The sequence below is a fragment of the Thermobia domestica genome, chromosome 11 (assembly GCF_964235325.1).
Source record: "Thermobia domestica chromosome 11, izTheDome1.hap1.1, whole genome shotgun sequence".
NCBI classification, from domain to species: domain Eukaryota; kingdom Metazoa; phylum Arthropoda; class Insecta; order Zygentoma; family Lepismatidae; genus Thermobia; species Thermobia domestica.
Window position 1 is genome coordinate 197,064,320 of NC_137464.1, and position 569,888 is coordinate 197,634,207.

Below are 569,888 nucleotides of genomic sequence, written 5' to 3' on the forward strand. Positions count from 1 at the left end.
GTATGCTTAACTCTCAAACAATAGATACATATTTTGAATGGAAAACTCTGTGGCAACGTAGAGGCCTTCTTTGTGCCAGCTTAATTTTTGCATTCTTGCTAAAACCAAAGCTTGATACTTCAATGTCACATCTTTCAGTTGCTATTTCTTGGAGATCTGATAATGGATGTCCTCTACTTCTCACGACCATTCTATCCTATTTTCGGCTAAATCTCCCCCAATATTGCAGGTCATGTCCAATGTTTAGCACCCGAACAGAGTTAAGTGTGTGACTCAAGGAAGGATACTAGTGGCGCTACAAAGTATAAACATTGTTTCCAGTGCTCCAGAATTGCTTGAGTTTAAACATATGGCGTCCGTGGTAGATAGGTAAAGGCTCGAAAAAGTCGTTAAAAAAAGAAGAAGAAGAAGGTTTTCCTACGGCTATTTCAGCTTTAGTGGAGATATACCAGTATTGCATCTTTTTGCTTTCTCATTATAACTAGAAAACATATTTAATTACTACATTCTAAAACATAAAATCCTTATTAAAAGCCTTAAGAATAACAATGAAAAATCGATAGAAAGAAAAAGTGCATGGCTTTTCCAGTTCCAATAGTTGTTTATAGGGCTGTTGGATTAACGTTTAAAAACAAAAATGTTTTACAAGGTACATTCGCGAAGTGTCCCCTAGGGATTCGTCTAAAATTGATTTAAATGCGAAGTTCCCCGCGGCCCAAAGTGTATTATACTAATTTTAGCGGCTCATACGGGTAATTTGCATATTTATGGGCCTTCACATATCTCGAATTCATTCACTACTATAACGCTTGGTCACAAAACTGCTTTCAGTTCTTTAGATGTAACTGAACATGAATGTTGGCATATCCAAAACAAATTGGATCAAGTACTGCTTCTCTGACATGTTCTATCCACACCGGCCGCCACCTTGGATCCGCCATATTGGATTCAACTTTCGGTTTTTCAAATAGGAATAGGTGCATGTGATACATCAAATTCATACAAAATTTTCTCCGAAATTCATTGGTGTAGTGAGTTTTAGGGTAGCTTGTAGTATTTCCAAGATATTGCATGTTAAATGTGAGGCACTTCACAAATTCAACCATTAAAAAGTTGTGCCGGGCCCCGTATGTATATGTGATCTTTTACGTGATTTATTGTTGACGAAATGTTTCCTGAACGTACATACATACAGACACACAGATGTAAATAAGATATGGTAGATCTTCACCAAAATCTGGTCGTATCTAGATTTACATTACGTAATACAATACTTCCTTGTTATAGTATAACACGGAAAAAATAACAATCACTCACAGAAATGTAAGATTATGGCACCAATGTTGTAGAGAGTTTGTTTATACCTACAGTACTTTTCCAGTTAGAAATTGTTTTGATTTGTCAACATCAAAAACGTAAGCGTAACTGATGTTACTCTGCAATGTCTATTCGCGAAGTGCCTAGAGAGATTTAACATGTAATATCTCGCAAATGGTACAAGCTACAGTAAAACTCACTACACCAATGAATTTCCGAGAAAATTTTATATGAGTTTGATGTATCACATGCACCTATTCCCATTTGAAAAACCGAAAGTTTAATCCAATATGGAGGATCCAAGATGGCGGCCGGTGTGAATAACACATGTCAGAGAAGCAGTACTTGATCCAATTTGTTTTGCATATGCCCACATTCATGTTCAGTTACATCTAAAGAAACTAAAAGCAATTTTGTGATCGAGCGTTATAGTAGTGTATGATTGAATTCCGGGTATATGAAGGCTCATAAATATGCAAATTACCCATATCGGCCGCTAAAATTAGTACAATACACATTGAGCCATGGATAACTTCGCATTTAAATCAATTTTACATGAATCCCTAGGGGACACTTCGCGAATGTACCTTGTTAGTAAAATGTTTAATAGTAATAGCAATAACTGATCTGAAAGTGTAGTAGATTTCAAGAAACAAAATTATCGTTTAAAACTTATGATGCGACTAAAACTTCATTGTAACTATGCATAATATTTATTGAGTGAGACTGCTAAAATACGAGGAGAGAACGTTTGTTTCATTAGTAACTATAAAATGTTGTCTGAATTATAAAGGTAACCAAAAAGTTCTGTCGGTTTTTGTGGAGGTCTGTGTTCAATTGATCCTCACACCGTGAGTTGAATGCAAATGAAGATAAGGCAAAGGGCAGTTGTTGGTGTGGATATATCCAACACACTACCTGGTTGTGGCAGTTCAGTTACACCGTGAACTTGCGTATGGACAGAGTGAACATGGGACTTCCACAGACCGTCATTGGGGCGTGTATGCTGTACGAGTTCAAACTGGGACTACAATTCAGTGTGAGTGCAAAAATCATTCGGTAGCATCTCCATCAATTTGGGAAGCACTACAAGTTGGCTCGATGGGTCCCACATGATTTGACTCGGGTCAGAAGGCAACACGAGCAGTCACCTGTGTTTCTTTGCTGTCTCGTCTGAGGAAGGAACCATTTCTGTACAAGGTGTTGACACGTGATGAGAAGCAGGTCCTGTACGAAGCTACGCAGCGCCGTCCTCATTTGTTAGCATCCTATGAACCGGTTCCAAAACAGCCGAAACCAGCACTACACCAAAAGAAGGTCCTCCTGTGTGTTTGGTGGACTGCTCGCGGCATCATACATCGGAAACTGCTACCAGCTGGTCAGAGCATCAATGGAACTGTGTACTGTCAGCAGTTGAGCCGTGTTCAAGAAAGACTTAAAACCCTGGAGTCAGCACTTCTGACTCCCATAGGGATCCTCATCTTACAGGACAACGCTAACATCCAAGTGGCTAGGATGACCCGGGACACCATTCTACCTCTTGGATGGGAAACACTATTGCATCCGTCATATTCCCCGGACATTGAACCGTTAGATTATCACCTGTTCCGTTCCTTGGACAATTACCTTTCGGGGACGCCAGTTCAAATCCCTAGTAGAGGTGCAAAATACACTTGATACTGTCTTCGCTTCAAGGCTTACCAAGTTCTACCGCAATGGAATCCATGGCCTTCCAGAACGTTCGCAGAAGGTCATCAATGGTGATGGGGACTATTTTTGATCTTCCAGTTACGTCTTAGGTGACATATCGATGTTCGAAGGTAGTGGGTGAAAAAGCGACAGAACTTTTCACATTCACAAGACGTAGTTCAACGTTGTTCTTGAAGTGAGTTTCTTTTGAGACTACTTTCTCAAAAACAACTCAAGTGATTCTGTTCATATTTCAGAAATAAGTATTTCGTTAATATTCCTATAATAGTCATAACTTCCATGGAAATATCCCCAAGGGGTAAGATTTCTTTGGACAAAATTTTCCGAGAGCACCGAAACCACTGTATAATTTTATTTATATTTCTTAAGAAAATCTTTCATTGATAACTGCAGCACAACACGATTTAGTTTATGAAATTGAATCGAGAAAGTTCAATGCGGTAGCCCACGTCTTTTACTTATTCTATTGAAGGCTCCCTAAACAATTAGGGGCGACAAAAGATTAAGAAATATGTTTACGTCGTTCCTTGATTGTCATATTAGGTCTTTCTTTCTTTTTTCATTTCGCCCAAGACGCCTCTTGACAACCAAGGGTGACAAAAGGAACAAGAAAGATTGACATTGGTTATAATAACACAAAGCACTTTATATTTCGTCGAAGGCTAAACAAATTCTTTACCCCTAAGTCGGGTGTAAAATTAGACAGATTAAATATCACGCGTCTTTGACGCCCATAATATCTTCTACCAGAATTTGGGCCGCGGTGGCTCAGTGGTAGAGCGTTCACCTCTGGTACTTGGGGTCCCGGGTTCGATCCCAGCCCCCGCCAAGTAAACTTTGTGGTGGACAAACACCGTGTGCGTGGGTTTCCTTGGGGTTATCCCGTTTCACCCACTTTCTTCATTCCACCATTTCATTCATTACTCATCATCACCGTCTCCTTTAGCCTAACCGGCATAGTCGTGGGACCGTTTCATTTCATTTCATTTCTATCAGAATTTACAGGAGACAATTGACCCTCTCTTGTTACACAAAGTGTAAATAATATACAGTCAAAGCTGGATAAGTGGGGCCTGGATAAATCAGAAACCTCCATTACAGAATCTAGTAGTAATCGCATGACTTGGCCTCACTTTTTGGCCCCTGGGTCCCTGCCTCAGGACCCATGGTCCCTGGCCGGGGTCAATGACCTAGGGGTACCTAGGACCACCCCCTCTAAATTTTGGCAGGGGTACCTTGGCCCACCCCCTAAATTTTGGCAGGGGTACATAGGACCACCCCCTTAAATTTTGGAAATTGCCAAATCTAAAAATTTGGTATAGTAGCCTAGGACCACAGTATGTACCTCTATCAGTATTGGGTGTCTATGTCGTTCCCTTTCATGAGTAAAAAATTGCCAAAAATTCAAATTTCGGAGGTTTTTGACCTAATTTATCCCCTTTGATGAGGTATTATTACTCTATATAGTTATATGGGCGTATACAGGGGTTCATTACCTTTCATAAGACATGGGTATATTAATGCACCCCTTGAAAAATTTGGGAGGGGTACCTTGGCCCACCCCTTAAATTTTGGAAATTGCCCAATTTAAACATTGGGTATTATAGTACAGGACCCTAATATGTATTATGATAAATTTGGGTGGTCCACCTCGTTCCCTTCTAGGGGTACAAAATTGCCAAAATATAAACGTAAGCAATACGTAGTACCACGTGTTTGGTTTTTGGTCGATTTTATCCCCTTTGATGAGGTGTTATTATCCTATATAGTCATATGGTCATGTATAGGGGTCCATTACCTTTCATAAGATATGGGTATATTGGTGCACTCCTTTAAAAATTTGGGAGGGGTACTTTGGCCCACCCCTTAAATTTTGGAAATTGCTCATTTTATATATTTGGTATTATAGTACTGGACCCTAACATGTATTATGATAAATTTGGGTGGTCCACCTCGTTCCCTTTTAGGGGTACAAAATTGCCAAATTTTAGTACAACCACGTGTTTGTTTTGGCTCAATTTATCCCCTTGGATGAGGTCCTATTACCTTATATGATTATATGGTTATGTATATTGGTCCATTCCCTATTATAAGACATGGGTATATTGATGCACCCAGGGAGGGGTACCTTGGCCCATCTCTTTATTTTGGAAATTGCCCAATTTAAACATTTGGTATAATAGTATAAGACCCTAATATATATTATGATAAATTTGGGTGGTCCATCTCGTTCCCTTTCATGGGTACGAAATTGCCAAATTTTAGTACAACCACGTGTTTCGTTTTTCACCTAATTTATTCACTTGGATGAGGTCCTATTACCTAATATGATTATATGGTCATGTATATATTGGTCCATTTCCTATTATAAGACATAGGTACATTGATGCACCCCGGGAGGGGTACCATAGCCAATCCCTTAAATTTTGGAAATTTTTCAATTTAAGCATTCGGTATCATAGTACATGACCTCAATATGTATCATGATAAATTTGGGTGGTCCACCTTGTTCCCTTTCATGACTAAAAAAAATGCCAAAATATAAACATAAGCAATATGTTGTATCACGTGTTTGGTTTTTGGCCCAATTTATCCCGTTTGATGCGGTCTTATACCGTATATGGTCATATGGTCATGTATATAGGTTCATTTCCTATCATAAGACATGAGTACATTGATGCACCCTTTAAAAATTTGGGAGGGGTATCTTGACTCATCCACCCAGTTTTAGAAATTGTTTAGTATAAGCATTTGGTATCTTCGTACAGGTCTTCAATATGTACCACTATAAATTTGGATGGTCCACATCGTTCCCTTTCATGGGTAAAGAACTACCAAAAATCAAATTTCGGAGGGTTATTGACCCCTATTTAGCACGTTATATGGTTTATTACCTTTATATGTTTATGTTCTCTTTTAAATTTGGGAATTATCAAATAACAACATTCGGTAAACGTTTTCTAGGACCCATTGGTGTTCCTCTTATGGCCAAATATTCAAAATTTAAAGGTTATTGACCGGCTTTGTTATTAAATGCGTACAGGATTTATTACTTTTTCATAAGACACAGGTGTATTTGTGTACCAATCTTAAATTTTGGAAGGGGTACATTTCTTATTGTCATATCAATAATTGGTAATTGTTCTTAAAATTGGATAGTATCTCATTCATTGGGTAAATCATTATGATCACGTGATCAGTTATTGACCTATGATGAGATTAGGAGTCCAGGACATTGGTACATTTAAACTTTGTAGGATAATTTGAGAATGCGTCATTGGTATTGATTATTACAGCCAAATATAAACGTAAGCAATACGATGTACCACGTGATTGACCTTGATGAGGTAGTGTACAGGGATACATAGCTAACCTTATTGAATCTTATGACTCATAGTCTTAAGGGAATACATGCTACAACACTGGCAAAGTTATTGTTGATGCAATTTGATTGGTTGATCACTATCTTTCGTGCAATCTGATTGGCTGATCACTATCTTTCGTGCAATCTGATTGGTTGCTGATTTTCAAATCTTTGCTGCATTCAGTTTTAAGTTTTGTTTAACATTTAAAAATCTTGGTTTCGTTCAACATTTTGCACTCACTGATAAATATGATCAAAACCGTTTATTTGTTAATCGAATAGTTAAAAACCGGATAAAGTTTGACGGTTAACCGTGAAACGTGAAATTTTTTTTAGTTTGAAAATTTTTTTGTTTGAAAGTTTTTGTTTGAAAACTCTTGTTTCAAATTTGTGTTTGATTTTTTTTTTGTTTCAGAATTTTGTTTGAAATTTGTTTCAAAATTTTTTGTTTTGAAATTTTTTGTTGCAAAATTTTGTTTGAAAATTTTTTGTTTAAAAGTTTTCGTTTGAAAATTTCGTTTCCAATTTTTTTTTGTTTAAAATTCTTTTGTTTCGAATTTTGTTTTTTCAAAATTTGGTTTGAAATTTTTTTGTTTGAAAATTTTTGTTTCGAAAGTTTTGTTTGAAATTTTGTTTCAAAGTTTGGTTTGACATTTTTAAAAGTTTGTGCACTTATTAGTAAAGAACCGGAACTGTTTAGAACTAAAACCTCTGGCAACATTGTGGTGCACGTCAGAACATGATAATGCAACTTCATCAGTTTTGCATCATATATAAGTATCGTTCGAGTTAGTATTCATGATAACTTCATCATGGCTACTTGTCTGCAGTTTCTAAACACACGTGATGTGATGAAATCATTTACCAAGATTACTGATTTACAACAGAATGTACCTTATAGAATCTTAGCTAGCCAAATGATCCCTACAAAGTTTGGATTAAGAATCGTAGTGAAGCTTGAAAATGATAAGAATATAATTTTACCAGCAAGATATTTACCCATGGAAGCATCAAAACAAGAAGAACTGCTGCGTTTCTTAAATACTGGATCTGTATCTTTATGTTACAGAGGATTCTTGGGTCGAAGTCATCAATTTGAATTTAGTACACAGCCAGATTCGTCAGCCATTGTGATGAAATCATGAATCAGCACATCAGACATAGTTGTATGAATTTGGTTGGTCGCCATGACGTCAGCAACTGTGATGAAATCATGAATTCAAACGTCAGCACATTCCTTACCAATGACGTCAGCAATAACTATAAACCAGCAAATACAGTGTCATCCCACGAAATCATTTGAGCAAGTGCTTTTCAGGAGGAAAGATGTGTACTTCTAACGATAAAGAGTTCATCTTCGCAAGCTATTATCCAATAAATATATTTCAAACAAAACATGTGATGATTGGTATCAGTGCTAGAACATTTGAACCTGTGATTCGATTGGGCAAAGCAGAACAATTTGGTGTACAACTGACCTGTGAAGAATGGCAAATATTATGTTCACGAATCGACCAAATGAACGATTATTTTCATGATGAGCTAAATGTGACCATAGTCAAATCATTAGGCTCAAATCATGAAGTGGTGATGCGTACAGTCCTCGAAGAGAAATGGTGCTGTTACGTAAAAAGAGTACATTCCATGTCCCTCGCAACATGGTGTATCTAACACAAACGGAATGGAACAAATTCATCAGTGTATTTCAGTGTGTTAAACATGCAGTGGAAGTGTGCAACAAAACAAGTATATTCCTGAAAAAGTACTATTTTGAAAAATGTGTTATGCATATTGTACAACATGTATCTAGATATTGTGATGGTTGTCAACATCGTTCGTGGGTGCATACCTGTATTGATAAACAGTTTATTTGTGATCAAATGGACATTGAGTTTCCACCAATTGATATTGCATTAGACCTTAAAAGACTTCAACTGGAATTAAAATTATATGCTAAAGACAAACTAGTGCAAGAAGTTCAAAATACATTGTATCGACAATATCCAGAACCACTATCTGGTATGGATGTATGTGGAGTGTAATAAAATGATCCATTTCAATGAATTGTGTTTTTTCATTTCAAGTACAACCCCAGGTTCTGACGTGTACTATTGCACCACAATGTTGTCAAAGGTTTTTGTTCTAAACAGTTCCGGTTCTTTACTAATAGGTGCACAAACTTTTAAAAATGTCAACTCAAACTTTGAAACAAAAATTTCAAACAAAAATCTTTGAAACAAAATTTTGAAACGAAAAAAAAAATTCAAACAAAAAATTTCAAACCAAAAAAAAATTCAAACAAAAATTTGAAGCGAAAAAATTTTTCAAACAAAATTTTGAAACAAAAAATTTCAAACAAAAAATTTGGAAACGAAAAATTTTAAACAAAAAATTTTAAACAAAATTTTCGAACAAAAATTTTCAAACAAAAAATTTCAAACGAAAAAATTTTCAAACAAAAATTTCAAACGAAAAAATCTCAAACAAAATTTTGAAACAAAAAAATTTGGAAACGAAAAAATTTTCAAACAAAAAAATTTCAAGCAAAAAAATTTCAAACTAAAAAAATTTTACGTTTCACGGTTAACCGTCAAACTTTATCCGGTTTTTAACAATTCGATTAACAAATAAACGGTTTTGATCATATTTATCAGTGAGTGCAAAATGTTGAACGAAACCAAGATTTTTAAATGTTAAACAAAACTTAAAACTGAATACAGCAAAGATTTGAAAATCATCAACCAATCAGATTGCACGAAAGATAGTGATCAACCAATCAGATTGCAGGAAAGATAGCGATCAACCAATCAAATTGCATTAACAATAACTTTGCCAGTGTTGAAACATGTATTGCCTTTCGTCTATGAGTCATAAGATTCAATAAGGATAGCTATCAGATTTCAAATCAATCACCACCAATGATCTTAGACTATGAGCTGTGACTAAAGTTCAATGTATTGTTTCTAATTTCGCGCCTTATGTTAAAATTCTGTTTATCACCATTCCCAAATTTAAAGAATACTTCTCCTGATATACCTAAGTCTTAGAGTTAATCATATTATTATATGTTCAATAAGGTCAATAATGTCCGTCAATTGTTTACCTGAGTAGAACCAACTGTTTTCTAGAAGTGTGTGTACTCAAACTTAAGAAGTACCACAACAAAGGAAATGAATCCCTGTACACTACCTCATCAAGGTCAATCACGTGGTACATCGTATTGCTTACGTTTATATTTGGCTGTAATAATCAATATCAATGACGCATTCTCAAATTATCCTACAAAGTTTAAATGTACCAATGTCCTGGACTCCTAATCCCATCATAGGTTAATAACTGATCACGTGATCATACTCATATTTGACAATGATTTACCCAAAGAACAATTACCAATTATTGATATGACAATAAGAAATGTACCCCTCCCAAAATTTAAGATTGGTACACAAATACACCTGTGTCTTATGAAAAAGTAATAAATCCTGTACTTATTCAATAATAAAGCCGGTCAATAACCTTTAAATTTTGAATATTTGGCCATAAGAGGTATACCAATGGGTCCTAGAAAACGTTTACCGAATTTTGTTATTTGATAATTCCCAAATTTAAAAGAGAACATAAACATATAGAGGTAATAAACCATATAACGTATTAAATAGGGGTCAATAACATCCGAAATTTGATTTTTGGTAGTTCTTTACCCATGAAAGGGAACGATGTGGACCATCCAAATTTATAGTGGTACATATTGAAGACCTGTACGAAGATACCAAATGCTTATATTAATCAATTTCTAAAACTGAGTGGATGAGTCAAGATACCCCTCCCAAATTTTTTAAAGGGTGCATCAATATACCCATGTCTTATAATAGGGAATGGACCAATATACATAACCATATAATCATATAAGGTAATAGGACCTCATCCAAGGGGTGAACCAAAATACCAAACACGTGGTTGTAGTAAAATTTGGCAATTTTTTTTTTACGCATGAAAGGGAACAAGGTGAACTACCCAAATTTATCATAATACATGTTAGGGTCCAGTACTATAATACCAAATATATAAAATGAGCAATTTCCAAAATTTAAGGGGTGGGCCAAAGTACCCCTCCCAAAAAAATTTAAAGAGTGCACAAATGTACCTATGTCTTATAATAGGTAATGGACCCCTATACATGACCATATAACCATATAAGGTAATAGGACCTCATCCAAGAGGACAAATTGGGCCAAAAGACCAAACACGTGGTTGTACTAAAATTTGGCAATTTCGTACCCCTAAAAGGGAACGAGGTGGAACACCCAAATTTATCATAATAATACATGTTAAGGTCCGGTACTATAATACCAAATATATAAAATGAGCAATTTCCAAAATTTAAGGGGTGGGCCAAAGTACCCCTCCCAAATTTTTAAAGGAGTGCACAAATGTACCTATGTCTTATGATAGGGAATAGACCCCTATACATAACCATATAACCATATAAGGTAATAGAACCTCATCCAAGAGGATAAATTGGGCCAAAAGACCAAACACGTGGTACAACGTATTGCTTACGTTTATATTTTTGACAATTTTGTATCCCTAAAAGGGAACGAGGTGGAACACCCAAATTTATCATAATACATGTTAAGGTCCGGTACTATAATACCAAATGTTTAAATTGAGCAATTTCCAAAATTTAAGGGGTGGGCCAAAGTACCCCTCCCAAATTTTTAAAGGAGTGTACAAATATACCGATATCTTATGAAAGGTAATGGACCCCTATACATGACCATATAACCATATAAGGTAATAACATCTCATCAAAGGGGATAAAATCGACCAAAAATCAAACACGTGGTATAACGTATTGCTTACGTTTATATTTTGGCAATTTTGTGCCCCTGGAAGGAAACGAGGTGGACCGCCCAAATTTATCATGATACATATTAGGGTCCTGTACTATAATACCCAATGTTTAAATTGGGCAATTTCCAAAATTTAAGGGGTGGGCCAAGGTACCCCTCCCAAATTTTTCAAGGGGTGCATTAATATACCCATATGTTATGAAAAGTAATGGACCCCTGTATACGTCCATATAACTATATAGGGTAATAATACCTCATCAAAGGGGATAAATTAGGTCAAAAAACCCCGAAATTTAAATTTTTGGCAATTTTTTACCCATGAAAGGGAACGACATAGACACCCAATACTGATAGAGGTACATACTATGGTCCTAGGCTACCACACCAAATTTTTAGATTTGGCAATTTCCAAAATTTAAGGGGGGGTGGTCCTATGTACCCCTAAAAGGAAATGAGGTGGACCACCCAAATTTATCACGATACATATTAGGGTCCTGTACTATAATACCCAATGTTGAAATTGGGCAATTTCCAAAATTGAAGGGGTGGGCCAAGGTACCCCTCCCAAAAATTTCAAGGGGTGCATTAATATACCCTTGTCTTATGAAAGGTAATGGACCCCTGTATACGCCCATATAACCATATAGGGTAATAATACCTCATCAAAGGGGATAAATTAGGTCAAAAACCCCCGAAATTTGAATTTTTGGCAATTTTTTACCCATGAAAGGGAACGACATAGACACCCAATACTGATAGAGGTACATACTATGGTCCTAGGCTACCATACCAAATTTTTAGATTTGGCAATTTCCAAAATTTAAGGGGGGTGGTCCTATGTACCCCTGCCAAAATTTAGGGGGTGGGCCATTGTACCCCTGCCAAAATTTAGAGGGGGTGGTCCTATGTACCCCTAGGTCATTGACCCCGGCCAGGGACCATGGGTCCTGAGGCAGGGACCCAGGGGCCAAAAAGTTCGGCCAAGTCATGCGATTACTACTAATCTTGTCTTTCAACGTTAGTACATTACCTCTATACGTGAGGTATCGACTTTTAAAACCTTCTAAGTAAGAAACTCGATCAATCAGATACTCCTATAAGTGGGATTATGTTTGGTGTCTCTTGTGATCCCACTTATCTAGCTTTGACTGTATTATCGTCGAAAAGTCCGAAATAGGGGAAAACTCTTTCCTCACTTTCCGAAACTTGGTCATTTGTATTTCTTAACATAAATAGCTTTCCCAGAACTTTTAGTCTGAGTGGTTATCGTCCTTGGTGTTGTGATCTAAGTTAGACTCCTCATGGGAATAGGATAGATGTGTTTCCGATCCCTCATCAAAATTATGTGTTCACGTTTCATATATCTTTATGGATTTGACAAACGTTGATCTTCCATATAGCAACCAATCTACGACAGCTACCGGTATCCTCTATTTGAAACTCACTTCGAGTACTGGAAATCAATAAGCTGTCCTCCATTTGGTAGGGCTTTGTGATGATGACTCTTCCAGATAATGAACAGGATTTTTATAACGTAGTTTGAAAAGTATCTCTAATTGAATGTAAATAATTTATTAACCTGAATTTTGACGTAAGAATGTAATTATTTTATTAGCCTTTCCCCTTATTTCTCTTAGCTAAAGTGAGAAACTAGTAGAGAAAATAGCAACACTTTCCGAAACTTTCTGTCACCATTATGTTTCCGTTTGGGGCTTAAAGAAAGCAGAGCTTTGCAAAAGCAATAGTTTGAGTCGATTTTCTAAAGGTTAAAGGAGAAGGATTCACCAAGCAAAATAATATAACATTTGTCAAGTAGAGAAGAAAACAGAAGCCAGGAGGAGAGAAAAACATTTTTCCTGCAATCACTTGCGACCTTCTTTAAAATATCTTCCTTCTTTTTTATTTTATTTAACAATTACCAGATACAGCTCTGAGGCCATTTTATACTGGATATCTAACAATAATAATAACAACAACAATGGTAAGGATTTGGGAAGGTATCGGCCAGGGCCTGTTTTAGTAGGTACCATCCCGGCATTTGCCTGGTAGGATTGAGGGAAACCCTGGAAAACCCCAATCAGGATGGTCGGCAGCGGAACCCGCGACCTCCCGAATGCAAAGCCAACGCTCTACTACTTGAGCTACTTCGCTCGGTAAAGTAGCTTCTATGTTTCAGCGGTGTCAGGGTTAAAGAATATTGGCATATGTCACTTTGACGAGTTTCAGTGTGATTGGTTATTTTGGTAGTTATTGGTGCACCCCCCTCAGACAATCCTGACAATCCGGCCCTGTATATATAGATCCAAGGGGGGCTATAGGAGCTATAGTCTCTCTTGACGCTCAGGTATATACTGGATAAAATGGGCTTCAATCCTGCATTATACTGGATAAATCTGCAAACTATCCCCCCTCTTGATCATATCCTGGATCCGCCACTGTATATATAAGTGAATGTTCTTAAAATAAGATCCGAACCTTAAACTCGGATTTGTATCCAAGGCACACAACTCACCAGGAATCGATTTCGTCCCACTGGCTTCCAGTGGCCAGCGCGTCTCCGCTTTGATACACGTGGTCCCAGGTTCGATGCCCAACGGGAACATTGAATGTATACGTTTTTTGGGTTTCACCTTAAATTGTAGGTTCATTTTCATATAGCATCGTTGCAGAAAATAGATTCTACGTTTTAACAAACAAACGAACATAGCCAGAGGTAGTCAGGCGTGGTTAAGCCTCCTTGCAAACCTCCTTTAGACACCTGAAACTTTCAGTTGTTTGTTAGTACGGATGGATGGATATAAAGTGAAAAGTCAGCCCCCTTGTCTTAATGTTCTGGCTATGGGCATGCCAGGAATTGAACCCGGGACGTAGCACCTACAACACAATTCATCGTTTGAACAAACAGGAATACAGAGCATTATTGTTCTAACATATATAAGTGATTTAGATACAGTATTCGAATTGTGAGGATGTGGTAAATGGATTTATCCTGTACTGGATATTTTCAAACCAGGAGATTTTTACTGGTGATTTTAAATTTCATTCTCATGGTCTCGTCTTTGTATCATAGGCGTCTCTGGCGGGGGGACGAGGGGGTCGCGTCCCCCCAATATTTTGAAGTACAAAATATTAAATATTTCATTCTAATTTAATTTATTTACTAACGACAGAATAACAAATAAATCAATAATAATAATAATAATAATAATAATAATAATAATAATAATAATAATAATAATAATAATAATATTTATTTGGAATATATTATTCAGACTGTGGAACGATTATATCAGGGTTCTTGATATACCTGAGGGGATCCGTGAAGGTAAGCAGAAAGGTAACATGGAATCGAAGATAATAAATAGATTGGGCTAGGTAGCACCATTTTAATAACTTTCTTCGGTGTCCCCTCCAAATTTTACATGCCAGAGACGCCAGTGCTTTGTATAATTTATGAATCTGACATCGGATAAAAAAAAAAATCTGAACCTAAGTTCACTTCAACTGTCCATTTATAATCATTACCGTACTTTATTTTGTAAACAGTAAATTCACCGGTGAATATCAACGTAGAAAATCTTTGTATGTATCCATCCTGTCTCCCACATTTAGTTCCACATTTAGTTCACTCCAGCAGCAGACGATCCATCGCGGCTCTTACACCTCTTGAATGGACAAAACTTCGCGTGACGTCGGGTGAACGACAAACACGGATTGGTGGTTGGAAACGTCATCGTCCTGGCAATGTTTTCGTTGTGTGAGCAAAGCGGCAGCGCCGGCATATGCTTATATTGTAGTTTGAGGTGTGGTTTAGTGGCGGAAGGAGCGTTGCACTCCGTTTTGGCGTTCTTTCACACAATAATTGAACATTTTCCGGTATTGTTGAAAGAAAACGGTAATCTGAGAGGCAAAGCGTCACATAATCATTCGGTGGAGGAACTATTTTATCATTCTTTCTACAGAATATCAACAAAAGTATTCCTAAACGAGGTAAGTGCAAGTGTATTTTCTACTTTGTTCTTTTGACATTGAAATTTGTCATAGTATGTGAACTAGAGAGGGTAAGTTAGTGTGAGTTGTGAGGGGTTGAAATCTGTGGAACAAAGAAATGCGTGCTTAGGAATTTTGTTTTGTGAAAATCCCTTTCAGTTTCTTTTAATGGAAGTTCTCTTTATTATTGTTCTTAATATGATTGGGCGAGTGTAAACAAAAATCTATTGAAGTATTATAACAATATTTATTTTCTTTCTTTCTTTCTTTTTAACCACACTGGAGTAAAAAAAAAAAGTATGAAAGCTATCATGGTTGCCTGCGTGTGTTTTAATACTGAAAAATATTTAGGCACATTCTCTGTCATTTTTACCATAAATATTTTGGTTTCTGTTTGAATCCTTGAGGCAGAATAATGAGAAATTGCAGTATTTTGCTCGGTATAAAATTAAATGGCATCTTCTACTTTCTTAGCTTAATCATGCTGTTCTGTCCAATTATTATTATTATTGCATCTTTAACCGTTGTCCCTCTTACCTCCTCTTCCTCTATTTTTTTTTAATCGGAAATTAAAATCATACGGTAAGATACATGGACAGAGTTCTTCTTGACTTTGGTTCGATTCTGGTTCGAGTACAATTGATTTGAATTTCACATTGAATTATAGGTGCACGTCTTAGATTTGGTACTTAAAAACACTAGGAACAGGAAAACTAGTTTGGTAAATTTATGCTTACTTATGCTGCACTAAAGACAAAAATGTAAAGCACAAATAAAGAAGCAAAAAGCCGCCATCCGGTTTGGACAAGTATAATGATAAAAGGTTTCTGTTCGGTAACGTATTGAAGGTAGAATTGAATTTAGTTTAATGTTCAACGAATGCTTAACAAAAGCTCGTACTTAACATTTTTGTTTAAACTATGGCATCAACTTGAAGAGACTGTAAGCAAATAATAGCACAGAGAAAATAATAAGATATTTCTCTGTGATAGTTTGTGGTGGGAGAGAATTAGAGCGCTATCAAAAATATAGTATATTAATTTGTATCCTGGTCTGAAATAAATACGTAGATACGTTCCAGAGATGAACGCATCAGCTATATGCATATTGAATGCTTTTAATAGTCTTTCTCCAAATATTGTATATATAAAAGTAAAATATCAAGCAAAACAGTATGTCTTCCAACATTGCATAAATTTTAACGTATTTGTACGTAGAAATAAATAAATGGTCTAACGAATATAAAATGATCATTAACATTATAACATGAGTAAAGCGGCTGTGCAATTATGATAGATGTTGGGAAAGAACACACAAAACACCTTATAACTTGATCCGTAATGCATTCAGAACCTTACAGTGCCAAAATGAGCATTTGTGTTCACAACAATTCATAGAAAATTTTCTTCTTTTTCGTTCTTCGCAAAAAGGAGCAGAATAGTTAACCGAAATAATTTACTTTATGTACGTAAATGACAAGAACTAAAAAAAAGAAAAAAAAAATAGCTATATATAGAGGCTCAGAAAATGCTGGTTTTGCTTTCTTAATTAAATCGGCTGGCAAACGTCTGCATGTATAGAAATAACGAAAATATTATATACCAGATAGTCTTGTTTTGGGTCTAATTTCTAGTAGAGTAATTAATTGAAATCTGACCAAAGCAATATATATAACATTACCTTCACAAGACAGGACATTAATTATCTGGTGGAGCAGTTATATTACCGATATTCTAACTCTAGGTAACACAAAAACTTTTACGTTGATCACAGTTTAAACGATGAGTATAAAAATGCCGGGAAACAAGGAATTTTAATTTTGGTGAATTTCTTACTGGGTTACTGTTTGTGTATTTAAGGATTCAAGGTATAAAAATATGTTCACTTAAGTATTAAAAAAAAAAAAAAACCCTAGGAGAATAAAGTGTTTTATTGATGAGGTGGTTTTATGCTTTTTCGACAAGTCTGTTATGATTTGATAAACTTTGTTCTCCCAGCACATGGCAGCCTGTAAATATCGATTTTTGTGTGTCGTAGTCACATATCAGTATTTGGTATCTCACGCAAATTTTATGCGAGAAGTCGTGATAAGTTTTCCTCAAAGTAGTTCTGTTATTATAGAAATGATCTTTGTGGATTCGAAGTTTCTTCTTACAATTTTCATAAATAAGCAGGTCAATGGTTAAAAGTAAATTAAGTATAACGTACCGAAAATAGTTCAGATCTGCAAATTTGATAAATGTTGATTTCGGTGAAAATTTTGTTTTATTGAAACCGAAAAAATACTGCTGAATCATGGAGCATACACGGTTAAGATCATTAGTTCGAACTTTTTTTTAAAGAAGTGATCAGGGGGACAAGGTGGGGCGCTCGCCCTCCCCCCCAAGAGGAAATTATACTTGGGAATATCGAAAACCCAATAAATTTTTACATTAATTACAGCAAAATTTGAAACTATATTTGAAATGTCGCTTATACTTGACCCCTCTCCCTTGGAAACCACAACATGGGCGCCCTTGGAAGTGATCGTATATTTCTTTCATTAAATGTCATAGGAATAGCACGTAGTGTTCAACATTTGCTTTCTATGTATCTATCCGTATTTAGCCTCCGTTGAATACCACGGTAAGCTGTAGGTCTATGCCTCGTAGAAATATCTCCACTTGAGACAATCGTGGATACAAGTCATAATATTATGATCATTTGAATAGTTTTCTTGTTAGGTTCTGAAATACCTCGATTCACTTTATTATAAAATTGCATGCCCTAGAACCTTGCATTAACCCTTATTTGTTGGTTGTTTTGCACTTGGATTCCTCAAATATCGGCATAATTTTCTTCAACTTGGAACATAGTCAGCTTAACGATCAGCATTTTTTTTTTTTTTTTTTTTTAAATTTAAAAATAAGTAACGCTTTTTGAATTTTTTCACAACGATAATACAAGCCTACGTTTTATTCAAATGGCCGGCATTTTATATGTATACGACTGTGTGTGATTGGACTTTAGTTCCCGGATGCCGGTTGTAAGGTACAGTTATTTCATCGAGACCTCTCTTGTAACAGTCAGCTGGTCCACTCAACATCTACTGCATCATCAACACAAGACCGTAACCAAATAAATGCATCTATCGTGGGTTGTGAAGATATCATCATCATAATATTACGCGTTGTATCTTTATATTTTAGCTCATAAAAGTTTACATTTTTTTTTGTTCACAGTGAAAAACAATAAAAAATGAACATTGTAATCACAACAAATGAAAGCTTATTGTTAAATACGGTTCGAGCGTCATCAAGGACATGACAGAATATCCGGTCTTTTGAAAGAAAGAAAAAAAAAAAAAGTTTGTTGAATATTCAGTAGGACACACCATTCCGTTTTATTATGCGTAAGTTATAAATAATAAATATATTCCATAAGATACGTCTATAATCATATGGCTTCTCTTCTGTGTGTTTCATTATTGTGACAGGTATATTGAGTAACGAAAAATACTGCATTCTTTTTACAAGAACACGTGGTAAATACTTTTTTTCTGGCATTGTTTTTAAACTTAATTCACTGGTTGTTTCAGAGTTACCAGCAAGGGCGCCGATCCTGGGGGGGCGAAGGGACCCGGCCTCCCCAAAGCTCATGTGGGCCCCCTATTGTAGTTATGAGTATACAATATTTGGCATAATTTGAGTGCAATTTCTCTTAAAATCTTCGTATATATACTTTCTGCATCTGAATTCCCTCCCCCCCAATTTACAGAGAAATCTGCGCCCTTGGTTGCCAGACAGGCCTTTCTTATTATTTGCACCGGAACTGATAGAAAAGATGTGAAGCAAGTCACACTGAGTGCGAAGATATGTGTTTTACGTACAAATCGTGAACGGTTTGGAATCAGCCAATACGTGTATCTGACTTCACTAAAGTAGGAAGTAGCTGGATTTTGTTTGATACAATTACATAATCTAAATCTGGTGCCACATTTCTACATTCAGTTCCTTTCATTTATATTAAGCTTGTATCTTGCGAACTATTTCTTACCCGAACAGGATTAAAATTTTATGAACAGGGTCATCCATCTTGCATGTAAGAAGGCTAAAGTGATTCAAGATTGAGGTATTTTTGGGTTTGTAATGTACATAAATCATAATGTCCAAGCGAAAAATTCGAAGAGGAAGGGTAGGGGCATCGAGAGGAGTGACTTTGAATAGGCGCCCATAACAAAATTTCCCCTTTTACAACTTAATGATTTCTACTTGAATAATTCAGTTTGTAACTATCTGTTAGTTAAGTGATTGCTCTAATATGGACTTTTGGAATATCTTCTTTGTCGGAGAATCAACTCTAGGTTACCTGTTTTGATTTTCTCAGTAGAGCACCTGCCACAATAGTCTGAATCTAGAGTTAATTTAGTTAGGGCTTTGTAAAGTAATTACCAAGTTTGTAAGTAAATATCTGAGTTGTCAAAATTAAAAGTTCTGACATGTAGGCCTATAACCGAAACGGAACAAAGTATTGATGTCTAATGAGAATCCGTTTCCTTAGAATGTTGTAATAATAGCGAAAGTTACTAAAACCAATATTAATCCTATTTAGTGCTTTGTTTTTCAGATTTTTTTTTTTTTTTTTTTTAGTAATTCATGGCTTCGACGTCTATAGTCCTTTAATCCCGTTACATAATTTGGTTTTGTAGTTTAGCGTCCCTTTCAGCAACGAGGCTATATGATATGTGGACCTAGAGCTTAACGTGGAATCCGAAACATTCGCAAATCAACCCAGGTCTTCTACACCAGAGGCGCGTACGCTAACCACTGAGGAAACTCCTCACGTGTGAGGGATGACGTCACACTATTCTGGGAAGTGGAAAAGGTAGAAAGAAATTAGCAAGAAAGGAAGCGGCCTGAGACCTTCGTTAGGTATCATCACAGCATTTGCCTGGTGTCAGTGAGGAAAACTCAGGAAATTTCACTCAGGATGGCTGGTCTGAAAATACACATTTCCGACCGAGTGTCCCCGCTAGGAATCGAACTTGGGACCACCTTAGCTAAAGACGAACCGTTAGAGACTACACTACGCGGGACTGCAACTCTTAATGTTGGTAATGTGTGAAGTAGTTTGACTTTCATCTGTTCAATAGCCAGTCATTAGCTATTTTTTTTTTTTTTAAGTCTGCAAAAACTTAAATGAAGCGAATACCTTCAAATCATGAGGGATTACATTTACATGATTCTATTTTGCGTCTTAGTAACTAACCGTCACTAAATTGTCCATTTATATCCGTTATTCTAGTCGTAAGGTTTGGCTGAACTAAGATTTCTTGGAGCCGTAGTCCACAAACAGCTGTGGCCTGCCCAGTGGTCCGCGTTCAGTTGGGTAACGCGATCCAGAGTTCGGACTTATTTCAAGTTGCCGGTCGAAACTTGAAATCGCCTGCATTCTACTAATATATATATATATATATATATATATATATATATATATATATATATATATATATAAGGGCGGATCCAAGGGAGGGGCTATAGCCCCCTTGACGCTCAGATATACACTGGATAAAATGAGCTTCAATCCTGCTTTACACTGGATAAAACGGCAAATTGTGTTTAGCCCCTCCCTTGATTATATCCTGGATCCGCCACTGTATATATATATATATATATATATATATATATATATATATATATATATATATATATATATATATATATATATATATATATATATATATATATATATATATTGCCCGAACAGGTTGTTAATATTTATTGGGTTCCTCCAGCCAATTGTTAAAATTCTCCTCTCCACTTCTAAATCCAGTACTTACAATAACTAACTTCGTAGTATTGGATCAAGTTGGCTAAAGACAGAAGTAAATGGGGAGCTTTGTGACGGGATCCATAGACTTAAAGAGTGTTAGTACTATTTTGATTATCTAGTGTATATTACTTCCTTTGCAGCGTTTAAAGAAACAATTACGACAAGCTGCAGTTCGCCCTGACACTTTATATAATTTACATGACATCGCTATTAGTATCATTAGAATAGCCAAATGATGGACAAATATATAAATATGAATCAACTTAGGATACTAATCTTAGAACCAGTTGTTGGATGATTTGAATTACACCATTCTTCTAAACGGAACAAATTGTGATTCCTGACTGATTGATGAACGTCCTTTCCAAGAGCGAGGCTATATTAAGCAGGACTTAACTGAAAAAAAAAAAAAAATGGGTAATATATTGGTCTTCATATTATATAAGTTGGTCACCTGCTGTACAGTATCATAGTTTATAGCGATTAAGAAAACAACATATAGAAAATTTGTTGTTCATTACAATAATTGACTCATCAAACAATATCCTTCGTTTGTTACTATAGTGTGAGTGACATTTTGCAATTAGCTATTTAAGTAAAATCTCACTATAATTGGAACATAATTTTCTGTATCGAGCGGGAAATATACGAACCTATCGAACTGATTCTTTATATGTGTTGGACAATACATAATAGTTTGAATCGTTTTTGGATTATTCACTCACAATTAGATGCGTTAATGTGAATGCAGATACATGTACGGCATAGTACGTAGGATTTGGAGTGCGCTATAAAAGTTGAATGTATACGATACAGAAAGCGAGTAAGCTGATGTGGGAGTTGAAAACCTAACTGTATAGTCTGTAAGGCAGCCAGTGGTAATATTCTTGTGAGAAGTTGGAAATAAACAGCTTTCTGTGCTAATAAAGAACCACACCCTCTCCGCAGAAACATATGCAGTAGCAGTTCAAGTTCAAGGGAAGGGACTGTCGCGATTTTCTGGGTCACACACCATCTTCCCGCGACGGAGGGAGGAAAATAAAAGACGCGGAAGAAGGATAGAAAATACGATGTGAGTGCGATAATTTTGTATTTTACATCATGGGTGATCTAATAAAATGCAAATAAATAAAGCACTTTATGTTGATTTAATTAGTATTAGTATTGGATATCTCATTTCAAATGCATTTTTTTTTCTATTGTGGGAGATAAGTTGTCTAAGCGGTAATGCGCTCATCTCTTTGTGAAGAATCCGTAGTTCTATTTTAAGCCGCGTAAGCTTATGTCGAACTATGTTGTGGTCGTATGTGTGAATGTTGTTGAGAGTGTCTTGTTTCTTCTCATGTTTTGTTTTCCACAAATTCTTCCATGATCATTCACTTTCATTTAGATTTGGGTCCGATGAGCCCCTAAGCTGTTGAAGAGAATGGGGTCCTTTGGGCCCCAGCTGTCCTTTGTCAGTGACAAATTGTTGCTTTTTGTTATTATTGTTGAATATATGCTATATGTTGCCACGCAACTGGTACATGCACACGTGAGCACCCTATATACAGAAATTAGCAAATGTGATATTTTAGAGAGCACGCTAACTAATCCCCAATCATAAGAGCTTACACAACACAAAACATTTGGAAATGTATATTCAGGTTTTTCTTTTAAATTTTTTGGGCCCCACCAAGAGAGTGGGGCCCCCTGAGCTATAACTTGCTTAGTTTATATGTAAATCCAGCGCTGCTTTCATTAATCTGTTTTCCTTCAGCCTATACAGAAAATATTATTATTCTACACTTTTATTAATTTTTGTTTTCCAAAGGTAGCTTTATAAGAAATTCAGCACACTAATTCTTCTTTATAGCAAATGCATTTACTTTAATTGGCTATCCATCGTGTCATTAGTCATTTCTTATCGCCTTCTGTAGCCTAAAGAGCACAGAAACATGGAGTGTAAAACTGAATTAAAGAAGCATACTATATTGATACATTGAAGGTAGCTGGATATTGGAGTCCCTCATTGAAGCCCATACTTTTCGTTACTAGAGTAGTAGTAGCATCATGAAGAGTGGGATAACTGAGTTGGTATAACAAATTCCGTTGTCATAACCCGAAATAACTACGGTAAGAACTGTAATGTGCTCACAAGCTAACGATTTTTACTTACTTTTTTATTAGGTATCTGTATATTTCTTGTCATGGAAGTGTATTGGCCATATTATTTTCCATATCTAATACGTTGTTCTTGCCATCTGTGCAAACTTTGGTTCAGTTCCAGGATGTAGTTCATATGGTTCGGGTCTTGAGCTATAGGTCCGTGTTTTTCAAATCCTGTGTGTTCAAAGGAATGTTGATACGAAAGAAAATGGGGACGTTAATACGTTTTTTTTTTTTTTTTTAATTCTTGATGTCACGTGTAGTATCGTGATGTTTTGCTTAGTTATAAATAGTACCCTCTCTGATTGTTACGTCACCGGGGACCGAACCCAGAAAGTTGTTGACTAATGTAACAACGAGCATTGCTTGGAAACGCGGTAGGAGGCGAGTTGTACAATTAATGTCCCGCATGGATTAATACAAATTGCTCTGGAATAACTCGCATTTCAGGAAATACGTTATGTCCCAAAATATATATTTTTAAATTTAAAACCATTTTCTCCTACTCGAAATCAGTGGATTACTTACTCTCCACTTGATGAGATCACTGGACCCACTTTTAGTATACAAGAAGCTAGCAAACTAGCTAAGTACTTTAGAGAGGTTCTAGTGTCTCTCAAATTAGTTTTTATTTATTTGTATAAATCAGAGGTGGCCAATGCGCCGACTAGCAAGACTGGGAGGTATACCTCAGAGTTCTAGGTATCAATTGTTCATTATCAGTAGGATTCCCTCAGCAGATTAATGAACAAAGATGTAGATAGTGATTTCTAAAATGGAAAGTAGCCTTCAACCTAAAATTTAAGGTTGACCATCCGTGGTATAAATCATGTGCATATTCCTTAAGCTCTGTCGGACTGGGAGTCCTTAAATTTTTAATATAACGAATTATAATAAAAATAATAGGTAATGATTTACTACTGCACTGCAGAATTAACATGGCTGCCTTTACGCATAAATATTTGTGTCAGATTGATTTCATATTTTATTATCTACTGTATCTGTGAAATTCCTGTTATAAAAAGGAAATGTCGTATTGTGTGAATAATATTAATCGTAACTGTTAACGGTCGCCGCTCTGCTACGTATGCTGCCTGCCTGCCTTTATTTGAAAATGCATAATGATAGTGCTGGACATGAACGTGTCTTTCTGTTTATTATTAAGACAAGGGCCGTATTAAATGTAAATAAGGTTGTATTTACTTATATAAAAGCCACAAGTTTTTATTTCATGTCAAGCACTTAATATAATTTAGTAACTAAGCAATATGAGCACAGTATAAATACAACAGACAGTGCATCGTTTAACAAGGTTTAACGCTAACCCACATGAAGCATACCATTAACAAGTGTTCATAGTTTGTTGGAAATTTTTCCAAGCCACGGAAATTTCGTAGGTAAATTTACTAAAAAAGGGATTTTTTCTCGATAAAACGTGAAAATCCAGGGAAATTCTTGCGCTTACTAATTGACCAATATAGATGCTTAAAACTCTTTGTTCTTCAGGAATAAACCAATACAATAGCAATAATTTGTGTGTGTTTCAAAGTAGAACAATTTTCACCTATTGCTGGCTGGGTATATTTGTGGTTTTATTTTTTGGTTAAAAATAGTGAAGGAAAAAAGTAAAAACAACAGAAACAAAAAACAAATGTGGTTGGCCCTTCCTTTAACATAGCTAAATTAATCACATAATGTCTGTCATAGGAATAGGGTCACTCAAGAAACTAGGGAAAATTTGATAAGAAAAGGGAAAATTTGGCGTCAGTCGAAGGAAAGTTTAAGGATACCTACAAACACTGCTATTAACTATATTCAGGTTTGAGCATTAATAGTTGTGTAACCGCAAATTAGTTGGTAGACAAACTAAAAAGGCAGACGAAAACAGTGACATTTAATTAATCCCGATTTTTTTTTAACCTATTACGTACACAACAAATAGGAACTTCGGGGGGGGGCGGAAGGACTAGAAGCCTTCACGTTATGATGTGTTCTCCAATATCGCCAATTCATCAATTACTGCATTTATTAACTAAAGGTATGTGATCGTAAGAATGAACGATAGATGAAAACTTCTTGTGTATGTGATCCCCCTCCCCCGTTTTACGTGTCGCAGCATATTGTTTCTCCAAGACAAGCACAATCCATTTTAATTTTGCCGACAAGCACTAACAGTGTAAAAAGTTGGTAGAAGAGATCGTGTTAACCAACGTGGTGTCTTTTAAATTTCATCGTCACATTTATACTCTTACCCAATCTGAAAATTAGTACTGTAGTATGCAAAATTTTATGCTGAATATCGTTTATATTGTGTGATGCATGTTGGTTATGTGATAAAAGCATGTTTCATATTATTTACTTGTCTCAGCGGAACGCCCTGTGTTGGTGACCTACAAACACAAGGAAAACAACAATAAACTTTTTTTTTAATATTCGCGAGAACAATGAGTTTATATTGTTAAAAACCAATGTGAGAAAGTTGCCGTTTATATTTGTTTTTCGCTTGTGTTGTCGAAGCGGAAGTAATGTATACAACTGCTACTTTTATTTACAAGAACTTCATGAGAATTCTTGAAATTACTCGTTTCTATGGAACATAGTAAGCATTAACAGTCTCATCGTCTTGTTTCCATCCTTTAAAAAAAAAAAAAAAAAAAAAAAAAAAAAGCAACAATTAAGAATTCTGTACAGTTTTCAATGTTAATAAAAAAATTATAGAGGGGCTTATAAGAGAAATTGTTTTTCTTTTTTTTAATGATAAAACCTACTTCAGGTGATTCTTTCATTACATACCTAATTTCCGTTACAAGGTATTTAAAAATATACGTACATTCGTAATTCCGACGAACTCGATTTAACTATGCATAATATTTCATGAAAGCTTACACGATTTTTTTTTTTATATATATATATAAAGTATAATGTATTGCTTATGATGCGCATAGGTGACCCAACTCGTATAAGAGAGTGAAACATCAGACTTTCTGGGATATATTTTTACAAATATTTGGAAGATCTAGAAGTAGCATTTATAATTTATTCCCTGTGTATCATATTCTCATGTTATATATATATATATATATATATATATATATATATATATATATATATATATATATATATATATATATATATATATATATATATATATATATAATACAGTATATTGTTCTGAGGTTGATATTGAAATGAATTCTTAAAGTTTAACGTCCCACGATTATGCCTGTTAGGCTAAGGGAGACAGATGATTGAGGCAAGTGAGTGATTATGTAAGAATTGGTGAGGATATGGGAGTACCTCAAGAAAACACACGCACACGTTGTCCACCACGAACTTACCTGGCGAGGGATCGAACTAGAAACCCCACGCACTAGAGGTAAGTGCTCTACCATGAGCCGCGTTGAGGTTTCATGGGGACGCCAACGTCGAGGGTGTTTGTCTCCGAGACTTGGAGGATCTGATGCTCTTCATTTCGCCACTAACAACAGTGTTTGTTCATTTTGTCAAAATACAGTACTTCCATATTTGCATCAATCCTAGAAATGCCAAACTTGTATGGAGTCAAATTTGCCCGAGCTTTTTTTAAATGGTTGTAACACTATATCTGTTGAATTTAAGTTATTTGAAACTAAAATAGAAACCTTTGAATAGATAGATCTATTTCACATTTATCGTAAATGGCTATATTAAATGAAATTTGAATCTTTCAGTTCTGCGTCCCTCGGTTATGCTGTGTAAGCTAAAGGAAATTGTAATTGTGAGAATGAATGAAAAGATGAATGAAAAAAGTGGGAGGAAATAGAAGATTCCTTAGGAAACCCCCCACACGGTAAAGGGTTACACATACATGTCATGGTTCATATTATTAAGGTGCGGGCATTTATTACGTTATAATCTAAAGTTCTGTTTTGTATTCACGGTGTATGTGTTTGGATCCACTTTCAGATAAAACTTATCACGCTGTTATGAGTTTCAGTGTTCAAATAACTGACCGCGCAACATGTATACAACAAAGTACGTAGGTTTTGTAATAAAAATAAATTTTGGCGAAAACAAAGGTGGGGTTATATCTAGGAAATCTTCCCGCAGCAAATGAATTTTATTTTTATAAAAAAAAAAAAAAAAAAAATAGGCGATGCTACAATATAAAACAGAAAAGGTAACATTACGTTCAAACGAACAATGTAAAAATAAATAGATAAATAAATAAAAATAAAGTGGGGGACAAAAATCTCTTTTTGTTGCAAAAGATTGAAAACGAATGTGCAAGCCAAATTGACCCCTTCATTTTATTTCTAGGGTAATACCAATTATTGTTATTGCGTTCATTAGTTTCCATACAAAAAGAATGGGATAAGTATGATGGAGAAAGTGGTATATAAAATAAAGAGTTCAGTTTGTGTAATATCAATTTCGGTGCACATCAACAGAAGGATAGGGAAGGGACGTGATTTGTTTGCAGAAGTTGTGAAATTTTGTGCAGTGGAGTACTTTGACCCTGGCCATGAGAATTGGTGCAGACTGCATTACTCTCGCTCTCTACGTTTCGGGTCTTTGACATTCGAGTTCTGGAGTGTTCCCCCTCCCCTTCATTGTCTGGCCCGGTCCTCGCCTCGCGTCAACCACCCACCTACAGTACAAGCGCGCGGGTTGGCGGGGAGCTCCCCAAATATCGACCCGGTCGGTCGGATTTTCAGTTTCTCTCCCCAAGCCCAAAATCCACGTGACGTACACAACGATCAATGCGTGCGGGGTTGCCATGTTGTTTCCCCTCCTTTTGATGTTTCTCCCTCACACAAAATCTACGCAGGGTTGCGTACCGTTCTGATATGGGTGTGGCTGCAGCTTCACCGTTTGGGTGAATCTAGGCCTATTCGTTTTACTTACGACTTTGTATGTGAACCTTGCTTTCAATATTTCATACCATTTGCTTGATGTTACGTAAGTTATCCTTTATGTTGTTGAGGTCCCTCTTCGGGTACTTCACTCTAACAAAAAACAGTATTGTGGCTTGGAGTTGGTGTGACCCCGAGTTAATATTGGAATTTATTTTAAATTTGATGATTTTTGTAATTTGGGTGGGTACCATATGATTCTAGTATCTGAAATTATATTCTAGTATCTGAAGGTACTTATAGGGCATATGGGTTGTTCCTTTAGGACTGTATTGTGTGGAAGGGATTTTAGTGTCAATCACCAGCAATTGGGATAATAATGTTACAAGAAATATAGATGGTCGAATTTACTAGGAGCATTTAAATGTGCTGTAGGGCCTATGTCATATTTTTGCTACTGTTAGTAGAACCTCCTAGGAAATAATTGAACTCTTACATCTAGGAAGTGGTGGGAAGATTCGATCTGCAATTTTATTTGTTGCATTTTTTCGACATTTCAGCAACAGGCTAACTTAACATTAACAAATTGATAATTATTAAGTGGATCTCTTCAGTATCGAGGCTATATTAGAACAGGTTCAGTTGTTTAAATTGGGATACTAGCCACTACACCCGGGTTCGATTCCCAATGGGAGCTCATGCAGTTCAAATACCACTTTAAACTACGCAGCGACACCAATTTCTGTATAACTTATGAGAGCCTTGTTCAGATATGTGGGTGTGTATGTTAGATATCCAGATCAAGGGGGTAAGCATACTTTGGAGGGCTAGGACCTACCTGGATCGGGTTCGTGGTATAGGTCCACGTCTCATATTGTTTGGTTGCTGAACGGGACGCTGAACTCCATCATCAACCAAGCGAACCACTATACTTGGACTTACAGTACATTCGACGTTGGTAAGAGAGTAATGACGCAAAGTGGAGAGAGGGTTCGAGGTCTTATCTCGACTCTCACCTTGTTTCGAGACGAGACTACGAAGCCAATAAATCAGACACGTTGGCCAGTTCATTTCTTCTGTGATTAAAAACTATAACAAACTGGAAAGTAGGAGCTGGAGTAAAAACACGTATGGAACAACTGTGTAATTAATGGCTTCATTACTTTGTACATGTCATATAGGCCTATAATGCCTCTAATATAAAGAAACACTCTGGACTTCTTCCTGTATTGTGTAGGAGTCAGTGACCTTCACAGAGGGTTTTACGTATTTGATTGTAAAATAATGAGGGGGGGGGATGGTGGTCACTGGATAAGGTACTTATAGGGCATATGGGTTAAGTTGTTCCTTTAGGACTGTATTGTGTGGAAGGGATTTTAGTGTCAATCACCAGCAATTGTGATAATAATGTTACAAGAAATATAGATGTCCCCGTAATAAGCAAGTAGTTCGAATCTACTTTATAACTTCGTGGCACAGCGTTTTTAGGATAGCTCGTTGTAAGCAAGGATTATGGAAGTATTGTTCACTGTTTAAGTACTACGGTAACCATATACTATTTACAGTAAGTAGTGTGAAACTTCCATTGCAGTTGTATCTTGGATTTGAAGCGTTATCGTATCAAACACGTTTACAGGAATGCAAAAATGTATGCTGTTTTTCTTAATCGGTTACTTTACCAGAATCGTGTTAGGTGGTCGTCACATTTCCGTTCGATTTCTATTTATATTCAAAGAAGAAAAGGACATATCAATCAGGACGCTCTCTTACCACAAGCTGGCAATATACTTTTCCAGTAAGTGTGCCCACAGGCAATATCAGGGCGTAGGTTACACCCATGAAAATTTTGGTACAGAAATTTTCGTTAGAAATCGTACAGACTAGAGGATGGTAAATTTGAGTGGGAGGGAGAAAGATACATTTTAGGAACAGAATGTTAAATTTAGTGGGAACAGTGGTAAATTTTAGGGAATTATGCCCAAGCTCTTGGGGAAGATTGAGCATCCCCTGTTTCTCAGAAAGAAAGAGAACTATCGATTCGAACAAAATTTCTCTAGTTATTGTCATTAACGTAATGAGCCAATGAAAAATAGTCCTTCTAACCTGTCAGACTGGCATCAGAGATCGAATCCTGGTAAGCTAACTCGCAGAAGTAAACTCGTTTTCCAGTAAGTTAATAACTTAGTCATTAGTTTGCCGTGCATGATGATTTATCCTTTTTTCTTCTTTTAAAGGAATATACTTGTAGCCAATGTCCGAGTATTTACCAAACAAAATCGTGCCTATCTGTCGTCAGAGTTGCGGTTTATTTCGATATTTGTGACGTTGTCTTTTTTTAAGTTTCTGGTAAACGGTATGCAAAGACTGTTCAGACGTGAAACAAGAATTTAAAGAATAAGATGTATTTTTGTATAATATGTACGGTTTCCCAGTATAGTAATTTTTCTGGGAAGGTGGCAGTTGTAGATTCAATATGACTTGTGTGCTGCATTGCTAAACAACAAGTCTATAGCGATGTTCCGTTTTTCTTTCTTTTTGTTTACTTTTTTTTATTCTTTTGCCACATTTTTTTCATTCATTGCTTTTTTTTACGAGAAGTGCAACCTTGAAAATAGCAAATGAATACTTTCCATGTTGCGTTCTCATCAGACAGTTCTGCTCTTCTTTTTCTTTTCAAATATTTCTTACGGCATTTTTTGAACCGAGTACGTAAGTTGAGTGTTTTTTTTGTTTTTTTTTTTTTAATCTTCATTTTGTTTGTTTGGAAAGAAAGAGTGTATACTATTTGTAACGGGATTGTTTGGTTGTGAACATTCTTTTAACTCCTGAGAGGGATATTGTGAGTTCATGGGGTAGACGTGGTGAACTGTTACAGTTTTTGCTTCTTGTATTCTAGATTCAAATCCCGCTACAACCCATCATGTATTTTTTTTTTTCAGTCACGTCAGACAATTACTGGAGTGGTAGGACCAGGACCACTTCGAAGTTCTTTCTTGTATTTTATTGTTTATTATTACCACTGTAAAATGGCTTCGTAGCTGTATCTGATTAACATAGACGAATATTCAGCCATAAAATATATGTCTATTCTTAGTTATTTCAACTTTAAACTAGTTTCGGAGCGCGGTGGCTCAATGGTAGAGCGTTCCCCTCTGATGCATGGGGTCCTTGGTGCGATCCCAGTTCGCGCCAAGTGAGCTTTGTGGTGGATAAACACCGTTGCGTGGATTTTCTCGCGATTCTCCCGCTTTCTCCACTTTCTTCATTCCCTCATTTTCATTCTTTTCTCATAAACACTGTCTCCTTTAGCCTAGCCAGCATAACCGTGGGATGTAAAATATTTCTAAAATAGTTTTCAGTTGTAACCACATTTCATAAATAAAGGCTGTCATGTCCTTCAATCTTAAGTTTCCTCTGTGATATGGTTTTACAGGTGTATTTGCAATTTCAATAGAAGGTTTTCGCGCCCTTCATTGTTAGCTTTTTCCACTATAAATTGCTGTTGTATATGTATGTGTAACTTAGTTAAAGGAAGACAATCACATCCTTTATTGTTAGCTGTTTTTACTCGGGCCCGGGTTTGATTCCCAATGGGACACTCGGTCCAAAAGTTGTGACAACTTTTACATGTCAACAATCCTGAGTTAGTTTTTCCTAGATTTTCCTCATTCACACCATGTAAATGCCGGGATGGTACCTAACCTGCAAGTCTCAGGTCACTTCCTTCTTTTACCCCCAAATAGTGTGCTCACTGAGGGAGTCACCCCTCATACGTGACGGGTTTAAGGCCATAGGTGCCGGTTATGCCCAGAAATGGATCTAGGTATAAATCAATACTATAATGTAGCTTCGCATATCTGTAGCTTTCACAAAGGATGACCCTCATGTCATTAATTGTTAGCTGTTTCCAGTGTAAAATGTCTTTGCAGATGTATCTGTAACTTGCATACGAGTAAAGGAAAGTTCTCATTTCTTTCGTTGTTAGCTGTTTCTATTGTTACCTGGCTTCTCAACTATATATTTTATTTTAACATTTTAAAATACACTGAACATATTACGTTTGTTTAAAACATGGTTCAGCCCAATATTCTGCCCTGTACAAAATTTGCGAGATGAAACGAGAAAACCTTATTTTTCATCTCATGGAGAACAGTAATCAAAATGACTCGTTGATATTGCCTTCCGTCTTACAGTAGGAAGATCAGGTGACATTCATAAAGTTGATAGCAGTTAAGCAGAACAGAAAGTTATAGCTCAGTCATGAAAAACATGAAATTATTTAGTTGTCCGTCCCACCATTATGCCCGTTGGCTAAAGGAATCGGGTGATTTAATGAAAGTGACTATTGGTGAATTTTTAAAAATGATTTCCAACAGAAGCGAGCCCGGCCTAGGTGCACCAAAAACACAGACTAACCACTAGACAAACGGGGAGGGCTAGCTTAATTCATAGCAGTTGGGTAATGGAGTGAACAACAGTTTTAAACCACGAAAAAAAAAAATCGAATTGAAGTGCAGCTGAATTTGGCAGTAATGATTAGAATAGGTGCGGCTCTGTAATGTAATCACAAAGTCCCATGCCTTCCCAATTAATGCGAAGAAAAATTAAGAAAATAATGTACATTTATTTCTGTATATGAATGAGGAACAACCGAAGAAAATAAGTTATTTTAATATGGAGTTTGCAATCTTAATTGTCTATGAGGGATTTAGCAACATAGTGTAAGTCACAATGCTTGATATTACTCTGTTCACTTGTTCTTGTTTGGCTCTTTCTGGCGATCGCCTGCCTCACAGAACAGCTTTTTAAACGCTTACCCTTACGTACTATGTAATTACAAATTTTTTGTGGCAAAAAATCCATATCAGTCGATAGATAGGACAGGAAGATAAGAGGAAAAAGGGTGGAGCCTAAGCTCTATAGCTGAACTGACGCAGAGACGAGAGGATTCTACAGGGTGGTCCGGAAGTGGGGGGTGCCCCGCTTTAGTTTCAACGATATAGTGTTAGTTATAGTAGAATGTCTGTACACAGTTTACCTTGAAGTCTTAAACATCGGTATGATCACCATCCATGTCGTAACACAGCTGAATTCTGCGCCAAGTTGTCACATATGTTTTGCGGAGATACTCCGGAGTCACGAGGGTGAAGACGTGTTCCACAGCTGCTCGTAATTCCTGCGTTGTTTGATATCGAGTGTTTCTTACTTATTGCTTTAAGAAACCCCAGAGAACATTTTCTGATGACGTCAGATTAGGAGTTCTTGGAGGCCAGGCAAAGGGAGCTGGTGAAGATGCACAACCTCTTCCAATCCAGCGGTGAGTAAACGTCTGATTCAGGTAATTGTGCACATGAATCACGAAGTGCGCTGGTGCTCCATCCTGATGTTTCACAACAGTGTCTTTGATACCATGTCCTTCAACTTGAGGCACCAACCACTCATTTAGTATATCCAGGTAAGAATGTCCATTAACATTGTCTTCGAAGAAGTAAGGCCCAAAAATGTGTGTTGCACTCATTCCAGTCCACACCATCACGTGTGGCACGTGTGGTGGGTTTCTCTCCATCTCTTTGTAAAACTGTGAGGGTTTTCCTTACACCACATTACATCGTTCCAAGAATGCATACTCCAGTAGATAGCACACTCGTCTGTGAAGAGTACTGCAGCACGAGATCGTTTGGAAGGGAACGCCTTAGAGAGAGTTCCGCATGCCGTTTATTCACATGCATTGGACGGTAAACCTTCAATTTTAGATTTTCCGTCAATTGCCTCATCATGGTGGTCCGAGGTATATGAAGCTCCGAAGACCTTTTACGTGTTGATTTTGAAGGCGACTGTTGCACTGATGCTTCCACTTCACAGCACGTTTCCCTCCGTTTTATGGGTCTCACCGCCTCGGGGAAGGTCTTTCACACTGCCCTTAGCGAATGCACTTTTTTCCCCATCCCAACACTTTTCTTGGTGGATTAATACCAAAGCGGTCTATAAATTTCGCTTTTACACTTTCCATGGTTTCACATGTGTAACGCCTTTCGTGAAGCCAAACGGTAACAACTAATCTTGGATCAATACTATATGGACTTTAATCACACATTATTGATTACTCCAACTTCACTGCAAATAACTGTTACCAAGGAGGAAACAAATGAATATGGATAGCAATGTTGCCAGACAGTGCCAGGGAGTGTTACCAAACAAATGTGGATAAAACCTAAAACCGTCAGAAAACATCAATTAGTAGTACGCCCACTTCCGGACCACGCTGTATAGTAGAATTTCAGAAAAATAAACACACTGCTGAACAAGACTGCACTTATTTAATATAAAAACACATTTACACTTGACGTTTCGATCTAATAGCCAAGATCCTCATCAGACGTACACTCCTTCCACTTCTCAACAGCCCTTTTCAGCTTCGCGAGTGTACGTCTGATGAGGATCTTGGCTAGAAGATCGAAACGTCACGTGTAAATGTGTTTTTATATTAAATAAGTGCAGTCTTGTTCAGCAGTGTGTTTATTTTTCTGATTTTATTCGCAAGACGTTGACTATGATTGTGTGTCAGTAGAATTTCGAATCATTGTTTGCAACGTTCATATTCAAATTATTACAAAGAAAAAATAGAAAGACTTTCTTGAGCTACGCTTTAAATTGATTTACCACTGAAATGCTACTGCGAAAGCAAACATATGAAGCCACAGCCAAATGTGTAAGTGTTACACTTATAATTCAAAATAATTAAATAGCAATAAGTTGAGAATAGTCAATTATAAGATTATATAAGGTAGGTTTGAAGCGGACAAAACTCGCAGAGGTTAGTAAATTCGTTCGCCAGTAGACTTGCAAAACTGCATTCGTATTTTAAAGCTTCTTCGTGTGTACGGGGTTTGCAATCGCGTCTTCGGCATGGGATGCCAGAATTTGATTCTCGACAGAAATATATGTGATTTAGTTTACGCTAAACAGTTGGTCTACGTCTTGGTGCCAAGACTGAACTACTCGTTTGCCTTAGCAGCGATCAAAATTGAATGGATTCTTGTTTCAATGCGTCAGAAAACTATTATTGTGTGTCTGTTTTAGAAGAAAGTAATCGGTGGCTCAGTGGTAGAGTTCATTTCTAGTGCGAAAAGGTCCCTGATTTGAACCCCACCCATGCAAGTTTGTTGGACAGTATCGTGTCCGAGAGTTTCCTTTCAGTTCCAACAGTTTTTTCCCACATTATCATTCCACCAATTATTTCATAATTTAATTTGATTAATTCTTCCGTCTCCTCTCCTTTAGAATAACGGGCAGTGCAATGGGACGGAAAGCTAGAAATTTAATTTAATTTACACAATCGATTGAGAAAAGAAAATTCAGTTGAAAAACACAGGTTGAGTACAGTTTGTAACATTTCTTTTACTTCTTGTCTGCATAAAGTATGTGGGGTTTCGTTTCACGATGTGACACTACTGTCGACTTCCAAACTATGCGAATTCAGTACCCAAACTTGTAGTAGATAAATCTATAACTACTGAATGCAATAGATTAATAAAATCAAGGATATAGCCTGTTCCTTGGACACTGAATCCATATCTCTCCATATCCATTACTCGCTATCCCTTGCTGCTTTTTGTTGAATGGCGATAAAGGTTGAAATTGGAAATAGTTAATTTGAACCACTTCTGGTTTGAAAAGAAGTTTAACGGAAAGGACAGAGTCTATTTTCGGGAAGTTGAAACGATTAAAAAGTCATATCTTGATAGCTCTTAGTTTTAGCTCTATGGAAATAAGTATTGAAACTGGAGGTAGTAGTAAATTTCAACAACTTTCGGTTTTGGTAGTGCTGATATATTCTCTTAAGATCCTGATTTTCAGTAAATACAATTTTTGTTATATAATGATAAGAGTTGAAACCTGAAGTGGTTAATTTGAACCACTTTCGGTTTGAATAAATTGTTAACGGAGGAGAAGAATCCTATTCTTGAAACACTGAATCTGTTGCAAAGAAACCGTATCTCAGTGTCTCTTACAGGATTCCTACTGTTCAGGGAAGTCAGGGAAACTCAGGAAAAAAGACTGGAAATCAGGGAAATTGTATAAAATATACATTTTTCTAACATTAATTGTACACCTATTTCAGCTTAGTCAACCATTATACTAATACCTATTTGGTTTTTATTATATGTATGAGCAATTGATTACTACTTGTCTGTATAGAATAAACGTTATTTATTCCTTATTTATGTCGATGTCATCCGACACCTGTTATGAATGTCAGGGAATTTTCTGCCAAAAGTCATTGAAAGTCAGGGAAAAGTCAGGAAAATAGATTTCTCCAGATCAGTAGGAACCCTGTCTTACTATTTTTTCAAGAAAGTTGGCCTGAGTATTAAAACCGGTAGTAATAATGTTGAACCACTTCCGGTTTTGGTAGTGTTACGGGTTGTGATGGTCTCTTAAAACGCTGAATCGGTTGCAGAATACAGCTTTTCACTATTTATTACTGTTTTTGGTTTTATGACGATAAATGTTGAAACCCAAAATGGTAAATTTGAACTAGTTCTTGAGCTCCTTCGTGGGTAAGCGGTTAGCGTACGCGTCTTTGGTGTGGGAGACCGGGGTTCGATTCCCGGCGGGAGCTCATGTGGTTCTGATTCCATGTTAATCAGTAGGTCCACGTCTCATATAGCTTCGCAGCAGAACAGGACATTAAAACTCAGACTTAACTGAGTTGAACTACTTCTGGTTTAAAGAGGGGTTTTAACAGTATTTGACTCTGTACCAATTGCTTATTCTACAAGTACAGTTGCTGGAACAAGAGAGATTTACACAATATTTGCAAAATATGTAATTTAAGTTTTAAATTAGGTAGAAGTTTCCTTAGCGCTAAACTGGGTGGAAGTTTCTTTTTCTTCTTTTCACACATTCATGATTTTTTTTTATTGTCTTACAAACACTCTCACATTGTTTATTTTGACAAGATGAAGAGTAGAAGAAATATTTCTTCTTTTACCTTTATTTTAGCAATTGGTGACCTCTTTCCTTAAAAAAATTAAACCTTTGTTTACATGTAAAGAACTATTATTGTTGCATTTCCGCTTGTTCTTCAACGTTTTCTCTTATGAAGCTACTATTTTACGTTCTCGTAATGTAGATCAGGGATCTTAATTTTTGTCCTTTAGTAGTATGTATTGTGCGAAGTAAAGAGGAGGGGGAATGAAGTGGCGGGTTGAAAAAGCCATATCATATGTGAAATGTTTGCATGTTAAGGAGTGGTCATGTGTGTAACACGAAGCCTACTCTCAGGTTAAATATACCTTATTTCTTTTCTTTTTTTTTTCTTTTTGTGTGTGTGTGTGTGTATGTATGTGTGAATACTACTAGGCTATTTTCACTGTGGGAAAGTTGCTAAATGTACAGAGAAAGATAAGAATGTATTATGTTGTGTTGACAAGGGAATATTGCCTACTATTATCCTGAGTTCGTTGCCAGTAGTGGCTGCGTATCTTGCTTTACGAAAGATTCATGTTAGTGAGTTCGTCATTTAAAAAAAAAAAAAAAAAAAAAAAAAAAAAAATTAATGGTCATTTGGAAACAAATGTTATGCAGTTCCTCACGATATTAATACTCGATCTGTTGCATATATACGAGGATACATTGTTGCTGTTTCATCTATAAGCAGAAAATCAAATATAGATTTGTGGTATTCCGCAGATGTTATTATTTTGCACTCATCTATGTGTCTTAGAATTCCAGTTGTTTGGTTTTAATGAGAATCCTTAATTATTGGTTTCATTAATTTTTGCGTATATGTTCTTAATTTTACATTCTGTATACCTAATACACAACGATTTAGATATTTATTTCTATATGGCATGTTATTTTTTTACTCGATGGAAAAGTGGTTATGGTGTTTTGATTTCATTGTGGCACAATTTGGGGTCATGGAGTTCTATGGTTATAAGCCCAGTAGGCTAAAGGAGATGAGAGTAAGTAGGCATGAAGTAATGCGTAGAAGAATGAGAGTGCATGACGGTGACCTACTGAGATGATTAGTTGCAAAACAGAAAAAAATAGGAGGAATAATTCTAAAGCAAGTTATTTTACTGATACGAATAATAATATGTATTAGGATTAGAGTAATCAAATAACAGTATCAATTGTTTTAAATAAGTATTCCAACAAGAAGCTTCTAAAAGAACTTATTATTGAAATTGTGTGTAAACGTAAGTCGTCATTGAAGATATAAGATTTAAACTAATGCGTTTATTGGGTAACGTGTGTAGTGGGAAATGTAGAACATGTTTTAGAGGGTGTTTTACGAGAGTAGTTCCAAAACTTTCCGACCTGACACTGAAATGTAGTACAATTTTGGTAGTAAGCAGCCCATGGCATACAGTGCCATCTATGGAACAAGCAATGTATCAGTTTTCAACTGTCCAGCTGCGGAATTTCGTTGGAGGCAGTTTAAATCAGTTGTCGTGCATTCAGCTGGTTACTACATGACAGTGCTCCGCACTGCGGCTGTTGCTACCAACGGTGCAGTAAAAAACTGTGGTTTCTAAATATTTATCTTTTACTCTCTTATCTGGTTCACTTAGTGTTCAAAACAATTCGCAGTGTTACAGAGTACACTATGTGCAAAAGTTGGTTTACCAAAACACCTCAACAAGCTAAATATTACGAAGCCTCTAGACCAGCGTTTCCCGACCTTTTTCAACTTGCGGCACACTACAGGTGTAGCTTGAATTCTCGCGGCACACCCATATTATATATATATATATATATATATATATATATATATATATATATATATATTACTATTATTATTTGTAAATATAAAATACCGTGGTATTTTTGTGATTACTGATCTCCTTCTTACAGAGTAGAAAGCTTGATCACGGGTTTTTCCCTCGTGGTAAATCATTATGCTTATTTTTCATTCTAATTTTAAAATAGAAAACAATTGCAATGAAATATAGGACTCGGGTTTTTAAAAATCCACTGTCTCTTTCGAAAACTGTATCTAACCTTTCACTAAAAAGGAAGATCACTAAATAACGAACAAATAAACAAATTTCTTGTACCTTTAAAATACAAATGTAGGTAATTTGTATGCATGTTTGCTTTGTTGAATTTAATGAATATGTTAAAATTTCAAGTTACGAAATAGTCTGCAACAATAAAGAAGCAATAATGGTTATGACAATGATAAATACGGTTTCAACATTAGAAATGTACAGAAAAGTATGAAACTTAAAATTGTAGCTTTATAGTAGAGGCTCATAGTAATGTGAAATACAAATATACATTTTCCCTTATGTCTTGTAATTTGATGCCTATAGAATTAATAATTTGTTTCGATTTCCTCGCGGCACACCAGTGTGCCGCGGCACACCGGTTGGGAAACGCTGCTCTAGACTTAAATATAGCATTTCACCTCAGATCCAATGGAGTACGCTTAAGATGAATGAATATTTGAAAATAGGAAATATTAAAGACATTCCACGGACAAATCAGTATTTTGCATCCAGAACAGTATACTAACCCGCTAATTTCAATAGTGGGGCCGCGGTGGTTTAATGGTAGAACGTTTACCTGTGGTGCGTGGGGGTCCCTGGTTTGATTCCAGCTCGCGCCAAGTTGGCATTGTCGTGGGGAAAACTCCGTGGACATACGTTTACTCGGGGTTCTCCCTTTTCTTCCCACTCATCATTCCACCATTGCATTCATTTCTCGTTATGACCGTCTCTTTTAGCCTACACGACATAATAATATGACGTAAAACTGAAAGATTTAATTTTCAGTTTCAATAGCACTGCGTGTACTCTTAGCAACCTAGAATCTCCATAATTATCTCCATAAGAATACATGGGGATCACTTCCATCAACGAGCTCGATTTTTGTAACCTTCTACCTCCTGGCCAAAATTGGTAATGACCCATTGAATAGTTCTTAAGATTTGTCTCTCCGGGGCATAGTGACAGGCAAAGTAAATATGCCTAGAGGGATTTTTAGCAAACAAAACTCGTTAAAAAGTGGTGACGACCGTGGTGAAGATCCTTTTGTCTTAAGAATGAATAACGCCATTTATGTCCTTTTTTCCATTTTCCATGAATTAAATATGTAGTAACATGATATACATCATTTATTGTCTTGTGTCATTAAAATTTGCGTATGGAACAAACAATTAAAGTGAATGGACACTCAGAAGACGGAAAAATCAGGTATTAATAAACATGCAGGTGTTTTTGAGTGGTTCATTAGGTTCCGTTACTCCAAATATTGGAACTGTTAATGAATTCTGTAGCCTGTGAAGTGTCTGATCTAACATGCTTCGTAAGAAAAGAAAGAGCATATTCTTTGGAACCATTACTCACGTGGAGGTGGCATGGTTGATTAGTCGGAGAGAGCACTCACCTCTTATGCGAAACCTTCCTGGTTCATTTCCACTCCATCTCAGTTTTGTGGACAACACTATTATTATTGAGTTTTGTCGAAATTCCCTTTCATAATTTTTCGTCTGTCAATCGTTAAGAAGTGTGGCTTGTGGTTTACCAAAACTCCTTTATATACCTGTATTTACTCTGTCCATGTGTCCATCCATCCGAGAGACAAAATTTTGAAAACAATGTAAGTGCCACAAGGCAATTGTGTAACTTATTTTATTTTTTTAATGCGTTTATGCCTTAGTTAGATTTTCATACTTCGTTATTTGCTAGGTTGTATTTCTAAGCAATAGTATTTTCTATTTTGTGACGCTTGGGCACAATTTACTTTATCTCTACTGTTACAGTAACTTTTGTTTTTGGCACTTACATTGTTTTCTACAGCGAGTCTTCAATTATGAAAGTAATATTCAAAACTGAATTGGTAGAAATGAGCCATTTCCGATTTGTACATTAATTACTATAGTATAGAGCGAAACTCGCTTAGATGACGAAGTGATTTACTGCAATGGATTAAGCGTCCCAAGGATAGATACATTTAACTCCTTCAGTGTGGGAGGCGTATATATACGCTTTCATTTTGCTTTGTCTATTTTGTATTGCGTATGGCGAATATACTTGCCTATAATATGAGTAATGCTATCCCGACAATATTTAGCTAGTTTGCGCTCAGCTGGTTTCAATTGTTGCTTAATTAAAAGAAGAAGAGGAAAAAGAAAGAAATTAAAATAGAGTTTGGGCTCTATACAGTTTTCGTCAAATACAGTTTTCATTCTTTGAGACCAGACAGCACAGTAATGGCTTCAAAACGATATTTCAACGATGCTGACATCGAGCAAGAATTATTAATTAGTGATTCTGATGTAAGTGATTTTGAAACAGATTTAGAATCAACATTCAAAGTCCCCCCCCCCCAAAAAAAAAAACTACACTTTTTACAGCGGTTCGCATCTGAAAATTACGCACTGAAGGGGTTAATCTCAGATTTTTTTAAATTCTACTAAAAAACCGGAAGCGATCGAAATATAGCGAAAAGCGATCCCGCTTCCGGTTTCAGTATTGATAACGTCTCTGGCCATAAAAAAGCAAATTCCTTCACTTGATGTACACATGGCACTGATACTTTCCTTAATTCATTTGCATTTATCATTTCGTCGTCTTTAGGCAAGTGTATAACTGTTAATGTAGTTTCATTTGTGCCCGGTTTGATTTTACGTCCATTTCGCAGACGTTTCGGAAAATCGGAAACCGTTTTCAAAACGAAATAATTTGACATACACACACCATAAAGTTGTCAGAACTCAACAATTGAAAGAAATACATAATAACTCGAGATCTTTTACAAAAGTGTGCCATTCCAAATAATGTGTAGTTTCAGTCCTTTCTCTTTTCATGGATCCAAGTTATTAAAAACGAATAATCGAATAACAGAAGAAAACACTATTCGAATAGCTTAAGATATCGTGCCCCCACCTCTGGAAACTTCTTAAACGTTGTCATAATGAATTTGACGGAATATTGTGTGTTCGTATCTGTTCGTCTATCTGTAACGTTACCGAGTTGAGAGCGATTCAAAATAGTTCTAGGTTCCCGAATTAGGTAACTCAAGGTCCAAAAGAGTCTAGTGGGTAAATAATTTTAACAGTGGCGTCATTTAGCGACTAACTATTTTAATTTAGCGATAGACGTTTGGCCCTATACATGCGGATCTTTGATCTAGCTACTAGATTCATACCTGAAATTTCAAACCCTACTCTAGGAACATAGTAATTTCTCCAAATTCTGATTAAAAAAAAAAATCACCTGAAGACAGCCGAATGTTCACTTTATTGTCTGGTGGCACGTAAAAGAAAAGTGCAAAATAAGCATGTTCCTGTAGGACTACTAAATCTCCGATTAGTTAATCATTTTAGAGCGTAAAGAACAAATTCAGAAATTCAGTATGTTGCAGCATATTATGTTGGAATTGTAATCTGTGTAATTCATAAGCAGCATCTACAGAGGGTCCCAAAAAAAAAAGTACTCGCTGTTTTGTAATTAAATAACTTCTGAACAAAAACACTTTCACGTACTAATCTAATGCGTAGTAGTAGGGGATCTATAAGGTATTAAATTTGTCGTGGTGGGCCGAGCTGGCAATTTATATGACGCATGTATAGGTGGTGGGACGAGCCACCACAGTGACAGTGAGTACAGCAAATGCTGAGGACATTTTTTTCTACCGTTGAAATTAAGGTGAGAGTAGTTTAGTTGATTACACTTTAACGGAATGAATATGCTAACACTCGAATAGGAAATAAGATTTAACCTAAAATTTGTACTATTTGAAGTTTCTCAAAATGGCCGTAAAACTATTTTAGACCATAGATAGCTCCCTAGGACTTAAGTAACATGAAGTACTGCTAGGTAAAGAGTATTAGGTATGTTATTTACAGCTTGTCATATCGGCACTACATCTCTGTAATGGTATAAGAAGTCAGACTGGCTTATACCAAACAGTTGACTTCACAAATGAACACAATTGTAATTGAACCATATGTGATTCTAATTTTCAATCCATCCTTTTACTTTCGATTACCGGCGGGAGCTCATGTAGTTCGGATTCTACGTTAATGAGTGGGCCCCGTCTCATATAGCCTCGCTGCTAAAAGGGACGTCAAGTTCATAATCACCTCAACACAACCCATCCTCCCAACTCCGACTCGCTCAGTCCGTTTTCTACGTATGTAATACTGTTTTTCTACCATTGGAGAAGTCCATGTACTTGTAGGTTTGAGTATCACAGAAGAGTGTCAATGTGATTTTAGTTATGGTATTTTTAACAGCTTTTACGGTCCAGACAGCATTGTTTGGTATCCCTGCGTTCAAGATCACATGGGCCGTTTCAGTTGTGAAAAATTTTCGAACGATAACTCCTTAGATGCTTTGCAATATGTTAAGGAGAACATGAATTATAAATCTGTGTCAACAGCATGATGGAATATGCACTGAAAAAATACACAGTTCGTATATGTAAGTACTAAACTATGGTACACGTATGTAGTAAATAATTAAACCAAACATTGCTCTTTGTACATACTTAAAGCTAGAGGTACGGGGACTTCTCGGACAACACTGTGTATTATTAGTCTTTACGTGAAAAGAAAGAAGACGTGAGAATATCTCTATTAAATTAAAATTTAAAATTTTCATCCTTCTTATTTTAAAATGTTATTCTGTTAATAGAAATAATACGGTGTAAGTTTTACTAAACAGTAGATCTGCATGGGAACAACCTAAGGCAGAACGGAACCACATACAATTAGGTTATTACGGTGTGTTACAATCATTATTCTTAGTTAAAATTCTTCTCATGTTGTTCGTTGGAACTAATTTACCTGAAAGCATGGAATGTCATTGAATTATAAAAGTGTGTCGCCTGTTTGTTGTGAGACCTTGAAAATGAGACAATTGTACAACTTGTCATTTCCCGAGTTAAATTTTCCGAGAATGAAGATTGCAGAAAAGCATTACAATTCAACACAAGCATATACACGTATGTTAGATATGCCGTTGGTGTGGATGTTAACGAATATATACCAATCGAAACACCACAGATATAAGGCTTTTAGCTGGATACTGTGGAGAGGAGAGGATAATAACACGTCTGTTTCCTAATTGGGAAGTCATACGCTTAATTGATCGACAATTTATTATAGTTTCCTTATTTTTTTCCTCTGTCAACTTCGATTTAATATATGCCATAACATTTATCATAGACCCAGGATATACAAATAATGAATTACTATTGGCTTAATAGTTCAATGTAAGTGACATATTAATGCAACTATACCGATGGAAGCTTGGGCGTACCGGTATTAAAGTGGTAAACTGCCTGGGTATAATATTAATAATAAATTTCCTTATAGAATTTCCGATTTCTAATATGATAAACTACAAGTTTAATATACTCATGAAGCTTTGATCGCCAGTAGATCTGCATTAACGTGTCTATTTGCCATTTTTCTAAAACAAAATCATCGACCCGACTATACCGACTGTATCAAAAGTCCGGAGCCATAGCCCAACTTCGTTATGAGTCCAGGTATGAGAAAATGGAAAATTGTTTGAAATTAGGTGGGTTTTCAATCTAAAAATGGTGAAAATTTTCCAGTCGCACCAGCCGTCTGGTTTAAGGCGCCTTATGTTGAACGAAAAAGCAAGGTTTCCATTATCAGGCTGATCCAACGGAACAAAACTGAACGCCATGCGAGAATGACACCCGGGGAATTTTCACATTATTACTTGAAGGAACATAGAATACCGCGATTCCATTTCCCAACAATGCTGTATTGTTGGCATAAAGAGAACAGGGTGCTGAACTGGCAATATTTTTCATTTGACATTGGGCACTTTACCAATGTGGAGCCTAGACGAAAAAAATCACTATTCTAGATTGAAAAACCACATATTTCCAACATCTTCTCTTTCTATTTTTTCTTACCTTTACGGACAACGGAGTTGCTGTATAGCCGCGGATTTTTGATACGCCGTATATGAAGAAGATGTTTATAGCTCGTGTTAAATCGAAGCTCGTAATCCATTCTATCCGCATCCACTCCTACTTGTTCTTGAGTGTCAGTGAACTTTTTCTTGGGGAGGAAAAGAAATTTGAGGTACTGTACAATACCTGAAGCAATAATTGGCGTTGATGAATTTTGCTGTTGAAAAAAAAAAAAAATCATTTTACGAATTGAGACACGCTTATAGAAGCTTGATAATTTTGGTGATTACGTCCATTCCTTGTTTAAATTACCAACATCATAATTCAAGAACTTTGGCAGGTCAGATTGATACACAACACTCAGTTCTGTAATCCATAGCCAGCGTAAGGACTTCCAACGCAGCGTTATTATTTACAGAGTTTGGACTGGACTTGTGTGCTTTTGCATTCAAATTACCCTTCCAATTCCTCACGATACTCGTTCAACGCCGAGAATTGAACCTAATAACACATTAGTTAAGCATTAAATACGAAATGAAGACTAATATATTTATAAAACTACAAATGTCAAGGGTAGAGCCTATGCAATGACAAGTTGCCCTACATTCCAATATTGAGTATCGATTCCACATTCATTTTTCATCATATATCAAACTTCTTTTCATGAATATTTCCTCAGGACAAAACATGTAGGAAGAAAGAAAAAAAGTTTTCGAAAGTCCAAGTGTACAAGGAAGCTTTTATATAACGCTATAAATGAAGTAGCAGATCAAATCAGATAATTTTGATCTTCAGTTTGTTGGCTCTGACAGAAGATGAATTGCCAATTTAACGTCGAGCTGTCTTCTTGTCAGGTAGTTGACTCTGTAAAAGAGCTGTAGCTAATTCTGTGAAATTTTGCGTTAGAAGCTGAGGAAAGGAGTTTTCCTGCTTGCTTAATAGCTTCACTAAACAACGATAATCGATTATTTTTTTCTGTTTTTATTTTCTTAAGGTGGGCACAGTGGCTCAATGGTAGAGGTTTTACTTCTGGTGCGTGGGGTTCGTGAGTCGATTCCCGGCCAAGTAAGTTTGTTATGGACAACATCGTGTCCGTGGGTTTTCTCGGGGTACTTCAGTTTCCTTTCACATTGTCATTGCACCAATTCATCATTCGCTTGTCTTAATCACCCGTCTCCCTCATAGCCTTAAGGTCATAATCGTAGGACGTCAAACCGAAGAATTTCATTTCGTTTTATAAAATTCTTAAGAGTCTTCATCCCGGCAAAATTAAAATACCGCTGATTTTACAGTAATTATGTGATATCTTCAAATAGATAAGAGATAATCGAAATGTGGAACAAGAGCGCCCTAGACAATATTATTTTATATGAAAAACGGTTATCACGACTCATTTATCTGCTTTCGATTTCGGGCCATTTTGAAAATCGGCATTTATTTTCGCGTTTCTAAACAGCTGGAAACGGAAAGCCACTAGGTGACTTGTGCCAACAGTACCTCACGCAAAATAATATTGTCTAGGGCGCTCTTGTTCCATATTTCAATTATATTTTATCTATTTGAAGATATCACATAATTACTGTAAAATTAGCTGTATTTTAATTTCGCCGGGATGAAGACTCTTTAAGTTTCAGATTTCGTTCCGTCAGTCTATTGTCAGTAAGACTTTAGTAAACAGAAAATAGTTACTACTTTTAAAACGAATGATCGAAACTCAGCCATGTAGTACGGAGGAGTAATAGAAAAGTAATAGACAGGGAAAAAAAAAGAAGTTTAAGCCGAGCTGGAGGTGACAGAAGAACTCATTAAAGGAAAATTATTCACATTCGCCGGTACAATAAGTGACAGAAGTTTGTGTTCGCCAATTGTACGGTGCGAGAAAGGCAGTTAGCTGAAAAAGACTTTTTTTTTCATTTCTTTTAACTCAGGTACACCTATACAAGGTATGGAAATTCCAAACATACTTATAACATGCCTTATATCTTGCGGTCTTATAGAGTGGACCAAGACTAGAGACGGAGAATCCAGTCGTCCAGGTTTCTGTACGAATCATAAATTACGTATACGTTGTGATCTTGGAAAGTCTTGTGTGTGCATTGTGCAAATAACGGGAAACAAACATTAGTTAACAGCTGTATGCTAATGAGTTGAGAGTAGGTTAGTATTTGTGCTGTGAGGCAAAAGAGAAAGAGAAGAATAAACGGAATGCGTATTTGTGGACTTTTAGAGGGTTTTAGTAAATAGATAGAATATATGTTTACCTCAACAGTATAGATTTCCTATCACAAGTGGCACTGATTTCTGTATAATTTTGGAGGAGGAGGGCATTTGGGTTTATCAGATATCACCTAATAAGACGACAACGAGGATTTTAATACAAATACATCCGCCGAATCAAATTTTAGGGGGAAGAACTCTTGGCGGCCTCCATAGAATCGGCATCCATACTATCGTGTGCTATTCTTTTTTCTATTAGTTCTCAGAGTGAGGTGGTGTAGTATTTTCACTCTCTTGGGGCATACTTTTTCACTTTGGCTACAATGTCTTAAATCAGTAGAGGGAACATGAGGCAACGTAAAGCGTGCGCCGTGTCCGGCATAATTCTCACACGTATTACGATGTTTCTTTAAATTCTCTTCAATTTGTGAGGATTCGTAGCGATCATAACAGTGGTTATTCTTTTGTGTTTTAAGAGCATACACTTCAGATTTCGAAATACCTCGATGGTCTTTCCCATTGTTTTGAAGGCTAGCACGCACACCTTTGGTGCACGGGATCCTAGGCTTGAATCCCAGCGGTAGAGCCTTGAAATATAAACGCATTACAGTGATCGGATTCCACCTAAATTGTAGACACAAGTTTTATATAGCCTCGTTGCTGAAAGGAGACGCTAAACTTCAAACAGCCAATCGAAATTCCGTATTGGTGAATCAATGGGATTCGAATGAGGTGACTGTGTTCCTTATGCACAAAAATTCAAGTCTAGGAAACATGTCATCCAGCAACATTACCCAAAGTTTTTACCAGCCAATAAATTTTGCAGATGTGTTTGCTGACAACCTCTAACTGCTCAAATGATTGCGGTCTATTCTTTTGAGAGTAGAACGAGATCTCTGTGAGGTGTTAGTTGGCTGATTTGAAATATAGCATTCCTTTCAGCACCGAAGTTATAGTATGTGAGATCAAGACCCGAACTACGTGAGCTCCTACCTGGAATGGAACCCGGGTCTCCAACATCACCTTTGAGGTGTTACTAAGGTGAGGTATATAGTTTCTTTGGTATTAATGGTGGTTTTCCGAATTAACCGGTTGTTCATTTTTTGTTTTATACTCGTACATAAGCATACTCGTTGAACATATTTTGGTGTATTTACATTTATTTATTTATGTAGGTCTATTTCTCCCAGCTGAGGGTCAAGATTTTTCAACATGGCTAGCGATAGTAGTTGGCTGCTTGACATTCACACCAGACCGTTTTCCCGCCTCAGCATTAAGCTTTTCAAATCAGAATGTTGTGTGCTTGCGCTGCCTTTCTTTTTTCGAATTGATTGCAATCCGCCACGTTTCTTACAAGGACTGATTCCCAACTGTAAATCTGATTTAAATAATCTGAAAGCCGCATTAATTAGACACTTTGTAGATGTAATTATTTCTAAAGTTCTACTTGATAATAGTAGGAAATAACGAGAATATGGTTCAGTAAAAATTTGAATATCCTGAATCTAAATAAAATTTTCATATAAATCTTAAATATTTTGAAATTTGTGTGAATAGTTAATGAGAAATTTTGGTAACTTAGTACACAGTATACAGGCTTCTCAGTTATTACCAATATCATACGCAATCCAGTGTTTGATAGACATTTTTAAATGACAGTAACCAAGGGGGACTGGTGACCTTCCTTCATTCTCTTTCTCGCCTAATTCGGCTTCGACGATTACTTTCTGCCACTCATTACTCATTAGCAGTATATGAATATTGCTAATAATCAATAGTGAAAGCATTTGCACTGACCTGTTGGCATGCAACCAGTCCATTCCGAACGTATGTACCTTGTGTTTTTAACATTCATTAACAGAAATGAGCAAACTAGAAATATTTTGGGGAGCAGGCTAGCAGAAGGGACATCTTTACTTACATCATAGGAGCCTACGCAACACAAAACACTGTTGCTACATGTAGGTGTTACTTTATTTGCTTTTTACCTTATGTTTTGAAAATTGACATATTTTTTTTTTTAAAACAGTTTTTGGGTGTTACCCAAGGGAGTAGGATCCTAAGCTTTAACATACGTAAATGCGGCACTTGTATATACTTTTCTAATACATTAGAATATAGACCTATTCTTAATATACGAATCTAATGTATGTGGGTCTGGGCTTCAACAATCTTGTGTTTCTTTTTCTGTTCTTGTGTTTCAAAACATATATTTTGTTCCAGATCTAATTATGTAATAACGGAGTCCAGTTTTTTTTTTTTTTAAGTAATAATGGCAATTTGTGCGTCATAGCACATACATAGCCGAGGACTGAACCTATAACTTCCGTACGAGAGAGAGAATTGCCATATATCTTTTATTCACGGTGGTCGTACATTTTGTAAACCACAATATATGTATGTTGTTTTAGGTAAATGTTAATATATTTCCGTGAAGATTTTGATCATGCACATTTCCTTTCAGTGTGTTTTCTTTCTCTTTTCTTAATGACCAGGATTTGCATTGCTTTCTGCAATAGCTTTAGGCCACGGACGCTCTCGAAACACGTGGCTACTTACATTAGTATCAGTATCCGTCTCAGTATTTTAGCAGTTTTGTAGCCTTCGGAAATGGAAATACAGAAAAAAAGTACCAGAACAATGTTTGCTTCTTCTTCCATGAACATGTAATAGCTCTTGATAACTCTTTTTCTGTAAGTGCAAGCGAGGAAAATTAGATGTTAGATGGTATTGTTTATGATACTAGTAATGGGTTTGAAATGCGTCGTGGAAAGATAGATGTTTAGGCGGCTATAAGGAAGTTTAATGAATGTCAAAGATTCAAACGCTAAAACGTAATCGAATTACTTTTTTGGGGGCGTGTATCCTGATAATTAGATAATTAAAAGAAAGTATTGTACTTTCTAATCTTTACGTCCGTAAAATCAGTTTCTGAGGCCACATCGTTGCGCTTTACATCGAATAACATTTTTGAACTATGCAACGCTTCTTTACTTTCCTTCCCCCTGCCTTTTAGAAAAGCCATTCCGGATTCGATTTGGTTGCAAACAAGACTGTATGCATCTACATTGTATTTTACATGTAAAAATAAACAATTAAAATACAAGTGCAGAATTAAACAGAAAGAAGTCGAGGACTCCATTCTTCAAATATTTTTCGAATAATGAATTGTTCAGAGACTCCATTCTTTGAATATTCGAAAAATGAATTATTCAACGACTCCATTCTTTGAATATTCGAATAATGAATTATTCGACGATTCCATTCTTTGAATTTTCGAATAATGAATTATTCGACGACTGCATTCTTTGAATATTCGAATAATGAATTATTGGACGACTCCATTTATCAAATATTCGATTATTCGAAGACTCCATTTATCGAATATTCGAACAGTGAATTATTCGAAGACTCCATTCTTCGAATATTCGGATAATGAGTTATTAGAATTTTAGCAGCACTAATATACAAACCTTGTACATTGTTCTATCAGTAACATCCACGCATATTAAATAGTAGGAATACAGTTTTTGCTACTGCACAGAATTACGTTATTTACATTGGTTCTTTGATAGTCTATTGATAAAAGGGTAGGGAGGTTTTATATTACTTATTTTGGCTGATGGCTGTTTTCACCTCAAATGTACAATTCGCACATACAGGACGAAAAATCTTGATGTTGGCACAGCTGTCTAAGATGAATAGACACATCGAACTAATGTCACTCACAGTTCACTCTTGACTTATAGTTTGGATATTTCTACCCAAAAGGCTTTGTACTTTGTTTGGTAAGAATGACATTCTTTGATAAACACATTTTCACGAAAATTAAACTTAAAATAACAATAATAATATTAATATCAATACAAGTAAGCATATTATCATTTTGTAATATTTTAAAATTGGTTTAGCACTACAAGTCCGGCAAAGGTACTGTTACTTGTTGCAAACACTCGTTTATTACGTCCACTTACCACATAAACTGCTTCAAGATACAAAATTGAGATATTACTTAAAAAATAAATCTATCAAGTTTATTTAAAACAATTTTAATAAGTAAATAAGATTTAACATGGATGATGTGGTAAATAACCAAGTTTGGCGGTGAGAATTTTTTTAGTAATAAACATCTTCGTCCTTTCATTGAAGACGAATAGGATATGTCTAAATGACTTGAAAAACTCGGGGCTTGTGTAAGCGAAATTTTGAATTAGACAATATATTTGTGATGAAAACGAAGTTGGATTTAACTAAAGTTTATTATATTTATGGAAGGTACGGAAAAATTAAAATTGCTGTTTTTTTTAGTTATTTTACAAGCAGGCATCACTGTTACGAATGAGTCACCAGATAATCTGTTCCAGCAAAATAGAAAAATAGAAACCATCCATTACTATTGACAAAGAAGGGTATCAATCTATCTATCTATAATATCTTTCACCAGAACAAAAGTTAGTTTATCATCATTTTTGTCGAAAACTTCGCATACCAATTTACCGTCAAGCGTCTAATTTTGTTTAGTTCTATGTTATGATCCATCTGTTGATAATGTCATCTTTAGACGATATTCTAGTTTATTTTAACTTTTTTTTTTTTTTTTAAAAAGAAATTAGAATTAATAAGAATTATATCTCATCAACCATACTGTTTACTGCCATTCCCACGATTATGCCCTTTAGGCTAAGGGAACACGTTGCTTATGTCATATTGAAAAGCTTAAGAAGGGTGTATTTCAATACCAGCATCATCTTAATGAGTGGTATAGTTATTATACATCATAGATTTTTAGGTTTACAAAAGGATCTGTTTATCACTTGATTTCTCGAAAACTACGCATGAGGGTGTACTCACATCATTTTGTTCAGCTCTGTAAGATCTTTCAATAACTACTTCCCCCATCCTTTAAATACTAATAATATAGAATTTTTAGCCATTAATAATTACGTATATAGGTCAGAGATGCTGCATGTTTCTTCGAATGAAACTTTTTTAATACTACGGGGGTAAGTCAAAAATTATCCGCAATTTTGACAAAACTCTTCTTACATTTTCATACTGACCTCTGTCCTCGTTTATTTTATTTGTCATGTCGTTGTGGTCATGCTATGAAAGTTTGATCCTAATTTCTCCATTTATCTTCCTTTTGTTGCAGATAGATCATGGTCTCTCCATTAGAAATTTGCACCAAAGAGGAACAGCGAGCAGTGATCCGGTGTTTGTATTCGGAAGGTGTATCAGGGGCTGCAATCCGTCAAAGACTTTCGGCACAATAGTCAAGAGTCACTCGTCTGTCGTTAACAGCCTGTCAAGTACACGCTCAGACTTAGGCTATTTGAGAAAGCGTTACCCCCTGTAGCAAACGGGGCCAAGGTGGCTATTCAGTAATTTTACCTTCACCAGAGTTGTAAATCATACTGTGAGCCAGTCAGAGTTTCCGGGTCTTTTTGCCAGGTCCAGGTGTGTAATAGCAGAGTTCCAATACTCTGCACAAACAATCTTCCAAGCAGCTGATTCTTGCTACAATCCCTTTGCCTGGCAACACGTCTTTCCTTCCCCCCCCCCCCCTTCCTTTTGAAATCTTTTAAACAGCAGGCGGTCTATTGTTCCGAAATGCACCAAATACGCTCGAGCTGACGTTTTTTCCGCGTTTTTATTGCTTTCGCGTTTGTGATTAGCCATCTATATTTAAATACATGGTCAGCGTATTCCAGGCGTACGCATGAGCAATAAATGCTCTTTGCGATCGCCTCGAATAACCGGGTACTCAATATTACCATTTATGGTTGTAGATGGTCGTCTGGCTCCCCTCGTGCGACCATTTTTGAATTTTTCAATCCATTCGTAGTCACTCCGTTGCGGCAAGACACTGTTCCCGTATTGTGGCGAAGCGGCCCCTGATACCCCTTCCGACCACAGAAAACTGATCACTGCTCGTTGTTCCTCTTTGATGCAAACTTCTAATGGAGCGGCCATGATCTATCTGCAACAAAAAGAAGACAAATGGAGGAATTAGGATCAAACTTTCCTAGCATGACCACAACGACATAATAAATAAAATACACGAGGACCGAGATCAGTATAAACAATATAAGATGTCAAAATTGTGCATAATTTTTGACTAATAATATTATCAGTATGTGCCAAAACTGTTCAGATAGCTTGGATTTGTATCATAGGTAAATTATTGTTGGTGACAAATGTTATGAACAACATGAATTGAACGTGGTTTCTCGTTTTTGATTATCCTAACATAAGAGCAAGGAGGTGCAGTTACCATATCGTTGAGCTTCGCGTTACAGACACTTAGCCAAGCGTAATTTCTTTTTGCCTTTTAAAAATGTGATTGTGATTATAAGAGAAAGAAAATTGCAAAACGAAAGTCGGAAGCAAAAGATACTAATCTTTCTGCTTCAAGACAAGATCTGTGACACAGATGGCACGCTGATGGGAATATAATCGTACAAGAGAAGTCCTATGGAATTGCAGTGTCTGAAAGAAAATAAATATATATATGTAGAGAGATACATTGTTTAATCAGTAAGAATTTCAGCTTAAGCTTTGTCTACACGGATATTTAAAAGGTGATTTATAGTTGCGATTAATAAGTGTAGATAGGCTAAAACATGAAAGGTCAATGTATTTATTCGAATAACAGGAAATAAAACATTTTCTTTTATGGGCTATTTTGAATTATCACAGTACTCTTGCATATCTTATTTTAAGATTCTATCTGCAAGTTAATTTTAAGGTGAGTTTTCCAGTTGTCACGAAATTTCTTTTTAAGGATGTATATTCGCATCTTATAGTATACATTGAAGTTGGACTGATGTACGTACTGCTTTCAGTTTGATCCCACCATAATTTGGTTGTTCGGATATGCATCATAGTTGGAATGACATTTCGTGTTAATAGTAAAGCATTTCGGTTTCGTAGCGATTTCTACTATACTTTCAAAGTGGTATGAAACACAAAAACCGTATTGAATGCAATTTTCTGTTATTGGAAAGGGAAAGTGGTGCTCTTTAACAGGGAAAATATGTGTGTATGGTAATACATACATTAATTCAGAGTACATTGACAAGAGGAAGTGTATCGAATAGCACTTAAAAAAAAATCAGCTGTATGGCACTAATTCAGTTTTTTTTTTTTTTTTTTTTTGATAATATGCTTATACAGTATTTCATTTTAATTAAAAAGCGGTATCGTTATAATCACGGGTATCAAGTTACATCCTGTTCGATTCATTGCCAGTCTAGTTTGGTGCTTTTAATATTGCCTTCCGAACTACTTTCCAATATTTGTATTTGTAGTTTTGTTCTATCACTCGTGGGTTTTCTCGGGGTTCTCCCGTTTCCTCCCACTTTCTTCATTCCACCATTTCACTCATTTCTCATTATCACCGTCTCCTTTAGTCTAACCGGCATAACCGTGGGACGTTAAACTTAGATTTCATTTCATTTTTTTTTTTCTATCACTCGTATTTTTGCGTATATCTAGTAAGTGGTGATTATGCCAGATTAAGGTATGATTGTTATGCAGACGCAGGTTCAACATTTGATAACAGTGGTTCGAATCCGACACTAACTTACAGGTACAGATCTTACATTGGTTGGGAATCCTCCCTCTGGTGTAGTGGCTAACATAGGTGTCTCTGGTGCATATAGTCCCGGTTCAATTTCCGTTGGGAAAGTACAAAAAAATTAATTTCACAAGCATTCATTTTCATTAACCATTTGTCTCCTTTAATCTAAAGGGCATAATCGTGGGACATTAAACTTAAAAAAAATGATTTCCTTATATTGGTTGGTTTGTAGTTTTGCGTCTCTTTCAGTACCAGGATTATATTAGAAGTAGACATAAGTGTAAGATGGAATCCAGACTTCTGTAATGTGTTCAAATTTCAATACTCTTCATCAGGAAATCGAATCCGGAGGTCCTAAAAAAAAAAAAAAAAAAAAAAAAAAAAAAAAAAAAAAAAAAAAAAAAAAAAGCGCTACCCAGTGGACCAGCGGGATGACAATCCGGATGTTTCATGTAATTGATGTTCTAAGTGGACGTTAAACCTGAAAGAGATGACAGTTATCTTGTGTTTACGTCAACTATACATACGTAAAATCAAAATACTGATTAGTAGTACTCGGTGTATGATGACATAATAGGAGAAACATAGTATTGATTCCCAATAAGAAGACTAGAATAAGCTTTTTTTTTCATACTAGGAGCCAGTAAATATAAAACAGTGCCTAAGTCTTTAGATATTGTAAATATAAGATGCATCGGAAATAGTTTCATTCCAGTTAGTGCATTTGGTATAAATAACCATATTATTTCATTTGATTACTTAATTTGTTTTGCGGTACAGACTGTTACTCCAAAATTGTCAAATTGCTTCATGCTAACTTGTTGTACCAAGCTTAGTGTAACCACATAATTATCGAACCTTCATGTTGCATTTGATTATTTTGTTGCTAAACTGAAATCCGGGTCATGAACTTTCGGTTTCGTGATTTGTGACAAGACGTGACAGGAGATAAAAGCTTGTAATTTTCATTTTTTGGAAAATGCATTCTCCTCTGATGGCATCCTGCAAGTCACCGTAAAGAAGTGAAAACTTGGGCTTGTAAAAATAGGATGGCTGTTACTAAAGCGAAAGTTACTTTTGATGCAATAAACTGAAACTTCATGTTTGAGTGTTTTCTTGTTTTTGTATAGGGAGTTTTGTAAAATTGGACAATTCTTACATCTCTGTTTCTCTACTGCTTTTGTGATAATTATCTTTTGTAACGGCCTTATTGAGGTCGTGAAGGACGGAATGTACTCTTAAAGTGGGATCCAGAATTACGTTTTGGTTTTAAACTTGTAGTCCCAACACTGAGTACTTTTATAAGTGAATAGAAGTAGAAATTGTTACCCACCTCTTCTAAAAGAAAGATGCAAGACTGAGAAAAAAAGGAGTGAATTTTTCAAGAAAAGGAAGAAGTTCATAGAATTTTTGGTCATATGATTGGCGCTTTACTATCGTCTTTACTCATTTAAGATTTTCTGTAGGAGTCCCACAAGGAAAGTAATTTCTCGTGACAGAGAAATATTTGAAGTTGGTCTTGCAGTTATTCATGTGGTGGTACTCAGTCAGTAAACAAAGACATTTTCTACAGAAGGGATTTTCTATATACTGTATCCAGATCTTGTCTCTCCAAATTATAGAAAGTATTTTCTGTGTGTGAATTAAGAATAATTCCTGTCAATTATAAAGGGGTCATTACTAACATGGGGGGGGGGGAATAAAGACTGTCCGTTTCCGTTAATGAAGAGGAGGGAGGGGTGCTGTTCGGTAATAAGACACATAATTTTGTTGAGATTAAAAAAAAAAGTTTGTATTATGGAAGTATCCGTAAATGGAAGTTTTACTGAACTGTGAATTAAGAAAACTGAAAGTAGATCGCCACAGATACAAAAAAATCGCCAAGTCAAGACAATCGAATCAAGATTGTCGTCACTATCATCCTCTTCTTAATTTATATACCCAAAGGTCTCTTTCCTGCGAGTTAAAAATATTAATTATACACCAATGATCACAGTACGGAACGTTGCTCAGATTTCTATGGGAGGAAAGTGGAATGTACGTATGAGCAACTGATTACTATTTGTTTCTATAGAATAAATGTTCTCATATAGAATATTCACCGTTATTTATTCCTTATTTATATGTCAACGTCATTTGACACCTGTCTTGAAAGTCAGGGAATTTCCTGTCAAAGGTCAAGGAAATAGATTTCTCCAGATCAGTAGGAACCCTGAACTCTTATCTGCTGTATTTTAAAAGTGCATTACTGTGTAGTAAGTGAAATAAAATTAACATTTAGAAAGAACGATATTGACGCTTAAGATTCTAGAGCATATTTCAGCCCAAAACGAGGTGAAAGTTCGCATTTTATCTTGTCTTCGTGGTGCAAGATTGCATACCTGAGACACAATAGTAAGAGAAATAATTTGAGAGGATTGTGTTTCAGGCTCTGCTTGTGTGAAATTAAAAGGAGACGGAAGATACTCTTTTAAACATAGCACAAATTCTTGTTTGTGTATATAAAGAAAGACACAATCTCGAAAGTTATTTAAATTTGTTTCATTTTTTTTTTTCTAAACAGTGTGAGCATATTCTGAGAAACACATTTATTTCGTGCATAATGTGTGTGTGTTTGTATAAGTCTCTTCAACAATGTTCAGTATGGAGTTAATGTGTGTGGTAAATTCTGTGATTTCACCTTTGGGAATTGAGCCAAGTATGAGAGACTTGTAAAGAGCGTCAAGGATAGGAAAAAAAAAAGCATCCGACGCCGATGAGTGATGCGCTCCCTTTCCACACATTTTCCGAGACAACAATAACACTCCAGTGAAGAATGTTTTCCTGGAAGCCAATGTTGCCATTGTGACAAAAGCATGTTTTTGTGTCTTGTGAACCAGTTTGTAATGTGAATATACATGAAAAAAAGAGTTGAGCCGATAACTTTTATTAATGGCAGAGGAAAGGAAAGTTACTTCCGTTGTTGAGAGGTTACTACTCAACAAGACCTTGGGTTCGATTTTCGGTGTTAGGTTAATATCGTGAGATAATTGGGGAGCTGTATGAATGAAGTACAGGGTGTCCAATATACAACGCAACCCGGAGTTTGGGATAGTAGAACTTTTGAACCTGAAGTGATACACAAATAATTGTTATACAAAAATGAAGCCTTGTTCATGAATATATTTTTTAACTAGGAAGGAACGATTGAAGTACACTAGGAACCACACAGTGTTGCCAGGTGTAACCGAAGGTGTAAATCAATTTTTTTGCAAAACATGTAAATTGACTCATAACTCATACGTATGAATGTTCTGTCTTTAATTTTCAGTTTGTTTAGTTGGAGTTGCTTGGAAACTATGGAGCAGAAAAAAGAATTTTTATATTTCCATCGACAACTAATCGGATGAGGCCTCTGTAAGGGGGAACTAGGGAAATCGTAGTTTTCATAAATTAACACTGAATTGGCAACTTTGCTCATGTTTTAGTGTATCAAAAGGTGTGTTAAGGATTTGTCTACATTATGCGATTCCTGAAAACAATGAAAAACAAACTTTGAAATTATCATGATAAAACGTTTACTTACATGCACCCGGCAACACTGCTACTATCAGAAATGAGTTACCAGGTCTACCGCGGATGCTGAGAGTGTCCCCTGTTTTGATTCAAACACTGGTTCACACGTTTCACCAGGTTCGCAGTAACTTGACGAAGATTAGACGTGTTAATGTCCTCAATGGTACTGCGAATGTCTGTTTCCAGATCTTGAATAGTTCAAGAATTGTTCTTGTATACCTCTTGCTGTAAATAACCCCATAGAAATGAATAGCAGTGTTGCCGAGTGCATGTAAATAAAAATTTTATCTCTATAATTTCAAAGTTTGTTTTTCATTGTTTTCATGAATTGCATAATGTAAACAGATCCTTAACACACTTTTTGATGCACTGAAACACCAGCAGGGTTGGCAATTCAGAGTGTTAATTTATGAAAACTACGATTTCCCCTAGTTACCCCTTATAGAGGCCTCATCCGATTAATTATCGGTGGAAATAAAAAATTCTTTCTTCTGTTCCATAGTTTCCAAGCTACTCCAACTAAACAAACTGAAAATTAACGACAGAACATCCATACGTATGAGTCAATTTACATGTTTTCAAAAAAAAAAAAAAAAAAGATTTACACCTTCGGTTACATCTGGGAACACTGTGTGGTTCCTAGTGTACTTCAATCGTTGCTTCCTAGTTTAAAAATATATGCATGAACATGGCTTCATTTTGGTATAACCATTATTTGTGTACCACTTCAGGTTCAATAGTTCTACTATCCCAAACTCCGGGTTGCATTGTATATTGGACACCCTGTAGTATCAAACTGCGGTCTGGAAAGCCAGATTTAACGGTTGTGATAACGTGTCACTCAAAAAAAAAAAAAAAAAAAAAAGTTCATGGGCTATCTCCAGGAAATTAGAGTAGAATAAATAGTGGACTTGAGTGGTGTTACTTATGAATTGTATTCTCATCTCGTCTCGTTTTGTGAATGTGTATATACAAATTTTATGCTGTTTTTCTTAATTGCACCTAGAAACTATAAGAATCTTTCGCGCTACGGGAGATTTACGAAGGGTGTAATAGAGCAACGGTTAACTCATATTTAGTATATGAGTATATTGTGTGATTATTTGCATATCTTCAAACGTTGATAAATGCTCTTCGTTGTGTTCGTACTTTTAATTAGTTTATCAATTCATTTTAAAAACTATGAATCATGTAATACTAAAACAGACTGCTTGACATCTTACACTTGGGTGAATTAATATTTCCCATGGAGACTCGAGACATTTCTCGCCTCGTGAGTAACACGAAACTACACTAAGCCACTACTACTACGCTAAGACAAATTTCGTGTTCTTCAGATGCGTAAATCGTTTAATTTACTCAATTTATTGTCTCTTGATGACCTTCAAATGCACTGCAGAGTTTGGCTTCCTATAAAACTTCCAATACACAGTGTAAATGACAAGATGCAACGACGAGTGCTGGTACCAGCTAAAGTAAAATGTTTCTGGAATGGAAAGGACTAGATCAGGACAAGAAAACATAGTTATATAATGATGTACTGTTTTGAAGGAATTTTGAAAACGTATAAAGATAAGTCAATACGGATAGAAGTCAATAGGGATCCGTGTATTTCGTATTTCTTGAATGTGTCGTCGTAATTTGGCTATTTATTTTTTTAAAATAGTTTTGAAAGTAAGCTGAAAAGAACACATTATCTTTGACACAATACCGGCACAGTGTTTGCAGAATACTCTGGAACTACAATTTGCTCCTTTTAGATATTGTTTATCGGTTAATAATTTTGCAGTGAATCGATTATAACATAGATGTGCGTTATTACAACCTTAACGTAAGCTTTGATCTCGAAACTAAACAGAATTTCTGAAGCATACAGTATTGTGTGAAAGATCAGTTCGTGAGATATAGGAACGAAGAGGAATCGGGAATGCACACGGGAATAAATAAATAAAAGAAATGAAATTGTTGAAAGAAAATCCTAGTCTTAAACTGGATAACTGATAAATAAACTAATTGGTTAAACTTAGCATTCTAGCATTCTCGCCTATCAATCGGTAGGTCCAGGATCGAATCCTCGACCAATTATCCTTAGCTTCAGTATGTAAATACCAGGATGGAACCTTGAATAAATAGCGTCTAGCCACCTTACTTATGATTCTGCTAGGGTGGATGGCACTGTTCGAACTACTATACAGAAATAGTCTCTCAATGTATGGAAGTAAACAGTACTTGCTTTTTGACTTGGAGAGATTCATTTATTACTATTCGTAGATTTGGTGTCGCTCCTGTATTCCTTTTCTATTTTCAAAACAAAATTGGTCATTTGAGATGTTTTCTTCCATTTTTCCGTCCAGTGTAATTTAACATTTTTCACCGTGTATTAAAGTAGGTTGTGTGTTAGCAAACTTCGCGTGTGTGGTCTTCGCACTTTGGAACTTCAATGTATAATGGGTGTGGCAAATCTGCAGTTTGACATAATTAAACTACGATTTTATATAGTAATTGAGTAGGAAACTCCTACAGTCAAAATTCGACTTGAATATTAGCTAAAATTAATGCAGGGAAAATAGCTGGAAAATTTCACATTCCGTGTTTTTGTGAGATTATGCAGGTTAGCTGGACAGTTGTTGAGCGAATGGCTGCGAAATGAGCTTTTAAAAAGGGTAATAAAACTAAAACAAAGGCAACAAAATAAGAAAGAAGCTGGGAATAATAATCATATAAGTTGTTCTCCCACATGACGTCATTTCCGTTGAAACAAGGAGTCACCATTACCTGTTTTGGTCTTAACCACTGTGTGTGGACAACAGAAATACGTAAACTACATGTCCTGAAAATGACTGTGTATACCACCTTGTTAAATTAACTGTCTATTTATAGAAAGTAGATTTGTTTTATTTGGTTTGGAGATAACGTGTTAAGCTCCTAAAATGGAACTCGACAAGATACGTGTGTCAAAATCTAATTCAAACACGACGTTGGATTGTTTTTAAAATTGTTTTTTACCACCAAGTTTGAGAGCTGCTAATGACATTACATAATTGGTCGTCATATGAGATACTAGTTGGGCTCAGCTTTGTTGTATGTAGTTCCCATATTTTAAATTGTTGAACTATGAAATTGTTAAGCAATTTAAACCACTTCGTATAAAACTTAGTAAAGTTGGTTGGTTGAGTTGATTTGGAGTTTAGTGTCCTTTTCAGCAGTGTAACGTGGGATCCAAACCATACGAGTTCCTACCAGGAATCGAACGCGTGTCTCCCTCCCCGAAAACACCTAGCAAAGTATTCATAAAATGAAATTCAATGATGTTCAAATTTGAGTGAAATGTATCAGTCTTGGCCTTTCTGAGTGTTCTGTACTATTTAGAAAGTGCAAAGTTCCGAAGAGCCTAAGCTGACCAGCCGGCGATTTGCGAATGTGTAATCCGTAAGGAGCTATTTTCGTTAACCGTTATTTCCAGTTTTCTTAATCCGTGTGTGTCAGGCATGTAGTTCCTCAATTGTCCTCGTGATTGGTGACATGCCGCACTCGCCCACCATCTATTTTCCCCCAGTGGTCACAGTTCAAATACCGGCTGGACCCAGCATTAGTTGACTTCATGGATCTTCCGATTGGTCGATGTGCTGTTCAAATTTTATCCTTTTCAAAAATCACCGGGGTGTATAAAATGCCTATAGAGGAGTCAGTAAGAGAAAGTTTTTGACAGCTCGCAACGACGTTGCCACTAGAGACTATCATCTGTACCCTCGGAAAACATGCGAAAGATACTTCGGCCCCACCCCCGCTACCCTCTGACGGAGGAAATCCTCCCTTTGCTTATTGAAAAGAAGTGAATGACCTCCGCTTGTTGCCAATTTGTCATTCAATCGTTTGGTCTTGACGAGTGAAGATCTTAGGCTACTTAGAATGACTAACAAGACAGAAGACAGCGAAGTCCGTGAAATAATTCATTTTGGCAACGCTTCCGCATCCAATAATTGAAAGATTTCGGCCGCAATTTATCGCTACTCTTTCGAGGGAGGTACGAGAAAACACACATCGACAGCAGCGCCAGAAGGGGCACATTTGAAATAGAAAGGCTCTACTCATGTGTTAAGGGTGTTCACTACAGCGAAATTAAACTACTGCTAATTTTAAAGCTTTTCTGTAATATCTTCAAAACAAATAAAAATATTCGAAAAACAGAAACGTAGTAAACTAGACAATACGATTTTGCACGTGATACCGTTATCACAAGTCATCCATCTGCTTTCGATTTGCAACTGTAGATAGATTTAGCATTTTTTGCGGGTTCTCTAAATAGCGGCATACCAAAAACAGATAGGTGAATTGTGCTAAAGGTACCATATACAAAATCGTCTTGTCTAGTTCACTACGTTTCTGTTTTTCGAATATTTGTATTTGTTTTGAAGATATTACAGAAAAACTCTAAAATTAGCGGTAATTTAATTTCGCTGTAGTGTAGACCCTTAAGGCTTTTTTCGGTTCATCTATAGTGGCAATTTAATTAATAGTGTGAGACAGAGTTAATCGTGGTTGATAACACTGGTACCAAAGTCGGGGCTGCATTTTCTTCCGGCACGTGGTAAGAAACTTCAGAGACCATTTCTTGTTAGCCCTGCTATAGTCAAAAACTACTACTCCTCCCCCCAATAAGTCATATATTGACACTTCTATTCTTACTTTATTTTGGGGCCAGATATATTTTTTTAAAGAAAATATGCTGATTTAAGGCGATATTGAGACTACGGTAAGTTCCGACACTACATCGGTGCTGCTACGGCGTTGGCAATACTGTGCTACTTATAGGAATTCTGTATGTAGGACTGGAAGGAAGGAACCACAAAATATTGACTCTACGGTAACATGCGTATGTATTTGCTACTACTTATATTAAAACAAGGCTGATTTTAATGACTATTTATCTTGTTCTTCACGTAGGTCGTTCGTTCCCTGTGTTCGAACCCGTAAACAAAGTTCGTGATCTTCTTTGTCTCATTCTTCCTTTCCAGCAAACAGGCGGAGAAACTGACTTTTGTTATGTTTGTTTTACGTTGTTTTCTTGTAGCTTTTTTTTTTTTTTGTGTGTGTGTGTGTTTATCCGTAAATAGCGTCACGTGATGGTTTCAAGTGAAACTGCCACGTGAGATGTGACTAATTGCTAGCTTTGAGATGCATCACGTTAAAGGGGAGGCTAGGCAGGTTGTAATTCGTCTGCAGCAAATGTTCTCCATCTGGCTTTTTAAAAAGTTCTTTTATACATTATGTAGACTTAGGTGTAGGCCATCTCAATGCACTTGACAACGCTAATCTGAGGATAGCAACAATGTACCGTACTTTGTTTACTGCGTTGTTTGTCTACTTAGCAGACGTAACAAGCACTTCCTGCTATGAGGTGAGGCACTCATACTGTATCATCGTTGGAATTGCTAATATGTGTATTTCGAATTTGTTATTTTGAGTTAACACCGCTACCTTATATAATTTTGCGAGACCTACCGATCGATCGTTCCGTCTTATCAACTCGATACTTTAGGAATGAAGTCTCCGTCATCTGTGATTCTTAAATATTCTTAACTCTGTATCACCTATTTTTAGGTGAAAAGGTAGTGTCTTTATTCTGTTTAAAAAGTACCGATAAGGTTTTTTACTTTTTTTTAAGAAAAAAAAAAGTCTGGAGGCATTGTAGAACACGTTATGTATGGTTTCACGCTTCTCTGCGTCGACACATAGGGAGTGATGACGTCACAACTTAAAATATTTTTTCATTAGGCCTATTTTTATTACTTTTTGGAGGGCTTAGTTTTGCACCTAAAAGATTGAAATTTTGCACACACATTCAGTGCACCCCTTAGTATTTTTCAGATTTTTTCGGATCTCTGCGTTAACACGGGGGGAGGGGTTCAAGAGGGACGAAAACGTGAAAAAGGGATATTTTTTTAAACAAAAAATACCTTTTATTTTGTGATTTTCTCGCCTCAGTTACATGATGGAGACATATGAATGGTACTGTTTGAAAGGCTGTTCTATTATGAAGAGAATGAGGTACGAACTATGATCTAGGATAAATAGGAATGATGCTGTAGCTGCTTGACTGAAAGTCTATAATTTACCTTTAAAAAAAGCCAAAATTTAAAAGGGTCAAGAGTTCGGTAGATCTCGTAAAATTGGATAAGGTACCGGTGTGAACGTCAAAACTCAAATTTTGAAATACGCCTAATGGTTATTTAACGACAATATATCCAAGACACGTTTCTCAAAACTACGAGTTTGATGCTTTTTACAAGTTATTATGAAACAAATACAAGAACAACAATTAAAATAGGTCCGCGATGTCTCAATTATAGAGCTTTTCCCTCTGATGCGTAGGGTCCCTGTATCGATCCTAGCATTCGCTAAATAAACTTTGTAGTAGACAAAGTATGCATGGGTTTTTCGTTATTCTCCAGTTTCCACCTAGTATAATATCACATTATCACCGTCTCTCTTAGCCTCGGTACCTAACTGTGGGACGTTAAACTAAAAAAAAATGCGAATATCATATCATTCCTAATTTGTGATACACAGTCATCGATAAAAGAAATAGCATGCTTTGTATGCAACGAATATATAAAATATTACCCATTTTCTTTTGATGCAGGCTTATACAGTCGTCTTTTTGTTAATACTGAGTCCATCAAAAACTGTACACACACTCTGAACTATCAATATTTATTTTCCGACCTACAAAGTTAGATTTCCGGAAAAAACGTAAGGCCACAGTTAAATATTCAAAATAGTTGCCTTCAGCATCGATGCACTTCTGAGTGCGAGTCATGACTGCTTTTCCCTTTCAGGTCTTGGCAACACTGTCGCATCCACCCAACAGCTCTGACCTCACTCCCAGTGACTTTTGTTCCCCCGAATCAAGAAAGACCTGAAAGGGAAGCGATTCCACACGATTCTAGCTGTCCAGACGTCTTCGGCGAGGTCTCTTCACAGCCTTGCGCACGAAGACATTCAGGGAGCCTATGAACAATGGAAAACACGTTGGTAGCGGTGTGTTGATGCCCAAGGGTCATATTTCGAAGACTTTTAGTTCGCTGCACAAAAATGTGTAATACATTTGTTATTCTGAGACCAGTCTTGAAACTTTGTGAACGCACCCTGTATACGTACAACGGTATAAAAAAAAAGTCAGTTTGAATATACTGTTTCGATTATGTTACAGTAGAAAGTGTAATGAAATTAAATTTCTAGTTTGATGTCCCACGATTATGTACCAGGGCTAAGGGAGACTAAAATGATGATAATGAATGAAATGGGATGAAGAAAGTGAAAGGAAGCTGTCGACCCGGTGAAAACCTATGCCCAAGGTGTTTGTCCACCACGAAGCCCACTTGGTGCAAGTTGGGATCGAACAAAACTCCATGCATCAGAGATGAACGCTCTACCACTGAATCACCAGTCTCACAGTAGAAAGTAATTTATGCTTGTTTTCGTGCGTGAATAAATCGAAGACAGCTTAGAGATTATTATTATAGCAGTAATATCGTCACAATATTGAAAACTTTCGTCGCAATAGTATCACCTTAGTTTAGATGAAGAATAGTCGGTCCTTAGTACACAATGTGCTTTTTATTTTATGTGCATACGGGGAGAGAGACGATCGAAAAGGTGACAGGTTGTTCCGGGCAGCTATCCTGAGTCAGGTTTTTCTGGGGTTTTCCTAATTTACACCAGGTAAATTCCGGGATGGTACCTAACATACAGGTACCAAACCGCTTCCGTCCTTCCTCCTTGCTTTCCCCGTACAATGTGCTTACCAAGGAACGTCATTCCGGTTATGGCCGTAGATCCGGTAATGCCCAGAAATGTGTATAAATAAATAAATAAATTTTATGTGCAATCTTGAAATTTTGAGTGTGTTAATTTAAAACCTTGGCAGTCAGGACTGGTCCTATAATCTAGCTCTCTTGGAGGCAGGTAGTATGGTAGGGAATGGTCTGAACTGTGAGGCATATGCTTTGTACTCCTACCAAATGTAAGTCCCGGTCGTAGTTGGAGCTCGCGTTAATAGTAGATCTCGTCTTTCATAACTAAACTTCTGCTGCAAAATACATACACATACACTAAAAGAAGAAAAAAAAAGAAAGAAAAGAAAACTAGAAATTCAAAATGTACAGGGTATATGTATCGCTATTAGGAAAAGACAAACAATATGCTAGTTAACAGTTGTATTTTGTCGCACATATAGGACGTAAAAATAAATAAATAAATAAATAAATTCTTTCAACACAAGAGTAAAAGTGGATCTGAAAAGGTAGGAGGACGCTTGACGTCATGCCGGACGCCATAAATATTTTTTGGAACTTCGGGAACGACGTCTACTCACGTTCTCCCTCACTTTTACCCCTGTATCCAGCAAAATAAAAGCTATCATCAGTTATTGTTATTACTAACAACGAACGACGTACTTTTTAGCATCACAAAAAATTCGCGTTTTCTCTGTTTTCTTAAACTCTTCATTGAGCATTCATCTTCAAGCATGTTCAGCTCAATGTGATCCATGGACTGATACATGTGTTATGTAATACATGGATAATATTTTAGTTCAACAGAAAATAAAATTTAAGAGTTAGTGATGATTTTAAACTATATCTCATTAATCCTACTACGTATGTATTTTGTTAGCGTTATAGAGAACAGCTCAATGTGGGTGTATTTCAGTATGTTTCACTTCAGCGAAATCGTTGTTTTACGTCCCACGATTATGCCGACTAGGCGAAAGGAGACTGGGGCCTACAAGTTAGGTACCACTCCGGCATTTGCCTGATGTGAATGAGGGGAAACCCAGGAAAAACCTCATTCAAGGTGGCTTGCCTGAAAAAGCTGTTACACTTTTTCGATAGTGTCCCCACCGGGAATTGAACTCGGGACCAGGGAGCGGATGAAGGATTCGTCTTGTGTTAACATGTATATTTAGGAAGGGACAGAGGCTTTTTGTTATACGATATTTTTTTTATTTATTTTTAGCCATGTACCATTGCGGCTTTGTGCGTATTTTTTAGAAACTGTTTGGATTTTTTGTGTTGGCCACCCTGTATTTTAGATATACAGCTACTGATTTGAAGTTTTTTTTTTTTTTTTTAATTAATTAAATTTGGTCGTTCTAGTAGATTAGGTTCAGTAAACATTTTTGTTCGAGAATAACTGTTTTCTAAAACTTCGTCTCTTTAATTAAACGGAACTGTGATTACCAGTTTTCGTCAGTCAACAAATTAAGAATTTGTAGATGTCTGTTGACGTGACTGATTCTCATCAGAAAACACACACACACACTCTCTAATGTCAATATAAGAACAAAACAGTTGCTGCCAATTAACGATTTTTTTTTATTGAGGGTTCGGTTAATTTTATCTTTTTTTTTTAATGTGCTTCATTTAGTAATTAAAGCTAATTCAAACAATTTATTGGTAAAGCGTTTGATGGGAAAATCTGAACTATTACTTAAATGTTTGCAGAGCTGCTGCTGCTACTCCTCTTATGGATATAGGAATTCATTGTTTTGCGTTAAATGGGATTTTAAGTTTGAATTTGCATTAGTGCTATTTTCTTCTGATTTGTTAACGTGATTAGCATATACAAACCTGAAGATTATGTAAATAACTGAAAATTGTGTAGATTTGTATGCATATTCATATCCTGGAAATGGAACACATGCTATTCTCCTCATTCCTTCTCTGATTGTAAGTTCAATACATCCGAGTCGCTGCGCCGTCCTCTTCGTCGAGTTTGCGTTTAATAATACAATTATGATTAAGCGTTACCTTTTTGTTATTTTATCGCTTAGTTTCATGGCTTCAAAATTACTGAACATATCAAATTCCCCCCCCTCTCTGATTTTGAGTTTCTTCAGGTCTTGTGTTTCTCGACCTTGTATAATACCGAGGTTATGAAGGACTGGACCTACTGGTAACGTGGAGTTGAATCCGCTTCAATGCGCTGGCGCCACTGACATCATGCAAGATCAATGCTTACAATGTAGCCTTTCCCACCACATTATCTCTTCTTCAAGAGAGCTGGATTAGGGAACTGTCACCGGCCTTCGTGTGATTTCGTACTAGATTTAGTGATTTTATCATTGAATTAGTGATCTAGTACGTACTTCGCGTAAATATGTACAATCTAGTGATTTTTGTCATTTCATTTCTCATGGAGTTAAATGACAAGGAAATGATTTTTCAAATAACAAGGAAAACTGTGTTTCGGTTCGGAAAGAATGTTCAAACTTAAAGAGTTAATCTTTTTGTTCCTCTCTGAGAGCAACCCCTGCTGTGAAATGACCATGGGTAAACAGACAGTACTTTTGGCCTCCACCTCTTTATGTTCGCCGACATGGGATGAGATTGAGAGTTACTTATCGTGAGCAGGTAGGTTTCTGAAGCAAGTGGAGAAATAATAATTCTCTGCTTCAACGTTTTGTCACGTACGGAGGCGCTGGCAGTATCATTCCCTTTTCTTTTTTCCCAATGAGTCTAAAGAAGGAGGAAACCATACTAATATATGTATTAATAAAATGTACCAGCAAATAAGCACAGTACCGACGAAAGTTCCATCTGTGACTCAGTTGTTGAGCATAAATCTATTGATATTGTCACGTACAAGCACTCTAAACTTGTCTTACCCTTTCGTATTATCTGTACAATTTTTAACCTCACTAATTTCTCACGAGAAAATTTCTAGCATATGGGATTTGAAATCTGCACACTTGTACTTTCTTCTTTCGCTAATGAGTAAACTAATTTAGGTTTCTAAGAAAGACATCAATAAACAGGAAGGTCAATAATACTAACCGCCGCTGTTTGGTAGATTTTCAAATCAGCTCGTTTGAGTCTTATATTAGTTTAGTTAGTAATTTCGTGCAATATCTTGTGCAGCGCGAGTCGCTACGTAGGTTGTTCTCGTTGTTCATAATATCCGTAGTGATTTCCACCAGAACTTTCAGTTTGAGGTGTTAATTAATTTCTCGCGGATATTTTTTCTTTTGCTTAAGTTCGGGCTTGTGTTGCAAGTCACTGACCCATAGTGTGTCCCATCGGTGGTGCTGATGAGTTGAGGACATGGGTGATAATCAAAAGTCAACTCTATTAAATTACTTTAAGAAGGCGTGTGTGCGTGAGGTGTCTTCAAATTGTTCTCAAGTTGGGGGTGAAATTTCTAATAGTACTACTGCGTGTGTGATTACTAATAACCCTGAAGTGAAAAAAAGTGCGCGTAACTGTGTTGGTACTTCCAGTAATTGTAACAATACCGAGATTCAGAATGAACGCGTTTCTAATGATAACAGTAATTTCGACAACATTCGTACAAAAAGAAAAGCTAACGAAAGTGTGACACCAAGTGATATGAATGATGTCGAACACTCAACTAAAAAAATCAAGCATTACCAGCAGAAATATAAAAAAAGTTGGGAAGACAAACCGCAATTTAAAGACTGGCTTACGTGTAGCCCTAAAACCCCTGGGAAAGCATATTGTAAATATTGCGATATAGAGCTTTTAGGAAGTGTATCAGCAATGGAACGCCATTTACATACCTCAAAGCATTTGAAACGCGTCGAAGAAAGGAAAACCACTGTTACTTTGGACAGTGCGTTTCGAATACCTGTTGAAAATAGCTTAGGGGATCAAGTGACAGAAGCCGAGGTTAGATTATCTGCATATTTAGCAGAGCAAAATCTACCTATTTCGGTCATGGACACTTTACCTGAACTCTTAAAAGTGTGTTTTCCGGATTCCCAAATTGCGAAACAAATTCGATGTGGTCGTACAAAATCCGCTGCTATTATTAAAAATGTTTTAGCGGAAGAAAACATTGAAGTAATCGCCGAAGAACTGCGAAACAATTATTTTTCAATTATTATTGACGAATCTACAGATATAAGTAATTCCAAAACTCTAGCTGTTGTAGTTCGTTACTTTAGCTCCGGAAAGGGTCAAGTATTGGATAGTCTTTTAGGTTTATTGGAAATTCATAGTGGGAAAAGCAATACAATTTTTGAAGCAATAATTACGCTTTTCCAAGAGAGAAATATCCCAATTTCAAATTTAATTGGATTTGCTGCTGACAACGCCAGTACTATGATGGGAGTTAACGCAGGTGTAAGCGCAAAACTAATGGAATTGAATAGACATCTTTTTGTTGCGCGCTGTATTTGCCATAGCTTTCATATATGTGCATCTGAGGCTTGTAAAGAACTTCCTCAATCACTTGAGAACTTTTGTAGAGATATAACCTCTTTTTTCAATGCAAGTTCTAAACGAGTCTCCGAACTGAAAGAAATTCAAGATTTTTTCAAGATGAAACCCCATAAATTATTAAGTTTAAGCCAGACACGATGGCTCTCACTCCAGCAAGTTATTTCCCGAATTATTGAGCAATGGGATGTATTGCAGGCATACTTCCGATCACTATCACTAGAGGAAAAGCGTGACAGCCGCCCCCAAGATCTGCTACGAGGCCTGGAAAATGTAATAATGAAGGCCTATTTCTATTTTCTAACATTTTTCCTCCCTCATGTGACGGAATTGAACTTAGAATTCCAAAGCGAAAAGTATAGGCTGCACACTCTATTAGAAAATGTAGGAGCAACGCTTAAAACAATTTTAAAATATTACATGGATAGGAGTTACGTAGACAACACTCCTCTAAATCAAATTAACCCTGCAAATTCCAAAGAGTTCTTGAAAATAGAAGATATGTATTTGGGTGCTCGAGTGCAGGCGATTTTTATTAGGAATGAAAATCTCTCGAAAGAATTCATGGAGTTCAGACGTAGATGTCAGCGATTTTATATTGAATTCTGCAGACAATTGTTGAAACGTGTTGAATTTGGGAATCACACGTTGCAATCTCTTCTGATGCTTGACCCTTCAAATGTACAAAAGTATAATTCTGTGATCCCTTTGGCTGTGCGTTTTCCTAATATAGTGGAAGAGAACGAATTTGAAATTATTGATTCCGAGTGGCGTCGATTACAGAACTATAAAATCGATTTCAAGGATAAAGATATGGAGGAATTTTGGTGGCAAGTGTGTAAATTGAAGAACGGAGCAGGAGAAATTGCTTTCCCGACATTGTCAAAATTTGTAAAGGGGATGCTGGCATTACCGCATTCATCGGCCGCTGCAGAACGAATATTCTCAGCGGTCACCTTGAACAAAACTAAAATTAGGAACAAACTTTCGGTTCCAATGTTAAATAGTATTCTCATAACAAAACAAGCTTTGAAGGGACAAAACAGTGCAAGTATGGTTGTTTCAAAGAAACTCATAAAACGCGCTAAATCGTGTTTATCTTCACCAAGGCCCCAAAATTGAAAGACAAAGTGCATCAATGTAAATATGTAAATATGAATATCATACATAATTTCTATCTAGAACAATTACCGAAATTTGATAATTATATAGTGTGAATTGCAACGTAGGAATTAGTGCCTTATTTGAAGACGTCTATGCTGCATGGTAAGTTTATTATTATTATTATTATTATTATTATTATTATTATTATTATTATTATTATTATTATTATTGTAGACCCCTATTCAATTGTGTTTCACACACATACATTTATTTCAAGTCTTTCAGGTTCAGTTACTAATGAATTCTTAATTTTGGGAAGTTGCTAAAATCACATTTGTGCTAATCGTTCAGTGTATTTCAAATGATTTGTTTCTACGTAGTACATATTAATAGCGTTTATTTATGTACTAAAAAACTACAGATGTATAGGAGGTCATATGGTAAATATTTAAATTTTATCGCTAAGCTAAGGGAAGAAATACCTAATGTATTTATTCTTGTATACATTATAAGGAATTAGCGCATGGAATAAGCTTTCTTTCCTTAGCTTGTAGCACTAAATTGTAATTTAATTTTTTACCAATATGACTTCCCTCTAGAGCCGCCACTGAGTTATTCATCCGAAATCTTTTCGTTCCCCTACTGTCCTGTTCCGGATACGGGGCATACTAGAAAGTAGGAATAGTATCTAGCCATTATAGTTTGATAAAGTTAATTCAGATTTTCTCTCTCCATTACATTACATTATATATATATATATATATATATATATATATATATATATAGTATGGAGTGTTAACATTTGGTGATTTTTAGTGATTTTCTACTCTCTAATCTAGTACTAAATGTTAATTGTTCGTTGGCAACCCTGATCTGCCATTTAGTTTACCGTGAGTCGTTGGCCAATGCACATGCGTGTTGAAGCGGTGGAAGCATTTGTTCGCGGAAAGTATAGTGGCTGTTCAGCGGAAGCTGCGACGTGGGCAGGACCGGCATTTTAGGGTGCCAAACAGGAAAGCAATTACCAAGTGGGTGAGACAGTGGAGAAAAATTGGTTCTGTCGTCGACAAGAAGCGTGAAGATTCAGACTTAAAATTACTCTTCTCGCGAACAAAGGCTTCTATCGCGTGAACATGCATGTGCAGTGGCCAACGACTCATAGTAAACTAAATGACAGCTCTTTGTGATGTAGATGACATTGCAACTAGCACCGACATACGCTTCAGTTTGGCAGTGTTGCCGCTTTCAAGTGTCACATTTTCCGTGGCTCACCCTGTATATTCATTGCCCTTGATAGCTACAATAATGTTACATGTGATGATATATATGTATGTCGTATGTTCCGAAGATCTTGAAAGTATTGTGCTTGTTGCCATTCGTGGGGCCATTAGAAAAGCGCGTTCTATAATTCAAATTTTGCAAGATTTTTTATTTTAATATCACGTCGCTTATAATTTCATTTATTTTATTTATTTTTTACTAGTAACAGAAAGTATTCCGTGAAATACTTGTTACAAACTTTCGTGCTCATTCAGTATTATTCCAATTAGTATAGTTCTACGTTTTGCATTATTACTGGACTATATTTTTATTATTTATTTTTTTAAATATTTTCTTTTACATGTTGTTAACATGTAGCATTTGGTGAAGCTGTAATATTTACGGAAACTAAACACTGCGTGTCGACTCAATCCGATATAATTTAACATGTACACATATGTAAGATTTGAAGCTTTCCTGGCGGCGTATATTATAAAGTTCTTCTCGGGCAATCAGCCAGGTGAAAACTGGTGGATAGGCCAACGTTTCGAGAGCTGTCATCGTTCTCGTCATCAGGGCAATTATGTAGAGATCAGCGGATATAAGTAATATATACTCTGGGCTGGAGAAAATGCTGGATCCTGATTGGCTGAAAATGCTGGTTCCTGATTGGCTGGTTCAATCTGAAAAACTGGAGCTGTCATTGGCTGGCTAAGTTCCGTAGTCCGTGCTATTGATTGGCTGAGGGTTATCTGAATGTTTGTGTGTCGTTTTCTTTGCTGTGGTACTGATGACCGGGTTCCACAGGGGGCTGAGTTGAAATCCAGTGTCTCTATTAACGTTGTTCGGTTCATGAACTATGGCGAGAGATTCGGCTACTATCCTGGTCCAGTAACTGGTGCTCTTGGTAATGATGGATGTATCCTTAAATAAAACTTTATGGCCTTCTGATAAACTGTGTTCAGCTAAACCTGATTTTTCTGGATGGAATAATCTAATGTAATTTTCATGTTCTGTGTTAAGACCATACACAAGCCGCCACCAAAAATCAGGAACTTACTTCGCCCGATCAAAGATGACTTGGGCTTAAAGACACCAGGCGTGTATCGTATACCCTGTGAATGCGGAAAGGCTTATATAGGACAAACAGGACGCACCATTGAACAACGTTGCAGAGAACATGAAAATTACATTAGATTATTCCATCCAGAAAAATCAGGTTTAGCTGAACACAGTTTATCAGAAGGCCATAAAGTTTTATTTAAGGATACATCCATCATTACCAAGAGCACCAGTTACTGGACCAGGATAGTAGCCGAATCTCTTGCCATAGTTCATGAACCGAACAACGTTAATAGAGACACTGGATTTCAACTCAGCCCCCTGTGGAACCCGGTCATCAGTACCACAGCAAAGAAAACGACACACAAACATTCAGATAACCCTCAGCCAATCAATAGCACGGACTACGGAACTTAGCCAGCCAATGACAGCTCCAGTTTTTCAGATTGAACCAGCCAATCAGGAACCAGCATTTTCAGCCAATCAGGATCCAGCATTTTCTCCAGCCCAGAGTATATATTACTTATATCCGCTGATCTCTACATAATTGCCCTGATGACGAGAACGATGACAGCTCTCGAAACGTTGGCCTATCCACCAGTTTTCACCTGGCTGATTGCCCGAGAAGAACTTTATAATGTACACATATATTGATCGCATACTTACTTCGGAAGGAGAATTTCAAGCTCTTTCGGTTTAACGTACCTGCTCCAAATGCATTAATAATTTTAGATATTTAAAACTATTCAGGGGTGCCCACAAGGGGGGGGGGGCTATGACGCAAACTGCGTCATTGAAATATTTGGGGGGGTAAACATCTATATAAATATGTTTGAGGGGGTGTCAAAATTAATCGAAAATATTTTTTTTATGGAAGAACACTTACGGATAGACAATTGAGGGGGGTGCGTCATGGACATGAGGGGGGGTGGGCACCACTGCTTTACTCATTCTTGTATACTCGTTAATAAATATAAGTTACAGACTAATTAAATTTTAAAGTTTAAACAGGATTTGGATTATTAGTACTAGCAGTATTTGTACTAATTCAATCTAGATGCTACTGTACTTCTTTGTATGTGAATAGATTACTACTTTGTCGAAATTACTTCAAGTAAGTTACGATTTTCTGTTGTTATTCTTATGTACGTTCTGTGGTTGTTTTTCTTCCCTGCGAACTATAATTTTTCAGAGATGTGCTTCTTTTGTCAGTTTCCATTTAGTTAGAAGAAAACTGCCAATATTGCTTGAGACTTTTGTATAACTATGAAGTAACGTGACCAGTGCATCATTTAACTGAAAATTTTGGGGCGAAGTTCTCTGTAGTTTATAAGACAGAATTTCTCTCCGTTTGAGTTCATTGTCTTGTATTGTTTGTAATTAAATCATCAGTGTAATATAAAAGAAAACTGCTTCCTTTTCTTACTTTCTTGTCTGCAAAAGATTTATTATTTCTTTTGTGTGAATGAAATGAGATGATGATGAAAGGACATACTGTACACGTAACTTCAAATCAGTGTTGTTCCTTTTTCTCTTTTTCAACAATATGTAATTGGATGAAATTAATGTCCGGTCACGCGAAACGGAAGGCAAGCCCTTGTCTGTGAACCACAAGAACCATTTTATAGAGATGCCAGCACGAGATAACCATATTGCGCAGAAATGATACTTCCGGTTTACCATAAATGTTTTTCTTTTTTAAAAGAAATATGCAGTGTAAAATAATCGTCACCTTTCACTTACACTGTCTGACATGTTTTGTGCATATTTTACTACTTGTATCATTGGTGTAGTAATGTATAAACTAACAACGTAATATGTAAACCAAAAATATAAAGAAGTGGCGATTTCCTTACTTTGTGAACACTAATGAACAAAGATCTTCTCATTGGTTTGAAACAATACGTTGTATTGGAGAAAATGCCCTAGATGTAGACAAGAAAACGCTCACTTGCTGTCGGGTTACAGTCTTTGTTGAACAATCGTGATAAGAGTGTTAGTTTTGTTGGAGAAACTTGATAATAGGAATGCTGGCCATGTTGAAAAAATCTGTTAAAATTTGAGACTTTGCTGTTCATAAACTTGTTAGAATTGTTTGTTTTGCCGAAAATTATGCATGGGGCATTGATTTTTTGCTGGAAATTTTGTTAGGACCCCTAGTTTTACTGGAAAATCTGGATAAAGTTACTGATTTGCTGAGTATTTTGATCGGGCTGCTGCTGTGCTGGAAAACCGTAAGGTTACTTTAGCATCTTGATAGGGATGCTACTGATTTACTGGACTGTTGTTAGTTGATGTTACTGGTTTACTGAGCATTTTGATAGGGCTGTTTCGAGCCGAAAAATTCCGATACAATTGCGACAGCATCTTGATGGGATTACTGACACTTGCTGAGCATTTTGATAGGATTGCTGCTGTGCTGGAAACTATTCATAAGGTTATTTGGTTTAAGTGTCTTGATAGGACTGCTTTAGAGCTGAAAAATCTTGATAAGGTTACGTAAGCATCCTGATAGATTGCTACTGCTGTACTGAATCTAGATAAAATTACTGATTTGCTGAATACCTTGATAGGGCTGTTTTTGTAATGAAAATTCTTGATAAAGTTGCTGATTTTGTTGAAACATTCTGTTCAGATGGTTGATTTTACTCTGGTATTATGCTGAAAAATTTTGATAGAATGTTGCTGAAGCAGCAAGGAATTTCAGCAAGATTTCTAATAGTAATTTAGGAACAAAAACAGCAACAAGAAAATAAAGTTTACTTTGGTTTCTATAGCACAATAGTATTTGTGTTAATCATGAAAACCTGACAACAAATTTCAGAAATGAAGACTTTGAGTTCATCACAGGGCAACTTGATCCAGTTTCTTTATCACGATTGCTTGTTAAATGAATCCTATTCCCAGAATCGGAATTTCAATATCAGTGACAGAAGACCGTTATGAGACATATCTTAAGCTTTTTTTTTTTCCTCGTAATTTAATTTTTGTTCACATAAATTTTTCAGAGCTCATCTGAATGGTTTGAACGTGACAAAGACAAAGCAGTGTTCATGACTTGGTGTAATCTCATCAGACATTACAAGATATTCCAGTTAAGAATTAATGACCATAGTGATACCACGAGATACTCATTTCATTCTCTTGTTCTCAGTGTCATTTCACTCAGGCAGATACAGAACTGGGATAATAAAAGAGTAATGATCTAAGAATGATGTGGTTCTGAACGTTAGTGATACTGAGACGCGGTTTGTTGTACCAAACTATATTCCATGGTATATAGATTTTTTTCGAGTTATACATTGCAAAAGAAAAATCAGCCACGAATGAAGTAAAGTAAACCTCTCTAGACTGAGCCATGGTTGACAAAACTTTTTTTTTTTTTTTGTAGGATATTTTGTAGTTGGAGCATGAAGTTTCCGTATTTATTTATTTATACACTGGAATTTGCTATCTGAATTAAAGTATCTCATAATTTCTGAAAAGGTAGGTTAGTATCCTAAATCTACCCACACACCAGACTCGAACTGAAGACCGTTAGGCTACATCTAGACATACTTGAAAATTTTTGTGGATGGAATGTTCGAAATGAAGAGTGAAGAATACATACGATAAAAATACTAAATGTTTTTCTTTTTACTTAATTATAATTATAGTACTGTATAATTATCAATATATATTGGGATTGGGGAATCAGTGGACTGGGTTTTTGTTCCAGACCTACCAATACCTCCAAACATCTTAATAATATTATTAGAGCTGCCTCGTGTCTATATGGTTAGCATACACGCCTTTGGACTGGGTTCCGCGGGTTCCATTCCCGCTGGGCGTTCATGTAATTTGGATTCCACGTTAAGCCGTACATTCATATCTCATATAGCCCCGCTGCTGAAAGGAACACTTAACTCCAGTTTCCCAACTAAACAACATTCACTAATATTAGCCTAAATAAAGGGAACCTAATAGTTTCTAGATCCTCTTAATTATCGTTTAGTGTATGGTGTTCTGATTTTGATCATTCAAAACACGATCTCAATTTTTCTAGGGTAAAGTAAAACTATGTACAATAGAAAGGGTACATGGTTTGTCCTTTTAATTTCTAGCAAATCGCTTATAACAAAACATTTAGAAAGAAAAATTATACGAAACTACATTCATACTTGTCCACATAAGACAATGGACACTGTCCAGGGAATATTTCCTTCATATTTATAAATCTCATGCCCTCCTAATGCCTGGATATTTAACTTGGGTTTTTCTCTTTTTTTCTCCGGGTTCTTCTGACATGGAGGAGGCAATTGCTTGTTCTCTTTAATGTTGCATCATCCTATAGAAGTCCTGTTCGAAACAAAGATAAATTCAGTATCATTTTAAAATTTGGAATGTTTCAGTTGTAAGAATTTTGCCTCCTACTTCCTAGCCTGGATATCGGTTCATGGTACGGCAGTGTTTCAATATTTTGTTAGCGAATTTTCTGTTTCAAGTTGGAAAGTTAAAAAAAAAAACCTCCATATAAACAAAATACACGGAGCTATTTGTTTGGATTTATAATTTAGGTAATATGTGCTCCATCCAGAACAATTTAAAATTTGTCGCGCTTAACAATACCTATCGCAGTAGCGTGCGGACCCTTAATGACAAATTTGGCGGTTTCCAGTGACACACACAATAATATCGAAAAACTTGTGGGTGTTTGCTAAGAAGAATATGTAAACTTTGCCCATTTTAGTTTATTGACAAGGCAGAGATGGTAAAAGAAATAAAATAGGTCATTTTTCATTGATGTTTCATCATGAACATTTTCACTGTCAGTTTTGTGAAACACTTCAGATGTTACACAATACCAATTACAGTGCAATTTATTCATATTTTATTTAAAAAGATGTTTAAAAAAAAAGAGAGAGAGAAGGCACGTCTTCACAATAATTTGTCTCCCTTTCACTTAACACGATGTCTGTGCTCATGACTAAAGAAAAACTTGTCAACCTATCCATAATTCATAAAAAGGAATAATAATAATAATACCTAAACAAGATAGCGCTTTAATAATCTAGACACACTTTATATGTAAACATGAATTATGTAGCGTGTAATCTCGATGCTTTTTAAAGTAAACAATGCTTATAGACAAACTGTGGATTATTTTTATTGCATGTTGAGACATGGATTGTTAAAAAAGTACTATAACATGTAATTGCGTAACAAAGTTTGAAGTAAATATATGTATATTTTGCTCCTCACAGCAGCGCTTTTAATGTGTGCATAAAGTTTCCGTTTCTATGTCAGTAATTCGTTTCGTTGCAGAATGACGAATGAATAGAATGCCTTTTTATGCTATAATTGTGATTTACCTGCTTTTTTTATTTTCTTGTTATCATTCTTGCATATTGTAGTAAAATGTAAATGATATGTTACTATGTAAGGTTACTTTGTAACATAAATGTTCAAAATTTATGAGCTTAATCGGCTTTGAACTCAGTTGAGGCCCAGCTCAAGCACTTCAAATCAATAACGAGCTCGAACCCTGTTGGGGTTAGCGAGTCCAAGTTCGAGCAAGTAAGAGTCTTGAATTTGAGTGAGCAGATTAGTGAGCGTGAACTCCTTTAGAGATAACGAGGCGCGAGTCCGATTGTAAAACGACCATCTATGCAGCATCAGTCTGCCTTCACACTAGGATCTTGTGAGCCGCTCATGTGAACCTGTAGTGTAAAGGCATTGAATACTTCTGAGGCGCTCAAAATATCGTGATATAAAAATGGCAACCATGCTAGAGCCAGAAGAAGCTGCAGCTTTAATCTTGGCGATAAATTGCAAGAGAAAAGGAAAAGAAGATAATAGAACAATGTTGATTCTTCCTATAAATCGATCAAAATTGGAAAAATGTTCTTTTTACAATCTGTTTACTAAACTGAGAGAATATGAAAGAATTTTTTTTTCAGTTACTTCAGGATATCTATATCAGAGTGACACCAAAATGAGAAAATTTTCAACATCAAATATAGAATATATACACATTTCTCTATTGTAACTGAGTTCACGCTCACGTGTGAAGGGCTCTCATAAGACTGCGTGTTTTTTTTTTCCCCGCCAGCAGCCTGCTCGAGCCAGCCACAGGCGGAGTAATCATAGATGCTCAGAGCCGCGGCTCACTTGCACCGAAGAGCATGTGTGAAGGCGTACGTTTAAAGCTAACAACTGAGTTCAAAGCGAGCGGCTCAAAGGGTACTAGTGTGAAGGCTACCTAATACTAAATACTAATGATGTTAAAATCCAAATAATTCATAATTCGAATAATGGATTCCTCGAATATTCGTTATTCAGATATTCGAATAATTGAAGTAACGAATAAATTACTCGAACAATTATTCGGATAAGGAGTTATGATTCAATATTTATTCGAATAATTATTGGAACAGTCTTAATAGCACTACTAAATAAATTATACTACACATAATGCTATACAGAAATAATGTTCTGTAACATCTTTCGAATACTAATGAAACGAAGTAACGAAGTTGCCTCTTAGAACAATCCGAAGTTACGTGAAGACCGTGACTTAAAACTCGAATAATGCCATTTCAGCATAGTGGTGGATTTTCTTCGAGGATTTATATATGCTTTTCCCAATATAGGTAAGTGGATGCATGGACGCCGACAGCGGGGGCACAAGAGGGAGCAATTTGAGATGGATTTGGTTTTTCGAAATACTTACCAAATCATATTAATATATTGCTTACTAAGCCACGACAGTATTTAATATATGTAGTTTATAAAGTTATGCAATGTGTGTCAATAATAATTGCTTCACATGAAGTATTATGTGGATTCGAGACTTGGCTTGTGTGTCAATCTTTTACTGTCCTCCCTCAGTTGGAAAAATCCTGTGGGCGTTTCTGAGTGGATGGAATGGTCATCAGTTGATATTTTCAAGTTTCTCCAATTTCACGGTATTCCGTATTTTACCTCAACAGGTTGCACAGAATAATCAGATTTGAGACAATAATTAGAACAGATCTGGAAGAAAACTCATCCTCTGCTTATTAACTTATTTATATATTGGATTTCAATTTCTTTCAACCTCACGCCTCTTAGTTAATGACCACTCCAATGCCACCCTCAAAACACTGATGGATGCTACCACCATCTTATTGTCAATCTAAATGGCTTCGTGAATGTTGCGCCGAAAGATTCGCCATAATCTGTGGAATTACATTGGATGTATAGCAGCATGTAAAATTCAATATGACTGAGGCTAAACACTATATTATCATGCTCAAACACAGAAATCAAGTTTTAATAAAATCTTTCGTATGGTAAAGTATCTAATATCCAGTGTGTGAGGATTACAAGATAAATGTACTTCGGAAGTTTTATCATAGTATGTAATGCTAGATATAGAGATAAATAAATCATTTATCTAATTAATTAATATGGCGCTGCCTTAAAAAAATATTTAAAAAAATGGTAATTACTGGATATAAATCAATTTTCGGAATCTGTTTTGAAAATACACTTTAATATTGTTAGTAAAAGCTTAGAATTCATAGTCGCAAGTCAAATCAAAATTGAAAATAAAAGTAAATAAAAAATAAGATTAAATTTTTAAAAAATGGAAAAGCAGTTTTCTATTATAAATATACTCTTCTTTACCGTGTATCAAGTTTTAGTACCCAGAGGCGCATTAATCAAGTCTTTGGGCGAGAACTTTTAGAATGCAGGGTATCTTTCTTTCTGTAGCTAATAAACAATAATTGTATGCATTCAATGCTAAAATTATTAGTAGTTTTAACTTTCATTTTACAAGCCCTGTGTTTACATCAATGTATGGAATTGCAAATGCAAGGAAGATTATTGTGTCCACTATTATTATGAATCATGTAGTTCGTGGCAGTGAAAGTTAATGGATACCAAACCTCAGATTAATGTCGCGAAGGGGCAGAGAAAACTAAATAGCATCTCAGTTTCTTTATGCATCTGTAATTAGTTCGTATAAGAATTTTATAAGTTTCAAAGGGCTTTAAAAATTCTTGAAATTTCTCTCTTCATAAACAGAAGTTTTCGTTGTATCCTATCCTGTCAGTCTAATTAGAATAATCACATCGTAATATTTACGTCCCACTTCTTTATTTATCCAAAGATATTTTTCTTGGAAACCTCCAATTAAAATTTTGTACACCCTGTGTGTTATTTCTCAATGCCAATGAGTTTTTTTTTGTTTTTTTTTTTGTCTTGCACATCTTGATGTAACTACCACATTGCATTATATTCACTTAAATGTACGTATTCTAGAGTTTTGCGGAACTCCTTGGTGGCTACATAGTTAGCGTACACGTCTTCGTCGCGGGTGGCCCGGGTTTGATTTCTTGAGGGAGTGCACGTAGTTTGGATCCCACTCTAAGCTGTAGGTTCACATCTCATCTAGCCTCGTTGCGGAACGGGACACTAAACCTGAAGCTCAACTGCCGAGTTTTGTGTTTTACAACTTTCTCTAGTTGTGGTTTGTTAATCCTGTTTTGCTTCGAATATTGTCTATTATCTTTTCGAAAGTTTTTGTACTTTCAGCGTCCGTTTACTGTTAGGAGTTAACGCTCAACTTACACATCCATATACATAGTACAACGGGTAAATTCGTGCTTTTACGAGTTTAAATTATGACTATATATAATGTAAATAACAGGAAACAATGCCAACAAGCTTAAGATCGGTATCCAATCTCATGAGCCTGAAAGTCGTGAGCCACACATGGTAGCTCAGTGTTACAGCGATCACTTCTGGTGTGAGGAGTTCATGCTTCTATTCCAGACCATGTGCGGAAACATATGTATCTCTGTAGGTAGTACATTTTCACTATTATTGTATTCCATCAGTTTCACTTCCATTTATCGAGAACCTCCTTTAGCATGCAGGGCATAAACGTAGAATATAAAACTAGCAGTTTTACTTAATTTCAGCATACTACAACTCCTCTGTGATAATTCTGTTTCTTTTTTTCCTTCATTGATTTGCTCTGAATATTCAATGAGAGGGACACTATATACTACATGAATCAGCCAAATTCATTCGATCTGGATGAATCGTGACATGGTAGTAGATCTTGATTTTCTGTACAAGCTTGTGAAATATTATGGTGCGTTAACTTTAGGTATGCGTAAAGGAAAACAAATAAAGGACATGTTTTTACTATTGTATAATTTTTACTAATTTCTATATGTGATCACACCAAGTAGTGTGTGAGTAGCTTTCATTTAAAACACTTGAAACCTTTCTTGCCAGTGTATAAAAATATACTACTTACCAGGCCCGTGTCCAGGGGGGTCTAGGGAGGGCCGGCCCCCCTAAATGTTTGCTGCCTCCTAAAATTTTCACGGTAGGCTTGCAAATGAACTATAATATGGTGATGAACTACAATAAGGTTGGATCGGGCCCCCCTGACTTCACGCGGGCCTCCCTACATTTTTGGGCTGGCTACCGGCCTGCTACTTACAGAGTAAAGGTTAAGAAAACTGGACGATCAATTTTTGTTGTAGACTGTGATTAATAGTCATGAGCAAAAGTACATGGATATTTTCTTGTGCTGTAATTTTTTCCATTACCTTCCAGATAAATTGTGTGACTCCCAAAATTGTTCTCAAATTTGTCAATTCATTTCGATGTTATTGAAAATATGTAGGAAAGAAGGCATGACTTTCATTAACACTTGTACAAGATAGATAATGAATATATATGAATATTATTTTAAAGTTACAGACCTTATTTTGGAAGGAAAATCTTCCACATAATTTTAACGGTGATATTTTAAAATTATGATAGCATTCGTGTGAAATTGAATAAGTACTTCAGTATCATAAGCACGTTTTGTTTAGTGGTAATTTTCTTACCAGCGACATGAAATATATTTGTTCCTTTAGACGAATTAAGAGCAAATTACACATTTTTGTAGAAACGCTTCCGTGCACTTATAACGACCACTAAATGCAAGGATTACTATGAAAAACACCAGTTTGTAATTAACTTAAAATGTTTTGCATATTTTATATGTCGTTATAGCCCCCAGTCCGTATATTTATATAACCAAGGTTACTGATTTATCAAAATACATCTAAACACTGCATTATGATATTACCTTTTTATTGTAGTACACAATAGTTAAACATTTACACACTTCTAGAAATTGTACATACAGTTTTCACGAGGTGGATCCTTCATTTCTATATTCTTTATTTTCGTTGCTATGACAATTAAACTCATATCGTCAAAACACTATCGTAACAAAATATCATCGCATAACAACAGAAAAAGAAATTACCGGTACTTCTATTTCTCTTTTCATACTCTTCTTCCTTTCTTGAACAGCTTGTGCATATTTTAAAAGTACATTTTGCCCATAAATACAAATAAAGAGGTTAAAAAAAAATACAAGTATCGTTGTACACTGTGCCCATCATTTTGAGAAAATACTCTTGTGGAGGAATAAGAAATGGCTGCAAGTGATAATAGCTTGAAGAACAAGTATTGGACACGTGGATTTAACTTTTCTTGTGAGTGAAGTTGGCCTAAGGGTCTTTCTATACAACTCCACAACATCAATTTCTGTATTTGAATGGAAAGGCACGAAAGGAAATGAAAGCATGAACGGACTACTTCTAAGTAAAATCCTTTATAAGATGCAGAATAAAAACTAAACGGGTTTGTCATAGACTAAATGATTGGATCATCGAGGTGTGCTGATTATAATTATATGCGAAGTATCTCAAGCTATTTACTTTGATATTCAGACCAAAGAATCGTTGAACTTGGCATTCTGTGCTGGATATTGTAATTGAAATAGGAAATAACTCGAGTATACTTATATTATTTCAAATCAGAGCTTACTGTGCTATCGGAGTTGTTCTTTTGTTGGATATATGAATTGTATATCTTTGCTTTGTTCGGATTTTTTAATTTTTAACATCCAGTGATTATGCACTGAAGCTAAGGAAGGCTATGATGATGAGATGAATGGAAATGGTAGAATCACGGAAATAGAAGATACGAGAGACCCTCGAGAAAACTCACGCACACTGTGTTTGTCCACTACAGAATCCATTTTGCGGAGTTTGTTCTGAACTCATTCGTCTTTTCTCTTCGACTTAAAATTGTGAAAAATTGTTTTGAGTCTCGAATTGAAGAATATAATAGCACAAAACTCAAGTTTTATTGAACTCCTGTGTAGATAGCATACGCACCTTTGGCTAGAGAATAACAGATTCGGTTTCCTGTAGGAGTTCATGTGATGGTTCTACTCAGGCCCTCTTTGATTTTCGAAGTGGTCATTTCTTCGAAATGGTTGTCAAAACGAATTTAATTTTCTTACTTTTACTGTAGTATAAGCTGCTTGGAAATAAACATATAACGGATGAACAGATAACTGACGTCACGCTTTGTTTGATGTATCGTTTCAGCGACACAGCGCTGTGAACGAACAGTTCGTCCCTCTCGAGACAAAGGGGCGTATCTCATTTTCTTAACTTTTCTAGGAGACAAGTTTAAACCTTTTCTCATAATTTATTGTATCGTGTTCTGTTAAAATTTAACTTGATAACTTCAGGTAAGTTATATACCTGAAACGAAGGAAATTAAACTAAATTTTAAAAGAAAACTATAGAATAAATTATGAGAAAAGGCTTAAATTTGTCTCCTGGAAAAGCTTAGAAAATGAGATACGCTTTTTTGTCTTGAGAGAGACGAGTTCTTGTGTATGCACCATCCAATCGTGTCGTAGTATGGGCAGATGCGAACCTGTATGTCTTACTGTTTTAATTTGCGTGAACCTGTTGAATAGTGTGAAGAATATGTAAATACTTTAAAATGCGGAAGAGAAACTGTCAAGTAAGAGTCGAAGCACGTGTTCAAGTGGTTATTTGGAGAGAAGATATTTATTATCTGCAAAAAATCGCTCAGGAGATCGGGCGTACTAATGCGTTGGACTCTTAAAAGATAGTCACAAAGTGGTGTAAATATTCCACGGAAACGCAGTGATCGTCCAAAAATAACTTTTCTTAAGGACAGGCTCACTGGAAAAACAAGCACGGAATATATGTTAACTGCTTCGGAAGAGCCAATAGAACTGTGGAAGGGTCATTTCTAATCGGTATCAAATAGGACGGTGGCCCAGCGCCTTCTGATTTATAGTCTTGGGACTAGGATTGTGGTAAAGAAACCATTCCTTCAGGCAGGAAACATTACATTTTTTAAAGAAAATTCTGAAAAATCAGTATGCTCTGATGATTTTTGACAATGACTATATAATAAGTACTATACTAATACTAATATAGTATATTTACTATAGGTAGTGAAGTTATATAATGGTCGCATCTATTTACTGTACACGAAGTAGTGTGTGCACGCTTGCATAATGTGTGCTCTTGCGCATCTATCTTCTGTTCTTTTTGAAGTCAAAATTTATTGGCGTTCCTAGTCTTACGTTAAATTAGGTTAACGGCTCATATATCCTCGATGCTAAGAAAGATATCCAACATAGAAGGGCCAATCCAACATAGAAGGACCAATCAGCGATGTCTTATAATTCCATTAGGGGTCATAAAAATGAATGAGAAAGATTTAATTTCGTTTTTAAATCCATCAAGTTCCACTGTTATTCCCTGTAGGAAATGGAGAACCCGAAAGAATCAATAAACATCTCATTGTTCACCAGTAGTTCATATGGCCTAATGTCGAACTTGGACCCTTCAGAGCATAGGTGAGTTCGTTTTCATTTAGCTACATTGACCGGAAAATAATTTTAGACAAATGAAAAAGAAGCAAGATGAAAAAATATCATTGTGTTTAAAGCACTTTTTCTGCCATTCCGAAATTATACCCATAGTTTGTATACTTCCCAGCAATGATCGAAGTGAGACGGTATGCGGTGTGGTATGTCATACCGCTTCTGTTTTGTCAGTGCTCAAGACATACCGTCGCGGAAGAGTAGATGCTAAATACCTTTAATAAATCAATTTTTATAGACAAAAATTGACAATTAGCTTTGCACATTTTATTTCTTGTGTAGAATAATCTCTAAGTTGACAACATTGACATTTTTGTTAGCTTTTTACTACCTTTTGTTTTTAAAATGAAGTGTCTTCAAAGAAGTTCATCCAGTTTATATTTTAATGTGCCATATTGAACTGTTTCTTTCGTATGTTTGTGTCTTCGTATTTCATACAAATGTCGTGTTTTAAGCCTGGGTGGATTTAGGAGTTGTCTGCTGTGGAGGCGGATCTTACGGGGTTTGAAATACCCCTTATTCGAGTTGGGGGTCCGGGAGTTTTCCCGCAGGAAATTAATATAAAAACTCAGTTTTTGAGCAATTCTCTCTAATACAACATAGGGGGATTTTTTACTTACCCTATATATAGTGGCGGATCCAGGATATGATCAAGGGAGGGGCTAAACCATATTTTGCCGTTTTATCCACTGTAAAGCAGGATTGAAACCCATTTTATCCAGTGTAAAACTGAGCGTCAAGGGAGGGGCTATAGCCCCTATAGCCCCCCTTGGATCCGCCACTATATATATATATATATATATATATATATATATATATATATATATATATATATATATATATATTCAGAAAGTTGTTGGCGATGGATCAGTCTCTCTCCATGCCCTCCCCCCGTAACTAAAGGGGAGCTCTCTAATGGTTTTCAGTCATTATGTAAATAGAAATGCAATCTTTTAGGCAACATACCCTCACTGTATTTCAACATTTAGATAGCCGGTATGTCGAGTCAAAATCCTAATAGAACATACCATCTCTGCTTTTTTTTTTTTTTTTTTCACTTCGAACACTGCTTCCCAGTGCTTAAGTTGGATGACAGAGAGTAAATAAATATGGATTTACAAAATAATCTTGAAACTACTTTGCATTATCTTACTTTTAGAACAGAATTGCCATCTATATTTCTTCTAGATAGTATCATTCCGATGACATTGAATATCACCCAGGACAATGAATTGCTTTTCAGATGTTGCACGCTGAACAACCTCTTTTATGTTCCTCTAAAACAATACGTTTCATTTATGTCTCTCTTATCTTTATAATACTATGAATCAGTGTTGTACCATTACACTTTTTTCTTTTAAAAAAATCTTATTCCGGTAGTTACATTTTTGGTTTCCCTTATTCAGTTGTTATACTTTATTGCATGTTAAACATATGGCGGTAAATATCTAGTTTTTCATATAAAAGAGACTTTTTTTTCCTATGCTATTATGAACTAGTGTAAAAATTCCAATTACAACCTTTATTACCTTTTAAAAATGATTTAAGTGACACTTCTGTGTTTGTTGCCTTTAAATATTTGAATATACAATGTAATTTATTTTTATCATATGCATACAGATGAAAAAGGCTAGTACAGTATGATTAGTGATATTTGTTGGTTATTGCGCTGAGAGTAAGAATCAATTATTAAAGAGTTGCTTCAGCTTGAATTTGAAAGTCTACTCATGAACGAAATGTTTAACGGAAAACTATATATTTTAAAATAGTTTTTATTGAGACACAATGTTTTATAGTACACATTCATTAAATATTTTTCAGTTGTGCTGTTAATTCTAGTGAAAGATGGGCACGTAATGAGGATAATTTAAATCCAACTTTAGATTTCTATGTATGGCATACAGTTATTTATCAGTTTAATGGAAACGTATCGGATGTCTGGATTGGCAACGGTCAGGTGGCGATTGTACCGCCGTTCTGTTAGTGGCATGTTAGGGCTAACTGTACTACGTGAGGAGCAGTAGAACGCATATGCAGTGAACTGCGTCGACTGTAACTAAAATGGACGACCTGTAATATTTCCAAAGAGGACAAATTGTTGGTACTCTTATGTGGTGCGAGAATGACGAAAGTGGCAAGTGAGTTCGATATTCGCGAGGGACAGTGTCCAAAGTGGTGATGACCACCAGAATCACATCGGTGACGAGGAAAAGTGCGTAGAAGCAAACCCTCAGTGATAGATGCCTTCCGAGCATTAAGGCAGATTATAACTTGGAACCATTGTGTGATTACGGTGCAAGTGTCGGAGGAACTAAAACAGTATCTTCCACATTCTGTGTGGAGAATCACAGTCCGCCGCGAGTTAAATGAAATGGACATAGTGAGTCAAGTAGCACTGTCGAAACCATAACGCTTTAGCACGACACCAATACTGCCGCGAACATGCAACATGGACCGCTGACGTCAAGAAACGTGTAATAGCGGCGGGATAATCATCGTTCACCTTATTTCAGAAAAGTCACGGGCCGCGTTTACGTGTGACGGACGCAACAGTATCATTTTGGATTTTGTTTTTGGCGTTATTAATTATATGAATTACTCCGCAAAAGACATCCTCCCCAAATGGCGCTCCTGGACGGACATCAAAAGAAGCGTATCAACCACAGAATGTCCATCCAACCGTGATGAATGACGGCGGCCCTGTGATATTGTGGACCTCAATATCAGAGAGTCCTGTGCTAAGGCAATCATGTCACTGCCTATGATGTCGCATGTTAGGGGCCATCTAGATTATTTGCAAGCAATGACGCCATATTCTCGGATGTTATTACGCCAACTCAGACAGCATTTGCTGTTGCCGCGTGGTTTGAAAAATATCAGAATGAAGTTGAACATTTCCCCTGGCCCGCCCAATGTCTTGATCTGTGTATAATTCAACATGAGTAATCCGTTTTGAAGACATGAATTCGGCTCGAATTTCTGCCTCCATCCTCTCTCATGGAACTGAGGATAGATATACTATGAGCAATAGTATAATGTTCCACTTGATACCATTCTCGATGTCTGTCTCCATTCAACATCGCATGAGTGGTTCTGAGGATTAAATATATTTTATATATATATATATATATATATATATATATATATATATATATATATATATATATATATATATATATATATATATATATATATATATATATATATATATATATAACTCTATGGCCTATGGAACCCGGAGGTTCAGTGCCGCGTTCACAAAAGCTCTCCACTGACTGGATCCAGTTTCTACTTTGTATTCCTATCTCTGCGAGATCCATCTTAATATTATCCTCCCATCTGCGCCTAGGTCTTCCTAATGGTCGTTTTCCTATGGGTCTACCAGTCAAGACTTTGAAAGCGTTTCTACTTTCTTCCATTCTAGCTACATGACCTGCCCACCTAAGCCTCCTAGACTTGACGACCCTAACAATGTTGGGTAAACCGTATAAACTATGTATTTATAGTTCCTCGTTATGGAGCTTCCGCCATTCCCCATTCTCGTTCCTCTTGGGTCCGAATATTCTTCTCAGGATCCTGTTCTCAAATACTTTCAGTCTATGTTCTTCCCTCAGAGTAAGCGACCATGTTTCGCAACCATACAGAACAACAGGCATGATTATCGTTTTATATATTTTAAGCTTCAAATTCCTCGACAGAATTCGCGACGACAAGAGATTTTGAACCGAATAGTAACACGAATTCCCTGCTTTTAGTCGACATTTAATTTCTTCGTGAATATGATTTTCGTCTGTTAATATTGATCCTAAATATTTGAAAGTATCAACTTTATCAAAAGTATTATTTAATATTTTAACGCCTCCACAATTTGCCGTATTACGGTCCCGACGCACTTCCATGTATTTAGTTTTCTCTGCATTTACTTCTAAACCCATGTCCCTGCAAGCGTTTAATAATATCTCTGCATTTATTTCTACTGTTCTCCTATCATCCCCTATTAAATTTACATCATCAGCATATGCCATAACCTGGTGAATGCCGCTCAACTCTAGGCCCTGGTTGCTATCTTTGATTTTCCTTATGGCGTATTCCAGCATAGTGATGAGCAAATGCAAGACCAAGACCAAGACCGGGGTGGTCTTGGTCTTGGTCTTGGTCTTGCACACCGAGTCTTGGTCTTGGTCTTGCACTGGAAACTTCGGTCTTGGTCTTGGTCTTGGTCTTGCACACCCAGTCTTGGTCTTGGTCTTGGTCTTGCATACCCAGTCTTGGTCTTGCTTGCAAGAGTCTTGCAAGTTTTACTTTAAAGAAATCTTATGTTTTTCATAGGTAAATTTTACTCTGGATATAAGGGATAATAAATTCTACAATGCTGCAATAGTAACGGAAACACAATATATGTTTCTAAATGTAACATAGTTTATCTTCGTGTAAGTATGATAATAGTGTACAACATAAATGATGACCTTTATTTTTTTATTGGGTGCCGCTAAGATATTTAAAATATTACGCTTCGCTACTTATAAGATAAATCACGACGCTTCGTAATCTTTTTATATTTTTTAACAGATCCAACACTCCACAGGTTCCGAAACTGGGGACGCTACCCCTGAGACGAATGAAAGAAAATCAAAACGGTACAGATAATTGAAATACCATGAAATGCAAAATTATTTTTACACTCTAAAGGCGTCAGATCTTTCCTTTCAACCACATTAGCTAATTTTTGTATTAAACAAACTTAAAATTAATTATTGAGATGTTGTTTTACTGATTCCAAACGGGCATAATCATGGACATTACGCAAAAGCGATGGAAAAAAATACCGACTTTGGAAACCTGGGCATGGTGAAAAATGGAGAGAATTTGTGTTGAACGGAAAACGAATGAGAAGGTGTTAGAAATATTAGCAGTAGGAGAAAAAAGAAAATGAAATGAAATCTTTGAGTTTTACGTCCCACGCTTATGCCGGTTAGGCTAAAGGAGACGGTGATGATGAGTGATGAATGAAATGGTGGAATGAAGAAAGTGGGAGGAAATGGGAGAACCCCGAGAAAACCCACGAGCGCGGTGTTTGTCCACCACAAGGTTCACTTGGCGGGGGCTGGGATCGAACCCGGGACCCCAAGCACCAGAGGTGAACGCTCTACCACTGAGCCACCTCCGCACCTCATACATGTTAAAAATTTGATTAAGGTCGGTCTGGTGGTTCAATTAAGTCACAACTTAGTCACTTTTATTTTTATTTATTTTTGATTTTTGTATACCTCCCCCTCCTCCTCCTCCACCCATACGTTGCTCCTTCAAAGTGAACTGACAAATAACATTCCAGGCCCAAACCTGATCTATATTGAAAATTTGATCGATTTCGAGCGGGTGGTTCAAGAGATTAGGAGTCACAAACATAGTCAGTTTCAATTTTATAATATAGATTTACTGTTGTAGTATAATGTTACATCGCTCAATCCCCGATGTGCCGTATACCTAAGGAGGCTAAAAGTTATATGGATAAACAATTATTCAACGTATAAGCATCCGCCCATGAAATCAAACTTGCGGTCACATGCACTAGTTTTTGTCAATGTCATGAAAATGTTATTTCGATATTAATTTTATGAGTGCACACTAAAAATTTACAACGGGTGCTTGAGCCTCATAGCCAAGGCCATACTCATGTAGTCAGCACGTATGGTGTACGGAATTACCTATGTTCAATACTACATTTCTCTTCAGTTTTGGAAGAACACCACTAGTATGCTTTGAAATGAGATGAAGTATCTAGTTTAACGTCCCACAGTAATGCACCAACGCTAAGGGAGACGGTGATGATGAAAAACGACTGAAATGGTGGAATGAAGAAAGTAGGAGGAAACGGAAAAAATCTAAGAAAACCCACACACACGATGTTTGTCCACCAAAATAGCTTATATGGAGCAAGATGACACCTGTGTGGCTTCAAAACGAGCAATATCTAGAGAAAACGCGAACAACCAATTCAGGAAACGATATGCTGTAGCTATATGCTACAGGGGCAGAAACTACTGGGAACACATTCACTCCAGTGGCATTTTTACTGAAGTCAAAAAATGCAAGTAAAAGATGTAATGAATTTTCTCCTTTTTTACATTGTATAAACAAATTCAAGTACTACCAGTGCTTGTGCAAGACTCTTGCGCAAGAGTCTTGGTCTTGGTCTTGGTCTTGCAAGTATGGTCTTGGTCTTGGTCTTGGTCTTACACCCCTTGGTCTTGGTCTTGGTCTTGCACCGCTATTCCTGGTCTTGGTCTTGGTCTTGGTCTTGGTCTTGCACGCAAGACTCTTGCAAAAACTGCAAGACCAAGACTCTTGCGCTCATCACTATTCCAGCACAAAGTTAAATAATAATGGCGACAACGCATCTCCTTGTTTCAGGCCATTTTCGACGTGGAAGCTCGTGGACAAAAATTTTCCTACCCGGACTTTACTTTGGGATTCACTTAAACATATCTTAATTAATCTAATTAGCTTTCTCGGTATTCCAAGCTCTGTAAGAACGTTGTATAATGTTTCTCTCCTAACCGAGTCGTAAGCCTTTCTAAAATCAATAAATAGTTGATGTACCAGGGTATTGTATTCCCACTTCTTTTCGAGTATTTGGCGAATGGTAAATATTTGGTCGATAGTTGATCGATTTCGTCTAAATCCGCACTGATAATCTCCAATAATTTCATCTGCGTATGGGGTCAATCTTGCTAACAGAATATTTGAAAGGATTTTATAGGATGTTGACAGAAGAGAAATGCCTCGATAATTATTACAGTCAGTTTTGTCGCCTTTCTTGTGAATTGGAACAATGATTGACTCTTTCCACTCTTGTGGCAATTCTTCCTTGTTCCAGATAAGGAGAATGAGTTTGTGTATCTTGTTCCACAATTTTTCGCCTCCAGCTAAAATTAACTCAGCCGGAATTTCATCTACACCCGGAGATTTGTGTTTCTTTAATTTCTTTATAGCGGCTTCCACTTCTATTCGATTGGGTTCTGGAATATACGGTATATTTACTTTGAAAGATTTTACATACACATTATTCTTCCCGTGCAAGAAACGGGTGCTTCTTCTACTGGGGAATAAAATAATTTTTGTATACTATTTAGTATTCGGGCTTGCTCAGCACTGTAGTGTAAAACTTGTGTTATTCATCTTTGACTCTACGTTCAACAACTGACAAAGTGTGAAACTGATCTGGACGATTGTATTCTCACGATTCGATAGATAGTTAACAGAAGTGGAAGCGTTTACCTTCAGTGAAAGCAAACAAACGTTCATCAAACAGTATTTCAGAACCAGAAAATATTTATATACGTCTTCCAGATATTTTTCTTAAACTTTATTCTTCTAGTGTGAAGAACAGACATTTTGCTAATAAATAAATAAAATATCTTTAGAGAGATTAGTTATTATATTTACAGGATGTCTTTTCGAATTCGTGCTGTCAATATACGTATTTCTTAATTGAAGGCTATAGGAGGGGGGGGAGGAGGCAAGTCAGTTTTTTTTATAACTTTACACAATTGTTCTGTTTTCCACTGACTTACCTCCTTCTTCCTTATGGGCGAAATGTTCAGCATTAAATTTCTTAGTGACTAATCTTCTTCCTACTGTGGGATTTAGTCCATGCAAACTACACCTTTGCTGTTAACTCATTTTCGACCATTTCTTGGCTCACCTCCTTTTTCCTGTGTGGGCTTAAATTGTAGGGATGCGCACGAGACAAGATTTGTGGCTGTCTCGTCTCGCAAATGTGCTCTAAAATAATGTCTCGACCCGAAAAATATATTTTTTCTATTGGAAGAGCCGTGTCTCGACTCGAATTTTGTCAGGAAAATCCTGTCTCGACTCGTCTCGTGCGCATCCCTATTAAACTGTAAGTTACGTAGTACAGGTCACACAGTTGCCCTTTCTCTCTTACGTTATACGTAGATTTAATATTCCTACCCATTGCCATAGTGGCCAGCGCACGCGTCTTGTGTTTACGAGTCACATGTTCGATTCCCAGTAAAAGAGCTTTGAAATGTGAACGCATTGCGGTGGTTCGGATTACACCTCTAACTGTAGGTCCACGCCTCATGTAGCCTCAGTGCTGAAAAGGGACGCCCAATTTCAACAAACATAAATGTAACATTTGCCCGACTTGTCAGTTTCGATTATTCAGTCACAATAACATATACACTGATAAATCGTATCTCAGTATTTATCTTTCATCCGATCTCCAGATAGAATTAGCACATCGTAAGTATAGCTATCAAATGCATTATCCACTTTATTATTATTATTATTATTATTATTATTATTATTATTATTATTATTATTATTATTATTATTATTATTATTGAATATATCAGCTACAATAAAAGAAAGGCCTAAAAATTGTTACTTTATTTCTTCTACAATCAACATTTACAGACTGTGTCCCTTATAGAATAGGTTGTTAGTGACTAATCATTCTACGCATCTATAGTACTATAGGCATGCGTGTCTCGTGTCTTCGTGATATCCATCATAGTAGGTTATGGACCATGAGTGCCAGCATGCGTGTCTGCTCATAAAAAGAAGGGAAGCTCAAAGCTATATTTCTGTTCCTTCCTCTTTTCTGCCGCCATAAAGTGTGTGCGTGTGTGTGTATCTAATATATGTGTGAGTTACCCCTCTTGATTTCTTTTTCGTCTACACCCTTTAGGGTGAAAAAATATTAAGGAGACTAGAAAAAAATGTCCAGACACTCAAGAAGAATAGGGTACTGAAATAAAAGAAAGGAAAAAGAAAACTAAGGGATGAAGTTTGTTAATAATTCATGAATTTGCCGGAATGGCTCTCTGGCTGTAGAGTCTGAGTAAAGTGCTACCGTAACCAGAAGAGCTCGGGAAACTTTTACAGCACGGTATATAGATAAAAAAAGAAAGATTCGTTTGAGATTTTTATTCTGATGAGATGGTGTTACAGAATAACAGTGTAGTAAATTCTTTTCACATATATGTAGTTTTATGCACTTAAAGAAACAATTTTATATGTCTTCCATATTTTCTACTTACAGACCAAACTGTCTTCCCGGTGAACAAACATATTTTTAGTTGGTTGTTCAGCGTTGCCAGACTGCTCGCGGTTAGTTTGTACGTTTCTATTGCCGATGTAATCTCACAAATGCCGAAATGAAATATTTAACGTTTGACGTTTATACCGTGTAGGCTAAAGCAAAATAATAATTAATGATAGTAGATAATTATGAAAGGATTGGTGGAATGAGAGGGTCAGCGGTAGGGAACTGGAGAAGACTCACATACACGATGTTCACCACTATAAACTAATAGGCCTGGAATCGAAGCAGGGACCCCCCAGGCTCGTAGCCAGCTCAAAAATATAGGGGGCTGGGCTCTAGAAGTTGGGGGTCCGATCCAACCATATTATAGTTAATTTATAAGCCTATCGTTAAAATTTTAGTGGGTAAAAATTTAGGGGTCCGGCCACCCGTGGATACAAACCTGGAGACCCCTCACATGAAAGGTGAACGTTTTTCTGTTGAGCCACTGTGCCCACTTTATAATTGACATGGGCTAAGTAATGATGGGAAGAAAGCAAATTTGAGGAATTTTATTGTACAGTTCAAAGTGGAACGTATAGCTACAGAAGCTTCTCGCAATAGCAACCAAGCATTTGACTAGGGGACCATCGGTGAAGGTACAGCTCAACATTGATTTCAAAAGTTTCGTCAAGGAATAAGAGCCTTGAAGATGATGATGTCTTTTTGTGACTGCAGAACTTCAAATTGCAGAAGGACTTAGGTTGATCATTCAACGGTTATTCGACATTTACACCAAATGAGGGGGGGGGGAAGCCTCATAACCTGAAAGAAAACCAAAACTTCGCCGATACGAAGTCTACTCCGCGGTCTGTGCTTCTTCATCACAATAAAAATGATCCATTCCTTGATCGCATTAATCACCAATCACTGATTAATCATTTAGATAAAGCTGGCTACAAAAAGGAGTTCGATGTTTGGGTGCTACATGATCTGACTCAAAAACATTTATTTACTCAATCGAATTTCTGTTTGCGAATATCTGCTGAAGCGTAACCAACTCAAGCCATTTGTGGAATGGTTGGTTGATCACAAGTAGTAAAAAGTAGATAACCTAGACAACACGGTACGAAAAAGATCGTGGTCGAAGCGACGAGAAGCTCCACAATATGTGGCAAAAACCACACTGACATCCAGGAAGGTTACGCTGTGTTTATTGGGATTGGAAGGGCATGGTGCATCACGAGCTGCTGCCGCCGGACAGAACTATAGATTTGGACCTGTACTGTCGACAATTACCGCGAGTACATCTAGCATTTCAAAATGAATGTCCAGAGCTGGTCAATAGAAAGGGTGTCGTATACTATGCTGACAATACCAGATAGTACACATCTTGAAGTCAGAAGTTGCAAAAACTTGTATGGGAGATTTTAATGCATCCATCATGTGGCCCGGACATGGCATCATCAGTATCATTTGTTTCTCTGCAGAACTCTGAATGCATAAGTGAATGGTGTTAATTTCGAAAGAGGCTAACGAAGACCCGTATTACTTTTAAAAAAAATCAGAAACAACGAAGTTCAATAGCGACGGAATTATGGTGTTGTCGGAAAAATGGCTGAATGTCCTCGAACAAAATGGTGAATTGGGATTTCATAATGGTATTTTTAAATCTATTATCAATTTTGACTCAGCATGTTTTAGAAGTACTGATAGTTTCAATTCATTATTGTTGTTATTATGATTATTATTTTTACTAGCTGAACCTGAGCTCTCTACACAGCGCATCGTTCACATATAAGCAGAATCTACTGGTCATTCCTCACATCTGTACATGTTCCTTTACAGACACAAGTGAAAAATGTCTTGATTAAAATCGGCAAGGGGTACCATAAAGGGGAGATTTTCTCGATTATTTTTTTTTCAGTACCTCGCACCGTTTGCAAGATTTGAGCCTACTTGTAGCTAGAGTTTCCTATTCATGTATGATCAGTGTTTTCTTCTTGCATGCAATATGTAATAAACAAATACATTATACACACAATTAATTATGTCAGTGATATATCGTGTTCATTGGATAAAACACTCCAAACAATAGAGATTCATCTTACATGTTAGCCTGGAGAAATGGTTATCCTTAGTTTTTCATTATCATTTGGGCATGAAACAAACGCCTGACAGTAATACTACTCCCATATACAATTTTGTTGTGTTGGGATGTATAACTCATAGGATATATATTTTTTAATTCAACACTTCCAGTATACCCCTAAAATTGTAATAAAGAAATAACGGCCATGTTTTTTTTTTTTTTTAAATATTCAGTTAGAACTGGACAAAACGGCTATGTGTTTTAAATGTTCAATTAGAACTGGACAATCTACAGAAAATTTGGAATCGACCCGTGGAAACGCCACGTTTCTAGCACGTGTGGTTTTTCGAGATTTCATTGTCGAAAGTATTGGAGACAAACACATAAACCCAGCATTTTAATATATAGAGTTATTTATTTAGTGTATAACCTTCATATTATATTAAATTTCAAATATGATTTAAGATTCAAAGTAAAATAACATTAATCTGGGACTCTAGAACTTGCATTTAAAGGTCTGCTGCTTGATATTAGCCAGAACATGGGTTTGTATAAATATTTCTAACACATTAAGAGAGTACCAAAATATTTATTTTGCTATCGCTTTCTGCTATCTTTAAGAGTGCAGAGTACAAGATACTTTTATGTACATAGATAATTCATTATATAAGGAAACTTTAAATTAGAAATTCGGAACAACATAAGTTAGTTAATCATGATTTATTTTAGATACTAGTCCTTCATTTGACTTGAAAAATAACAAGGACAGTATATGTCGGACGCAGTCTACATAATTCATGTTATCTTAATCAAACTTAGCATGGGGGTAGATCTTGACTTGCATAGTACGCATGTAAAATATTATCCTGTACAGATAACTTGGTTTCTGAGTTATGAACCATCAAATTTTGAAGTTAGAGAGCAGCCCTACATATCGTTCGTCATCTACAGAACTCATAATTTCCCTTCAAAAAAATAGTGAAAGAATTCTATAAATTCTCAGGTATTTATCGCTTTCCTGAGTCATAAAAACTAAATGCCAAGATTGTATATTAACAAAATTAAGGTCAGATTCTATCTCCTTACCTGTACACTTGCATATAATAAATTGAGTCATAACTGTCAAGAGCCGAAGTCTTGGAAGTTCTTAAATACATTTGTAGAATAAATGTGACTTGAGACTTTTCATTCCAATATTCAAGTTTTTTCGTTCACCAGTTTCAAGTGCACAGAACATCGTCTGTTCTTAGAATTAACTACCGACTGTAATCTTACTAAGGGAAGAATATACAAATCTTGTTTGTAAATTGAGAGCTATTGCGATGAGAACTGTTAGGGGAAAATCGATCTAGCAATAACTGAGGCCTTGTATTATGCAACTTACTGTATAATAATAAAATATCGTATCATATATTGGGTTAATAGTAGAAAAGTGGCTTTTTATTTAACCCACAAACGCCCAAGACCAGTTTTATTCGTTAACAACTGCCTGAACAATACCGTGTTACATCGAAAACCTGAGAAGAAAACTAAACGAAATTCGTACAACAAGAGAACGGGTAGTGTGCCTGAAGTGGAACAACGGTGGTTTGGCTAAATGAATGATATAGCCCGTGTAACGTAGTGAAAAATAAAGTGGGTCACTGGTGGCACAAGGGGCGTTTGTGGGTTAAACTGGAAGGGGGAGGGATTTTATGTTGGAAAAACAAAAGTATATCTTGTTGATAGTTTTTTAAAAGATCTTGGTGTTTTACTCCTACAGAGGTTACATTTGTATCATGTTACAGTGTACAAAGCTGCACTCTGTGTAAAGTTCGTACGAAACAAAGGTGCACGTAATTATCATACTCTATGATGAAATGATTTTCCTATAATTCAACATAGAAGTTGTATGTATAAAAAGTGTCGCATGAAAGGAAACAATTTATATAATAGGCATATGTTACGTATTGTAGTAAAAAAATGAGAAACATTCTTAAATGTAGGAAACTAAGAAATGTGTCTTCTAGAATTTTGATCTTATGTTCTTGTTGAGTTCTGTAATTTTAGGTTTAGTGACATGCAACTATGTATGCGACTGATAAATCCCATTTCATGTATATCAGCTGAAGATGCAATATAATTAAATTGAATTGAGTTATTCGTTCAACAAAAGACACGACTAGGGAAAATATTCGAAACATAATACAACCCTTCAGGTTCCTGAAAACATGTTATCGAGAATTTGAATTTCGAAATTCCGATCTCTCTCTCTCAAAATCATCGCACTCTAAAATAGAGATAAGTCCTTCCACGCGAATACCAGGATGATGATACCGAGTCTTTGACCAACTTATTTCGAAAAACTATTTCTCTTCTCCTTCAGTTGTTAATTTCTTGTGGAAATTGGCCTTCTGACTATTTAAAACCTCAAAAATAAAGCAAAACGCATGTTACAATCGTCCTTTCCACTTGCAATTCTCTCCAGGAACAAATTGAAGAGACTGGAACAGATGTGCACATTAGTTTGAATATGTTCTTCCAAAGAGAAGGACTTCAATGTTGATTGACAAAGAACAGAAAGTGGGACACACGATAGTTTAAATATTCGCAGACACAGACAAATGATAAGAAACCTGCTTTTCTTTTACACAAAAGGTCAAGAAAATAACGAACATACTTGAGTAGTGGGTGCTATCATTTTAACTTACCGTTTACATAGTATTGCCAGCAAGGCCAGTTGTTGGCGACCTAGTGTGCCTGTATTGTATTTGCATGTTGAGTGTTGTTTGTGTAATTTACTGATTACAGTGCTTTATTTCGCGTGTCAGTATATAGTTTTCACGTAACAGCAGGACGTGGAGATTTATGATCAACTAATGATTAAGAAAAGTCATATGCAGGGCTAGAAAACTACAATATGAGTTAACTACTTGAAGGACCTGCCTGTTCATAGAAATTAAAATGAAAAATAAATACTTGTTCATATGCGTTAGTAAATATTTATAGATTACCAGACACAACATTTTCAGTCCATCCGTGAAAATTTTCATAACTTAATAAAATGAAGTCAGTAATAAAATTAAGTCAAAACTTATCGTTGATTAATTGAAGCTCAGAGTGTCTTTTTAGAATCGAGACTATATAAGACAGGACTTATTGCTTATAATACGATCGAAACTCGAGTTTGTGTTCAAGGTAAGTACCTCCTGTCGGAGATGAAACTGATGAGGGAACGGGCAGAAAGGGCCATATTTTCATGTGAAGCCTAATTTTTTTATTTTTGATGGCAATAAACGAATGTTTCGAATATATATATATATATATATATATATATATATATATATATATATATAATATGAATAAATAAAATAAAGTTCAAAAGTTACTCGTGCTAGATAGGAAATTCTTACGTACAATATTAGACCCGCAATTTACTTTCGCATCAGACCCCACAAACCGACTGTATCGCCTTGCTTTCAATCTTACCTGGTTTTGCAATAGTGGAGTGAGTTTTAGAGATTTTCTACTCAATTTTTCGCCCAACAACAGTGGAAATCGTCAACAGTTACAAGATGAAGAAGTGAACAGAAATTATGCTGGGAAGGCTCATAAGATACACTAATGAACAGAATTTCATTCTCATTTTTATTTTGAGAATCCCTGTGAAAAAGGCCATATTTTGTTGAATTTAGGAATCTCACGAGGTTAATAATGTTGAACATTCAGGTTAAGTTAAACTCACCACACAATTAAATCTGAACTCTTTGCGGGTAATCAAAGGCTAATTTGGCGAATTCCATTGTTCTAGATTTCCATCAATGCTCATGATAGGTGAGAAAGAGGAAAAATGCAGATTAGGACTTCAAAATATTTTAAGAAATTGTAGTTGTAAAATATTTTCAGAAGCGAAATAGATTGGGGGGGGGGGTAGCAGTGTGTATATAGATTGAATTAATCACTTAGTAGAATTATAGTATGTTTCCCATTCACATGAAGACACCTCTTTTATACCCCGAGACTAATACTTTCTTAAACACTTTAAATAAATAAACAAATAAAATGTGTTAGTCTTACTAGATGTAAGTTGATTTATCGTTATTTCTTCTTTATTGATCGTTAGCAATCTTTTCCTGTAGATGTTTATAGTTAAATGACAAATAAGTTATTATACAATAAGGTGAACAATTTCTTATAACGGGGGGAGGGGGATAGTTTTACTTTTCGTATCTGCTTTTATATTTCGACGTACTAAAATGCTAGGATTAATGATATATCTTCAGTAAATCCCAAGAAAAAGTATACTGAAATCTATGCACCCGTTCCAGACTTGATGATATATGAAGGATTCCCTGATAAAGGGCTATTGGATTGACTATAAAGGGACGCATTATTATTATTATTATTATTATTATTATTATTATTATTATTATTATTATTATTATTATTATTATGTGCGTAAAAGAATTGACTTGGATTCACATACACATTTACATCTTTTTAAAAAGTTTTTAAGGTCATTTATGCATATCCATACATGTTGCGAGTCTTTTTATTCCCGCCTCGATGGTGAAGAACGATAGATAACTTCCTTGGTATCCGTTGCGTGTTATCATCATTGATTTTTTGCCATCTGTGGGAAAATCTTCCCCTGAGTCATATTCTGTTCCCCGTTGTCCATTATAGATTTCCTACATCAGGTGGTATTTCCCTGTTTCTCTGTCTCTTTTTCTCTTCCCGTGATAACTTGGAGTAAGTCTTCTGGTATTCATCGTTACTTATTATTACTGTGTGAAAATTAGTTGCTAAGAAATAAAAAGAATAAATGATTTTTCATGCTTTGAAGGAATTTCACGTAGCGGTAAAATTAATAAATGTATTTTGTAGTGATTAGTTTGTTCAAGTGTAAATTGTTCATTAGCTTTGTTTTACATGTTAGCCATGGAAATTTACTGGTTGAACCAACTTTCTTGTTATATTGTGTGTGGAAATACGTGTCAGATCGATTGCCAAAGACTCTGAGAACGTGGTAGCTTGATTAACAATAAGATGAACTCTGAAATGTGTAAATTGCAAGGTGCAAGGAAGTAGGGATGGTACCGAGACCGAGACTAGTCTCGGTCTCGTCTCGGTCTCGTCTCGAATTATCGAGACGAGACCGAGACCGAGACGGACTTTTATATACCGAGACGAGACCAAGACCGAGACGGACTTTGAAATACCGAGACGAGACCGAGACCGAGACAGGCCTCTATAAATCGAGACGAGACCGAGACGAGACTTAGGTCAGTCTCGAAAGTCTCGGTCTCGTCTCGAATATTGATATTGATAGATACTAAAATTGCCTTCACTCAAAATTTCTTTCGTTGCTATGTTAGATAATATGAGAACGGATGACTGATGTACAGTGGCGTATTTAGGGGGTGGTTATCGAGCTCAAACCCATCCCGAAATAAATTTGTGATCATTCTTTGCATTGCACGTACAACGCAAATGTTTCTTCCTCGTTCCTCAAGTCTCTCCCGAAACAAAATCTACTGCTGATGCAAATAGAATTCTTTCTCTCTCTCTCTCTCATATATATATATATATATATGGTCGCGGCCCCCCAGGGCTGCCCTGCATAGGTTCCCGGGGCCCAACTTTAATTTTAAATGGAAGCAAGGGGTGAGTGGTACCTCATTCGATAGATCTTTAAAAACCAAAAAGCGTTGTGGCAAAAGATCTTTCATATCGGGCATTGTACTCAAAATGGCCGCCAAGATATGTTGCCTCTATCAGATACAGTAAAACGTGCAGTACCACTAATATGAAAACGGTTGAACATAAATGAACCGAACAAAAACTCAAATAGAAAATGTCATGTGGCACATCGATTGATATTATCGCGGCGGCTTCCAGGGCTATCCTTCATGGGGGCCCAGGGCGCAACTTCAAAATTGTAAATGGAAACATGGGGTGAGTGATATCTCGTTCGATATATCTTTAAAAACTAAAGAATGCTGTTGCATAAGATTGTTCAATATTTTCAAAATGACCACCAAGACATGGTACCTGCATCAGATAAAACGTCCAGTATCACTAATATGAAAACACCAGAACAAATATCCGAATAGGAAATCTCAGAGGTATTTATCATTCTATCTCTCGGGAATGTTGCAACAGTCGAAAAGATGATTAAAAGAAATCTAACTTTTAGAAATTTATCCTAACCTCACTCCGTAAGTGAGTGAAGCGGGAAGGATCGGTGAAAGTGCAGATGAGAGCCTTAGTTTTTGCAAATTGTATCTACGAAACAAAGTTATTTGAAATGTGTTTTTATAAGAGATAAATGTCTCTCTAATGGGATAAAGTAGGTAAAATTCTTGTTAAATGGTATCTTCCATTTTGATTGCAGGCAATGGTTTGATGCAAAAATGAATAAACTGAAATGCGAAACAAATTTGTCGAACAATGCAATTTAAGAACAATGTTTACAAACGTTGGTTTTGTTCAACAGTCGTCTGCATGATATTGGTTCGCTTCTTTTCCTTCTATGTCTTCTTGCATGTGATAGAATATGAGTTTCACTGAGATGTCCTCAGTTACATTCCGAGTAACTTTCAACGGTAATTTCAGTTGTGATCATTTGTAACGAAACGGTACCGGTACATACTGATGCAGATATGTCCCAAAAATCGTTGCACGCATTGTGTTAAATTATCAGGGGTGGGCAAAATGTTGTTAAACTTGAATTTTATCTTAATTTTATTCACCTTATTTCACTTTATTTTTATTCATTATAGTACCAGTCATTTGTACACATAAGTGTTTCAGACAAACCATATCTATTGCAAATAAAAGTGAGGTTCTCATTTGAGATTTTACCATTCATTCCCGCTTCACCTACTTACGGACAGAGATCGGAAAGATAATTTTCTATCATTTCCTCCTTTTCATCATGTCAATTACACTTTAATAATCTCTTTCTCCGTTGCATTATACTCCAGCCGTGAAATGATAAATACCCTCTGTGCTTTTCCTATACGAGTTTTATTCTGTTCATTTATCTCCAACTATTTTCATATTAGGAGTCTAGTGGTACTGGACGTTATATCTGATACAGGCACCATGTCTTGGCGGTCATTTTGAATACGGTGACCGATATGAAAAATCTTTTGCCACAACTCTTTTTACTTTTTTAAAAATCTATGGAACGAAGTATTACTCGTCCCATGTTTCCATTTAAAATTTTAAAGTTTGGCCCTGGGACCCCATGAAGGGCGGCCCGGGGAAGCGCCGCGACAACACCATTCGGTGTGCCCCATGGCATTTATGTTCAACCGTTTACGAGATATCTCCGTGGAAAGATTAAAATGGGCCATCCTGTATATATATATATATATATATATATATATATATATATATATATATATATATATATATATATATTGGAAATGCTGGAATTTTGTACCAAGTTGGGAAATTCTTCTAAATACTCTGCAATATTAGATAAACATACAATGTTGCTAAAGCAAAATAGTTGTATTTTCTCAAATTGCGCTACGTAAAGTATTACATATTTCTAATTTAGTTATTTAACAAAACCACAATAACCCATACATTATTTAGTGTAACAAAGGACAACACAGTATCACTAACATCAACATTTTGGAGATCTCTAATAACTCAAATGGTATGGCCGGTGCAATGCGCATCAACTGTATCTTAGCGTTAAATACTATGATCATGGAATAATACATTTCGAATGAATGAAGAAACAAAATTTCAAGAAACGGAAAATTTAAATGTTTCTAAAGACTTCACTTCCGAAAACGCGCTGACATATCACGTCTCATCATGTAGATGCTTCCAAAAGACTTAAATGCTTATAACGCCATTTACAACAATTATTTCAAATCGTTTCAGAGATACCAAACACATTGGTAGTGATTGTTATACTGCTTAAAATGACATACAGTAGAGCGTCGATTATCCGAACGTCGGTCAACCGACGACCGCTTAACCGAACTGTGTACTCGCTCGCACCTGTTATGGGGCGTTTACACTTAGTCGATTTGCGTTCGATTCAGTTGAATTGACGTCACTTTCAACTTAATCGACCGTGTAAACAGGACTTCAACTTAATCGCTTGTTGATCGAAAGCGACTAATCGACTAGCAACTGAATTGAAAGACGTTCTATTTTCTGTGGTCGATTCTATTTTCTTCTGCTATAACACCGCAAATTGTACCAATTACTTTTTGCTTGGACATCTTTAAAATTGCCAGTCGATTTCGAATCGACCAGAGGAGAGCGAGTCGACAAGCAGCATTCAATTTCGGTTGAAACAATTGAACACATCCATCGATCTCATTCGGCCTAGTTGCTTCGATTTAGTCGCAAATGCAGCGAGTCGATTTAGCCGTGCGACTAAATCGACCAAGTGTAAACGCCCCATTACTCTCCCACCCTACCGTCCATCATTCCCCTCACTCCCAAACCAAGTTTCCCACAGTAGTCGCCGCACTGAGCCAGCGCTGGCGAAACATTGCTTCTAATGGGGCCTTCATAAGGCGCTGCTGACCGGCCAAGCCGCCAGCAAAATGCGTATGTAATATGTACATATTTTTGTTTAATAAACTGTATCACATACTATATATTCCTACTAAAGTTGCCTTTGTACGTTACTTTGTAATACTTAAAGAGATGCCTGTTTTTATGGATAAATTTACTGTACAGTACTTCTTTTTGGCAAATAAACATGTACAGTTCGATTATCCGAACAAACCAGTTTTCCGAACACCCATGTCCCCCAATTACTTCGGATAATCGACGCTCTACTGTATTTGTATTAAATTTTTATAATGATTATTGCTTTCCTTAGCTTCTATAGCATTACAACAATAGTTTTTGGTGGTTTTAATTACAACAAGTTGCAGTTACATTATTTTAAGCAGTGTTGCCCACTTGAATAAATTGCTAAATATTATTCTAAATATGTGCAAATAACGTAGAAAAACTGCTAGTCCAGTCTAGCTGGCATAATTTTAGGTCAAACCCGGACATAATTGTTGAATTCCTGAAACTTCGCCCACAGAGTCCTTGATGTGAATGTAATAACATATTAAAAGTCCCCGCCCCTCCCATGCCTGCGTCATCCAATATGGCGGCTAATCCAATATGGCCGCCAAGGAGTATGTTAGGTACATAGGGTTTGAAATAAAGACACCCTGCTCCTAAACTACATAACATATTAACATCCGGTAAACACCATAGTTAACATCATACATGTAGCTATTATAAATTACATTTTCATATTGATATGATAATTATTTTCTATGTAAGAAAACTTTAAAGCTAAAATTACCTGATATATTTTGCTATTCAACACAGTTTGTGCTTTCATACAGACACAACTAAAGTGATTTATGACTTTTCTTTAATATTGTTGAGTAGAGCACTTAGTTTGCAAAGATTATAATTTTGTTTCATGCTGATAGGCCCATTAGTAGCTAAATTAGAACGTTTTTCATAACATGTTACAAATAAGCAATTCACATTCAAAAAAACGTTAGCGGTCGTCGACATGCCCAGTCTAGCTAACAGTTTACTTTGCACATAACTGTTGAAGACACGAAATCTTGCACACCGAGTCTTTACTATAAATTTAATAACGTAATAAAAAGTCCTCATCTCTGCGATGTTTACTTTATATAATATGGCAGCCAGTAAAACTGTTATCCGATCTTTTTTATCATTTTCCCAAGCTGCAATATTGTAACTGGGTTCACTTCTATCTAAACTGTGAAGAAATTGTGTAGTTTGTGTGTGTGTGTGTGTTTTTTTTTTTTTTTTTTTGCACATTTTACATTTTATATTATGTACTGCATATTTTTATTTTATATTTCATATATTATATTTTTATTATTGTACATATATATTTAGTAGCAGGCTACATTTATTTTAATTTTATCTTTTGCAGGTATTAATGGACATCAGGTTTACATGAAAACTATTTGCATGTAGGAAGTTAGATTGAAGATGTCAGGATATACAGAAAGTACATGTATTTTGTGTGGGAGAGCCCTTACAGAGTCGCTTACTGTTGTAGTAGAGGGGGGCGCGGTGGCTCAGTGGTAGAGCGTTCACCTCCGGTGCTTGGGGTCCCTGGTTCGATCCCAGCTCGCACCGTGTGGACCTTGTGGTGGACAAACACCGTGCTCGTGGATTTTCTCAGGGTTCTCCCGTTTCCTCCCAGTTTCTTTATTCCACCATTTCATTCATCTCTCATCATCACCGTCTCCTTTAGCCTAACCGGCATAACCGTGTGTCGTAAAACTTAAAGATTTCATTTCATTTCATTTTGTTGTAGTAAAGAGAGGTCTGTCAACTCTAATTGCATCAAGTGAGCAGAGGAGTGATGGCTTGCGTGAAGAATTATCCAAATATACATCTATAGTAGTGCACAGTGAGTGTCGAAAACGATATACTCGGCAAACATCAATCAAATCTGACTTGAGAAATAGTGATTGTGATAATCCAGACACTGTTTTTCCTGGACTGTCCACTCGTTCCACATCCTCTCAGTTTGACTTCAAAATTCATTGTCTCTTCTGTGGTGAAGAAGCAGATATAGAGAAAGAAAGCAAGAAAGCTAAGCAAGAGAGAAAGTGCATCAGTAAAGTAACCCTCTTGAAAGTGAAAGACAATATTAATAAGTATGGTACGGCTTGTGCAGACAAATGGGGAGTTGCTGTGCAAACACGTGTCAATAGTGCTATTAATCTCGTTGCAGCAGAAGGAAGATACCACCAGCAATGGTATAAGTCATTCTGCAATCCTAGATCAGTGCCTCCACCACCGTTTCGAGAAACAAGTGATTCCTTGCATAATCCTGGAAGACCATTACTCTCAGAGAAGCATCAAAATTTTGTAAAATTGTGCCGTTTTATGGAAAGTGAAGATGAATGTCAGTATTCTATGGAGGAGTTGGTAGAAAAATTAAATGAATTTGGACAAGAAGGTGTGACTTACAGTGACAGACAGTTGAAATGAAAATTGAAGGATTACTTTTAGGATCGTGTAATAATCACAGATATTCCAGGTAGAAGAAGTAATGTTACTCTAAAAGATGTAGCATCAAATACCTTAAATGAGGCTTGGTACTGTGAACGCAACAAAGATCCAGAAAAGGAGAAGGAGCACATTATTAGAACTGTAGCAAATCTAATTCGACAGGACATACAAGAGTGCACATACACAGTGGATACATATCCAACTATTGAAGACATAAAAAAAAGGAGTTTCTTACATTCCAGACTCTCTTCAAATATTCCTTCAGGAAATAATAATGAAGATGAAGAAAGAAAAAGATACATGGGAAAGAAAATGCGTATCTATAACGAACTGCATAGTGAAAGCACCCAGGCCTCGTTCATTTATATAACCATTACTTCTGGCTGTAGGAATTCATGTTCATCGTCGGTACCATCCCGACGGCTGGTAGATCTTCTTCATAGCATTGGTTTTAGTGAAAATTACAGTGAAATTCAACGTTATGAAACATCTGCTATTTCACTTCCTGCAGAAATCACTGTGGAACCAAAAGCACTTATGCACTTTGTGTTCGATAATGTGGATTTCAACGTGAGAACCATGGATGGTCATGGAACATTTCACAGCCTTGGTGTGCAATGTGTGACGCCAGCTGGTGCTGTCAAGTTTTCTAGTATTGTTGAGCGCCCAAGAAAGGTAACACCTGGAACCAGCATTGGTCAATTTGGTGCTATTCCCATCTTGAAATACAAAAGTGTCTCACAGAAACCAGTCATCAAAATTGAAGATATATCTACTTTGGAGATACTTGAACCGCCTACTGTATCTATTGGAATGGCTCTTGACTTCTTGTGGATTTGGAGTTTTTCAACAGGACCACAAAAGCTTCCTGGATGGAGTGGATACATGCAGTGTATAGAACAAAGCAACAAGGAATATTCCCCTTCTAGCATTTTCATCTTGCCATTTATTAACCTGTCTCCCTCCAATCCCAGTTCATTGTATAGTGCATTGAGCTTTGCATCTCATATATGTGAAAAGCAAGGACGCAAGTGTTTTGTAACATTCGACCAACCATTATATATTAAATCTCGGGAAATTGTTGAAGTTTCTAAGAAAAATGATGAATTACATATTGTAATTCGCTTAGGAGGATTTCATCTTTTCATGTCATATTTGGGAGCAGTAGGATACATATTGTATGGCAATGGAATTGAGGAATTGTGGAGCGTAGTGTATGCACAATCATCTATTATCAAAATGTTGTCAGGTCAGTCGTATGCCAGAGCTCTTCGTGCACATATGTTAACTCAAACAGCAATTGTGAAAGTAGCAGCTCACCATGTCGAGATTGATGAATGTTTGACATCTGCACTACAAACTCTTGGTGTGGAAATATTCCAAGGAAAACAACTACCATCTTCAGCCGTATCATCAGACATATTGAAGCAGGTAATGTCACAATTAGAGGACAAGTTGCCCTTACTGGCTGCCAATAGTCGTACTAGCAAGCTCTGGCTTCAGTACATACATCAGGTGGATCTCATGCGCTTGTATGTCAGGGCAGAACAAACTGGAGACTGGGATTTGCATTTGTATTGTGTACAGAAAATGTTACCAAATTTCCATGCTGCAGGCCACATACACTATGCCAAATGTGCCCAACTGTATTTGCAAGAAATGCTTCAACTCAGAGAAAATCTACCTCCAGAGGAATTCTCAGGCTACTCAAATGGTTACTTTACAGTGCGCCGATCACAGAAGCCATGGGCAGGTGTATGGACAGACATGATTATAGAGCAAGTTCTGATGAAATCCATGAAGACTTCTGGATGTCTGATGCACGGCCGTGGTTTTAAAGATAGCACACTTGCTAAAAAAATGGACTTTGTCAGCACCAACGTGTTCTCAAGTTTCTGCTGCCCTTGAAGATTTCAGTAGTGTGCCCAACATCACATCAGATCAACATGTAGAATTAAGAGATTCTCGCATAGGACATGACGAAAATGCTCTTAACATGTTTCAGAATTGGCTATTGGAACATTATCCTTTTCAGACCACAGGAAATAAACTTTTATCTATTTCTACTGGAGTTGTAGGAGGGGTTGAAATTAACTGTGATTCTGCTATTGAATGTGGTACAAAGGCTATGTTAGCTATGACAGAGAAAAATATTTTTACCGTCCAGCTGCAAAGACGAGATAAAGTGAGACCATTATCATCAGTTACAAACCAGGTTGTCAATATCCGAAGAGAAAAATCTCCAATTAATCACTTGCAGCTCTTCCACCGAATGTAAGGAGTGAAGAGGAATTACGTCAATGTCTTTCACATGAGCTTTCACAAACTCCTTCATCTCTGTTTGTTAATGGCTGCATGAGGAAAGCCAACAAGGCTAGCATCATACCAGTTCTTGAAAACAAGGTGCCTTGTGAGACTTCAGTGCCTTGCTCTGCTTATGTCTGTGATGGTGGTTATTTACTTCATATGTCTGGCTATCAGGATGTTGTTACATTGATTTGTACAATCTTTATGTTCAGTATTTGCAAAATAAATATGGAGACAATATAATAGTAATTTTTGATGGTTATTTAGACAGCCTGACAACAAAAGGGGAAGAGCGAAGAAGACGATACCTGGGTAAGAAGTCTGCTGATATCGTGTTTCACAGTAATATGATGGTAACCACAAACCAATCGCAGTTCCTTGCCAATGAACACAATAAAACAAGATTCATTTCCGGTCTCACAAATATCCTAGTATCAAGTGGCATTCATGTAAAACAAGCAGATTCAGATGCTGATCGTCTAATTATTGACACTGCTATAGGTCTGTCTACAACAAATGACTGTGTAGGAGTAGTTGGAGAAGATACAGACTTGTTAATGTTGTTACTTTCCAAGGCAACAGCAAACTCAAATATAATGTTTATAAAACCAGGCAGTACTGTGCGGTCTGAGAAAGTATACAACATAAACAAAATTCAGAATCAATTGTGTGATGTGCAGAACAGTCTCTTAATTCTGTATGCTGCTTCAGGCTGTGACACCACATCAGCACCATTCGGAAAAGGAAAAAAGTCCTTCCTTTTGTTGTTAGAGAGAAGTGAATCTCTTCGCCAACTTGTTTCAGTATTCACACAGCCAGATAAAACACAAGAGGAAGTAGCAGCTGCAGGGGAGAAATTTCTATTGCATCTATATGGTGGCTCTTCTGACGGAACATTGAACTCTCTTCGTTATTTGATGTACGTGAAATGTGTAACAAATCAACGTTTGACATCACAATTTAACCTTTCCACACTTCCTCCAACATCAGATGCAAATAGATTACACTTCATGCGTGTGTATCACCAGGTGCAGTCCTGGTTAGGATACAATCTGAATTCAAATGAATGAGGATGGAAGACTTTGAATGGCCAGCTTCTTCCTATTCCGTGTCTTCAACCTCCAGCACCAGACTTCCTCCTGAAATTAATTTCATGTGCATGCAAGACTGCTGAATGTACGCGCTGCAAATGTAGGAGTGTTGGTCTTCGATGCACAAGAATTTGTACCTACTGCCATGGCCTGCAATGTGGAAATTCATATATTACTGATTCTGATACAGACAATTAAGATGATGAGCTTAATGATGAAACAAATGTGCGTTCTCAGAACGAACCAAACTTTAAACGATTTAAGCTGACTAATCATTAGTGTTCAGAAATCACAGACAGTTTTTGTTATTGTTAATAACATAGTAATCATCGCAGAGATGAGGACTTTTTATTACGTTATTAAATTTATAGTAAAGACTCGGTGTGCAAGATTTCGTGACTTCAACAGTTATGTGCAAAGTAAACTGTTAGCTAGACTGGGCATGTCGACGACCGCTAACGTTTTTTGAATGTGAATTGCTTATTTGTAACATGTTATGAAAAACGTTCTAATTTAGCTACTAATGGGCCTATCAGCATGAAACAAAATTATAATCTTTGCAAACTAAGTGCTCTACTCAACAATATTAAAGAAAAGTCATAAATCACTTTAGTTGTGTCTGTATGAAAGCACAAACTGTGTTGAATAGCAAAATATATCAGGTAATTTTAGCTTTAAAGTTTTCTTACATAGAAAATAATTATCATATCAATATGAAAATGTAGTTTATAATAGCTACATGTATGCTGTTAACTATGGTGTTTACCGGATGTTAATATGTTATGTAGTTTAGGAGCAGGGTGTCTTTATTTCAAACCCTATGAACCTAACATACTCCTTGGCGGCCATATTGGATTAGCCGCCATATTGGATGACGCAGGCATGGGAGGGGCGGGGACTTTTAATATGTTATTACATTCACATCAAGGACTCTGTGGGCGAAGTTTCAGGAATTCAACAATTATGTCCGGGTTCAGCTCCTAGCTAGCCTGGACTATGCAAAATATTTTAGAATTACTCGTAATTTGTTTTATGATGCAAGAATACTTTCAAGAGACGACGTTTTTCATAGTCTTTGGGCTACTTATAATGTTAATGTTTAAGTCTTCGTTCCAGCAATACATGTAAATGCAAATTGTAACTGAAATTAAATGTAACTGATACATTTTCAGTAACACTAGTTGTTCCCCCTAAGCCTTAGGCCTGGTGTACATTTTATATTAAGACCGTGCTTAATTAAAGATTCTAATTCACCCTAATTATATTTCACTTGTTTTAGTTTGACCACCGACCTCAAATTCGATCCATACCATATAGCTATATGCAATTATCCAAAGACTTACAGTTAGTAATACACAGTGTTCATTCTTGTTTTGTTTTGTTTTGTTTTAGTTTAACGTCCCACAGTTATGCTAGGGCGGCTAAAGGAGACGTGGAGCGAATGATTATAGTGGAATCCGAACCACTTCGGTCGTTCAATTTACCCCTACCGCAAATCGAACTTGTGACCACGCGAACCGAAATCAAGCGTGCTAGCCGCTAGACCAAATGGGGGTCCTCACATTGTGTTGATTTAAATCATTCAGTCAGTGTTGCCAAATCCGAAGATTAAAAAGTAGTGTGTCTGTACTCCGAAAGTAGCGAATTCGAACTATTTGTAGCCCAAATATATAGAAATGAATACTGATAGTGCTAATGAAATAATTTAATATGAGCTGGAAGATGTGCTGAACGTATTGCAAGAATAAATTATGATCGTCGGACGAAAACAATTCTAGACTGGATACCACGAGACAAAAAGTCTAGGAAACCTCCGCATACAAGAAGGTGTGACGAAATTAAGCACCACTGAGGAGTAACCTGAAAATGAATTGCCCAAGTTAGATAGTTGTTGGAGAAGACTTGGAAAGACCTTCATCCAGCAATGGATTAATAATGGTTTATTATGATGATGGTGATGATTTTATTATATCTGGACCTCGGAGGTAACCTAAACCAAGTCATAATTTCGTAATTTTAGAGAAGCGAAAAACCGGTTTCTCAACTGAGACCTATGTGAAACTTACTAAGTAGTTACAAAGTAGTAAGATGCTTTCAAACTTATAATATTACACCATTAGAGAGAATATTACACCATAGTCTATTAAAAAAGTATTGTTAACTCAATTTCAACCAAAAAGTGACAGCATAGTCTACCTCGAAATATATATAACTTTTACTAGGTAAGGTAGGGTAAAAGTGGATCCAAAATTTAATGAAAGTCGTAGAGCGAAAAAAATATATTTGACTATTCAATCCATCATGTTGCAGCAAAACTACGAAAATTAATATAAAAGAAAACTAGAAAGTTAAGAATCACTTGTTCTGGCGAGTGAGAAAAAGTAGATACAGATAACTCTAATTACCTATATACTTATATCATATGTATACGTATATAATATGTTTCGCAAGTAATTTTTAATCAATATAAAATTTCAAATGAACGCAAGATTAGTTTTCTCGAATAAAGATTACATGCACCATTGAGAGCTCAGGAATAAGCTTAATCTATGTTACGGCACTGGATATGTGCTTACGTAATGCATTACGACCTTATGAACTTGTATAAGAAACAGAATGCACTTAAAATGAGATGCGAACTATGTGAAACATCGGACTTTGAATCTAACTTGTTTTGTGATCCAACTCGAGACCTCACATAGCAAAGATGAGTGTAGTAGCTCCCACCACAAAGTTCAGGACGTTCGTGTTATAAAGTGTCAATTAAACACGGAGATGTGAAACGGTAATAAAACATTTCATCAATTTGAAACAAAAAAATACGTATTTTGTAGTAATAATTTACCCTACTTGTTAAGATAATGAACGTTATATTCTGTTTTTAAAATGACAGTCAAAGCAGAATGTGTTAAATAATAAATGAGAAATTGTAATTTTTCAATTTTGGTACGATTTAATATATTCGTGCTGCTATGTGTTGTGTTATCCGTTAGGAAGTATTGAACAATTCTGATTCAAAGGAAGGAAATAAACTACTGTATAGTACTGGAGTTAATTTAATAGAGTTTAATAGTATAGGCAGTTCTGAGGCTATATAAGACAAAGTCTATTGCTGAAAGTGAAATATGGGTTACTATTAGGGTTTTAGGGTGATATACCCACTGATCATTGAACCTGGAATACACACATGGAAAGCATTAGCACTAGCAAATTAGCTATGAAGAGGTACACCATACCATAATTCTAAGTCAAAATGAAAGGAAAAATGAGCGGAAACGACAGACTATACGAAAATACTACTTTCACTATTTTAATGTCACACTATTTATTTCGAGACTTTCGAGACTTTCGAGACGAGACCGAGACTTGGTACTCGAGACCGAGACCGAGATCGAGACAAGCATCTGTCAATCGAGACGAGACCGAGACCGAGACGGTGATTTTTTACTCGAGACGAGACCGAGACCGAGACAGTTATTTATCAACCGAGACGAGACCGAGACTGTACAAAGTCTCGTCTCGTCTCGTCTCGTCTCGGTACCATCCCTACAAGGAAGTGCAATGCTTAAATAATAAAATGCTCAAAAAAGTTTGTTTTCGTTAAATATGCAGAAATTCCAGTAAGATACAGTCAGAAGCCGCTACCTGAGATCACATTTATTTATTTATTTATTTATTTATTCATAAGGGTCGCTTAAGAGCCAGACATACTAAAAATAATACAAAATTTACCATTTTCCTTTTGCTTGTTTTTCATAAGTGAAAGGAGATAATGAAATGCAACTTACCACAGTTATAGATAATGTTATTCTACAACGACTTTTGAGTGTTGCCGTCCATGTAAATTACAGTGCTGCCAGAATAACATTTCCCCCAAAATCTTAGTTAAGGCAGCGACTAGAGGAACTAATGTAACTGCATTTGATTACATATCATGTTGTTTTGACATCCTGTGAACTACTTTTTAAATATTATTAATTTTAATAACAGTATGTTAAAACTATTTTGATTTTTACAAACTAAATAAAACTATTATTTAAAAAATAGTTCACAAGATTCCAAGACGACATACGTAATGAAATGCAGTTGAGTTCGTTTCTCTAGTCGCTGCCTTAAGCTAGATTTTGGGGGAAATGCTATTCTGGCAAGACTGTAATTTATGTGGATGGCAACAATGAAAATTCTTCAGGTTCATATTTTCTGTTGTAAAATAACATTATCTATGATTGTGTTAAGTTGCATTTCATTATCTCCTTTCACTTAAGAAAAACAAGCAAAAGAAAAATTGTTGTATTATTTTCAGTATGTCAGGCTCTTAACTTTCAGTCCAGGACTTAATTGAATCCAGTATCGGAATAAATATTTCGAGGTTGAAAGGGAAAAGGAGGGGATGTAAGCAGCTACTTAATTTACTAGATTAGATTTGCAAGTGAACAATGGTTTGAGTCCCTAGGTAGTGCAATCTTAAATTTGAATAAACAGTAGTGAGCTGAGAATGAGAATGAGGAGGTGAATAAACGAGAGTTGTAATTTTAGTCTTATGAGGGTGAGTTTGAGTTCTTCGTATGCTCCGTTTTCTTAAGGTACTCTAGCAAATTAGATCGGGTGAATGCAACTTGAATGAATTTTTGATGAGATTAAAGTTTTGAACCGAAGTTCAAGTAAGCGACAGAGGAGAGTCACTAGCTAAAATGGAATTAATGTTGAGTTCGTAGAGTGTTTGGTTAGTATGAGTTAAGAACGTTGAGTTCGTACTGTATTTGGCTAACATGAGCTCAAGGAAACGACAGTTGAGATCTGCTAAACAAAGTGAATTAGAGGAAAGACAAGTTTGAGTTCAGTTTGATAAACACGAGTTAGAATTAAATTTAGTGAATCAGTTGGTGTGTTCCAAGAAGGAAAGCACGGTTTTATTTTTTTTTTCTTTTTTGATAAAAGTTAGATTGAACCAAGTTTGAACAGAGTTGAATGTGACCACGCAAACAGAGAGTTGGGATAAACAACAGTTGAAGCTTCCTGTGAGTTTTGAACTGAGCTCAGTGTATGACATATGACACAGTCAAGATCAGTAAGACAAAGAAAGTAAAATGCGAGCTCGAAGTGAGTTTGAGCTCATGAGAGCACAAGGTTAGGTTTCTAAGCAAAATAATAATAAAATGAACTCTCGCTTAGATTAAATTTGACGAGCGACCTTTCGAGTAAATAGTTATCTAATTATGGGTATAAAACAAGTTAAAAGTTCAAATTCTTCGTATCATTCAAATGCATGGGGTGATGCGTCAGAAAGTTGTAGAATAACTGTACAATAGCTGTTCTTTATTTCGGGAAGAAACAAAATTATTTATATAAGTCCTTTAACGTCAGATTTAATGTATCTTCAAACTGGGAACTGCATGTTGTTGTGTTGATGGTGAACATCTCTTTCTGAATCAACCACAGAAATTTTAAAAATCTTAACAGGTATTAACTAGTAAAGATGTTTTTCTGTCAACTCGTGGAGAGAATTCAGTGTTATTTTCTTTTAGAGTGAAAAGTCCTTCAAGTTCTTTTTATACATTAGAAAATATCTTAATAAGAGCGTTTCTGTGTTAACGCTTGTTCTACCACATAACATCCGGGCAGTTTGCTTGTAAATGACACGAATTGTGGCTCTCTTAATTTCAAGGTCTGTCAGCAAGCATTTGATACCGTGAGATACGTTCTTGTTCGAGCATCCAAGTATTTTATGTGCTTCATACCCGAGATAACAAGAGAAATATAATGAAATTCTAGACACTCTCCCATGTATTACTTGTATTATAGTCATTTAAGAAATATTTCTGACTATTCATTTATTAAAAAAAGACACATGAAATGCGCTTTAAAAACCAAAATTACTTGTAATCAGCTATAATTTCTGTCTTCTGATGACGGCCTTTTGTGTTTTGAATTTTCGGTATATACAGTGTGACTGGGCACAGAAGCATGAGTCATTTCAGCGGAAATCAAACTCCGGACTTTTTAAATATGAGAAAGAAGGTTGTTGAGTCATTCACAAGTATCAGTCATATATATATTTGCTTGTATTGTCCCTAAACCTTTGATGTGGACTGAAATTCAAAACTATTGTCTGCCTTGCTTTCAGGACGGAAGTGGGTTTAAGTCTGTACATTGTTGCCAGACCTTGATGGTCTGTTTTAAAAATATTTCACAATGAATTTAAAACTTTCAAAAGTACTTAATCATTTATTTATTTATTTATTTATTTATTGTAAGGTTGAGTTCAGGGACGGTGCAAAGTGTGAGCCATGGATCATTCAAAATTAAACTAGTCTATCCTGATAAAATTGAAGTCCGATGGTATAATTTAAAAAATGTCATTGTATTGTGGGTGCATTATTATGTTTATAATATGTTCATATTGTTTACAGTAAGTGTCAGTAAATGAAATGTTCAGAATTGGGAAATTATTTTTAGAATTTTATTCTTCCATATTGAATGCGTGTTAAAACATTTTAACGAATTTTGAACTTTCATTATAATGAATGAAAATTTTATCTTTTTGTCCATATTTAACTTCATTTTTTTTTCAGAATATAATTGAAATTTATTCTCTCTAATCATATACAAGTACATATTTTTCTTATTATATTACTTTATTATTTAGGTGATAGCCATTTTTCATACACGTACGCGATCGGTCTAATATGATAAGGATTTAAAGGTAACCAATGAACGTTACTCCATTAAATAAACTTTGTGCATCTTCCAGTGCAAGAAGTAGCACTATTGCTAAGTAGGAGCGCAGAGTTTAAAATCAACCAATGAAAGTTACGATTGCATATTTCGTTTAGTAGCGTCAATCCAGAACATTATGTGATATAAAGTTTTTTTTGTCTGTATATTTGTGCTGTAGTAATGTCAATCCTACATTTGAAATTGCGTTGTTCCGAAAAAAAAAAAAAAAAAAATCACTATAACAAATCAATATCAAGAGCTCCCAAACGTTTCAATATACTGGTATTTTACTATACAAGATATATTATTCTTAAAAACTTACTTGAAGTTTGTTTTCCTATCAGTAATATAAGATTATATTTTGACTTTGTAGTCAGTAGATTATGGATGTAAGAAAATCAGCAACATTACAGCAAATGTAGCTACATAGCGATGATTTTTTGAATGAAAGTGTTATTTTTAAGTTGTCGATAGTAAAAAATGAAAACTTAAGATCCTTTTTTTTTCTTTCTTTCTTTTGCAGACGTCACCATGAACGGAGTGAACGGTCTAAATGGACATGGTGATATGAATGGTACGTCAGAACAGAAAGGATGTTGGACAATAGGGCTAATCAATTCGAAATTTAGATACCTGACAGCAGAGGCGTTTGGTTTCAAGATTAATGCTAACGGAGCCTCATTGAAAAAGAAACAAATCTGGACACTTGAGCCATCCGGTGATGGAGAGACCATTTGCCTCAGATCTCATTTGGATAGGTACCTCGCTGTTGACTCCTTTGGCAACGTCACATGTGAAGGAGAAAAAGAACCTGGGGCTAGATTCGAGATTTCCGTTGCAGATGATGGCACTGGTCGTTGGGCATTGAGGAATGTGACAAGAGGATATTATCTTGGAGCCAGTGCCGACAAACTCACCTGTACAGCCAAAGTTCCTGGACCACCAGAGCTGTGGTATGTCCATCTAGCAGCACGTCCTCAAGTTAATATTCGATCTATTGGTCGCAAACGCTTTGCTCACTTGTCAGAGAACCAAGATGAAATCCACGTCAATGCCAATATCCCGTGGGGTGAAGATACCCTTTTCACTTTGGAGTTCCGCGATGAGAAATACGCCATCCATACTTGCAACAACAAATACCTCCAGCGGGAGGGTAAACTTGTTGATAACTGCACCAAAGACTGTCTTTTCTCGGCCGAATATCACAACGGAAACTTGGCTCTTCGAGATTGCGGGGGTCTATATTTGTCACCCATCGGGTCTAAAGCAGTGCTTAAGACACGGTCTCATACTGTTACGAAGGATGAGTTGTTCTCTCTGGAAGATTCACTCCCACAGGCCAGTTTCATCGCTGCTCTCAATAGCCGATACGTGTCAGTGAAGCAAGGTGAGTACAATCATTTATCTTATTTACTATTATAAAACAATTGATGTGACATACTCTTATGTGTTATGCGAGGAAGCAGAATATTTTTGCCAAATACGAATGAAAAAATAATCACGAATTTAACATCTTAGGGTTAACAAAAGTATATAATTCAAGTTTGTCCATTTCGCCTTGTTGGAGACGAGTGAATAAACAACGTTACTATAAAGATATATTCCGTGGAGTTCGTTGACGATATAATTAAATCAGATTGAATTTACTTTTGTTGCTTGATCGATTGAATTTTAGCGTTCATTTTCAACACTGACGCTATTAAGCACCTACTGCTTAAAGTTGGATCCGAACCAGTACCATGTTTGTATTCGATACAAGCACTTCCCGAAACCCGAAGCTATGAGTCCCGAAACTATACGCAAAGGAAGCATGCGCCTTAGCCATTTGTTTCCGCACAGGCACCTTTTTTGTTTCAAGTCAAACTTTGCAAATGATTTATGGAATTGATTTCTTTCATGGGTTAATTTTAATTAGATGTTTTAAATGACTTTCCGTTTGCTGGCATGATGGTAAATAATTAATTATTTTATATATCAGCTAAATATTTGTTTTTGTGTATTTATAAAGGAACTACAGTTTGCTTGTAGATATCACTACTTTTTAAAGTTGATAAGTTTCAAATTGTTGCTATTCTTTGTACTTTGTTCACAATGGAGTTGTATATAAGAATATTTCTAGATCTGTACTTCATCGTATACGCAAATATACGTTAGTGCTTTTACCAGTCATCTCACTCTTAATTCTTATAGAATCAACTTCTTGAACGTTAGTTAGGAAGGTTAAAATAGCAGGAAACCAATAAAAATCACTCAAACGACAAGAATGAAATTCGCGGAGAGCAGTGCAGTAACGTCTTGATCTGTGTGGTTGCTGAAGTTGCGCTTGCTAGTGTTTGCGCAGTTCACTGTGGAATGGAATGGCCAGGCGGTATGTTTTATTTGAGAAGTGCAGATAGCCATCATATTGCAGTGCTATTATGCTTGTATTTAATGTGATTTTTAGGGGAGCAGACTACTAGCTAATAATTTTTCTTTTGCTCGTTTTTCGTAAGTGAAAAGAGATAATGAAATGTAACTTACCACAACAATAGATAATGTTACCCTACACCCGAAAATACGAATCGGAAGAATTTTCAGTGTTGCTATCCATAGAAATTATAGTGTTACTAGAATTTGAATGACCCACAAATCTAGGTTAAGGCAGCGACTAGAAAAATGAACTTACCTGTAACTGATGACTTATGCTGTCTTTGTTCCTTATTAACTACTTTTTAAATCATTTTGTATTGTAATAACTTATGCAAGTTATTACAAAATAAATACATATATTATTTAAAAAGTAGCTAACAAGAAACCGAGACAAAGTGATAAATCATCAATTACCGTTCACTTCATTTTTCTAGCTGTCTTAACCTAGATTTTTGGGTAATTCGAATTCTGGTCACACTGTAATTTCTATGGATGGCAACATTAAAAATTCTTCCGATTCATATTTTTGATTGCAGAATAACACTATCTATTATTGTGGTAAGTTACATTTCATTATCTCTTTTCACTTACGAAAAACGGGCAAAGAAAAGTTGTTAGCTTTTGAAAAATATTTAGTAGCCTGCGCCCTTAATCACTATTTTCTATTTATTATTTCTATTTATTATTATAAATTAGGATCGTTTAGACGGGGGGAGGAAGGTAACAAGAAAGTTAGAATCTTGAGTATACTTAATTTACGAGATTTAACTATATTAGTCGCACAGTAGTCGCTGGCTGTTTTATATTCTCTGAAAAAACATTTTCGTTTGATTTATTTTTCCGGTGCTTCTTAGCTGGACGTAGTATAGTTGAATTCAAGATTTCAACGGAGCCCATTAGTGTTAGAATATAATTTGAATGTGTCACCTAGGAAATGCCGTGTTTCTTCCACCGGTTGTTTTATATGCAGCCCACCTCTGACTATTGCCCGGCATCAGAGTTTCCATTGCAGGAGACTGCATTGCAACTGCACCATAGATATTGCATCCCAATCCTTTTTACCAGCTTTCTACAGGTCGGAGACGGTGCGGACTCGACAATGGGACAGGCGCCGCTTGAGGGGTCCGAAAACATAGTGGTCCATTGCGCTGACATCTAGACTTTTGACAGGGGTGTCAGAAAAGTAAATTGCCAAAATTCTAGTTTCGTGTCCCGTACGGCAATAGAATACCTGCAGTTCGTTTTTCGCTTAGCCAAATGGGATGGTTTCAGGATATGCATACTGCTCTTGCGAACGACTATGAGGTGTAAATCCTAGTGAATGGTGCAGTGGATTGTTGCATGCTATGTACGGCATTTGCTGGCCACCACATGCTATGTGGGGGATTTTCGGAGATTGCCATACGCCGAACCACACGCAGTAGTGGCGGGTTCCTCGTCACGGGAGGCTGGATGCTACTGTTCGCGTCGGTGTGATAGGCCCAAGGCTCTGTGCCGCATATTTTCGTATGATAAAATTCACAGTGGCATGACCTACACGAAAATTACATACATAATACATTTCTACGATGACGACGCGGACGCCATGAACTTCGCGTCGGAAAGGGCCACAATGAAGCCCTCCCAGAATCTGTTCAATTTCAGCGGCATCAGACTACGCTCTACCAAACTGCTCAACTGCGTGACAAACGAGACATTGTTGCTTACCTCGTGGCAATCTGAAGGCGATGAGTTGCGCATGCGCAGTACAATTGCACATTGACTCCGACTCAATATAAATGAATCAACCTCTGTAATATTTTTGATACAAAAGCGTGGTTAATTCGAAATAGTACTTTTATTTGTACCTAAGTTCTTCCAATGTGCTCTATTATAACATAGTACTCAATTCAAGTGGAGCGTCATTATTTGAAAGCATAAGTATTTTAGTCTGTCTTTAGTTTTGAGCTTTAATTTTCTTTAAACTGAAACACTATATGAGCTATTGGTGTTATAGTTAAAGCAGTTTTTGAAAATAGAAGTAGCAGAAACAAATGATAAAAGACCCCCCCCCGCCAAAAAAATGTCAAGTCTCTAAATATATGCTTTCAGTGTCGTGGCCATGATTATTTTCAAACGTTTGATGAATATCTTCAGACCAAGAAATGACAGTTTAATACTGCTAGGTATCCTTTCCGTTAATCTTTATATACAACGTGTAATCGACCAAGCCATGCTGCTTATTACGCCAGTTGTTACAAAGCGGATGTAAGCGTAAAATTCCACTCACGCTTGGTACGTGATACGAAGTTCCTCGATATTAATCTTTTAAGATCCTTGCCTTCAAGATTTCTGAAAGGAATTTCATTGATCAGTGCCAGAGTTTAGTGTGAAATTAGTTAACTTTGAGTTGTTTGGATTTTGATAATCGTTTTCCATGAGGTGACTCCATTAATATTGAACTTTTTCAGCCATCTTCGTTAGGGTCATTAAGTCTGGAAGGCAAGGGTAGGCAAGTTATGTAGTCTAAATGCAAGAAATTAGGAACACTTTCAAAATTATGTCTGAAAACCGAATCGTGAAAAGATTATTAGGAATACTTAGGCACAGATGGAAAGACAATATTACGATGAATCTCGCAGAAATAGGAATACAAAGTAGACTGTGTCTAGTTGGCTAAGAAGAAGAGTCATTGAAAAACTTTTGTAAATGAGACATTGAACCATAGCTTCGGCAGGCCATAGAGTGAGTTACCAGATAGAGATTGGTCGAGTGGTCAGTTCATCTTCGTTCACTGATGTTTCTGGCTTTCTAGACTTGAGGCTGGACACGAGCATCTTTGGCATGAGAGAGATTACTAGGACATAGAATGTTTGTAGACCCGAACTGAATTTGCTTCAAAATCGTGAGGGAATTGGAAAGCAACTTGAATTAATCCCTCATAATTTTCTTCTATCACTAGCAATTTACTTGCTACAAATTTAGAAGTTTCCATATACTACAATCCTTAGACAACTTCGTCTTAACATAGGAATTATACCTTTAATGCTTTCCATTAATTTAATCTCTCTCTACCTTCCTAGTTTTCCTTCCATAATATTTTCTACCATGTTACTAAAGGCACAATTTGTTCAACAATGTTCTAATATCGTAGTAATTATTTTAATCTTTTACGCCTGTTGTTCTCACTGTTCCTTTAGTGCACAGGGTCCCTGGTTTGATCCCAGTGGGCGCCAAGTGAACTTTGTGGACAAACACCATGTGCGTGGGTTTTCTCGGGGTACTCCCGTTTCCTCCCACTTTATTCATTCCACCATTTCACTCATCTCTCATCATCACCGTCTCCTTTAGCCTAACCGGCATAACCGTGGGACGTAAAACTCAAATATTTCATTTCATTTCAATGAACTCTCTCCATCAATGGAGAACCTTGAGAGCAGTCGCATAAAAAAAAAAGAGGGGAGAAACCTTATATACGTATGTATTAAACCTTGTATATAGTTGTTGGAAACTTTATTTCCTTAGATTGTAGTGATAAAATTAATATTTTTAACCACGTAATTTCCCGAATGAGCTGCCACTAGACCATACCAATACAAGGCATGTGATATATCAGTTACAGTAATTACCAAATTTCGAAATCTTTGTTACGATACCTTAGGTCCCTGGACAAAAATTCCACCTTTATTGAAGTATATGACAACTGCATCTTCCTTTCCTGCATCTATAATCATCCAAGTCATAAAAAGAAAGACGAATGTACATCTAGGAAATAGAGACCAAACCTTTTTGAACAGAGAATAGTGAATCCCTTCCCACAGTTTATTCAAGTTAATTTGGAACCACACTATATACCGTCTTCAAATTTACTTAATAAAATCATACAACAAACTTAAAATTAGTGATGAGCAAATGCAAGACCAAGACCAAGACCCGGGTAGTCTTGGTCTTGCACATGCGGTCTTGGTCTTGGTCTTGCACTGGAACCCTCGGTCTTGGTCTTGGTCTTGCACACCTAGTCTTGGTCTTGGTCTTGGTCTTGCACACCCAGTCTTGGTCTTGCTTGCAAGAGTCTTGCAAAGTTTTGCTTTTAAGAAATCTATGATTTTCATAAGTAAATTTTACTCTGGATATAAGGGATAATAAATCCTACACTGCGTCAATAGTGAGGGAAATACAATGTATGTTTCTAAATGTAATATATTTTACCTTCGTGTAAGTGTGATGATACTGTACAACATAGGCGATGACCTTTACTTTTTTTTCAATGGGTGATCACGCTTCACTACTTATAAGATAAATCACAACATTTCGTAATATTTTTATATGTTTTAACAGATCCAATACTCCACTGGTTCCCAAACTGGGGAGGCTACCCCTGACAGTGAGACGCATGAAAGAAAACCAAGACGGCACAGATTACTGAAATACCATAAATTGCAAAATTATTTTTACACTCTAAAGGCGTCAGATTTTTTCTTTCCAACCACGATTAGCTCATCTTTGTATTGAACAAAGTCCCAATTAAATACTGAAATTTTGTTTTACTGATTCTAATATGTACTGTATGGGGCAGAAACAAGGACATTACGCAGAAACGATGAAACAATTAGACTTTCGAAATGTGGGCATGGAGAAAAAAGGAGAGAATCAGCTGGGTTGAACGGAAAACGAATGAGGTGTTAGAAATAGTAGCAGTCGGGGAGAAAAGAAGAATTTTAGATGTAATTAAGAGGAGGACATTGGCTGAGGAGGAACTGTATTATGAGGGACGTGCTAGAGGGAGGGGGCGAAGGAGATTGTAGTTGAAGAAAGATATTAAGGCAGAAAATTGCTACGTTAAGACGAAGAGACTAGCTGAGGACCACAGTCATCGAAGCTTCTCAGCTGCAGCAAGTGACCTGCCAATAATGGCAGAATAGCTATTATTATGACGATGATAATGTGTTTTGCAATATTGACCAAAAAAAGAGAGAAAAAATAAAATAATAATAATTAAACCTCTTAATATTTTAGAATATGAAATGAAATTAAATTTGTGAGTTTTACGTCCCACGATTATGCCGGTTAGGCTAAAGGAGACGGTGGTGATGAAAAATGAATGAAAATGGTGGAAAGAAGAAACTGGAAGGAAACGGGAGAACCCCGAGGAAACCCACGCACACAGTGTTTCTCCACCACAAAGTTTACTTGGCGGGGGCTGAGATCGAACGCGGGACCCCAAACACCAGAGCTGAACGCTCTACCACTGAGCCACCGCGGCCCCAATATTTTAGAATAATTTGAGTGAAAACTGAAAACGACTCAACTGTTTGTTTTTTGTGTAAACTCAATTTATATAAATACTTTTGACCTACATTAGAAATACATAATAACGACATCAAACTTCAAGTTATTTGAAATAAGTACGAAATCACTCTCAGTTGTGAATATAGATTATTTATTGTTGTATAATGTTATATCGTTGAATCCTAGATATGCCGTATACCTAAGGGGGCTATAAGTTATATTGATAAACAATTATTCAACGTATAAGCATCCACCTATGAAATCAAACTTGCGGTCACATGCGCTAAGTTTTTGTCAATGTCATGAAAATGTTATTTCAATATTAATTTTATAAGTACACATTAAAAATTTCCAACGGATGCTTGAACCACAGAGCCAAGGCCATACCCATGTAGTCGGCACCTATGGTTACGGAATTGTCGATGTTCAATACTACATTTCTTTAGTTTTGGAAGAAGAACACCACTATGTTTTGAAATGAAATGAAATATCTACTTTAACGTCCCACGATTATTACACTGAGGCTAAGGGAAACAGTGATGATGAGAAATGGTGGAATGAAGAAAGTACGAAGAAACGGGATAAACCACGCACAGGGTGTTTGTACACCAAAGAAGCTCACATAGCGCAAGCTGCGATCGAACCAGGGCCCCATGTATCAGAGGTGAACGCTTTGCCACTGAGCTACCGTGTCCATAACATGCTCTAGTTTATTTTTGCTTATCCACTTATTATGGACACAACTATTCTTCGTATGATTTCCCAAAATCCAATTATGGGCCGTCGTGAATGATCAAATGATGACCAAAGTAAATCAGACACTGAAATTATTATAGCTTGTAACAATTCATAGAATTATGCTCTCGGTCGTCTCGTGAACAACCGATTCAAAAAATGACATACTGTAGCTATATGTTACAGGAGCAGATCGACTCACATGGATTGCATAAACTACTGGGAACACATTCACTCCGGCGGTATTTTTACTGGAGCCTAGAAGTTCACGTGAAAGATGTAATGATTTTTCCCCTTCCTTTTTACATTCTATAAAAAACCAAGTAGTACCATACTTGTGCAAGACTCTTGCGCAAGAGTCTTGGTCTTGGTCTTGGTCTTGCAGGTATGGTCTTGGTCTTGGTCTTGCAGCCCTTGGTCTTGGTCTTGGTCTTGCATCGAGATTCCTGGTCTTGGTCTTGGTCTTGCATGCAAGACTCTTGCAAAAACTGCAAGACCAAGACTCTTGCGCTCATCACTACTTAAAATTATAGAAAAAAAGCACCTAATAACTTTTGACTATTCTTGTAATGATTTTAATCGTTTATATGTTTTCATAAGTTAGTTACGGAAGTTAATGACTGCTGGTACGATCGACTCTATTTTGTGTTCTGATGATTCAGTGGGAAACTGGTTTACATCGTCCGTCAAAATGTCCAGTAACTTGTCTGCCTGCCGGCGGAGTACGGTTCGTGTTCTCTGGAAGAAACAAAGGGGAAAAAATGTATATAATTATTATCGGCGCAAGTAGTGATTAAGTAAGGTTGTGAGTAGCATCCCAACTAAGCGACGCAACATGCACATAATATTATAGTTGTAGTAGTCTGTGCGTGCAAAATGAGGAAATTATACGTAAAATATAAGGAACTGTTTTCAAGAGGAAACAAGTGAAATTTCATAGGACTTGGCAACATTGAAGCAGATTCACTCGGGTGTACATCATTGTACAGGTAAGAAAAAGAATAGGATAACCGGAAGTGGCAGGAAAATACACAAAAGGATAAATGTTAGAAAGGTAAAAAAAAATAAAAACAAGGGAGGAAGAAAAACAGCTGCACCACCATAACCACATAGAGAAGAAAAGGCTTTTTTTTTTTTTTTTTTTTTTTGTAATAAGACATATAGTAAATGCCTATCTCTGCATTGATTAAAAGAAGAAAGTTCAGTCAGAGCATTGCGACGCTTGTTAACTGAGAGTTACGATTGTCCTTTCTTGTTCAAGACTTGTTGGACCATAATTTGGACTTGGTAATTGTAAAAAGCACGAATTTTTTTCACTTATTGTGCTATCCACTTAATTATAATGAAACATAATTACAATTGCTTAGTAGTTCCTTCTTTCCTTTGGAGGGCACGTGGTTCAGTGGTAGGGAGTTTACATTTGGTGCTGAAGGCCCCTGGTTGGATCCCAGGCCACGTTAGTTTGTAGTAGCCAATATAGGCTCCGTGAATTTTCTATGAGTTCGCCCGTTTCCTCCCACACTTTCATTCCACCAATTCTATCATGGTTCACTTTCATGAATCATTTGTCTCGTTTAGGCTAAGGGGTTTAGTCGTGAGATGTTATTTTTTTTAATATTCTTTTTAGAACATTTTAAAACAGAACTTTAGTATCAAGAACATTTGAATTACTAAAAGCAATAAAGAATATATTTGTGAAGAAATTTTTCAATGTTTGACTCCTTTTGCACTCTGGTATTATATGTGTAGATTACGACAAAACTTAATTACTGTGCAAGACTGAATGAGGAAGATAGGAAATTCGTGATTATTTCGGAGATTACACAGAGTTTCCAAAAATTTGCTTAGTATATCAGAATAAGTCTGAACATACGTCACATAATGAACTACACCATGCTGTATATAATAATATAAACTTGAAAACTTCAACAGTTTTGTTCTTAAATACTTTTACACTAGCCTGGGTTTTCATAATCAAGTATGATTGATCCATCGCTTTATTTTGAAATTAAATTATTGTAGAGTTCATTAGCCATTAGGAAAGAAAAAAGTTTTACGTCCCACGATTATGCCGGCTAGACTAAAGGAGCCGGTGATGATGAGAAATGAATGAAATAGTGGAATGAAGAAAGTGGAGGAAACTGGAGAAACCCAAGAGAACTCACACGCTATTTGTCCACCACAGAGCTCACTTGGCGCGAGCTGGGATCGAACCAAGGACCCCATGCACCAGAGATGAACGCTCTACCACTGAGCTCCCGCGGCTCCCGCCACTACGGAAGAGAGATTGAATTTGGTGTTAATATTTGAGTGGCTGAGGGAAGGGAGAACCAGAGAAACACAATTTAATTGTTTATCTGGCTATTTAAAACTTGTAATTTGAATTCTTATTAAATCAATGTTTATTTACTCCTTTTGCACTCTGGTATTATATGTGTAGATTACGACAAAACGTAATTACTGTGCAAGACTGAATGAGGAAGATAGGAAATTCGTGATTATTTCGGAGATTACACAGTTTCCAAAAATCACGGAGACTTGTAAACAAATGTCCAGTAATCTCCTCATTGAATACACGAGGCAGAATTATGCCAGAGTGATTATCTCAAGCAATGTCTGTTCTGTAAGTCTGATATATTATGCCTTGCAACCTTAATGAAACGTATCATTTTTTTTTTTTCTGATGGGCTGTAAGTTTGTTGTATTATAACTGACAAAACCTTTGAAAGTGGAAAAGTACAAAAAACAAATTCTCAGTGATACAACACGTGTTTCAGTCAACATTTGGCCTCATCATAAGCGAAAAGAACGACAGACTCACTTGTAATTTCTTTAAATTGTTTTTGCAGCAGTTTGTGTGCAATTCAGCGAATCACTTTCAAACCGGAAGGGAAGACAAATGAAGTTTCTTCTCTAAATTGAAAAGAGAGAAAGGAGAGAAAAAAAATATTAAAATATGAGAGGGAGTTTTTTCCCTTGATATATTTCATCTCCAACGGCTTGTCAGGTGTTGCAGAGAATGAGGTGTCTATTCAAGCGTTGACTGGATGACGTGTTCTGCAGTTGCGCTAGACTGAGCTGATACTTCATGATGGCTGTATATATATATACGTATATAAATAAAGCTTGGGGAACGAGGGAGTTTTATCGCAAAGACACAGGCTGTTCTCTCAATGGTACATAATTTCGCTTTTACCATTGCTATCTAACCAGCCATGAAAGAAATGATTACAAAAATATCTCGTAATAAAAAACACTATTTGGACAACACACTCGTTTAAACAATTAACAAGTACAGCAATGCTCAGTGTAAGAATAATACTAAATAACTGAGCACTTTGATTTCGAAATACGACTTGAATTACACGGTTAGACGAGGTTTTAACTTAATGAAATGAAATGAAATTTTTCAGTTTTACGTCCCACGGTTATGATGAGGCTAAAGGAGGTGGGGATGACGAGAAAAGAATGAAATGGTGGAATGAAGAAAGTGGGAGGAAATGGGAGAACACCGAGAAAACCCAGGAACACTGTGTTTGTCCACCACAAAGTCCATACGGTGCAAGCTGGGATCGAACCCGGGACCCCAAGCACCACGCTCTATCACTAAACCACCGCGTCCCTTTTGACGAAATTGTGTACTTTATAACGAAAATGTAAAATAATCTACTTTTCTAAAATTCATTTTCAGCGGTGATCATTTAAAGTGACGTGTTAAGTTTTTTTTTTAAAAAGAGTCAAGACCTCATTCGTATGTAATTTAAAGTTAGATTGATTGAAATTGTTTCTTTTGAGCTCCGAGATAGAAGACTGGGACCTCCAGTTGCACGTGAGATCCAAGCCACATGTACACCTACCAAAAATCAGATTCGGGCCTGACTATAGGCAAAAAGGCTGAAGGAACCACTTAACCGAAAAAAAAAGTTTCATCTTGAAGTAGTTTCGTGAAAATATTTAGTCTATTGGAAGAACTCGTCACGAAAATGTCTTGTCGCGTGGACACCCTTAGCCATGAAGAAGCATATAGATCAAATTTGACGAATTTCATTAGAAGATAGCGTTTATTGTGGTAAAGGAAGAAAGAAAGGTGCTTATTTTAGATATGGACCCAACATTCATCATCTTAGTTACCGTAAAACTTGAAGCCATGAATAAAACTAGGAAATAACACAAACCAGAATATACACTTTTTAATGCCAATTGCAAAACAGGCTATTGTAAGATATAATGTACGTTGTACAGTCCTCTCACATGTATAGGGAAAAAATATTTGATAAAAAAAAGTATGTTTTCTTATATTGCGATTCGTTCGTTATTTTTTAAAAAGTTACCCCTTAGTTACCACCGTCTAAGTTACCACTAGACATCTATACGTCAATGTCTTACCTAGGTCAGAGGTCCTCAATCATTCTGATATCGTGGACCCCTTGTAGCGACTGTTAATTCTCCGCGGTCCTCCATGAAATCAAAATTATTTAAAAAGTATATTTTACGTATCATAATAATTAAGTAATAAGATTTTATAACATTAAATGTGTCATTTATGACAATACAATACTGTTAGAGAATATAATCAGAAAAATCAAATCATAGCAGATAAACGTAATATTGTGAATTCAACACTCACATAATGTGATAGCTGATGCTGTTTTCCAGACGTTAACTTCCGTTTGTTTTGGGTCAAAATTGGATACTTTCAGACACAGATCTGAGTACAGGTTAAGTCTGTTCGCGTATTCATGTTTCATATGTACGAGATAAGAAAACATTGTCTCACGGAGATATGTAGTAGCAAGTAGCGTCTTAGAGGGCTTTTGGAAATTTTAGGATAAGCAGACTTGGACTGAAAAAACAGAACTCAAGTAATGGTAACGAAAGAAACAGGATTTTGAACATCGAATCGTGAGACAACTCGATAAGTTACTCTTCGACAAAAGGACGTTCATATTCCGAGTGTAGAAATGAAGTTTTCCTAAGATTTTTTTTTTAAAGAACAAATTGATAGATACAGACGTAGCTGAAATGGGAATCACCGTATATCTCCAATCATAATTTCAATAACATCACTAGAAAGGGGTTGTTTACTGAAATCAATGAAATCACTCAGTGTATAATAACGAATGCACCAAAAATTTAACTTCTTAATTGTTGCCCCTATCTTGTGTTACACAGAAAGCACAGTAACAGATTTATCTGGAAAGTATTGCATCTTGAGATGGAGTTAAAAATATTAAAGATGATATCTGAGGAGAGGATTTTGGATCTGTTTTGAGGAGAGAGTCCTCTGCAAGAACTTGGTAATGTCGTTGAGAGAAAATACGAAGCAAAATCAAAATATTTTATCTAAAATTGCTTATTGTCGGTATATTACAAATATCTCAGGTGTGAACAGCATATAATAAAATATAATTTCATGAAAATGTCTTCCGGACCCCCTGGGGTACACAGACCACAAATTGGGAAACATTGATCTAAAGAAATAAAGAAAAAAATTTTTTTCGATTCATTCGGTAAGGTATTCTTTTGTAATCATACAGAGGGAACGAATAACATTGTATATCAAATAATAATAATAATAATGATAATTAAACTCATTCGAATAGAAAGTATTCTGCTTATTTTCAATTTTTCTTTCTTTTCTCATTAGTCGGAAAAGTCACGGAATATTACGTCGTTCTGTGAGGAGCTTGTAGTTCTTTTTCTATAGACATGTTCGATAAATTATACTGTACGGGAAAAAGAATGAAGTCAAGCGTTTTGACATTTTGTCAAATGAAATTCTAAGTGAAGCAGGTGATCAAGTTAAATGACAAGTTTACTTTCAACCAATGTCTTGTTTAACCTTCAAGAGAAAATAAATGAACTAAATATACTGATATCAATGTTTTTTTTTTTTTTTTTTTTTTTTTTTTAAGTAAAGTAAAGTAAAGTAAAGTAAAGCTTGCTACATGAGATTGCAGCATTCTAAAGTATATACAGGGTGTTTCAAAACAACACCGACAACGTTTGGGAGGTGATTCCTGACACCAAGATAAGACAAAAAGTATAGACCAACCTGGGTGCACAAATGCTTCCTTTCGGAGTTATAGGCTGCCGAAAACATGAAAAAATGAACTTTAAAAGTGTATAGTTCCAAAACTATGGAACCTACCGTAGTCGGATCAAGACTTCACTTAGGAAGTAGTATGTGCCCTATCCAAATTTCCATGTTTCAGAATCCTGCGATACTTCCGCAACAATTTTTATAGAGGTAGTTGATGAGTCCTTCAAATTATATGACCGTAGAAAAAACACCCTCTATAAAAATTGTTGCGTGAGTACCTTAGGATTCTGAAACATATTTTTGGATAGCGCACATATTAGTTCCCAAGTAAAGTCTTGACCCGACTACGGTAGGCCCCATAGTTTTGGAGTTATAAACCTTTTAAATTTCATATTTTCGGCAGCCTATAACTCCGAAAGGAAGCATTTGTACAACCAGGTTTGTCTGTACTTTTCGTCTTATTTGGTGTCAATTACCTCCCAAACGTTGTCTGTATTGTTTTGAAACACCATACATAATATATATATATATATATATATATATATATATATATATATATATATATATATATATATATATATATATATATATATATATATATATATATATATATATATATATATATATATATATATATATATATGGGTGATTCCACGAAAAAGGGAAATTTTCTGTCACGGGCATTTCTTCAAACTACTACTAGAAAGAATCACCTCATTTTTATTTTGTTTGGTAGTAACCGTCACAAAGTAGGTATGCCATGTATAACAGTTTGCAAATGTAACACGAAACATATGTAAAAAATTAATTTTTACCCAATTTCTCAACACCGTGGGCTGTCACAGACTACAGTTGACTGATTTTAATCAATAAATTACAACTGAAGTCGCAAATCAAACATCATTTAATGGTAATTAAATGGAAGAGAACACTTCAATGTTTCAGTTTTGTGGAAAGTAAACCTTTATAACGATTATTTTCGAAAGCTTGACTATGCTTCGTTTCTGTCACCTCTATTTCGTCTCAACTCCATGGCAATAGAAAAAATGATCATTGCTCTCAACAGATAGCATGATCGTCCAGATTGGCAATACCCACAAGAAGACAAGGCAGACATGTTTGACTGAAGAACAGAAAAAGTTGTGTGCATGTGTTAAAAGCTATAGGAACAATATTTTTGTGTGTGGAAAGCAGGTGCGTATATTAATTGATACTCAACACCATGGCATTTATTACTGAATGTATTTGTATGGTATATACCTTCTTTTCCTTGAGGAACATACGCCTTAACGTAGAAAATTCGTACACAATTACTCACATGTATTGGTTAAAAAGTGGGCCGGTAAAGATAAATTATATTCGATTTTCTCAACTCCATGGTTCTCAACTCCATGTCCATCTGAAAACTAAGGAATCCACGGTGTTGAGACAAGTTCACGGAGTTGAGAATCCTATAATGTTTGTTATGCTCATGCTCTTCCAGATATTTGTTCTTTCAATATTGATAGAAATAAAGCTCGTTTATGGTCTAGTGACTAGTATGCTCGCCTTTCGTGCGTGGTTCTGGGTTTGTTTCGCGGTGGAAGCTCAAAAATTAATGGTGTTTACTTCGCACAGTGAGGCAATTGAAAAACTCATTTGAGTAGAGATGTACTGAAACCTGATCGCGCATACCATCACAACGGTCGTAGGAGCCAACACGCTGACCACGTGTCATTCACACTCAAAGGCCGGCTGGTGGGTCCTAGCCCATTTAAGGAGTGTTTCGCGGAAGTTCAGATTTGGGGCTGTCAGGTAGCCGGAGGTAAAACTTCAGTCAAGTCAAGATGGATGGTATCTGTTTTTAACCTATTGACGTCTCAATCTTATGATCAGCTAATTGTTTTCTTTTTAGGGATTGTCGAAGAGTCTGAGGGCAATGTACGGACAGTCAATTTTATGGCGCGGATCGGGAGAAATTTCTCCTGACCTACTAAACCTGACGTTTAAAAAGCGTTGGCAGTTGTCATTCTGTGTAGACTAGAACAGCCCTTCCCTGTTTCCTCAAGACATTTCCTTCATTGGAGTGGAAAATGAGGGCTACTTAACAATTAACATCGAATTATCCAAAGAAAACAGAAATGAGTGCCTTACACTGTCATTTAGTGTGCATTATACAGGGCGTTTCAAAACAATACCGACAACGTTTGGGAGGTGATTCCTAACACCAAGATACGATAAAAAGTATAGACCAATCTGGGTGCACAAATGCTTCCTTTCGCAGTTATAGGCTGCCGAAAACATGAAAAAAAAAAAAAAAAAAAAAAGAACTTTAAAGGTCCATAGCATAAAACTATGGGACCTACCGTAGTTGGGTCAGACTTCACTTAGGAATTAGTATGTGCGCTATCCAAATATCCATGTTTCAGAATCTTGCGGTACTTCCACAACAACTTTTATAGAAGTAGTTGGTGAGCACTTCAGATTATACGCCCGTAGCCAAACTCCCTCTATCAAAATTGCTTCGTGAGTACCTCAGGATTCTAAAACATATTTTTGGATAGTGCACATATTAGTTCCTAAGTGGAGTCGTGACCCGACTACGACAGGTCTCATAGTTTTGGAGCTATGGACCTTTAAAGTTCATTTTTTTATGTTTTCGGCAGCCTATAACTCCGAAAGGAAGCATTTGTGCACCCAGTTGTCTATACTTTTCGTCTTATCTTGGTGTCAGGAATCAGCTCCCAAACGAGTGTGAATTGTTTTGAAACACCTTGTATATATACCAAATATACAAATACATTTACCAAATGTTGAAAAAGTATTGCACTTTCGACGTGTTGACTTGATCGCACAGAGAAGACGGACGGTTTACATAAGCTCAGAAAACAAATGAAGTAGACAATAGACAGGTTTAGTGACTACTTCGTCAGTTTCGTAAGCTGATGTGAAAAGTTTATCCTCTCCATATGATAGTCAACATATTGAAAGCGCAATAATTTTTCAATATTCGATAAGTGTATGTGTATTTCTTTTTTCTTATTTGCGTCACATATATATATATATATATATATACTCAATTTTTGAACCTTCATTAGATATATTTTCATATGTTTGCAGTATTTTTGTATAACAAATTACGTGTCATCTACTTTGTTAGAATTTTATTCAACATAAGGAGAATAATTCTAACTTACAAAAACTATTGGAAAATTATTTCAATTTTTATGTAAATTATAAGCTTAATCACTTATAAACCAAAACTTATCACCCAGATGTATCACGTTTCTCAACTCCACAGCAGTTTTCAACTCCGTGTTAACTAATCTCAACTCCGTGACCTATGGTCTCAACTCCGTGGGTGCTGAAAAGTTTATTATTTTTTATTTACTAGACCAATAACGATTCAGCTCTGCTGAATACCTAATTAACATGTACTTAGTAGTAGTAAATGCATCTGATATTTTTTTCGAAATAGGCGACCATCAACGGAACAAAAATTTTCCAAGTGAAAATTTCCCTTTTTCGTGGAATCACCCATATATATATATATATATATATATATATATGATAAAGTATTTCTCGACAATCAATTGTATTAAAATACCTTTAGAAATATTCCAAACCTTTTGATGGAACATTTGTTTTCATCGATCCTCTTGCATATTTAGCTGTATTGCTAATATTGTATATAGACTATATTTCCTCAATCGTGAATTTGTCTTTTTAGCAGTGCCGGTGTTGATTTATGAAAACACAAAGAATCAGAGATAGATTTATATGCATTGGCTTCTTTCAATGCTCCCACTCCCACCCCTTCGTCTGCCCAAATCGGTAACGGTATACATATTCCGTGATCTAAAACGACTGAACGCTTACAAGAGTTGCTGGGATGGCGAAAAGATGAACCAAGCGGAGGTGAACTACATGTGCATTGCATTACATCACTTCCGGTTGGTTGCACGTAGAGTTCTGGGAAAGTTCAGGTACTGTGGTAAATTTACGAAACAATGGATGAAGAACCTTGGAGCCCAAGGGATGCCCGGAAGTCAGTCGGAATTACTGATCTGTATCTGTAGTGGTTTTAATGCGCTTATAAAACTTCCCTACTGACATCAGCTGTTGTGCTTTCATATCTCGTTTATTTATGGTGGGAGACAAATATGTATGGATAATCGGCTTGTGTTTAATCTTTGCTTTCTTGTTTGCTACATATGTGATCTTTCCTTCTTTAGAAGAATAATCACTCCCTTACATTGATGCAGCTAAACATTGTTCCGCAAACGTCCAAGATGTTCTCAGTTCGATGTTTCCCTGTACCGGTATTGCGACCGATTTGAGAAATAGGTTGAGTTTTCGAACCAGAGTTGTGAGGAGAATATTTATTTTAAAAAATCAGTTTCACTTCACATTGTGAAACTACAATAGACTTTTGCACTAAAAAGTTTCAATATTTTAACCATTTGCTTCATATTGTAAAATTATGGTAACATCCAGACTAGAGATTCAATATTTTAACCAGAGTGATAGATTATCAGTTCTGGTTTCAACATTCCGATACGTGGAGAGGGATTGCTGTCTATTAGTTTTTGCTCTATTGGGATCAATATTGAAAACAGAAGTGATAGATTTATATTTTCCGGTTTCAGTAAGAGGCATTAGAGCTTATATTGAGCTGATGTCCCATTCTTCGGACAGTAAATTCATATCGAAAAAGCCGTACCACACCACTTACCTATTACCGTTTTTGCTCTGTGGGGGATTGAAATTGAAGTCTGAAATTGGAGTAAATTTTTACAGTTCTAGTTGCAGTAGAGTTCGAGACCGGAGATGCCATATGTCCTTGGAATAGTAACTCCATATAAAAAACATTTTTCTGCGCTGTTTCTTAGTGATTAGTACTGAAACCTGAAATGATAATTTCTATCACTTTTGATTGAAATAGAGACGTAAGGGACGCAGATGAAACTTATTTTTAGGAACCACTCAATTAATATTTCTCATCAATCTTTTCTCCAATATTTCGTATGAGACACTCTGTCAGTTATCCTTGGGGTGTAAGTCCTTTTTACAACACGATCTTCACTTTTTTTATGCTTGAATTTTATAGATACTGATTGTCCCTACCTTTCCCGATAGCTACAGATTACTAGTATTGTACTTTGTAACAGTGAGGAAAGATTGATGAGGAACATTACCAGGTGAGTGATTTGAGATGTTGCAATGTGGTCCATATGCTCGTTAAGTATCTATTCTTATAATCCTGTATTCATACATATTACCGCTATTTGTCACCACTTTTGCAATAAGGTGTTAATATTGAACCGTAAGGTACAGTGGATTTCAACCACTCCTATTTGTTTTAGTTATTGATAGAGTAGGGAAGCGGTCTATTCTTGAGCGAGAGAAAAGTTATAAAGTTTCCTTGTTGCTCACCAACCTATGGTTGAGCTGAACAAGAAGATAGTATGTAATAACATGGTGTTCCTTATTTCTCAGCTTTCTAGTTTTTGTGAATCTCATCCCCAAAAATAGTTCCATATGAGACCAAAGTAACCCGCGGGAAAAAAAATTAGCTCAATTGAATAGAATTAAATAGTGCCCAGGCGGTCTCAAGTTTTGAACAGTATAAAATGTGAGGCGAATGTACTGCTAGAGGGCATGACACTATACGTTGGATAAGGGTAATAAAGATAGAACGACATCTATTACTGTATAGTACCATCACGGCTGCCATCTTGAAGTCCGATATAATGAATTCTGGTCCAGAAATTTTAATAGAAAGGGGCTAATGTGTCATATCTTTTGAGGTAGCTTTCTGCCAACACATTTGAGGTTACTTTCAACTTTACTAATCATTTAGGCCCTAATATATATATCTTCATAATATCTGTTTGTTAACTTAAAATTGTCTTTCAAACTTAAGATACCTAGTTACCTCATATTGTGTACTGATAAACATTCAAATTTGAAATCGCGTAATAATACCACCTAATATGCGAAAATTTGAGGTACCGGTATATTTACTTCGTTAAATAACTACTCGAAAATAGAATAATTTGGATTAAATATACACAAGTGGATGTGGAAAAGTTAATTCTATCCTTTGTTTAGAAATGTAATTCGAATATGGGAAAGGATTCTTGTGATCTTTCATGGAATCTATATTCCAGTCCATGTTAGTGAGTACTTTGGGTATTGGACCATTTATGATTTTATAAAGGGTGGCCCAAAGGTAGGTATACACCCCTGCATTGATCAAGTATAACATTCTAGTTTATGGGTGTATTTGCTTCGGCTCTTTCGAGCTTAAGATGTAAGTAATAACACATTAAGAACAAATAATAAAGAAACTAAGTCTACCTGATGGATAACAATAAGAAATGATATAAAATGTAATACTGTACTGTATACGTACTTTTGGGTCACCCTATATTTTGAATTTTTCAGTGTCAGGAGTGGTTGTCTGGTTTTGAATAAACAGGTCATTTTCAGTGGTCTGATTTGAATCTAATTCTGTTCAAGAGATCACTCAGTTGTTGCTTTAATGTTACGTTATGCACTTTGTTTCGTTAATATTAGCCCAAAACGCCTTGTTTTTCTTATATATTTATGTTTACTGTTCTAAACCAATTCTAAGTTTGTTTCGAAATACATTTATATCAGTCTTCATCTCCTGCGCTTGTGCCTTTAGTGCACTGTTTTCTGGGTCCGGATTCCATCTTAAACTGTAGGTCTAAGTTTCATATAGCCTCGGTGCTGAAGAGATTCTAAACTTTAACCAACCAACAAACAGAACAAAAAGCTTTCATATCAGAAATGTAACATTAGAAAAAGGAAACTCGTATTCTGTTATGTATATGCCTTGAACAATCGGATAATCCATAGGGAGAGAAGGAATGCGCAATAGTTGCTGGGAAAAGCCTTCCTGACAGTGGTTTCTCAAAGAATCTCTTCTTGTGTCCTGTCTTCCACGGGAAGGCAGTGAACTTATGGAGTGTTTGTTGCCTTTCCCATGTTTTAAACCTTTCCTTTTAACTGTTTCAATTGCAGAAAACAGCAGCTGCCATATTAAACAAAAGACTTACTAACCTTTATTTTATACATTTGCTTTCCCACCACTACTGATCTTTTCTTTATCGCTCTACATACAATTTTTTTATCTGTTGTATTTTGCACAGACCTACTTTCTTGTTCTCATATATGCACAGACAGGTTCAGTTTTTAAGTTCAGAATTCTGCGTATCACACATCAGTAATGGAGATCTCTGCAATTTATTCTTTTTTTTTTTTTTTTTTTTAAATTTCATGCCTTTATTCCTTTGTGGTATTGATTACATCATTTGTGCCATCAGTATAATCTTGATAATCTCTTACCTCTTGACAAAATGTTGCAGTGCTCTGTATTCAGTTGATTCTATGTATGCTTTTTGTTCAAGACCTTTTTTCCGTTTAACTTCAATGGTTCTTATACAAGTGGAATAACAATCAGTTAAGGAAGTCTAGCAAACTGGAGGGGGGAAGAGTTTAAATAAATTTGTCTGTACAGTAAGTTTGTATCAATCGAGTGTGGGGCCTAAATGTAAAAAGTAATAGGTTATTTTGTTATTTTTTGCGCAGTAAAATACATATTTATTACGTATTTTCGCAATACGTATTAAGTAAGGTTTAAATAATTTACGATTTATTAATTTACTCTTCTGAAGTACGGAATATTAAGATAACCTTACAACCACAGACATCAGCTTAGCATTACAAGTTTAGTTGAGAACCACACTCTTCCCTAGCCATATGAACTTGAGTAAACAATATTGTATCCGTCGATTTTTCCTGTTTCCTTTATACAGTTTTCTTTATCTATCTTCACTCTATAGATACTATAGTTTTTTCCCCTTCTTTTATTTGTGATATTTCAGCAGGGAAACGATGCTGGGAAACGATGAAATCAACAACACCGATAGGTATCACTTCCTATGCAATATAAGATTGTTCAAGTTAAACCTACCTTATCATCCCTTTAGACCTTCCGTTTTTTTTTTTTTTTTTAAAGTGGGAAATGTGCATAAATTTAAATCAATTATCATTACTTACTTGTATTTTAATTTGTTTCAATTAGCCTACAGACCATAAATGAAGAATGTTGGGCTAAAAATTTAATTTCTTTATGAAAGACTTTCTGATTCCTATTTTTTCCAAAAATATCAACTTCCGTAAGTAATAATCTTTGACATATAATTTAAATATCTTCGGTGAGCTGACATAATGAGACTTACACCATTAGTTACACAGCCCCTATTAGCTTTGATCACCTGACAAAACGACGAATTTATTCCTTATGAAACGTATTTGTATCATGCTTTGACTAACATACTGCAAAGAATTTCTTCTCTCCTGAAAATTGAGATACAGTGAAAGTCATAAGTATTCGTACACCGACTGCAAACTATGAATAAATGCCTGTAGCTCTGATTTCCTTGGGGATAGAGCACTGAAACAAACGGCACTGCATTCTGCATTAAGATCTTTAGTATTTACAAAAGAAACGTTCCATGAATGTGGAAACATAGATAAATAATAGCAAAAGAAACAAAAGTGGACGTGGTTTTGATGTGTCAAAAATATTCGTACACGTACGAAACGTCCAGAAAGAAAATGATTGTGCATGATTCAATACTTGGATGGGTACCCTTTGGCCCTAATTACAGCTAGAAGGAGCTTCGGCATCGAGTGGGCCAAATGTCGGGAATCTTCGACTGTTATAGAAACTCATTCCTCTTCAAGTGCAGTTTGTAAAGAACGTTTACTCGTAATGCTGCGATTGCGGTCGAGTCAGTACCATAATAATCAATCGGATTGAGGTCAGGCGATTGATGAGGAGTGGCCAGTTGCTTTGGCACATTGTATAGTAACCAGAGCCTTGTATTGTGTGCCGTATATTTGGAATCATTATCCTGTTGAAATATAAAGTGGTCGTGCAGGCCCATTTGATCAGCATTAGGACGTAGATTTTTCTTCAAGATATCAGTATACATATGCTGGTATATAATACCGTCGATAATTGTCAACTTTCACACTCCCACAGCACGCATGCGCCCGCAAACTAGCACTTCTCCACCTCAATGCTTGACGGTTTGCTGCAGATATTTCGAGTTCATCTCTGTATTTGGCTCCCGCCACATTATTTTTCTACCGTCGGAGCCAAACACACTAAATTTACTATCATCTGAGAATATAACTTTTTCCCAGAAAGCTACATTTTTGTGCACGTAAGCTTTCACAAACAGGAGCCGCTTCTTCCTATTCATCTCAGAAGCAAAAAATTTCTTTCAAGCAACGCGCCCATTATAACCTTGTTTGTTTCACGCACGACGCACAGTACTTTCCGAAACTAACATACCTGATTTGGCTGCTTCTGCCAGCATCTGTGGAGCACTGATTCTTGGTTCTTCTTAATTTCATTCAGCAGTATGCGCTCACATCGTCCAAAGATCTTCCTTGGGTGTCCACTTCGCGGCATGTTTTTGACCGTGTTTGTTTCGCAGAAGCTATCTATGATTGACTGCACGGTCGAATGTGGTCGTCCGATAACATCTTATATCTCCCGTAAGAATTTGCAGTCAATGGTAGATCGTTATGAAGCCTTATAACTATTTTACTTTCTGCATCTGTTGTCTCCGTCCCTCTTTGACCCATTACGTCTTCCGTCTTGAATAACTCTTTGAATTTGTATGATATTTCGCTTGCCTGTAGTTGTATTTAGCTTTGCAAACCTCCAGAGGGCGTTCTATGTCAACAACAGCTCGAACACAGCTGGACGTTTTTGTCTTTAATTTCAGTGTACGAATACTTTTGATAGATCAAAACCATGTTCATTTTCGTTTCTTCTGCCATTGTTTGTCTGTTTTCGCACTCACGGAACATTAGTTTTGTAAATGATAAAGAACTTAATGGAGAATGCAGTACCGTTTGTTCCAACGCTCTATCTCCAACAAAGTCGAAGCTACAGGCATTTATTCATAGCTTGCAGCCGGTGTACGAATACTTATGACTTTCACTGTATGTCATTGACCAACAATATAGTGTAATAAATATGTAGTTACTATTAGATGTTCTCATTATAAAGCAGCAAGTCTTAAAACCACTTATGTCTTATACTTTGGTAATGGGCTGCTTAATAAAGAACAACACACAAATTTTTGCTATTTTTAGTAAATATTATTTTGCAGGTATGCAGATAAACTTTAAAAATATTCTCTGAATTTTGCAATGTTTTTGAAATGTGAAAAATGAGTGGAAAGAATGCTGAGTACTAATGTATATCTTTTTGTGCGTAAACCGTTGAAAAAATGAAGTTAAGAGTCTTCAGAAAGTCTGTTAAGAGTCTTCAGAAAGTAGCTAAATGACTCACAGAATCTATCTAAAAGTGACTAAATTCTTTATGACAAAATTTATAACTAACAGAACTTAACAAATGAATCAAGCAAAATGTTCCAGAATGTACCGTACGTCTAAAGCATACTGTAATATTCTTGGATTCTCAGATCAAATACTTTTACCGTTAATTCCCATTTGAAGTTTCTACAGTACAATTAAGCTCGTATCATGACAATGTACAAAATGTTGCTTGAATTTGAGTTTCAATTAAAAATTTCAGCGCTATAAAATATCACGCTTGAAAACAGAATTCTTCATTCAACATATTGTGCTTAATTCAATAATATCTGGGTCCCGATTCGGGTAAAAGATCTGAGCCAGTTAAGCAGAGAAAAGTGCAACTTCTACATAAGTAATATACGTTAAATATACGAATGTGTGTGTGTTTTTCTTTTTAAATTCTATTTCAGAAATTAAAAAGACGACGTATCTGTGAATGAATTCGTTTTGCAGCTTCTCTTATCCTTTTTTTTTTTTTTTTTTTTAATCTTCCTTTGCCTTCTAAAGTTTCCCCCATTGTACTGTTTCAGAAGTCGTCGTAGTAGAAAGCCAACGGAAACAGTTCTTATCAACCGGCACTAATGGCGTTTTCTATTTGGAGATTGAGTCGAAACACACTCCTTGAAAGATTCTGAAACTTCCAGATGGCTGGGGAAACAGTTTCTGTCATTCTTTACATTCCGTTCTGGAGTTTTTTTTTTTTCGATAGAAGTAAAAGAAAAAAAGTAAACACCTCTATGTCAATAGTAGACTTTATTTCCTTTTAGTTCCTACAACAGTTGAGTAATAGCCTTTCGTCCATTCCGCTCATCATCTGCGGAGAAAAGAAATCCTTACTACCCAGTTTTACACTATTTCTGTTCTTCCCTCTTCATTTTTAGTACCTCTGATGTTTTTTTACTATTCTTTTCTGCTTATTTTTCTTCTTTCGTTTGTATCTCTGGTACTCGCTCCCTTCGAAGAACGACAGAAGCAAAACTCATACAAAAATAGACAGAATACGGGCATAATGAAATTATATAGCTCATAAGTGTAACTATAAAATTAGATATTGTTTTTCAGATTATGTACTAGTAAAAGGGCTTCCTTTCCTTCTCCCCTCTCGTACAAGTTTAAAGTTAGTATTAGCCAGACTTACAACAAGATAATAATTCTTGTGAAAGTGAATCCACCTGAGTTGCTTTACACTATTGATGTTGGAATACTATTTATATTCTTAATCATCCTATCACACTGTTGAATGTTAATAGTAAATTTCTTGATGGTTAAATTTGATGCTTATTACTGTCAAAAGCGAATTTAGATCTGCAGACGTATAATTTACAAACGAAACGTGCAAGGAAATCAATACCCACATGCAGACGTTATACTACCTTCAGAAAAGTACTTTTATTGCTTGATACTGCTGTTCTGGTATAAATTTGCTCACCGACAGAACAACAAAATGGATAAGTCAAGCTATTTCGTCAATTTCAGTGACAACGAAACTTTAAGGCTCTAAAAGTATCGTTTCCGGTTCTGACACTAGGGTTACTAGGTAAATAGATCGTTGACCGGTGTGATTTATATTAACGTTGATGCAATACGTTTTCTTATATTCCTTAAAGTTACATCTAATTATTCTTGAACAGGGTTCCTACTGGTCAGGGAAAACCCTGGGAAAATGGTGCAGGTCAGGGAAGCTCACCTGCTCAGGGTAAAAAGACTGGAAATCAGTGAAATTTTATAAAATATATTTTTTCTAACATTAATTGTATACCAATTTTGAGCTTAGCCAACCACTATAATACCTATTTGCTTTTTATTGCTTTTTTTCTTCTACATGCGATTTTGTTTTTCTTGCTGTTTATTTTCTATATTCAATGCTTTCTTTTTATTTCAGGTTATGTTGTTAGTGGCAAGAGTATTCATCTGTTACTATTTGTCTTTATAGAATAAATGTTCTCATATATAAATATTACCGTTATTTATTCCTTATTTATGTGTCAACGTCATCCGACACCTGTCAGGGAATTTTCTGCCAAAGGTCAGGGAAAGTCAGGGAAATAGATTTCTCCAGACTTGTAGGAACCCTGTTTAATGTTTATCATTTAATTATCTTTTTCATTATCTTATTTATAGATCAACGCAAAACATAATTATTGTAAGTTCCACATATAGGATATTTCTTTGGAACCCATCGGATACAAATGGTGTTGTAAGTGTTAACGGAAGTCCATCATGATTGACTTATCTATAGGTTGAAAATGTGTTGCTTCTCCATTACTGTACACGTTGAAGTAAATGAGCAAACGACAAATGTTACAGCTATACAGTATTTATATCCTGTATGCACCGATACGACCTTGAATTTCAGCACTTAACTGATTGAGATAATCTTGTCTCAAGTGTGTTAGGTAGTTGGGAGTGTTATTGGGAATAAGAGAGAAACAGACGGTGTGACCATCATTAGCAAGTCATTTGCTGGAAATTTAAATATTTCCATGCAATATGGCCCTTTGCTTCTATATTCATTTTGAATTACGAATTGATCGTCCATCAGTTGTAATAATATTCTTCTGCTCCTTCTTTTACCTTCTATCACGTCACTAATAAATTTTCGTTTCGAAGATTGTATTACTTAGATTTTTTTCTTGTTCTAAGTGTTTCCAGTATTAGTAATTATCGAAAAAGTTTTCCATTTAACATCTACACATTCCATATTTTCGGAATTGCTTTATGTTGGAAAGATGGCACAAAGTGTTTATAAGTGGATACTGACTGTTAGGTAACATTGGAGTTAGTCTGTGTAAAACAAGATGAGATTGATTTGAGATTCATTATGATTTAAGATTGTGTTATGAAGATACATTAGTTCGATCTTAAAAGATTACTGTAAGAGGGTAGAAATGGATTAGTAAGATTGATCAGTAAGTAATATAGAATTTGTTACAAATGTTAAGATTACATGTAGAGGCAAATATTGAGAATACAATTAAGAACAAAGAGATAAACAAATAATATAGTGTGTGTATTTTAAAATTCGCAACACTTTAGTTCCATTTTTCAGAGAAGAAAATATTAAAGCTTCTTTAAAAAATGCAGGAAGAAAATAAAAGATTACCTAGGATTTGTCTAGATCCCGAACGAAAAAACGTATTATAACTTGTAAAACCTCTCAGCATCTAATACGTACCCTATTATATCCTATTTATTCCTGAAGATGAAACAAGAACAATTCGGAAATTTAGGAAGTATAAAACTTTTTGAACGAAGAGCTTGTGAGCGATACGATTTCTGTAATGACGCTTTTTGGTATGAATTAAATTTTATCTTCCAATACTATTCCTTTCCCAACTTCCGTTAACATCCCTCGCTAGTCACTCGTTCCATCCGCTAATTTTACTCTTTGTTTTCTATACCTAGATATAAAACGCTAACTAATCATATTTGTCTACAATATTATTCCAGGGTTTAAGCTGGTAAAGTTGAAACAACTACTTCTTATATATTTATTATTATTTTTAAGTACCATTTAAACTTGGCGGTCTCCGCGAGAAAAAAGTTCCAGTTCTTATATCTACAGTACTTAATTACTTGGTGGGAAGAAGTAATTGTGGGTGATAATGTTGGCTTGGGTGATTCTTCCTTTTCAGCAATATGCCAAATGGGAATCGAATTTGTTACATCACATTAAAGACGGAAGCTAACGATTTAATTACGACGAAGAAAGTATTTCAAACTGTTAGACTCTTTCATTCAGATTTGATATCAAGCTGGATGTTGGAAGCTTACTTAATTGCGTCTGTGAATTGTGCCAAACCTATTTGAAAACCTATCATAATTCAAGTTTTTGATTAATTTAGTTTTGTTCTCCCTCCCTTAGTGTTTGCTGTTGGCAAGAGCTCTGATTTTATCTCGTTTTTTTTTTTTTTTTTTTTTCAATGACCTACACATTCCCCTGTCTTGGCTGATTTCTTAGACTTATTGATGGCAGTCGCAATATGCCTCTGGTTTTTTCTTTTTACTTTTATTTTTTTTAATTCTACGTATCGTCGTCAGCTTTTTTTTTGGCATGGTACCTTAAAAAGTTAAACCATGCTTTATTTATTTATTTATTTATTTACTTATTTATTTGATTTTTATATAATATACACACAAAAACACACATGCAGACAGACAACACATAGACGTGAAACGAAACAAACTGAAAAGAGAAATGAAATGATTGATTAGTTAAAAGTATTAGAAATACATTTAATCAAGCGTCCTGTTTCTCAGATTCTTTTATAGTTTATATTAGTTTCATCTCCTGTATGAATTTCATTTTAGAAAATCGATACTTTCGATTTCCTATTTACTTTCTTTTCTTTCATAATTTTATGTTTCAGTTAATTTTCTTATATGTCAGTTCCTCTTGTCAGCATTTAAAAACAAACTTACATTTATCCTTCATCTTAAAAAAGAAAAGGTTGGTTTCTTATTATATGAAGTGGGTTCACCAGATTCTCTAATTATGTATGGTTTGTTCTTGTATATAAAAAAATATAAAACTTGACAGCAAATAAAACATAACAGTAAACACTAATAAACATGTGGTTCTAGGGTCTCGGTAGAGCTAATGTTCCCGAGTGAGTGTTTCAGAAATATTCCCATTTACACCAATTGTTGTTTCGCCAGTTTAAGGGGAGTAATTTTATTAATGTGTCATGTAGTGCCGTGTGATGTTTCTTGGAATAGCGTGTTCAGTTTTGCATGTAAACACGTTTTATTTTAGGTGCATTGCTGACATTGCATTTATTGCATTGCAGTAAGCGAACAGATTAAGATAGGTGGCGCCAGTTAAAGAAGAAAACGTATTTTCATATTCTTCGCAATTACAAAAGGCGATGGATGACTCGGTATTATGCCAGTCTTTGTGGTGCTTATAACGGACTTCTGTCGCCGTGCTATTCTCCTACTTGCTATGATTGAAGCCTAGATTCCAGCGGCAAGCCAAGGTCTGGCGGAAAACTGGATGGATTCTTTTTGAAGCATGACCAAGAATGCGAGGACCATTATTGCCAGCACCTAGTGAAAAACGAGTTCTGAACAGCTTTTGCGTAATGCAATTCCAGGATATTATGAATTTTTATTCGTAAAGTAAATGAAGGAGAGAAAAAAGTGATCCATCTTTTTAAGTAAGCGGTTTTCTCTATTCATATTTTTGTTCTGTTTAGATTGTTCCTAAACTCATATTTTAGACAAGTATGCTTAAGGGATTCGCAATCAAAATTAAGTTACCGATCATCGCAATCATAGGTTTTGACTAACTCATACTCCAAATTTTCTTATAGTATCTAAATTTCCAAACAGTCACCATAAAGCAAATTACGATTTCTACATTTGAGAAAGTGGACGCGCACAATTATGCGTGTTCTGAAGCCGTAGTGAGGTGAAAAATGAAAAATTCTCGTTTGTGTAATACAGAAAAGCTACACACACGATTGTGCGGGTTCGGGCGGAAAGGGTTATGAATTTTAATTTTAAAATAACAATATATATAAGTAAATGAAATGTGAAAAGTACCTTGCGCCTTGTTTCTGCTGAAATAACGTAAGTGGTGCCCAAGAGCCTATTTTAAGTTTAAGGAGTTGTCTAGAAATAGAGCAAATAGACGGAGTTTGATGATTTTTTTTTTTTTTTTAATTTGAGGACATACTATTGAGCTATAGAATTCTCTCTCGGCGTAGAAAAAATACCCTTTCTAACCAGGGGCGGATCCAGGACCGACTTCTGGGGGCGGGCGGTTTGTTGTCATACTGCTACTTTTAAGGGCTCCAAACTTTGGGATGGGTTTTATTTATATATATAAATAAGAAAGTTTCCTCTTCGGGGGGGGGGGGGGAGCGATCGTCTCCCCTGTTTCTAACAATGTTGGTAATGTTCGTAATTTCTGCCAAATTAAATTTTTTTGCTTCTAATTTCTTAATTTTAAAATAATATTGAACACAGACATTAAAAATGTGTTTCATTAACCTTTCCTGCTGTGGAAATCTTCCAAAATTTCGAACATATAAAGAAAATAGATTTTTTAAAAAATAAAGCCAGATTAAAGAGACGCTTCAATTATTTTGCTACCGTGAGAGCATGCATTAACAAATTCAGTGCATTCTCTTCTTCTATCAAACTATCTTAAAATGCTATACACATTTAACTTAAATTTGACCCATTTGAGCGCTTACACTATTTCTATTTATTATTCGAGATGTATTATAGATAGGCAGGCTGTTTTCTCTTATGGCTTTAATCAGAATTCTTTTAGTTGTTGAGACGATTGTGAATAAAGTGACATAGTACAATGGTCTTGGTACACCGCTAGTTATTTGAATATGTATGCTCTGAGATGTCACTCCTAGCGAAAGTACACGAACAGTGCAGGGAGCAGATAGGTGGTTGGTAAAGGTAGTGATGATAGGCAAACAATTACTCTTAATGCACTTTACTCCGACTTTATCCCTCCTCTGCTCTGAGAGTCTCGTGCAAGATTGTGTCTGTCGTTTCTCCAGTCATAAAAGCGTGCTTCGACGTCATGCATTGGACAGTTGGAAATGACTGCTCTGAGGAAAGGTGATGGATGATACAATAAGCAGCAACAGTGAATACTTCGTGTGTTGTTAGAATCTCGTTAGTGAACCTTATAAAATTGTAACGTTAGAACGTCCGTCTGTTAACTCTTGAACGAAAACGAATTTTTAAACTCTGTTTCTTGCAGTAGATAGATAGCTAGAGCGACTGTCTCGACCGACTACGTTAATGGAGTCAGTCTATATTAATAGCGTCAAGAGTAACGGTGACTTTAACAATGGCTACATATCCCATTTTCTAATGTTGAAACAAAGGTGTAGAACTGTAGAATGCTAGAAATTACAGATCGAGCCGTGAGATGGCAGCAGCCATCCTCCAATGGTTCACATCTAACGAACGGAATTGAAACTTCGAAGCGTTATCATTTTTACTGTCTTAGCAGAGTTGATTTCTTCTGGAATACGTTAAGCTATTTTAATAAACATACCTGTAAGCTTTGGCGGCGATTGGACGTTAAAAGTGGTTGGGCAAAACATGAATATTTGTATATTAATGTTAGTTTCCCTGGTTGTTTCTAACACTTTGACGAAAGGTTGTATAACTAATAGGATACTTTTTTCAGTTAAAATATTGTATATCGTATTTCATATCTTATTAAGTAAATTGACAAGAGCAACGCAAGTAGGTACTAGCCCTTTGTACTTTTAAACAACGAAGGTGTAAGAAGAGATTTGATTCCTTGTTCATGAACATCTTAAAATTCTGTCTGGAAAATTGTGTGATCAGATTATTTAATAAATTTGCAAAACAAGAAAATAGAAATGATAATATTAATCATATTAATGAATAATGAGGCTTATTTTGCAAAAGTTATATGGGAACTGGGATTAATGAACACCTTGTATTTTTAATTCCACACGCGCTATTAAATGTATATACACTCCTAAACACACCACTTCATTCGTATATTACATTGCAAAACAATGAAAAAGATATGGGAGAACCCGGATTCGATTCCCGGCGGGAGCTCATGTGGTTCAGATTCCACGTTAATCAGTAGGTCCTGTCTCATATAGCCTCGCTGCTGAAAAGGACGTTAAGCTCAATATCAACAATGCAATAGAAAAGGTAGAAGTTGTATCTTATTATTCTCTTTTTATTTATATTCTTTACTATTAGAAAATAGTTTTGTATATCTGGGTAGTATTCTTAGTAATAACATGAAGTGCGAACGTGAAATAAAAGCAAGGATAGAATTGGCGAAAGGAGCCTTTAGGAGGAAGAAAAGTCTGTTTTGTGGGACTTTGAATAAAGAGTTGAGAAAAAGACTCATAAAATGCTTCGTGTGGAGTGTTGTACTGTATGGAGCGGAAACGTGGACATTACGTAAAGGTGATGAAAATCGACTGGAAGCCTTCGAAATGTGGGTGTGGAGAAGAATGGAAAGAATTAGTTGGGTCGAGCGCAACACGAATGAGAGAGTGTTAGAAATGGTGGGTGAGAAAAGAACACTTTTAGATATTATTAGGAAGAGGAAGAGAAACTGGTTGGGACATTGCCTAAGAAGAAATTGTATCGTGAGGGACGTCCTAGAGGGTATGGTGGCGGGAAAGAGAGGGAGGGGGCGAAGGAGACTACAATTAATGGATGATATAAAAACAGAAAGATCATACGCGAAGACGAAGAAGTTAGCGGAGGACCGTGGAGCATGGAAGCTTCTCAGCTGCGGCAAGTGACCTGCCAATAAAGGCAGAATACCTATTATGATGATGATACTATTAGAAAGAAGAAAAGACATTTTAGGAACAGTCAATTTTGTGCAATTAAAGAATAACTGGTGAAAGACTTCTTTCTTTGCGAAATATTCTCTCGATTAGTTTCAAAGCGGCTGATTAAGATATCGAACCCTTGTAAGAAGAAATAAAAGAATGCAGGGATTGTTGCGCTCCAATAGATTAATTTTTGGACCATTTGCCGTGGCAAGCTCTCTTAACTCCACGGACAGACAACCAATACGTATTTAAGCAACGGATTGGCCCTTTTTTTCTATGAACCAATAATACATACAAAAACTTTACATTTCCAAATGAAACTCTATATACATTAATGGTTCACTTCAAAAAAGTGAGGGGGAAACTGCCCCTCTTTGCCCCTCCTTATCGCCACCCATGCCTGTAAGAATATGAGTTTTATGAAGTTCAAATTATATGGTTAGTTTCGAAGTTCTGAAGGCAAGAAATGTTGAACTATACACTATCACATCCTCATGGTTTGTTATAAATAGAATCGATATCTTTTTTGTATTTTTGAGAACAAAATTGAATTTTTAAATATCTAAATCAGTTGTGCAGAAAATGCAAACATATCGCTTTTCATTATAATCTCTACGGACAGCGTGAACAGCCGTTGTACAGCACGAGTCTGTGCACATTTGTCATAACACACAAATTAAATCTTTTGTTTATAAACGCCGGGAACACACATGTTAATGCTTTCTTCAGTGGTATTTTGTCTCTCGGAGGAGGTCGTATATACACTAAGAGCTCCACCCAGCTGTCATATTTGCAGAACAATGTAATCTAACTCTTCACTACTATGACTTTTTTTTTTAAAAAAATCGCACGTGCGGGAATTTTACATGTTGCTATTTCTTGTTGTGCGTGTCCTCTATGGTTTTAAAACTCAACACAAAATAAAATAATGCAATTTATATTAGAAAGCGCGAAGTGACTTGATGACTTCGTGAAAAAAGAAATTCCCCCTGCTGTGCACATCTCTGCTTGTGTTTTAGAACCACCTGTTGTTGTCAACTACCAAGTATCTGCTTAAGATCATTTAGAATGAATTAGGTTTTAAGTCCCATTCCTCGTTTGTGTATAGGGGGGGAAAAGCAGAAAGGTGCATAATTTGTTTCTAGTGTATTGGGATTTGAGAGGATTTTAGTTCGTTCAAAGACTAAAGTAACTGGATTTAAGTGCTAAAGTGAATAAATTATGAGATATTTCCTAAACTTACTAGTGTTCCACGGTACGAACACCTATACCAGCGTTTCCCAACCCTTTTCAACTTGCGGCACACTACGGGTGTAACTTGAATTCTCGCGGCACACTCATAAATATTATTATTTGTAAATATAAAATACCGTGGTTAATCATTATGCTTACTTTTCATTCTAATTTAAAAATAAAAAACAATTCAATAAAATATTGAACTCAGGTTTTAAAAACTACGCTTTCTTTTTCGAAAACTGTATCCATCCTTTCACTAAGAAGATAGATCACTAAATAACGAACGGAAGAACAAATATCTTTTACTTTTAAAACACAAAAGTAGGTAATTTGTATGCATGTTTGCTTTGTCGAAAGTATTGAATGATATTTTAAAATTTCAAGTTTCAATAGTCTGCAACAATAAAGTAGCAACAATAGTAACAACAATGATAACCAATACTTTTTTCAACATTAAAATTGTACACAAGAGTAACACGGTATGAAACTTAAAATTGTAGATTCATAGAGGTTCATACTAATGTGAAATACAAATATACATTTTCCCTTATATCTTGCAATTCGATTTTTATAGAATTAATAATTTTGTTTCGATTTCTCCGCAGCACACCAGCGGCCCATTCACGGCACACCGGTTGGGAAACGCTGACCTATACCGTTAGTTCGGATAATGTATGTCCTGTACAATGGCTTCTATCTGTGCAATTTCTAGATACCACATCAGAACTCTCTCGCTATCTGTTAATTCAAGTGGCTTCCAATTTTCTTACGATGGTAGGTCGAAGCCAAAATACTTCCCCGCTGGAAATCGAACCCGAGAGTACGTGCTCCAAGCTATAGATCTTAAAGATACTCTGATAAGCAGATATTACCCAGAAACAGCGTTCTCACTTTTGATAGCGGATGCCTATTTGATGTGGGTTTGTTTCCTTGTCATTCATCCGTTGTGAAGCTGTAGGTGCACTGTTCACATCTGTGCTGACTAGAGATGTTAATTCCAAATCATAGCCTACGTTGAAAACAAACAAACAAAAACAAACAAAGGTCATAATTATTACGATGAAATATCGTCTTGAAATAAAATTTAATCATCAATGTCCCTTGCATATGTCCTGTTGGAGATTTTTTTTTTTTTTTTAATTGTAAGAAGTGCAAGTAAATGTTAATCAAAGCAGTGAATGCCATTGGTGGAACGATGTCAGACCAAAACCAAAATATTCGAAAAAAAAAAAAAAAATGCAAGAACTCCGAGAAAATTCGCGGAGAGTGTGGATCGAACGAGCAGCTCTTCGCACAAGAGAAGGATGCACTACTATCAAGCCACTGTGTCAGATTACGAAATAAAATTTTATGACAATAAACTTAAGAGGTACTTCACTGAAACTCGGGGAGTTTCGTCTAATTTTTGCATTAAGACAACGCTTCGGCACCACGGTGCTGGTACAAAACTACTATGAAACAACAGGTCGATTTGCATCATCCACCGTACTCATATAGTAATTCACCATTTGACGTTTACTTGTTTTCTAAGGGAAAGAAAAAAAATCCATGGGCTCGTATCTCTCTCTGATAGTGATCTTAGCAGGTCTATGATCATTATTCTCAACAATCGCTCGAAAAACGGGTTCCATGCTGTATTTTTAAAAATGGACAATCAAATTATACAAGTGCATTCAGTGAAGGGAGATTACTTTGAAGGATCTTTAACTTGTGATTATTGTGTTTCTGAGATTCTAGGAGTCGTATTAGACTTCCAATGTTCCTGGTGTGAAGATCTTGTATGCAAATACAGGCTTGTTTTCATTGTTAAAAATGAGTCACAAGCGAGCATTTCATATATAGGAGAAAGTAATTTTTTGTTGCATAATTCATTCATTCTTAACAACTCCTGAAGGTTACCTAATTCTACAAAGAATCTTGGGGAGAATCCTTGATTCATGTTTTACATAAAAAATAAAACAGTTCAAGCATACATTCATCCATACTTTGGATTGCTTTAGCACGAGCTACGTAAATTCAAGGAAACGATTGCTTTGTCTTTGCATAGCTAGGATAAAAATAACATTTTTTTTTTCACATTTACTGATTTATTTATAATCTTAATACATTGGACACGAGAACACACACTAATATGTTAGGATTTGTTTGAAGAAAATAGAAACTTGTATGAATGAGCAAGGCTCGAAATGGACCGTAGAGAGTTCGAACGACATTCTAGCTGTTAAAAATCCGTTTGTGTTTTCTTTTATAATGGTTCCGCTGCTTTCTAAATGTAATAGGTTTTGCTCTTTTTTTTTTTTTTTTGGTTGATATAATTAAGTCAATATTACAATTACTAACCGTTTATTTAATTATATTGTAGCACTGGGCCACCGCGGCCTTTTTGCGTTTAGGGTCCGGTGGCTTAGTGGTAAGGCTATCACTTCTGACGCGTGGAGTTCCTGGATCGATCCTACTCTCACCAAATGTACTTTGTGGTGGACAGACACCGTGTGTGTGAGAGTTTTCTGTGGGTTGTTCCGTTTGCTTCCACTTTTGTCATTCCACCATTATCATTCACCTCATCATCACAGTCTCTCTTAGCCTCGGTACATAATCGTGGGACGTTAAGCTGAAGAAACAGTTACAGTGTGGTGCTTGTCTAGCCTATAAGTTATTTGTAGTGGACTACTAATTACAAGAAAAATGTAAAATATTGTTCAAATGAACTGAAATTTTTAATTTAACGTCCCACGATTGTTCCTGTAAGCTAAAAGAGATGGATGATTCATGGGAAGTGAATGATTATGAAAGAATTGAAGTGAGAATCTGAAAGGAAACGAAAGGACCCCAAGGAAATCTATGGGTACTGTGTTGTGCACCACAAACTTTCAGCGAACTAGGGGCCTCGCCCATCAAAGGTGAACGCTCTGTCACTGAGCCACCGTGTTGACTCCTCCCATTAAATGTTACTGAAAACACCTCGGTCACAACTGTTTCCATATGGTCAAGGTAGAAGCCAGGACATCGAAATTAATTATTGATTACTAATGACTTACAGTTTAACTGTGTGTTTAATTTTTACAGAAAGTGTGCGTCTTACGTTGTATTTATATGGCAGAACTAGTTGTTTAACTCAGCTGTAAACAATATCATTAACTTGAGAGTACACGCTTCAAAACAAAACCGAAAACTGAGTACCAATACTCCCCCCATAGTCACTGTCTTCTGTCTATGTTTGGTAATGTAGTTTGTCTTAAAACTGTTTTTCTCCTAATCCTTCGCTTTTTATAACATCAAATTTTGGCGGATTTTTCGTAATTCTACAGATACATGCTATCTCTATGAAAGTAACTTCGAGGAGCGAAGTCTGATTGACTAAACTGCATTGTGGTAGAAGAGGAATTCTGAAAATTTACGACCAACACACATAGTGATATGCTTAAAATTACTCAATTGTACTTAGTTGGAAAAATCCTTACAAGTATGTAAACGGATCTGTGATTTGAAAAGCAACGTTCTGCTTTTATGAAGAAATTTAGTCATCAGTAATGCTTTACATTTCACACTATTTTTTTTAAAAAGAAAAGTTATTTAAAAGTTTACATTCTTGTTTGCACATGTAATTCATTTATAATAACTGTTGGCGTTAATTTTCATGATTATGATTGTGTGTTGTACTTTCGTGAATATTACTTGATTCTAATTTTTTTTGCATGTTCTAGTCACAACACATTTTTTAAAGCTACATTTTTAAATATAATAGTTTCTACGGTTTAGCTTTACTGTCTGATTCATGTCAGCTTTGCTTTAGTAATTCAACAGAAAAACAATCTCTTGAGCAAAGCACACGGATTTTAATAAAAAATATTGATGCGAACGGTTTCACTAACTAACTGAACTAAGTTTTAGATTAACAGACCTGTTTTCTTTTTCTTACTTTCATAATGCACCTTTTACGAAGCTCCGAGCCGGCTCTACCGTATGTGCTCAAACATCTACTCGTGTAGAACTTGCTTTAAGTAACCATAATCAATTCAATTTATATAAGTGAATGTGAATGCGTATGTAGTGACCACACATCACACAGTATGCTTGATGCTGCTTGGTAGATCTACGATTTTAAAGGAATGTAGAATTGCGAAACTATGCATCTTGTTAGTATATTATACAATGTATTCTGCAGATTCCCTCTTCTTCTGTCAACTTCATGGGTACCAATTGGAGCAGGTTTTCGTTGTAAATTAGTGGTTTTCAGTCGTCGGTCCTCGAAATTACTTTTCCGATGGGTCCGGAATAGCGAGTGTTCATCTTTCTGTCGAATGACTGGTGTCCCGTCCCGCCATCAAGCAATTGTGTGGCGTTCCGCGATAGTTCGCCTCTTTTAAAGAAGGGTAGTAATCTCCCCTTCTTGCAATACATCGATGTATTTCGCAGCATTTGGTGTATCTGTTGCGAAAAATAAGGTTACTACGATCACATTTCCAAATTGTACATAACACTTAGGTCGTCGTATTTCACTCTAGGGTTTGAAATTGTGGTGGATTACTTTCAGATCTACTGTCGACCGCTGCCGGAGAATTGGCATAATCGACTTTCATTGGAAAGTATAGCATTGTGTATAAAAAGTACTGTGACTTGTATATGGCGGTGGTCCAGTTTTGTTATTCTGTCATAGAACAAATACATACTAATATTAGGCATGTAAATGGAATATAGTGCTTCCCACTTTACCAGTGCTCGACATTTCTCTTGTCTTTTGCGGGTCCGCGAGTGTCGAAATGTTGAAAACTAGAGAGATGAACGTGTATTTCAATTGGTTCATTCGTTCTTCAAGTTGATAAAATGATGTGTAGGGGACGTATTTGTTTAGTGACTATACAGAGTAGCACAATGTAAATGGTGGATGTCTGCTAGTTATTGCAGTCTTGTTTATGCATCATTAGCAGCACGTCTCTAACGATGTTCGATTTGATTCTTTGTAGTTACAAGTTAGCTAGGCGAGCCATTGACTCCACACTCGCCATCATAATATGTTGGCTTCTGTGTTATGTTTATTTATTTATTTATTTGTCTTTTTTTAAGTTTTGTTAACGACCTTTCCCTTGTGTACTGTACCCTGTACTCGTAGTGACGTTTCCCGACCACCAACCTTGTCGAAGGTCGCATCATCCAATATGCTTAACATAGAAGAGCACACACACGCTGTATCGTGTTCTGTAGATTTTGTTGTATCAATCATTGGATAACAGCATATCATGTTGTTCAGGCGCTTAAATTGTCTGCAGTTTTTTTTTTCTCTCTCTCTTTCCTTTCTACAATATAACATAGAGCTCTGCCCCCGCTCATTATATGGACGACAATGACCTCAAAAAGAAGCAACAGTTCACGTTAGAGATGACTCCAACTTCCGGCGAGTGGCCTTCCAAGCAACTTTGCATTTTTTTCTTTCACTATATATATATATATATATATATATATATATATATATATATATATATATATATATATATATATATGACTTACTGATGGACAACTAAATGAATAGATTCGTTTTTCTTTACAAGTAGCCACTCATGTTTTTCGTACTTGCCTTTCGCCCCCCCCCCCCCATTTTATTTAGGAAACGAACTGCTACTCAAGGACAAAGGTCAAATGAGCTGCGATTTTTTTTAAGAACAAAGAAACTAATTGATTTTATGGTCATTGATGAATGTAGTTTTAAAGTTGTAGTACAAGCCCCCCCCCCCATTTTTCCTAAGTGGAAACATAATATGATGCATGTCTTTCAAAGTGTATTCACTGAAGACGAAAACCTGTTTGTTACAGTGTTTTTTTGACCTAGCATACATGTTACTGTGAGTCAAGTGTTACAGAGGCCTATATTATAGCGAATCATTGAGCTATGCGATATATCAAGTCTGTCAGGAAATTTGGCTTCTCAACACTTGAATGTCAGGGTAGCCTACCTTCTTCATATTGGGAGAATATGAAGAATATCTTTACAGTGACGCGCTATCATTACTGTTCTTATGAGCTTGGTAGTACCTATCTCTAATACGTAATTATCAGCCTGTCCCTTAGCTGTATCACCCTCATATCAAGATTTCCGTATTTTTATAAAAAAAAACATAAAAATTTGATTTTTTGATTTTTAGTTTAGCATCCCCTTCATCAGCGAGGCTATATGAGACTTGTGCCTACAGCTTAACATGGAATTCGAACCACATGATCTTCCACCCGCAATCGAACCCAGGTCTTCCACGCCAGAGGCGCGTATGCTAACCTCTTAGCTAAAACCGTAAAAAAATAGAATCTACCTACTCTTCTACTCTATTGACTGTTTTTTTTTAACTAAAGCTGGTAAATGGGCTAGAAACTTGACTTGGGCTGACCATTCCGATAAGACAGAGGCTATGCGAAGCGGTTGCATATGTACTCAGTGGAAAGTCTTACGTACTGCATTTTTTGTAACATGATTTTATTCAAAGTTGCACTGAAAAAGTGAGAAAAAAAGTTCATGATCTCTTTGCTTCTGTTGAGCGACTTCTGCTAGTGGTTGGCAATTTTAATTTGCAGCCGGCCGACATGTAAAATAAAAATGCCATAAAAATGTTAAAATGTCAGAAAAATGCAGAAATATTCCTAGTGAATCCCAAATAAATGCAAAGCAGAACTTTCATGTTTTATATTCAAATTCAAGGACTTCCACACATTATCGTCAAGGGATTATATATTATTATGATGTATTAAATAAAATCAGAATCTCGTTAATGGAGAAATACTAGAGAAATTGTGTTTTGTTGTGCAGTTGTCCTCAGTTGAATTTACTTACGTACACTCATGTCCAAAATGATTGTCGCATATCTATAACTTTTCTTGTAAGAATATAATTTGATAATGATTTTGTAGGGTACTTTTAATAGTGTTACTATATGTATAATAGGGAAATGTATATTTGCGGTAAATTTCATACGAAAAGAATTATAAATACGGAAATTAGAATGAGTAAAACAAAATGTTGCTAAATGGACAAGAAAGTTTTATTTTCGTTTTATTGTTTTTATTTACTGCTCTTATGACATGAAATTTGCCACATACACGCCTTTGCCGATTATACTCAACATTGTAAGAAATATCGGGCGAATTCGTTATCAAATTATATTCCTACAACAAAATATTTATATAGACATGCGACAAAAATTTTGTTACATGAGGTGTATTTTTTAAAGTGGTGGTTAATTTTCAAATTTAAAAATCAGAATTTTCAGAAGAAATCTTTGTATTCTGCATACAATAGCTTTGTCAGAACATACTGCACTGAGTACTAGTCGACAGAAAAATATGAAAGAATTACGCATACAAAAGAAGAAAGTTTACTCGCTTTAAATTCTATTAACCTCAAAGATTACAGTGAGAGACGAAAATTCTCTTCAGGTTCTCTTCCGCGAAACTTCGCCTGTTATCTACCAACGGCACCTTGTAGCATGATGTGTACGTTCCACACATGTCCCTCCACTGGAGCAAACCTGAAAAATGCTACATCTGTTGATGTCAAATCTTCCTGAGCACTTTCCAGAATTGACCTTCCGTCACCACACAAGACATCAGCGATAGTGGTTGAAGTGCTGTACCCAGGATTTGTTCAACATGTCTTTGAATTTGTCTCGAACTAACTCTGTTGTTCGTCCTCTCACTGTTGACAACCTCGTTTTCATGTCTTATATGGTTTTGAAGGGAGTCATACAACCTTACACCATTTGTCTTCAGTTGCTCAATGCACAACACGTTGATCTCAGAATTCAGAGAAATGTAAACGTAATCTTACATCAGTTCTGTCTCTCAAAGTGATTGCTGAACAGCACTAGATGCGGCACCTTCTCTTTCAAAACCTGCAGTTATTTCAGAAAACATGTTTAGATTGGAGCAGTAATATTGAATTGCTGTGAACTATGTTCTCACCGCTCCACCACTGGCTGCAATGGCGGAGGAATCTGGTGCAGTTTCTTTTAATGCTTGGCGTCGTGCTTTGCGCTTTATGAAGATATATGTATTTTCACGTTTTACCAAATCGATTTACGTTGGGGTACCTTGATTGAATTTATTCATTTGGTTTTATGAAGTCCATGTGTCATGCAAGTTATACGTAACATTTTCGGATATAGAACGCTTAAGGTTTTTCCTGCTTCCAGCATATATCTAACTGCACCTGTCACAAGTAAGAGGAGCCTACCAACCGGAACACCTGGAAATAGTATCTGCATTGAGTTTTTAATATAGCTAGTGATTGTTGAATGGTTTTACCTTCTTCAACCGTTCAACATGCACAAGAAATATTTCTTCCGCATATTCATTTCTGGAATATCTAGCACAACAATAGCTACTACGTAACGCCCACAACAGCCTGTCGTTTCATCCTCTGATAACCAGAAGTTTTTTTGTTTTTCATTTTGTCCCGGATGGAGTAAGTGAAATTAGGATATGAAATGTTGCCCAACTTCCCGTACGAAATTACTTCTTTCTCTTCCCTGAAATGAAGCATCTATTTAGAGGACGACATTTTGACAGTAGAGATGACGTCATTTCTGAGGTTGAATTGTGGTTTCAAAGCCACACTTCAGACTTTTACAAAACGGGCTTACAGAAAGTGAAGAACTGCAGGCAAAAATGTATCGCTAGGCACGGTGACTACGTAGAGGACTCATACTATCATGTTGTCAGAGTTCTCCGGAGTGGATTTCTTCTAGGTAATTACACGACCTTCTTGGTACCCACTCGTATACTAAATTACGATTTTTCTTTTGCTTATTTAACTTACAAATATTATAAATGTTATAAAAAAGAGGCGTTAAATATCGTACAAGCTCAACTCAAAATAACTATTGAGTAAGAACTGTGGTTTCATAAGGCCCAAATTTGGTAATAATAATACTGCATTACAATGGTATGAAGAAGTCTTGCTGGAGAAATCTGTATCTGAAGTCGCAGATGGGTCTGCGAAAAAAAAAAAAAAAAAACGTATGATCAAGGGAACCACTGGTATAGAATCCTTAGTTTGCAGTATTGAACAAAAAGTATGGTATTGTATGTTTTCGTCTAATACGTATATAATTTGAAAATTTATAGTAACTAGGCACAATGCTTCCCTACTGGTATTTGCATAGTACGAAATGGTTCACACTGTGTTATCATACACAGCCAATGAAACTCGTTCAATCTTGACAAAACTTTATGAAATATCATGGTGTGTGAGATTTTGGTTCCCGAGTCATCAAATTTTGGAGTAAAGCAGTCAGATTTTTTGAAAAACAAAAATCGAACAGAAATACATGCGACAAACTTATTAAATAAAAAGACGGTTCATTAGCTATGTTGTGAATGCATTGTGTGGTTATAATAAAAGATTTGCTAGAATCAATGAGGGCCAAATATTTTCCGTGGTAAGGAAGAAGTACCTTATTGTTGAGAAATGCATTTTATAGTTGTGACGCTATACGTTTTGATGACGTACTGCTTAGCAATTATGCATTTCTTGAAAACACTGGTCATTTTATAATTATAATCATTTATAAGCATTGAGAAAGTAGTGTTGTAGATTGTTTTTTGAAGTAAAAATAGTAAACACAAATTTCAACATAAACAAAGTAATTCGAAGAACGATTTAAAATATTAAAATCTTTGTGAAACAAGGCTTCGCAGTATTGTCATTTTTATTTAATTAACATTGCTAACATTTATTTTATAATCTTGATTGGAATGAACATTGCTAAGCAATATTTTGTGTGTGTTTTGAAGTGTGAAGGTCAATTGAATTTATCTTTAACTCTCTTCCATATTAATTGTGCGTAGTTCATATAATGCAGATACAAATGTACGGATCATAAATTTCTGTAATTCAGTCACTTTCATTGCATAAGAAATATGTTAATGCCTTTTAACTATACATCGGTGTTTGTATTCTAGTTAATAAAATATTATATTCCTTTCTCTATAGAATTCCTTCTTTTTTTTAAAGTCGGGAAAATAAAAAGATCTCTTGTGCCTGGAGCGCATTGCATACAAATCATCGCATTGCATGCAGTTACGCAATAGTACAGGGTGGGTGAATAATAACTACAGACACTTTGAAATAATAATAATAAAAAAAAGTAACAATGAACAAACCAAATGTATTATAAATTTGAAAGATACACTCTGAAGCTATTTTTCCTCATGTTCGCCATACAAATTATTAAGGCAGTTCTTATGCCGTGGCACACGTTTTTCAATACCGTCGCGGGAGAAATCTGCCGTCTGTAATTTCAATCACTGGCTTACACCGGTTCGACGTCAGTATCAAAGCGTTGTGTAGCGATCCATGTCTTCATCGCTGGGAAGAGATGGTAGTCGCTCGGTGCCAAATCCGGACTGTATGGTGGGTGATTGAACACCTCCAATTAAGAACCATCCAAGAGCCAACATTGGAACGGCTATTTTTAAAATCAATGTACCATTGCTTCACTCGACCTTCACCCATTATTCCATGTCCGTACACTTCACACAGTTGGTGATGGATTTCAATTGGCTTGTGATTTTTTGCCAACAAAAACCTAATGGCAGAACGGGCTTCACAAGAGACGGGATTTTCTATTGCAGCGCATATTGTAACACGTCACAGAAAGCACAGAAAGAGTGTCACAGTCCTCACGCTGCCACAGCTGAATGCATACTGAGTGTGACAATGTTCTAACACCAAGATGGCGACTCTAGCCCTGCCCACTGCCGCGATAGGCCAAAACGTTTGGTACTTCATAGACAGCCCTCGTATTTAAAAATATAAATTCTCTAGTATTGAGTCTTACCTATTAGAAAAACATGTACGTATCCTACGTTAGGTAATAAAATACATGTTAAATCTCAACATAAGCACCTATGTTGTCAACCAGCTTTCTCAAACGACTAGGGATACAATTGATACTTTCCTGAAGGAAGTCATTTGACAATAATCTCTTGAGTCTGTGCTTCCTGTTTCTCCACTGTGCAAGGTTTGAACTTGGACTTCTCCTTCTCAGTGTAGCACCACAAGAAAGAAAAAAAAAATACAGAGTGGACTTGTTACTGGCCATTCGTGATATACACCATCCAAGCCAATGTCCAGGAAACTTCTGGTCCAACATGTCTTGATAGTCCACTTTTACGAGCTGTCTGGCGTTAGTCCGAGCAAAGACGAGTCCCAGTGAGATTAATGAGCGCTAACCCGTTTGAGAATGAGCCTGAGCGAGTCCGTAGTACAAAATGCCCAACTGAAACTGGAGCTCCTTTGCAGATATATGGTTAGCGTACACACATCTTCAGTCCAGGTTCGATTCTCAGTGGGAGTTTATGTAGTTGAAATTCCAAGTTAAGCTATAAATTTACGTTTCATATTGCCCAGGTGCTGAAAGGAACGTTAAAAGTTCAAATTTACTATTCAAGATTGACAACTAACATGCGCCTTACTGAGAAAGGATGGTTAGAGTGGTTGCTAATAACTAGGGTCCGGAGTAGGCTATATACATCTTTTGATTTGAGCTAAGTACCTCATCCTGGATTTGTGCTAAACATAAGAAAACCCAATTTATCTTTACAACATGGTTTCTAGTTTCGCCTAGGACAGTACTTAAAGAAGTTTTTTGAACAAATTCGAATTACTTGTAGAGAGATATTTTAATACACCTTGAATTTCCAGGCGCTTAATTGTTTCAACACTTGTCGAAAAATGTACATGAATAAAATAGAAAAGAGCATTCTCATTACTCAGAGGGTAGGAAAGATGTTGTAAGATATGTTCAATACACAGGAAACCTCAGATTCAGAACGTTGAGTATTGGCGATCCGTAACTTATGCATTTGCTAATCTTCAAAATATGTATATTCATTTTTAAAGCACCCAGACGTTATAGATAAGGATTGCTCCTATGTTTTCGAATAGAAAGTATAATTTTTAAGTTCCTTTTATTACTCACCAGCCTTCGGTTGAGCAGAAATGATAATAATCTTTGATTAAATCAGCGAATATAGTTTCCATACTGAAATGTAAGAACCGCTCAGTGAATCATGGTTCAAACGAAACTATTGGAAGCCTTGGACATGGAATAGGAAGTAACACGTATTTTAGCTTTCAAATGTGCAAAAATGTCTATTCTTCCTGTACTTAATAGATTCTGTTTTTATTTTTCTGCCTTTATGATTGTCACTATAAACAAGCAGCTGCCGTGCTATTGTGTGTCCTTTTACTTATTTATTTGAAAGAGTGAGTGTGTCCCATATTTTTCTCATCATGACGAATTCTTTGCACGAACAAAGGAGGCGAAACAAAAAGTTACACGCAACAGAGCTTAGAATAAAAAGGTGCACGCCGTGGAAGACATAAAGCAGATGAAATAGTGTAAAGTCATGCAGACAGGCATCAGAGATGTATTAATATCGAAGAGGTTGTCGACATGGTTTTCTTTTCTGCAGAAAGAAAAAAAGTGGTCCCTCATTTCACTCAGTGGAACTGTTTTCTTTGAAGAAAATGAAGACAAAATGCATGACACAAATGCCACTCTTAACTTCAAAAAGAAGTCCGTTTCACTAGTATACAATCACGAAAGCCCATTATATTCTCTCCACGAGAGATGGTTTGCTGTTCGTTTAGTTTTGTTTTCCTCTCGCTTTATATCATGCAGGAACGGCTATGTAATGTAGTCACAAAGTCACGTGCCTTCCCAATGAATACGAATAATAATTATGGACATTTAGTCCTATATAGGAGTGAAAAACGACCGAACAAAAACTTAAGTGATTTCATTTCGGAGTCTGCAACACTGATGTTCGTAAGAGATTGGCAACATAGCATAAGTCACGATGCTTAATGTTATCCTCTGTTCAAGAGTCCCGACTTGTTTTCTTGCATTAGTTTGTCTAACAGAGCAGCCCTTTATTCTTGCTCTCGGTTGCCTTGAAGTACACAAATTTTTCAGTATTATTCGATCCCCACTAGACCTGGGTAATTTCATACGTATTTTGGAGTTTCTCGGATATTTCAAGCACTCAATCTAATCACTTTTAGGACAAGTCTGATTTTTGTATATATACATATCTTACAGTTAGTATTACAATTTTTTTCTTCAGAATATCTTGCGCAACGGAGGTTAACCCGAAACTCCCATGCGTACGCACTGCTTACATCAGAATGTAAAAAAAGTTATTGAAAATGGGAAAAATTACTGGAGGCCTTAAAGCTGAGGGTTAATTTTTTGGAGGGATGGCTGCAAAGTCGATTTCACCGCCATCCGATGTGATTTCCCTTTTGTAGAAAGAACTCTGGAGCCGCCAGTGATATTGTGTGATATTGTCATTCCAGACAAATCGAATGAAATAATTAAGTTTTACTTTTGATGTCTTGTGAGGTTGTTTCTATGTCTTGTTGAAAAAAGACGTTAAAGTACGATCATCCACACGTTTAAAATATTTGTAAATATTCTGCAGTAGCAACTTGTTGTAAATTACACGTGATAAATTTGGGAAATAACTTAACTCAATTATTTATCTAAAGTCGAGTGTCATGATTTTCTTTAACTTTCAGAGTACTTTGCAGTTCGTAAAACGCATATCAATTGCGGCACCGCAATAAATAATACAGCACATAATTTTGAAGATTGTGGAATGTATGCACTTTGTATGGTTTTCAACGGAATGACCTTAGTAGCAATTTTTCGTTTAAAATGTGAGTAAATCAAACCTGTGGAAACTTTTCTCCCTTTAGCCCTCAGATTCGACAATATAGTAAAATTACTTTGACACTGTGAAGCACACACATACACACACTTTGAAGCACTCATAGTTTCCATTGCAGAAGATTTCGTTGAACTAGAGGAATATGCCGTTTCTTTCCTCTCTTACACCTTTCCAAAGTCATTCACTAAGTTGTTACATGCCTCATGCCCAGAGCTCTTTTATGCAGTCTAAATTCACAAGTCAACTCGTCTTGGGTCTGCAGATTTCACAGGTATCTCGCTGAAAGGTATAACCTGTATTCCATTAGACTTATTCATATCCTGGCCTGGTAGAATACGAGGAACGATCTCGAGGTGTGAGATGGTTTCTCTTGGTGGATTCGGACCATGTTGATTCCGTTTCCGTATTTCCATTTTTGGTACCTCCTATTCGTAGATTGACTTCAGGATCTTTTGACATTACTGCGAGTTGATTTTGCTGTTTTTCATCCTGGGAAGTTTCAGCTCTATTTTCAGCCGGCAGCTACCCTGAACCCTATCAGGAAAGTCTTTTTGCATGCTCAGACCCACTTTGAGAAGCGCTTTGCGCCTTTGTCTCTATACAAGATGCGTGTTGATTTGCCGCAGTTGGAAAAGTACATCCGTATCTCATGTATCTCATCCAATGTAGCAGTGTATCTTTCTGTATCTCTTCTAATGTATCTTTGGCTTGCCAAATGCCGCTTGTACAGCTTCTGAGCGTTACACTTGCGTTCCCGTCGGTGGGCATTGGTAAGGTGAGGATCGTTAGCCCTGAACACCTTTTCAAGGTTCAATCTTGGCACAAGGGTACGACCGATAGTTCCCAAAGACACAGTTAGCTGATTAGAACGGTCGTGCATCTTTCTTTCAGTCTTGAGATTCTCTTCCATGGCGATTCATAGAAGTCTCACCTGCGGCTTGTGTGCACGGCCGTTTTCTCTCCAACGCTGTATTCACTAAATCCTTATACTTGTCGATCACATTCTTGATTAAAAAAGAAGGTAATGTCACAACCCTTGCTCGTGTACTGCGTTCTGATCATTGAAATGCTAGTGTTTGCATCGTTAAGGGCTTCAACATAACCCTCCCAAAACCAACAAAGTTTGGCGATTTTCAACCGAGTGAGAAAACACAAACACCTGGAAAAATTATAGAACGTACTCTTCCGAAAGCGGCTCAGTTGGGGTGGGATTTTCGGCCCAGCCAGAAAACTCTCCTACTCTTACAGCGGGGTCACTATGTCTCATTAGTGGAGCACTTACTTCTAGTGCGTCAGGTCCCTGGTTGGATTCCTGGCCAAACAAGTTGTGGTGGACATCGTGTCCGTGGATCTTCTCGGGATACCCCGTTTCCTCCCACATTCTCATTACATCAAATTTTCTGTCATCATTCACTTACCTTAATCACCCGTTCCCCTTAGCCTAAAGATCACAATCGTGGGGCTTAAATTGAAAAGTTGTATTTCATTTAAACTTATATAGTAGACTGACAAACACACTTGGCCAAGGTCGGATGTTTTCATTCTGCACGCAGGGAGAAGGAATCGCGTTTGGTTAAACATACGCGGGACACCTTTCTGTATTGCAGATGTATCGACGTTCAATCGAAGTGAAGTTAGTCTGGTTGCCTAACAGCTAGGCGGTGCCACTAGGCCAGTAAAGCAGATTTGCATGTTTCCTTTCCTTGTGTAAAAGTATACAAAACTAGGAGGCAAGGGATGAATTGTGAATTAATCACATATAAGAAGTGGGTAATAATCACTAAAATTTCTCCATGTATTCACTTCCAAGCTTCAATTAACATTCATTCTACATAGTCATTTGGCATCAGATGGCAAAGCAGGCAGATCATTAATGGAGGTTGAATACTACAACACACATGCACATAGAGAAAGAAAGAAAACAAACACTATAATGTATCATTATGCCATATTGAACGGTGTATTTGCTACCGGAACCTATGTTTTGTTTATAGACGATGTTCTGGTGAAACCATTGTGCTTCGAAGCGTAGAATTAATTGTATTTCTGGATTATTTATTATATTTCCTTATTATTTAATTATAATAATATAATTAATTATTATATTATTATGGACATACTCAAAACTTGTTACAGTGTAGCCATTCTATAGAATGACAAGAGTAATACTACTTAAATTTTTTAAAAGAAAATAACTTATTGGTCTTCCCTACTTTGCTTATTATTATATTTATTCGGGATATACAACAATTGTTAATTTTTATTATTTCGTATCCGCATGAAACAAAATATATGATGATGGTTTGCTCGCTGCCAAACAATGCGATATAAGAGAACGGTAGTCGAGTGACGGCTTTGATATCTGGATGATTTTGTTAATACTAGATTTGTTTCTGTAAATCTGGTTTCTGGCCAACAGAAGATTGATTGAACACAGCACAACTTAGTTCTCGAAGCTTAGACGGGCGAACGCAACTATTCCAGTATAGTATTCTAGTGTATCTGAATTTATACAGCGTGTTTCAAAACAACACCGACAACGTTTGGGAGGTGATTCCTGACACCAAGATAAGATAAAAAGTATAGACCAACCTGGGTGCATAAACGCTTCTTTTCGGAGTTATAGACTGCCGAAAACATGAAAAAAAAAAAAATGAACTTTAAAGGTCTATAGCTCCAAAACTATGGGACCTACTGTAGTCGGGTCAAAACCTCACTTTGGAACTAACATGTGCTCTATCCAAAAATCCATGTTTCATAATTCTAAAGTACTGACACAGCAATTTTTATAGAAGGAGTTTGGCTACGGGCATATAAGTTGAAGTACTCACCAACTACCTCTATAAAAATTGTTGCGAAAGTACCTCAGGATTCTGAAACATGGATATTTAAACAGGGGACACACCAGTTCCTTAGTGAAGTCTTGACGATCCGGCTATGGTAGGTCCCATAGTTTTGGAACTATGAACCTTTTGAAGTTCATTTTTTCATGTTTTCGGCAGCCTATAATTCCGAAACGAAGGATTTGTGCAACCAGGTTGGTCTATACTTTTTGTCTTATCTTGGTGTCAGGAATCACTTCCCAAACGTTGTCGGTGTTGTTTTGAAACACGCTGTATAAATTCAGATACACTAGAATACTATACTGGAATAGTTGCGTTCGCCCGTCTAAGCTTCGAGAACTAAGTTGTGCTGTGTTCAATCAATCTTCTGTTGGCCAGAAACCAAAATACATATATATGTTAAAATAATTTTAGTTGATTAATTTAGAAGTTAGCGGCTTTTTAAAAATTAAGTACATACGCTATATACGATACAGCTTAACGAAGATTGCTATATATGATACAGCTTAACGTAAGATGTGAGTAATCGAAACCAGGGGTCCTATTTCATAACAATATGAATCAACGCAAAATCTTCGCTTCAGTCTGCGTCGATATGTATAGCAGTTACAATTGATTTGTGCACTTTTTACCTTGCGCTACGCTCCGCAATTTCTGCAAAGACTGATGCGGAGTAAGGCCCCAGGCCTCCCCGCTAAAGGCGCGTGTATGCTAACCATGAAGTCACGAGAGAGTATTTTATTTACAGAACCAACTGCTACTTTTTATGTCTCTGTGTTAAAACAGCCACCAAAGTAATTTTCTTTTCCCTCTTAGTTTAGTATGCGTTTTGAGTATTGTAGTAGTTTCAAAAGAAACGTGAACACAATTTCAAACTGACTTGTATAATAGATATATTTGCACTACAAGAAACCAAAATACTGTACAAGATATTAATACAAAAAGACAGGCTAATTTCTAATTAGAGATAATGATCACGTACAAGTTTCCTGTATTAGGTTTTTCTTCTTCGCCAAATCGTTGTGCGAATTGATTAAGAGAATGAATGAGCATCTTCCTTCACATTTCCTTTTGTTATGAAGTCTTTCCAATGTTTCTCAACAGGAGGTAATTAAATCTTTAAAAAAAAAAAAAAAAAAAAACCGCAGTGCGAATATTTTCATTGCCAGCGGCTGGAAATGAATTGCATCTAACTCGTACTACTACAACTAATACTTTGTTATGGCTGGGTGTAAAAGTACGTATTAGGAGATCTTCATCTTTAAATGATTTATTTATTTTATCTATTGGAAAGAATTGTAGCATTAAGCTGTAAGTATCAGTATTAGGGCACAAGCGTGTTAAGAAGCTTCAGCCCGGCGAAATTAAAATACCGCTAATTTTACAGTAATTATGTGATATCTTCAAATAGATAAAAGAGAACCGAAATGTGGAACAATAGCGCCTTAGACAATATAATTTTACATGAGATACCGTTATCACTACTCACTTATCTGTTTTCGATTTCGAGCCATTTTGAAAATCGGCATTTATTTTCGGGTTTCTAAACAGCTGAAAACGGAAAGCCACTAGGTGACTTGTGATAACGGCACCTCACGCAAAATAATATTGTCTAAAACGCTCTTGTTCCACATTTCAATTGTCTTTTATCTACTTGAAGATACCACATAATTACTGTAAAATTAGCGGTATTTTAATTTCGCCCGGATGAGGCCTCTTAACTAAATATCTTTCCTTAGTCATACCATAATATTGAAACGAAATCAGTAGTCTATACTTTTGTTTGTATTCTTTCCTATACGACTTGACATGAAATTATATTTTGGGGCACGGTGGCTCCGTGGTAGAGCACTTAACCTTGGTGTGTAGGGTCCCTGGTTCGATCCCTTGCCAAGTATGTGTTGGAAAACAGTGTCCCTGGGTTTTCTCGAGGAACGCCCATTTCCTCCCACATTCTTATTCTACCAAGTCCATCATTCATGCGCCTTGTTCATCATCTCGCTTAGCCTGAAAGGCATAATCGTGGGGCATTAAACTGAAAGATTTCATTTCATATCATTTCATAAAATGAAATTTATAGTTTTACGTTCCAGTCATATGCTCTTAGGCTACAGGAGACCGATGGTTCATGGTCAGATAAATTATGATATTAATTGAGGGAATGAAAACGTGAAGAAGATGAGAGATCCCCGGGTAAATCTACGGACGCGATGTTGTGTTCCACAAACTCAAATGGCTTTACATCGAACGAGAAACTCTCGCAACAAAAATGAGAGCTCTACCACTGATCCCTATTTACGGCTTGACATATACACATTCTCTGGGAGGAACTTGAATTCTTCATACTAAGTAGTCGGGTAGCACTTAAATTTTTATTTCGTGGTGCTGTAACCAGTGATGCTATTTCAGCCGGTTCGCACCGGTTCACTTGAACAGGTTATTAAAATACTTCGAGTTCCCAGAACCATTTGTTATATCCCACCAGTTGGAAACTGGCTCACGTGACCCCAATATATAAATCAGGACTTAAAGATCATGTATCCTCCTATAGGCCAATATCTCTTCTTTCTGTAATATCAATTATCTGCGAAAAAATAATTAAAGACAGGCTACTTAAATTCACCTCACCTTACATCCATAGTTCTCAGCACGGCTTTCTACCGAAAAGCTCAAGTCTCTGTATGAATAACAATACTCAATTAGATGTTATCTACTTTGATCTCTCGAAGGCCTTTGATTCTGTCAGTCACATTCATCTTCTTCATAAACTCTCCAATAGATTTAATGCACATGGCAAATTTCTCTCTCTAATCACAAGCTACTTGAAGGACCGTAAACAGAGAGTTGTTCTTTCAGGGGCGACTTCTAACCCCCAACCCGTGATCTCAGGGGTGCCTCAGGGGAGTGTACTTGGGCCTCTACTGTTTGTCCTGTATATGGATGATTTCTACACGCACTTATCAGCTCAACCTAGTGGCCTTCTGCTTTTTGCTGACGATTGTAAGTTATACAGAGAAATATCGTGTCTCCATGACACAATTGCTCTACAGGAAGACATAAATTACCTTACAGGCTGGTGTGAAATGTGGCACTTGAAACTCAACAGTAAGAAATGTGACAGTATTACTATTACTTTGAAAAAGTCTCCTGTTCCCTCCACATACCATATCAACGATTCCCCTATCACACATTCTGCTAGTCATAACGATCTTGGTGTCATCTTTGATTCAAAACTCACCTTCTCTGACCACATCTCCTCAATACTAAAGAATTCAATGCGCATGTTGGGACTTCTTTATCGATTCACCGAACTACGCACTGTTTCTTCATTAGCAACTTTTTATAAGACTTTAATAGCGCCCAAGATCGAATACTGCTCTCCCATATGGGCCATGGCAGCATCTACACATCTCTCCAGACTTGATTCTGTTCTCAATTTCTTCATTGCTATAGTCCGATTTCGTGTTCCTGTACTTCGAATATTATCTAAGAAGGAGCTCTTGCGACATCTTAATATTCAGACTCCTGAAGTACGCAGAATTATCTCTGATCTGAAATATCTACATAAAATAGTTAATGGAACCTTAAGAACGGAAATATTACTTCAGGAACTATCCTTACGTGTCCCTTCCCGCATCACTCGGAATATCCACCTATTCCATCTTGCCCGTCCTAGGTTGGCTGTTATACAGAGGTCTCTTTTTTATAGAATACCAAACAGTTATAATCAAGTAACAACTGATGTGGACATTTTTTCGAGCTACCCAGTGTTTGAAAGAGCAATTAAACGAGCTTTGACGGAATAGTTTTACTTTTACACTCTTTTTTTTTCTATGTTGTTATTGTTGTCTTGTTTTTTTTCTTTCTTTTGTTAGAATGTCCCTGTGTAAAATGGCAAAGTTATGCTGTATCTGGGAAATTGTTCAATAAATAAATAAATAAAAATATCCAGACATAAGAGTAAATTGTACCCAGTTAAACCCAGGAACAGAAAATTTTGGTTTAACTGTCTTTATTTTTAGAAATTCTTACAGCTACAAAGTTAAACGTATGATCTCTCTGAACAAGGTATTAGCGTTTATTTCTTAATCTCAAATGCTCAGATATCAAGAATGAGAACTGGAGTCACATTAATGTAGTGGTGAGGGTTATGTATATTTGAAACGCGTATATACTATACCATTACTGGATTAAGATCTTCTCAATACTTTTGGACATGAATAATTGTTTCCAAGTTATTGGCAGTGCTACCTAATTTCATCACGCCCCTTGTATTAGGATGCTGTTTATGTCTCTACTTCTCACTTGTGATATCCAGTAAAAATTTTGCTTTTGTCTGCCTTGTGTAGTTTGTTTCCTAAGAGAGTTATATCTATTTATCTATCTATCCATCTACTCTCTCTCTCTCTACCGGTTGTTATACAGAATGCTTTATATATATAATATGGTGTTTCACAACATCACCGACAAGGTTTGGGAGTGATTCCTGGCACTAAGATAAGACAAAAAGTAATAGACCAACCTGGGTGCATAAATGCTGCCTTTCGGAGTTATAGGCTGCCGAAAACATGAAAAAATGAACTCTAAAGGTCAATTATGAGGCTTACCGTCCTCGGGTCAGGCTTCAGTTAGGAACTAATATGTACGCTCTCCGAAAATACATGTTTCAGAATCCTAAGGTTTTATAGAGGGAGTTTGGCTACGGGCATTTAATTTGGAGTACTCACCAACCACATCTACAAAAATTGTTGTGGAAGTGCCACAGGATTCTGAAACGTGGATATTTTGATAGGGCACATACTGGTTCCTAAGTGAAGTCTTGATCCAGCTACGGTAGGTCCCATAGTTTTGGAGCTATGGCTCTTTAAAGTTTACTTTTTCATGTTTTCGGCAGCCTATAACTCCGAAAGGAATCATTTGTGCACCCAGGTTGGTCTTTTTTGTTTTGTCTTGGTTAGGATTCACCTCTCAAACGTTGTCGGTGTTGTATTGAAACACCCTGTATATATAACAAGTTGTTAAAAAATTAGAATAACACCACTGACTGTAACCTAGCACACTCCATATACACAATATTCGAGTCCCGGTAGTAGTTTGTAGCTATGTTAATAGTACATTTCGTTTTTCATACTCTCAAGCGGTGTTACATAATATGGCAAACATACAAAATCATAATTCAGTTTCTAATGTTCAGTTTACATAAATTTAATTTCATACACACAGAATCATAAATTGAATTTCGATTTGCTCTTTTGCCTGGACCATAGATGACCATTTTGCAGTGGGCTTGCTCGCGATCACTTCCCTCAACTGAGCTCGCGCTTACTCGGGCTCGCGATCACATCTCTCAACTGGGCTCGCACTCGCGATCACTAGTCATAGCAGGGCTCGCGCTCACTTCTGTCGACTAGGCTCGAACTCACTCGGGCTCGCGCTCACTTCTCTCGCCTGGACTCGCACTCACTCAGACTTGCGGTCACTCGGTCTCGGTCTCATTTCTCTCAGTTGGCCTCGGGCTCAATGATTGAGAACTTTTGAGACATATATATAAAATAAAACTTAGTAACTCTTGAACGAAACGACCAATCGCGATCAAATTTTAAACATAGATGAGGTTTGGGCATGGGATGGATTTTGTCATATTACTTTGACGGTGCAACTTAGGGGAAGGAAATGGGGAGATACATTTTAAAATGATCGAAAATGGCCAATATTAGTGTCGAATATATAGTTTTCGGTGTCGATGAGATGAACAGTGACATCTGCGATCCCGTTTACATCCAAGTTCGGCACCACAACTTGGAGCGAGAGAGGAAGGAGATATAAAAATGATCGAAATGACCAATATAAGTGTTGAATTCATAATTTTCAGGGTCGCTGAGACGAACAATGACACTTCCGATGCCGTGCCCCGCAACATTGGGAAGGGGAGGGGGAGATACATAAGGATAATCGAAAATGATCAATATTAGTGCCGAATCCATAGTTTCCGGGGTCGCTGTGATTAACAGTGACACTTCCGATGCCGTTTAAATCTAAATCCTGCCACGCAACATGGGGCGTAGGAGGGGAGAGAAATATAAAAATAATGGAAAATGACCGATATCAGAGAGCCCTTTAATAATAGTAAAAAGTAACTGACTAACGGAACATACGTATTACTATTTTTTCGTAACCTAGCGAAGCGGCTAATTAATGCTAGTTTCCTATATTTAGTGTTTTCTCAAGTCTGTTATCCACTAAAATTCAGTAATGAAGTTTAATCAAGAGACATAGTGTCGAATTGAATTTTTCTGTGTATATTTGTGCATGCAGAAATAACTTATCGTGTCTTCTTTGTATGCAGTGCTAGTGCTCGAGGCACTGCCGTCTTGTTTTCGTTAACAAACTTGATTGTAGTGCACGTGTGTTCTTCGATTTCAAGTGCTATTATAAAAATATCAAAAGAATAAAAAAGAATATTGCTGGTGTTGTACGTAAGCCATTTTGCCTGAAGCTTATTTCTGCTTTTTTTAAAAAACCTTTTATAAGTTATAAATGGAATAAAATTCTATGGCGTTTAGTAATTGTTCTTGATGTCTTTAAAGAAAAGAAGTGTACCATAGGTAGGCGTTCCGTTTCCTAAATTTTTCAGGTGCAGATTCATGTTACTATTAAAAACAAGTAGGCTATGCCATTTGCCAAGACCTTCACAGTTTTTAAGATTGCTTCCAAACTAAAATGCAGACACAGCGTTTCCTTGCATCCCTACAGATGATTTTTCTTAAATAAAAAAGAAAGCTTAAAAATTTTGCAAACGTAGAGGACAAGCGACAGATGGTCGTAAATTATAGTATTTGAGTGCTGTTTATGTTTCACCGTAGATTACCACAAGGAGAGGAGGCGGGAAAAGATGCCATATCAAAGTTACGAGGTAATTATATACTTGAGGACATTCGTTCCTGGCAATCTGCAGAATATGCTTATCTGTTAAGTGAAATGATGACACAAGTACGAGTTAAGTTTCCATTGAGTCAGGCCTTTTTGCGAATATGAGCTTTCTGAGTTTATGCCCATGTGCATGTGAAGACCAGCATTTTGGATTTTACATATCTCTTGCGTTAGTTACATTCTTTAAAATAATTTTTAGACCATCATAGGAACGAAGAGTCTTGACCATATTCGGGATTGCCATTGATATACGAGCCGAGGATGTTTATCCAGGCCTTGCTTCATGAATATAAATGTGACTCGGATTCCACATTGAAATGTAGGCCATATCTCATACAGGTCGGTGCTCAGAATGAACTCGAAATATCCAAGTATTGAGATACAACGAAACCTTCGGAAAATTGAACCAATAGGGCATGATTATTTGTTCATATGTGAGAAATGACACGAATTTTCATCACCTAACAGCTCATGTAGACATTGTGTGCAGTATATAGCAAATGTATTATTTATAGTTGTGAATATAACTAACTCTATGGCTTATGGAACCCGGAGGTTCAGTGCCGCGTTCACAAAAGCTCCCCACTGATTTCTATCCTGATCCAACTGGATCCAGTTTCTACTTTGTATTCCTACCTCTGTAAGATCCATCTTAATATTGTCCTCCCATCTGCGCCTGGGTCTTCCTAATGGTCGTTTTCCGATTGGTGTTCCAAACAAGGCTTTGAAAGCGTTTCTACTTTCTTCCATCCTAGCTCTGACCTGCCCACCTAAGGCTCCTAGACTTGATGACCCTAACAATGTTCGGTAAACCGTATAAATTATGTAGTTCCTCGTTATGAAGTTTCCGCCATTCCCCATTCCCATTCCTCTTGGGTCCGAATATTCGTCTCAGGATCTTGTTCTCAAATATTTTTAGTCTGTTCTTCTCTCAGAGTAAGCGACCATGTTTCGCAACCATATAGAACAAAAGGCATGATTATCGTTTTATATATTTTAAGCTTCAAATTCCTCAACAGAATTCGCGACGACAAGAGATTTTGAACTGAATAATAACATGAATTCCCTGCTTTTAGTCGACATTTAATTTCTTCGTGAATATGATTTTCGTCTGTTAATATTGATCCTAGATATTTGAAAGTATCCACTTCATTAAAAGTATTATTTAATATTTTAACACATCCATAATTTGCTGTATTACAGTCTCGACGCCCTTCCATGTATTTAATTTTCTCTGCATTTACTTCACTCATGTCTTAAGTTGTGAATATAGGCCTTATAAAACGTTAAAGGTTTTTTAAAGTCGGTTTCCGTATGTGAGTGCCGTACAAAGGAGGGTTCTGTTCAGTGATAATGTATATTGTTACCGAAAAAAGAAAGTATTATGAGGGGTGCTTCTGAAGTTAAGCTTAAGAATTTCTACAACTTTTAAAATTCCTATAAATTTAGTCAGGACGCTTCAAGTTACGATGATGACAAATGTATTCGTTTTGTAATATTTGAGCAGTTGTAAAAAGAACTTGTGTGTTAAATGAACAAACTACCCATAAAATGTGCTTAGGTTTTGCACATTGTTCAGTAGATGAAACATGGTGTTTGATTTAGTGTTTTTAATATTTAGTTCAGGTCCGTCCCTTTCTATTGCATCAAAGGATAATTTATTGATGATAAAGAAACATTGAAAACGCCATTAACAATTTTTGCTGGTATTACGGGAATCAATATGATTTAAGAAAAATCTGCCCAAAACAAACATTTGTTATTAGCAGTCTGTTACAGTATCAGTAATATATATGATTGCCTTCATCAGACACATTATCTTTTCTCGTCTTCATTTTTTCACTGTCTTTTCAGTGTTGTGCTTTCCTCCAAACAATTTCTTAAACTGTTTGCTGTATCTTAGATATACGCCAGTCCCTTCCAGTAGTTCAGACTCCAAGGTATTTTTGTCTGATGAGTATTGATACTGTGCACTTTACTTTGGGATTACATATAACTCAAACAAATATAAAACCCGGCCGAAGCAGACATTCATTATTACTAAATCTGTGTTAGTTTCGACAGTATTGATTACGTGTTTGAGGAAGGCAATTATATATATTGCCGAAACTGTAACACAGATTAGTATACTTTGGCGAGACTTTGTTTATTTAAGTTGTACATAGTTTGCAAGCTAGAGTGAGCAGTACTCAATATAGTCACATAGGATGGCAAATTTCGAGACTTATTTGTCATCCGCTCTCTATTACAGTGAATAGCAACAAAACAATTTTTAACTAGGTATTTTAGTTTTCTGAAATCAAGTTGATTTATTTTTTTTATTATGAGGAAACTAACTCGTCATATATATGTATATGTCATTTGGAGAGAGAGAGAGAGAAATAAATAAATAAATAAATAAAAATAAATAAATATATCGAACGTTATATTACTACGAGTTCGAGTGGGCTTTGATAAACTAGTAATGGTCTCACTTCGCAGTCGAAAAGTCACAAGCTCAAATCCCGCAACTGACTAGACCATTTCCATTCCGATTTCCTTCCTAGTCCCATCAGGCAAGTGCTGTGATGTCTAGTTACTATCCCGGAAATCCACATGTTTTGCAATAAAGACTTCATAGTTATACTGTATTTGAAACTTTTGTTAGTAAATAAGTATTAATAATAAGAATGCTCAATATAGCATTTGTTTGAGAAAGTTATTCGACAAGAAAAGAAAGTGGGATCATACTACTGTACTGTTTATTTTATTCTGGTTTTACTCTATGCCCTGTCAATTATTTGAGTACTAAAGGTCCTGCTGATAATGAATAAAGATTGCGTGGCTGGAAAAATAAATAATGGCTTCACTGATTGCCAACTCATTGCCTTGTCTACAGTGTTGATAAATAGAATTCCAGTTTGTCTGAACAAATAGAAAATAGTTTTTCAGTATAAAAAAGATTTAAAGCAAATATTGTTTTTAAGGAAGCAGATAAAGATGAGTAATAAACCATGTAGCTTTAAAAAATTAACTACTGTATGTGGTTCCAAAAATAACTATTCTAAAAGCTATCACTACATTACACAACACAACGTGCAATAAATGAATCAATAAATTAATAAATTAAATGAGAAATAATACTCATAATCAGATAAAAGAACGTTAAGGTTCGTCCCTAAGCTCAGCTCCACTTTTTGAATTTTAGCAGCTTATGACGTCATTATTTTTGGGCAACTACGTATATACGAAAGGTTTTAAATATTATTATTATTTCATAAATAGTGCTCTATAGAAAAAAGTTCCAATTTTAGGGATCACAAGAAGGCTAAATATGAATCTTAAAGTAGATGTAGATCAGTACGCAGTAATAAAATAAATTATATAACCTGCATTAAAGCTTAGTTATAGTTTTGGCTATCTTTAATTCCATTTTCTTTTCTTTCTTTTCGTAGGTAAGTGATACATTGTGAACGTATGGTAGTGAAACTGGACAATGCAAATTCAATTTTAGATGCCTAAGGCTAATATAAGGCAAAGAAAGGTAAGTGCTTAAATACTATGAGTGTTTCAAGAAACATTTATTATAATGTCAATAAAAGAAATACTTAACTTTCCAAATATAGAATGCCTATCCTGTCAAATTTGAGAGTATGTAGGAATTTTAATCTCATTCATAACAGGGACACAGTAGGTAGTAGTACAGCGTTCATCCCTTGAAGCTTCTTGATCGATCCCAGAAGTTATCATAACAGAATTTTCTAATTTGGCTTTTTTTCTTAGTTATTCCGTTTCTTTACGTTATTTTCATTCCAATTCATTTTCTGGCTTTATTAATTTGCATTGTTCATTTCATTAGCCTACAGGACGTAATCATTAGATTATTAATTTCCGATATAATACAATGTAATAGTGATAGAATGTTTCCATTGTATCGTTAAAAATATGATCCTATATTATTATTATTATTATTATTATTATTATTATTATCTGAAACATTTATTTTTCGCACAGGAAGAATAAGGTTAAGGCTGTAGACTACTAAATATTTTTTAAAAAGTAATATTTTTTTCTTTTGCCCGTTTTTCGTAAGTGGAAAGAGGTAATAAAATGTAACTTACCACAGTAATATATAATGTTATTCTACACACGAAAATACAAATCGGAAGAATTTTCAGTGTTGCCATCCATAGAAATTACAGTGTGACCAGAATTTGAATTACTCAAAAACCTAGGTTAAGGCAGCGACTAGAAAAATGAACTCAACGGTAATTGATGACTTATCATGCTGTCTATGTTCCTTGTTTACTACTTTTTAAATAATATTTCTATTCATTTTATAAACCTTACATAAATTATTACAAAATAAATAAGTAATTACAAAATAAATAGAAACATTATTTAAAAAGTAGTAAACAAGAAACATAGACAACATGATAAGTCATCAATTACCGTTGAGTTCATTTTTCTAGTAGTTGCCTTTACCTAGATTTTTAAGTAATTCAAATTCTGGTCACATTGTAATTGCTATGGATTGCAACACTGAAAGTTCTTCCGATTCGCATTTTCGGGTGTAGAATAACATTATCTATTATTGTGGTAAGTTACATTTTATTAAGTCTTTCCACTTACGAAAAACGGGTAAAAGAAAAATTATTAGTTTTTCAAAAATATTTAGTAGTCTGCCCCCTTAATACAAAAGAATTAAAAAATCGGAACGATATGCAACCTGGACGACAGAAAGAACGTGTGGTTGCCTACCTCAATACACTGCCTTTACTATAACTTTTAACTGACTAAAAATAATAATAATAAAAAAAGCAGGTTCATAGTTCGACTCGAGTGTATATAAAATAAGTTGTCTATGTTCACGCATAGATTCAACATAATTCCATCAATTTTAATGATTTTTTGTTTGTTTGGTAGAGCATATTTCTCCGGTAGGCTTCTAAATTTCATTAGGACGTAATGATAGTCCTTGGAGCTATACCATGAAACATCTCAACAATTGTAGTGTGGAAACAGAAATTAACCGACTTCAATAATGTATATGGTCACGTTTAATTTCGACATACTCGTACAAACACTGATTTTGATTATTTATTTATTTATTTATTTATTTATTTATTTTATTTTATTTTATTTTTTTTTTTGAAAAAATATTCTTTCCTGGTGGTCTCAAACATCATATGGATTTTGCTTGAGCTACACCATGAAACTCCTCAATGGCTGACAGTGTTTATACCATAATTGTTTGTATAATCATTCTATCTTCGACATACGTGCACCGATTTTGATGGTTCTTTGGAAGATATGCTTTTGCGATGCTTTCGTATAAACTTTTCATCCCTACATTATGATATTTCAGCTCTAAAAAGTAGAATTTGTTAAATTTGATACGAAACCTAGGGAGTAATTTTCACCTTCAAGATTCAGTTAAGGTTTTTTATGCCAAGAAACAGAGTTAAAGAACAAAGTGCCGAAGAAAATGGTGTTTGTTGCAATGTTTTTCAATAATCCACTTCCAAGGTATAAAAGTTTACGCTAACGTCTGCAAAGTCACTAATTGGCAAGCGGTGCTCAACAAAAATGACCACCACTCACAAACGGAGTAGGATTAAAAATTTAAAAAAAAAGTTTTGTATTACCCGTGAATATGGCAATAATATGTAAAATAAATTAAAAATGGTTAAGCAACCCTTATTGGATCACTTCATATGGATTACCTCTTAGGCGAAAGGAACAAATCTCTCTCTGTAGATACATAAAAGTCAACGGAGATGCGAGTGAAAATTGGATGACCGAAGGAGGAAATGTGAAAACCTCGAAATAATCTACTGACACGACATTATCCATCGTAAGACTGCGTGGGCTGGAGTTCTCGTGGAAGAATGTTGGGGGAAAAAATCCAGAGCAGTCGTTTAAGCGGATATCAGTTCCCAGAGATGATCTATGGTGGTGACACAGTGGTAGAATCCTCAAGTGCGGTGCGAGGAGTCCCTGGTTTTATCCCATGGTAATGTGAGTTTGTGGTGCTTACATCGTGTTCATAGATTTTCCCAGTGTTCTCCCGTTTCCTCATATATTACCATTTCACTAACCCTTGCATAATTATTCGCTTTCATTAAAGAATTCATAGGACGTCAGATTAAATGTTTAAGTTTCATTTCATATGGAAACGAGTCACAGTAGCAAGGAGTTGCCTTTCGAGTTTGGAATGTATTTGAATTGTTATGTAGATCTAAAACTTGAAAGTCTTGTAGTGTAAAATCTATTCCAGAATGGCAAAACATGACATGTACACTTGTACTGTATAAGCAAGCAAAGTAAAATCTTGTGAATTACATTTAAAATACTTTTAGAGTACTGAGATATATACTACTAAAGATTAAAAAAAAAAAAAAAACTGAGCCATTAGGCCTATCAACATTTTCCAGCATATAGAACTGTGAGACCAAATACTGGAGCGATAAGTTAGAAAATGACCAGAAAGTGACATACCATGTTTTGCTATCCTCGTATAGAAATTTGGTCGTGTGTGGGTTAAAGGTTGATATGTAAGTTTCCTTTTCCTTGAGGACGTGAAATTTGATATTCAGGCAAGAAAGAAAGAAAAAAGGGAAGTCACGAAATGGTATTTTTGAAACCTGGTAGACATACTGTAATATTTTATTAATTGCGCACTGTATGGCATAAAACGTCAAAATTCTGTCAATAGCTGAACTAATACTTTAAAATACTTTAGCAATACTTTACTCAATAGCAATACTCAATAGCAAATACTTTAAAAAGTTTCTGTCAAAGGTCTCTATTATTTTGATGATGAGGAAACACTGACGCCTCCACTTACTTGACCATTTTGAGTCCAATTAAACTACGGCGCTTACATGACGTTGTATAGCCTATTTATCTCAGTCCATGGCATTACCCAGAGTGTATATAAGATTATATATTGTGGTTTGTGGTAAGAGGGAGATCTGTTGTTAGTGTTTTCTTTGTGCTGAGCCATTGCCCTTTCCACCCAACACTTAATGTAGGCACATACTATATTATATAAACATCAAAACTTTGCGGCGCCAACGATATAAACCATAGACTACATACACTTTACACAAAGTCCTTGTGTCAGTTGGGTAAATGCCACCATATGAAATAAGAGCCTCATAGCCTTGATTCTGCACATTCACGATTTGTAAAACATATGTTGGACTGTCAAGAGATGCATGTTCTCTTCTACAAAGTAAAGGGAGGGCGGAATGTCGTTAGTATTTCTTTTTCTTTTTTAAATCCTAAGCATATTTTCTCAATGAGTTGTTCATACTGCAAGGTTTCATTTTGATTATAAGATACCCGCTAATTGCTAAGAGAAATGTTTTCGTATCATTAAGTTTATTTTTAGTTCATTTGTACAGACAAGTGATCTGTGAAGAGTCCTTACTTAAATGAAGAAGTAGCAGAAAAAACTTATTAATTGCTTTGTACTAGGTAAAGAATTGTGCACATAAATTGCATACATAGACGTAAATAACATATAACAATTATTGTCAATCCACTGCTCGATGAAGGAAATACCATCACATACATAGGAAGTGTTTTGTTACTAATGTAACTCTAACAAAACACAGTTCTCTCTTTCTTTCTTTCTTTCTTTCTTTCTTTCTTTCTTTCTTGGATGTGCATGTGTATCAAAAATGTTGCACTAAAAGATAATTACATGATTTGTCAGAGTGTAAACGCATGAGAATTTAAAAAAATTAAAAGCTACATGTTTTTCTTGAGGGATTTAATCGACCGAGCCTCTAAAAAAAAAAAAAATAAATAAATAAAAAAAAAAATCTTGTGTAGAGTATTGAAATACCACTGACTTCAAACATTGTTATGTTAAATCTTTTTGTGTACTGTATGTTCAAAACCGCTAGATTAGTTTTCAGTATGAGAATACAACGATAATGTATATTTTGTATGTTCTTCTTAATATTATTTCTATTTAGGGACAAAAGTGCTATTTAAAAGGGCACAAGTTGTTAAGAAGAAGAAGAAGAAAACATAAAAGAAAACAATTTAAATATGTGTATTGTATCGACATATTTCTTGTTTTGGTTGCTATGACAACCTGTTTATCTTGTTGATAGGGTAATTAAGGAATATAGAACGAAGATCCATATTGTAAGAATTCAATGTTCATTATTTTAATGTCAAATTCGATATATACATATCCTAAAGTGCATAATCGTGGTATGATTCATTATAATCTTGTGTAGTTTATAAATACTAAAAATATATTCGGAACTAGGGAGTGTAACGAAGAAAACACGTTACAAGAAGACGAATAAACATATATATTGAAATAGTCAATACGTGATACCTTAAGAAATATCACATTGGCTGTGAAATATGTAAGTATTTGAGCTCGAAGAGTGGAAATCATTAAAATCCACTATAAAATTATGCATTAATATTTCAACTGCTTCCGGATCATCATCTGCTAGTAGATAGGGATAAGTTTTTTTTTTTTCTCAATCCATTCAACATCAAAAGAAATTTACAGTTGGTTCTGGTTTCAATATAAATCTCGAAAGAGCAACTAGAATTGATTCAGCGTCGTAATAATAGGTTCCATCTACTTCATTAACTCCATATTCAAACCGAAAGTTGTAGAATTAACCATTTCCGGTTTTAACATTGAATAGCACACTGCAAGAGCGGATATAAATAGTGAGGATCACTATTTTGCAATCGATTAAATGTCCCAAATATATATATATATATATATATATATATATATATATATATATATATATATATATATATATATATATATATATATATATATATATATATATATATATATATATACCATATCCACTCTATTTTCTCTACTAAAACTGGAAGTGATAGGAACTTGCTACTACTTTCGATTTCAACATTGATTTTCATAGATTAAAAAAAAAAATTGTAAAAGATAGTAATAAGTGTCCCCCTGACCCTCTATTCAAACGGAAAGTGTTAGCCGGTTGTAAAGTCGATCGCCATAGAACAAAAACTACTAGGTAGCGAGAACAGTTTCTTGATATGGATTCAAAACCCAAAAGAATATGTTTCATCCTTCCTTATTCGTCTAGTCTGTGCAGTTGGATGTTATGCAAATTTACGACCATTTCCGCTTGGAATATTAATCTTCATATAGCAAAATCTGTAAGAGATAACAGGAAATAAAGCTTTGATATGACTTCAGTGTCTCAAGAATAAGTTCAATCTCTGACCTTATCTCCTTATACAACTAGAACACGCTATGTCCATGTGTTTTCTCGGGGTTCTCCAGTTTCCTTATTTTCTTCATTTCACCATTATCACCCATCTTCCATTATCCATTATCCCATCATTCCATTATCACCCACCATCCCTTTTAGCCTCTGTGCTTAAAAAAAAAAAGAAAAGAAAATGGAAGGTCTGGGATCTACTACCCGTAGTTTGCAGTGTTGAGTTCACATAGTTCGGAAGCCTCCGTAGTTTCATAATGTAAGACGAAACTTACTAGCGTGTGAAACAGAATTTTTAATAAACAACTGTATTCCCTATTGTAACTTTCCTAGTTTTTCCAAGAAAGAAGTTCCTGTTATTGAAATTCTAAGTTCTAGACTGTTATGGATGATAATTTGCATAGAATAATTTGGGTATAACTAGTGTTGCTGTAAGATGATAAAATACTCATATACATACAGGACTTAATACGTTGTGACACAGCATTATGTATTCCTTAACGAGAATACCCGAGAAACATCTGTTAATGTAATTGGATTGTGCCGGAAACCAATTAGTAAGAGAGACTGATGGGTCGGTCGTTCTATTTTACCGCAGTGCATTTACATCATAAACTTTTTTTTTTCTTGTCTTTTCTTGTTGAGTGGGATTTTTTTTTTTTTTTTTTACCGTGTTGTCTGACATGTCACTCAAGAATAAGCGAGAATGTTGATTAGTGTGGATGTGTTTAATAATAGATGACGATGATGTTATTTACAGTTCTTCTGTGACACGTTTACAATTAATATGAGTTGTTTTTTTCTTTCGAAGTCTTTGCAGTGACGACATATCTTCTGGAAACCATACATACTTGTACATTAAATAGTATTATTACGGAAGAGAAAAGAATTCAACATATTTTCCTTTATTAGATCTAGTACCTATAGGCCTATCTATATTTGTTGCAGATTTTTCTTATTTAAGTAATAACTTTTATTTATTTATTTATTTTGCATGATTATCCTGAACGAGCCATGAAATATTTTTAGGTTGTACAAATACATAATTACTTTTTATCGACCTTATTACCGAAGTGAGAGAGATTGATGTAAGATTAAGGCGTGAAGTTGTCTTGTCAATACATGGTCTTCTTCCAGGAACGGCTTTAAGATGTTAATTTTTGGGTAGGCTCGCTCTCTCACTTATGGATACATATACACATTTGATTAATGTAAGTAAGAAATTACTCTTACAGTAGTGGTTGATGCTATTTGTTAAATAATTATTTACCATTAATATAAATAGTGGAAAATAAATTGTATCTTTTAACATTTATAAATTTTTCAAACTTTTTGGATAGGCCTGTGCCTACCCGGCCTACGTACTAAAGCCACCACTGTCTCTTTCCTGTTTTCTTTCGGACAATACATGCGACATTAATTTTTTTCGTGAAATGAGGATGTATATTTAGTCCGAGATCCATCTAGTTCTCTAGAGAAGCTTCTTTCACCTCGAGTTCTAGAATCCTTTTGACTTTGTAGACTCCCTCAGTTCCAAGTTTGGAGGGGACACGTCCCCCCTCGTCCCCCCGTGCCATTTGTGCCAGTGCTTCTAATACACACACTGTCAACAGATGTAGACATTAAACATAAGAACATTTTTTACACAACGACTGTGGTAACCATAATATAACTCGTGATATCAATATATGTACGAAATAGATTACACTTCGTTGCTAGTTAACACGGAACATTGAAATATTTTACAACTGATTTGAATATTTCTATTGTTTTAATTCATTATAAACATAAGTGAATTAACATTGAGAGAGTGTTAGAAATGGTGGGTGAGAAAAGAACACTTTTAGATATTATTAGGAAGAGGAAGAGAAACTGGTTGGGACATTGCCTAAGAAGAGATTGTATCATGAGGGACGTCCTAGAGGGTATGGTGGCGGGAAAGAGAGGGAGGGGGCGAAGGAGACTACAATTAATGGATGATATTAAAACAGAAAGATCATACGCGAAGACGAAAAGGTTAGCGGAGGATCGTGGAGCATGGAAGCTTCTCAGCTGCGGCAAGTGACCTGCCAATAAAGGCAGAATACCTATGATGATGATGATGATGATGATGTAGTTACAAGTGGCTACTTTATTGGTTGAAGCAAAAGAAAAGTTGACTACAGTGGGAATCGAACCCGGGACCCTTAGCACATGAGTCACAGATGCTACTGATCTTGCCACGCCGTCACTGAAAGAACTTGCGCATTGTACGATATGTGCGGCGAGTCGAAAACTTTAAGACACTTTTTCTCCGCTTAATTAGGCTACTGCGCTCCCAGTTTTTAATATGAAGACTTTAAATGTGCACTTTTCACCTTGCAACAATTGACCCCGAAGTTCATTTACCAAAGTCTGCTTGCTTTCTCTTTGTTAGTTGTCTTTCTCGGCAGCCTCTGTTTCATCATATTTTGAAGGTGCAACTTAGGGGGGGGGGGAGATACATAAAAAGATCGAAAATGACCGATATTGGTGTCGAATCCATAGTTTTAGAGGTCGCTGAGATAAACAGTGACACTTCCGATGCCATTTAAATCCAAACTGACCCCCGCAACTTGGGGAAGGGGGAGATATATAAAATGATCGAAAGTGACCAATATCAGATAACGCTTCAGTAGTACTAAAATGTGACTGACTAACGAAACATATTACTAATTTTTCTTTCTTTATCCCAGCGAAGCGGGTAATTGACGCTCGTTATTTATACAAGGTATCTTTTTCGAATTTTAGTGGACTCAATAAATGTTGTATATCGTTATTATAATGAAGTTTTAAATGGTAATTTTGTAGGACAAAAATCTACTACTTTATTTTCAGAACAGTTATTGCTAACACTTACTAATACTGTTAAAACTTTTTAGTAAAACATTTGTCGAACGTTGATCTAATACCTCAAACAATTCGTTGGAACTAGAGTGCATCCCCCCTTTGCACTTTTGCTGTCCTATTGAATAACAGATTTTCTTTGATTCTAGATTTTTTTCAGGATTTTCTCTTCAGAATGCAGCAAATAAATGTTTTTTCTTGCTATAATGGGAGACCCAAAGTGGAACGTACTATTTTAGAAATATTTTTAAGAATGCCAAAAATTTCCCAGGCAAAACAAAGCCGAAATAAAAATTCGTTAAAAAAATTCCGAGCCCTTGTATCTACACCGACAATACTACTATCGTTTGTCTATTTTTGAAGAAGGAAAAAAAAAAGTTGGGGAACAGTTCTAACGAGTACGCCGTGCTCTGTACTTATCGTTTGTTCACTCACATAACGGACTTCAAGCAAATTGCAATGCTTCTCCAAAGTCCGATACATAAATGTATAGTAGGGGGAGAGCAAAATGGTTTCGTGGCTCTTAATATTTTTTTCCTCGTGTAGGTAATAGCATTGACCTTTGGAAAATCGTTACAAGAAGAAATAGTGGACACGCGTTCTTTGTTGTCTGCATGACGTGAAATTGAGAGCCACGCGTTCTCTGAGCAACAACCGTTCGTGCAGTGCTGCGGCATGCTGTATGTCACCTTTGCACTAAATGTAGCCGACCAAATGTCTAGCTTAAATAAAAGCCGACCCCAAGGATACATCACAAGGTCGAGTTTCACGGCGCCATAATAATCTTGACTATAATCAATTATGTATTTTATTATTTTTAATAAAAATAAATTTAAGACATTTTTGAAACAATAAAAACAGGGTTTGTGTAGTATATAATAATATCCCATGATTTTAAGAGTATAGACAATGTTGCTATTGACTGCATAGGTCTATACTAGAAAAAAGTTTGCTAAATATTTTTTCAATACACAATAATCTGACTTTCCGGAAATGCAGTACCATTAGTAATTAATTATTATGTGCGCAGTCATGCGTTTATAGCTTGAAGATTAAAATGATAAAGCGAATTTTGATAAAGTGAGGAGGAATGTGGATGTCTTCCTGGATAAAAATACATCTTATAGAACTACTGTATCTATTGACAGTTACCAGAGTGGGAATATTGGGAGATAGCGAGGAACTGTTTTCTGATATGGATTCGGCTTCCTTTAGAATAGGTTCTGTCTCTACTCTTATTACTCGATTGAAACCGGAAGTATTGGAAATTAGTAATAGAGCAAAAAACACTAACAGATAGCGAGAAACGTTCGTTGATCTGAATTTAGTATTCCAACAATAGGTTCATTCCATCAATTCATTGTCATCGAAAGTGTCATTGTTCATCTCAGCAACACTGAAAACTATGGATTCGACACTGATGTTGGTAATTTCGATCATTTTTATGCCTGGTATATCTCTCCCTCTCCCAAGTTGCGGGGCTGAATTTGGACGTCAACGAGATCGGAAGTGTCATTATTCAACTCAGCGACCCCGAAAACAATGGATTCCTCACTAATATTGGACATTTTATTTTAGATCATTATTTATATATTTCCCCTCCTTCTCCCCCAAGCTGCGAGGCTGAATTTGGATTTAAGCAGCATCGGAAGTGTCACTGTTCATTTCGGCGACCCGAAAACTATAGATTCGACAGTAATATCAGTCATTTTTGATCATTTATAAAAGTTTATCCTCCTTCCCTAAGTCGAACCATCAAAAATAACAAAAGTCATCCCTGGCTCAGACCTCATCTATGTTGAAAATTTGTTCGAGATCGGTTGGGTAGTTCAGGAATTAAGTTTTGTTTATTTTTATTTATATCTTCCTCTCCCCTAATTCTATCGTCAAAGTGAAATTATGAAAAAAAAAAAAAAAAAAAAACCTTCCAGTCCCAAACTTAGATCGTTCGGAAAGTTCAGGAGTTATTAAATCACAAACCTAGTCACTTTTATTTATATTGATTTTTGTGTATCTCCCCTTCCTCCTCCTCACCTACGTTGTTCTGTCAAAGTGAAATCATAAAAAAAAAAAAAACATTCCGAGCACACACCTCATCTATGTTAAAAATTTGATCTAGATTGATCGTTGGTTCAAGAGTTATTTAGTTTTATTTACTTTTATAATTCCCCCCTCCCCTAAGTTCTACCGTCAAAGTGAAATGATCAAAACATTCCCATGCCCGAACCTCATCTATGTTGAAAATTTGATCAAGATCGGTAGGCTGGTTCAAGAGATTAGGAGTCACAAACATAGTCACTTTCAATTTTATAATACATATATACGTGTGTAGGTTGAGGAAGCGCTCTCTGCACAGCGCATCATTCACATATGAGTATAAATCTCCTTGTCATTTCTCACATCAGTACATGTTCATTTACAGACACAAGTGAAAGACGTCTTGATGAAAATCTGCAAGAGGTACCATAAAGCGTAGACGTTTTAGATTTTTTTTTTTCAATGTCTCGCACTGTTTGCAAGATTTGAGCCTACTTCCGGTTGAAGTTTCTAATTCATGTATAATCAATGTTTTCTTTCTTCTTGCATGCAGTATGTAATAAGCAAATACATTACATACACAATTAAATATAATGTCAGTAATATATGGTGTTCATTGAACAAAACACTCAAAACAATAAAGATTCATCTTACATGTTAGCCTGGAGAAATTGTTATCCTTCATTCTTCATTATCATTTGGCCATGAAATAAAGGCCTGAGAGGTATTCAACTGTGTCGTGTTGGAATGTATAACTTGTTGGGTATGTTTTACTTTTTTAAAAATTTCAACACTTCCAATGTACCCCTAAAAAATGTAATAAAGAAATAACGACCATTTTTAATATTCAGTTAGAGCTGAATAATTTACACAAAAGTTTCAATCGATCATTGCAAACGGCATCTTTCTAGAGCCTATGGCTTCCAAGAACTGACTGTCGAAAGGATTGGCCACAGACAAATAAACGTCCACAAACGTATAGTTTAAAAGAACTCCAAAGATGACAGCATAATTGATTTGCATTGATTTTCGAGAAAGTTTACTAAAATACAAAGGCTTTGAACAATAATTTAAGAAGAAAAACTTTGTGAAAAAGATTTCACTATTCACTAATGAAGATCAGTCAGTTGAAAAGGGAATGTAGTTAAGCCAATCAAGCTATCTCAAAATAAAAATAAGAGCTTAGTACTTATCTGCTGATTTAATTGTCCTGATGATTTCAATACTGGAAGAACACCACATAACACTGACACTTAAAATAAAATAACAACATGTCAATAACTTCACGTAGCTGACAGGCGTTTCTTACGTCCTAACACTCCGAAGTCTCACTCACTAATAATCGTTCACCAGCGCTCGTGTATAGAATAAAACAATTAGCGGTGGCTTACAACACAAAACTGCTACGGAACAAACACATATCTTCTCCAAATTACAAATGAGGTTAAAAGAACTGTCACAACTTGGCGTCCGAACGTGGGACCGGATATGCTCACATTTGTAAAATTGAGTCATATTCGAGAACTCTGGCATGTGTGAAAGTTAAACGAATATGCTAGTAAATCAACTCTGGTAGACATTACATTATAAACTACAAAAGAGACAATATATTATGACCGTTACACATACAACTGACATATGAAATGAGTCAATAAACTTCTTATTAAAAGTAAAGAAAAATGTAACTATTTCAGTCACTTAGCACTAATTCCTTTATACGTAACATTATTTTAAGTTAGAATATGATATAATTATTATCCACATAGTTTATGATAAAATGTTTGTATGAATATACGATAACGTAACAATACTTGAATCAAGATAACACATCCTAACGGTTATACTGAATATCTTAGGAAACTAATATTGAACTCGATGATTCTTTATTATTTTAGCCCACACTTCATCATTCACATATCTTCGTACCAACTTCAACCATTGATGTCTGGTTTGTGTAGTTGGATTCCATCGTTTCAGGTTGTCAACATTACATAACCCAACATATCTTCCTGTCTTTGGATCTACCAGTTCCACTACTTTTTCGTTGATTTTCTTGATACAGAATAATGGTCCTTTATACAAAATACAAAACTTAGCAACCTTATTCTCAATTGCACTGCTCAAATTATGTTGTTTCTGGAAGACGAGATCATGTTCTTCAATCATGTGTCGTTGAACCTGTCTCTCATTATATCTTCTGTTTCTTTTATGAGCTATCTGAACTTGTTTTAGGTGAGCCATGGTTAATTTATCATCCCAATCCGGAGTATTTGTTGCATCTTCAGAATCCATTTTTAGCTCTTTAGCAATGGGGTTAGATGGTTTCAAATTCAGAAACAGTTCTGCCGGAGTCATTCCCAGAGATTCTGAAATAGTGTGATTTAGGAAATCCTGAATCTTGTGAATATATATATTCCAGGTACGATGATCTTGGTGGCAATATAAACGGATTAATCGTACAATTTCTGAATGCATCCGTTCCACAAGATTACTTTGAGGATGGTACTTCGTTATATAACGCGCTTCGATACCTAGTTCGTTTAGCCTTCTTATGTATATCTTGCTCAGAAACTGTGGACCATTATCCGAGATGATCATTTCTGGTTTCCCGAGATGTTGGATATATAGTTCAATGCATTTCAAGACTGCTTGAGATGTTGATGTCTTTAAAGTATACACTTTCAAAAATCTAGTATATGCATCAAGCATTGTAAAAACATACTTTTCCTTGTTTTTTCCTGGACAATATGGCCCCATCAGGTCGACGAATAACATTTGTCTAGGCTTGTCAGGTTCAATATTTAAAAGTAATTTCTGATGTGGATGCCTGTCTCCTTTCGTTATAGCGCATAACTGACAGTCCCTGAGGAAGTTTTTCAAGTGTTTTTTCATTCCTTTCCAGTGAAACGACTGTAAAATTATACCAAGAGTTTTCGTATAACCAAAATGACCAAAACCATTGTGGCACCGACGCAATATCAAGTCAATATATGAGGATGGCACACAAACTTTCCACCTATTATCAATATGAAAGTCTTGAATCATCAACATATCCTTTTCGATCTTGTAATATTTCTTCCATGATCTCCCAGACTCAAAGCAATCTTCCTGAGTTCCTTCCAGATGTTTGATAATAGAGTATTCTGGATCATTACGTTGAGCCCGAATAAACTCTTCACGGTCGATACGCAATTCTTCTGGAGTTCCTGCGTCTTTCTCTCCGTTGATACTTTTAGTTAGGTTAACTCTAATCGTGTTATCCTCCATCGTGACGTAAGATCTCGATAAAGCATCTGCGGCATTGTTTTCGCGCCCTTTACAATACTGGATTTCGAAATCATACGCTTGGAGTTCTATTGCCCAACGATGTAAACGTGCGTTCCAGCTTCTGACTTTCTTCAGCCATATCAAATTTTTATGGTCCACAACTACGACGAATTTCACTCCTGTTAAATATTGTTTCCATTTTCTTATAGACATTACTACAGCAAGGCATTCTATCTCTGAGATAGAATAATTTTTCTCATGAGGTGCTAAAGTACGACTGTAGTATTCGATTATTCGGCGCTCACCATTCTCCATTTGATATAAGACACTTCCCAGACCAATTTTACTTCCGTCGCATTGCACATAAAATGTTTGATCCAGACGAGGATGGGAAAGAATAGCATCTTTAGCCAAATCGTCCTTTAACTGCTGGAAGCTAACTTGGCACTCTGGTGTCCAACACCACTTTTTTCCTTTTCGAAGTAAATCATATAGGGGTTTCGCTTTTACTGCAAAATTCTCCACATGTTTAGAATGCCAGTTCACTAATCCCAAGAATCTTTGTACCTCTTTTACGTTATTAGGTGCAGGAAATTTTGATATGGCTTCTACTGCGCTTGGGTCTTTCTTGATCCCATCTGGTGTTATTAAGTTTCCTAAGAACTTAAAATTTTCTCGACAGAATTCACACTTGTCCACATTTAGAGTCATTCCGGCATCTCTTAGTTTCTCAAATATTTGTCGTAAAGTTTGTAAATGTTCGCTAAAAGTTGCTTCTATTACGCACAGGTCATCGACGTAATTAATGATTTTTGCCTTTAGCTCAGGACCTAGTACAACCTGTAGGCAAGCGTTTAGTGCGGTTGAGCCATTTTTTATCCCATAGGGGACGACTGTAAATTGGAATAACTGTCCATTAAAAGAAAATGAAGTAAAGGGTTTTGAAGATTCTGTAATGGGAACTTGCCAGTAGGACTGAGTGAGATCGAGACCTGTCACATATTTCTTGCCACTGAATAAGGTTAGTAGATCTGTGATTCGTTCCGACTTTACTTGTTGTAGTTCAATAAACGGATTCAAGGACCTGTAGTCGATACAAATTCGTAACTTTCCGTTGCGCTTTGGCACTGCCAAGATTGGACTATGATGTTCGGAAGTTGAGTATTCAATAACTCCTTGTTTATGCATTTCTTGTATCTGCTTATTAATTTCTTCTCGTGTCTTCTCTTGTTGCTCTTTCATTTGTTCTCGTATTTTCTCTTGTTCTTCTCTTATTTCTTCTTGTTGCTTTTTTATTTGTTCTTGTATTTTCTTTTGTTCTTCTTTCATTTCTTCTCGTGTCTTCTCTTGTTGCTCTTTCATTTCAAGGGACATGTTCTCCATTTGCTGTTTCAGTCCTGTCAATAACTTCTGAATGTTTTCTGCTTCCATCTTCTTTGATCTCGTGAGAACCGGCATACAAGATTTATGGCATATATAAATTTATTCTCTTTACACTATAGATATGTATATATCTGCATAAAATATCATTAATAACACAATAATGAGTCAATATACACTGAATGAAATAGACTAGTTGGCTAAGATTATTATAAATGCGTGTTAATAGACATGACCTCGTATATGAAAAAACAAGATTTGATATGTAGCGTGAAATTAAGGTTTACCGTTTCTAATTAAAATGTTTTAGTTCTGACAATAAAATACAGTCAATTTTTAAGCTCAAAAAGTTCCACTAGTAAGGATTATATAAATATCTCAATGTTATAATCTATTTTGTTAACATAAGCTTTAAATAATGAAAATATTTTTAACTTGACTTTCCTGCTTCTTAAAATACAGTAGCAAGATCGGCTTTCTTTCTTTTCAACTGCGAGCTCAACAATAGAGGTAATTGTTACAAGCAGTTCTTTTTTTCTTTCTTTCTTTAAATGTGAAATGTCGTGCAGTCGATAGCAATACACAGTATATGACTTTAGAAATTAATATATTAATGTTTTTGAATGTTCCCTCGGTTCTTCCTCCTTAAAGGTATGTTTTTCTAATCCAGAAATAACCTTCCCGGGTTTCGGCACCATTTTTCACTATTCACTAATGAAGATCAGTCAGTTGAAAAGGGAATGTAGTTAAGCCAATCAAGCTATCTCAAAATAAAAATAAGAGCTTAGTACTTATCTGCTGATTTAATTGTCCTGATGATTTCAATACTGGAAGAACACCACATAACACTGACACTTAAAATAAAATAACAACATGTCAATAACTTCACGTAGCTGACAGGCGTTTCTTACGTCCTAACACTCCGAAGTCTCACTCACTAATAATCGTTCACCAGCGCTCGTGTATAGAATAAAACAATTAGCGGTGGCTTACAACACAAAACTGCTACGGAACAAACACATATCTTCTCCAAATTACAAATGAGGTTAAAAGAACTGTCACAAAGATCTATTTAAATATTTTTTTTAAAGTACACATACTTTAAAATATTTGTCTTTGTTAAACGTGAAATCACAAATAACCGTAAATCAATGGTTTGAAATCAACAGTTTCCGGTTGGAGCTGAGACATTTTTATTGCTATTGTAGCATTTTAATAGATGGACTAGCTGAACCTGCGCTCTCTACACAGCGCATCATTCGCATATGAGCATAAATCTTCTACTCATTCATCACAACATATGTACATGTCCCTTTACATACACAAGTGAAAGACGTCTTGATAAAAAAAAAAAAAAAAAAAAAAAAATCGGCAAGGGGTATCATAAAGGGGATATTTTTTTCGATTATTTTTTCTCAATATCTCGCACTGTTTGCAAAATTTAAACCTACTTCCGGTTGGAGTTTCTAATTCATGTGTGACCAGTGTTTTCTTCCTTCTTGCATGCAGTATGTAATAAGCAAATGCATTACATACACAATTCATTATAATGTCAGTTATATGTGGGGTTCATCGGGCAAAACACTCCAAAAATATTCATCTTAGACTGGGGAAATGGTTATCCTTCCTTTTTCATTGTTTGGCCATGAAACAAACGCCCGAGTCATATGCAACCCCTGTATACAACAATGTGGTGTTGGAATGTATAACTCATAGGGTATGATGCTTTTTTTTAAATCAACACTTCCAGTGTACCCTTAACCCTTCGTTAGTCAGGCACGGTCTCAGATTCCGGGTGGTGTTCATTTGTTGTTTACTTTTTTTTTTCGGGACATGTGTCGGAGTTGAACCTCTTAGTATTTTTAGGGCAATAATTGAAATGATCATAGTTGTATAGTGATAAAGGTGATGGTAATATAATGCAACCATTTTTAGCTTTAATAAGGAGAAAGAATTCATAGAAGAACAAAAGAAAAAAACGGTCTCTGAGACCAGCCTCACTAAAGATGTTCCAGAAATTCACCTCACTTACGAAGGGTTAAAAGTGTAAAAAAGAAATAATAGCATGTTTTTTTTTTTTAAATTTTCAATTAGAACTTTGCAATCTACGCAAAATTTGCAATCGATCAGTGAAAACGTCATCTTTCTAGAGCTTGTAGCTTCCGAGGTCTCATTGTTGAAAGGATTGGCCACAAACATAAACGACCACAAACACATACTTTAAAAGAACTCCAAGGATGGCAGCACAATTCATTTGCATTGATTTTAGAGAAGGCTTATTTAAATATAAAGACTGAACAATAATTTTAAAACACAAGCTTTATTTTAAAAAAGATGTATTTAAATAGTTTATTTAAAGTACACACACTTTAAAATATTTGTCTTTGTTAAACGTGAAATCACAAATAATCGTAAATCAGAGTTTTGAAATTCAAATTTTGAGGTTGGAGTTAAGGAGTTTTCATTGCTGTTGTAGTATTTTAATAGATAGACTAGCTGAACCTGCGCTCTCTACACAGCGCATAATTCACATATGAGCATGAATCTCTTTGTCATTCCTCTCAACATCTGTACATATCCCTTTGCAGACAAGTGTTGTTGCAAAATTTGAGCCTACTTCCGGTTGGAGTTTTTAATTCATGTACAACCAGTGTTTATTTTCTTCTTGCATACAGTATGTAATAAGCAAATACATTACACAAACAATTAATTATAACGTCAGTGATACTGTGCTCATTGAGTAAAACACCCAAACAATAAAGATTCATCTTAGACTGGATAAATGATTATCCTTCGTTTTTCATTTTCATTTGGCCATGAAACAAACGCCTGAGAGATATACAACCCCTATATACAATTGTGTTGGAATGTATAACTCGTAGGATACGATGTTTTAGGTTTTTTAAAATTTCAACACATCCAGTGTAACCGTAAAAGTGTAATAAAGAAATAACGGGCATGTTTTATAAATATTCAATTAAAACTGGACAATCTACGCAACATTTGCAATCTATCAGTTAAAACATCATCTTTCTAGAGCCTGTAGTTCCCGAGATCTCATTGTCGAAAGGATTGGCCACAAAACATATAAACGTCCACAAACATATAGTTTAAAAGAACTCCAAAGATGACAGCACAATTGATTTGCATTGATTTTGGAGAAGACTTATTAAAATACAAAGGTTTTGAAGAATAATTTTAACAAATAAACGTTATAAAAAAGATCTATTTAAATAACTTATTTAAAGTACACATTCTTTAAAATAATGTTTGTCTTTGTTGAACGTGAAATTGCAAATAACCGTAAATAAAAAGTTTGAAATCATAAGGTAGAAGTTGGAGCTAAGGCGCTAAGATTGGTATTATAGCATTTTAATAGGTAGATGCTTGCAATGTATGCAACCAACAATGTATACTTGTGCGGGCTTACATAACTGAAGATTGTTTATCTTTATTTATTTCACTCATATATTGACAGGAACAACCCTGAAGGCGGGCAATGCCATTGCTCTTCGTTACTTCAGTAATTTCTTTACTTCAGATATTTTGAATAAATCTCACTCCTCGTGCGAAGAACAAGCATTTCAGCGAGTAATTAATACGAAGAATTTTCCTTTCTTTCTAAAGTTGTACTAAATTATTTGCGATGAATAAATTCAACTTAAACCCATAGTAAACACTGGCGCAAATCCCGGGTGGAATGAGAAGGACATGTCCCCTCCAATCTTGGAACTGGGAGGACTGTTTCCCCCAATAATCAGATTTGAAATGGGTTATTTCGACAGAAATGTGATGATTTGTGTCCGATTGCCATAAAGGAAAGTGAGATGAAATTGATGCCCCCCCAGAATAAGCCTCAAATCTGCTCGCCTTCCAATGTTGAAAACAACTCTGCTCCCCTAATCCTCCATAGCATTGTTTTCAACTTCATAAATATTTTGAACATCGCTTACCAAAAAAAAAAAAAAAAAAAAAAAAAAAGTCTTACTCGTCCCCCTCCAATGTTGAATACAGATTTGTGCCATTGATAGTAAATAGATATCGAGCAACGCGTTTTCCGCAGAGCTTATGTTTCTTGGAATCGCGTCTTGCAAGGTATTCCTGTAAGTTTATATTGTGTACAAGTATTATTGAGTAGGGGTTCGTAATTAAAATTCAGAACATAATCTTAGTTACACATTAAAAATATTTTTAAACGAAGATAAAAACAGGTTAATATAAAAAGTCCAAGAATTTCCTTTTTTTTTTTTTTTTTTTTGGGGTCTTCTAATTGCAATATTTAAAACTGGTTAACCAATAAAATTATTTGTACCAACTTGTTAATTTAAGTGTGGCTTGAACGATAAAGCGTTTCCCCTATATTGTAAGCGAAGAAAATTTAAAAATATTAAAGACAGAATAAAAACTGCCTGAACCGGACATAATAAATTTCTTTGGGTTTCCGAGTAGCCTCAGTTGCATAATTCGCGTGTTCTGTAAGTAAACAAATTAGTTCTTCTTTGTGGGTCTTCCTTTCTTTTGTCGGAATGAAGATAACTATAAAAATACGGAAAGCATTATTTTGCAGCAAAAAAGAATTACTGCGGCAGCTCTAAATTTGGAGGAGGAGTATTTTAGTTCTCGATACCTTGGTGGAAACAGGATTTGAAAACAACGATAGGAATGCAAAGCCGTAGTCATGGTGTATCTTTCCACCCGTGTCGCCACGTTTGGCCTAATCCTCGTTTCGCCTAACCAATTATCTGACACTTTTATGACAGATAAATGATAAGATTTGTGTCCGCCATTTTAGGCGAAAAAAGGATCCTCGTTCGGCCTAATCCTCGTTACGCCTAAAATGGCGGACAATAAGAAAAAATCGTGGAAATTCAACTAGAGGGAAATTATATAAGAGAAAATTCCCTAGTATATTAAGAATTAAGAAATGCAAAATATATAGATTAATATTATATTAACTATTTTCGAGGAGTTAGGATTACCAAAACTCCTTTATTTATTTACTAGGACCATGGATATATACGAATATATATGAGTAGGTGAATATCAAAACCCGTTAAATTCACATTTTAAAATTTGTGACAAATCAAGAAAAACTGTTTAAACACGTCATAATTGTAAAATAACATTAGAAACTAGAGAACATTAAAAAATTAAGAGCAATGTGAGTGTCGGTCTGTCGAAAGCTGTATAATCACACTAGTCTATGAATTGCGTTATTTAAGAAAATAGTTTGGATTTAACAAGTTTTGCGTATGTAAATGGAAATAACAGCTTTTGCATCTGGACGAGCGGCAATTTTTGTTGAGGCTCAAGATACAAAACCTATCAAAAAGAAAGGGAGTCAGAGTCAGAAATCAGTATTATGCCTACTAAAATATTGGGGGGGATGTATTATCAACTATACATTGCACAAGATTGGCACACATGAATATGGATACATGAATGCTACATTAATTTTGTTCTAAATTGAAAACAATGGATCCAAATGTGCAAAAAATTGAATTATGTAACCTCCTATCCATCATCATCTACTAAATGGAAATCCATATCGTCGATGTCCTCTGGTGCATCAAAATTTTCTCGATTTTCTATTCCTCAAAAACCTCTTTGTGAAACGTGAGCTTTGAGCTGCTTTCAATCGTCAAACCCTTCGTAACTACAAGCGGAGTTATTTATACCTATCCGTATACATTTTTAAACTGAATGACTATATTTTGGAAGAGTTTGTAACCTTTTATGAACTAACATAGGGTGAATATTAATTTGCCAATCATCGCAATATATGAATTTGAAATATAGCAAAACAAAATGTGCAAATGTTGAGTTTGAGCAAAACAGTGGCAGAAAGAATCAGAAATGGTAAATAAGTGGCAAAATTTTTTAACATGTTGTACCAGAAGCATGTTATAATTTTGAATGATAATTGACACGAGACATTTTAAGAAAGGTTCTGCTGAAGCTGAAGAGACCGTTTAGAGAAAACCTAATCAAACAATGTTCTGTTCAAAGTAAAGAGTTACCCTGAAATACAAAACAAACGACTTTTAACCATAGATAGTCCACTCACCTTGTCCTTTTGGCTACATTTCGTTTCCAGTTTTTCATGTGTCTTGTACGTTTTCTACACAATTTTGGTGTTGTCTGATAACAAAATTATGATCATCGCTGCTTAGAGTATAGTTTTCTTTCGATTTTGCGTGTATTTGTCTAGTAATTATTAAAGAAAAGCAAATAAGCACAGAAAAGTTTCACAAACAGTTAGGTTAAGACGTATAGTGTCTCCATTTTCAGTCCAGAGTGCGCGGTGGCTCAGTAGTAGAGCGTTCACCTCCGGTGCTTGGGGTCCCTGGTTCGATCCCAGCTCGCGCCATGTGGACTTTCTGGTGGACAAGCACCGTGCTCGTGAGTTTTCTCGGGGTTCTCCCGTTTTCTCCCACTTTCTTCATTCCACCATTTCATTCATTTCTCATCATCACCGTCTCCTTTAGCCTAACTGGCATAACCGTGGGACGTAAAACTAAAGATTTCATTTTCTTTTTTTTCAATTTTCAGTCCAAAAATAAAAAAAATAATGAAAGCACACACTTCAAATTCTGCCAAATAAAATTTCGAATGATTTACAAAGAGTTGCAATAAATATTCAGATTACTAAACTAATCCTATACAGTACGAAACCTCAAATTGTTTGAAATATGGAATTAACCGAGTTTGATTCTGCTTTTCTCATTAGGTTATTTGCAGGTTTGGGATTTAACAGTTTATGAAACTGAATATGGAAGAGGGATTTAACTGGTTTTGCATCTGTTGCCATGATGGATTTAACAAGTTTTGGTAATTGGCACATATTTCAATCTCATTTTTCGTTTTTTGGTTTAAACCAGTTTTTTTTTCTTAACAGCTGGTTTAAACCAGCAAACCCTGGTGCGATGAGTCTCGATTTCAATCTCATCACGCCGATAGTGATCTATAATTTGATGCCAGCCCAACGAAATCATGTCAGGTTGGAATTGTACAAGATAATGGAGACCATGTTGAGTTTTTCTGTAAGCAATGTTTTGGACCTTTGGTACCTACTATTCACCCGTATTGTATGAAAGTACGAAGATCACCAGAGTCAACTATATCTTTATTTCTGTCATACGAGTGAAAATGGAGTGTACCAGCAGGACAACCACCCTCGTAACAGATCCCGGTTGGCAACCATCTGTTTGGAGGAGCATTCAACTTCTTTCTGCTGAAACAACCACCGAGAAGCCCGGATTTCAATCTCATTGTGCATCTCAGAGACTTATGCTATGGACATTCCCGGTAGTATGTGAAACGAGTGGAAATTCAACTCAAAAGTTATAATTTCAAAAGTAATACATAAGAAATGAAATATATTTTTCCTTTCTTTGTCAGTAACACATTGAGATGTTTGAATTATGGAATTATCCAAAGAGCAATTTGTCAGCGGAGCGATTTGTCACAAATCACTCATTGCGATCACAATTGTCCATTGTTAAGTTATGAGCAAATTTAGGGATCTTTTGTTAGATCTAGCTCGAAATAGTTACAAATTTCATACGAATTGTAATTACAATAGAATCACAATCGGATCTCTTATAATGCATTAACAATTTCAAAAAAGCGTTGAAACTGGAATGAAATCCTCTGAAAGATCAGCAAAACCTACAATAAAATAACTTTTGCACCTACATAAGAAGAAACACACAAACTATATTTCCTTTAACGTACCGATTAGCAGTACCATTTGACAACATTAGATATTTAGAAACAAACTGCAAACTAAAAGTTACTTTTGAACAGCATTCACCTTTAAACAAAATTAATAATAGGTGTAACTTTTTGTGTTTCTCTCATCTCAAATATAGTCACTATACACCCTGTGGGGGTATTAATATTCTCAAAATGGAACGGAAAAGTAACTGTACAATTGTCGAAACATTTTTCCGAAAGCAAATAGTCCTATTACAAATTAGTTATGGGAAAACTAATTTGTATTTCTCAGTTCTTCACATAGTAGGGAATATTTTTTTTTTCGAAAAGTTTCCCTCCAGTTTTATCTCCACGATTTTTTTATAGTCCACCATTTTAGGCAAAACGAGGATTAGGCCAAACGAGTATCCTTATTTCGCCTAAAATGGCGGACATAAAGCTTATCTTTTATCTGTCATAAAAGTGTCAGATAATTGGTTAGGCGAAACGAGGATTAGGCCAAACGATGCAAGATCCTTTCCACCATGGCCGTAGCTAGAGATTACAGCCCCGGGTCAAAGTAGAATTCGATGCTCCCTATACCCATCTCACCAAGCTGCTCCTCTTCTCTTTTTCTTTTTTTGTTAACATATAAGAGAATCAGCTTTTGTTGTTATGCTACGCTGAATTTTTATCAAGCTGCTTGGAGACCATTGCAACAGCCAAAAGCGATTGTGTATTATTCTTTTACAAATAAGAGCTGTTTTCAAGAGGCTTATTTTGGACATTTTACTGAACTTGGCAAAACTACCTTTGGTTGGTACACGGATCCACTTGGAAATAAGTTACGAAAATTTACAGCACAACTGTTTACAGCGTTTCATACTATCGATAGAAAATTAAATTTCAATACATTAGAATTTATGTGCTTTTTAAAGTGCTCGGAATGGGTGACAGCATTAATTTTAGGTGAAATGTAACCGAAATTCAGAAGAAGCCTTTTGGCAAATTTCTCAATATTGATCGATGGAGCTGAAGCATGTTTAATGTTTGTATTTAAAATCCAAAATATAGTTGCTACTACATATCTTTGAAATTACAGTAATTACTTAATTTCTTAATGAATAAAAATTCTGATTTAAGGTTACTTATTATTAATTAACATGTTAAAATACACACACACACATTTATATATAGGGTGCTCCTTCTCATTTAAAAACTTCAACTTGAATCCAAGATGACGGCTTTCAAGATGGCGGCCATGGTCGACATATACCCTAAAAGTTGTGGCGTCTTACCGAACTCACTTTTCACTTGCCATACTCACTTTTCACTTGTTCCCTTCCGGCTTAAAATTAAAAAGTGTCGAAGGACTTTTGATTCATCCTGTATACAATGTGTGTTTGTTTTGTATATTATTTGTAGATAGATAAAAATATTACACAACCAAATTCCAATACAAAAAAAAAAAAAATCCTGGCCATACAAGTAGTTGATGGAGAAATTAGATGTTTCTCTACATCCATCTCATTTTCATACCTTCATTCTCATCGACGTGATTAATCCGATGTGACCGTCTCTGATTTTGAAAACGCTCCTGTGTGTATCTAAAGTCATTACTCGGCATCTTGTATATCACATCGTCGTTAAGAAATCATATATAATAATTTTCTTGCTGTGACTCCTATTGAAAGTTTGGGTTGCGAGGGGGGCGATAAAGAAAATGTTTACAAATGTACTGTATTGCTTTGCAAACCTACAACAACTATTGATTTTATAGGGCGCCAATATTTTTACGGGGCGCTGTGCCGTTTACTGTTTTCCAACTTTTTTTCTTTCTTTCAGCTTCTTCGGCGTCCTTTTCCTATTGGCGCCTGGGGCAGCGACCGCGCTCCCCGCTCCGATAGCTACGGATCTGTAGGAATGGCAAAGAAGCCTTTAGGAAGCATTAAAGTGTTATTACTAAAAAATCTGAAATGTGAACAAGATATAAAAGCAATTATAGGAATTGCAAAAGAAGCCTTAAGGAAGAAGAAAAGTATTATTAGTGACGATGTGGAATGTGAACAGGAACGAAAAGTTAAAATAAGATTAAGCGAGTTACAGGGCTAAAAGTAGAAATTTGGACTTACGAAGTCAAATTTTCGGGAAGGGAAAAGAAAAATACGGTCCAGGCATCTTTTCCCCCTCTCCACCTCCTTCTCCTTTCCCGGAGCTAAGATAAATTGTGATTACATATTATATGTATCACTTTTGTCCAGAGGATGTTCTTTAGCAAACAGTGTCCCATCCTTCTCACACTCTCGTGGTGCATAGAGTCCTTGGTTCGATCCCAGCTCACGCCAAATGAACTTTGTAGTGGACAAACACCGTGTGCGTGGGTTTTCTCGAGGTTCCCTTTTCCTCCCACTTCCTTCACAATTGCCTTCCTGTCTCATCACCACCGTCTCCTTTAACCTTGCCGGCATAACCATGGGACATAAAAACTAATTTCATTTCACTTCCCTCCTCCCGGACAAAATTTTCTAGAAGAAAGCTTATCTATGGGACTAATGAAACGCAGGGATTTGGTTCTCAAATTATGGGCCGTCGAAGTTGGAGTTTGGACGTACGTTTTCGCCCTCCCCCCCCCCCAAAAAAAAAGAAAAAGTCAATTAGAACAAAAACATATGGAACAAACCTGTTGTTAAACGTTAATTTTAGGCTTAAGAAAGTAGTTGGTAAGACGGTTGAATTACGATGTTGTAAATGTAGTGTAACTACAATAAAACCAACGAAGAACAATTTTATTCCCAATTGGAAAACTTACTTGTTGAACTAATTTTTTTAAAAAGAAAAAAAAAATCAATCTTTGAAAGTAGCAGCTCACCCGGGGAAATGTTTTGTAAATCATGTAGATATAGTACATACTTAAATATGCTTGAAATGTGCAAGGAACAAACGTTTAAATTTAAACGACAAGTAGTTCACTATGCTCAATCTTAATTAGTATTATCTAGCGAAGATTCAAACCAGAATTAGTCCGTAATTTTCCTGATCCTTTGGTTAACGTCCTTGAGTGGTTGCTTGTTGCATCCAGTTTTCTTGTAGGTGGAATTCATTGTAACATATCAGTACAGACACTATTAAAGATATATTACAGTTTACATCAAATACATCACCTACTAATATATAAAATATTAATATTGTTAATTAGTCTTCATCGTATTACCTGTGTCAATTACTTGTTTTATTTCACGCTTTCTAAGCCACTTTAAATATTGTTTTGAATTAATCCTTTCGGCCCTGGCGGTAACATATGTGTACACTATATTTCAAAGTTAACATAATTACTTTGGAAGATTCAAAATGGCTAATTTTTTATGTCTTTGGATTCTTTGAACTTATCTAAATCATTTCCCGCTATTTCTCTAGTGCTTTAATCTATTTTAGGAACCTACGCGCAATACTTATAGGCTCTACCACGATGGACGAAATTCAGCCATGTAGGCGGTTCTATTTTTAGAAAAAAAAATTGCAGTAAGTAATTTTTCTGCTCGTAGTGATGCATTTCGAGTCTGTAAATTACGTAGAATACAATGATATTATCGATTAAAGCAATTTTGTATTTTCATACATATAATCCTAGTGTACACAAATGAGTACGTCTCATAATTATGTAAATATGACAACTACAATCAAAATAGCGGTTGTATTTCATTTGTCAAAAAGCATAATAGTGCAAAATAAAAATAAAAATCGATCAGTAAACAAAAAAAAAAAAAAAAAAAAACAGGATTGAAAAGGATAAGTTGTCAATACAATGTGTCCTTAATAATAATAATAATAATAATAATAATAATAATAATAATAATAATAATAATAATAATAATAATAATAATAATAATAATTATTATTATTATTATTATTATTATTATTATTATTATTATTATTATTATTATATATATTTACAGATTTCTTCATATCGTGAGTTCGAATCTTGTTTAGGAGTACTGTACTTAGTTTCAGTCCCGGTTGAGACAAACACTTTGTAATAAGTATCTTTTGTTAAAGTGGTCTTCAAATAAGAGATTTTTTTAGTTTGTTTGTAGTATCTTTTTCCTGATTTTGTAGTATATTTGCAATTGCTTTTTAGTGCCCTGCCAATGATACAGTGTCCACTTGGAATATCAACTTGTTGTGTTCTTGTATTAATGTCTTATTACTTCTTCTCGAGGAAGTCATTCTGCTCGGTCCATTTCGTTTGGCCTTAAATAGAAGTAGGTAAAGTACCCACTTGATAGGTGAAGAACATCTGCCTTCCGACGCGCTATGACGTTGCTAATTTTTAACCAGTTTTCATCCGCCTTTCTTTTCTTTTTACTGTATTATACTTTTTTTCTTTTGTTTTTCTTCTGCGCCTATGCAGTACCGGCAATAGAGGGGAAAACGGAAAGAAATTTGAAGATAGATGTCTAACAGACGTGCGTAGCATGATTAAAAATTAGTGGGTATTGACGACCTACCCCAATAAATGACTTCACATGTCAAGGACGATGTATATAAAAAGTATGGTGTCATAACGGGAACAGAAATAATGTTTTTAGCATAACATACTGTTCCTGAATTTTTTTGTATGTTGCGAAAATAGGTTTAAATAGAAGAGAGTTAACATCTTTGCTACAAACGAAATTAATTATTAAATATTAAATATTATTGCTACCCGAGCAAAAACTATTGAAAAGTTAAACAACGTTTTAGTATTAAAAAATTCACTGAATGAGATTTGCATCGAATATTTACCAGGTGACTACTTGGTTGAAAGTAGCTTTCTAAATGAGCACAAAATAATAATAATAATAATAATAATAATAAATACTGTTCCGTTGTTAGCATTCACTCGAGGTCCAAGTTGCTATTGTGTAATGGATGTTTCAAATTTATTTAAGGATAAAAATATTAAAAGTTTAAGTAAGACGACACTATGTGTAATTGGGAATTAGTACAGTGGCTGTAGGTGTCAATTGGATGGTTGTTTGAATTCGACTATACACACACACTTTCTGTTCCGAGGTTACATTAAACATGGAACTAGAATTTAACGTGAAATCCGAACGAGCTCTCATCGGGAATTGAACCCGGTCCCCCCGCGTAAAGGGCACGCACCTATAACCACATGGAAGGTCTGTGCATGAGTTAAAAAGAGACTCTTCGGTTTTTTAAAAGAAAAGTTAAATAGTAGTGATGTCAATGTGGATGCAATATTGCATTTAATAATATACAATATTGCTGGACAATACGGGAAATGAAAAATTGATTCAGAGAGGTCGCAGTATACTCTGTAGTGAAATCAAAAGCATTCGTAGGCAGTGCAGTTTCTATGTCAACCAGGGGTAAAATAGTGCGGGGAACGCGGGGAAATGCCATCCCCTCACCTTAAAAAAAATATGTATAGGTCACCCCAGTTCCTAAGAAATTACAATGGGCAAAGATAGGCAGGAGAACGGCGTGACGTCATGCCACTACCTACCGTTCCTCTACCTTTTCAGATCCAGTTTTATCTCTGATGTCAACTAATTCAAGGTGTCAAATATTTCAGTAGTCAAATATTTAGTGTTGATGAGTTTTAAAGCACCACAATTTTTCAGTTCATTTTGCTGTAAGTACAATCGTATGAACACGAACGTTAATGAAATTGACCAACACGACGACACTACCAACTAGTCGTCCTTCTGTGTTAACATTTTACCAGATCATTAAAGAGTGCTAATTTTGATCACCGCGACGAACTTTTTAAAAACGTTTTAATTCTTGTTTACTTTTCCCATGTGGTGTTGCAGAAAGATGGAGAAGGTAAAATGAACTGATAGAGTAATAAACGAAGATGTTTTGAAACGGGTAAGAGAGAAGAGGAGGCTTTAAACGAGCGTCCTTTGTAGGAAATCCAATTGAATAGGACATATTTTGCGAAGGAATTGACTTTTTCGTACTGTCATAGAGGAAAGATGGAAGAAAAGCGAGAAGTAGGAAGAACAATTCAACTAGTCGCTGATTTGGAAAGTAGAAGAAAATATTAGGACCGAGAACACGTTAATAACATTTCCAGACCCTAACACAAGGAGAAAAAAATATTAGTTTCAAGATCTGCTGACAGGCAGAATACGTATCATTATTATTTTGTAAAATAAATTTTCGATTTTGAGAAATGATGCTGCTCTGTGGCAGACAATTAGCTGCATCAATATCAACAGCTCTATCAATGAATACACTTCAAAAGTCTGATCTTTTGAATTTTGAAGTTTGGAATCAAAAGTTGTGATTAAATAATGCTAGATTACGCTCACGTTGTTCGTGCAAACAACAGTGTTTAAATAACATTTATGTTGCAGTAAAATGAGGCAATATGTCTTAGGTGCGGAACCCCGTGTTCGATCCCGGCGGGAGCTCTTGGTTTGGATTCCACGTTAAGTTGTAGGTCAACATCTCACATAATCTCTGTGCAGATGCGCTGAACGTGATATCAACTGATCTGTCATTTTCAAAACTCTGTGAAAATAGAGTTAATTTGATTAACATGACAAATTATCTTCAGGAACTGACGTAGGAACGAAAAACAAAGCGAGTGATCATTAGTGATACTTTCCAATCCACTCACGAAGAGAACTAGGTAAGTACTTCGTGAAATGTCGCGTCAAGAAAGCCAATTTCAATGGCAACTTGGAAAAACAGCATTTCACACAAATGCTCTATACCTGACACCGGTACAGAAATTTTGGACATTTATAGTGTAAGCTGTGGCTAAACATTATACAGTATGATTTTGACCCACATTTTAAACCATCGCTTTTGAAGGAAACTCAAGTTCTACGCTATTGATACTGTGTTCAATTTCTATCATGTAAGTCTTACTTAGGTACTACATTGTGAATGTCTTAAACATATGCAACCTGTCCTAAACCTATAGGCATATACAAGCCGTAAACAAGAAACAATCTAATGTGTGTTGTAGATACCAATAGTGCATTCACAAACTACCTGCAATGAAGTTTCACGAATAGTGAATCAGATATGATGGAATAATAAAGCCATTAAAAGAAATCGAATGCATATACTTTTTGTTGTTGTTGTTGTTGTTGTTGTAAACTAACGAAACAAGTTTTGCAACGGCGTTGAACGGTTTTGGAAGAGGCAAATTCTTGAAAGTCAAACAAAAATTGCAGTCATGATTTTGTTTTCTCTTTTGTGTTAAATATATGTATAATATCGTGACAGATATTTTTAGTTTCACACGCAAAGTGAACAACAGCATAGAGAGAAAAGAAGGAAAACACAGCACAGATGCGTGTTTGCCCTTGACCTCGATGATAGCACCTCCTTACACATGGAGTCTTTCTAGTCTTGAGTCAGTATGTGTTATGAATGGATTCATTCACGCATTTGAGAATCTTCATCTAATAAGGAGTTTTCATTGAGAGATTCAACTGGCAGAGAGATGGAAATATTTTTTTGTTTGTCTGCCCAGTTTTTCTTTAAAAATGTATGAGGATAACATTTATTGGACTATGCAAAGTACAGATGGAAAATGGTTTTGATGTCGAGCGCTTGTATATTACGTATTGTAACTCCAGTGATATATTCATGAGGCTGTGTCATAACCGCTCAGAGATTTAAATTTACAAATTTACTCTATAAAAGAAAATACCTCCTTGCTGAGGAACAAAAAGGTTAGCAGATCAGAGTGTCAGAAGAGCTGTACCCACCACATATATCCACCACAATCACACTCCCAAAATATATACAAGTTAAATTCAGTAGTTAACTTGACATCCCCAGCTTGTATTAAAATACTTGGGATTTTACTCATTAATAACATATCCTATCAATATTTTAAAACTACAGTAGTTCTAAACACTGGCGTCTCTGGCATGTAAAATTTGGGGGGGGGGGGGCATCAAAGAAATTTATTTAAATGGTACTACCTAGCCCAACCTGTTTATTATCTTTGATTCCATGTGTTACCTTTCTGCTTACCTTCACGGACCCCCTGAGGTATATCAGGAACTCTGTTACCTATTATATTGCAAATAAATAAAATAGTTATTACTTATATGTAGTTCTGTTGTTATTAAATAAATTAAATTAGAATAAAATATTGAATATTTTGTACTCCAAAATATTGGGGGGACGCGTCCCCCCCGCCAGAGACGCCCATGGTTCTAAATTTCCAAGTATTGATGACAGGATGATTACCATTTTGATTATCATTTATGTTAACTGCTTGGTTGTTGATCGCTAGCTTCCTCCCATTTTTCTTTTTTTCTTTTTTTACTGTTTGATTGGGGTTTTAGTGTCCTCCTTTCAGCAGCGAGGGTATATGAGATGTGGACTTACATCTATATGAAATGTGGGCTCAGGATCATATAAACTACCGCTGGGAATCGAACCCCACTTTAAAAAATTAGCAAATGCTGTTAAAATTCAATATTAGGTTTTTCGAATATCTATTATTCGAGTAATATTAGAGCCTTCGAATATCCATTATTCGAGTAATGTTAAATCATTCGAATATCCATTATTCGAATAATATTAGATCCTTCAAATATCCATTAGTAAAATAATATTAGATCCTTTGAAAATCCATTATTCGAGTAATATTATATATTCGGATGTTTGAATAACAGCAGAAAGAACATTGGAATAATTATTCGAAAAACTACTATTTGAATAATTTTTAATAACCCCATGGGATTCGAATCACGTGTTCCGCAGTAGGTTGAATTTTGGACAACGCATATAAGAAGCATTATGTGCTAGCCACTCGGTTACGCGGAAGAGTTAAGTATTATGTAAAAAACAGAAAAGAGTCCAGAAACATTACTCTTTTACCATTTGTCCGTGTTTAAGCTAAAACAAGCCCGACTTCTTAAGAGCTGTTGTTGAAATGAGTATATTTATGGTCATATACCGGTAATTCAGAATTACAGAAACTTTGCTCGTTTGCTTACATTACACTTGGAGTACAAGCAAAGTAAACTTAGGTGAAGAGAACTCAGTGGTAGAGAATTAGCTTGAATCAAGGGGGTTTGTTCTTCATGTAGACAGGTGGCGGGCGTTATTGGTTGAAACTGCCATCTGGACAGCAAAGGCGGAGGAAACAGCTGTGTCCACTGTTGCGTTACCTCTTGCTGCAAGCGGGAAGTGAAATGCTTCAAGAGGTTGACACAACAGATTTCATCAGTGGATAGATGCAAAGCATATAATCCATGCAGTGTTTGGTCTGCTTTGGTCTGGATTGGAACTGAACGGTTCTAATTTATTGTGAAACCATGTTCTGCAATGCTTACATGGTATTTCCTTTTATATAATCATTATCATCTTCATCATCATAGCTACATGTTTATGAAAAATTCATGTTTGTGGAATTTCGTGCAATATTTAACGTTACTGTGAGCTTGAAAAGATACAATGATCGTTAATAAAACATACCATATCTTTTATTTTGCAATTCGTGCCCAGTTGTATGTGTTTAGCATGGTAATCGAAAGATCTAAATCATCAAACCATTGAAAAAATATTAACTAGATGAGGTAAGCGCTTTTACTGCTGAGTGAACAGTAACATGGAAATATCTATACCATTCACGGAACTACTGAGTTTAATAATTAATTTGCTTTTGTGACGAGGTTTTTCGTGCATCAATTCAGACAAATACAGAAATAGTGTCACCTAAGACCAGGACTGCTTCCTTCTCAATCCACGTCAATTGGAAGAATCATTATTAATGTTAATGTACCTCTAAGACTCCAAAGTCTCATTTCATGGGAGGCGAATGCACTCTACAGGCACTTACTTATACCTCACATTACAGAAAATTTATTGAAATTAAATTTCTAGATAAAAACACAAGCTGCACATTCTAAAGACTTCTTTTTTCTAATTTTTACACACATTGGACATTCTTCTTTTCTTTATTGTATGAATAAGTAGCAGAAGGTTTGTTCTAGGGTTCGGACTTCCCGAAATTCCGCCTTTTGGGGGGGGGGGTAAATTTAGCCTCATTTTAGGGATAATTTTACAAATGTTAATATAATTTATCCTCATATTGAATTTGGACCCTCCGAAATTAATTTCTGTCCCTGGCAAGTAGTATGAATACAGAGTAAATTGAAATTGTGGTTAGTGTGCTCAGTGGTGTACGCAGAAGTTCGTCAAGGGGTAGGAGAATTCAAATCCCCAAGCTCATAATTTCAGGTGTTTCGACTTTAGGGCGACGGAACGTACAAACTCGTTGAAATTTCGAATTCTACTTTTTCACGATCACTACATTTTTATTATATCGTTCCTCGAAAGTAAACATAAATAAATAAAATGTTGAATAGCGTATGCCATGATCGTAGAAAAACATGAATGGACCAAAGCAACACCTAAATTTATGAAACCATTTATACATTCTCGCTTGTTGGTGTTGCATAACTTGTAGGAAGCGAGCAGTAGTGAACTATGGGGGAACTTACGCCACTTCTCAAACTTCCGGTTTTGAAAATCTGCATAGCATAATCCTACCAAAACCTGTCAGTTAGTTCATGATATATGCTGCAGCAACATTCGCAAGTCGTGAGCAATAGTAACCAACGCATCGACCCCGGTCTGCTAATCGATCACAAGTCGTGAGAGGTAAGTCGCAGTATTTTGTTTCATACTGTCTGTATCAATCATTGCTGCTGTTATATGATTCCTCTATTGGACTAATGATGATAAAAGTAGACCGCCAGTGATTTCTGAAGTCAAAAATAATCAAACCTTTTTTTTTTTAAAAAAAAAAAGATCGTTCACTTCTGCTGTATAGACTGAAATATAATCAAATATTTCAGTTTTACCTCCCATAGTTATCCCGTGTGGACTAGAGAAGACGGTGATGATGAGAAAGAATGAAATGTTGGAATGAAGAAAGAGGGAGAACTCCGAACAAACCCACTTGGTGTTTAAGCTCACTTGGTGCCAATTGGAATCACACCAGAAGTGAACGCTGTACCACTGAGCCACTGCGATCTCTTCCATAGACTAAAGTTAGGCAGACAAGTTATACCGATAGACTAAAGTAAACGTATTAAGGAAAGAATTAATTAAATGAATGTAATGGGTACAATACAATCTCCAGAAAATTATGTATACAATGTTGTTTATCATAATTTACATTGCCTAACATCGAACTAGGAACTATTCTCACAATAGGTGAATGGCGTACCGTTGAGCTACAATGCCCACCAAATTAACCAACTTATGTACATTCCTAAAGTCGATTAAATTGATCAAATTTTATCATGGATAAGTGGTCTCAGTTGTATGATTTGGTATTATATCTGAGCACAAGAATAATCATAGTAATATATTAATTACGTTGTATAAAGGTTAATTAATTTATATTGAGCCAAATTTGAATACCACTTACCTAGAAAATGCAGTGTTTCCACCATCGGTTGTGTTCGATCTGCAGGCCACATGAATTGACTACTGCCCGACATCGTAGTTTCCATTGCAGGAGACTGCGTTGTAACTGGACTGTGGATATTGCACCCCAATCTTCTTTACAGTCTTTCCACAATTAAAAGACTGTGTGGACTCGACTATGGAACAGGCAGCACTTGAGGAGTCCGAAAGCACAATTGTCCATTGGGCTGGCATCTGAGCTCTTGACAGGAATATGAAAGAAGAGTATTGCCGAAACTCAGTCGACTTGTGGTAACAAATCATACAAGCATTGTTTTTAGAATAGCTCTCTCTTAAATTTCTGTCCTTCGTGCTCTTTATAGTGTATGGTAGATCGTTAGTTCATAAACTTACCAGATGTTGTACACTCCGCATCAAAATAACTGCGACAGCTAACGCCGTGCAGTTAGGCCACCCACTATGCACATTCTTATCCCATAATCGTGTCAGGTAAAGAGACCTCCTCTCTCTCTCCTCCTTTCTCCTCTCCTATACTAAAATCAGCTAACAACATGAGCGCAATTCTTATTTCAAACTACACATGTATTAGTTTCGCCAAAATGAAATAACAAAACCAAGACGAAACAGGATTCATATGTTGATGTAGGGAGAAACTGAAAAACACACAATGAAAAATTGAAACCAATAAATGTCTATTACACAGAGATTCAGAAACGAGGCAGAGAGAGCGAGAGAGAGAAGAGAAAAAAAGAAAAAGAAAAGGGACAACAGATAAAACTGTGGAATTCAAACGTAGTAAGAAAAGAACCTAACACCATAAAGCCCCGTTTCCAGAAATCCAACAGCAATATGGAAATAACGTTTGTTTTTTACATATTTTTTTAGAACTATTCGAATATATAGAGGATGCTTTCAACATTCATTATGTTCCTTTCATAATGGATAGCATACTCAATTTCAAGTAGAACTGTAGATTTTCGAGACACATCTAGGATAATGTCAAGTCTAACACACATCCTTTGTTTCCGCGTGGTTAGATTGCAAATTCGATAGATTTTCATTGCACGTACTATTCCAAAATACATTCTAATAAACTCAGTAAATAGCGTTGGTCATATCCTCCATTTCAGACTACTAATGCAAACTGAAAAAATAAACGAAAAGAAAAGATAAGAGAAAGAAAGAAAGAAAGAGAAAATAGAAGAGTTCTTAATTTACTGCTAAATTTCTATAAGAAATACCTTATATTAAAAGTAGAAAGTGTATCGTAATGAAAAGTTACAAATGTTGGAAAGGAAAAGTTTGTTCCTCATACATGTAGCATGTTTCAAATTTCAACGGGAAAAACCACATTGAATTATAGAATGGGAACAAATTTTGTTTCGAACTAGTATAAATAAAATTTTGTTTTCAAATAACCAAAGAGGTTACCACTTTCTAGTCTTTTCTGAAGATTTATCTGTTCCGAACATCCAGCACTGATTTAATCTCTTCCGGATATAATGTAATTTGCACAGGTAAAATGAACACGCTAGGAACTCAAACCAATCATCGTGTCAGTCGTGTGATATTGGTTAGGTTATAGACCACCACTGGGTCGAGGATTCAAATCCGTAGTGATCCGGTAATTCGACTGAGACTCGGTAACCCAGAGGAAAAAAAGAGATTTTACTTATTTCCTTCTGTTTAAACAGTAATTCTGTCAGAGATGACCAGGACTGGAGGTTATCCCCAGAGTACGAAAAACACGACGCCGAAGTTAACAGTTAATTAGATTCTCCAGACCAGGTATATCGGGCTCTTGCTCCGTTTAAACTTGGGAACATGAAGTGCGTGTGTGAGAGAGGGGGGGGAAAGTGAAAGATGCAAAGACAGGATAGCGAAACGTAAAGAAAGAGAGAAAGGGGAACGAATATAAATATGAAACATATCATTACAGTGTATGGTATAGAACGCACACACTGTTTATTTGAATTATCGCCAGTGATGCCTTGTAAGTTCTCCATCAGAATATAAATCTCTGCAGCCATTACTTTATGCGAAAACGTCGTACTACCTGATGGGGAATCGAACCAAGATTTTCCATTTGGAAGTCTGAAACGTTACCACTACACTACCGATTGCTTAGGCAAACTTTGTTTAACAAATGGTGTAATGTTTCTTTCTGAGAACGATAACACGAAAAGTGTATACTGCAGATCAATGATGTCTTTGGAATGTCCTGGTAATTCCCTTGCCCTTTCCCAACCAGCATTCGTAAATTGTCTCTATCGTGATACAGGTGTTTGCTTCCACATTCTTATGTATTGCTTGTCCAGTATGATAAGTCGATTCTTCACAATCACTTTGTAAAAAAAATTAACTTTGGCGTGAACAGGATTTGAACATACGTTCGATAGCTGTATTATTCATAAGGCCATTACATTACCCCTACACTATAATGCCACCTCAAATTACAAGCCAAATATTACTTACTTTAGCCCTGATCTTTGGAACGAACCAAAGTACACAACGAAATTGACTTATTCGACGGCCTAGAGAGAAGTTAGTGCCCACTAATAAGGGAAAACATAAAATTTTGGAAATAAAATATATTTTGCAATAATTTCGTCGTACAAGTTCAAAAGTACATGAATAATAATAATAATAATAATAATAATAATAATAATAATAATAATAATAATAAATGTTCACATTCACAGTACAACAGTCATTATTATTATTATTATTATTATTATCAATTACCTGATCCGTTGGGTTAAATTCAGAAAAAATAGTAATATGTTACGTTACTCAGTCACTGTTTACGATTACTAAAGCGCTCTTTGATGTCGGTCATTTTTGATGTGTTTTATATATCCCCTCCCCTCCCTATGTTGTGGGGCACTGCATCTGCAGTGTCATTGTTGTTCTCAGCGAGTCGGAAAACTATAAATTCGACACTGATATTGGTTATTTCGATCATTTTTATGTTCTCCCCTCCTCCAAGTTGAAAGGCTGAATTTGGATTTAAACAGCATCAGATGTGTCACTGTTAATCTCAGCGACTCCAAAAATTATAGATTTGCCACTTATACCGGAAATTGTTTGTTCTTTTTTAAATGTCACTCCCCTCCCTATCTCTTAAGTTACACCATCAGTGATATGACAGAAACCATCTCAGGTTCGAACTTCATCTAGGTTGAAAATTTAATCGAGATAGGTCGGGGGGTTCAAGAGATTAGTCACATACATAGTTACTTTCAATATTATAATATAGGTTATTATTATTCACGTACTTTTGAACTTGCACGACGAAATTTTGCAAAATATGTTTTATTTCTGTTTTTTTCCTGGATTGTGTGTTTTTCCTTTATTAGTGGGCACTAACTTCTCTCTAGGCCGTCGAATAAGTCAATTTCGTTGTGTACTTTGGTTCGTTCCAAAGATCAGGGCTAAAGTAAGTAATATTTGACTCGTAATTTGAGGTGGCATTATAGTGTAGGGGTAATGTAATGGCCTTATGAATAATACAGCTATCGAACGTATGTTCAAATCCTGTTCACGCCAAAGTTAATTTTTTTTACAAAGTGATTGTGAAGAATCGACTTATACTGGACAAGCAATACATAAGAATGTGGAAGCAAACACCTGTATCACGATAGAGACGATTTACGAATGTTGGTTGGGAAATGGCAAGGGAATTATTAGGACATTCTAAAGGCATCATTGATCTGCAGTATACACTTTTCGTGTTATCGTTCTCAGAAAGAAACATTACACCATTTGTTAAACAAAGTTTGCCTAAGCAATCCGGTAGTGTAGTGGTAACGTTTCAGACTTCCAAATGGAAAATCTTGGTTCGATTCCCCATCAGGTAGTACGACGTTTTCGCATAAAATAATGGCTGCAGAGATTTATATTCTGATGGAGAATCTTCAAGGCATCACTGGCGATAATTCAAATAAACTGTGTGTGCGTTCCATATCATACACTGTAATGATAAGTATGTTTCATATTTATATTCGTCCTCCTTTCTCTTTTTCTTTACGTTTCCCTATCCTGTCTTTGGAAGGAGGACAGGAGATGAGGAGAGAAGAAAGGAGGACTAAGAGGGGGGTCTCTTCACCTGACACCATTATGGGATAAGATGGTGTGTATTGGGTGGCCTAATTGCACGGCGTTAGCTGTCACAATTTTTTGATACGGAGTGTACATTACAGGAGTTGTATAATCAACAAATTGTTCTTAGTATAATATTAAAGTATACGAACAAAACAAAATAATTGTTCGAATAAGGGCTGAGCTAGACCGTATGGGACATGCCACTGCTGTGCTACGGTCGTGCCCTCGGCCTCATACTTCACCAGACGGCCGTCATCAGTCTGTCCACTACACATCTTTATCTCGCACATACACAGACATATACGTAAACACACACACACACACACACACACACACACACACACACACACACACACACATAGAAAACTAATCTAGCTAAAACCAGATTGAGCAAAAAAAAAAAAAAAAAAAAGCGGGGAAAACTAGTCATTTTCCTAAATTTTCAGTAAAAGTTGGGCCCTCTCGAGAGATAGGTTGTTGAAGGCCTGGTGCATGGAATTGTCTCCAGAGCAATCTCAGTCCACCCCAGCCGATGATGGAAGGCACACTGCCTACAGGTGGAGTATAACCTTGGTGTTCTGCGGTATACGTTAACTTTTACATTTATTAAGTTAGAACAATAACCGTTTCTGCATTATGTAAAAAATATTTTGAAGTAGTAGTAAACAGAATTTCATAATCTTACTGTTATTTATTTATTTATTTATTTATTTATTTTTAGTTATAAGCAGTTACATGTTTTATTATCCAGATAGAGAGAATTGTGTTGGATGGCACGGCAGTGGCTTGGTGCTCTGGTGGAGTATAGCCGTTGGCCACCATGATCCCTTTTCGAACTAAAAAGTCAATTTATCTTCAATATATGGTCATATTAACCATCACGATATACACTAGTATAGTCGCAATCAGAATATGTACATGAAAGTTGCAATAATCATATGCGAAGATGCGACCTTGGCACAGCGGAAGAAGCTAGCGTGCACGGAATTTCTGTATCTGAAAGAAGAAATCTTTGATTGTGAAGAAAGAAAGACAAGTAGAAGATTAATAAAAAAGAAAGAAAGAACAGTTGTCTTAAGGCGAAGAAGAACCAGACATGGCTGAAGGGCATAGACTTAACAGTGAACAGCAGCAGCAATCAGTACTTACAAATAAGAGACCATGATGAGCGAACCATGAAATTAAAAGAAATCGATGAAGTAGAGATTTAACAAAGCATTTGCATCGTTTTATTAAGAGGTAGACTGTAGAGAGAAACCTGTCGGAAGATATTTCTCACACTTTCTACTTTTCATAAAGCAGTATTCAGTTAATGAGTGATTAATATCGATTTTGGATGAATAATTTCACAACCATTTAATTGCACATAATAGCAATCTTACGGACAATAGGTGACAATTTTTCTTTAAGGAAAGAGCTTTGTAATGGAACTTTTATTGTAATCCATCCACCTTAAAGTCAAAATATTTTAATTTTATGATATTGATTATATATGCATCTTTCATCTCTCGCGGAATCCTTTGTTGCGTATAGCGCGGGATTCATTTCTGGTTGAGAACGCGGGGAGAGTAACCTCAAAGTAAGATCTGCCAATAATAATAATAATTAATAATAATAATAATAATAATAATAATAATAATAATAATAATAATAATAATAATAATAAAAGTGCCCACGCTTGGATGCATTTCTAATTGGATTTTTTAATATTAATTTGAGGTCGCTGAATCAAGTGTAATTTTCTCGTGATTCCATTGACGGATATGTAAATACTGTTTCATTGGATTTTCACATCCTCAGATTGGTAGACTATAAAAAGCGCAACTGGATATTTATTCAAGCGTGGACATTTTTTACTAGTGGCATGATCTTTAGTTCTTTATAAATAACGTTTTTGTAACTATATATAACATTTATTAAGGCTGCCAAAATACGTGGGGAAGAGAATTAAAAACTGTATCCACAAGTTTCTTATTTCAAAAATCTTGACTCGATATAACAGTAAAGAAAGAAGAAATTCTGTAAATATTGATGTTAAATTAACATTTTACCCAAAGTACGTGTTCATGGCTTTGTAAACTGAACTCTCTGAAGCTCAGGGTAAAATATTTCCCGCACGGAAAACAAGGTGTAGGCAGGATTTTATGCTAAAACAAAATTGGTTTTGAGTGTTTTTTTGGTTTATGGTACGTTTTCCTTGCCTACCAGATCGAATTTAGGCAACCAGTAAAAAACACACAGGAAAATGTGTAACTAACTTTCAGATTGATAAAAGGTCTAGACAACCAAAGCGACTCTTGGGATGTGTGGGTTGCATAACTTTACACTTGTAGGTATCAAATGCAATGCCAGTTTGAAAATCAATCGAGACACCCAGCCCCGGACTGGACACATGACTTAAAAGTGATGGTTATCGTAAACTCATTTTCTTAATTGCAGAATCCACTCCTGAGAATCAAAAGTGGCACTTGAGCAGTCAAAAAAAAAAAAAAAAAAAGTTTTTCCGCAAGAAGTTGGGTTTTTATGGAAGAAAACCTCCATCTTCGAAAAAGCTTTATTTTTTTAAATCTCTACTTGTGACTTGAACTTTGTATTCTGGAACTTGTTTTAGGTACACTTTTTAATATATCAGTGAATTTTGAGTCTCGATAATGCATTTAATTTTGCTACTGTTTATATGACCATTTACATTTGGAATTTTCTCTTTTTCAGATGGCTTTTAAAAATGTTCTCAGTTTGACTTCTGTGTATGTATGTACATGATTATATCGAGAACGGTTGGTCATATTTTGATGCAATTTTCACAGATCGAATAAACTATTCCCAAGGAAGTTTCTTACGTATAAAATATTTTATTTTATTTATTTATTTATTAATTTCATGACAAAAAATATTCTTAAATATGCTGCAACCAGTAAATCAACAAAATTGAATTGGATGTAACCAAGGAAGGGGTTAAGGAACATTTTGTGGCCAACTTTTTCCAAATTGTTTTAATACTGTTTTGTGATGGATGTTTGAGTTTTTGACGATGTCATAACTGCTTAGATTGCCGTCTTGCTCAGCTTTTTCTGTGATTGGTCGCCCACTGCGAGGAGTATCTTGGACATAAAAATTTCCGGAACAAAAGCGACTGACCCATCTTTTGGCTGTTGCTTTTTATAATGTATCTTGTTCATAATCAGCGAAATCAGAGGTTTTCCTTTTCTGTCAGAAATGCTTCGATTAGTTTGATGCAACTTTCCACTCTTCTATCCTAAACCGCTTTTAATTTCCATGTGCCCTTTCTTCCGTAAATCTTGTATTATTTTGTCGCTATATACAGGGTGTTTTCAAAACCACCGACAACGTTTGGGAGGTGATTCCTGACACCAAGATAAGACAAAAAGTATAGACCAACTTGGGTGCACAAATGCTTCCTTTCGGAGTTATAAGCTGTCGAAAACATGATAAACTAAACTGTAAATGTCCATTGCTCCAAAACTATGAGATCTACCGTAGTCGGGTCAAGACTTCACGTAGGAAGTATGTGCACTATCCGAAAATACATGTTTCAGAATCATAAGGTACTCACGTGGACATTTTTGCAGAGGAAGTTTGGCTACGGGCGTATAATTTGAAGTACTCACTAACTACTTCTATAAAAATTGTTGCGGAAGTACCGCAGGATTCTGAAACTTGGATATTTGGATATTGCACATATTAGTTCCTAAGTGAGGTCTTGACCGACTACGATAGGTCCCGTAGTGTTGGAGCTATGGATCTTTAAAGTTCAATTTTTCATGTTTTCGGCAGCCTATGGAAAGGAAACATTTGTGCACCCAAGTTGGTGCATACTTTTTGTCTTATCTTGGTGTCAGGAATCACCTCCCAAACGTTGTTGGTGTTGTTTTGAAACACCCTGTATATTTCAGTGACTATCCTCCTCTAGTATTTTTACTTCTGCTGTTCCTTCCGTGTCTCGTAATGTGTACAATCATAGGATATTTTCTTTTCGAAATAGTCTTCAGCATACTCAGTAGACTGAAAGTATTTGAGAACAAGATCCTGAGACGAATATTCGGACCCAAATGGAACGGGAATAGGGAATAGCGGAAACTTCATAACGAGGAACTACATAATTTATACCATTTACCAAACATTGTTAAGGTCATTAAGTTTGGAAGGCTCAGGTGATCAGATCATGTAGGCAGAATGGAAGAAAGTAGGAACGCTTTTCAAAGTTTTAATTGGAAGTCCAATCGGAAAACTACCATTAGGAAGACCTAAGCGTAGATGGAAGGACAATATTAAGATGGATCTCGAAGAAATAGGAATAAAAAGTAGAAGTTGGATCCAGTTTGCTAAGGATAGAAGTCAATAGAGATTTTTATGAATGCTGTATTGAACCTCCGGGTTCCATAAGCCATAGAGTTAGTTATACTCTTTTTCTTTTCTCCTCTATTTCCAATTCTCTAACTTCCAACATTCTTGTATTGTGAAGGGATTAATTGGTGGCGTAAAGAGATTTCATTTATGCAAAATATCATAACGTATCTTTACATCACCATATGATCCTTGCACAGTATAGTATCACATTTTAGAGCCATTCAATGCCTTTTCTTCAGTTCTCTGCTTTCTTCGTCTATCATATTGTGGATTTTTGGAGGTTCTTAAGTTATATAATTTCATTAATGCTCATGTTCACCATCCATGTCGAATAAATACATCTCTTACATCGATAATGTATACTCATCTCCAAAATAATTGTCGCATATCTATAACTGTCTTCTTGTAAGAACATAATTTGATAATGATTTTGCAGGGTATTTTTAGTACTGATACTATGTGTATAATCGGGAAATGTATATTTAGGGTAAATTTCATAGGAAAAGAATTATAAATACGAAAATTAGAATGAGTAAAACAAAATGTTGCTAAATGGACAAGATAATTTTATTTTCGTTTTATTGTTCTAACTTACTGCTCTTTTGACATGAAATTTGGCACATACATGTCTTTGCCGATTAAACACATATTAACATTGTAAGAAATACCGGGCGAATTCGTTATCAAATTATATTCCTACAACAACATATTTATAGACATGCGACAATAATTTTGGACATGAGTGTACATTTTATAATTTTTTTTTCTTCCTATGCATCGATGAAAATGTTTCGAGCTTTGTGTTAAAAATTTATGCTGTCTCCTGCTCTTTTGTCCAAGGTTATTTCTTGCTTTTTTAAGGTGATCTTTCTTATGGGAAAATTCATTCGGCATCCGAAAGGCTACAGGATCCCGTAACCTCTTCGCAAGTGCGATTTCTTACGGACGCGGGATGGAAGAGTACCTTACGAACAAGATAGTTTCCTTTATTTTTCATTCTCGTTCATTCTTAGAATGGAATTACCAGCGTGCTGAGTTTCCAGCCAACCGGATCACTGAGCACGTGACCAGTGATTTTTTTCTTAAATTTTAACTGCCCAAAGTATAGCTGTCTGTAAAGAAACTGGAAGTGAAGCAACTATGCATGAAGTTGTAAAAGCGTCTTCACTTCGTAACAATCCTGAATATACTGTTTTTTCACTTAATTGATTTTTTAAAACAATTATATAACTTACCATCCCCATTTGGGACAAATTTTGCTGTGAATTTTCACTCATTTCTACTAACACTGCATACCAGCGTTCCTCAAATTGTGGTCCACGTACCATAAGTTATCCTCGAGGCATGCCCTTGCAGTCATCTTGGATTAAATGTTAGCAAAACAAGAAAAAAAAAGGCAAAAAGAAAATAAAATTGAAGTGGGTTGCGTATCATACATTATAGTTCAGAATCTCAAATAGGTATGGATTACGGTGTAAGTAAGTGGATCTCAACCGTTGTGTCGCACAGTCCGGGTGTGTCGCGAAATTTTAGAATGTAAGTCATGAAGCAATTAATGAGTAATTTGTTAAAATCAATGTTGAGACAACCAATCAACGTCTCCAGCGGCAAAATAATGCTCAGTATTCTATAGTTACTACTTTATGGAAACATATTATTTTATAATTTATATTATTAGTAGCATATAATAGCCCTGCGTATTATAGTGGACAGTGTTTTTTTTTTTTTTTAAATCCTTTTCTCTCCCTGTGATCCAGTTATCTTAGTCTTTGATATTGAATACGTGCAAGTGAATAACACACACAAACTTTTTGATAGCGAATAATTAAATAAATATAAACAACATTCCCCTCTTAGGAGTGAGACTTCGCTAAATCCCGTCTAATCTAGAGATTAGGATAGAAAGAAAACAAATATACAAAATTTCAAGGTACTATGCCTTGACCGTTTTGAAGATCTAGCGAATGATTAAAAAATCATTCAAACCTCCCTAACCCTTAGGTGTTGCATTTCGCAAAACAGTCATATTTGCAGCCTAGGGTAACATGAGAACATATATGAAAAGTTCAGAACTGGGGACGCAGCGAGACTGTGCGGTTGTTGGCAACACTGTTCGTTTGCTGTTTTCCCTACTTACAAATAAGCCTGCGCGCACATCGCTGTGACAGTCTTAAGTTGGCAGCTATTTGTAATGGAGCTCCCGCCCGGCGCTACCGCCAAGTGTGAAGTTCGCGCAGTTCTTCCGATTTTGAACCCAAGGCGTTAAGCTGATTAAAATTAAATCGCCAGTTAAGGGAAGTGTATCGTGAGTCGCATGTGGATGTCGGAATGGAATGTGATGTAGGGAGTTTGTCGACTAAAATTTTCGACGAAGAAGGCAGAGGTAGACCATCAATTTGCGCTGAGACAGTTGTGAAGGTTGAGCAAATCAGTGACTAGCACTTGTTTGCTAAATTGAAAGAACTTGTGGCCGGAATGCGCATAAACAACGACCACAAGGTGAAAGTTGAGGTTCAACATTTCCTCAAACCATGGCGATGAGCTTGTATGACATGTGCATACAAAAACTGCCACAGCGACTATAAAAATGTATCGACCGAAATGGTGATTGTGTAGAAAAGTAGATAAATGTACAAGCTTTAAACATTATTGAAAATAAATGTTCCTTTGTATTTAAAAAAAACAACCTTATTTTCGGGTTTTATATATATATATATATATATATATATATATATATATATATATATATATATATATATATATATATATATATATAAAATATAATTTCAGGCCGTATGATTTTCTCCAAAACCGGGTTACACGTAATTGAATTATTTTTATGAGCAATTGACGATTTTGACTTCAAAATATTTTCGAGCTTCGTGCTTCCATTCTTAGTCCAATTTTGAATAAAATACTCCTCGCTTTTAAAATGTATTTGTCTTAATGTTTAAAAGTTTTTAATGTCTTAATTATTTGTGTTTGAGTTGCTAAACAGCACCAGTAAATTTATTGGACATTTTGTGGATCACCATTGGACTTCTACCTGTCGTCCTTGCTTTTCATTTCATTTACAGTTAAAGATGGATAATTAGCCAACTGTTATTCACCAAGTAAAAAAGTCTAAAATTAGATATTCATGAAACAAAACCCATGTATTGATAAGTTAAAGAGTTTTTTCTTTCTTTTCTCTTTAAACTTAGCCGTAGCGTTTTAAAGTCAATATACAATGAACATTTTCATTTTTTTTAAAGTGTACTTGATATCATAAGGATTATTTTAAGTATATGCAGTCAATTCTATGAGAATTTAACTTTTTTTTTTTAAAAAAAAAAAAGAATATTGTTCTTTTTATATATTTATCATTAGTTGAATATAAATATCTAACTGAATAAAATCTATTTCCTTTTTATTTGCAGGTAAGTGGAAATTTTTTGGACCTATGTAAGGACACAGTACTGATTGAAGTAATGATAAAACAGGTTCATGAAAGTGCAGATTGTAAGTACAGACGATTCATTTGTTTTTGTAACATCTCGCCGTATGTGTTTCTAGTACAGAATTTGAAGTGAATGAGAGTTTTAAAATTGGTGTTGTCGGACACCGTACAGAAGACTGATGGTAGAAGAAGAAGAAGAAGAAGAAGAAAAGTAACCAAACTAGATGGCGCAAAGTGGGAATGGTGGCTCAGTGGCAGAGCGCTTACCTTTATGCAAGGGGTTTCTTGTTCTATTCCAGAGTTCGTAGTTAACACATTAATTCTGTAGGTTTCCTCGGGTTCTCCCCTTCCTCCAACATTCTCATTCTATCTATTCCGTTATAACTATTAATTTAAATTAATCATCCGTCTCCTTTAGCCTGACATGGAACGTAAACCTGGAATTTAAATTTAATTTGCATGTATTTTTTTTTTTTTTTTTTTTTGATAGTGCGGGTGTAGATGAAATTGTAAATGTCCAAGGGCATCCTCAATAACTGAATGATGAGTATGGAAATACTGGGATGAAGAAAGTATTTGTTTGAAAGAGGGGGGGGGGGAGATATTTTAAGGAAATCTTAGTGTATTGTTCTCATAAATTAATTTGACTTATGATTAAGCGTACGATTCTTCTCAACATAGTAGGTTACATACGCTTCTTCAAAGTAAAGTTAACAGGAAATAAAATGTAGCATGCAAATTATGCAGTATTTCGGATAAATCTGAAACAGAGACTGTATTATACAAATTCTAAATAGGAGTGATATTTCCCCCCATCATTTTTGTCCCCTTGTGTATATCGTAATGATGCTATTACTATAACAGAATATAATCTTGCTATAATAGAATATAATCCTTAGACTCTTAGCAAGGGAAAGCCTGCTAACGTAATTTTGTTTCTTTTTATTTCTAAACAAAATAAATAAATAAAATTATTTTCTTTGAATCGATTATAAGAATTCTACGAATAAATGAAAATCTAACGTCCAAGTTGTGTGCAAACTATTGGGATGTCAGAAACTGAGGATTGACGGCTAGAAATTAGTTGTTGTTGTAAGGGAAATTCAATAGACGCAGGAGAACGCTTGCCGGAAATCTTTGTAATCTGTCATGAGAAGATAGTAGTGTAGCTTAATCTGTGGAAGCGAAGGTCATGAATTAGTCACCGCACGTCGTTTGTCAACAACACTTGGAATGTCAAAGAGGTCGTAACCTTGTGTAAAGCTTGAAGACAAGTCTTTCTGTCTTCAACACGACGAGTCTTTAAAAAAATCACTGTCTACAATTTAATCAAGAGTTCCTATTAACCCGTCCTTTTTGTATTCATCTATTTTTAACTAAAAAAAAAAAAGGAAAGAAAGAAAAAGAACACGGAAGACTAAATACTGTTATGCTTGAGTCCATCCAATTATGATCAAAGTATATTCTTGTAACTTTTTAGTTTCATTCGGAACAACGAAATGAAATCGAAAACAATCACTACTATTAATTATTCATTCAAGTCAAGTATTAGTTAACTTCAAGGCTGTAGTACAGTCAACCGCGAAGATACATACCTATGTTATCATCATCATTGTCAATCCACTGTTGAATGAAGGTCTCTCTAATTCTTCTCCCAACCATCTATCTCGCAGAGCTCCGTGATTTTGTCACGCCGCATTGCATTAAAACATTTTCTTCGTTTCTTGTCTCTGGTATCCACTCAAGATTTATCCATCGACCGTTATTTCCTCTTCCAAAACGTCCAGTCAACTACCAGTTCAATGTCTGTATGTTCGTGATAATACCAGTCACTCCTGCCGTATTTCTGATCCTTGTAGTTCTTTTCCTATCTTTGTGGGTGAGATTCCTAATATACATATCTCCATACTTCGTTCTATGGTCTGCATACGATGAATGTTTGGTTTTGTTATAGTGTCCATGTCTCCGATCCACATGTGAACACAGGTAGAATACATTGTTTTTATGAGTCATTTTTTTTTAACTAACTTGAGTCGATTTCCGTTATCTGATTTAGAATTATCTTTATATTGTCTATACGTCAAAGGAAATTGTACTCAAATCGGTAAATTTGTTCTTGAAGGTTTTGTCGAAAATAAGAATGTGTGAATGGGGTTGTTTTGTTTTGGCAACTGTGGCGGGAAAAGAAATTGATTAATCAGTTCCTAATCTATTGCTTTATTAGGCTAATTAGGTTCATTATAGTGTGTGGGTTACCAGATTCGATTCCCGGCCAAGTAAGTTTGTGATGGACAACATTGTGTCCGTGGGTTTTCTCGTGGTACTCCCGTTTCCTTCCACAATCTTATTCCACCACGAATTCTTCAATCATTATTCAATCCTTATACCTTAATCATCCGTCTCTCTGAACCGCAAGAATCGTAGGACGTTAAACTGAAATATCTCATTTCATTTATGTAATAAATCAAAGCTAAAAGTCATGGGAGCACAGTGGTTCAGTTGTAGACCACTCACGTTTGGCGCGAAGGGTTCCTGACTCAATGCTATGCAGTGAGAGTTAGTGGTGGACATCATGTCAGTTTTCTTTTTTGAAGGAGATTCTTCTTTTCCTGGGATGGCAACAATATTTTTGGTGTTGACCCAGTATTTAATGGTAGTTACGTGGCTACTTGATTGAATTAAGGGAGACTGAATTAGTAAATTTAGTGAAATTAGTTTAGTAAATTTTGCTTAAAGAATGCTTCTTTTTGTTGTGAAGTGCTTTATTTTCCTTTCTTCGATTTTATTCTCAAATTACAATGCTCGAGTGCATACCAGTACTGACAAAATGTTACTGCAAATATAGATAGTTGAGTAATATGAGGCATCATAAAAAATTAAAAAATAAAAATTACCAAAAAAAAAAAAAAAAAAAAGGAAAGATAGCATACCTAACTTGTATCAAGCGAACTTGATGGACTATTTTCTGTGAATCATATGAACATCGTTAAAGAAGGAAGAAATCTCTGCACGCTTTGTTGCAGTAAAATAAAAAGTACTCTGTAAAGATGTGGAAATGGATCTAATGTTCATATTATGTGCGAGTAGTTCAACCAGGAATCTCTGGCACAGGTGTTCATGACCACCTTTACAACACAGGTGTTATCAATTCTAATCGTAGCGGTTTGCGGTAGAGAAAATGTCAGTACATTTGAGAAGATGCGGTTCTTTTCGGTCAAGATCATTAAATTATAATTTTCGTTGGATGATACTTAGGTTCCAGAAACTAGAACAACTCACATGAGAGTTTGAATCTTGCACATCATTTAGGCCTATATCCAGCTGCATATCAGCAAAGAAAATTATTATTATTATTATTATTATTATTATTATTATTATTATTATTATTATTATTATTATTATTATTATTATTATTATTATTATTATTATTATTATTATTATTATTATTATTATTATTGTTGTTGTTGTTGTTGTTGTTGTTGTTGTTATTTTAAATCCAACCAAAGAAATGTTATTCTAATGTCTTCCACGGACTGTAATCTGTTTATTCATTTATTTTCGTCTCCTTTAATCTAAAAAATGCAACTATGAAACACAAAAATAAAAACATTTCCTTGTCTTTCTTATACCATACAAAGAGTTGTGCAAAAATAAAATCCATCAATTTTATGTGTCGTTACGCTAAAGGAAACGGGAGAACTCTGAGAAAACCCTCGATGTCGTCCACCACAAACTCACATGGTCTGAGATCGAACCAGAGACGACCGGAACCCCTTCATGACAATGTATAACGTACGCGCCTGTGGTGTAGGAGTCCCGGGTTCGATTCACGACGGGAGCTCATAGTTTGAGTCCCACTTTAAGCTGTAGGCCCACGTCTCGTATAGACTTGCTGCTGAAAGAGACGCTAAACTCAAATGAGATTTTAAAAATCTGACCAGAGACCTGTCACACTAGTGGTACAGTACAACTAACCTAAGCCCCTGCTATAACTGCGTATGCCCCTGATATAACTGCGAATGAAGATGTTAATTGTTAGCAGATCCTTTTAGTAAAAATATTGAATATTTTGTACAACATAGTAAAGCTTAATGATATTAGGTATATATATATATCTATGTATAAAAGAAGTCTTGACTTACTGGTTAACGCCCAGGCCAAACCGCTTACGCTGGAAACGTAAAGTTTGGGGGGGGGGATGAAATGACATATGCCGGTTAGGCTAAAGAAGACGGTGATTATGAGTAATGAATGAAATGGTGGAATGAAGAAAGTGGGAGGAAACGGGAGAACCCTGAGAAAACCTACGCACACGGTGTTTGTCCACCACAAAGTTCAGTTGGTGGGGGCTGGGATCGAACCCGGGACCCCAAGCACCAGAGGTGAACGCTCTACCAGTGAGCCACCACGGTCCAACGTGAAGTTTTAATAAGACATAAGATTGTGTTTTATGATGTAAGGTCCCCTGTAAGAAAGGATTTTTGGAAATTTGAACGAGAAGGATTAGGGAGCCGGCTGGCAGTTATTGTCTTGACATATCCATATCACTGAATCTAAAGGTTAAAGACATGAAATTTTGTATATGGTCTTAATTTTGTATATGGACTTAAAATATAGACACCTTTCAGCGTTTTTTGATATACATGCACTCATAGTGCATGAAGTTTCCTAGTTCACGACAAATGAGCTGACGTATAATGATGACGATTCCTTTATTAAGTTCTTCTGAACAATTTGTTCTGTCTAAACTGTTCTTTTTCTTTTTCTTTTTAACTTCCAATATAGTTATTTCTTTCTCTGTTTTCTTCAGTACATCTTCATTATTCTACCGTTCCACCGGGTTAGTTTTTTTTCCATAACAGGAAAAAAATTCGGAAAGAAAAAAAAGTGAGGTTCAATTATTATAATTGGATAGTCATATCTGGAAATTCGTTAAGGTTAGAAACATGAAATTTGCTATTTAGACTTTTCATTTAAATTAATTAAAGACGTGTTTATTTATTTATTTTTTGACCACTTAGAAGGGAAGAAAAGAGTGGGAAGAAACAGGGTTGGGATTCCAATTGTTCTAATGACATAGCCATATCTCGAAATCCCTTATGGTTAGAGATGTTAGGAATATGAGAGGTGCGAGCAGGGGCGGATCTAGAGGGTCGATCGCCGCCCCCCTAGAATATAAAACTTTCTTATTTTATACATAAATAAAACCCATCACAGAGTTTCGAGCTCTTAAAAGTAGCTCTAAGTAGCAGTATTACAACCCACTGGCCCCCCAGAAGTTCGTCCTGGATCCGACCCTGGATGCGAGGGTCTGGGGGCGAAGTCCCCAGCTAGACGAGGTTTGACCCCAAGTCATGTATGTCATCGTATTAGTGGGTTATCTCGACGGTCCCATTTTTCGTAACATATTTTGTTGATCTTGAGTTTTTATAATTTTACAGGAGAGTTATTTAAAATTTCTCGTTAAACATTATATTCTGCTACTCATTACAAGATATGCCATTTTCAGGAAGTTCATATTTCGTTAATATAAGGAATGCAGCTATAAAGGATAGAGCAGACTAAATAAGGAAAGACAGTTGTTACAACTCAAAATCGCGTTTTCGAGTTACTCCAATTCACCCCTTTCACCGACGATTTATCTTCGTCTCATTTAGCCTACAGGGCATAATTAAGAAAAGTTGAAAAAAAAATAACCCGGTGAAACGCTAGACTAATGAAGATGTACTGAAGAAAACAGAGATAGAAGTAACTATATTGGAAGTAAAAGAAGAGAACCGTTTAGATATAGAACAAATTGTTCCCAAGAACTTGATGATAGAGGAATCGACATCATTATACGTATCTTGTCATTATTGGCAGCTCACTTGTCGTAAACTAGGAAACTTCATGCACTATGAGTCTTCAGGTAATCTAGTTTTTCTGTTCTTACACCGTAGACTCTTTTGTTCCCTCCCTCTTTCTTCCCTGTGATACAATTCCTTCTCGGCCAATGCTCTAGCCAGTTTTCTTCTAATTTTAAATTACACCTAAAATTGTACTCTTACCTCCTGTAGCATTTCTAACATATCCTAAATAGTTTCCGGTTCAGCTCAACTAATTCTAGTTATTCCTCTCCACACCCACGTTTCGGAAGTTGCATTTTTTAAAACGTTGCCTTTGCGTAGTATCCTTGTTTCTGTCCCATACAGTACAATATTTCATGCAAGGCGTTTTACGAGTTTTATTTCTGAATTATTTATTCAAAGATCCACAAAATAGACTACTTTTCTTCATAAACGTTTCATCTTCGATTTTTATCTATTATTAATAATAATAATAATAATAATAATAATGTTCGCGCTGTATGGCCGCACTAATGAATACTATCCACATATTGTAAAAGTAGTTACCATAAAAGGAATGGTAGAAGGAAAACACTGAAGGGGGAAAAATACTATAATTGATGGACGGTATTAAAGGTGAAAAGTAATCCGTTAAGACTAAGGCACGAGAGGACGAATGTAATGCGTTAAAAGCTTCTCATTTAGTACATGGCTTCATTGATATCAAAATAATTGTTTGATCTTTCTCTAAGGTGTGAAAATGAACAAAAACATGGTGTGTATTGCGGGTCTGTATTCACCGCTAGCAGGCGATAGGGGCAAGAAAGTCGCTGGAATTCAATATCCTCCGGGGAAGGAGCGCAGTATTCGGTTGTGATAGACTTGCATCTCGTAGAGGTCGAGAGGTGGAAGCAGAGGCTGCTGCGCTGGACCAGGCGAATTGCTGGAAGCTCAAGGCTAGCTGAGCTGCCCGTGAACTTTCCCCGACGAGATCGTTCACTGACCTTTTTCGTTCAATGACCTGTCACGGATGGATACTGTAGGGTGGTCCTAGTTGCTCCGCTCGAGCTATGCGCATGCTTGGAATTGATCCCAGGACGCCCACGCCGGGAGAACCGTTATTTTACTTTGTGACTTTGAAGTCAGCCATTCAGGCAGCCTTGGTGTAGATCATGTGGCGCACGAGTGAAAGGGATTTTTGTTCTCGTTATAGGCTTTCAAGCATAAAACTGATTTTTTTTTTTCTGTATTTGAACTGTTACAACCACAAGCAGAGGTTACAGTCCGTACATTACATTCTTATTTTCTTAAAATTGCTGAGATTCTATCAACAAATTATGTTTCCGTTTTCTAACTTTCTAATCTTCTATTCACAGTTCAAGGATTTGTTCTTTTGAAATGCATTCTACTTACATAACAAAAAAATTAAAAGAAGTTGACAGTTTGATTAATTACAAATATTTTTACTTTTAACTCCATTAAAATATGAGTGGTATGTTCTGTTTATCGTATTGTATGAAACTGTTTTTTTTTTTTTTTTTTAATACGATAGCTAAACGAAATGGAGTATGCCGGAAATAAATACAAAAGAAAGAAAGATGATTGATAATTAGAGAAATTTGTACATTATGAACAAAAATTCTCATGCCGAATTTCATGGATTGAAATAATCTGATCAATAGGAACTAGGAAGTATGGCTGGAAAACATCCGAAGAACTAGTATCGACTGAGTTCGTTGTACACGGCTAATCATTACGGATCAGCTGTGTTCCGTAATGATTTTTCCTTTTACCAAGGAAGAGTGGCAAAGGTGTTTTGGAACTTCCCTTTAACATGCTACAGGGATGTCCTGTAGTAGTGGTTTTGAATTTATCCACTGTATCGCTAGAATGTGGCAGTGGTATGAACTCTTGCTCTATGCAGATCCTGCATCTAACTTAGAACGGGGTTCAGAATTCTACATTTCTTTCCCTTGTGAACCCATTTCATGATTAGCAGTAGAATAATTGGGTTCCTGAGGGCCACGATGACTCACTAGTAAAGCGCTCACCTGTGGTGCATGGAGTCCCTTGTTCAATCTCAGCTCGCGCCAAGTGAACTTTGTGTTACACAGCTATCGTGTGCGCGAGTTTTCTCGGGATTTTCCTGTTTCTTCCCACTGTCTCTTTTCTACCATTAACGTCGTCCCCCTTGGCATTGGTGCATAATCGTGGGATGGTAAACTCAAATAAATTAATAACTAAATAAAATTAAATAAGGTTTCAGCTTTTCGTACTTCAGCAAATAGCTAGAAGTTCCCAGTTTTACTAATTGATACAATCTAAAGATGGGATGATTACCCCAAGTTGCTGGGTTTTATCCATCCGTTTCTTCATCTTTTTCATTTCTCCATCTGGTAGATAGCCCCTTCGGAGTGCTAGAAGCTGAGAAGGAAAGTAACAATCCGACTCCTTTGCATTAGTTCCTTGTACAGGGTATCTATCGGTCACGGAAGTCATGAAAAAGTCACATCAGAAAACAGTCATGAAAGTCAAGAAATTTAGCTTTTAGGTCACGAATTTTTTCATCTCTACAAATATAAGTATAAACTGGAAAATTTTGTTTTATTTCACCACCAAAAATTTCTATGGTCGGCTTTAGGCGCTACAAAGCACGCTTCTATCGCATGCATGAAAATTCGGCTCAATTCGCTCCCAAATTTGCTCTTAAAAATGTTACTAAATTTTATTGTTTGGGAAAGAAAAGGTCACGAAAAAGTCACGAAATTTCATTTTGGAATTTTAGTAGACACCCTGTTGTAGAATAATTGCAGGGGGACCTGGAAACTAGGTTGAGGTCTTTCTCCAGAACTGAATACAGTGAGATTTGTGGAACAATGCCAAAACACGCATTTGATTTAGAACGGCGATAGAGGCTTCTGGGACCCTGTAGGGCCGACAATATGAACTCGATAACGTGTAATTAATAGTTTATGTGCAACATAAACTAGAACCGGCCCTAGATGTTGTAAGGTGGTAAAAATTTAGGAATATTTTAATTGTCCTTATTATGAATTATCGTCCAACAGCAAAATAAGTAATGTACTGTAAGTAATTAATGCAGTGTACAGTAATAATGAAGCATGGTATATAATATTTAGTAGATTGCAAAGAAAGAAAAAAATACAAAATTATGTTCTGTAGTAAATGACGATTTAGCTTCTGCTGAAAAACTGCTCCGTTTTTTTTATTTTATTTATTTATTTTTTTTATTGTTTGAAGTAAATGATAACCGTTTGATTACTAAGAAGTATCCTGATTTTATAAATCGCGTGTCCTCCGAGTAATGTAACTTCGGTACAGATACAAGCAGCCCAAATACAAAATCAAAGAAATACATTATGAGTGCACTCTGTTTAGCATAATATTGTTACAAATTTTCTTTTGATCAATTAGAATTTGATAACGTGATAATCAGCCCTGTAGCCAAAGTCCCTTCCTAGACGAACACTTCCAGATGTTTTCCTATCCTGGTAAATATCGAAGCGTGAAGCAACATTGTCTATGAAAATTAAGCTGGAACTAATTTAACTGTGTTAAGTACGTACTTTTTTAACAGCCCATTTTATATAGGGTATTATTTTTCTGTCCATGTAGTATGGGTTCCTGTCACCACGGCATGGCACGTTCTCAAGTTGCGGATCGAGAAGAAGACCTCTAGGTATAAAGGTTAGCTGCGAATACATTGAATCAGCAGTCGCGGACGGACAAGGGGCAGTCCTCCAGCTTGGGGATTTGGCGAGACGCTAACAATCTCATCCTGTGAAAAAGGCACTTGTTCACAAATATTCATAGAAGTCTCGGGCCAAAACTGATAACTTGGCACGACTAATCCGGAATTTACGTTCTGTTACGGAGAATGAATATAAATCATTCGGTATCATGGTAAAATATCATGAAGTAGGAACAGGGTTTTTCGTTCACATTCGAATAATATGAGTAGTTGAACGAGTTGAAATTGTTAATGATACACTTCTTTCATTACTAAGGAAAGTAATGACAACGACGTTAGACTCGTGAACTTGGCAACATCCAAATAGCTTATCGTGAAAAGTACAAAATTCCCACATCGCAATATTCATAAATATACTTGGATCTCACCAGATGGAAAAACACAAAATTGATCACGTTTTAGTAAAATTGATGTTCGGTCGTTCAAAGGAGCTGACAGTGACACTGATCACTACCTGGTAGCAGCGATAATAAAAGATATATATATATATATATATATATATATATATATATATATATATATATATATATATATATATATATATATATATATAATATTATCACTGAGTGAAGGAAGTATTCAACATCAGAAAACAGAGAGGTTTAATTTAAAGAAAGTAGAGGAGAGCTAGACGAGAGGGAATAACAGATTCTCGGCTTTAGAAGATTCGGAATGCACTAGTGTTGAGGATACATGGGTTGAAAGTAGGGATTGCATTAAAATTTCATCAAAAGAAAAGTTGGAGCACGCGGAAATACATTGGAACAAACCATAGTTCGCTCAGGAATGCACTAAACTTGCAGAGAAGAGAAAACGCAAAACTACGTTGCGAGAAAACAGGCTACAAAATCCGAACGATATAACTTAACTACTCAAAATTTCGTTGACATCAGCGGGAAACTTTCAAACTTTTTGAACAAAGAAGCGCAATTATTTGAAAGTTAATCGCTTGAAGATAATAGTAAAAACAAAAACATCCGGTTCACGTATAAAGATATTAACTATTTAAGAAAGGCAACGAACCTCGCACTCATATATTAAAGAAAGCCGATGAAACAATTCTCATTGATACAGATAGCATCCCGAATAGATTGAAATATTTCTTTGACGATTTGCTTAAGACGTAGTCAAAAACTAATGTGCGTGGAGAAAGTGAAATGCACACAGCAGAACCGTATATTCCAGAATCTAAACGAACAGAAATAGAAATCACTATAAAGAAATTAAAGAACCATAAATCACTGGGTGTAGACGAAATTCTGGCTGAGTTGGTTTTAGCTGGAGGAAAAAAATGTGGAACAAGATACACAGACTCATTCTTCGTATCTGGATCGACGAGGAATTGTCACAAGAGTAGAAAGAATCAGTCGTTGTTCCAATTCACAAGAAAGGCGACAAAACTGATTGCAATAATTATCGAAGCATCTTTTCGGTCAACATTTTATAAAATCCTTTGAAACATTCTATTAGCAAGATTGACATACACAAATGAAATTATTGGAGATTATCAATGCGGATTTAGGCGAAATCGATCAACTATCGACCAGATATTTAGCATTCGAAAATTACTCGAAAAGAAATGAGAATACAATACACCAGTACATAAATTATTTATTGATTTTAGAAAGACCTATGACTCGATTTGGAAGGAAACTTTTTTCGACATTCTCACAGAATTTGGAATACCGAAGAAGCTAGTTAGATTAAGATATGTTTAAATGAATCCCAAAGTAAAGTTCGGGTAGGAAGATTCTTGTCCACGAGCTTTCATGCCGAGAGTGGCCTGAAACAAGATGTGTTGTCGGTATTATTATTCAATTTTGTTTTGGTGTACGTCATAAGGAAAATCAAAGATAACAAGTAGGGCCTAGAGCCGATTGTATTCAGCATATTATGGCGTATACTGATGATATAAATATGATGGAGGATGATAGAACATCAGAAAAATGCATAGGTCTTATTAAACACTTGCAGGAACATAGATTTAGAAGCAAATGCAGAGAAAACTAATTACATGAAAGTTCGCCGGGGTCGTAATACTGCAAATTATGGATACGTCAAAATTTCAAGTAATACTTTCGACAAAGTGGATTCTATGAAGTATCTAGGATCAATATTAACAGACGAAAACCATATCCACGAAGAAATTAAATGTCGACTGAAATGTTATTCAGTTCAAAATCTCTGTTTTTGTCACGAATTCTGTCGAGGAATTCGAGGCTTAAAATATATAAAACGATAATCGTGCCTGTTGTGCTGTTTGGTTGCTAAATATGGTCGCTTACTCTGAGGGAAGGAGGCAGGTTGAAAGTATTTGATAATAAAATCCTGAGACGAACATTGGACCCAAGAGGAACGAGAATGGGAATGGCGGAAACTTTATGTGAAACTGCATAATTTATACCATTTACCAAACATTGTTAGGGTCATCAAGTCTAGGAGGCTTCGGTGGGCAGATAATGTAGTCAGAATGAATGAAGTAGGAACGCTTTCAAAGTTTTAACTGGAAATCCAATCGGAAAACGACCATTAGGAAGACCTAGGTGCAGATGGGAGGACAGTATTAAGATGAATTTCCCAAAAATAGGAGTACAAAATAGGAACTGGTTTCAGTTTCAGTTGTATTAAGGACAGAGGTCAATGGAGAGTTTTTGTCAACCGGCATTGGACCTCCGGGTTCGATACTCCATGCAGTTACTTAGTCATTTTTGTGTTTTATTTGAAAGTAAGTGGAATTTTAAGAATTTAATTTTACTGATTTCTTCCTGATCTAATTTAATGTCTTTTTTTTAAAATATGAATTTGCATTACACGATAATTATATGTAAATTAATTATGAAATGACATGTTTCAGTTTAAGGTCGCACGATTATGCCCTTTTTTAGGCTAAAGCAGACGGATGATTAAGACAAATGTATGAGTAATGGTGGAATGACGAAGTTGGAGGAAACGAGAGTACCCCGAGAAAATTTATGGACATGATGTCCACCACAAACTTACTTGTTGGGTAATGGAACAAAGGACTCCATACACCAATGGTAAGCGAAAACAGTAATATAATTCCCCAATAAGTCAACGGGAAAAAATTGCGCATAGGCCTATATTCAATACCGGTAATGTTCTATTATAGCCAGTCACGTTACGTGTGGCCAGTGTATATCAATTTGCATCGCTGTTATTTGTGGCTTTCTGGACCGGAGTTCGATGCATCTTAAATTAACTCCCCAATTGCCTCACGATTCTGTGTAACCATTTGGCTACAGCAAGATAACCAGTCAAATTTGTTCGCGATTTTACTCAACTAAAAGAGTGTTGTTATTAAGAAAATAAATAGTATTGTATGTTATTTAATCGCTTGTGTATTCTTTTCTAGCCGTTGCTCATGACTCTGTAACCGCTTCATCTACCCCATTCTTTCTTCTCTTCACAGTCGGATGACGGAGCAGAATTCTGATGTAGTACTTTACTTGCTGTTTTAAGTGTAACTCCCATTTCGCAATGCATTGTTGATCAGTGAAGTGGTTCATAGCACGCTTTATCTCTGGAAGTGATTGATTTTCCTTCTTCCTCTGTTTCTTGCTACAGACAACAAAGAAGGAAAGAAAGAAAAAAAAGAAAGAAAAGCGTTTGCATAAAGTAACGTTGCAAACAAGTAGAATTTCTTCACAGATAATCTTCAGTTCCTATATCGTGATTTCTGGGATTAAAATCCATTAGGTTCTAAGTGTTTTTCTTAACATAAAGATCCGTTATATGTCTGTATGCTTTCTTTTTTATATCCCACGGCGTACAAAGTGTTCTCTGCGGTGATATTTAACAAAGCTTGTGGGTACATTCTTCATATACTGTACGTATGCTCTTGGTCTAGTTTAATAGTAGAACAACTTTAAGACACGTGATTTTGGGAATATCTTCATTCTATACAAGTAACAAACGTTTGACTCTTATTTTCCTGATTAAGAACAATCGTATCTTAAAAAGTAGGACAAATAGAAAGACGAAAGTTATTAGGCAATCCAGCTGATCGAGGCTATTATTATTATTATTATTATTATTATTATTATTATTATTATTATTATTATTATTATTATTATTATTATTATTATTATTATTTTGTTACAGGTTGTCGAATCCTATAGATTGGGAGGAATAGTCCCAATACCAAACAAATTCATCTAGAAAAACTAAACATCAGATGATAAGCGAAAACTGTACTAACGGAAGTCCGTTTATGGGGTAACCATTTTTAAAATTTCGATATCTGAAGTGCATTAAGAAAAAACCTATACGAAGATAGACGTAGTACCTTATGATTGCATTAAAGACATGCTTCATTTATATTATCTTATTTTCTAATATTACCGTTAAGCTTGTACTGAAGCAATTGAGATGTCAGTTCTATTACAAAATTGTATAAAACAAGCTACAAATACCATCATTTGCATCTAGAAATGACCTTTACTATTGTACTAACATACTATTGATATTTTACTATCTAATGTTGCTCGATAGAATGCAGACAAGGGTTTATCAATATAAATCCACAAATTTGTCCAGTTCCCAAACTACTTATGTCACAGAAGCAGAAGTGGATGCAGTTTAACATGGGCCTTAAATACTTATGTTAGGTATCTCGGAGCTCCGAACATTAAAAAAAAAAAAAAAAAACGCAATAGTTTAATGTAAACTAGGTAAACGAAAATTTCATAAGGAAATCTACACTGATCATCAAGAGACAGCAGGACAGTTGCAGAAATCCCCCTGCAGAGAGTCCACCAGTGCATGTGAATGAAACACATCTCGCGTGTACTGCTGCTATGTACTTCCTCTCTCGGTATCCACGTAAGTGCAGTGTTTAATGGGCAAGACGAAGGACCTGAGTGCATTTGACTGTGGTCAAATCGTAAGGGCCAAACGACTGGTTGGCTTGATTTCGGCACTCGGATTTTCAAAGGCAATTGTGTCAGGATTGTATCGTGAATACTTGGCTTCCGGTAAAACCGCGCCCATTCGGGCAAACTGATGCAGTCAGGTGCGTGTCGATGATAGAAGTAGGCGCCGACTGGCCTGCATCATAACAGTCGATAGACGGGTCACAGTGCGTCAAATCGCGGAAAGGTTCAATGCAGGACAACAACGTCGCGTTAGCAGCCACACAATTCACAACCACCTACTCGCCATGAGGTACAGAAGCTATCTGTCCACGCAAGTACCCCTTCTAAACGCACAACACAGGAAACAACGTCTAGCATGGGCAAAGGAACACTGTCACTGGACTGTGGAAAAAGGTTGCCTGGACAGATGTCACGTTTCACATTGGTACATGACGATGAACGGGTGTAGGTGTGTCGCCAACCGCACGAAACAATGGATCCATCGTGTCAGCAGGGATGTATGCAGGCCTGTGGTGGTTGTATTCTCATTTGGGGCATGTTTACGCGGACTGAAATGGGTTCCCTAACACATGTAACACGGTCCCTCACAGGTGAACGCTACCGCGATCTTCTGAATGACCATGTCCTGTCATTTGTTTGGCTGCAATATCTGAATGGTAGCCATATCTTTCAACAGGACAATGCGCCGGCCCACCACTCTAGGGTGCCAACAGACTGGTTTGATGAGCACTCATCTGATCTGGCAAAACTTCCTGGCCATCACGGTCACCGGACCTCAATCCCATCGAACACATCTAGGTCGCCATGGAATGACACCTTCGGGCTGTGGACCCTCTTCCGACCAACCTGCGGGCTCGGTAGGAGATTTTGCAGCAGATATGGGTTAAGATGCCACAACAATACTTCAATCGCCTCGTGGAGTCCATGCCGCGGCGGGGCTTCGTTATCAGAGCGAAAAGTGGTGCTACACGGTATTAGGTAGGTGGCTGTAATTCAACTGGTGATCAGTGTATTATTAACATAATAAATTGCAACTTTAATGTGCTTCTGAAGGTTCCATCGGTACTTGCAATAGCGCATCTGATGTTTACATATAAGGAAAAGTGACCATATTAGTTCAAAGCTCTTCATGCTAGCCGTTACTCCTGTTTCCTCTTCATGAATTCCCAAGCTCCTGGCCGTACGATAGAGTAAGGATTCTGTATGTTAATATCTTTAAAGTAAGGGCAGTATCATGACAGCGGTAAGGCATATCCTTTGCCTTAACGGAAACTTAACGCGTTTTGCCAGAGGTGATTGACTTGCTGTAAATTTTCTTCAGTTTATCATTTTTTATGTGTAAACATTGTTATTGAATACTTTTCTGGATAAAACTGGTGCAGTGTGAAGTACAGGAAAGGAAATCACGACGGAAGGAAGTGGCCACAGGCAGCTGTAGATAATGCAGTTTGAAGGAAGTCACAGATCCAAGCGTTTACAATCTTTTTGTGTATAACTTGGTAAAATGTGTTTATCATGGAAGAAAAGGGAAGTAAAAACTCTACTAAGGTGAAGAAGAACTGTATAATAAAATGTGGTGACATTCATTTTAAAACAAAACATATTTATCTTTAATTGCGTTAACTCCAGTGCGACTTGATCTAGCAAAAACTTTTTTGGAAAAGTTATACAGATACTTACCAATTTAATGTAAACACCTGAGAAAGTGCAACTTTCCAGTTTAATATAGTGTTGGACCACTTTTCGCCCTCAGAAGAGTCCTATTACGACGTAGAATGAAGTCATAGAGATCGTGAAGAATAGCAAGTGTAATATTATGCCATTCCGCGTGCAGTGCATCACTCAGTTACGTGAGAGAGGATGGGAGCGGAAATCTGCGGCGTTCGTCTCCAAAACGAACTGTAGATGTTCAGTTTTGTTCAAGACAGGATAGATGTTCAACTTCATCCCTATATTCGTTAAATAAGCCACAACAGCTCTGCTCTGTGAATGGGTGAACTATCACCTTAGAATATGGCGTCATTGCCTGGAAACAAGATATGGACCGTACGATGCACATGCTCCCCTAAAATGACGACGTAATTACAGGCAGTGACACGACTAGTAAGCGTCATCGTAGGACCTACTAAAATCAAGATATTGCGGACCACAGTATTACAGAGCCTCCACCATGGTTGGCGATTGGGCGAAAACACTGCAGATCATACGCCTTCTTGGATTTCCACCACACCAAATACGATCTGTGGTTTTCAATATGAACGATAACTCATCAGACGATGTAACACGTTTCCAGTCATAACGATCCATGTTACATGTTCACGGCACCATTGGCGACGTGGCAAAGCATTATTGTCCCATTCGGTTTCGTCCGTGCAGCCTGACCTCGTATGTTCATGTCGTGTGACTCGCGGCGGACTGTGATTGGTGACACAGGTTGAAGAAAGTGCTGTTTGGGTCCTCCCTTACTTGCACAACAATCACTTGAAGGTTTTGAGTGACTCGGCGGGACTTGTCATTGAGGTTTTCTTCAGACCACTCTTCTTCTGCCAATGTGGTTTTCTCGTAAGTTTGAGGCTATCGTCACCTTAAACACACTCTCGTGACACACGTAACACGCTACTTTCATTACACTCGCACCATATAACCGAGTACCATCAGTTTGTCCTCTTTAGAAATCAGACTTGGTCCATTTTTACACTATCAACGTATGCTCAGTTTCATTGTACACTGCCGTTCTACTCTTCCTCACGTAGTATGGAACTTGGCCTTAGCACACCACCACCAACAGCCGACGCTGCGATCGCCGTCCGACCATTGCCAAACCAGACTTTGATCTGCATCCAACTTCAAATAGTCCCATTAAAATGATAAGTATATGTAAGAATGCAATAGTTACTCACTCCATATTATCCAATCATAGTACGTACGAACGTTGGCTTCGAACGAGTGAAATAACACATATTAATAGAAGGCAATATTTTCTAACTTTACTGTTAAAGAAGCTATTTACACGTGTCAAACCAGCACTGAACCATTGTACTATTTGTTGGATTAATGCTTAATTTAGACGTTGTGTCCACAATACACAATCCAAATATGTACATTTGTAATACTTAATTAATTTTCCAGTAAAACTACAAGCTAAATTAATTTTCCAGTAAAACTACAAGCTACTGCTAAAATCATGTTCAAAATTGTATTGTTGTCTGATTTACGTATCTGGACACAATTTCAGAACTGGTGAGAATAGAAGTGCGTAGGGTAAGATTTGAATCTAACAAACAGGAAAGTAACAATAAAATCATAGTAATAAATCGGAACGAAACAAATCAAGGATTTTAAATTTTCCAACTACACGAGATTTGTTCCACGTCTATAAACTAATTTAGAACATATTTTGACCTTTGCCTGTGATAATCATAAAGATTTTTTTTTTTTTTTTTTGTGAAATTCCATGTGTCATGTGAAATTTAATATTTCAGTAGGAAGGAACAGTTAACGAAATAACAGATTTTGCTTCTGCTTTCCTTTATCAGTAGTATAACTACTAGTAGCGCCTCCAGAGTTCTACATGATTGAAGTCACATCGACAATGGCGTTAAAACCGGCTTTGCATCCATCCTTTCTCCTGCAAAATTAATCCCTTGGCCTTAGGATCTCTATTGATTTTTCACTTCGAAGGCATCATTGTAAATTCTGGTGTGAGGAATGGCGTACACAAGGGGGGATGGGGGTTTAAATCTCTCTTGAGCAAGGTATTATAGAAAAATAACCATTAATACATTAAGGTATACAAAAATGAAAAATCACACTTGTCCTGAAAAAATACGAGATTGAGTGCTTGAACCTGTTGATCAAATTCTGTGTACGCCACTGATGTGAGGTAAAAATATTATTTTTTCGAGTTCATGTATACGAATTGATGTGAAAAATAAAGAAAATAATATGAAAAACTATGTCATTGGTTTTGTTATAGCACTAGAAATGTCAACCAATAACGAATATGAACATTTTCACCATATTGGATTTTCACCAAAATTACAGAATATATCTATAAAAATTTTGAATTTTAAATCAGTGAGGAATGTATAGCAGATAATTTAAAAGAGCGAACTTTAGTAGCCCGTACGACCAGTAGCTTCTTCTGGTGTCCTTGAGAAACTATCTATAAGCGAATCCGTGATTCATTATTCACGAAATGCTCGTGCTAGTTTTGCAGAAATAACAGATCTACAACGAGACGAGGAAAGAAAGAAACCAAAAAAATCTGAAGACAGGAAAATAAAGTGAGCTGAATACTAAAATAATCCAAGATGAGCGTAATATTGATGAGGAAGTAAAGCGTTTGAAGAATTGAAATGAATCACGTAATACTATTGATTGTTTTCTAAAAATATGTTGTTGATATACCACCGTCAGGTTTATGTAGTTGATATAAATGGCTCATTGTGACTGTTTCCATTCATGTGCGACGAAAGTCATAATGTAACTAAAGTTACAGTTTCAGGTTTCAGGGAAGATGTCTAATTTCTTGTTTTGGATAGGAATTTTTGACGTATTTTGTAGTTTGATAATAAAATACGTTGTTCGTTTTTATTTTATTCACTATCTAGTTGATTAGGGAAAAATGTATTCATTACGTATAATCGTTGCACTTTTTTTCCGCATCAGGGCCGTGCCGTGGAAAATCAGCGCCCGGGGCGAGAGTATACGACGGCGCCCCCATACATATATTCCAAGCAATTTTTCCTATCTTTTTCCCTTTTTTCTCTCGAATTTTTTGGTCCCCTTATTTCGGCGCCCGGGGCCGTCGTTCCGCCCGCTTCCCCCACAGCACGGCCCTATTCCCCATCAACATGGGAAAGTCTGTGTCGCTAATTACATATTGGGGAAAATTAAGAGAAAGAAAAAAAATGTTCTGGAAAACCTGAAAAAGCAAGGGAATTCTTTTCCGTAATTTTTATAGCTACCTTGATAATACGTAGTTCATGTTAATAACTATATTAACTCCAGTAAATATACCTGAACTCCTTCGTGGCTAAGAGGTTAGCATACGCGCCTTTGGGGTGGGAGATCCGGGTTCAATTCCCCGGCTGGAGCAAATGTGGTTCGGATTCCACATTATTCAGTAGGTCCACGTCTCATATAGCCTCGCTACTGAACAGGACGGTAAACTCAAAATCAACTCAACTCTAGTAAATATACCACAATAAATACCATAGTGTTTGAGTAAGCAAATCTGTTTCGATGTATATTTCAAAGGAACCTTTTCGAAAATGAAATCTGTGAGGAGTTGCCAACGAACTGAAACCACATTTTCTTAACATAAAACCATGAATTTCAAATTAAAATAAGGAAACATGTATATTGATAAACTTTTTAGAATAAGTAAAACTTTTTTTTTTTTAATCCTGTACCCGGAAGAAATTGGAAGCTTGCCTACTAGCCTGCCTCAATCTCTCCTGTGATGGTAGAGGTCGTTTGTACCCGCTTTTCTTTTCTTTTTTTAATATTTTTTCGTCTATTCAGAATGAGCTACTGCCTGCGGTATTGGAGTCCTCTCGGTGTGCTCCTATCACATGCTGCTTTCCCAGAGCACAGAATTGTAGGAAAAGCTGAAAAGAAGGAGCGCATGCGCATTTCTTCTCGTATCGATCCTCTGGAGCGTGTAGTCATCACGTGGCAGCGGCGATCCCCTGGGAAGAAAAAAGGAGCAAGGTGAACGACATTTTACCGTACCGTATAGTGCCCGGGAGAATCGATTTCTGGAGATGGAAGGCCGTGTAAACAAAATAGGTTATTGCCCTATCCGTAGATTCAAGGATTTTGTCTCGTGCCATTGAAACTTAATTCAGTTACACAGAACAGTGATTCATTCACATCTAGAGCCAAAATTTCCATTTGGCGTTGCATCTGATAATGCAGTCTATATGAAATACCGCTGCTGCTGTTCTATGTGCGGATATTTGAGCACTAAGTAAAGTCGAACTACATCCTGTAGGAATTTCTTAGTGACAGCATGAATTAGGGTTATTTTTCATTCATACATCGACTATTTTCTTTACCTTGATTCATACTTGTGCCAGTGATGGGAATTTTACGCTTTTGAAGATTATTTTTAAGGACTTCGATTCACCAAAAATCTTATAAATTTTGAACTACGAAGACCCGAAGAACTACGTGATGGATCACCATCAACTTTGGCTACGATGTAGGGGGTCAAAAGTTAATGAAGAGAGTTCGTTGATAGAGATGAAATTCAAACCGAAAGCAGGACCGTTTTTAACCTCCCCGGCGCCCTAGGCACTTCAGATTGTTACGCCCCCAATATTTCCTGATCACTCCCTCCTTCAGTTATTACCTTGCCAATTTTGGTTTGGGAGGCATTTTCCCTTAAGAGTCTTCATCCCGGCGAAATTAAAATACCGTTAATTTTACAGTAATTATGTGATATCTTCAAATAGATAAAAGATAATTGAAATGTGGAACAAGAGCGCCCTAGACAATATTATTTTGCGTGAGGTACCGTTATCACAAGTCACCTAATGGCTTTCCGTTTTCAGCTGTTTAGAAACGCGAAAATAAATGCCGAATTTCAAAATGTCTGGAAATCGAAAGCAGATAAGTGAGTCGTGATAATGATTTCTCATGTAAAATAATATTGTGTAGGGTGCTCTTGTTCCACATCTCGATTATCTTTTTATCTATTTGAAGATATCGCATAATTACTGTAAAATTAGCGGTATTTTAATTTCGCCAGAATGAAGACTCTTAACTCTTTTACTATTTTTCCTTTCTTTGTCTTCGCTCTTTAGAGAGTCTTTCCATTATCCACCACCGATGAATCCGCCGTGACCCGGACCGGCAACCGTAAGGAAAGGATAGTGGCATGGTTTGGCCACTCTTTATTCATTTCTTACCTTCTCTCTTTTCACCCCCCCCCCGCAAATATTTTGCACCCTAGGTATGTGCCTAGCGTACCTAAGTAGAAAATCGGCCCTGACCGAAAGCGGTAGAAATCAACCGTTTCCGGTCTTTACGTTATCACTAGAAGCGGTTTCTGCAATCGATTAAGAATCCCAAGACTACAGTCTGTCCCCACTCTTAACTCTACTAAAACCGGAAGTGATACAAATCCGTAACAACTTTCGGTTTCAATATCTATCTACATGGAGCAAAAAGATAATAGAGACACGAAAAGCTGTTTTCCTTTTTTTAAAATTTATTTATCGTTTTAAGAATAGGTACTCTCTCTCTTAACCCTCTTTTCAAACTGGCTGTGGCAGAAATAATCCACTTCCGGTTTTAACGTTGGTCGCTATTGGGTGAAAACGGTGATTGATATTGAGAAGCTGTTTTCTACAACTAATTAAGTATCTCAAGAGTATATTTCATCTCTACTTTAATTTCTTTACTGAAATACTGCTACTTCCTGTTTCAATATTGAAAATATACCACGCCATACAAACCATCCGGTTTCAATATTGAGAAAATACCACGCCGTACAAACCAAACTTCTTCATGTGCTGTACACGTTACACTGCTTTTTTTTTAAAAAAAAAAAAATATTAATTATTAACAGATCTCCAGAAACAACCTGCGAAGTCATATTCTTATTGCACCAATACTCCCATGTAATTATTTTACACGTGTACCATTTATCATCTGCCTCCTCAGCCTTCAGGTTATAAGTGTTGATTTTTTCTTTTTCTTTTTTCTTTCTTTTTCTTTTTTTTTTTAAATAGAGGGAAAGATTGTTCCGGGTACATGCCAACAAGTTTGACACAGTATTCACCCCCTGTCATTACAAGTGTTAGTGTTCATTTCGGCCACAACATTATGAATAATTGTCCTGTATCACAATTTCCATAAAAGGAGAGACTGTGTTGGAGAATGGGCATGTATTTTCTCTCAATTCTTTCTGCTAGCTTTACGAAATCCACGAATAGTTCAGACATAGTAACTTTTGAGATTTCGCTGAGTTAAAAGGCATAAAAAAAAATCCATCGAAGAGTCATTGGGGCTCTTCACTACAATGTCACAAAACGAAATAATACTATTGTCTGTTTCTTGATTCATTGGGTGATGATAGCTCAAGCATGTTCGACTTTATAATTGATACATTACTTATGCACACTTTGAGGTATCTTGTTCGTATGAACATGAAACATCTTTGCGAAGAATAAGTGGTTGACGGGAAGTATATCGTATTCATATTTACATTTTTGTTAATCTTAGTATATCCAAATTCTTGCTTCAGCCATAAACTTCCGGACAATTGCCTCGCAGTAGCGGACAATATATTGTGTCCTTTTGGATCTATAGGGGATAGACAATGACACATGTCTGACTCTCAGATAGATAAATATGTCTTATTTATTGCGATAATTGTCATCTGCTAGGTGGCGTTCATACGTTTCTGACCCCCCCCCCCCCCAGTGTTCTCTAATTTTTGAGGCATGTACGCGAGCTTATTCACACTAGCTGGACACACATGGACCCTACGGGCCATTTTCGTTTGTGTTGGGGGGGGGAGGGGCGTAGGTTTTCTTGGCAATTCATTGTGGTTGCCTTTTGTGACTGAATGTTTTGTTTGCCTTCCCTGTGTGTGTGTGTAATGTAATAGATCACCACAATATGAACATATGCGTCTCCGGTAGTGTTTCACAATCCTAGCTGAAAGAGCCCTGATATACACGTTCTAAAGGAGTAGTTTCGGCGATATTGCACTGCTATATGCACATCATTCTGGCTTTTGATAGAAGAGGCCAGACATTAAGCAATGGTGGCATTTTGCTACATCTTAAGCCTGCAGATAGCAGTTGTTAATCGAACTTGCTCGTAGTATCCGAAGCAACTGACTGGAATAAGAGAAATAATAGTAATAAACACGTATTAATATAAATGGGTATGTTGTTGAATGGAAGTCTATGATAATTTCAAGGAGTAGTTTGAAAGAATGTAGAATGTTTATATGCCTGGCAAGACTGAAATTGATCAGTTTGAAGTCGTACAAGTTTTTTTTTTTCTTTATTTACTCTTCAGTCTCATCCCAAGTGGACATGTAATGTTAGAGGAGTGCTCCGCCTAATTAGTTTTGAGTGAGTTTCATCTACTTCTCTCCCGATGTCCCTACAACTAAATGCGAATGAAACATCTATTCGAAGCACATCCATCAGCTAAGTCGTTTCTAACAGATCGGTCGATCTTCCTACAGTTAAAAGGGTTTTCAAGAAAGAAAAAAAAAATAATGAAAAAGCTGACTGTTTCTTCAATCATGTTAAGTTTCCAGTCTGAAGTTCCCGTCCTATGTAATTACACAAAGAAGTTGATAGGATGAACAGCTGAGTAAAAAATAATGGAGAGAGAGGGACTTCGACCCAGCTTCCTAGGGGTAAGGGTCATCTCACATTTTCGTTCACATCAGTTTATCAGAAAAAGAAGTATACAGTGTATGTAATTAGAGGCAGAAACTTCAAGAAAACTGGTCTCTCATTTTCTTTCTTTTGAACTTCCTACCTGAAGCAGTAGTACTCGGCAAGTCTTCAATCATTTCGTTTCCCTCTTTCCCTTTCTGCTCCAGTCTGGTTCTTTCATTCAAGTTAATTTTGTGATTTCTTTGGTATTATTTCTTTTCTTCTGTGCACGTTGGAACCGTAGTACAGTTAGTAATTGTCGGTAAAATTGCAAACTTAAGATCGTAATAGGCTTTCTCACAAGATAATACGAATTACAGAAACTGTTCTCAATATACATTATAGGAAGACCAATAATTGCTCTGATCAGTTGCTTGAAACTTTTATCATTATTACAAATAGTAACTTCTGTTGTCAATCGTCCAGCATAGGCCAGTGATGCTAAGCATAAAGCTTGAGTTCTCAAGCCACGGGATTCTGAGTTCTAAGTTTTCTGGCTTGCCCTATGTGTTGTTGAGTAAATCTTCTCCCAGCTTGTCTAGTTCCTAGCACCTGTGCCTTTGCACGGGGTCACGGATTCGATTCCCGGCAGGGAAACGTTCAACAAAATTACGGTGATTCGTATTCCATCTTAAACTGTAAGTCCACTTTTCGTATAGCTAAGCTGGAACTAATAAACATATATTACTAAGTTGTTGTGGACAGCGAAACACTGCTTTACCGTTGTCACTAGTTCAGTGGCGGACCGGCTTAAAGTGGCAGCGAACCAGTAAAGTGAGTTTATATTTAGTCCGGCACCCACAGATAGGTTTAGTAACGAGCCAAAGTTATTTAGAAAAGATGATTAGTAAAAGTCTCTACAGACCTAGGAACAGAGACTTGGATACTAATAATAAAGTTCGTAGCTTTACTGGCACTTGTGACGGAATCTGAAAAGATCAATAAGATCTTAGAAAACTTGGGGAAGAGCCGTGAAGAATATGGGATGAAAATAAATGTTAAGAAGACAAAAGCCATGGTGATTGGAACGAAACAGTCGATGTCAAATATAGAAATATGAGCGGAGAAAATTGAACGAGTAATATGATGATATGAAGTGCTTTAACGTGAAATAAAAGCAAGGATAGGAATGGCGAAAGAAGCCTTTAGGAGGAAGAAAATCTAACCTTGAGTAAATAGTTGAGGAAAAAAAGATTCATAAAATGATTCGTGGGGAGTATTGTACTGTATGGGGCAGAAACATTGCCATTACGTAAAAATGTTTTAAAATGACTGAAAGCTTTCGAAATGTTGAGAGAAGAAGAATGCAGAGAATCAGTTGGGTCAAGCGGAAAACAGATGAGATGTTTTTTTTTTTAAATGGTAGGGAAAAAAAAAGATCAGTTTTAGATATTATAGAGAAGAAGAAAAAAAACTGGTTAGGACATTGGCTAAGAAGGAGGGGGTGCTACAGAGTATATGGTGGCAGGAAAGCGGGAGAGGGGGGCGAGAGAGGCTACAATTGATGGATGATATCAAAGCAGAAAAATCGTACTTGAAGACGAAGAGGTTAACGGAAACTTGTCAGAATACCTATGATGAATAAATAAATAAATAAATAAATAAATAAATAAAATGAAGCTTGTGCTATAAGTTCGTCAGGTGCATTTTATATCTATTATTTATTTATTTATTTATTTATTTTTACCCATAGATTAAAAATACTTTGACCCATAGTTATTCATTATAGAGTGTCATTTGGCTACTTGCTTACACAGAAAAATACGGTACACACTGAACTCCCGATACACGTGGAAGCACCACGCTACCGAAACATGTAGGTACTGAAATGACTCTTTAAAACTTCTTTTTCTTTGAAACGCATTCCGATAAGCCGAAAATTAAAAAAAAATATATAGGACAAAAGTAGGGTGGCCGTATTTCAAAAATAAAAATCCGGGACGCTAATAAATTAGGAGAATCTTTGAAATGCTTAAAATGAAAAGGAGAATTATGTACTAATTTACTTTCTTCCATTAGATAAAGTTGTTCAAGTATTGATGCAGTTTTACTATACGAATCCACAGATTGTAAAATGTACGGAAAATTTTGGGAAGTTATGTCAAGAACAGAACCCAACAAACCTCTGCGGGGCTTCTAACCCGTTGCTGCTACCACTACTACTACTACTTATACTATGGATCTATATAGTAAAACTGTACGCAACTATTACGTAATTTAAGTAATTACATTTTTAGTCATTTTAGTAGACCCCCTTCACCATAGTTAAGCAAACGTAAGCAGATGATTTACCCCCTCTTCCTGGTAATCATTTTTTTTTTTTTTCGGGATCTGTTATGTTTCGTGGTTTTCAGAGTCTGTTTTAGTTCATTCAAGGTATGATGTTTCCTTTCACACGTTTTGTCTGTTCGTGATATATACCTAATGCTGTCGAAAAACCAAACTATAATATTCCCTTCCTTTCTTCTTTGTTGAAATCTGGGACATTTAAGCGTCCCGAGAAATATTTTTGGGATGTCGGGATGAGATCTCGATTCCGTGATGATCCCGGATTTTTCTGGACGAATGGCAACATTAGACAAGAGCCATCGTAAATTATACCAATATTTACCAGTATGGCCAAGAACAACGTTTAATATCAATTCTGTGAATCATGGTGCTGTGGTTTGTCACCAGGAGGCTGTAGAATGCCATTATGTTGTTATAACACTATTCTGCATAAAGTCACGATTTCCCAGTTGGTGTTCGATTTAGTTATAATAGGTGGCCCCATTGGTTACTAGTTTGCCAGAACCAGAAACAGCATGGCTTGGTGTGTCTATCAGACTTACAAGATTATAATAAACGACTCAATTATTGTTACTGATACCAATTCTTGATGGCCCTCAGATGAACTGCAAGGACAACACGTTGATAAGCATCAGAGGGAAAAGAGCGGCGAGTGAGATGCAATTTGAAACAAGATAGAAGAAAATGATGGACAGGAGGAAGCAATAAACGAAGGGAGTGTCCGACATTGCCACGTGACTTTCTTTTACTGTAAGAAACAATGAGGCATCAAGAGAGCGTGACGCACAAGCTTTTGTCTGCTTGTCACTGATAGTGTACTAACAAAATACTGTCAGTTGTCAATGTCACAAACGAAATGAAATGGCATCGTTCGTAACAGGATGGGCTAGTCTCTGACAATCATACCAATTAGCTGGCTACTGTAGCTAGTTCTTCAAAGTGTTAAAAAAGAAAGAAAGAAAAAAAAAAAAACTCAGTTCCACACGCACGTTTACCTGGATAGCGAAATTTAACGAAGACATTTAAAGGTTTTGGAAATGCTTGTAAACACGTTGGCTTCGGATTTGAAGAAACCTTGCTTTATTGACTATTTCTCTAACTTGGGTACTTGTGTACATTTATTTTCAGAAAAATTCAGAAGGAACATGTTAAGATAGTTGTGTGTTGTGATTTTAAGTCTTGTGTGAGCACTCATTTTTATGATTATAAATGTTCTGGCTGCATAAATAGTTTTTAAATAGTACCAAATTCTTTACAAACATTTAAATAGTACAATAGTAGTAATAGATTCTTTTCAGACATCTACATCCAGTGGTAAACACATTAGGGGAAAAAAATAATAGAACAAGCCAGTATAAGCACTGAGATCTGACACTTAATTAGCGTGCATTGTTCTTTTTTAAAATTTAAAGCTGTGCTGCAAAAAAAAATGCATACATATATAAATCGTAAATCGATAGTACATTGTATTGTGCAACTGTTTCGGAAACTGTTGATGTTTTTATTGGTGGGAAGTTTCTGAGCAAGAGTGCAAATAAAAAAAGCTTTTCCTTTTATTGGATTACAGACTTTTTAAAATGATATATGCAAAAATAATATCATATTCTTTTTATTAAACACAAAGACGCGAAAGTTCCCTTCATCCTAATTTGCAACAAAATGAAGGAATATGAATTCATAAGAAAAACGTAATATATGAATGGAGATAGAAATGATTTTCAGTTACTCTTGCTAATTAACGTTATAAGTTTAGTGACGTTTCAAATGTAATTGGAGTAATGGACTTATATGCAAATCGATGATGTCGAAGGCACTCTTAAACGGCTTAGACACTGATGTCAGATGAATAGTTAACCAATCATGCTGAAAATTGGACATAGCCTTTGTCTTCACATAAGTTTAAGAAAAAGGAAAATAGGTTAATAATTATACTAAATAAATGCAAATTAAAATTAGTTGCAGAACTATTCTATTACTATTCATAGCACACAATTCATTCAATTTCAATTAGTTTTGATAATTTTGCTTTTTGATTCACCTGTTAAATTTAATTGTGCAGGTATGAAGCAAGTTGATTTGAAAGGAAGGGGGGGGGGGTTCTACCTATTATACATTATTAACCCGTAACTGCTGTTGTGGGTCTCACAGACCCGTAAAGAAAATTTTACGTTCCGTAGTACTACTTTCTAAGACGTGAGCGCTGTTGTCTTCCGAGTAGCTGCATATCAGTGTGAACTGAGACTGATGGCTGAACAGTTGTGATTATTTAACGCTTGCAGTTAGATCTACACGTTGTGGATGGGTCTGTGTGACCCACAACAGTGGCAGCGTAACTTTTTTCATTTTGCTGTGCAATCTATTTTAGTGATATTATTTGCTGTTTATGCAATGGAGAGGGAAGCAAACGCACGAAGTATTTCAGTGACAGATCCACAATTTCAATCGTACATTCAATCTGTTATAGACGAAGTTAGTGATAGTGATATTTCTGATAACGATCCAGATTATCTCACATGTCCCAAAGAAAGGTAAAGCAGTGATTTTGGTATCATCCATGCACCATACGAGGGGGAATGTGGATGAACTACCAGAAATAATAAGTTATTACAACATGAAAGGTGGAGTGGACTCTTTACATGAAAAATGTAGTGTCTATTCAACTAGTTGCCGAACACAAAGATGGACCATGGCTATATTTTTTCGCATCCTGGATATTGCAGGGGTGAATGCTTTTATATTCTTCTCTGCATTCCCACAAACTAAGACAGCTTCCAGATTAGACTTTATGAAAGCTGTTGCTCGTGAACTTGTCCAACCCACCATCAAAAACAGACTGTCAAACCCTCACATGAGCCTGGAGTTACGAACATCCATGTCGAGTGTTCTTGGTATTACCGAACAAGAATCAACCAACAAGCCAGGGAGGGAAGCAGATTGGGAAAAAGGAAGAGATGTCAATTTTGTGGCTCAGCAAAACACAGGAAAACACAATACCAGGGTCTGTCATGTTTCAGACCTCTTTGCTTAGAATGCGCCAATACAATGTGCACTCCATGTCTGAATCTTGTGAAAAAATGAACAAAAAAGTGCAGACATGTTTACCTCCTCAAGTTTTAGTTATTAGGGAGTGAATTGTGTATGTATTGCAATATTTCTTTTTTTGAACACTATTCCGACAAAAGAATACGATTGTTGTGTCACAACCAACATTGCTATGCACAGAAAAAATGTAATTGTTTAACTACTTTATTACAAACAAAAAAAAGAGCTATTTAATTTAATTTAATTTCTCACAAAAAATTTCCTTTTGTTTTTGGTATTTGCTACTGTGAAATATTCCGAGGACTGAAAAACGTCAGAAAATACAGATATTTGTATTATTGAATCAAGCTAGTATCATTTATAAACATAAAATAGTGCTGGGTCTAATAGACCCAACAACAGTGTTAGTGTAACACAATTGGACAACAGTAGTTAAGGGTTAACGAGCATAAGGGTGTTACAGAATGGATGGATATATCGAGGGACGAGGAGATTCTCTCTCATCTCTATTCTTCTTTTAGTAAAATATACAGGGTGGCCCAAAAGTAGGTATACAGTTCCGTACTAATCAACGGAACTGTATACAGCTTTATATATCATTTCTTATTGTTATCCATCAGATAGACTTAGTTTCTTTATTGTTTGTTTTTAATGTCTTGTAGAAATTGTTCACCACTTTGTTTTTCTCTCTTTTAAGTAATAAATTCAAATATGCAGGGGAATTGTTCGCCACTTTATTTGTTCTTATCTCCAAGTAATAAATTCAAGAATACAAGGGGGGTTCAAAAGTCAGTTTCTCCTAGGAGAGAACAAGATTATGATACTTATAAGGAAATCTGTATTTATTGGTGAAGAGAGGTAAGAGATCCTCGATCTACCGTATATAGTCGATATGTTTTCCATTTTCACATTTTAATTTTAGTTTTTAGAATTATATATGCTGTTTCCCTTAAAGGGAAACTTGACTTTTGGGCCACTCTATATGAATTGTCAATTAGTTTTATCTTTTTATTTATTAGTTTTGTTTCAATAATGACCTTTTTTCTAATAAATACATGAAACAGTCACTCATTAATCTTAATGATATATCATTACAGTATGTGGTGTACAGTTCGTTTCTCTTTTTGTGATTGCATGTATTTTTATATAACTTTTTTTTATTGGTTTAATGACTTCTTTCATTCTTTTTCAACTAAGTTGTCCATGCCCTGGGGCGAGACTATATGTGACATGTACAAGATGTCTTAAGACACTGTATATTTTAAGAAAAGGACACCTATTGTAACGTGTTGATGGCAGTGATAAATGCATGTTTCGTTATGTACCGTGCTCTTTTATCATGTTCTTCGGTCTCCTATATTCAAATACCACAAACGTAAATGTATAGTTTATCAACATGACAGCGTTACAACTGTTTGTACAGAACATAACATGTACAGGAAAGAAACAAGTAGTCATACTGGCCTTGTATGCTTGTCAATTTCTCTTCGCGGTATCCTGATCTTGATGTCAGTTTGAGAAATTATGAAGAGGAAATAATATTTCGACGTGTCGTCTTCACTCAGTTAGAAATATGACCTCTAGTTTCACAATAGGAAACTGTTTGTATAATAGAATACATGGAAACCAAAATGTATATTTCTAGAACTTGACATATTTCATCTTCATCTCAGTGCTTTTGGAAGTGGCTTTGTTGTTATTTATTTAGTGAAGAAATTTGTAGCTCAAAATATTTGGAATACTTTACTTACTTCATTTTCCCAACTAACTTTTTACACATTTAAGTGGTATCTACAGATATCTTACTGTGAAAGAACATTTGTGACGTTGTTGATTTTTTTTTTTTTAAAGGATATAGTAAGTTCATTTATAAATTCACCATTACTCCAGAGATACAGGATTGGTGTAGGTTGTTTAAGGCTTTATGTATGTATTCCGTGTGATTTCAAACACACAAATGTCACAGCTACAAGTAGAAATACATACCTTTCCTGTATACGTTTTCGTGTAGTCTCATATTTAACTTAGGGTTAGCGTGTGGTTAATATGTTGGTATTTTTTATAATGGCAGAAATACAAATAAAGGCACAAGAAGAATGTTAGACATAAAATATAATGAACAAAACTGATATTTCTGTTTCCTCTTTTATTGACTGCTCATAATATGTATTTTCATAGATATGTCTCCCCCTGACTTTCAGTGAACCATCTCACAAATCTACAATTCCAAAAATCCACCAAGGGATACTCAAACTTTTAATCTAGTTATTTAGCACAAATAATCCGACTTCTAAAAGTCAATGAATTATATCTATTTTCACGTACCTACAACCAAACTTATGAATCATCACAGAATGTGTTAAACAAATGAACTTTATTTTCGATCTTAGACCTATTCTCAACACATAAGTACAGTCTAGTGTACAGTCTAGTGTGTATAGTTTTGACGACTGAATATATTTCTTTCGTCGATATAGAACAAAAATGGAACTTTTTAAAGCTTTACGCTCTTGTGTAATAGCGAAGTCACATAGGGCAGGACCTATTGTTAAAGCAAACTACAAGGTTTGGTTTATAACGGACGTACTGTATTCAACACACGCACAGAAATACTAGACGCGAGACTACTACGACAAATATTGGTTTATCTTTATTACTTTTTGGACATCGGTTTATCTTTAGCGTTAACAAGAGGAAGTATCTAAGGGAAATAAAGCTGAAGAGAAAAGGAAGAAAAATAGAATAATAAATTAGTATTTTTTGAATTAGTACTTTATCACTTAATTTAGATGCTTTATCGCCTGTACTTTAGATATAATTTAATGTTAAATTTTCGATTACAGCAGATGGCGTTTTCAAAATTAAAGAAGTCAAATATAGAATAAAATGGAATAGGTATATAGATGTCTAATCGTAATTCACTTAAATATATGTACCATATCATCCATCTTGCTATTATATATAATAAACCATGTAAATTGACAGACTGAAAAGAAATAGGTTGATGGTTGTCTTCTTTGACATTAAGTAAATTCGTGTATGAGCATCTAAGTGATATTATAAGGTTATAGTCTATTTCGTGAGTAGGATAAATTATGAATTGAAACTTGAGTTAACGCTTCACTGTAAACTGTGGATCATTTATAATAGGAAAAGTTTGTAACTGAATTACCTTCCTGTTCAAAATTACAAATTGCCAATGACCCAGGTGAAAAATTGATGCAGCTGTGTGTTTTGTTTTTAACTTCTACATTATCCTTTTGTTCTCTCTCTCTCTCTCTCTGATGTTGGTTATTTATTAAATTCCTTCAGTCCAGTTGTGCCAACAGGTTGATTGCTTGCGGGTGGAAGAAGAGCATCAGCGTGAAATCAGACATAAATCAGAGAAGCTTACAAATTTTTATTGTTGAACGAAACTGGACGCTGAACACAGCAAGCCTATCTAGTCTATGGATGGATCACTTGTTGCTGCAGAAAAGTCAATGTCCTCGCAACGACCTTGACAATGAACGTGACGATCTTCAATTTATCCAGTCAGAGGCGCCTTCATTAGTAGCTACGTTACACTTGAGAGAGCACTTATGTGTAGGTTTTAAAATACTTTTTTTCTCCCCTTCTTCTTAATACTTTTTCCTTTCTTAAATATTAAGTGCAGCTTCACACATCGCTATCACTGACTTCCAAGTGAGTGTACAGTTCTAGGCGTCATTATTATTGCTTATTGGTTGATACTTGAACTTACTGAAACTGGGTCTGTTTAGATTACCTCTGTAGGTTTGATGGTCATATAACGGCCTGCAAGCCACACGTATCTTGCGTTACGGTCTATACTACTATCATCATGTTAACTTGAGTATGAATTTTCTTAAGTTCGATTTTCGAAACTAGCTTATCCTGAGGTGTCCGTGAGTTTCTCGAGAGATTATTGGAAAGGTGCTTAAATGACATCCTTTTATAATTGTAATCGCAGTAATAATAATTATTAATTAAGTTTGTGTGCGCCCATCCCACGTTATGCTCCGAGGCTAAGGGAGACTGATAATAATGAACAGTGATGAAATAAAAAAAAAACGGGAGGAAAGGAAGGTCCCCGAGAAAATCCACGCTCAGAGTTTTGCGCCCACTTGGCGCAAGCTGGGATCGAACCAGGAATCCCACGCACCAGAGAGTAGCGCTCTAACGTTGAGCCACCGCGATCCCCTGATAATAATATGACGAAACAAGAGAAATCCAAGAATTCGTATATTGCATCATGTATTTATGATTTCCATACTAAATAGCCACAAAACTGTAGACTAAAATAAATTATTAGATATTAAATAGACTAAATTATTAGACTGTGTAGACTAAATTATTATTATTTATTATTATTATTATTATTTCCTTACTTTAATACTATGTATATTCAAACTGAAACACTTACACTAAGGAAAACAATATTTCAAGGGTGGGGAAAAATACGAAACACGAATCACATTATGTAACTTAAAACACTCTTTGCACTTTTGTGTAAAGAAAAAAAAAATCGTAATCAACCTTCAAAAACTCACCTTAAAATTAAACTTGTACACTTGATATTTTCATTCTTTTTTTTCAACCAAAACACAATACATTATACAGGGTGAGGCAGTCAAACCCCCTATTCTAAGACGCGCATGCGCTGGAGATGTATGTGATGGGGTGAGTAGACTGAGACCTTGACGTATTATACACTATCACACTGGATAGTTTAGTAACAATGCAGCATTGGACCGGTGAACAACACGGTTTCGCTGTTAAAACGTTCCAAATCCTAGCTCCTGTTATTACTTTTTATCGGGATGTCTAATAAATATGGCTTAAGAAAAATCTCCTTTCAGAGTTATAAGGTACATGTGAAACATCAAATTCTCTGGCTTGAAAATTACGAGACTTCTCGCAAGAAGTTCAAGGAATTACAGAGGAACTACTATGCGCTCTATCTATATATCCGTGTTTTCACAATCTTCTGGTACCGGGAAATTCCTGTACCCCAATGTCATATAATTCGCTTCACTGGTATCGGAGAACTGTAAAAACATGAATATTTAGGTAGATCATATAGTAAGTAGTTCTTGTTCCGTGCACAATAGGTCCCATAGTTTCCAAGCTAGGGCGTTTTAAAAGATTTCGTTTCGCATTTCCGGCGATTTATAACTCTAAAAGGAGACTATTCTTGATTCTTGTTCGTTAATCCTTTTTCTATTTCATTTGATATAAGGAATGACCTCCCGGAGTTTGGCAATCGAATTTCTAAACATACTGTATATTTATAATTATAAATTAGACGTAATTAAGTAATAGTAAATTTGTAGCCTGTATAATAAAAATCCTTTTTCTACAACACTAGGGACATTTTAATAAACCTAAAGAAGAAATCAGTAATATTAAAGCATTAAGATCCCTGTTCATTTCAAAGTAAAAAGAAGCATACCTCCCCATATGAATCAGTGGCTAGAAAAACCAATGGTGGCACAGGTACTTAACTGCCTTAAAGAAGCATTTCGTGTGCCGTTATGCTGGCCTTTTCTTGTTGCTTTATATATTATCTTAACCTTCCCTATTTGTACAGTCCGCAGCAAAAAAACCTGCAACATGAGCATGTAAGTTTGTTGTGGAACTACGCCTAACAGCCCAGGGAATCAACTTAACGTCTAAGTGGCACGAATCACACCAGGAGAAACCTCGGCGTCCTCCCCTGCACATTTATTTTGGAGCAAGAGACTTCGTTTCACAGTAAACTTACATGCTCATGTTGCAGATTTTTTGCTGCGGACTGTACAATATGGTCTCACAATGGCCATTTAACATATGAACTGCAGCTATCGATAGTTTTTTCTTCTTCCTCACTGTTCTACTCTGGTAGGTCCGTTTCTTTTTTTATTTTCTTGATGTTTTTATTAGTTTTTTCAAATTTTTATCCTCCTGAACAAGACTTCAGGGGAAAGCCGAAAGCTTGAAAAAGTAAAATATTTTCAGGAATCTGAATTTCAAGTAAGTAAAACGATGCCTTATTTTTGATACTTCGATAAATGTCTTGAATAATAAACGAAATCTCACGAGTATGTTCATATATGGATATCTCTATACATGTAATTCCTTAGAGAATATTGAAATACAAAATTCTGATTATCATTAAAGTACTCAAACTAGAATTAATCAACTTTTTTAAGATTATATAAATTAGGTAAACGTGGTGTGTGTTGGTGTACATTCACTGCACTTAAAAATATGAAGCGGTCAATCTTCGTACCGTGTAATCAGACAAGAATTCGAGTGAAGCTCACTTTGACAGGCTTGAATAGAAATTCAAGACAGATACGAGTGTTAGGAATGGATTCCTTGAAAGAAGAAATACATGAATTAATGATGTCTAAGCGTCAGAGTAAAATATTCTGAGATTGTGTATGAGAGAGGTACGTGAGTGCTTGAATTGAACGAGGATCAAAACACCGAAAGTATTTTATTACATAGAACAAACAATAAACTATTTTCAAATGATTAATGGGAGCTCCTCCGTGGCTAAGCGGTTAGCGTACGCGCCTTTGGTGTGGGAGACCCGGGTTCGATTCCCGGCGGGAGCTCATGTGGTTCGGATTCCACGTTAATCAGTAGGTCCACGTCTCATATAGCCTCGTTGCTGAAAGGGACGCTAAACTAAAATCAACTCAACTCAACTCAAATGATTAATGTTGTAGAGAAGCAAATGAAGAGCAAGCCATGAAACTGTCGGCATCCTTTTCTCGTCTGTTGGACCTTTAATTTGATGTTTAGGGTACCGGTATTCATTTTTTTTTTTCCTGTTTTGGATGCTGTCATAAATAACTTAATTTGAAGTGCTGTGAATCACTATTACCACAATCAATGTTGACATTCCTTCCATACTAAGAAAAAACTTCCCTTTTGTTACCATTTACTTATTTATTTTTTTTATACAAGGAACAGACCCATTTTCATTAAGTTAAGCTTCTTGTTTCTCCCCCCCCCCTCTCTCTCTCTTTTATTTTTCATTTCCCACTTTTCTGTTCGACGTTGTCAATCTTTCTTAAGAGAGCATTAACGAAGGAACCCTCGTTAGGGCTTTGTTTATTCGTTGCTCTTTTTAATAGAGGAGAGAGTGAAGTGCCTTGCATTTCGGAAGGGTTGCCAGTCAATACAACGAAATTTAATTACGTACGTAAAATATCTTCAGAAAAATAATACAGTTGAAGTGCTGGTTTGAGGAACGTAAACTGCTTTTTTAGTTCCATGACACATTTTCCAGGATTGAAAGCTTACATCTGTATTTTAATTTTATACTAGCATGAAAGCTGAAACCACGTGCAGAAAACGCGCACTGTACGCACTTGACTACGGAAGGACATAGTTGGATGACATGAACTATGAAAATAGCTGTAGGTTGCATTCCATATTCATTCGACTGCAATTCCATGGACTTTCCCATAGGCAGTTTAGAAATCTGAGGTGTATGCTGTGAAAATCTGGAATTTGGAAATTTTAAAGACATTTTTAGTATTTTTGTCTTAACACTATACAATCTTCTTCTTCAGAACCCAAAGTAAGGCATTTAGGAATTTAAGTTAAGGGTTGAGGAATTTAAGTATTACAAAATTCTATATAATATGCCCTAATAAAAAGAATGATACAGACTCTTACCAGATATGATTATACTATTCAATTATCTATCACTGCTTCAGTTTTCTTAGTTAAATCTACTATATATATATATATATATATATATATATATATATATATATATATATATATATATTATTGTGAGTGACGTTAATTCCTAATAGTGCACGATCAAGTTAATAGGTGTCACTATATGCACTACATACCTGCCTGATGCCAATAGATCCGCTAGTGTGCAGGGAATTAACAGATTTAAAACTATTGTCACGATGTAATTGCATCATAAACGGTATGGTTTCCATTTAATTATTTGAAAATGGATAATCAATATGAGTGTGCTTTGCTATTTATTATTATAAGTAAAGAATTAGAACTTTTAATTAAATTTCTGTTGAATTAAGACGTTTAATTAAAATTGAACAACGTTGGCGTAAGTACGTGGTGGGACAGGGGAAGAAAATAGAACTTCTGACAGGAAATCATATCAATTTCTTACAATATTTCTTATTTACATTGAAATAAATACTATCCGTTTCATCGTATGAATTGCTGAATATTATTTACGCATTATTTTATAGTATACGAACAATGTACTGTTCTTTTTTTCTTTATTTCACTCGTGATGGGTAGAGGATTGATTTGAGTGGTAGGTAGGGGGAATCTAAGTGGATAGAAGATTGATTTAATGAAAGTATAGAAAATCTAAGCCTTCTCCATACAAGGCGGTTGGAAAGGTCTCTCTGGAAGGTCAGATTTACAAGAATACCTTAGTCAAAAACGTTCTCACGCATTTACTCGTAGGTTTGTTTTATGCAGTATAAAATTTTCTTTTTCCAGTGAATATTTACAGAAATAAAAGATTCTTTGGCATTATATAATACGTTGGATCATAATATGTTTCACTTATCTTCAATGCTATAGCGTGAAAGTAAGTTGAATTAGTACTAGACAGATCGTCACGGTGATTCTGTTCAGTTCTGTTCACCGCTTTCTCTTCAAAGTTACGGTCCATTAGAATTTTCATTGCAACCAGGAGAATATAAAGTTAGAACTACGAGAAGTGTTCCTGATATCTTAATTATTTCTTCGTAATTTATATCCATAGTAGAGTAGCTGTTTTGTATTACTGTCTTCAAAGGTGTGTATACCCTGACATCACTTCAAGCACTCGCTCCTTAATATTAGCATATTATATAGACACTAATCCGGATTGGAAGTGTTGATACGATTTCCTATTTCTGATTGTAAATCAATTCTCCACAATCTTTGGTTTTCAAAACCGGTCGTTCTTGTTTCCTCATAAAATTTATTTTAGTGCTTAATCAATCAGCTAAGCGTTTTTGCTGAAAAATACAGTGAAATTTCTGCAAGTTGGACACCTGCGGTTTTTACGAGTAGAGGTTTGTATCATAGCCATGCTATGTAATAAATAATACTACACTACAACACGCGTAAATACACTATTATGTGCGAAACAGTACTTACTTAGTATGTTGCTTTTGTTGAGTACTTTCATATTATGTTCATAGCCTATACAAACATTGAACTGTGTAATGCAATACAAGGTACACACGGAAAAGAAAGTATTTGACAGTTGACAAATTTTCTTTTGCCAATAACTTGGTAACAAATAAATTAATTTGAATCTTTGTGTTCTTATTCATAGGATAGTTATAATTTGATAACTTGCCAAAGTCGGTATTGTAATAGGTTAATTTTTTGTTGAGTTATTAAGAAAATAATGTAGTCAACTGAAAAATACTGTCTTTCGTGACTGTACATACACTGTATTGCAGTTTATAATGTACGTACTTGCCTTAGCAGTTCGGTGAACACAACACTTGAACAGTAGCACACGCAGTAATAAACACACATACACACAGAAATTGGTATTCAGAGGAAAAATTTTGCTCAGCTATATAATATGGCACTTAGTCAGAATTTCAAATTTTCATGAAGTCATTTACGAGGGTTTGTTTCTTCTTTTGTAACTTGTTCTTTATCTACATATTTTCAACCAATTTTCTCACATCAAATACAGCTGGCCACGCTGCCGAACCCTTTCACTTGTTCTCAGAATTTAATGGTTGTTTCCTCATGAAAATAGGTAATCTGTTCTACTCTCTCACCCATCACTGTTCTACTCTCTCACCCATCACATCTTCTCGGCATTCTAGCAATCTTATCTCGCAAATTATCAGATCATAACTTGCTTTCAACGGTTGATTCATTCTTCTTTACCTTTGTGGTGTCGATGTCTTTTTAGGTGTCCAACTTGTGTGTCCAAGGTGCAAGATAGAGGAATATTCAGCTTACAGGAGTTCCAATAAGTAGAAATCAATAGTATTTTTTTTTTCTAGTTTCGATAAAAAGTGTTCAAGCTTAGGGATTTCATTGTAATAAGGCTATCTTGAAATTATACACAAAAAATGCTCCCATCAGATGAATCCATTGGCTTTTTTGTATGTTAACATCAGTGGTATTTCAAATTACTGACAAACATTCTCAAGAAGTGATTTTACCGTATAAGTGGAATGCAGATTAGAGATACTGTGCTTTGCGTAATGGTAGTATTTTCTGTGTTGCAGTGTATTAAACTGTATAAAATTGAAAATATTTTTTACTGACAAATAATTTCAACGAATCAACATCTCGCTGCTGTTTGACAACCCTGGTTCTACCTGCTCTCTTTTGGTCTAATGAACCGGAAGTCGGAACTCTGTGAAGGAGAATAGGTAGAAGGGGTCCGAAGAAACGGAAGTGTGGTTCATTAGTGAACACATCATCATCATCTAGCGACTCTTTAGAAACGTGCGACATGACGTTTGTCTTTTAGCATCCGAATAGACCGTGTTTCTTAAACTAACAAAGTCGATATGTAGAACATAGATAATAGTTGTTTGTAGTAAGGATTTGGAAGATATCTATTTTTTTCGGGGGGGGGGGGAGGATATTCAAGAAATAATATTGTATTAGGCTACAATATTCTCTTTTTAATAAACTTACTGTAAAACATGGTAGGAATATTGCCTTATCAATGTTAAACAAAATGTAACGCTTTTAAAACAGTATATTTTAAAGAAAAAAAAAAAAAAACAGTAGCATTCGAAATTAAATGTTAAAATCTGTAATGACAGACGAATTTCCCATATTTTATGATTTAGAGTGATAGTCAATAAGATGTAAGCTACCAAGATTTCCATATCTAAATGAAAAAATACTTATTCACCCATATTTTTTCTTTCCTTTTTTTCTATTTCTGTCAACTTGTAAGTCACAGCTAAAAACTAGTCTTTAAAAGTTGCTCCTTGTAGCAAAATAATTGTTCACTTTGAGAAGAAACTGTGAACAACGATGATTCAGCGAGTTGTGTCTGGAGGATTTCCCGGCTTAGAGCTCAGGATTTTTCCGTGAAATTCTTTGATTTCCCCTTTTTAGCCCTCTCTGATATTCTATTTTTCCATTGTGGAAATTGGTATTGACTCATCACTCGACACACGAATTAACAATATGAATAGATCATTCATATTACAATCATATCTCACGTGCATTTACTATCGTAATCCCAAGTATTATACGTAATAACTATTTGGTCTTCTTCATTGATAGTTAATTTGTCGCAACTTTAGCTTCCGTACCAGGTCGTTCTTATCTTCATTTGGACATGATTACTCTCTTTTAATGTAAGCCTTCATTTGCAATTTTCCTTCTCCCCCATTTTTACCTTCTACTTGATCGTTTTTCATATTATCCCTAATACATAAGGCATTTCCTTGTCAAATTCCTAACCAGCATCTTTTCTTTTTCTGAATCTCTATTATTCTCTCGTCTGCTTCCTTCCCCATTTGGTTTTAGTTTCATCGTGCTAATTTTTGCTGTTGTTGGAATCCACATTTCGAACTCTTTCTGATCATTTTTCATCGCGCTTTTGTACCTGTGTTCTGTCTCCATATAGTATAATATTTCACACACACATGCTATACCTAACGAAGCTTTTACGTAGCTTTGTATTCAACGACTCATAAAATAGTTATATTCTTTCTAAAGTCTTCTTTCGCTATTCCTATCATTTTTATTTTCCATTCACATTTCAGATCTCTACTTGTTTTGTAGTTTAATGTCCTATGCTTATACTCCGAAGTTGAGGGAAACTGATGATAACGAATGAAGACGGCAGAATTAAGAAATCGAGAGGAAATGGGGAAAACCCTGAAAAAAATCCCCACACATGGTTTTCATCCATCACAAAGATCTCTTGGCGGGAGCTGGGATCGAACCAGGATCCTCACGCAGTAGAGGTGAGGGGTATAGTCCGTAATCACTGCTGTCCCCTCAGATCTCCACTAATAATATCACTAGATATCTAAAACTAGTAACATGTTGAATTTTCACTGATAAAAACTTTTATGGTTAATACCTTTCTTTTTATTCCACAACTATTACTACTTTCATGCTTGTAAGATTTATTTTCATTCCATATTCCTCAAATTATAAAACATCCTGTTAATTTTTTGGTTCACAATTCCACTAGTTGCGAGCATGTATAAAATGATTCTTTTTTTTTTTTGCCAGATTTTTTCACATACACACACATGCACAACTCAGTCTATAAATTAGACACCACAGAAATTAATGTCTAATGTTGATCCCATATTTAAAGATTTCTATCATCTGATCCTACTTATTAAAGAAGAAAAATTTGTTTTAAATTTGATTGAGGTGTTATTGAAGTTTCCAAAAGGAATGATTGAGATAAGATTGATTGATTTATGGTTTAATTGGGACGTCAGCATCGAGGCCATTTGTCCCCGTCACGATCATTGAGACAGGAAAAATATCGTAATTTCATTGAATATGCCAAAAGTAGGAGCCCTCACCGTTGTTCTAGTAGCTGGCGCCCTTGGTACATAGATTCCCGGATTTGATTTCCGGGGGAGAGCATTAAACGCATTATGCTGATTCGGATTCCACCTTAAACTGTAGGTCCACGTCTCATATAGCCTCAGTGCTGTAATGGGACGTTAACTTTAATAAACAAATCGATATTAATTTTGAGACTTACTGTTATGCCCGATATTCTAAGGAGGCGGATGGTAAATGCAAGTAATAGTGGTGAAAAACATAGTGAAATGAGAAAGCGCAGGAAAAAAAATCAGATATCCCGTACTACCATGCTGATTTTGATCACACTAATATGGGCTAGAATCGAACCAAGGAATCTTCGTACCAGAAATGAACGTTCTACTACTGAGTCGCTGTGACTTCCCGGGAAAGTTTTCGATTGTGTTTGAACTGACGCATTACATTTTGCTCTTTTTGTCACTTCAGTATCGAATATCTGAAAACATTGTTAGTAGAACACTGAAACTGACAACACTTTTTTTTTTTTTTTTTTTTTTTTAATAACTGTAGAAAACACTTTGTGTGAAACATCAAAACTAAGAGGACAAATGTTTCCTGTTCTTTGTACTGAAATGCGTTATCAAAAGACTCTTCATCTTCCACCGTCTCTTTCTGATAGAATGAAGAACTTTTAAATAGAATGCTCTACTGAACTCGCTAGCTTTTTTTATTTTCTTTCATCGCTTTGGCTAGAATCCTTGAAAGCAAAAAGAGCACACAGCCGTAAGAAAACCCTTCAATTATCATGAGTTTATTTCCAATTGTTATTTAATTCGTTGTGGACGAACACTCACGTTCTTGAGGTGGATAACAGTTATGACGAACAATAAGGCACCATTTGGCAAGACGTGTACTTTGTACATCGTTTTTTTTTTTTTTCCTTTCTTTCCAACTAAATTCTTTCAGATACCGTTTTCCATGGTTAACCTTATGAATGTTTTGTTCTGGAATCCGATAAATTCATGAATTCTGAACTTAGATTCCCCTCCTCAAGATCACAAAAAATTTTAGAGTAGATATTTATCGGACATATCTATTATCGGTGCAGTGTAAGGCTATATTATACAGACAACACCGTATCACAAAATATGTACTAGACGCATCAATAAATGATCCAAGAATCTATTCGTAAGTACGCCAGTATACCGAGAAACTTACTTAAACACCTCTATGGCAAATTTACGTTTTTTATTACACTCATTGAAGGTAAATATACAGTATACTGTACATAATTTTCAGCTATTTGTTTTAACAATGAAAACCGCCCAACAGTCACTCAAATGCATTTGTGCTCATTTAATAGCAGTGTTCGGTGCTCATTGAAGATTGCATAGTCAGTGTTGCTACTTGTTGGTCAATCATTGAACTACTAATGTGGCACTGTCTGTGCTTTCCTTGTGTTTTAAAACTGTGTTTCTATTGAGTAAACAGGGATGATCGAAATAAACAATTGCTCGTTTGTGTATTGCAGAAGACCAATTTTGAATGTTATATGCCAAGTAACACTCATATTATTTTTATTTGCGTTAAACCGTATTTGAGAAAAAGCATGTACAGTATACTGTACATTTTACCCACAGAAGTTCTACTCCGTGCAGTGTATTTTTTTTTTTTTTGTTGTTGAATTCTGGTTGCAGCACAGGTAAAAATAAAAATCTTTCAGTTTTACGTCCCACGATTATACCGGCTAAGTTAAAGGAGACGGTGATGATGAGAAATGGAGGAAATGGTCGAATGAAGAACTGGGAGGAAACGGAAGAACCGCAAGAAAACCCAGGCACATGGTGTTTGTCTACCACAAAGTTCACTGACGAAGTGTTAAAATGGAGAAAGTAGAAAATCCTCCTACTCGTGATGGTCAGGATTAACCAACCCGTTGCAAATATCAGACATACGAAAAATTCAGGTCTCACTTTCTTTGTCAAAAATACCAAGTAGGCCTTACAGTTGTGTCTAAACCAAAAAAAGAAATTGTTTCTATGAATTCCACCAAAAGTGATTTCCTATGGTGCGTAATAACAAAAGAGACCTTTCTGTATATTGTACACTTTTTCATACTCGGAAAATCTAGTACAATGTTCTGAAATTTGTCATTTTGTGTGCACTATATACAAATGCTACAGGGAAAATGTACATTATAGTGTACATTTTGAAAAATATATGTAGATGTATATATTTAAAATTTTCATTATAAAGTGCCTTAAGGGTCCAAAATAAATGTTGATGACCAATGATTATAGTTTTATCTCAACTAAATCAATGTGTCCCTAAAGCATACCTAAGTTCGATATCTGTACAGTATACTCTACAAATCCACTGAGGAGGTTAACTGCAATTAAAAGTACTCGAAAGCTATTATGAACTGTATACAAAGATAGAGGAAGAAGCTATAAACGCCAAATTAATAAATATCTCAAAAACGCAATGAACATACTCATACATCGGAAACAGAAACGGTGTTTAACAAAGTTAGTAGTGGCTCAAGAAAAACCAAAATTGTGGTTCTAACAACCCTCTGACATACATCAAAAGTGAACAAGCGAACAATGAAACAAATGAAAATTCTTCAAATATATTGAAGGGATCTTTCTGCATGTGGTGTACTTTATAATATTAAAGAAATTATGTAATGGAAAAAAAATATTAATATACCGAGTGTATCAAAAGTCCGGGGCCATAGACTAACTTGTTATGAGTAAAGATTTGAAAAAATGGAAAAGAGGGAGCACCGAAAGTGGGGCTGTTCGAATGAAACGTAAAAGCACGCAAGAATGACACGTTTGAACGTGCACATTGTTATGTGAAGGAATCTAGAACACTTCATATTAGTTTCCCAGCAAAGCTGTATAGTTGGTATGGTGAGGCCCCAAGAGAACAGCCTGCTCAACTGGTAACGTTGCTTTTTCATTTAACATAGGGCGTGTTACCAATATGGAGCCTAAAAGGCTGGTGAGATTGAAAAAAATCCGCCATTTTAGGTTGAAAACCGCCTATTTCCAACAACTGTTCCCTCTTTCCATTTTTTAATATCTTTACTCATAACAGAGATGACATATGGCTGCAGATATTTGATGCACTCTGTATGAATTGACAACATAAATTTCATTCATGATTATCTTTAGTCTAATCGTTATAGAATAACACAATACGGTTAAGTTTAATTTAATTGAATTTGCTTATTCTATGTTTAGTATTTGGCTTTCACAAAACTGCTGTATATAAGACGTAATACTGTGTATTTTGAAAAAGTCGATGGTGTTAATGTAACCCTCAAGTAAACTTGCAAACATGACAAGCAAAAATGATCATCTATCTTTTAACTGTAGTCAGTAACTTTGAAATGAAGACAACTTTTTGAGCTCATATTTGTGAATTTAAAGAGAACATGATATTTCTTCAAATTACAGTAAATTTGAACCCAAATCGGCTCTTATACTCCGAATGAGAAAAGAAATTACAAATGTAAACCCCACTTTTGCTGTCCACTACACTTATTGGCAAAATGGAGAAATGTCTATCACATATTGCATTAGATCTTTGGAATACCAATAAATCTTAAATAGCACTTGCCCACGCTGATCTAGTGGCTAGTTGTCCCCCAGTTTGGTACACAGTCCCCATGTTCGATTCCCGTTGTGAAAGCCTTGAAATTTCAACACATTATGGTGTTTCGAATTCCACGTTAAATTATAGATTCACGTCCTATATAGCCTTGGTGCCAAAAATTCCAATCCAATCAATAAATCCTAATAGCGAAGATAGCAGTCACGTCGCGTCTGTTCTAAAGTTATTCTCATTATGCTTTGGGGAAAAAGAAAGAACCTACTCTGATAATAGGCCTATAGAAGAATATAAGCATGTATATTTATACGTAATTATGTAATAAATGAATGGACAGTCATGATTTCTTGTGGCTGTATTAACCGAAACCCAGATCATATAATTAGGTTTCCAATTCTATAATTATGAATAGTTCTGTTAAAATTGTGTCTTTGGGAATCTAAGTAAACATGAAAAGCAAATGTCAAACAAATACTTACATCAGCTACTAATACAAACGAAAAAAAAAAAAAAAAAAAAAAGAAAAAAGAAAGAAAGAAAGGAAAAAATCTTGTCAAAATACAAGAAGCCTGCAATGTATATAATTGCCGTAATGAGTGAGTGTTGGTCGTCGTCTAGTAATTGATCTCAAGCTTTCAATGAAAGAGTAGTTTAAAGTTGACATTCAAAAGGTCTTTAATTATTTTGTTCGTCGTGCTGCGTACATTCATGTACTTATCATTAAGTAGTGTTGCGAACACAAGCTACAAGACATATACATCTTCACATAAGAAAGAAAAAAAAGCATAGTAAAAGAATAATTACTCGCGCAGTTTCAGATAATCGTTCTGTGGCTGATACTTTTAGTTCTTATACAGTCATTTCCCCTGTTAAAGTTTAACTTATGGTGGGTTTAAAGGAACACTAATCACCATTCATTTACCTCTTATCTTTCCAGTGTATTTTCTGTTGAGAAACAATATTTGCAACAATTCTATTAAATTCAAGAGATGGATATTCAAACTTAATATATAGGGTGTATCAAGAAGGATTTAACAACTTTGAAAACTCATATTTATTTATTACAGTAGAGCGTCGATTATCCGAAGTAATTGGGGGACATGGGTATTCGAAAAACTGGTTTGTTCGGATAATCGAACTGTACTGTACTGTACTCTACTGTACTTCTACAGCCAGTGCCAAACCGACAGAAGTGTGCTGATTGTTGAAACACAGCGACTGGCGGCTTGGCCGGTCAGCAGCGCCTTATGAAGGCCCCATTAGAAGCAATGTTCCGCCAGCGGTGGCTCAGTGCGGCGACTACTGTGGGGAAACTTGGTTTGGGAGTGAGGGGGATGATGGACGGTAGGGTGGGAGAGTAACAGGTGCGAGCGAGTACACACAGTTCGGTTAAGCGGTCGTTCGGTTGACCGACGTTCGGATAATCGACGCTCTACTGTAATTTAGCTCGTAGACATTGTTTTGGTGTCATTTTATAGTAAAATACATCAAACTTTTTATCTTATACCTAAAGAGGTTCAATGTGCCTTCCGTTGGTGATGACTAGAGACCGGATGTTAAGGAAAATGCATATTCTTTAATATTGAAGATATGATCAAAAATAACGTTTGAAAGTGTATATGAGGGATTATCGTTTCAATTTAACCTAATTTTATTCTGCCTATTTTGCCCATTCTTGCCTGAATGCTTTAGTGCCCAATGTTGCCTATTCTATGCATTCACTTCAAAATAAGACTTTATTGAGAAAAATGTTTAATTTAGTATTTCAAGAAAGGATTCTGCCTCTTCTGAGAAATATAAGTGTTGTTTATAGTGATGTCGTAAATCTTTGGACTGCTGTGTGCACTGATAAAGTGCTGTAAAACTTTGGACCGTTGTGTTTACTGATTAAGTGTATAAAATTTGGACTGTTATCAGGGGTAAAAGTGCGGGGGTCCTAAAATATTACAATGGACAAAGATAGGCAGGAGGATGGCATGACATCATGCCGCTACCTACCGTCCCCCCACCATTTCAGATCCACTTTTACCCCGGACTGTTATGTGTAGTGATAAAGTGCTGTAGAGAATGTATTTGTATTTACCAAATATGCATGGAATACATGTCATGCTTCATTTTTATACATACAGTAAAAGAAGATATTAACAAATACGTATATTTCTATATTCTTTGAACATTATCTATTACTTGAATTTATTTTTTAATTGTATTGAGTATTTATCTTCGTTATTTCGAGTTACATTTTAGTGTCGATTTTACTGCCTATTTTTTTAAATTTTAAGTGCGTATTTTTCAGGTTTTTAATGTCTAAACATCCGGTCTGTAGTGATGATACATCCAAACTGAAGTCTCACTTCTTCGACCAAGTCTTCGAACGTATGGAAACGACCTGAAGATTTGTTGTATCTTACCGAACATCCAGTTTCAATAAAATACTTACGCCACTGATAAATAGTAGCCCTACTGGGAGGATCTTTACCATACTTTGTACGAAAATTACGTTGCACAGTTGTCGCAGATGTGGATTCTTCAAACCAAAACATATAGCTAGCACGTTCGGGACCAGTAAAGACAGCCATCTTTGCAACTACCGCTAGCGCTTGCGGTGGCTTGTTTCTGAACTTTAGTGCTGCCAAAATGTCTTGATCCGTGGCAAATCCTCGACACACCTACGCGTTGAGCAAATAAGGGTTCAGCTGTTGCTAAGCAAGAGAGCCTTAACGAAAGGGAGTTGAATTCTTTCAGCCGATAGCAGCGCTTTTATGGAAGACTAGGTGTCGTCAATGTGATATATCTATAGCGTACTACGTGAGACAAAGCTTGATGTATTTTGCTACAAAATGAAATCATGTCTGTAATGAATCAAACAATATGAGTTTTCAAAGTTGTAAAGTCCTTTTTGATACACCCTGTATATAATATAATATTCTTTTCATTAGTCAAATTGTGTTTTCAACAATGAGAGAGAGAGAAAAAAAAAGGGAGGAAGAAACACTGTTTATTCTGATTGATTCAATTTGTTTTGGGGCAAAGTTTCGAACACCATCTCTTGAATTTGAATTGTTATGCATTTTTGTCACTCTACAAAATACATTGAGAGATACGAAAAATGTGCTGCCATCTATTTGCGGTAGTCGAATTTTCACATTCAGTAAAAATGAGATATTACCAAGCAAATACGAGTAGGAGACATTTATAAATATCTTTAATGTCGTTGCATCGTTTTGTTCTTTTTAAATTCCGGCAAACAATTAGACAGTATTCAGTGTGTAGGCGTGTATAACTGTTGAAATGTTGTAATACAGAAACCATTAAAGAAATACACTAAAATTTCTAAAAGTTAGATAATTTACAAACTATGCAAGTTGCAGAGATAACAAAGAGAAGAACAATCTAATATGCATTTCTCTTACAGATTTTCTTGGTTCCAGGAAAATATGTACATGGTCTGGGAGTATCCATCTTGTATCGGACCACTATCACCATTGTGTGTGTGTGTGTGTGTGTGTGTGTTTTTTTTAATAATAATAAATAATGAAGAATTGAATTGTCGCTTTCTGATTGAGACTTATGGTTTATGCGATTGTCATACTTTAAGTACGATAACTGACAGAATGTGCATATGTAAATGTAGACATATATGAAGAATCAAAAATGGTAGACGATGACTCGGTAATGAAGATCAGATTCGCACGAGCTCAAACTCTGATTGTATGGAGTAGCTTTTGTAGTGCTCGTGAAACGTGTGCTCGGATTTACCCAGGAAGCGGTCGTTTTATCCTATTCGTCCTCCATCAATAGAGTCGATCTTCGTTCGCATTCATCATCTTTAGTCTACCGGATATAGAATAACAGCACAACAGTGAACTTAAGTTTTAATTTAGTTTTATTTGACATCTCATCTTCATCGTCTTTGGTTTCTATAAAACTACTTTACAGATATTTTAAAAATGAAATAATAATATGCATTTTGAAAGCTACCCGAATATATTAATCCATATTCCTTTGCCATTCCATGATCATTGAAGTGTAGCTTACCACTTAATATATTCTTTCACAAAGTGAGCAGAATTATGTACTATGTTGTAGAATTAGTTTAAGGAGATAAACTTAAAACTGTGATATTCTAACCCCTTGTCTATTTTGTTTGATTTATTATAGGTGTTGATGTCACTGCTAACCAGGATGAAATATCAGATCATGAGACATTCCAACTTGAATTTGACCAATCAACAAAACGCTGGTATATCAGGACCATGCAGGACAAATATTGGACCCTGGAAACAGCCGGAGGTATTCAAGCAGTTGGTGACAAAAGGTGAGTTGCTGATGGAGATACTAAATTTCAGAGTATAACTAAGTTTAAATGAAATGTAACAGATTTCATTTTATAAATTGACTTTATATTGGGTATTGTCTTCTAGTGGATGCCTACGAATAAAGGTCAGAATACATATAAAGAAGATTGAATGTTTCTCTTAAAATTGTTCAAATTCGATTCTGTGAAGCGATATTATTATACTATTTTAGTTAAAGAAAAACCTTCGAAATAACAAACTTGTGTTGCCTATCATTTTCATTAGAAATGTATTCAACCATAGAATGAATAAAAGCCTGATTCTTATTAACTCTACAAAATTGAACGTAAATTTTAGAAGCGGTGGGCTCTAGCAGAAAACTACAGCAATATTTTGTACAAGGTTCTTTAGTTATTAATTCAATATTAATTTCTCTTTAAAACGCGGCACACATTTTCTTGAAATTTTAGAACATAATTTTTTTTTTTGAAAAATCTCCTTAAAATTTCCGAAATTTAGAGTAAACCCTGCATCAGTAAATTATTTTCTTTTTATTGGCTCGATATATTAAAAACTGATGCAGTGTACTCAGACTATCACATTGTGTATTCTGTGATTTTACAGATAACTTCATCAGGAGAGCTTATACGTATATACAATAAGACGAACAACAATCTGACACTACAACCCAAGGAAGGTTGTAGCTGGCCGATTTTTGTTTTTGGTTAGGTGATGTGTGGTTAGCTCATACATTTCTAATCGTCAGTACATCCGTTTTTAAACTGCTGCTACTTCTTAATATACATATTTCCCCAATTTTCTCGCGATTGCTGGTATCAAAAAATAGTGCGTTCATCGAGTATAAAATCCAGAACCGTAAGGATCAAAGACCTTTTTTTTATTTTTGATCATGGATTTGATTACATTAATAATAATAATAGCATAATGTCTAAAATCAATTCATACTATGGACTAAGATACACTTAAGGTTCGTTGGATCATCTTACCTTTTAGCAATCCAGTTGACACGATTATTATTATTATTATTATTGTTATTATTATTATTATTATTATTATTATTGTTATTATTATTATTATTATTACCCACTTCCTTTGAGATCTTGCCTTATGTTATTCCTCACTTCTCGATCTTCTCAAAAGTAAACTGAAACTCTATGTACCTCGCCTGCGTATGCTAGCGATATGTGCGCATCTTGTACATTTGAACTTGAATATAAATGATTTAAAAATAAGAAATTCTCAATTCAAGGAAACCCTTAGAGCATTCACACTGCTCTCTACCTTGTTAGCAGCGTCTAAATATCAGAAAATAAGAAACGCCCCAGTTTAAGGAAAAAATAACATTGTCAAATGCCATTTATCTGTGCAGAAATCATTTATGTCTATTTTCCACCTGTTTTCTTAATATTCATTTAATGTGGTTGAAATGTGGCAAGCACTGTTCTAATACGGGTTGAGCTGTCTTTTATACAGTGGTGTGAAACAAAAGAAATTAAACTGTAAAACAACTTTTACTCTTTTTGATTAACGAATATATATTACATTTTATCACACACTTGTATATTTGACTGGAAGTAGACTCGTTAATATTGTCTTTTTTTTTAACTTTTAATTTTTACTCAATTTCTCCTTAATTCAAATGTGTGTGTATACATGAGGGTTGTTACAAAATTTTAAACGTACTTACGAACGGAGCAACAGAGAGTTTATGGATGGTTTTACTTCTCAACATAGTCCTCTGACAAGTCAACACAATTTGTCTATCGATGTTCAGGTGCGTTAATTCGGCTGTTAAAAAATGACTTTGTCGAGGGCGTGTAAAATTTCATCTACAGCGTGCATGACGTCCTCATCAGTCTCAAAATGAGTTCCTTCAAACTTCTTTTTGAGCTTTGAAGAGAGATGAAAATCAGAAGGTGCCAAATCAGGCGAATAATATGGGTCAGGGGGACCAATCCATAGCCACAATCGTGAATTTCTGCTATTGCAATGATTGACTTATAGCTAGGGACAATGTCTTGATGGAGAAGCACACCTGCTGTCAGTTTCTCACCACACTTCTACCGAATATTATTAACAGCTGTCGTAGAAGACCTGCATAGTACTCTCCAGTTACTGTTAGCACTTTTAGAAGATAGTCCACCATTACTATCCCTTCCGAATCCCAGAAAACAGTGTCCTCAGCTGGCAAAGTGATGGCTACAGACTTGGCCTTCTTCGGAGAGGGGAACGAAGGGCGTTTACACTGCTTGGAACTTTGTTTAGACTCTGGTTGGTAATGATGGATACAGATCTTATCTACTGTTATGAATCGAGTGCGAAAGAAATCTGAATTTGTCCGGAAGAGATGAAGATTGCCCCTTGAAATGTTGCGTCTGGTGAGCTTGATTGGATGTAGAAAGTTTTGCCACCCATTTCGCGGAAACCTTGCTCATTCCCAAATGCTGGGTGATAATTCGGTCAACGCTTGCAGCAGCCAAGTCCACTGTCTCAGCAGTCTGCCTATGGTCATTTCCCGATCACTCATAATGATTTCATGCACTTTGTTAATGTTTTCCTGAGTTAGTGCTTCCACGGGCCTTTCTGATTGAGCGACACCTTCAGTGGAGGTTCTCCCCCTCTTAAATTCGGCTGTCCATTTCTTCACTGTGGTATATGAAGAGGCAATATCACCTAAAGTAGCAGCCATGTCGGCGTGGATTCCCTGCAGTTTTAAACGTTCTTGTGGAGATATTCAATAACAGCTCTCGCCTTCAGTTTCTCCATTTGGTCACACTTTGCTCACTCTTCTGTCTTTCTGAACCTGTAACTACAGAATAAAAGTCTATATTAATACCACATTTGGTATGACATTATAGGAAGGTTCAATAAATACAGCCTAAAAGTAATACGTGTCTAGTTCTAATATTTCTGGGTTAGGCTTAGTATTTATGTAACAATCCCCATATAATATGAGAAAGTGGAAACTATGTAAGTAAACAGACATTTTGTTTATCACAATACATACCGGACGATAAAAATTATAATACATGTTCCTCCGATATTGGTAGTAATTTTAATGAAATTTTAGGAAGATGAGCTGTCAAATAAGCATGATATTAAAGTTCCTTAAACATAATAGTAATTGTGTGATACTTTGAAACTTGTTAAAGTTCTTGGATTCATTTTATCAATTAAAAGTAGCTGAATTCTATTCTAAAATTCACCATTTTCCGCCTCAGTTTTCCGTAAAATATAAAAAATACCTGTAAGTTGAATCGTGCTAATCAATATTCAGTTTGGTTCAGTTCAGTTTGTATTAGTGTGATTTTAAATAAGTAATGTTCAAATAATTCATCAGGGCTTTACCGTTTTTGTTTTAGTACGCACAGTTCGAGAAACACTTGTTTCAAATCACTTGATATGTTATTCTACGTTAGTTGCATGCATTGCTGCTCATGCACAGAAGTTGAAGCTCAACGTTATAATAATTAAAGGTTTTATCGTTATATTTACTTACAACGAAAGTAAAAACGTCAGGGTTTTATTCCAAGCTAATTTTAGAATATATATTTTCCATATTTTTTTATTTGTATTGCGTTATAGCCGTAACACGTGTACGAATTCATTGGAAAATATGATCAGCATTTCTAAATTCCAAGGATGAACAGGCTACCGTTTGTTTATAAAATAAGTGAAATTATATGTTGAAACTATCGTAGTATTATTGATATAGTTAATCTTTAAGATTGCATCCATGTTTTAACATATGTAGCGTACGAGGATTAATTTTACATCCTAGACTAGATAATCGTAGTAAATTGTTAACCAGTTAAATATGTCAATATTCTTACTTTTATTTTCGTTTTGTAATATATTAGTTGAAGAAAGTGCTGTGGAATACGTATTTTGTCACCTTAACTCTAAACTTAAATCATGGGTGTTGTACGCGTAAATAGCTTTGTTTTTCTTTCTTTTGTCCTGATAAACTCTTTTTCTTAATTATCTTACCTTGATTCCGTTCATTGTCATTGTCTCTGTTTAAACTAAGAGAGTTCTTCTAATTTGTAACGTATCAACCATTTCAAATCAAGGCAAATTGTAAAAAAAAAAGTGACTGACGGGACCGAGACTCGAACCCGGAACCTTCGGCATACTGTGCCGATGTCTTAACCACTACGTCACCCACTCGAGCTCGATGCTCTCACCTTGGACCACTGACCTCGGGCTACAGACCACCGCGATGAGAGCACCGAGCTCGAGAGCTCGAGAGTGGGTGGCTGTTCTAGAAAGTGGAATGGGGAGACCGGGTGTCCCTGTCCAGTTAGTCACTTTTTCTCAGTCACTTTTTCACAATTTGCGTTAGAATTCGCACCTATAAAAAGTATTTGGTGTGTAAAATAAGAAATAATAATTTGTTTCTTCCTTTCATTAGTATGCATTTCAAATTAGGCATTGAGTTTTATCATCATGCTTATTACATTACTTTAATTCCAACAATCGTTTTATTGGCTCGTTTCGCTGCAGTCATCAGGGAACACGTCTATATACTGACAGTAAAATCTGTGAAATGATTGTGGGGTTAAAGATGATAAAAATAATTTTAAATACGAAATTTTAACCATTTTATTTATTTATCTATATGAAATTGTTAATAACCATCATTATACAAATTTTTAAAACCTTAAAAAGCTTATTTAGTCAAAACTATTTGCTTACTGACCTTTTTTTCTTCAAATTTTCTCTGTAAAGCATATCTTGTGCTGTTTCGAATTCGTAATATGCAGTTTATAATGCGGAGCTTTAGTTTAGTTGCATTGTTAATATAATTACTTACCATTATTCAAGAGTAGAACTGAAAACAGAAAACAGTCATGAATTTCTGTCTCTTTTTCTTCAAGCCTCGAAAGGCAGAGAAAGTCTTGATTTCTTCCATTACGACCCGTAATTACAGCATGCTATCCGAGACTATCTTTTACTTAACTTGATAGAATACCTTGATTCGGAAAATTATTAGCATATGCTAGTTTGTGCCCCATTGTAACATATATACATTCGATTAATGCAGATCAATAGAAAAAGTACATAAGCAGAAATGCTTTCTAAACTAGACTATACTGAAATAGCTAAATAGCTAAATACCTTTTTGTTTGCAGCAATTGACTTATTTCTATAGTTGAAAAACCAATCAGTCACAAAGGATCATTTGTTTTGAAGTACAGTAGTGGCACGGGAAGTCTCAATACATTGTATTATTTTCGGAAGAAGTGTCCAATGAATTGAATTTTTTGTTCACTGAACATAAAATTAATACGACAGATTTGTGATATGGTAGTATCATCCGCAGAACTAAACAAAACGTACTCAGAAAAATCAGCATGTTTTAGAGCATTTATTTGCTAAGTATGAAGAGATGTTACACACACAAATATACAGAATTATAATTTTAAAAACGCAAATCATCTCCCTTTCGGACTTCCTTCTAGTATTGAAGTGACGAATAATGATTTTGATAAATAGATTTAAAAAAAAAAAGTGTTTCATTTTCATCCAGTAACTTGCCATATCACACATTTTCCTTAAATAAACTCATTATCTCTTAAACAATCAGAAAACAGGCAGATACGGTTTGTTATTCAATTGTTGTTTTCAAAATGTTAATTGTTTCAGTGTAAAATGGCCTAGTGCTGTATCTGAAACCTATTATTATAAATAAATCGCATGACTATTCATTTAAATGACTGAAACTCGACTTAAACCGGTCTGTTAATTTCGAAGAACCTGTTACAAGTTATTTATTTATTTATTTATTTATTTATTTCATTTTCCGCCGTAAGAACTTAGCGTAGTATGCTGTTTCTTGTTATCATATTTCCGGGACTTTATTCAAGTGCCATCCTATCTCTTGCTTGCTTAGGTGAAGTATACAATTGCAAATTACACCAAATGCACGAACCAGGTGGTTTCTAATAACAATGGCAAATATAGATTATATAGGTCAGCTGTTGCGAAAATGTCAATTTTTCTCTGCAAAATTATATAAAAACATCTAAAATATAATTATTTCTGAACTTTTTGAATGGTTTATAATGGCACTGTTTCAGAGGCAAAGTATCTAAAACTGTAGTAGCGTATTGTTTGTTTGTTAGAAGAGATATTATTCTTTCTTTGTGTGTAACTATAGCTTAACTTCTCGTTGTAGGTCTTCCAACGCTTTGTTTGACCTAGTGTGGCAGAGTGATGGATCTGTGTCTTTCCGAGCCAACAACGGAAAGTACATTGGAACTAAACGATCAGGCCATTTGTATGCTAATTGTGATTCTGTGGATGAGAATTGCAAATATTTCTTCTATCTTATTAATAGGTAAGTAAACATTCAAAATTATAGCATTTTCGGTAGTAAATGTTAGTTTCCTTTCTCTCTCTCTCTCTCTCCAAAAGTAACATTTGAAAATCGATATATTCATCACAAACATAGAAGACATACTTTTTTCTTGTCTCATGCCAGCACTTATTTCAAGTTAATGCAAAAGATCGATTTCATATATGTACAAAATATATAATATAGATCTCATATTGAGTGTAATTTAATTAAACAAGGTATGGTGTCCATATGAAGTAGATTCAATATAATACTGAACTGATATTCACTCTTCCCTGATTATAAAATTCTCAAATTATTAGAAAGACATTTCTGAAAATTTAATTTTGATTAACATTTTATCAGCTGTAGTTCTTACAGTGCTACAAAATTATTTTATAAAATGTCACAGACTATTGTTTATATGTCTTAGATTGAAAGGTGGGATTTAGAATCAAACAAAACTGGGCGAAGTAAAATAATTCCGTGACAAAAATGAGGATGTGATAAGTCAATAGGATTTTTAACATTATATTTATGTAGTAAATTTGCAAGAAATTACTAAATTTGCAAGTCCTGGTACATCTACTGGGTAAACTTGAATTTTGAACAACCCTTCAAGTTACATATAGTATTCATTATATGTAAGAAATTTTAATAGAACGTTAAACAAGTAATGAGGAACTGAATTATAGGAAGTACTTCAGCTTCCATCGCCGTTATATCTGACTTATTAAACCACCAGAGACCGCTACCTTATAATTCAAGTGGCTCTCCAATTGTCTTACTATTAGGGTATTTAGATAATGAATAAGGTATTGGCGGAAATTTTGCAAATAGTAATAAACAACCATGAAACAGTTTAATTGTTGAAATGTGTAGTTCATTTTGAAGGACGTTTAGTTACTTAAAGTATTATAGGTGAGAATACTTATTACCATTGTGGGAGGGTCGTTACGGAATAAGTATGTTTAAGGAAACCTTAATATGTTGTTTAAGGAGTTAGGAGAACTATTGAATAAAGTATTCGACAAATACTAAGGTTTCTTGTTGATTGCTTATATTACCAAATAAGCCTAATTGATTAACTGCAGATAGTTAGGCCTTATTACAATTTAATATTAATATCCTAGTTTGATCAACAACACTCACAGTGCTGAGTCAACACCGAAATTGAGCTTCAACCAATAATCTAATGGAATATCATGTGCTAATGGTACAGGCATGCACCTAGAATAAGTAGGACTTTGAAATTGCCAGTTTCATATTTGACAATATTGACATATATACATCTATAAATAAAAATTGGAAATCTACTCACCTATGTCATGCTTTCAAAGAATATTTTACGATGCTACGCAAACCTTAAGAAATATTCGATAGCATAAAAGAGACTCAAAAATGTTTGCAGTTTGTTGTTGATTTTAAGTTTAACATCCCGTTCAGCAGCGAGGCTATATAAGACTTTGACCTACTGATTAACGTGGAATCCGAACCACATGAGCTCCCGCCGGGAATCGAACCCGGGTCTCCCATGCCAAAGGGTATGCAGTTTCTGTATTGTATACGATCATTACAAAAATATTAAACTAACATACTAATATACAGTGAACTAAAACATTAAATGAATAGAAGACGTAAAAGATATCGAAAAAAAAAAAAAAAGACCCTCTTACTAAAGCACTAGATGAACTTGTATTGCAATTTTTTTTTCGGGGAAAGTCAGGGAAGTTGTTGAAAATTTTAGGCGACAATTAAGGCACATTTCAAATAATAAGGTTATTTGGAATTTAGAGATCATGCAACAACGAATAATAGTTTACAGATACATTAAAGTGTACTGTGCCATAATTTGTGGTTAGGTTCTTAACTCTGAAATCAGTTGAGCAAAACCATCTTGAATCCCTTAGATTAGACAGTGTGTGGCGTCTCTGATCGTCTGAACTGACATAGATATGTCTGTTCAACCGATTTCAAAAAAAGGGGGTAGTTCTCACTTCGATCCGTGTATATATTCACGTATAACTTTGAGATAGATTCAGCGATTTGATTTTTTGTTTGTTTGAACCTCCGAGCTTACCTTCCCGGTGGGCTCATACAAATTTAAAGATATGGTAATCTTTGGATCTAGACCATTAAACACCTCAACGGTGCAGTGTGAAAACCGTACTTAAACGACCTTAATATGCGCATATTCGACACAGGTGCACCGATTTTAATCATTCTCCCTTTGTTTGAAATATTATTGTTTGGTGGTTCCACATAAATTTGATAAAGATCTAACCACAGTCTTTGGAGTTAGACCATGATACTCCTCAACGGCTGACAATGTTCATATCATAGTCGAAGGGTATGAGGGAAAACAATGACAACCGTCATGTTAAAAATACTAGTGAGTTGGTTGCAAAAGAACGGTGATAACACTCACGTAAGGTGAATTGTGGAAACAGTTCAAGATGTTTTGAACATTGTTTCCCGCCATGCCCTTCAATCGCGGTTCTTTCATATTTCATTAGGATCTGATGATAGTCATTAGAGCCAGACCATTATGCTCCTCAACGGTTAGTAGTGTTAATATCGTAATTAACCGCCTTCATTGTGTGCATGCGTATGCGTAACTTCAACACAGGTACTGATTTTGATTATTCTTTAGTTGCAAAGAGTATTCTTTCTAGCAGGTTCCATATAAATTTTATCAGGATCTAATAATAACATGTGTAGTTAGACCATGCAACTATTATATATATATATATATATATATATATATATATATATATATATATATATATATATATATATATATATATATATATATATATATATATATATATATATATATATGTAATATAAAATATTTGTTCACCAAAAAAAAAAAAAAAAAAATTAGGGAAAGTCAGAGAAAACAATTTACAAAATCTGTGGGAACCTCACTTTTTGTATACTTGATGCAGTTTTTTTTTTTATTTTTTTTTTAAATCGTCAAAAGATCCAATATATTTCAGGCAAAACATTTCTCGTAGGCCTTATATCTAGAGAACTACATATAGTATAGCCAAACCCAAACTATCACGTAACTCAGTATAATGTGCTTATTCCGTAAAAAATACGAAAACTGGATTTAGAGGTTGTTTAGTTTTTGGATCAGGGATCACAAAATTTTTAATTATTGGTCAGATCACAATCTTTTGATCCATTTTTTTTTTGGGGGGGGGGGTCATTCCTAAAATTTTTACTCCTTTATTATACTACCTATTATGTATCTCGTATCCATAGTTCTATTTTGTGGGAAAAAAAAAACTTACTGTGTATTGAACATTAAATAGCTGACACATTAGAATTAGTCTTTCTTTATATTTGAGAAATTACTAACAACTTTTGCCTATTTGCAGGCCGATTCTGGTATTAAAATGCGAACAAGGTTTTGTGGGCTACAAAAGTGGATCTTCAAATAAATTGGAGTGTAACAAAGCTACATACGAAACAATTCAAGTGGAACGAAGTGAGAAAGGAGTAGTGTTCTTCAAAGGTAAGATATATGGAATAAGATATGTATTTTACAGGAGAGTATTTGGAATAATTTATCAGTATAAATATCCCTCGTAGATACTATGTTTAAAAAAGAAGTTATTTTAAAAACATTACTTTCAAGCTAAGATATTTATTTAACGGAATTTATAATTTATGCATTTTTAATACCTTTTCAAAAGTGGTAGTGTGTATATGCCTTATTTATTGCGTCTTAGAGTTCTGCTAAATTGTTTGTCACTGTGATATTTCTTAACAAGTGAACTCACTCACATGAAGCTTCTTAGGTGCAAGTTGTAAAATTGAAAATTAAACTGTTTTTAGAACCATTACGCACACACACAAAATATATATATATATATATATATATATATATATATATATATATATATATATATATATATATATATATAGATATAGATATAGATATATATAGATATAGATATATATAGATATATATATATATATATATATATATATATATATATATATATAGATAGATAGATAGATAGATAGATAGATAGATAGATAATATTAATGAGACACATTTAAAATGCATTTGTGGAGCGTGTTGAACACAGCATTTGTTACCAACTATGTGGAACACATTGCCAAAGGAAGGGAGTTTTTGCACTGTGTTCAGTGTTTGAAGATTACATCCCTTAGATGGGCGCCACCTTGCCGAGAACATTCTTTGCTCTAACAATTGTGTTCAGCATAGTTTGGTGCAGATTTTCGGCAGGGATGACTGATGTCTTCCTTAGGATACTGTCCTTCAGTTCAGTGATAGCAGTGAAGTTTGTGGTGTACACCTTCTTCTTTAGACAAGCTCACAGGAAATAATTCGGTGGAGTTAGATCGCGGGATTAGGCGTCCCGGGAGGTGTCGTTGAAAGGTTGTCATTGACACTACTGGACTACGACTGATAGCACAATCCTGATGCATCCACATGTCCCTTAGGCGGGGACTAATAATGCAATAATACTACTTTGAATTTTGAAATAAATACAGTGCAACCAACATATGTTGGCTACTTGACTCAAAAGAGAATTGCTCAACTTACGGAACAATAGGATAGTAATTCCCATCTAAAGCTTCATACTTGAAGAAGGCAAAGTAACTTAATGTCAGAAGAATATCAGTTGACTTACTCTTTCCGTGTGTACCTGATATCCCTAATCGTGATTCTCAATCTACCCACACCAACTCCCATATTGCTAGTTTGTCATGTGTCTTCTTGAACTATTAAGAAACGAATTTAATATCCTACCTTTCTGTTTGGAGATTTTAGTGGCTGAATTTATCTATCTTACGGTAAGTGGCTAGAACCTATTTTCAGGCAGAACAGTTAAACAAAAATTTATCCTCATGACTTTGCAAATATGCAGCCAATTATAATAGGTCAACGTACCGCTTCGTTACTTAGATGGAGAAACTGTTATTGATAGGTATACAGTACGATCAAAATTGTTTTCGCGGAAGGGCCGCGGTGGCTCAGTGGTAGAGCGTTCACCTCTGGTGCTAGGGGTCCCGGGTTCGATCCCAGCCCCTGCCAAGTGAACTTTGTGGTGGACAAACACCGTGTGCATGGGTTTTCTCGGGGTTCTCCCGTTTCCTCCCACTTTCTTCATTCCACCGTTTCATTCATTACTCATCATCACCGTCTCCTTTAGCCTAACCGGCATAACAGTGGGACGTAAAACTCAAAGATTTTTGTTTTGGCGGAAATCATTTTGTCTGAAAACAATTTTGGTGAATTAATGATGATGACAGAAATTTCTAAGAAATATATTTCCCTCTGCAGTTGCTAGCCTTCCTCAGTAATTGCCCATATTAGCTCAGATATGTACGTGCCTCTCACTTTTGGTATGTTAATAATATGTCGCAACAGTGTGAGATGATGATTAAGAGTCATTCAAACAAAATTTACTAAATATCTTTTAATCGTAAGAGAAAATAGAACTTGAGACTTACGAAATAGAGTACTGAGAGTTGGGATACGTTCTTACAACTTAGAACTAGCATGGACATGGCCCCTTGTTTCGTGCTTTTGGAGTTGTAGGACTATGTTCTTGTAATATATATGTATATATATATATATATATATATATATATATATATATATATATATATATATATATATATATATATATATATATATATATATATATATATATATATATTTGATTTGGGTTTACAGACATTTTGGAGGAAAAAAGAAAAATGGCACGTGTAATTACTTAAATTGAAATTTTTGCCAATCTGAATACTGAAGTGTAAACGAAACCGAAATATCAAGATACCGTACGAAAATATGTATTATTTTATTATGTACGGTCATATTAGTATAATAGAATAGAAAGTGTATGTAAGAATGGTTTTATTTAATTCAAAAACCACTAAAGAAGTTTGAAACTTCCAGTAATGTCATCATTGGAATCTCAGCAATGATATAGGCTACATATCGTCGCTTCTAGTTTTCAGAAAGCTAATCAATGGCGTAAAAGCTGGAGAAAATGTGAAAATCGAGTAATTGTTCAATATTATTAAAGTATAATGAAACATATGTCTGAAAATAAGACATATCAATCAATATATCTCATCGAGCTAAACAAAATAGCATTGTTCACGCTAAATCCTCATGTGTAGTTTTCGAGAATAACTATTTTTTAAAATTATGGTATGAGAACCGTGCCGCTTATTAAGTTGAAACTATTACTAAAATGTATCCCATCAATCCTTTCATTATAACACCAGCAAGATGACGGTACACACTATCGTTAATGAGATATAACAAATTATTATCAATTCTTAAATTTGAATTTTTGTTACTTATATAATGTAAGAGTAATATCGATTCAAATATTCCATGAGGTGCAAGTGCTATAGTAATCGGGCACCTGCTGAAAAACATCTAAAAAAAAATCCTTCCTCCTTTCACACTTGTAATTTTATAACTAATTTCTTTGCGCTTCATTTTTCGGTTTCCTAATGCTTTGAATGAAATCCAGTGAAATTGCCATTTTCGGGTATAAGAAACAGATTCTTAGATACAATGCAACTTCGAAGGAAGGGAAAAAAGAAAAGGAAAGGAAAGAGAAGAACAAAAAGTAGGAACAACTTGGAGTGGGAAGGGGCTGCTCTGGAGTCTCAATGAATTCGAACTCGCGAACTTTCTTAAGCAAAAAGCCACAGTGTTATGTATATGTTTTAAATTATTTTCTACTAATATTACATGGTACAAAGTGAATAACAGATACTTAAAGCTAGCTGTTAAGAAATTATCCTATGGAGTTAGGTGTACTGTTGTGCTAAAAGTTACATGTATATAATCACAACAAAGATTTCAGTAGACTCTAGTTTAATTGTTAGTTGTATTATACATATTGCGGTGTATAGTTGCATGTAAGTAGGATAATGCCTCTGGATTAAATATGAGGTAAGTACTCATCCATATGTTCTCTCGTGGCGTATTTATTGTAAACTATAATCTTCGATATATTTCGAGGAATACTACTTGTTGTTCTCATTCTTTGTCAGTAACGAGTTGGATTTATATTTCTTTTAAATTTATTTTTATTATTCCAATATTACTTCACTGTTAATTTTTAAAAGTGTAACTTCTTGTCAAATAAAATTATTAGAATAAGCTTGAAAGGAAACTAAACATGTAATGTGTAAATCTAAGAATCAAGCTCAATAGTTTATATATATATATATGCTGATTATTTATTCAGTGATTGCACTAATGTTATGCTGAATTTTATTCAATAAAGCTTCAAGCTTGTTTAATCAATAATAAGTTTAGTATATAAAGAAATGTAAGTGTATATAAATGGATTATGTAGTTAAGTGCACCTAAAAGTACTAATTTGGTAAATAAACCTCTTATCAGTTACTATGAAACAAATTAGGTTGATTATTTGTGAATTTTCTCTATATGGTACACTTCTTGCTCTCTTCCAAGTTTATTGGTATTTCACAAAATGCTATACCTAGTCTTAGCATAAATACTGTCCCAAAGTTTTAAGTCATTGACACGAAATGGTTAGAGATATTTTAATATCCCAACAACATGAGTTACATGGATGCATTATGAACCAAAATCACAGTTATTCAAAATAGTAACCATTAGCATGCACGCAGTCCTTAAATCTTTGTGGTCACTCAAACTAGAAAATTTGCACCTGTCTTCCGAAGAGACCGCTTTAAACTTTCAATATTGGGATGTCTCTTCTTGCAAGCCATCTTCTGAAGCTTGGACCTCAATTTGTAGTCCAAAGGGTTTAGGTCTGGACTTGCAGAAGGCCAATCTGGAGTGGAATGTAGTCTGCAACATTTGCCTCCAGCTTGGTTGTCCGTGCATGGTATACTGGGGCTGAGTCCTGCTGGAAGCTCCAATTCTGTCCATGGAAGAGGATGTTGGTGAAATTCTTGACTAGTCTCTCGAACCCTCTCTCTTGATACACTTTGGCTGAAATTTTAATCCCTTTTTCATAGAGATGGAACTCCGTTGTACCCTCGTAGCTCACACCCCACCACACCATGACTGAGACAGGATGCTGATCCCTCTGAATTCTTAAAGCCTTTTCACCAGCTTCTCGAGAGGATGTGGCATATATATGCTGTCGTTTTGGACATTGAAAGTTTCCACAACACTGAAAACCTTTTCCTCAGTGAAAAGAAGAATTCGACGGTGCTCATTTGCTGCGTAACGCTTAACTAAACACTTTACTTTTAGGAGCCTCTGGCACTTCAGTTCAATTCTTAGGAGATGTCTTTTGCGTTATTTGTAAGCATAGAGTCTCGGTTCGCTGCTGAACGTGCAAGACATAGACATTTTCCATATCTTTAGCTCACGAGCCATAACTGACTGTTTCCTAATTGGAATTCGTCGGACACGCGCCGCCACGGCTTTCACAAATTCCGTTGTTCGTACTTAGGGCGACTGTTTGTCCGTTTTGACCAGGACAGTCCCGTCTTTGGGGCGTGTCCTGATTGTCCCGTCAGTAGATGGAAAAGAGTAGTATTCGTCCCGTTTTATGCAAGTGAAAGAACTAAATAACAAATCGGGCCGCGGTGGCTCAGTGGTAGAGCGTCACCTCTTGTGCTTGGGGTCCCGGGTTTGATCCCAGCCCCCACCAAGTGAACTTTGTGGTGGATAAACACCGCGTGCGTGGGGGTTCTCCCGTTTCCTCCCACTTTCTTCATTCCACCATTTCATTCATCACTCATCATCACCGTCTCCTTTAGCCTAACCGGCATAACCGTGGGACGTAAAACTAAAAGATTTCATATTTTTAAATAACAAATCCAAACCACAGGCATGGCGAGAGATGTTGGTAGCTTGGCTTTTTTTTTTTTAAGTTGTCTCGTGTTTGGCTGTTAAAATTATGGTTACCCTATTCGTACTGTGCATGGTCTTCCTGACTGCAGTCGATCTTTCACAGTCCCAGTCTCAACAAAGCGCTGGATAGAGCGGTAAACGAATTTTTACTAATTTGCAGCTTCTGGTGGGTTTTGGAAATCTTCTCTGGTTATTTGCCTACCTTATGCAACACTATCACGGCCACACGATTTTCATACTCGCCCGATTCCATCTTGAACACTTACAAATGACACCTTTACACTTGTTCAGCTTATTCAGCAATGACTCACGCTTCACGATACCGCTCTGATGTCGCTCGCTTGTATGGGCGGAAGTACAGCCATCCTCAAAAGTTGGGAAATATTTATGGTAAGATTAAGTATATTTTTAAGGAATATGAATGGAATTATTGGAATACGAGAATATAAATTTATAAATTGTCGCTCCCCGAGGATAAGGAACGAGTATTCTTGGAAATACAATCACAGATGACGGTTTGCAATAAATTTGTTACGAAAGATACATATAGGTGAGAACTAAATATTAGGGTTGTTAACGCTAACGAAACGGGAAATGTTTTGGTAACGATCACGGAAACTAAATATAAAGCTTTAGTTCAGTGTGCATCCGGAAGAGAATCGAAATCAATTTCTGAATACCGCTTGCGCTCATGGGATCGAAAACCGTAATTAGGCGTGCTTCAGGAAGAGAATCGAAATTTCTGCATGCCGGTTCCACTCACGGAACCGTAAACTATAATTTGCCGTGCTTCGGGAAGAGAATCTAAACACATTTCGAATATCGGTTTTGTTCCCAAAACCAAAAACCTTATTCACTGTGTTTCGGAAGAGAAGCGAGATACATTTTAATATTGTCAGCTCTAGATCGCAAAATGCTGCAAAAAGATGTTGACGAACTGTGGAATGATAACTAGAGGAAACCATCTACAGCGGTCTCTCTCTCCTCTCTAATTCCGCTTCCTCTTCAAGATTAGTTTTAACTTCTGAACCGTTTTTCTCAAAAAATTAATTGCAGTTCCGGCTCATAACCGATTTTCTCGGAAGATTGGCTTCAGTACGGTCTGAAACTTTAAAATTATTGAAAAAAAAAAAATCCATTCTGCGCTCGAATTTTATTAGTTTTCTTTCTTTGGAACAATTAGTTCCAGTAACCGAAACCAAATAGAAATTATTTACTCTTAACGGTTCCGTTACCATTAATAACCCTAGTGACAATAATGTGTTCCTTAAATTCGTTCACTAAAGATTAATATTGTATATTGTTCTTTTTACAGGCCAAAATGGAAAGTATTGGCATGTATATGGCGAGGGAGTTACTGCTGATTCTGATGTCCCTGAGGGATTCTTTATAGAACTTCGAGAGCCAACAAGGATTTGCATCAAGAGCACTAGTGGTGATTATCTTGTTGCTAATAAAAATGGCGTCTTCAGATTGGGCGACAGCGACTACGAGAACGCCACCAAGTGGGAGTATTAGGAATGAGAATGTCGTGAATTGGGTGTGAGTGCGTGTGATAATGTTAACATTAAAAAAGAAAACATTTATACATATTATAAATATAAATATATATATATAAGAGAGAGAGAATATTATATGAAGAAATCTCATAAAGAATAGAACGTTATTGTGTATACAACAATGAATGATAGACCTATGTGTTAACGCCATGATTAATTGTGTCTGGTTATTTTTTTTGCTTTACAAGAATAAAAGTAAATATTGTAAAATATTTGCTGAGATTTCCAGAATGTGCTTCACTTCTCAAATTGCGAAAAAAAAAAGTAAGTACACTCATTGTGACTACGAGATGTACTGTATATGTAGAATATACGTTTCTATGTGCTATTGTGGAATTTTCCATTTTCTTCGATCTGATTCAAGGATATTTGAAAAAGCATAATACTGCCAAGTCTATTTGTCTGTATTATGGAGCTTCAATGTAAAAACTTAACGTGTTACAAAATGCTTGTGCAAAGGTGCTGCACACATCCTGCTTTCCTTTTATATATTTATATACGAGAAAAACTGTTATTTATATGGCAACAATAAGTTATTTTTTGATGGATATACACTCATTCGTCTCCAAAATTTGCCCTTGACTTTGTACTTAAAGATTTTTTTTTTAAATAATATCTATAAAACATAAAGTTTTAACGGTTTTCAGTTTGAATTTTGTAACAATGTGATCTGTGCTACTAGTATGCATATTAATCTACATGTACGCCGCACTTGCAAGAACGCACTAGATAGATCCTGTTTGCATTTTTGAAATCCCGCCCCCATATATTGTTACCAACATAATTTCGATCTGTAAAACACCTGGATGTATGTATGTGTAAAAGTATACATAGAATTTGACGTCATAAGTAAGATCTGTATCAACTAATTATGCTTTAACTATCTCATTGTTATCATTACCAGTATCAAGAGTAAATATTACGGTTCAGATGTTTCACAGAAGAATATTGTACTGTATGCTTGTGTTTTTTAGTTATCTTACACTACTGTTATTGATCCAAATGTTTCTGTTTATATAAAAACAATTTTATCATTGGTTTCAATCTATAATAACATAGTGTATACTGTATATTAAATGTGTAATATAAAAACAAATACACTATATAAGTATATATTAAAAATCCAGTTGTAAATGTTTCAAAAGTAATGAGGTATACTATGCATGGTAATCCTATATATATCATTGAATGCTGGTTGTTTAGTAGTTGTAGATTTAAAGAAAAAAGAAATAAGAACAATATATTAAATTACAAAATAAAATTATACATACAATGGTAGGGATGGGTGAGGAGGTATTTTACCAGATACTGCATTTAATCTTTTCATCGTGGGTGGTAGTTTCAATAAGCAAACCCTCCCGCAAAAACAGCTGTATTTTTTTTTTTTCGTCTCTAGTGCTTCGTTGTGCTTGTTGTTGCAATTTATTAATTTTTTTTTTTAAAAAAAAGAAAATATCTTAGTTTTTTTTTTTTAAAGTGGAAAAATAGTACATGGTAATAATTTAAGCATGTATTACGTATTTATTTTAGAAGAAATAAAAAGCTCAAATACGAACATGGGTATGTGTGTTTTTTAAATACAAGCTTTGAAATACTGTTCTTGGTGCTTTCTTATTGATCATATACATATGAGAATGAATATATTATATGCAAATATATATATAAATACTAAGTAAAATAGATTTGCTTCTTTTTATATTGATGAGGTCTGAATGATGCTTTTTAAATAATAATAATAAATGGAATGAATTTGAGATAAGACTCCGTATATTGTTACTATTATAGATATTTCTTTCTTCTCTCTTAAATGTAGGTTTCTTTTATTATTTATAATTCCACCTTGGTGGTAAATATTTTCCCGTTTTTTTGTTTTTTTTTAAGTCTGACAAAAAAAAAAAAATGATTGATTATATATATATGGAATTAATAGTTGCTGTTGTATAAAGAAATCAAGTATGCTGATTCATCACTTTGTATTATATTTGTAGTATGAACTATTGGATAAAATAAATATTGTGTAAAAACAAAATTATTTGTATTATCTTTTTCACAAAAACAAAAAAAAAAGTTTTTCTGTGGGTTAGCATATTGCTTGTTGTAGCAATGGAAGACATAGGAAATCAGTTCATACAACCGAAGTTCATTTCATAATGTAATTAACCTTATTAAAACTTTTAAAGCTGTGAATCTAGGTAAAATAAAATACGAGGATAAGTCAAAAATTATCCACAGACGTCTGTCCTCGTTTATTTTATTGTTATGCTGTTGTGGTCATGCTATGAAAGTTTGATTTTAATTCCTCCATTTGCCTTCCTTTTCTTGTAGATAAATCATGGCTGCTCCATTAGAAGTTTGCACCAAAGAGGAACAGCGAGCAGTGATCCGGTTTTTGTGGTAGGAAAATGTATCAGGGGCCGCAAGCCATCAAAGACTTTCGGCACAATACAGAAACAGTGTCTTGCCAGAACGGAGTGTCTGAGAATGGATTGAAAAATTCAAAAATGGTGGCACAAGTGTTACGCACGAAGAAGGAGCCGGACGACCATCCACCGCACAAATGATGATAACATTGAGCGTGCACGTGACATGGTTCTGTCAGACAGACGAGTGACTATTGATGAAGTGGCACATTGTCTGGAAATTAGTCATAATTCCTGATACACTTTCCGACAACAAAAACCGGATCACTGTTCGTTGTTCCTCTTTAATGCAAACTTCTAATGGAGTGGCCATAATCTATCTGCAACAAATGGAAGACTAATTGAGGAATTAGGATGAAACTTTCATAGTATGACCACAACAGCATAACAATAAAATAAACAAGGACAGAGGTCAGTATGAACAAGGTAAAAAAGTATAGCTACATTGCGCATAATTTTTGACTTACCCTCGTATATTACTTTTACTAATGCAGTTTAATCAGCACATAATATAAATACAGTAAGAAGCAGTGAGAACAGCTAACAGTTACATACAACAGAAATGTAAAAATGCTTTCAATGTTTAAACATTATTACTGGGAAAGAGCAGGTGGATATCTGGTCTAGTGTTTAGCGTCATTCCATGTTCGAGTCTTCACTAAAGTCAGAGGTTTACTTTTCTCTTTCATCGACGAAACTAGAAAGTAGTATTATAGTTTTAGATCTGTTTTTTGCTAATATAAGAAGATGAGGAAACCAGTATGAAACAACCAAGAGGAAAATTGTTCTAGCCTTTTCTTTCATTAATAAAATATAGAAATAAGCTTACGACTGAAATTAAAAGATAATCAAGCAAGTTTCTCCCATTTGACTCAACTGGCATTTGTTTGTTCGTCGACATGTCTGTTCTATGATAACCTTTGTAAAACTTACTCGAGTTTTGTTGAACTTTGTATATGCCTTCTCCATTCTTCCAAACTAACCCTATTCTTGGAGGTTGCGTGCAGTATGTCAAGAATAAGGGACCCTTATGTTGCAAGTTTTCACACACACATTATACATATATACATACAGGGTGTTAATGAACTATACTGACAAACTGTACGAAGTGATTCCTCACATCAAATTAAGAGAAAATGTTCATATGGACCTGTGGTGTAAAGTGCATAATTTCAGAGTTAGGGCTGTCCAAAATCGCGAAAGAGCCAAATTTCAAGAGGCCCTATTTTGAATTCGAGAAACTGTAGATGTGGTCCTTATCAGCGGAAAGGAAGTAATGCATACGCAGTCCAAAAATGCACATTTCATTAATGTTTAATAGGTGTACAGAGTATTCCTTGCAGGGTGAAATTCCCAGCCTTGCTATCAACCGAATTTTGAAATATGCTCTGGCTTTATGATTGGTTCAAAGTAGGCAAACGACAAGTCTTGATATCAGTGAACACGAAATCCTTTGGCTCGATGTCGGAAATGTTAAGGATCGTTAGCAGCACGGTCTCATACTCGGGAAAACTCATGCTGCGATGTTTTCCTTCACGCTTATAAGTAAAGAAAACGTGAAATATACCGTGACGAAATACATCGCATCACACGTTATTCTGAAAACACACAAAAACAAAAATGGAGCTGCCGGTTCCTAACACTTCCGACTTCCCTCCGAAGCGTTAGATGTCCATTGTTGTCAAGGGTTACCTTCTGCCTACTTTGGACACTCCTTGAAATCAAGGTATATCTGAAAACTCTATGCAGAGCATATCTGAGAATTACACGCTGTAGGAAATATCCTGTACACTTATTGAAAATTGATGAAATATGCACTTTTGGATTGTATATGCGTGGCTTCCTTTACGCTAATAAGGACCACCATTCAGTTTCTGGAATTCGAAATAGGGCCTGTTGAAATTTAGCTTTTTCGCGATTTTGGACAGCCCCTAGCTCTGAAACTATGCACTTCTCGCCATATGTCCATACGAACTTTTTCTCTTATTTTGATGTGAGGAATCACCTCTTACAGTTTGTCGGTATAGTTCATTAACACCCTGTACACAAAACAGTTTTGTGGTATAAACTATGTATACGTATTAGATTTCGGTAAATCATTTTGGGTATCCCAATCCTCCCCATTGGTGCGGTTGAAATCGGTAAAGGATAAGCTGGTAAAAGGGGGTAAGTAAAATTCCAAATTTTCGAAGTTCCCTTATTAAAATAAAGAAAATTAACTTTCACAAAAATGATTCGATTTTGATTCAGTACGGCGTATACTTTCTTTATAGGCTTCTCGATCACCCTACTGTATGTAGTTAAAGTATGTCACAAGGGTGAATCTTCAAACTTAAAAAAAAAAAAAAAATCCCACAATAATTTTAGTAAAAATATATATTTGATTTTGTCGAAATATTGCATATGTTTTATTTGAGGCCTTCCAATGATTCTTCCTGGATGCAGTTAAAATTTATAAAGAATAAGGGGTTGGATTAATCTTTCCAATTCAAAAACATATTCCATGATAATTTTAGTAAACAAATATTCGGTTTTGGTGGACTTTGGGATATATGTTTCTGAGGTATTCATCCCCTATACTTGAGTTTAGAATCAGTTATGGCAAAGGGAGTGAATTTAATTAGAAAAAATGTCCTACGATAGTTTTCTTGTAAAAATAATTCGATTTGGAAAGAATATGGTGTATATCTTCTATGAGGCTTTCCCGCAATTCGACTACTTGGATTGAAACCAGTCGATAATGAGAAAGAGAATGAGTTAAACTTCTAATCAAAGGAACTCTTTTTCCCACTGTCTCTCACTCTTACTTTCTCTCATTCACTTTCAAAATGCAGTGAAATTCGTAAAGGATAAGACTATGAAAATTGTAACTAAAGAAAGAAAAAAAAAAAAAAGAAACTTCGCTTTCTTCTGTAATACACAGTCACTAGTTATAATTGAAGTGGGCGTATCCACTGCCTATCATTCGACTAAACTGGCGTTTTTGTCCCTGTCTTAGTCTGTCTTTTCCACTATAACTCTCCTAAGATTATCCTATCCCATTTATAATGCAAAAACAAATCAGTTATGAGTAACTCCAATATGCAAACTTGAAAACATGTAAGAGTTAGGGTTGCATAAGCATTAGGCGAAACTATTTAGACATTCATAATCTTTAATATAAACGCATCACGAAACTATATTCAATCTTCCAGAAACGCTATAGTTCAGTCAGGCTAACAGTTGTCGCTAGCTGCGCTGCACTCTACTTGACGCCAAGAGAGTCACTAGTGTGCAGGAAATTTGCAGAACTTTCCGAATGCTTGGGAAGAACAAATAGTTTTAATGAAGGTTGTTTGTGGCATTTCCCAGTCGTTCGAAATAATCCTGTTGTTTGGGATTGAACTGCATCTAGAATGAGGGGAAAACATGGGGCAACGTCTATCCCATGGGATTGGTTGCGAATAAAATTAGTCAAGAATAAGCATGCAAAAGGGAGAAAATTCACTTCAAAATTTCACTGAACTTCAAAATTTCCTTATTTAAATAATAAGAAAATCAAGTTTCCTTGATAACTTTCATAAAAATGACTCAATTTTAATGTAATATGGCATATATTTTTTTGAGGACTCCCAATCATCCCTATTACATGAAATTAAAATCAGTCAAAAATAATTGATTGGATAAAGATTGAATTAACCTCATTATGATTGACATCTTTAAAATAAAAAAAAATGTTCCGCGATAACTTTCGTAAACATTGTTCAATGTGATGTGATGTGATTTTTAGTTTAGTGTTCCTTTCAGAAACATTGTTCAATATCTAAGCAATACAGAGTCTGCCAGAAAAAAGTGTTTATGTTGTTTAGGAAAAAAAAAATCCACTTGGCTTTTTCAAAATACGTCGTACACTTGTAGTGCTAACACCTACCTCCTGTGCACATTGCGTAGCATACTTCTATGGTGACGTTTCAAACTTTTCCAACACGAGAGCCGACGAAGCAGGGCTTGTTGCTGTAGGCGTTCTTCCCGATCTTGCTTTGTGAATTCGCAAATCGTTTCATGCACCTTAAAATTGTCAACAATGCGTTTGATTGTTAGGCAGGTTGGTGGATCAGCACCAAACTCCCCTCTCCACTGACGCTGCACTTCGATGGCATTCCAAAACCTGATAAAACACTTCAAAACGTACTTACGCTGCTCGAAGAACGTCAAGAGTGCACCTGCCATTTTCTTATCTCACTAACCATTATGACAGTACCGACATCTGTTGAGCGAAATCCATACTACAACATAATTTTAACTGAAAACATTTGACAATACCCACATCTGTTGGACGGAAAACCATACTACAACATACTTAAATTTCAGAACAATTGTCAAATCAGTATACTGATACAGGATGGCAAAGAGTGCATACATTTTTCTGGCAGACTCTGTATTGTGTTTATCCTATTTGCGTCTTATCCACAATCTTCACGTAATGGGGTTAAAATCAATCAAGAATGTGGAGTAAAACTCCCTTCTGTGCAAAACAAATATGTTTCTTGACAATTTTCGTAAAAATATTCGATTTTAGTGCAATATAGTGTGCATTATTTCTGGGACTTCTTAATACACCTGGTTGAGTTGAAAAACGGTCGGAAATTAGAGAGTAAATCTAAACCCTTCCCAGAATTCAAAATATAAGTTTCATAATAGAAGATGTTTGATTTTGGTGCAATATGGTGTATATTTTTCTGAGATATCCCAGTCATTTCCACAGCTTGGAATCGTAATCGATCCATAATAAAGAGTTAAGTTTATTCTCCCTGCTTTTTTGTAAGTATGTTTAGGAAATATATTTTTTAAAAGTTCATCTAATCTTATAAAATATATTACGCTGTTTGAAATCCTCTATTTTCGTGAAATAGTAAGTAAATTAACGATTATGTAGAGGTAAGGTGAGGAAATTCGGCCCAGCTCTACTAGACGTATTGAAGATTATATTTCAGGGTAACATAATTAAAACACTGATTTCATGAAGCACAGTGTGAATTTTCTTGGATGATTAAGACATTCTATTGTTCGTGAGGATTGGAATTGAAAGCCCTACTAGCGCTTGTGCCTTTCGTGCACGTGGTCGCTGTTTGAATTTCGGGTGGAAGAACACAAGAAAATTAGTTTCACAATCTTTTACTTTCATTAATCATGTCTCTCTTTTAGCCAAAGAGCATAATTGGGAACGTTAAACTAAAATTTTCGCTTTGAAATTGGGAAAGGTAAATAGAATGTAATATGAAATTAAATATTTTTTAAAAAAAAGAAAACAATCGCTCACTTATTCAATGCAGATCATCATTGGTGATGATAAAATTTAATTTTGTAAGAAGAAATAAAATATTAATTGAAGCACCAAATGTTTTGCCTCCCCCCTTGCAAGCAAAATCTGAAATGACGCTACTGGGTGGATCAGTGGTGGAGAGCACTCATCTCTGGTATGATAGCTCCCTGGCTCAATCTCGGGTCACCTCAGTTTGTACGGGGCAACATTGGATCCATAAAGTTTCTCGGAATTCTTCCGTTTCCTCTCACATCATTCTGCCAATTATTTCATAAATCATTTACTTTCATTAATCATCCGTCTGCATTAGCTTAAAGGACATAACCGTGGGACGAAATGCGATAAATTTAATTTAATTTAATTTTTCTACTTTGAAGTAAGTAAGTCACAATAAATACGCATTTGGGTTAGATCTCCTGTGAGAAATTCACGTTTCGGTCCAATGGTAAATACTTTATTTGTCTTCACAGATGTTTCTGTCCTCAAGTTTCAAATCTTTATTCTGCTACAACCCCCACCCCCCACTCAAAGTAGGTCGCATTCCGTAAAGCATAAACCAACAGATCAAGCTATTCTTCGTTCTAGGTAGGACCTACAAGCAAAAATCTCCAGTGGATACAGAAGGGTCTACTGTCTGTTTATGTTTCCTTAGGTTAAAAAAGAAAGAAGGAAATTCTAGTTATATTCAATCATATTTGTCAATTCATTTCAATCATTTCACGATTACTATTCAATAATTACACGTTAATACCATCCTGTCTGTCCGTTCGTTCGGAAGACAAACAATCTTCACGGACTACTTGCTTGATGCATCACTATCCATTTTGGCTAGGATGTGGAGGGTCGTCAGTTAGGAATCAAGTTCGTCGATGGAGGTAATCTTCAAATCACAAGTGGCAGAAATCAACCACTTCCGGTTTTGGCGTTGATCCATATAGAGTAGGAACTGTAATATATATAGAGAGAAGCGATTTCCTGCAATCAGTTAAGCGTCTGAAGGATATATTCTAACTCCATTCTAATCTCTCTACTAAAACTGGAAATGGTAAAAATCTACTAAACTTCTGGTTTCAATATTGAGAAAATATCATAGCATATAAACCAAACTCCTTCACGTCCTTTATACGTAATGCTGTTACTTTCTTTAAATATTGTTTCTGCTTCCTTCCTTCTCTTTCGTGTTACAAGTGTTCTTGATAATGTATCTTGATTTGTTTCACATTAACTATCCATTCACCTATCATGCCTAATGAATATACCTTTGTGAAATAACTTCTTCTCATGCATATTTTCTACAGTGATTTATTAATTGAAAAGTCGCCTTCGCCTCCAGCTGGTTTTCCATGCGATCTTAATGACAGCTCAATTTTTACTAGCTTCCACAAATGTATTACTTTCCATTGGTGCCAAGAAATCGTGTAAGCAAGAATTCTCTTGATTATAACTTTTGGAAGATTCTTGTGCTTATGTAGAGAGTGGATTTTATTATTATTATTATTATTATTATTATTATTATTATTATTACTTTTTCAGTAAGGTCAACACTAATGATGTGGGAAGTATTAGTTAGTCTAGAAGAGGGGAAAATGAGAATTCATTCCTATTTTGTCCTACATGGGTAGGATTGTAAATCACAGCTTTTGAAAAATTTTGAATCATACAGGTTAACCCACAGTTTCCTTATTACAAATTCCAGTTTTTGTGGTTCCGAGAGCCGTGTTCCTGTTTGTTCCAGAAAACGTCTAGCTTTAAATCCAGTATAAAGATTTCTGCTAGCACTGTGATTTTTTCCGATTTTGCTCAGTAAGCCTGGATTTGTGCACTTCAGTAGGTCTAGTTTCTCTGAGCAAATCGAAGTTCCTATCATTTTTCTATAGCATTGAGTAGGTATCTAGCGTAGCCAGGATGTGTGTTTGGGGGAAGGGGCAAGTGCTGTTATAGGTACATATAGAAAAATTGCAAACAAAAAATATATAAACATAAAAATATATTAAAAAATTACAAACATCAAAGTACCAAAGTACATTTTCGGACCTCTTTGGGGGGAGGGGGCTGCTCCCCCTTCCCTACGCCACTGGTAGATATAGAAAATTACAATTTGGCAGTTGCTCTCTTCTTTATTCTGGAAATTCTGTCAAGATGCACGATGGCTTAGTAGTAAAGCGCTCACCTCTGGTGGAACTGATCATTGGTTCGATTCCTTATCACGCGAGTTTGTAATGGACAACATCGTGTCCTTAAGTTCCTTGGGGTTCCCCCGTTTCCTTCCACATTCTCATTCTACTAATTATTTCACAATCATTTGTTTCCTTTAACCTACAGAGCAAACCTATGGTCGATTGTTAAAGTATGCGTTTATTTTCACGTTTGAAGTTTTGTTGGTTGTAGAAATGATGTCCTGTTTCCCTGAAACTCGAATACAGTATTTCTTTACCCTGGCTTTCCAGCTTGTAGGAACTCTGTAGAAAGTTCTAGAGTCCGAACATAAATAATAATAAAAGTGTTGTCTACCACCACAAACTTAAGCCTGGAAGTTAGTAGGAATATATAACAGACGAACAGAATTTCTTTTCCTTGCCATACAGTACAATATACTGATCGGAACCTCAACTGGAATGTAAGAGTACTTTCTTTTTCTTTAAAATTTTAGCAATACCAGAAACTACTTATCCCTCCAATATTCAACATATATACTACTCTATACTTATCTTCGGATATGGTAATGAATTAAAATATTAATCTTGACGAGAAAGAGAGAGTTAGTGATGTCTTCTATAAACATTCAAGATTGTCAACTCATTTCCGAATTATTAACAGAAAGTGAAGTATTGCATCTTGTCAACCATTAGCTACTTTTTATTTTTATTTATTTATTTTCTAAAAGCTCTGTTACGAATAAACCCATACCATCAATATTCCATAGACATTCAATTTGTTGATTCGTTTTTAATTTTGCAAACTACTGTTACAATTATATTAAGATAGTTTATATAGGGAATTCCAAACTTTAGATCTCCTCTAAATTATCTTTTGCATGATTATTTAATATAAGAAACTGTGAGACACTGAATCTATTCCGTGTAGCAGGTTAGTTTAGAAATGATGATACAAGATCACCTTCCCTAGCATCGCTTTCTCATTCCACTTATATTGCAGCTTGATGTCATTTCGGTTAATTCAATTATTATACGCCACTGATCGTCTACACTCCTATAAAAGGGAGGTATTTGTCAGGAGAATAATGTGATTTTTATTTATATTTCCATTACATCCTCTACTGTGAAATCTTACAATGTTTATAAAACAATTCAGTCACAATATTGCTACGTCACCACTCCATTTTCAGAAGTTAGTGTTTCAGTTAATTATGATTAAGTTTTATTTATTTTGTGGTTCTGGTTAAATTCTGTATATATTTCGGTGAAAAGTATTTTTTTTAAAAAAAAAAAAAAAACTTTTAATTACCCGAAACTCAGATTTTTATTAAACGTAAAAAAGATGGATTTGGTAAGCGAAAATTTTCTTCATTTTGTTTTGGTAAGTTTGGGTAAAGATAGGACTTAAAGTATACGGTATTTAAAATTTTACTGTGGAGAATGTAATAGAAATTTGAGAAATCAATTTTGTTCTTCCGGCAACTACGCACGTTTAAGATAATCACGGGGAAGGGCGTGTTTACTGGTTATATCTTGTCAACAGACGAGTCCCATCTGCACTTTTATATTCTTTAAATACAAAAACGAAGGAACAAGTACGTTTAACACAAAGTTTTATTCCAGCTATATATTTGAAAGATATATTTGTGATAGGATGTGTTCTAAGACTGTCTACAAAAGTATGACAATACTCTACATTCAGATCTCCAACTCTTCTGTTATATACTTGTCCTTTGCTTCTGTTATTAGACCTTATTTAAGATTGCTAACTGATACAATAACATACATATTTAATAAAGAAAAGAAAAAAAACTCACGCATTCATAAATTTTATTTGCATACTGTTTCGAAGACTCTCTTGCCTCCTTCCTCGATGCTGTAGAAAAGACTTTCGCTGCTACATGGATTGCATTCTGAAGAATCTTCTTATTCGTAGAAACGTAATGAATATGATGACTAAGCGCAAGAAAAAGTGGCCTAGGGGCAGACTCTTGGAAACATAATTCAAATATATAACTTAACGGACGCGTACATAAGTTTTCTTTTTTATTTAACATTCTTTTTTGATTGTCTTTTTGGAGTTTTTGTTTAAATCCTTTCCGAACAACGAAATTGTAAAAGACGTAAACCTTCTTTAAACGTGGAATCTGAACTATATACGCTCCTCCACCAGTAACAGAATCTGACCTTTTCACACCAAAGGTGGATTTTTTCTTCAACGTCTCATGATTATGCACTAAGGTTAATGGAGACAGTAATCACGGATAATAACGGTGGAATAACGAAAAGTGGGGAAACCTCGACAAACCCACGCACACGGTGTTTGTCCACCACAAAGCCCAGCTGGATCAAAAATAAACGAAATCTTTCAGTTTAACGTCCCACGATTATGCCCTTTAGGCTAAGGGAGACGATGATTAAGGCAAGTGAATGATGATGAAAGAATTGGTGGAATAAGAAAGTGGAAGGAAACGGGAGTACCCCGAGAAAACCTACGGACACAATGTTGTCCATTGCAAACTTACTTGGCTGGGGATCGAACCAGGGACCCGACGTACCAGAGGTAAGCGTTTTACCACTGAGCAACGGAAAATTCTCGTAGCATGGTTAACCCTGTACTAGAGGTCTGCATGGGCTCGGGCCTACAAAGCATATATCACTTCGGGGCCCGGGCCGGGCTCGAGCCGTATATTTTTAAATATACAACCACATTTCTCGGGTCTTTTCGGGCCTAACTTTGTAAATATACTGTACAGCGGTGGACACTTCTAAATGGTACAGCCATATGGAGATTTACGGCTAAGGTGTACCATTTAGAAGTGTCCACCGCTGTACAACGATCTATATTGCACCGTTCTTTCTGGAGAACTTTTAAAGTACAACTGCAATGTTAAACCTTTAATTGCTATAAATAAAAATACAATTTTGCGTTAAGTATTAAGTTTCTGTAACTCGGGCTTATTTCGGGCTCATTTGATTATCACAAGAGCTCGGGCCTAAATACTAAAATATATTTCGGAGTCGGGTCAGGCCTCACATTGTAAATTCACGGGCCCGGCCGGGCTCGGGCTAAAAATTCCGGCCCCTGAAGACCTCTACTCTGTACATAAATGAAGTAATCGAGAATAACCAAGGTGGATTGAAATAAAATAGATCAATATTAAACCTGATATTCCATTTCGCACGAATATTAGAAAAAGAAATAAGAATATGACGATAAAGCTATTCACTGATATGAAGAAAAATATGATTCGATTAAAAGTGAGAGTTTGTACAATATCTTGGAGAATTTGGAATTTGCTTAACGTTGTTAAAGGCCTATGTTATTGAACATAACAGTACGATACGAGTAAAAAGAAAGATCTAGCTCTTTCGAAATTCATACCAATTTTGAAATAAAGGGACGTCTTGTCTCCGTATTTTATCGGTTTAGAATAAATGATTAGGAAACTTAAAGATAGAACAAAAAGGACTCAAAATAAATGGTCTAAATATATTCTTTATGTGCAAGTGAGCGAACAATGTAGACTGAGAGGACATAAAGTAGGTGCAACAATATACACTTATCTTTCCGACTTGTGCAAAGAAATCGGTCTGGAAATTAATGTAAATAAAACAAATTACAGGATAAGAACTCGCACACATGTTACGAAACCAGTAGATATGTTATAATTTTTAAAAAAATACATATAGCGGAAGTGAGTAAATTAAATTCATAAGAACAAAGTACATAGAATGAATATAACGAAGCGAAGGTTCTGACAAGTGACAAGATGATAACAAAGCGGTGGAAGGAATTTCCAGAAACTTCTCAATGAGGAAAACCCAAGGGAAACTTGCAAAAATCTACCCATGAATCAGGGGTTTCTACAGCCCATGGTTCATAATAGAGGTAAAAAATGACATGAAAAAGATGAAAAGTGGTAAAGCCTCAGAACCGGATAATATTCCTATCGAAAATGAAAAAGTTTAGACAAAGAAGGGATGCAGTAATTTACTCGATTTTAATAGGATATTGAAAACAGGAAATACGCCAAAAGAATGTAGAAACAGTTATGTTATGCTATTTTGCAAAAACAAAGGCGATGCACAAAAATGTAGCAAATATAGGAAATAAAACTTATGACCCATCCAATGAAGATCTGGAAGAGAGTGATAGAAGCAAGACTGACGGAAAAAACCGAAATAACAGAGGACCAACTTGGTTTTATGCCAGGACGGTCAACAACGGATACAATATTCGCACTTAGGATGTTAATAGAAAAGCATAGAGAATACCAGGACCTCCATACGGTTTTCATCGCCCTAGAGAAATCGTACGATAGAGTGCCACGGGATCTTATTTCGGGGCATTGAAGACAAAATATGTCCCGAACATATACATACGTCTAATTCAAAATAAGTATGTTGGATGTAGGACAGGACTGAGGAGCCATGTATTAACAGAAGAGTTCACAGTTAAAGTGGGACTTCATCAGGGATTGAGTGTTGGCCCATATCATTTTGCAATTGTGATGGACGAGCTTACAAAGGATATCCAAGAATTTAGCGCATTGGAATATGCAATTTGCGGACGACATCGTGCTGGTGAGTGAGACCATGGCAACACTGTAAGAGAAATTAGATATCTGGAAAAGGGCTTAGAATTAGTAAAAAGATATCTGGAAAAAAGCTTAGAATTAGTAAAAGATATCTGGAAAAGGGCTTAGATATCTGGAAAAGGCTTTAGATATCTGGAAAAGAGCTTAGAATTAGTAAAAGATATCTGGAAAAGGGCTTAGATATCTGGAAAAGGGCTTAGAATTAGTAAAAGATATCTGGAAAAGGGCTTAGATATCTGGAAAAGGCTTTAGATATCTGGAAAAGGGCTTAGAATTAGTAAAAGATATCTGGAAAAGGGCTTAGAATTAGTAAAAGATATCTGGAAAAGGGGTTAGATTAGTAAAATCAAGGCAGAATAATAACATTATCCATTCAGCAAAAAGTTAATCGAAAGTACTGAATGAAAAATAGTTGGTCATTAATACTAAAAGAAAATGCAGGAATAAGTGAAGATGTAAACAACAGAATTAGCAGCGACTGAACAAAATGAAAAGAAGCGATAGGAGTATTGTAGGACCGTAAGGTAACAACTTTCTTTACTTATAAAGATAAGGTTCACAAAACAGTAGTGAGACTTGCCATATTATACAGAGCGGCATGATGGACGAAGAACAGAAATTGCATGCTGCGGAGGTAGAGATGCTGCGGTGGATGTGGAATGATGCGAAAGGCCAGAATTAAGAATAAAGTTATCTGAAGAACAGTAAAGTGAGACCAGTAGTAGAAAAACTGCAAGTAGACATAACAGTTTCGTTATGTAAGATGATTTCCGAAACATGTAGCTCACCGAGTGGATGTTACAGAATTTAATGCGAAACGAGAGCAAGATTAACCAAAGAAATGCAAAGATTGTGTGAAGTATGATATGATGCAGTGTAATGTCACAGTAGATATGATACAAAATAGAAACAGGTGTAGCATAGCGATCCGAAAAGCCGACCATAGCTAATGGGAAAAAGGTTTAGAAGCAGAGAAGAGAGAATAGAAAACACCATACAGTTTCAATTTCGTCCGGTAGATATCAACTGCTAAAAGATTTTGCTGCCATCTAACGGTGCGGCTACTGCTTAGTTTCAATAGCAGAAAGTAGGATATGGATAACTACCGTTAAAAATCATTCTTACCCGTGAAGATCCGCAACGGGTTGACTCTTTTAACGAACTCGGCCAAGACAATCACTTTAGCTGTCTATTGCAAGAAACAAATTCTAAAATTCAATTTGTTCAAGGATTATCATGTGGAGTAACGGACGGATGTAAGATATGGATATAGAAGTTGGACGCAAGGATGAATACAGGCTGTTGGTTTTTGTCAATGGAGAAAGTTACTAACGTCGAACTACATAATAATAAACATCACTAAATAGAATGTGATCAATTAGGTTGGTATGTATAAGATAAACAGCATGTAACTATGGTAAAATGGAAATACTGTCAGAGTGCATAAAATGTTTGTTAGATTTTTTTTTTTTTTTTTTAAAAAAAGAAAAGCTTTGGGCAGAGCTCGAAAAATATCAAAATTGAATACAGAGTTTAATCTTGTAGAAGAATAAATAATGATGAGATTGAGGAAAAGGATGCTTTGCTTACCTAATGCTACGTGTTAATTATTGAAAGTCACAGCTGTTTCGGTGAATCCTGTCACCTTCGTCAGTTAGCAAATCATGATGCAAATGCTTCTCATATGTCTGATGTATATGTCACTGTGGGTTATGGTTACTAATCTGCTGTTACGTGCAAAAGATTGTTCGCGTGAGTTCAAGTTGAGTATGTTGTTTTTTTTCCTGCCAAAACAACAAGTGCTTGAGTTGAGAATATAATTATGGTAAATCTTCAACTGTGTTTTATAGGAAATACCGTACAGTGGAAAAATATGAGGAAGTTACAAGATCCAGAAATGATCGTGCCGAAATTGGTAAGTAATTTAAATCTTGATATTCTGAGAGTGGGGCTTTCATGATGTTACCGTCAACTTAAAACGTTAACTCATGATACGCATTATCAAAATCTATGATTATTCCGTAAACAGTGGCATTATTTTAAATTCTTTGCCTCATATTTTTTCGTAATGCTTTTTATAAAATATCTGGTTGAAAAATATATTATCAACTCAACCAGTATTTACAGTTGCATCTTATGGAAGGAAGAAAAAGCATACTTAACGTGAACTCCAGTGAACATTTTTTTTCCCCACTAACAATAGGTTTATGACCGTAACTCAAAACTGAAATGAACATATAAGAGATCTCAGATTTATTTTACAGTAATCTCTCCCAACTGAAGAAGGTGACAGGTTACATTGAAGCTGTTTTTGGCTCTCAAAAATAACACATCGCATTAGATAAGTATCCTTTCTCTTACTGTAACAGAAAGTGACAGATATATATCCTGACTTACTATAATGATTAGATTGGTTTGGCATAGACTAGAATCCATGGTAAGGCATTTGTTTTTGCGTCAATGAAGCTTAAAGCTCCTTAAGTTATATAGAGAGTTAATTATTCACTCTTACTTCGCTGTCCGTTTGCAAATATGCGTAAACTGTGGCCACGCACGCCCAACAACACTTGCAAAACTGTCCTAATCTTGTAACACGAAAATTCTCGTAGTAAACTGTCACAATTATACACTGCTATAAAACACTTCAGACACAGATACAATTTCTATATCTTTAAAGAATATATGTACAGGATGTTAATGAACTCTACAGACAAATTGTAAAAAATGATTCCTCACATCAAAGTAAGAAAAAAAGTTTATAACCGCTACCAGGTTATAGAAGGATTTTTTGTGGATACTCTGTATATTTCGTAAAGACAGTGATTATTATTTTCGATTTGTACTTTATTCTGCGACGCATATAAGTTCTTTCTTTGGTGGGAATTGCTTCTTTCCCACACAATTGGACAAAGAAGTCTTTCATCGCTTTTTCATGTGTATATTTAAAACATTGCTTTTGGTCAGAACATTTCAGTTAGTGACGAACCATTTCAGTGTTTCTCCCTGACTTATTATATGCACAGTATATATTCTATAGTTATTGGGAACTGAATTAGGTGTTTTCTTTAATCGCTTATGAAACATTGCAATAGATTAGAGAAATACGGGCTGACCAGATGTTCCAGTGACCAAAGTGGCACCAACTGCGTTGTTTCGTAGCTCGTTATCTGTACTTTCTCACGCCAGAGTTATCGCCGTGTCTAGTGCATTGCAGGCAGTTGACTAAAATTAACATAATTTTTTTTTTCGATATTCTGTTTGTATGTGCATACAGGTGAGTTAACTGAGTGATTTTTGAAATGAACTGCCAACCCTTTTTAATTGACCACTGCAGCCCGTACCTTGAGCTTAGGTGCTCAGGGAGTTTGACTCCGATATTGTACACAGCCACCACGCACGTTGCGTTGGGAATCAAGTATTAATTTGTGTTAAGGGGCACAAGCTATTAGCCGGTGAAGGACGTTTTCTTACGGCTAGCCCCCAACTAGTGAAGTCCCAGTTTCACGAACCTTGTGCGTTTAAAAGGTTATACACGCGCCCTCCAACATTAGCATTCTACTTTTTTTTAAATTTTGCTGAAGAATCACCTTTACGCTTCAGGATTGTTCGGCGCCGCAACTGGATTCATCGTGGGACGATCCAGACAACTTTTCCCCAGTGCTAATCCCCCAAGTGCGTCAATGGTGTGAGAGAAGCATTTGTCGTGAAATCTGAATTATAATCTCATATATATATATATAAAGGGCTATATTGCCTTAAAAGGGCAAAGTGTGATTTCAGTGACGAAAATTATTATACATATCCAGTGTTCAGTGTTGTGTTCATTTCTCTTCGCTATTTTTTTTTATATATAATAGTGTTCTAATAAATAAGTATAGTGTCATTTAACCCAGTGTGTTTTCGTTGTTTGTATGAGTGATATTTGTGTGCGTTATGGTCTGGATGACCATCTGATCGTCCGTGAGGTTTTCGAGACGAGACACCCGAACCTCTCAGCGCCTAATGCTCATCTCATTATTGAGACCGACGAGCGATTTGGAAACAGTTTGTAATCTCTTCTTGGAGAGGTCCTTCATCGTCCTGTCCAGGTAAGTTCAAGTATCAGGAAGATACTTATTGGTAGGATCACGAACCACGAACAGCGACTAGATTACACGGAGTGGTTACAAATAAATGTTCGCCCAAATAGAGACCTCGAATTGAAATGGTTACAAATAAATAAGAGCCCGAACAGCGACTCGAATTCAATCGGTTATAAGTTCATATGGATAATTCAGAGAAATCGGAGCAATGAATTGGAACATAATGCAATTGACAAGAAACTACTAACCAGTAACGTTACGGCAAAGTTTATTTACCTAAGTGGTGAGTCATTGTATTCGAAAAAAACTGCGATATTTCGTTGGCTTTATTTCCATCACGGTAGTCGAACATATTATTACTCTAGGATTACAGATGGTGATCAGAAAAATGGAAACACCTGAACGAAATTGCAACTTACCAGATTAATATGGTGTCGGGCCACCTTTCGCCTTCAAAACAGCCTTGATGCGACGTGGGATGGAGGCATAGAGGCCGTGAATAGTAGCAAGTGGAATTTTACACCATTCCTCGTGCAGGGCATCGGCCAGTTCTGTGAGAGAGGATGAAGGTGGAAATCGTCGCCGGAGTCGTGTTTCCTAGACGGACCACAGATGTTCAATTATGTTGAGATCTGGGGATTGGGCGGGCCAGGGGAGGTGTTGAACTTCATCCCGATGTTCCTCAAACCACGCTTCAACAACGCCAGCTGTGTGAATGGGTGCATTATCATCCTGGAAGATGGCGTCATTGTCCGGGAACAACATCCGGACCATAGGATGCAAGTGGTCTCCTAAAATAGCGACATAATCGTCGGCAGTGATTCGTCCGCTAAGTGTGACCACAGGACCGAATGAAAACCATGATATGGCGGCCCACAGCATCACCGAGCCGCCGCCATGTTTCACAGTTGGGCGGAGACACTGCAGATCATAAGCTTCTTTGGGCGTTCTCCACACATAAACACGGCCCGTGGTTGGGAATAGGGTGAAGGATAACTCATCCGACCATATCACACGTTTCCAGTCCTCAACGGTCCAAGTTGCATGGTCGCGGCACCATTTGCGGCGTGCGAAAGCGTTATGGTCCCTGATGAGCGGTTTGGCCCGTGCAACACGACCCCGTAAGTTCATGTCATGTAATTCGCGGCGGACTGTGATTGTCGAAACAGGGTGGGGGAGGTGCTCATTGAGTTCCTTCGTCACTTGCTCCGCAGTGGCACGACGGTTCTGCGTGACAATGCGCTTTAATACCCGGCGTGACCTGTCACTCATGATTTTCTTCCGCCCACTACTCCGCTCCCCCGATGTGGTTTTCCTGTGTGTTGTGTAGGCCGTCATCACCTTCGACACTGTCCCACGCGACACACCTAACACAGTAGCCACTGCCGTCACACTCACTCCACATAACCATGCAACAACAATTTGCCCTCTTTGCAAATCTGAGAGGTCTCCCATTTTACACTACCTCCGTCTGCTGCAGCCACTGGACACTGCTGTTCCACTGCACCTGACGTAGTATGGAGACCGACCTAACACACCACCACCAGCGGTCCGGCACTGCGGGCGCCACGACACCACTGCCAGCCCATACATCTGACGTGTTGCCAACTACAGGTGTTTCCATTTTTCTGATCACCATCTGTATCTCTTTAAGTGCTTCTATTCCATATTTTATTTTTCTTTTTGTGTCCAGGAAAATAACATCTTCTTCACTTAAGAATCAAAATTCATTGCTTTGTAAGCTTATGAGCTTTTGAAAAAGAAGTAACTATAAAGCATTATGGCAAGCATATAAGGCAGCTGCCATCTTTATTTATGCATTCACACAAACTAGTACTGCTTTGAAAATAAATTTTATAAACAAGTAAGGGCTTATGGACAGCCCCCTTCGACCACTTTTAGCAAATATTTTAATGAAAGAAAAAATATAAAACAAGAAAAATTCAAGTTTCTAAAATACTATAGGCATGCACATCCTGGTCTACAAAAAGGACGAGGATCACCAGAATATACTTTGACAATATCCACCCTAAAATTAACTTCAGCACAGATTTAGACAATAATAATAATTTTTCAGCATGACTATCAGCCCATTGAATAACAAATTCGTTAAGAATATCTACAGAAAAATGAGAACGAATGATGTACACATAAAATAAAGGGGGAGGAGGGGAGGTGCGTTCTACACAAATAAACAAATGTAGATTAATTTCTTCATTAGAATCTACGAAATCGTATCAAAAGACAATGAGATGACACACTAGTAGATACGTTTACAAAATTAGTCTCCAAAATACTATAATAAATACTTATTAGACAAATGAAATAAACTGTTTGGAAAAAGGACAAAAACTTTAAAAAAATGGGGTCTCTTTCCCGTTATGACCTAATCTTGCGTATAGCATAGAATGCAAAAAATTGCACAAAGTATGGTTTTAAAATAGCCTCCATATCTTCAGCAACTACGGAAAAATTTCTAATAGAATACACGCTAACACGTAAATAGAAAAGTATAACTCTGGTATTTACGAGATGTTAGGTAATGCTGACCAAACTTATATAAGAATGAAAAATAAGATGAAATACTTGAGTTTTACGTCCCACGATTATGTCGGGTGGGCTAAAGAAGACGGTGATGAGAAATGAATGAAATGGTGGAATGAAGAAAGTGGGCGGAAACGGAAGAACCCCTAGAAAAACCATGCACGCGTTTTTGTTCCCCACAAAGTCCACTTGGCGCGAGCTGGAATCGAACCACGGACCCCATGCACCAGAGGTGAACGCTCTCTCACGGAGTTATACAAGAATGGCAAAGAGAAGCATCGATATTAGAATTAAGGAACAAATTAACGAGACTAGGGACCAAAACCAAAAGCGGTCTCACGTCAATGTTATAAAGACACCTATGTGAATCCAAGCAAGCAATAAAACAAACATTTTGTACAAATCTTCCTAGACTATAGAAATACAAGTTTATGAATCTTGCCACATCAGGACCAAGGACTAAAAATTAATCTGGAGAAGGGTATCTTAGACAAGCAATGGGATTACATTATAAATTACAAAAAAGCAATAAAATCTTACCAAATTAGTGTCCAATATTGCACCAATCCGTTGCAGCCGAATTAGTGAACACCTCATAACTTCTGCCTAGTACAATGTTAACGGATACGAAAACTGTTATTTTGATGAACAAAAATGGCAGTTATATTGTATTCAGTGGGTAATGCTTTATAGTTAATATCTTTTTAGAAGCACACAAGCTTACAAAGCTATTAATTTCGACTCTAAATGATGAAGATATTCTTTTTCTGTACACCAGAAGAAAAATTAAATATAGAAGTAGTTTAAGAAATAATCCCAGGATAATAACATGAACGTCAATGTTGACGGAAATAAAGTCAACGAAATATCGCGGTTGTTTCAAATACACTCAGACAAACAACCTTTGATTTTTATAGAAAATAGTGTGCTGAAATGCATACCTTAACATATTAATATTTAAACCTAATATTTCTAAAATCATTGTAATCTCTATTTGATATGCTTATGATAACCAACATAAATAAGCATTGAATTACGAAATAATAAACGAACTTAATTCAACGAGGACAAACTTAATTAAAACTACAAATTAAACATTATTTCTCAACTGAAAAATCGGATTCATCATTCAATTTTGCTAATTATGTCAAATACTTTTAACATAACGTTTTCTTTCTTATCTTCACATTCTTTGAGAAACAAATAATTGGCAAAGTTTTGCCTTTTATTACAAACTGGAATAGATGCTATCACATGTTCTCATGTGGATTTCATTCTACTTGTATGAATACCTCTTTTCTCATCAACAAACTCAATGCTGTGATTAACCAGGGTTTGACCAAATGGGTCCAACCAAACTTGAAAACCGTTCTGGATTTTGAGCTTTATTAGTATTGTAAAGCACCCAAAATTCAGTAATTTCTTATTTCATTCTGAGAATAGTATAAAATAACAATTGAAAATAACTAAGTTATTTAAGGGAATTAAAGAGGTAACGCAGACACCACGACATAGATAGAGCAAGTATTCATACATGTAAATACACTGTAAAGAGTTTTAAAGGAAGGTCTTAGCTAAGCTCTATGCTGCAACTTGGAAGTTCGACGACGTTCGAAGATTCCGGAAAACGAGGAATCTTCGAGAGTATCGAAGATTAGCTCATGAGTTGAAAGCTAGAACGTAAAGTGTGAAGTTGGTACAGCAAGAGTCATTGCAGTAGATGCATCTAGTGAGTATTACATTTGCAATGATGTCACACGCATCTCAAACAATTCGAAACATTTCATTCATTTCTAATTTCTAGAACGAAAGTGTTTATATATATATATATATATATATATATATATATATATATATATATATATATATATACGAGACCTTAGGGTTCTATTGGGTAAATTAGAGACTCTCATATTATTAAGATACACTACGTACATCATTCAATGAATACTAGGACTATTCTAAGAGCAACGTGAAATCCTGATCGAAATGATTTTAAAAAATCACATAGTTTGAGATAATTAAGGCACAAGTTAATGTATAGATTATGTTTATATTTCAAATAATATGCACAGATTTACATTTTTAAGAAATATGCCTACGAAAAACAAAATACAGCAAAAAAAAAAAAAAAAAAAAATCAAGTATATAGCAGCCTAAACGTTGGAATTATCATTTGAACCATTCTAGGAATAAGGCTATGCATGAGATCGTATGACAGTGTAACAAGAGTGAGAAAAAAAAAAAACTGACCAACTTATGGAAAATAGCTTCAACTGGGTCAAAATTAGGCGTCACGTGTCAGGACAATTTCCCATACAAAAAGGTGTGCGACAAGGAGATAGTCTAGCTCCCGTCCTGTTCAAACATGCTTCAGAAGCACCAATCCGTTGAGCAGATCTAAAAAGAACAGGAACCCTTACAAACCACAGCTATCAAATATTAGGCTATGCAGATGACAGACATCGCAGCAAGGAGTCTGAAATCAACAAAAGAAATATTCTTAAAACTAACTGATAAAGTCAGGGAACTGGGCCTGACAGTAAATTAAAGCAAAACAAAGCTATTAGTAATAGCTAGAAATACAGTTCAAAGAAAAACAGGAAAAATAAAACAAACTATTTTTTACAGATACATTTTTCAGGTTGTAGATGAATTCACGTACTTATGGATAATATTATCGTCACAAAACGACCAAACTCAAGATATCAAACACAGAACACAGCAGCTTATTCCGCTTTACTTCCATTGTTTCGATGCAGAGGCATAACTAGAACAATAAAACAAGAATTAACAGAACATCAATCAGAAGAGGCAACACATGGATCCGAATATTGGATCCAGGAACAAGATAAACAGCTAATAAAAAACTTTGAAAGAAGATTTCTGCGTAAAATATTTGCACCTACGAGAGTGGAAAATAATCAGTATAGAAGTAAATACAACCATGAGCTGTACGAATTGTACAAGAGTGAAGACATAGTTACGTATGTACGAATAAGCAAGTTACGATAGCTCGGTCACCTATGTAGAATGTCAACAGAAAGAGTAGCTAAAAGTGGAGGGCAACAGAAACCGAGGAAGATCAAAAAGCTGATGGTAGGATTCAGTATTAGGGGATATTAGGTAACTGAATATTCGAAACTGGAAATCTTCAGCGGCAGACAGACGACTGTGGAAGCAAACTCTTACAGAGTCAAGGCTCGGCTAAGAGCTGTAGTGCAGTGAAAGAAGAAGAAAATGACTTTTGGAACTCCTTCTATAATATAAGCAAATGGTTGTGAATCTTTTACAGAAGGGTTTTAATTTTCATTTTGTAAATATATATACAAAATGTAATATATACACAACACATTATAGAGTTTAGTGTACTTTTCAGCAGCGAGGCTATGTAAGACAACTAGAGCTTTTCGTGGGATCCGAAACACAGGAGCTACCACCGGGAATTGAGCCCAGACCTCCCGCGTCCAAGATGTGTACCTACCCATCTGTGTTAGAATAGTTATTCTCAATGGAAGCACTTCACAACGGAACAGCATGTTGTTATAGTGAAATGTTACAAATGTGGTGAGCTCTCCATTCTTACCAATACAGAAAACATATGACAATCATGCGCTGTTCGGCGCTGCGTGACTACTAACCACAAAGAACAGATGAAATTCTACCAACTTATACTAGAACAGAAATGGCGGGCATTTCAAAAGTTGGCTCTTTATGGGACACCCTTTTCAAGGACATAAAGCACAAAAACTCAAACCACTTGTTAAAGTTTTCTTGCCAACGTTTATCTGAAACACGTAGGAATCACTTTCGTTAGATATGAGAATGTTTGGTATAGCTCGGAAGAGTTTTCTTTTGTTCCTAACGCAATCTTGACAGTTGCTAACAGCAGGATAAACAAACAATTATTGTAACTTCCCAAGATAATTACATCACCGAATGTTGGACGGTAATAGTGGGGGGAAAAAAAAGTGCATAAGCAGTTTTGGATAATGACAATTTAATATTTAAAAAATATAAGTATTGTTATAACAATATTCTTTTATAACCATAGCAGCACTTCATTCTTTTAATTCCATTTTCTTCGGGCTTACACTTAACACTTTCTTTAAAATTTCCTTATTTTCTCATATTCAACCTATCCTCTCTCTCTCTCTCTCTCTCTCTCTCTCTCTCTCTCTCTATATATATATATATATATATATATATATATATATATATATATATTAGCATCCTTCTTCATCATTCTCTGCCCCCCCCCCCTTTTTTTTTCTGATGATAACAAATTCTTTGGTAGAGTATCGCAGCAAAACCTTGAGGATTGAAAGAATACCATGGGGTTTGCGTCATGAAATACAAAGGAATTTGTTAGAATTCTTCCTACCCTTCATCTCATCATCATCCACTAGCAAGTTACTTGATAAAGTATCGCAACAAAACCTTTGGCATTAAAGGAATTCCAAAGGGTTTGCTAAGTGAAATATCAGGGAATTTGCTAAAGTCTGGTTCTCCAGTGTAATATCGTATGGTGCATATGATCTTACGTCCCTTTCCAGTCAAAAGTAGGCCTTCACAGAGGTATAGACCTTGACGAGGTTGTGCGGTTTTAAACCAACATCTGCTTGCACCAAACTTCTTAGTGTCATATAGAATAATCAGTTCCAAACCATGTGCAGTACTTCATTTATTCCGCCTAACAAAATCTGAGTTAAAACATACTCTCATATGTGTCGCTTTTGGGGAGTTCGACGTCACGGACGATTGTATTTGAATTTCCTCTTTTGTCGGTGGGGTAATGTTTTTTACAATAACCCACGGTAAGATATTCCTGAAATTGAGGCCGCAGGAATATTTCACCGCGAATGTTGGTCTTTTTTCGAGGGCGGAAGGCTAACGTTCAATCTTATGTTCACCTAATCATTCTTGTACCATAACGCAAAGCCAAATATTCCTAAATTAAGGGCGCGAAAATGTTTCGCCGCTTTTTTTAAATCTACTTAATAAAAAAATAAGCTAACAATTAATGCTCAAATAATCAAAACAAAATATAAACAAATTTCAATATTCTAAAACCTACCTTAAACATCAAATTCCATCTATTACATAAATCAAAATACATCACATCACTAACACAAATCACTCATCTACTCACGTGGTTGGGGTGTTAGGTTGTTGTTGAAATTATTTGTAGTTTTTGTTTTAGGATGAGTTGGTTTATGGTAGGAATTTATATTGTTTTAGTTTATTTTGTGGTTGATTTTGAAAAAAGGGGTTGGGAATGCTGGAAGCTGTTGGAATTATTGTTTTTGGAATATTTGGAATTGAAAAAGAAATTTTTGGAGGTGTTATGTAGTTGGGAATAGGAACATGGTTTTGTTGTATTGTGATGAGATGGGAATTGGAGATAGTATTGTGTAGGTGAAGAGTGCCAAGGTTGTATAAACTAAAAAATAAACTTTCCCATAACAAACTATAGCATAACACCTAGCTAACCTCAATATGTGCATCTATAATCTCACAATTGTTTACAAAAAAAATTAAAACCACAATATCTAGTAATGTTCTAATAAACAAATACACAAATTTTCCAAAACTAAACAAAAAAACAAAAATAACCTTTATATTTGTATACATAACAATAATATTTATTAAAAAACTATTTTTTAACTAGTCTAAAATCCAAAAATATAATACCAACTAATTATAACAAACAAAAACATTTACAAATATAAAAAAAACAAATTTTATAAACCAAACATACATTCTTTTAAAATCATTCATTCAAAATCCACCATTTCAAATTCACTTCATTCCGTTAAAAGCTTCAACATAAAGTCTCTAAGTAGCTGTCGTCAGGACATTAAAAAAAAAAAAAAAAAAAAAAAAAAAAAAAATATATATATATATATATATATATATATATATATATATATATATATATATAACTAAAATATAGTATAATATAACAAATCAAAATTATCTATTAACAATTTACATACATTTATAATTATTATATACTTCTTTCTTTAATACCATAATATATTTATGCATTTAACTTATATATAATTGTTTCTTTTATTCTAAATATTAATTAATTACATTATGCATTTTTTCTTATTATTTTTATTCAATATCTTTTATTTTACTATCTATCACATCTAAATAAAATATCATAAATCATTTAGGTAATGGTCTCCATATAACAGGCAATACACTATAACTATAATCCCACTATACTACCCGTTCCATTATTGTAATATACTAATACACTTTACCCATTACACCGTTATAAATCTAACTCAATTTTATATTCATTATTTTTTAATACGTTATTAGTTCGTCTTGAATGACAAATAATATATTGTTATTTTCTTTGCAGGTGTACAAGAAGTCAATGATATTTTACCCAGATACTAGTTGTGGATGTTACAACTGCATACAGCAAACCTCTGTTAAACAGTGGAAATGCTATTAAGGTCATAACTTTTCTGGGAAGATTTTCAAACAAATTAAAAATACCAGCATATTCTACAATAAAGCTTCGGATGCTTGAAGGAAACAACAAACAGAATACGAAATGATGGTTCAAAAACAGACAACAGCGAAAGCACTAGCAGAACTAAGTGCTCTAACATTTTTGTCTAGTGAAATGTCCAGAAAATTTCACTTACGAAATGGAAAGATTTTGTTACCTGGATTTGTGGCAGAGGGCAAAACATCTTGGAAACAGATATAGCCACATCTTCATGTGACAACTACAGTTTGTTGTCGAACTGATAAAGAAAATAAGGAATTCATAAAATCATTAGTTTTGTAGGTTAACAACATTAATAATAAATGTTTCGTAGGTGACAGCACCGATTTTCAAGCCATCTTGCTTCTAGTGTTGCGTGTTAATATGGTGCATTGAAAATATCGTTTGAAGTAGGTCAATAGTTTAATATTCTCTACACTGTTGTGCAACATTATTTAAACGCTGTCAAAAGAATACTACTGGTGTGACGTGTTGAAACTATTTTATCTTGTTGAATAACTATAAACAAGGAAGTTGTGCACTACAAAGATAGTTTAAAAACTCATTTCTTAAAATTAAATATTGTTGATCAGGGTAATATCGTCTAGGTGTTGGGTAGATAATAGTAATGTGCTTTGTTACATTTGTGAGAAGTGTACGTTAAGATCGGAGCGAAGAACTGTTACTCCCACTGTTAGTAAGACCTATCACCTTTACTTCAAGTGTAAGATTAGTGACCAAGATAAAACATGGGCACAACACATGTTTCCTGTCTTCAGTCTCTCTTAGAGCGTGGTTATGTAGATGAAACAATCCATTTGCTGTCTCTATGACTTGGCGGGAAGCAAGAGATCATGTACCCGACTGTTACTTCTGTTTAGTAGATACTGCTGGGCACATTTCTAAATCGAAACACACCCTCGTATATCCGACCTAGTGTTGTGAAGGCCTGAAAAAAAAAAAAAACTGAAATTTTGGGTTTAAAAACCAGTTTTTTACGGTTTTTTCTCAAGCTTAAAAAAAAATTTGGGAAAAATTGAAATTTTCGAATATGTCATTATATTATGCTTTTAAACTGAAACTATTTTGTATTTACTAGTTTAGAGTTAAGACAATTGAGTACTTATGTTTCTTGTATTAGAATAGGGAAATTTTGTGCTAACAAATATATATGTACCACTCATCCAAACACTATTTAGTTAGCACCGTGATTGAAGGAGTTATGGCTACAATATATATATATATAAAATACAAGTTAGTCTAATTAATATAGACGCATTTAAATTATCTTAAGCAATCTTATGAGGTTCCCGCTAAATGGCAGGGAGGAGTTAAAATAACGGGGCCAGAATTATTTTAATTAATATGTTAAATGAACATGTATTTTATAGAGATATCTTCCTTGTGCTGTGTAAAATTTCCGGAAATTTTCATTCCATTAGAAAAAAAATAATTTGTTCGGAAAAATGGGCAAAAACAGGAAAATATAATATAAAAAAAACTACTTCTTCGCTTGGTGCTACAGCCTATTTCAAGTGTGCTCCTACTGGCGCTGCTGTCTATAGTTTTACTTTTTGAGTTTATACTTAATGTCCTGATCACAGCTATTCAGAGACTTCATGTTGAAGCTCTGAACGGAACGAAGTGAATTTGAAATGGTGGAAGCCGAATAAATTATTGATTTTGAATGATTTGTTTTAGAAATTCTATATTTTATACGTACCATTGTCCTTGTTTGTTATAACTAGTTGGCACTATATTTTTGAATTTTAGACAGTTTAAATAATAGTTGTTTGATAAATATTACAAAATTATATTATTTGATAATATAAATATATGTATACAAATGTACCGTGTTATGCAAAAATGAACTAAGCGCCAAACTGAAAATCCACGTAAATGCGACGATTGGTTCCTGATACACATTAGAACGTTTTGCACAATCGAAGAGAGAGGAAAACCAACACCTTTCCAAAAAAAGAAACAATTTCACTTTTGATTACGGCTACATTTATGTTGGACATCAACCTTTATACGTAATTTTCTTAAAAGTATGAAAGTGGCGCTTAGTTCGTTTTCGCAGGACACGGTACAAATATAAAGTTTTTTTTTTTTTTTTTTTTTTTGTTCAGTTTTGGAAACTTCTTGTATTTGTCCACCAAAACGTTACCAAATATTTTGTTTTTAACCTTTCTTGCAAATAATAGATTAAATCACAAATGCACATATCAAAAATGTGTCAGCTACAAGTTATAGCTTGTTGTGGAAAAGTTTGTTTTCCAGTTTACACAACCTTGGACTTAGGTTATTTTTACTTTCAGATGCTTTAACTATTCTCTCACCTTTCGCGTACCAAATATTTGCACTAAAAATATTATTTTAATTGTCCATTTTTTAATGTTAATAAAAAAAACATTATGCACCATTAAGTAATAGTTTATTATGTAATAAAAAGCACAACGGAAATGAGCGCAGACTATTAATTTTCAAGAATAATTGCAAGTTTTATTTTATTTATTTATTTTTAATATTCGCCATATTGAAATTTCTGAATTTACGGTTTGGCCTACTTGGGGTATTTCTGTCACCTCCTCTAACCTTGGGAAAGTTACGTAGGCTACATGTATTTTGACGAAGAGGTATGTATGGCAAAATTCAAAGGAAACGATACATATGTAAGTATTCATTTCAACGCAGCAAAGGAGATGTGCTTAAAATTCAATTCAACAGTATAAAATCCAAATTCGGAACTATCGTGTAAAACTTTTTCGACCGATTTTGCAAACATCGTACAAAAGTAGACCCTCAGCCTGGCTAAGTTTATAGGCGTATATAGTTACTGTATGTTACCTCGGGAGTCAAAAGTGTTACTGCGAAAATGGGATTCAAAATTCAAATTCAACGTCGTGACATAAAACTGGTTTGACAGGCCTTTCGTCACGTCAGAAGCATTTTTGTCCTGGGAAACTTGCAAGAAATTTATAACAAATGACAATTGGATTAATGTGGCAAAGTGTAAAATAAATAATAATAAAATAAATACGCACAACTTGCTTCCACTTCTTGATAGTCAAAACTCATGAGCGAGTTGAATGTTTGTGAATCCTGAACTAACAGCAAATAGGGGTGAGACAGCATGGATTCCGAGTTTTCCTGAAACTGTCGAGCTTATATACATCTATTGTCATTAGGTGGAAGGGAGAAAAGAAGAAAGATTGTGCCGTAGTGTTTCGTAAGTAATTAGCATGTTGAAATTACGTATATTTCATAGAGCGCGAAATGCAAACTCAGTTATTTATTGCATGTAATGTTTTTATATTGCAGAATAATTTTTATGATATAAGAATAGGGTTGATTAGTTTCTTATTCTTTACAGCACGTAGAGTTGAGTTGATTTTAGTTTAGCGTCCCTTTCAGCAGCGAGGCTATATGAGACGTGGACCTACTGATTAACGTGGAATCCGAACCACATGAGCTCCCGCCGGGAATCGAACCCGGGTCTCAGCACGTAGAGTATATGAGACATATAGTGGGATCACAATCATAAGCTCTAACTAGGAATTGAACCCGGATCTCCCACCCTGCAGCTGTGTACACTAACCATATAACCATGAGGGAGTTCTGATATATATCATTTACAAGGTAAATGATAAGTCATTGCTTCAAAGTATTACTTTCTACATAAGTTACCACTTTTGAATGTAAGCAATGGCTAACATGAACAGGTTTCGCTACATTAACAAACGAGAACAGCAGCTTGGCTGTTAATATCCTTTTCTGCCAGGCACTAGCCTGAACACTAGAATAATTGATGAAGTAATTTTGACTCCTCGGTTAATTTTCTATCACAATTTTCTTGGGGTGCGAGTGACATAACTTTTGATCATTTTATTTCCAAACACGAGGAAAAAGTAATTTTGATTCCTCGGTTATTTATCAATTTTTTCTTTGTGCAAGTGACGATAAAAACTTTCTGCGACTTTTAATAATTTATGAAAAAAAAAAAAATGTAATACTTCAATAAATATTTTAGTGCGATTTTGCTTGATTTACCTTCAAATGAACAATGAAGTAATTTTGACTTCCTTCTTAGTTACAATAGGAATATCAGTCGAAATACATCTCGGATTACGTAAGAGGATAATTACATAAGAGGTTATTTTTAACCCAGGTACAGGGTCACGCTGCCACCCCCCCCCCTCTTCTGGGTGTGAGGTGAAATAATAGTGTTGAATCAATGACCGACTTCCACTGTTTTATTTTTAGTTACTATTGCAATACCTATCTCAATTCGGACGAGATTCTTACATGTTTCAATGACATACCAGATGACTTGTCGGAATTGAACGATGGAAAAAAAATTGAATAATTAGAAGAGGAAAAGCGGATTACCTTGTGCCTCCGTGTTTGTTACTTTAATTGAATATTTCCTTCCTCTCCTGCAATTAAAGTAACAAACACGGTGGCACATGGTAAACTATTTTTCTTATGAATATCTGACCTATATCTTCTATAAGTAGATAATTATATGAGGTTATAATTACATGGGCGCATGGGGGGATATTCAAAATTAACAAAAAATTGACTACTTACCAACGAATCCTCCCTTGAAAAATTTAAAGATTTTGACGTTTCGGAACTCTCAGCTGGTTCCTTCCTCAGTGGCAAAGTAAAAAGGATTAAAACGGAAAGGAGATAAAAGGAGTAAAACCAGGAATACATACCACTATATAAAAGTCAAGTACAAAATGATCCTGAGATGAACAGAACAGACTGAAAAAAAGAATGAACTGAATAAAAAAGAACGCGGTGTCTATGTTAGGCCACTATTACCAGATCCAAAGTATGCATCAAAGGTAGGTACCCCAAGTTCGATCAATGTTGCCAGTATCAATGTTCAATGCGGGTTTGTATTTATGAATAAAGAACGAATCTTTAATTTCCCGTTTTTTTTTTTTTATTATTATTTATTTTGCTGAACCTATTACTTCAACCTGTTTTATATTATGTGAATGTTGTTTTAGATGAAGCGCTAGCCCGACATGCCTTCATCTTGTGACTTTTTTTGATTGTCTAACATGTTCCTTCACACGCGTGTTAATATTATGTTTAGTTTGGCCAATGTATGAGGAGTCACATTCGTAATGGACGCGGTAAATACCTGCCTTATTTAATGGATCGACAAAATAGCTTTTAAATCCAGTGAGATGTTTTTTAAACTTTTGGGGGGAATACTTGAAGCAGATATGTTATGCTTTGCAAGAATACGTTAATTTTTGTTGAAAGTTGTGGAAAATAAGGAATTCCAATCCAAGTTTTTGCTTCTTTGGAAGTGTTTGTTCTGCCGGTTAGTTCTATTATAACAGATCACCGTTACAGATCTTTTTATATATTTAGTAGGTAATGTTATCTATGTATCGACATCTTTGATGTTCATCTCTTGTTGTCGCAAATTACACTAAACGAATGGCATGTTATTCTTTTTCTTTGTAGAATTTTATATTGATTTATAGTCCTAAGTTACAAAACTGTTGTTTAGTTTATTTCACAAAATTAGTGATTTATTTACAGTGAAACTTGCTTAAACCGGAACTTGAATAAAACGGAAATCTGTCTATAGCGGACATTTTTCAAAGTCCCGGCAGTTCTTATGGGAATTCCTTTACAAATAGTTTCTGTAAAACGGAATTTTCCGTAACGCGGAAACGGAAAGCAAAAATAGTCCGAGGGAACCTTTGAAGCTTGCATAAAACGGAATCTCTTTTTCGCAGTGGAAGGCTGCAACAGGTTACCTTTCATCTCTCTTGTGCGTGTCTTATTTGGAGGTGAAGAGATCAATATGGAATGCCACTTAATAGAACAAGTGAACCCTCCTCCATTAGTTCTTGCCTTTAAATAATGCATCACAAAATACCGCTAGAGATTTGACCTCGTTTTCCTATGACGCTCTTTTGCTGTTCGGAAGCACTGAAGCAGATGATTGACAGGTTATTGTTCATGTACCATTTTTTCTATCTGCATTTGCTTTCAATCGTCCACTTGTGAACTTCACTTGGTCTTAGAATAATGCTGGAGTCCACAAGTCTTTGTGTTGGTGGCTCTCCAAAATCTGAGAATCTTCATTTACAGCTGGTGCTTGTTTACGGTTCACTAAATTTGCCCCAAGCAAATGCATTTTGAGCATAATGACAAAGTTGTCATCAAAAACAGAACTAGAGGGGGAGTGGAGCGAGGAACAAGTACATTTCTTCAGTGTTCTGAGTTTGTGTTCAGTATCGTGTTTTTTCTTCTGTGGTTAAAACAAGCTGTTTTTTTATAGTGTTTTTATTTTAGCCGTACACACAATGGCTAAAAGACACGTTACTCTCACTTTGGATGATAAAGTACAAATCAGTGAATTCAAGGAAAAGGACAAAATTTCGGTGAAAGAAATCATGTGCCGTTTTAAGTGCGGAAAAACACAAATTTATGATACACTTAAAAACAAGGACAAAATTCTGAAGTGCTGGATGGAAGGGAATGGCAACACGAAGCGGGTAGGAAAAGTAACGGGCAACGAGAAAATAAACGAACTGGTATGGGAGTGGTTTGTAAGTGCCAGATCGAAAAACTTGCCGATTTCTGGTCCTATCTTACAAGCTCAAGCTCCTTCGATTGCCAAGTCTTTGGGGAAATTTGATTTTAAAGCATCGTCGGGCTGGTTGGACAGTTTTAAGTCTAGGCATAATGTTGTGTGGAGAGAAGTTCGTGGTGAGTCAAAAGATGTCGTTCCGAAAGCAATTGAAGAGTGGATCCCCAAGGTGCGTAAACTGACACAAAACTATGAACCAAAAGACATTTTTAATTGTAATGAAACTGGTCTATTCTTTCGGGCACTTCCGAGCAAGTCGTTGGCATTGCGTGGGGAGAAATGTACAGGGAAAATGTCGAAAGAAAGATTCACTGTGTTTTTATGCGCGAACATGACAGGAGAAATGGAAAAGCCTCTTGTGATTGGGAAATCTGCAAAACCTCGTTGCTTTAAAAATTTAAATGTTGTTTCGCCACACAACTGGCAGACCTTTAACAACAGTGCTTGGATGACAAGTACCATTATGGAAGAATGGTTAAATTCTTTCAATGCGAAGATGAAGAAAGAAAATCGTCATATTCTGTTATTCTTGGACAATGCCCCCATGCCGTCCCCATATAAAATTGTCCAGCGTTACTATAGTTTGGTTTCCTGCGAAAACTACAAGTGTCACAACCTATGGACCAAGGTGTAATTTTCACCTTTAAAAGTCACTACAGGCGATTGGTGCTGGAATCTCTAGTAAGTAACATGTCATCAATTAATTCTGCAAGCCAGTTAGTGAAATCGGTGTCTGTACTTGATGCTGTAAATTGGATTGCTGTTTCTGCTAAAAGAATTAGAAAGGAAACCATAGCTAAATGTTTTATGAAAGCTGGGTTTACTGAAAATTCTTCTTCTGAAAGTTCTGACATACCAGAAATAATGGAGACATCTGAAGCCGTTAAACTCTTGTGTCAATAAAATAAACAACCGGATGACGGAACAGCTTACATTTCAAGTGATCAAGATGTAGCAACTTATTGTACGATTGAATCGGCTGCGGACCTCTTGCATGGACCTGAAACTGAAGAAGAAAAAGACGACAATGTCACCGAAGTCGAAGAAATCAGAGAACCTAAAAATGGTTCTTTCCGAGCTCCTCTTCATTATGTTGAAGACCTCGTTGAATTTGCGGCTGACTCAAATTATTCAGACCTTCTAGAACCATTGTATTCTGCCAGAGAAGTGTTACAAAAAAAGTCTTGTCACAAAGAACAAAACAACTTACCTTGAAGAAAATGTGGAAAAAATGTGAATAAGCATAAGGGGGGGGGGGAAGATGATGTTCGTAAACTGCAACTAAAAATAGTTTGTGTAACTTTCTAAACTGCATCTTGAGTTTCAGTAGATTTTCTTGCATTTACTGTATTTGAAGTGTTCACATTATTTGAGTGTTATAGTGCTGTGAGAATATTAAGTGTTGTGTGTCCTGAAAACTACAAAAATACAGTATATTTTGCGTGTGTGCGTGTGTGTATGTGTGTGTGCAGAGTATGAAAAACTACATTTTGGAGTTCCGGAGCAAATATAAAGGTAAACTATAAAACCATTTCCATCTGTCTTATTTTTGTAGCTATTTATTTTCAGATTTGTATAAAACGGAAATCTGTCCAAAACGGAAACAAAATTTGGGCCCGTCGTTTTCCGCTTTATACAAGTTTCACTGTATTTTTAAATTATTCTACCGTCATTGGCAACTCAGATACTACTGATCTGTACCATAATAAAATTACCTCTTCATGGAAAAGAACTGGAATAAGGAATAGGAATTAGATTTATGGGCTTTCAGCAGCTATGGCTATGTTAGCCTATCACGTATGAGGGATGATGTCCTGTGGCAGTCACACTACCTGGGGAATTGGAGAGGAAGAAAAAATGAGGAAAGAAGAAAGTGGACTAGAATCATTATGTTGGGTACTATTTCGGCATTTGCCTGACAAATGAGGAAAACCCAGGAAAATCTCACTCAGAATGGCTGGTCTGAAAAAGCTTTTACACTTTTTCGACCGGGCGTCCCAAATGGAAACTAAACCCGGGACCATTCGTACTAAAGACGAGACCGTTAGCAACTATTGAAAAACGGACGGGGGCCACTGGAAGAGAACTAGAAATGAAATTTAAATTCCGTCTTATCATAAATAATCGGTTATTGCGATTGATTTCACATTAGAGATATAGTTTTGTACACGTAAATTTGGTTATTAATATTGTGTACTGTTGTGAGGAAATGAAGTAAAATGTATACGGATTACTATTGTCTTTTCGGAAATTCAGGACGATTCTGTTCCGAATATATAATATCTCGTATCAATATATAAGGAATTCCACCTCATGCCAGTATTTTATACAATATGAATCATCACTGAATGTTATGGCCAATACGTTGTTCGAAGCACCGTAGTATTATTTTTCGAGCTCTACGAGTAATACACATCGATGATGATGATTATGTAGTTGTCAATAAGACCGAGGGAACAGTTTACAACCAATACCACATTACTATATTGTAAAGAATTTATCTGAGGTTACTGAATTACATATAAAGAGTCTGTATTTGTGCTATGTGAATCTACACTAATTATATTGGATATTAAACGTATCATTGACGTTAGTTTTGCATAATTACGTAGTTGTTGAAATAAAGATGGCTGAAATCAATGATTTGTTAGTCATTTAGTAGTCATGTTCGCCTTAGTATGGTTCCTGATACACATATGATGTTATCTTTCTTCTAAGGGGTTATCACTGGTTGACCACGTACTTGCAATCCTATTTTATCCATCCTAATACCTTAATAGAAGCGTAGCGAAGGCATATCGTGTTAGAACAGCTTTAGACAACAGAAGGCAGCGTATGACACTATGCCATCGAATGAATATGAAGCCGTTGAAATCAAGCTCAGCGAGATAAATGACAGAACCATCGCTGCAAGCGCTTCACCTAAAGCTTGGCTGCTCTTAATGGAACTGTACGGGAACTGGTTGGTTCCAGACACACTATTCCAGGTAGAAATACTTGGTATAATACTTGCCAAGTAGAGATACGTGGCAAAAATTGGATGAAAGAAAATAGTGGATTGTTTTATGTTTAAGTTAATCATATTTTTAGCCGTTTTCATTATTTGTACTGAATATTATAGGAAACAATTGAAGAGCTCTGCAGTGTACCAAAGAAAAAATCTAAACAACAGGATGTGTAAACTAGGAATTTTGGGAAACAATTTCAAGAAAGCAATAGCAATTCTTACTTTCAGAGAATTTTCCTCCCTTGTCGAAGGTAAATATGTTACTTTGATTTATTATTATACGTCTTATAATGTTAGGAAAGCGAGATACGGGTCTGCTGGGCATGCCAAAGAGACATGTAGTGCCTGGTATTGTTCAGCGGCATCAGTACCAATTTTACAGAATACACATGTGCCTACGTAATCCCAAGAAATGCGTCACGCTGTTGTAACGCTAGGCTGAAACCGTTGGATTCCTTTGCATTAAGGGTACAGTCAGTGTGCAATTCTGAGTACGTTCTAGTATATGATAGTCGCTGAACACATGCCATGCACTAACAGCATTCTCAGGTATCAGATGTCTCTTTGCACGCCTGGTAGACTCACTTTTCTCCTTTATAACATTAAAACAAGTATAATAAATCAAAATAGCATATTTATCTCAATACGTCTTCTTTTAATTTACTCAAATTAACTATTGGCTGTTATCTTTGACAAGGGGCGAAAATTCGATAAAAGCAAGACACTGTGAAACTCTCAGTAACCTACGCTTTGACAAGACCTTCCAGAGAGATTGAAAACTGTCTAGTTGGGCTCTGTTCTTAACTATCTTAAACAGGTCTAGTGAAATATGGAATCACCTCTTACATGCCTAGGCTCTTCTTGACGATTGCTAAACAATTTTTCTTTTCTTAAATCTAGTAAGACAAAAGATCCTTTCATGGCTTCGAAGCCTAATAAACAGTCCAAAAATAACTTCTTGTACTAGACAAGAAAACCAAATATACAGTATGGACCATTTATCTTGGTAAGCCCTTGTAACTTTTAAATATATAAAAAACGCTGAAATAGCATAGATGAGGTTCAATTGATTGCGAAGATCGCAATACCGTTTACAGCAATTCGATACTTCAAACTGTTCTGAAGATGTGGTAAATAATGATAAAGTTTGTAACGCTACTTAAAATTATATAATTCCGATATCTTGTAATTACACCAACCAAAAAAGGATTATTGTAATATTATAGAAGCAAAGTTAATCAAAAATTATTTTTAAAAGTTTCCACTAATATGGAATGACAGTGATAATCAAATAATACTTCGAAGTGACCGTAGTGTTTTACCTGCTAAAAACACAGTACGCAAAGAGTACAAGGATGAAATAACAGCTCCAATAGACAAGGAAAACCTCAAGATCATGGTTTAGAAACAAGTGACCACGATCAAAAATCTCCTAAGGGTGTCATTGTTTATGGTAAGGTCTCGAGGGTTGAAACAAATGCTGTGGAAAATCAAAAAACGACAAATGTTGAGAATGAAACTAAAAAATATTTAAGTGATAATGATGAATTAAATTTAAAAACTAGAAAATCGTCTAAGTGTCAGAAGCCAAATATCTTTAACGACGATTTTTGATGGTAAATAAAAAACCGGGTGAGTTAGTGATATATCGTCAGAATGTTCAAGGGCTCCACAATTGATAAATGAAATATGTTAGAAGTGTTAATAAGTGACACAGAGAATAATGTAAATTTAATATGTTTAACTGAGCACTGGTTGAACGCAGATGAGCTAAGTGTCACTAACCTTCCAGGTTTTAAGCTAATTATATAGGTTATAGTAGATTTGTTAAGAATAGAGGGGAGTCATGTATTTATGTCAAAACAGATTTAGAGAATAAGGTCGTAACTAAATTTAACAACCTAAATATCGAAAAGCATTTTGAACCATGTGTAGTAGAAGTACCAGGTATGAAGCTAATTATTTTGTGTGTATATAGGACCCCAGACAGTGGCATTAATATTTTCTTGCAAAATGTAGAAATTATCCTTGACTTTTATATAAAAACGGGTAAGCAGGTTGTAATAGTAGGTGACATAAATGTCGACTTTTTAGAACCCAAAATAAATGACCAACTTGAGATTCTGATGCAAGCATATGATTTAACAGCAGCAGTCAGAGAGCCAACTAGGTTCTCAATGAATAAAAACAGTGCAATAGATCAAATTTTGCTTAATATCGATCGTCTTTTTTGTAATGTTCAAGTATTCAACAGTGGATTCTCAGATCATGAGGCGCAGATTTTACAGTAGTGTTAAAAGGTAATGAGATTACAAACGGTGAAGTACATAAACCAGGTACTAGATTAGCAGCGAAAAGATATTTTAATGATTCTGGCATAGAACATCTAAATTTTCGTTTACTCAACGAAGCTTGGGAGCAGATATATACGGCTAACAACCTGAACAATGCATGGGATGGCTTCCACAATGTATTTGTTAATTATTTCAACGAAGCGGAAAAAAAAGTAACAACCGGTATTAAAACATCAAGTGAGACACTAAGGTCTCCAAATATGGTGTATAAAAAAAGGAAGTTATCTCAAGAAATGCAAGAATATTATCAACACTACAAAGCATTTATAGAAAGCTACTTAAATTTGCCAAGAAATCCCATTACTCAAATTTTATAGACAATAGTGAAAACAAACCCTCAGCTATGTTGAAGGTAGTAAACATAGAGTTAAAACATAACACCAAAACGAAAAATGAAATTACTGAATTAGATGTTAACGGGGATAAAGTCACAAACCCAGACCATATTGTAAACGCCTTACACAGGTTCACATAACAAGCACATTCGTAATGATATATCGCATTCAAACATTTGCAAGTTAAATACAACTATCAGTACCATGTTTTTACGACCCACTTCGGCGAGAGAGATACATAATATAATAATGGCTTTTAAACCAAAATGTTCTTCTGGTCTGGATAAAATACCAATGGCCATTATAAAAAAAAAAAAAATACAACATCCATATCTCGGAATCTTTGTCCAAAATAAACGACTCGTGTAGGCCAATATTTAAGGAACTTGAAATACTGCTTTTATCCTCGCTATACGCATTTCGTACGTTACTGTTTGTTAAAACCAACATTGAGGTATTTATCACACCAGCAACCCATAAATACGATACCAGGCGTAAGGATAAAATTCCCAGCAAACAGCACTGCACTAAATTATACGAAAGAAATCCAACGTATATGGGTACCATAGTATATAATAAGCTGCCTCCATATCTTCGAAAGACAGAACAAAGAGGAGAATTTAGGCGATTACTGAAAACCTACCTCTTACAGCACTGCTTTTATTCCGTGAATGAATTCCTAGGTGTGTAAATGAATTTGATTATTGGTAGTATTTAAAATGTCTATTTTTCGTTTTTTTTTTTTATATATATATATAAAGTAGACGTAGCGTAGTATTTTAATTAATTCGCATGTATATGTTAGAACTATGTATGTTCATGTATTTTTATACCCTGACAAGTCTTATTCATACGCACGAATTCGTGCAATATGTATGATCATAAAGACGAAATAAAATGAATATGCCACTTTAAGGAATATATTAAATTTAGCATTCTTTTCGTATCTCCTAACATGATTAGAGATCAAATTGGTGTAAACGGCATTATGGTATTTGCGTCTATTGAAAACCAACTACAAAATTAGGTATAATACTTACCTAACTACTTTTTCGAAATACGTCATATTATGACCGTAGTATTATTCGATACTAAAGCATTTTAGATGTGAATTACCTGTCAGTGTAACTTGTGTTACTACTGTTGCAGAACCCTCCAAAATTTTTCCTTTTTTCAACGTTTAAGATACTGTAGCATCCTTAGTGTGCAATACTGAATAATAAGTATGGTATTATAAGTTTTTGTTTGACGTAGATTTGAACTATGTAATAGCCTTACGCAGTGCTAATTGAAAAAATGTTACCTCGGCAACACTGTTAATCTTGTTGTATTGCAAAATATGTCAATGTCCGCCACTTGATTTTCGCAGATACAATATACAACGTTTTGCATTTATTAGTTTACAAGTTACAGGAGTGTATCATGATAAATGGTTTATTCTGTATAGTAAAATGAGAATTAAGAAGTACTGAAAGATTATCACATGCTGGTAATTCGACTGATAAACCCAAATGTTATAAAGAGCAGAAATATCAATTGACAACTTTTTCACTTTTGCTAATCTCGGAAAGGCATTTAGAAATAAGCGTATCAATCTTGTTGGGACAGTGAATAAGTGCAGAAAGAAGTTCCTAGTGATCAAAGAAGATTTGTATTCCACTGTTGGAAAAGCAAAGAAGAATTTACCCGTCCTTAGCATAAATTCAGGTGTGAACATATATATATATAACCATCATCAACAAAATAAAAACTCAAACGTCAACTTTGGTGTGTGACAGATGAACAACTCGTAAGTGATATTTTTCTTATACGAAAAGAAAAACGTACTTCTCTCCGTGAGATTCTGTAAAAGATGGGTTGCGTAAATTAATACTTTTATTTGTTGATTTGAAATGCTGTGCGAAGTACTTCATTTCATTAATTTCTAGCTCAAATATACCGCAATGATCAAATTGATACAAGTAGAGTTGTTTTTGTACCCACATTTGATCACATTTATAGAAAGTACAAAATTGTAATTGTAAAATTTACCTCTAAATACTGTAAGACATGCTAAATTAAAGAATTTACATATGTTCATTATTGATACTAATAGTACAAGCCTGTAAAGAACCTTTTGCATAACACGTATTAATTCCGCTATTGTTTTGTTTCACTTTACTACACACACACACAATGTTCGGGTCAGTATGACACATTATTGAATTTTATTAGAAGAATGCGCAGTTTCCAAAGAATTACCAGTTTATATAATAGTATATTAAGAAAAGATTTTAATATCTTTCTAAATTTACCTGTAGTTCTTTTGAAGCGTTACATGTGACAATAGTAGTGATTATTTACAACACGGACAGTAATAAGCTCCATGACATTTTCAGATTTTTTTTTTTTTCAAGTTTTTCTTGTTCGATGATGGATAATATTTACATCTTGCATATTTGATAGTAGTGCCTCTTTTTGTGGTAACCACTGTAGCTTCTGATTTACCAGTTTCTTGTTTAATGTCCTACGAGATTCTACATCTCTCAACATGCACCGTCTAGATTTTATGTCACCTAAGATGAAAGGCTTTCCAAGTTCTAAATACAACCTTCTTTTGAAGAGCTTTCCTTGGTGCTAGCGTTGATAGATTGAAATCCACAAAACAAATCCATTACATCGATCATATTACAGAACAGTATCATTGCCTATCTGTTGGGTTTACGTGTGTATGTATTCTCAAGTTGATTTAAAATGTCTACAGCTTCTTTGGCTGAATTAAAACCTAACCTTAAGTTGGGTTTCTTGTCAACTAGGTTACTGATTTCTTTTCCTGTATGAGGAGTACTCATGAGTACACACGGAAAAGAAAGTATTCTTCAGTTGACAGATTTTCTTTTTCTCAATAACTCGGGAACAAATGAGTTAATCTGGATCTTTTTGTCGTTATCCTTAGAATAGTTATAATTTGATAACTTGCCAAAATCCGTACTCTAATAGATTAATTTATTCTTGAGTTATTAGGAAAAGAAATTTTGTCAACTGAAGAATACTTTCGTGACTGTCCAACGTTCTCATTTTTCTTCGGGTTATAATTTTACAACGACTGTATTGTTAGCAAAATAAAATGTTGATGAATGCACTTCTTTGTTTGAAAAAAATCTTCGGAAGTAAAGGTTGGATCTTCTTTAGTCCTAAGCATAGTTATTTTTCCCAAGAAGATGTATTAAGTTGAACGAGATGAAAAAAATAATTGTACGTAACATTATGACTCCTGAGTACGGAAACAAGTTCACTTACGGACACGTATAACTTAGGATTTTCTCATGCTGTGCACCGGGTTCTTTACCTGTAAACACTTGTTGCTTGAGTACGTAGGATATTTTGCTGCCACATGAAGTCCATATTTAATACCATCTTTTGCCGTTACTGGGAATATATTATTTAAAAGGCCAACGTCCTCTAAACCCTAACAACTGTCCATCAACTGTTAAGTTTCCATTGAATAATATAGTTTCGGAAGAACTCCCACCCACAGCTTTTCACCTTGTCGAGCAGATTTGTTGTCAAATCCTAGCACATATAATGTAGTAAAAAAAAATTCAAATGACATAATTTGCCAAATAATTAGTCTCCCTGATTCCTTATTCCAAACACTCCTAGTGGGTTCCCCATGCGATTTGTACACACCTCCTAGAATCAGTAGTACAATATTGGTCTGAAAAACTACACTATCGATATCTTTCTACTTTTCCCCGCAACTAGCTTTCCTTCCTTGTTCGTTATTTTTAGATATTAGTGTAAAAAATGGATTCAAATGAAGACTTGATATCTAACATTCCTGTCGCTGCATATCTTGTTGAATCTGGAGAGGTATTTTGACCCTTATGAATTATGGCTTTGTTAAAGGTAAATTATAGACTTTCAGTCAAACAGTTACAGCATCATCCCCATATATCCTAGGTTCATGGTTCGTACCTTATTCTCTTCAGAATAGGACTGCCTTTCAAACACTTTCCCTATCATGTCCCTTAGGCGAGAAATTTTGAGGGGAAATAGGGATTTTTGTTATTTTTTTTATTTTATTTATTTATTTATTTATTTATTTTTTTTTACCCTTTTGCCCCTTTGCCTGCCCTGTGTTAATGCAGAGATCTTAGAATCAACTGAAAAATACTAAGGAGTATACTGAATATGCGTACAAAATTTCAGGTTTCTATCTAGAAAAGTAAAGTAAAAATATTTACCCTTTGTGCTAAGAATATCCCCACAATACCCAATATTCCCGTATAAAACAGGATCTCAGGTAAACATTTCCTGAGACATCCTTATTTATCCTATCATGGTTCGTACCTCATTCTCTTCAAAATAGAACAACTTTTCAAAAGGTACCATTCGCATATCACCATCATGTATCTGAGGCGGAAAAATCGCGACAAAAGGATTTTTTTTGTTGTTTAAAATACCTTTTTTTTTAACCTTTTTGCACTGATTGTGTAAAATTTGGACCTTCTACATGCAAAGCAAGCCCATCAAAAATAATGAAAATAAGCCTAACAAAAAATAAGTTTCATTTTAAGGTATGACATAATCACACCTATGTCTTCAAGCAGAAAGGCGTGAAACAATACGTAACGTGTTCAACAATGCCTCCACGCTTAGAAAAAAAAAATACATAAATAAACGAAATAAAAAGCTTTATGAGTACTTTTTTAATCGAAAATGATAAAAATATACGATATAATTTCTAAGGGTTAATATTAGCAATGACGATAAACGCCCAATCGTTGCTAAATTTTTTTTTAAACAAATGCAGCAACGTTCCTGGTTTCCTCCTACTTCACCCCATAAACAGCAAGAACAATAAAAACGAATTAGCATGCTCCTTTTAGGAATCAAAGGCTGGAATTCGCTTTTTAATAGTTTTATTAAGAATAAAAGTAGTGTTTATCCATATTTATTTTGCCCGAAAACGTAATATAGTTATAGAGGGGAGAAAGACCAACACACTAAGAAATAAAGACGAACATGAGTTTTGCGAGAAAAATCAGAAACAAGTTAAAAATTACTTTTAATATGTAATTGCACCCAAGAAACATATTCGAGTCACATTGACCCGAGCAGTATATTAGTAACATGAATCAAAATTGCGAAAACCGTTAATATTTAAAATACAAAATTTTCAGAAAATAGACTGAATTTAATTAAATAAAATCACAAACCTGATACACAGTAGGAAATTACCATATTTATAAACTTTATGATACCGAAATTTCTTACGGGTCAAACAGATCCGAACAGAACAGCAGGGCTAAGCTTCTTTTGTTCCCTGTGAAGGGATACTCGTCCATATATCCGAAATAATGGGACAGTTTTTTGATTCTTCTAGAAATACAACTAAGTGAGTACTTTTTTAATCTCAAAAAATACCACCTGAAATCAACAATTCTCGGAGAAGTCTTAAATTACTTCATCGGGTATTCCATGTTAAGATCTTTCTCGGGCATCCTAGTGTTACGCCATAGAAAGTTAAGTGTATTAAATTTGGCGCAAGATGATAACGCACAGAATACTTATTTATTATTAACTATACAAACCAAACAACTAATTTCTCTACATATTTAAATACTGGTTCAGTGGGCCTTTGGTGCACGTGATTCCGGGTTCGATTCCCGATAGAGCGCAATGAAATTTGAACGCATTACGGTAGTTCGGACTTCACTTTAGCCGATAAAACTTTGAAAGTTAAACTTTGATAAACAAACGAACAAACAAATGCTGAATATCAGAGAGCCACTGAATTAAACCACTAGAACAGAACAATGGAAAATCTCGAAGTTATCTACCGATGAACAAAAATTGTTGATTATTATACCGACAGGGTTGGCAAAAACCATGCTTTTTATTGAAAAAACCAAAAAAACAGTTTTTTTTGGTTTAAACCCGTTTTTTTTTTTTTTTTTTTTTTTAAATAATTTGCTCTATGTATTTATATCACATATGGACAGAAATAAGCTTGTTTCGCCTTGGTGTTAGTATGCAACAACGGGTTATGCTGGAAGGAGTCACATAAGCTTAAAGCGGAATCCAAACCGCTTCTCGGTTTACATCCAAGAGAAATTGGCCTCCATTTGAACTCGAAACCGGGACTAATTGGCCACAAATGCGATACGTCTGCCGACTCACTCACGAAGGACTCTTGATAAAAATACGTTGACTGATCTTTACATATTTGTTAATATAATCGTCAAGAGTCATTAGGACAGAAGGACGAAAAGATTAACAACTGCACAAGTGGAACCATTATACAGAACGAAAAGATTAACAACTGCACAAGTGGAACCATTATACAGAATGACATATGAACAATTTCAAAGTACTACAGAGTATAGAAGAACTAATTTAATCCAAGTCAGTTCACTACGACTTTTATTAGTCCAAGTTAAAGAAATATAACGATTTACTTTGCATATTAGTAAGAAAAGTGAATAAAGATACGAATTATTTGAGTCCACTTTGGTTCTGACCCATTTATACATAAATAGATACCAAAGACACTTCTGATTTCAATAAATGCCTCTCGTGAGATTTGTATGACCCCCCTCCCTAAAAAAAAAAAAGTACGACATTTCGATGTATTTTATCAATAGTAAACACTGAAACGAAACAATATTTAGAGTTTTTCTTTGCAATTGCATAACAACAAACTATAAAAAAAATCACAAAAGAAACATCCATAAAGTTACATAAAAAAAGTTGCTTATGTAATATAATTTCTTTGAGTAAAGAATGGGGAATTTAGGTCTGAATATAGTACGAATAATATATGGGAGTGAAACGTGATAACCCACAAATGTGTGCTCATCAAGATTTTACGAATAGTTACACTTTTACGAACATTTTTTTGTTTTTTGGTTCAAACCATTTTTTTTTAACCAGCTGGTTTAAACCAGCCAACCCTGCATACCGATGTCAAATTCATTTCGAAATCGTATTTTAATAGATCGAAATCGTAATTGCAACTTATTCTTGGTCGAAAGAAACTTCAGAGAATCCGAAAACCCAAATAAACAAACAACCCCCCCCCCCCCAATGGATTGGGTTTTGTCGAACTCTGTGATTAAGTTAGATGTGCTTTTTTTAAAAAATCTTTGTAGTCTTTCTAGCAGTAACTATTCTAAACTTTTAACATATTCCTGATTATCTTTCCGATCCATTGAGCTCCCGATAACCTTCTACAAAGTAGCCAACTTCTTATTTTCCTTTTCCAAATTTAATTTTCACCTACATCGAATATTTTTTACTGTTTTCAGTATGAGAAACTAACACTTCTTTATCAAGTTCCAGGTCAACAGTTAATAGACGGAGCCCACAAATACTCTTTCATAATCCGTGAATATGATGTACCTTGCAATATTTCATATCTTAAAACCTAAAGGACTTCCAGAGCCACCAATTGCATCTTATTTATCTGCTGTACAATAGTTTTGCTGCAAATACACACTTTTGCCTTTTTTTGCTATAGGTCTACTTAAATGCTTCATGCTTTGACTTTCATCACATTTTGATTCTTTTTGGACGATATCAACACAACCATCCAACAGCAATTCGGAATTCATTTGCAACGTTACAAAAAGACTATGATTTGGATGTCTATTTCTACATATAATTTTGCTTTTTACCTATGTTGGACACTTCAATTGCATCAAAAATTATTATTTGTAATCCGACGCAACTTTCATCAACGTATTCATCATATAAAAATATCTGTAAACCAGAATAAATAGACAACTGAGATTTATTTGAAGCGAATTTGTTTAGTAACTGATTATTAAAAATATTATCATAGTGGTACCAATAAATAAAAATTACTAAATATGAGCGAGGAAACTATGATTTTGCAGCATCCACACATATTAGGAGCAAATGAACTAAATACTGACGGAATTGTGAGGATCCAAGTAAAGAAGTCTTACATGAGCGATTGGAACAGTGTTTGTCATAAATTATAATAGAACCGCTAACTAACTCTATGGCCTATAGAACCCGGAGATTCAATGCCGCATTTGTAAAAGCTCTCCATCGACTTCTATCCTTAGCCAACTGGATCCAGTTTCTACTTTGTATTCCTAATAGAACCGCTAATAGTATTATCAATGGAATGTTACCAGTTAAAAGTACGAACTAACCTTATACCGGTATTCCACAAGAATGTTCCTTTATAGTATTTTCACCCTCTCTGGGGTCTTCATAAGTAATTGTTTTCCTGCTACTATACTCTTCCCTGAATATATATCGAAGTGGGAGAAATTCTTGAATCACCAAAAATACTGAATAAAAACTAACAAATTTCTGTGTAGTTTCTAGACTCATACATCTTCAGTTTTGGGCATCCATCTTGAAAAATGAATTCTTATCACTTCAATGGCGTAAATATTATTTACAAAGCATCTGACTAAAATTGTAGAAAAATTGTACAATCCGCGGCAAAAAACCTGCAATATGACGATGTAAGTTTATTGTGAAACTACACCTAACAGCACAGGGAAGGTACATAACGTCTAAGTGGAACGAATCACGTTAGGATAAACCTCGGCCTCCTCCCGTGCACTTATTTTGGAGCAAAAGACTTCGTCATTTCACAATAAACTTATATGCTCATGTTGCAGTTTTTTTTGCCGCGGATTGTACAAATGTCCAAAATATATTTCTTCCAATGTCCAAAAGTGAAGATATGAGAGGAGATCTTACGAACTATACAAAGATTTGCTAGTTTTTCTTCAGTCTCAATTTTACGTGGGTCAAAAATCCCCCTATTTGAATATATATTCAAGAAAAGGTATAGCAGCTTGAGCAGAGTTACTTATGAAGAGTCCAGAGAAGGTCAAACTAATATAATATAAAGCAGTATCATTCGGGATAAAGAGCTACCACCTATTTTCAATTGGTATGTACAGCGTTAATTAGTAAAAATTTAGAGTTATGTTGAGCAGAAGGGGTCCAGAAGCACGGAAAACACAAAATTTACAGGAGAAATGGATGACGCAAGTACTTAGATGTAACCAAATATAACCTAACCTGAACTAACCTAATATTAGTAGAAATAAGCGAAATTTTTATCTTTTTTGGAAAATTATGCTAGACCCCTACATTAACATAATCTAACGAAGTAATCGAAAGTAACATAGTTACCTAACCTAATCTAAACTAACCTAATGTGAACAGAAATGATCAAAATTGTAAATTTTTTTAAGAAAAACGAGCAGGACTCCTTCTGCTAAAATATTGGCCAAAATTTATAACAATCTCCCAAAGTGCTGAAAAATTAAGTGTTCCATTCCCTCCGTATATTCATTCTTAACTTATTAACACGAGATAATACAGGAGTCTATATTTTTCATAGGGACTGTATCATAGAGTAGTGTACCAATCTGTGTGTCTCAAAATTTTTGATTCTAAAAATCATGAATAATTGGTCCCAATTTTGACATAGATTGCACCAGTCAACGACTCTAACGGCAGAAACAATGCTCAAAATTACAGTTACCATTATTATTGAAAGTTCCGGCTTAACTTTATAGAGATGGCCCTCTACTTCAAAAAAGCGGTTAAAACATTAAAAATTGATAGGTTAGGTTACCTTGTAAAATTTTAGTTAGACTAGAGCAATGACTGGAACGGTTCTCATAGAAGCTGGTTTTCACTTCATTTAAAGTATGTTAGGTAAGTTTAAGTTGCAGTGAACGTTCTACTTAAAGTAAAGACTTCCCCGTTACCCTTTCACTACATGCAATGCACCGATTCGCCATGCTATACGTTTGTTGATTTTCACTATCTGTCCATACTTATTACACTGTGTTCTCAAATTCAGTAACCCGTGAGTCTCACAAAAATCTAATAGATTCTCTTCATTATTCTTATACAATTCCGTAATCAACGCGGAAATATAACATTCAACGCAACGATTCGCCATCCTATACACCTAACATAATTCTGAATCGTCAAAACTTTCCACGTCTTGAAAATAGTACCCCTTCTACTTATATCTTCTCGTATTAAACGTAACTTTACTGTCAACCTTACCCACCTAAACGTAAAACTCCAAATCATCCTTTCTCCAGCTGTATTTTTTTTTTACACACACAAAAAAACAACCTTACCTCAAACTTACAAGGATGCATTTTTATACTATATATTATTATTAATAAAAAAAATGGGGTTAAGTTCCAAAGTTGGGCGTCCGTTTCCAGCAAAATTTTTAAAATTTACAGAAAAGATATGGATAATTTGATTGTTTGTGTGCTTGATAATATTTAAGGGTCTCGAAAAATATGTTTATTTGTTATATATAAGCGGTTATAAACATGGGACTACACGCCGAACGGAGGGAACTACTTGGCGCAAGGTAGCCGACAGTTGCATTGTGGAAAAAAAAATGAAATGAAATCTTTGAGTTTTACGTCCCACGATTATGCCGGTTAGGCTAAAGGAGACGGTGATTATGAGAAATGAATGAAATGGTGGAATGAAGAAAGTGGGAGGAAACGGGAGAACCCCGAGAAAACCCACGCACACGGTGTTTGTCCACCACAAAGTTCACTTGGCGGGGGCTGGGATCGAACCCGGGACCCCAAGCACCAGAGGTGAACGCTCTACCACTGAGCCACCGCGGCCCCTGCATTGTGGGAAAGTAACGAGTATTTATGTTATCAACATGGAGAATGTACAAGGGCCATGAACTAACAGTTTTAACATTTGTGAAGCAATACGTTGATAACGAGCAAAATCTTTTAAAACTTTGTGAAGAGCACGAATTAATTAACCTAATAACAAATTGCAGAAAATGTGAAAAGGAGATAAGAGCGAAAAAACGTGGCGAATGCGGACGCCCAACTTCGGAATAAATGCCAAAAAATGGGTAAGAGTGCACTTTGTGCAGAATATTCATAGAGACAGATACAATAAATAGCAATACGAGCAATTACACTATTAATTTGAACAAAATGGGTCCAAACTGCCCTAAACCCTAAGCTAATCCAACCCTATCCTACTTACTCCTACCTTGCGTCATGTCAGCAACGTGACAAAATCACTTTTTCTGCATAAAGTGCATTCTTCGTGCCAAAAACTGAAATAAACGTGTCACGGTCGTTTAGTAAGTGCACAGTCCGTCAAAAATAACTGGGAACCACTGGCATTGAGCATACTTTCATGTATTTTGTATCAGGAGGATATTCTTTTTATCCAATATATTCTGTGGTCACCCGACAAAAACTTTTAATGAATACAATTGCACTTGAGCAAAATATTCATTTTATTTGTATATCGATATATTAATTTTTATTTCGTAAAACTGATTTCGTTTTCTCAGCACATACTGAAATTGTATACAACTATCATAGGATGATGAAAGCGAAGTGTGTACAGATACCTGAAGCATACTAAAATAAACAAAGCTTCATACATTACTTACAGTTATAAGTATAATAGTGTCTTTCAATCCTAGGAAAGTACAGAATGGTGTAAAAGTTATACAGAATTCCACTAGCTTTGTAAAGACATCACAAAATAACGGAAATAAAATCGATTATACACTACTACTGGGAGATAATACCTATACATGCATTTCATTCTAGCAGTAAATCCGTTAGAATATATTCACTCGGAATAAGTCTCTGGACTTATATAGTGTTCTTTTAGTCTTAGAAAAGTGTCAACAACAGCTGCAACAAAGGCGTATTCTACGTAAGAGATCCACTAAGGATCACAAAACTGCTTTCATCACTAAGATGTAATAGCCAGAAACACTCCATATGATCGAATTACATGCACGGGACGAACTAATTCATGTTTCTTAGCGAAAAAAAGACAGACATATGAAGCTCTGCTATCATTTTACCCGGGACACTTATTTTACAATCTCAACAGGGCCCATATAGTGTTAAATCAATTATTCGCATATTTTAAACGTTTGCTACCATTTGAAGTCTAGCCTTAACGAGCTTTAGCTCGTTTTAAACGCTCTGAAACATCTTCCCAGTTGGCCACTTTAAAAATTGCTTTCACATAATCAGGACGTACATTCTTGTATTGCAAATAATAAGCATGTTCCCACACATCAATTCCAAACAGAGGAACCAGGCCAGTTGTTGGTTCCAAAGGATCCTGATTAGCACAAGCCGCAATTTGCAAGCGACCTGTTTGCTTATTGTAACCAAGCCAAGCCCAACCAGAACCTTGCACACCCACTGCAGTAGCAGACAGTATATTTTTAAAATTCTCGAACGAACCAAAATCTTGTTTAATCGACTCCAATAGTTCTCCTTTCGGTTCTTCTCCTCCGCACGGAGTCAAATTATTCCAGAAAATAGAATGATTGATATGACCACCTCCGTTGAATCTCAAAGCAGGTCCAAGGGTGATTATTGTTCCCACATCATTTTTAGCTTTTGCTTCTGCTAATTTCTCCTCAGCAATATTTAGATTGTTCACGTAGGCTGCATGATGTTTACTATGATGAAGCTGCATAATCTCTGCACTGATTACCGGCTCCAAAGCATTGTAATCGTACGGGAGATCAGGTAACGTGTGCTTGTCCTTTCTGACCTCACGAACGAAATTTCGGACTGATAGAAAACGTGTCACACTGCGAAACATTATTAAAAATGTAAATTTGATTGCGTCACAATCAAATTATATTTCTTCTTTAAATCTTATGAATAACTATCGAGTTCTTTAGCACTACACCACTTCTCACAAGGTACAATGTTTGCGGAAGGACTTCAGAACACTTCTTTTTCTTCTTTTTCTTGCAGAAATGTGTAATATAATGCCAGGTCTATCTACAAAAACTGTTCAGGACACCGTCAAAAAATTTCAACTTCTATGTGAAACACTGCTACCATTTTCTGGTGGCTTCATACCGTATCAGTCATCGCAAAATTCGCTCTACATAACGCAATGGTGCTAACTGTAAAAAATTGTGAATGATTCCAAACGATTCATTACCACAGAACTTGCGATACTGAAGGTATAAAGCAAAATCAAAGGCTCATCCCATGACGATTTGTGTCAGCGCTACACGAAATGCGCGATTTCGTTCGCGTTAATCGGCATAGTATTTACAAGATCTTTTTGCTATCTAGCGATGCGAAGTTGTTCTCAGAATTTCGTGAAGACTAGTACGGAATACACTTCCTTATTTACTCATCCTTATTTATATTGTGGAGCGTAGCCCAATGCAAAACATGCAAAAATTAAATATAATTGTTACGCCGATTATCACACACTGGCACTGAGTGTAGGTTAAGGTATATCGAAAACTAAAATACAAATTAGAGATGGATATTAGTGAACTTTACTCAAAATATGCGTTTTAGTTTGCGGTAATCGGCATTGCACTTAGAATTGCTTTTTACACCTTTTCCATTGCGATCCACACAATTTTTTCGAAGATTAATATGGAAGGATGGTCCATGTTGCAAATTTTCCGTATTTGTATTGACGAAAATTGCTGACCGTGTCACAAAGCAACATAAAAAAAAAGATATGCCTATTATCACAAACTTACATGCAAGTTTTACGTTCCATTGATCGAAATGGTTACGGAATGGTAGCCTAGGCCTCCATCCTCCTCTAAGAATCTAAAGGTGTCTACTAGCCAACAAATTAAATCTACAGGTTTAAATATTAAATTACTCATAATTAATAACCTGTCTATGCAATTTATATCTTATATATTGTAATACATGTTATATTTCATTGTTGTTAGCAGTTCTGTTGTACTCAGACGTATCTTCTTAGAGCAAGTGCATATATATATAACGCATAAACCCGAAACCTAATTTTTGCCAATTATCTTACAAAGATTGTATAATATTTTTATTGTAACTAAGTCTAGGAGAGCCATTCTGTACTAGTCTTCGCAAAATTCTGCGTACAGAAACGCATCACGAGTATTAAAACTACTATGCCGTATTGCAAAGTAAAACGCAGATTTTGCAATGTGTCTACGCAAGCTCTTACGGAATGGGGCCTTATGGTGAATTAATTCTTTTCATTTATGCCTGTATTAAAGTGTCACCAATACTCTGCGAGATTAAACTTAACATTAGGTTCTATGGAAATGAACTGTACAATGAAATCTATAATGTGGTATTAATAATTGTTGGATAATGGAGAGTGCGTTTTTCGAGAAAGCAGATGAAATATAACTTACTTGATCAAAATGCTGCTGTACATTGTAAGTGAATCCAAGTGGATGTATAATACAGCAGCACAGGCCCGTATCCACGGGGGGCTAAACTTTGGCTGGCCCCCTAAAAGTTTTACGGTAGGCTTCCAAATGAACTATAATATGGCGATGAAGTATGATATGATTGGGTCGGGCCCCCCTAACTTCTACCGCCCCCCCTAAATTTTTGAGCTGGCTACGGGCCTGGGCCAGCACTTGGGTGTATAACGAATCCAAATGGTATTTCATGAAAATGAATCCATATAGGAATGTGAGTAATGTATGTGATATTCCCGCAGTGGAAGACATTCAGAAAACTGTCAGTTTGAGAGCAAAACCTCTTCAGCATAAGTAACTAGGAGGGTTTTGAGTTTCTTACAATTTGTTGCATGACACGGGCACTGAACTTTGTATAATGGAGACAAACAACATAATTCGCATGTGTAGACATAATACTGTTCTTTTCCGGCTTATCTGGACAATTTAACAAGGGAATAGAAAAAAATAAGAAATGCACGTGCTCAGAATAAACATAAAGACCGATAAAATTAAAATATTGATTTTCGTTTTTATTTTCTAAGTTCACATCCCTGATAACAAAAGTGAGTATGCCTCGCATAGTGATGTTTTACTGTACATAATCACAAATGAATAAAATGAAATTATGTCTAATAATATATGACAAATAAGAAATTGCAATTCATAAGCGAATAATCCTGATATAAGTCCTATATGAATAGAGCGTAGGGGAGAGTTGTATAAAACGGGGACGACGGTTCAAACGGGGACATGGTGTTTCTGCATGATTGGCGCTGCTAACAGCGGCAAGGTTATGCATTATTGTTCAAGACAACGATTACACCATTTTGGGCAGGAATATAAACATCACTGTACAGTTAGTGTGGATGTGTATTGCTATAAAGTTTTTGGCGAAATATTTTTCGATGTGTCACCGTTCTACTATTTGACTTACTCCCTGATTACATAGAAATACATTTGGTAAATACACTAATGTATTCATTAGATTTAAGCTATTGTTTACACATTTCATTTATTGGGTTGTATAACCTATGATCATAGGGAACCCATGTTTTTCTATGTATGTTACATTCTGCCAAAACGGGGACATAGAAGGTAGTACAAATTGGGGACGTCCCCATTTTAGACGACATGTAACATCATTACAGTTTACTTGTAGTTCGCGTATTAAGGCGGATTTTCATGTGTCCTTTACCTCCGTGAGTTGCGAGCGATTTTGCTAAACAGCCAATGAAATCACGCATCGGAGATGGCGCGCTACACTCGCGTCACAGTAGAAATTTGTTCAATTCTGACGGAAGTAGCGCGCGTACACTATTGTATTCACTGACTAACATGGCGGAGGTAAGAACAACGTTTGAAGAACTGCTCGTAGAACAAGTAAGAGAAAACAAAATTTGGACAACCTTAAGTATCCGAAATACAAGGATTCAGTATTAAAGACAAAAGCATGCCATCAAATTGCTGAAAATATTGGTATCGATGGTTAGTACTTTTATATTTGTGTAATCAATTAGTTGTATTACCGGGAACAATAGATAGTTCATACAATAACTGGTATGTACAAATTATCAATCCCTATATAAAATAAAAGCAATGTAATTTGAAACATGCTTTAGTATGATTTATAAATATTTTTATTTGTTTTATAAAATTTATCCGGATCGGATTTTAATTCAAAGAAAAGGTTCCTGTATATTCCGTATTCTCGTCGAAGCTGGAAAATGGGGGAACCCACCACATTTTCCTAACATACTTCTGACGGCGGCGTTTTGAAATATAATATATTCCAGCTAAAACGATAGCTCTCCTTCGGGAATCCATCATCACAAACTAAAGTCGCAAACTTTCTATTTTACGCATGCGCATTAGCTAGCGAGTAGTAATTTGGCGCAATACACGCACGGATGTATGAAAACGAAAATAATTTACGATGAATACGCTACATGTGATGCTTCCGTTCTAACGCGGGCATGAAAATCCGCATTTACAGTCCGCTTGAGGCTGCGTATTACAGTCCAGCACATACTAACACTAGAAGAAAGTCTTTTGGCCTGACACTAACCGATATACGTTCTCTTGCGTTCGAGTTAATTGATTGATTGATTTTGAGTTTTACGTCCCGTTCAGCAGCGAGGACCTACTGATTAACGTGGAATCCGAACCATATGAGCTCCCGCCGGGAACCGAACCCGGGTCTCCCGCGCCAAAGGCGCGTATGCTAACCGCTTAGCCACGGAGGAGCTCTCGTTCGAGTTAACTAAAGCGAACCGTATTTCTCACTCTTTTAACAGGGACAAGAACATTGCTGGAAAACACTGGCTTACGGTTTTCTCTGAGGCACCCTAACCTTTCTTCGCGTGATCCTGAAAAGGCATCTATGGTTAGGGCAAAGGGATTTAATCGCGAGACTGTCAAAATATTTTTGATCTATTGGAGTCTTTTTATGAACAATATCATTTCTCTCCGAATGATATTTATAATGTTAACGAGACAGGTATCATGATGATAGCCAATAAGACGTCTAAAGTGCTTGCGTTCTTTGTGAAAAAAAAAAAAAAACAAGTAGGTGCTTTGACATCATCTGAAAAAGGGGTTTTAGTGACTACAAAAATATGTATAAACGCGACTGGTAATTTTGTGCCTGCCATGTTTGTTTTCCCCCAGGAAAAGGGAAAATCATATGTTGACGGATGATGCACCTCTTGGTTTATATGTTGTGTATCACGAGAGTGGTTGGATAAATAAGATTTTTTTTTTGTTTGGTTTAATAAATATTTAGAGTTCGCAAATTCTACTTCTGAGAAACCTGTGCTACTTCTATTAGACGGTTACAATTAACATGTCAAGAGCTTATAACTGATCAAATCTAGCAAAGAAAAGGAATGTAATTTTGTTCTGCTTTCCACTACACATCCCACAAATTACAACCTCTGGAAGTTAGTTCCATGGCACCTCTAAGTAACTACTATTCTGGGGAAGTAAGGAAATGGTTGATAAATCGTCCTGGCCGGAAAGTAACCATTTATCAAGTCGGGAAAACTCTTCAATGTAGCTTTTGTAAAGCAGCTTCAGTGCAAACGGCAGTCAATTGCTTTAAGAAAACTGGAATATACCCCTTAAACAGAGATGTATTTACTGATCACTTACTCACTCTATCTGAGAAGGCCGAAAGACCATGCGGATCGACAACAACTGCTGAGCTTTCTCAACTTTCTACCTCTATGCCCATTTGTGTCCTGCCACCAGCTGCAGAACTATCTCAACACTCCACGTATGCGGCTGCCATTTCTCCGACATAAAAATGTTAAACCTTCTCAACCTTCAATATCTGGGATTCATTGCGATCCGGTGGAAAGTTTTTCAAGTTTTCGCATTTCATCAAAATTGCTCATCCCTTCACCTAAAGATCTGAACAGAGTTAAGAAACATAAAAATAATAAAAGAAGGGGTGAGACGGTAGTTCTCACTTCCTCACCATACAAAGTTGAATTAGAAGTAGAAGAAAAACGAAAGGAAGAAAATAAGAAAAATCTACAGAAAGTTTGCTAAATAAGGCTAAACCTAGGATCTACTAGTAAAGAACGAAAAGTGAGCAAGCGTATTGGAATTTAAAGTGAGATCTTGTCTGATAAGGGCTATACTCTTAGAGATCCGAAATCAAAGAAAATTAAACTCAAGACGGAAATAATACTATCTTCATCGTCGGAAGAGAATTCTGATGTGGCTTTTTTTTTTTTTTTTTTTTTTGCAACGGACTCTATAGTCATTCAAAAGCCAAAGAAGCATGGATTAGGTGTTCTGGCTGCAATGTGTGGGCACACGATGCCTGTTCTAACGTGGACGAAAAGGATGTCTGATATATCCTGATATATCTGTTTGTGACTTGAAGGTGGATCTGATATATCTGTTTGTGACTTATGTAGCACGTAAAGTTTAAATTGTTGCTTACTAGACAAAAGTATTTTATTTCTAATTAGTTTTATTTAGTACGAAAATCTGTTTGATTTCTTTTTTGATTAATTATAAACAAGATGTTTGTAAACTAGATATGTGTATAAGATATAAACAAGTTGTAAACAAGATGTAAAAAGTTTTAAGCAAGATATTTGTAAGTTTTGAAAGTATTTGGTAAGTTTAATAAGGCAACCCCATTTTACCCGACTAGTAGTATAAAACGGGGACTTTCATCCTTTCGCAGTTTCCCTTATTTTTTTTTTTTGTTAAAATAAACTTTCTTATGATGCAAGAAGGCCTGTTTCATGGTAGCCAACATTCCACTGAATGTTTTGATTTACATCTAGCAATTTTATCATTGGTAGTTTTGGTTTTATGTACTAAAATATACAAGGGTCCCCATTTTGTACAACTTTTCCCTACTATATATAATTTGATTGAAGATAAACAGCATAATTGAAAATTAACATTTCCAAATAGTTCCATTAATATTATAAATCAATTGCCAATATATATCGCAAGGTTCCATATGTGCTTCCAACATCACGTGCTGCCTGTAAACAAACACCAGACGACAACTACGAGGAAGACATCGTCAATTATCGTCAACGATCGGCAATTGACGAGCAGTCAGCAGCATTTCTGGATAAAAGGAGTCAGACCACGACAGAAGGCATCAACCTCCATCAATTGATCATCACCACCACTCTCTAGGACGCTTGGTCTCTGAGAGCTCCTTAATCCTTATCACTCTCTAGGATGTCTGGTCTCTGAAAGCTCCTTTATCCTTATCACTCTCTAGGATGTCTGGTCTCTGAGAGCTTATTTATCCTTATCACTCTCTAGGACGCCTATGGATTTCCTCGGGGTTCTCCCGTTTCCTCCCACTTTCTTCATTCTACCATTTCATTCATTACTCATCATCACCGTCTCCTTTAGCCTAGCCGGCATAACTGTGGGACGTAAAACTCAAAGATTTTCTGGTTTCTGAGAGCTTCTTTATCCTTATCACTAGGATGTCTAGTCTCTGAGAGCTCCTTTATCCTTATCACTCTCTAGGATGTCTGGCCTTTGAGAGCTCCTTTATCCTTATCACTAGGATGTCTGGTCTCTGAGAGCTTCTTTATCCTTATCACTCTCTAGGATGTCTGGTCTCTGAAAGCTCCTTTATCCTTATCACTCTCTAGGATGTCTGGTCTCTGAGAGCTTATTTATCCTTATCACTCTCTAGGACGCCTATGGATTTCCTCGGGGTTCTCCCGTTTCCTCCCACTTTCTTCATTCTACCATTTCATTCATTACTCATCATCACCGTCTCCTTTAGCCTAACCGGCATAACTGTGGGACGTAAAACTCAAAGATTTTCTGGTTTCTGAGAGCTTCTTTATCCTTATCACTAGGATGTCTAGTCTCTGAGAGCTCCTTTATCCTTATCACTCTCTAGGATGTCTGGCCTTTGAGAGCTCCTTTATCCTTATCACTAGGATGTCTGGTCTCTGAGAGCTTCTTTATCCTTATCACTTTCTAGGATGTCTAGTCTCTGAGAGCTCCTTTATCCTTATCACTCTCTAGGATGCCTGGTCCCTGAGAGCTCATTTATCCGTAGTACTCTCTAGGACGCCTGGTCTCTGAGGATTCCTTTTGCAATGACGCCTGGTCTCTGTGCAACCACTTCCCACTCCTTCGTAGGACGCCTGGTCTCTAGGTTTTCCTCCCTCTCTAGGACCATCTTATATCCTTAGAGGAACCAAGAGTTTTGGTTCCTATCGCCCTAAGACACTTGATCATTAGGGTCCTACAAGTTCACCAGCAAATCATCAAGATGAGGAACTTATATTTTATCTATGATATTACTACTGTATATAAGAAGAATCTTTTATATATAATAAAAGGTGAATAGGAAATAGCCATACTCCAATCGTGGTCACTTGAAAAGAAAAAAAGAAAATTTTACCGATGTATTTGCAGGATGTAGCTCTTGATTTGGCATTGCAATTACAGAGTCAAAACTCATTTAACAATGTTGTTTACGAGCAGCTAAAGCAAAAATTCTATTCGTTATGCCGTCCAAAGCTACCAGCTTATAAAGCAGAATTAGAATTTTTTTAAATTCAACAGAACGAAAATGAACCGATCGATGCATATTTTCTAAGAAAATTAAGGGCAATTGGATAACTTATGCCGGAGACCACAGAGGAGCAGAAAATTCACATTCTATCATTAGGTTTACAACGAAACTTATTACGGAAAATACTCTTGAAGGCTTTCAAACAATACAACAGCTACAGGAACGTATCCATTCTCTGAATGGGGCCCAGGACTTGATGAAGAAGAGGGACCACGTGGAATTGTTGCAGGCGATTCATCCTTTTTACGGCCAGCCCCACATCTCTTGAGCACTTCCTTTAAGCGACCTTCGTAACCCTGCAATCCCAACTCTTCAACACCAACCAACACGCAACAGCCCATTTCTACTGTGCATAACTCTCAACTTATATCTAATTATTCGCAAACACAATACTCACAACCTTTACCGTCTGCAACACCACTAGAGAACGTTTCCCCTCCACAGCCAACTTCCAGTCAACCTGAAGTTTCAAATCCAAATCCCCATTGAATTAAAATTATCCCTCTCAACATCATCAAACCGATTTAACCAAGTTAGAGAATCAAATGACCGAAGTTTTTGTTTAATGGTCTCGCAAAATGCCATGAGGAGTAATTTCAGGTAGAATAATGGAGGGAGAAATCGGCAGAGAGACATACAATAAAGGAAGATGCGAAAAATGCTGGAAAGGATGCCACAAACATAAGAAGAAAAAAAAACTTTATGAAGAACGATAAGATATCTGTATGCTCCACTCTATATGCTACAAAAGAAATCATGGTGCCTCTTTCTCAAGGTGACCAGACGTCCCGTTTTAGCCGGGACAGTCCCTTATTTTCAACTGTTGTCCCGATTTTTCTGATTCTCAAACGGGACGCCTAAATGTCCCGTTTTTAACCAAAAATGACCCAGGTGTCCCGTAACTATTATTCAAAATATAAATGCTCAATGCAAATTCTACACTCTTCCGTACCAACACTCATTGGGAAGGTTCAGCTGTGTCTGGAGCCTCTGAATGTTCAAATGGGAATTGAGTGTTTTGTGCTTTGAGTAGTACTTAAGTTAGAAACGCTGTGTTATCATTTTTACTTGCGTATTTTGTAAATTGAAAACACTGCTCAGTCCCAAAATGCAATGTGGAATGCCCCCCTCCCCGTCGCCGATTCGTATGCGTCCCGTTTTTGAAAGTAAAAGTTCTGGTCACCTTGCTCTTTCTGTTAGAATAACCCTCAAAATGCGACTCGACTGTTTATGCGACTCGGGAAACGCATAGGGGTCTCGCAAAGCAAATACTATATAAAAGTATTTCTTAATATCACTTATTTCTTTATTTGAAGTTGCATAAACCTTATTCTGCAACTTAAGTAAGAAACAGACACTGTCGAATAGACGCGTGCCCGTGGCTACGGCAGAATTTAAGGTAAACAGTTAAGGTAGTTGAAGGTTAAGCTGGAAAGTGGCCGCTTGCCTGTAGACGCGTGAAGCTTTTTCGAAGAAGGTGACTGATATCAGATTTCAAATATTTTTTTAAAACTTACGGAGATATTCTTGAAAATATTCAGTTATTTTAGTCAAATAAATATCAACATGTGGAAATAACAGCAGCACAACAAGGTAAGTGAACTTAATTTATCTTCTACTGACTTGTTAGTACAAAGAAAATATTTTGGTCTAGGAATTAATTCGTGCGGGTGGACAAGAGATGGCGCAACGAACGGAGCGTCCCACAGTTCCGTGTATCCACACATGTGTTGCAAACCCCTGTCATCGCGTATCGTTCGTAGTATAGGGTAGTGGATTAAAGCGTCAACAACACCAGTTTGTAGTTAAGTGAACATGGCGCAATTTGTGCCTGATAAAGTGTTTTTGCGGGGTGTCCTGCTGCATTACTTTAACATGCAGAAAAGTGCGACTGAAAGTCATCGTATTTTGGTGGAAGTGTATGGTGACCATGCTCTAGCTGAGCGAACGTGTCAGAAGTGGTTTGCACGGTTTAGAAGTGGTGATTTCGGCTTGGCAGACCAAGAGCGAGCTGGACAGCCAAAAAAATTTCAAGACGAAGAATTGACAGCATTGCTCGAGCAGGATTCGTGTCAAACGCAGGAACAACTTGCAGCAGCATTAGGCGTTGATCAAACAACAGTCTCCAAACGCTTGAAAGCCATGGGAATGATTCAAAAGATGTCACATTGAGTTCCACATGAATTGAAAGACGAAAAACCATTTGCGAATTGCTGCTTCAACGACAGAGCAGAAAGGGGTTTCTGCATCGAATTATTACGGGTGATGAGAAGTGGATCCATTACGAGAACCCTAAACGAAAAAAGGCCTGGGTGAAACCAGGTGAACCAGGTCCATCACAACCAAAACGAGATATTCACTGTGCAAAGGTTATGCTGTGCATATGGTGGGATATGAAAGGTGTGGTGTACTATGAGCTGCTGCAACCGGGTGAAACTATGAATGGAGAACGTTATCGACGACAATTAATGCGTTTGAAGCAAGCTCTGGCCAGAACACGACCAGAATGGGAGAACAGACATGATAAACTTATTGTTCAACATGATAACGCTCGCCCACATGTCGCAAAACCGGTCAAAACCTATTTAGAAAATGTCGGATGGGAAGTTTTACCCCACCCGCCGTATTCACCAGACATTGCTCCTTCGGACTACTACTTGTTCGATTGCATGAACAACGATTTGATTGGACAGCGGTTTACTTCTTCAGAATATATCGAAACATGGGTCTCTGACTGGATCGCTTCCAAGGATGAGGACTTCTTTCGCCACGGAATCCGTACATTGCCTGACAGATGGGCGAAAGTGGTGGCTAGCGATGGACAATATTTTTCTTAAGGTATTTATGTATTTTGTGTTTGTACTACAGCTTCAATGTGTGCGTACCAACCGCACGAATTAATTCCTAGACCAAATACATAAGAGCTGCGCACAAAGTTGAATAACTTAAACTAGAAATATAAATCGCTGAGCAAAGCAGCGTTTATTTAAAAATAATACATGTGTAACAGTTTCGCCAACTAACTGAACATGTTGGCTTCATCAGATGCTATCAGATAGTGTCTGATGATGCCAATATGTTCAGTTAGTTGGCGGAACTGTTACACATGTATTATTTTTAAATAAACGTTGCTTTGCTCAGCGATTTATATTTCTAGTTTAAGTTATTTAAGATAGCAAAGCTAGGATGAACCAGTTAGTTACAAAGTTAAAATCGGGAGGGGAAAAAATTGGAAAGACCTAGAGCCAATTGGAGATCGGATTTCGGCATCTCTTTATAAAATTCAAAAAATCTGTTGGTCATGTTCTTATCTGAACAAAACCATAGCCGTCTTTAGGATAGCTATGACAAAACTCTAAACTGCTGGTCAAAATAGTGATTTTTGTCAACTCTTCTCCGAACGCCTTATTTGATATGCAATCAACCCTACCTCTACTTATATTTGTGTTGCATATCAGTGAGGGGTAAAACCAGATAACCCCTCATACAGAGTGTTTCAAAATAACACCGACAACGTTTGGGAGGTGATTCCTGGCACCAAGATAAAACAAAAAGTATAGACCAACCTGGGTGCACAAATGCTTCCTTTCGAAGTTTTAGGCTGCCGAAAACATGAAAAACTAAATTTTAAATGTCCATTGCTCCAAAACTATGGGACCTACCGTAGTCGGATCAAGACTTCACTTGAGAAATAATGTGTGCACTATCCAAAAATACATGTTTCAGAATTTTAAGGTACTCATGCAACAATTTTTATAGAATGAGTTTAGATACGGGCGTATAATTTGAAGTACTCAACAACTACCTCTACAAAAATTGTTGCGGAATTTACCACAGGATTCTGAAACTCAGATATTTGGTTAGGGCACATGTTAGTTCCTAAGTGAAGTCTTGACCCGAATGCGGTAGATCCCATAGTTTCGGAGTTATGGAGCTTTAAAGTTCATATTTTCATGTCTTCGGCAGCCTATAACTCTGAAAGGATGCATTTGTGCACCTAGGTTGGTCTATACTTTTTGTCTTATTTCGGAGTCAGGAATCACCTCCCAAACGTTGTCGGTGTTGTTTTGAAACAGCCTGTATAACATAACACGAAAGAGAAAAGAACTCAAATCTCCTCTTAGTCAGGGGGAGATATCACCCAAGATTCAGGGCACAAAATTTAAAAAAAAATCAATGGATAGAGTACCGTGAAATACAGGTAAATTCTACAGTGAAAAACTAAACACAGTAGAGCAGGAACAATGACATTTTATGCAACAAATCACGATTACCTTCTCTACAAAAGAAGAGCAAGAGCAAAGAGGATGAAAAAGACACGAAAAAAGGAAAGTACAGCCTCCATCTGAGAGAGATTATAGTGGAAAGAGGAAAAGAGAGTACTTCAAAACTCAATACAGAAGTCTTAGTAGAAAATACCATGATGTAGAGATGCAAGGGCTCGGAAAAAACCTAGCTGTTTTGAAAAAAAAAAAAAAAAACTCGGTTTTCTCTGCTTCACTTTTTTGCTTGGAAAAATTTGGGCTTTTTTCAAAATTCTGCTTTAAATTGAAAAAGTAGACTTTGTTTCGTTTCTCTATAACACAAAAAACTCATTTAATTAGTGGTTGATGCCGATAATAATATAAAACCTCGAAAATAAACCATGAATTTCGAAAAGATATTTCAAACTATTTAAATTTTTAACATATTTGCATTATGAATTCCACAGGATTAGCCAACAAAAGTAAGCAGGGTTGGCAAGAACCATGGTTGATTTTGAAAAGGCCAAAAACCTTTTTTTGGGGGAGGGGTTAAACCAGGTTTTCTCTGTTTAAACCGGATTTTTGGGTTTAAGTATTTTGCTGTATGTATTTATATTACATATTGACAGAAAGAAGTTTGTTTAACCTTGGTGTTATTATGCAACAACAGGGTTATGCTGTAAGGGGTCACATAAGCTTAAAGAAATCCGGTCAGTAAATTTCTTAAATTGGGAAACTTCCGCCTTAGCCATCGGGAAAATCCCACCATTACTTTAAATGTAAAACAATAACGGAAAAATCCTTTTATTGCTTTGCATGTAAAATTTAAGATTAATGTATCATAATCAGTAAGCTAAATCTGAGGTATTAAATTACAAATTTAGTATGTAGATATCATTGAAAGTTCAATCTAAGCTAATGTTGAGTTGAGTTGATTTTAGTTTAACGTCCCTTTTAGCATCGAGGCTATATGAGATGTGGACCTACTGTTTAACGTGGAATCCGAACCACATGAGCTCCTGCCGGAAATCAAACCCGGGTCTCCCACGCCAAAGGCGCGTACGCTAACCACTTAACCACGAGGGAGCTCAAGATAATGTTGGAAGCTACGTAGGCAGCCGATAAATTTTGCCAATTTCTATCAATATATTTAAGCAACTCTGGCTTCTTTATAAAACAACAGGTATTCAGGCAAGCAGAAATATACAATTTGGTTTCATTTTGAGTGTTTAGGCTTAACATCCTTACGTAATAACGAGGTTATCAAGAAGAAGACTTTCGCTTAAAGTGATATTCGAAACGCTACTTGGTTTGTTAGACCAAGAATTGAATATGATACACCTTGATTAAAGCGACTAAGAGACGGTGAATGGAAAATCTTCCGCCCAAAGCAATTCCAGAAGTGATTTGTAGCTATGAATCTCCTTCCCTCAATGCGGTTCCGGAGATTATGGCAGTAGTAGGATACTCCTTTATCCAATGCGAATTCAGGAGTAAGTTTGAGCTTAATTGATCAGTGGTAACTGATGATTTGATTTGGCCCTCTCCTGGTCTCCTTTTATCGGTGGTTTCTGGGGAAGTCGATAATCTTCGGGTTCCACAATGTCCTGTTTCGTGTTGTCCTGCTTCTTCCGTGTTTTATCTGTTTTTATAAACAACACCACGCGTTTTATAGTTGTAACATGTGCTTAAAAACTAATATACATTGAAAGGTGGGAATTCTTACATTATAAAATGGCTTATCCAACAATCGAAGACAGAAGACATGAACGAACACAATGTGGAAAACGACAAACGAAAACAAGAGAAAGAAAAACTTAAGATTGAACTGGCACAATTAAAAGTAGAACGCAGAAGTTAGTGTGGGAACAAACTTGCGTATTCAGCAGGGATTGCAATAGGGCCTACCATAAACTCAAGTATAAGAAAGCAAGAGGACACTAGCAGTACACAAAGTAATTCAGAAAGCAAAAACCCACACTATTTTAAAAAGGGAAAAATAACGATGAAGTAGTAGAGGTACAAAGAAAAACTGCAAAAAATAAATAAAAATAAAAAATAAAAATAAAAAATAAAAATAAAAATAAAATGAATACAAACGATAATCAAACAGGGCAGAAACAAACTTTTAAAACAAAATAAGCGAGAAAAGAAACAAAAGACCTGATTTTATCTTTTGTTAATATACTTTTTTTTCTCTTTTCAGCTTTCATTTTGTTTCAGGATCCTTTTCAGTGTTCGTCTACTTGTCACAAAAATAAATAAACAACAAAGAAAAAAAAGAAAAAGTAGAAAACAAGACATAGTTTAAATAATTACATACTATGCTAAAGTAAAAATAGTCTTACTTCAATCTGCTGAGGATTAAAAGCCGAAAGAAGAGAAAGATAAAAAACAAAATAAAAAAGGAAAAAAGAGAGCAAAGGCAGAGGTAAGTTGCGGCTGCCATAATTAAGGCCGTACAAAAGTGGTGGGAGTGAAGGCCATTAAAAAACTTAGTCTTCCCGTGAATGTCTGCTGGCCTGGGAATCAGTGTTTCTTTCAGAAACAATGTTTCGGGGGGGGCATACTTAGTATTCCAGGGGGGACGTTGAACAATGTGGCCTCTGAACAAGTGAAGGTACATCGATAGACGCGAACAAACTAGAAAACATCCAAAAAAATATTCTTCGGTATGTACAAACAATGAAACGTGTGAATTCGTTGAAATCTCACATTTTCAAAATTACCATACTGTCTTCACTTCTATTTTACTCGAAAGTAAAACTGGAAAGTTATAGAAAAAATGCTCCTCTAACTTTTCTTATGACCAGAATACACTTGTTCTCAGTGCTGCCAATTCCACTGATATTTCAATAGATCTACTGAAATTTCAACTTTCCCACTGATCTGCTGATGGATTGAAACGATAATAATTAGTTAACTAATACAAAGTGAATCGCCCGTTCTCCGCACGGGAAAATAAGTTTTATGCAAAATAATTGAAAGTAAAAGAATAAGTGAAAAAATGGAAGAGATCCTTTGGCACCGCCGTCCATCTAGATTCCCAGCAGTGTTTCTTCCAGACCTGTTTTTGGGGGGCACTGCCCCCCGGAGCAGATCCAGGCTAAAATTTAAAATGTTTTGGTTTTTATGTGATTCTTTAAGAGATAAAGGGTTCCAATTTTTTCCTACCCTAAAAATAAGAGTAGTTTAGCAAAGGGTTTAAAAAATGCGAGTTTTTAATAAGATTCTAAAGATTTTATTTATATTTCTTAATTGAATATATTTTTTAAAAATCACACATGAAATATGTAATTTATCTGAAAAACATCCACAACAGGTAATTTGCTCTTGGGAAAAGTTCTGTTGCCAATTTCTTAAAAACGACTCAGGCGAATTTGTTCATGTTTTACAACTAAGCGTTTTAAACATACATACAGCTACAATATGACACAAGTCAATTGTCGTGAAAAATCCACACGGGATAGTTTGCTTATGGAGAAGTAAACTATAGGGGGTGTCCAAAACTGTGAAAATACCCAAATGATATCTAAACCGTTCAGAATTAGGGAACGGCAGGGATAATGCGGCGAACGGTAGGATCTCCTTCTCAAGCATATTACGGTTGGTAATTGCATTTAAATTGCCATCGGTGAAGGCACCGATGCCGAACACACACCACACCATCACTTTGTCAAAGCCAACGACTCGAAAATCGTCGTACGAGTGTGAATTATTGTCACACCAATATCGGTGATTTTGCTTGCTCACCTCGTCCGACATACACACACACACACACACACACACACACACACACAAAATGTCCTCGTTCGAGAACAACACGTCACATGCGAATCGAGGATTCTGTCTGATTTGTTCCACGGCCCACTCACAGAGTTCGACTGGGCGTTCTGAATCATTCTCGGTCAGATGTTGGAATAGCTGTATCTTGTATGGGTGCCACTTACGCACAGATAAGATTCGCAGAATGGACGTACGGGATACACCACATTTTTGGGCTATGCGACGGGAGGGACTTTTAGCGAATGATGCCAATACAGCAGTGGATGTCTCTTCGTTCGTCTCTATGCGATCCTGCCTGCTTTTGGTTTGTTTTCAACCGACCCGATTTCCTTAAATTTCGCTACAACTTTTCACACTGCACTATGGGAAATGGGCTCCCCGTTCTGGGTGACGAGCGTTGAGATCATCTGCGATCTGTCTGTTGCTGCGTTCTTCTGAGATCTACACGATCTCCATCCGCTCATCCTTGTTAGTGCTATTCCGTGTTACGCCACCTGAAACAAAAGAAAATCGGTTAAAACTTCGCAACGGTTGGCCGAAGATCCAAAAACATTTCACCACTGGATTCATAGAAAAAATTTCAATCCTATTTGATGTATCACACGATAGGGTTTTCATCTAAGAAAGTTCCCGTCAATGAAAGTTCAAGATGGCAGCCGGTGATGCAATAAGCGCCATGTCTCAAAAGATTTTCTTGCTCGTCTGTTATCATAACCTTTTTCGTTTTTCTCAATTCCGAACGGTTTGGATTTTATTTGGATGTTCCCACACTTTTGAACTACACCACTTAATTATTACGATATTAATAACTCAACATATTTGCGATTCCCCAATAGATACATGGCACATTGACCTCAAATATATCACGCCTGCTCATGCCGCATTAACTATGTATGCTAGTTGCTTGACTTGCTCCGCTCAGATTTCAGGACTCCACACTGGGCTAAGAAACAAAACTACTTGTGATATAGTACCTAATAAAAGTACAAAGTCACTCATAGTATAAATGCCTTTGGAGGGAGCGAATTCTTAGGATATACGTGGTGTGTCCTTGTATACAGTATGTATGCTAAGTTACACCCAATCTACACTAATTTAGGTATATATGACAATACAGAAAAAATAAGTTAAAAAACTATAAAGGTATTATTAACTGCTTTTTCTGCTTCACTTCCTTATTATAATAATTATAATTATTACGAGAAGAAGGAAGAAATATTTTAAGAAATTTGATAGGAATGAAGAAAAAGATTTCTACTCCTTGCACATAGATATATGGGTGAGGTTAAATTTACATTGAAGTTGTAACACCCGATCATGACGTAATGTCACATGGTATTATCATAGCGGCTTGTCGGCTGTGAAGGGAAGGATGTTTTTCTGTGAATTGTGATGAAGGTGGAATAAAACGAACCCTGCTGGGTTTCTAACCCCTTTCGCTCGCTAATGGTTGCTCAGCTATGTTTCGTATCGTAAGTAAATCACTGTTTTGATCAATAAAGTTGTGTGCAAAGTGGACTAATACCACCTCCATGCCGTAAGCATCGGTGAACCACTAGACTCGTGTTTTTCCGACTTAGTCAAGGAGGCAATGAAGAAAACGTCGCTCCGGAGCTCACTTTAGGAGCAATTCGTCAGGAAAAAATAATACATCACAAACGCATGCACATGACCGGTGATAGATCGTGCCGGGCTCTTCGCCATTCTCCGCGACGAATCGAAGGAGCGCGGACCAAAATGATGTCCTTGCTGCTATGCGATAGTAACTTCAACACCCCGACTTTAGACATCTGTTTTGACTCGACGAAACCCTGCCGCCAATGGCACATTGGCGACAATCCTTCGACGCGACGCTATATGGACGATCGACATTTACCGACAAGTGGGCTACTAGGTGTTGGCGACGTTTACGGCATGGGGACGTGACATTACGTCACGATTTACATTACAGCTTCAATGTAAATTTAACCTCAGCCATAGACATATAAAGACCCCTACCCATAGAATGGCTATAGTGTCATTACTCATATTTGTATATCTATATACTCTGAGGGTAACGCATTTGCAGCGGTTATTGTGCCCTGTACTGTTACTTTAGTAATTCTATGATAATAATACTTTCATCCTGATATCAATGCAATGCCAAAATATATATAGTTCGTTGGAATCTCGCTAAGATCGCTATTTGAAATGCAAACAAACACAAACTTGTAATCTACATGAAGTTCATGTACACCTAGTATCATATTTGATACATTTTAATCAAAAAATGTTGAGCAAAGAAAGGTAAAAAGTGTAAATATGTATTATTGGAACATATCAATCATTTTTCAGATAAATTGTACAATTCACGTTCCAGTTGCACATCGATGAGCAGGACCGCTTTGAAAGGGATAAATAGGATAGAGTAGGGTCGGGTTAGCTTAAGCTTACGGAAATTTGCACCCAGTTTGTTAAATTTAATCGGGTGTAATTTTTCTTGTGTGAGTAAGGATAGGCATATATTCCGAAGTTGGGCGTCCGCTTTCGTCAAGTTTTTTCACTGTTATCTCCTTTCCATACTTTCTGCAATTTGTTATTAGGTTCATTAATCCGTGCTCTTCACAAACTTTTAAAAGATTTTGCTCGTTATCAATGTATTCCTTCACAAATATTAAAACTGCTAGTTCATTGCCCTTGTACATTCGCCATGTTGGTAACATAAATGCTCGTTTCTTTCCCACAATGCAACTGTTCGGTTACCTTGCGCCAAGTAGTTCCCTCCGCTCGCCATATAGTCCCATGTTTATAACCGCTTATATATAACAAATAAACAGATTTCTCGAGAGACTTATATATTATCAAGCACACAAACGATCAAATTATCCATATATTTCCTGTAAATTTTAAAAATTTCGCTGGAAACGGACGCCCAACTTTGGAATTTAACCCGTAAGGATATAACCTGGAGCGGTCATAAAGTTTACCAGATTTTTCTTATCAGGAAGCAAAATAATGCTTTATTTTTCTGTTTTTCATTGTGACACTTTTATTTCTCTACATTATGCTAATCTGCGTCTTTATAATTAAAGTCGTGTAATAGATCTGGTTTCGATGTAATGTCTTATTTACAAAGTGAAAAGGGAAATAATTACATTGATATTACGTTAGCCAACTTGTATGATATAGTCAGATAGATTACACACAATCTGATTCTGAACAGATTGGAGCTGAAGGGCCATCCAACACCGCGGAAGAGCACTAGAACGGGCTGACACGTTAGCAATGATAGTTACGTACACACAAAAAAGAATGCTAATTTTATTAGGTGTAGCATAAGATAGATTAGCTTAGTTTTGTTAGGTATAGCATAAGGTAGATAAGATTGGTTTTGTCAGATGTAGCATAAGGTAGATTAGGTTAGTTTTGTTAGGTGTAGAATGAGGTAGGTTAATTTTGTTAGGTGTAACATACGGTAGATTAGGTTAGTTTTGTTCTATAATTACTGAAAAATTTGAATGAACTCTATCTTTGTTCCATTATTACTAAGTTGTTTAAATTTGATAGACTTTCTGATGAATATCTATAAATTCGTAGGAATTATTCTCTCTGAATGCATTGCGTTGCTTAACGGTGAGATGATTTCCAAACTTTGTCGTTGTCATTAACTGATTTCTGTACTTCGCGTTTATATTAGGTTGATAAAATATCCGCCCCAGGTACATTATTTCTGAGGCCAAAAGAGCGAAAGTTACATTACATGCTTAATGAAAATACACATCCATCTGCAGCCACATACTTTTGCCAACGCTCAGTCAATAATTGGATTCCGTGGCGAAGGAAGTATGGAGTCTGCGTTGTACAGAAGTCCTCAACTTCACGTTGCTCCGCCCGATCGTCTTGAAGTGATCGAGATGCTGGAAGAGGTAGTAGTCGATGGGAGAGATCTCAGCAGAATGCTATGAGTGAGGAAGGGCTTCAAACTGTTAACTCATAAAGAGCCTGCATCGTTCTTTGCGCAACATGTGGGCGAGAAGTGTCTTGATTTGGTTCGATTTGAGTTTAGCGCCCTGTTTAGCAGCTAGACTATGTGAGATGTGGATCTACAGCTTAACATGGGATCCGAACCACATAAATATCGCCGAGAACTCGTGTCTCCCCCGCCAAAGGTGAGTATTCTAATCGCTTAATCACGAGAGAACTCACGTGAGCTGTGTTGTGCAACTGAAGGACACCATAGGCTATCTGTTGACCACTGCAAGATGCTTGTGGTGCATTTCATGGTTTTCAGCACTGTCATTTGAATTGATAGTTTTACCCAGCCTGAGAAAGACACGACGGATTACTATCAGTATATCAGCAGCAACTCCTATGCTGGAGAGATGGTTTAGGACAACGTCCTGAACACTAATCAAGATCCAACTATTCTCCTGACTGTTTACAACTGTAATGGCAGAACCATTTTTTTAAAATCTGAAGTGACAATATGATGCCGAAAACTTTCCTGGTTATTCTTTAGACTCAGAGGACTACACGCTTCCAGACGCCGATTCTTGTTTGCCTTTTAAGTAAACTTATGTGCCACTTTTAATCTTACTGATTGCACACAGGGCCACCGAATGATAATGATGTGGTGTATGGCTAACTCGTCTGCAATGGTACGAACACTTTTCCGAGGTTACACTTCCACGCTATTCCTGAGAAGTTCATCTGATGATGAGACCAGGGGACTCATTTTGTAATGCTGCCACTGGAACGAAATTTGCGATACTAATAGTAAATTGTACGTTCATTCTCCATTCCGGACCAAATGCAGCGTTAATGTTTTTTTTGCTGCTTGCTGTGTAGAATATTTCAGTTTTAATTTGTAAACAAAATCCTCTAGCAGTTGTATAATCTCCATGGTGCGCTTTCAAATGACCCTGTTATACAACACACTGCCTATTGACTCTCTGAGTACCCCTACTCTCTTTGTTGGATGTATGCAGCCTTTGTAATGTTAGACATGTGATCTTAGTCTATCTCTGTGTCGTGTTGCTGCTGTGAGTTTTGCACCAGACGTCAAAGGAAACATTTCATTCGCACCAACCAGGAGGAACGCGGGGGGACGTCGTTCCCCCACTTCCATAGAATATCCGTGGCGTCCCCCTACTTTCTAAGATAATACAATGGGCAAAGATAGGCACAGAGGGTGGTGTGACGTCATGCGTCCACCTACCTTTTCAGATCCACTTTTACCCCTGGCACCGTAATATGGATACATAGTATTGATCAATATAAACTCTGAATATGGACAATCGCTTAAACAGGTGCTGAAATAGCGGCGACAATGTAGAAAACCATTATGTAGGGGACCTCGAAAGAAGGATAAATTCTTATAAACGTAGGACGTTAAGATACTCCCGGCTACATTTATTCACACTCAGACAATTTTTTTTTTCATTACATACGAATACCTGTAAAACCGTATAGATTAATGCAAGAAAAACAATAATATATTCTTTCGCTTAGAGATGTGCAGGAGACGAGACGAGACTTTCTGGAGAAAATATGTGCCTGTCTCATCTCGTCTCAAATCCAAGCGGAGACATTTCGTTTTCGAGTCTTGATAAAACTAATGGAGTTAAATACATAATAAAAATTAAAGTGTGGGGAAATTTGTAACCTCTTCATGGAGATGCATGACATTTCACAGTTTATAACGAAAATAACTTACAATCGGAAAGGACAGCGACGATGAACAGATAGGTGAGCGACGAGGGAATGTTTCTCTGCCTTTTGGACTGTCCGACTCTGAAGTCAACAATTTTTCTTATGACTTTTGAATTTTTTACCTTTGGATGGTCATCAGTTGCATCCCTACTTTTCCGCACTTTCTAGAATACTGCATAGAGAAAGTAAAAAAAGTTTTCCACGTAGTTATTTAGTACAATGAAACCTGTCTATATTGGCTGCCATCGGTTCCATTGAAAAGAGGCAAACTTACTGAGATTATTGTATATTTTAAAATAATAATTATGATATTCCATTCATTGCATTAGGGACATCCGGCATCGAATGAACTGGTTAGGCTGATAACACACGGCTCTCAAGTCATGAGCAGGTAGCAGAGAAAACGCACACTACTACCGAACACACTAGAACGCAGTAGAAGTACGCCACGGCATACAAGGTAATGTGAGTGACTTTGACAGAGGTTAGATATGGGGGCGGGAGGTACGAAAAGCTGGTGCCAGTATTTTAGTATCAGCCGCACTTGAGGGATGTTCAAAGATTACGTTGTCAAGGGAGCACCAATGGTGGATGAATAACGGTCAGACATCCATCAGATGGTTCTACTTGGGCCAGCAACATGCAGTGGATGCAAGGGTTGAGCGACGAGTAGCACACGTATGGTATCTCAGCACATCCGTGTGATAGTGAAACAATTGGCCCATCAGTACAACACTGAGCCAATACGACCAATTTCAGCGATGACCATGCGACTTACCTTGTATCCGGTTGATATCATAGCCGGTCGGAGCGTCAACGAGATTACACTTATACCGCCAGCGATTTGATGGCGGTTGTAGGACTGACCTCGGATTAGTTTCGCTTTAAGTTCGCACTTATCCCGCCAATGCTCTCTCTCCATATATATATATATATACACCTCATGTTCAAGACGTACTCGGACCGACTGCGAACCACGGCGGCCTACCGTCGATCGTTTGGTGGACCGAGGGCGCCTTAACGCGAACAACGTGAAACTTCAATACCAATACATGATTAAACACAAACTAACTACTGCTTTAACGTACTTGTATGTTAATTTAACAAGAAAGATTTTTTAAAGGTAAGAGATTAGGTTTAGGGAATTTCTTTAATCATCTATTTTTGCTTTTATTTCATTATACTTGGCTTCATATCAAACAAACTAACCCCAGCCATTAGAGGGTTACGCCCTCTCTTTGGCATAGGTTTCATTACATGTAGGTGTTGCTAATGCAGGTTCAATAGATTGTCTAAGTGCAATGCAAAATAACAAGAAATCGAGAAAAGAAGAAAAAACTACGTAAAATTAGTCTTGAAAAACAAAACAATATATAATGTAGTGCAAGATATCGTACTAATGTTGCAAATATACAAATATAATATAATTAAAGGATAAATGTAACAAGGTATATAATATATATAAGCAGGTATGATAATGATATGAAGTGCAAACACATTGGGAACATTAGTTGAGACACATGATGGTTATATCTTCTGTCTTGGGGCGACTCGAAACTGATGTTAAGACGCAATGATAGCCCAATGTTAGTGATGAGTGAACTGTGCTAAAATGGAAAAATATGAGGTAGATGATCTCTGACGACGTAATTGTCAAATATTGCTCTCTGCGGCCTCCAAATTCGTTGTCTTATCATAGAGTGTGGTGAGTATGTTGAGGGGTGAGTGCTGATATCGAGATGGAGCATCTGTGAGGATATCAAGTCTTAAAGTGTCAAGATAGAGTGGATGAGCATTTGTAATGCGTGATTGAATGTATCTTGTCCGGGGTGTAGCAAGATGATCGAAAATAGCTGGAAAGTCTATGTGTTCGTAGGTCATGTAATTTGGATATGGTAAGCGAATCCGATATGCCAGGCGAATAACATGACGTTCCATAACTGCTAGCTTCTCGTAGAGTTTAGGTGAAGCGTGACACCAGGCAATGTGACCAAAGGTGAGAAGAGGTCGTAGTAAAACTGTATGTCTTTAGTAAGACATCCGCACTTAGTTCCCAAGTTGTGCTCGTAAGGCGGCGTAGAAGATTTAATCTAGTGGATGCTTTTTGCGCCAGTTTTTGAAAGTGAGGCTTCCAGGTGAGTTTGGAAGTGGAGTTTGTTGAGTATGGAATACCACACCAAGATACGTAATAGAGGCGATTGGTCGAAGAAAATACCCGTCAACTGATATAGAAAGATTAACGGGATTTCGGCGTACTTTAGTTCTACGTTTAGGTGGAAGGAAAACAAGGGTTTGTGTTTTCTCTGAATTGCCAGTTAATTTCCATTTCCTGAACCAGATGAGAAAATTGTTGAGTGTCAGCTGTAGGCTTTTGCTGATCTGAAGCATAGTTTTCCCGAACGATAAAATGCTGTGTCGTCAGCATATTGGAAAATATAGACATTAGGCGGTGGTTGAGGCAAATCTGAGGTATATAAGATATATAATAATGGACTAAGTGCATATCCCTGAGGTACGCCTGTGTGCGGAAAAATAGGTCTAGATAGGATGTTTCCTATTGATATATACCCTATTCGTTAACATAAAAAAGAGTAAATATGACGAATGTAGCAAGTGGGTAATCAGAGTGACTGTAGTTTGCGTAGCAAGCCATAGTACCATACCTTATCAAAATTTTTTTCGGAGACATGATGGAAGAGCTTTATTGTATTGATCGGTAATAACCGTGGTTAGGCGTAGCAGTTGGTCGCTAATAGAAAAGTTTGGCCTGAAACCTGCTTGATGTGGTGGTAACAGATCGTGTTCTTTAAGATGAATATGTAGTCTGTTGACGAGAATCTTTTCAAATAGGTTGCTGAAGACAGAAGTTAACTGAATGGGCCTGTAAGGACTAACATCATGAATGGACTTGTTTCGTTTATGGAACATGCACACCTTTGAGATTTTCCAATGTAACGGATAATAATCAGTGTTGAGAATGAAATTATAAATAGATATTAATAAAGAAATAAAGAGAGGCAGGATTCTTTCAGCATCCTATAAGAGATGCCATCTATTTCTGGAGCTGTGTTGCGTTTTCGTCGGAGAGCGGATGTAATTCGAGAGCAGTAATTGGTCTGGTAAGAGGATGATTTAAGTCGATTTGGTGTGTTGCAGTGGATTGTAGTGAAGGTACACTGGAAATATCAACACGTTCGCTCTGGCATGGAGACTCAGTTGGAGTGAATACTGCTCGTAGTTGACCAGGAAAAGCATTTGGTTTATCTGTGTCTGAGTGGAACACTATTGAGATGGAGCGGATATGTTGTAACAATATTCTTTCCCGTTAATTGATGAAATTTCTTCCAATAGCGGGTAGGATGTACTTCGTCTCGCAACTTATCGCAAGCACTAATCCAGTGTCTCCGTTTATATGCAATAAGGTAGTTTTGCACTGCCCGTTGCCATTGTCTATAGCAATGAAGGTATTCTCAAATGTGCTGCCGTGCACGTTTAACAATGGCCAGATATTAAGGCGGTAACTTTGGTCTGTGAAAACAAATTTTGTCCATAGGAATAGAAGCTTCAGCATTAGTTTAACATGAAAGATTTTTTTTGCCGTTTACCCAGTTAAAGGGTTTTGCCCTTTCTTCGGGGAAGTGATTCATATACATTTTGGACTTCATAATATTATAGTTGGTCTATGGGATTTTTCTTTATTCATTAATAATTAAATAATTTATACATACATTCAATACTGATAATGATTAATCAAGGGAACGATAACTAAACAATAACAATAATAACAAAAGGTAAATAGGTGCACAAAACGAATATATAAGGTGATAGGTGCACAATGAGTAAATAAGTGAAAAGTAGAACAATATTATATGTATGCATATAGGCTAATAAAGGAAAAAAGCGGTGACGAAGTAGAAAACATAATATATAACTGAAAGGACGATATGATGGAATGATAATGAATGAATTGCACTAGACGCCACATCACGAGGTTTCGTTAATGGACAGATGCAGTTATCTTCTGTTTCTGGGGCCACTCAGGAACTGATGAAGACAGGGGAGGCCCATATTAGTTGGTAATCACTGTGCGTATGATGGATAAACATGAGGTGATAGATGACGTGGATGATATATGGCAAAGATCTCTGGGTCTTTAGTGGCAGGGTCCAATTGGAGGTGATATAGTGTCATATAGTGTTGCAGCGGAGAGTCGATGTATCGTGGTGGTGCATCGTTATCCCTATCGTAGCGTATAATGTCCTGTAGCATTACATGGTGTAACTCAAACCGAGTAGTAATGTATCGGATTCGAAGCTGCTCCAAGTGTTGGAGTAAGGACGGAAAATCGATAAGATCGTACAGGAGCCTAGTTGGACTTGGTAACCTGATTCTATACGCTAACCGTAAAGAATATCTTTCCACGATACACAATTTTTGATAATATTTATCAGACGCAGAGATCCAAGCCGTGTGACCATATGTTAAGGTATTTCGCATGAAGGCTTTGTAGGTATGTAGGACTGTAGAGGATTGTAAGCCCCAGCTTGTACCAACTAGCCTTTTCAGCAAATTGAGACAATTTTGAGCCTGGGTGACAACCTTCTTAAGATGTGGGATCCAAGATAGTTTACTGTCAAATACGATACCAAGGTAAGTCAGAGTCGAATGAACCGGAACTGGTGTATGCTCAACATGAAGGCGTAGTAAAGTCGGGTTACAGTACTCTGGAGCGTCGTCCTGGTGGTAAAAATACAATTGATTGTGTCTTCGCAGAGTTAATACTTAGTCTTCATATGTTACACCAATCGACAAATCTATCAATAGCAGTTTGCATAAGGCGATTAATTTGCTGAATAGTTTGGGCTGTTGAAAGAAAAGCTGTATCGTCAGCAAATTGATAAATTTGGATATTGGCTGGTAATCTGAGATCGGCAACGTATAAGAGATAGAGGAGAGGCGACAAAGACGAACCTTGAGGTACTCCAGAGTGTAAGAAGATTGGATGAGAAAGAGCGCTGTTTATGGATATGTATGCCAGACGTCCTGTTAAGAAGGAATTGACTAAGCGTACTGTATGTAGGAAATAGGTAATAGATAGTGATGTAGTTTATAAATAAGCCCAGGATGCCAAACTTTATCAAACGCTTTCTCGAGATCAAATGTGACTAAACAGGAAGGAAAACCCGGTTATATTGGTTATAAACGGCCGTGATAAGGCGTAATAGCTGATCTATAGTACTAAAATGAAGCCGAAAACCAATTTGATGAATAGGCAGAAGATTGTGACGTCGAATGTGGTCATGAAGTCCGTTCCAAGATTTTACAGAGGCAGCTAATTAAATGAATTGGTCTATACGACTGAACAGCCGATGGAGGTTTCTTTGGCTTGGGAAATAAAAAAAAACTTCGAGTATTTCCAATCAAGTGGAAAGAAACCAGCACGAAGTATAAAAGTGTAAAGTTGGCTGAGGAATAGAAGAAAAGAAGGAGGCGCATGTTTGATAAGTACATAGGTGATGCAATCAAAGCCAGGTGCAGTATTCCGTTTCTTTTGTAGACTTGTAGTGATATCGTCTGGTGTTATAGACTGCGTAAGTGGATTATTTGGTTCAAGTAGATGAATATCCGACGGTTGTAAGTGAGCTGAGGTCGGATCAGTTTGGCGGTTGATAATTGTTTGAAGTCGTTATGGCATGTACCCGCCAGGCAACGGAGTAAATATATCTTGAAAAAAGAGGGCGAACGAATTTGCCTTCGCTGAGTCAGTAGTGAGAGCTTGATTGTTTTGAATGAGCTGATATGGTGTGGATGAAGTTGAGCCAGTAAGTTGACGAAACTTACGCCAATATTTGCTTGGATGAGTTTCGACAGCCAGAGTATTACATGTACGGATCCATTGTCGTTTCTTGTACGCAACGATATAGTTATGTGTTATGCGTAGGTACTGACGATGGAGTCTAAGTGCTTCCAAGTTGCCGCTCGTTCGGTACTCTCGGTAAGCTCTACGTGATGCAGTTATTAATGAAAGGTATCGTGGCGGTAATGTGGGTTTATGAAGATGTGCGGTAGTAGTTGGAATAGAGCTGGTTGCCGCATTTTGAACTGCTTCAGTTAGTGTAGTGACTACTAAATCGAGGATTAGTTTAACATGAAAGACATGGCCTTCCGAGCATATCAGGAGTAACTTGTAATTGTCAGTTAGAATTTTTAATTTTATTTTATTGTTTGCAACGAGCAAAGCTTTCCTAAGTATATTTGACATTTCTGCCAACTAACAAATAACGTAACATTTTCTGCTATAATCGGTCACGAAAATAGTTCTGTAAGTTTATGAACCGTCTGACAATAGTTACACGAGTACTGTGCTGCCACCTATTGTTCTTATATCCTAGCAGCGAACGTTACCGAGTTCTCACCATCATTCAGCGGTCATTCGTCGAAAAGTCTCTATAGTATCGCCTGGCGGACAAACGACAACTGCCAGCTAACTTTCCGACGACGACAGCCTCTTCGCCTCCGCTTCGGTGGCTTTCAGCTTGGAACCGAAAGCGGACCGATGCCGGCAGTCATTTTTTCTTCACTTGGGCGGCTATCCGCCAAAAGGCGACGGCGGACCGGTGATAGTTGGCGGCACTTTGCTAATGGGTACCTATGACAATACAGCGGCATCGATAATTACGGCCCGCATGGGCGAAGATAAGACATCGTTGGACTAACTTTTCATAATAATATATTGATTTTTCCATGCCTTTAACTTTATACCTTAAATTTTACGCGGTCTTTTACAACTCAAAACAGTTTTTATTACATAGTAGTGAAATTTGTCATTTAGTCAATTAATATCTTATCAATGAACTTTAAAGTTAATTTTCTGGCATTAAGTTTTAACTGTTAATTTTCTGGCATTAAGTTTTTAATTTGATTATATTTTATTTATATTTTCGTTGCCTTAATTTTAAAATTTTAGTCTGTTAAAATATTCATTAATGTTTCCAATTATAATCTTAGGGTATAGGGATATAAATTTTTCGTCCACGTTTAAGGGGTAATTAGTATTAATTTCATCTTTTATGTTCTTTTTTTTTTCAGACATAGAGACAGTCTAGTAGATCAAGGACTACTAAAGAAAACTTTTGAAGTTGCGGTGACTGTTCACGAAGCAAAAGATTTGACTGGCCCCGATATTAATCCTTATGTTCGAATTGATATAGGTGGGAAAGCGAAACAGACAAGTATGAGAGAGAAGACGATTAATCCTTTCTTTAACAAAGAAGTAAGTTTTGTTTTATCCACGAGACGAGACGGGACGAGAAATAAGGGTTTTTCGTCTCGTCTCGCAAATTATGTAGAAGTTCGTCTTGTCACGATTCTCGAAGAATCGTTTCTCGTCTCGTATTGTAAATTTAAATTTTAAAAAACGAAACTTTTCCTCTAATTCTTTTCTTAATTTCATATAGAAATGAATCATACTCTTTCCGCATAATGAGAGGTTAATAAACGACGTGACATAACAAATTTTAAACCATATTTGGTACTGGAGTATGTTTGTACAATGACTTGATCAATTTAGTTTTTATACTTATGAATCAGGTAACATTAAAACAGTGTTTGAGATATTTAAACTTAGAGTAACTGGTGAGTAGATTCATATACAAAAGTACACACTCATGAATATTCATGAGTGTGTACTTTTGTATATGAATCTACTGTGGTGTTACCAACGAGACTCATGAAATTCCTCGTCTTGTCTCAAATCTAAAAAGGCATTTCCCATGAGACGAGTATTGAGATGAGACGAGAACTAGAATAGATATTGAAAGAGAATTAAAGCATACGGAAGATCAAATGTGAATAACTTCATTCTCGGGGGGGGGGGGGCACATTGGCTCAGTGATAGGATATTATAGGGAGCTAGCTTATTTACCAGCGGGGGCTGAGGTAAAGGGGGGAAAATTTCAACATTTTTTCCTGCCTGACTCTTGCAATACTCCTTTACCCTCCTTCTATATGTCAGCGTTGCCAGGGTTAAAAATTTGTCACATGAATGTCATTCTAAAGAGTTAGTGTGAGTTGGTTATTTGTTTGGTGCTGTTGTGGTTGCAGTTTTGTTGCTTATTATTCATTTGACAATGGCTTCACAGCGTAATAGAGGGCAAACTATACACAGCGAAGGTAGAGAAGTAATAAGGAAGACCAGAGTGCAGTGCGACGAAGAAGCGAGGGAGAAAAAATGAAGCATTTGTTATCACAGCCTATTTTGCGTGTGTCCACATATACAGGGATCTTCGATAGGGATTGTATAATTGCATAAACTCTTTGAATTAAGTGAGTATTAGCTGAATTTTTTGACAACGCACTGGCAACCTTGGCCAGGACCGTCGAGTGACCGTTTCTTGGCGACGGGGTCGGGAACCTGCCAATCAACTCTGAATTCCTCAGCCTCGCATTAAAGCTAGCTCCCTATAACACTAACCTCTATTGCGTGGGGTCCCTTGTTCGATCTATAGTCAAATAAATTTGTGGTACACAACATTATGTCAGTTGGTTTTCTTGGGATCTATTTCAATTAAAACATTTTTTTAATTTTAAAAGAAATCTTTAGAATAAAAATAATCTTAAAAACTCAGGAATTTGGAAGCTAAAATTTAAGAAAATAAAAGTGATGGTCACTATACAGAATTTAAAAATAGTTAACTCTTAATCCGTATCCTAGCTTTGCAAAGCGTCTACTTTGTTTACAACTACAAGTATAATCATCACTACTTTCCATTATTCTTGATGTTGCAATTTTCACAAACAACAGTGAAAATACATATATATATATATATATATATATATATATATATATATATATATATATATATATATATATATATATATAGAGAGAGAGAGAGAGAGAGAGAGAGAGAGAGAGGGCGTTTCAAAACAACCGACAACAACGTTTGGGATGTGATTCCTGACACCAAGATAAGACAAAGCCTGGGTGCACAAATGCTTCCTTTCGGAGCTATAGGCTGCCGAAAACCAAAGGCGCAAATCTGTCTTCAACATTGGGGGGGACGGGTAAGATGGTCCCGTATATATATATATATATATATATATATATATATATATATATATATATATATAAGCGATGTTCAAAATATTTATGAAGTTGAAAAACAATGCTGAGAAGGATCAGAGGAGCAGAATTGTCTTCAGTGACGAATTTAGGAGGCTATCGGGCTCATTCTCCCCTCGAAATAATTTGTTAGTTTTACGCATTCCACGTACAACAATAATCCTTCTTACCATTTCTAAGAATGTCATTGACTTTCCATTTTCTTATGCTTTTTGTTTAGAAATAATACTGTATTTGTCAAATTTCATTCCATGTAAGAACCGCGTCCTTAATTGTTCTTTCTGTCATCCTTTCTATTTTTCTGTTTCTTTTTCTTGACGTTACTACTTTCATTTCGCCTATCATACTTTATCGACCGTTGTCAGTTGTGATTCAAGTTGGCCGTCATCAGTAACACCAAAACTAAGAGGAGTTGATAAGCGAAACTAGTGTTCCACACCAACATGCGCGGATATCAACATGACAGGACTTTAGTTATTATAACAAAGGAACAATTATATCGTTTAGTTATTTTTAAAAGAAGGAAATGTTTGAATTAAAGAAAATCAAAACGGGGGAATAATTAGCCCGGGAAATTAGGACGGCCAAGAGGATGCTTTCTTTTTCTTGTATGAATAGAATAAAGGGTTAGGTTCACTTTTAAATTTTTGTGTCATATCATATAGGATTTATCGATCTGTAATTCTTGTCATTATAACTTCAATTTATGCATAAATTAAAATATATTTAATTCTCAAACTCAGGTGGGCAATTGCCCACTTCCTTCCTTGTATTGGGCATAGATCTCAAAAGAAAATCCTAAATACGCCATTGGTTGTCTTCAACATTGGAAGGTGGGCAGATTTGAGGCTTATTCTAGATAAGGGAGATGAAACTCATATTACGGTAGATGAATCTGATCAACTGTTGTAGAGTATATTATATATTAGGTGATGTAGATGAAGTAGTAGTACATATCAGTATTACAAATCACTGCCGTGAAAACATTCTGAAATCTGAATACATGCATATTTATAATTGGTATGTTTCTAATTAGGCATCCACAAAGATCCACGTTAAAATTGTTTTATAGTAATATAATAATATAAATGACGACTTCCCCAAAACTATGAAGAAAGAATATCAATTATGTGTGACGCAACAATACTCTTTGAGCAAAATGATTATAATCTCAATAACATTACAGGAATCGTTTCAGAAATCTGACGCATGTCATACTCTTTACTTAACAGATGTAACCTTAAGATTAGAGAGAAAAATATTCCAGCAATTGAATTCTTTTCTTTGCTTACGAAACATCCTCTCTCAAAAGAAAAATTGGGACACGCGGAAATAATACGTAGAAACAAACCATGGTTCGAACTAGCAGAGAAGAGAAAACAGGCAAAATTACGTTGGCTACAAAATCCGAATGAAGTAACTACACAAAATTTCGTAGACATCAGGCGAGGAACTTCCAAAACTTTTAGAACAAAAAAACGCGATATTTTGAAAGCTAAAATTTAGGAACTTGAAGATAGTAAAAATAAAAACATTCGGGACATGTATAAAGGGGTCAACGAATTTAAGAAAGGCTATCAACCTCGTTCTTATATATGAAAGAAAGCTGATGGAACAGTTCTCACTGATACAGATAGCATTTTAAATAGATGGAAAGATTTCTTTGACGATTTGCTTAACACGCAGCCAAAAACTAATGTGCGTGGAGAAAGAAAGATACACACGGCAGAATCATATATTCCAGAACCCAATCGAATAGAAGTAAAACTCGCTATAAAGAAATTAAAGAAACACAAATCTCGGGTGCAAACGAAATTCCGGCTGAGTTAATTTTAGCTGGAGGCAAAAAATTGTGGAACAAGATACACAAACTCATTCTCCTTATCTACAACAAGGAAGAATTGCCACAAGAGTGGGAAGAATCAATCATTGTTCCAATTCACAAGAAAGGCGACAAAACTGACTGTAATAATTATCGAGGCATCTCGTTTCTGTTAACATCCTATAAAATCCTTTCAAACATTCTATTAGCAAGAATGAGCCCATACGCAGATGAAATGTTTGGAGATTATCAGTGTGGATTTAGACGAAATCGATCAACTATCGACCAAATATTTACCATTCGCCAAATACTCGAAAATAAGCGGGAATACAGTAGTCCGGTACATCAACTATTTATTGATTTTAGAAAGGCTTATAACTCGGTTAGGAGAGAAACATTGTACAACGTTCTTACAGAATTTGGAATACCGAAAAAGCTAATTAGATTAATTAAGGCATGTTTAAATGAATCCCAAAGTAAAGTCCGGGTAGGAAAAGTTTTGGCCACGAGCTTTCACGTTAAGAATGGCCTGAAACAAGAAGATGCGTTGTCGTCATTATTATTCAACTTTGTCCTGGAATACGCTATAAGGAAGATGAAGGATAGCAACCAGGGCCTAGAGCTGAACGGTGTTCACCAGGTTATGCGTACGCTGATTATGTAAGTTTAGTAGGGGTTGATATGAGAAAAATAGAAAGAAATGCAGAGGTCTTATTAGACACGCTTGCATGGACATGAGTTTAGAATTTAATGCAGAGAAAACTAAATACATGGAAGTGCGTCGGGACCGTAATACGGCAAATTATGTATGTGTTAAAATATTAAATAATACTTTTGATAAAGTGGATACTTTCAAACATCTAGGATCAATATTAACAGACGAAAATCATATTCACGAAGAAATTAAATGTCGACTAAAAACAGGGAATTCGTGTTATTATTCAGTTCAAAACCTCTTGTCGTCGCGAATTCTGTCGAGGGATTTGAAGCTTAAAATGTATAAAACGATAATCATACGCTTACTGAGTACAGAGCATAGACTGAAAGTATTTGAGAACAAGATCCCGAGAGAAATATTCGGACCAAGAGGAACGGGAATGGGTAATGGTGGAAACTTCATAACGACGAACTACGTAAATTATATGGCTTACCAAACATTGTTAAGGTCATCAATTCTAGGAGGCTTAGGTGGGCAGGACATGTAGCCAGGATGGAAGAAAGTAGGAACGCTTTCAAAGTGTTAGCGGTAAGACCAATCGGAAAACGACTATTAAGAAGACCTAGGCGCAGATGGGAAGACAATATTAAGATGAATCTCGCAGAGATAGGAATACAAAGTAGAAACTGGATCCAGTTGGCTAAGAATAGAAGTCAGTGGAGAGCTTTTGTGAACGCGGCATTGAACCTCCGAGTTCCATAGGCTATAGAGTTTGTTAACTTACGAAGCATGAGTAGATGCCTAGGCTGATACTACAAATAGATTAAATGCGCATTTACTGAAAAGATGGGTTCTACTGACATTGGATAGTCTATATACTCTTCGTGTGCTAGGGCCTAGGGGAGAGGAGGAGATAAGATTTCATATGAGGTTACGTCACGCACAGTCGCACGCCTTCATTTTCATTATAAATGGAAAAGCCAAGAGAAACAAATTTCATCTAACTTTCCTTTGTGGCAGTCGGACACAACTCATCACAGTTATCTGCAAAATGCACTTTTCAAATCGGCACTTTTCAAATCGGATTATTGGGAGAGCCTCTAGTTCCAATGTTGGGGGGGACATGTCTCCCCATTTCCCCGGAATTTGTGCCCGTACCTACAGCTGAGACAACTTTCCAGCATGAGGAGAGGGGCATATCCTCCTCTGGCATTTATTGCAATTTGTGCCCAAATAGCGGAAGTGGAATTAATACATATTGATGAGACTACTAAACTCACTACAGCACGAAGTTCAGTTTGAAATACTACAGAATACGATTCTTTTTTTTAAAAAAATGGAAAAGCCCAGAGAAATCAATTTCATCTTACATTCCTTTGGGGCAGTCGGATACAAATCCGAAAAAGCGCTTTTTAAATCAGATTATTGGGGGGGACAGTCCCCCCCAGGTCCAACATTGGGGGGGACATGTACCCCTCGTCCCCCCGGGATTTGCGCCAGTGCCGAAAACTAAAACTGAACTTTAAGTGTCCATAGTTCGAATAATATCGAACCTACTGCAGTCGGGTCAAGATTTCACTTTGGAACTAGTATGTGCCCTATCCGAATATCCAAACTTCACAATCCTGCGGTAATTCCAGAGGTAGTTGGTGAATACTTCAAATTATATGCCTGTAGCCAAACTCCCTCTATAAAAAATTGTTGTGTGAGCACCTTAGGATTCTGAAACATGTATTTTTTGAATAACACACATATTAGTTCCTAAGTGAAGTCTTGATCCGACTACGGTAGGTTCCATAGTATTGGAGCTCTGGATTTTTAAAGTTTATTTTTACTGTTTTCGGCAGCCTGTAACTCCGAAAGGAAGCATTTGTGCACCCAGGTTGTCTTACCTTCGTGTCAGGAATCACCTCCCAAAAGTTGTCGTTGTTGTTTTAAAACACCCTATATATATATATATATATATATATATATATATATATATATATATATATATATATATATATATCAGTGCATAACATAGTTGAATGAATTATAGTTTAGCAATTTGCTAATAATTTCGGGAAAGATGATCACAAACATCTATGCTACACATTGTAAATATCAACTAATTCAATCAGAAATCTCTACTAAATAGATTAAACAAAACACAATATTTAACTTTCCTACTTGATGATTCAAATCAATCACACATATGAAATTTTGGAGAACAATCAGTACCGGCTAGAGGTAATAATAATAATAATAATAATAATAATAAAGAAAGACTTACATAGAAATAAGACTCTGACTATCACAGCTTACTTAATAACCTAAAATTTTCAATTTCTGTTGACACGATCCTGTAACTATTATTTTTTAAATAATTGTTACAGTTTTCAAATAACACATTCATCTATCACGTATCTGATATTAAGTAAGATAGTGACTAATGCATTTTGGAAAAAGTTATACGGACTATTATCTACTAACGTAAGTGTAGAATTTTGTGCTGAATTTGACTCTTGATACTTCAACATAGCTAAAAATAAAATCTTTGTTTGTAAGTTTTGTTTTAAAATGTCTGAATTATCTTTATTTGAATTCTTGCCCTCTTGCATATGAGACAGCCCTCAACATAAGAAATAGCTTTTAGTGTTCTGTTAATCTATTTTAAGTAATATATTACTAAAATTAAATCCTTTATATTATTATATCCACAATGTGAATGGAATTAGTCATGTTTTTAAGAATAAAACTATACAGTATATTTGCTGATACCAGAAATGCTTTTCTATTTGTGTGTAATAAAAAGTAGTAGAACATTATTAATTACACTAATAAATAACATTACTAACTAGCAGTCGCGGTTTCTCTTAATGTTTGCATGTTTGTACAAACCTCCTTCCAACATTTTCATTTTTTATTTATGCTAAATCACTTTTCGTTTTTATGTCAACATCATCTTTCCTTAAAGAAGTTCGTTTGAAACGGGGCTGGCTAATAGCTTTTTGCTTGGGAGTTTGACAAACTCCCCAGCTGGGCTACTGCGGGGGTTGCGAGGTGCGAGGATCCTTATAGTGCCTCATAAGAATCTATATGTTTGCAGATCTTTCGCAAGCAAGTCTACCAACAAAAACAACTTTTCCAAAACAAAACGCTTTGAAACTGGAAATTCTCCACCGTTCATCCCCCTGCAGTATTGGTTGACACGGTTCTCGCCTGAAGGAGGATTTGTCCGCTCCTCCAAGTCGTACATAGAGGAGAGAAACACCTTGCGTCTTGACTAAATGCGAGGTTGCCAAGTAGTCATAACTATTGGTTCCGTCAACCAAGTATGGTTAAGGCAGCTATGGAGACAGTAAAGGTGACAACGTGAAGAATGAAGACAGATTGAGAGTGTCAATAGCTAATATACTTGTGTTTGAATGAGTAGAAATTTGGCAGCATAGAGAGAATGTTTTCCTTTTCATATGTGTGTAGGTGAATGAGAGAGTTGGAGAGTAGTTTTTTTTTTAAAGAAGAGGGTTAATGGGGGAGGGGGTGACATTTTAAAAGGGACTGCAATCCCTGTCCTCAACTCGACTGACCAATGTCCAATGTATTAAACCCTTGTCTTTCTTCACTTTCCTCTTCCGTTTACTTCACCCACATCTTTGGCTGCTTAAATAGGGGCTAGCACCCCTCTCGCTAAAAGGTCTTCGAGAGGGAGTATTTTGATTATTTCTTTTGGCGCAAAATAAATCACACCGGAAAAATCATGTATTTTTAGTCGGACGGGAGTATGTTCACGATCAAATTGTCGAATGTGCTCGTACTTTGTAGTGTTGTGTGTGTGCGTGTGCCGGTCTTTGTTCTTCATTGCAATGGTTTGCTGTAATTGCATAATTACGTGTCTGTTACAGATACACGTGAAGTGACAATGAATTCTGTAACATTTCTGTTGAATGAGCCGTTTTCAAAAAGTACTTTAGAAGCAAAGCTACTTGTGAAAAACATCGGAGGCCCGATTCCGACTCTCAGTGTAGCACAAGTAATTAGAAGTCAAAAACAAACATTTACAAGGAAGTTTAATCTCAACTTGTACGAACAGCATAAGTGGTTATGCGGATGTGAAATTAAAAATGCTTTGTTTTGTTTCCCGTGTTTGTTGTTCGGGGCGGGGGAAGATGCATTGAGTAAAAAAGGTGTTGTGAATATCCAGCATCTGCACACCAAAATTTAAAAAAATAAAAATTCGTTAGCTCATATAAAACATGTTATCTCACTGTGTTGGGAAGTGTGAATATTGCTGCTCAACTAGGTACTGTTTATAGGCGGTCCGTTGAGAATCAATAAAAAGTGACGCAAAACAGGTACGTGCTCAATATAATCATCAATTCGGTTTTGTGGCGTCTTCGAACTGGCTTTAAGAGGACATGATGAAACAGACTCTTCTTCAAATCCATGCGTATTTGGTGGATTAATTAATTTCAGCGCTGTCAAGAGTCATTTGAAAAACGCAACAATTTTTAAGGGTAGGTCAAAAATCATACAAAATGACCTTCTCCATTGCATGCTAGAAGTATACCATGAAGAAATCACTATTATTGTTTATACTATTATTATTATTATAATTATTATTATTATTTATAATATTAATAACAATGAAAAAACGAAGTCACATATTGTGCACCACCTAAAAATTCAAAGCACGAGCCCCCACTGCTAACTAGTATTTTTGAAAGCATTATCATGTACGTCAATGTTATTAGAATTTACACTTAAAATGCTGTCTTAATAATTTTTATGAAACAACTGCAAATCGTGACTTTCATGACACACAAACTGAAAACTGACAGTACTGACACCTGGTGATGCTGGCGTCAATTCGCCAATTGCCAAATTTTGCAGATCATAATTTTAAATATATAACTAACTAACTCTATGGCCTATGGAACCCTGAGGTTCAATGCCGCGTTCACAAAAGCATTCCCATAACTTCTATCCTTAGCCAACCGGAGCCTGTTTCTACTTTATATTCCTATTTCTGCGAGATCCATCTTAATATTGTCCTCCCATCTGCGCCTATGTTTTCGATTGGACTTCCAGTTAAAACTTTTAAAGCGTTCCTACTTTCTTCCATTCTGGCTACATGACCTGCCCAACTAAGCCTCCTAGATGTGATGACCCTAACATTTTAAACATACTGTAATAGAAATTTGCATGTGGGTTTTAAGGTCAAGTATTTTTGTAGTTTATTCTAAAAAAAGACACATGGCATTATGTATATACAAAAGCAGAGGAGTGATTCCTTACAGTATAACAAACGAAAAAAGGTGAAATAAACATAGGGCGAAAACCGCGTCGTATACGTGTTATAGGCTGCCGAAAGCGTGGGAAAACGAACTTCAGAGTTAAATATTTCTTAATTCAGAGTTAATTCAGAGGTGAGCGTAGGCGTAATGCGACATGATATTGTCAAAGGATCCTAACCTGCTCTATCCAAATTTGCAGTTTTCACATTTGTGCGATTGCGGCGAAATGGATTCCCCAAAGGGCGTTAGGGACTCCCGGATATTTTTGACGTAAATCAAGTGGACAAGAGCATGTAAAGGACGTCTCATTGATTGGAAATAATACTACGTGGCAGGTCAGTACTCACACACAGATTAAAATATGACGGATGAGGTAATTATCACTGTGCGTGGTTGCATACCTCCTTAAAAATACTAGTAAAGACGTTGTACAGAACAAAAATTCACTAGAAATGTCACGTTGGTGCAATGTGAGAATACGTAAAACACAAGCCGAGAGGTAACAGAAAATAAAAATATTCCAATTGCTGATCTGCTCATATTAATGACATCATATCGCTTTTACTGCTACTGCTATGGACGTTTAGTTTATTTGTGTTTCGTAATGTATGTACTCGTCTGTCATTCTTTCCAGTATCTTTTTGAGCTTCTTCCTGACTAAGCAGTTAGCGTGGGAGACCCGGGTTCTATTCCCGACGCTAGCCCATGGAGTTCTGATTCTACGTTAATCAGTAGGTCCCGTTCCATATAGCCTCGCTGCTGAAAGAGACGTTAATCTCAAAATCAACTCAACTCTCCAGTATCTTTGCAAGAAACAACATAACTTCGGCAACTTGATATTTGTTTGGTTCATTTGCTACGCCCTTTCATTTTTTTTGTTGTATTGTGCGTGCGCTGGAGTCATTGTAGATGAGTGAATGAGTTAGTTTGTTCGACCCCTGCGGAAGAATGGGACCGACACTATGGACAGTTGAATGAATACTCCTTTAGGGCTAGTTCTATCCCAAATATCATTCGCGTGTTTCTCATCAAGCGTTTCAAAACGAAAAACTAGGTACTGTATACTATCATTTCTGTTAAGGGCTATGTTCGTTTATTTGGGTTCATTAGAGTGCATTGCACCCCTAAGTTGAATGTATTGTGTTGTGTGCATTTTTTTAATGACCAGAACATCGTTTGTGACATTATCTGTGCCTTACAGGAGGTCAATACGATATTTGTGAATTTAATAAGATATTAATGTACTACGTCTGTCGTACTAGTGGTGTATGCACTTTTCTGTTTTGTGATATGGTATCTTCTCCGTCAAGCTGTAGGTTTTGTATATACATTTGCTAATCTGTATAACCAAATATTATTCTTTGACCGAAAAGTTGCACTAAGTTGCAATCTCGCTATCTTCGATTCCGGACAGTGACTAGAAGTGCGGAGGGAACATCTACTATTTCCTATTTAATTTCGCTTCATTTCATCGCCATACGGTGACCATGCCCAACGCCTGTGATTACAGAGGAGATGGAACAGTACACACTTGAGGAATTAACAGACATTCATCTAGCGTACGGGAAAGCAGATGGTAATGGCCGTCTGGCACAACGGCTGTACAGACAAAAGTTTCTAATCGTAGAATTTGACACCACTCAACTTTCTCCAGTGTAGATCGAAGACTACGAGAAACAGGATTGCAGGAAGCACACAGGCCCAATGTTGGACGAAACAACCGTGGCTTTGTGGCTTTAGAGGAGGACGTTCTTGCTCGAGTTCAGAGAAACCCTTCCATTAGCACATCATCGGCAAATATGGAACGTGCTCCACGAAAATCTATGTACTCTTTCCACGTCAAAAAGGTACATGCATTACTCGTCGCTGATTCTCCACGTAGGCGGGAGTTTGTCCAGTGGCTACGCGAACGACGTGCTAAACACCCTGCTTCATGTCTCGTGTTCTCTTCACAGATGAAGCTACGTTTTCCCATGATGGAGTATTCAATACTCAAATCAACATTTGTGTCTGAGGCAAACCCAAACGGAATGTCAACTCGTGCCCATCAAAAACGGTGTTCTGTGAATGTGTTGTCAGGAATCATTGATAATTATCTCATCGGACCGTACCTACTACCACAAAGCTTGACCGGGTGAGAGTATCTCATATTTTTGGAAGAGTTTCTGAACTATTAGAGATGGTGCACTGGTTGTTCGTCGAAACATGTGGTTTATGCACGACGGTGCTTCAGCACATTTCGCAGCGGAGGTGCGAAGTTTTCTCAATGCATCCTTTCCGAGCAAATGGATCGGTAGTGAAGAACCAGTTACTTGGCCACCTCGTTCACAAGCCCTTAACACTTTAGATTTCTTTTTTTGGGGCCATCTGAAACAACTAGTCTATGTAACGACTGTACAATCAGAGGAGGATTTGGTTGCTCGCATTATTGCTGCTGCCTGGAGCATTATGGAAACGCCAGGAGTGTTTCAACGAGTTCTCCGGTTCCTTTGCCGCCGCTGTAACCTTTACATTGAAGTGGCGGGATGAAACTTTAACACCTTTTGTAGTGATAGTTCTGACTACCATCCTCTTTTCATTTTAACAAAGACTTCTCTGTACTTTGCTCCCTACAACTCTCTTAGAGATGCAGTCCTGTTATACGATTTGGAACCAGAAATATGGACAGTTACAATTAATGTCGGAAGTTTAACGAATGTCTTGTTTCACGTCCGTCAGTTTAAAACATTGATTTAAATAAGAACGTACTGTAGTCGCATTTGAAGGGTATACGAAAAAAAAGGCTCATTGCAATTTCTGCACAAGTTGGTGCTAGTTTGTACTTCTAAAAGTACTACGAATATTGTAAAAAAAGTGACTCGTTGCAGAGAAACTTACACAAGAAAAACAGCCATACAAGCAAAGAAGGCGCCAACCAACATTTTAAATTATTTCTCCTGACAAAAATGTAAAATGTTGATTAGTCTCTTTTTTACCGTGTTCCCTTCATTTGTGTGATATACGATCGACATGAGTGTGCTCAAACAGTTATGTGTATTATTATTATTATTATTATTATTATTATTATTATTATTATTATTATTATTATTATTATTATTATTATTATTATTATTACGCGTGCTTTATTTGTCTTTTAATAGTAGTTCTCGTTCAATTCCTGTACTAGTATAATTAGCCGTGTTATCCAAAAGCTTTGCGATATCTTTAATATGAGCAGATCAGCAATCGGAATATATTTATTTTCTGTTACCTATCGGCTTGTGTTTTACCTATTTTTACATTGCACCAACGTCATATTTTCAGTGAATTCTTGTACTGTACAACGTCTTTACTAGTGCTGTCGAATTTTTGTGAACTTTGCGGTTTTAGGCTTTTGAGAAAACCGGTTTTCTGAAAACTGAAAACAACAAATGCGGTTTACGAAACCGAAACCGCAAAACCGGTTTTCAAAACCGAAACCACAAATGCAGTTTTGGAGAACGAAACCGCAAAACCGGTATTCAAAAGCGAAACAGCAAAGGCAGTTTCCGAAACCGACACCGCAAGAGCGGATTTCCAAACGGAAACCACAAAAGCTCTTTTCGAAAGCGAAAGCCGCCCGAAACCGTGTTTGCGGTTTTATAAGGGAAACCATGTTTCTCTTTTTTAAAGCAGAAACAATGCTGTTTTTAATTACACCTTTTAACAATTGTGAAAGCATCTATCAATCGAGACAAATGTATTGATTTATATGTGTGTTTTAATTTTTTTATTTGCTGCAAGATTATTATGGTAATATGTGCAGCACTGTGCGAAAGAGATAGTTCGATGATTGTATCCTCGTCGCCAAAAGTGCCTTTACATCGCCGTGACAGGTATGTGACAGCGCAGTACTCCGAGGAAGGGATGGTTGCATAAGAAATTGTGATTAATTTTGAAGAGTTTTTATTTTGACTAGGGAAATAACGTAGTATAGGGACTAAAGGCATAGATTTGAAGCATCAGCGAACTGTCATCTCTGAAAAGATTCGTATTTTCAGTTTTTCAATTTATTATCCTATATGTGAAGTTAATAACTGCTAACAACTGCTACTAGCGCTTTTCACTCTTCAGGAATTTACTGTGACATTTTCCCAGGACACTTTTCTAAGTCCTAAATGAGTTAGTGAATTACTTGATTCGCCTCACTGTTCTCATTTGAGAATGGAAACTGATTAAGTTGAACGTGAATATGTTTCGCTGTCGTCAAGCAAGGGCCGCAATAAATGTAAATAAGATTCTTATTATTAAATAAAACACAACAGTATTTATTCTATGTATAGCACAATATAATAAAGTAATTAAGCAACATGATAATCACTAACGCCTGCAGGATTTTTTCCAACGGGAAGGGGGGAGGTAAAAGACCGATATAGAGTTTTTCGATTTATTGCCCTATATATATTAAAAGTTATAAAATTTATCATTGATAGCGTATATCCTCTTACCTTTTAAAATCGCCACTGTAGCCTATTAGTCAGAACATTCATCTCCAGATATAATGTAGAGAGAAGGAAGGAGATATGAAAAGTGGCATAAGTAATTTTACTGCGCCCTGGATCATCGATTTACTCGTACCCGCCCCTGCCCCACGCATTTCAGCTGCTGCGTTATATTATATATATATATATATATATATATATATATATATATATATATATATATATATATATATATATATATATATACACAGGGTTTTCATAAATTATGTACGGATTTAATTCGCTTATAATTTACATAAAAATGCTCATATTGAAATCAAATAAAGTGCAAAAGTGCAAACAGTAGCGGAAGGATTAAATTTTTACCTGTAATCTGCACCAGCTCAGTTCATTCACCGCCACACCTCCAACTGGGCGCCATTTACGTACACACATTCGCGTAGGCGGCGCTGGAATGTTGGCGGCCTCCCACTTCGAGGACGGTCCAGGACGCTTCCTGTCTCCAAGAACTTAGCATGCCACTTTCGGATTGCACTCTCAGTCGGTGCCGGCTTTTTGAACTTATTGGTGAACTTTCGATACACCAGAATTGGTGATTTTAGCTCTGAGTACCACAGAACACATTGCGTACCACAGAACATAAGAAACTGACCCTTGCCCTCCCTCTCCCTTTCTCAACGTGTTCAGAGTTGCCGCTTATCTAACAGTGTTGCCAACTAAAAATTTAATCCTTCCGCTACCGTTTGCACTTTATTTGATTTCATTATGAGCATTTTTATGAAAATTATAAGCAAATTAAATCCGTCCAGACATTATGAAAACCCTGTATATATATATATATATATATGATTCCATGTCAAAAGGGCCCGATAAAAGGGCGAGGATAGAAAGGCCGAAGTCAAAATGGCCCGTCAGAAAGACCCCGCGTCAAAAGAGCAAGTTCAAAAGTGGCCCGCAAGAAAAGTGCCGAGTCGAAACTCGTCGAAAGGGACCGGGTCAAAAGATCGTCGCGGGAAGAGAGGCCGAGTCAAAAGGGACATATGTCAAAAACCCGAGTCAAAGAGGACCCCGCCTCAAAAAAGCACAGGTCAAATGGTCCTCACCAGTAAAGAGGACGAGTCAAAAGGGCCCTATGTCAAAAGCCTAGGTCAAAAAGGACCCCGCCCTGAAAGGGCACTGGTCAAAACGATCCCGTGTCAAAAGGGCCCGGTAAAGACAATTCCACGGCTAAAAATCCTGAAATCAAGAGTGGAAATCAGGAGAAAGAAAGAAATATGACCAGTGGCGTAACTAATTTTGCTGCGCCCTGAATAATCGATTTACTCATACACGCCACCTGTCCCACACATTTCAGCTTCTGTGTTATGTGGTTAAATATCAGAATGGCCCGACAAAAGGGCGAGAATGGAAAGGCCCGAGTCAAGACGGACCCGGTCAAAAAGGCCCCACGACAAAAGTGCTCGAGTCGAAAGGGTCCTATGTCAAAAAAAGCCCAGGTCAAGGAAAACTCCGCACCAAAACGGCGCGGGTCAAAACGGCCCTGCATAAAAAAGACCCAAGTTAAAAGGCCCATCGTTAAGAGGAGCCGAGTCAAAAGAGCCCCGCGTCAAAAGGGCTCGGTAAATACAATTCCGCGCCTGATCGTTCATCATCTATTTACTCATCCCTGCCCCCTACATTTTAGATGGTGAATATATATATATATATATAGCTCTGTCTGAAGGGCACGGACAAAAGGGCGAAGACAGAAATGCCTGAGTAAAAAGGGACCGGCGACAAAAGGGTTCGAGTCAAAAGAGACCCAATGTCAAAAGTGCCCGAATCAAAAGTTCGACGCGACAAAAAGGCCCTATCTCAAAAATGCCCGAGTAAAAAATGACACCTCAAAAGGGCACGGCTTAAGACGGTTCCGTGTCAAAATGGCCCTACTCAAAGGGCACTGCGACAAAAAGCCCCGAGTCAAAAAGGCCCCGCGTTAAAAGAGGCCGAATCAAAGAAGCCCTGCGTTAAAATGGTCCCTGTCAAAAAGGCCCAGCGACAAAAGGCCCGGTAAATACAATTCCACGGCTCAAACGCCTGAGATCAGGAGTGCAAATCACGAGAAGGAGAGAGATATGACCAGTTGCGTAACAAATTTTACTGCGCTCTGTATCGTTGATCATCTATTTACTCATACCTTCCCCATGCCCCACGCATTTCAGTTGCTGAATATTCTATGTCAGAAGAGCACGGACAAAAGAGCGAGGACCGAAATGCCCGAGTCAAAAGTGCCCCACGACAAAACTGCCCGAGTCAAAAACGCCCCCGCGTCTAAAGGGCTCGTGTTAAAAGGGCTCGGCGACCAAAGGACCTGAGTCAAAAGGGTCCAAATTAAAATGGTTCCTGGTCAAAAGAACCCGTACTCGGTGACAAGAAAGCCCACGTCAAAGAAGCCCTGGTCAAAAGGGCCGGAGTCAAAATGGCCCCGCGTCAATAGGGTTCGAGTCGAAAGTGCCCCACGTAAAATATGTCCGAGTGATAAAGTATCCGCACCAAAAGGGACCAGACGAGTGGACCGAAACCTTTCAAAATTTGGTCACGGGTAGCTTGGTCTAGGGCCCCAGATCAAGACGAAGAACTTTTATTCTAATTTCGAACTAGGGGATCTCAGGGGGACGTTTACCGGGACCGGCCTGGGGACCAGACAAGTTGACGGCCGAGAGTTACCAAATTTTGATCAAAGATACCTTGGTCTAGGTCCCACACCAAGGCAAAGCGTTTTTGACAAAATTCGAACCAGAGGGTCTCAGGGGGGCGTCTACCGGAACATGTAAAAGTACTAGAAAATGACCGATATCAGTGTCGATTTCATAGTTTTCGCGGTCGCTGAGATCAATGGCGAAACTCCGATCGCATTAACTTCCAAATTCTCCCTATTCAGCTGCGGGCCGTGAGTCAACGGGGGGGATACCGAAACGTAAAAGTAATCCAAAATGACCGATATTAGTGTCAAATCCATAGTTTTCGCGGTTTCTGATATCAATGGTGACACTACCATTAGCGATGAGTCAAATTCATCCACCGTTGTATGCGGGCCTTGGGTCACCAGAAGGGGGAATTCTGAGACATGTAAAAATAATCGAAAATGACCGATAATAATGCCAAATCCAAAGTTTTCGGGGTCGCTGGGCTCAATGGTGAAACTTAAAACCGCGTTTACTTTTACATTTAGCCCCCATCAGCTAAGGAATGGGGGCATTATAAAGGGGATCACGAGACAAGTAAAAATAATCCACAATGACCGATGTCAAATCCGTAGTTTTCGCGGTCGCTGAGATCAATGGTGATACTTTCATTAGCGATTTTTTTTTTAAATTTAGCCACCATTGTATACGGGCCGGGAGTCACCGGGGGTGGGGATTGCGAGACATGTAAAAATAATGGAAAATTACCGATATTAGTTTTCCATTATTTTCCATAGTTTTCGCTGTCGCTGAGATGAATGGTGATACTTCCACAGGCGTTGACTTCCAAATACAACCCCCATCGGCTGCGGACCAGAGGCGTTGTTTTTTCAAAATTGTAACCAGATGATCATAGGGGCTATTACCGGGATATGTAAAAAGTAGTAGAAAATGGCAGATGTTAGTGTAACATTCATAGTTTTCGCGGTATTGGTTGGGGCCAGGTTTTTTTTTCACAACTCGAACCAAGAGGGTCTGAGGGGGCGTTCACCGGGACATGTAAAAGTAGCAGTAAATGACCAATATTTGTGTCGAATCCATATTTATCGGGGTTGCTCAGATGTATAGTGACACCGCCGATAGTGTTTACGTTCAAATTCAGCCCCCATCGAGAAAACACATGTACGTTGTTGGATACACAAAATATGTCCAATTTTAGAAATGTTTCTTAATTATTCTCCCGTTGTTCAGTTTGTTTACATTGATATTTTATCTGATCCGTGCGAGGAACGGGCATAACAGCTAGTACGAAATGGTAAAGTGTTTTTTTATGAACCAAATTACAATGAATTCAATTATATAGACAATTATTATAATTATAATACATAATTATTTCCTTGTTGAATTATAGATACTTTTCAGTGGAAAACTGAATAAAATTTGGAAGTTCCAAATCAACGTAAAGTAGACCAACGTAAAGGAAAAATGTATAACATTTTCCATATAATTAAGCTTACAAACTTAAAATTTCCATGTAATTAAGCTAAATTTCCATTTTCGTGTCGCTTTGTGCGCCTATTTCCTCGTTTTCTGCGTCACCGGAAATGACTCGATGTTATCCTACAAATATGGCGGAACAAGTTAATGCTGTTCCGTCAGGAACGACTTCGAGGTCATTTCCTTCACATCGTCTTGTGCGTGTTTTCTACCGTTTTGTAAGCCTATGTCCACGTTTTGTAAATCAATGGTAGTATGTCAAAATGGGCATTCAATGTGGGAAGAAAAATGACCCACTCTCCCACCAAGATCGAATTTCGAGGTCGCTTTTTTCGCATTGTTTAGTGCATGTATTTACCGTTTCTGCGTATATTTTCACGTTTTGTGCGCCAACGAAAGTGGGTCAAAGACGACCTACAAATATGGCAGAAAAAGACATATTCATTCCACTTTCAAGGTCCATTTTGACCCACTTGCACTGATGCACAAAGCGACACAAATCATGCATAAAAATGTGAAGGAAACGACCTCGACATTCGATGGTGACGGAACAGCATTAAGTTATTCCGCTATACTTGTAGACCATTTTGACGCATTTTCGTTGTCGCACTAAAGTGGAAATAGGAGCACAAAACGGTACAAGGAGGCACTATACGATGCGAAAGAAACGACCTCCAAATCCGATAGTGGCGGAACAATGGCTCTATTTCCTCACACCTTGATGGACCATTTTGACGCATTTCTGGTGATGCTCAAAACGTGGAAGTAGGCGAACAGAACGGTACAAAATACACATTAAACGATGTGAAGGAAACGTTCTCCAAATTCGTTTGTAGCGAAACAACATTAACTTATTTCATTATATTCGTAGGTCCATTTTGACCTACTTCCGGCGACGCACAAAACGTACAAAACAGGCACTAAAAGATACGAAAGAACCAACCCCAAAATTCGATAGTGGCGGAACAATGAGCCATTTAACTCCCACTTTAAAGGCCCGTTTAACTCATCTCGGGTGATGCACAAGACGAGAAATAGGCGCAGAAAGCTTTCAAAAAAGGCACTAAACGATGCGAAAGTAACGATCTAGAAATTCGATAGTGTCGGAACAGTGCGTCATTTTTGTCACACTTTGGAGGCCCATTTTGACACACTTCTGGTGACGCGCAAAACGTGGAAATAAGGGCACAAAACGGCACGAAACATTCACTAGTCGATGTGAAAGGAAGGACCACGAAATTCGGTAGTGGCGGAGCAGTGGGTCATTTTTATCCCTCCTTCGAGGCCCATTTTGACCGTCTTCCAGTGACGTACAAAACGTCGAAATAGACGCACAAAAGGTTACGCGATGTAAAATTAACGACCTCGAATTTCGATAGTGGCGGAACTCTTGATCATTTTCGTCCCATCTTGGAAGCCCATTTTGACCCACTTCCGGTGACTCACAAAACGTGAAAATACGGGGACTCATTTTAACCCACTTCCCATGTCGCACAAAACGTGGAAGTAGACGCACAAAACGGCACAAAACGATGTGAAGGAAACGAACTCGAAATTCATTGGTGGCAGAACAGCAATAACTTGCTCCGCCATATTTGTAGGCCCATTTTGACCCACTTCCGGTGATGCACAAAATGTGGGAATAAGCGCATAAAGCGACACAAAACTCGCACAAAAGATGCAAAACAAAGTACCTCGAAATTCGTTGGTCGCGGAACAAGTTAATGACGCGGTGAGCACCAATATAGACCTAAGTATATACTGTAGTTCTTACCAGGGGGCGCGGTGGCTCAGCGTTCACCTCCAGTGCTTGAGGTCCCTGGTTTGATCCCAGCTCGCGCCGTGTGGACTTTGTGGTGGACAAACACCGTGCTCGCGGGTTTTCTCGGGGTTCTCCCCTTTCCTACCACTTTCTTCATTACATTATTTCATTCATTTCCCATCATCACCGTCTCCTTTAGCCTAACCGGCATAACCGTGGGACGTAAAACTAAAGATTTCATTTAATTTTTTTGTAGTTCTTACCATCAAGGCTGAGACTGCACGGTCCAATTTTTTAGCCAAAGTAGAAGCCCAACCGGGGTAGTGATGTCAACCGGCTCGGCTCGGTTCAACTGAGCGTACAGCTTGAGCTGGCTTGGTTGGGACGACCCATCGACTGGGCTCAATTGAGCCAATGGCTTGAACCGGCTCGGTAGAAACGAGTCATCGACTCGGCTCGGTTGAAACGAGTCCATAGGCTGGGTTCGAGTCAGCTTAAATGAGCTGATGGTTCGAACCGGCTCGGTTGGGGTAAGCAATCAGCTCGGTTCGGTTCGGCTTGTGTGAGCCATCGGCTCGAGCTGGCTCGGTTGGATGATCTGTTGGCTCGGCTCACTTCTCGGTTCGGCTCGATAAGTGAATGAGCTGTGAGCGAGCCGCTTGAGTCGTTGACAACTCTAAACCCGGGTCGAGCAATTTTGAACATTTTTGACTGGAGTCCTATAACTTTTAACAATTTTCGGCTCGAGTCCGAATACTTGCTCATCCTGAACTCAAACCTAGAACCTCGTGACCGATGTCCTTGCCTCCTGAAGATTTCTTGACGACCGAGATCGACAGTCAACTAATTTTTAGTATTGAGATAAAAGCCGCCTATATTCCATGTTTATACAGGTACACGGTGTAATAATAATAATGAGTTATAGTAGTACTAGTAGTATCATTGATAGTTATTAGTGCTGTCGAAATCGGTTTTGGAAAAACCGAAAACCGGTTTTCGAAAAAAGTGAAATTTCATAAAACCGAAATGTCGGTTTTGAAAACCGCTTTTGCGGTTTCGGTTTTGAAAACAGCTTTTGCGGTATCGGTTTTGAAAACCGCATTTGCGGTTTCGGTTTCGAAAACCGCATTTGCGGTTTCGGTTTTGAAAACAGCTTTTGCGGTTTCGGTTTTGAAAACCGCATTTGCGGTTTTCGGTTTTCAGAAAATCGGTTTTCTGAAAAACCGAAAACCGCAAATGTCAAAAATTCTACAGCACTAATATCAAGTAACGACGAGAAAACAGCAAAGAATCTTTTCCCAAACCGGCTCTCAGTTGCCAGATGGAGGGAAATTTCCCTCTGCGGCTTAGGGAAAAATGATCAAAATTTGCAGAAGGAAAAGAAGGTATTTTTTTTAAAATGTCCTAAAGTGTAGGGAAATTCTATACTTTTACAATTGGCAGAATAAAAAAAAATAAGTTGCAATTTCTCAAAGAGGCACGGCTATCGTTATTGGGAAGTAAAAAGATACAGAATAAAATATGATCGGTGTCTCCGTCTAGTATAAACTATTGCAGGTGTCTGGGACTTGCGATAAGAAGCCAGTCGACACATGCAAAACCACAACATTCACATTTATCGGAGTGGGAACAAATCAACAATAAAATTGTGTATTGCGATAGAGATTTTCTTTCTTTCTTTTCTCTTTCTTTATATTAAGAAAGGGAGGTGGTGCCTTTTTGTTAACAAAAGAAAGAGTGGCAGTACTATTTTTAAAAATATGGGGAAAGAGCAATAATAATATAAAAGATGTCAGTCTAAGTGGATGATATTTCAAATTGAATTTCATGAGTTGCATGTGTAGTGATCTTAAATAGGGATATACCTTATTTCTATTGAGTGTTGGCTTATTACCCTATTTTAGCGGGTACCACCCGATTTTCAGGTTATATATTCGTCCCCCGCTTAAACATATCTTAATCACGAAAAACCACCCGCTTTTTGGGATTGGAGAAAAATCTAAGAGGACTTAGTTGATAAAGTGTTGGTATGGTATATTCAACGTAAACCGCTACACCTTTGACAATCTCAATCGCGATTGAGTTAAATTTGGACTCGCGCTCAGGCTCAAGCTCTGGGCTATCTGAGCAGTGCGCGTGTGCAGAATCATTTGCTAATAAGAGATCTGCTCTAATGCACAATGGTTTTCTTTGTATAGTTCATGTGTTTTCTATGTAATGTATTGGAGGTTCTATACGAATGAATGTTCGTTTGTAGATGTAACAAACACACTTGAATTATTCATACCTTCACAAGCTACAAGAATGCCGAACGACAATTTCAAGTGTAACTTTAAAGACTCTTATAGAAGCGAATTTACGTTTCTTAGCCAGGGAAGAACTCAGTTTGAAGCAAAATGTACACTCTGGAAAACTGTTACGTTTGAAAAGTAGGATGCAGGGAAGCAAATTGGACCTCCCCTGATTTTTATATATTTTGTAAACTAGATCACGAAGAACACGAATCTGAAGGCGTTTTGACATTCCGACCTCCGGAACTCGAGATATTAAAACTTAAAGTTTAATATAGACGCTATATGAAAAAAACACAATATTCTCTATACGAAACATTATGTCCTGAGAGATATATAAAGGTAACCAAGAAAGTGCTGTCGCTTTTTGTGGAATTCTGTGTAAAATTGACCCTCATACCGTGAGTTTAATGCGAATGGAGATAAGGCGAAGGTCAGTTGTTGGTGTGGGTATATCCGACATTCTACCTGGTTGTGGAAGTTCAGTTACAACGTAAACGTATGTAAGGACGGAGTGAATATGGAACCTCCACAGAGCGTCATAGGGGCGTGTATGCTGTACGAGTTCCAACTTGAATCAAACGCCACTGTAGCGGGGCGGAAGATACCTCAGGACTTTGGTGAGGGTGTCGTGATTACGCAGACAGTGCAAGGGTGGTTTAGCAAGTTTAAGAACGGTGACGAAACACTCACGAAAGACGCACCACACGTGCCGGAAGACCAACACATGTACAAAATGAGAATCTTCAGGTAGCAATTGAGCCGAACAGACATGTGAGGAACTGGTGCTAACATTCAATGTTAGTCGAGAAACCATTCGCCAGCACCTCCATCAATTTGGGAAGCACTACAAGTTGGGTCTATGTGTCCCAGATGATTTGTTTCCGGGCCAGAAAGTCCTCCTGTGTGTTTGGTGGACTGCTCACGACAGCGTGCATCGGGAACTGTTACCGGGCTGTCAGAGAAGAACATCAATGCAACTGTCTACTGTCAGCAGTTGAGCCGTGTTCAAGAAAAACTCAAAACCCTGGAGCCAACACTTCTCAATCGCTAAGGGGTTCCCCCATTACGGGACAACGCTATGCCCCACATAGCTAGAATGAGCCGGAACACCATCCTACACCTTGAATGGGAAACACTATTGCATCCGCCATACTGTCCGGACATTATACCGTCCGGTTATCACTTGTTCCTTTCCTTGGACACTCACTTTAGAGGACTCCAGTTCAACTCCGTAGTAGAGGTGCTAAATGCACTTGATACCTTCTTCGCTTCATGGCAAACCAAGTTCTACCGCGAAGGAATCCATGCCCATCCCGAACGTTGGCAGAAGGTCATTGATACTGATGGGTACTATTTTTAATCTTCCAGGTACGTCTTTGGTGACATATCTATGCTCTAAGTGATAGGTCAAAAAGCGACAGAACTTTCTTCGTTACTTTTATACATATTACATAAAACTACTGTATAAGTTCTAGTATCTCGAGATCGGGAAATCGGAATGTCAAAATTCGTTCAGATAATTGCTAATTTTGGTCCAGTTTACAAAATATATAAAAATCAAATAGTGTCCTTTTTGCTTCCTGGTTACTTTATGTTCGAATATCTCGAGTTCCGAAATTCGGAATGTCAAAATTCCTTCAGATTCGTGTTTCTCGTGGTTTAGTTTACAAAATATATAAAAATCAGGTGGGGTCCAGTTTGCTTCCATGGTCAATTTATGTTCGAATATCTCGAGTTCCGACATTTGAAATGTCAAAATTCCTTCAGATTCGTGTTCCTGGTGGTCTAATTTACAACATATATGAAAATCAGGTGGGGTCCAGTTTGCTTCCCTGCAGCCGAAAAGTACATTGAAAGTGTCGTCAAAGAAATGACTAAAAAAAAAAAAAATAGCTAAGAATCGAACGTCAGTATTTGTCACCCTAATTTAGCTGTGACTTGTACAACCATCGAATTATCCCTTTCGCACTGTGCTGCACACATTACCATAATAGTCTTGGAGCAAATAAAAAAAGTTAAAACACACATATAAATCAATACATTTGTCTCGATCGATAGATGCTTTCACAATTGTTAAAAGGTGTAATTAAAAACAGCAAACATTGTTTCTGCTTTGAAAAGGACAATCCCTTATAAAACCGCAAACACGGTTTCGGGCGGCTTTCGCTTTCGAAAAGAGCTTTTTCGGTTTCAGTTTTGAAAACCGCATTTGCGGTTTCGGTTTTGAAAACCGCTTTTGCGGTTTCGGTTTTGAAAACCGCATCTGCGGTTTCGGTTTTGAAAACCGCATCTGCGGTTTCGGTTTTGAAAACCGCATTTGCGGTTTCGGTTTTGAAAACCGCATTTGCGGTTTTCGGTTTTCAGAAAATCGGTTTTCTCAAAAACCGAAAACCGCAAATGTCACAAAATTTCAACAGCACTAATAGTTATATTGTCTATGTAGGATACTTGAAGATAGTAGTACTTGGAACTACACAAAGGATTTAGCTCGAATTGGTTCGACTCGACTGGAAACTCGATCCGAATTCGAGTCGAGCTGGGGGAAATGTTTCGAGCCGAGTTCTCGAGTCGAGCTCAAAGATGTCTGCTTCGAGTCAAGTCGAGTTTTAAAGAAAACTCGCTCGAGCTCGCTCGTGCCCATTCCTATTGTATGCATGAGAGTTCTTTCGAGGGGGATAGAACCATAAACATAATATATTTTTAAAAATTCTTAGTTTCACGGCTTTCTTCCCAGGGAGGCGAAGGGATGGTAGTTATCCAGCATTTCTTATAAGTACCTTATTTGAAATATGTAAAACAGGAACAAGTGGACAACACAATATACACACATCTTCTTATCTTCAGTTTTAATTGCTGAGTTCAATTGCAGTTATCAATTACAATTAACAAAACAAGTTTCAATTGTCAATTGCAATTAACAATTAAATGTTTCAATTGCACCCTTTGCAATTGACAATTAACAATTAAAAAGTTTCAATTGCCTGGTGACCAATTAACAATTAACAATTGACGAAAATTTAATTGCAAATTTTCTGATTGAATTCAATTGCAATTGAAATTAATTGCCAATTACAAATTGAAATCATTAGCAATTGAAATCAATTGCAATTAATTTTCAGAGCAATTACTCTAAATTGATTGATCAATTGCAATTAATTTCAATTGATTTTGCCCAACACTGGTCTGTGATTCCTTTTCCTGATTGGGGGCGCGGTGGCTCAGTGGTAGAGTGTTCACCTCCGGTGCTTGGGATCCCTGGTTCGAGCCCAGCTCGCGCCGTGTGGACTTTGTGGTGGACAAACACCGTGCTCGTCGGTTTTCTCGGGGTTCTCCCGTTCCCTCCCACTTTCTTCATTCCACCATTTTCACTCATTTCTCATTATCACCGTCTCCTTTAGCCTAACCGGCATAACCGTGGTACGTAAAACTCAAAGATTTCATTTCATTTTTTAAAGATTTCATTTCCTTTTTTTCCTTTTCCTGATCGCACCAAATATTAGGCGTCACTTGGCAACGTCGCATAGCAGATACGTAGACTACAACTTTCGTGCCACAACATGTACTGTGGTTGTCCTTATTCATCAAAGTAAAGCTCAGAATGTAAGTCTTGCAGGCCGAGTATACCTTTTTAATGTTTTTATATACAGTCGTCTTTGGTTCCTTCCAAAACTATTTTCCTTGCCAACGAAATATCTCAGTATCATACGGAAACACACAGTGCAATTGCTGTGGCATACTCACTCCCTAAGGGTGTCACGCGACAGTGTACTTATCAAAATGCGACGGTGGCCTTGGTCTTGAAAACATTCAACTTCAGAGCTGCTCGCTGTTCTACATAGCGTGTACCAAACCAAGGCGCTTTAACTTATTAATTCAACACTGCTCATAGTTGGAGTCCCTTTCCAGCACAGTAAAAGAGCGCAAGGACGAAAAAATGAAAAGAAAAGAAAAAAGAAAGAAAGAATACGGAGAACTGTTCCTTATGCAAAGAGCGTTTGAAAACATTTCAAAAGGTACGCTATGACTATTATCAGTTAATTGTCAACAACCGATATCGGGGACAGATCCAGGAATTTTTGATGGGGAGGGGCGCAGGTCTGAAAAATAAATTTGAGACATTTTTCTATATGTGGTTCGCTAACCAAAAATGTGAGCTGGAGTGCTTTCTAATACGTATTTATCGCCCTTCAGGAGGCAGCATTGAGGAAAGCCATGTTGTTCAACACGAGAGAATCCAGGATTACCGTAAAAAAAATAAAACTTTTTTATTACCATCTATTTATTATTGCATTATTTTATTTTATTATTATCATTATTTTTCTTAAATTAGATTATGTAGAGTAAACTATTTTAAATTTAATTTCCCATTAACATAATTCATATTAACTCTTCAGTAATATCGTTATTTTTATACTGCATAAGTACTATCGTGGGGTCAGATCAACCCCATTATTTGTTTTGAAATTAAACTATGTTAAAACGTATTACCATTAGCAGTTGATTGTGGACCTTTTACTAGTCCTATACTTTAATGGATTTAACTAGTTTTGGGGACAAAAAATATTTTCAAAATATTTTTTGACTAATTGTCTTTTAGTAATAGATTATTACAAAGCGAAACAACATACTTAAATGAAATAAAGTTTTTTGTTATCCGAAAATAACAAAGTATGAAAATAAACTTATTTTCATATAAGGAAAGCATTCAATTATTAGTGCTGAGAAAATGTTACTTGTCATTTAAAAAAAACTGGCAATTGATGCTTTTTTGTTTCATCAGTTGCTTGGCTATAGGGCCGTACCCACATGGGGACTAGGGGGCCACTCTCCTCTAAAGTTTTACTGTCCCCCTAAAATATTCACCGTAGGCTTGCAAATGAACTACTATAATATAGTGATGAACTATCATATGGTTGGATCACCCCCCTAACTTCTACCGCCCCCTCATATTTTTTTGGTCTGGCTACGGGCCTGCTTGGCTACCTATCAATACACACAATGTTTAGTCTTAAGGGACCGTCCACATATTACATAACGCTATTTTTGACCAATTTTTACCCCCTCCCTTCCCCTTGTCACACTTCGTAACGCAAAACTGAGCCCCTCACCCGTTCGTTACATAACACCTTTGTATTTTTGTTTTTCACCAATCTTGCTTATTTTGGGAGTTATTATAATAAAACACTATTTTTAATGGGAGAACTTTTATTACAAAATGCTTTTATTCTGAATATATTTGTAGTGTTTTTCGCCAATAAATCAAATACCGGTACGTATTAGAAAATGGTAGGATGGTAATCATATTTTAACCCCATAAGATTGCTTAATTAACAGTCCTAATTCTTCAAAACTGCATACTGTCGTTTTCCCAAGGAGATCACACCTATCCTTTTCGGTCAGATGATGACAATGAGGAAATACTGACAAGGAAGATGAAGGTGGAACAGAATATAAAGAATTAACATTGACCTCTTTTTCAGGGATCCAGGATGCTTCGTGCATTTGAAGTTCGCCAGTGTCGACGATGCAAAGTTCTCTTCCTCGTCGACCACAGATTCGAAGTGGCTGTGAATGTGGAGGAGGAGGGACATCTCATTTGTGAACAAGCTTTCGAGCATCTTTTTTGGACTTCGGACTTAAGTTTACCTCTTTTCATATTCTTCTTGTCCTAAATCAGTGCGAGAATGCAAATAAACTCAATTTCTTCAGAAATATTCAAATTCAAAAATAAAAAAAAAATTGTACGAATTAGGTTTTTAATATCTTATTTTGATCTACAAATCCTGGATCGTTCCATCGCGGAAAATATAATTTCACGAAAAACAATTGCTTCTGTTTCCCATGCAAAACCCCTTAGAAGAATAGAGTGAGTAATGATTCGAATCAAAAGTTTCAGATAACATTTTTAAAAATAGCAATACGAGTGGGAACATGAGGGCATTTTCAGGCGGTGGTTACGATCACTAACAACTAACTCCGAAAAAGTATGTTCCCTAAATCCAATGCTGCGATAGCCACAAAACGGAGTTTTATTGTATTGTAGTACATACAGGTTTCGCCACCATTTATGCTGGTGTCTAGTGCGTCTTCGAATCTCTTCTGTATGATTCCATGGTGTTTGGGGTCGCTGAGATGAACAGTAACACTTTCGATGCCGTTTAAATTAAAATTTAGCCATGCAACTTGGGGAAGGGGAGATGTATATAAAAATGATCGAAAATGACTTATATTTGTGTCGAATCCATAGTTTGTGGAGTCCGTAAGTTGACGGTGACAGTTTTGGTTCTATTTATATCCGAAATGAAACGTATTCTCCCCTTGTCAGGCTTCGTAACGAAAGGCCGAACCCTCTCCCCCTTTGCCGCGTTACGTAATATGTGGACGACCCCTAAATGTGTCTTAATCACATATCCGTTAGATACAGAACAAATAAAGACATTTTAGTTGTTCTACTGACAGTCAGTACATATAGTGTTTTTTTCTTGAATGACCCTTGTGCACATTTCAGTTGCACATAGAACAAATCCAAGGACTTTTTTTTTTTTTGTCATCAATTCGAGGACAAATAGCACATCTCCTCCTTTTAGCTGGACCCCAGAGGTCCGAAAACATCGAAACAACAAAGCGCATGGACACGAACACCTAGTCGCTACGAGATCTCAAGATCAACTGAAAATTGCCTCCATTAAGTTTTACGTCCCACGATTATGCCGGCTAGGATAAAGGAGACAGTGATTATGAGAAATAAATGAAATGGTGGAATGAAGAAAGTGGAAAGAAATGGGAGGACACCGAGAAAACCCACGCACACGGTGCTTATCCAGCACAAGGTTCACTTTGCGTGGGCTCGGATCGAACCCAGGACCCCATGCACCAGAGGTGAACGCTCTACGACTGAGCCACCGCGGCCCCCTAGCAAGGTCAACTGAGAATAGACGACTGAAACCTCAGTGAAACAATATATATATATTTTGTCCACAGCTAGAAATGTGCTAGGTCAAATTTGACTCCACGATAGTAGTTACGAGTTAAGTATGTAGTGATAACTTAGGAAAAAGATAAGTAAAAACTTAGATTTCTTAATAAAAATAACTTTGTATACTATATATAATATATATATATATATATATATATATATATATATATATATATATATATATATATATATATATATATATATATATATATATATATATATATATATATATATATAACGCAGCAGCTGAATATAACGCAGTAGTATATATATCACGAGGGGGCAGCGGTGGCTCAGTGGTAGAGCGTTCACCTCTGTTGCTTGGGATATCGGGTTCGATCCCAGACCCCGCTAAGTGAACTTTGTGGTAGACAAACACCGTGTGCGTGGGTTTTCTCGGTGGTTCTCCCGTTTCCTCCCACTTTCTTCATTCCACCATTTCATTCATTATTCATCACCACAGTCTCCTTTAGCCTAACCGGCATAATCGTGGGACGTAAAACTCAAAGATTTCATTTCATTTCATTGGGGGTATCACAAACGTGTTAGGGCATGAAAAGTGGAAGGGCATCGCGAACGAATCTTGTGTATGCAACTTCTACTAGGAGAACTTATAAGAGTAAGACGGAAAAGAAAGGCAGGTAACATACTGTATATAATAAAGTTAGAAGTTCATATTACAGTAAGTTCAATAATGAAATACAAAGTGTGAGTTTTGAATATATATCCTAACATAATACATATTTATTTTTACATAATATCTTACGAGAAGTTAAATCCAAAAACTTCCGTTGCATACTCCACAGTGTAAAGACAAAAAAAAGTGTGATTATAATGTGACAACTTTGTATATATAATTCCACATTATGTAATAATTACGAACATCCAAATATGTGGATTCTGTCAAAGTATTCCAATGAGAATGTTTTTTTTTCTTTCTTTTCAGTTTTACACTCAAATCCATTATGATGATTTGGCCCTGTTCGCGCTAATTGTTAAAAGTGTTGGTTACATCATGTAATTTTTATTGACTTAAGCCACAATCTTACTAAAGTCCGCGTTAATCACTGATATATATAATAATTATTATATATATATATATGTTATTATCGTAGCCGTAACTGTTGCTCTAACGACTAGCGCATAAGCCTTTTCTGTATGAGAGCTCGAGTTCGAGTTCCACTTTAAACTGTAGATCTACCATCTACGTCTCATATAATCTCGGTTCTCAAGAAGAAAGCTAAAATTCATGTTTTGTTTGATTTGGTTTCGTCTCTCTCCCAATTCCATAGGGCTGATCTCAAAACAGATTTGTAGTACTCTCTTCAATTGCCATCAAGCGACATAAAAATTAGCAGAGTATTTCTTCTGAATCGAGATCAGAAACTACTTTACGAGACAAGAGGAGACGGGAAAAACTTTTTAGATTATCGAGACGAAAGAGAAATAATCGTCTTCGAAAATCGAGACGAGACGAGAATTCTATAAAAATTGACGAGACGAGAAAATCTTATTTCTCGTCCTTCTCGTGAGGAACATACTATATTTGGGATTGAATTATGGTCCTCACATCAAATTTAAAGGCTGTACTACTGAGCCATCAATCTTCTTCCTCCTTAGTGACACGGAAGACTTGATTTGAACGTTTGTGTACTGTTCCGCACGAGACGAGACGAGAAATAAAGTTTTCTCCTGTCGTCTCTTAAATTAAGTGTTGGATTCTCGTCTCGTTTTGATTCTCGAAGAATTATTTCTCTTCTCGTTTTATAAATTTATGCCTTGGCTTTCTCCTTAATTTTATCTAGAAATTATGAGAATGCTTCCGAGTTACGAGAGTTCCACTAAGAGTGTAATATATCAATATTTAAAATATATTTACTATTGAAGTATATTATGTAATAACTTACGTATCTTAAAATGTTGATAAATACTCTTCATTGTCTGTGCTCTTGGGTTTTCTCGGGGTTCTCCCGTTTCCTCCCTTTCTTCATTCCAGCATTTCATTCATTTCTCATCATCACCGTCACCTCTAGCGTAACCGGCATAAGCGTGGGACGTAAAACTGAAAGATTTCATTTTACTCTTCATTGTGTTCGTACAACCACTGTTATAAATTATGAACTTTTACTATGAATGGTGTAATACTAAAACACTGGTACCTAAGACTTCAGTGAATTGTTGCCCATGAGACTTGATAAATATCTTGTCTCGAAAATGAGACAAGAATTGTCGTTTCTCGTCTAGTCTCTAACTTGGACATACACCTCTTGTCTGAACTCTTATTAGAACATACACTTCTCGTCTCGTTTCCGAGACGACACGAGAAATTTCTGTATCCTGCACATTATTTTTTTGCTTCTCCAAATACTAAATTTCTCAGTTACCTTTCATGCCACTTGTTTCCATTTGCTTGATTCATCAAGTATTTAAAAGTTAAACTGAATTTAAATATTTCTCTTTGAAGTATAATCTCTTTCTAATCAGATATGTTTTATTTAAACGAAAAATTCTCTATGCGATCTAGCATGATGCAAAGATTTTAGAAGAACCCGTAGTTATAAATCCTACTAACCTATTATCCTCTTGAAATTTTTGTCAGAAATATAATTTCTAAGATTTTTTTTATATATAATACGTATGTTTTCTATTACCATTATTCTGCGGACAATAACAATTTTAATGTGATAGGATTTAAGTTCTATATATATATATATATATATATATATATATATATATATATATATATATATATATATATATATATATATATCTTCTTAGCTCTTAGTGAGTATCATTCAAAATTACTATATACATGGTGTTTCAAAACAACACCGAGAACGTTCGGGAGCGGATTCCTGACACTAAGATAAGACAAAAAGTATAGACCAACCTGTGTGCACAAATGCTTCCTTTGAGTTATAGACTGCCGAAAACGCGAAAAAATGAAATTTAAAGGTCCAAAACTATGGGACCTACCGTAGTCGGGTCAAGACTTAACTTAGGATCTAATATGTGCACTATCCAAATATCCATGTTTCAGAATCCTGCGGTACTTCCGTGACATTTTTTATAGAGGTTGTTGGTGAGTGTTTCAAATTATATGCCCGTAGCCAAATTCCTTCTATAAAATTTGTTGCGGAAGTACCGCATGATTCTGAAACATGTATTTTTGGATAGAGTACACGCTAGTTCCTAAGTGAAGTCTTGACCCGAGTAGGTCCCATAGGTTTGGGGCTATGGACCATTAAAGTTCATTTTTTCATGTTTTCGACAGCCTATAACTCCGAAAGGAAGCATTTGTGCACCTAGGTTGGTCTATACTTTTTGTCTTATCTTGGTGTCAGGAATCACCTTCCAAACGTTTTCGGTGGTGTTTTTCGGTGTTCGGTGGTCTGTAAAACGGCTTGTTTCTTTAAAAAAAACTCTCGTGTTGAGCTAAGTGTCTCCACCCAGCACATTGTGCGCCTGCCTATCACTACTTTGTGTGACGTCACTCACTACGGTGAAGGGCTTCTCTTGAGATTGTCTTGCCTTACCCCAATGAAAATCAAACAATATTTTCGCAAACAGCCACAGCTGGGGGACATAGAGTGGCACAGAACGCACAGAGCTCGCTGTATAGCTGCAAATACTTAGAACTATGAGACGTGAGACCCATGGACAACTATAGTTGCTCTCTTGTTACAAGGCGTTCAGTCAGGGAGACAACTTTGGTCTTGGTTGCCTCGCACCTAGCAAGGTCAGCTCCTGCGACGGAAGGAAACAACAGCAACATAAAACTACTCTCTTCTGTTTACTTTTCACGAATATATGTCACCTTCGTGGGTACGGGTCACGTACTGCGTAGATTTAAATTATATGTTTGTCAAGAATATATTCCCTATAAAGATATGAGTACTGAGAAGGAAAAAAAACATGTAGCTATTTTTGTTCTCCTTTTTCTATTAGCCAGTGGAAGTGTGTATGGCTGTTTGAACACCCTTCTTGTAATTAGTTAGGATTCACTTCGTCTTTTTAGTTAACCTTTGGGTATGAATAACACCGGGACAACTCGTGGTTATGATAGTGGCGTATTTTCGCGCCCGAAGGATTACGGAAATAATAAGTAATGTAGACTCCGATGCTTTTGAAACGGACAATGAAGGTAATTTGTAGGAAGATTCTAGCATCAATTTATGTGACACGCATCTACCTCTATCTATTTCGATATACTGAGTGATATCAATAAAAATAAGTAACTACTCCTGAGAAGTCCTGCTCGTGAATCGGAGTAACTACAGCTGGAGTAATCTCCTCCCTCAATGGGTGATATCAATAAAACGGAGAAGTTACTCATTACGCCCAATTTTGAAGTAGTTACTCGCATTGGTATCAATAAAAAGAGAACTGAGCACTAGTCGTCTCGGCTGACCTCGGAGAAGCCCCGCCCTTTTGAAGTAACCACATCTCTATTCTCGAGCCGAGTAACTACTCCGCGTTTGTTATCAATAAAAATCAAAGACTCCTCTGTGATGCTAGTAACTTCTCCAAATTTGTGGAGCAAGCTAAATAGGTGACTCCGTGCGAAATATGGCAGAGAATATGATTGTTTTACTACGTAGAAAAACTTATAAACTGCATAGAAATGTTGGAAATGGAGATTACAAAAAGCATTATAAGTTTATGAAAGAAAATGGGTGATATCAATAAAACGGAGAAGTTACTCATTACGCCCAATTTTGAAGTAGTTACTCGCATTGGTATCAATAAAAAGAGAACTGAGCACTAGTCGTCTCGGCTGACCTCGGAGAAGCCCCGCCCTTTTGAAGTAAACACACCTCTATTCTCGAGCCGAGTAACTACTCCGCGTTTGATATCAACAAAAATCAAAGACTCTTCTGTGATGCTAGTAACTTCTCCAAATTTGTGGAGCAAGCTAAATAGGTGACTCCGTGCGAAATATGGCAGAGTATATGATTGTTTTGCTATGTACTACTAAAAACAGGTTCATGAACGAAAATGTAGAGTAGTTAGCACAACATTTTTTAGGAGAATCAACGGAAATTTGAGATGGTGCACTACGTAATGACGAAAAGATGCGGGTTTTCTTGCTTTACGTGAGTGATCCGGGATTGGATTCCAGGTCTGAATGTTAGGGGATTCTGTTGTGGCTCAAAGTACTGTGTCTTTGACTACTACAAGTGTAATGGATGCGATTATTGCGAAATATGAAAATTGATTGTTTCCTGAGGTGTGTGTAATATTCAAACAGCAAAGGCAGAGTGGCAAGAACAATATACATTTCCGGATGCTATCGAAGCACTTGACTATACACACGTGGCAATAAAGAAACCTAGTATTTTGAAGACGAATACGCTAATAGGAAGAGCTCCTTCGTGGCTAAGCGCATAGCGTACATGCCTTTGACATGAGAGACCCGCGTTCGATTCCCGGCGGGAGCTCATTTGGTTCGGATTCTAAGTTGATCAGTGGGTCTCGTCTCATATAGCCTCGCTACTGAAAAGGACATTAAACTCAAAATCAACTCAACTCAACGCTGATAGGAAGGGTGTATACATAAGAATGTATATTTTTATGCCAAGGTGAAAGGGGACACGTATGGTGTGGAAAACGCAATCAGATGGACGTGCTTTATGACGTGACTGACTGGACTATTTAAAAAAGGAAACAAAGGGTCCAAGTGTCTGATTTCGTTCTTAAAGCCAAACAATCTTGGACAACACGTGATATGCACTTATCGTGCTAATATTGATATTGCTGGATTCCAATCAACATCCATCAGTTCCAAGAGGTTCGTTGTTTCAGTATTTTTTTTTAATGCTCGCTCAGATATTAAAGATTCTCTTTTGGATTTGTGTTTAATTTGTAGATGTATTTCATATTTCGTTGCATTTCACTGTACTTGCCTTCAAAGCTTCGGCTTTCCTTCGTTTACTTTCTGGTAGCTGTGACTTTGAAAGTACCACTGAAAACTCTTTTATAATATCCACAAATGCACTTTGATTGAAGCTGTCGTTACTACTTGTCCCTTCCATGGCGTTTAGGATACTGCGCCATAAGTTACCCACAACGAAATGACCGCCCAACAGATGGGAGAAATGAGTAACCACTTCTTTTATTGATGCGACTCAATACTACGTGCAGAGGAAGCGCGAGTAAACGTTCTTAAATCTGGAGTAGACTAGACCTGAGTAGTGGCTTGTTTTATTGATATGAAATTGAGGGAGGAGATTACTCCAGGTGTAGTTACTCCGATTCTCGAGCAGGACTTCTCAGTAGTAGTTACGTATTTTTATTGATATCACCCAATGTAGAGTGGTTAGCACAACATTTTTTAAGGAGAATCAACCGAAATTCGGGGTGGTGGACTACGTAATGATGAAAAGATGCGGGTTTTCTTCAAGGGCGCCGATCCTATGGGGGCCAGGGGGCCCGGGCCCCCCTAAGCTCATGTGAGCTCCCTATTGTATTTATGAATATAAAATATTTGGCATAATTAGAGTGCAATTTGTCCTAAAATCCTGATATATATATATACCTTCTGCATCTGAATGCCCCCCCCCCAAATTTACAGAGAAATCGGTGCCCTTGGTTCTCTTGCGTTACGAGAGTGATCCGGGATTCCAGGTCGGAATGTTAGGGGATTCTGTTGTGGCTCACAGTACTGTCTATGACTACCTGAAAATGGATTGTTTCCGGAAGTGTGCGTAATATGCAAACAGCAAAGGCAAAGTGGCAAGAACAATATACATTTCCGGGTGCTATCGGAGCACTTGACTATACACAAGTGGCATTAAAGAAACCTAGTATTTTGGAGAGTAATACGTTAACAGGAAGAGCTATTTCGTGGCTAAGCGGTTAGCGTACATGCCTTTGGCATAGGAGACCCGCGTTCGATTCCCGGCAGGAGCTCATATGGTTCGGACTCCACGTTAATCAGTGGGTTCTGTCTCATATAGGCACGCTACTGAAAAGGACGTTAAACTAATAATCAACTCAACTCAACGTTGATAGAAAGGGTGTATACATGAGAATGTATTTTGTTTATGTCAAGGCGAAAGGGGACACGTGTGCTGTGGAAAACGCAATCAGATGGACGTGATTTATGACGTGAGTGGCTGGACTTTTTTAAAAAGAACACAAAGGAGCCCAGTGTCTGATTTCGTTCTTAAAGCCAAACAATCTACAAAGACCTTGGACAACACGTGATATGCGCTTGTCGGGTTAATCTTGATATTGCTGGATTCGAATCAGTATCCATCAGCTCAAATAGGTTCATTCCCATGGTTTCAGTATTACTTTCCCGTTTCTTCTTTCCCGTTTTTTTTCTTCTTTTTTATTTTTGTTTTATTCTCGCTCGAATATTAAAGATTCTCTTTTGAATTTGTGTCTCAGTCGTAGATGTATTTGATATTTCGTTGCATTTCACTGTAATTACCTGCAAAGTTTCGGCTTTCCTTCGTTTACTTTCTGGTAGCTGCGACTTTGAAAGTACCACTGGAAACTCTTTTACAATATCCACAAATGCACTTTGATTGAAGCTATCGTTGCTACTTGCACGTTTCATGGCTATTAAGATACTATGCCATAGGTTAAAAACAACGAAATGACTGCGCGATGAATGGGAGAAATGAGTAATCACTTCTTTTATTGATACGACTCAGTGCTACGTGCAGAGGAAGCGCGAGTAAACGTTCATAAATCTGGAGCAGACTAGACCTGAGTAGTGGCTTGTTTTATTGATACGAAATTGAAGGAGGAGATTACTCCGGGTGTAGTTACTCCGATTCTGAAGCAGGACTTCTCAGGAGTAGTTACTTATTTTTATTGATATCACCCAATTTCGTATCAATAAAACCAGCCACTACTCAGGTCTAGACTGCTCCAGATTTATGAACGTTCACTTGCGTTTCTTCTGCACGTAGCAGTGAGTCGTATCAATAAAAGAAGTGATTACTCATTTCTTCCATCCGTCGCGGGGTAATTTCGTTGTTTTTAACTTATGGCGTAGTATCCTAAACGCCATGGAACGGGCAGGTAGCAACAACAGTTTCAGTCAAAGTGCATTTGTATTATAAAAGAGTTTCCAATGGTACTTTCAAAGTCACAGCTACCAGAAAGTAAACGAAGGAAAGCCGAAACTTTGCAGGTAATTACAGTGAAATGCAACGAAATACCAAATACATCTACGACTGAGATACAAATTCAAAAGAAAATCTTTAATATTCGAGCGAGAATAAAACAAAAATAAAAAAGAAGAAAAAATAAAAAAACGGGATAGAAGAAAGTAATACTGAAACCATGGGAACGAACCTATTTGAGCTGATGGATGTTGATTCGAATCCAGCAATATCAAGATTAACACGACAAGCGCATATCACGTGTTGTCCAAAGTCTTTGTAGATTGTTTGGCTTTAAGAACAAAATCAGACACTTGACTCCTTTGTGTTCTTTTTAAAAAAGTCCAGCCACTCACGTCATAAAACACGTCCATCTGATTGCGTTTTCCACACCATATCTGTCCCCTTTCGCCTTGACATAAACAAATACATTCTCATGTATACACCCTTTCTATCAACGTTAAGTTGAGATGATTATTAGTTTAACGCCCTTTCCAGTAGCGTGCCTATATGAGGCGGAACCCACTGATTAACGTGGAATCCGAACCACATGAGCTCCTGCCGGGAATCGAACGCGGGTCTCCTATGCCAAAGGCATGTATGCTAACCGCTTAGCCACGAAATAGCTCTTCCTATTAATGTATTACTCTCCAAAATACTAACAAACACCGTGCTCGTGGGTTTTCTCGGGGTTCTACCGTTTCTTCCCACTTTCTTCATTCCACCATTTCACTCATCTCTCATTATCACCGTCTCCTTTAGCCTAACCGGCATAATCGTGGGACGTAAAACTTAAAGATTTCATTTCATTTTCTCCAAAATACTAGGTTTCTTTAATGCCACTTGTGTATATTCTCTGTAAATTGGGGGGGGGGGGGGGCATTCAGATGCAGAAGTTATCTATATCAGGATTTTAAGACAAATTGCACTCTAATTATGCCAAATATTGTATATTCATAAATACAATCGGGGGGCCCGCATGAGCTTTGGGGGGCCCGGGCCCCCTGGCCCCCACAGGATCGGCGCCCTTGAAGAAAACCCGCATCTTTTCATCATTACGTAGTGCACCACCTCGAATTTCGGTTGATTCTCCTTTAAAAAATGTGCTAACCACTCTACATTTTCTTTCATAAACTTATAATGCTTTTTGTAATCTCCATTTCCAACATTTCTATGCAGTTTATAAGTTTTTCTACGTAGTAAAACAATCATATTCTCTGCCATATTTCGCACGGAGTCACCTATTTAGCTTGCTCCACAAATTTGGAGAAGTTACTAGCATCACAGAGGAGTCTTTGATTTTTATTGATATCAAACGCGAAATAGTTACTCGGCTCGAGAATAAAGGTGTGGTTTCTCCAGAAGGGCGGGGCTTCTCCGAGGTCAGCCGAGACGAGTAGTGCTCAGTTCTCTTTTTATTGATACCAATGCGAGTAACTACTACAAATTAGGGAATAATTAGTAACTTCTCCGTTTTATTGATATCACCCACTGTGTGGTATACAATATACGGAATTCAAGATGGCTGCCATGATCTACACTAAATCATTTAACGCTGTTTCTACCCCAATGCTAAATTGTAACATTTTCGTTTACTCCGTTCATGCGTCTCTTTGTTACTGCCCTGTCACAACACATTTTTTCTATTAGATACATATGTCAAACATAGCATTCCCTGTCCCAAATAGATGATGTGTAAAAAATGAGTTCACATTCTCATGTGTGAGAATATTCAAGCCTAGGTTGAAGTGTAAAATCATAACCTTTTACATTTAAAACAATATTGTGTGATATGCAATATGGCGGAATTCACGTACTGCGCAGATTTAAGTGGTACGCTGTGTCAAGTATATATTCCCTATAAAGATATGAGTACTCAGAAGGAAACATCTACTCCAAATCAGTGCGTCTACGCATGTCGTTATTATTGTTCTGTCCCAATGACCTGTATACAGATCCACATATGTCTTCTCACAGCAACATTATACTAATCTTTTCCACAGAATATTTTTCATTCTATACTTTGACCCAGGGGTAGAAATGAAATTTTAGAAACTAAGGGGAAAGTCAATAATAGATAGAGTTTGATTAGGCTATGTATCAAGAATACAAACTCAGACAGTCGGAAGTGCAAACAAACTTTAATGGAGAACGACTTAAGCAATAGCGATTGTTGCAGAACAATCAACAGCCAAACAAAACTAATTTCACCATTCAAATTTCCTATTTGTTACTAATAGCTACAGATATTTTTCCTTCTTTTGCACAAACACTTCAACTTACTAAGGGGATACTTTCCCCTTGTGCATGCCTGATTTCCACTGTTGCTTTCATCTCAGGCTTTTTACACGTGGACCGTATTTACCGGGCAATTTTGACGCTGGGCCCTTTTGACTCGTGTCTTTTTGTCGCGAGGCCCTTTTACCCGAGTACTTTTGACCTGCGCTCTTGTAACTCGGGGCCGTTTCTACTCGGGCCCGTTTGACGCAGGCCCCTTTTGAATCTTGTCTTTTTTCTCGCAGGACCCTTTTCACCCGGGACCCTTTGACGCAGGGCCGGTTTGACTCGGACACTTTTGTTGCGAAGACTTTTGACCTGGACCTTTTGGCTAAGGCCTTCTTGTAGCGGGGCCCGTTTTGACATGGGTCCATTTGACATAAGGCCCTTTTGAGTCTGGGTCCTTTTGACTCGGGATCTTTCGACACAGGGCCCTTTTAACTAGAGTCCTTTTGACCCGGGCCCTTTTGATGGGGGCCGTTTAAACGGGGGCCCTTTTTTCGCGGAGACCCTTTCACCCGGGCCCTTTAGACTCGAGCCCTTTGGTCGTCGAGATCTTTTGAGCCCGGGCCGTTTAGACTCAGGCACTTTTGTCGTGGAGTCCTTTTATCAGGGCCCTTTTGACCAGGGCTCTTTTCACGCAGATCCGTTTTTACTCGGGCCCGTTTGATGCAGGGCCGTTTTGACTCGGGTCTTTTTGTCGCGGGACCTTCTGACCCGAGCCTTTTTGACTCGGGCCTTTTTGTAGCGTACCCCTTTTGGTACGGTCCATTTGACGTAGGGCCCTATTTGACTCTACCCCTCTTAACACGGGGCCCTTTTGAATCTGGTCATTTTGTCGCGGAAAACATTGGACCAAGGCCTTTTTCACGCTGGGCTGTTTTGAAACGGGACCTTTTGAGGCGGGGTCCATTTGACCCGGGCTCTTTTGACGCAGTGCCCTTTAAACTCGAGACCTTTTGAGCCGGATCATTTTGACCAGGGGTTGTTTTTACTCGTGCCTTTTGTCGCGGAGACATTTTGACCCATACCTTTTTGACGCGGAGCCGTTCTCACACGGGCCCTTTTGAGCCTGCCGTCTTGACCGGGCCCCTTTTGACCCAGGGCTACTTTGTCGCGGGCCCTTTTGCCCCTCTCCTTTTGACGCGGGGCAGTTTGGACTCGGGCCCTTTTGGCACAGGGCCTTTTGTCGTGAAGATCTCATGACCCGGGGCCGTTTTTAGTCGGGGCCTTTTGTCGCGGGTTGACATTTACCCGGGTTCTTTTGACCGGATACCTTTTGAGCTGGGCTCTTTTCACGCGGGGATGTCTTTACTCGGGAAAGTTTGACGCAGGATCCTTTTGACTCGGGTCTTTTTTGTCGCAGGACCCTTTTGAGCCGGATCCATTTGACGCGGGGCAGTTTTGACTCGTTCACTTTTGTTGCGGAGATCTTTCGACCAGGACCCTTTTGACTCGGTTCTTTTTTGTCGCGGGACCCTTTTGAGCCGGATCCATTTGACGCGGGGCCGTTTTGACTCGTTCACTTTTGTTGCGGAGATCTTTCGACCAGGTCCCTTTTGACTCGGGCTCTTTTGTAGCGGGTCTCGTTTTGACACGGGTCCATTTGACGCAGGGCCCTTTTGGCGTGGGCCCGTTTTGCCTTGAGCCCTTTCCTCGCCCTTTTGTCTGGCCCTTTTGACATAGAACCATATATATAACGCAGCATCTGAAATTCCTGGGGCAGGCGGCGGGTATGAGTAAATTGATTATTAATCGATCCCTGGCGCAGTAAAATTAGTTACGCTACTGGTCATATTTCTTTCTTTCTCTTCTCTCTACATCGTGTCTGGAGATGAATGTTCTGACTACTAGGCTACAGCGGCGATTTTAAAAAGTAAGAAGATATATGCTACCAATTATAAATGTTATGAATTTAAACAATATATATAGGGCAATAAATCGAAAAACTCTATGTGGGCCTTTTGCCCTCCCCCTCCCGTTGGAAAAAAATTTGCTGGTGTTAGTGATTATCATGTTGCTTAGTTACTGTATTATATTGTGCTATACACACAATAAATACTTCTGTGTTTTATTTAATAATAAGAACCTTATTTATGTTTATTACGGCCCTTGCTTGACAACAGCGAAACATATTCACGCTCAGTGTAATTAGATTCCATTCTCAAATAAGGTCAGTGAAGCGAATGAAATAATTCACGCACAAATTTAGGACTTAGAAAAGTGTCCTGCGAACATGTAGTAGGAAATTTCTGAAGAGTAAAAAGCGCTAGTAGCAATTGTTAGCAGTTATTAATTTAACATATAAGACAATAAATTGAAAAACTGAGAATACGAATCTTTTTAGAGATGGCAGTGTACTGACGATTCAAATCTGTGCCTTTACTCCCTATACCTACGTTATTTCCCTAGTCAAAATAAAAACTCTTCAAAATTAATCACAATTTCTTATGCAACCATCCCTTCCTTGGTGTACTGCGCCGTCACATACCCGTCACGGCGATGTAAAGGCACTTTTGGCGACGAGGATACAAGTCACAGCTAAATTAGGGTTGCCATTTATTAAAATCAGAAAAGTGAGGGGTTCTAAACCGTAAGTACTGATGTGAACTTGCGTCTTACAAATACTGACCTGGGAATAATAACACTTTTTTTTAGTTATTTCTTTGATGACACTTCCAATGTACTTCTCGGCTGCAGGAAAGCAAACTGGACCCCACCTGATTTTCATATATGTTATAAATTAGACCACGAGGAACACGAATCTGAAGGAATTTTAACATTCCCAATTTCGGAACTCGAGATATTCGAACATAAAGTGACCACAGAAGCAAAAAGGATCCCATTTGATTTTTATATATTTTTAAAACTGGACCAAATGAGCAATAATCTGAAGGAATTTTGACATTACGACTTCCCGAACTCGAGATACTAGAACTTATACAGTAGTTTTATATAGTATGTATAAAAGTAACGAAGAAAGTCCTGTCGCCTTTTGACCTATCACCTTAGAGCATCGACATGTCACCTAATACGTACCTGGAAGATCAAAAATAGTACCCATCTGTATCAACGACCTTCTGCCAATGTTCGGGATGGGCATGGATTCCTTCGCGGTAGAACTTAGTGTGCCCTGAAGCGAAGAAGGTATCAAGTGCATTTTGCACCTCTACTACGGAGTTGAACTGGAGTTCTCTAAGGTGAGTGTCCAAGGAAAGTAACAGATGATAATGGGACGGTGCAATGTTCTGAAAGTATGCCGGATGCAATAGTGTTTCCCATCCAAGGCGTAGGATGTTGTTCCGGGTAATTCTAGCCATGTTGGGCTTAACGTTGTCCCGTAAGGGAGAACCCCTTAGCGATTGAGAAGTGTTGGCTCCAAGGTTTTGAGTTTTCTTGGACACGGCTCAACTACTGACAGTAGACAGTTGCATTGGTGTTCTTTTCTGACCAGCCGGTAGCAGTTCGCGATGCACGATGTCGCGAGCAGTCCACCAAACACACAGGAGGACTTTCTGCTGTATTGCTGATTTCAGCTGTTAGGGAACCGGTTCATGGGATTTTAACGATGGGTTCATGGGATGACGACGCCGTGGAGCTTCGTACAGGACCCACTTCTCATCACATGTCAACATCCTGTCCAGCAATGGCTCCTTCCTCAGACGAGACAGCAAATAATCACAAGTATCTGCTCGCCTAGTCTTCTGGCCCGGAGATAAATCATGTGGGACTCATAGACCCAATTTGTAGTGCTTCCCAAGTTGGTGTAGGTGCTGCCGAATGGTTTCTTCACTAACATTGAATGTTAGCCCCAGTTCCTCACATGTCTGTCCACTATTCGGCTCAATTGCTACCTGAAGATCCTCATTTTGTACGTGTGTTGGTCTTCTGGCACGTGTGGTGCGTCTTTCGTGAGTGTTTCGTCACCGTCCTTAAACTTGCTAAACCACTCTTGCACTGTTTGCGCTGCCCCGCTGCAGTGGCGTTTGACCCAAGTTTAAACTCGTACAGCATACACACCATTATTACGCTCTGTAGAGGTTCCATATTCACTCTGTCCTTACACAGTTCACGTTGTAACTGAACTGCCACAACTAGGTAGAATGTTGGATATACCCACACCAATAACTGACCTTCGCCTTATCTCTATTCGCATTCAACTCACGGTGCGAGGGCCAATTGAACACAGACCTCCACAAAAAGCGATAGAACTTTCTTGGTTACTTTATATATCTCACAGAACATAATATGTTTCGTATAGAGAATATTGTGTTTTTTCATATAGATAGATAGCGTCTATATTAAACTTTAAGATTTAACATCTCGAGTTCCGGAGGTCGGAATGTCAAACTCCTTCAGATTCGTGTTCCTCGTGATCTAGTTTACAAAATATGTAAAAATCAGGTGAAGTCCGGTTTACTTCCGTAGTCACTTTATGTTCGAATATCTCGAGTTCCGAAATTCGAAATGTCAAAATTCTTTCAAATTCGTGTTCCTCGTGGTCTAGTTTACAAAAAATATAAAAATCAGGTGGGGTCCAGTTTGCTTCCGTGGTCAATTTTGATCGAGTATCTCGAGTTCCGAAATTCGAAATGTCAAAATTCCTTCAGATTCGTGTTCCTTGTGGTCTAGTTTTAGGGATGGGCACAAGTCGAGCTGAAACTCGACTCGACTCGAAACTCAGCTGGAATTGGAGTCGAGTTTCGTGCCGAGTCAAAGACAGTTTTCTCGAGTCGAGTTCCGAGCCGAGTTACTGTTTTTGAGATCGAGTTTCGAGTCGAGTCGAGCTTGGTACATGGCTCGCTCGTTTAGCTCGTTTTAGCTCGTTTTGAAATCATGGCCTGATTAAACTGGAAAGCGAAAGCCATGAGAAATATAAGCCCTAATATGGAATACTTTTAGTATTGCTCACGAGAGGGGACACTGCTTCACTGCTTGCATCTCATCTCGTCTCGATAACGAGACCACAATAGATTTTTATAAAGAGACAGCCTCAAATGTAGTGAGCACCTATTTAAGTATGTACTGTAGTTCTTAGCATCGAGGTTGAGATCTGAACGGTCGAATTTCTGAACCTAAGCGGAAGCCCAGCCTAGGTAGTGATGTCAACCGGCTCGGCTCGGTTCAACTGAGCGAACAGCTAGAGCCGGGTCTGTTGGGATGAGCCATCGTCCCGGTTCAATTGAGCCGATGGCCTGAGCCGGCTCGGTCGGGATGAGCCACAGACTCGGTTCGGTTCGGCTCAGGTGAGCCATCGGCTTTTGCCGGCTCGGTTGGGTGAGGTGTTGGCTCGGCTCCTTCTCGGTTCGGCTCGATAGTAGATGAGCTGTGAGGCGAGCCACTCGAGCCGTTGACAACCCTAAACCCGAGCTGAGCACCGCGGTGATTCAGATAACTGCTACCTACAGAACAGAAAATTAACAGGGTTGCTGGGGTATTCAGGCCTATACAGGATGGGTCTCATGTAACCCCTCTTTAATCAAATTGTATCAATTTATCTCCTGGTATACACCTTTATACTATAGCCGTGTTGAAGCAGCTCTCACGTTATGAATACTCGTAATTAATTAATACGTAAGATTTACCACATTTCCCAATATTTATCATATATGTCGAATTACCCCCTCCAACCATAATTATCAAAATTAAATCTCCTTGTCTTTATATTTGTGACTGCGTATAGCTGTGTTGAAATGGCTCCCCATTATGAATGATTAATAAAAGGGATAATTCAAAATTGATCACTTTTCTGAATATCTTATCATAGGCTATGTGGAGAAATTACTAATTTTTCAGTATTAACATATTGCTTTATTAGTCTGTTTTTCTGTTAGTATCAATCATTATAAAGAATCCTAGTGACGAAATCATAGTTAACTTTAAATTATCTTCATAATACTCTTTCGTAATATTCCTATATTGTCTTTAGCTGTGTAATTTTCCTATGGTATTTTTAATTCCTCATATTTAGAATTTCTTGCGAAAAGAATAATTGTCATCTAGTTTCTACATATTATTATTATTATTATTATTATTATTATTATTATTATTATTATTATTATTATTTACTGGTTCTTAAGCTGGCCGAGAACACCAATATTTTCATTATTAATAGTGAAAGGATAGAAATATTTGCAAAAATCCTATTCCTGATAACAATGTTATTTACATAATATTGGCAGCTCGTGGAAACATAATGGTATGCCACATTTTCTGACTTTCGAGTAAGTATGAAAAGAAAGTTCATCATTCCTATGCAATTCGATACAAAGACACATACCAAACAAGTGTCCCTTGTGGTTTAATACCAATCCAGTCCACCTAATAACTTAATTTTACCGGAAGTGATAATTATCATGATGTTCGCTCAATCCTCTCATATCATGGCAAATAAAGTGCTGATTTCGCTTCTTAATATTTTGTATGGCCGGAAATTCTCTTTTTTCTTATTCATTGGAGGCAAACGTTCTTACAGATTTAGACTGGACTGCAACTGTACATGTGTGGTTTATTGTTCAACAGCCCTGCAACTCTGCAAGTAAACAAGTTACCACCAAACGGAATCTGTAATCAGAGGTCCCTACAGAGGTTCAGACTTCTTTACTGAATAGTTAAGCTCTTTCCCTTTATATAGTAAGCAATAAAAAAGGAAAAGAACAATATTACTTTTCTGCGGCAGTTTGTCATTTATTTGAGCAAAGCGATGTTATCAGAATTTGCAACTAAATACACTCTTCAAATAACAGGAAGAATCCCACAGCTATTTACAAAGGCAATCGGAAAAACAAGTTCATTTCTCTGCTTTCACGAAATATTTACATGTGTGACACTTTGCGTGCTGAAATTAATAATAATAATAATAATAATAATAATAATAATAATAATAATAATAATAATAATAATAATAATAATAATAATAATAATAATAATAGTAAGTGGAAGGATGGCGCCCAGATTCTGTATTTTGAGGTACCATCCCAACATTGACCTGGTGTAACTGAGGAAAACCCTGGGAAACCTCAGTCAGGATACTGAACCCTGGATTCGAGCATGTGACCTCCCGATTGCGAAGCAAAAACGTTGTAATAAAAAATCTTTAAGTTTTATGTCCCACGCTTATGCCGGCTAGGCTAATGGAGAGGGGGATGCTGAGAAATGAATGAAATGGTGGAATGAAGAAAGTGGGAGGAAACGGGACAGCCCCAAGGAAACCCATGCACACGGTGTCCGTCCACCACAAGGTTCAGTTGGCTAGAGCAGAGATGGAACCCGGGACCACATGCACCAGAGGTGAACGTTCTACCACTGATCCACGGCGGCCTTTATAATAATAATAATAATAATAATAATAATAATAATAATAATAATAATAATAATAATAATAATAATAATAATAATAATAATAATAAAGTTGTAGTAGTAGTATTATTATCGTGTCATTGATAATAATTGTATTGTGTATGTAAGATACTTGAAGAAAGTACTTGAACTCTACTCACGATTCGGCTCGATTTGGCTCGTTTTGGCTCGACTCGACTCGAAACTCGAACTAAATTCGAGTCGAGTTTCGAGTCGAGTTGGAGGAAATTTTTCGAGCCGAGTTCTCGAGTCGAGTTCAAAGATGTCTGTTTCGAGTCGAATCGAGTTTCAAAGAAAACTCGCTCGAACTCTCTCGTGCCCATCCCTATCTAGTTTACAAAATATAAAAAAATTAAATGGGGTCCTTTTTGCTTCTGTGGTCACTTTGTTCGAATATCTCGAGTTCCGAAATTCGGAATGTCAAAATTCCTTCAAGTTCGTGTTTCTCGTGGTCTAATTTACAAAATGTATAAAAATCAGATGAGGTCCAGTTGCTTCCCTGCATCCTACTTTTCAAAGGAAATAGTTTTCCAGAGTGTAAATTTTGCTTCAATCTGAGTTCTGCCCTGGCTAAGTAAGGTAAATTCGCTTCAATAAGAGTCTTTAAAGTTACACTTGAAATTGTCGTTCGGCATTCTTGTAGCTTATGAAGGCATGAATAATTCAAGTATGTTTGTCACAACATCTACAAACGAATATTCATTCGTATAGAACCTCGAATACATTACATTAAAAACCCATGAAATACACAAAGAAAACCTTTGTCCATTAGAGCAGATCTCTTGTTAGTAAATGGCCTTGCATACGCGCACTGCTCAGATAGCCCAGGGCCTGAGCATGAGCGCGAGTCCAAATTTAACTCAATCGTGATTGAGATTGTCAGTGGTGTAGCGGTTTACGTTGAATATACGAACACTTTATCAACTAAGTAATCTTAGATTTTTCTCCAATCCCAAAAAGCGGGTGGTTTTTCGTGATTAAGATATGTTTAAGTGGGGGACGAATATAGAACCTGAAAATCGGGTGGTATCTGCTAAAATCGGGTAATAAGCCAACACTAAGCTAAATAGAAAATAAGGTATATCCCTATTTAAGGTTACTACACATGCAACTCATGAAATTCCATTAGAAATCTCATCCACTTAGACTGAGATTTCTTATATTATCATTACTCTTTCCCCTTGTTTATAAAAATAGTACTGTCATTCTTTCTTTAGTTAACAAAAAAGCACCACCTCCCTTTCTTTTTTAAAAAAAAGAAAAGAAAAGAAAGAAAGGAAATCTAGATCGCAATACACAATTTTATTGTTGATTTGTTGCTACTTCGATAAATGTGAATGGTGTGGTTTCGCATGTGTTGACTGGTTTCTTATCGTAAGTCCCAGACACCTGCAATTGTTTATAGCACCGATCATGTTTTACTCTGTATCCTTTTACTTCCCAATTACGATACCCGTGCCTCTTTGTGAGATATTGCAACTTACTTTTTTTTTTATTCTGCCCATTGTAAAAGTATACTCATCAAGAATTTCCCTACACTTTAAGACATTTTATATCCTGACCAGCGAACGAGTGCGGGCGGCCGGTTTTGGAACTAAAATACAAACAACAGTGTTTCTAACCGGATTACTTGTAATTAATCTATCACAGTTGTTTTTGCCCTGTTCATAATAAACCACTTCACGCATATGTTCAAGTAAAGACAAACACAACTTCAAAAGTTATGTAAGTTATTTTCAGAACATTTTAAGGGACTGCAAAAAAAAGTACATACATCCTCCATATTAATTTGGCAATAACTTGCGAATAAACTAACCTCAGTGTTTTACAAAGGAATACTGAGAACTTCGTAGCATTAGAGTGTAAGAAATTCCTACTTCATCTGTTAACAAAACCTCGAAGTTCATCTTAGTGAATCAAAGTTATACTTTGGCAACTGCGCTTTCATTGTTTAAAGCAAGTTTTATTGTGTAGTTTTGAGATAAGGCGTCTTTGAAATTGCTACCAATTTGGACCATGTGATCGATCGATTGACAGAACCTTCAGTAACAAATTTGCATTGAGATCATTTTCGGATGTGCTGCAAAAGACTGGTGACAGAGAAACTGATGATCTAACCGCCTCCGAAGGAGATTTGGATGCGCCCCTAATTAAGGTGGTAGATAAAGATAACTTTCTCTGATATCTAACCTGTCATTATTTAGCATGGTTTGGTAATTTAAAAATCCAGTATTTCTACCATATTTTGAAAAATTTATTTAAAAGAAATAAAAACCCAATGTTACATTGGGGGCGGTAGGGCAGCGATTAAAATTTAAAGTGGGGAGCCTGACAATTGATTTCTTATAGCTCCAGTGAAATTCAGAAAAAAAAGAATTTCATATTAAAAAGAAATACAAAATACATTTTCATGGTAACTCTTACATTCATTATGTTATTATAAAGTTAATGGTACTTTTGAAATTGATTAGAGTGAATAGTAACAAAACCACTTGCGTAAGTTTTTCAAAATATCAAGTTAGAAGAACGAAGTTTGTCTTCCACTGCTATCTCATTGCTCAAAGATACCGGCGATGAAACAATTGGCCGGAAATCATGCGGCCGCTTCTTACATCAAATCATGAGGAAAAAGATGAGTGCCAATGTTAGGTACGTAGGTTCAGTTCTTTTTTTTTTCCTTTTTTTTTTAAAGGATCTCTTCTTGGAACTATACGTAGCATAGTTTAGTACTTACACTTGAAATAAAAATACAGCTGTTTAAAGACGATTGATTGCCTTTGTCTTTGAATTTCATATGTGCACACAGGATTTGTTAAACAAGACCGTACATCTGATATGTTTGAACTATATGCAACTTATGCTCACGGGCTAAACTCAGTCTTCTGAAGTCAATCGACAAATGATTATGTATTGCAGACACAAAGATAACACTAGGCTCCCAAGTTTCAAAATTATATTGTGTATGAAAACAGATAGTAGAATTAATTCTTTGTCACAAGAGACCTAGAGTCTGAAAGAAATTCAGAGGGAGTTCAAAGGGAAATTCTATACTCATAAATACAAGTTGTGAATTTATTGTGTATTGAACCAATGATATTTATGCTTACATTACCCATTCTCTGATGTTTTATCCATACTTTTATTTCACATTTACCAAAAGACTGGATTACAATAATAATCCTAAAAGAAAGATGCATTGTAATCAGGTTTTACAAGGCAATCCCGAAAGACAAGCTATCTAATCCCGTAGCCCTTTAAAAAATTAAGGAAAATTTCTTCTTCACTTCCTTTTCCCCCAAAGGGTTCACATTCATCGAAAATATGAAATGAAGTTTCTCTAGTTTAACGTCCCATGATTATGCTCTTTATGCTAGAGGAGACAGATGATTAATGAAAGTGAAAGATTGTATAATTAATTGTTGGGCTCTCACAGAACCACGTACAACAAAGACACATGCGCTAGCCAATAGACCAACGAAGAGAACTTCCACAGTTCTCGAGTGGAAACGTATCGGAATTCTTTCTTGGCTACAACTCAAGAAAATAATTTAGTTTTCAATCGATAGACCTACATTAAAACAAATACAAGCATCGCGAGCCTTAACTTGATTTAAACTTACAGTTACAAGATATTGCGCAAGTATCTAAACTACCAACCCATAATTAATCTTTTAGTCATTAACATCTTATTACTGAGTTTTACAGGTTTCTACTGTTTTATAATGAAATCAAATAAAACCTAATCATTTTTTAAAAATATAATCTGCTTAATACACGGTAGAAATTCACTTGTGTGCTATCTTGTCCTTAAATTGTTAATTTCCATGCATATGCCATTATCCACAATACATCTGCATTACTGCAGGAATAACCATTACTGCACTCAATAACAACTATATAATTTATGGAGTTCTTTATTAAGCGAAACAGATTAGGCTACTTATAACATGTAAACTGCAACTTTTGAAAATCGTTGGATACACTGCAGAGTGACGCTCTCCGTTCCCCTGTCCCACCGCGCTTACCTAGAAACTGATGTAAACACAACACTAGCGCCCTCCACGAAAAACCGCACTAATATCCTGGTCAGGTAATAATAAAAAAAAATACCCTCTTTCCTTTCTGCAAATTTTGAGCATTTTTTCACTATGCCGAGGGAAATTTCCCTCCATCTGGCAACTGTGAGCCGGAGTGGGGAAAGATTCTTTGCTGTTTTCCCGTCGTTACAAAGTTCTGTCGAATTTTTGTGACATTCCCGTTTTTCGGTTTTTGAGAAAACCGACTTTTCTAAAAACCGAAAATGCGGTTTTGAAAACCGACATATCGGTTTTATGAAATTTCATTTATTTCAAAAACCGGTTTTCGGTTTTTTCAAAAACCGTTTTCGACAGCACTATTCTTTACTAGTATTTTTGAGGAGGTATGCGACCACGCACAGTGATAATTACCTCATCCGCCATAATTACCTCATCTTTTAGTTTGTGTGTATGAGTACTGACCTGCCACGTAGTATTATTTCCATTCAATGAGACGTCCTTTACATGATCTTGTCCACTCAATTTACGTCTAAAATATCCGGGAACCCCTAACGCCCTCTGGGGAATTCCTTTCGCCGCCATTGCTAAAATGTGAAAACCGCAAATTTGGATAGAGCAGGTTAGGATCCTTTGACGATATCATGCCCAATCACGTCTACGCTCAGTACTTTGTGCAATATTTAACGTTTATTTTCCCATGCTTTCGGCAGCCTGTAACACGTAAACAATGCGGTTTTCGCCCTATGTTTATTTGACCTTTTTTGTTTGTTTTACTGTAAGGAATTACTCCTCTTTCTTTGTACAACGAATTTAGCGTCATACTGTATATCGAAATTTTCCTATGATTTATAAACTTGTAGGTCAAAAAGATTGAAATTTTGTACAATTATAATATAAACAGGGAAAAATTGTTTCACTTAGTATACAATGGATTTTCTCACTATTACAAAGTAATAACACAACAAATTGTTCACTCTTACAACATCACTGTCGAATAATATCGTTGTTATATGACTATTTCCAATTAATAGGAAGATAGCTACAATATGTTGAAAATTTTACTGTGAAAGAAGGTTTTATTTCGAACGCTTACACGCACGAATTAAGTATCATCCAATCACGCACATCCTTTACAATACACATAAAGGTCAAGAAGAACATTATAAATAATGCAATTCTAACAGTTAATCGTTGTAACTTCATAGAGTAGAGAAAAAACTTCTTGTGCTAGTTTGTAAACACTGTATAGTTGTGATTACATGAATTAGGCAAAAATGTCTAATCTGGTGGTTCTTTAAAAGTTTATCGTTTTCTCTCCATAAAGTAGGGAAGGACGTCTAATCTGGTGGTTCTTTAAAAGTTTATCGTTTTCTCTCCATAAAGTAGGGAAGGACGTCTAATCTGGTGGTTCTTTAAAAGTTTATCGTTTTCTCTCCATAAAGTAGGGAAGGACGTCTAATCTGGTGGTTCTTTAAAAGTTTATCGTTTTCTCTCCATAAAGTAGGGAAGGACGTCTTATCTGGTGGTTCTTTAAAAGTTTATCGTTTTCTCTCCATAAAGTAGGGAAGGACGTCTTATCTGGTGGTTCTTTAAAAGTTTATCGTTTTCTCTCCATAAAGTAGGGAAGGACGTCTTATCTGGTGGTTCTTTAAAAGTTTATCGTTTTCTCTCCATAAAGTAGGAAAGGACGTCTAATCTTGTGGTTCTTTAAAAGTTTATCGTTTTCTCTCCATAAAGTAGGAAAGGACGTCTAATCTTGTGGTTCTTTAAAAGTTTATCGTTTTCTCTCCATAAAGTAGGGAAGGACGTCTAATCTTGTGGTTCTTTAAAAGTTTATCGTTTTCTCTCCATAAAGTAGGGAAGGACGTCTAATCTGGTGATTCTTTAAAAGTTTATCGTTTTCTCTCCATAAAGTAGGGAAGGACGTCTTATCTGGTGATTCTTTAAAAGTTTATCGTTTTCTCTCCATAAAGTAGGGAAGGACGTCTTATCTGGTGATTCTTTAAAAGTTTATCGTTTTCTCTCCATAAAGTAGGGAAGGACGTCTTATCTGGTGATTCTTTAAAAGTTTATCGTTTTCTCTCCATAAAGTAGGGAAGGACGTCTTATCTGGTGATTCTTTAAACGTTTATCGTTTTCTCTCCATAAAGTAGGGAAGGACGTCTTATCTGGTAGTTCTTTAGAAGTTTATCGTTTTCTCTCCATAAAGTAGGGAAGGACGTCTTATCTGGTAGTTCTTTAGAAGTTTATCGTTTTCTCTCCATAAAGTAGGGAAGGACGTCTTATCTGGTAGTTCTTTAGAAGTTTATCGTTTTCTCTCCATAAAGTAGGGAAGGACGTCTTATCTGGTAGTTCTTTAAACGTTTATCGTTTTCTCTCCATAAAGTAGGGAAGGACGTCTTATCTGGTAGTTCTTTAAACGTTTATCGTTTTCTCTCCATAAAGTAGGGAAGGACGTCTTATCTGGTAGTTCTTTAAACGTTTATCGTTTTCTCTCCATAAAGTAGGGAAGGATGTCTTATCTGGTGGTTCTTTAACCGTTTATCGTTTTCACTCCATAAAGTAGGGAAGGATGTCTTATCTGGTGGTTCTTTAACCGTTTATCGTTTTCACTCCATAAAATAGGGAAGGATGTCTTATCTGGTGGTTCTTTAACCGTTTGTCGTTTTCTCTCCATAAAATAGGGAAGGATGTCTTATCTGGTGGTTCTTTAGAAGTTTATCGTTTTCTCTCCATAAAGTAGGGAAGGACGTCTTATCTGGTGGTTCTTTAGAAGTTTATCGTTTTCTCTCCATAAAGTAGGGAAGGACGTCTTATCTGGTGGTTCTTTAGAAGTTTATCGTTTTCTCTCCATAAAGTAGGGAAGGACGTCTTATCTGGTGGTTCTTTAGAAGTTTATCGTTTTCTCTCCATAAAGTAGGGAAGGACGTCTTATCTGGTAGTTCTTTAAACGTTTATCGTTTTCTCTCCATAAAGTAGGGAAGGACGTCTTATCTGGTAGTTCTTTAGAAGTTTATCGTTTTCTCTCCATAAAGTAGGGAAGGACGTCTTATCTGGTAGTTCTTTAGAAGTTTATCGTTTTCTCTCCATAAAGTAGGGAAGGACGTCTTATCTGGTAGTTCTTTAGAAGTTTATCGTTTTCTCTCCATAAAGTAGGGAAGGACGTCTTATCTGGTAGTTCTTTAGAAGTTTATCGTTTTCTCTCCATAAAGTAGGGAAGGACGTCTTATCTGGTGGTTCTTTAGAAGTTTATCGTTTTCTCTCCATAAAGTAGGGAAGGACGTCTTATCTGGTGGTTCTTTAGAAGTTTATCGTTTTCTCTCCATAAAGTAGGGAAGGACGTCTTATCTGGTGGTTCTTTAGAAGTTTATCGTTTTCTCTCCATAAAGTAGGGAAGGACGTCTTATCTGGTGGTTCTTTAGAAGTTTTTCGTTTTCTCTCCATAAAGTAGGGAAGGAGTCTCATCTGGTGCTTTTTTAACAGTTTATCGTTTCCACTCCGTAAAGTAGTGTAGGACGTCTTGTAATTTTTCTGAAGAGTTTATTGTTTTCACTCCATAAAGTAGGGAATGACGTCTTGTGTGGTGGTTTCTTAACAGTTTATCGTTTTCACTCCATACAGCACGGAAGAACGTTTTATCTGGTGTTTTGTTAAGTTTGTCGCTTTCACTCTATAAAGAAGGTATTACGTCTTATCTGGTGTTTCCTCTTAACAATTTATCGTTTTCAGTTCGTAAATTAGGGTAGGACGTCTTATCTGGTGTTTTGTTCCAGCAGTTTATCGTTTTAACTCCGTATCTGAAATATAGTATGAATGAAACTATTAATAACTAAAAAAAAAAAATGCTTTTTCTATGCGAATTGTTTTTATCTTTAATTTTCTAATTTGTCTATGAATATATTCTTTATAAGATATTGACATTTTACTGCTTTTCCTGACTGGTGTAATAATGGGTATTATAACGGGGCAAAGTGGCCAGTTGGAGCAGTGGTTTTCTATCGAATTCCTATCAGGTCACATTTTATCACATTTTCTTTCTAGCGACTCCCTTATGATTTCAAGTTTGTAATAAGCTTGTGTGGGATATTTAATATACCTATTGCAGAGATCTCATGATATCCATCCGTTTCTAAATTAGCTGAATCTATTTCTTGTATATAGTGGATACAGTAAGAGTAATACATTCCCTACGATGAAAGTACAGGTTCAAGATTTATATTAACCTCCTTCATTGGATGGGCCATCAAAGTTGCTGATCTAAGTCCACAATTTCTTGACCAACAAATAGAATTATCGTGCGACAAATCCTAGCAACTGGTTTTGTGTAACGAGGACTTCGGCAAGTTCTGGCTGAAGAGGAAAGAAGAATATCCTGTTCTGATATATGTTGCTTTGAAAGTAATAATTCTATTTGCTACTTCGTACCTGTGCTATTCTTTTCTTTTCATGGTAAAAATTAAGACAAAGACAGGAAATCGCTTATCAGTTGTAAATGACTTGATAATGTACGTCACAAAGATTGGACTGGACATTGCCGCACTAGCGAAATCACACCATGACCAGATATCTCATTAGCTTTTAAGTTAACAGTAGGGTCTATATATGAAAATAAGAATATGGATATTAGAACAAAATTCAAATTAATATTTAAAAATATTTTCTTGTATTAGATTCTAATTATAGTTATCTCTTCCACTTATCTTCGTGACCCCCGTGAAACCCTCTCGCTAACCCCTAGGAGTTGCTATTACCAGGTTGAGACACCTTGGTTTAGAAAAGAGATACAAAAAAGCCGGCTTTTTTCAATCGATGGTTTTTTCACATAAAAAGCCGGCTTTTTTGGGGAAAAAACGAGAATTTTGGACATTTTGGCTCTTTTAATTTTCATGTTTTTTTAATCTAAATAGCTTTCTTATAGGGCCTAGTATATTCTATAGTTAGATAAGAATTCCATGACCTAAATGCCATATTTCGCTCTAAAATTCACCATCAAGATGGGTGGAGCATATGTTTTACGAATTAAAGCTAACATGAAGATTATAGTATTTGAGGGCAATTTTAGAGGCTATTTAACTTTATTTTAACTTTTGAGTTATCGACATTTTTTTCTTCTCGGGATCATTTCAGTTTGTCATGTGTGTTTCATTTCTAAGAGCTTAATACTCTAGCTTCTAGCGCAAAAGTTAAACTTACGTTTTTCTATATATCCGTGAAAGCGTACGTTTTTCAATATATCCGTCTAACCGTACTTCCACATTTCTGTTATACTGTAGCTGTGCAACGATTTAGCAATAATTTTCCGGATACAACCTTGAATACTAATTTATACAAATAATCAATAGCGGATTTAGAAACGTACTTTGGGACGGGTTTCTCTGATTGTTTCGTTTTCTAAAATTTCCTAATTTTATTTGGGAGGAACTTAAAGTTTATGAGTACAGGCATAACTAATACTGTATTTCGTGTCGTTTATATATTTAGCGATAATCTTCCGGATACAACCTTGAAGATCATTTTATACTGAGAATCAGTGGCGGATTTAGAAAAGTATTTTGGGAGGGTTTTTTTCTTACTAATGTTTAGTTTTTCTAAACATTCGTAATTTTTATTTGGCAGGAGCTTAAAGTTTATGAGTAAAGGCATAACTAATAGGTATTTCGTTTGTTTTAGACATTCCGTAATTTCAGGGAACAGGCTTCAGTCCGAAAGACCGCCCCCCTAACATTCGCAAAACCGTCACTGCTGGTAATTAGTAATAATAACGATTTAAAAACAATAAGAAATAAAGTAGGCCAACTCACAGTACACGCACTCTACTTTATAGATGGAATGAAGAAAAGTTTTGTCAGAATGGTCAAATGCTGAGTTGAATCCCGGACTTCCCGATAGAAGCGCAAAAGCTCCACTCAGTTATGTTTGTTGTGCAGTTGTATTTATCTTAACTTAAATATATTCCGTATTCCTTTTTTTCTTTTTTGGTGGTGGTGGGGTGGAGAGAGTTCCATAATGATATGAAGGGTGTGAGCCAAGAACATGGTAACTAACATATTTTCAATTGCTGAGTTATGCAGCACCAGATAGACAGCAACGCATACCGCTTCGTTTAATCCTTCATGTATAGTCTTATGTGAAAAATCAGCTTTCCGACTTTTAAAATGGATTGTGTATCAGAAAATTTCTAATTTCTTAAAATAGTAAAATTGTGGGTTACCATGTTGTTACCTCACACCCTTCATATGTTGAATATCTCTTGTTAAAATACAGAAAACTTGAGGACTGAGTAAACCGTGATGGTGCTTATATAAAACTGTACAATTTCAAGAATATACAAAACCAAAAGCTCTAGATGTGCAGCCTTTAAGTGTATCATATAAATCTAAGTATTTTTCTTATGTTTTATTTTAATTTTATTTTGTTCCAAAAAGAGGGTATGGAATATTTTGAAGTAAAAATACTACATAGAATTTTGCTACTTATTTGAGTATTTTTTTAAAAGAAGTATTTACTTTTAGGGTTGTCTGGTTTACACCAGCTGTTTTTTTCTTTTTTTTTAAAAAAAAAAACTGGTTTAAACCAAATAAAAAATAAAAAGAACGAAAAATGCGAATCGTGTGAACTTCATGATGACGTTTTCACACATCAAACCATCTGCATTAGTTTTATTTCCTTTTCACCTTTAATCAAAGTATCCCACGTTCAATTCACGGTCGAACCATAATCCTTCTTTCATGCGTAAACAAAGTAGCGGTTCGGATGTAATTTTAAGCGAAAGTCTTCTCCTTGATAACCTCGGCATTACGTAAGGATGTTAAGCCTGAACATACGAAACGAAACTAAATTGTATATTTCTGCATGCCTGAATGCCTGTTGTTTCATAAAGAAGCCAAGGTTGTTTAAATATATTAATATAAATTGGCAAAATTTATCGATTTCCTACGTAGCTTCCAACATTAGAATGGATTGTACTTTCAATGATATGTACGTACTAAATTTGTAATTTAATACCTCAGTTTTAGCGTACTGATTATGATACGTTGACCTTTAAATTTTACATGCAAAGCAAAAACAGGATTTTTCCGTTATTGTTTTACATTTAGAATAATGACGGGATTTCCCCGATGGCTAGGGCGGGAGTTTCTCAATTTAAGAAATTTACTGACCGGACTTCTTTAAGCTTATGTGATCTCTTCCAGCATAACCTCGTTATTGCATAATAACACCAAGGCGAAACAAACTTATTTCTGTCAATATGTAGTATAAATACATAAAGCAAAATATCTAAACCCGAAAAACCTGGTTTAAACCAAAAAACCTAGTTTAAACTCCCCCCAAAAAACGGGCTTTTGGCATTTTCAAAAACAACCATGGTTCTTGCCAACCCTGCTTACTTTTGTATGTAGGAGGTTTAAAAAATCTTATTATATACATTGGTTAATCCTTTGGAATTCATAATGTAAATATGTTGAGAAGTAAAACTGTTTGAAATATCTTTTCGAAATTCATGGCTTATTTTCGAGGTTTTATATTATTATCGGCATCAACCACTAATTAAATGACTTTTTGTGTTATAGAGAAGCGAAACAAAATCTGATTTATCAATTTAAAGCACAATTTTTTTTAAAAAGCCCAAAATTTCCCAAGCAAAAAAGGTAAAAAAGAAAAAAAATTTTTTTCAAAAAAAAAAAAGTCGAGTTTTTTCCAAGCCTTTGCATCTCTAGTTTAGAATATTATACATTAACAAATGTCGGTTGCACCGCTCTGGATTTTTAGTTGCTTACTTATATATTAAAAGAATATATTTATATTATATATTATTATTATTATTATTATTATTATTATTATTATTATTATTATTATTATTATTATTATTATTATTATTTACAATTACGATATAATTTATTTTTCTTTCCTTATAAACCTTTTCTGCAACAGAACCTTGAGTAACAGAAATAGCGATATAATGGAGCGAGAAGCAAGTCCTATATGACAGTTAAATTACCTATAACAAATAGTTTCTTTAGCGTAATATGATATTTCCAGTATATGCAATGATATAGTAGTTTCTAGGTTACAAAAATATATTTTATATATTATTAATTAGCAGAAATTGCGTGATTTTGGTGAGAGGAGGGTGGTTACAGAAGGAAGATTTCTTCCAGTGCCTTTCCCGGTGGAAGCGTTCCTAGCATCGCTGTTACGTTCCTTCTTTGCACAGCCATACTTAATCTCTGTATAAGAAAGGCGGAAGCTCGAGTGTCGCCTGTTTTGAGAGTTATTCGGCGCCCAACTTCTTTAATAAAATTTTAGTCCTTCATGACCCCAGGACCCACAAGTTTCGATGGCGATGGTGATGAAGTGGTATTTGTCCAGGAGGTTGTTATATTTTCGTCTCTTTTCAGATTCTCTACGAGTTGCGACCATCCCAGCTTTTGTGGAAGAAGTAGGAAGATTAGAAGGGGCTAGAGTATCGGCACAAGTGAAATCCCATATTAAAGCCTTCCCTCGTTTCCATGGCACCAAAGACATTCCATCAGGTCTCTTGCCGTCAGAACGACTACACCCCATTGGCTCTCTCACGGAAGGCGTTCCAGAAGAGATGAGGGCTCTCATGATGAGGTCATTAACATCTGAGTGGCGAGAGTATCTGCCAGCACTGTTGAGACATGAGAGGCCATGTATACCCTTCTTATCCACTAAACTTCCGCAAGCAAGGCACCGGTGTTGTTCGCAGACATCTGCTCCCAAACGTAACGCACAAGCGATTCGATAACTTTCGTAGGGAAGATGCAGCCCCAGGGATGGAGATGGAATAGCCTGTACCCAGGCACCTGCTTCAGGGGATGAAGTAGCTAGAAGACGTGCCTTATCCTCAGGATTGGCGGAGGACTGAAGAAGAGAAGAAAATCTGGAGTTTATAAGAGAAGCGTCCCATGAAGCGTCTCTTATCAAGATCAGGTAGAGCAAGTCCGCCGCACGATCTCCACTGGGAGATACAATCATTAATCTCAGCTTCAGAATCTTGATGAATATCCTGGCGAAGAAGAGAAGTGATCGACGGCATAGAGCTATGAATGGAAGAAAGGAAAGATGGAGTGGCCAAATCAAGGTCTCGACGAAAACCTAGACCTCCGTGATCCACTGGGAGAGTTGCGTGTAGCCAAGACCTATCCGTAAGAGAGCAGTTGAGAAGAGATTCTAGGCCAAGTTGGATAAGTGGGGGTGGGGTGGGGGTGTATGTGTGTGTAATTTGTATGTCACCGCCAGTCTGGTAGGACATCGTAAGTAATCCAGAGCAACTTGCGCGACGTCAGTTATTTGTTTGGGTGCAGAAAGCATTATCAGTTATCGTGCGTCAGGGAAGGATTGAGTTTGACTGAGAATGGCGCATAGACAAGAACTTAGTGAGTTCGATACGGGAGTTATCATAGGCTGTGATATTGCAGGTTTGTCGAATCGTGCTCTTAGTGCCCAATTACGCCACCCAAAATCAACGGTGGGTGATGTAATCCTGAAATGGAAACGTCACGGTGTCACCAGTGTGTCTAAACGGCCAGACGACTCAAGAAATTGACGTACAGGGACCGGTGAGTGTTGAAACAAGTGGTATCCAGCAATCGCCGTCAAACCCAAATCTGCCATCCAACAAGAGTTACATACTTAATCGGGCACATCAGTTTGACTGAACTCTGTCATGACAGAACTGCATGCACTTGCTTTGCATGGTAGAGCAGCTGCCCACAAGTCACACATCACTGCAAAGAATAAAGCCAGGAGGTTGGTATGGTGTAAGACTCATCGAAATTGTAACCTAGACCAATGGAAACACGTGTTATGAAGTGATGAATTACGCTACACGTGCTTCATGTCAAATGGTCGGGTATGGGTATGGCGACAACCCAGCGAACGCTTCTTACCAGACTGAATGTGAAAACAATGAGATTTGGTGGTGGTGGTATAATTGTGTGGGGTGCATTTTGTTGGTTCGGCCTAGACCCGCTTGTTGTTGTGCGTGATAACATGACGAGTGCAAATTTTCTGGACATTTTGGACAATTCAGTGCTTCCCACATTACGGAAGTTATTTGGAATGGACCCTTGTTACTATTAGGATAATAATGCCCCTTGAAATAAAGCTGTCAATTTTATGTCGTGATACAACGAGAACAATATGCAACGACTCCAGCAGCCTGCTCAATCGCCTGATTTGAACCCTTGGAACATCTGTGGGATGAATTGGAGCGGTGCTTAAGGTCCGGACCAACTCGTCCAAATTCACCTGCCGCAATTGGAACCGCCTTGTGAGAGGAGTGGGCTGTCATCCCACCTGATACATGTCAGCAGCTAGTGGAACGCCTTCCTCGGAGGATACATGCTGTGATCCAGGCCAAAAAAGGCCCCACCGCATATAAGTACGTCGTGATTTGCTTCATTCCGAAAGTTGTGGGATTATCGGTGACTTTTTGGTATATATATATATATATATATATATATATATATATATATATATATATATATATATATATATATATATATATATAGGGTGTCCGATATACAATGTAACTCGGAGATTGGGATAGTAGAACCTTTGAGCCTGAAGTAATACACGAATAACGGTTATACCAAAATGAAGCCTTGTGCATGCATACATTTTTAAACTAGGAAGCAACGATTGAAGTACACTAGGAACTACACAATGTTGCCAGATGTAGCCGAAGGTGTAAATATATATATATATATATTTTTTTTTGCAAAACATGTAAATTGACTCATAACTCGTACGTATGGATGTTCTGTCGTTAATTTTCAGTTTGTTTAGTTGGAGTGGCTTGGAAACTATGGAGCAGAAAATAGAATTTTTCATTTCCATCGATAACTAATCGGATGAGGCCTCTGTAAGGGGAAACTAGGGAAATCGTAGTCTTCATTAATTAACACTGAATTGGCAACTTTGCTGATGTTTCAGTGCATCAAAAGGTGTGTTAAGGATCTGTCTAGATTATGAAATTCCTGAAAACAATTAAAAACAAACTTTGAAATTATCATGATAAAACATTTACTTACATGCACCCGGCAACACTGATACTATCAGAAATGAGTTACCAGCTGTACGGCGGATGCTAGGAGTGTCCCCTGTTTTGATTCAAACACTGGTTCATACGTTTCATCAGATTGGCAGCAACTTTACGAAGATTAGAAGTGTTAATGTTCTCAATGGCACTACGAATGTTCGTTTGCAGGTCTTGAATAGTTCGAGAATTGTTCTTGTACATCTCTTGCTTTAAATAGCCCCATAGAAATGAATAGCATTGTTGCCGGGTGCATATAAGTAAAAATTTTATCACGATAATTTCAAAGTTTGTTTTTCAGTGTTTTAGGAATTGCATAATGTAGACAGATTCTTAACACACCTTTTGATGCACTGAAACATCAGCAAAATTGCCAATTCAGAGTGTTAATTTATGAAAGCTACGATTTCACTAGTTCCCCCTTACAGAGATGGAGTGGGTCAGTGGGTCGGTGGGTCAGTGGGTCAAGCGGGTCAAGTTTTCTGAGTGGGTCAACAGCATGTGACCCACTGTGACCCACCACCACCATGACCCACTGTGACCCACCACCCACCATGACCCACTGTGACCCACCACCCACCGTGACCCACTGTGACCCACCACCCACCATGACCGACTGCGACCCACCACCCACCGTGACCCACTGCGACCCACCGACTCGGTATGATCTACCGACCCTCTCTGCTCACTGCATTGTAGAGAGTATCTTCTGAAGACTGGTAAATTTGTCTCCGTTTTACTTTCAAGACCTTCATTTCCCTTTCTTTTCCACTTGTTTCTGTCTACTTACCTGAGGTGAGTATATCTAACCAAGTGAAAAAATAACTTCGGGCACTTTTGGATATTGGTATTTTAATAGTAATAATAGCAATAGGACTTACACTACAATTTGGCTTTCGAGACCTGTGAGTGTTTAGAGCTAACTACTGGAAAAAATACATTTTTGAATCACTGTAATATATAAATTATTTATAAAAAATTGAATGTAACTATGTGTGCCTGATCATCACGGTCAAATTGCAAAGTCAAATGAAATTACTTTTGGTATATAGTTAGGCCTTAATCCAAATTGGGATGTTATATTGCCTTTATTATAGTCCATAATATCCTAAGGAGGTAGTGAGGATCCGAATTTTTGCGAAAAAATAATGAGTATTTCGCAAGCCGTTAAACTTACGGAGCTGAAATTCAGTGTATTAACTCTTTATTGAAAATAAACAGAATGTGTCCTAGCATTTTTTAAAATTCTCCTTTATGTGGGGGGGGGGGTCACTTTTCGATATATGGAAAATTGGTAGTGAGTTGGTTTGTAAAAATGATCGAAAATCAGAAACAAAAAATACAGTGCTTGGCTTCATATATCCATTGCTTTCTGTTATAATAATTGCTGAAGCTTATGTTTATTATATGGAGCGCTCACAGCACAGGGCAATCAACCCATAAAGTTGTGAAAAAAATAGGCATAAAATTTGTACTGTAAGCTTAATTACACGGAAATTTGAAGTTTGGATTTTACGCATAATTGCATGGAAAATTGTACACTTTTCCCCCCCTTTAAGTTGGTCTACTTACTTTGATTTGGAACTTTGAAATTTCATCCTTTTTTCCACTGAAAAGTCTTGATAATTCAACAAGGAAATAATTATACTATGATAATTTAATTAAAATTCATCGTAATTTGGCACATGGCAAACAACAGTGTGGTAATTGAAGGGGAAGAAGGAGGGAAATTCCCATTCACCTCTGAATACTTTCCAGAAACCTCGTTCCCTTTCGCTTTCTAGACGGGGAAGGGAACTTGGTAATGGTATCAAACCTTCATGTGTAATTACAAAAATTAAATTTATAAACAAATCAGAAATCATGAGTTTATTAGGCTTTAATTGATAATTTATTCACAAGATTCCCTATCAAAGGCGTGGTAGATGAAGTTTCTGTTCTACATGGGTCGACATTGCCAACTGACATGGTCGATATGGAAAAGATGTTGTATGGTGATAGAGAGATGACACTTCTTGCTGAGTATTTCAAAACTGACCGAGAAAAATCGTTATCAGACTTAAGTCTAACAAGTAGATTGTCGATGAGAAGTTGCAGAAATCGGGTAGAAGTATTATCAATTTCCACGACAGAGTGCGAACGGGGATTTCCCCTTATGAATTTACAGATGACTGATATTAGAAATAGATTAAGTGCTCAAAAATTGTCTAACTTGTTGCTCATCAATGTTAATGGCCCACCGCTAGACAAGCTCAAAGTAGACGAGCTAGTTATTTCTTGGCTGAAGGATGGACATCATTCCACTGCGGATGATTTACCGCCAAAAAGTTACCAACAGGAAATAAATCCGATTTCAGATTTGTTTTAAGGTGGAAAATTACGAGTTACGGAAAATGTATACTTGTATTACTAATGGCTTATTTGTGCTATTCAATTTTGTACCTACTTTTTAGTAAGTCTTTTCTTTGCTTTTGGTAAACTACTTTTGAATAAATATTCATAATAATTGCAATTATGCATATTTGTAACTTAAATTTATTTGTGTTTTAGTGATTACACAAATTACAATTATGAGCATACTTTATGGAGATGCTCTCACATAGGGTACTCGAGCACCTTTATACCCTTGAACAACTGATTTTTCAAGTCTTTGGTGAGAAAAATACTGTGAATTGAGAAACCATAACCTTTTCCATATTGTACAGGGGTATTTTCCTGCGAAAAGAAGTTTCTTGTGGAATGCGTTCAGAAATTAACACTTGCAAGAATACTCTCTTAGCAGGGGCGGCTTGCCTATAAGTGCTGCAGAGCTGCAGAACTACCATATATTTAAGTGGCATAAATGTATTTTAAATTGAGATGAATTGTGTTTAATTTAATCAAGGTAATAACATGTAATGATGATATTCGGTCTAACGCTGTCCTGAAATTGTACTGCTGGATATGCTACATATCGCAGTATTACTGGAAACACCTTCTGGAGCTTAATAATATTGCAAGAGCTGTGCACGGATTGCCCTATGCTTTAGCATTGAAATTAAAATCTTCACCAGCCGCACTGTATTACGTTTTCCTTGTCTCTTAGATAGGATTTACTAGAGCTGCACTCCCAGCAGCTCAGAACTCACGAATACTTCCGAAGAAGCCGAAGACACATGACGTGATGTACATGAGGCTCCCTTCTCTTGTTTTTGATAACGGTGTTCAGTGTAATTGTTGTGCGCTTTGAAAGTAATAGTATTCCATGTTCAAGTTTGTGCAAATTTTCTGAACAAACACAATTTGTGTGACATTTTTAAGGAAACCATAAACCTTTTGGAAATTCTTCTAATTACCCCAACGACAATAGCTGAAGCAGAACGTTACTTCTCTAATTTTAAAATAGTTAAAACATTTTCGGGAAGCACAATATGTCAGGAAAGAATGAATGCTTTGGCTGCCTTATCAATCGAGCGTGATTTCAAATCCATCATGCCGAACTTTAATGATAGAGTAATAGGACATTTTGTACAGCAGAAGACACGTCGGATAAACTATTTACAAACGATAAAATATTTATAATTCAGCAGTATTAATACAATTTCTACCTGTAGACATTACGTGAATCCGAAATTGTTATTGTATCTGAAAACAGTGTTTCTTACGATATGGGTATGGTATTTTTAAAGTTTGTTACACGCAACGGTGGCGTATTTAGAGAGGAGCTATAAGGCTCAAGATCCCTTGAAATTCATTTAAACTTGTAGGCATCCCAAAGGAAAAATTAAGTGCTTATTCATATGCTGTGCATAGCTCCTCCCGGAACAAAATCCTAAATACGCCACTGATACCCAATAAGCAAAACAATAGTGTTTTGGTTGCGATACAGTAAAGTTGTATATATATATTTGTTGATTTCAATTATAATTGTCATTTACGTATAACGATTAGAGTGCTAAAATATATGCGGTTCGTGTAGATTTTATAATTAATTACTGCAAACGGGAAATTTAATATACAAAAAACACACTGTGTAGAACTACCTCAGATTATGGTATCGAGCCGCTACTGAGTACAAGTATATTTTAGGCACACACTAATTTCTCCCCAGCTCAAACTGTTTCAATTTCCTCACTGACAAACACTTTACCATTTTACACTATATCGTAAAGGTCAGATCCACCGTTATTGTAACAGAGTGGTGCTTGTGCGATTGACTAGAAATTCAAACTCCGATTAGTGACAATTTCACAGTCTTGTTTTATTACAAGTGTAAACTCTTTAGTCAGTTCAGAAGAGGCCGTGGATCGTGTTCAGAGTTGATGACGAAGGATTTTGGTGAGTCAGAGTAAGTCAAAGTGGACGAGAGTGGTTCATGGTGGGTGGTGGGTCAGCGTGGGTCATGGTGGGTGGTGGGTCAGAGTGGGTCACGGTGGGTGGTGGGTCAGTGGGTCGTGGGTCAAGTTTTCATTGACCCACGCCCCCCTTACAGAGGCTTCATCGAATTAGTTATCGGTAGAAATGAAAAAATCTTTCTTCTCCATAGTTTCCAAGCTACTCCAAGTAAACAAACTGAAAACAAACTGTAAACAAACTTAACGACAGAACATCCATACGTATAAGTTATGAGTCAATTTACATGTTTTGCGAAAAAATTGATTTACACCTTTGGTACATCTGGCAACACTGTGTGATTTCTGGTGTACTTCAATCGTTGCTTCCTAGTTTAAAAATATATGCATGAATAAGGCTTCAGTTTGGTATAATCATTATTTTTGTATAACTTCAGGTTCAAAAGTTCTCCTATCCCAAACCCGGTCGCCTGGTCGCCATTGGCGACCCGAAATTTAGAGCTGGCGACCATTGTTCAGTAGGAATGGTTTCTGTCTAAGCTTACAATGCTGCTCAGTTTCTGATTTTAATTAAATACATTAAAAATAGAATTACTTTTTAAGAACTTGCAACCAGATTTATACAGTGAAAAAATGGTCCTTATTTTAGAAGAGTGGACAGAATATAATATATTTTTCTGCATTGACATTGAATCAGATACCGAGAAAGATTTACAGTAAAAACTTCATTACGAGATTCTCAAATTTGCTTCCAATTGTTACATATTGTGCATTTTTACCTGTGAGTATTGTTTCATGTGAGAAAGGCTTCAGCACTCTCAACAGAGTTAAGACTTCATAGAGGAATTTGCTTAAGATTGTCACACTGGATTATTTGCTGACAATTTTCATCAATGACCCTTCAGTTAAGGACTTTGATCCGAAAACTGCAATCGACAACTGGAATTTCAGTGCAGAGAGAAAGCGTTATCCAAACGTGAAGTCTTAAGGAAAGATATTTTTTAACGTATATATGAATTGTCCAATTCAAAACTGATTATCCTGAATCTAATTGTCTGGGTTTGAAATTGTATGCTCTGATGTAATCTCTTTCTTTGTCAAACCAAAGATTGTGGGGGAGGGTTCTCATAATTTGTATGTGACAGATACTGGTGACCATCATCTTTGGATTAGCGAGTGCATCTGACTTTGAAGTTCCATTCCCCCAAGTAACAGTACTGAATTTGAATTTAAACGGAAGTGTCACTGTTTATCTCAACGACCCTGAAAACTATGGATTCGACACTGAAATTGGTAATTTTCTATAACACATATATACAGGGTGTCTCAAAAGCCCCCTGACATACGATAACTCTGTTATTATCAGAGTTACAACAAAATATAAGAGGGAAAACCGTCTACAAATATGATGTTTTCAATCTAAATTGAAGTATTTTTTTTAAAAATCGGACGAGTCGTTTGGGCTGTACACTCTTTATGCGCCCAATGTTAAGTGAAAATGCAACGTTGCCATTTACCTGGACCCACAACATAAGTGAATGAAGTTACTCCCATTTACTCACCCTCTCCTAGGTTGCACGCTCAAAGTGTATCATAAAAATCAACCCACACCCGAACTTCATGTATGTTGAAAATTTGATCGAGATCGCTCGGGAGGTTTAAGAATAATGAAGTTACAAAGATTACCATTTTTAGTCATTACCATGATTACCAAAGATTACCATGATAGTCATTATGATTTTTTAAAAATATATATTTCCTTCTTTTCCCTTCCCTACGTTGCACCGTCAGAGTGAAATGATGAAAACCATTTCAGGCCTGAGCCTTATCTATGTTGAAAGTTTGATCGAGATCGGTTGGCTGCTTCAACAGATTAAAAGTTACAAACATAGTCACTTTCAATTTTATAATATAGTTTATTCATAACAGGATTACACTAGTAGTGTTTTTAATGTCTGTTTATACTTGAAATAATTACTCGTCCTGATCATAATACTCTATTGATTTCACTCTGTTCTGTTTCCTTCGATCTTTTGATTTCTCTTCGATACGTTCCTTTCACTTTATCACGTTTCGTTTTGTAATTCATATGACATTCCCTTTCTTCTTGGTTTTCAAGTAGACCAGTTTTCTTCCCACGGATTTCTTGAGATCCATTTTCCGACTTCTCGAAAATTTGTTGCTTTTCACATTCATATTCCTCCTTCTTCCTATATGTCCATTTTCTTTTATGTTTGGTACACTTCACTCTCTTTACTTCCGCAGTCCTTTCTTCATCTAGATCGTTTGCTTCTTGTCTATCTTCTGATTGATTCATTACGTCTCACTTGCATTTCAGCCGAGACTTGTATATTTACAGTGTTTTAGGCATTTTACACAGTTAGAGTGGATAATGCACTTAACTAAAAGCGCAGTACAACAATATTCCTCGTCCTTTCGTAATATAATTGCGGATATTAAGCCACTGCAGGCTTAGTGCTGGAAGCAGCGGACGATCAGAAGCATAGGACTGTTATTGTCCGTTTTACATCTGTTGAAACGAGGAATGAATATACTTTTAATGTAATGTATATGCAAGAAAATACACTATTAACCTTCCAGGGCAGGTGCCAGAATCCGTGCGGCATTATTGATTGTTTTTTTTTTAGTTTGCACGAAAAACCTTTGACAGAGCGTCTACTTCGACAAACCCTATTTCATTATATTCCCACATGCGCAGCAGCTGTCAGTGAATTCGAGCATTCAAAGTGGGTGATTGAGTTTTGTAGCACCCTGTGCGGCACGTGCCCGGTCTTGTAACTGTAATTCTTATTTTCCTTCAAATTATTTTCTCTGATTTTCGTGTCAGTAATGCTTGTGTATATATACATATTCTCAGTTTAATTAGAGGAGTCATGGTGGTAGGGACGTATCAGGACCAAACCAGAAGCTACGGGAGTCATGGGAGACCAGCCCCACTAAATTGTCCTTGGCTCCTCAAATTTGTAAAGTACCGTTATGGTTACTACAAAGAAAAATAAGACTTGGCTTTATAATTTGTTTATGTACCCCTAAATCGTTTTTGGCCTCTCAGACTTTTGTAGCTGGCAGCGGGCCTCAGCCGGCCGTATTTTCTGGAGGTCCGTACCCGTAACAAGTACAAATTTCTAACTTTAGTGTAATTCGATACATCATTTTACGTATATTGTTTAAAATGAAAAATTTATGCTAAAATTTAGACACTGCCTGATATGTATTTCTGGCTACGTGTCTGTACGCTGAAAACAATGGCGTAGACAGGGACGGGTTTGTGGGATTTGAACTCCTCTCGGAAGGAAAAGGTCTATTGGGAAAGGATATCCTAAAGCATGTAACCAAATAGGGAAGTAACCAAAACCACAATTGAATTCCCTCCACCCAAACTCAATCCTAGCTACACTTCTAGGTAGAAGATAAGGTAATGATTGCGTGTATACACATTAAATACTATTTAGCCTAGTGCTTTTGTACTCGATTATTTCCCATACTTGAGCTCAGTTGTGATTCACGTTGTTGTTTGGCTTTTTTTTTTAAATCATATGAATAGAAGATTTTAAACTACACAGTTTACAATACCAACTTTTTTGTACACGGAGAGATCTTCATACAGATCTAAAATATCGACTAAGTATCGAGCTACTTGTGTAACATTCTTTCTATGTAATCACACAAATCAATATATACTTTAGAGATATCTTACTACGCATAAGGGTTAGATATATAGGAGTATATCCTATATTTGTATTACTTAAAGATAATGAAACTGTATAGAACTATGCTTCAAATTTTGGAAACGTACAAATATAATTTAGTGACTTGTTAACAAATGTGCGGAAATACTTACAAAATATTTTTTCACAGACATAATCCATTCAGTGTAAAACTTTTCGTTGTCGAGGAATTTCCGATATTGTTAAAAAGTAAGTATCAAAAAATTAATACAATTGTTTACAATAAGAATGGTTATTTTCTTCATTAAGTATTGTGATCATTAGAGACCGGATGTTAGGCAAAATACCTATTATTTAATACTAAATATACGGTATGATCAAAAATATCCTTGAGTTTATATGGGGGATTATAATTTCAATCTTAGCCAATTTTGATTTGCCTATTTCGACCTTTACTGCGCAAATAATTGTTTAATGCCTAATTTTGCCTATTCTATGCATTTCATTCAAAATAAGACTTCGTTGGGATAAAAATATATATTTCCGAACTCCAAGAAAACATGCTGCCTCTTGCGAGTATTAAGATTAAGAGAAACTAAGTTACGGGCAGGTGAAGCGATCCTAAAAGCCATCTACAGTTAGAACTGGTTGTGCGAACAAACAACAGTTATACTATCAAAGTCGCTCAGAGTCAAACTAACAGTATGGCTCGGGTGTAACTCGTCTCACAATGCAACAGGTTAGTTTAATAGGCTTATATTCGCTTTAACAACTCTTGCATAAATACAAAATCCAATAAAGATATAAACCTAATTAATACCAAAATTATAATCAAATGCAGAACGATAATTTAAAAAAATATTAAAAAGAAAAATTTCAAAACTATTATTTTTACTACAAATATTAGGGTAAAGGCACCGAATATGGAATACTTTTTGTTTCTTCTTTATTTCTCAGAAATGCGTATTCCACAATAAAAATATTATACATCATAATACTTGTGGTACCTTTGCAAAACAAAATACAAGTATGAAAGTGTGTTCCACATTATTGATTTTTTACAATATTACAAAATTGAAAGAAACTCAATTTCCCATATTAGGCACACCCCGCTCCTAATATGGAACATTACCTGTTCTTAAAGTGGAATACTAGGACAAATGTGTGCGTCTGCCTACAATACGATATTTGGACAACTCGAGCATGGGCGATGCATTCGAGCAATTTATTTGTTTATTTAAGGAATAAATTTATTTATTAGTTCAAGGAAAGAAGCATATGAAGTGTTCAAGCCTCGAACTCCGAAATCACATAGGCCCTTAATATAAGTCTACGAATTGAAAAGGACTCGGTCCGGCCTCCAGAAAAGTACCATATCTTCTTACGCCTGATGGGACTGAGGAAAATAAGGGAAAACCTCACTCAGAATGGGCGGTCTGAGCAGTGATCGTGCCCATGCTCGAATTATCCAAATGTCGTGTTGTAGGCATTGCGGCCTATAGGTCTATAAGACAAGTAAATTACAAACATTCTTAAGATAATTAAAACATAAAACAGCAGAAATACCAGAATTCTACGTAGTACAAAGATAATTATCGAACTTGACTGGACTTATTCATTATTAGGCCTATGTTTGTAGAACGAAATATTGCTTGTTTGAATGCTTGTAAAACGAAATATTCGGGGAAGCAAACTACGTGCGACAAATAAAGGATACAAAAATGCCCTATATAAAGAAAAAGTTCAAACATACTGGATTAGTGTCTTGTAAGGCGTCCAAATTTTTAATTCCAGTTTTGCTTTGCAAAACACTGGCCACAAACATATTTTTTTCTATTATGGGACACGTTTCGTGGGACCATCTTTTACAAAGTGTCCACTTTAACCAATCTCCCTACCCTGCACTAAGCGACCATAATTTACCACAATGTCCATATTCCTCATCATCGTTATCATCAGTGGGATTACTTAAACTGTCACGATCTTCGTTCAAATCACTCACTGACTCTTCAGATTAACTTTCTAACTTATAACCACTTGATGTCCTTATCTTTGGCTGTTTCGATTGGATTTTTTGGGAGGGGCTTGGAAAGTTAAACATTTTTAAGTACTTGCAGAGATGAGGTAAAGGCCCGTTGCGATGAGGTAGAGGCAGCTTCTAAATCATTTTTGTGTAGAGTCCTCGTAACTACTTTAGCCTCACCTGGCTTTCGACCAAGTGTGTTGCAATGCTGTGGCTGTAGTTGTGGACTCACAATGCTGCAATGCTGTGGTAGCGGACTCACTATTTCAATCGATACTGTCGTGCTGTTCTCTTCACTTTGCACTGTAGACGACACGGTATTTGGGACATTTGAACTAATAATCTGTGAAAATTTCATTCAAATCGGTTCACGCGTTCAGGAGTTATCGCAAGACACACAGACAGACAACACAAATGCCAAACGTCTCGACTAGGAGACGTTCGCTGACGCTCGGTCTAAAATAATATGTGAGGCCTGTCAGTCCGTGTCACTCGATTTGGCGTATGGAGTCAACCAATAAGCTCGCAGTGCGCTGATTCCAAACCTTCAGTAAGAAATTTAATCTTTCGTAGTTGATTTTGTTCATATTTATGGTCATTTACGAATGATTAGAAACCTCACTGAAGGTTTGCCAACAGCGCACTGCAAGTTTATTGGTTGACGCCATACGCCAATTCGAGTGACGCGGACTATAATGTAACTTACAAATTAGTTATTCTTCTTCACTTCTAGTTCACATACGTATGAACCTATTTAGGAATATTCCATATTAGGATCCTGCTAGTATTCCATATTAGGGGAATTGCTATTTCGGATAGTTCTCTTCCTACACACTTTTACGTGATTCTCTGATTCTCAGAGTACTGAATCTTTATGCCCTTATGGTACACTATATATGTAATCTAAACATTACAAACTCAAAGATAATACATGCCTTTTTGCGTACATTCAGCAGCTTGGAAGGGTACGTTCGAAAAACTCAAGTTCTTAAGAAAAATATTCTGCAACAAAAGAAAATGTTTTGTTATCGTTCGGCAGCAAACCACTCATGCGCAGACTGAGGGTGTCACTGTGTACAAGTTTACATAAAGTCTTCTCGGCGGCAGCACATAGTAGACGAAATAGTCTGGTATTCACTGTTGCCACACTTGGTACAATTGTACCAAATTCAGCCCTTTTTGTCATTCATCGGCCCGTTGGTACCACGCTGGCATTTTCAGCCCCTTTTGTGAAAAAGTTGGTACAATTCTACCCAATTCAGCACCATTTAAGAAATACATGTCACATTTTCAAAAGTGTCAATAAGACTTTCCCTACATCTCTTTCTTTTGATATCTTTCATGGAAGGTTCTAGGACCCTGGACCGGTTTTACATTTTTTACGAATGTCAGTTAACTTACCTTATATTCTTCTTACAGTCTATTATCCTTCTTTGGTCATGAAATAAGCGAGAATAAGGTGCAATAACACTGGTCGGCATGAAAATCCTCTCACGAGGGTGAACCGGATAGATTTCGATACGCTGATTACGAATATCTCATCGAGAGAGTTCCAGCACGTAAATTTTTGTGAGGGGCGGGGTGCTGTTTTCATAATTGACAGAAAAATCTATTTTTCGTATTTAATATGTGTTTTCCGTGTTTGGAGTGCATAATTCTGAATTTTTACGAGGATGAAAGGGTGTACCGGATAGATTTCGAGAAGCTGATTACGAATATCTCATCGAGAACCATCCAGCACGTAAGGTTTTTTTTTTTTGGCGGGGTGCTGTTTCCATAATTGACAGAAAAATCGTATTTTTCGTATTTAATATGTTTTTTCCGTGTTTGGAGTGCATAATTCTGAATTTTTATCTTAATCCAAGAACTGTTACTAGGCTATATCCCAGGAACATTCTTTTCTCTAGCTCACGACCCCCCGGAAACGTACCCCCTCCCCTTGGGTTGCAAAGATTTATTGTTCCACACTGCATACACTAAAACCTAGGCGTTATTGACGGAGAAAGGTTTCGTAATCAACTCGCGATCATTCGTCGGCTCCCTTTTGTCTAGACAGACAGATTGTTGAAAAAAGGCGCCAAGACATACACCACGTTGTCGCGTGAGATAAATATTTCAGTTTCGAGTTGATCTTCGTGTTAGAAGGTGGTGTTGCGCTGTGTCTGTGTATACGGTAGGTGAAAAATATTTCTGCGTGAAATATTGATGTTTGTGTTAAACGAACATGCCGAGAACTTGCAACAATTCGACAGATTCATTCTGCTACATATGTGAAGAAGTGATTTTCAAGGGACAAAGTAGTCCATTGTCACCGTCCATTGTCACCTACTATCTGTACTTTGGGTGTAAAATCGGCGACCAGGATTGCGTTTGGGCTCCGAAACAAAGTTGTGACTCGTGTTCGGGTACTCTCACAGGATGGTTGAAAGTTACAAATAAATCGATGCTGTTCGCCGTACGTATGGTTTGGCGCGAGCATCGTGATCATGTTTCAGACTGTTACTTCTGCCTGACTAATATAAAATGTTTCTCAAAAAACATGAAGCTTAAAATACAGTATCCTAACTTGGATTCCACGAGGAGATCTGTGAAACATGATGTTTGTCTGCCTGTACCTGTACCACCAGACTCATACACCCTGTGCAGTGTTTCATCCGATGAAGAATCTGCTGCTTGTGAGGATGTTGCATAATCTTCGAGTACACAGTCAGATCCCAATTACGCTCCAGTGCCTGACACTAATGAACCACATGTGATAAGTCAGGAAGAGCTGAATGATCTGATCAGAGACTTAAACCTTCCCAAGTCTAAGGCCCTGTTGTTTGCATCACGACTTCAACAATGGAATCTACTAAACCAAGATGTGAATATATTGATGTATAGGGAAAGAGAGGTGAGCCTAGTTCCTAATTTTACAAAGGATGATGATTTAGTGTATTGCAGTGACATTCCATCGCTTATGGGACAACTGAAATTGAACTACAACACTGAAGATTGGAGGCTATTCGTAGATTACTCTAGGATAAGTCTCAAGGCAGTGTTACTACATAATGGCAATGAAAAGCCAGCCATCCCTATTGCTCATGCTGTACATATGAAAGAAACATACGAGAACATGCGAAATCTATTGCAGAAAATAAAGTACGAACAGTTCCAGTGGTCTGTATGCGCTGACCTTAAGGTCATTGTCATCCTCACCGGTTTACAAGGAGGTTACACAAAGCACTGCTGCTTCTTGTGTCATTGGGATAGTCGAGCCAAAGATCAGTACACCATCACAAAATGGCCGCCAAGGAAGCGACCGGTCCCAGGGGAGATGAACTTGGCTAATGAACGTCTTGTGGATCCGGAGAAAATATTCTTACCACCTCTTAATATCAAATTAGGGCTCATGAAGGTTTTCGTCAAGGTCCTGAACCAAGATGGTGAAGCATTTAATCATCTCAGAAAACTATTCCCGAGACAGCGAGGCCAAGGTGAAAGAAGGTGTTTTTACGGGACCTCAAATCAGAGACGTTTTTAAGGATACTACATTTCCTTCTAAGCTTAATGAAGTGGAAAGTGAGGCTTGGGAGGCCTTTCGAGAAGTGTGCAGTAACTTTCTAGGGAATCATAAGTCACCTAATTACAAAGACATTGTGGGCAGGTTAATTACTTCATTTCGTAACATGGGATGTAACATGTCATTAAAGTTATACTTCCTGCATTGTCACCTGTACTTCTTCCCTGAAATGTAACGCTTGGGGGAGGTCTCTGACGAACACGGGGGAAGGTTTCACCAGCAAATAGCTACCATGGATAGGCGCTAAAGTGGTAAATGGAATGTGAATATGTTGGCAGACTTCTGTTGGAACATGACACGCGAGACACCCTGTAGTAATTACAAGAGAAGCAGGAAAACCAAGTGACACGTAAGTGTTAAACTTCAACTTTTTATGCAATTTTATCTGCATAATTTATATTGATATTTAAATTATAACGTGCAAATTATTATGGGTGGAGAATAGCATCTTTGGGCGGATATTGAAATCCCCCTCCTCCCTGAAAACTGTACATCCTGGAGAAAAACGGGTTATAGATTCGAACTCAGTAGCTCGAAACATATTTTCGTTCGTGGGAGCGAAAAAAGTTTCATTTTGCCGACCAGTGTAATTTATATTAGTAATTAATATTTTATTATAATGTACTGTTTACACACGAACTCGGATATGATTGATTTGTTCCTAGTTTTATATTTTTTCATATATGGCCATAATACTTTTTGGTTTATTGGTCAGTTTGAAATAGAGGAGCGTTTGGTTTCGTTACAATACGTACCGAAGATGATAACTGTTTTCCCTTTTAATTTGCGGCCTCTGTTATACTTCCTATGTGCGAGAAAGTTTCATCTACTTCCAAGCTTGTTCGGGTTCCTCCTATTTAGATGTTTTTAAAAAGTAATTTTTAAAAAGAGCACTTTCTTCATTTGCTCTCTTGGAAGAGGGGGGTGGGAGTGCTCTAGAACTTCACCTCTTTTAGTTTGGTGTTATAGGGTCAGGGGCGGATCCAGGGGGCGATCGGGGCGATCGTTCCCCTCAGAAGAGGAAATTTTCTTGTTTTATATATATAAATAAAACCCATCCCAAGTCTGGAGCATTTAAGACTAGCAATATGACAACCCCCTTCCCCCCAGAAGTCGGTCCTGGATCCGCTTCTGTATAGGGTCATGTATTACACTGGTATAAAATAATGAATTCAGCCCTTTTTGTCTCAATTTGGTACTATTTTTCAGCCCACTCCAGAGATAGGACTGTGGCAACACTGCTGGTATTTCAAATTAGGAACGTATTCCATATATAGCGCACCCACCCTATAATTTCGAACAACTTGAGCAAAAACAATTCAAATAATTTATTAACAAATCTCGATATTGTTAAATTCAAAAATCAATTAAACCGTTAAAGAACTACTGGATAGTATGTATTAAACCTCTCGGATCAGGTCAACAATCACTAACAATATTGAAAGTATAATAATCTTTGTGTAATTTGTATATTTAGCATGAACTTTATAGACATTCACAATGATATCACAACTCTTTCAGTAATCTATTATTAATTCTATCAGCTTTTATTCACAAAAATAAAATTACAAATTATCGAATTATATAAGCCAAACACAGTACACAGCGGCAAAAAGCAATTCGTAAATGAATTCAAAAAGGAAGTTATCAATAGCTACTAAAGGACGCAACTAGTCGAATATTGTCAACCTCAAAAAGAAGTCCGAGAGTTCGAATAGAAATAAGCCAGCTATTGAACGCCAACAAGATGTTACTCGACACATAACATTAGCTGATTGTAACAAATGATAGCAATTTATTATAACTGAATGGCAACAACCAGACAGTTGTTCACCTCAAACTAAGTAACTTTCGAAAAGGATTCAAGCTGACTAATTTATGGCAATGAAAGAGCAGAATAATTACGGAAAGAGTCTAAAGCTAGAAACATCAGCAGATAGCCTAATTAAGTATGAATCAACACGTGGAAACAGAAAATGCCAAAAAAGATCCTTGCAAAGTTAAAAAATTACAATAATACGATCCTAAGCAAGGATCAGACATTTAAATAATATAAGGTAAGAAAATTTAGCAAGTTTTCGGTCTTATATCTGAAAGCAAATTGTTCATTCCGTACAAACTACGAAGTACTTTTTACACTAATCCAAAAATTACCTCTAAAATTTCAAATTTTAAAGCGAGTATATCTTCTCTAAATGTTTAATGGCTCAAATTAATTACAAAATATTCTACTTCTGCACTTACCGTCAATACAATAGGTTATTCTGAATAGCAGCAAGCCTACTCTTTCGGAAGGACCAACCAGGGATCAGATAATGTTTACTACTGTAGTAGCATTTAATGCCAATACTATTCTCAGATATAGACTTGAGACAGATTTAAGTAATGATCGAAAGTAGTCCAGAAAATAACTAAACATATCCGAAAAACAATGTCTTGAATTAAAACACACGGAACAATTTTCCTTTTTGTTGGAAATCTGCCAATATTTTATCTTCCTTCTGTTGCGTGTTGTGTATGAATTTCTGTGTGTACAAATCAAATGTTGTGGATTACGAATTGCCGTTAACCTTTGGACCGCTGTGTAGGGATAAAGTGCTGTATAGTATGTATTTACCAAATACAGATGGAATATAATGTTAAGCTTCGTTTTCATATATGCAGTAAAAAAAGATATTACCAGGCAGATATGTTCTTTGGACATTATCTATGACGACTCTACTTTTTAATTGTATTGCGTATTTTTTCGAGTTACATTTCAGTGCCTATTTTACTGCCTACTTTTTTTTAATAATAAGTAGCTGTTTGCCTGCCTGCCTAGTTTCTAGGTTTTTAATGTCTAAATATCTGGTCTCTTGTGAGCATACACCATTCTCACAAATTGGTAATCGAACAACCAGATTTGTTCAAACTTACATGAGAACATAAGTTATTAAAAATATTAACAATTGCCAGAGAAAGTTCATTACATGTTTCTCATAATGTTTAAAACTTCGGAAAACCTGGATAAATTTAATTGTTTTTGAGAATAAGGTGAACCTAATTATCTGCCAATTTCTACTTACTTGTGCTCAAATTATTTCATTTCTTACGAATTTGTTGATTTTATTTTATTTTATTAAGAAAACACATTATAGTTGTGTACCTCTGTCACTGACTACACCATTTTATAACTTCTGAGCTCTTTTAACCCTTTCCGGATCCTGGCTTTTTGGGCTATTTTTAGACTTTCAGTCAAGCAGCTACTGTATCGCCACTATTTATCCTAGGATCATGGATCATACCTCATTCTCTTCAGAATAGAGCTGGCTTTCGAATGGTACCACTTGCATGCTCATACCATATACCAGAAGCGGGAAAAAGAATGTCAAAATGAAAATTTCGGAGGGAAAAATTTTTTTCTCGAACTTTGGCCCCCCCTGGACCCCTCCTGTGTGATCGTAGCCATCAAAAAAAAATCTGATAAATAGTACTTGGTATACTGAATGTGTGTGCCAAATTTCAAGTTTCTATCTTGAATAGTAAGGTCGGGATAATTTTTATCAAAAATTCCCACAATGCCCCAAAGTACCATAAAACATTATGATCTCAGGAAAAAAAAATCCTGAGACATCCCTAGATACCTTAGGACTATAATCCGCCAATCAATCTCTTCAGAATAGAACTGTCTTTCAGGCTGTACCATTCACATGTCTCCATCATGTATCTAAGGCGGGAAATTCCTGAAAAAATGGATTTTTTGGGGCAAATTTTCCCTTTTTTCAACTTTTACCCCTCTGGACCCCCCTGTTTTTACGCAGAAATCGGGAAAAAACTTCTGGTAAATTCTACTCGGTGGACTGAATGTTTGTGCAAAATTTCAATCTTCTACGTGAAAAAATAGGCCCGCCAGAAAAAATTTCCCTACCATGCCCCACTTTTACCCTATACAAAAGTATATTTGGATAAAAATTCACTGAGACGGCCCTAATTACCCTAGAATTATAATTCGACCGTCGTTCTCTTCAGAATAGAACTGCCTTTCAGACGGTATGACTCACGTGGTCCTATCATGTATGTAAGGCGGGAAAATGACGAAAAACGGGATTTTTGGGGTAAAAAATCCCTATTTTTACCCCTTTGCCCCTCTGGTTCCCCCTTGTTTTAGCACTGACATCGGAACAAAAAATCTGGTTAATACTACTCGGTGGACTGAATGTTTGTGCAAAATTTCAATCTTCTATGTGAAAAAATAGGCCCGCCAGAAAAACTTTCCCTACTATGCCCCACTTTTACCCTATACAGAAGTATATTTGGATAAAAATTCCCTGAGACATCCCTAATTACCCTAGGATAATAATTCGACCGTCGTTCTCTTCAGAATGGAACTGCCTTTCAGACGGTATGACTCACGTGGTCCTATCATGTATGTAAGGCGGGAAAATGACGAAAAACGGGATTTTGGGGTAAAAAATCCCTATTTTTACCCCTTTTCCCCCCTGTTTTAGCACTGACATCGGAACAAAAAAATCTGGTACATACTACTCCGTGGACTGAATGTTTGTGCAAAATTTCAGTCTTCTACGTAGAAAAATAAGCCCGCCAAAAAATACTGAACATACGCTTAGAAAATGAGAAAAGAAATTTTTGACTTATGACGTCATCACCTCCTATGTCTGGACGCAGGACGGTCTGAAACCATACGTAATGTCTTCTGCAAGGCCTCTGGACTTGGAAAACAAAAACAAACCGGACGAAAAAGCTCAAATAGAAGAGAAATAACGCAATGTACCATGAAAAGTGCATATGGTACAAATTGTACCATAGGATCCCGAAGGGGTTAAGTGCAAGACGATTGGTTCACTAGTTTTAAAAATTTGAAGGTTTTAGCATGGAATGGTTATGTATTACTTTAAATGGTTTTGAAGTGTTCAAACTCTAAAATATAATGTTGAGATAAAAGTCTAGTGGAATAAAATTACATTTTTAAGCTATCTTCTCACGTCAAAATAACACTTAACCTAATTTCTCAAATTTGATAAATCACCAGTTATTTTCAAGGCTCCCTCCCAAAACTAAAAATTAAATTTCTGGTTAGTCAAACCGGCTATAGGCACAAAAGACTTATACAATCGTGCAGCTAATAATTGGATTCCAAAACGAAAGAAGTGTAAAGTCTGTGATGCGTAGAAGTCTACGGTATGACATTACACACCGCTTATCATGGAAGGTATTCCTTGTCAAGAAATGATTGAAATGCTGAAAGTCAGGGGGAAGGAGGTTATTAGAATACAGTGATGAGGAAGAATCTCATTTTCAAGTTTAGGAGAGTCTGCCCATACTCCGACTCTCCAAGTTACAAGTGGGCATGCTGTTTTGTATGACATGAAGACATCTTGCCTGTTGACCATTGTATGATGCTTACAGATAAATATGCGTGTATTTAACCCTAGATTATTAGACTTTTTTCTTTGTATTCTAATACTAGACTATTTGAACATTCATCCAAAATGTTGTTTACTTATTTCTCTAGGTATGATTTACTTTATTTGAAGCTAATAATCATATTCTGAGAAAGGTATATTTATGCTACTCACGGACAATTTTCGGTAAATAAAGTCAAAGGGAACCTCTTTAAAACATACGCGAACTAAAATCCCACTTTCACCACAAAAACATTAGTCAGCATTTGTCTGATCACTAATAATAAGACTTTTGTACTTTACCCAAAATGTTTATAAAACTGAAACAAATATTTCAATAAGTTTTCATTCTGTCTACTTAGTTTCTTTCGATATATTCAATTACAGTTTTTTGACAATAAGAGAAAAAGTGCATTTGACGAAACTTTGAGATTGTGTTTATATTCAAGTAGACTGGTTGAAAATTCACAGATTTTTCTTCAAAAATTGAAAGTACATATTAAAAAATATTTATTCTGAAAGTTTATTATTCTTAGAGTACACAATTTTACTAACATAGTGTTATGCAGTCATTGAAATGTGTGGTGAATTCAATTTTTGTTAGCAACAGTTGCTTAATCAAAAGTAACGCAAATACTAGACTGGCTCAAAAATCACCCTCCTGCCTGTATTTGACACTGAACTAAATCTCAAAACATTATTCTCAACGCTCGGTCACATACTGCCAGAGAGAAAGAAAAATACCAGGAGCTACATGAAACAAGATGATGTTGCATTTAGTAAAGCGCTACGAAAGCAAACTTTGGATGAATTTTCATCTAATCTTGTAATCTAGGAGCATTGTAACGATCTGTAACAATGGTTTCACCTCGATGTAGAAAGACATGATGGACCATTCTTACCACAGCTCACCATACTAGCAACAAAGTAATTGGTAGAGATATAGTTTAAGAATCTCGTTCTTGACGTTTACCATTATCCATCAACCGTCCGGATAGTTTCCGATTGTCGTAGCAATTCCATTTTGCACTAGAAATGATAATCTGATGCAGCATACTTTGTCATTTATTCCTTAGACTCAGAGAAGAGCACAGCTCCTGACGACGATTCTCATTGGCCGGTATCAATTCATGTGACACTCATGAGACCAACCTTTTCACCTTACCGATTGTGAGAGGCACAAAACGACAAAATGGTTTATACCTAACTTCTCTGCAATGACATGAGCACTTTTCCTAGGATCAATTTTCAAAATATTCCTGATGATCTTAATAGGACATTTTGTTATTCGGTGGCCACGAGACCTACACAAAATTCCCCAAACCAACAATGTATGCTGCATTCAGTCACAACCTTTGGCCCAAATGAACATTTAATGTTTAAAGGACTAGATGCCCAAAATGTTCCAGTTTGAAATTGTAAAGGAAAATCATTTACTTTGGTGTGTTCTCCATGTTGGACTTCCGTACAACGCTGCTCAATAACACAATGTCTCTTGACTAACTGGGACATCAGCCTTTTGTCTGAACGTGCACTAGGTATTTGATATCGTACGCATGACCTCGGTCCATCCACTAGTAGCGTTACAGAGGGTTGTTTTGCACATATGCCGAAACGGACATTTAAATCGCACAAACTCAATACAAATGGTTATAAAATAATGGAAACAAATGTAGTTACTAATATGTAAGATGCATGAAATGGGGTTAATGAGATGTTAGGTAATTGTCTGCGGTGCATCAGGCAGGAAGAACGCAGACATATGTTGAAATGGACTAATGTAAATGAAAATAGATATATCTTAACAGCTAAACCGTTAGTTGGAACAAATGATGTAAAGTGATCCGTGTGTTAGATGTGCCAGGAGGAGCTGTTTATAAGATGATTGTGGCGTACAAAACTCAAGGCAAGATAAAATTTGAGAATAGTAGGAATTAATAGTGAATGGAAGAGGAGTGAGAGTGATCCACGAGTTTTGAAGAGGTTTGTTACCATTGATCGTAGACAGAATGTGTAAAAGTCACTGCGTAACTCAGTTAACACCTGGAAGAGCCTATTGCGGAAATCGTAGTCCGATACGGGTTACGTAACATAAATATCCGCGAATAGGGTTTCAAATTTCAAATCCATTATTGTCACCAGATTCAAATCAATTTCGAAAAATACACCGACGATTGAAAACATTTAAGCTCTCTCTCACCTTATTTCCAACAATATGATGTACTTATATATTTTGTTCCCAAACAAGATTTTGCTTTAAACTATTTCCTCTCTACTTGATACATGGCGACTGGTGCTGTGGCTCCATAGTTTCCAGGTATTTCGTGAGTACTGTGATAACGCTCCCGTACGTATTACTGCCAATGATGAAGTGGACATTTTAGATTATGAAATAGATCCTATGGTCAGTCCCTAATAAAATTCCAGACTTTTAATAGCCTTATTCAAACCTTCAAGGTTAAGTTTGTAAGCTTGTACAAGCTGGCACAAGCTTGCATTTAAACGGCTGCAGATCTAACCAAGGCTTCAGGAGTTCGCTAGGATCGTTACAATATCGAACCCCGTGAAATGCACTGCAAACCTGTCTGCAAGCCCCCCGTAATGTTGAAGAGATATTGTGTATTAATGTTCATTTCAATGCAAACCTAGATAGGCCCACGCATTTCAATACTTAACCAAGGTGCAGACTATTCATGAGTTGCAGCATTAAACCCTCTCACCCACTGTATTCTCCTAACGCGTCTCCCAGCGATTACAAATTTTTTGTATCTCAATCACTTTCTAGTAGGATAGCTTTACCTAGAGACCACTGATTAACCTGGTATTGGATGTTTCACTTTCATACCTTTGGAGTTGACAGTCATCGGTTGGACATTTCACACGCAAATATCTAATATTAAGAATGTTTCTTCTATAACTTCGTAATATTGTATTATTTCTTTGTATTATTAATTAGCTTGGTTATGCTTGTTTAAATACTTTTCTCTTTGCACCTGCTTATTACCTATACCTTAACGTTGGATAAAAATACACTAGCTCTCACCGGGAATCAAATCCAGAACCAATGCACTTGAACCATTTGTCCACAACAAGGCACATTTAAAAACGAATTTCGATTTTGTTAGGAAAACTGCGATTTAAAAATATACTTAAGAATGGGTACGGATGAAACGCACTGAATTTTCTCGCTCGAATTTCTTAAACTGACTCGTGTTAGGCTGCAGCTATTACTGAAACATTTATTTTTGAAATGTGAATAAGATAATGTGTTTTGGAAAACTGTGTTCGAAGCAAGTTGCGTCCAAAAGTAAAGTACCCATTGGTCATATTTTTATTAGAAATAACTTATGTCATATATTAGAGTTATTAAGGAAATAATTGTATGTGAACTATGAGCAAAAACGTCTGAGTTCTTTCTGAGAAAATCATCAAAAAAGTCATCCCCAAGGATAAAATATCCCTTCTATATCTTTTCATGAGAAACGAGTTATGCTATTTATGAAATACGAACAAAATGCCTGAGTCGTTCTCGAAAAAATCGTAGGGTAAAACTTACTCCGAAAAGTAATATACTACTTCTAGCTTTTTAGGATGATGGAATTATACCATATCGTTAGGTTATTGATGTAACATTTATTTATAAAATATGAACAAAATTGCGTCAGGCGTTAATGAGAAAATCGTCGGAGAAGAGTAAACGAAGAGTAAACTACCCCTTCTGAATGTTTACAGGACGAACGGGTTGTGTCATATTATTAAGTTATTAATGATACATTTATTTATGAAATGTGATTGACAAAATTGTTCGAAAAAACGCATCCCATACAGTAAATTACACCTTATATTTTTTCAGAGCAATGATTCATACTACGGTGAAGGGTTATTAATAAAATATATATTTGTAAAAAATAAGCAAAATCCTTACAACTGTTTTTGAGACAGTTTCATTATTTTAAATTTTCATCCTTCAGTAAACTACCCTTATTTTTAGGTGTCGGAGGATATAGAATTCGAAACGATAAAGTTTCATAAAAACTTCATATCTAGAATTCGGTCCAGATACGTTGAACAATATGGCCTCTATTTGAATGAATGTAAAAGCGTGAAGAGCCGACAGACGAACATATGGACATACATCAAAATCACTTTTTCGATATGTGGGGGCATGAAATTTGAATTCATTGAAATCTCGAATTCGATTTTTATCACTATCACTACAATTTCTTTTTTCGTCGCTCGAACGTGAAAACGAATAGGAATACCTCGACACGTAAGGTGATAATTTGTAATCCCCAAAATTTAATGATTTACGTTTAATGTGTTGCCATGCTAGAAAAAAAAGCTTATGCCTGTTTGTTATATCAGTTTAATATAAGTTTTTCACGCTACTATATAATGTAGAAATATGGCATGATTATCGTTCATATTCATGCTATCTTTTGGAAATATTCGTGTTCCGCATACCTAAATCTGTATAATTAGGTACATTCAACGATAGGATTCTTGCACTTGTGGATATGAAAAAAAAGAGAGAGAAAGTCAATACTCTAAAAAGCAAAAAGCACAAGCACACACACACATAAACGATAATTTGACATTAGGTCGATGTAACAAGGGGTAAGAAAGACTGGAGAGACTGTCAAGGTCACGTATGTTCTTTTCCCTGTTCCTGACACACAAATCCAAAGTGAGTTGGCAAACCATATTTGGCAAACCATCTAGACACTAGGTTTAAACCAATAAATTCAATACTTTACTCCACTTTCCAGTCTTTCCTTCGCCTATAACCTCTCGTTCACTGCCTATTGTCAATTTCCCTTCGCAATCGTGCTCCGCTACTAAAAATCCCTCGAAAGTATGATTTCCAGTATACACAAAACGGAGCGTAATTTTGTTTTTTGCTTATATTTTTATTATTTTATTATATTTTTTGGAAATATCTCCTTAGATTAATAGCTTTCTATCATCTCCATATACTAATAACTGAATTTTACTCATAAACGTAGGGAAACTGGAATAAATGCGAAAAATCGTGAGTTACATTATACGCGCAATTCTTTTTGCGCATGTGGGTACCTGGAGCTAGTCCTTGTGCTAGAAAATGTTCTTTGACTTCGTGTATTTAGACTCTTGTTCACGCATTCATCATCGCACAAGTGCACTCAAGAAACAAGCCTACAAGAACTACAAGGTAGTGCCTTATGATAATTCAGTGTTTCTTGTAGCTGATATACAATTTTCTGATTTTTACTTATTCTCCTTAGTTATGTGTATACTATATTGTGATAGTTTGGTGTTTAAGTGATTATTTGGTACAATAGTTATTTGTCTTTTGTGACTGAGTTTCTGTTTCTGGTTTAGCTATTGATTTCATGTTTTGTCTCTCTTCCTTCCTTCTCCACTTATTTTCTTCTTGTTCTTTCTTTGAGTATTGGCCCAACGACTTTCCAGAGTGAATAAAAAATTGTTCTTACTGATTTTTTTCAGGGTTCTTGCTCTGGTTTGATTTTACAGGAACGAGAAAAATAAGAGAAGCGTTCACTAAGTTTGTACTTTCTATGGTAAAAATATAGAAATCTCACGTTTTGCATATTTTTTAGTTCTTCTGTATTAAAAGATCCATTCATATGTATATACAATAAAATTGTTACTTGCTGCTAAACGTTGCCTCAAAATGAAAACTTTCTGGATAGATCCCTACTTAACAGTATCTACAGTATTTCAATATGTTAGCAAAAAATATCAATAGTAGCATATCTTTACAATTTAATTTTTATATTGAAACTAAATTATTGAATGCATTTTGCTCAACTGTAGGGTAATTTCATCTTACACTGAGAAATTACCAGTACGAAAATCTTTCTCAGTTGTAATTTTGCTTGATTTGAAAGTAATGTATGTTGTTCACAATTTAGTGATAGTAGTTATTTTTACCTTATTGAATCTTATGTTTTGATAATTTTTAACAGTACTTCGTGTTTACGTTTACTACATCACTAGAAGAGTTGCTTCAGAAGATCGTTACAATTACCGTAAGTATTATGTATTTCAATTCTCATTATTTTATTATTGTTTCACTTGTAATATTAAGAATCACAATCTGTTCATGTTAGCTTAATGGCAAAATGGTAAAGTTTTCATCAGTTTCTGCATTAAATTTTTATTTTAAAAATGTGACATTTCTGATGATATTTAAACTACTGTAAACACCCACTGAATAATAAGAAAAAAATGAATCAAATGCAATCCAAGTCTGTAGTGCACATTACCTAGGTATTTGTCTCATTAATATTTTAATGACAAATCTTATGTAATATATAAAGATGAAACTGATTGTTTATGATCGAATCAACAATCGGAACCATTTAATACGAATTTTGGAACATGTTTATGAGTATCAACTACCTCGAACTAGGCTTTTATTATGTTAATTTGATTAACATGTTTATCCTAACGAGGAGTGGGGGTCCAAATTTATACAAAAATTAGGTATCTAGCGAACTCGTCAAGTTGGGAATATGAAACCCGGTGAGTGGATTTCTCATTACAAATAAGCGGATATATGTCCCAGAGTTATTTGAAAATTTCTTTTTCAGGAAGGAGGGGAAGAGAGGCAATTCCTATGTTTTCGCTACATTAATAGCAATATTGTCTGCACAGTTTGAAATTAATTTTGAAATATAGTACCCATATTAAAATGTTCTTTTATCAGGTTACTTTGATTGAAGAGCGTATCCTAAGGAGAGTATGGAGGTGCAAAATTTATGCGAAAATCAGAATATTTCACGAGCCTATGAAGCTAGAACAATGGAATTCGGTATATACACAAATCTGCACTAGTTCTTTTAACTTAAAACAAATAAATAAATAGTGGCATTCCTATTGTCGCAAGTCATCCTAGTGCGTCGAAACGGGCTTGTCTGATTTCTGATGCAAAAAAGTGCAATTTCATTCCCATGTCATGTGAGCACAAGGTGAGAACAGTGTAATTTGTAAGCTTTCTCAAGAATATATTAATTTCTCACTACAATTGAAGCTTTTCCCAGAATAACGCTGTATGGAACATTTTGTACTTTCCTGAGTTACTAGTACAGAACATGACTGGAATATGCTAAAAGATTAATTTCTCTATTGCCCAAAATAGGCTATGGTTCGCTCATAAACTTTGAGCTTCATATATGAGAGCATTTTTAAATCTTCGTAGGTTTTCTCGATTTCACTGAAATGTACATACAGCGTTATTCTGGGAAGTGCTTCAACTCTTTTGTCATTACTCATTTGAATGTAATATTAAGAAAAAATCTCATAAGAGTGAATTGTATTTTATGTTGATACTTCGTTTTTCAGGTGTTACATCGGAGAAGAGTACTCGGTGTAATAAAGGCTGATAATGTTCTGGGAAGGGTACAATTTGAGTTAGGGACTGTCTGGAATAAGAAAGGTAAGGTTAGTAAAATATTGTGAATGTAAATTATATTGAGATTCAATTTTACAGGCATATTACAACAAAATGTGATTTTTAAAAAAATCCAAATATCTTTTTTCTATGTTACACTTATACGAATGGTGTTAATGTGAAGGAAAATCATAAACTCGAATTTTTCTTTGATAAGAACCAGTAAATCTACTTCGCATTTCCACTTTATAAACGTTATCGCGAAAAATTTTGAGAAAGAGAGTAGTTCTAGTTTCCAGATTTGAATCTTGATTATCAATATCTCTGATCATTCTCCAAGCACTTCAATATTGTTTTAAGCAGGGGTAAAAGTGGATGTGAAAAGGTAGGGGGACGCATGACGTCACGCCGTCACCCGTGCTTATCTTTGTTCATTGTAATTTGTTTAGAAAGTGGGGGGACGCCACAGATATTTTCTGGAAGTGGGGTGACGGCGTTTCCCCTCACTTTTATCCCTGGTTTTAAGAAATAATCCATAGACAGTGTGTATACATAAGGTTTGAAAATAATGGAAACCTGAAGAAAATGTAACTTTCCTTATTATTACTGCGTGGGACCACCGTTAGCCGACAGAACGTTTCTGATCACCGCTGAACATAGGCATACAAGTCATTAGTTGTTTCCAGAGGTATGTTACATCGTATTGCAGTGCAATACACACTTCCATCAGCAACGATGGACGAAGATATCTGATCCGGAGTCAAAGCAACAGAAATGATAACAGGCGTCCAATAATGTTGAGGTCGTGGATTGGGCGGACCATGTAAGGCGTTGTAATTCATCTCTATGTTAATGACACTATGCCTCAAAAGTTCCAGCAGTGTGAATTGACGCATTGTTATTTTGGAAAATTTCATCATTGACCGAAAACATCTTGACCAATGAATGCACATGGTCACCTAGAATGTACACTTCATCATTGGCAGTAATCTGTCCTGTGAGTATGATCACAGAACTAGCAGAATACCAGGAAATTGTGGCGCACAGTATCACAGTGTGGTTGCTATGTTTCCCACTAAGAAGAAGACAGTTTGGACGTTCGCCGTACATAAGCACACTCTGTTATTGTAAATACAGCTAAAGTGAACCTAATATACTGGTTATCGAACCATATTACGCGTTTCCAGTCATCGGCGGTCCACTTTACGTTGTCAGTACCATTTTCTTTCCGCTAAACTATTGTTGGTGATGATCAGCAGTCTGAAAATTACAATCTGACAGTGGATGTTCAGTTATTGCAACTCGCGTTGCATTATAATTATCGTAATAGAAGGTTTTAAGTACTGATTGAGTTACGCGAGCACTTTTACAGCATTCTCTCTAAGTTTCTTGGCGATCCCTGTCAATCTTCTTCAGTGCTTGGGGATGCGTGTCACTGTTGCTTCTCTTCCTTCTATTATTATTACTCTTCGCCCATGTACGTATGTAGACCATTATCAGCTTGGATACTGTTCCCTGCAACATATCTAATAGACTGTCATCTTAAATATTGTAAAGTTCTGCTTGTGCAGGTGTTGGTAGAGCAAATTACAGTCCGGAATCGTTTTCTCCCACTACCAGATTTTATTACAAAATTCTACTATAATAAAAATAGATACAAATTCTCTAATGTTTGGGTAAAAGTAGGTGTCCCTTCGTCCTATTAGTATCTCGGGAATGAATCCTTACTAAACAAACTACGAGAGGAGGACACTCAATGCTCTACTGCAAGCAGAGAGAAAAGTAAGGTTCCCACAAGGCTCCACTGCAAGCCAGGAGGGAAAGGGAGCCAGAAGCTTCACTACAAGCTAGAGGCTTTGGGCTTAGGTGAGGTGCTTCCATGGCTCCACTGCAAGCCAAGAAAGAGGATTTGACTAGTCGTAACTCATGTATGTCCTTGAAAACTTCTAAGTTATATAGATGCTCCAGGTGAGGGGGTGGCGCTACTGTTCCTCTGTCGTCACATGACAGTGTTGTCGCTGTTGTCTCCGTAGTCTGCATCTATAGTACTCCGTAGTAAGACGCACATGGTTGATGTTTGTAAATAGAATCTCATGTCGGGTGTTTGTAAACACAACCATCCTGGATATTACAATATACTTGCACCAACTAACTTCGCTCCCACAATTTGGTCTCTTTGAAACTCAGAGTTGCACCACTGCTTTGTTTCTTGAACGCATCCCTACCTTCTATCCTACCTGACGCACTACAGACCATCACCTAACAGATCATTAATAACGGCTAGGCGTTGCACACGTTATCAATAGCGTTATCATCTCACACATTTACAGTAAAACCTCTGAAATTGGCCACCTCTCTAAGTTGTCCATCTGCTTATCTTGGCCTGGTTCGTCTAGAACCCGCATTTTCCCTTAAGACATTTGCTACTTATTACTCTGTAAGTTGGCAATCTGTCTGTCTTGGAAGTTGGCAACATTGAAGCAATGTTTATCCTATGATGATAATGATAAATTTACCTGCGTATCTTGGCCGCGCAAAATACATTTTGTTATTTTTCTTTACTCTTTCGTATTCCCATATGAGAGCCAAATGTTCTGTATTTGTAACTGGAGACAGAGAAGCATAGATTCCCACGATTTGTTCTTGGAGGTCAATGGCCAGAACACTACCCTGACAAAGGGGTGGTGAAGGAAGATGTGAATAAGAGAAAGCACGTACAGGAATTCAGGAAAGGGCTGTACGTGTTTTTTTATTACCCTGTCTGTTTTGGTAAGATCATTAGTTATATCGGCTCCTTTCATCGGTGGGGAGCTTTAGTAATTCCGGAAAATTCTCAATGTTAAAGCTAACTATTTCAAATGTCATCTATTGGCACCTGACTGCTTGTCGTAAGGTAGTGGAGGTTTCGAGATATGAATTCTCTTAAGATTTTCTCAAAACATCTTTTGCTCCAAGGGAAACACTTGTAGCTCATTAACAAGAAGTCGTTAACTACAAAATTAGAATGTGCGTATTTGTCAAAAAGAATAAAAGACATACATCTACAATAACCACCATGAGTAAATTTGTTACTAATAACTGATTTGCTACTTTTCAAAAGGTATCTATAGAAAATATTTGTCACTGCCGAAAAAAGTCGTATAAACTGCATATAAATTATTCAATTTATAACTTTGCTTTTCTTGTTTTCAATTTGAATAACTCAGTGTGCTACAATATCAATTTCAATAAACTGCGTACATATGTTTCGATTTTATGGTTGTTTGTGTTATTGTGTTCTCAATCAGAGTAATTCAGTGTATCAAACTAATTTTAAGGAAGAGAAAGGTAATATTTTAAATATGCTGTAGTAATTTTTTCTAATATTGTGCATTGTTATGATTACTCTATATACATTATTTAAAAGTAGCCGTTGTGCCATTGCTTATTAAAATTATACAATCAAGTAATACGAGAAACCCTATTTTGAAAATACACCAATCACACTTATTTTCTAAGTTGGCCACTTTTCAATGGAACTGATGGTGGCCAACATAGACATGTTTCACTGTACTTTACATGCTGGAAACTGCATGAATTTTGGTATAAAGAAGTGTGGAGAAAAGCAAGTATTAAGTTTTAAATGGTAAACAATTAATTAACGAAATTTTATCAGACTGTAAGTGTAACTTTACTTTTCTCTCCTTTCTGATCTTTTACAATCATTTCACATTAAAGATGTGGACAGTAAAAAATCTATATTAACGATAACAGTTTCTGTGTTTTAGGATATAATGTATGCATTAGTGTTTCTTCATAGACGTCCAACTAAGTTTGGGAAATATAAATTAATTATTTTACAATTAGGGATTGTTAATACTACTTGAATTATTTACTTTGACGATAATCTTATCGTACTATATTATAGGTCATCGACTTATTAATAAATGGTTCACCCTCCAGGATCATTCCAATAAATCTCTACAACCTCAAGGAGAAGTGAGAATTGATATAGAAATATTACAGGAAGGCGAGGAAGTTGAGGCCACATTGGAATCTGAAATGATTGATACTGGCAAGTTAGTAGCTTTTCTTCAATAACATAATATATGCAGTTAGTAGCTTTTCTTCAATAGCAATATATGCAGTTAGTAGCTTTTCTTCAATAACATAATATATGCAGTTAGTAGCTTTTCTTCAATAACATAATATATACAGTTACTACCAAGGATGTTATAAATAGAGGATCTGCCCATACGTATCTTCATCCTATTAAATCGATGAAGCCAAAAAACAACTGAGCATAGTCACGTCTGATTTGCTACTCTCGTTTCCACCATTGTCTGATTGGCTACTTTCGTTTCCGCCATGATTGTTGGCTCAAAACATTGGAATCCTATTGGGCGGAGTGGGCAGAGTAGGGGTGGTAAAACTGTGACGTATGGCTTCAAGATTTTGTTGTAAGGTCAGATCCTCTATTTTATAAGATCCTTGGTTACTACTTAACAGAGTTATACTTTTTAGGGGAAGTTTTGATAAGAAAAAAATGAGGAAAAGATGCTAAAAATAAGACAAAAGGAAAGCAAGAATAAAGTACTATTTCCCAGACTATTTTGACAATATTTTGGAACATATAGGAGCTCTCTATGAGTTGCAGTACAAAATCCTTCCTCATCCACAGTATTCCTCCATATCTCTCCCATGGATTACCATCTCGATCACTATCTTTCCTGATGATTGGTAGTTACAACGTACGCTTGAGGATTTCTTGGCATCGGATACTCCAAACTTATTTCAATTGTTGTCTGAGTGATGGCAAAAGTGTATGGTTGCAGATGGTGACTATTTTGATTAACCACATATTGCAATTTTAACCTTTTTTAGCATTTGGACGCACTGAAATGATGTGCTTTAAACGGACATTTCATTCAGACCAACCTAACACATGAATTTTTAGAAATTTAAGTGATTTGACGCCAGCACTGGTTAATCCTTTGTTATCAAAAAACAATATCTCAACGTGTAACACTTAAAATCTAAGAAACTCTGAAGTTAAGAAATTTTATTAAGAAATTTACTGTAGCAGTAAAGAAAAAAAAAATGAAATGAAATCTTTGAGTTTTACGTCCCACGGTTATGCCGGTGAGGCTAAAGGAGACGGTGATTATGAGAAATGAATGAAATGGTGGAATGAAGAAAGTGAGAGGAAACGGGAGAACCCCGAGAAAACCCACGCACACGGTGTTTGTCCACCACAAAGTTCACTTGGCGGGAGCAGGGTTTGAACCCGGGACCCCATGAACCAGAGGTGAAAGCTCTACCACTGAGCCACCGCGGCCCCCAGCAGTAAAGAAATAATCAAGTATAGTCATCATTCTGTGTTTACTCCTTATTCATAATTTGAATCTCTGAAGTTTTCTCCTTCAAAAATATCTGCTTTACGATTCGAAAGGAATCACTATAACAAATTAGGTAAAGGGAAATAGTTTGTTGATTGAATTCGTAGCAAAGAATGAGGATATTTTATAAGTTTACCCCTCCCCCCGAAATTGTCGACATGTCATATTTATTCCTAGAGACCGGGGCCGTATTCAGAGTCATTTTCACGGGTTATTAGCGTCATACTAAGAGTCTGACTATTGCATGAAACATATGTTAGTCGAACTCTTTAGTATGGCGCTAGTCACGCGTCAGAACGACTCTGAATACGACCGCGGATGTTTATACGCAAAATAGGAACTACAGTGGAAAATAAAAACAGTAAAGTAGACACTAAAATTTGACTCGAAATAATAAAAATTTGAAATGAGTTCATTGACATAGAAACATGCTTGGTCGCCGTTCGTAGTAAGCATCTTTTAAGAAACAGAAGCATGAAATTCTTTCCGTGTAGCTATTTACAATAAACACATTATTTGTAGCATGTCACGTCATACAGCAATCCAAAGTTCTATAACACTTTGGATATTGCAGTTCTAAAAAGTATAAATTACACTGTTTACCTAACATTGTTAGGATAATTAAGTCTAGGAGGCTCAGGTGGGCAGGTGACATAAAGCCAGAATGGAAAAAGTGCCACGAAATGGAATGGCACGAATGTTTTCAAAGTTATAGCCAAAAATTCAATCGAAAAAAGGCCATTAGGAAGATGGGAAGACAATATAAAATGAATCTATCAAAAATAGGATTACAAAATTAGAAACTGAATCCAGTTGGGAAGGACAGAAATAAATGGAGAGTTTTGTTGAATACGGCATTGAACCTTCGGGCTCCATAGGCCATAGAGTTAATTAATAGAGTTAATAAATATAGAATGATAGATGTATTTTAATGATCCGATTCTAAAAATGAAGACAGAATCTTCCATCACCCAACACTTTTCATAATATTAAACCTTCTTAAACCTCGAGTAACACGCTTTCATAAACCTAATTACCTTTTACTGCTTGTAGACGATCCAAGAAAGCTTGAACAAGACTCTTGTTCAAGACTATTCAAGACTACTTGATGAAAAAGACGTCAGCACTGATGTCATTTTTGTCTTGAATTCAATAGTTTCGTTCAAGAAATTTCGTTTCGGTCCTGTTCTAAACAATCCAATTCAAGAGCATTCAATAGCCAATCAGCGCTCGAGTTGAGTGCAGGAAAATACAAAACAAGTATGATGGCGTTGTGAGACAAGTGGCAGTTTTTGAATAAATATATTTTCATACTCTTTTCCATAATTATCTGATGTTCCAAGTGTGCATATAAATAATAACAAAAGCTAATATCTGCGCTGGAAGATATTGTTAGTATTTTTTGTTGATAATATACACGATTTATAGTTACAGTGCTTGCATGCCCATAACTATTGTTAAATTTTCAGGCAATGAGAAGTATAAGTACTAATTTGAGAATACCGGAGTATTAATATACAAGAATACCGGGCGTAGATTAAGAAAGAAGAGTTCATCAAATAAAAAAAAATATATTACTGAATTTTCTTGATTTAATAAGAAGTTTTGTACTGTTATTAATCTCGGACAATATCAAATAATTGCGTACAGATTGATATGCTTGCAAATTGAAGTACCCTGGAAATGATTACATTTTATCCTACTGCAATGTAACTATTTTATCACGAAATCCACACGTAGTATTTCAAGAGTTATTTTTAAAGGTAGAAGTTGCTTTCATGCGTGCAGATTAATTTTACGAGTGCTTTCCGGTAAGGTACAAATGTGCATCCTGACACGTGCCACATATAAGAAAGTGCAAAAAAAGACTAAAATCGAGAATGCAATTTAACAGTGTTAGGGCAGGAGCATAGAAGGGTGTCCACGTGAGAGTACGTCCGTAGGGAGCAGGTGCGTCATCGACGTAGGTTATAGTGCAAGAAACATAAGAGTAAGAATTATGCATCAATAAGAATAGTGCAACAAACTCTTGACATCGTATTCACTCATTTTAACTCAACTAAAGCCCCTGTAATGATTTGATACTTGTGACAGTAAACTTCTAAACATAAAATACTGGTTTCCTACATTATACAGGCATGTTCCGACAGTGGAAATTATTATCTAAGACTATCCTCCTTCATACGCACTCATACATTTTGACAGGAAAACTACTATTCGTTTGATGGGCTATTCTTAACGAGTACCAAATATGGGATAGGTTTGTGAAGAAAGTCTGATGCAGATATGGGCGGAAGTCCAGTAGCTGAAAACATTTTATCATTTATTCGTTTGGTTTTTACAGTCACTTGTTTTGGATTGCCATCTACCAACAAGTATATAAAACATTATTCAATATCTCTTTGATCGTGTAAAAGTTATTTCAAGTCCGTTCGAGACTCTTGTTCAAGTGTCTTGAACAATACTTTTTTGAACGTGTAAATTTGAGATATTGAATGGTCTTGTTCAAGCTTTCTTGGATCGTCTATAAACAGCATTAGAATCATAGCTTGTACATCATTGAGCCTTATTCCGTAGTGATTTATGTCAACGGTACGCAACACAGCGCAACGCAAATATTGCGTTTTAGTTTGTAACAGTTTCATTTATTGCATTACTTGCATTGCATTGTGATCTACAAATTTTGAGATGACCGTTACAGAATGAGGCATATTGTGTTCAAAATAAAACATAGTTTTGAATGATACCACATACATGCCTCGCTAATGCTAAATTTTGCGGCAATCCGGTGGAACACGGGAAATTTCCCGTGAACAAAATTATATAGCAATACGTTTTGCACTCGTAGCTGTAGCCACTAGGAAGAGGTCTACGTAGTTTTCCTAATCAAGTTCTCGATTTTAAGAAAATACAAGAATGGACAATATTTAGTACTTAAGTAATATAGAAGGAAACAGGCAAAATAAATTTTGGTGAACTTGAAGCCAAGATCCTCTTAATAGATGTCAGTTGGTTCATCTTTATGATATCACTAACATTAAGAAATACACATTTTGAGTAACATCTGGTATCTACTCATTACTATCTAATTGTTTTACATTCCTGCCACCCGTTATTCAAATCTGTGAAGTAGTTGAATTCTGCTTACTCCTACCCAAATATAAGTAGTTTATTTATTATCTGTAGTGCGTGTGGAGACTAATGGAAACCTTGCTTAACCCCCCAGTAGTCGCCCGCGGACTCTTACTTCGCAGCGAACAATGAATATAATTTACTACCCCGCAAATCACTCTTCCCAATTCCCGTTTTTCATATCTTACAATAACCATCTTCTGCTTATCAGAATAGAGTTGCAATTCGAAACGTGCACTATTTTTGGAAATATTGATTTTTACAATGCAATTTATTTTTATGTTTTAGAACATATGGTACTTATTTGCACGCGGAGTGTCAGTCCACAGTGACTACTTCTGAAAAATCAAAGAGCGCGACTTCAGCAGGGTTAAAACTTAAAATGGAGACCTTCCTTAAGAATGTAGAGCTAATTTGTGGTTCATTAATATAGTACATACGCCATACTCCCGCTTTCTCATTACACCAATTCTTCCATCATCATTCACTTGCCTTAATCATCGTTTCCCTTAGCCTAAACAGCGTAATCGTGAGATGTTCAACTGAAATATTTCTTTTCATTTTCTAGGCTCCCCACTGAGATAACTCGTTTCCATGGAATCTGCCTCTGATGATCATATATGTTAAATGTCTATTCAAAATGTGTTGTAACCAACATTATTTTCTTTTCCTTTTAGTTTGATCGAGGTGCAACAGAGGGAAGATGCACAGCAAGCGCGATATATAGTACGCATTTTTCTGGCAGATGGTCTACCAGATTATGGCAGTAATTTGTTCAGTTGGGCTTTAAGTAGCAACGTCGAATACACTGATCCGTACGTTACAGTGACTTTCGGAAATCTTTCGGTAAGTGCTGCAACTAATGTAGCAAATATGCTACTAATTACAGCATAGTTGAATTTGGTTCAGTGAGTTTATGTTTTCCTACAATTATTACATTACAAAATGTACAAAATAATGCTAATTATAAGTAGGTAATTATGGGCCTTATGCAGAGACGTTTTGACGTCTGATTAATGACCTACTACGGGTTTGACTAACGGATGGTTATCAAAAGTGTATTCAGAGTCTCTGATTAGAACATGGCAGTTAACGAAGTTAATCACATATGACTAATTAATCTAGAGCAGAGGGTACCCTTTTAGCCACGGTTTAGCTTGTGCGACACATTTCGGATTTCATGTATTTTCATGTTTACAGACTACGCATGCGCATATCTTTTCCGTAGTTGCCACATTTATTTTCTTACCCAATGCATTGAGGTTATATTAGTTAATCATACCCAAATCAATTTTTTAGTTGTATTCAAAGTAGACTCTGAATACCAAAAAGTACACCTTCCTTAGTAAAGAGCTAGTATGCTACTAACTAGTCCGTAACTAACCCTTCATTAACGAATTTCTCTGAATAGCGCCCTATGAATTTTCAATATTATTTACTTCTCACAGTACATACTGCTTTACCAAAAAGTGGATCCAGTTGTCCAGTAGTTGTTCTTTAGCACGTAATTTAAATCTTGTTAAGTGCACGGAATATATTAGCAAACACGATTATAAAATTAGACAATGGCAATGATAACATATTATTTACATGACATTTTTATTAAATATCAGTGAAATCAAGGATACTCAACTTCGAAGTAACTATGTATGGACAAGCAATATACGCTTACATTTAAGGATGATGCGACGCTCTGTTGACAAAAAGTAAGAAAAAAGAGAAGCAGGATCTCAATAGAATGCAACTGGTCCTTAGCAGCAATTTCAACATGATTAACAAAGCAAAAGAAAGTTAGGGGCTGTATAACAGAAAAATCTACATGGAAAATGAAGATGAAAATAGGTCACTTGGTAGAGGAGATAAAAGAGTTCTGTTACTTAGGGTTAAAATAACAAACGATCAACAAATAATAAAAGAAAGAATAATTAAACAGTTCGAACATGATATATAATCCAGAATACTCTAAAAATACCGAAAATTTTCCGGTAAAATATCTGGTAATCCGGGATGCCACATTTTCACCGGAAAATTTACAGTAATTTCTTTGTATAAAAATGGACACGTTCCAATTGTGTAAATGGCGCTAAATTATTATTTTTATTACTTTTCTATACGCGATTTAAGGTGACATACGCAGAAGCTGCAGTAACGGAAATGGATTCCTCTTGTTCTAAGAACAATCTTAGGTCATCTTCGAGACACAAGTTGTTAAATATTAAAAGTATATATTAACTAATCAAGCGGATTTACGATTAATCCAGAGGAAATATTTTTAAAAATTATTTTCTTTTGTCATAACTTAATAAAGTATAACATTTTATGTACAGTATATTTATAATATTTCATGTCCTTAAACAACATTTTAGACTGTTTAATGTATATGTCAAAATATAGTAGAAGGTGGTATAGCAAAATAACTTACATAAAATTCAGTATTAATATTCTCGTATAACCGAGTGCTTTGAGTTAGAATTTAGTGCCACTGTGAGTAGATATAAAAGGAGTTCTTTCAAAATTTTGAAATCCAGGTGCGGTTTTATGTTCTGTTTCATTTTATTTTAGTTGTGCAATTTTGTCCAAACATTTCAAATATTTCGTTTTAGTTTGTTTTTCCTTTCTTTCTTTAAAAATGCTAATTAGGATATTTTCCATTTCTCAGTGGTCAGTGGTCCGCTTCAGCTGACAGTTCAGTATCTTGTGTTGGTGGTTTGGTGTTTGCAAACTTTTTCACAGAGGGTTGCAGATAACAAACCTTAGTCTGTGATTGTGAAGTCTGAGTTCGAAGAGGTCCTGAGAAACTTCAAGAGCATGAACTGATTTCTGTTTTCCGGGGACATTATGAAATTCACAAATATGTTGTTGATTGTTAGATGCACATCTGTTTTAGTCCAGCGGACTATGTAGAAAAGAATTAACAGTATATTTGAGAAATTCATAGTCTATAGTAAAACGAACATCATTTTACATCATTTTACATCTATTTTGAATAACTTCATGTAGTTATTCAGTATATACAAGTTTTATTTCATTTCTTTATTTTATATACATTCTTTTTGTTGGAATATTTACTCTTGTACTTTTTATTTTATTTATTTATTCACACTATTCTTTCCAAATATCCCTTGCATTTCTAAGTAACCTAGTTTACAAGTATTTTCCTATTAAGGAAGCTACAAAGTGACGACCCAGTCAGGATTTTATATCTACCACATGCTAGTGAAAAAAGTTTTATGTTGTACGATTTTATTAAGGATGTAAGAGGTTTTTGCTCCTTTAAAAAATCCCACGGTTGCCGATGTAACAAAATACGAGTCTCTATTTTGTATCTTGTGTCTACTGTATAAGTTTTATTAAAATCGGCAGGTAGTACCTGGTAACCTTTCCTTATCAGAAGCAGGAAGACTGCCTGCTGCGTGTGCAACCATTGTTTTCTACATACTACCGATCTTAACTAAGCAGAGACTTGTCGTCATTAGTATGTGCACTGTTGAACTCAAACTCAAATATTTTGATCAAATAGACATGATAAAATACGAAATTGTTTCTATTATTCTCGTATTTTCTAAAATTTATATTTGCAATTGATTTACTCGTATTTTTCCTAACCACTGACCCTATAGGAATTTCCTGTGCTGGAAACAATATCGTTTTGAGTGAACATTATTCGCATGAGTTCGGATGAACAATTACATGTTGGAATCATTCGCATGATTCCTTGGACTTCTCAATTCATTTATACATACTGGGAAATTCACATTTGCATACGATTCTGTGGAGGCGCCCTCTAATAATACCTGTACACAAATCTATACGTATTTGAAACATTTATATCACTGTACTAATAGCTATTGTTGATCTCGGCAGCCTGTGGAATTAGGCGTAAGTTAAACATAGGGCTGACAACGTATGTAGCACGGTACCGATGGTCTTGCCTCGTGCGATTGGCATGACGTTACCAGAGGTTTCCTGGAACAAAATAGGAAAAAAAAAAGACAAAAATCCACAAGTTTTTCATATGAAATTATTTTCCTTATAAGTGTAGCGCCACAAACGCACGTCACAGATTACATGAATGTAAAGGAAAGACAATTTGCATCAATGCATTATGAATTATCACAAGCGGATTTTAATTTTCTATTTTACTGTACACTGTATAGTTTATATAAACTGTAAATTTTCTGTACCAGAGATAGGCTCTCTAACTTCATGTTTATGATGAGTAGCAATAAAATAAAGCAAAGAAACACCACGAATAATTTATTAGAGCCATCAAATAAGCTGAGAGTTCCTAAAATTAAAGAGGAGGGTCTGGATAAGAGACAAAACATGATATACACGTCACATCACTAAATTGGTTATAAAAGCTGAAACACTAGACACAAACGCTACAGGTCATGCAATACACTAATTGCTAGCTATGACCGAAAGTGAATATGATTTATATGTCTAGTTCTATCAAAAATATGGATGCAGTGACAGTTGGCTTCTATGACCTCTTTTCAGTGGCGTACACATCATGTAGCATTTGTGACCTGTTCCTGCAGTCGGCATTATTAAAATCCTTATAAACTCCAGGTTCATACATTACACTTAAAGGAAATGAGTAGGATAAAAGTTTTTTTTTTAAAAAAATCGAGTATTTAGAAAAAATACTGTCAATCAATTGTATGTCCAAAGGTTATTAGTTCATAGTATGAGAAGATTTCTCGGAATGGTGTCAATTAAAATTAAAAATATTTGCTCAATTTTTCTAACTCCATAATTCCTTTTTGTATTCAGGCAAAAACTACTACAGTGAAAAGAACTTGTTCACCAGTATGGGATGAAAAGATAACTTTTACAACTGTGTATCCACCCATGTATCAAAGATTTAAAATTGATCTATTTCACAGCACAACTGGAAAAGATACACTTATTGGAACTCATCTCATAAATGTTTCCTCGATATACAGTGACGTTGAAGGTGTAGGTAAATATAAGTTGAATAAAGTATTTGCTATATATCTAGGCGATTATTAATCATTATATGATTAGCTTTATTATTATTTTATTATTCTTATTATTAGACTACCAACCTATGATATGCATATGTGTCGTAAGTTTATAGACAGCCTATATTCGTTCGCCTGTCTGTCTGTAGACAGGTGTCAGATCAAAAACGGTAAGAGATATCAAGAAGCGGGTTTTTAGCAACCATTAAGCGTCTCAAAAATTGGTTCGACCTCCTTCGCTAAACCTCTATTCAAACCGAAAGTGATAGAAATCGACCATTTCCGGTTTCAATGTTTACCGCCATAGAACGAAAAGGGTAAAAGATACTGAGAAGCTGTTCTTTACAATTCATTCATCCTAAGAATAGGTGCCATCTTCTCCATTAACTCGATTCAAACCGTAACTGGTTGAAATTATCCATTTCCAGTTTCAATGTTTTTCGACGTTCCGCGAAAATGAAAACATAGTGAAAAGTGGTTTTCTGTTTTCAGCTTCTCAAGATCACATATCATACTATCCACAACACTCTGGAAGTACCAGAAATCAACCCTTTCCGGTTCCAACGTTTGTCGCTATAAAGCTAAACCGTAATAGATAACAAAAATCGTTTCTTATAATCGATTCAGCGTTTCAAGAGAACTTACCACCACCAGCCACAATAATTTACAAAAACTGGAAGTGGTTGAAAATTTATTAGTAGTGCTTATTTTCATAGAACAAAAACTGTAGGAGACATCGTAAAGCTGTTTTCTTGAACACATATTCTGCGTTCAAAGAATTAGTTCTGTCTCATCTTTCATCTGTTCAAGCCGGCAATGGTGGAAATTTGCGATTTCCTGTTACGACACTGATCGTATAAGTTGAAAATAGATAGCAGCAAGCAGTATTTGATATGAATTCAGTACCGAAAGAATATGTTTCATCTTTTGATTTTATTCGTCTATTGATATCAGTTTGCACTTCCAGTTTATATATTAATCTCCATAGGACAAAATCAGTGAGAGATAGCGAGCGAGTAATGGAAAATGAAATGAAATCTTTAAGTTTTACGTCCCACGGTCATGCCGGTTAGGCTAAAGGAGACGGTGGTGATGAGAGATGAGTGAAAAGGTGGAATGAAGAAAGTGGGAGGAAACGGGAGAACCCCGAGAAAACCCACGAGCACGGTGTTTGTCCACCACAAAATCCACACGGCACGAGCTGGGATTGAACCAGGGACCCCAAGCACCGGAGGTGAACGCTCTACCACTGAGCCACCGCGACAGTATTTACACACAAAGACTAAGGTGGTAAAACAAATTATTGTTAGTCATAAAGTTGGGTTGCCGATTGGATAGATAAAAACGTCAATGTTGCATTTTCTTTCTGAATAATAAGTTACATCATTGGATTGGATTGTTAAAGCTATGTTAAAAATCTGTTACTCTGGTTGATTATTTTGGAAATTCAGGGAATAATCTGATTTTTTTTTAAAGTGTAAAAGCATTTCAAAAGTGTCTTTGATTATAATTTATATTATTTACTTAAAAAAAAGGATGAAATCGTCTTATACAGAAAATAGAAACATATAATCTAAAACGTGTCAGAAAAACGTAAAACCTAGTAAAAAAAACTTAAAATCTGGCAACCTTATGCGTGGGATCATTGGAACAACAAATTCAATTTAATTCACAATTTCTGGGGTTCCACCTATTCACCAATCCACCAAACTTCACCAGTAAATCATATTCAACATAGTCATAAATCAAATTTAAATCAACTTTTCTTCTATGAAGTTCGTGTGATTCAGGCAAGGGCGCTGATTTCTCTGTAAAATTCAGATGCAGAAGGCATATATAAGAATTTTAAGACAAATTATGCCAAATATTGTATATTCATAATTACAATACGGGGGCCCGGGCCCCCTTGGAATCGGCGCCCTTGGATTCAAGTCGCATTGTTCTTTAGAAAAGTTTCATCGGTAAAAAAGTTTTGTCGCCTCCAACATTAATTTCTTCCCTTATTTTAAAACAGTGAAAGTTTATTTTTTTACCCTTAAGAGCAACCATTGCACCACGTTAACGTGCAGGTCTACGTCTCATATAGCCTCTGTGCTCAAAATGTCTTTAAAATCAAATCAAATCAAAACAAAACAAAACAGATTTCCATGATTTCACATATCTATTTTTTTGAAAGAAATTTCATTGACGTGACAGATCTGAGGTTTCCAGTACACAAAATATGGCCTGTTGGTTAAGCAGTCTCAGTTATAAACATTTTTAGCATCTGGCAGAAAAAAATATTTTTTTTTTCGAAAATTGAATTGTTAAATATTGGGAATTAACTTAAAATGTTCTAGCTTCTTATGTTTGAGAAGTAAAAGAATATATCTGGAAGTTTGATTGATGTATTGACTGTGCAACTGAAGAGTTATAGCTAGTTCTCAATCTAGCAAATTCTAAGAAGTTTGCTGTAATTGTAATATCCAACACCGTTTGAAATTTCTCGTATACGGGACCTAATATGAGGTCCGAAGACTGTCGCCAGTTTTAATTTATTTATATCGTATTGCAAAACACATTCGCTCTGTTCGTGAGGAATAGACTCAAGTGAGTCTTTTGACACTCGAAACGTTTCGACATGAGTGGACAGGAACGGCCTGTGACGTCTCATTACTTGTTTGGCGTGTAGCCAAGAGTGGATGAAGCGTCTCTTCTGGATATGCTCTGAGATAGACGTTTCCTATTATAATATAGAGAATTTTAGGTATGTAAAATAATACTCGTTTATTAGTGTCTAAGCTGATACCGGGTTGAATAGTTTCACAAAATCTTTCTTATGTTGGGAAATGTAACACCTAAAATGAATTACCTCATACGCTGGCCTTACTGGCACTAGTAGAGTCAACGTTTATACTATAAATCTTGAAACACCTAATAACTTATTAGGAAAAGTACTTGTGTCAGAGAGCAACGTGAGTGCATTTTTATTTCTCTATCATATACTATTCATCAGTTTAACTATCGTAAACAGGGACATTCACTACGGAATCCTGGGTTTTAAACCTGCTTGGACAAAAATAAAACGTTTATCATAATAAGATATCCACACAGACACCTGAAATGACATGGACTTTTGAACCTTCGCCTTCCACTGATGAAATTTCTACTTCACCACTTATTGGAATCACTATTTTCACAGTAAACTTTGAACTGGGAATCTCAGATTTAATTATGTTTGGTAAGAAATAATGCTGAGTAACATGGTTTCTGTTTCTCCTAGAGAGATTTGTTAATTAAGTCTACGTCTCGTAAATGTTTTCAGATTGATGTAGTAGAGTGGAAAATGCACAGGGTAGGAAATAACATATATGAAATTAACAATTCGATTTCTTCCTATAGTAATTGCATTTGCCCTCTCCGATGAGAGCCGTTTTTGCCACTTCTCGGAAAGCGATTACCACAGACCACGGTTCTATGGCGAAACACTGTAGTGTGTCACGGTGTGTGGTGAAATTGGAAAAGATAATCGTTGTAACTTCAACTTTTTGTGATGTATACATCCATGCTGCGAAATATTTCGAGGTATTGAAATATGCATTGCTACCCTTTCCTTGAGTCAGAAGAAACGTCGCAGGACACCATGCAATTCATGAGTGACGAGTTACATGTTATAGCATCAAGCTGAACATGTGCTGAAAGAGGCTAAATGAGATTCAAACTCTGCCGTGGCTTTGTAAATCCCCGGACATGAATCCTATCGAAAATGTTTGGCATCTCCTAAAACTAAATCCCCATAAGCGATCAAGCAAACAACAGTTAATTGGGAGACTCTGTGACCATCTGTTACAAGATGTCATTGATGACTTACGGAAAACTGTGTCATGTATGGAGTGATGTACGCGAGGGGTTTCACTGTTTGAATCTCCGCTTGAACAAGATATTATGCAAAAATAAACTTTTATTATATTAAGATACAGCAAACATTTGAAATTATAGGAACTTGAAAGCTTCAACTTTTCCGTCCTTAACGAACTTTTGCGTGCGCTACTGCATGTGTACTGCATATATATAGTTAAATATTTACGTGTTGCTAAAGGGAGCTTCTATCAAATACTAACACCAGCAGTAGCTTACGCAGAATTTCATCATGGGGAGAGGATACAAGCTTCTCAGGATTTTTATATACGTATCTTAATATACAAGATATGAAAAATAAACACATACACATCTTAACACGGTATATGTTTATTTCTCATAACATCTAGTTCAAGTCGGGATTAAAATCTGGAAGCCCCGTTGCGTAAGCCACTGAACACCAGCATAAACAATGGTTCGTTCTGTGAACTGTTGCGTTGCAATGACCACAAACTCATTTTTAAGTATCTATTTGCTTATGTTAGGGTAGTGTAGAGTAAGCACTCTATCATTAAGCAAACACCATTATCTTTTGCGTTTCAATTCATAATGTAGTCAAGATGTATTCAGCATTTTTACATGTTATTCAAAGAACTCCCAAATAAATACATGACCTACAAATGAATTTATGTAATAAAATTGTTTAGTAAGCGTTAACTGCAACTATTGACAATAAGGGTTTTCACTTTTCGTACGAGAAAGTAAATATATCAGAACAAATGCTTTATTTGCACGGTTTTAGATATCTATATACCAGAGAATATTTTTCCTCGTTGTTTTTATAATTCATGTGCATGATGGTTAAAATACTGAATTATTTTGACATTAATACCATATAATATCGTGTATTATCAAATATCTGGCACGCTCCCTTTAGTGGTGCGTGTAGCGTTGGAATATTTCGATGGTTAAAGAGATAGTGAGAGAAGAGGATTGATATACGCTACATGAAAGAAGAGAATAAAATAATTGAGAGATTACTTGCTTAGTATAACACGAAAGCAATGATTCTTATTGTATATGAAATGTAATAAAAATGATATTTTCTAAGATACAACATTTACTTATATTTTTTTCTCTCAGAGTTTCTACCTACATTTGGTCCGACATTTGTGTACTTATACGACCCAAGATTGACAACTACTGGCTTGCCTGCTACAAAATCTAGCACAAGGGATCCCATAATAAGTTACCGTGGAAGAATTCTTCTCTCCATAGAGACTCAGCTCACAGGTGCTAAAGGAGGTGTCCCTTCAGTAGAGCAAAGCAAAACAAATTCGTTGCCGAAGGTAAGAAATTATTGATATACTTGTCTATTAACTATCTTTATTAGATAAATTAAAGTTATTTATTTAGTTAGTTAGTTTCACATTATGTATTTTAGAGTTGTTAATCAAAGAACATCCAATTAGATCAGTGCTTCCCAATGTTTTTCGATTGACATAACATTTTACGGAAAATCTACGACAACATCTGTACTTAACAGTTTATTATGAATTCTAACATTGAATCTATTTTCTGTGGATGCATTCTTTCTTTGTTGCATTTCGGTTTCTGTGGACAAACAAATCCCAACCGATCATGGGGGTATGTTTGGATTGAGATCACTTTAGTATTGAACGCGGTTTAGATTAGATTAGGTTAAAATTAAGCACTGTTGTTACTTTTGATTGGTAATTTCTATCGCAAAATTTAATAGGATCGCGCAAGTGAGACTTATAGTATTATATAAATAATGTTAGTACATCCGTCAGTTAGTCCACTTGAACAAAAGTGAAATTTTGAATTATTTTTTGGAATAGATAGCTAGAGTGATAACCTTTTCTGGTTGTCCTCTACTTACATATTGCTGGAGTCATTGTTTCTGGTTGTAATTTAGTATGATGTTCTCTTTTATAAATATAATTTTTATCTTTGCAGTACTATTTATGTTAGTAAATTTAGTGTTCCAAATCACAGAGTTGTCCTTTTAACACATTGACCGAAAGGTACATATTTTCTTGTGGGCCACGGTTTCTTACTAGGAAAATAGATGAAGAACGTATTACAACAATAAAAGCTTCACAAACTAGCTGCATTGTTTTGGTCAAAAGGTCATTTGTCAGATTACATAAATATTACATCATATTAGCGTGAGTCACCTGCGCTTCCAATGTAGAGAAACCTGTGAATTATACTTGATTCACGAAGCAATGGGCCTAAAACTAGTGTGAGTTTAATTCAACTCATATGGCAGTTGGTGTGTTTCTGTGTCGTAAATCTGTCTTCGTAGCCTACTGTACAGTGCAGTATAAAATATAATTTCGATCAATCGTCGGCCAACGATTTATGCTGCTTTACATTGTACCTGCATTCGCAGTCTCCATGAACAAAAATGTTTACATTTTTATTATCTTAGTAGAGTATTATAATTTTATTATAATAAAATAATAATATGCTACTAAGATACTATTATTTTTTAATATTACTATTTTAAGTCATAATCATAAACGATAAATATCTACCTAACCTGTATAACCGGTCGGGTATCATAAATGGAGACTATCTACATGAAATATGAAATAAAAAATTAAAGACAATGCCATGTGAACCATATCACAATATGATTCTTAGTTATGAATTCGTGATGTTTTGTATCTCCTAGGCTCTCTATACGAATAAAAAGAATTTCCTGTTGTTTACCACAGTTATTGATGCGACCATCATTCATAAGAGCAATGCCAAAAGTCCCATCTCTATCGTATTCGCAATTGGAGATTCTGGTAAGTCTAAAAATATATTTTTCCTTAATCTTTAACAACTATTTCAATGTATTAGATTCAAATATTGAGATCTAGTGAGTACAAATATAATCTAAAGTACTCACTAACTATCACTATAAAAATTGTTGCGGAAGTACTGCAGGATTCTGAAGCATGTATTTTTCGATGGAGCACATATTAGTTCCTTAGTAAAGTCTTGACGCGACTACAGTAGATACCATAGGTTTGGGGCTATGAACCATTAAAGTTCATTTTTCACATTTTCGGCAGCCTATAACTTCGAAAGGAAGCATTTGTGCACACAGATTGGTCTATACTTTTTGTCTTATCTTGGTGTAGACACCTCCCTAACGTTGTCGGTGTTGTTTCGAAACACTCTGTATATAGGCATACACATAATGTTCATTCTGTTACTATTATCACAAATGAAATAGTGCAAATATTACCGATTAACATGTAGTGCACATTTTAAAGGAGATGTGCGAACTACTTACTCTGTCCCCAGCAATAGGGTGAAGGGAGTAGACGTATAAGGTAAAGTCACTATAATAACATTAAAATAACAAGTTCTACCACTACTAGACGTATATCTGGTGTATCCTAGATGCACTGTGAACTCTGAAAATACATCTTCAGGTGTGAGGTAACGAATAGATTTTGTAAATACTGCAATTTAAATGAAAAAGAACCTATGTGCTGTACTAGATAATATAAAGAAACATAAACGCCTAGAATTAGTTCATTTTCACTAACGTTTTCATAAATTGCAGAGTTTATGTATTGTGGTAGATTGAAGTGAAATAAGCAGTTCCTTCTCTGGAAAGTAAATAAATGTCTCTTACATCCTTGTCTCTTTAAGGCTCAACACATGTGAATGTGTACCAGATAAACTCTTACAAACAAACATCATCATCATCATCATAGGTATTCTGCCAGCATTGGCAGGTTACTTTCCGCAACTGAGAAGATTCCATGCTCCACTTTCTTCCGCTAATCTCTTCGTTGTCACGTACGATTTTTCGTTTTGATATCGTCCATTAATTGTACTCTCCTTCGCCCTCTCTCTCTCTTTATTGCCACCATATCCTCTAAAACGTCCGTAGCCAATACTCCAACCAGTTTGTCTTCCTCTTCTTAATAATATCTAAAATTGCTCTTCTCTCCCCCATCATTCCTAACATCCTCTTATTCGTTTTCCGCTCAATCCAAATTCTCTTCATTCTTCTCCATACCCACATTTCTAAATCTTCAAGTCGTTCTTCACCATTTTTGCGTAATTTCCGTGTTTCCGCTCCATACAGTACAACACTCCGCACATAACGTTATGAGTCTTGTAACGGTCCCTCCTCGCTGTTGGCAAGTCAGGAGCTGTACGCTAATCACGGCTTAGCGTGACCTAAGAGAGTTTCGTTATTTAAGAACGATGATAAACTAGGTTAGCTGATTAAGTGATTAAACATTAAGCCAGTGCATAACGGAAATAACAACTAGACACAATTTTCGACACTATATATATATATATATATATATATATATATATATATATATATATATATATATATATATATATATATATATATGTATTTATTGATCTAGAAAAGGCTTTTGACCGCGTGAATTGGGAATTGTTGTTGGGAGTTCTAACAAAGATAGGGTTGGAATGGAAAGTAGAAGGGATTGCAGACGATATGGCGCTTGTTGCAGAATCTGAAAAGAAAATCAATAAAATGTTAGAAAAAATGAGAAAGGGCTTTGAAGAATATGGGATGAAAATAAATGTTAGAAAGACAAAAGCCATGGTGATTGGAACGAAGGGGCCTGTGTCAAATATAAAAGTAGGAGGGGAGAAAATAGAACAAGTGAATAGTTTTCGATACCTGGGTAGTATTCTTAGTAATGACATGAAATGCGAGCGTGAAATAAAAGCAAGGATAGGAATGGCGAAAGAAGCCTTTAAAAGAAAGAAAAGTCTTTTTTGTGGGACCTTGAACAAAGAGTTGAGAAAAAGACTCATAAAATGCTTCGTGTGGAGTGTTGTACTGTGCGGAGTGGGGGAAACGTGGACATTACGTAAAGGTTACGAAAATCGACTGGAAGCCTTCGAAATGTGGGTGTGGAGGAGAATGGAAAGAATTAGTTGGGTCGAGCGGAAAACGAATGAGAGAGTATTAGAAATGGTGGGTGAGAAAATAACACTTTTAGATATTACTAGGAAGAGGAAGAGAAACTGGTTGGGACATTGTCTAAGAAGAGATTGTATCATGAGGGACGTCCTAGAGGGTATGGTGGCGGGAAAGAGAGGGAGGGGGCGAAGGAGACTACAATTAATGGATGATATTAAAACAGAAAGATCATACGCGAAGACGAAAAGGTTAGCGGAGGACCGTGGAGCATGGAAGCTTCTCAGCTGCGGCAAGTGACCTGCCAATAAAGGCAGAATACCTATGATGATTATATATATATATATATATATATATATATATATATATATATATATATATATATATATATATATATATATATATATATATATATATATATATATATATAATCCTTGATCAGGAAAGAAAGAAAGAAAACAAATCAATCGTTGTATTCTTCCAAGTTCTTGACAACAACATTATCGAACATTAGCAACCTTAATTAAATTCTTTATGATTAAATCAAGAACATCTTAACCTAATTATATACTATCAAGCTAATGTTATCATGGAATGAAAATAATTAGTGATTGAAAAACGATTTATTGATATAACCTTAAAAGAAACAAAAGGAAAAAAGTATTTATAATCACCTTGAGCAAAACGTCATTTTCGTGGAACAGTTGACTAGAATAGTGTTTTTATGAATTGCAACTTAATAACGAGTTGTAGATCCAAATTCACATGGATCGAGCCAGGGACCATTCGCATCAGAGCTGAGTGATTACGACTAAGTCACCGTGTTCTCTTCAGAAATAGAAACAGATAAATAAATCAATTTCACGAAACCTATTCGAAACGAAACAGCTTCCTTGCGGGAAACCTTATCAACTTTACGACATGAATAGCCCTATACATTTAGAGTGCCCTAGGAAATTGTTTACATCAAATACCTTGTGTATTGTAAAAGTGCATGGCATATATATATTTATCAATTCTAGATCAAATTAACTTTAAAACTACAGTAAATAATATTTGTAATTTATGTTCCAGAATATGAAGAACCTGCTCCAATTGAGGGAAGTTCTGGAGAAGACAATAGACGATCAGATTCAACAGAACCAATGGCAGCAAAATCCGTAGAACACCCGTACTTTTACGTTCCGTTTGAAGAAGTGAAACCATGTTGTTACATTCGCTCAAATTGGCCTGATACCATAAGTCGTTTGTACCACTCGAACATTGTTGGCTTCTTCATAAGAAAGTTCGTATGTATTTCTCCATTAATGACACCTTTTAAAATGAAAGTGTAAACGAGAATATACCTACATATACCTAGCATACAAACATTCAGAGAATTTTAAATAATTTAAAAGTTTCCAGGTGATTACATCATAACAGTACGGCAATTGAGGGAGAAGGGAGAGGGGCAGACTTGAACTCTAATCAATAAAAGAAAATGCCATATTTTTCACACGAACTGTGCATTAAATATATTGTCCGCGTACTGCGAGCAGGGAATATACCTTTCAAGTCTTTCTAAACATTTCAATTATAACAATTTTATTCTAGCAATTGAAGTGGGAGATTTTTCGGGATATTTTGCTTTTGAAAAATTAGGTTTTTCGTAAACTTCTTTTTGTAAATTAGTTTGAAAATAGAAATAAAAATAGTAAATTGTATCCACTGCAACAACACTACCACTTAATTTCTTAGCGAAATATCTAGGTCTGGAAATATCTGGAAAAAAATATCTGGGACTGTTTTACAGCATTCATACTCAGCTCCAATAAAACCAAATTCAGAGTATGTGCGTCATCCACACTACAACCTTATATTACGGAAAGCGCATATACAAGCCATCCACACTTAATGAGCTAGATACTGTCATAAATAGTTCAGTGCAGTGTTTGTCCAAAAGAACGAGACATTTTGAAAAGGATACTTTTGAAGGAGGAAAACAAATACAGTTCTATAATCATGTGAATGAACAGTACTAAACATATCAATGAATAACAAAGAATTACTCATCACAAGTTGTCTTTAAGATGAATATTTGTAGGGGACCAACATCTTTGTACACTCCGCATCAAAAAAATTGCGACAGCTAACGCCGTGCAGTTAGGGCATCCAATATACACCTTCTTATTCCATAATCGTGGCAGGTAAAGAGACCATCTCTCTCCCCCTCCTTTCTTTTCTTCCAAATTAAAATTAGCTAGAAACATGAGCGCAATTCTAATTTCAAACTACACATGTATTAGTTTCGATAAAATGAAATAACAAAACCGAGATGAAACAAGATTCATAGGTTGATGTAGGGAGAAACACACACAATGAAAAATAGAAACATATTGATGTCTATTACACAGAGATTCATAAATGAGGCAGAGAGAAGAGGAGAGAAGAAGAAAAAGAAAAGGGAGAACAGATAAAACTGTAGAATTCAAACGTAGTAACAAAAGAACATAACATTATAAAGTTCTGTTTCCAGAAATCCAACAGTAATATAGAAATAACGTCTGCTTTTACATATTTTTTCGAATATATACAGGGTGCTTTAAACATTCGTTATATTACTTTCATAATGGATAGAATACTCAATTTCCAGTAGAACTGTAGATCTCCTAGACACATTAGGATAATTTCAAAAGTTTAACACACATGCTTAGGTGTCCACGTGATTCGATTGAAAATTCGGTAGTGTTCATTGGACGTACTGATCCAAAATACATTCTAATAAACTCAGTAGATAGCGTTGGTCATATCGTCCATTTCAGACTACTAATGCAAACTGAACAAAAAAAAAAAAAAAAAAAAAAAAAAAAGAAAAACCGAAACAGAAAGAAAAAGAAAGAGAAAGTTCAATGAGTGCTATTTTACTGCTACATTTCTATCAGAAATACCCTATATTAAAAGTCCAAACTGTATCGTAATGAAAAGTTACAAATGTTCGTAAGGGAAAAAAAACTAACATTATGTTCCTTATAGATATAGCATGTTTCAAATTTCAACAGGAATAAAATACATTGAATTATAGAATGAAAACAAATTTTGTGTCGAACTAGTATAAAAAAAATTGTTTTCAAATAACCAAAGAGGTTACTATTTTCTAGTCTTTTCCGAAGATTTGTCTGTTCCGAACATCTACCGGTACCATTGATTTCATCTCTTGCGGATATAACGTATTTTGCACAGATAGAATGAACACGCTAGAGCTCAAACGAATCATCGTGTCAGTCGGATAATGTTTGTTAGGTTATAGACCACCACGGGTCGAGGATTCAAATCCGTAGTAAACCGGTAATCCGAGTGAGTTTCGGTAACCCAGAAGATAAAAAAGAGATTTTACTTATTTCCGTGCGTTTAAACAGAATTTCTATCAGAGATGACCAGGACTGGAGATGTTATCCCCAGAGTACGAAAACCACGACGCCGAAATTCCCAGTTAATTAGATTCTCCAGACCAGGTATTTCGGGCTCTTGGTCCGTTTTAACTTTGGAACATGGAGTGTGTGTGTGTGTGAGAAAGAGAGGGGGAGGGAACTGAAAGATGCAAAGACAGGATAGGGAAACTTCAAGAAAGAGAGAGAGAGGGGAGACGAATATAAATATGAAACATACCATTGCAGTGTATGATGTAGAACACACACACTATTTACTAGAATTATCGCAAATGATGCGTTGTAAGTTCTCTATCATCAGATGAATCTCTGTTTGCAGCCATTATTTTATGCGATAAAATAATAGCACCTGATAGGGAATGGAAGCAAGATTTTCTATTTGGAAGTCTAGCGCGTTATCACTACACCATTTTTTGTTTTAGAAGTTTGTCCCAACCGGAATACTGTTCGCAATGGGCAGTTCGCGCAATTTCTGCGTAATCCAAACACGACAGGGACACGAACACAGAAAGATCCAGGACAGTTAAAATTCCGACCTTGCTCTTCAGGGGGATTCGAACCCTTAGTGGATTGCGCCTCACGATCCGAAACCGAACGCCCGAGACCACTTAAAAAAAAAGAACTTCCTGACTTATTTTCTTTCTACTACAACCACTTTCAGGACTACTAGACACGACAGGGACACGAACACAGAAACATCGAGGACAATTAAAATTCCACCCTTGCTACTACAGAGGGACTCGACCCCCCAATGGTCTTCACCTAACGATCATCAGCCTAACGCCTCAGACCGCTCGGCTACACCCACCGGCTACCACTCGGCTATTGCCACCGGCCCATCGAATGGTGGCTTAACAAATGGTGTAGTGTTTCTTTATGAGAACGATAACACGAAAAGTGTATACTGCAGATCAATGATGTCTTTGTAATGTCTTGGTAATTCCCTTACCCTTTCCCAACCAGCATTCGTAAATCATCTCTATCATGATACAGGTGTTTGCTTCCACTTTCTTACGCATTGCTTGTCCAGTATGATTAGTCGATTCTGCACAATTACTTAGTAAAAGAATCAGCTTTGTTGTGAACAGTATTTGAACCTGTTTGGTAGCTGTATTACTCATAAGGCCATCATGTTACCCCTACACTATCATGCCACCTTAAACTTCAAGCTAAATATTATTTACTTTAGCCCTGATCTTTGGAACGAACCAAAGTGCACAACCAAATTAATTTATTCGACGGCCTAGAGAGAAATTAGCTCCCACTAATAAAGGAAAAGCATACAATCCAGGAACAATTACAGAAATGAAACATATTTTGTAGTAATTTCGCCGTTCAAGTTCAAAAGTACGTGAATAATAATAATAATAATAATAACAATAATAAAGGTTCACATTCACAGTATAATTGTCAATTATTATTAATAATATTAGCATCAGTTACCCGCTTCGTTGGGTTAAATTGAGAAAAAATAGTAATATGTTCCGTTACTCAGTCAATTTTTAGTACTACTAAAGCTCTCTTAGATATCGGTCATTTTCGATAAGTTTTATATTTGCCCTCCCCGCCCTATGTTGTGAGGCACGGCATCTGCAGTGTAATTGTTTATCTCAGCGAGCAGGAAAACCTTGAATTAGACACTGATATTGGTTATTTCGATCATTTTTATATATTTCCTCCTCCTCCAAGTTGCGGGGCTGAATTTGGATTTAAACAGATGTGTCACTGTTATTCTCAGCAACTCCAAAAGTTATAGATTCGCCATTAATACCGGTCATTGTCGTTCTTTTTTAAATATCGCGCCCCTCCCCCTCGCTTAAGTTACACCGTCAAAGTGATATGACAGAAACCATCTCAGGTTCGAACTTCATCTAGGTTGAAAATTTGATCGAGATTGTTTCGGTGGTTCACGAGTCATTAAGTTTTATTTATTGTTATATATGTCCCTCTCCCATTCCCCTCCCCAATTTCTCCCGTGAAAGTGAAATGATAAAACTTGGCTATGAATGACTATTGGAAAATGACTATTTTTTTCTCAATTTAACCCAACGAAGCGGGTAACTGATGCTAATATTAATAATAATAATTGACAACTATACTGTGAATGTGAACATTTATTATTATTATTATTATTATTATTATTATTATTATTATTATTATTATTATTATTATTATTATTATTCACGTACTTTTGAACTTGAACGGCGAAATTGCTACAAAATATGTTTCATTTCTGTAATTGTTCCTGGATTGTATGCTTTTCCTTTATTAGTGGGAGCTAATTTCTCTCTAGGCCGTCGAATAAATTAATTTGGTTGTGCACTTTGGTTCGTTCCAAAGATCAGGTCTAAAGTAAATAATATTTAGCTTGAAGTTTAAGGTGGCATGATAGTGTAGGGGTAACATGATGGCCTTATGAGTAATACAGCTATCAAACAGGTTCAAATCCTGTTCACACCAAAGTTGATTCTTTTACAAAGTAATTGTGAAGAATCGACTTATCATACTGGACAAGCAATACGTAAGAGAGTGGAAGCAAACACCTGTATCATGATACAGATGATTTACGAATGCTGGTTGGGAAAAGGTAAAGGAATTACCAAGACATTACAAAGACATCATTGATCTGCAGTATACACTTTTCGTGTTATCGTTCTCATAAAGAAACACTACACCATTTGTTAAACAAAGTTAGGCTAAAGCAATCGATGGGCCGGTGGCAATAGCCGAGTGGTCTCGGTCGTTCGGCTTCGGATCGTGAGGCGCAATCCACTAAGGGTTCGAATCCCCCTGAAGAGCAAGGTCGGAATTTTAACTGTCCTGGATCTTTCTGTGTTCGTGTCCCTGTCGTGTTTGGATTACGCAGAAATTGCGCGAACTGCCCATTGCGAACAGTATTCCGGTTGGGACGAACTTCTAAAACAAAAAATGGTGTAGTGATAACGCGCTAGACTTCCAAATAGAAAATCTTGCTTCCATTCCCTATCAGGTGCTATTATTTTATCGCATAAAATAATGACTGCAAACAGAGATTTATCTGATGATAGAGAACTTACAACGCATCATTTGCGATAATTCTAGTAAATAGTGTGTGTGTTCTACATCATACACTGCAATGGTATGTTTCATATTTATATTCGTCTCCCCTCTCTCTCTCTTTCTTGAAGTTTCCCTATCCTGTCTTTGCATCTTTCAGTTCCCTCCCCCGCTCTCTCTCTCACACACACACACTCCATGTTCCAAAGTTAAAACGGACCAAGAGCCCGAAATACCTGGTCTGGAGAATCTAATTAACTGGGAACTTCGGCGTCGTGGTTTTCGTACTCTGGGGATAACATCTCCAGTCCTGGTCATCTCTGATAGAAATTCTGTTTAAACGCACGGAAATAAGTAAAATCTCTTTTTTATCTTCTGGGTTACCGAAACTCACTCGGATTACCGGTTTACTACGGATTTGAATCCTCGACCCGTGGTGGTCTATAACCTAACAAACATTATCCGACTGACACGATGATTCGTTTGAGCTCTAGCGTGTTCATTCTATCTGTGCAAAATACGTTATATCCGCAAGAGATGAAATCAATGGTACCGGTAGATGTTCGGAACAGACAAATCTTCGGAAAAGACTAGAAAATAGTAACCTCTTTGGTTATTTGAAAACAATTTTTTTTATACTAGTTCGACACAAAATTTGTTTTCATTCTATAATTCAATGTATTTTATTCCTGTTGAAATTTGAAACATGCTATATCTATAAGGAACATAATGTTAGTTTTTTTTCCCTTACGAACATTTGTAACTTTTCATTACGATACAGTTTGGACTTTTAATATAGGGTATTTCTGATAGAAATGTAGCAGTAAAATAGCACTCATTGAACTTTCTCTTTCTTTTTCTTTCTGTTTCGGTTTTTCTTTTTTTTTTTTTTTTTTTTGTTCAGTTTGCATTAGTAGTCTGAAATGGACGATATGACCAACGCTATCTACTGAGTTTATTAGAATGTATTTTGGATCAGTACGTCCAATGAACACTACCGAATTTTCAATCGAATCATCAGATTTTTGTAGTATGCCTTTAAATAATAAATCCGTTAACTGAAAAAAATCCAATAAATGTTCGTGCACTTTTCCTTCTTTCATAAATCTTACAACCACTGACAAATTTTCCACACCAAAGGAGTCTTGTGTTTCAAGCAAAGAAACTTTCATTCTTTTTCGCCATATGCTGTTTTTATCCAGTATCATATTTGGCAACATATCTATTATTTCGTTCTGAACTTCAGCTGTCGTATATAGAGTTTTCTGAGGAGTATGTGTAAGTATGGAATTCGGTTCTGAATTTTTCATTGTATACTTGAACAATACTGTAAAAATCCAGTAGAATTATATCTATAAGAATTTAATCATTGCAGAACTTTGAGTCCACATCCTTGATGCTCATGATGTGGTAGCTCATTTACTGCGAGAAGCTGCACTACATCAACTACAAACTCAATATAATACCTGTTTTTAGCTATCTGTTACGCATTCTAGAATTATATTAACATCTTTCCCTCTACACTCTCTTAATTTAATTACTTCCCAAATTCGCACTCACTCTCTCCCCATGTGCTCACGCGTCTTAGGTTTTGTCTATTTGTGTTCGGACGCCCCCCGTTAGTTCATCCTTTGCCCTATTTGAACCTCAAAATGACGAAAACTAGCACCGATCGATGAACAACATTTCAAAACTAAGAACTTAACATAAAACATGTCAAGCAATTTGAGTTGATTTTTCACTTGAAGGGTACGACTAAATTTTGGGTAACTATGGTTCTAGTGTGACACTATGACATTGACTAATGTGTAGTAAATCTTCTTCCATGAAATATACATCAATAAATCACGAAATCACATAATCAGAAATCACACCATCAAGAAATAACCATATCTTTATTGATAATAAGCTGTATTCGTAAACTAATTTCAATTTATCCAGGTTTATACAATTCTACAGAACTTCTCTATTCGTGCAATCACCAATGTATTTCTTGATGTTTGGAAACTCCTTCTCATGTCGCATTTCAAAAGCCTGGCTGCTGAAATGCAGATGGAAATGCGATTTTTCTAACTATGACATTTCATGCTATGACTGTTTTAGGAAGATGGATAAAAGTTAACCTGAAGTCATGTGCATTAGCAAAAGCAGTTTCTTAACTCCACTAGAATCGTTCCCATTTTAGAATGTAAAAATAAACTACTATGTTTTACACAATCCTGGTACTAGTTGGCAAGTGATAATAAATTGCTTTCAAAGTCCCTTCTTATTTTGTAAGCATCACAAATTCAAAATAGTAACTCACATCAACGTGTAACTCATAAACTTCGAATTTTGAGATGTACAGATTTTATGTCAAACCTCAAAATATGCTTCTTTTAAGTCCTAACATTCTTGTAGCCGTTACAAATATCATAATTTCATGTTGTTGATTTACTTTTGGAACGTTCTTAAAAGCTACATGAATTTTCCTATTTCCGATTATGCATATTAGGGTTTCTTCCATCATCTTTTCTTTTAACAATTTCCACAATAATAAATCACAGGATATCAAATCCGGAGACTTTATGGGTTAAGAAATGAATATTTGCTAATCCTCTCTCACCAAATTGTTCATCCAGGTAATGTCTTACCTGAAAGCTAGTGTGATAAGTGTTCATTCTCCTTCAAACTAAATATGATAAGTTATGTTTCGTCAGTTTAGTTGGTTTGATTGTTATTTAACATCCATTTGAGCAGCAAGGCTATGTGAGACGTGGATCTACAGATTAATATGGGATCGGAACCACACGAACTCCTATCAGGAATTGAACGTGGGCATCCTGCACCGCTTCGTCAGTTTAGTTCTGTAAGTTTGTAACATTTGTGAGTACATATTTCTAGTGATGACATTCACTTAAAAAAATAAAGTTATTAAACGTGCCTTTGTAATGACGCATCATACGATATATTAATATTCGTTCACGAGCTTCAAACTAATGTGGAGCTTTCTTTTGAAACATTCTTTACGTATCATTCTGGAACTTTCTGTACATTATAACATAGGGTTTAATTTGAAGCAACATCAACTTGTAACCAACTATATATTTGTTAGTGAGATGTTGACGTGACAAAGTTTCAATTACATAATTTTAAATTATAAATTGGATATTATAATTTAAGTTTGGATGCTGCTAACCTTTTAAGATGATGCTCACCACTATTTCACGGGGTTGGCCGATGGAATTTCACCGAGGCATATTTCCGATTGTATTCATCGTGAGCTACCAGTATTTTCGCAGTACTACTTTCATACCCGTGTATTGAAAGTCCATCCTTAGAAAAATCTACTGAAATCATCACTGTTCATGATGTTTTCGGAATCACCACAAAATATTTTATATGCTGAAAGACAAAAAAGAATGATATAAAATTGCTTCATGACAGCTCTGAAATAGACACATCTACTCAATACAAACACTAAATAATAAATGGAAAGATGTCTACTTCGAGAGAACCGGTACATTTTAGACATCAATTTTTTAGTTCAATTGTCAACTAAGAAAGAAATTCATAGAAATTACAAAATGAAAAATGTATTGTTTAGGGCGAATAGGAGGAAAGAAAGTTTACATAGTACTATATCTTACAAGTAATAGTATAGAGTGATAGACGAGTAATAGTGTTTTTTTTTTTTTTTGGTCAAAAGTGTCGTGTCATATGAAACAGAAATATTTTTGAAACATGTATCAAGATGGAATTCTGTTTTCCAATAATAAAAATATATTTTTATTCACAATGTGTGTGAGACTTTGGTCCACATGCCTTATCTGCTTTACCATTTATGTCACAAATTAACTTTCTTAGTCTAGAAATAAATAGTTTGTTTAAGGTATTTTTGTTTTTGAAGGGAAATAATAAAATGCTGTATATCTATACATTGGTAGACATTGTATAAGATATGAATTGAAAAGTCACTATTGTTTTCGTACCCCTAACGGCTTCTTTCATATTCGTAGGGTACTGATCTCCACGAATTGCAATGCATATTTGACCGAGAAGAGGATGTACCGTTCGACAAGATGAAAGGAGCTTTAGAGAGGTTTTCTCAAGATTGTTTGAGATACTCATCTGATCTTCGGCCAATAGTCGTAAGCGAACCATTACATAAAACATCTCTTGATATCAAATGGAAGAAACTTCGTGAGAAAATAATAGTAAGTGGTTTGCTGTTGTGTTGTATCTTGTATTTCACAGTTGTAGTTTAACACAATACTTCTGCGTTATGGAGTGCCAATTCGTGTGCCTTCCATTTATGTGGTCTCGGGTTCGATTTCAGATGCTGGTGAAAACAATGATTTACATTAGTCTCTGTCTCACATAGTCTGGTTGGTGGCCAATCGATCAATCAACTTCAACACTCCCTTTTCACTACTTTCAGACAGATAACTGTTTTACTGATATACAACATAAGAATATATATTGGTTGCCATCATATTGGATTATAATACGTATAAAGCTTCATAACCATTTGTTTCTTATGTAACTTGGAAGTGGAATTTTAATCTATTTTCTTATCACAATTATATACTATCATTTGCTTTCAAACTGTGATCAAAACATTTTTATTACTAATATTATTATTTTTAGCGGTAATTACAGTAGGACTAGCCCACCCCGCTGGTCTATTCACTAGTGCGTGTGCTTGTGGTGCACTGGTTTTGGGTTCGATTTCCGATTAATTTATAAGTTATTTACTTTCATCAAGCATCCGACTCCTTTAGCCTAGAGGACATAAATGTGGGGTGTTAAACTAAAAAAAATGTAGTTGTGCTAGTGATATTGTTCTTATTTCGATCTAATATTTATAAATGAGCATTACTTGTAAGTAGATACCTATGTAGTGGAAACAAAGTAGTGAATAATAGTGCTTCAACGTACAATTACCATAGTTCTAACATATCTTTCTAGAAAAGTTTCCAGTCAGGATAGGTAATAAGTTCGCCATTTCTTAAAAGTACCGTAAAACGTTTGGAACTGATTACTTATGTCAAAATATTTAAAATTATATAGATTCTATTTTTTGTAAATATTATGTCCTAATTTGAGTTCAAATTTGAAAACGCACAAATTGTTCACAATTGAATTGAGTGGTGATGTATGATCTTTTTAAATCGGTTCAGAACTAAGTTTTAGCCACCCATATTCTTGCATTTATACAACACTTAATTTGTTTTCAGTTTTTTAATAGATGTTGAAATTCTTTGTAGAAAGCTTCTGTATTTGTTTAAATTATTTCTTCTTTTCTTTTATTATTATTATTATTATTATTATTATTATTATTATTATTATTATTATTATTATTATTATTATTATTATTATTATTATTATTATCTTTTTTCCATCGCACGATGTGGTTTAGTTTAAAAAAAACATTGAAAATGTTTTCTTGCTCTTCATTGTACTAGCTTAAATCCAAATCTTTATACTTAATTCAATATAATTTATAATTAGTCAGCGATGTATTAACAGAAAGACTTATATATTATTATAATTTTGTGTCGTGACCACAAATTTTTTAGCCTTTTCATTTTTCTAAAAAATGATTTGTATCTGCATCCCTTATTTTTCAGTAATGTTTGGCTGGTCCAGTTTTGTTTGTCTTTCATTATTTTATATGGTTGGCAACACTTTTTATAAATGATGTTCATGTAATTCACTGGAAGAAGTTTGATGTATGAAGATCCAACATTACACGACTGAAATAAATAAAGTTCTACAGTAATATTAGCGCATATGTACTGAACAAAGGAAGTCCAAATAGTATACAGTATATATGCACAAGGCTCCCATATATATCTTGGTTTAACTGGGACAATCCGGATCTACATAATCTATTCTCTCCCCTCCCCCAAATATATATTGATCGAAACTTCAAATGACCTGGTTTTTCTCCAAAGCAAACGTTAATATCATTTGTGTGATTTTTTTTTTTTTTAAATACCGCTTTTATTATTCACCGACAGTCAACTAACAGAAATAGTCTACTCTCTGTTACTCGCCATTATTTTATTAATTACGATAATTCAGGAAAGCAAATGCTTAACTATGACTATAGTGGAAATTTTCAAGTATGTCCTGGTTTTTTAGTTTGAAAATCTGGAAGATCTAGACATACTGTATGTCAATCGATAGATCTTACCGAGCAAAACTAAATAACATACTCGAGAATGAATTCTCACGCATGGTTTCCGAGAAAATGGACAAAAACGTATTTACAGTGCTAAAAATCTTTCTTGGCAAAATAAACAAACAAACAAAGGCTGAAAAACTGCCAACTATTAGGATAAAGCAGATACTAAAATATATCTTTATGAAGCCTTTTATTGTGACTCCGGAAAATGACAATATCCGCTTTGGTTAGTGAGATATAATAATACAAAACTATTATTAACTTTTAATTTTTATTTTGAATGACTTGCAGTTAATGATTTTCAAGTTTACATATTTTTTGTAAATAATGCAATTGAATGCATATTTTATAGTAAGAGTGGGCTCGTCGATTTAAAATAAAATCCTACAAACTGTATTCATTTATAGTCGAAATTTCGCTTCTTTCTCCATTCTCCACTTTATACATTTTCTTCATTTCTAATTTTATTTTAGTGCTTTCTATTCGGATTAATTTTTATAAACAATTGTCCCGTTTTTATTTTCTATTTAGGGAGATCTCGGTAGAAAGGCTAAGGAATTAGCCGAAGGGCTTAATGAGCAAAATACAACTAATGCTTTAAACGAAGCTAAGAAACTCTTAAAATCGGCCAAGTGTTTAATTGATGACGTAAGTATTTATATATATGCATTTAATTTTCTTTTTTTTACTATAAGATTATCGCCAACATTGAATACACAGGATAGAGATGCTCTTACTAGTATCACGAAAGTACCACATCTCTTACCACCTTTAAACATTATTTTTCACTAGTACACTTGTGCATTTTCTTCTGAATAACTCCATGGGGGCGCAGTGGCTCAGTGGTAGAGCGTTCATCTCCGGTACTTGGGGTCCCTGGTTCGATCCCAGCTCGCACCATGTGGGCTTTGTGGTGGAGAAACACCGTGCCCGTGGGTTTTCTCGGGGTTCCTCCGTTTCCTCCCACTTTCTTCATTCCACCATTTCACTCATCTCTCATAATCACCGTCTCCTTTAGCCTAACCGGCATAACCAAGGGTCGTAAAACTCAAAGATTTCATTTCATTTCATTTCTGAATAACTCCGGTGGCTGCTGACAGTGGAAACAATGTTAAAGTGAACTAGAAAAAAAAAACTTTTTCTATCATTAATAGAACAGACAAAAGAGCATTAGAAAGTACGCATGGATTCCTCACTGTTGGAATAGAGTGTTGCCACAGTTGCGAAGGATTAATAATTGAGGGGTGTAGATGCAAAAGTGGCAATCTCCACTCGGCCGAATTTTTCAGGACAAGCGATTAATTGATATCTCGTAAACCCCATAAGATTTTAACGTACAGATTTTTTGGCATAGTAGATCGTAGCAATATTAGAGGGTTGAACATAAATTTTCCCCAGGGAAAGTCCCTCATTTTTTGTAATTACTGTTTCAAAATTGAAGATTGCAAGTTTTGAAAATGAACGTGGACTAGTGAACTAGTACAGACTTGTTGACACATTACAAACTAGTGAGGAACTTTGGAACGATTCCAGGCAAGAGACACGGTCGCCAAGGCAACGTCTGACGCCAGCGGACCTCTGATTGGTTGAAGTGGAGATTGTCACTTTTGAACCGCACTGGGTAGTGGAGATTGCAAGTTTAGCAAAATTGTGATATTCGCCTTCAGTGTTTACTAGGAGGATGTAGGTTGTGATCCAAACAGACTTCACCGCTCGGTCGGGGACACTTAAAACAATACAGTCCCACCTCTAACTCAATTTCTCAAAAAAATTGGACATTGCCACTTTTGCATCTACACCCCTCAATTTGCCGTTATCCTTGGGGGGTCAAAGTAGATTGACAGGCTCTTTCCTTAAAAAATGTCTCTCTTAGATGTTGATCCTCGAAGAAAATAGTTGGATTTGTTAGTGTGCAGATTTTACCTTTTTTCTCAATCTCTGTATTATTACATAATAGGTAGACTGGAAAAGAGACAGTTCTTTCGGTTAGGTTGGGCCGTATAAATAAAAATGAGCAAGCGCTTAAAACTCACAAATTCGGAGGAAATGTTCAGTTTCGTATAAATAAAAATAATTCTACTGAAGCTACTCGTGAGCAAATGTTCTTTGTCTTTGGCTGGTGAGCAACTGCTTTAGATTTGGTATAAACAAAACCGAACAAATGCCCATTTTTTGGTTCAATTACTTAACTCCTTCAGTGTGGGTGGCGAGTTAACTCGTGTCTTCAAAACGCACCTGCTGTGCGGATGGCGTATATATACGCTTTCATTTTGCTTTGGCTATTTTGTATTGCGTATGTCGAATATACTTGCCCATAGTATGAGTGATGTTATCCCGACAATATTTAGCGAGTTTGCGCTCAGCTGGTTTCAATTGTTGCTTAATTAAAAGAAGAAGAAGAAAAAGAAAGAAATTAAAATAGAGTTTGGGCTTCGTCAAATACAGTTTTCATTCTTTGTTTTGTTTGAGAGCAGAGAGCACAGTAATGGCTTCAAAACGATATTTCAACGATGCTGACATCGAGGAAGAGTTATTAATTAGTGATTCTGATGTAAGTGATTTTGAAACAGATTTAGAATCAACATCCAAAGTTCTCCAAAATATATATATATATATATATATATATATATATATATATATATATATATATATATATATATATATATATATATATATATACTTTTTACAGTGGTTCGCATCTGAAAATTACGCACTGAAGGGGTTAAGATTTTTTGAGGTTCCTCGGTACCTTGTTCAGTTTACTCAACAAAAGTTGTTAAAAGCGAAATGGTCGAGTTTATGGTGATTCCCGAAACAAGATGTAAAGAGTATAAATTGCGAAGGGACTCTGATGTTCTTAACTATAAAGAATTGTACAGATTTAAGAAGGGAAATGTCAAATGACTTGCGGGGTAATCCAAATGAAATCGACCAATTTCGAGTCAAAGGTTGCTGAAAAAAATATTTATTTTTTAACCTAAGTACCACATTCAGGGAGTTGAAAACGGGTATTCATTTATTTTGTAGCCGCGCAGGTTTTGTCGTAGCAACCATTTTGTATGGGCGACTGAGCGTATTTTGAACTTTTTAGTGCATTCCGTTAAACGCTGTAACTTTTTAGGTTTTAAAAATAATGAGTTCAAACCAAAACCATATGAAAGTTGATGGAATAGACAACATTCTGTGTTCTGTGCACATTAAAACGTACTTTAGAACGCCCAGAAAAGAAACTCTGTACATTGAGGTTGAAAACCTAGAAATGGCCATTTTGTAATGTACATTTTGAAACGAAATAAATAAGACACACCTTCAATTCTTTGTCAACATAGAGACTAGATAGTAAACAACGTTCCAAACGCGTTTCAGGTGTGGGAACAATATACTTGATTTTTTTGGAAATGTTTAAACATTGCGAATTTTCGAAGATCGTGTATTTTCACCAACAAATATCTCTGGAAGGACACAAGCTAAAAATTCCAAATTTGCACGAAATAAAGAGTAGTGGTGCAGTAACGAGTAAAATTGCATCACTCAGACTTGAAGAGTTTCTAACAAGTAAGGGACCATATGGTTGTCGCGCAAATCAGATACAGACATACGCCATCTGATTGAGCATGAAAAGATATGGAGAGCACAGAAATTTAAGGTGCTAAGGGCCATAGGGAGCGGAGCGAGGAAAGAGGAAACATTGAATGTCGGCATAATTGTAGAAAGCCATGAATGACGGGAAAAGTTAATTTCGTGCAAACAGGGAAAGAAAGTCAACCAAAAGGAAGAAACTAAATATAACAAGGGCATCAAGGACGAAGAAAGATCATAATCTGGGTTGCCATCCGGACCGCAGTGTTGCCAGCATTGCATAACATTGATATGGAAGGTATAGCACAGTATAGCAATTCACGCACAAGGAAAAATATTAGTAACACAAAAAACAATTGAAAAGACTCTCTACATATGCGTAAAAATGTTTAACAATAGTCGTGGGTGAATAATGTACATGTGGAAGGACAAATATAGACATAAAAGTGAAGGGGGTACACATGATAACACAGAAACGAAAGTGTTTGGGAGCATCGTTCAGGTACCGCAACGACGCATTCCTATATGATTATGCCGGTGGTTGGGATGTACGGTACATTGCTTCCACACATGTATGTTCTTGTTTCGGAACCCAGTAGTAACTTTCCAGCGCGCATGGTCGCTGAATTCCCCAATGTGAAAGCATATGCAAGCAGATCAGCGAATATGACCAAACGGGATTTGCAAATCTTCCTGGAAGAAGTTTTGTGGTCCGATCTTCAGGGTAAGGATCGTGTTTTGCTTTTGGTTGACTCCTGGACTCCAAACAAGGATGACACTCTTTACAACATGACAGTTCCTGACAGTCTTCAGTTCTACAAAAAGCTGATTCCTTTGAAATGTACAGGCCTTATACAACCTGCTGATGTGTTCTTCTTTCGTCCATTCAAAAACATGGTGAAGTTCATCACAGATACGTTAGTGTTCTCCAGTATTAATGTGTGGCAACGTGAGAACTTTCTCCGCCTTCAGTCATTTGTTCATTACCAGTTTTCTTCTAGGCGATTCCAAAAGATGATACGCTTTGCGTTTTTCAAATGTGGCTACTCCAATGAATATCCTGGACAGTTTGAAACACCTTTCGCATATTGCTTTGAAAAAGGACTCACAGAAAAACGCTGCAGAGACGCGTGTGACCAGCTTGCTTTCATCCGCTCTGTTCGCTGCGAGAAATGTTTGTGTGTTGACCACGCATTCATTCGTGATCTTCACGTCAACTGCAATTAAACTACAAATGGTATGTACTGTTCTCTATTTTCCTCCATTTGTATTCGCGCGGGTGTAATATTCACTCACGACTACGTTAAACCTTTTTACGCGCGTGTACAGAATCTTTTCCATTGTCTTTTGTGTTACTAATATTTTTCCTTGTGCATGAATTGCTATACTGTGCTATATCTTCAATCTCCTATATCTTATGCAGCACTGGTACACTGCGGTCCGGATGGCAACCCTGATTATGATCTTCGTCCTTGATGACCTTGTTATGTTTAGTTTCTTTCTTTTGGTTGACTTTTTTTTTTCCTGTTTGCACGAAATTAACTTTTCCCGTCATTCCTGACTTGCTCCAATTTTGCCGACATTCAATGTTTCTTCTTTCCTCGCTCCGCTCTCTATGGCCCTTAGCACCTTAAATTTCTGTGTTCTCCATATCTTTTCATGCTCAATCAGATGGCGTATGTCTTCGTCTGATTTGCGCGACAACCATATGGTCCCTTACTTGTAAGTTATAAGTTGTTGCAATGATGTGAAATTCGTGATTTGAAGAGCTGAACTGATGTATAGATTTTGTATTTATATAGTATCTCATGCATTTAATTTATCTGTGTTTCATTAGAAGAAGTGCAGTCAAACAGCAAGAAATTCGAGATTTGCTACTTGTAAAAGAATTGTAAAAGAATACCAGATCCTATCATAAATTTGTATATACATCTAACGGAAGCATAAATCACATGTTATGAATATTCACAATCAAATGAATTTACTGATTGCAGTACTTCAGTACTTCCAGAATATAATATGTTTTCATTTGCACCTAATGATACCATAGCCTGTATTTATGACGAGAAATGGTGGATTGGGGTAATTCAAGACATCAGGAAAATAACGATCTTTTTGATCACTTTTTCCGTTCCCATTGCCCAAGAACCTCTTTTAAACGATCTATGAATGACAAAGTGTGGGTGCCAATCATTAAGACTCTCCGGAAACTAACACCCATAGAGTTCATAACTCGTACAGGTCGTACTTTAAATATCAGTGCCAAGCTCTGTACACAAATTAGTGAACTATTTACTGATGTCTTAACAGCAGCGGAATAGGCAGAAAAGAAATAACAGAGGCGTTTCGCTTTTTGTACAAGATATGATTCATAAATTATGCACATTTTACCCATTTAACATTACTGTCGTGTTATTTTGTCTTTTGCTACAAAGTTTATATCCACGTTTCATGGCGCTTCATGACATTAAGTCCCAGTGAAGAAAAACCTTATAAGTCAGAAACTACTCAAGTCTCAGTGATGCAATTTTGCCCATCTGTTACTACATAGCTATCGTCTGTTTTGTGGAAATTTGAGATTTTTAACTTGTGTTCTTCCAGAGATATTTGATGGTGAAAATACACGATCTTCGAAAATTCGCAATGTTTAAACAGTTCCAGAAAATCAAGTATATGGTTCTGTAATCTGAAACTTGTTTGAGACGTTGCTTGCTATCTAGTCTCTATGTTGACAAAGAATTGAAGGTGAGTCTTATTTATGTCGTTTCAAAATGTATATGCATTCCAAATTGGCCATTAGGGGGGCGCGGTGGCTCAGTGGTAGAGCGTTCACCTCTGGTGCTTGGGGTCCCGGGTTCGATCCCAGCCCCCGCCAAGTGAACTTTGTGGTGGACAAACACCGTGCTCGTGGGTTTTCTCGGGGTTCTCCCGTTTCCTCCCACTTTCTTCATTCCACTATTTCACTCATCTCTCATTATCACCGTCTCCTTTAGCCTAACCGGCATAACCGTGGGACGTAAAACTCAAAGATTTCATTTCATTTCATTTCAAATTGGCCATTTCTAGGTTTCCAACCTCAATGTTCAGAGTTTCTTTTCTGGACGTTTTAAAGTACGTTTCAATGTGCACAGAACACAGAATGTTGCCCATTTCATTAACTTTCATATGGTTTTAGTTTGAACTCATTATCTTTAAAACCTAAAATGTTACAACGTTTGACAGAATACACTAGGAAGTTCAAAATATGCTCAGGCGCCCATACAAAATAGCCGCTACGACAAAACCTATGCGGCTAAAAATAAATGAATACCCGTTTTCAACTCCCTGAATGTGGTACAAACTTAGGTAAAAAAATAATAAAAAACTAATTTTGTCAGCAACCATCATTGGTCGATTTCATTTAGATTGTACCTTGCGCAATACTTCCTTACCGAATCAACTGAAACACGAGGTAGTGCTCTAACGAATTATAAAAAGATTAATTTTTTTGAGATATTTAGGAGATCCTGATCTTCAAGTGGGTGTTGCAGAAGATCAGTACCGTGCCATGAGGGGGGCGAGCGGGGTGACGGCCCCGGGCGCCGAAGTAAGTGGGCGTGAAATTCGGGAGGCAAAAAGAAAAGAAAGAAAGAAATGGAGAATTAAGTACGGGGGTGCCGCCGTATACTCTCACCCCGGACGCTGATTTTCCACGGCACAGCACTGCAGAAGATACAGTTTCCTACAACAACTGCTGCTCTTCAGAAAGCTAAGAATGAATGGTCCCAACGATATCCATTCCCGGATGCTATTGGTGCAGTAGATTGCACACATGTAGTAATAAAGAAGCCGAAAATCCATGCAGATGAATATGTAAATCAAAACTGGATTGCAAGTAATGTGCAAGACACCTATGTTGCAAGAGAAAGATTTGCTAGCGTAGATGCCATTTGGCCTGGCTCTATGCACGACTCTCGCATATGGAAGACCTCGGATATTTGTAGAGCAATGACAAATAATACTGCTAACGCACTATTATTAGGTGTTTCTGGATATGGGATTGCATCTTGGCTAATGATCCCCTACCACAATACTACTACTCCAGAACAGACAGCGTTCAACGAATGCATTGGAAAGGAGTGAATAATAATAGAACGTTGTTTTGGTCAGCTCAAACAGCGATTTCCTATTCTGGAAAGTAAGATCATTATAAACGAGGACATAGCACTTTAAACCTTGTATACATTGCTAAATATTTTGGAATTTGTTTCTCAAAAATGGCTTTATTTGTAAATATTTACGAATGTTTGAAATTAAAGTCTTCTTCCCTCTATTGTAGAAAGCAGACAAGACAGTAAGTTCATTGAGCACTTGTATGAGCATTTGCTGAACGAGTAGAGGAAAGTTTTATTTATACCAAAACAAAGAGCAGGTGCTCGATACTCAGCTTGTTCATGGGAAAATGCAAATGACCATGCTTGGCTTCTAAATAAATAGTTACGCAACCATACGCAAGGATGTAAATAAAATTTAGGAAAAAGAAAAGATGGAATTGTAGAATGTGGAAACTGAAACTACTTTTATAAATGAATCATGCAATATATTTCAAAATGATTTCTGATGTGCCTGAAAGAAAATAAGTATTTAACCTTAAATTTTGATTAACATTTTGATATATGTTTCGTATATCACGTTTATTATTATTATTATTATTATTATTATTATTATTATTATTATTATTATTATTATTATTATTATTATTACTATTATTATTTATCGCGCCGTATAGGATACTGAATTTGCACTTATATTTTACTAAGTGATAAGTGATTTTACTTGTCACTACTTAAAGCAACAAAGCATTATTGCTGATATTTCCAATTTGCAGTCAATTCAATTCTCGTTCGTTTAGCGATCACCTGTGACAGATAGATAAGATTTGTGAGCTATGTTAAAATAGTCCAGTTTCCAATCAAACAGTGACTGATTCCTTGAGCGAGACCTTCGGGAAGCAGGAATCACTGCTGAACTGGTTGTTAGGTTCAATTATTTTTAAATGTTAATTGAAATAAATTAACGAAGCTAGAAAGAATGGGAGATCACAAAACTTTATGTAGCTCTTTTAAGCAGGATTTTAATAATTCAACAAAAGTAATAGAACACCGACTTAAATGGTACCAGATCAAAAACTTCTAAATGGTAAATGAAAATTATGAAATTACTCTCACATTCTGTTACAAATACACACAAAACCTTTCCTTTGAATATATACTAATGCATTTGTGATAATGTACACGCTTTGTAACTTCCACGCAAAACTTGGATTTTCTTAGCGAACACCCGGGTTTGATTCCCGGCGGGAGCTCATGTGGTTCGGATTCCACGTTAATCAGTAGGTCCACGTCTCATATAGCCAAGCTGCTGAACGGGACGTTAAACTAAAAATCAAATCAAATCAAATCAAATCAAATCTTAGCGAACAGCTTCTATAGACATAAGAAGTCAGATGACGATTCTATTTGCGCAGTTGTCAATCCTCCATTTGTTATCACTCGCTGTATCTCTCCTTTTCTGCCTTCTGGCTTTCGTGCCACGTCTTCTACCGCGCGATCTCTTCTTACCTTATCTTATTGTACACTTATTTTAAGATTTATTTAATTAACTTTATTATATATATATTGAATTTCAATGATTTTGAATTTATTGACACTTTTTTGTTTAAGCATCCATACGCTTTACTTGTATCTTCATCTAAATATTTTTTTTTTTTTTTGTTGGCAACATTAAACTTAGTTGACATCCCAAGTTATTTAATCTTTTTGTCATCTTGTTGACATCTATTAATTAAGATATTTAATCTTTTCGTTGGTCTTCCGTGATTTGTCAAACCCAATCACCAATCAATGCCTTCTTTCAGAGGAGCAAGGTGGATCATGTCTATTGTCCGTTTGATAAGGAAGAATATTTTCTCTTTAGTTAAGACTTTTAAGTGAATTTCAATTTTATGATTCTCAATCTTACCGAAACTCATGGAAATCAGAAAATGCAATTCTGAAGTTATTTGAATAGAAAATTAAATATTTAAACAGGATCTATAAAATCTACAAGGTTAAAGTACTGTAAGTGGAGTATTTCTTTCACTCTTAGCTTTGTTTTCTGTTATAAACGTCAGTATTATAATATTTTGAATTTCCGTTATTCATCTTTTTCAGCCCCAACCATCTATACCAGATATATTTATCTGGATGATTTCTGGAACGAAGAAGGTAGCTTATAGACGACTTCCAGTTAGACACATTCTTTATTCCTCCTCGGATGAAGAAATGGGGAGATACTGTGGAAAAATTCATGTTCTGGATCTAAAGGTATTATTTTTACTTCGAACATGTTAAGTCCTTTCTTTCGGTGCACACAGCGGTGACTCGCCGAAATATATTTGAAATATCAAATATATTTGTGTGACAGAAAAATATAATCCATAATTTGTTAAGTTTAGTAGTTGTTTCTGGTAAAATTGTTAAATGACATTAATATGTAGATTCTTTAGTTTATAAAGAGTTGTTTGATACGAAGTTTGTAGTTATTTTGATCACATGCCGAGTATCGTATAAATTAAATATTTTCGAAAGTGGTTGAGGATTTGTGATAACAGGTTTTCCTTACAGTATAATAAATGAATATTCATAATAATTCTTAAGTCATTTCGGTAGAGATTTTTGATGATATGTATCTTTTCTAATCACATGCAAAATATCATATATTTTATAGTTTGCAAAGTATTTCATTAGTGATTTGTGATAATCACATCAATATAAATTTTGCATCAGTATGGTTTCTGTAGATTTTTAAACTTTCAGTAGTGATTTCAGGAAATTAGTTTTCGCGATCACATCAAAATTAATATTTAAAAAATGTTAAGAATCTTTGGTTCTAGTTTATGAGTCGTTTTCCTTATCTCAAGTGAAAGTAATTACAGGAATACTTTATCCAACGCTGTTAATTGCTTCCGCGTTTTAAACCATGTGGTTTGAAGTTTGTTTACAATGGGTTTAAACTGAAATTTTTCAACAACAAAAATTTAAAAAGAAAAACAATAATAAAAAATTGGTTATTTTTAAAAGTTTGCATTGGTAAACATAATGCTAAGTGTTAAATACGTGTCTTAAAGCTACGTTAGAACAAAACCAATGTTGTTCAAAACCACCTTATGTATTGTATTCCGAAAGTTCTAAACTTACTCTTTTCTTTACTGGGTCTAATTTTTATTATATTATTAACTATATTGTTTGATATTCATACTTTAGAGAAAAAATTGTATTCCATAATTAACAGAGATTTTGAGTGTTAGTTTGATAACGAATTCCTCTGTATACAAAATGGATTGTTTCAAGATATCAATAAGTGACGATATGGTGTGATTTTCAGTATACCGTAGAATAATCAAATACGTAAGATAAACAATTATACATGGGTTCCAACGTTCTGATTTCCAGTACCAAATAACAAAATACTTGGGAATCAAAATGAAACTTCGTGATCTTGTGAGCTATTTATCATAATTTTACTTCAAATTTGTTCAGGAAAAATATTAAACCTGTATTTACTAGCCCTATACTGAACTCTATAGTTTCTGGATTAAACTTGCTAAAATGTCTTCTCTCTTATCTCTAGTGGCGGGAAAAAAGTTTAACAATATCTATTAATAATATGCCCAAATTTAATATCTCTAACTCATTTTATGAAATTAAAATTGCTGTTACAGAAGAGCTTTTACCGAATGATACTACAATCTAAGTAGAAAAAATGTATATACTAGAACACGAAGTCATTTAAGCTTCTTAGTTAACATTTCAGCTATGTTAAAGTAGAAATGCATGCATGGAATAATATTTGAAGAAGAAATCAAACTTAGGCTTTTAACATCAATACTTCGATGAGATGTTCTATTTTTTTTCTAATTGGAAATTGCTAAAAAAAATAAATAGATAAACAAGGTTCCAGAAATACGTATAGTTTGAAATATGATTTCATAATCTTGACAATATCACACAATAATAATCTCCGTTCTTAAGTAGGCACGTTTTATAGATACGACAAGAAAGTCCACATTGTGTGTTTATTTTTATTTTGTGTTGTTTTAGCTTTGTATATGATCTGTTTTAATTTTTACCTGTAATAACCATTTCTTTATTTTATATTTGATCTAATTTTTATTCCTTTTAATCTGTTTTTAGAAGTCTTGACGCTGTTCAAAGATTCTATTTTAGAAAATCTTTTATGATCAACATGTGTTAGCCATTTGCCTTTTCGTGACGGGGACAAAAAGTTAGCTGCTGTTGTTCCCATCAAATCAAAAACTTCGATATTTAAACCCAACTTTAACTGACCAAGGATGGAAATAGTTCCAAAACGAAGTTTTCACTTTTTAGGTTTTTGTTTCAACTATGTCAATCGTAGGAAGGATCGAGTCGAGTCGAGTCAGTGTGATTTTGGAGGGAAGTCAGAGGACGTCCAACTATTGAGCTACATTGTCCAACGATGAAAATTATTTTTTGGTGAAGAATACTGCAATGTCTATAGTAGCGGCTTATTAGGAGCTTTTCCTGCTGTATGAGGTAAGGTGGTCTTGGCTTCGTTGTACTATAAGTCCATCTTGTTCGTCCTGTCTGCGTTGCATTAGTTGCTCCGCCTTCGCGTGTTTGCACTTATTTAGCCTCTTTCATTCAGTTTGCCTTGTTTAACAATTGAGAGGCGTGTTGTCATGAATGTGTCTTGCCTTGTCTCCTTGTTGCAGGTTCTCGTGTGTGTATGTATCGGAGGTTATGTGGCTGTGATACTTGTTGTTTGTATGATGTCTGAGATTAGACTTCGTGTGTGCTTCTAATTGTTTTATGTTTGGACAAGTTTGTTAGTTTAGTTTGCTATGTAGGTGTTTGCTTGTGTGGTTTTGCCATTGGATGATGAGTTTTGTGGCTTTTCTGGTGGCTTGGTTTAGTGCTTTTTGTTTGCGGGCGGGGGAAACGGATCTGTTGCCATGGTGAAGAAAGAAGCTACTCAGTTCATGACGGTGTGTTTGCTGTTCCTATGGCTCGATTTGTCTTTGTTTCAATATCTGTAGTGGTCTCTTGTGGTTCTTGTTTGTCGTGGAAATCTTGACTCAAAAGGAAAATGCTGCGAGTGATGAAAGCTCTTGAGGATTGAATATGTTGGAAATAGCTTATCTAGTTTGGTTGTAGCATTGTTTCTTTGGGCAACTGCTGTCTCCTGTCCTGTGTCCTATCTGCTTGCATGTGGCACAGAACATTCTGTTCACAGGGTAGTTGCATTGTTTTCTGTATCTGTCTTCACAGCAAAAGCAGACTCTGGGGAGAGTGCGGGCGTATGTTCGGTGACCATAGGCGTAGCAGTTTTGCCAAGGATTAGGTCTTGCAGTTCTCGATATTTTCATATATTTTTTGCAGGGGCTGAGTCCTTTCCCTATGAACCAGTTGATGGCCTCGGGATTATTTGAGAAGAGTCTAAGTAGGGAAAGGGGGACCTTGTAGGCTGTATGCGTGTCAAGATGCAGAAATCAGTGTTTTTGTTAGTGAGATTATTTCACCTTTGGAATGTCTGTACCTGTCACCACACGTGTAGATATGCTGTTTGGGTACTCTACTTTTGCGTTGTTGGCCAGCTGCAAGAATCTATCCATTTGCTGTCTCAATATCTTCTTGTGACTGTATTGATGTGTATTTGTTTTTTTAGTAAAAAAGTCTTTTGGCGTATACTTCTCCTGGAAGAAGCCCAATGCTTCTAGAGAGATGAAGAGCAAGTGGAAGCTCTCATTAGTTTTGGTGAGTCGCTCTCGCAAGTGTTTCCCGTGTTCAAGGTTGTATATTCTTGAACACACAATCACAGGCGTTAGGTTCATAAATGTATGCAGAGAAGTTGAAGTAGTGGACTATTGTGTGTAGTGTGTTGGGTGAAACTGGTGTTCGTTCTGTTTCACTGTCCTGTGCTAAGTGTGAATTCATCTTAGTGCTAGTATTTAATGTTGTGTTCTTCTCAGTCATTAACATTTGTGTACTTCACTAGGATATTACCATTTGCGTTCTCTACGTCGGATTTCTCATTGCTATTATTTGTGTTCTGCTCTGTTTCTTCTTCATTCTTCCTATGGCGTATTCTTGGCGTTCCGTTTTCTTGAATTTTTTCTCACCATTGCGGTGAGGTTTGGGGCCAGAGGGGTGCTATAGCAGTATATTGGGTATGGTGTCAAGTGGCTCGGGAAAGGGCCGGACATGCTGGTTGGGAAGGTGAATATGTGTAGAGCCAGTCCATAGAAGGAGGGTACTTTACTCCAGCTGTCGGCAAGGCCTGTACAGATAGGGGATCAGAGTGAAACTTGACATTCATTGGGATCTCTAAAAGAGAATACTCTTTACTGCACCAAAATCTGACTAGCGTATACGATTTGTGCTAACAATTGTTTTGGTTTTGTTGAGACACAGATGCAAGTATTTTCTTCCTTCACTGAACTGAGCTAAAGCGCTGAATCTTTTCTTCATATTAATTTCTGAAAACTGGGAAACTTTCATTCCTACATTTCATTTACTGGCTGCGGGAGCTAAGATTTGCTTTGACCGTTTCCTCACATTTATGTTCTCGAACTGATATGTATGTTCATCTTAGAACGCCTAACCACTGAGCTAATAAGAGTAAAGTAATGCAGTATTCGGCAGGCGAGTCAGATGATTTTTATACGGTACCGACAATACTGATTAGAAGTTAAGTGATACAATGATATTTAAATGTTCATCTACCCAAAGCATTTTGATTTTAGTTAACATGGAACAATGGTTGGAAGAACGCTGTGCTTTTGTGATTTTTCAGAAACAATGAATCTGTGATTGCTAAGCACTATGCTTTTCGGCGACACTTTCAGATTCACAATAATAAACGTGTTTCCACACGAAATACCATTTTACTGTGGGTTAATAACTTTCGTGTGACGGAACTCGCTCTCAGAATATCACCACTAGATACTGTACATAGCATACGGATCGGACTTCCGAGGACATTGAACGAGTTCTACAGTCTATTCAGTTATGCGGAGTTCTAGACGATTGTCAAGGAAATAAGTTATAGTCCTGCTGTTGAGGAATAACTCGTGTCATCGAATATATTCCATCATAACTTGCGTTTTTAGTCTTACAAATTTGTTGTTGAGCAAATGATAAGCGCTGGCGACAAGGTGAGCAGAAGAAACCTTTGTAAGCTTTTAGTAACAGTTGTGACAAATGAAATCTTAAGTCATCTCTTAACATACAAAGCGTTTCTTCTGCAAGGTGATAATATACAGAACTACCAGTACTTAACAGAAGTGAATCTTTGCCAGCTGGACAAGAGGCCTCTGCACAGTCCGAAGATTAGTGTGTGATCTGGTCTTATTGATCCTTACTTTTTGAAAGGCGATCAGAATAACCACCTGGCAGTGAATTCAGAGCAATACGACAAATTAAACACGTTTGTTGAACGTGAGTTACATCCACATGGTTATGATCCTCAACTATGACCTTCATGTTTAGTCAATCGAATCCTACTTCACAACATCTAAACGAGGTGGTGTTGCGTAGAGGAGACATCGAATGGCTCTCAATATCCCTGATATGATCGCGTGTGATCTTTTCCTGCTAGGTTACATGCAAAGTGAAGTTTTCGAAAGCCGTCCGACATACATCCACATCTTAAAGGAAGCCATCAGGAATACAGCATCTGGGATTCTCAGGAAACTCTACGCAGGGTTATGCACAACTTTTAAGACCGTCTTCAAAAGTGTGTTCTGTAACATCCCATCCTTTCGAGTTCTTGGAAAACGAAGAATGGATGTGTACAAGGAGGAAAAATTGTATATATTATATTTATATTATTATTTAAATTAATATTGTTAAAGTTTGTCATTTGTTAAAACTATTAGTTCAATTTTGCAAAAAGTTTTCTTTTTAAAAAAAGAAGAAAAGAAAAAAATGCATGAAAATTTAAAAGGAATATGTAAGGAGGAATAGACTGTAAATTCATATACTGTGACAACTGGAGAGAAAAAAAGAGCTTTGCGCGCGATCGTTTGAGGGACGTGGCTTAACTCGCCGATTCTACCTGACAGCGTAACACCTGGTTACGTTGTCTAGTATCTTGTGGTCTTCCGGAGATGTGGAGTTGGCTGTTACGTGTTCTCGGCTTAGATTGTGTGTGGCAGTAGGACATGTGGTTAAATACTTATACTTGGGCAAATCGGAGTTCCGTGCCAGAGAAGTTAATATTGTTATTCATTCTTTTTGAATTAAGTGAGTTATTCTGTTACTTTTTGTGGATTTGTGGAACAAGTTTTCAGTGATTCAGGAAGAATTTGGGAAGAAAAAAAGTTGCTTTAGTGCATTTGGAAAGTTAAAGAGTCGGAGAGGGAAAGTGAGCATTGAAAATATAGTGTTAATAAATCTCTCATATTGCTTTATTTTCCGAGCTCAGAGAGTGGATTCGACATATATTTTATGTCTGTTTTCTCACACCTTTCTTTCTGAAATATTTCTTTTTTTTTTTTAAAAAAAAAAAGAAAATTAAAAGGAGAGAAAACTTATAGTGTTGGGCAAATCTTATTTGAGTCTAGAGCGATTACTGGTTTAGACCTCGTTTCTACCAGTAATTCGAAAGAATTGTCCAATGGTGAAACTCTGTAATGACGTAATTTATTGTTTGAATTGGTTTGAATCACGAAAGGTTTAAGAGCAAGCTATCTGGCACTGAGCAAAGAATTGCTATCGTTGTTACTCCTTCATTCAGTCAAAGAGGCCAAGTTTCCAACGAAAGGAAGGAAGTCTGTAGGTAAAGCTTTAAGTAATCTGATAATAGGTGAGTTGCTACTTTGATTTCTATTTAAAAGTAGTTGTGTTTCGTTAAAAGTGTGGATTTGGTGCGGTTGTGTGTAGTTTTGTCTCCGAAAGGGATTAAACTCGCGGACCTTTGCATTTCACTAGTAAGAAGATTCCTCCCTGATTTAAGTGGCGATACTCATTTTCTAATTTTTGTCGGAAACATCGGATTAATACTTGAACCATTTCCAGATCCAGTATTTCTATTATTTAATTTATGTTTTTTCTTTGCAGCTATTTAGCTATATATTTAAACTGATACGAAATTAACTATTTTTCTTAAAATACAAATATTTTCTCGATTTTTTCTCGAAAGTTGTCAACAGGGTTAACATTAGCTATTTTGAACAAGAAGAATTTAGTTTGTCAATTTTTGAATTAATATCAATCAGAGATTGTCTAAAATATTATTAGAAAACTGATTTAGTAAAAATTTCAATATTTAAAAATTCAAGAATGTGATTCGATTTGAGTAGTTGAGTTTCATAGAAATGAACAAGAGATTTATCACTTTCTAAAATTCAAGATTTAGTGAGATTATTAACTGGGGGAAAATAGTTGTTCCGATAGTTATTATTTTACGTTTGAACTTAGTGTATATGTACTATCCTAACGATTTAGCACATATACACCTCTCACGTTTGTCAATAAAATTGTTATATTTCAAACTGGAACATTGTGTTGGTGTTTATTCTGTTTATGTTTAATGTGTTTGCCTTTGCCTTGGAAAGAGAAATATTGGATCTGTGATTTCTGCCTGTACTTTCGAAGTAGATTTCGCGATACGGCTCGACCCCGCTCTCCCAAGCCCTCTCTGCCAGGCTTTGTTATCTGAGCCCAGGTTGACAGTTTTTTTTTATATTTCTAAATTTTCTAACAGACTCTTGATTTGGTTTCGATTAGGCGAGGCTAGGTGGAAGGGGGCGTTACAGTTCGCAGCAATGGCGACCACCTCGCGAACATGAGTTTTTTAAAATGAACATTTGTATTCAACATTCCCTGAGAAGACGTGATTGCAAAGCCCGTACCGCCACTTCCCTAAAATACTTTGAGCTGTAGCACAACATATATTAAATTCAGGTTCTCTCAACAATTATTTTTGCGGCGAAGAATCGTCAGATTCCGTTGCTGCATCCTCTTTAATGGTGTATTATGATTATTAGATTTGTTCAATAGGCCCACAACCATAGATAACAGATTCAGGATTTGGAGTAAATGTTTAGATGGTCGAATCTGATTGACTTGAACAATGCTCCGATAGTGTGGATCATTGAGCTTCTTCAAATATATATTTCTTTTGACAGGTAGTTCATCTTGATTCAATTTCTTACATTGATTGGCCTCAAAAAATTCCCTCCTTCCTTACTTCGAACTTATTTTGGAACATCTTATATAAATAAATAGTGTTAGAGCGAGAACTTATAAAAATCATTATAAGTGTGGGCATTCTCCATAAAAGATTCGTTAGTGTTAAAAGTGTTCATATCGTTTTTGGAAAACGTCTTCCTTTAGTTCCATTCAGGGGTAAAAGAGGATCTGAAAAGGTAGGAGGACGGTAGGTAACGGCATAACGCCACGCCGTCCCCCTGCCTATCTTCGTCCATTGTAATCTTTTAGGAACTGGGGCGACGCCTTACATATTTTTTGGAATATTTGGGACGGCGTTCTCCTGCACTTTTTACCCCTGGTTCCATTACTATGATGCAGTAATATCATGGTTGCCAGTATCTGTAGCGATTTCGAACTTTAGAAAACTGCAGTATTGTGTATTTGTTGTTCGACGGTGTTTATTCCTTTATAAATTCGAAGCGTCTCTAAGTTACTTTAGAACACATTTCTTATGTCCATTTCACTTGTGTAAGAAACTACAACTGTAAGCTTGCGTGATTCTTAACTTTTGAAATGAAATGAAATGTATAAGTTTACGTCCCACAATTAGGCACCGAAAGTGATGATAATTAATGAAATTATGGTATGAAGGTGGGGGAAAGCGGAAAAATCAGGGAGAAATGAACGCAGGTGGTATTTGTCCACCACAAAGTTGATTTTAACGCAAGCCGGAATCGAACCAAAACCTCACGCACTAGACGTGAGTGATCCACGACTGAGCCACTGCGGCCTCTGATCTTCAACTATTGAACACCTCAACTATCTAACATTAATTTCCTCAACTATTCTCAACAACTATTCTAGCTCCTCAACTATTCTAACATTAACTTAAAGTGAACTTTCGTTTCTGTATGTGAATATGTATTAACAAAATGAAATTAAAAGCACTTTATTCTACAGTACATAACGCAGGCGAGGTCAGTCCCAAGATGGTGGATACCGATGAGGCTAAGGGTCTACACATGGTTTGGGTATACAAAAGATTACAAGCAATGCATGTCTGGTCTTCCTCCTGGTTTTAAAGCCCATAGAAACAAAACATCAAAACTAAAGCTGCCTTTGTTCCTGAAATACACAGAATCACATGTAAGTAATGATAGCACATAAAATTTGATATAATATTTTTACACATTTTTATCCAACAAGCTACATTTAAACTAATTGCAGTTATATTAGTATACATGTATTTGGAATTTGAATATACTAGGTAAAAGAATATAACACAATCTAGAGAAGAACTTGGGTTTCCAAATGTAACTGCATTTTACACAGTCCATTGGTTGTTTAAAAATTACATTCAAATTAATCACACAAAGAAAGTTTAGACGTAAAGACTTTTTTTAAAACATAAAGGGACCCTTAGTTTATGTCTTTCTTCTTTTAGTTCAGAATCGCCCACGAGCAACACACTTCAATGCAATCACAGATGTATTGTCAGTCAAACAAATAAATGCATGTTTTCTGCGGGATAATATCTATCCCCTTGCTGCTATGAAAATAAAATACTACGCATTACCCCATATCATTTCGCCAGTAGCTTCCTATTTGCTGATCGGTTAAAACAGTATTCCTGGCCATCGTGGTAAAAAATGTATTTGCTTTTTCGTGCATTGTACGAAAAACATAAAGAGTGAACGTAATAAAAATGAAACTAGGAAAAAATACAATGCGATGTAAAGAGCTTGGACTCTTTGCCAAATCACTTAATGTAGTGTTTTCCTTCTAAGTAAGTCTTGATGGTGTAATCGGTAACACCGTGGGCTCAAGTTCACGGGGTCCTCAGACCGATTCTCCCTGAAGACATACGTTTTTTTTTTTACAACAATAGAAGTTTTTAAAAATTATCCAGTCATCCGAGAAAAGGAAATTCTGTAGAAACACATTTCATTTTTGTATTCACATTATCGCAAAACAATATGATCATTTCTTGCATTTCAAACCATAGACAATAAGTTAGTGAATAATGTTTTTCGGTCTTTTATAAACAATGTCCAGTGTGTTGTCGTCGGCAGAGCTCTACACTGTAGACGTTAAAGTCGCAAGTTTCTGAGGAAAACAGTGTCCACTTATTATTATTATTATTATTATTATTATTATTATTATTATTATTATTAATATCAATAATAGAATGACAAAAGAAGGAAAGAAAAACACATAGTCGAAGCTATTGATAGGAACAGAAGAGATATACTTTATATCAGATTCTTTTTATGTTTACAATGAACGTAATAATATTATTACATATATAGATTGACAGATACAATTATTATTTTACGAAAACAAGAAATGGTGTATAAATATTTATTAGCTGGTAGTGGTAATGAATTTTGTTTCGCCCTTCTTCTAGATAGGTTGAGTTGATTTTGAGTTTAACGCCCCTTTCAGCAGCAAGGCTATAGGAGATAGGACCTACTGGTTAACGTGGAATCCGAACCACATGAGCTCCTGTCGGGAATCGAAGCCGGGTTTTTCTAGGTAGGAAGGTGAAATGACACCTTGAATAGAATCGATCTTGTGACTAGAGTTCTAAGTTCGATCATTATTTCTAATTTGTGTCATTCCTTTCATGCTTTATCAACTTGTCATGTAGCGTTAAAGCTAATAATAACTTATTGGTGAAATCACGTGTAAAATTTGAAGACCAAGTTAGTTGTGTAAATTTGCACACAGATTGAGGTAACGAAACCAGATTAATGTGCGTATGTCTCTGCTCCGGCCACCCTCCCTCGTAGATTATTCGATAGCAAGGTAGTCTGAAGATTTTGTAGTTCACGAATCGATTCACGCGAACACAGAACTATTTTTGTTTCTTGAGCATAAGTAGAAAAGGGAAAAAAGAATAGAGACGTATGAAGTTTAGAGCTAACAAGTAAGACCGAACCCAAGGTATGGGTCATTACGTGATTTGTTTAAAGAAACAATAAAATGGAGGAAGTTGTTTTGCCTGTGTCTAGGAATGGAGTATAAATAAAAGAAGAAACTACACTTCTGTCCAGAATTTCTGTCCAATGTCTTTCAAAATTACATAAATAAAAACAAGTCTCTATATTAGGATAGAAAATGTTAAATGTCTTCTTAGAAATATGCAGAAAAAGGAAACCAATATTTCCAAAAAATAAACATTTCTGTAAAAAATTAAGAAGTAAAGAAGTTATCATTAATAAAAGAAATCTCCGAAACTCATCGAAAAATTCGAAGTTCCATTTTCGTAAGCGTGGCAAACGCGCGGCGAAATTTACAGAGAGAGAGAGAGAGAGAGAGAGAAAACTTTATCCTTTATTAGAAATACAACGTAAATCCTTCATAATCTTTGTTAATATATATATATTGCACAGCTGTAATAATAATAATAATAATAATAGGTATTAAACATTTTATACGTAAACGAAGAAATGAAAAGAAATAAGCCAAAGAATATGCGAAGCGATCAGCCAATTTATGGTAGTGATTTTCTGATATGCGTCTACTAAGAGAGTGAACCTTAACATGCCTTCGTAGAGTATACGGTTAGCGCGCGGTCCGTATGTTTTGTTTCTATCCACGATCATCAGTTCGAATCCCATACACTACGTTGTTTTTTTTAAAAAAAAGAAGCTTGATTCTGTCAATTTCTTAAACAGCAATATTTGTTCTAATAATGTTGCTTAGTATTATCGTATTCGTTCTAGTTTATATGAATATTTCTAAATAGTCCAGAATTACGTCCTTTAAATAAAGTATTACAATTATCAAGAATTTTATAAAAATAGGACTCTTCATTTCTAATCATTATTGTAAATGGAAGGGGAAACTTATAAATATTTGAAATGGTAATTAACATATGACTAAACTTGAGTGAAATATTACTAAAATAAAACATTTACTCCGAATAGTCTGCAAGTAATTTGTAGAAAATAATGAACATAAGCTATTAGTTGTTAATTAAAAGTGTAGTAGCGATAGTTCTAAACCCAAGTAGAATATTCACTCTTTGCTTCATGAAAATAATAAACATTTTGCAAAAATAATGATCTTTTGGCTGTGAGGTAAATATTTTAGTAAATAAATAAATAAAATACATAAAAATAAATAAAATGTATAATTTAATCACCGTGACTTGATAGCTGATTGCGAGAGTGAAGATAATGAATATAACTACAAACTGTTACAAAACTAGGGGTCACAGTGGCCCACTGGAAGCAGGCGGGACTAGCTGAGCAGCCTGAGATGTTAGACTGACGATCGTGAGGTTTACGAGTGCCTTTTCAAGGGAGCAATTTTAACTGTCCTCGATTTTTCTGTGTTCATGTCCCTGTCGATTCTAGTAGTCCTGAAATGTGATTGAAATAGGGAATAAGTCAGGAAGTTAAGAAACTGGTAGAGCGTTCACCTCTGGTGCATAGGATCTCTGTTTCGATCCCAGCTCGCGCCAGGTGAACTTTGTAGTGGACACAGCGCGTGTGTGTGGTTTTCTCTGGGTTCTGTTTTCCACACTTTCATTATTCCACCATTTCATTCATTTCTCATAACCACCGCCTCCTTTACCCTAGTCGGCATAACTATGGGACGTAAAACAGATTAGTTTTTTGTTAGAGGTAAATTACTGTAAGTAAAGTAATGCAAAAAATTGTAAATAAAATTTTGTATCCTCAGATAAAATATTAGATTTCAACCCTTCCCGTTGGTCTAGCGAGTTGCACGTGCGCCTTTGGTGTATGCGGTTCCGAGTTCTATTCCCGCTAGAACACAACAAATAATTACTTTTTCATTTACTCTTATTAATTGTCTATCATTTTTTACCTGTTCTATGGAGATAAACGTTGAAACCGGAAATGATTGACTTAAACAACTTCCGATTTGAACAGAGGGTAAACAGAGGAGATGAAACCTATCCTTGGGACGGTGAATCTATTGCAAGATCCGTTATTTCTTTATCTTTTACAATTCTTCTTCTCATACCTGTCGACAGACGGACGGACGATAGTTGTTCTATGAGTCTTTAGATACTTATGCGTAGCAAAGTTTGGAAGTCTCATACCAAAAGTGAGCCTTATTCCATTGTGCATTAAATGCCAATTTTCAGTATAAAACAGTAGCTTCTGCCAGAAAACAAAACTGGATAATAGAAGTTCGTCTGAAGTGAATGACGTGCGAAAACTTTGTCGTTTCTAAATACATTCACCTGTACTTGATTTGTGTCATAGACTTCATGTAGAAAAGAGAAGATTGCTTAATTTGTATTAAGACTACTGTGCTAAGCACAAGACAGAAAACGTAGGCACGAGCTACAAGCTAGTGGTTAGATGGTAACCAGGTAATAATAATAATAACAATAAATGGACACTGTTTTCCTCAGAAACTTGCGACTTTAAGGTCTACAGTGTAGAGCTCTGCCGACGACAACACACTGGAAAGTGTTTATAAAAGACCGGAAAACATTATTCACTAACTTATTGTCTATGGTTTGAAATGCAAGAAATGATCATATTTTTTCGCGATAATGTGAATACAAAAGTGAAATGTGTTTCTACAGAATTTCCTTTTCTCGGATGACTGGATATTTTTTTTAAAAACTTCTATTGTTGTAAAGAAAAACGTATATCTTCAAGGGGAATCGGTCTGATGACCCCGTGAACTTGAGCCCACGGTGTTACTGATTACACCATCAAGACTTACTTAGAAGGAAAACGCTACATTGAGTGATTTGGCAAAGAGTCCAAGCACTTTACATCGCATTGTATTTTCCCCTAGTTTCGTTTTTATTACGTTCACTCTTTGTGTTTTTCGTACAATGCACGAAAAAGCAAATACATTTTTCACCACGATGGCCAGGAATATTGTTTTAACTGATCAGCAAATAGGAAGCTACTGGCGAAATGATATGGGGTACTGTGTGGTATTTTATTTTCATAGCAGCAAGGGGCTAGATACTATTCCGTAGAAAACATGCATTTATATGTTTGACAGACAATACATAACCTGTGTAATGTTTTCGTCCTTGCCAAAATATATTAGAGTCCTTTTCAGAACCAAGGATATATAATACATAAGCCTACTGTTTAACCCTACAATCAGTAGTGTACACAGGAATTTATTTCGGGAGGGGTCCAAACTCAATATGAGGATATTTTATATTAAAACTCCTAAGATTGCCCCTAAAATTATTATAAATTTACGCAAAAGTCGAAATTTAGATGGGGTCCGGATCCCAGGATCCACTCCATGCGTCCCTGCCTACAATACATTTTTTCTGTGAAAAAATAGTTTTGCAAGAGAAAAGAAAAATGAATAACGCTAGTACCGGTACGCTTAAAGTGCCATTTAAGTGGGAACTGTGGAATTAAACTAGCTTCCAAGTTCCTAATCTGGTTCAACATGCATTTGCAACTATATATCGCTATGTAGTGTAGTAAAATTCATGACGAGACGTATTCTGATCCGGACCAAATGAGCAAGGGATAACAAACACCCGAATGCCCATTACACAATTGTTAATTAATACTTTCAGGCGTAGTTTAACTAATTCCAATAAAAGTGAAATGAGAAGGTGGGAGGAATCCTAGTACAATATTTTACTTCACATACGTTGTTTAAATTTTGTGTTAAAGACTTCCATATAAGTAAGGAATACGAATCATTTCCTATAGATACTATTTTTCAAACTATATAAGTAATCTGGGGTGATATACGGCAGGCATGAAGGAAAATTTATGAATTTAAAAGGAATCCTCTTTATAATGAACAATCTTCTCAAATGAATACAAACAATACACAATAATTCACAATAATAATATCGAAAAAAGAAAAACATAAATAGGGAAATTATGGAAAACTAAACTGTATTTCAGCTATTCTTCTTACGTTAGGTCTTTTGATTTCAAAGTGAACTCACAACATACAAGTATTGCTTCCTATGTAGAATACGCTCAATATTTGGACAAAATAATAATATAGAATTTCTCTTATTGAGAAAATGATATACAATATTATAAAGTAAATCAAGAACTTACCTACTATAGGGTATAGATTAATTTATGAACAGCAACTTCTCGTTATATATGACTCCACAATTCAGCCTAGGTGCTTATTAAAATAGTATAGCAGGTACACGAAGTGGGGGATAACTAACCCTACTTAGTTTGTAGATTGTTGAATATATTAATGTTGAAGAAATAATTTCGAATGATTGACTTAATTTATAAATTTCCACTCGATCACCCACACAAACAGTCCACTCCTGGAAAATGCCATACTACCAACACAAAGTCAAAATTGTAATATGTATGATCACTCAATTAAAGAAATAATTTCCACAGAATGTCTACTATAATGTAATTTTATACATCCTCTTATGCATTGAATTGCACTAATAAGCCGAGAATCACTGCCACAACTATACTCCTTTGATATATAACAAAACTTTTTGGTACGCTGATATATATATATATATATATATATATATATATATATATATATATATATATATATATATATATATAATGAATCGTATCAGACCTCTCCTGAAAGGTGTTGCCCGTTACCAATTTCACACTTATTATACCAGTGCCTACTCCAGCGCGCTTTTTTTAAAGCCATACTTCTGCATTCCATCACCCAAAACAAGTGGCGCTCTCAGTAATATTATAATGTGTAGCGTGCTGGTCTTCCGATAATGTCGAAATACGTAAATAATACATTTATATGAAGGAGGTCAGATAGAGCTCACTCCACATAAATTGTCTTTTTTAAAATAATATTTATTAAATTACCATATACTCGATTAATGAGAAATCGTTACAGTAGGAAAGCACAGATTACATTTACCACTATGATCCATATCTGTCCCACTGTGCATTGTGGGATTAAAGTGAAATTCTAATCACCATAATGCTTTTTCTCTGGAAATCAAACATGGGAACACGTGTACTGAAGGCGCGCGCGAGCCACTACTCGAGTAGGTATATTGGCAGAATATAATTGTAACACATTCACAGCGACAAATCTTTGATTTTCTGAAAACATTTTGTCGTACGTGTGTATTTGGCGATAAAAAGAAAAATACTGAATAACCTAAAAATTACATATTAAATTAAATTTACATTATTTTATGATTTAAATTCTGTAAAATTTGATCCCAGAATGTTATGTTGTGCCTATAATTACATGATTTACAGGAGTGGAGTTCCTTAGCGTTTTCGCCATCTTTAAAGATACAGGTTATCAGTAATTGGTAGTTCAAGAAAGAAGTGTTTATATGCCAAATAGATTCTAGTGTAAATTTATTGTAGAAAAGGTATTATAGTTCGGGCCTGGGAGTGTTTTTATCGTTTCATTTTGACGGTACAATGTAGGGGAGAAGACTAAGAGAGGATACATGAATATAAATAAAAATTAATAACTCTTGACCCATGAGACCGATCTCGATCAAATTTGCCACATAGATAAGGCACTGGCCCGAGATGTTTTTCTTTTTTTTAAATTTCACTTTGACGGTGCAACTTAAGGAAGCGGAAGGAGGAGACAAAAAGAAAAATACATAAAAATGAACGTGACCACGTTTGCTGCTACCCGACCGATCTCAATCAAATTTTCAACATAGATGAGGTTCGGGCCTTGTAGTGTTTTTATCATTTTACTTTGATAGTAAAACTTAGGAGAGGAAAGGGGGAAATATTTAAAAATGACTGAAATTGACCGATATTAGTGTCGAATCCGTAGTTTTCGGGGTCGTTGAAATGAACAATGACACTTCTGATGCCGTTTAAATCCCAATTCAGACCGGCAACTTCGAGGAGTTGAGATATATAAAAATGATCGAAAATGTCCGATATTAGTGTCCAATCTATAATTTTCGGGTCGCTGAGATGAAGAGTAACACTTCCAATGCCGTTTAAATCCAAATTCAGTCCAGGATAGTAAATTTGTACTGTCAGTTTTACCAAATACATAACATAACGAGTTGTACATTTAAAGTTTTTTATTTCAAACCAGTGAAGCGGGTAATCAACCCTAGTAGAAAATAAAAGTAAATTTATGCTGTAAATCCATGAGTATTTTCGATGCAAGGGACAAAACATTTTCTGAGACTTAGGTTCCAGTGCATTCATGTTTTGTACTTTTTATTACGATATACGTAGACATTTTAAGAGAAATTCTTCACTGTGGCTTTTTAGTGATTGTATGGGGTGTTCGGAAAGTCGCGCAACCCGGAATTTGTAGAGTATTTACTTTGAGCCACAGCTGCGTAAGTAATGAAACCATCGTTAATCCTATTTCTGTAGATTTTCAGATATGAACCATGGGGGGACAATGTTTACTCTGCCGTGTTAAACCAAAATTGCCAAAGTGTGAACGTAAAAGACTACGAATAGAAAACAGTGTGGAATTGTTGTTGACAAATTTGAATGTTAATGAGTAGCCTAGATGTAAATGTGTCGTTTAGGAGCAGGGATTACACTTTTTTAAAAAGAAAAAATCAGTTTCACACATTCCACAGTCGCATGAGTGCCGATCATAGTACCCTCCAAAGTTAACTTTGAACCTCAAAATCTTGTTACCCTTGCCTAGATATTTGCTTGGATATGTTACAATGAAATATATTTATCTGAACGGATCTAAAATTATGAAGAAATAGGCCGCTGCATGGTTGTAATAATTTCGGGCCGTGAAAAGCTAACTTTTATCATATCATAATCATATATATCACATGTCTTTGCAGGTTTGCATACTATGATGTAATTATAAACATATCAACTCACAATACATATAATTTAGTAGACTGGCACAAAACAGTCAATTTTTACTATGCTTTCACTTAATTTCATACGAGCTAGTAAATTTTAGTTAAAGAAAACTTGAATTATCTAAGTTAAAATTGAGTTTCAGTCTTAATTTTAAATCTTTTGTAGGTATATGAATTACGTGCTTTCATCTATCAGGCATCAATTCGCCCTGGATTAGATGCTAGTGGCTCAGCAGATCCCTATGTAGAGGCATTCGTTGGACCATTTTCGAACAAAACAGAGGTAAATTATTTTTCTCTTATCCTGAAGTGCTTAAACAATATTTTTAAAATACTGACTTTTTATACACATCAATTAATTCGTGTAGCGTGATATCAGTGTATTCAAATTACCAAAAAGTAAGGAACAAATTAATGTCAAACTGAAAATTGGTACAGATGTTGGGAATGGTGTTCTAAACAACACACTTAAAATTCCCTGAAATCCCACCTGACCTTCGTCCGCCATATTGGAAAGTGGCCTCTGGAAGTGTCAAATGAAAAGTACCCAGATAAAATAGCAATATCTTTGTTATGGTTAAACATAAAGAGATAAATTTAGTGTTATTTTATAGAACATAGATAACACAATACTTTTTTTTATAAATAATCAATTTTTCATAAAATACATACTTTTACTTGTAGAAATATTTAGCTCTAAATTCTAAAATTCCGAAAATTACCGTCAAATTGATTTAAAATTTTCTTGAACTTAGGAAGTAATTATTAACAACCAGAAATTTGACATAAATGTTGGAAAAGATTATTTAAATCACATACTAAAATTCCACAACTTTTTCGTTTGCCATATTGGAAAATGTCCAAATGTCCGAAGTAATTGAAAGATGATATTTTTTAAAGTGAAATACAAAGTCTAGACCGATCTAAATATTTGAGAAACTGTAAATGCAGTCGATTCAAAGCCAATTGGGATCAATGTTGGTCTGAGAGGGAAACATTATGACGTGGTTAATGTTGTTGTCCGCCATGTTGGAATCAACTTGTTTATTTTAAATGGCAACATAGTCATATGACATATTAAACAACATCCTCGTTCGAAGGGAAACCCAATGATAAGGTTAGTTTTCCAAAATCTACAACGGTTTTGAAGTCGTGAGTAGATTTAGGATAGGCTATGTGTGAAATGCTGTGCAATGTTTTGAATTGCAGCATAAAAGTAAGTGAAAAACAAGCTTTGTAATATCTCACATTATATATGCTTTAATAACCAAGAAAAGAGAAAGCTAACGCACACGAGACAATTATAATCATATGACATGTACAACATATCCACCGTTCTGTTGTATGCATATCCTTAACCGTGCGACCCAGTGCTTGTGCACTCTGCGAAGCATTATCGATGATATTTGTTTACAGGCCGTAATGATTTTCCTTTTCAGGTGGACAATGTCATTAATTTTACACTGATAGACAATATTTTAAGGTGCCTCCAAAGATAAAAATCCAACAGAGTTAGTTCAGGGAACCTTGCTGGCCACTCAACTGGTCCATGCCGACCTATCCAGCTACCGGGAAACTCTTGATTAAGCCGTCTATTACATTACGACCATAATACGGCGGTGCCCCATCTTGTTGCCAATATTCATGAAATCTCTCTTCCTCGTTCAACAAAAGTGGCATAACAGTGTTTTTCAAGCATATCTTTTTCATGGTCCCATCAATGAAAACAGTTCCTATAAGTTTTTCGACCCATATTCCACCCCATACCATTACCGCACTTCCACCTTACCAATGTATTTATCCAATCAAGATTTGTATTAGCTCAGTACCTAACATTTTGGTTGTTAACCTCACCTGTTACATCGAAATTTCCCTCATCACTAAATAGAATCTTATGAGGAAACACTAGATCACGAGCTATCAGAGCCAACGCCTACTCACAAAACTCCATTCGTCTATCAGGATTATCCTCTGACAGTTTTAACCACGTCATAGTGGTTATGGCAATTTTCAAAATATTTTTGCTCCCTTATATGGAAGTTGTGATCGTTTTCACGTGTGAATGGTTGTCCATTTTTGTGAAGGTAATGACCGTTTTGCCGTGTGGGTGTTACATCCATTTGTGTAGGAGTCCATCCATTCTAAGTGACCAAACATATGCTACTCGACAATCTCCAAAAAATCTATTTTTTCATGAATGTTTATACTGTATCATGGTATTTCAAAACCAAAATTAATTATTTTTTTTAAACATCTCGTAGCGATGCAGCTTCTGCCGCCACTTTGCGTTTTCTCGATTTCAGGCGTTTACGTTGTTTTGAATATCTCAGCATGTGTTTATCATAGCAAATTGAAAATTGCTGGGCGTGTCCAAATTGCGCAGAGCTAAAACTTTGTCCTCTTAACATTTTTGCCTAAAACCACTTGAAAGGGGTGAAGTCAGGGTCTATAATAGCAACATTTTTGAACATTGGAGACATGTTTGGGAAGATGAAAAAAACTGAAGTACAGGTCTAAATTTATGTGTGCATGTAGTCCGCGGTCATAAGTTTATACTCAAAAATTTTCATATCTGTAGCTGCTCCCAAAGGTCTGAAGAATATCGTTAAGTTGGGAAATTATGCCAATTTGCCATATTTCACTGTCCAATATCTCCAATGGGCCTGGATAAAAAATCTGAAATTTTGAGAATAGTTACTTCTGTAGCATACCATAACACACAACAAAGCGTGTTTTGTGTTTTTGGGCAGAAGGGGGTGAAAATATTAAAGAATGCTGACACTCTAGGAGGTGTTTTGTTCACAAATTCAACTGGAAATTCGTTGTTGTGAAGTAAATAAAGTAGGATGAATGGCTAGTTCAGTTAAGGCTCTCAAGCTCCTTTCTGTTCTCTAGTTGTGACTCACTGTCTTGCCACCCACAGGAGCGCTGTGAAGAGTGGCGCTATCAGCAGAAGGCGAGAAAAGTCAAAATGCACACTTTGCAAGCAGTGTGCTAGGCTAGTCACTTCTCTTGCTGCTTGCTATTTCAGTGATATTCAATTCTGTTTATTGCTGTTTTAACTGTCAACTCTTCCAGGAAACTGTTGTCATTTAATTAAATTTACATTTCCCAGTCAGTGTTTACATTAAGCGAGTGTTCACTGATTGGATAATGTAGCTCAAACGAAAGGACAACAGTCTTCGCATGAGTTGACAGTTAAAACAAACATAATCATGTTTGAATATCATTGATATAGCAAGCAGCAAGAGAAATGAGTACTTACGGACTTTTTTGCAAAGTGTGCATTTTGACTTTTCTCGCCTTCTGCTGATAGCGCCATTCTTCACCAGTACTGCTGTGGGTGATAAGACAGTGAGTCACAACTAGAGGAAAGAAAGGAGCTTGAGAGCCTTGACTGGACTAGCCATTCATCCTACTTTATTTTACTTCACATCAACAAATTTCTAGTTGAATTTGTGAACAAAACACCTCATAGAGTATGTCGTCATTCCTTAATACTTTGACCCTCTTGTGCTCAAAAACACAAAACGCGCTTTGTTGTGTGTTATGGTATGCTACAGAAGTAACTATTCTAAAAATTTCAGATTTTTTATCCAGGCCCATTGGAGATATTGGACAGTGAAATATGGCAAATTGCCATAATTTCTCAACTTTACGATATTTGTTCAGGCCTTTGGGATCAGCTACAGATATGAAAATTTTTGAGTATAAACTTATGACCGCGGACTACATGCACACATAAATTCAGACCTGTACGTCAGTTTCTTCCTCTTCCCAAACATGTCTTCAATGTGCAAATATGTTGCTGCTGTAGGCCCTGATTTCACCCCTTTCAAGTAGTTTTAGGCAAAAATGTTAAGAGAACAAAGCTTTAGCTCTGCACAAGTTGGACAAACCCAGCAATTTTCAATTTGTTAGGATAAATAGATGCTGAGATATTCAAAACAACGTAAATGTCTGAAATCGAGAAAACGCAAACTGGCGGCAGCCGCTGCGTCGCTACGAGATGTTTAAAAAATAATTGATTGTGATTTTGAAATACCCTGATATAATATAAACATTCATGAGAAAATAAGATTTCTTTTTAAAGGTCGAGCGGCAATTTTTCTTATTTCTCGATCATTTGTAATGGATTGACCCGTAGAGATTATGGTCGTTATGGATTATGTTTTTTTTGACTAGTTGTTTGGAGGTTATGGCTTGTTTGAAGTATGAGGTTTTATCCATATGTGTGAAAACTTTTCCCAATTGTGATTTAGTTTTCACAATTTATGTGCCTGGGTTGTTTTGACCTTTGATTTATTACATGCTAGTCATATGTAGTTTTTATACATTTTTGTGAGTCATAAGTGTTTTCAGGATGTTTTTGTTTATCAGCGTGTGAAGCTTTTGACACTTATAACTATGACCTTTTCCATGAGTGTGGTTTGGTCCGTTTGTGCATGTGTTTTGTTCAATTATTTGGAGGTTATGACCACATCTATTTGTTGAGTTTTTGTTTATTTGTTTATGGTTTTGCCTATTAATATGTATAATATGGCTGTTGATAAATGTGAAGATTCTGACCATTTTCAGAAATGGTAGTTTTTTTTGCCCATTTGTGTTGGAATTACAACCGAGTCTGAGTGTGTTTTGACATTTTATAATCATGGAGGTTGTAACTGTTCGTGCGTCTATGGAATTCGTCATTGTATGTGGGTTATGGTTATGTTAACGGACTTCCTAGCAAACAACATAGTACAATAAAAATTGGAACAGAGATAAAGTTGAAATGTCTGTATAATCCTTGTATCCTTTCATGACAGAGGAACTAAAGTGCATGCTTTCTGTATGGTGGGTTGTAAATCCTCAAATAAAGTCCGAATAGTGGTTCATATTTTACATAAGTAGATTCCGTCACATACGTGCTCATAATGTACGTTAAACCCCACTTACTCAATAATCACGGCCCTCTTCTATTAATATAAAAAGAACTATTATGTTCTATTTTTCGCCAACATTATGTTGGCATTCTCAGAACAAGAAGGTATATAGTGGACCCACGAGTTCTGGACTTCATTCCTTCCGCTAAACCGAAATTGTTTCCCCAATTGAAAAATTAATGTAAATACAATTGAGGAGCGTTGTTTTTAAAACTCGATAGAGCACAAAACATCATTTTTACAGGAATTGCATTTTTGTTATTATTGTACATAAGCTTTCATTAAAGAAACGTAACTGTAAGTAATACTAGTTTTTATCCTGGGACAAGTACAGACAACGCGAATCTCCTAGAGAATACAAATATTTGTCATCGAATTGGCTACTTAAAAATGAAGTTTTTTTTTTCAAAACTCGACAGAGCACATGGACAGGAAACATAGGAATGTGACTGAACCTGAATTTGCTTCTAGTATTATTGTTTTATAGTGTAATACTGTTATATTACTATTGTGATTGTAGTTTTATATCGTCATGATGTATTTTTTACTAAGTTTTGATTAGTATTTTGTTTTATTGAGTTAGTTTTGTGTACAGTTTAAAGGGTTACTTCTACATGGTTACACGGATGAAGAAATAATAGACATTATGGAAAATTTCAAAAAGTAACACCAGGATGTAAGAATATAAAGTGTTTACAGTAGTTAGTAATGAAGCATACATTTACGTTGTAGTTAGCAGTCTCTGAGAACATCATAAAATCCTCCTGCTTGTTCCATCATTTCGAAAAAAGTGCAAGAGTTTTTTTACGTCCTTCTTCTTCTTCTTACTGGACTCCATGTTCATCTTCTGTAGGCATGAGATCTTCGCATTTCTTTGTGGCATGTTTCAATTCCAGATTTGAAAACAGAAACCTCTACAGATAACACAATATAAGTGTACTGCACACTTACACTATCAGTACAAACTTCTGTAGGATATGACACGTTGCATTACTATGTGAAATGACAACTTTGCTTTCAGAATCTTCTGAGAAACCTCCTTCAGTGTTTTGATTTGCCAGTTCCTGTTAAGGACTTTGACAACTCCACGAGATTGCATGATTCGGTAGTATTCAGCTATGTGCTGAATCGAGTTTTGAGAAATTGCTGTGCATGAGCACTATCTAGTTCTGACAAAACGCTCATGATTCAGTATGCTATACACGCGGCACATATTGAGATTTACCAATTCTGATTTCACTGCTCGATTGGTAGCATAAAAAGCATACCTATCACATATATACCTCCGATTCTCAAAATTTGTGCTCTATCGAGTTTTGAAAAAAAAAACTCCTCAATTAGTCAGTGGTACCTAGAAAACATGATACTATAAGTTTTTTTAAACATTTTTGTGTGTTTTCTGTGATGAAGAATATAGAATGAAATAATAATATCCTTTTAAAGAAGAATAAGCAGCCCTAAATTAAACAAAACAAGACGAAGGCTAAAAGCACAAAGTGCAAAAAGAATAGAAACTACTTTTTGATAGCATTGCAACAAATAATGTTTACAGCAAAACGCGCAAAAGCATTTCTAGACACATGGAAGTGTGGATAAACGCGTATGATGTGTGTCCGGAATATTGTTCACAAAATTTGTTAGTAAACTGATTTATACTCGAACCCAGAGGTTCGTAGCCCGATAGCTCATTGTATTGACGGCTGCTATGGTCGAGCAGCCTCCAACATTTGGATGACGATTGCATGATTTGCCTGTCGCGAATTGACACCTCTCTTAAGGGAGGATTACTATTTCACCATTCATTTTATTATCAACATTGTATTTTTTTTTTTTAAATTTCATTAGTCCACAAGGTAGAAAAAAGAGAATGCGATACAATCAAGAATATTTTTTCTTTTACTGACAATACCGATAATTACAGTCAGTGGCGTATTTAGGATTTTGTTTCGGGGAGGGCTATGCATAACACGGGAAAAATCGGGGCAATTGCCCATCTGATTTTGAGAATTAAATATATTTTAATCGAGTATCTACTAATATACTAGGAAAAAACGTGAAACTCGTATTCGGTGGATGATCTTACACCTCCCCCCAAGGCAAATCTGAAATGACTCTCCTGCAAACACATGTTGAATATTTGTAATCTCATTTCAATTTAACTGAATTCATTTTAGAGAAAAATGCAAATATTCAATTTAATCTGAGTACGTTTTTGCTTGGAAGAGAATATTAAGACCAGTTGAACCTGAAATATACTGATTGCAGTTTTAATGGCAAGAATTGCAGACTGTGAATCTTATGTGACATGATACAAACATTTAGCAGTGAATCTAACCTTTTATTCTATTCATAGAAGATAAAGGAAACATCTTGGCCTGCCTAATTTCCCGGTCTACTGATTCTCTCTCTTGATTTTCTTTAATTCAAACATTTACCTTTCTTTATAACTAAACGATATAAATATTCCTTTGCTATAATAACTAAAGTCCCATTACGTTGATATCCCTGGAAGTTGGTGTGGAATACCAGTTTCGCTTATCAGCTTACCTTAGTTTAGGTGTAACTGCCGGTGGCCGACTTGAATCACAATTAACAACGGTCGAAAGTATGATAGGAAAAAAGAAAGAAGGTAACAACTAAGAAAAACAACAGAAGAGTAGAATTGAAAGAAAGAACGCAGTTCTTACATGGAATAAAATTTGACAAATACGATATTATTTCTGAACAAAGAGCATAAGAAAATGGAAAGTCAATGGAATTCTTAGATATGATAAGAAGTATTATTGTTGTACGTAGAATAAAATTTAAAATAAATATTTCGGAGGTGGGGTTTTTTATCCCGATAGCCCCCTAAATACGCCACTGGTTACAGTTGACAGAAATTAGAAGATAATTACATGTTGCACGTAAATAGAAGAGGACCAAACATCAAGGAACATGATATTTCCATTTTCGAAAAATACTGCTTGTGATTCCAAATACACCAGAAAAAAGTTTATGTCTTTCAGATCATACGTCGTAACCTTTGATCCGAGATGGACATTCCCTCTCATTGAAGTCACTATTGTTTTCACATGTCTTCGTTTCAGTGCATGAGTTCGAGGATAGTCACGATTTAGGAAAATAAGAGAAGTGAGTGAGGAATCGTGAAGTTGAAGACAGTGAGGATCGTGAGGTTAAATGATTGTGTGGATCTTACATTACACAAGATTCAGTGGAACTGGACGTCCTATTTAAATCAATAACGTCCATAAGTATAGAATGACTCCGAACGTCCATTGCATAACATGGTCATCATGGTAACGTCCACTAAGTCTACATACGAATTATAGATATCCCTTATTGATCCAAATATCCATATTTGGTTCAATAGGAGTTATCTATAATCTGTATGTAGACTTCCATTGGATATTTATATTTTGTCAATTTAGGAGCTTACAGGAATTTATTCATAGATTGCAAATTTATTCATGCAAGCAGTAGCAGATAATCACGTAAGTAAATTGAAACTCGAAAAATGAACCCATGGCGAACCATCGATCACACTTGGTGATACGTAGTACCATTCGATACAGAGTACATCAAATAACTTTTGTTTGTGTATCCGTTTGTGCAATTCAATTGTAGATTTATGGGGCCGCGGTGGCTCAGTGGTAGAGCGTTCACCTCTGGTGCTAGGGGTCCCGGGTTCGATCCCAGCCCCCGCCAATTGAACTTTGTGGTGGACAAACACCGCGTGCGTGGGTTTTCTCGGGGTTCTCCCGTTTCCTCCCACTTTCTTCATTCCACCATTTTCATTCATTACTCATCATCACCGTCTCCTTTAGCCTAACCGGCATAACCGTGGGACGTAAAACTCAAAGATTTCATTTCAATTGTAGATTCCAAACATTTTCTATAGAATTCATGACCAGGAATTGTCCGAAACATAGCAGAATTTGAACCACATTTTGTTTTCTCCAGTGAGTGGTCAATTTTGTCCTATGCCAATGGTATCTCATCATCCTTGAATTTCGTGGTCATGGAACAGTTGGCTTGTTCCAAAGAAGAAGAAGAATTAATCTTACAAAATCTCGACCTATTTCGCAGTATTGATGGACCCAGACACAAAAAGAAGTTATTACGACCATCTTTGCAAACTGTACTTCACACCATGACACTTATGTTACTGCTTCATCGTAGGACGGTGGAATCGTAGTGAATCGTGGTCTGTCGATCGCAGGCACACTCACTATCTGCTGTTTTTCGATACACTGTTCAACATTTTTCACTTTTTATTTTTTACAGAAACGAAAGTAGCCGTTCTTTATTGATTTTTGGCCATAGAACGAGAAAATCGCACTTAAAATTCTCTCGCGGTTCAGGTTTCTGAGTAATTTAGCGTTTTCTATTTTGCATATAACGTTATGGGACATTATAAGTACATGATTTGAAATTATTGTTTTACACGATACAAAGTGTCATTCTTGACAAGTATTTGCTGCATATTAGACTCGGCAACGTTGTACGTTATCAACAGGTAGTGCGAGCGTCTCATGTCACGTGAGACATTGATTGCAATTGCAATTAGCTCCAGTTAACGTCTCTAATCGTATTTGTGGTGTGCTTCAAGCAGTAGTTTGACAGGCTGTTTGTGTTACTGGTGAACCAGCAGTTTGAAAGTAGTGAGTGAGGACATTATCACTGTTATACATATTGTTTTCATTGCGAAGTATCAGTGATTCAAGGAAAGTGCAGCAATGCCCCGCGTTTGTAAAACTTCGGTGGACAGTGTGCGCTACATACGTATGTGGGGACGTGATTTTTTGTCCCAGGAAGCGGCCACTGACTGCTGTAGTGCGAAGAGCATATTTACTATACTTTGGGTGTCGTGTTAGAGACCAGGATAAATCATGGGCTCCTCAAGTTTGTTGTATGAGTTGTTCATCTACTCTCAATTCCTGGATGCATGAGAAGAACGTTTCCATGCGCTTTACTGTGCCCGCCATTTGGCGTGAACCAACAAACCATAGTACAGACCGCTACTTTTCTATGCTACCCTGCTTGAAGAAAGGCATAAATACGAAGAAGAAGAAGAAGATCGAATACCCAGTGATACCATTTGTCATTCGTCCAGTGACCCATGGAGAAGGATTGCCCGTCCTCGATCCCCCAGCTACCATTCCGACGGAAAGTGATACACAGAATGAAAGTGAAGGTGAACCTGCTCCATATACCAGTGACACTGAACCTTCATTTGAGCCGAAAACCAACTATCCTGAACCACACCGACTCACAAAAACGGAGCTTCATGACCTGATTAGAGATTTGGAACGGAAAACTGCGCTCTTAGCATCTAGGTTACAGCAGTGGAATCTTCTGGAGGATACAGTTAGGGTATCAACTCTATGTGATCATCAAAAAGATCTTGCAAAATTTTTCTGCTGCACCGATGAGTTAGTATTTTGCAATGATGTTCCAGGTTTGATGTAGAAACTGAAGATTCCGTACAAAGTAGAAGATTGGAGACTGTTTATAGACGCCTTCAAACAAGCCTTAAGGCTGTGCTTCTGTACAACAGTAAAGAGATATCAGTATCAATCCCTGTTGCTTATGCACCTCTAGGTAAAGAGAGTTATCCCATGTTGGAACGTGTTCTGGATCTTATAAAATATCCAAGAGGTGATCGCAATTTTGCTTGGTCTACAGGGTGGCTATACAAAGTACAGTTGTTACATATGTGAGTGGGATAGTCGTGCAAAGAATGTCCATTACACTCAAAAGGAATGGCCGCGACGAACAGCATTGTTGCCAGGCGGAAAGAAACATTTCAAATGTATCTCTCGTGAACCCACAAAGCATTTTGCTACCACCATTGCACATCAAACTTGGACTGATGAAGGCATTTGTGAAGGCCATGAACAGGAATGAAGTGCATTGGCATACTTGTGCCAAAAGTTTTCGCGTCTAAGTACAGAAAAGATTAAGCAGGGAGTCTTTATTGGTCCGCAAATATGCAAGCTAATGCAAGACGAGGTGTTTGAATCTATTCTCAGTGATGATGAGCTCCATGCGTGGCATTGTTTCCGCAATGTTTGGACCAGATTCTTGGGCAACCACCGAGCCGAAAATTACAAAGAATTAGTAGAAGAATACTAGAAGAATTGCTACCTGCCTACGAGAAACTTGGGTGCAATATGTTACTCAAAATGCACTTCATCCATTTCCACCTTGAGTTTTTTCAAGTGAATTGTGGATCTTTCAATGACGAGCAAGGAGGGCGATTTCATCAGGACATTTCTGCGATGGAACAACATTACAAAGGAAAGTGGTCAGTTTCAATGTTAGGTGTTTTCTGTTGGATGATTCCAAGAGATGCTCCAGATGTTCCTCACAAGAAACAAGCAAAGATACGGCGTGTTTAAAACAGACACTTTAGGTAACTTTTACCAATACAGTGCTTGCAATGTAGCGCTATATATGCAAAATGTTAAGAGTGCTATTACACCGATAGTGTACCACGAGGATGTTATATTTTTGATATTCATATTCAGTGTCCAAATATTTATAAGAGATAGTTATTTTTATTTCCGCAATTATGTTAATGTTTGTTACTTTTACCCTCATTATCATAGCGTTATATGCAAAATGTAAATTGTGTAATTAGTACTAACTCTGAATTCGGAACACGTATTAATTGTGTTTTTCATGTTCAGCGCCCAAAAGATTATAACGGACTGATATTTCAATTTACGTAATCATGTTAGAGTTTGGTGATTTTTACCTTTACAATTTCATCATTATAGCGTTATATATAACATGTAAATTGTGTAATTACAAGTAAATCTTAGCCAGGAGCACATTTTTATTGTCAGTTTCGTGTTCAGCTCCCAAAAAACAAAAAAGAATGACCATTTACATTTCTGTAAAAAATTCACTGTTGCATAGTAAATTGGCAAAATCAGCTGTAGAGACTTTTATAGTGAGTTTGTATCATTGCAATTACATTTGCATAACGTTTCTCTTTTGTTTTAAAAAAACAGTTTTGTGTGTGTATGAGTGTCAGCATGTTGAGCTCCAAGAGACCCATAGAAGACGGTCCTCCGGAATTCTAGAAAAAAAAAGACAATATAACAGTAAGTTGTACGTGTTTCAGTTTTTGTGTACCTAGTGCAAATAAACATTTATTCATTTATCACAATTAAGCTGTTTTGTGAACATTTATTCAACAAAAGACAGAATCATTGGTCAACTCCGACCGGATCACAGTGAACTAGCGTTTGATATAAACTGTGAATGTGTATGTGAACAACTGTTACATTGCTCTTTGTTTAGTTCAGTTCATGTGTGCAGTGACATTTATTAATTCTTCTGGAAACTATGTGAATAGACATCAGTGTGGACTTGTGTTTATTAATTAGTGTGGACTTACAATATTTTTCAAGATGGAGGACTCAGACAGAAGCAAGTTAGTGAAACAACGTGGTGTGTGCAAAAGTCAGCTGACAAGAATTCAAAACTACGTAAGTAATATTAATTCAACAACTACAATTAGTCAGGTGAAAGTACGTAAGACTGCAATGATTGAGTTGTATAAAAAGTTCGATGAAGTACAATCACAGTTAGAAATAAATTACGAACAAGTAGAGGACGATGCATATAGGGAGGAGTTTGAAACCAGTTACTATGATGTATTAGCGCAACTAGAGGATTTTATTATTCAGCGTAGTCAGGAATCTCATTCAAACAATTCTTCAAAAAATGAGAATCAGGTGTCAAATGATCAATTAAAATTGCCTCGTGTTGAATTGCCATCATTTGAAGGACGATACGAAAATTGGCTTTCATTTTCAGGCAATTTTAAAGTTATGATTCATAATAACGATAACGTGTCAGTGTTGCAACAGTTCTCGGACGGAACAGTTCTCACTGATACGGATAGCATCTTAAATAGATGGAAAGATTTCTTTGACGACTTGCTGAACACGCAGCCAAAAACTAATGCGCGTGGAGAAAAGAAGATACACACCGCAGAACCGTATATTCCAGAACCCAATCGAATAGAAGTAGAAGCCGCTATAAAGAAATTAAAGAAACACAAATCTCCGGGTGTGGATGAAATTCCGGCTGAGTTAATTTTAGCTGGAGGCGAAAAATTGTGGAACAAGATACACAAACTCATTCTCCTTATCTGGAACAAGGAAGAATTGCCACAAGAGTGGAAAGAGTCAATCATTGTTCCAATTCACAAGAAAGGCGACAAAACTGACTGTAATAATTATCGAGGCATTTCTCTTCTGTCAACATCCTATAAAATCCTTTCAAATATTCTATTAGCAAGACTGACCCCATACGCAGATGAAATTATTGGAGATTATCAGTGCGGATTTAGACGAAATCGATCAACTATCGACCAAATATTTACCATTCGCCAAATACTCGAAAAAAAGTGGGAATACAATATCCCGGTACATCAACTATTTATTGATTTTAGAAAGGCTTACGACTCGGTTAGGAGAGAAACATTGTACAACGTTCTTACAGAACTTGGAATACCGAGAAAGCTAATTGGATTAATTAAGATATGCTTAAGTGAATCCCAAAGTAAAGTCCGGGTAGGAAAATTTTTGTCCACGAGCTTTCACGTCCAAAATGGCCTGAAACAAGGAGATGCATTGTCGCCATTATTATTTAACTTTGGGCTGGAATACGCTATAAGGAAAATCAAAGATAGCAACCAGGGCCTAGAGTTGAACGGTATTCACCAGGTGATGGCATATGCTGATGATGTAAATTTAATAGGGGATGATAGGAGAACAGTAGAAATAAATGCAGAGATCTTATTAAACGCTTGCAGGGACATGGGTTTAGAAGTAAATGCAGAGAAAACTAAATACATGGAAGTGCGTCGGGACCGTAATACGACAAATTGTGGGGGCGTTAAAATATTAAATAATACTTTTGATAAAGTGGATACTTTCAAATATTTAGGATCAATATTAACAGATGAAAATCATATTCACGAAGAAATTAAATGTCGACTAAAAGCAGGGAATTCGTGTTACTATTCGGTTCAAAATCTCTTGTCGTCGCGAATTCTGTCGAAAAATTTGAAGCTTAAAATATATAAAACGATAATCATGCCTGTTGTTCTGTATGGTTGCGAAACATGGTCACTTACTCAGAGGGAAGAACATAGACTGAAAGTATTTGAGAACAGGATCCTGAGAAGAATATTCGGACCCAAGAGGAACGAGAATGGGGAATGGCGGAAACTTCATAACGAAGAACTACATAGTTTATACGGTTTACCCAACATTGTTAGGGTCGTCAAGTCTAGGAGGCTTAGGTGGGCAGGTCATGTAGCTAGAATGGAAGAAAGTAGAAATGCTTTCAAAGCCTTGACTGGAAGACCCATAGGAAAACGACCATTAGGAAGACCTAGGCGCAGATGGGAGGATAATATTAAGATGGATCTCGCAGAGATAGGAATACAAAGTAGAAACTGGATGCAATTAGCTAAGGATAGAAGTCAGTGGAGAGCTTTTGTGAACGCGGCACTGAACCTGCGGGTTCCATAGGCCATAGAGTTAGTTAGTTAGTTAGTTAGTCAGTGTTGCAAAAGTTCCATTACCTTAGGAGTGCATTGAGAGGGGAGGCGTATGATTTAATAGCGAATCTGCAAGTTACAGAAGCTAATTATAAAATTGCATGGCAATTATTGAAAGACAGGTATGAAAATAAGCGTTTGATTGTAGCTACTCATGTCCGTAATTTGTTACATATTAAATGTATCACAAAGGAAACCACATCAGAATTAAGAGAATTTATTAATACAGCTACTAGTAACTTGAATGCATTACGAGCTTTAGATTTGCAGACACCACTAGAAGAAGTTTTGTTAGTTCAACATTTCGTTTCACAATTAGACAGTAACACTAGGCGTGCGTGGGAGTTACAAATCACAGATCATTTTTTCCCTCCCTTATCAGAGTTCTTTGCTTTTTTGGAACGTAGGTGTCAAGCATTTGAAACTATAAAAAATACACCATCGCAGGAAGTAGTGTCAAGGTCAAGGGGCGATAAAAATAGACAGAGTGCTGAACCGAAACAAAAAGAAAAAAACAACCAAATCATACGTGACAACAACTCAGTCTTTCTGTAACTTTTGTAAACAAAACCTAATACATCAGTTGTTTAAATGTCCTGCATTTTTAAACGCTGAAGCAAAAGAAAGACAAGACTATGTTCGAGATAATTTATTGTGTTTCAACTGTCTCAAAAAAGAATGTAAAGTAAAAACGTGCAGATCAGGTGGCTGTAAACGCTGTTCCAAAAGGCATAATACCTTGCTGCATTATGATGTAATGTCAAAAGCAGATGAGAAAACCAGTGTTACTAATTCACAATCAAGAAATTTTTCGAGTCATTCTAATATGAATAGGGAAAATATGACACAAGGTTCTTATTGCATTTTCAAGGGAAAACCAAATGTCACTGTTATGTTATCTACTGCTATAGTAAATGTACGAGATGCAAATGGTAAATTACATCCATGTAGAGTATTATTAGATTCTGCCAGTCAAAGTAATTTTGTAACTGAAGATTTAGTTCAAAGGTTGCGTCTGCCTAAAAATAAACACCGAGTTCCAATTCAAGGTATTAATAGTGTGATTAGTGAAACAAAGCATTGTGTAGATGTACATATAGAATCAAGAATTCGTGAATTTGCAATTGATGTAAACTGTTTAGTTTTGCTCAAAATAACAGATAACATTCCAAGTAGGCCAATAGATCACGCTGATTGGAACTTGCCGACAGACATAGTGTATGCAGATCCTAACTTTCACCAACCAGATACTATTGACATTCTGTTAGGCGCGGAAGTGTTTTTGGACATTTTGCGATCGCATAAACTAACTAGACCAGGGAATTATCCAGTAGTACAAGAGACTGAATTTGGGTACATTTTGGCGGGTAAAGTTCCTACAACAAGAGATTCTAGTATACCACAAGTGTCATTTTTTGTGCAAGAAAGTAACCTTGATAGACAGTTACAGACATTTTGGGAGCTCGAAACTATACATTCAACAGTCATGACTCAAGAAGAAAGGCAATGTGAACGACACTTTGAGGAAAACACTACCAGAGATAGCAGTGGTCGATTCGTTGTACGTCTGCCAATTAAGCCAAACCATAAACCATTAGGAGAATCATATAATTTAGCTCTTCCTAGATTTTACCAGCTAGAAAGACGGTTGCAGCAGTGTCCAGAAATTAACGAGCAGTACTGTAACTTTATGAGGGAATATGAAGAATTAGATCATATGAAACCAGTGAAAGAAAAACATGAAGATAGTGCTATGAAGTGTTATCTGCCACATCACGCAGTATTAAAACCATCCAGTACCACAACAAAGCTAAGAGTGGTTTTCGACACTTCTGCAAAGACTTCAACGGGGGTTTCATTAAACGACATACTTATGACAGGACCAACGATCCAGCAAGATTTCGAACCTTTCCTATTGCTTTTACGGCGGATATTCAGCCAATGTATCGAATGATTAAAGTTCGTGAAGATGACATTGGACTTCAAAGAAATCTGTGGAGATATTCATCAGTGGAACCAGTCAAGATTTATGAGTTGCAGCGGGTCACATATGGTGAAGCATCATCACCATATTTGGCGACGGCATGTCTTCGAAAGTTAGCGGAAGAAGAAAGAAGTAAATATCCTCAAGCAGCGACAATATTGGAACGTGATTTTTATATGGATGATGTAAGCTCAGGATGCCATAACGTTGAACAGGCGTTAAAGCTTCAGAAAGAACTTATTCAATTATTGCAAAGCGGTGGGTTTACTTTAAGAAAATGGTGTTCGAACGAGCCAGCATTGTTGGAAGCAGTGCCAGAAGAACATAGGGAAATTCACTTACCGTTTGAATTTGAGTCCGAGTCAGGTGTTTCAACATTGGGTTTATCGTGGAATCCTGCATCAGATAAGCTTCTCATCACCAACAAGTCAGTTAAAGAATGTCTCACGACCAACATACCAACCAAACGTCAAGTGAATTCGACCATAGAAAAAACATTTGATCCTTTAGGACTTATAAGCCCTGTAGTTACTCCGTTCAAGATTTTCTTACAACAAATGTGGATCCATAAGATCAATGGGGATGATCAAATACCATCAGAGCTCTATCAGCAATGGTTAGACCTGTGTCATCATCTTCCAAGTGTTAACGAAATACAAATTGATAGATGTGTAGTATTGAAGAATTATGTTCATGTCGAGATACATGGGTTTGCTGACAGCAGTCAACTTGCTTACAGCTGTTGCATATATGTTAAAACTGTGGACATTTCAGGCAAAACTACTGTTAAACTTTTGGGTTCTAAATCGAGAATAGCTCCTATTAAAAAGGTAACGTTACCAAGACTTAAACTTTGTGCGGCAGTACTTTTGAGCAGGTTGTATCACAAAATAATTCCGATATTAAACATTTCAGTGGATAGTACTTACTTCTGGACCGATTCAAAAATAGTGCTTGCATGGATATCATCTCCAGCTGCCAGATGGAAGGAGTTCGTGGCAAACCGGGTTGCAGAGATACAGGAGATCACATCAGTCAACCAGTGGCATCATGTGTCGTCAATGGACAATCCAGCCGACATTATTACACGGGGAATGGATCCGAAACAGTTGAAGGAAGCAGATATTTGGTGGCATGAACCCACATGGCTTGAATCATCTGCATGGCCCGAACAATCAGAAGTGGTAGACGAAGATGTTCCAGAAGAAAGGAAAGTAACGAGCATATCTTTAGCCAGTTATGAAGGAGACATAAGCTGTCTGGAGAAATTTTCATCATTGTGGAAACTATTGCGAGTTATTTGTTTTTGTCGTCGTTTTATTTACAATTGTAAAAATCACAACGAGAAGAAAGTAGGAACTATTTCCACTACTGAAATTAGTGATACTTTGCAACAATGCATTAAGCTAATCCAACAGGTTAGTTATTCGCAAGAATTCAAGGACTTAGCTTTATCAGGCCAAGTTTCATCCCAAAGTGAACTTAAATCTTTGTATCCATTTATAGATAATGAACAGTTGCTACGAGTGGGAGGACGGCTAAAAAACTCCGACTTACCGTATGATAGCAGACATCAGATCATCTTACCACCTAAAGAGCATCTCACCAAATTGATAATCGAAGCGGAACATAGAAGATTGTTACATGCTGGACCGCAGTTATTCATTTCATCATTGAGGCAAAAGTATTGGATCCCACGAGCTAAACAAGTCGTTCGACCTATCATTCATCAGTGTCTAGTTTGTTTTAAATTGAAAGCGTCAGCCTTAGAACAACTCATGGGTCAATTACCATCAGCACGAGTACAGCCAGCTCGAACTTTTATTTACGTAGAGGTGGATTTAGCCGGTCCTCTAATGATTAAGCAAGGAACTAGATCTCGTAAAGTGACAAAGGCGTATGTTGCAATATTCGTGTGCTTAGCAACCAAAGCGTTTCATATGGAGTTAGTGAGTGATTTGAGTAGCCAAGCATTTTTAGCAGCTCTTCGAAGATTTGTAGCAAGAAGAGGCAAATTTTCGAACATCTATAGTGACAACGGAACCAATTTCGTTGGAGCTCAGCGAGAACTTAAGGAGCTTCAACAACTACTCAGTTCACATCAATTTCAAAACTCAGTTCAGGATGTTGCAGTGCAAGAAGGATTTACATGGCATTTCATTCCACCCAGGGCAAGTCATTTTGCAGGCATTTGGGAAAGTGCAGTGAAGTCATTCAAGTTTCATTTAAGAAGAATAGTAGATTGCACGATTTTGACATTTGAAGAACTCACACAGTCATAACACAAATAGAAGCCAGTTTGAATTCAAGACCAATCACCGCTCTATCCAATGATCCCGATGATCCTTCATTTTTGTCGCCAGGACATTTCCTTATTGGTGAACCTTTGATGAGCATTCCTGAACCAGATCTAGTAGACATTCCGACCAACCGATTATCAAGATGGAATCACCTTCAGAAGATGAAGCAGCATTTTTGGAAAAGATGGTCTCAGGATTATCTACATGAACTCCAGCAGAGAAGAAAATGGACAACAAAGCAACCTAATATTTATATTGGAGATGTGGTTCTAATCAAAGAAGACAATTCTCCTCCATTGTCATGGAAATTAGGTGTCATTCAACAAGTGTTTCCGGGAAAAGATGGACTAGTGAGAGTAGTGAGTGTAAAGTGTAAGACAGGAACTGTTAAGAGACCAATTACTAAAATTGTACCTTTACCTAAAAGTGAGAATGTGGATTTGTGTAAGTTGATTGACTTGGTTCAATCAAGAGAGGGGAGAATGTAGAGACTTTTATAGTGAGTTTGTATCATTGCAATTACATTTGCATAACGTTTCTCTTTTGTTTTAAAAAAATAGTTTTGTGTGTGTGAGGTGTCAGCATGTTGAGCAACAAGAGACTCATAGAAGACGGTCCTGCGGAATTCTAAAAAAAAGACAATATAAGAGTAAGTTGTACGTGTTTCAGTTGTTGTGTAGCTAGTGCAAATAAACATTTATTCATTTATTACAATTAAGCTGTTTTGTGAACATTTATTCATCAAAAGATAGAAACATCAGCTTTCATCGATGAATGTATCTGGTTTTACAAGTGTTGTGACTTGTTAACTCAATTGGTCTTCGTGTATTTTATGGTTTTTGAAGAAGCTATACATTTTTTTGGCAGTATGTCTATATTACCGTATTATGCAAATGCCACTCGACGCTTCGTGCTGATCTGTCAATCTAGATGTCATTGACAAATTGGATGATATGGTCTTTGTGCTGTGAAAAACCGTACGCTTCAAACGTGGGGTTGATCTCGGTTGAGCAAATCCTGGATTTACACATTTCTTTTCGTCTTGTTTGAACTGCATTATAACCCTATTAATAATTGTCAACAGTTCATATAATATAGAACTGATGTTGCGCTGACTTCTATGACGCTCCCAATATTCAAATATACGATCCCAGACGAACATCAGCAACCCTCTACAGTCAACACAGTGTTATTTGTTGTACTGCATGATTACACCACCACTTATATCATGCTCATTGGTCGTTCGCATTTGTTCTGTGTTTCGAGAAAATCATGTTTCATGTGAATTTCCATTTACTTACGTCAGGGTAGTGCATCCATTTTTGGTATAAAGTAGGATAACTACTTTAAAACTAACTAAATTTCTTAATATATTACTATGTTTCAAGCCTATTAACGGTATTGATTAATTACAGGTTCAAGAGGGAACTTTGACTCCACAATGGAAGGAGACGCTAAGGTTTCGAAATGTGAAACTCTACGGTCCAGTTGAACACGTGAAAGAAAATCCTCCGCCATTGTTCCTGTATCTGTTTGACGCAGATACTTTTGTAAGTAAAAAGGATTTTTTTTTAAAGGAGAATAATATGAATTTTCGGTTTCGTTTAGGGCAAACGATACAGAACATTAACCGTTCTGAAATCCTCGTACAGCGCCAACGTAGGGTCAAATGTTAACTGGTATTTACATGTGCTTAAGTACATCGTAAGTGCTTTGTTTCCACTCGTTGTACTCATAGCAATGTTGCAAATCTAAGAATCCAAAATATCAGTAGCAAACGGTCGTAAATTTCTGTAGTTTTCAGTAGATATCTAAAAAAATAGTAAAACATCGAAAAAACAATCTATAAGCATATTAACAATTTCTGAGCTATGTAAGTGAATGAAAATTAAATCAAATTAAATATTTCAGTTGAGCGTCCCACCGTTACCCTCTTTAGGTTAAGGGAGACGATGATTAAAGCAAGTGAATGATTATGGAACAATTGATGGAATAAGAAGGTTGTCACGTCACTCTCTCTCTCTGTTTGTTTGCTTCTTATATACATATCAATAGCTCAGAGATTGATTACGGACTTCACAGATTCAGAAGATTACGAATCTTGCATTTCCAAGTTCGCTCTGAATTGGCATCCCTGAAGGTAGTTATGGCGGTTTAATATATTTACAGCGTTTCTTAAGAAATTTTTAAGTACCGTAAACTGTATACAAATAAATTTGCGAAGAAGTATACATTCACACATATCAGTATATACAGAGACGATCATTAAGGTTAGATCAACGTCGTTAGTAATTATTCGGAATTCAAACACCATTCAGAATTAAAACTTTCATTTTAATGAGCTCGGCATACTATTGGCTCGAACTCTATATTCTTCGAACTCTTCGACTCTATATTCTTCTCAGCCAGTCTGTACATTATCAGATGCTCTTATATACTACTTCAAGCCTCTACCAACAGAATAAATACAGCTTTAACGTTATCACAATTAGACCATATTATATGCATTTTATTAAATTAATTACACTGGTTTAATTTACAGATAAACGCATGTATACAAACACACACACACACACACACACACACACACACATATATATATATATATATATATATATATATATATATATATATATATATATATATATATATATATATATATATATATATAGATAGATAGATAGATAGATAGATAGATAGATAGATAGATATACACAAAACAGGAAAAAGACATGCCATCCGCTTTCCGCCACCACTCTTTACATCCCCTTGCCGATAAGGGATGGATTTGAATTTAACTTTGCAGTAACTCAACTGATATAAGTGGTATAACTATTTTAGATGAAAGAAGGAATCACATTGAACAAACATATTACCATTTCAAGTCCTCATTACTATTTCTTTACCTACACTTTAACATGCTTCGGCAGAGATATTATGCGGTCATGGGTTTTACTACTTTTCATCTTTTTCATGGCATTTTCTACTTCTAACATAATGACAGACAAACCAGTCTTGATTCGTTGGTACATTTTTGCAAGTTTATCTCGGGTTTTCTTCACTGAGAGTTTCTGGATATACTTCTTCCACCCTTTCTTTATCTTCTCCATACTTACCAGAACCTCATTATTTTTATAATTGATGTAGCACACATGCGAAACACCTTGCTTTTGCCTCTCTCTTACGATCAAAACCTTGTATATAATCTTTTCTGTCTCTCTCTCTTTTCCAGGTTATACAATTCATCATAACCCTGGTTTAGAACTACACTAACTGCTTTCTGGCTTTCATATTCGTTTCCTTGTATTCTTTCAGCTCTTGTTGATTGCTGGAGTTCTGCCATTTTTTAAAGTTTCTTTTCTTCCTTCACAGATGCATGAACTTCTTTACACCACCACCACGTTACCTTTTTAAAAACTTCCTTTTCTCCCACAACTTTTTTTTTTACTGTTTTCCTGAGTGTTACTAATACTCTGCTTCACTCCACTTCCACGTGCATTTCATTTTCCTTCATTTACAGTACTTGTAATTCGTAATACTTCTAACTTCATCCAAAATTTTTGCTTTGTCTGTTCATCGCACCCAGGTTTCTCTTTTTCCTAGTACAAGTTTGTAATAATTCTGTCGCTTGCTTTCTTCGCACGCACCAATTTCTTCTCATATTCTTATCCAATACAATTCCAGTGTTATTCTATCTGTTGTTGGTTCCCACATATAAGCTTGTAACCATTTCTTATTTCCTTTGGACAAACACCGTGCTCGTGGGTTTTCTCGGGGTTTTCCCGTTTCCTCCCACTTTCTTCATTCCACCATTTTCACTCATCTCTAATCATCACCGTCTCCTTTAACCTACCCGGCATAACCGTGGGACGTAAAACTTAAAGATTTCATTTCATTTTTTCTTATTTCCTTTGATCTCAAACCCTTTCATTTAATCTCTTGGATGCATGACATGTTTACTCTTCTTCTTGTCAGCGTCTCCGATAGCTCGTAGCTTATGCCTGTGAAGGTACCAACGTTCCTCGTTTCTTTTCTGATCTTCTGCTGTTTCTGGACTCGCTTCTTTAGTCATTTCTGTCCATTGTTAAGGGGTAGCCCTTGCTCACTTATCACGGCCTTTATACTACGCATATCTAAATATCCATGTTTTAGAATCATGAGACGCCTGAGGAATGAATTATATAAAAGAAATCAAAGTCTATTGATTTAATTTTAACACATGTTGGATATCTTCAACAATTTTGCCTCCCAAATAGTATATTACAAACAAATATAGAAGTTTATCCTTTACTAATATAACTTATTTAAACGTTAAATTTAATATCTAATTATCAAATTCCCTCTTTTACAAGAAAGATCGATTTGTTTGCGATGATAATGTAATCATTTGTGCTTAAGTTATTTTGTAGAAACTGAAATAATCTCTTAATGTTATCTGGTAGAAAACAGTTTAGAGTAAAATACTATATTGTATTTAGTATATTTATGTATTGAAATAAACATATTCCAAATCGTTATTTCCCGTATAAAATTTATTGAGCGGAGAAATGTGGATATTTACGTAGAATATACATAAGTTTCCAAGTAATTCCTTGGCTTTGCTGGACATATTGCCACATAGAAGAAATTGTCATTTTCGAACTCGAAACAAACTTTTCTTTGTCATTTTAGGGAAGAGATGATTTCATAGGAAGAACTTGTATCACTCCAGTAGTAAAAGCAGCCAATGAGCGTTACAGGAAACCTAAATTTCCTGCTCCATTACAGTGGAGGGAAATGCATGATGAGTTTGGCCACCTCTCAGCAGAGTTATTAGCCTCGTGTGAACTTCTACAGGTTCGTATTTATAAAGTCATAACGGTAGGATTCATTCAATAAAAAGTAACTCTTTTTATTCAATACAATTGCTCTGTGCTACATAAGTTAAAATTTTGATATATGGCTAGTGCTACTTCAACTCCGTAGGATTTTGGAGTAAATTGAGGCATGCAGAGGCACAATGGACAACCACTATCGAGCAAACTATGCAGTAGACGTAATTTAAAAGGCTTCAGATCATTTTTTACTCACCTAATATGTGTCTGTGCACGTACCCCGTAATACCACTCGCACTTCGCTCAAACAGAAAAGTTACAGTAATTACTGATAATCTCTCTCTTTTTTTTTAAAAAAAAAATAAACACGACACTCCTCTAGCAATCCCAACTTTGCTCAAGTTGACGCTTGTTCCATTGCTCGGCCGAATGCTTTAATTGTTTAAATGGTAGAGGTTAAATCAAGTTAAATCAAGTATCTGATATGTAACTTGCAATTTGGAGTGATTGTAGTAGCATACCATGATATTATTTTGCATTTCCATTCTAATTAATCAGAAATGACTATTATGAGTTATAATGAAGTATATTGCATGAATTATTTATGTATGTTTAAAAGGAAAGGAATATAGTCATCGGAGGAAAGAAACATTCTGTACTTTAATGTGGTATTTTGGCAAGCACGCTTCCTGAATGGAAGAAGAGCGTCAGGACATAACCAGCAAAGTATTCAAATGCGGTGTCATTTTTGAATATAGCATTATTTCGAAGAGTCTTTATGGGTTAAAGTACACAGAAATATGTAAGAAAATTGAAAACATATTTCACCACTTCTGCTAATGTAAACTTTGGCAGAAAATTCTTGTAATCAGAAAACTATTTTCATGAGAGATTACAAACAATATGGCTTGTTGTTCGTAGCTTGGTATGTAGAGTATACACATTCAGTGCGATTTGCTGTTACGCGTCCCATTCAATGTTGGCAATAGCATTATGCGTGTTCCAGTGCAGTACGTCAATTGTTCGTGCACTGAGAAATAAAAGGACTAGGATTTCCGTGTGGATACATCGTATTTACGCGGGTTTGCTCCTTAAGTAATGTAATTTCATGTATAAAAGTACAGCAGGTAGGAACACCATGCCATCTGGATTTCGTGTTAAAAACATCTTTCCTATCTTTCCTTCTCACATAATGGTATGACGTCTTATTACTCTCGTAAGGTAGGGAGTCACAGATTCAGAAAGAACCAAGAGGGGACAGTCGTAGGAAGGTGGTAAAAACATTATATACTTAAGTTACCACCGTCGGAATGGGTATGGCGTTAATTCTAGATTTAAAATGGTGGCCCCACAATACAAAACCTTCGCTGGACGATGATGTAGTTCGTACTACGAATGAAACAACATTACTTAATGTGGTGACGCGCGTAACCTGGTAAAAACATCATTTACATGCCGACTGGATTACGCATTTTTCTCCGTGTGGATTATTGTGGAATATTTTGCCCTTCGGGTTGCGCAACAAATGAAAAAATACAACTGGATAGATCAGAGACCCTAGAGGTCATAGATCTTTTAAGAAAATTCTATCAAGTGTGAAAATAAATTGCACTGTTTCCAAGAAGGCGTATGCTGCCGCACTGTACTGCTGGAAATGCGCGAAACATCTTTCGTCTGTCGTCAGTTGATCCAAAGACTCGAAGATGTCGGCAATGTAAAACAATGAGTCATAAATCTTTCAATAATCTGGTACAAAACATTCCTTTATTTATTACAGTACAATGAAAGGAGGTTGACATTCAAAGTATAGTTCCTTGTGTTCTACTGTCTGGATCTACCTCCCTGCCAGTTCTTCGATTTCACGTCGGTAATACGTCTTGTGCTCAAAGGGAAAGAAGTCATGTCACTACTGTTTCCACCTTTTGCTACTTGGTGAAGCATCATGATTTCGGGAAGTGCGCTATGGATCAAAACAGATAGTAATCCCAAAGGGAGGATCAGAACTGTGTGCCAGGTATGACATCAATTCGGTGTCGTCAAGTTCCTGAACTTTTTTTTTTTTTTTGCGTTTTACGAGCCAAGTGTGCTTCTGTATTATACTGTTGCTGAAGGGCGCGCTTTTGGTTCACAAATGGAGGATGTTCTCAACGTGGTGCAACATGTATCCGCCCCAACTGTTCGGAATAAAGTCGACGTTGACATTAATGGAAATCGTGAGAAACAAACTCGAAGTGAATTATCTCGTCGTAGTTCCACCATACACAGAGTATAACTTCATGCTCGAAACGATACTGTTTGACGGTCAGTTCTGAAAGTTGGCCCTTATTTAACCACCTTTCTTGCACATTCGGATTTAGGAAAAATACCCACTTTTCGTTTCATGTGACAATCAGTTTCAGGAAATGCACATCACTCGGGTTTTGCAGCAGTTGTCGGCACACACTCATTCTCGTCTGGGTCTGAGCTAGAGTCAACTCACATGGCATAATGCAGCAGTTTCTGATGGTTTTCCCGAGTTGGTAAAGGTGACGCACTACAGTGGGATGGAACATGCCAACTCGGATTGACAATCGTGTGCTGGTGCATGGATGTTCCTCAGTCGCTAGTCGTATGACTTCATACTCTGTTTCACTGAGGCGGCCGGGCCTTGGCTAATCTTCGCCAATTTTACAACCTGCACGAATTTTTTTATTGCTGCTGCAACGTTGTGCCCGAGTTGGAACTCATACAATAACTGTTAACGTATCCGACATTGTTCGTTACTGCTATTAAAAATGACTGAAGATACTGACGGAGTAAAATGTAAGTGTTAAATAATTCGCTTGCCACAATATCTCTTTGGCAAATTTGACCTTGTACTTACGATCGATCACAGCGAATACATACACGTGTTGTATGGGTTGTGAAAGTATCACAAAACTTGTGTCTTTTTCTTCTAACACGCTGAGTTCATTGTTTTTCCAAAGAAAGCTCAACAAGTCTAATACGTCAACAAGCAGCACTACACTTCAATATTTTCTTCGGTATTGCAGCGGTGACTTCAATATTAATAATGAAATTTCGACAGACCAATATTGCGTATGTTGCAAATTATCGTAGCCATTCAGGTACAACTACATTTCATCTGTCATGGAGTGGAAGTTCGATTCGAGAAAACACTGTCGATTTCCTGCAGTAACCATGTGCAGTAGTGCACAATTCAAGCATGGACTTTGGGCTTAAACTTCTGTAAAGCCATGATCTTGTATGGCTTCAGAGTAAGATCCTTTAGGAGAAATCGGCATGTTTTTTTGTAGTACTCTCATCTGTTGCCATAAGATGTCTCATGGATTTAGTGGGTCTCTAAAACATCTGCTGGCGCATATCTTTCTTCTTTGCCTCAGTTCTTTTCTAACACAGGTATTTATACACCTTATCAATCACCGATCTTGTTCGCTCAAACTTTATTATGATTTCATTTATGTATAACTTAGATTTTAGATCACTGTTAAACTCGGCACGGAAGTTTTCTTGTACTCCTTGCAATGATCTTCCTTGTGGGCAATATTCTTTTATGATGAATATCCTAACCTCCTCCGTCAGCGGTATTTTCATGTCTACACTTTTGATTAGCTTTACCTCGACTGGTTGTTGTTCACATCTGCTGTTCATGTTTCCACGCCTTTCCTCTACCTCCGTCCAAGATTAATGTAGTTCGTTTACAATTCGTTACGTGCTATAGCGTTTTCCTAAGTCGAACAAACTAGAGCTTCTCGGTTTTTCGTCTCCCGTGTCTGGTTCGGTTTATCTTAGCCCTCTATTTTGAATAACGCAAGGCCTTCCAAATATAATCGTCTTTGCTAAATGAATATATTCTTTATTTTAGGTTATTTTAAATCTAGTGATTGCAGTAGAGAGTGAGATATTTCCTGTCTTACGGTAAGAACTTACTGAACTTTCATTATACATAAAAATATATTTTATAATTGAATAATAAATAATTTATTTTCCAAAAAAACTTAAGCTGTTTGAATAATTGTGACTAATGTATAGAATACTAAACAATAGAAATGAAAAGAAAGAATCTCATGGTTGTGAATGTACAATAAATGTTCAGTTTACGCATAAGGTAGGCTATAATACAATAAAATGTTACAATTTCTGTTTCATTTTGTCGTTCCAGCTTAAAGACGAGAACGTGGAAAACATATCGAAAGAAGCAGTAAAAGAAGAAATGGTATTGGGTCTACCAAAAGTAATCGAGCCAAAGTTGGTTACATACAAGCAAGTATCTTTATTTTTACCCTGACAATAAATTTTCAAATATATTTCATCACTTAAGATACATTAGACTGAAAGCAATTGATAATGACATTTGAAGAATACTTTTTGGAAGGAAGGTGATCAGTCCTACGTTATTGAAGATAATATCACATAAGGATTTACCTTGCGAGACTTGGGAAATCCCTGGAAAACCGAGATATCTCAATAAACGAAGTGAGAACTCTATTTGATCATTTAGCTATCCCTGTTAGGTAAAAGATCCAAACAAGCTGCAGGATTTCTCCGAGATATTATGGAATCTCTTTTCAATATTGTGTTGAGCTAAAATTTAGTTGGCACAAGTTTATTTTACTTTAAAACTGAATATTCTCCACAATAATTCATTAAACCACTTAATCGTTAAAAACATAAAAATGATTAGTAGATTTGTATGAGGACTATACGTATATATTTCGATTGTTTTTACTTATCCGCCATCTATCTATTCTAATATTTAAAAAACGCGCGCGCGTGTGTGTGTGTGTGTGTGTGTGTATGTTTGTGTATCTGTCATCAGAATTTGGCATAGAAAGGAGTTACCTATAACAACCAACTTTTTGTACTTATATCTTCTCGTATGAAGCCATTTTTCCGACTCAAGAGCAGATTGGGAGGTCACATGTTCTGGAGATTCCAAACATACAGAATATATCACAAACACGTCAAATTATGCAACCTTCACTACTCTACTGTGTTGCAGGTTGATTGCTATTCAGTCAATGCAAAAGACGAACACTTCTGCTAGTGTTCTATAAAACAAGCCTGCAAAGTAAGACTTGGTATTGCAAAATGCTTATTCATCATGGACTTCCCGCATATCTCACATTCACTTTTAACACGAATTGGATATTACATTCATAGGTGACTATATACATACCAGCCCAAACATCACGACCATCCTATACACTTTGAAGGAAGTCGTTGGGATGAATGAGATGGACGGGACACAACTCAACTGCTCATCACACAGTGTTCTCACTCAACCAGTCAGTGTGATGCTTATGCATAGGATGGAGAAGGTCGACTATATATCAGATTGTGATGATCAGACGGTTAGGAATGATTATTTTGAAAACAGCGTTACTTGTTGGTGTTCGTAAGTTGCCGTGGTTAGGGAATTCCAAAAGGTAAAAAGGATTGTGAAACCAGCACCAACCACAAGACGTAGGGCAGCCACATCTCGTTTTAAAGATGTCAGTCGTCATAGGCGCTGTCGAGGTTGCTGCAACATGATAGGGTGCAAACTGTAGTACAATTAACAGTCGAATTTAACATGAAGAAAGAACGAATGTGTCTGAACACACAATTCGCCGTACAATGTTAGATATGGGCCTGCAAAGTCAAAGTCCTGCATGTGTACCAATGTTAACCGCTCGGCACCTATTACGGCTGGAATAGGCATGTGCTCGTCATAATTGGAGCGGCAAGCAGTGGTACAACATTGCATGATCCGATGAATCACGATGCTATTTTCATCACATCGATGGTTGGGTCAGATTTCGGAGTAAACATTAGAGACAACAGGAGAACGAGTTTGATTTTGTTTAACATATATGTTCTAATATACTGTTACATAGCTGTGATATATAAATATTTATAATTTATTTCATTCAAAAATAAATCCTTCAGTTTTACGTCCCACAATTATCCCGTGTAGGCTAAAGGAGACGATGATGATGAGAAATGCATGAAATGGTGGATTGAAAAAAAGTGGAAGGAAACGAGAGAACAACGAGAAAACCCAAGCACACGGTTCGTGCATTCAAACATGTATACTGTTTGTCGGCAAAATGCAGATTCTTTATTTACGAAAAGAAGAAATTTGCCTAACCAGGATGCAAATCGATGTTAAAAATAAACATTAGCACGAGACTATTACATTATCCACTAGACCAAGAGCACATGACTATTAGCCTTTTCCGTTTGTTTCTATTACTTTTCTGTTGACGGTGTACTTTCTACAGGTTTTAATTTTGTCTTATGTGGTAAGCTAGTTTCTACTTTTACCTTCTTTATTTTGTCAGATTTTATGATTGTTTTCTACATGTCACCTGAATATTTACTTGGAGGCAATGTCTATAATATGGTCTATTAGTATTAGAGAATACGCACATTTCTCTGTAATAGAATGGAGGAAAAAAGATTTCCCTTGTAAGCAGATCCAAGGAACGTGAGGATCTGGGTTCAATTCTTTGGACTTAGTCTCTGGAAGGTAATCCCACCGTTTGTGGCCAGAAGTTTCAAATCTTAACGAAATTTCTGGAACCAACGAGTTGCATTGCTGTGGTTCACTGCAATATTCCCTTCTGCATGACAAATGTTTTGGGTTACTGCCCCACATTATGCCCAAATTCGAAGTAATACAGAAACAGTTCACGTATCAGACGTTGAGCTAGTAGTAGTCCCCGACGTATGCGCGAATGACTCATCCTCACTCTTGTGACGTCATAGGTCAAAGGTCAATGACCTTGGCCCGGGGTCAATGACCTAGGGGTACCTAGGACCACCCCCTCTAAATTTTGGCAGGGGTACCTTGGCCCACCCCCTAAATTTTGGCAGGGGTACATAGGACCACCCCCCTTAAATTTTGGAAATTGCCAAATCTAAAAATTTGGTATGGTAGCCTAGGACCATAGTATGTACCTCTATCAGTATTGGGTGTCTATGTCGTTCCCTTTCATGGGTAAAAAATTGCCAAAAATTCAAATTTCGGAGGTTTTTGACCTAATTTATCCCCTTGGATGAGGTATTATTACCTTATATAGTTATATGGGCGTATACAGGGGTCCATTACCTTTCATAAGACATGGGTACATTAATGCACCCCTTGAAATTTTTGGGAGGGGTACCTTGGCCCACCCCTTAAATTTTGGAAATTGCCCAATTTAAACATTGGGTATTATAGTACAGGACCCTAATATGTATTATGATAAATTTGGGTGGTCCACCTCGTTTCCTTCTAGGGGTACACAATTGCCAAAATATAAACGTAAGCAATACGTTATACCACGTGTTTGGTTTTTGGTCGATTTTATCCCCTTTGATGAGGTGTTATTACCCTATATGGTTATATGGGCGTATACAGGAGTCCATTACCTTTCATAAGACATGGGAATATTAATGCACCCCTTTAAAAATTTGGGAGGGGTACCTTGGCCCACCCCTTCAATTTTGGAAATTGCCCAATTTAAACATTGGGTATTATAGTATAGGACGCTAATATGGATCACTATAAATTTGGGTGGTCCACCTCGTTCCCTTTTAGGGGTACAAAATTGCCAAAATATAAACGTAAGCAATACGTTATACCACGTGTTTTGTTTCGACCTAAGTTATCCTTTTGATGAGGTGTTATTACCCTATATGGTTATATGGGAGTATACAGGGGTCCATTACCTTTCATAAGACATGGGTATATTAATGCACCCCGGGAGGGGTACCTTGGCCCACCCCTTCATTTTTAAAAATTGCCCAATTTAAACATTTGGTATTATAGTATAGGACGCTAATATGGATCACTATAAATTTGGGTGGTCCACCTCGTTCCCTTTCATGGGTACGAAATTGCCAAATTTAGGTACAACCACGTGTTTGGTTTTTGATTTAATTTATTCCCTTGGATGAGGTCCTATTACCTTATATGGTTATATGGTCATGTATAGGGGATCCATTATCTATTATAAGACATGGGTACATTGGTGCACCCCGGGAGGGGGTACCTTGGCCCACCCCTTAATTTTTGGAAATTGCCCAATTTCAACATTTGGTATTATAGTACAGGACCTGATAAATTTGGATGGTCCACATCGTTCCCTTTTAGGGGTACAAAAATTGCCAAAATATAAACGTTGTACCACGTGTTTGTTTTTTTTTTGGTCCATTTTATCCCCTTTGATGAGATTCTATGATTACAGGGGTTCATTTCTTATCATAAGACATGGGCACCCTTCTTAAATTTTGGCAATGGGGGGGGTCCACTGAAATTGTCCAATTGAAGCATAGTACAGGACCTCAATATGTTTCGGTGGTCCTATTACCAAATTTGTTTAGTACAACCACGTGTTCGGTTACTGACTCAATTAAGGTTATAAGGTATGGATGGGTATCCCCTTTCAATTTGGTAGGACCCTTCGGGTGTAGTACAGTCACGTGATCGATGATTTGGTTTTAATGCGCGACGAGGTCCCTGGTCAATGTTCTCTAGGAATTAGGTGGAAACTTTGCACAGGGTTCTCGTCTTATATCGCACAGTTCTTTAGGAGAATCTGATAACGTTGTATATGGAATGGACAATAAAAACACATAAATAAGCATAAATTGTATTTTATTCATTTTTTCTGGTTTCTTCTTTTTCTTTCTTATTGACAATGTTTGTATATTGAGCTGGGTTTCTTCATTAGACTGCCTCCTCTTCTTGATTGCGATGATTTGTTTCCATGTTTTGCAGCATAGCACCCGTTTGCAAAGCTTCGTATTGTGAATTCTGTAAAAAAGAACGAGGAAAAAGATGCTTAGTATAGAAATAGATGATGATAAAACAAATACACTTACAATGATAAATATGATAAAATTACCTGGAAGGTATATTGCAACAGTCTACGATCATTAACCGTGGGTACTGTTGTGAACAAATATTGAATTTCACGCAGAGATTTTCCTTGGGCTTTACAGCACAAATAAAAATAAGCATAATAGCCACATACGGATGAACCAAGACTTTGCATTTGGCTATTATTATATTTATAGTATATACAATGAAGTTTTAAGAATGCAACATGTTGTGGTACATAAGGAGGAAGGCCATAGCTGTCAAAATATTCTCCAACACCGCGATGATCAATATAAATTGCAATCCAATGACTTCCTAGTTTTGTGGATGGATCTGTATTTACAATCATTGCCAGAGGAAGAGAAATCCGTGAGGGCAACTCATCGCTTGCAAATACCCCGGTAAAATGATTTCTGAATAATGGACTACCGTGTAAAGCACTAGCTAATTGTAATGTATTCAACATCGTGAATGGAAATGATACATAACGTATACGTACCTTGTAATTTAAAAGTCCAGGATAATGTTGCGCTGGTGGTCTATCTCTAGGAGTGAGGAAAACTCTCCATACACAATACAGTTTGCAGGTGCTGCTAATTTCTCTTGGAAATGAACTTCCAATCGGATGGCTCCATGTCGTTGTAAATTCCAATAGTGACAATCTCCAGCAGAAGAATCGGGAGTTAGGTCAAATACAAACAGTGTATATCCATTCTTGTAGTCGGCTCTTGAAATTGTATTTCCAGTATTGGTAAAATGTATGCCAGAGCCTGAGAACAATGTGTGGTACGATGAAATGTAGAGATTTTCTTCAAAGTTGGGTTGCAACGGTTTTGAAGGTACAGCTTTTCCATCCACGTACAGTGTAAAGAAATTAATGTTTAGATGTTGAAATTCAAATGGATTGGTGGTAATAGTTCCACTGGATGCTTCATTCGATGTAAATCCTACAATAATACGATTTGGCAATGTTCCCATAAACAGGTTATCAATAGTTTTGGATTGTATATCCTTCGGGATGGTAAATGATTTCATTTGAACCCTTGTCAGAGGATACTTTGCCGGTGTAGATTGTAAAATTTTATTGTGTGCCAATTTGACACTAGGGCTGATGCTGACTTTTTTCACCTGCAACGATGCATCTAGAATATTGATTTTTGCATTGACACCACTTTCACCGGCCATGAGACAAAAGTTTGGCTTTGCAGGAATAAGTTTCACACGTAATTCCACTCCATGAATTAAAAATTTATCTTGATTAAAAATGTCACAATGAAGATGTCCAATCATATCGAATTTCATACTTTGTTTTGTCAGTTCATAGCGTTGTTGAAATCCTTTGTTCTCACTTGTGGTTGCGTTCATATGACCAGCCGTATCTTGAAACCACATTGCTGTTTGTAAATGTGTATTTTTAGCTCCATCACTATAATTGAGTAGTTTTTCCAGGTACGAACGATATGGATGATTATGTGACGGAAATGAAATTAGTTTATTGTTCAAGTAGATTTGTACTTCACTAAACATAGCATTTAGAAAATCATTGACAGGTGCAATTGCTTTATCCGTATTGATGAAGGAGGAACCATCTGGTTTCACAATTTGTGCTTGGATGTATAATAAGGTTTGTGGCAAATCAATATATTCATCACTGCTACCACTCACTACAAATTCTATTGGTGAATTTTCAGCTATTGAACTAATTGGTTTGTAGCCAATAATACGATTGTCCAGAACACTGGTTTGCGTGGGCAACGTTGAAAAAATGTCCAATTCACTTTTTACACATTCACAGGATTGATGATGTAAGAAAGCCATCGTTGAATTAATCAAAAATATCTGGTGACGATGCCAATGATTTCTTCTTCTTCTTATGTGATAATTTACGTCTCTTTGTAGGATTGATGGTGTTGTTGATCGTTGGAAGGTCAACCTCAAACTGAGAGCAGTCATCCCATTTTCGTTTATGATATCCACTTCCCAGCATAGTTTTCAACTTGTTTTTAGCTTTTTCTTGTAAATTTGATTTTGCCTCTTGCATACGTTGATGAAACGATTCTTCCAGCGGTTGATTCGAGATCACAACATCATTAATCATATTGGCACCTGATTTTAATAATTCTTTTCCCACAGTTTTAGCGCCTTGCTTCACAAGTGGTAACACTGAACGAAATAAGCCACCAAGGAAACTTCCAATGCCATGTCCTGCTTGATAGGGACTTCCCACATAGACGTTACCGATACCAGACAACGCTTGTTTTTGGTAGTATTGCAAATACGGATCAGTCATGACGACGACGACGGAAATGTAGTTTTGTAGACACCGTTCCAAAGGTGAATGGCATAGGATGACCTGTGCTATCCCTTATATCGATTTGTATTTGCTCAAAATTCATTTTTTCCACCGGAACATAATGTGCAGGATTAAAGATTTGTACTGCATGACTTCCAAAAGTATGATTCACAGGATCCATGTTGACAATTCGTAGCAAGGGTACCATTGTATCTCCAACAATGACAGATTCAATAATGTCACAATAGACGTACATTTGTGATGGTAAGCCTAATCGTACATCCGGTGTATATTGTCCCTTTTCCATATCTTTTAAATCACTTTTCGGGTCAAATCCAAGCATTAAACTAACACTTGGTGACAATTGTACAGAAGTATGGATTTCCTTTTTGGGATGTCTTATGAGGCATATATTATTAGTTGCGTCATGAGATATAAATAAATTGGTTTCTTTATGATGTATATTAATTGCATGAATAAGATCCCGTATATTGTTATAATAGCGTACAGGGATCGTTACAACCTTCCACGGTTCCTGATCATTACTACTTGATGATTTGTAATATATTTTATTGTTTTTACTGTTAATGTTCAGCAAAGAATGTGGATAATGAATCTCTACAATTGCCACATCCCATTTCTGGCGAAACTCTACACGTCGTTGTAATTTCGTAATATATGAAGTCAATGTATTTTCTGGAAAATAATCCATGGAACTATTACTGGGAAGTGTAACGTAAAAATCTTGATCAGGTTCCATTCTTCTTCTTCTTCTTCAATGAAGTTGCAGGGATCCACGAATTGAATGAGGAAGGATATCCTTTCCACTGGACGAGATACTCCTTTCTGCGACCTTTTGTTCTTGTACGTAATATTTTATCGATGAGGAACGTCGAAGGGAGCGGTACTGGTTGTAATTCTTCTCTGTAGAAAACACCATCGATAAGTTGATGATTTAAATCCTCTAGTCGATACACTGGTGGGTTTCTTGGTACAATGGCTTTTACTCTGAATATTTCCCAAGTCCAGTTCTCGAGGTAACCCTTGTCAAAGATACGTTTTGTTTTACTTATACGAACAGTATCACCAACAGATAAATCCGTATCTTGTTTTGAACGTTGTAGCTTTTTGTCGTATAAGTTGTGCCACACCTCCAGTAAATTGTCCTGAGAAACGTTTGCAGGTGCCATTTTAATACTGGAATGCCGACTTTCATTGTATGCTTTTACAAGTAAAGGCAACACTTTGATGTAATTGTATGTTTGATATTTGGTAAAGTATTTCCACATACGATGTTTCAATGTCTGATTAAATCTTTCTGCGATGCTGGCTTTAATATCTGGATCCTTTGTTGTAACATGTTGCACGTTGTGTTTCCTGAAAAACTTTTGTACTGTCTTGTTGGTAAATTCAGTTCCTTGATCACTACGTAGCACAATTGGTTTCCTGTCCTGGAAAATCATTTCAAATGCATTCACTATATCCTCGGCACTTTTTGATTTTAGTGGTACAGCCCATCCGTACCGACTAAACACATCAATCACTGTAAGAATATAGCGGTAATTGTCATTATAGTTTTGAAGTGATTGTAAATCATTTAAATCACATTCCCATTGATCATCAATATTGTTGACAAGATAAAAATCTCTACGGAAACGACGACGTACAGGACGATGTAACGTGTAGGTAGGTTGTTTGTTTAACCAAAGTTTTATTTTGGCTAGAGGTATAGATTTTCCTGTGGCTTGCCATAATTTCTTTGCAGTAGAAAATGATGCAGGATGTGCTGGATTGTAATAAATGGATTTCAACTTTTTGTTCATGGTTTGTACGTTGACCATTGTGGAATGATACGTTTTCTTTTTGGTCGGACTTCTAAAACATCATCATCATCTTCTTCTTCTTCTTCTTCTCCGGAAGAAAATAATTCAGGTGCCGGTTTTGGTGGTGCAGATCCTTCAGATGCTGTTGTACTATTATGCTTGACAATATAGTTTAATCTCCGTGGATTACCAATCAATTCTTGAGGTGTGTTTGACGATGCAAGGTAGTTGCAAAACAATTCCCAGCCTTGAGGATTAGAATGTTTCCTCGGTCGAGTCACATCGCACATTAAATCTACAATATTGGATCCTTGTAGTTTATTATCGTTGATGTACACTGTTCCTTTATGATCCCACGTAATTGCGTCATCTTGTTTTAAACGACGGAATAGTAGTTCGGCTTTCTTACGATACATTTGTGGTATTGCGGCTAAAATTTCTTGTTTCGTGCTATCGTCAACATTCGGGACGTCACCATCAGGTTTCATTGATGTAATTGTAAGTGGTATTGGTTCTTCTTGTTTACGTATCACATAAAGATATTTCTGTAATATTCTATTGTACTGATTCCATTTTTCTTCATCACTTGGATACGATGTATTCAATATAGATTGCATTTCACGATCGAGATTAGATTCTCGATTTTCACTCACACGGGATGATGATGCATGCATTCGTTGAAGCATTTCTGGTGGCACTAAAACCATCTTCTTGCTATGTTCCATGATGTTTATTGTTTAAACAAAATACTGGATAACACACTTCCTACAATAGGTGCAAGTAATGCAGGTAAGAATCCTCCTTGTTGTACGGCTAAATGTTTCTTCTTTTTATCCAATGATTTTGTATTGTCTACAAGATACCGGAGCGTGTTCTTGTAACGCTTTAATCTTGACTTCTGCGCACTTGTCAGTGGAACATTGCCTTTTAAGACATTATAACAACATTCACAAATACTATGAATTAATGAAGCGTCTGCATTGACAATAATAGCTTTACGCAATCTTGGTTTAGCTTTGTGCAGAGCACGTAGCAGATCAGCGTGTTTCACTGTAGGAGACATCGTGACAGACTAAGTCATTCTTTTCACATGCACAATAATTTAAACATGTTTTGTTGGTACGTAAACATAATGATGCAAATCGTCGGGAAAAATATTTGTACGAAATCGCATTTCTTCGGGTGTATCTTGTTTAAGATCCATCAGTAAATAACCATGTGGATTTCTTGTTGCGTCTGCATAACTTTCTTGTAGAAACAGTGGATGCTCAGGCATGATTTGATAACTCATATGCTTGATTTGTGACTTGTCACGTGGATTTTTAAACAACACCAAATACGAACAATTTAAACTCATATTTCTATTTGCTTTACTTTGATGAAATACATTTTGTGTTATAAAAATCACACTAATATTTCGATGATGTGATCCTTTTGTGAACATATCAACAATATCACTATTCACTTCTCGCATATGGTCATCAATAATAATCAAATGTGGTCCATCTTGAGGCTGAAAATCTTTCATTCGTGGAAGTCCTTCGTGAAATTCTACTGGAACTGGCATTGTTGCATACACGTCTTGCCATTCTGCATAATACCAGTATATCTTACGAAATTTTGCATTGATCATGGTTGGGAGATGTGACAGTAATCGCTTCACAAAATACGTTTTTCCACACCCACTAGGCCCTGCGAGAATACAGGTAAATGGATGTTTCCACTGTGTATCCATGATGAACACTAACACCTTGTTTCAAAAATGATGCGTATTTAAAGCGAGTACAAATTTTCTTTTTGTTTTAGATTGTAAACTCTTGCACTCACTGGTGTGAAAAGGTTAAAACCGTTCATCTGTTTATCGAGTAGTTGAAAACCGTTTATTTGTTAATCGAATAGTTGAAAACCGTTTATTTGTTAATCGAATAGTTAAAAACCGGATAAAGTTTAACGGTTAACCGTGAAAGCTGATCACTGTTTGATTTAAATTCTATTTGAAAATTTTTCGTTTGAAATTTGTTTTGTAATTTTTGTTTCAAAAATTTTGTTTAATTTTTTTTTTTGTTTCAAAATTTTTGTTTCAAATTTTGTTTAAAAATTTTTTCGTTTGAAATTTTTTTGTTGAAAATTTTTGTTTTGAAATTTTTGTTTGAAATTTTTTTTCGTTTGAAAATTTTTAATTTTTTTGTTGCAAAATTTTTTGTTTAATTTTTTTGTTCGAAATTTTTGTTTTGAAATTTTTCGTTTCCAATTTTTTTTGTTTAAAATTTTTTTTATTTCAAACTAAAAAACTTTTTGTTTGAAATTTAAGTTTAAAAAATGTTCGAATTTTTTGTTTAAAATTTTTTTGTTTGAACATTTTTGTTTCGAAATTTTTTCGTTTCAATTTTTGTTTTCTTTTTTTTTTTAGTTTGAAAAGTTGAAAAAAAAAGTTTTAAATGCCAAGAATCTTTCCTAGAGAACATTGACCAGGGACCTCGTCGCGCATTAAAACCAAATCATCGATCACGTGACTGTACTACACCCGAAGGGTCCTACCAAATTGAAAGGGGATACCCATCCATACCTTATAACCTTAATTGAGTCAGTAACCGAACACGTGGTTGTACTAAACAAATTTGGTAATAGGACCACCGAAACATATTGAGGTCCTGTACTATGCTTCAATTGGACAATTTCAGTGGACCCCCCCCATTGCCAAAATTTAAGAAGGGTGCCCATGTCTTATGATAAGAAATGAACCCCTGTAATCATAGAATCTCATCAAAGGGGATAAAATGGACCAAAAAAAAACAAACACGTGGTACAACGTTTATATTTTGGCAATTTTTGTACCCCTAAAAGGGAACGATGTGGACCATCCAAATTTATCAGGTCCTGTACTATAATACCAAATGTTGAAATTGGGCAATTTCCAAAAATTAAGGGGTGGGCCAAGGTACCCCCTCCCGGGGTGCACCAATGTACCCATGTCTTATAATAGATAATGGATCCCCTATACATGACCATATAACCATATAAGGTAATAGGACCTCATCCAAGGGAATAAATTAAATCAAAAACCAAACACGTGGTTGTACCTAAATTTGGCAATTTCGTACCCATGAAAGGGAACGAGGTGGACCACCCAAATTTATAGTGATCCATATTAGCGTCCTATACTATAATACCAAATGTTTAAATTGGGCAATTTTTAAAAATGAAGGGGTGGGCCAAGGTACCCCTCCCGGGGTGCATTAATATACCCATGTCTTATGAAAGGTAATGGACCCCTGTATACTCCCATATAACCATATAGGGTAATAACACCTCATCAAAAGGATAACTTAGGTCGAAACAAAACACGTGGTATAACGTATTGCTTACGTTTATATTTTGGCAATTTTGTACCCCTAAAAGGGAACGAGGTGGACCACCCAAATTTATAGTGATCCATATTAGCGTCCTATACTATAATACCCAATGTTTAAATTGGGCAATTTCCAAAATTGAAGGGGTGGGCCAAGGTACCCCTCCCAAATTTTTAAAGGGGTGCATTAATATTCCCATGTCTTATGAAAGGTAATGGACTCCTGTATACGCCCATATAACCATATAGGGTAATAACACCTCATCAAAGGGGATAAAATCGACCAAAAACCAAACACGTGGTATAACGTATTGCTTACGTTTATATTTTGGCAATTGTGTACCCCTAGAAGGAAACGAGGTGGACCACCCAAATTTATCATAATACATATTAGGGTCCTGTACTATAATACCCAATGTTTAAATTGGGCAATTTCCAAAATTTAAGGGGTGGGCCAAGGTACCCCTCCCAAAAATTTCAAGGGGTGCATTAATGTACCCATGTCTTATGAAAGGTAATGGACCCCTGTATACGCCCATATAACTATATAAGGTAATAATACCTCATCCAAGGGGATAAATTAGGTCAAAAACCTCCGAAATTTGAATTTTTGGCAATTTTTTACCCATGAAAGGGAACGACATAGACACCCAATACTGATAGAGGTACATACTATGGTCCTAGGCTACCATACCAAATTTTTAGATTTGGCAATTTCCAAAATTTAAGGGGGGTGGTCCTATGTACCCCTGCCAAAATTTAGGGGGTGGGCCAAGGTACCCCTGCCAAAATTTAGAGGGGGTGGTCCTAGGTACCCCTAGGTCATTGACCCCGGGCCAAGGTCATTGACCTTTGACCTATGACGTCACAAGAGTGAGGATGAGTCATTCGCGCATACGTCGGGGACTACTACTGAGCTCTTATTCTCACCACCACTAAAAACTAACCTAAGGTTCTGACGGAATTGCGGGCTGCGTGGTACGAGGTGTGATCAAAAAATACGGTGAATAATTTTATTAGAAACAAACTAATAAGCTTACATGGAATTTGATTTAACCTCCTTCAAAGTACTGTCCTTGGCTAGCAATGCATTTATCCCAACATTGTATGGATGACTGGAAGAATTTCTGGAAGGCTTCTTCTGGAAGGCCGTTCAGCTGCTCTCTCTGACCCTCTCAATGCCAGGAATGGTGACAAAATGTTTTCCTTTCAGCATGGTTTTGTTTTTTTGGAAAGAGCTAGAAGTCGTATGGTGTTATATCTGGAGAGCACAGTGAATGTAGACAGACAGGAATATTTTTTCGGACAAAAACCCGCGTATCAAAAGCAAGGTGTGGCACGGAGCGCTTCCGTGGTGAAGAAGGAAGCCATTTCCCAATTTAATCGGCGACTAAAATGCTTTTCAGATACCTATACAAGTTGTTTAATTCTTTGGAAAGCTTTCGAATAGTCATTCGCCTGTTTGAAAAAATAATTTATACCACTTTTTCCACGTTTTCATCTGTTTTTTGACGTCGAAACACGACTCTATCATTGCTCGTTTTCAACCGCGATACGACAGACATTCTTAACACATCCTCACTCTTCTGCCTCTGGAATCCAACTAACATATTACAACTAATTCAAACTCGACACTGACTGTACCAAAGGCTTAGAGTAAACTACCGGGCTTACTAGTTGAAATGGATACAACTTCGATAGATGGCACTGTGCAACTACATTTACCGTACTTTTTGATCACACCTTGCCTAATACATCTTGGTCCAGTTTGACATACTTACGGTAAATCACGGCTATACTGGTATACGCGCCTGCTGTTTGGGTTGTGGAAACATTGCAAGACTTATGACTGACCTTGGGAACATCATGGATCAAAATTGTACAATAATATTTCATCAAAATTAAAAGGATACAATACACAATACTACTACATAAGTTACTTGTTCTGTTTCTTCCCTTTGAACAACTATAGTTTGTTTCGTCCAATGACCATAGCTTTCTTTTTTATATTCATTCTTTGTACTCATCGTAGTTTCGGCAGGTTGGTAAGATTTAAAATCCCTTTCACCAACGAGACTGTATGAGACATGAAACGTGGGGTCCGAACCACATGAGGTCCAGCCGGGAATTAAATCCGGATCTCCTTAGTGATGAGCAAGTGCAAGACCAAGACCAAGATGCTGGTGGTCTTGGTCTTGATGTTGGTTTTGCACATCCAGTCTTGGTCCTGGTCTTTTCTTGCACACCCAGTCTTGGTCTTGGTCTTGGTCTTGGTCTTGCTTGCAAGAGTCGTGCAAGTCTTGCTTTTTAAAAATCTTATGCTTTTCATAGGTAAATTTTACTCTGGATATACACGGAATAATAAATTCTACAATGCTTCAATAGTAACGGAAATACAATACAGTATCCTATATGTTTCTAAATGTAATATAGTTTACCTTAGTGTAAGTATGATAATATTGTTCAACATAGGCGATGACATTTATTTTTTTCAATGGGTGCCCACGCTTCACTACTTATAAGATAAATCACAACATTTCGTAATTCTTTTATACTTTATAACAGATCCGATACTCCACTGGCTCCCAAACTGGATAGTCTACCCTTGAGACGTATCAAAGAAAATCAAGACGGCTTAGATTACTAAAATACCGTCAACTGCAAAATTATTTTTACACTCTAAAGGCGTCAGTTTTTTTTAATTTTCAAGCAATCTTTGTATTGAACAAATTTCCAATTAAATATTGAGATTTTGTTTTACTGATTCTAATATATACTCTATGGGGCAGAAACACGGGCATTATGCAAAAACGATTAACTAAAATTGGAGGCTTTCGAAACATGGGCATAGAGAAAAAAGGACAGAACTATCTGGGTTGAACGAAAAACGAATGAGGTGTTAGAAATAATAGCAATAGGGGAGAAAAGAAGAAATGAAATCTTTAAGTTTTACGTCCTACCATTATGCCGGTAAGGCTAAACGAGACGGTGATTATGAGAAATGAATGAAATGGTGGAATGAAGAAAGTGGGAGGAAACGGGAGAACCCCGAGAAAACCCACGAGCACAGTGTTTGTCCACCACAAAGTCCACACGGCGCGAGCTGATATGGGAGAAAAGAAGAATTTTTGATATAATTAAGAGGAGGAAGATTAACTGATTGGGACATTGGCTGAGGAGGAACTGTGTTATGAGGGAAGTGCTAAAGGGTATGTTGGAAAGAAAGAGAGGGAGGGGACGAAGGAGACTGTAGTTGAAGGAAGGTAATAACACATAAAATTGCTACATCAAGACGAAGAGACTAGCTGAGAACCACCGTGCATCGAAGCTTCTCAGTTGCAGGAAGTGACTTGCCATAATAGCAGTATAGCTGTGATGATGATGTGTTTAGCAATATTAGCCAAAAAGAGAGAAAGAATTAAAATAATAGTGATTATAGTCCAACCTCTTAATATTTTAGAATAATTTGAGTGAAAACTGAAAACGACTCAACTGTCTATGTCTATTGTATAAACTCAATTTATATAAATACTTTTGACCTATATTAGAAATACAAAATAACGGCATCAAGCTCCAAGTTACTTCAAATAACTTCATACAATCACTCTCACTTGTGAGTATGGATTATTTATTGTAGCATAATGTTATATCGCTCAATCCTCGATGTGCCGTATACCTAAAAAGGCTAAAAGTTATATTGATAAACAATTATCCAACGTTTACAAACATCTACCCATGAAATCAAACTTGCGGTCACATGTACTAAGTTTTTGTCAATGTAATGTAAATGTTTTTTCGATAGTAATTTTATGAGCTCACTTTAAAAATTTCCAACGGATTCTTAAGCCTCGGAGCCAAGGCCATGCTCATGTATTCGGCACCTATGGTGTACGGAATTACCGATGTTCAATACATTTCTCCTTAGTTTTCTAAAAGAACACCACTAGTAGCAATGTTTTGAAACTTTTGAACAAGAGTCTTGGTCTTGGTTTTGGTCTTGCAGATATGGTCTCGGTCTTGATCTTGCACCCCTTGGTTTTGGTCTTGGTATTGCATCGGGATTCATGGTCTTGGTCTTGCATGCAAGACTCTTGCACAAACTACAAGACCTACATTCTTGCGCTCATCACTGGATCTCCTGCACCGTAGGTGTACGCTTGTCATATAGCCACGAGGGAACTTCCGCAGCTTTCAAACGCTAACTTTTTACAAATCCCGCAACGAGAGTTCACTTACCCGATAACTTCCTACCTAGTGCCACCTCACTGGTCTAAAGATTAGTGAGCGCGCGTTTAGTGCAAGTAGTCCTGGGTTCGATTTTCAATGGGGAAACATTGAACGCTTTACTGTGAATCGGATTTCACCTTAAAAGTGGAGGCCCATATTTCCTTACGGCCGTGGTGCTGAAAAGAGATACTAAACTTTAACAAACAAACAGGAAAACAAAGTCCGTGCTGTACATACTTTTT

The 569,888-nt window shown here is 36.2% G+C and overlaps 4 protein-coding genes and 1 long non-coding RNA gene across 5 annotated transcripts; 3 read left to right on the forward strand and 2 right to left on the reverse strand.

Moving 5' to 3' along the window:
• The first annotated feature begins 15,025 nt into the window (after positions 1-15,025).
• Positions 15,026-294,646, forward strand: sn (fascin domain-containing protein singed). The gene is made up of 6 exons (XM_081731485.1): positions 15,026-15,234; positions 119,550-120,413; positions 276,281-276,437; positions 282,620-282,781; positions 286,168-286,304; positions 292,966-294,646. Exons 2-6 carry the CDS (start codon positions 119,558-119,560, stop codon positions 293,166-293,168), a joined length of 1,515 nt encoding a protein of 504 aa, XP_081587611.1. The 5' UTR covers positions 15,026-15,234; positions 119,550-119,557; the 3' UTR covers positions 293,169-294,646.
• Positions 69,402-71,660, forward strand: LOC145665414 (protein FAM200A-like). Its single transcript, XM_081732720.1, has one exon. The coding sequence runs from the start codon at positions 69,402-69,404 to the stop codon at positions 71,658-71,660; it is 2,259 nt and encodes a 752-aa protein (XP_081588846.1).
• Positions 282,646-285,467, reverse strand: LOC145664649 (uncharacterized). The gene is made up of 2 exons (XR_014127504.1): positions 282,905-285,467; positions 282,646-282,831 (listed from the first exon to the last, which is right to left on the reverse strand). It is a non-coding gene; the product is annotated as an uncharacterized LOC145664649 (long non-coding RNA).
• A 49,784-nt stretch (positions 294,647-344,430) lies between the features above and the next one.
• On the reverse strand, positions 344,431-345,947 carry Sod2 (superoxide dismutase 2). The gene has a single exon (XM_081731486.1). The coding sequence runs from the start codon at positions 345,789-345,791 to the stop codon at positions 345,129-345,131; it is 663 nt and encodes a 220-aa protein (XP_081587612.1). The 5' UTR covers positions 345,792-345,947; the 3' UTR covers positions 344,431-345,128.
• Positions 345,948-363,584: 17,637 nt separating this feature from the next.
• LOC145663722 (otoferlin-like) lies at positions 363,585-553,401 on the forward strand. The gene is made up of 18 exons (XM_081729805.1): positions 363,585-363,807; positions 374,302-374,485; positions 461,576-461,638; positions 462,954-463,047; positions 466,910-467,060; positions 472,190-472,358; positions 476,292-476,481; positions 481,484-481,689; positions 483,045-483,162; positions 486,357-486,571; positions 495,742-495,939; positions 498,447-498,563; positions 507,686-507,838; positions 516,671-516,856; positions 525,658-525,774; positions 545,705-545,839; positions 548,961-549,125; positions 553,266-553,401. The coding sequence occupies exons 1-18, from the start codon at positions 363,791-363,793 to the stop codon at positions 553,389-553,391; spliced, it is 2,604 nt and encodes an 867-aa protein (XP_081585931.1). The 5' UTR covers positions 363,585-363,790; the 3' UTR covers positions 553,392-553,401.
• Positions 553,402-569,888: the final 16,487 nt, after the last annotated feature.

Coding starts and splice junctions, on each gene's coding strand:
- LOC145665414 (XM_081732720.1), top strand. CDS start 69,402: ATGGGTGATAATCAAAAGTCAACTCTATTAAATTACTTTAAGAAGGCG.
- sn (XM_081731485.1), top strand. CDS start 119,558: ATGAACGGAGTGAACGGTCTAAATGGACATGGTGATATGAATGGTACG. Junction 120,414..276,280: donor ATACGTGTCAGTGAAGCAAG/GTGAGTACAATC, acceptor GATTTATTATAG/GTGTTGATGTCACTGCTAAC. Junction 286,305..292,965: donor AGGAGTAGTGTTCTTCAAAG/GTAAGATATATG, acceptor TTCTTTTTACAG/GCCAAAATGGAAAGTATTGG.
- Sod2 (XM_081731486.1), bottom strand. CDS start 345,791: ATGTTTCGCAGTGTGACACGTTTTCTATCAGTCCGAAATTTCGTTCGT.
- LOC145663722 (XM_081729805.1), top strand. Junction 483,163..486,356: donor ATTCGCAATTGGAGATTCTG/GTAAGTCTAAAA, acceptor TTTATGTTCCAG/AATATGAAGAACCTGCTCCA. Junction 549,126..553,265: donor CCTCGTGTGAACTTCTACAG/GTTCGTATTTAT, acceptor TTGTCGTTCCAG/CTTAAAGACGAGAACGTGGA.